This window comes from Atheta coriaria, unplaced genomic scaffold (genome assembly GCF_025399875.1).
Source record: "Atheta coriaria isolate IRGN ID8LTWV9N9 unplaced genomic scaffold, Caltech_Dcor_3.1 hic_scaffold_1_pilon, whole genome shotgun sequence".
Lineage (NCBI taxonomy): Eukaryota > Metazoa > Arthropoda > Insecta > Coleoptera > Staphylinidae > Dalotia > Dalotia coriaria.
This window is the reverse complement of record NW_027045443.1, coordinates 1,894,411-2,356,064: the sequence shown is the minus strand read 5'-3', so window position 1 is coordinate 2,356,064 and position 461,654 is coordinate 1,894,411. Positions and strand designations below refer to the sequence as shown.

The following is a 461,654-nucleotide window of genomic DNA, read 5'->3' as shown; positions in this document are numbered from 1 at the left end:
TAATGTGGCGCAACCCCAATTAATTATCGGTTTGTCTGTGCGCTTGGGATGTTCGTTCGGCCGGCCGTCGCTAGATATTATTCGGATGTGGAATTATCTGCAACCGTGTTGGTCTTTATGTGCGCCGCGTGCGTGTTCATCGGCAGTCGTTTATCTTCTCGAATATTGGCAAAACTTGGATTTAATATTAATTCCTGCTGATAGACAACGTTGGTGCCCAGTTTTTGACTATGGGAGTCATGGAATCTGCGATATCTATGAAAGAAGTATTGAAGATGCGCACATTTTAAGGTAAGTCTTTACTGGTACGAGGTTTGAGATTCGTCCATGTTTTTTTTGATTTGAATGATATATGTATTTTAAATATTGTCAATAAAACACATTGTAAACTAATTCTTATTTCTTTGTGGTATCCTCTTTGTCGTTTTCAGTTTTAAATAATATGGCATATAAGCCTTATGTGTGAGCAGCGGGTATAAGATAACTAAGTGTTGCTTAAATTGTGTTGTTTTTAAAACATGATAAAAATAGAAACATAAATAGAAGAATCAAATTTTAATGATAAAAACACTCGGTGGTCGAGTGGAGACGTGCACTTACTGGCATGCTAGCAGACACGGATCGAATCTCAGGTATAAAAGGCATTTTTCTCAAATATAAAAATATCTGGTGTAATTTGGGTTGCATATATGAATTGCAACGAAATATAAGAGAAATTGAAATATAAGTGAAGGCAGAAGAAAGAGAACAGGAGAGGATCAGATTTTTAAATTTTTTGGCACGTGTCGTTATAAGACAGTCTAGGCCCACTGCTTCGATGTGTCCATTGCTCCCGGCCCATCCTACAGCTACGAAGTCTCTGCGCTTCATCCCCGAAATACTCAGGCATATCAACAATTTTTATGGTGGGGGATCATCCCCAGGGAGAGGGAACTCCTTATAAGGATGTCCTTTTAAGGACTTGTAAAATATTTCTAAGTTTTAAGTCGCCTCAAGAGAGGGGACACTTAAAAATACTCTTACAAGTTCTGACCTGTACCTGAAATGAAAGATGGAGTACACAAATCATACAGGATACCTTAACAATTTTTATAGTGGGGATCATCCCCTGAGAGAGGGAACTATCTTAGAGACCTGTACCTGAAATGATAGAAGGGGTACAGCATAAGACAAAATATTTCTTAACATTTCTTTATTAATAAATACAATGTAAAATAATAGTACAGGATCCGGGGCCTATTTTGTCACTTGATTACTATCAAGCTAATTTTCCGTGAGTAGCTTCATTTTGATAAGACGCCCAACAATTTCCTGTGCGAAAATTTTTGATTGTGGTAGTTAACAGAGGTAGCAATGATAAAATATGTCGATTTGATGATTCTCAAATATTAATTACTAACTGGATTGTTTTTATTAAATCTTAAGATAATTATCTAAATTATTTGAAAAAATATTTGTCCTACAAAATCTATGGTTTCATCAAAGAGTCCTCCCCCTCCAACATGTATTGATAACGAGATCACCAAAAATTATTACTAACCAGCTGATTTTTTTTTTATTACTTAGTTAATATATATGTCGGATTCGAATACGAACAAGGACGCCATCTAGACATAAGAAGATGAATCAGCTAATGGAGGTGCAGTCTTGCATCGATGTGGTCTGGGTGTGTGTCTCGAGTAAGAGCGACAAGCGCAGAAGGGATTCGAAGGTTTCGAGGGAAAGGCGAATCATGTATGAAGACACTCACTCTTACGCCGTTACGCCGATTCAATTCGTATTGTTTAAGCTAAGACATACTTTGTTTTGTAATAAATGGCGCGTAATTTAAATTGGAATGTTGTTAATGTAGTTGAGGAAGAGGTTTATCCGACATATATATAATGTCACGGTCATATTGTCCTACAAATTCCGTGGTATGTTATCCCGGTCCTACGGTCAAAAGTAGTAGTACAGATCATTGATGTAAAATAATTACTATCAAGCTGAATCTTGGTGAATAGCATCGTTTTGATGAGACGCCCAACAATTTCCTGTGCGAAAATTCTCGATATTGGTAGCTAACAGAGGTAGCAATAATAAAATATGTCGATTTGATGATTCTCAAATATTAATTACTAACTGGATTGTTTTTAACAATAAGTTAAAAAATTACTGAACGCCAACTGAAATTAAACAAAACAATAACAAAGAAAACTTTGTGCCGCTTGGGTTTCTGTATTTTTCTACAACAGCTGATTCACGCCGTTACGCGTGCGCAGAGCATTTTTACTCCGTCGTAGTAGGTATCCCACGCAAATATGAATACTATTGGTTTGATGGTCCGCAGAGTCCATCTTTTGAAGAATTATCTTCTGAAATACAAGGTAACCTATTTATACTATTGTTATTTATTGATTGATTATTCATTATTATATAATTTACTTAATTTTTAATGTTTTTAATGTTATTATAGAGTCAGATATCACAAGTGAGGAAAGTGAAACAAATGAAGATGACAGCGATGTTAGTAGCGAAGATTATGATTCATCGGATGAATATGATGAAGATTAATTTTTGTTATCTATAAATACACCAATACACCAATTTTTGTACCTCATTTTTCAAAAAAATAAACTTATTTAAATTTTAAAAAAGATTTTCTCACTGTATCTTATGTTAGAAATCGGAAAACGAAAAAATGACAATTTTTGTCGGACTAGTGATACATACCTGTTTTTTTGTAGGACATTGTTTTATTTGGGCACTGAACACACTAACCTATTATGTAATATGTTTGTCCTACAGTTAGTAATGAGAAAAATGGTCTTATGGTATTAACAATTTCTGAGCGTAGGACCGAGATAACATACCACGGAATTTGTAGGACAATATGACCGTGACATTATATATATATTAACTAAGTAATAAAAAAAAAATTAGCTGGTTAGTAATAATTTTTGGTGATCTCGTTATCAATACATGTTGGAGGGGGAGGACTCTTTGATGAAACCATAGATTTTGTAGGACAAATATTTTTTCAAATAATTTAGATAATTATCTTAAGATTTAATAAAAAACAATCCAGTTAGTAATTAATATTTGAGAATCATCAAATCGACATATTTTATCGCACAGGAAATTGTTGGGCGTCTTATCAAAATGAAGCTACTCACGGAAAATTAGCTTGATAGTAATCAAGTGACAAAATAGGCCCCGGATCCTGTACTATAATACAAGTTTCGATTTTACAAGTCAACAGAATTCATGCCGCCGTATTGAAATCGGACTTACGACCTGCTTAGCTGCGCAAACAATCGCATACCACTAAGTGAAGTTCTAGCGGGATAAAGCAATTAGCAGTCAATTTTCTTCGTAATTGAAAATGGTAACAAATATACAGGGTGTTACAGAAAATTAAGTAATTAATTAAACATCTAAACACTCAAATATCGCTGGTTTTTCACCGTTACTCTGGGAAACAAATATACAGGGCGTTACAAAAAGAAAATTCAAGGTGCAAGAAGTTAAATTCTAATAACAATCAAAGCAAAATTTGCAGGAATGCGAAGGAAAACGATTATACAAGGTGTCACAAATAGAAAATTCAACCATCAAAGAGGAAAACATCTAAACACTACAAATATTCCTCGTTTTCACCCGATGCTCCGAGAAACTAATAAATAGGATGTTACATAAAGGAAATAACAATATATGAAAAGAATATGCCAAGTTTAAAAATGGAAACATCAGGAAACATCAAGAAAGACGTTCAACCCTAATATTCGAACGAAAATAATTATAAATACGATGCTTTTCAACCAGAAAATGAAATTTACTGCACAAAAATAGCTATTTTTGAAGCGTATTTTAGGGCACTTCCAAAAGGGTTAAAAGATTAAAATGATACGCATCGTGTAGATAAACTCTCGAACTCTAATCTGACATTAAGAAACTTCAAGAAAGTCTATTAGTTCATGAGATATAAAGTATTTTCCACACCATGTTTTTAATATTATTGAAAAACTGCTATTTTTGAAGGGCTATTTTTAGGGTCCTTCCGGAAGTGATAGAGAGTTGAAATGTTATATATCGTGTAGATAAACTCTCGAACTCTAATGTGACGTAAAGAAACTTCACGAAAGTCTACTGGTTCATGAGATACAGGGTGTTTTCCACGCCATGTTTTTAATTTTTTTTTAAACAGCCGTTTTTATTGGGCATTTTTTTAGGGCACTCCCGGAAGGGAGAGAGGGTTGAAAATATATACATCGTGTAGATAAACTCTTAAACTCTAATATTACGTTAAGAAGTTTCAAAAAAGTCTATTAGTTCACGAGATACAGGGTGTTTTCCACACTATGTTTTCAAACTTAGTGGAAAATACTAATTTTTAAAGAGTATTTTAGGGCACTTCCAAATGGGCTAGCGGATTTAAAAAGCATGCATCGTGTAGAGGGACTCTCGAACTCTAAAATAACGATGAGAAACTTTTAAAAAATCAATTAGTTCACGAGATACAGGGTGTATTCCACTTTATGTTCTTCAACTTTGTGGAAAATTCTAATTTTAAAAGAGCATTTTAGGGCAGTTCCAAAAGGGCTAACAAATTGAAAATGTATGCATCGTGTAAAAGGACTCTCGAACTCTAACATAACGGTGAGAAACTTTTAAAAAATCAATTAGCTCACGAGATACAGAGTGTTTTCCACACTATGTTTTTATACTTGCACATGATTAGGCGAAGGACATTAAAATTACGATTTAGAAACAGTTTATGAGCAATATTTAATTGTCAATGCAATTTCAGAATTAAAAATATAAAAGAATAATGCCAGATGAGAAAAATACGCGCAACTAAAAGGAGAATCAGCACTGTGAAACCGACATTCTGTAGAGAGCCTGAAAACACATGCGAGAACATGCAACAATTTTAAGTTATTATGGTGGTCTCGTTTCATATGATTAAACTTACCAATAATGCAGGTAACCAAAGAAAGTACTGAAACAGAAAGAACACGCGTGTAAGACCCTCGCACTAGGTTACATACGTATTAAGTCCGTTCCGTCGGATAATTGTCTTGCATTGCAAATGGTATTTTGACCCACAATGATCCGATCATTGCGAGCAAGTAAACTTTCTTAAGCGCCCGTGAAATCCTGCCGAAGACAGACGCTAATTATAGGTACTCGACATTAACAATTGTATACATATTTCCAATTCTAATATTCATCAAAAATCCAATAGCCGACAGATCACTAACGTACAAATGAAGAGTTTTATTATAGATTCACGCACAAATCATCGCTAGAAAAACACTTAACACGTCTATTGTTATTAAGTGCAGATATTTATGCCGACTTTTATCAATAAAATGAAGTGCAATTAATTTAATTGAAATGAAAGAAAGAAAGGTGCAGAGCCGCGTGCAGGTAAGAACTGACTAAAACTTGCAAACGCTTGTAGCGCGAGCTGGTTCAAGGCGACAAAAAAGTTGTTTATATACAAACCACGATAAGCAGGTAGAAATGAACACCAAACAAATCTCAAATGCATAATATTTAGAACTCTTGCGCTATTAAAAATGCCAACGGTATTAAAATAGCGCAAACGGTTCAGAAATAACGCGCAATTTCCACAGTACATTTAGGAAAATGACAAAACCTGCCGACTTTAGGGGGCGGCTTTCAAGCACTTCTCATGTGATTTTTGGGGCCGGCGGAGACCCACCGCTTATAAAAATTCTTGCTCTATTTAAATTTGCAAGCAGCAAAGAAGTGGAAATTGCGCGTGTGATTTCCGGAACCGGGCACTCTTGTATAAAATAGTATAAGTCACAGGTAACAGAAAATTATTACAACTTGTATTGCGAGCCAAACTGAAAAGTATCGTGAGACCAGCAGTGTAACTCTAAGACGACAGCGTTAGTAAAATTGGCCAAGAAAATTTGAAACGGAAATTTAATAATTACAAATAATTACATGAATAAAACTTGAAAAATCTTTAAATTCCTGAATTTACCGTAGTCTCTCACACACCAAAAGGAATTCAACGAGTCACGACGATCGTACGCGATTTTTTATCATGAATATCTTTTAAACTAAAAGCGATAGCGATCAACAGATTGAAGAATATGAAAGATTGTAAAATTCTCTATAATGTTAAAATTAAAAATAATATAATTCTTTGGGGGAAAAGGTACAAAAACGTGACTAAAAAGTTTTTGTTTTTTGCCCTTTTTATCATTGCATATATCTCGTAAACTAAAAGAGAGAGAGAGAAAGAGATAATCTACGGAATAATTTCTATAAAATAAACTAATTAAAATGCAAATCTAAGAGATGAAATTTTAATTCATGTACGGTGCCCTGAACACGAGTCATTTCTACCGTTGCCCTTGTATGGTGCCCTGAATACGAGTCACTTCCACCGCTACCCTCATACGGTGCCCTGAATGGAAGTTACTTTTACCGCCAGCTTCGTACGGTATCCAGAATACGAGTCACTACCGCTGCTCTCTTTTAAACTAAAATCGCAAGCGACCAACGGATCAAAGAATAGGAAAGATTGTAAAATTCTCTATCAGGTAAAAGTTAAAAATAATTTGGTTCTGCATGCGATATGAGCAGATGGCAACGCAACACAAAAATTGTTGTTTATACACAAAACGTTGATAAATTAGCAATTTTTGGTTGATGCAAGTCCCATCTATGAATTATACTGAAAATAAAAATAAACAAATTTTCAAAATTCTCCTAAAAATGAAAATGAAAAACCTCTCAGTGAGATGAAAAAGAATTATTCTCGACCTCTCCTATTTTCCCAATTTGAATACCTTAACTTATAAAGAAATTTCCGAAGATTTAGAATCACGCCGAAATAATTGGACTTGAAAAAACCGAGACAAAAATGGGATAGGGATGGTTAAGGTGAAATTCCGCTGAATTGCATCTTCAAGTACAACTCTTGTGCTTGCCTGTGTAAGCAAAGAAAAAACTACTAAACAGTTAATTTTGAGATGTATCAACCTGGTACGCGACTACCCTATATATTTGCAACACGCGGTGGAACGCGATAAAGCAAAACAACGTAAATACAAACTAATGGAGAACGCAGAAATTAAAACGATAAATATAGTTGAATTATAAACTTACCAAGGCAGAACTTATGGGACTCCAAGGCACGGCAAATACTGTAAAGAAAAAAAGAAAACATAAGGTAAAACAACAATATTTCATACGAATATTGTTCGAATGTCAATTCTGTATAAGATAAAAATGAAAAATAATTCTATTCTTTGGGGTAAGAGGTCCCAAAATATAACTACAAGTGCTAAAATGCGCAATTTTCTGATTTTTGTCAAAAGATAAGAAATAAGAATACAACCGCTTCGCTTGAAGTGACAATAAATGCCATGCAATTTTAAGCACATTTATGAATGTAACAATCTATTAAATACTACGAAAATGTGATAATAAAGAAAAACAAACGACTGAAACATAATCAATCAATGTGGTTAAAAATATTATTTAATTTTCTTACTGGTTAGTACTGTAAAACTTCCATTGTAAACACCACATACAAACATTGGACGTGAATGTTCGTCAATGAAATATAAATGTTTGTTTACCTTTTTTTTAAGCGTTCAAATTGCTTCGAAACAAAGAAATCTTAATTCGGATAAAATTAAGAGAAATATTAGAATATAATTGATCAGTTTGAACTTATTTAGTCGCCCTAACAATTACAATCGCACGCATAATATATAGTTTGTAAAGCGGAGCAAACTAAATCGGTAAATAAAAATCATATATTTAAATTCCTTGCAGCTATAAATCCTTAAATTATTATATATTCATATACGCACATAATTGCAACGGCTTTATTTGCCGCAAGAATGATTGCAACCTTCTATAAAATGCAATCATTCGCGTAAACCCACGCGGCTATTGTGATTTATTTTTATTGATAACTAGCGGACCGAACAGACTTCGTTCTGTCAAAAAGAAGACTTGGAATGTGGTATTTTTTTGTTCCTACCTATTTTATAGTCGGCGCAAAACATTCTCCAGAACAGAACCGTTACCCTGGTGATAGGGCGGTGCGAGGGGTTCAGTTCGAGTGACCAAAGTATCTTCGTTTCCACGACCTTTGGTCACCCATTCAAGAACAAATTATATTAGTGGGACCCACTAAAACACCCCGAATTGTGTCACATGCAATACTTAGTAATCATAGAATAATTAAATTAAACACTTTACATAAAACGCGAAACGAAACAATTGAACAAAGATGAATAGAAGAAAACTGCGGAATTTGTTTCGTTCATCAGTTAACAAAAGCAAACTCAGGAGAAAACACTTTGCGCAAAACACGATATAAAACAATGAATCAAAAATAAATCGTAGAAGGCTGCGGAGTTTGTTTCCTTTATCAGTTGAAAAAAGAAAACTCAGCTTTTCCCCATTTTCTGCTTGATAATTTTTATCGGGGATTTTCTATAATTAATATCTCTTATACTAAAAACGAGAGCAACCAACAAATTGCTGATTATGAAAGACTGAAAAATTCTCTATCATATAAAAATATAAAATAAATAAACTTCCAATAGTAAAAGGTCAAAAAAAGCCACTAAAAGTACTAAAAAGTGACATTTTTCAATTTTTGCCCATTTTATTCAATCGCGAATATCTCGTAAACTAAAAGAGATAAATAGGTACACATCACAGAGACTATTCTGCGGAGTATTCTCTATAAGATAGGCTTGTTAAAGCGAAAATCGGAGAAATGAAATTTTAATTTTTAAGAAAAAATTGCCAAATTGCTTGATACTTTTTTTCGACGATTTTTGATAATTAATGTCACTTAAACTAAAAGCGCTAGCAACCAACGAATTACTGAATATGAAAGATTGGAAAATTCGCTATCAGATAAAAATATAAAATAATCATATTTCCTACAGTAAACGGTCGAAAAACGAGACTGAAAGTGCTAAAAAGTGACATTTTTCAAATTTTGCCCATTTTATTCAATCGCGAATATCTCGTAATCTAAAAGAGATAGAAAGGAACGAATATCTACGGACAAGTTTCTATAAAATAAGCTAGTTAAATGGGAAATTTATGAGATGAAATTATAGTTCAAAAGAAAAAAATGGCAAAATTTAATTATTAGAAATAATTACATAAACTTAAAAAAACCGGTTGATACATTAAGATTTTGGAATTCGACGAGTCACGACGACCGTACGCGTATCAGTAGAAGATAAGAAATAAGATCTTGGCGCATACACACGACGAAAATATGATAATATAGCAACACAATAGACAGAAACAAAATATGCATTTAATCAACGTGGCTGAGATGATTATTGAATATAGGTACTTACTGGTTAGTACTGAAAAACTTCCACCGTAAACGAACGAGGTTGATAGAAATTAAAAATCAGCATGGTAATCTTCGACGACACTTCCCTCACGAATAAATACATAATATTTGCATTCCGCGAACATTTTATACACGATAAATCAGTAGCGAGACACAATAGCTAACAATAATCACTAAGAACACAGAATATAATATGAGATACTGAATTAAATCCTAAGAAAAGAGAATCGCGACGACCGCGTGCGAACCATCCGTCGGATACGGCGAAACTAATTTTATTTCTGCAGCGTGCGGAAATGGTACACGTATCGCCATCATACGGTCACGTATATAGTACAAAACTATACACTACTATCGTACGCTATCAAATGACAATAAGATATAAGAACAAACCTGTCGAATTCCACTATAACGTGAGATCGCAAGCTGTTTAGATACTATCATACACAAACAACGGGCTATGTTTGTATTTACATCAATAAAATATAAATTTTTGTTTACTTTATTCATAGCTTATAGTTGAGGTATATATAGATACACGAAAAACTTGAAACAACTTAGGTCATTGAATTTCCAGCATCAAACTTCATCGAAAGATATTGAAAACATTTATACCTATAGTCTATACTTCGAAAAACAATATTCGATGATCAAGCTAACGATGAGAATAGTCTACCCAAATTACATTCGCCGACGATATGTTCAATGTTGTGCAATATTTCTAAATCGTCCCGTCTGCTCCCGTCTAGTGTCAACGCGCAGCGCGCGTATGCGCGTATTCGCACTGCCTTCCTCCTTTCTGACGATTTTGGTGCTCTATTCTGGTTGTGGCTTAGTTAGTAATCATTCTGACTTTGTGATTCAGTCCGTGTTCACATTATTATACATTGGTGAATCGTGTGGTGCGAACACTTGGAACATTTACTATTACACAATATTGGAGCTATTCTTCAACATCAATTCCAACAAGTTCCTGATTCAAACTGTGAAAATGGCTTCAGCATGGGGCAAGGTGCCACAAGTACAGCCAGTGGACCTCTCAGATATCATGTCTGAAGAAGTGGCCAAAGATTTGCAGAAAAAGGAATTCGCCTACTTCGAGAACGCAACCGCACAAGCACTTGTTGCAATAAATCCAGGAGAAAATCTCATTCCTGAAATTAAGGATGACAAATTAGATGAAATTGCTGTTAAAGAGTTGCTCTATGATGAAGCTGAAGTACAAGATGACCTGGAGATTGCAATGATGTTGCAACAACAGTATGATAAGGAGTATGATGATATGCTCAAACGTACTGAGGACAAATACAATGGCAGCAGCAAAGTATCTGTCAGTTTCACAAATTACAGACGAGCAACTTTAAATCCAGGTAAAAGAAATTCTATTTTATATTATACCAGAAGTCATATGAATCTGAAATATTTTCAGATTTTGAAAGTGATACTGACGAAGAGGAAGAACCAGAAAACCCCAAAAAGGACTGGGATAGATTTGATGGCGTTCAGCGTGATCTTAAAGCGATGCCGCCCTGTGGTTATCACATCAAAAACGGCAACATGGTGACGAAACACGACACCACTTTGAACGGCCGTCGAAACGCATGCAGAATGATGTCGTTCCCACCTGAATGCGAGACTGGCGATGGCGCCGGTTTTGACCTGCAGCTGTCCAACAAAGTTTTCAACAGCTTGCGCAAGCACTCGAAGAATGAACTAGTTCGCCGTCATCGCGTAGACCGTAAGGAGGAGCATGCAACCGCCGAGTTTGGCATGGACGAAGCCACTCGCTTGCTAATTTACAGGATGGTCAATAATCAAATGCTGCAGAATGTGAACGGAGTGATCAGCATTGGCAAGGAGGCGGTTGTGCTGCATGCCGACGCCAACCAGGAGTATAAGGATGTTGAGGTGCCGCTACCAGCTGAGTGTGTCCTTAAAGTATTTAAAACAACACTCTCGGAGTATAAGCAACGAGATAAATACATAAAGAATGACCATCGCTTTAAAGATCGCATGGGTAAGCAGAACACCAAGAAAGTGGTGCATCTATGGGCTGAAAAGGAAATGCGAAATCTACTTCGTCTGCAGAAGGCTGCCGTGCCAGTACCGCGGGTGGTTGCATTAAAGCAACACGTGCTGGTGATGTCCTTTATAGGCAAGAAGAATAAACCAGCGCCGAAATTAAAAGATGCCAATTTGAGTGACGCGGACCTCATTATCGCTTACGACCAAGTCCTCGAAGCGATGCATAACTTCTACCACAAAGCTAACCTGATCCACGCCGACCTCTCCGAATACAATATCTTATGGTACAAGGACCAATGTCATTTTATTGATGTGAGCCAATCGGTGGAGCCATCACACGAGAACGCTTTCTATTTTCTTCTCAGGGATTGCACTAATATCAGCAAGGTATGCATTTCAATGCCAATCAATTATATAATTTACAATTTTAACATGACTATGTTTTTGCAGTTCTTTTCGAAGAAATGTGTGCCTGGTGTTTCCACACCCGAGGAGATTTTCAAATCCATCGTGGGATGCGATTACGGCGATCGCGTGGGCCAACTGGAGCTGCAGGAGCGCTTCAAGATGAAACCACACCTGGTGGATAGACCCGGCGTTGATCTGGATTATCGCTTCGACAATGCTTGGGAACGCACCGAGCGTGCGAAGAAAGAGACTCCGGTCGTAACTGAATCTCCAATCCTTCCAGATGTTGACATGCCTAAATCTGTATAAAACGTTTATAAATATATGAACCGAAACATTTCAACATGACAGATCCGCAGTGGGCGGCGTAATTGGTATCTGCCCAAACTTAAATCGCTCTGCCGTGTAAATGTCTTGCAGCTCTGTGGATAATGTAGCATCAGCGTAGCACGCGCTTTTGGATTTGCTGGGTGGAGCCAAACCAAAAATGCTGTGTTGCGTTGTTGGTTGATTTTGTACGAAAATGTTGTTTGTAGCTTGGGTGTTTGTTCCGACCGGAAAATTGCTCGTTTGCGCGTTCGAAAGTAAACCTTGGGTTTTACCGAAAGCTGAAACAGCAACGTTTTGAGTCGGAGCTGTCGGGGCCCGTGTGGCAAACACGTTTTGCGCGGCTTGTCCGAAAACGTTCGTTGAAGCAGTAGGCGGCTGGCCGAAAATCGAGGGCGCTTGCTGGGGTTGAATTTGCGACGGTTGGAAATTCTTCGCGGCCTGCGCAAAAATTGAGCCGGTCGGGGCAGCAACTGTTGCCGGAGGTGTTGGGGCAAATATTGGCCCCCCGCCGCCGAAAATGTTGCCAGTCGTGGGCTGAGTAGATCCACCAAAAATGGACGTTGACGCAAAAGGTGAATTTGAAGTCGGTGCGCCACCAAAGACAGATTTTGAAGCGGTTGCACTGGTGCCACCGAATGGTGAGGGCGCGAAAGACGAGTTTGTTGGTGGGAATGGTGCGGCTCCAAACGGCGCCTGCGAGTATGGCTGGCCATGATACACAGGTGTGGTGTAGATTTTATGCAATGTCTGTACTACATGCTCATTTGGTGTCTGAAGGGCCCTCATATTACAGATTGCAGTCTGGAGGGAACTCTCCAGCAGTTGTTTCTGCAAACATAATAGAAACAAATAAATTACTTTTTCATTTGTCTAACCAAAAGTTTTCTTTAGTCTTTCATCTCTTCTTGAGTCGTTAAATAAACAAATAAACAAATATTATCAAAAATTGTGAAATGTACACACTCACATATTGATTCAGGGTTCCAGCTGTGGTAGCAGTATAGAAACCCAGTCTTACTTCCTCAAATGATTGATCCTCAAAGCCTGGAAAATTAGCTTTCTCTTTGAAGGGAGCATAAGAAGAGAGAGGCCATTGGCCCCCTTTCTCACAGTTCAACATATCTGTTTGCACAGATTTAATTAGCATTGCTATGTCCACAGACCCAGGTGTCGCGGTTCGCGGACGCATGATGGACTTTCCAACTTCACTTGTATCAGCTGAAATTAGTATTTTAAAATTAAGATTGTTTTACTTTTACATTTTCAGTTATATATCAGTGGCACTTACTGTTGATGGAGTGTTCAAATTTGCATTTATTGCCATATCGGCAATTTCCTTGCAGAAAAAACTTGCACACGACCATTATCACGTGTTTTAAATTAATTGTATGTATAGTTTCGTTTTGTAGTTATATTTATTCCACTGTTCATATCTGTCGTGGTAAAGACAACAGATTATACACTAGTTTAGAAGAACTTCAGCGATATAACATATAATGAGGTTAACTTTTGCTAAGTATCTATTACGCTTATACACCTGTTTGAAGTAGTGTTTATCTGATTTTCGATAAAACAAGTTATCGTAACTACATTTTAGAATTATGATTATATCTATTTAAACTCGTCAAACTTCGATTCTTGTTTTGCAAAATAACGATGAAAACACTTGCACGCAGAGCAACAAAATCACAACAAAACAATCCTTGACCTTAGAAAGTATGCAACCTAATACGCAACAAAACTTGATGTAGTTGACTATTTACTTCTACAAATAAACTTCGTGAAAATGACAAACCTTTAAGAACTAATAGTGGGCATGTTCTTAAGGTTAAAAGTGAGCTGAATTTATTAACACGATATCACAAAATCGACCACTGCACCGACAAGGATTTAAATATCATCACGTTTTTCTAGCAATCAGAAACAAGATAGAGGGCGTTATGTCGTAATTCCAGATAGGCAACATGCTGTTCTCAACCTAAAGCCAAAGTTATAAAATGGTTAGGAAACGACTACTGTAAAAACATGTTACGACAGTAATTATGCTCTTTTTAAGAAATTGCAAGAACTTTTTAATCCGACGAGAATTTAATCGTACTTTGCTGCGCCTTTCCCCGCTACTCTATAGCAGCACTGACTGTAACATACCACCGAAAGATGAAGCAAAACCTCATCGCCGAAGATTGCTCGATGGCCCTAATCTTAAAGACTTTTTCAAGACTGAACACCTTCAAAACGTCGACCACTTGGACGAGAATGAGATAATACCCTATCTAAAATCTTCTGTAACGTTAGGCAAGGCAAGAAAAGTGTACTTTGAGATCTATGGATGTCAGATGAATCAGAATGACACTGAGATTATTTGGTCCATTTTGAAATCAGTTGGTTATATTAAAACAAATAATTTAAAACATGCAGATGTCATATTGATTATCACATGCTCAATCAGAGAAGGTGCTGAACAAAAGATATGGAACAGATTAGACTACATCAAAGGGCTGACAAAGAAGATCCAGAAAGATGTGAAAATTGGAATTCTTGGATGCATGGCAGAGAGATTGAAGCACAGAGTGCTGGAGATTGACAAGAGTGTTGACCTTGTTGCTGGTCCGGATAGTTATAAAGATTTACCGCGCCTGCTTGCTTTAGCTGAAGATAATGAGGTTGCCATTAATGTTATGTTATCTTGGGATGAAACCTATGCTGATGTGATGCCAGTTCGATTAAATGCCGACAGCAAAACGGCATTTGTGTAAGCATATTATTGTATGTCAAACATTTAAATGTTTATCATATTAATTTCCCAACAGATCAATTATGAGAGGATGTGAAAACATGTGCACTTATTGCATTGTGCCTTTCACACGTGGAAAGGAACGCTCACGCCCGACACAGTCAATAATCGACGAGATTAAACATCTGCGCGACGCTGGCATCAAGGAAATAACTTTGTTGGGTCAAAATGTGAACAGTTATAGGGATTTATCAGAGGATGTTAACCATGGAACGCCTACAAATATGGCGAAAGGGTTCAAAACTGTTTATAAGCTGAAAGAGAGTGGATTACGATTTGCAGATCTGCTGCATCAAGTGGCTTCTGTCGATCCTGAAATCCGCATACGTTTTACTAGTCCACACCCAAAGGACTTCCCGGATGAAGTGCTCGAAGCTATCCGTTCGTCTCCAAACATCTGTAAAAGTCTACATTTGCCTGCGCAGAGCGGTAATTCCCAGGTGCTAGAGCGCATGCGCAGGGGTTACACTCGCGAGGCTTATGTAGAGTTAGTGGATCATGTACGCGCTGTCATACCTGATGTTGCTCTGAGCAGTGATTTCATCGCCGGGTTTTGTGGGGAGACAGAAGAAGAGTTCGAGGACACATTGAGTCTCATCCATTACGTCAAGTAATACATAATTATTCAACACTTTGGTGAATTTACTTACTATTGCGTTGATTTCAGGTTCAGTAACGCATACTTGTTCCAATACAGCATGCGCGAAAAGACAACTGCGCATCGAAGACTCGAGGACAACGTTCCGCTTGCTGTCAAACTAGATCGCCTCACGCGCATGGTCCACGCATACCGAACCGAGGTGGCTGCGCTAAATCAAGCACAAATAGGCGCATCGCACCTCGTGTTGATCGAAGGGCGCAGCAAGCGCTCCGAGAACTTTCTTGCGGGTCGCAACGATCACAACGTGAAAGTAATCATACCTGCCGGCGAAGTCGGCGACGCAACCGATGGCAATCTCGCGCCCATCCGCCCGGGCGATTACATCGCGGTACAAATCAACGCTTCCACCTCCCAGGTCCTGAAGGGTATACCATTGTACAGGACAACGCTTTCTGACTATCATGCAGCGAAAGCGTCTCCTTACGAGTATCACGTACACATGCAAAATACATAAATATAGAATTTATTCTGTCGAGTTAAACACACGTATATCATTTAGAACTAGACAAGTAAAAAATATTCCTCCGTCAGACGAGGCTAGAGGCGCCGAGCGCGTCGATCTGGCAGCTGGGCGAGTTACCCTTGGAACTGCCATACATTTTCGTACTGTAACCGGAGTCGTTGTTCGTATCGCGGTCGGCAGCTGGGTGTTCCAGCATTCGTGCGGTGCTCTCGAAGATTTTGGACGTGTCGAGCGGTTCCGTTTGTGCGCATTGTTTACCGGCGTCGATTAAACGCAGGCGGGCGAATCGCGCTGCGTCGGCGTAGCGGGCGCCATCTTGCGATCGGAATTGTTGCACTTTGACGACGGGTTCAATATGGCGTAACTCCGGACTGTAGACGCCGCTGCGGCTACGCGGACTGTCCAGCGGTACGTTTTCGTAACTTGGGGACACCATGTTTGTGTCACCCATTGGTCCACGGACTTGAACCAATCGTAACGCTTCCTCATCGTCACTGCTCTCACTCTTGGCGTCATTGGCACCGCTAGCATTCGCATCCTGTGTTGGCGACGTTTGTTGGATTTGGGCCACCAGCTCTTTTACACTTTTTCGCTGTTCCGATACCGGCGCACCATCCAATTCATCCATACTTCTGAAAGTTTAAGGATTAATTCTATTTGATTGATGGCAGATTGACTCAATATTACTCATACCTAGCTGATGGAATCGCATCCTGCATGTGATTAGTGTCCTCCAGTATCTGAAGACTCTTGCTACGGGTGAGGGTACCTACATCGGTCTCCTTGGCGGCGGCATAGGCGCGTTCTGATCGACGCCCACGGACTCCCCGGTTTAATTTCTGCTCCAGCCCTGTAACGCGCTGGCCCAGTTTCGCCTGCGCCTTCTGCAACTCGCGTTTATCCTTTTCTAGCTTAGCTTCAAGATGGCGGAAGAGTGGTGCGCAATAGCAGGTGTAGCCGACACCAACGGGCCCTTTGCGAATGTTGCCTGCCAGGTCCAGGTAGTACTGCTCGCCGCGCTTGAGTGGTTCAGGCGGTAAGGTGTCCAGCCGCGGCGAGGGAAATGCGTCCGGGTCGGGGTAGTAATGGCAGCCATATGGTGACCACTGGCTTTTGCCGAGAGGTTCCGCCTGCGTCGCTGTGCGCGGCGCAGCGCCCGTTTTTGTCGACCTGCTGGGTGACGTCGCCCCCGTCACTTGAACTTTCGCCTTGGTGCGCTTTTTGTACTTGGCGCGCTTGCTGAGTGGCGACAGCGTACCTTCATCTAGAATGGCGAGGATCTCGTCTAGCTCTTTACGCACAGCAATATCGCGCGCAGTTTCGTTTTGCTTGTTGCGCATCGTCGCATCACACCCTGCCTCGAGCAGGATGCGCGTGAGCTTACGCCGGCCCATGGCCGCAGCAATGTGTAGCGCTGTGTCGCCATTTTTGTTCTGTTCAGACACGCGGCACTGCGCGGAGATAAGAATGCGTGTAACGCCGGCGTGGCCGTAACGCGCCGCCGTGTGGAGGGCAGTGTCACCATAGTTATTCGGCAGATCGGGGTCGCAACCGGCCAGCAGCAGCTCGCGACACGCCTGATTGTGCCCGTTCTGACAACACAAGTGCAGCGCAGTGAAACCACCCGCGTTGCACTTGCGCAGGTCGGCGCGCGTCTCCGCCAGGATACGGATGGTGCGACTGTAGCCCTTCCACGCTGCTTCGTGGATGGCACTGTTGCCGTGGACATTGTCCTGCCGGTCGACGTCGGCGCCCTTGGCGAGTAGCAGCCGCACAACCTCCTCGTGCCCATCGGCGGCGGCTCGCTGCAGTGGTGTACAGCCGGCACCGTCGGCGCTGTCGACTTCGCGTGGGGCGGCGGCACCTAGCAGCTGCCGCACAATCGCGGCGTGCCCCGCGCTGCAAGCCAGGTGCAGGGCACTGCGGCCCAACTCGTCGCGCGAGAACTTAAGCGAGCGCGTGCCGCCCGCGCCGCCGATAAGCCGCGCGACCGCTGCCGACTCACCGCCGCTAGCTGCCGCCCTCAATGCCGCGCCGCCACCGCTCATCCGCTGCACGGCAACCTGAAATCACAGCAAATATTTTAGTATACGCATATATTTTACATCCCTTTACCCAATATAATAAATATTACATCTTGATAAATACGCATCCCGTCGAGTTTTCACGCGACGCCTTACAGATCCTAACTCCTTCAACAAACTGCACGTTTGCCCGCAACATAATCAAAGTACGCGCCTTTCGAACGCACCTCGCTCCGATTTCGCGTTTAAAGCATCATTACGCGCAAATTGACGATTCGCGGAACGCAAACAATGAACGTTTCGATTAATTAGATTATGTAATCCCTGGGTGCATCCTTTGAATTTGAGGGACGCAACATCCGGCATTAGAAATCCTCAATTTTGCCCGGCCAGTAGACAACGATGACGCTGATGATGCTTCCTCCGGCAGCCGATGTAAATATGTTCGCTCGTTCTTTCCGTGCGCCGAACGCCAACGGCAAGCGAATTGCGGACGCGCGGCGGACCGCAGACCGCATTCCAAACACGTACTTAGAAAGGTAACAACGATACGAGCACGCATGCGGCGCAACTGAGCTCTTCGGATAAATATTATTATTCAAATTTTCGGCACTCGGGCAGATTCGTCGCCATTGCGCCATTTTTTTTTTTACTGTGACAGGCTAGCCCCGCGCGGGAAGTAACGAAATTCGCGTTGCGTAGTATTGACGCACGCGCGATTGATTGTTTCATCCCGGAAGTTCGGCAAGTTTTCCCGGAAGTGCTCTTCCTCGATGTGTTTAAACAAAAATCGCAAAAATAAAGCTTCCGTTAACATTTAAATGATTTGCAATTAGATAGTTGCAATGTTTTCGTTTTATTTCTAAAACAATCTTCGTCGGTTTCCGGTTGATTAAACGGAAGAAATGTGCGTACAGTGAATAGAAACTGTTTCACGTACGAAACCAACCAGCGAATTGGATGATATTAAACATTGTTGAAACTCGCGTGAATGTGGAGGCTGGCGATGAGGCCGTGCGCTCAATTCGGTCTGCAGAGTGATGGCGGTCACTGGCGGTGCGTCACCTAGTTCATCGCGCTCTCTCAGCGAAGCGCTGGCGCGCTTGCAACCGGCGAAAGGTCAATGCCGATAATTTACCAACTAACAACCGACAAATAATCCGTTGTTTTCGACGCACAGGGCCGGAATACGCGCGCGCGAACACTATAAAACCAGACGACAGCGCCCGAAATATCAATTTGTTATGTTCACGCGCGTGCGAACGGCCATAAAATTTACGAGCTAGCGTCCAGAGCGCAAAATGCATAACGCAATATTGCGCTACAAAAGACGCATGTTTGTTGAAAAACAGACCGATGCGCGCGGGCAACAATTATGCGCTGTGTTGATCATTTTCGACAATTCATGCATGCTGTATACAATATAACTACCTCGTAAAATGTTGAATTTGAATTGCCTGCAATTTCAACTTCCCAAGCTGCCAAAGTTGCAACCAAATATACAAGACGCAATAAACACATGTAATGACCAACCACGTGGTGCATGCACACACAAAAAAAAAAGCCGAAACAAGAAAAACGCGGAATTGTTTTTAACGCGCATTCCGCCAGTTTAATAATTGCATGACCCAAATGTCACGAATTCAAAAACTTTCTAAACGCGTTTTTGTTGCGTGCCTATTGCGGGCACGCGTTCTTCGCTCACCGTATCAACCGGATGACAATGATCTCGTCTGCGGCGCGTTCAAAATTAGGTGAATGTCACCTCGTGAGGGGCACGCACCCAAATACTCGCTCGCACCGTTCGCGTATACTTGGCACACGCAAACGCTTTGTTTTCGACCAAGGTGCACCATTGTTCTGGCGTCAACTTGTGGCATTTTATAAATACGCGCGATCCGCAATGTCAAACCCTATTCTATCGGCCGCTTCCAACGAATACAATCCATACCACATTGCTACATGACGTTGATCCCGCTGCTGGTGCAATAGAATTGACCTAGTGTGCCTCGTATTCCACAGGTGTGCACTCGGCGGCGAGGCACCACCGCGCGCGACAGCGGCGGGGCGCGTGCTGGACGCGCTGAGCAGCAGCGACGCCGCCCGCGCTGCCCGCTTCTTCCGGCCGCCAAGCGCCACCCGCCGCCGAAGACCTCAAGAACCGCGCGATACACACTCACGCACTTACACACGGCCCACGCACTGAGTCAATCAAGTTGGGCGCGGAGAGCGGCGCACGTATTTATAAATTACTTACAATGCGCGCCGCATAATGTTCGGCTGTTCGCGAGAACACTACACGTCGCAATGCACGTATTTTTAGAAAAACGTCGTAAACCAGTGCGGATAGCGCCGAACCGTCGGACAGCGCGAGCGTCCCGCGACTGGCGCGAACACGCTACGAGCGGAGCAGCAACCATGAACGCGCGCACCTGGACTGAAGTAAAAACGCGTCTCGCAGCGCAGAGATCGAACAGGTATGCGCGTTGGAATGCTGCCTGACCGCTCGGCACACACAGCGCGCACAATCGCTTACAATAAGCCGGCACGGTCGGCCTTCCTGGTTGGCGCAAGGCCTCCCCCCACCGCAGTACAACGTAACTTTTGAGTGGCTGACATTCGCATAGTAAAACTTTTTCTTTTCTTTTGTAAACATAAAGAGGATTAAGAGTATATTAAATTGTAAATTAAATTAGAGGTCCCCCAGTACTGCTGCTTTACACAAATAAAAACTCTTAGCAATTTATTTTATGTATTTACTTAACGTCTAAATACAACGCAACGACGGCACGCAGATTCACTGAATCAATCTATCGCGCCGAAGGAATGCTCACTTGCCATACCCTGATAGTGTTATCAGAGTAGCCGGCAAAGAGGGTTTGGCCGTCGGTGGACCATGCCAGCGACAGACATTGTGGCGGCTCAGCCTTGCTTGTCTGTGACACCACTTCCGGACGCAGCTCCTCGACCATTTCCTTGCTCTCCAGATCCCAGATTTTGATAGAGGGGCCAAATGCGGCGCACAGCCAATATCTACAAGAAAAATGATAAGATTTTCCGTGTCACGAACAATTTCACTAACAATTACCTATTGGGCGAGAAGCAAAGCGCAGAGATGATATCGTTATGGTCGAGGGTGTGCAGATGCTTTCCATCATTGAGGTCCCAAAGCATCGCCTTGCAGTCCTTGCCACCGCTGGCACACAGCGAACCGTCAGGACTGACAGTCACAGTATTCAAGTAGCCAGTGTGACCAGAATGGTTGATCTTTAGACGGCAGTTGGTCAGATTCCACACCTTAACCATGCGATCCCAACCGGCCGAGACAATGATTGGGTTTGAGTGGTTTGGTGAGAAACGCACGCATGACACCCAGTCAGAGTGGCCATCATCTTGAATGGTGTACTTGCACTCGGCAAGGGTGTTCCACAGCTTGATTGTTTTGTCGCGTGAACCAGAGACAATCTGACGGTTGTCCACGGAGAAGGCAACGCTCAAAACGTCCTACGAGAAAGAAAAGATTAGCAGCTGCACCAAACTGGCTATCATTACGCGTGGTCGACACACGTTCATTCCAACCCCATCACAGGATACATTTCAAAAGTTATCATAAGAGGATGATATTGAAGTACATAGTGGCTTACACCTATTACTCACGTAACATGAGGGTCATCAATTTCTTCTAGCTGTTTTAAATTGGGAGGTTAAGAGAGTAAATAGAATTACTTTAAGTAGCAAACCTTGGTGTGATCCTCAAAACGGCGAGTCGTTTTGCCAGCGGCAAGATCCCATAGGCGAAGGGTTTTGTCCCAGGAGCCAGACAAGGCATAGTTGCCATCAGATGAGAGCACAACATCGGAAATGAAGTGGCTGTGGCCATAGAGACGTTTCAGTGGTACACCGTACTGAGTCTCATCACGAGTCAGCTTCCATACGATAAGCGTCTTGTCTAAAAACAAATAGAGAAGGTTAATCAGATGACAAAAAATGTAACAGTTCGTCTGCACAATAAGGTTTGTTCGAAGCATGACTTTGTAAACAATGAATAACTATCCGGTTCGATAATGAAGAAAAAATATTGATACCATTAAACTGACATGCATTACACCAATGAACTCGGATGTTGGTTTAAATATTTCATGCATTAATTCCTTGGATGTTTGCAGATTATAAAATTTCTTACATTCTAGCGAGTGTGGTTTAAACGAACATAACCTACGATGCAGACGCATATGAATTTGTGAAGTTCAACTTACCACGACTAGCAGACAAAATAGTATCCGGGTACTTGGGGTTTGTAGCAATCTGCGTGACCCAGCCATTATGCCCAAGAAGGGTGCCTCGGAGTTGTAAAGTTTCACCCATTTTGTGAAATTCACGAATTTATGCGTCAAACGAGACCAACAGGCGCACGGGAACGCTCGACGTTGAAAGAGGCTCGTGGAGATAGCGGCGAGGCCAAGTAACATTCGTAACACCGAACGTGCACGAAGTTATTCGAATGATAATCAGCGCCCTCTACTTCCGTACCGAACACTACATGTAGGTGTTTGAATGTCAATTTTATCTAAGACTTCACGATATTATTCCTTTAGTTGTTAATTTGCTTGTTTTTTTTTTAACAGTGCAGTGCAAGTGACTGCGACATCTTCAGTAACAGATGTACGGATTATGATTTACATACTTCTACAATATAAATCATAAGTTTAATCGTATTTTATGTGAATTTAAGAGAAGGTAAAATTTTGTTTCGAAGCCTGTTTTTGATTAAAACTGAAATATCTACAATAATACAAAATGCACAGCATTGGTGTATATTCTATATGAAAAAGAAATTAATTCCTCATCGTATGCGCATAGTAGTTTTAAAATAATTGCATTTCTTTCAAAATGCAAACCAAAACACGATTTCTTTTGAGTGGCGCTGCTGTGCATGGCAGCCATGTTTTACTTTATACATGACAGGGTGAAATCGTTGATAAAAAGCTGCTAGCTACGAACGAAAGTGGAATGATTGGTAAGGCTGGTGACAAGACACAATAAATATATAATATGTATATAAAAAATATTTTTACTTCATCATGTAAAAGTTTAAAATGCTTAGCTAATTAAAAATGTACTTTCTAAACGACTAGAACACATTAATCGTAATACTTTGTTAGCTTGTACAATATGTACATAATGCGACCGTATGGTTGAAACCGTTAATTGAATACAGAGGTAGATCGTCCATAAAATTCACTATAAAGTATGTACACGCAAATACAATTGTAAATAGATAAGGCCTGTGAATTCAGTCTTGGTATCGGTAGATACAATTTACACCATGTCTTTGCGCCGCCACCACGGGATGCCCTGCTGGTCGACTGCGGCGTGCGCCTGCGCGGGATGCGCATCATAGGTTCGCTGCACTTGCAGCACCGGACCTGTATCGCTCGGCAGCTGGACAAGCGTCACCTGCACGCCGCGGTGGTCGGCTTCTGGTGGCAGTGGCAGTGGCAATGCGGCATCGCGGGTTGGCAGCATCTCCATGGCAATGTGTGCGCGTTTACCGCCGCGCAGGATGCGTCGTTTGAGTCGAGCATTCTTTCGGGCACTGCATTGAATGCGCAGCAGGAGTGCGCACACAAGCGAAAGCATCGCACCAATGTACAGCAGCACCTGCAGGTTACGCGCCGCTGATTTGCGCAGCACCCAGCCGGCAATGGCGAGCGAAATACCGATGAGAATACCCATCGTGAACGCCACCTGTAGAAAATAGTAACAGACGTTTTCCAAAGTCTGACACTTGCCGCCGCAGCCGTGAACTACAGCGCTGGGTGCCTCATCGACAGAGCGAGTGGACATGCGCGAGAAGGTGCGTCCACCATGCGCACGCCGTACAAAACTAGCTGTCGTACCAACTCCTCCTGCAGTATGTGGATCAGCTGCCATTGCGGGTGCAAATCTATCAGGCAATCGGTCGACATCGCTAGGATAAACACGTGCGCGTCCCTCAACAATTGAAGGCTGACGAGCTAATGAAGCACGCTCTGAATAATGGCGGCTCTGGCGGCGGCTGGTATCATCATATTCATAATAAGGTATCATCACTACAGAATCCGAGCCATCTGACTGGGTGTATTCAGTCCGCGAGTCTTTGTACTTGTTAGGGCTAGTTTGATATCCGTGATCGTCTTGGTCATAGTAATCGTAGTAGTTGTGTTCGGTGAAAGCTTCATCGGTGAAGCATACGTCATGTTCCAGCGGGCATGGATTGCCGCGAATGGAGCCGGTGCATTTCAGGTGATAGTTGGTGTCCTGTGGTGAAGGTGGCGCATTTTTAAAGTTGTGCGGCGTGGGTAACGTACCGGTCTTGCTACCCTGCATACAGAATAATATTATTTTTAAAACTACACAAAATTACGACAGCGTTACTCGCCTGAAGATATTGTTGATCGGACGTCGAAGGCACGCTGATTCGTTGATGCTGTCGAGACATCATCAGGGTCAAAAGCTGCAACCAACAATACACAAACATTAAATACACTATAAAAACACACAAAGCAAGTGATTGCACAAATTCGGCTGTCGGATGAAATACCTCGAAATACCTGTTACGTTTGTCTGTAAATAGCACACGCAACACGTAGATTTACATCTCTGTAGCGAGTGTTGATGTAAAAGGCAAACACGGTTTTCGGTGGCATTCCGATAGCAGATGCGGACAGCGACCCGAGAACTACTGAAGGTGGAGCAATGAAAAGCGCTGCTTTTCGGATGCATTCGAGGTATTCCCTCTCCTACATCTTGCGTGCGTTCTTGTCGTACGCGTGCATCGCCAAACTCTACCTAGCAGCGTACCCGGAATTTCGGGTTTTCGATATTGAAACGCACTGTTTTGAACTAATAGGCGTCGACAACAAATGCGTTTTGATTTACGGCGATCCGAGCGAATAAAATACCCGCGTTCATTGTTAACTCTTATGTAAATGATTGGGTTGATATTTCTGGTTGCGTCTTGCTAACAAGTCAACTTGACACTTGTCTTCTCCCGCGCGCCTGATTCTTTCGGTCACTCGACCGGCCGTGGCCCCTCGATGCACCCACCCACCCACCGGCTTGTTAGCGTGCGCGCCGAAGCGGTACTATGGTGAGCGCGGTGGCCATCGACACAGGGTAAACATTCCGATGCGCAGGGTGATGAATTTTAATTTTTAATGCCAAGTTCTATTGCACATTTGTTACATCTATCAAATATCAATTTTTAACTTTTGGGCTTAGTTATTCAGACCTACTGTTTGCAAAACATTAACTTTGCAGTACAAATTCACAATCGTTCGGCATGCAAACTACGAAACAACTTCGTACGGCTGAACGAGTGGTGAACGCAGGTAGAAAATTTGTAAACATAGGTAGGCGTCCCGTAGATTAAAATATTGTGTTGTTTATTAAAATCTAGAGTAACTTGTATGAAAGCTGTTCGGAAAACGGCCGTGTTAATATATTATTATTTAATTTCAGCAATTTCTTGTTTGTTTACACAGCATTCTGTTTAAAACCAATAATATATTATCTGAAAATAATATTCTTTCTATTTTTTAATGTAAAAAAAAAACAACTGATTTTTAGTCCCTAAATATTTAAATCTGCAATTTGTTTTCTTTAATAGTTTAAAAACGGTTTAATAAAATTGATTTTTCGTCAAGTATTTGTAAGTCTAAATCAGTTTCATGCAAACGCGCAATTCTCATGAGTTAATGCAAGTGGTTCACTAATAGTAGGCGTCAATAAAGATTGCCGTAAGTTTGTTCTGTACGAAAACAAATATTAAAGTAAGCTTGTGTATAAGAGATAGATGCCGTCTGGATTATAATGTTAATGAAATGTTATTTTGTTTCATATTGCAAATGCATCCAAATGCACATTTATTAATTATTATTATATTATTCTTGTAGCTGTCAAAATTGTTTACTTATTTCGGCTTCTCTAACCTCACATGTTAATTCTACAACGCCACAAGGATAAAAATGTATTGAAAATAACACAACATAAAATAACATGCATTTGTCATATGAAACGTAAATCTAACTTAAAACTTGAATTAAACAATTCAACAAGGATGCAGAGCTAACTTTCAGCTTAAATTCAGCTTAGTTCTTTAATTATTATGTACGTATGTTGCGTCATTACTGCTGTACGAACTAACTGTACCAGAAGAAACTTTTTTTAAATTCTAAACAGCAGTTCTAAACAGATTCTAAGTGTAATATACCTTAAAAATTGGTCATTGGTGCGATGTCAAGTTGTATGTAAATCTCAACTGTACACAAGATAACAAATAATTTTTATATTGTAAGTAAAAAATATTTTTAAAAAATCAGAGGAATTGTTTCAGGGACGAAATTTTCTGAAAGTGTACACAGGCAATCATAATCTACTTCAACAAACCCCGAAACAAAATGATAACGCTTACCACCATACCAGCTCCGATAAGCAAATTTCATAATACATATACTCCATAACCCACAATGGATGTGCCCATTAAGTATCCTTTCACAATGTGATAAACTTCTCTATCAAAAACGGTTATACAAAGCTCGATCCTGTCGAATAAAATCAATATCACAAAACGTTCGCATCGCTTTGCATCACTTAGTGTTTTCTACTAAAATTGCGCGGTGTTTCCTCAGTTTTCAATCAATAAAACCACTGTAACATTGATTTATTTTCGTAATCAGGTTAATCAAAAACTAATCTAGTGGATTAATAATCCAAATGCGAATTTTACGTGGACGCTAATTACAAATCTGAAATTTTTAAATAACGCGAGTTCTGTGGTAGTTTCATACTCGCACTGCTTTTTATCCGACAAATTTCTTGCCGTTTGTTTTAACGGTTCAGAGAAAACCGCACAAATGTTTTCCGGTGCGTCTTGAGCAATTCACTTAAATTCACAAAATGTAGATTTAGTCTAAACCCAAAAGTTGTACAAGTCGAAAGTGCCGAGTGCGACGTAACACGGCAGTAAGTATCATTTTATGATGTTTATTTATATCATGTGTTAAGTCTTGTTATCACCGAAATTTAATCGGCCAGCGGTTTTTAAATAGATCTTTAACCATTCGCATCCACGTGAGCGATGATAACGATGCCACATCTGAAATCGGGAAAGAACGTGAAGCTACTCTTCGTCGCGGTGCTTGCGCTAACCATCCTGACCACATTATTGCTCACAACAGATCCGAGATGTGCGTTAACATCGCAAACTGCAGACACAATAATAACACCGACGGGCAGTTTCGACAACTACAGACTCTCCATGAATAGAAATGGTAACTGGCGACATTTGAGTCCTACACAAACAGCTAGCCTGTCGAGACTAGGAAGAGTGTTGTACCTAGATGAGGATCCACCAGCGGCACGCAATCGAACCTTTTTAATCCTCGTGTGGAAGTACGGGTATACAACACATGACCGTCACATGAAGCAATATTCGGACAAAGAGTATGTGCGCGTAAATATCAAAATGAAGAAGTGACAATATTAATTTCGAGTTGTTGGCAGGGTGGATCCATTTGCGAGGTGTGCGGTGAAGAACTGCGTAGTTACCTATGAAGATGCGGCGGCAGCGCGAGCAGACATGGTGATATTACACCTGCACCGCACTGAAAACGTGGAGGATATGCCGCCCGTGCGACGTCCCGAGCAGATTTGGGCTTTCTCGACAGATGAAAGTCCCACGCATACTTTTCTCAACGGACAGCATAATTTCAATGCCTACAACGGGTTGTTTAATTGGTCAATGCACTACAGGCAAGTATATTTCATCAAAGAAATAAAATATCATTTTTAAATTTTTACTTAAAAACTTTAGAATGGATTCGGATATTCCGGTGCCCTATGGGCGAACAGTGGCAAAACGACGCATTGATAACGACCGTTCTTTTGACTTTTCCGCCTGGTTGACAAACCGATCAAACACATCGCCCATAGCGGTAATGGGATCAAATTGTGGATCACAAAACCACCGCTGGGAATATGTTGCCGAGTTGCGTAAATGGATCGATGTTGACTTCTACGGCGGATGCGGAACTCTAGAGTAAGTCAAATCAACAATAATACAATAACATTCTGAAAGTTTTCTTGTTTTTTGTTGAATTTCAGGTGTCCTGGTCATTTCACCAAGGACTGCCCTAAACTGGCTGCGTACCGCTTCTACCTAGCCTTCGAAAACTCCAACTGCGACGAATACATCACCGAGAAGTTGTGGTGGAACGCATACGCCAAGGATGCCATCCCCATCGTCATGGGCGGCGCACCTTCACGACGCAACTACGCGCAGTTGCTGCCGCCGCACTCCTACATCAACGTCGACGATTTCGCCTCGCCGCGCGACTTAGCCTTCTATCTGCACTACCTGCTGGACGCGCCTGACCGCCTCGCCGAATATTTCCAATGGCGCCGATACTTCGAGGTGCGTAACGAGCACGGGTACTTTCAAACACCTTCGTACCACTACTGCCGCGCCTGCGAGGCGCTCAACTACAACGATCTCACGACGAAGAAGACGTATACGGACTTGTTGGGTCACTGGTCCGAGCAGACGCACTGCGCGGCTGGATGGGACATGGTCCAGGGTGATTAGAAGTGATCTCTGAATGCATGCATCATTCGCTTTGAACTGATTTCGATTCATGCATTAATGTTATTTTATTATTAAGTGAAATATGACCGTATATAAACTGCGTCTTTTATCAGTTTTTTTTTTGTTTTTGTTTTCTGGCATAACTTCCGCACTCCACCATCATACGCATCATCTAGTGAGGTTATAGGCGACTTACCACTTAATTGTCGTTCCGCTCGCGATCCAATCATCCTTTGTGGTCCATTGTTTCTTACGCTTCAGGAGTTACAGTAAACGTAGCGTGCAAACCAAAATTTCGTTGGAATTTCACTCCGGAGAGTATTTTATTTCCTCACACTGCTCAATGTAAACTGATTCACTAAATGCTCACTGACTAAACATTGCTAAACAATGCATGCACCACAGCATGCACAGTACGCACAGTGCTAAGCGGAGATACATATCTAAACTTCACAGATAGAGGCCATCTTGAGTCCATCCAGACTGTCGATGGGCACATTAGAAGAAAACTACACGCACCTAACCGGTTCAAGTTTCGTCCGCGCGGTTGGCCCAATTATTTTGGGCATTCACCTGCTTGATGGGTATACGAATTGAAATCGACGATTATTGGGCATATTACGGATGATGCTATTTTAAATTGCACACGATTTTTTCCAGCGTGTATGAAATGACGCGCGTCACTCACCTTTCGGCATTTTTGCATATGAATGCACTTGTTGATTTTTCGTGTGTTGCCATCTGGCGGCAAAAAGTGCAAATAATGACAGAACCTACGTATGAATGTTTAGAGATTCAGTGTTTAGACTTTCCGTCAAAAACGACAAAGACTTGATCTCGGAAACCACGAAATATAGATACTTCGTGTTTGAAACCCAGCAAAATTAAACTTTAAAGTTTGGTGTAACAATACAGAGTCAAATTTTAGTGCGGTTTAATTACACAGTTTTTGAATAAAATGCAAAAATCTGTTTTAAATAAAATTAGAATATCTCTAAACTAACAAATATACTATATTAAACAACAATTAATTACTCACCGTATGTGTGTAGTGGTTTTTTAAATAATCGCATTGTTTTACGAATATAAAACAAAAAAACTATTTTTTGAGTGGCGCTGCTGTACTTCAAATCCCCCCTCTTAAACGCCACTCTAGTGGTCTACTGTTATTTGTTTCTGTCATGTTTGTGTTGAATGCGTCCTTCTCTGTGCGTCCTTCGTTTATTGAGTGTGCTTAGCAGTGTTGTTTAGTCATGGCTAATACGATTCAAAAAAGAGTTTGCTGCAACCTCGTCGCAATATTGAGTTCCATTTGTTCACTGGTAAGGTCTGCATGTCATACATTGTTCGCTTGGACGCGACACTTGCAATCTTCAAATTTGAATTTATTTCAGGCCTCGATATAACCTCGATCTGCGTTCTGGTTGTTGTGATGCATAAATGGACCCGCACTGGGTCCGTACGGAAGCGTCCCAACGACGTGGTTGCGCCCGAGATACTCGCCGAAGCGCAAGTTAACAGAAACACGCCCTTGCCACAGAATGACTCCATATCTAGCAGTACACAAGGTACAGATGTAGCCCTAGATCCTAGCATCTCAATAGATCGCAAGAATGAACTGTGTTCATATTTGAATTTGATGAAGCAGCCAGCAGGTAAAGTAGGCAATGAGAATAATCCTCTTCTGAAACGGCGCTCGCTCCGCATTCGGAAAGTGCGGAAGGTTAAAGAAGAGCATCTGCAGAATCAGGAGTTGACTGCGAATGAAAAGTGTGAGCATGCTGAGAATAACAATGTGCAGGCCACAGACCTAAAACAGCAGCTCTGCTTGGACATTAATAGTCGCTTTAAGCATATTATATTCAAGGGTAAAAGTGATGTACTCAACAGTGCAGTGATGGGTAGCCTCAACATGTTTACTTTCAAGTCATTGGAAAACAGTGAAACTTTTGACAACTACACCGCACTGACACGACCGTTAAAAGATCCAGTGAGCAGTGAACCCACCGATATGGGAACTGTTCCCGAGATCGAAATTGCCGCTTACAAGGATTCGTGCAATGCATCCGTTTCGATCATTTATTGCGTGAAGAAGGATTTTAAGATTGATGAATCAGCCGCATGTGATGTGCTAAAAACCAATCAGTTCTATACACGAATACAAGGAATGCAACATAACCAAACTTATCCGAATACGCCTCCATTGTTCACTGGTGGAGGAGACCAGGACATGTCGGAATCGATGAACAATAATCATCACGAGGCGAAACAAATTGAGGATGCCATAGACGTCGAGTCGTCACACACTCTAGCAGTCATTACATCGCCAATAATTGACGTGATACACGTCGCCTCCAAGACTGATGCAGCTAATATGGTTGTACCACACGCCTCTGAAGATGCACCTGTTAAAGATTGCGTGTTCGTCGATCTATCCAGGCGCAGCCATACCACCGCACCATACGTGCACCCAACACACTCGGATCACACATACTGCGTACCGCCATCACCCGCACGACCAGCTATGAACATGGTGCGCAGACGAACACAACATGTACCTGCGGACAACGCCGCCATATTGCCACGCGATGGCGGCGCCGTGATTGGCTGCTACTACGCCGGCTATCACTTGGTAGTGGCGCAGACGGAGCGCGTGAGTTTCTTCCAACAGAGTGGATTGGGAATGTTTCTTGAGTCGCAGGGCATGTGGATTCCGCGCAGCGATGTCGCCCGGTTGTCGTTCGATGATACATGCGTGCGTAAAACAACGCGCGATTGTATTCTACACACACCGGATCAGGGCATCGTGTACGTTGAATTTTTCTGCAAAGAGCACATACACGAAAACTGCATGGTGCCCGGTTGCGATCTGTTTGTCGTGTTGTATTATCGGCGGAATACCGATCATGTGCCTACGCGCAAAATTCATCAACTTGATAAGTTCACAGGGTATGCAAATAGTTATTTCTATTGTTTTCACTCTTTTTTAATCTACGTTCGTGTCATATTGTTGCAGGTACGCCAAGCATGTGCAGTTTGTGGTCGTGCAGGAGCTGAATTGCGTGACGGTGTACTTTGAGTCGTTGGTGGGCACCATGTCTTCTTCGACATCGAATTGGCAAATAAATAGTTATTGTTTTACTCCCGATTACCAATCTGTAGAAGTCTACAAACACGAAAAATCGCCTCATCGTATTGAGAGTTTGCACGTCGTCGAAGGTACGATTTAATTAACTGGCTTTGAATGAATTGTATAAATAGAAATTTTTGATGAATAATTGCAGATGATTACCGTATGACTGTGGGCTGTGCACCAGACTTGATGTCCTTCTGGCTAATGGAGAAATTAGTGCACACCATCAAGTTACCCAGCGACACGGACCTCGCGAAGACGACATTCCGTTGCGATCGCGGTTTTATCTTCGCGCTGCAGCAGCTGCCCCGGTTAAACTGCTTACGTCTGACTGCTATCAATCTGGCAGACTATACGCACAAGCCGCTCCAGCTGTACAAGCCACCTCGAGGCTTCAATAGGTACGTCAATATATTGTACAATATATTCAACTGATTTTGATGTTTACGTTTGCGTTTGCAGGCTGAGGAAGGCGTGTATGCGTGACGGGGAAATCGTGGCGTTCTACCGACAAGGTCGTGCCTGCTGGAACATGGAAACGGGAATGTTGATCTCATGTGGTGCCTCGTCGCGCCCAACCTGGCCGTACGGCAAATGGCTGATCACGGTGCGACAGCGGCGCGTGTACGTATGCCGCATGCTGAAGGCGATGCGCCGTCGGCAGTCGCGTACCATCCGGCTATGCAATTCGTCTGTGCGCAGTCGCCGCCGCCGTCGGCGCGCGCACAACTAAGTACCGCTGTCGCCTCAGCAGCAGCAGCAGCAGCGCTTCTTCGTTTGTACCTGCGTCCAACACTGTACCTATTACTGTGATTGCGTGAGTTTTAATACCGCAATATTTTGTTACGACGATACAATTTGAAGAAATAAAGGTGTTTTATTTAAAATCGCACACACATGCAGCTAGCTACCCCACCTACACAACATAGACATCATTTATAATTGTTGAAGGAATTAAACTTATTTACACCGGAGCTGCGCGGCCCCCGCTGCAACCCCTAACTCTTCTTCCACGAGTAGTACATCTCCAGAGGTTTGTTCACCTTCCAATACTTATCATTAACAGGTCCCAGCATTTGATTACCGCTGAGCTGCACGTACTGGCCGGTGGCGGGGCTGATGTAGATGCAGAAGTTGAGCAGGTTGTGCGTCTGCGAGAGTTGCGAGTCGAGGTCAAGCGTGAGCCGCATTGCGAGGTACTTGTGTAAATGATCGACGGTGGCGTTGGCGGTCGTCTTGAGATAACGCACCGAGCTCTCTTTAAGCGCTTTAATAAGATGATTGTCACCTGCCATTTCAGTAGGATGCGGTTTGAATACTAGTTCGATTTCGTTGAGTGTGGCTGGTTCGGATGGGCCGCCTTCACCTTCAGTGTCGGTCTGTTCGGTTCGCTCGGAGGACTCGGACTCCTCGCTGCGCTCAGACGTGAGTGTACTCTTGGTACGTTTACCCATCTTACTGACGGAGCTGACACTAGATGAGACCGGGCTTGGTGGTTGTGAAGGTGTGCTGCGTCCAGAAGGCGCAGGACTGCCGGGCGCTGTGGAGTTGCTATTCGAGGGTGCGGATGGTGCTATGACGGCTGCGGAAGGTGCAGCATCTCCTTCACCTACACCACCTCCAGGTCCACCACCGCCGCCGCCTTCTTCATTGGCTTTGCGTGAGCGGTTTGGTCGATTCTGTGATTGCAGCTTGATGCCCTCGTTGATGGAATTAACAAGCGCCGCCTGTGAGTGGCTTTTGTTGAGCTTGGCGAGCACGCGCTCCTGATGCGCTTCGTACTCATCGCGACTGGGGTAGATCTTGGAGATGAGCAGATCGAAGTTGGGGTCCGGACGCAATGAGCGCTTTGATACGAGCTTCTTGCGGCATGTCGGGCACTCCTTGTTGCCTGACCGCAGTGCGGTTATGATGCACTCGGAGCAGAAGCGATGCAGGCACTCTTTGGTCGTCATGGTCTTCTTCAGCATGTCAAGGCAGATGGGGCACATCAGCTCGCTGTGCAACGAGCGCGGGGACACTGCGATTTCGGTGCTGTCTAAGATAGCGTCCTGCGGGGTTCGGTGCAGCTCGTACAGCGACAGCTCCCATGTTTTATTCAATCCGATTTGCTCGGTGCTCGCCATCGCGTCGGCGGCACTGATACTCTACAGGCGAAAACAAACCGCACGCAAGCACAAAAACAAATACTGACGCGAAATGAACGCGATTGTATACGATGTGCTACACAGGTTACACAGCAACCATATAGCGATGGTAGCGACGCTCTCAGCTTTCCTTGTCATGTTATCCCTACCAGATAAGACCACAGCGGTCGCTTGGTTTGCCTAACTTGCGCATGCTCCGGCAAGCAAGCAGTACAATTTTGAAAATTATTCTATTACTTTTACATTATACAATTGAATTATACCCAAAAATAACGCGGACGAGATGTCTCCTAGATCGTGAGCCATTTGCACTCGTCCACGCGTACGTTTATTATGCGCACATACAAAAAACAAGTTAATATAGAATATAATATCTATAAAATTTTTATTCGTTTGTGAAGTTGGCAGCACGTTTCTCAACGAAGGCAGTCATGCCCTCCAGACGATCCTTGGTGGCAAATGTGGCATGGAAAGTGCGCTTTTCGAAGTGCAGACCCTCGGCCAGCGTAGTTTCGTATGCGGTATTAACGGCTTCCTTGCACAGCGCCACAATGAGCGGCGAGTTCTTGCCGATCTTCTCAGCCAGTTTGATTGCCTCGTCGACGAGACTGCCGACCGGGAACACCTTGCTCACCAAACCCATCTTCTCAGCCTCGACGGCGTTCACCTGGTTGCCAGTGAGCGTCATCTCCATCGCCTTGGACTTGCCAACGTAACGTGTAAGACGTTGGGTGCCGCCGGCGCCCGGAATTGTGCCCAGCAGGATCTCTGGCTGACCGAATTTAGCGGTTTCGCCTGCGTAGATAATGTCGCACATCATCGCAAGCTCACAACCACCACCAAGCTGTAATAACACACAAAATATATCAATATTAGTTTATGATGAGCGGTGATGCTTGCATGGTAGCACTCACAGCGAAACCATTAACAGCAGCGATGACAGGTTTTCGGCATTGCGCCACGCCGTTCCAGTGATTGAGGAAATTACTGCGGATACATTGCGCATACGTGTTGTTCTGCATCTCCTTGATATCAGCACCAGCGGCGAATGCCTTCTCGCTGCCGGTGATAACAATCGCGCCCACCTTCTTGTCGCTCTCAAAATCACGAATCACATTGTTGACCTCCAACATCAAACCATTGCAGAGTGCGTTGAGGGCTTTCGGGCGGTTGAGTGTGATCAGGCCGACGTTCTTCTGCTCGCCGACCACCTCGACCTTGATGAATTCATAGCCTGAAAGTTAAACAAACAACTGCGGTTACGTTTACATTTGCATAACCGGCAACGAGATAAGCGGCACTCGGCGCGCTATCAGCGAACTACCAGCAACGCGTTCTATTATTAGTGATGTAATCCGAGCATGTAATTTTAATCAATTGTTGACTTTTTGAACACAACGTGCGCGCATTCGCTCAAATTTGAAACTTTTCTTTTTCTTTCATTTGACACTTACTGCCTGCACTGTAAAATCGGGCGGCACCGAGTTGCTTCGCCAGAAGCGCCTGCTGGCTGCCGTTGTTCAGGAAGCGGAGAAGTTGTCTTGTTGCCATGATGCGTACTTGCTGGAACTGGAACTGGAATGTTGCTGCGTGCTATGACTGCTCCACTGCCGCGTCCGTCGAGACACTGTGAGCCGGCTATCGCGCTACCTCGCACACAGAGTGTCGCAGCTGCGGCGAGCGCGGCGTGATCCTGCCGCGCGCGTATTGGGCCAATCTTAGGAACACGTCGAGCGAAGTTATTTACCGCCGGATCAAAGTCCTTTTCGCTCACCATGTTGACGCCGTTATAGCACTCACACGGCGCTTGTTTCCTAGTGACTTGCTTAACTTGTTTAAATATGTACAAGGTGTGGGACAAGGCTCAAGCAACTACTTTTATCACTCGATTAAAATGAATCTGTTTTGTTTTCGTAAATAAAGAAATTGGAAATTGAAAAATAATTAAATTACCGTAAAATATCATCAAATAAAACATAATATAATACACATAATGTGTTTTTGTAAATTTTCTTAATCAAAATCGTATTTCCATTAAATAATCAATAAAAAAATATTGATTTAATTATGTTTTTCAATTTTCTACTTAAATTGGCATAAAATTAATCGCTGCGACGATAATGAATTTTCAATTTTTCAATTCCGGCCGAAAATCGCACATTCGCTCCAATGATTGCACGCAAGTTGTTTCTCCTCGCGGTGATCCTGGCGATCCAGACGAAATCCAGCCATCAACTGCCTAAAGTGCCGATTCTGTCGGCAATTACCAGGCCGGTGGCCACATTAAAATCTATACCATTTGCTGGTTGTAAGTCATTTAATCAAATTAAAGTAAACCCAACGGAATAAAAAATATAAAACAATTCATCGCAGTATTAAATCCCGCCGCGGTGCTGAAGATAGTCGGTAATCTTCGAGAACTGGCTGTGGGTTTCACGCGTGCTGACTTTATGGTGGTCGGAATGAAAACGCTTGAGGTTTTCAGGGACTTGATAAAAGCTGTTAACATACCGGCGCTGTCAGAGATGGACCGCATGCTTGAGCTGGCACATGGCGTCTTGGAAAGCGTTCATCCAATTTTGGAAGCTTTGAAAGGAAATGCCAAAATTGTGGAAGCTGAAGAAACTGCGGCTGGTAACGGAAAATTCTTCCAGTACATACGCACCGATAAAACGACGTTAGCTAGTCTTATATCCGATGGTTTTGCAACTTTTACATCACTTCCAAGGTTGCTGACTGGTTTTTAAAGAGTTTTTAAAATTATCTCTGGAAAATGTTTTATATTTATTGTAATTTTCCTGAATAAAACAATAACTGTAACTTACACTTTCAACGTATTGTGCATTGAGTATTGTGTAGTCTGATTAAAAAAAAAAAGGTAAAACTACTCCACTTTCTTTGTATTCGCTTGCAATCGTTTTACTTTTATAACTAAACAAAATTCGAACATTCGAGAGATCGGACTACTGACAGACCAAGCGCCATCTACATTTCATCTATGAACTACATTCGAAAACAACATCTTCCAATTTTTTCTATTCAACATAATATAGATAATAACATGCTAAATATAGTATTTGCAAAAATATGCTTTTTACGATAAACAGACTTAATTTAGCCGAACAATTCGATCACAAACAAAATCTGAACAAGTGACTCCGGCTTGCATGAAATGACAGACAAACTGTATGCCTAAAGCACAAAGATGGTGTGTCCAAAAAGTCAAACGAGTAATAAACAGTACACAAGCAGTAGTAGCACTCAATAACAATAACATAATATCAAGAAGAAGCATTGCCGAAAAAAACCACGAAACGTTCGTGCATTCGTGGTTATGTTTGCTGCAGAATACCAAAGGTTTAGTTCAAATTGATGAATGTGGCAAATTAAAGCGCAAAATGAAGATTATGCCGGTTGATATCAAGGAGCTGACTGAAGGTTGGCTAGAACTAGAAAGCGATCCTGGTCTCTTCACGTTATTACTTGAAGATTTCGGCGTGAAAGGTGTACAGGTGGAGGAAATCTATGATCTGAACAAGGCACTGGAAGGTCCTGTTTATGGTTATATCTTTTTATTTCGCTGGATTGAGGAGCGCCGTTCACGTCGCAAGATTGTCGAGCAGACTGAAACGTTCGTCAAGGATGAGGAGGCGGTTAACAACATCTTCTTTGCCCAGCAAATGGTACCCAACAGTTGTGCTACACATGCACTCATCTCAATTCTGCTAAATTGCTCAAACATTCAACTGGGAGACACGCTCAGCCGCTTAAAGCAGCACACACATGGCATGAGCCCAGACAATAAGGGTTGGGCTATCAGCAACACCCCAGAACTGGCCTGTGCACATAACTCACATGCAATGCCACAAGCAAAACGAAAACTCGATAAGGTATGCGGGGTATCGACAGGTCGCTTTACAGGCGAAGCATTTCACTTCGTTAGCTTTGTTCCCATTGACGGACATTTGTTCGAACTAGACGGCCTGAAACCGTTTCCTATAGATCACGGGCCATGGAGTGAAAACTCCGACTGGACGGAGAAGTTTCGTAGTGTGATTGGCGACCGGCTGGGTCTCACTTCTGGCGAGCAGTATCACGACATTCGCTTTAATCTCATGGCAGTGGTACCGGACAAGAGGCTGGCTATTACACATAAACTGAAAATGCTCAAGACTAATCGACAAATTGTGCTAGACGCGTTGCAGCAGTTGATGAAAATCAAGCATACTGAGCAGAAGCAGCAGGAGCGCGAAGCTAGTGCGCCTGCTCTGTCGTGCGCTAGCGCAAATCTGACACCTTCCGTCACCTGCACACTTGTTGATGCCGATGAGTCCACGGAGGCGCCGGCACCGCCATGCATCGAGCGGGCTGATGTGGAATTATCTATTTGTGCATCACCGATGCCAACGCAGCCATCTGCGCTTGAAATGAAAAAGGTGACGCTTCGTCCACTCGATTATTCCACTCCGTTGACCATTCAGACTTCTCCAGCACCCAGCACCAGCAGCACCGACACTTTTAGCGAGATGGGATCTGCGTTCAATTCGCCAACTGCTGCCTTCAACTGGGCTGCGGCGCAGAATAGCCCTAGTTGCAAGGACTTCAAGCGCTTTGTCGTTATTCGCGTGGAGGGCGAAATCGACGCGGCGACGGCGCCTCCGGATGCCCAAAATTCAAAGAAACCGAACACGGGGCATGCACGTGTAAGGACCAGTGACGGTGATACTGTTGTCGCTGAGAAAAACCCTGAATTGCTTGAACCGCACACATTTGCGCCGCAGGATCTACTTGCGCTTCTGCGCAACTTGGAGAGTGAGATCTGCGTCTGCGAACTTAACTTAAAGGACGAGAATGACAAACAGAATAAATATAAGGTAATTTATCTTTTCATCGTTACTTTACTTCGTTATTGTTGTGATACTTTTCAGATTGATGACTGCCGGCGTACACACAACTACGATGAGTTCATCTGTACATTCTTCTCGATGCTGGCACAGCAGGGAAAACTGGCGGATCTTGTGGAACAGCACCTTCTTGTGTCCAAACGGCCGGGCGGCACTATTCCCGCACCCAAAACAGCAAAAAGCGGCAAAAAAGAGACAACCAATAAGAAGAAACGTGGGCGTACCAAAGTCAAACGGAAGAAATGATGATTGTTTTTGATTGTACATATAAATGAATATAAAATCATGCGAGAATGTACTTATTTATACATTTGTATCAGGTCGTGTACTTTAGGTCAGTTCACAGATGTGAGATTTGTATTTGTTGTCAGCAAAGACTTAGCGACAATACATATATGCCCTCTTAAACTAAGTACGGCTAGGTAGAATAGTTTAAGCAGTGCTTTTTAATTTCTGATAAAAATAAAGAATTGTCTCCGAATCATTGAATGTAATACCGAATTGCGATAGCTCCCCGCACGTATTATTATTTATTTAATTTTCTTTTTGAATTCTGTATCATGTTATGGATTTTATTTTATTTTCGACTAATTGACATCTTCAACTGTACGCAGTGTAAAATTTAATATATTATGTGATGAATAAACTAAAAAAAAAAAACACAAATATTATTTTGCCTTCGTTTTTGAATACGTAATTCGTGTTTACAATTTGATTGATTTGTTTGCTTGTGTATACGTCAAGCTTGCTTCAATCAAAATGCTTGTCAAGCAAGCATACATATTCGTACAGCGCATTTGGACACCTTGGTTGTTGCTTGTTAGGCAACCAGTTATACTGTTGTATAACACACACACTTATGACTTGCTTATAACACTAATCTGTATACAGATCAGTTATTTATAATCTACAATCTATGTTTATAATATATTTAAACAGTTGAAAGTCTAGTTATTGGGTGTTCATTACACACTAATATTAAATCGATCATAATATATGTTATGTTTACTAACTGAAGCAGTATCCCCTCATCATGTTCCAAGTCCAAGTGCAATTTAATAATCTCTCCCACCTTACTCAGTATACTCGGCGTTTGGACACAGCATTGGGGTTTGGATGGTGTTGGTGTGGACTGTAGACTGTAGACTTAAGTTCGTACTTTGGACCCGGCGAAATCATTTCTTATCTGAACCCATCTGAAATCGTACCAAAAAGTGGCGACGTGAATTAGTTGGTGTCGCAAAGCGGGCGAAAATGGCTACTCCTCTTAGTATCATCAAACGGTCTCTGTCGACTTCGGCCGTACGCCAGGCCACCATCAAAAATGTGACCATTATTGGAGGCGGCTTGATGGGATCGGGGATTGCTCAGGTGGGTTGACCAAAATTATACTACAAGCAGATTCATTGACGATGTTTTACAATTTCAGGTCTCCGCTGCTACCGGCCACAATGTTACATTGGTAGAGCTGAACACTGATGTGTTGAAGAAGGCGCAGGCCGGTATCCAGAATAGCCTCGGCCGTGTTGCCAAGAAAATGTTCAAGGAGAAGCCTGCTGACGGTGATCGCTTCATCAGTGAGACCCTGAAGCGGTTGCGCGGCGTCACCAGCGCTGAAGAAGGCGTGCAGGATGCTGATCTCGTCATTGAGGCCATCGTTGAGAACATGGACGTAAAGCATAAATTGTTCAAAGCGATTGACGCTGCGGCACCAGCAAAAACAATCTTTGCGTCCAACACCAGCTCATTGCCGATCAGTGAGATCGCCTCCGTTACCAACCGCAAGGATCGCTTCGGTGGGCTGCACTTCTTCAATCCAGTGCCGGTGATGCGCCTGCTTGAGGTGATCCGCATCCCTGAGACTAACGAAGAAACATACCAAGCGATGATGGCATGGGGTAAAGCGGTGGGTAAAACATGCGTCACGTGCAAAGATACACCCGGTTTTATTGTTAACCGACTGCTGGTGCCATACATGGCAGAGGCGGTGCGCATGCTGGAGCGTGGGGATGCTACCGCGCGCGACATCGACACGGCGATGAAGTTAGGCGCTGGTTATCCGATGGGCCCAATAGAATTGTCGGATTACGTTGGTTTGGATACAACTGCCTTCATTGTTGAGGGCTGGCATAAGAAGTATCCCGACAATCCATTGTTTGCGCCTCCCGAGAAGCTGCGTGAGTTGGTGAAGCAGGGCAAGCTCGGAATGAAGACTGGAGAGGGTTTCTACAAGCATTCGAAGTGATGAGGATGCCTGCATTTGCGTTTTAAATACTTTTTTTTATATATAAACTAGGAAATAAAAACATACAACATTCAGTGTAGATTTTTACTTATTTTGAACATTCACCTAGGTGAGTTTCCTCTTTCGATCATTCGCGCTCAGGAGAAGCTTATCAAGCATCTTCGCGCGACCTTCCAGGAGGCTTTTCTGCGCCTCGTCCATTCGTGACCCGCCATCTTTGCGGAGATTGCGCAATAGAAAATGATGAATAAACAAACGTAGACTTTCGCGGAACATTTTCAGCTTGTCTGATTGGCACACCTTCAAGAAAACCTCCTGACACTGCTCCGCGTCAGGAGTGAGGATGATGCCAAGCAAGATCTGGCGCATGAAACGCAGCGTCACCTTATCCAACTCCCCGAATTGTACAATCTGAAACATGCCAAAGATATTCATGTTACAAGCTAGGTTATGACCATGTGTTTTTGGTTGTATACCTTCAATGTAGATATAGGCAGCCCTTTTTCCAGAAAGAGATGCGTGAGGAGTTTGGCGAGGTTTGAAATTTGCGCCGGTGAGCAATCTACAAGTGTCTGTAGTTTATCCCAGATCGAACACTTGATAATCATCTGCAAACATTTGCAATTTCATTAGTAACTGTGCAAACTGCAAGCGTAGGAAATGCCCGTACTTGAAACCTCCTGTCATAGTCGCAGAACTTCTGTGCCAGCACCGAATAGTACGGGTTGTAGGCTTTTTCGGACAGGCTACAGTGCAACAGCACATTAATTATTTCCCGTTCCTGTTGGTTCTTCAGGCCGAGGTGCAGAAGTTTCTCAAAAGCGTCCATATAATCCTGAAATCAATGCAATAGATAGCAAAAACAGGTCAATTGCACTTGCACAATCGATTCGATTGCTTCGCCATGTGACAAGTGAACTGCACAAACAAAACCTGAATAAAATCTTGCTATAAAAACGCGCAGTAAGCTTCAGATGAGCAGTCAACAATCAGCTTCAATCAAACGCGCAGTAATTGCAAAATGCAGAAAGTTTCCATTGTTTGTATTCTGGTGGTGGCGGCAATGGTTGCCGGTTCGTACCAATTAGATGAACCCAAAGAAGCGCAGGCTACTGCCGAAGCCTTGTGGTGTGCGTGCACGCGCGAATACGACCCCATCTGCGGTAGCGACAAAGTTACCTACGCCAATGACTGCAACTTCAAGTGCGCCACCCGGCGAAAAAGCGCACTCTCACTAGTTCATCGAGGTGAGTGCGCAGGGTGCGAATGCGATGGTCTCCCAGCGCCTCTCTGCGGCACTGATGGCCTCACCTATCACAACCGCTGCGCGTTCGAGTGTGCCAAAGCCGCCATACCCGAGCTTGACATTGCCTATACTAGGGAATGCGGCTGCGGCTGCGCAGTAGCCGACTACCAACCCATATGCACCGTGAGCAATCGCGAATTCTACAATTTCTGCGAGTATGAGTGCGCTGGTGACGGCGAGGAAATTGCCGCACATACAACCTGCGATGAGTTCTAACGCAGCCAACAACGCAGTTATTGTTAGAATATAAGCAGCCATTGTACTCACCTCGGCAGACATTAGTATACAAAATATATTGATTCTAGTATCCGTATTCATGTGTTGTTTCTTTGCCAGCGCCAGCAGCTTGTTCGAGAAGGTACTTTTAGCGGTGACGGGTGTCTGTTGGTCCAATTGTGCGCTCTCGCGTTTCCCGGCCCATGCGGATCCCACCACCCACCATTTTCCTTGCTCATCAGCTGAAAATCGTTGCGCACGTTATGAAAATTTTCGTTTTTTTGACTGAAATGTTTACCTTTTAGCAAATCCTCCAAGCTAATATTCAACTGCGTTACATAATTGCCTGTTCTAATGAAAGACTTCGTAATTTTCTTCAGATGTTCACTATAACTGGTATCATAATTCGGAATTTTGTTCACATTGTTATTCTTGATCGCCAAGAGTATTTCCAGCATGAATTTAACTCGAGGACTAAAAAAATTTATCATATTAAATGCATATGAAATGATATTCGACTATACACACTTATTATTCGTCAATTCCGGCGCAGCTTTCGATTGAATTGTTTGAATCAACGTCCTCAGCGTAGCTGGATCATCCTTGCGTAAAGTAAAACCAACGTTTTTCAGTACGTTGAGAATGCATTCCACGTGCTTCTCCTCAAATTTATCCACGAGCTTTGTAAGAACTTCATACAGCAGATGACTGTTGAACAACTACAAAAATATAAGGATATCAATAAGGATCTAATCAGAAAATATCTTATTCATTACCTACTTTAAAGTTATACAACTGCGCAATGAAATTGACTGCGTTGTCCATGCGCTTATCTTCTACATTATCAACGAATTCGGATAGGATGGTGCAGAATTTTTGTGCAACCGACTGCAGGAAGAAGGCGCCCACTTCCGAGCCAACGTTGGCGTGTAGAATCGTCACCAATAGCACGTGTTCCAGCAGCAGACGCTCCGGGCACGGCGTGGAAACAATCAAATTCTCGAACATGATCGATGCTAGGGTTTCGTTCATGTCGTGGCGACTATTTGCGTTGTATAATGCTTCGATTTGACTGGATATACTGTGCATATTGCTTTCTGCCAATCGATTGATAAGTCCTTTTATTTGCCGCTTCAATCGAAGGAGAGTGGAGTCAGTATCAGCTGCACGCGCTGCGGGTGGCACGTATTTGTTGGAAACATTCTAAAATTGAGTAAAAATCAAGTAAATTTAATTAAACAATTGTGAAGTATTATCCAACACACCTTTTCTTGTACTACGCTTCCATCGGCATGCCGCAAACGTCCGTAAATATCTTGCACCATTTTATCTTCGTTTTTTGATAAATTTTCTTGGTGTGTATCAAGTTCCTCCTCATGACCATCGGATACTTCTTCATCTTCAGACATGGAATTCTCTGCTTCCGATTCACTGCCTGATTCACAGGCAGAAACATCCATGGTTTCATCATCACTAAAATCTTCAGTGTTGTCAACATTGCAAGATTCATCACTAAATTCATCATCAGTGTCATCATCCTCTGGTTTATTGTGAGAAGTACTTGTTTTACCCATCATCAAATCAAAGTCTTCATCAAAATCATCATTTATCTTTTCAGTATCCATTTCTGTGCCAATGATATCTCTCCTGTTGTCAGAATCACAAATTTCCAGCAAATCTGTTGCAAAATTATAAAATTATTAATGAATATATCAATAATGAAAAATATCAATGAGGTACTTACAATCAAGTCCATCTTCTGCAAATGTTTTAGGAATACTCTTGGTTTTCCGTTTGTTCAATTTCAATTGCTTCTCCAACTTTTTAATATTTTTATCTTCCTCCCAGTTAGCTTCAATCATTTGTTTATGTCTTTGTTTATTCATTACTGCCTTCAGTTCATTGTGTACTTTCTTCTCCTTTTCAACACACTTTGCTATTGAGGAATTGTCTGCAATGGGTTTGGTGCTTTCTTTAACATGAGGAGCAACATTAGTTGGCTGACTTTTACGTTTTGTTGGTTTCATTGGTTTCACCGAATTTTCATCAGGTACCACAGGTCCAGGAATTTTGTTGCGATTAGTGTAATACTCATTACGCTTTGCTTTCTTTGCCAACCGCTTCGCCTGGCGAATGTCTTTCCTGGACTTTTTAGCATTGTTTTGCTTTTGTGGCTTTATTTTACCCTTGCTGGTTTTCATTCTTCTTTTCACTGATTTATTGATTTAATACGTTCATTTATAGACACTTCAATGTTATTCGCAATGATATGCCTCCGAGGTTTTAAAATTGTTTCGCGCAGTTTTGAGGTTGCAATGTGAGCAACGTGCAAGAGACGTGAATGAGACCGCGCATGCGTAACAAAAACTTATACTGCGCTAATGTATATCTAACAGTTGGAAAGCGAAATATGTACAAAATATAGAAAATATCTACATAATACCTGCTCTGCAGATTGTAGTTAAATATATCAAAATTTCTAACAACAGAATATGTCCCGTATGTACATAACTTTGTGCATAAGTTTGTCATTTTTCGAAACCAGTTTATGTACGTAAACTCTTAAACACGCAACTAGCGCCAATTGAAACAGAATGCACAGACAAAGAACTAAAATCCAAACGATACTTGATGTCATACGTTGGTGTATTGTTCGTACATATGATTGCCCTGTGCCCCGCTGTGAGATCAACGAGCAGTGAATATATACCTAATCTATGCAGCAGTGTGATGCCATACGAGTACAGAGCAGAGTAAACTGCTTATGATGATAGTCACCATCACGCTCATATCGATCTAGCGCAATTCCTGTGTAGAAAGAACCAAGAAAGAGCAGTTTTAAAGCGCTGAAACAAAAATGTTACGACCGAAGGCGCTCTCGCAGGTCCTCGGGCAGGCCAACACCGGCGGCGTTGAAAATACACTGTACGTATACGTGCACGATTAATCTTGCTGTGTTTGCTAATTTGTCGCTTTGTGTTCTAGATTGTTAAATCCCGAAGGGTCACTGCTGGCATACAGCGGCTACGGCGATAACGATGCCCGCGTCACTGCCGCCATCGCCAGTAATATTTGGTGCGCATACGAGAAGAACGGCATGAACGTATTCCGCGAAGATAGGCCACAGGTGATTCTGATGGAGTGCCTGGAGGGCCGGATTGCCATTACTCAGGTGGCACATTTGCTCCTCTGTTTATACGCGCGAAACACGGTGGGTTTCGGTATGCTGAAGGAAAAAGCAAATGCACTAGCAATCTATTTGGAGACACCTTTAAAGAAGATTGTCTCCTCTTGATGATAATGATGATGGTGATGATATTGAATGAAAATGGAGAATAAGAGCAATTCTAATAATATACATAATTTTATTATTCTAAACTGCAGCATTGTCATCTGGTTTGTCCTCTGTTGTATCTGTTTGCATAATGGCTGCAGGTTCAGTTTTGTCCTCATCACTTTCCTCTGTGCTGGATTCTTCCGATGAACTTTCCTCCTTTTGGGGTTTTTTCTTAGCCTGTTTCATCTTTTGTTTCTTTTTCAATCGTTTCGCGCGTTTCTTTGCCGTTTCCATATCGGCTTTTTGTTGGTTTTCGGATATTTTGTTGTGATAGTCGGATTCTAGTTGCTCCCACTCGGCGCGTTTCTGCATGTAGTGCTGCCGTGAGTATTCTTTGCGCCTCAGATGTCTATAAACATGGAATTCTCCAGAACCTGCACCAGCACTTGATCCCATCACATTGCGAACGAAATCCGGTACTACCGGAGGGCCACGTCCTTTGGGTTTTTCGGGTATGACGATGATCTTATCCTACAATCAAAATTGTAGTGATTATTAAAGCTACTAACTATATTAACAAAGTGTACTTACAGGATTCTTCATTAATTTTTCTAACTTCAGGCGCTGTATATCCGCCTGCGAACGCGATACGTGCGGTCTTGACGGTACTTCTCTTTTAATTTCATCCCTTATTTTGGACATGACTATTTATAATCATGAAATTGCTTAAAATGTTTACATTCACTAGTGTTACTCTCTACCTAGTATTTACGTGATTGTATTTACACATTTATAGGATCACTGCGAAGTGCCTGACTATTTATATAGAGTATATATGTAGCGCAACACCGAGTGCTTCTCTGAGATTGACAACTAGCATGCGTGATCACTGTTTGTATATGATCCAGATGTCGCTACTATCGGTTGCAATCAACGCGTTCGGAGAGACGAGGCCATTCGAGGTAGCTCGCCATAATGATAAGTTACATTCATATTCATATTGATGATCTATGGTGAGATTCATCATAACACAAGTTGGGACTTTGGGTTAACAATAGATGCCAGATTAAACTACTGGCTACGGCTGAAAATCGCAAGTACTAGATCAGGGTACAATTATTTACTCAAATTGTAAACATATATCACATCTGTATTTTTGAGATAATTACTGCTTGTGTTTGTGCCCTTTTGTAAATGGGCTGATGATTAATCTACATTTTAATGCTTGCTTATGAATCAGTATTATATATGTACAAGGATACAACATGCAAAATCTTATTTAAAATACAACACAAACAATGAAACTTGATCTATGATGTCATGCATGAACTAAGTGTTAAGTTGTATCATAATTTACACCACAGAATTATACAGTTTTACCCAGGTACTAATATTTTATGAACAATTTTAATATTTATCTTGTTTTAGTTCATCCTGTGGCTTATAATGAAACCATAACTAAACCATATGAATGGTAGGCTTGCTCATAAACTGTCCTGGATCAGACACTGCGCTTATAACGGACACCATCGAATTTCTGCGCGTGGCTCCTTCCTACAGAATATTCTTATGAAGACAGCACTAAATTAAAAATGCTTTCGCACTTACGCTGATGCACGACTTCCAGTCGTCATCTTCACCTCCCGGTTGTTTTGCGCATGCGTCAATTTGCAGCACGGAGTTGGTAAACTGCTTGTCGAAGTCCAACGAGTCCAAAAACTGCCGATCAGGAGGTCCGGAGTTCTTCGCCAGCAGGATTAACCCGCCCTTAGAAAAACCAAAATTGGGCCGCAGGTTTGCCGGGCCAGGCATGCGCTTGATTCCATGTTCGTCCAAAACATAGTATCGTTGTTGATCGGTCGCGTGGTCAGTATTGTAACTACAACGCTATTGCTATTAGCAGGATACACGTGCCATCGCTCCTACTCACCACAAACAGATGAATAAAAACGCCAAGAGGACCAACAGAACGCTGACTGAGATAGAAACAGCGATCCCTGCAAAGGGCGCCTTTAGTTAGAAACGTGCACAAGTCAATGACTAGCGGTTTTACATGAATGCGTCCACGCAAATGTCGTCACCATGTTCACTATGCACACGTTCGGGTGGATACTGACGGACTGCGACACAGTCGTCTTGAAATATCTTCGCGGTGCGCCGCTATCTTATCGCCCGGGGTGAACAACTGACACGGAACCAGGTGCATCCGCATAGGAATTTTATTTGCGTAAAATAGATATACATTTTGATAACAGTCACAATACATTCTGCCATGTGTAGGTTGTAATAATCTGTTTGCGTACGAATATGTAAATAGCAATTCGAATAACAACTCTATAGGTGCTGCAAGTTTACAAGCGATACACGCACGGAGGCCCGCCAGAGGGCGCCCCGTTCGCGATTAGCACGAATCTAAATACGGCTCAAACTAAATAGAGTTGCGCCGCGCGATTTGATTCACTAGCCGTATTTAATTTGAGCCCTAAATACATACAATGTACAGTGCGCTTGAGGAGGCAGGGTCGTTGCGAGACGACCAGACGTACTCGCGGCCAATAGAAACAAAACAAACAACAAGTGAGAAACGCGAGTACGCCTGGTGCACCCACTCGCATGTGACGCCGACACTTGGTCCATTAAATACTGGAATGCGTCGGGACCGTGCGGCCGAAATGTTCTGCAGTAAACGTGGTATCGTGCATGCCCTCCCGCCCTCTACCGCTCTAGCGTTGGTTATCATCGTTAGGCAAGGCTGTAGCGGGCGCAATAATTATTGCTGTTTTTTGTGAGTCGCCTCGTCGTAAGTGGGCGGATGCTCCTAAAAGTAGTAGGCAATTAGCGTGGGCGGCGGTGGCTGCGAGGGTTACTTACGTAGTACGACGGCGGCGGCACGTACGCCATCTGCGGCCGGTTGGGGTCGTAGTACGCGGATTGCGCGGCCTCCGCTGCCTTCGCGTCTGCCAAACGAAAACAAGGGAAGAATCAAGCATGAGCGGTGATTTTATTGACGCGCAGCGGCGTTATGAGCGATACCCACCTCCGGCGCTGAAGCCGGGCGCAGGACCGGCGGCGTTACCCTGCTGCGGCGGATAATGGAAGCCGGCTGGCGGCGCTGTGCGATCTGGTGGCCCGCCTGGTTGCATGCTGTTTATACCAGGATAGGGCGGCGGCGCGTCCGTCATAAACACGCTGTTGGCCGGCGGCTGATCGGGAAAGGCCTGCGAGGGTGGCATCCAACCGTAGTAGCCCTGTGGTGGCGGTGCGTATGCTGGCGGAGGCGCCTGGTACCATTGACTTTCGGGTGGGACGTACGGCGGCGGTGCTTCGCGTTGATTCGCCATGCGTGTGGCCAAGTGTGCCGCTTTTAACATGGCTTGCCCGAATTCAATGGCGCCGCCATGCTTGAACAGAATCTTGAACTTCGCCTCGCCGGCCCAGTTGCCGTTCGGCTGGGCGCGCACCTTACCCTTGATGTAGTTGGCACCAAAGATTGGTTGCTCCAACTCCACGTCGCTGAGCGTCACGAATGGAAAGCTGAACGACTGCATCGCATCGCTAGAATTCTTGCTGTTGAAGATGACACGATGCGTTGTCAAGTAGATGCGGCCGTGCTTGGCGCCTTTGAATGGGGGCGCGTCTTGTCCGGACCATTCTACTGTCGTATGGTCGCTGTACACCAAGATGCTAAACAGCACAGTGGAGATACATTAGTCTCATATAGATACTATTTATCGGTTTTTAGACTACTTACATTTCGCCGTTGTGAATAAGGACACCGCCGTTCAAATGCGCCGTGTTGAGAGACATATTCGCGCAATCACAAGTTGTAACAATAAGCGAGTGTGTTCTTGTCAGTTCGTGTCGACCGTGTTTTCTAGAAATTGCACAATAAATAAATTGACGGGCGCATGACGTCAGATGTTTGCAATGTTGTATGCACACACATACATCACACACGCATATTACGAATTATGACAGCCGTGTTCTCGAAGTCTCTGCTCGCTCAACATCGGTTATCATCGACTTTTGTTTGTCTCAAACTATTAAGAGAATTCAGATGATTGAAAACCGTGTAGTTATTCGAATTTTAAGGAAAGTTTAGCTCGATATTACTTGATTAAATTTCTGAATCGTTTCCTATAAAATAAATTCTATTTTTACTGAAGTCGTGTTGATCCTGCAAGCAGCTAATATCAGCTGTACAATTACTGATTATTGGCGACGGCAGCGCCCCTACAGCTGGCTGCTTACGTTGGTAACAAATAGTAAGTCCCCGTGCCCGAGCCGATGCCCGTCTCCAAATAATCTCTTGACAGCAATCCACTTGACCTAACATCTAAGAGTCGCCAGTTCGGGGCCCTGCAAGGCGATTGAGGTGACAATACACCTCAACGAAGGCTAATTGTTAGCGTACTGGCCCTAGCAATTGCTGCGAGTGAGGGCTGCCCGGTGCCTATAAATCGCAGTGCTACGTTGAATTTGGTACATGCAGAGGCAGCGACGGTCGGTGGAGTGCCCGCCGTCCGTGCGACTTCCTAGCTCATCAGCGATCTGCTGATTTCGTGTATAGTGTCGCGCCTCTAGGCGTTTCTAGGTAAGTACCATTTAGATTCTCACTCAGCTGATCGTTCAATTACTGTGTCCGTGTCATCTAGGCAATGGTGGTTGTCAGTGGGAGCTGGATGAAAAACTCGCAGTATGTCCATTGCGGCGAAATGAACGCTGCGCGGGCCGTGTTGATCAGTCGCCCCAACTCGCACCCGTTCCAGGAGCGCGATTTGTCGCTTGACCAGCCTGTTAAGGTGGGGCGGTCGGTTGCGAGAGCACGCGCCGCTAACTCAAACGCCATCTTCGACTGCAAGGTGTTGTCACGACACCATGCACTGCTTTGGTACGAGAATGGCAAGTTCTTTCTGCAGGACACAAAGAGCAGCAATGGTACATTCGTCAACAACAATAGACTGTCGACCAACGAGAGCGAACCGCACGAGGTGAGCTCCGGCGACATCGTGCAGTTCGGCGTCGATGTTATGGAGAATAATCGGAAGGTAACGCATGGATGTATTGTCGCTACGCTTAAATTATACCTGCCTGATGGAAAAGAGGCCAAAGCCAGCCCCAGCGTTGCCGAAGGTGGCCGACACGGCCTGGTGCCGCTCGACGAACTCTACAAGCTCAATCAGATAATACAGGAGGCCAGCCAGCGCGAATTGTGTCTCGAGACAAAACTGACCGCCCTGCAACATGTGGTTGACGCCGCGAGACGCGCCGCCGACGAGCACTGGCAGGCATACGTCGGTGAAGAGAGACTACTATCACGCGTGGCGGCGCTTGAGTCACAGCTGACTCAGGCTGGTAAGGGTTTTGGCGAAGATCGTCTACGCGATGAACTTAGGCAACTTCAGGAGGATCGCGGTGCATACCAGACTGCTGCGAAGGATGCTCTCATGAAGGCACACACTGAGCGCTTGGAGGCAATCGCCGCTGCTGCCGAACAAGAGCGCGCACGTGCCGCCGCTGAAAACGAAGCGTTATTAGCGCGTGAGCACTGGGAACGCGCGCAGCAGGAACTACAAGAGGTGGCGCACCGCGTCGTGGAGGAACAACGAAAGGCAGACGCCGCAAGCGACCAACACGAACAGCGCATTAAAGAGCTCCAAGCGCGCTTGGAGGAATTACAGGTAGGCCGTGAAACATGCGTAGAGCGGCTTGCTTCCGAGGAGGTCGATGAGGTGAATGAGCCGAATGATGCAGACGTTGACAACGACGCCGACACCGAGATTATGAAGTACGAGCGCATTCTTAATGAAGCCATGCGTACCGACGACGATAATACGCGCAACGAAGCAGACTCCGATGAGGTTACCTTTTCGGACGTGCAGCCTTCCCCGTTGCCCGCATCTATAGCCGAAGGCGATAATGGCGGTGTGCTAGCAGTGGTAGAAAATAAAGACGAGCTTGATACGCAGAAGGAGGCGTCGTCTGAAGAGAGCAGCGCAGCGGAAACTGTCGGACCGCCGGTCGGCGAGGCTGATACACGCACGCTAAAGTACCAGTACCAGACCGTCTGTGAGCAGAAACGACACATAGAGCAACTGGAACTCCTGTCGAGCGCCAACAAAACTCGGATAGCCCTTCTAGAAAAATCGCTTCTCAATGAGAAGGAAGAGAAGTCATATCTGCTGAGCAAGGTGGAGTTGCTCAAGGAGGAGTGCGCCGCCTTGGAGGAAAAGTACGTTGCTTGTCTCAACGAATCCAAAGAGCTGCATGACCGCGTGTTCAGCCTGAAGGCGGAGCAGGTGGAAAGCGCGAAGGTACAGGCCCCACGACCGGACACTGCCGAACACGCTTCCCAGGCGGCATCCGACGACACAGACACTGTCGAGGAATGCTCAACGCGCTCAAGGCACGCCGCCAAACTCGCCGAGCAGTTGACTGCTCTCGAAGATGAAGTGGTCGCGCTGAAGGAACGCTATGCGTCCGTCACCGAGGAGAAAATCGCGCTCAATAAGGAGGTCCTGCGTGCGCATGACAAGTACAACACGCTGTGCAACCGGTCGCACAACACACTGTTCTTCTACGTGGGGCCACTGGCGCTCATGGTGCTCTACCTACTCGTCAGCTCGATGTTCTCCTGATTCACGGCCATCTTGTTAGTTTTCTTTTATTTTTTTCTCGAATTGTTATTGAAGATCATCAAGGAGACATAGCGCGGACACCAGTGCCGCCTTGCTCCACTCAAATCAAATCGACTCGCGCGCTCCGTACTGATGACTTAACTCTGCCCCTGCCTTCGCGCCCTCAGGGGTGTTTTTATAAGCAATGCATGAACACACGTCCATCGAGGCAACCTCTATTATTTGTTATGGTATACGTAAGATATCGTTGCCACGGGCGGAGAGTTCAAGCAAATATAATCGCACTACGCATACATGCAAAACATAATGATAGGGAATTTAGTTAAACAAATCCAGTAGCACTCGAAATGCGAGGAAATCACCTCGACTCAATTATTCATGAGTGAAATGTATTCGCGAATTTAATTAAGCTTTAAATCATTGTGCAGGTCACCTATGAGGTCGCCGGCAAGCTGCAAATGTAAAGAGAATCGAACGCCTTGCTACCCTTGGTTTGTCCGCAACGGCGTGCGTAGAACAGATTTGTTTTCTTCTGATTGATTACGCGCAGATCATACAGTGTCTTTCACCTCACCCGTACCGTACGCATGTTTTATTCTGGGCGCTAATTTTAGCTTTTTAATGTATCTTAAATCACTGTCTCCTCCTCTGTCTGTCGATCTATGAATGTAAATATTATTTGTATGTGGTGTACATTATAAAAGTAATAAATAATACAATTGAAGATGCTTTGCTTGTTTAGGTAGTTAAACACTTCGCAAAATATTAAACAAAAATTACTCATGCATGAAATGATTGGTTAAATTTCGAAATTTTCAGAATTTTTCAAGCAACTACTGAAAGAATACATTTCTGAATATTTGAATAATAACTTACTTTTTAGTTTACATCCAGTTGTTCTGGTCTGTGCAATAAACTTATGGCACAGTTGTTGCAAGTATTTTGTGTCGGAAGGAAAATAATACTCAATTACGAGTACATTTTACTACTGCTAGCGATATTTACTCGAAAGTGTTTATATTGGCTCATTTCCAAAACAAACTTGCCACAAATGAAGTAAAAACCTGCTCATTAACATTACATTACTATACGAGTATAGTTCAAGTAGAAATTTTTGTTCTATGCAACATAGTTTGCATGAACAAGAAGTTACATGTGTCTGGCTTTGTTTTAATGAAAAACGCGATTTATTTATGACAATAACAGATCTTTCTGACATTTTGTCATAATAAAATTTTAGTCAATAAAATAGAAATGGGTCGAAACCGCCCCACGCGACCAAAGCGCAAATCGGTGATCAAAAATCGCTCACCGAAAACACTCGATGACAGGAGCAAGGAGCAAAAAGAATTATTATGTTCCTGGGATAAGTTACTTCATGAATTGCGCAAGTATTGGTCCAGGTCGTCGAGTTCCATTTCGCTGTGTCCCAGCTCAACGTATTCTTTCTCATCTAGCGGTATATGGCCGGAGGTTTCACTAAATGAAGATCGAAGAAAAGTTAGTAAAATTGTGAAAGACGCAATGCACTTAGGTCTAGCAAATGGAGTACTTGTGCGACGCGGCAAGTTATTTGAATTCCAAGGGGCGGGACACACTGAGAGGTCGTGCGTTGCGGAGGACGAATCGTTCGGGGATACAACTGCCAGTGAGATTAAAACGTGGGAAACCATGGCGTATCCATCGATAGATCAGCAAGCAAACTCCGCAGACTCCAAAAAGGTGAAAAGTTTGAGTAAAAACAACGCTTTGAATCCGAAATCATAAGGGAACATAATTATGCAACCACATTGACACAATGTATCGAAGATTAGGTTTCAGTTGAAGTATGATTTGATGTTTTGCAGGCTTTAAATAAATTCCAGTTATTGGTATCGCTTTGTTTCGTTTTTAGTTAATTATGTTATATACTTTTATGATCTTTCGGATGGTGGGATTTGAATCTAAAACACTAAACAAAAGTGATATCCCAACACAATTTATGCAACCAGACTTATTTATCCAACACAATTTATATCAGTAAACTATTACCACAATTCAACATCATCAAAAATATGCACTTCTATTTGGTACTATATACGAATATATATTTTGACATGCATGCATATTTTGCTAAAAAAAAAAGGAGGAAATAAACTTGATTATTAATCGGCTTTCGTTCGCTCAGTTGGCACAGTTTTTACGGCACCACTATCACGCTTTGGGCCCATAAACCGCAATATTTGTAGTCCACCAAAGTACATCACCAATCCAATGATGATGCCCATGTGGTAAATTGAATTGTAATAATACATCACCCAATCAACATTCAAGTAGTAGAAGGCAATAGCCAGGTACGAGAAGAAGAACCGAGAGATCACGAGCATTATCCATTCATTAATATAACGAACCTAAATTAAAGAAAAAAAAACATCAGAAAAGATTGGTACAAAGCTTTCATTCATTGCATACCGTTCCAGTGCGATCCTTGAGCAAGATCTTAGTCCAAACTGCATCAATTGGTAATACAAATGGAGCACATCCCAAGCAGATATAGTGTCCAATGCAAATACCATGCCACATGGCCGAAATGCCCATCGTGATAAACGCGCGATACTTCTTATAGGGGCATCGCTTGTAGATACACAGAGCAAGCCAATACTGCACGCCGGTATTCCACGCCCTCATGCCACCTTTGAATGTTGGTTCAAATTCGGTTCCCCAAACATCCACGGCATCCACAGCGACGAAGTTCATCTCTGTTGTTGCGCATTGCTTCGTATTTTTACTCCTGTTTTGACAATCATGTTAAAATGAAATTTAAGTTGCCTAAAAATACTCACAGTTCAAGCAATGTTTTAAAGTTCTTCGATGGACCGCCGCCACTTTTGGGTTCAGTGATTGCTGGATATGCGCCCAGGCCAGCCATAATGCAAGCGCATTCAGACAAAGCGAACCCAATGAAAAGCCTCATCCGAAACGCAAAGAAGACAGGCCAAATATACATGAGACGATAAAAGACTGAGCGTTCAAAGAAAAACTCATCCGTTTTTGCATACTAAAAGCAAAAAAAAAAAAAAAAGTTCCACGTTATTATTAAATAACTAAGTAACTTCAAATATTAATCAACCTACAGAAAACGGATAGTAGTATGTTGCAAGCAAATGAAGTACAGCATACAATGGCACCCACTGCAATTTCCCCAGCAACGCCTGCTTGTACGGCGCATATTTACTAAAAGGTTTACTGTAATAGTCCCTGAAAGTCCTGTACTTGATGAATGGGCCTGTCAGCACACCAATGTAATTAAAACTGTAGTGGAAGAGCTCAAACACATCCACTGAGAAGTCATCATAGTCAATCTCAGCCCTCTCTTCCTCACTGCAGTCGCCTTTTTCTTTCTTCTTTTTGTTAGTGAATGCTGTGTTTAAATCAAAAGCAACTGCCACTATACGCAGAGTAAGCATCATCTGCACCAAGTTTGTATGACTGGGAGGATATGGAATCCCAAAGTACTCTGTTGTCCGGAAGAACAAAAGATAGGCAAAGGAGAACACAATTGACACAAGGTGACATTGCCTGAAAAGTCATGATTATAAATAAATGATATACAATGTGAGTATGTGAGGCAGCAGTACCTTTTGTCCCAATATAAAATAATCGCCGCATTGATCAAAAAGAACACCAGGTTATGAATGATGTGAAAACCAGAAACAACTAGAACAATCAGGATGCCAATTATCGTTCCTATGCGCTTTCGTTGCTGGAGATCTTCGATTTGTCGGTAGAAATGTCCAAAGATCACACTGAAAATGAGCAGGCTAAGGTAGACAATGTCCTGGAAGTCCATCTTCACGATGAGGCGTGCAAGTACATGTATTACGATTACACGCGTGTAATTGATCCAATTTATTTGATTGAATTCAAGGAGTACCGTTACAACTTTTCAAGTGCATGTGTAAACAGTCAACGAGGGGTTATCACCTTTTGGAGATCGCGTCTAGACTAAATTAATACACGCTGTGAACGTCGCTGCGGTCGTGATCGTAGCCACCACTATCACCAATTCAAACCAATCGCCACGCGGTCATCGCACCAACGCGACTAATAATTTTAAATATAGGCTGAGTGGCTTGACATAAGCCTCTAAATTTATGTAGGTACTATGCTGCTTGGAAAGTTTTATCTGGATATTATCGGTTCTACTTACACAAATGTATACTGTTATGTATCGGAGTACATAACACCTTTCAAAATTAAAATTGATTTCAATATTCTATTCAGTTTTTTGTTGGTTAACGAAAGTTTTCCATTAGTTAACGTTTAATAATGTAAAGAACAAGTAGGAACATCAAAGGTCAATATTGAATTGTAATTGAATTAATGGTGAATTTCATGTCAAATTTCAATACGTTTTTGATTGCTATTACCAATTTTAAAACACCAAACTCTTTTAACCTTACATCAACTCATGTTCTATATTCTTTAAGATTGATTTATTTTAATTTCTCTTTTACTATCTGATATTTAAAGCAAGCTGTGCTTTTTCTCTTCGCATAAGTATGATTTGAATTTCCCCGCCAGATGTCTCTGATGGGGGTCTTTTAGTCTCTTACACGCTACAGCACGCTGTCGACAAGCATGTTTTGTTCATACTCATCATAATCACAAACCGCTGATGCAAACGTACACAGTGAAGAAAACAGCGCGCCATGAAATGAACGAACCGCGCTTCTGATTCCGTTCGGAAACAGCTCAGCTTATCGCGAGACTTCACCGCATTCATCGTGTAGTGTTCGTTAGTCTCGCAGTGATCTCCTCCACTGCTAATAAATGTATCCGTGCACGGTGATATCCATCTAATCACAGGTAATGATTATTCCTATTCAATTGTTTATGTACTAATTTTTTCAATGCCTACTTTACAGTTATCAACAGTTTATAATTTATTGCACATCGAATAAAATCATGGAGGCTGTTGATATTCAGGCAGTTGAGTCAAAGCTGAGTGATGTGACAGTCACAGCAATTCCAATGAATCAGAAAACACCATCAAATACATCTACTTCCAAAGAAGCCAAAGACCAGTCACCCAAGGACAATGGGCTCTCAAAGTATGCACAACTGCTGAGTGTGATTGAGGAGCTTGGCAGGGAAGTGAGGCCCACCTATGCAGGCAGCAAGTCATCTGCGGAAAGGCTCAAAAGAGGCATTGTGCATGCACGCATTCTGGTGCGTGAGTGTCTCATTGAGACTGAACGAAGTGGAAGGCAATAGCTTAATAAATTTGGGGTCAAGTACAACGTTCATAGATACACTCTTTGGTTTTATGCATTCTTTCTACAAGTACTAGTTTTTAATTATCAGTTGCCTTTAGGAGAAGCTAAGGTCCACAAATGTCACATGTAGGGTAATATTTGAAAGAGTTATTCGGCCTGAGTTCTTCGAAGCGCGACACTTCACTTTACATACTAAATGAATTCAGAGCAAGCACCGATTCATGTTATTGCTGCAGAGGTATGTATTCTTGTGAATATAATATGTTTAGCTTCATCATTTTACTGAAATTAATGTGTATTCAAGTCAATCTCTCAGGTGATTGTTGTCTTAACTAATATTTAAGCCACTAGCCTTATTATTGTAATGACTATTATTATAGATAAATCGTATTTTGATAAAAAAGAATAATAATAATAATAAAACACATGAAATAATGACATTTACTGTCAGTTTTGTTTTAAGATACATATCAATAAGTTTGGTTAAAATGTTTATCTTGTTTGTAAACTTCGACAATCTAAAAACTTCTGTTCTCCAGAACAGAACAGTTTTTTCCTTGCTTCACAGGACTTAATTTTATAACCTACAATATTTTGGAAGTACAAAGTCTTGTAACAGTTTATTTATTTAAACATATAAAATCTCTCAACAACAATATACAAAATATGAGTACCAGCGCAGAGTACGAATAACAACTAGTCATAATATACAATAAAATATAAATATTCTCGCTCCTCCAATAAAGAACAACACAATTAAGTTAAAACGCAGCGAATCGCGATGCATAAACATAGAATATCTAAACTATAGCATATCAAATACAACAAAACCTGTTCACGTATTTCTCTAAAAGCCTCTCTGCCGCCATCTTGGATCTCCTAAGGGACCTAATCAATTGTAACTAAAATGTAATAAAATAGCACGAGCCTTATGGTTATTACTTTGCTTCAACCGGGCGATGAAGTCTTGACCATCAATTAAAGCGCTTCAGGTTCAACTTCTTTTTGGCGAACCATGTGCTCGGTTTTTCGCGCTCGCGTTTATCCTCCCTGCGTTCCGGGTCCTTCCTCGAGCGTGGGCTGCGCGACGTGACGCGAAATTCCGCCGGCATGTCGTAGCACTTACACACGCAGCACGACGGGAAGCGGAACCAATCGGAGAAGATTCCTCGGCATTCATTGTTTGGATCGTAGGCGAGCAGGCGATGCAGGCGGTACTGTTGTTCACAGCGACAACCTTCACGGCAGTACATCTGACGGTGTTCGTAAGTACACTTCTCCCAATGCACATATTGTTCGAATGGGTAGAGATTCAACAGCGCCAGGACTTCACCACGAGTATTATTGGCCCAGAATGGTGCAACTACTTCTTCTTTGACAGGACAAGCATTTCTGTAAGAATTAAGTATTAATTTATTGAATTGTTTGATTTTTTTAGTGTTTTTTTACTTACACTCCACGTAATTTATTGTTATAGTTGTAGTCCTTATGAGGTGGTTTACTATTACTCTCCTGGAAGTCTTGGAAGAGCATCTCGCCCACCGGACGTTTATTATCAGGGTTCTCCGTTTGATCGTAAGTTTCCTGCGTGGTGGTCTCTTCTTCATAGTCTTCACTAGTCGCACTGGTTTCATAAACTTCCGGTTTATACGAACTGGTCCTGTGGTCTTCCTCTTGCTTGAAGGTAGTGCTTTCCTTCACTGGTGGTAATCCTTCAGTGCTTATACCTTGCGATGTGCTGGAGGTCTGCGTAGCAAACTCAATATTCTCATTAGTTTGTAAGTTGTCATTGTTTACATTCACAGCATCCTGATTGGTGGACTCGTTGGACCCACTGTGTTTTCCTTGGTATCCTTGACCTACTTCACCTGTCACCTGTCCATAAGTGTAATTCCTTCCCAGCGAGTTGGTCCCATTCTCCACATCGACAACTTCTGCTGCTTCCTGCGGTTGGGACAGGGTTTCTGTCTGTTTAGCATCGTCTTTTTGTTGTTTCTGTGTGAATTTCGGTGCTTGAAGCACTTCTTTCAGTTTTATCTGCATACCAGGCTCCTGGCTATACACAAATTTTGTGTTTAGGATGATTTCTTCCTTGCGGTCCTGCTGGTGTATATAGCGGGCTTCATCAAAAAGTTCATTATCGTCAAATATGAGGTGATCCTGTTTGGAATACCGCGTTTTAAAGTCTCCATTCTGGTAGAGGTCTTCATTCTCGGTCGCCTGGCGGTAGAAAGACGTCGGCGGTTCGTAATCGTCATCGAAATCGTAATCTTTTTCAACTTCATTATGCAGTTCAGCTTTGAGTACAGCCAGGTGTCTCTCATCGCCGTACATGCGACGCATTAATCCTTGATTTTCTCTTATAAATCGACGCACTGCATGCCAGGGGTATTGATTTCCTGCTGAGGTGCAGTAGCTTTCTTTGATCAAATCACACGGGGGTTTGTTCATTGCCCGGGAGGCACGGACCGGTTTACCACAAGCACCTTGATCGGTACCCGCATCGAAACCATATGATATTGTCAGGGATATCAAGGAGAATCCAATCTGAAAAAGCAGAAAAAGAGTTTTTGTCATTTTGGTAACCAAAGGAGCACGATTTCGTGCAGGTTGCTTCGTACGCGAATATAATTATAATGCGGTGGGCACTTGTTTGTTCTAATATGTAGGTGCGTGAGTGTCTCGAGAAAATGAAGAATGAATGAGCGAGCGAGCCGAGCCGATGCGAAAAACCGGGTCAGTGTGTCAGCGCGAAGCAGCGCAGACATGAGTTGCACTTCTGCATGAATCGAGAATCGAATCCGCTGGCCGCGGCGTCGTTCCTCGTCGATATATCAACATGTAGTTCATCCACGGCGCGAGTCAGCTTTTGCTCATCTACCAAAACACACATGTACACGACGACCACACAGTGCTTGGTCACAAACGGCGCGTTTATTGAATGTCCTCATTGTTGGCAACATTTCGCAATGTTTTACACGATACAGAAACACCGAAGAAGGAAGGAAGGGTTCTTGAAAAGCATCAATTTCGTTGTTGTAGTGGTGTGTGGATTTTTAGTGAAAGCTAACGTTTAGCCTTGATATTGATATTGAACTTACTTCTTCGCCCGTTTTCCCGCACGCCCGCCGCCCATTCATGCCCGCGCGCGTAATTATCATATTTATAAACTCAATGTGGTTCATTCGTTCTTGTCACCTTCCTTTTCTTCCACCGCGGGCACACGCGGCGTGCGCCTTTTTCAGCGGCAGCCTCGAAATTTCGTTTGTGGGAAACTTTCGTAGGCCTTGAACGCCGAAGGTCGAAATGGGCACGTGAATCATGGCCCGCGTGTCCAATACTAGGTTGGTGGAATATAAATCGAAGGAAAAGAGTTCATCAACACCGATTTTTATATGCGGTGGCCGAAGAAAGTCATGCATTCGATAAAAATTAATCAACTTCATGCATTACATGTCCAAACATATAGAAAAACAAAAAGAACTTCATGCAGAAATTGTGTTAATTATTAGATCTACGCGCAGTGCCCATTTTTATTTCTGCACAAACCGCCCGAATTGAAATATACGAAATTTCGTCAATATTCCGTTATGAATGAAACAGTAGGAAGGCAATTAGAGCACGTAAAATGTTTCTTCCTCTCGTGGTGCGTTGAATTCGCGGGGGGCCTTGTTATTCGCACTCTGCTTCACTCGTTGTTTAATTTATTAAACACTTTTTGATGTTATCCACAACAATGATATTCAATTCAAAACGGCCGAGAATTTTCTACATCAATGTCATTGACTTGTCTCTATCAGAAAACGAACGCTGCTCTTGTTATGATAATAAAAAAATGCACTTGTGTGAAAAATGTGGGTTTCCTTTCATTTCCATTGTTTTATCGGCTAGTTTTCACTGTTTACTGCTGTTACCACCATGCGTTAGTTAACAACGCGCATAATGTGCATAACGAACAACATTTACTTCAATATATATACTCACAAGGTAAATCATAAAGTTATCCATCCTGGCAACTCCTCAAATTCTTCGAAAACTAGTTGGAAATCTTCAAAAATCTTCTTTGTTACTTTCTTCGCGAATAAATTTTTCAAATAATTTTAAGTTCCCATCATATTCGCACAGGTATCAAGAAATGTTACGCTCAGAAAACATTTCCTTACAACATACACTTGATGGTTGGCACTTGATGGTTCTGATAATGTAATGTTTAAATTGATGAGAAAAAGTGGTGTATTCGGATGGGCCGGAGCGCGCAAAAAAAAGCGCCTCGAAGAAAGCACTAACGCGATCACTTAGCGAATGATGAAGCGAGCGACCGCGCGAGCGTGTACAATTAACAAGGCAACAGGCGGACGAATGAACGAGCGAGTCCTACTGACTGACTGACTGACTGAACGAGTCGCGGCGCGATGGAGTTAACTCCGAACTCGTTAACTCGCGGCCCGCGAGTGTGAAAAACTGGAAGAAGTGAAGAAGCGAAGACGTGAATGATGCGCGCGGGTCGCGTCGCTTCCTTCTTCTTCATTTTTTTTTCTGCGTCGCGCGACATTACACGATTGTTTACCTTAAATTATCCGAATCTTTCATAATCGAAGGATAATCATGCGTTAAAGTGGGAATTTTCGGCTTTTTTTAGTTTTTTTGTATTTTTTTTTGCCTTTTTTGTAAAAATGAGGTGTAAATTACCATTTTTGCTTTGGGATAATAAATGTTTATCTTAAAAGTCGTTAAAAGTGTGTAGTTGAAACGTACCCGAAGACTTGTCAGCGCGAAGTGACTTCCGATGTCATGTTGGTCATGAAATTTGATGAAGAAAGAAAAAAAACGAGGTTTTTCTTCGCAGCGTGCAGCGGGTTACTTAGTTCTGTCGTGTTTACATGTCTAATTTTAAGTGCACGCCGCTAAAAGCCTCAGCAACTTCGTCGCTTGCATGCAAGAAGTTGACTTCATTGTTTATTTTGCGCATTTTTACTTCCACTGTTAAATAATTTAGGTTTTTTGTTAAAAATATAATTTGGGGTTCTTCGGTTGTTGATTTCAATAATGCCGCCATTACAGACAGCCGCCATTTAAACTTGTTTAACTAACAAACGCAACTCAATCATGACGCTTCGGTTTGGTCGGCGCGGTTCGGCCGCGAATCTAGGCTAACTATAAAGCGTCGCTGTTTCTATTTGCTTTATTGCAGCGCGAGGGGCATATTAAGTCTGGCTGCCATTTTGGAAATCAATCGTACAGGTCTCAATGGTAATATTTCCGCCGATTGCCGAAATTAATTCACGTCATGGGCCAAAAACTGACCTAGTAATTATCTCACCATCGCGATAATTGAAACAAAATCGGTTTCGTTTAACTTATAAACACATTTTTGTAAGCGAGAAAAAATGAGGCAATAATCACCTTGCGACCGGCGGCAGTAAATAAAGCAGCTAAATAAGACGGAAAGGAAGAAAGGAAGCTGCAAAAGAAGACGAAGACGAAGAAGAAAAAAACGTCGGAGCCACACGCATAAACTACTGAAACCACAAACGACACAATACGCGTACTACTACTGCACATTGGAAAAAGTACCGTTATTAAAACTTTAACTTTACATGTCGAATGTCGTCGCGCTTTGTCTTCGCCGCTGCTTCTCCTCGTCGCCGCCACTTACTCCCATTTGGACGTCCAATGGACGACACCGGCGGCGTGCGTCTCTCGCTCATTTTGCATGTGGTGTTTTTTTTTGGTGTGTATTTTCTCATTCATTCCTCCACGTCGTTTTCTGTCGGCTTGATCACTTGATATACGGCTCGCTTTCTCGCACACGCGGTGGGAACCTTTTTTGTTGATCGATTTGTCTTCGGGAGCGCAGGCTCGGCCCACCCGATCGCGGGTCGCGGGTGACAGAGTTTCTTAAATAGAAAGTACGCCGCTTGAGGAGTCAATTAGTACTGTCAATAGTCGAAGTCAGCGAGCGGTGTTATTTTTCAATTTGGCGATGCTTGTGTGTACTTAGCATCTCGAGGAAGTGTATGAATTGATGCAATTTTCGGGTTTTGTTGGATGGGCAAACATCCACCGATAGAGAAAGTCTTCGAAAATGTTACGTTGGTTTGGCGTGTTTGAGATTTGCTCGCCGAATTTTGCTTTTTATCAACACTTTCACTGGAAAAAGTAAATTTTCTGTTTACACGCAAAAAACAATAGAAAAAGGGCACGAGGGAGGGTAATACTGATAAAAATTTATCTAATTTTAATAATTATTATATTTTTATTGTCATAACTAACATCATAGCTCAAAACTATTTGAAAATAACAGAATTTAGAGAAATTTTCTGTTGAATGCACTTTTCATATAGGCAACTTTCATTTCCTGCAGTTTTAAATCACGTTCCTGTGCACGCAGTGTTGATAATCTCCGCTCCGCGCTGGAATTACGCCAAATAATCATAAACCGGCAATAAAGCAAGGCAAGTGCCCATAAATTATAAGTTATCTCATAAGCGTCTGACCCTGGAGCAAATATTCACCGTCTACTCATTTTAATTCATTATTAAAACATGTGCAGCAGGAATATTCCTGCATTTCACAAACCTAACCTGCTGCTAGACACAAACAAGCAGTAAGCCGGCAGCGGTCGTTTGAAATCCACGCGGTAATTTAATTAATAAAACTTCAATCCGAATCGATTGCTAGTTGAACGTAAGTGAATTATGCGAGTAGTCGTCATGAGTTCGCTGCAGAAGAGTGTTTTCGGTTCTGAATTAACAATATTATCTAAACTCGGAAATAAGTTGTACATTTTCGATTGATTTCAACGCGGATTTTATAAAGTTTTCCGCCATTTGCGCGATATACAGCGATGAATTTCCTCCTGTATTTTTTACTGTTGATCTTAACATGGGGATATTATTTCGTGGTATACCTCCATATTGATTGGAGTTGGTTTCTACCTTCTTATAAAAACAGCCAGTATGTTAAACAGTTTAGTGATATTCAAGAAGAGTACGATTACGTTATTGGTAAGTTTTTTTTCAACCAGTTTTACTAACGAGCGAAAAACAAATACGGTATTTTTACTCTCCAGTTGGTGGTGGTACTGCTGGTTGTGTACTCGCACATAGATTATCTCAAAATACTTCTTTGAAAGTCCTACTTCTGGAAGCAGGACCTCTGGGAGGTCCTTTTCTGGACATACCTGGAATTTTAGCTCACCTTCAACTATCCGCGGTGGATTGGAAGTATAAAACAACGCCTCAACAAAACGCTGCTCTGAGTTTTGATGAGGCGCGTTCAAATTGGCCGCGCGGTAAACTCCTCGGTGGTACCGGACGACTTAATAACATGATGTTCATTCGGGGTCATCCTGAAGACTATCGTAAATGGTTCCCCAAAAATTCCCACCTTCAAAATGATCATGAATTAGAACGGTTTTTGAAATATTATTGGAAACGCAGTGAGAGTCAACAGGGAAGATATCAAAATGACACTGGTAATACCACAAACACAAATAAATTCAGTAGGAGTAGGAGTTTTGATAATATCTCATTACAGAATGGCATGGAAGTGATGGTCCGCTCATTGCAACTGATCAATACTATCATACCAACTTGAGTACGCACCTCGAACAAGCCTCCCTAGAAATGAACATAACAAAACGCGATTTGAACGTGTTTCATACCGGTTTTGACCACCCTCAAGTAAATGTCAAAAATGGTGCAAGGTATTCCACCGGTCACTTTCTACTGGATAAATTACATGACAAGCCAAATCTGCACCTGGTGACTCACGCTGAAGTGTGGAAAATTAATTTCCTCGACGATTATGAAGCTTCCTCGATTGTAGCAGTGTCACAGAAGACTGGAGAGACCAAACAAGTTTCGGCTCGTCATGGGATCATTTTAAGTGGTGGGACAATCAACACCCCGAAAATTCTTCAATTGTCTGGTGTAGGGGATGCGAAACATTTAAGTTCACTGGGAATACGAACAGTTGTGGACTTACCTGAAGTTGGAAGGAATTTACGCGATCATGTTGGAGTAGGCGTGGATCTAATCCAACTAAAATCCTCTTTGGAGTTGAATACTTACACTTTACTCAATCCTATAACTATATTTGACTATATCTTTCGGGGGATAGGTCCGTTGACGACAATAGAATGCGAGGGTATGTTTATTGGGCATATTGACTGCCTCCTGGACAGTACCCGCAAACAGGACGACTTTGAAACTTGTGAGAAGGACCTAAGGGACACGGTACCAGATTTTCAGGTTCTTGCTGCTCCACTAGGGGTCACCACAGATCTCGGCGCGCATTTATACACCACCATTGGACTTAAACACTCTGTATACAACGAGCACTACAAAGCACTTCATGGTAAACCTATTATAATGCTCCTTACAATAATCCTTCATCCAAAAAGCATCGGTTATGTCCTTATAGACTCCCCGAATCCCTCCATACCACCATTAATGAATCCCAACTATCTTCAACATCCAACGGATATGGAAGGCATGCTGAAAGGTATCCGCTTCAGTCAGCAAGTGGTAAAGACACCGTCCTTTCAAAAACTCGGCGCTAAATTTGATTCGCGCCCATTTCCGGCATGTCGCATGCATGAGTATGATTCGGATGCATATTGGACGTGTTTCATTCGACACACCACGCTGACTATCTATCATCCGATTGGGACAGCTGCACTGGGCACGGTGCTTGACTACAACTTCCGGGTGAAGGGTACCAGCAAACTGTTCGTTGCAGATGCGTCCGCCATTCCGGATTTGGCTAGTGGTAATCCAAACGCAATGGTTGTAGCTCTAGCTGAAATTGCATCGGATTATATAAAACATGAATTGATTTTGTCGACTGGGTTCTGTGATATTCTTGAAGTGTTCATTCAGAAAAATTCGTTGTTTCACATTTGAATAAATGTAAAAGGTTCAAAGTAGTTGAAATTTATGTTGGAAGATGTCGCTAGCTGTACTAAATCGTGATATTTTTGTTTGCGATGCGTAAAAAATTGTTTTCTTACCTTTTGTGCCCGTATTGCGATAATCTTCGTTATCACACGTTGAATTCTGGTATACATGGTAATTCTCGACACAATCCGGGTAATGAATTCGACAAATTCGGATATTTTAATAGTAATAGTATTTAAATAATAACCAATGAGCAATTTTTAAGCATTCCACTTCTATTTTTACATAAAAATATTTTACACTTTTACAATGATGTTGGTTCAATTGTGTAATAGTTTTCTTTCAAATGGGCTTACAATATTTAAAGAATGATTCAGTGTGAAGGAGTACAAATGCCTTCCGAAATGTTGTTCAGAATGTCTCATTCTATCAATCAAAGTTCACAAATTCGTCAAAGTCCCAAAATCGATGCAAACGAATACGAATTCGTAAGTAACACTACGTTAATTATAATAATTTATATTATTATTATTACAGGCACATGATTTATATTACTAAGATCAACTTATTCAAACGGAAATAATCTGAATGAACTTACAGACTAATCTTCAACGCAATGAGAACTCTCTTTAAATATATCATACGTTTCTCTTATACGACAAATAAATTGTTCATAATGATTAGGATTGCGACTAGAAAAATATTCTTAATAAAACTTCATCTTTGGTATGTTCATCAACCTTCTCTGCATCATCATCATCATTTTTTTTTTGGTTTTTGTTTCATTTTCGGCATTTCAACGCAATTCAAACACTATTTACAATTAAAAAATGCGAAACAAAATTTGTTAATTAACCAACTGAGCAATTACATCCCCATTACGTTCATTACCACATTTTGTCGCTTCATTAGTTGATCAAGTTTCCATTCGTTGAGCATTGTACATGTTTCTAATTCTTTCTCGCGCATTCAATTCCAAATCAATTGGTTAATACTGAATAATTACATATTGAGACTGATGGGCGATGAGCAAACAACACAATTCACTTAATTAATGCAAAATGTTTTCGTAATATTCGTTTAACAATCAAACATTTGTTGTAGTTCCTTCGTTTTTTGGACGGATTAATTACTTATCTCACATTTGTGACATTTTGCGTCTCGGCCATATTGCTATTTGTAAACAATTAAATTTAGAGCTAAGTACATGGACGGAAGTTTATACACACACGAGTTGAATCAAATTCATTGAATGTTCGTTATTTTGTTGCTCTTAAAGTCTACTTACAGTACGTTTACTCTTTGGTAGAAAGTCGAAACGAAGAGAGAAGGCACGAAAAGGCACAAGAAAACCACTCCAGTTAGTTTACATTAGTTGCTAGAAATATAGTAGTATCTATTCCTCACACATCGCAGCAATTCAGTTGTGTATCATGATTATCGTTTTCGTCTTGTTTTTGCTTTGTTATTTACATCATGCAGGAGAGTTGTAGTCGTAGTAGTTCGGTAAAAAATGTTTGCTTTTTTCTTGTACTGTGTGTTTTTATTACAGTGAATCTAGTAGGGAGTCCAACAGCTCCAACTGGCACTCGTCCCATCCATTGTTCGCGAGTAGAAGACCTGTCAATTCATCATCAGTGGGCGGGGCACCGTTGGTGTTGCCCGCTTGTAAAATAGGGTTGATTGGTTCGGCGACTACCCCTTGGTTTGGCATCGATGAGGGCACCAACTTGTCGTTGTGTTCGCCCTCATTGGATGCAGAATTTGAGTTGGAGTTTGATGTGGTCACAATTGCACTCGGAGTAATATTCGCTACCGAATTTGTGGTCTTCTCCCGCATGGAGAGTTTATTACTCGTGGTTTTCGATGTTTTCGACTCGGTTTTCTGTTTCTTGGCGGAGTTTGTCGAAGAACTATTGTAGGCGTCAATATTTTCAATTTCTGTCTCACCGCAGATGGAGATATTGGATAGGATGTTATGCTTGCGTTCACCGGTACTGTTCGCAGGACGATAACGTTTTGCTTTGCGTTGTGGTTTACTAGGCGGTTTACCAGCTGGTTGGCCGTTGAGTTGATGCCGGCGTGGTTCACGCACCGTCAAACTGGAACGTCTCTTTGATCTTCGAGATTCTTCCAGTCTTTCTAAGTCCAACCGCCAGAAACCGCCCTTGCCGGGTTCGTCCTTACTCCGTGCCACTTTCACAAAACATTTATTCAGCGATAAATTGTGTCGTATTGAATTCTGGAAAAACGTACCACGTATTATAATAGGTATACAAATACAGAATTTATATTCTCTTACCTGCCAACTGGGGTGTGCCTTCCGGTAGTACAGAAAATTCTCGCGGATCCAATGATAAATCGCACTGAGAGTCATTTTGTTCCCGTTTTTACCCATCGCCATGCAGATCAACGTCGCGTACGAAAACGGCGGCTTCTTATCGCCGTTCTTCTTGTAGAAATTGATATTGATGGTGAGGTCTTCGCTTTGCTGCGGTGGCTTCTTCTTAGGTTTGGGACTCACTGGCGGTGTGGGTAGGTTGGGCACCGCCATAATATTCGTAATATTGTGCAACCAGTTTAAGCTGGTCAGGTCAGTCTCTTCTCCGGTTTTCGTACCCTGCGAATTCTTCCCGAACCTTGCATGTCCATTATTATTATTAGTGCTTTTGATGCTTTGGTCAAGTCCGAGGGAATCCGCTAATGTATCGGCTTCTATCATGAAGTCAGCGGAATCAAAGGCGCCGTCCGATGAGCAGCTCGCTACACTACCGCTGACGCTACCACTGGTATTGTGTAGATCATGATGTAGGTCGCTGGTGATGAATTCTTCATCTGTGCCGTAGGGTACCTGCTCCTCATAGAGATTAACGTCGTCGATGAATTGCTCCCCGATATCGGCGTTTAGTAAATCGTTTTCGTCCACGGCGTGTACATATTCAGCGTTGATGAGTCCATCGCTGTTCTCATAAGCAATTTTGAGAATTTGTGTCTGGGAGTGCCGGTGATGAGGGGGTAGCTCCTCTTGGACCAGGTGATCCTCTATAATGATACTGTTGCTGGCGACTAGGGGAATGAGCGTCTGCTCGTCGAGTATCACGACGTTGTGCAGTTCCTTGATGTCCATGTGAATGTTGTGCATTTCCTGCACCTCCATGGGCTCCAGAATTTCCTCCACCATCTTACTGGAGGTGTGCAGCTTCATTTATGCGCGGTTTGAGCAGAATCGTTGATTTTCTGAGCGGGTTACTGAGCGGCGCGGCAACAAAGAGCAGTCTCCTCCATGCTGTGTCCATTCCATGGCGGGCGGCATCAAGGATTCACATAACTTTGTTTTTCTGTTGATGGTATACCAGCAAAGTGCTGTAAAATAATCACGGCGTTTAGAATCGGACTTTCGGCGACATTCAAAACAACAATCAACGAAAAACGTGTGCCAGTGCTGAATTTACAAAACGCGGTGGTGGGTCGATGTGATAGCGTGGCTCGCGGACGGCGGAATTCATGCGTTTCGGTGTCGGTGGGGGTGGCGGTCGATTTTCGATGGCGCTGAGAGCACGGAACACCGTGACGTCATTGGTGGTGGCGTGCTCCCGCTATTCGCGTGAGGCGCGATGGCGGCGCGATGCTTCGGTGGCTGTGTGAACGTGTGTGGCGTGGCGGCGGCGAGTGACCGGAGCCAGTGGCGAGTGGAATCGCCCAATCGTCCGGCCGGACGCGCGCGTATCGTGCGGCCTCCCGATCAATATTTTTCTCCAATACTAACGGCGACCGGCGGTGGCGGCGACGGCGTTCCATTGCTTTTATTTCTACGTTACATCCACCGACGGCGGCGGTTTACGACTACGTGGAAACGGAATCGAAAGGAAATTGTGAAAGGGGAATGGGTTCTGTTCTGTGTTCTTTTTTTTTTCATCTTCAATCTCACGCTCGCACAACCCCTTTGCACCTTTGTGCACCTGTTCGCAGCCCGCGGCGGCAGCGCGGCGCACAAAATGGCGAACTCATTAATTTTTCAAGCTTTTAAGCGTTCATATATTAATTTCATTGCATGATTTCGAAGTTGGCCTGTCAATGTCTACAAGCTGCTGTAATTTACATAGATAACTTCTAGATTCAACGTCTAACTGTTGCAAAACCGTAATTGGGGCACACATCGAATTTTTGACAGTTTTATCTAATTTATCGAAATAGATTGCTTATATTAAGTGTGTCATGTGTATTTATTCGACGTACCCGGTGCAAGCGGAGTCGTAGGCGAACAAAAAGTACATTTTAGTGTCTAAAAGTACCTTTTACATGTAATATCCATAATATTTGTGGCATACTATTAACAGAATTGACGTAAGTTAATTTAGAGACTAGTTCAATGTTATTTAGTCACCGAAAATGCTTACTATTTGATGATAGCCCAAAAAGTACTATTTCATAAATCTGTTATGAAATTCAACTAAAGTCGACCTTTACCGCCTACAGTCAAATTACTACATCTGTCATAAAATGTCACTTTGACATTTTCTTTGAAGTTTTTCACCGGAAAAAACAATTGTCACCCAAAAAACGGCTTAAAATAGCGTTTTACGCATTATTCCAAGATTTTTCCGTATTTGCAACAAATCATCGCGTTTTCCACCCCCTAATACACTTGTATTTATCACCCCACTTGTACCAAGTGATTCATAGCTCTAATTATCCGAATATGAGATCATTTTCCTCCATAAAAAATATTTACTCTTTCGTTCTCACACTGGCTCATAATAAGTCGATGGAAATCAAAGGGGGGCACCTGTTCCACGACAGTGCCACGGCACCTGTACACCCCCTTCAGCTCCCGCCGCCACAACCTTTGTTTGTGCATCCACTCCATATCAGGCACAATCAAGTGCTGCCTCGACCACCCTTTTCCCGTTTTCGACAAACGCCGCGGCGCCGTTGGGGTGGTTCACCCTCTCGTACAATCGGTACCACAGCTCTAGTCTGGTGCAAGTGCATAGTACACCTGTCCACGTGCACCACGTGCATATTAGAACGAAATAAACAGCCCGACCACCCTCGAATATTCATGGGCGCATGTTATTCCACGTCCAACTACCCCCCAGAAGCTTTCGATACGCAAGACTAGCACGGGTACGCTTTTTTTTTATTTTTACCTTTTCTCCGGGGAACCCTCATTGAAGTTTCCGTCGAATCTAGAATTTTATGAGCTAGTGTAGTGTTTATTTTTTTTACCTACCCTGTCATATCTCGTCCCGGGCTACTTGCGCTACCTCAATCGCAACTAACGGAGGGTTCCAAATTGGAACGATTCCCGTTCGATCGGCGCACTTACTTGGCGCGCCATATTTTCCCGATCTTGCTACGTGTTTATTAGTAAATGCCGTGTGTGCGTCTCCTCCCCGTCACGCAGCGTAATGATAATAGCCGAACGAGTGTGTCACGCATATTTTTTACTGGTTTTACTGGTTAGTTATAGGCGATCTAAATATCTGAAAGTTTCATTTGTTACTATCAATTGAATTACCCTACTCATATTCTGCATTGACCTAGCTATCATTGGTAATGAATTTGCTCGATTTGTTCGGTTGTTATTTGATTGTTTCGTATCATTCGAACGGCGATATATTAATGCATGTAATTTGTTTATATTCGTTTTTTTTTTGTGCGCGTCCCCCCATGGGAGTCATTATGATTTCACCGCAACTGCAACCCCCTTGGGGGTAGTTTCATTTCGATTCCAGTTTTAATGCACGCACATCACAATTAACGCCTCGCATTAAATCCATTTCGGATTTATGGAAATTCGAAGCAAATTAGATAGCCAAAAAGGACGGAAATTTATTCATTGTGGATGTCGGATGTTTGAAGAAATTTTCCCCAATAATAATCGTATCGAATTTATAAGAACATGCATGACTATTCACTTTTCAAGCATTTTTTTCCTCCTCTCGAAGTATATTATTATAAAAATGATTATCTACATTGTTGCTTTTTTCGATGTATTCAATGCGTCTAAGAATTATTGTTGGGGAATTCTCATTAAATACTCATTTTCTGCCATTGTGATTTTTCAAAGTTTTCCACACGTTTTGTTTATGTTTTTGACCTCATAAAGTAGAACTTCATTCGTTGCCGGCCAGAAAATCGCCGCACGCAAATGCCGCCGCCAAACAAAACGCAATCAAAAGAAAGCAATCGTGGTGCAAGTGGGACAAAGAGGCAGCACCACATCACGGGGGCTAATAAATGATTTTTTGCTTACCTCCCGGTGGTGACGGTGACGAGTCCCGTGAGCGAATCCTTAAGTACTTTAGTGACACACTTATTTTAATTGCCTGCGCGATTAGAAAGCAGTTTCCAGGCGGTTTTTCACTGGTAACACAACTGACAGTTAATAGACTTTATGGGTTGATGGTTAAATTCATCCAGGGGTTGTTCGAATGTTGGTTACGACGAGTTTTATTCCGATTTGTACTGAATTTTGATTGCGGATGTGAAGTTTGTAGTTTTTTATACGTTTTGAGGTGTTGAAACGTTGACAGCGGTTGAGTTTTTTAAACTTGTATAATATGCGCCCGTTGAGGAAGTTGCGGAAGTCGGAACCAACCCTCTCACGCCGAGCGCGTCGCACGCAATGATCGCCGGACGCTGAAAAGCGAATGGCGCGGGCGGCAAGCGACGCTCGACTCATTGTTGTTACTCCCCCACCACCCCGATGGGTCCCATCACTGGTCACTATGTTATATACCATTTTTGCAATAAACCCACACCCCCTAATGAGGTCCTTTTAAATTTACATCGTAAAACAATAATTTTTTACTGGTTTTTCAAGTTTTTTATACAAAAATTTTATTTTTCTGCTAAAAATGGTACTAGGTTTTTCGGAAAAAAATTTTACATCGTATATCTCTTTGTGGGGGTGGAAATTGTTGAAAATATTGGCGGGTATGTCCGTCAGCGGTCAGCCGGTCGGTTCGCTGGAAATCATCGATTTTACGTTAATAATTACGTGGAAAACGTGGAAAATGTGGTAAAGTGGAATGGCGGAGTAGGGACACGCGGCGCACCACCACTGCCACCGGCGCCGCCTCCGCATTGGATGTCCACTTCGCGTCCACGCTGTTTGCACATTGTTGATTTTCGAGGCGAATGCCACGCCGGGTAAACACGGGGTGGGTATTTTTGTTTGTTTTCGGTCGGAAACGAACGTCGGCGAAGCGATTAGAAATTACGTTCTTGCTGCCTACCGGGGGCCGCAGTTAGAGGAGCAATTATCTGGCATTCTTTGAGCTGGCACTCACTGTGTACACGCCGCTGACATGAAAGCAGCAATATTTGAATTATTTGTGTCTTATCAAACGCTAATGCGAATCACTTTCATTATGTCCGGCGTTTTTGGCATCGAATTCATTTGTTTTTCGGAAATCTCGCGGCCGGTAAAACGCTTAGTTAATATTTACACCGTCAATTTACTTCTTATTATTCTCCTGTGTTGACTCCTTAAAGACTTTGGTGAATAATAGATAAATTTGATGATTTGAAAGAAAAATTGATGATAATTTTGAGACAGGAATTACGGTCTTTACCACTAATCGATTATGACTTCAGGGAAGGAGGAATAAATAGAAACCGTAGCAGATTAATTAATTTACATGTGTGCAAACAACATTTGTGTAAAATGCGTGGAGTTTACTTGCTGTTTGATTTCGAACTAATAATTCTATTAAAATTATACGTTAATTGAGGTAATCGTAAGTGAAAACTGTTTGTTAACAATGAGTAATTGACTATGTTAATATTTACATGTCTAGTTACTCTTTTAATTTGTCACTTTTGGGGGTTTTGACCTTTTAAGGACAAATTATTACATTTTCAATGTGAAGCAACAAGTTACCAATCAATTTCTCAAAGTTTTTAATTGCAAAATTTAAAAAAACAATCAGAAGTTCAAGAAATACACGCATATTCATAAAATAACCGAGAATTTAGTTTTAAAATAAGATTTTTTGATTATTTTGAGTTAAATTTTGAAACCATTGCCATCTATGTCAAGATTGCAAATGGCGGCCATTCGTTAATCTTCCCATCCGCGTAGAATATGTTCTATATCAAAATATATTCAAAGTCAACGAATTCCTCATGGCTGTAACATTCGTCAATGATACGCTCTTATCAACGGTCGCGTTGCTTGTACGTTCTATTGCCGGTAATAATAATGATTGCGTAACTGTAAAGTACCACGATGTTTCTCTGCCTAACGCCCGGCAATTATTCGTTGAAGTGAACTTGAACCTTCATGGCGCGCGCGCGCCAGGTGCGTAAGACGACGACGCCGGCCAGGTGCGCGCACGCGGCGGCCTCGCCATGATGATAATTTGCCTATTGTCGTCGTCGGTAGCATGCTGCAAGTGCCACCCTCATGGTGCGCGGGCACTTACGCTATCGTTTCGCCGTAATGCGCCCGATTCACTCGAGCGTATTATTGCGCGCCGCGTAATTATTCTTCAGCGCGAACACCGGGCGCCGCGGCCGATAAACCGGAAACGCGCAGCCGGTATCCTGGCGCACGTAAACACACACACGGGACATTTAAACATTAAATGCACAACACTACAACGGATTTTCTACAAAGTAGTACAGAAAATCTGATTAAAATATTGTATTCATTAAAATCCTGATCAAGGCGCTTTATAAATGTAACAAATTTATATAAAATCTATCATCGCAGTTAACAATTGTCCCCCAAAGACTAAATCGATACAACACACATGGTTTCCTCCACCGCCAACAACAGAGACAATTCATCAGTACTTTGATTCATGCGAAATGGCGGCCGCGTCGCGAATGCGTTGTTGTAACAACTCCCATGCCTTCGCAACCTGCCCCTGTGTATACTGCACGTCCCACATCGAACAGAAAACAACATGCGCTTGTCCAGCGTAGTATTTCGACGATGGTTGGGCGTTGATACGCTGCTCAGCTTGCTGTTCAGTGAGTTTGTTGCGTTCCTGAATGCGTTTGATGGCCTCATCGCGTCGGCAGATCGTCGCCCATACTTCGTGACACATATGCTGCCATTGTGCAGCCAGCAACACGGCAGCTTCGATGACAATCACATCAGCTGTAGACACGCGGATTTGTTCGGCGACATTCTGCGCAATTGCGGGCCACACGATCGCGTTCAACTTATCAAGCTTTTCCTTACTGCCGAACACGATCGGACCTAGTTTTGTGCGATCAATCTCGCCATTTTCGCTGATTATACTCTGGCCGAATTCAGTGACAACTTGTCGATGGCATTCTGTACCTGGTAGGTATACTTGATGCGCCACCAGGTCACAATTGATGACTTGCGCGCCTAATTCACCAAGATATTTCGCAACGCCGCTTTTGCCACTTGCAATCCCACCTGTATTTTTGAAATTTTTTGTCAAAACTATAGAAATTAGTATAATTTGATACAAATACCTGTGAGTCCAATAATGTAAGGCTTCCTAGGCAACTTAGAATTCACCGGTTTGAGTAAACTACCCAACAATCGCAATCTACCGGTGCTAGAGCTAATTTTTGTTTCTTCATTCGGCCTGGGGCTAGGCTCATCTATCAATTCCACCGACAGAATATCCACACTGGGTAAACCATTCTGGCGACGAATTTCATTCACCATATCTCCACCTTTAAGTGTCTCTGCGCTGACAACCAGCAATCCCATACTTGGATCTGACTTGGTCGGACCCATCGGGTCAGTAATAGGCACGATATTCAACTCTAGTTCCGGCGAAATATCGCTGAGAAAGCTCTGCACGGCCTTCATGCGCACCGCAACCGGATCAATCAGTTCCCAAAGGATTTTATCTGCATCAATCACATTTACAGTTAATAACATGCAATGATTGCTTTCTATTCCGCTTGGAAAAACAATGGCCTTATGATAATCAATAGAAATACATAAATGTTAAAAGATGGTTAACAAGCAAAACAAAAGAATTTACCTAGGGCCATTGTTTTTCTTGTTCAAACATACTTTCAAGCATATTCTCTTCGGTGACGCCAACGGTCATCTTCTTCTGCGATCGCAGCGCCGCCTCACTCAGGAGAATCTTGTGGGCTAAATGCATGTGATCAAAAGTTCCACCAAGTACTGTATGATTGTAAACTTTATGATCCTCAGCAGAGAAGATGTACTCGCTTGCCAACTCCGATTTTAGCGTGACTACATTGAAATCCTTGTTGATGTTCTCAACCCATTGCTTCAGGAATTGGTCAATGTCATTCTTGTTGTACTCACAATCAAATATGACCAGATCAATAGCTGCATGGGTTTTAATTTTCGCCAGATTGTCTTTTAAGCTGGAGAGCAGCACGCGGACATCGAGATTGCCGCAGTCGCTGGCTGCCTGCGAGTAGATACTCTTGATGGCTTGACTGAATGATGGCCAGGGATGTTGTGGACTGGCAAAAGGCTGCAGTTGTTTGGACATTAGTTGAACATAGAGCATGTTTTTGACTTGTTTCTGCGCGCTGCGTAAGATGCGGCTCAACTGCGTGGGGTTGGAGATCACGACGAGGCCTGTCTTCGCTAACATCTTCACTTTTGCGGCCGGGGATGTTGCAAAATTTCGAAAAACTAAAAACTATTTGTTCAATTGCCAGTTGTGTCTTCACTGTGTAGTTTGACATAAGAGCAACTTACGTTTTGGATTGAGATGATCCGAAAAGAACGAAAGGCCCAAAAGCTGATGCAGGATAGGAGAAAACTAGAAAGATAAGTGTAAAAAGTTCATCGCAGTTCTGAACGGAGCGTGTCACTGCCGGCCCGCTCGTTCTCAATTCATAATTGATTCCTCAGTTCGTCTCAGCTGATACTGATGGCGTATATTGGGTTGCCTAACTTTTAAATTATTTCTAAACAATGTTTGCTTAACGGTTCTTTTTGTTGTAAAATTAAGTTTACATAACTTCTGTTTGCAATCTGGGATCTTATTCTCTTATCAAAATAATAATTTTTAACAGCCGTAAATGTTCTGTAAGCAATGATTGTGCACAAATTCATATCTAGCACTTGATTATTCTATTTTTGTGACCTGTGAAACATGTTTACTGTTATTACGCGGACTTTGAGCTTGTTCATTTTGTTCATTAAATCAAAGCGACCTAACCTGATATTGCACATAGAACACACAACACCGAAAACCTGACAAGATACCGAAGTCTATTCGTTAATTACTACTCACTTGTCGATTGTATCACAGTGTGAAAATGTCGCTGAAACTTTACTACGATTTGCTGTCGCAGCCGTCGCGCTCGTTGTATATTCTACTGAAATTGAGCAAAACGCCGTTCGAACAATGCGTCGTCCCGCTGCGCCAAGGTAATCTCGTAAAATTTTGATTTTTTACGTGTATCTCATGTTTGGGTATGAATTACAGGTGTGCATATGATGGAGGACTACAAAACTAATGTCTCTAAGTTTGGGAAGGTCCCAGTACTGCACGACGGGAACTATAAGTTGGCAGAAAGTGTCGCGATTGTTAGGTATCTGTCTAATACCAACCGGCTGAGTGAGAAGTATTATCCTAAAGATGCCAAAGCACAGGCTGCTGTAGATGAATACTTGGAATGGCAACATCACAATGTCCGCGCGCACTGCGCTCTGTATTTCAGGCTAAGAGTAATTCAGATTTATTATGTTTGTAGTAAAAATTTCAACGTTTTTTTGCGCAGTTTTTGACTCCATTGACTACTGGACAGGAACCACCAGCTGAAAAAGTTAAGAAATATGAAGAGAACATGAATAATTGTCTGGATCAATTTGAAGAATACTTTTTGACTCCTGGACCATTCATTTGTGGTCCAAAACCCACGGTTGCTGACGTTTTCGCTGCAACTGAAATCGAACAACCGAGTAAGTAACCGTACGACGCCATTTTGTTTCGGGGAAAATTCAGAGAAACAAAGTTTAAACTTTAAACAAACTTTTAACAATCGATAATTTCATATTAATAACATATCGCAATACATTCGACTCGCGACAAAAGTCGTATAACAATATCATCTCGATTTCAGGATTGGTTGGGTACGATCCAACCACCGACAGACCAGTGCTCTCCGCATGGCTGAAGCGCGTGCGCGAGGAATTCAATCCTGCGTATGCCGAAGCGCACACGTTCCTCGAGAAGGTCGCCGCCAAGAAAGCGGCGGCGAAGCTCTGATGCTGCAGTCTTGAAAATAAAATAAAAAGGTAACTCCACAATATCATAACATGTCATATCATCCATTAGGACTAGATAATATGCGACATCATAAATTATTGTTGGCGTTGTTGTTATTATTGTTTCGCTTATGTTTACGTGCGTTGTACTGGTCGGGATGCCGGTAGGACATGTGTTTGCGAAGAGCGTCGCGCGAACGGGATACGTGCGGGCAGGACCCGCAGGCGTGATATGTTTCCACGTGCGTTTCCATATGCACGCGCAGATTGTACTGGTTACTGAGGTATTTTCCGCACACGAAACACTTGCAAGTCTCGGGTACGTCGCGGCTATTGTGCCATTTGCCTGTAGGCGGTGGCGGCGGAGCCGCTGGGGTTTGATTTTCGATCGGGGGTGGTGCAGGTGTTGATGGCGGTGGTAAAATCAACGTCTGCGGGATTCTACGGTTCACTTCTAAGCCGACAGAGGGCGATTTATTCTCTGGTTTGTCTTGTAAAATGTGATAGTCATCCAACTACAAAATTCAATTGAAAATGGCGGCGTAACTAATGAAAAACTTACAAAGAAGAGATAAAACACTCACTTGCATATCGGATAAACCGGAAACACGCAGACTTTTTGCCGTGGCGAGAAACTCAGGTATTCTATGTTTATATACACAACATTCGCCTTTGTAGATAAAGTTGAGAATGGCACGGATGTCGTCGAGGTGCGCATTTAATAGTACTACATACGGATGCTCAATATTATTCCTGTCAGCCTCCTGCGACCCACAAAACAATGTGTAATCAAGTTATTGGTGTGTGTGTTTTGGTTTGACTTACTTGAAAAATTTGTAAAAAGTAGCTGCTGCAAGAAGCGAGAATCAGTCGGTGCGCCTGCAGGGACTGCCCGTCGACGGCGAGCGTAACATCCGCGAATAATCCCTTCTCGTAGATGGCAGGCAGGTGATCGGTGATGGTCGGTGCGTGGCGATGCCATCGTAGCAGATAGCGCTGTTCGGCTGGCGGCCCTCGCCAGCCGCCCTCCTCGTCGGCGTCCTCCCCCTCGTTGTCGGCGCTGCCGTTCGACCGACACCGGCGGTCGCACTCGCCGCTGGCGCAGTTATTCATAGCGCGAAAGTTTCGCTCGTGCGAACTTCGCGCATTCCTTTTGCCGCGCGCGACACCACGCGCATTATCTAACTGGGCCCATTTATTGTCCAGCTAATGCGGCGCCGGCCGCCGGCCGCGTCTCGGGCGCATCTATTTATATTTATAAATAACAAGTTGCTGTCCAGCTGGACCTGGATAGAGACGTGTAATAGCATTGCGACGCGTCGCGGCGCGTCCCCGGCTGGAGAAAAAATAAGCGCGCTAAAAATGTCGCCTGGACGCGCGCGCGCGGGGCCGCTATCTCCGCCGCCGCCGGCCGGTGCAAAAATAACTCCTCGGTGGCATTGATTGCGCGCGCGCGCCCCTGCCGCGTGTCGCAATCGCGTGCGCGCCGGCTGCGCTCAGCGCCTCATCAAACCGCGCGCACCGGTTTCACGAGACGACGACCAGATGATGACGCTTCGCGCTTATTTTGCGCTTGGCAGGCGCTCAATTTTTAAGCATCGCCACTTCGAATCAAATCCAAACCACATCATAATCATTTAATCATTTAATTCAAAAATCGCTCGTGCATTGATCACATCCCACCGTTTAAATAGAAATACATTTTACAGGCATAAATGTGGAATTCAAATGAAATTATTGGTTATTACTGGTCAGCTTCGCTCAATTACGCGGTTAAAAGTTATTTTTCTCTTCGCACACCTAGCGACACATCGTGGCGTCGATCTGGTGCAGGGACGGAATCATCAACTTCAACTTCCGGCGATATCCTGGATCATTCGCGACGGGATTCCGCTCCAGGTAGACAGTCGCCAGTGTTTTCAGCGCGCCTAGCCTCTCGATCGCCTTCCAGTCGTTGATGCCGTTATCGTTCAACTGTTAAAATCCCACGCACATGTCTTGAATATAACCATCTTAATTGTGTTTGTAAAAGTTTCGTACCCAAAGCTCCTCGAGGTGTTCCAGGTGCAGCACGTTGCCAATCGTCGTCAGCTGATTCTTGGCAAGGTCGAGCGTCTCCAGCTTCTTGTTGTTGTCGAGGTTCTCGATCACCTGGATCCCATTCTCGGACATATACAGCTCATCCAGCTCGGTCAACTGGTCGAGGTTTTCGATTTTCGTGATGCGATTGCTTTGTAAACTCACGCAGCGCAGCTTTTTCAACTCGCCGAGGTTCTGAATCGTCGTAATTCGATTCTTGCCCATGTAAAGATACTCCAGACTGGATAAATTGTTTATATTTTCGATTTCCTAAAAAATTATGAACACTTTAAACGAGTTTGATATAATTTTGAGCTTTTCTCACTCTGATTTTGTTGTCACCAAGCTCCAACATCTGCAATCCTCTCAGATGGTTGAGATTTTCGATTTTTGTGATTTTGTTTGATGAAAGAAACAATTTCTTCAAGTTGCCCAAGTGTTCCAGTCCTTGAATTTGCTTGATTTTGTTGAATGAAAGATCTAGTATCCTGAAATATATTTCATGCAAGCATGACATCATATTTTTATTATAAATTGTTAAAAAACACAAATTACAACATATATTATTTCAGTCTTAATAGTTCCCTAACAAAAAAATATACACAAAATTTACTCTTCACGAAATTAACTTAATCAGTACTCACTCTAGATTAACCAAAGCATCTAAGTTCTCAATAACAGTAATTTGATTATCATAAAGTTCCAACTCCAGCAGTGTAGTAAGCGTGGACAAATTCTCAATCTTTTTGATCAGATTCCATCTGAGATACAAACGTTCCAGGTTCCGGAGTGCTTCTAAATTCTGCAGTTTGCCGATACGTCCATGGTTCAAGTCCAGCGTGTCTGTTTCCGGATCGATGATGATAATATCGTTGATTGTTGGTCCATCTTCACCATTTTCGGATTTGGGTGTTGACGCTAAATCAGTGCAGGGCGATTGTAGGTTAGAACAGTTTCAACGGGCGTAGTTGTTAGGCAAATGTTACCTCCGGACGAAGTCGCCGTTCCACAGTTGTTTGTTTGGTCATCTCGATTGAGCATGTTGATGACGCTCGAAGTGAATCAAAGAGTGCCACGACCGGCCTACTAGAGGTAACTATATTGAGCGATTTGACCCTGGTTGCTCATACCTTTGCCCCCCGATGGATCCCCCTTCTTTTTAAGTATTCTACTGGAAAAATGCGTGGAAAGCTAATTTAAGAATGGACGCTGATGAGATTATATGCATGGTTGAAGTTTTATTTGATTTTTTTGATATTTAGACGGATGTCTAATAAGGTTTTTTGTTGGTTTTTCTGATTAACAAATATTGTATTTTATGACTTTCTTGCATATTTTATTAGTACCCGCAAGATGTCGCAGTATTAATATATTAAAAACTTATTTAATATACTGATATATTGTATTGTTTTAATTTAATTAAGCGATGTTTTGTAATGATGTTGGCATGTTTTTCCAATTTTTATTCTTTGTATTTAAAAAATATTTAAAAAATGGTTTTGGTTATGTTTACAAGCACGAGGTGGCTCTGCATGTACATCAAGCGGTTAATTGGCGCCGAAAATGTTGCCTGCCCGCAGGTTATATCTAACTATGTCAGGTTTGAAACCATAAATGCCGATCGTGCAGGTATGCGAGCCGCGAATTGCGATCGTCTGCCCTCCGCCGCCTGTTTTGATTGATCGCGGCGTTTGTGTCACGTCGCACCCCGCGCTGTAAATAGAATCGCTTACGTTAAATCCACGCCGAAAACGTTCGAAATCCGCCAACAGTCGAGGAATGTACGTGCACGTCTTCAACGCTCTTGCGGCCGCAAGAAGAAAAGTGCGCGCGAGTGGAATAATATCCTCAACGTGAGCGTTGCGAGCGGCGAGCAGAGCGGTTGGGTGAGAGTCGCGTGTGTGAGTCAGAAACACCCGAACGTCGTCATCGCTAAGTGGGTCTTACTCCCATCGGTCGGGCGCGCGTTCAGTCTGCGTGCACGAGTCGGCGCGCGTTGTTGTGTGTGTCCGCAAAGTCCGACGTGGTGCACACCGCCGAAGACACTACATCCAGAGGCGATGCAACACTGAGCGCATTTCACTTTTTTTTTTCGCCTACATAACACAACGCGCGTTTGTTTCGACATTGTTTGTGTGCTAAACGAAAAACCGGCGTGTGTAACCTGCACACGGTCGTAAACGAAGAACTATAGTTTAATCGGCGGGTCAAACCATCACGATGGCATCTGCTCGAGAGGTCGGCGTTGGTGACTTTGTCCTCTTGGACAAAATCGACCAAAAGCATTTCATGGACAACTTGGAGCTTAGGTAATTCATCATTACTTCATTTACGCTCTACGAGTATTCCTATATTATGACTTAAGTCGCGGTGCATTCCAGACTTAAACTCGGGTGAAACTTATTTTAAGCCGCGAGAGTGAAATATGTCCCTAGCACTCTCGTACACGCAAATTTTCAATTGTATTGAGTTGTAAGTTTGAATTCGGATCGTTTCTCATTTGTATGTGGTCTATAACTTACACCTACACGTGAGACCGGGCGGTAAAGTGGCGTTACGTGCTCGTGTATGCTAAACACGCATTGTTCAATGCCCGACACACGGACAGGTACGTGGGACGCACCTGTAATCGTCGCTCGCGATCAATTTTTTAATGCGATTCGCGCGCGCGGCTGCCGGAAAATCCGACAAATCGCCGCTCGGCTTGCCTCTGTTTCCGCGTTCCGGTTTCTCACATCCACACATTCTCTCCAAGTAAAACAAGCAAGTCGTACATCATTTTCTTTCCTTGAGAAATCTGGGAAGTGTAATATCGGATGTTTCTCATTGAGAACGTTTTCGATGATTCATCCAAGGTAAACTTCACAATGCACACAATTTTACATTTTATTTAATATGCGTCTGCGGCGGCTGGCTTTTGAGTAAGCGTGTAGCAGTAACCTTACCCTAAATAATGAGATACCAGGAAAAATTTACTTGCTGCCGATTAAACCTTAAACCCATGACATAATCTACTTAAACATGGGTATATCTATTCTATTATCTATCATAAACCGTTATTTGAGTGTCGTGTTTATTATCTATACAATTCAGACTGCGGAGAGGCAATTTAAAGTCACGTATTTTTTGATAAAAGACCAGATATTCAAGGAATTCGCGTTTTGTTGTTGTTTACATTCTTTATTTTGTCTTCGCTGTTGTGTAGTTTGCGAGTTTAAAAACATTCTTTGTTTTATAATTGTCCACGTGCGAGTCATCAAGGCGACGCGTCTTAATGCGCAATTTACATCTTCCTTTAATTCATCATATCAACAAAATTTGCATAATGACCGTTGGAGATTCGGAATTAGTCATTGCGTCTTGGCTCGCGCCGCGTTAGTCATTACTTTTCTCGCGCTTGCTCATATTTGAACAATTCTGTAACAAACGCATGTTTAGATTGCGAAACAATGCAAAACTATCGCTGTTTTCGTAATTTTTATTGTAAGCAACAGTGGGAAACGGGCGGATTACTCGAGGAAACGCAACACTATCAACACGCATGCACGTTTGTGGTTTTTCGTCGTTGAAAAAAACCTAAAATTACGAATGTCGTTGGGCGTTCCGGCGATGATGCATCTGTAACTCATAAATAAAACTCGTTTTTTTTTTAGTTTTTACTTACGAAAAGTTACGCGAGTGCGTTGTTTGTAAATTAATTAAATGTTTAATTATGAGTGCGCCTCGGACAAGACACAACAAGCCCCGCATTCAAGCACTCGCGCACAATTGAATTGTTTTAGCGGTTTTTATTGTATTTTCGTACATACTTGTTCGGATGGTTTTATTTATTCCATTTTACTTATGCCTGTGCTTGGTGAACCAATTTTATTAATGAAGGAAACAAAATTAGAAAATGACATAAAATATCGTGTTGCTTAGGATATTTGAACAATAAATTTAATGTTGCTTAAAGTGATTAAACGTTTAATTAGCTGTTGGGCGGATTATTGTAATCGCGAACTCGGTTTTTGCCTACACAATTATTTTTTCGGTTTTACGTCAATTTCCTTCGCAACTAAATAAAAAAATGGGTATATTTTATTCTATTCGTTTGACATGAATAGAATTGTCAGAAAATTGATGAAACTTTTCTTGCATACAGTGGGAAAGTACAAAAAACGTTCAAGTTTATTTCGGTATAAATATCAGTTGACGTTTATGTTTTTTTTCTAATGCATAACATAAAAATTTATTTGTTTCGCCTTACATTTTCGTCGATTTCGTGTAGATAATCTAGTTTTACACGAATATGTACTACCAAAGTTTAATAGTTGCTACGATAAACCTTGCACACAATTTAAAAATCTATCAAAAAGTTTCAATTTTTGCCCTTGTCATGTTATTCATTAAAAATTTTGCCAGCTGGCTTACAAGTTTCATAATTATTTGAACAATTTGCTATATAAAAACGCGCTGCTGATAACGTGCAATTATCACTAAATTGAAACGCGTTTTATCAAGTCGGGATTAGCTGTATTAGTCGTATCCTATTTTTTCTTCCTCTGGCGATAACAATATTTACATTCGTGGCGCGAGCGCGATTGAATCATCGACCGAGAATTATTGCGGAACGCTAATGCTGCGCGCTTATGAATGTTTCACTTTTTATTTATTGTTGAATGCATGCTTTGAAGCATTTTAAACATTCCATGCGCTGAATTGCGATTGTTTCGTTTTTTGCAGGTTCAAAAATGGCAAAATCTACACATACATCGGCGAGGTGTGCGTCTCGATGAACCCCTATAAGCAAATGAACATTTACGATAACGCCCACGTCCAGAAATACAAAGGTAAATGTGCATGCAGACATTACTACCGCATGTGAAATTTCACCGCTTTTATTCCATGCGCGCTTAGTCACACAGTGCGCGCGGAAAATTTCCGTGCGTGCTTATCTGCACTGTTTTTAAGCACTCTCGACCTGTGTATCCATCTCTCGGTACCTACATCTTGTTGGATTTCTTTCTCAAGTGCACTTCACGCATGTGTATCAAGTGGTATAGCTTTTGGTTACACAAATAATGATAAAATCCTTATCCTTACCAAAACTATCTAGAGTCATAGGAGCTGTAAACACTTGAAAAATACCGTCGAATTTCCCTGCCTGTCTGCACTCGAAACCCAGTGATGCAATCGCAAATTTCAAGTTATATCACCTCGAATATTATGTATATGCGCCGCCGAACGAATTACGTACTTTTTAAATAATTGGTACGACGATCGTGCACCGTTAGCAGCACTACATAAAAAAATCAAATCGCGTAAAAGCCAGGAATGAAAGTTAACGAGCACGACGCTCGACGCGCGCATAGTCTTTGAATGCAATTACATCAATCCTCTCTGCACTCGCCGTGATAAGATTCAATGCTCGACGATGATTTGCAATTCGATTTCTTTCTTTCGACGCGTCGCCTGCGTTAAATAATGGCGCGCGCATTAACATATTTATTAATTTAGATCCGGCACTCGCATTATCGCACATTAAACACGCATTACGCTTACACGATGATGAACAACGGTGCGCCGCAAGTGAAAGTCTTTTTCATTTTGCACTTACCTGCGTCCGTTGGTTTTCTTTCGTATTATTCATATTTGGTTGCATTCCATGCGCGCACGTACGCAATCCATGCATTATTCATGCGTTTCTGTGCTCTTGTTACTTAATTATCGCTAATTATTTGATCAAATGCCATTCGCAAAGGAATGATTGATTGCTTTGTTACCGCACGCGGGTGTTCTCTCCATCGGTTCGCTGGTATTCCATTAATTCGCATTTTATTTCGTTTTTATTTCTTTCCATTCAGCGCGCTTACCTTGTGTGTGTGTATGGTTGGTGTTTGCTTTGCTGCTTTTTGGTGTTGATGGTTTTCGTTTTCACGTGGTGGTCATATCGATTTTTTCCGGTATGACGTTCTGTCCCGGGGTGGCAAATTAATTGATTGACTTTATTAGGTCGTGAGCTGTTCGAGAATCCACCGCACATATTCGCCATCGCCGAGGCATCGCACAAGGTGATGAAACAGCAAGGCCGGGACACCTGCATCGTTATTTCAGGGGAGTCCGGCTCCGGCAAAACCGAAGCGTCCAAGATTATCATGAAATACATTGCGGCTGTGACAAATCAAAACGGCCAGAAGGAAATCGAGCGCGTGAAGAATGTCCTCATTCAGTCGAATTCAATTCTGGAGGCGTTTGGCAATGCGAAAACCAATCGCAATGATAATTCCAGTCGTTTCGGAAAGTACATGGACATCCACTTTGATTTCAAGGGCGATCCTATTGGAGGTCACATCAACAAGTACTTATTGGAGAAGAGTCGCGTCATTTATCAGCAATCCGGCGAGCGCAACTTTCACTGCTTCTATCAGGTAGCTACAATTTTTGTTTTTCACGTAGGATACACGCCGGTGGTGGTGGTGGTGTGGAATTTCAACATCCGTCTTAGATTTAGTTACGCGAAAGTTATTTTTCTGACTGTTTGGTTTTGCGGTATAGCTGTTGGTCGGCGCGCCGGAAGAACTCCTCAAGAAACTGCATCTACAACGCAGTCCGGATAAGTATTTCTACGTGAAGCAAGGGCAAGCGGCGCGTGTCGACTCGGTCAACGATAAATCCGACTTCAACACCGTCGTCAATTCGCTTTCAACGCTGCAATTCGCCCCGGATGAGAAGGAAACGCTCTGGAACGTCATTGCCGCCATCCTGCACTTAGGCAATGTTGAGTTCGCCACCGAAGAGGACTCCGTACGGGTAATCAATGGCAAAAATAGCATGGTAGCTCAACTCTTGCAGGTTACCGACGAGCAATTGTCGAAGGCATTATGTCATCGTACAATTGCAGCGCGTGGTGAAGTAATGAGCAAGGAGCACACGCAAACCGAGGCGACTTTCGGACGTGACGCATTCGCAAAAGCCATCTACGATCGCCTATTCACCTGGATTGTTGATAAAATCAACGCAGCCATCTCCGTCGACGGCAATTCAAACTACAACGCATCGAAAAAATACAGGTCGTGCCTTATTGGTGTCTTGGATATCTACGGATTTGAAATTTTCGATAATAACAGTTTTGAACAATTCTGCATCAATTATTGCAACGAAAAACTGCAGCAGTTATTCATCGAACTGGTCTTGAAACAGGAACAAGAAGAATATCAACGTGAGGGTATCGAATGGACCAACATTGATTATTTCAACAATAAAATCATCTGCGATTTGGTGGAAGCGCCACACAAGGGTATAATTGCCATATTGGATGAAGCATGTCTGAATGTGGGTAAAGTCAGCGATGAATTGCTGCTGGAAGTGATGGATAGTAAATTAAAGCAGCACCAGCACTACTCCTCGAGACAGTGCAAGTCTTCGGACAAGAGTATGCGCCATAAAGTTGATTTCAAGATTACGCACTATGCGGGCGATGTGGTGTACTATGTGTATGGTTTTCTGGACAAGAACAAAGATTCGTTGTTCCAAGACTTTAAGCGTTTGCTCTACCAGTCCAAGGACAAGAACATACGGGACATGTGGCCGGAAGGCGCGCAGCACATCACAGAGGTACTTTTTCTTTTTATTCATTTACAAATACAAATAAAAACAGTCTCTCGTACTGTGGAGTTGTGTCGAGTTTCATCCGAGTAGGCTTTTATCATAGTTTTTGTTTCTGGTTGCTAGGTGACAAAACGACCTCTGACAGCGGCAACATTGTTTAAAAATTCAATGGGTGAGCTGGTGAAAAATTTGCAGTGTAAGGAACCGCATTACGTTCGCTGTATTAAGCCGAACGAAGCGAAATCTCCCAGTATGTTCGACCACGAGCGTGTTAACCATCAGGTGAGTTATCTAGGGCTGGTCGAGAACGTCCGCGTGCGACGCGCAGGCTTCGCGCATCGCCAGCGGTACGATCGCTTCCTGAAACGCTATAAGATGATCTCTCCTACAACGTGGCCCAACTTCCGTAAGGGCAACGATAAGGAGGGTACCCGCGTACTGATGGACGAGTTGGGTTTCACCCCGGATGTGAAATATGGCCATAAGAAAATCTTCATTCGTTCACCGAAGACGCTCTTCGAGCTCGAAAACCGGCGCAATGATAAGATGTACTACATCGCAACGGTTATCCAGAAGACCTGGAGAGGATACGTTGCACGTTGCAGGTATGAGCGCATGAAGGCTGCCTGGACGATTATCAGCGCATACAAGCGGTACAAGCTGCGCGCGTATATTGAGCGTCTGCAGGTGAAGTTCAAGGATGCGAAGAAACTGCCTGACTATGGCAAGATTATCTCGTGGCCCAAGCCGCCACCGGCGCTGATGGACACCGCGAAGACCCTGCGTAAATATTACAACTACTGGCGTGGATATATGATTCTACGCAAGATTCCCAAGGAGGATCGGCCCGAGCTGCGGCTCAAAATTGCGGCTGCTACGTGCCTGAAGGGTAAGCGGCCGTACTATGGTTTGGATAGGCAATGGGAAGGGAACTACCTGTCCAAACAGATGCACAACCCGAGTTGTGGGCTTTTCAACGAGAGCATCAACAACTTACGCAACACGAATGCTTTCAAAGAAGTATTGTTTTCGTCGTTTGTCGCGAAATTCAACAAACACAACAAGTGCGCTGATCGTGTCCTGCTGGTTACCGATCAGTATGTTTATAAGCTTGATAAGGACAAGTTCAAGCCAATGAAAGAAGGTACAGCGCTAGCGAACATCACGGGTGTGAGTGTCAGCTCCGCCAAGGATCAGTTGTTTGTCCTTCATTGCCAAGGTGGCAATGATTTGGTAGTTTCATTACAAAGCTTTATCACCGAGGATAAAGTTGGCGAATTGATTGGCGTTCTAGCAATGAAATATCAAAGGTTAGTTGTGTTAATTACACGTAATTATTTGAAGTAATTATAGAAAGTAGGAGCGCTCTCTCTTCGTTGGTGTCGGATTATCGATTGTTTCAGGCAGGTTAAAACTAAAGTTCATGCATGCTATATAAGAACGACTCACTCACTTTACAAATAGTCATTTTTTCTGAGTAATTGGCACTTGAAGTGATTAATCATGTTCTCATCAGACAAAAATGTAATGAATGCCACGTCATGTTTGCTTTGACACTATTTACTTGCGATAATTTGATGAGTTTTTTTGATGTAATATTCGAAAAGAGAGTTGCTACTACTGAGTTTTTTTTTTTGGAGAAGTACAACTTAGCTGATATCAGGAGAGTCGTAGATTGAGCGTGGGTTGGATTTGATTGAGATCATTCACTTCTGTTGCAGCATGCATAATTCTGAACTGCCGATCACTGTTACTGATGGGCCAGTTTGCTCGTTGGGCGGTAAACGCCGGCCAATTGTGATTCGTGTATCGTCCTCGATTATGATGCCGACCTTCAAAAAGAGCGGATCCAGCGTTGCCTACGAGATACCCTCCGCCGACGCACGCCAGTATGTCATGTAGTCTACGAATGTGCCTTAAATCATTTTTAGGAACAATGCGTTGCTTCCAAACATTTTAACAAAACAAAAAAAATTCATAGGAATCATTTCAAGTTTTCGGCGTGCCGCAATGAAATTTTACGTTCACACATTGATACATGCAGCGAAATCAGGCGTTCAAACATTTATATTTTTCTACGATTTACATGAAATATAAATTCATCAGTTCGAAGTTTACCAGAACTGAAGGTATTCCATATTTAATGATGTACGAGTGAATGGATTATACTTAGAGAAACGCGCTTGTGATAATGAAACGAAAGGCCTTAAACTGCCTAGTACTTAACCGCTTATTAGAAATTATTAACTAGTATGGGATGCGCAACGCAGGTCAAACAAGTTGTTGCTGGACGCAATCAGATTGCGTCGCATCAAAGCGATGTTTTTGATAGTATTTTGTAATGATGCATTCGTCAATGTATTGGTTTTAACTTAATTGTTTTTACAAATAGCAGAGGAACCAAAGAAGAGGTTGTTTTGATCCGTTTTTTATGCTCTTGGCTAGCGTGCCATGTAATTAATTAATTATGCTGTACTTAGGGTGGGCGACAGTATATTATTTATTATTTATTAATTCCTTACCTTTATCTTATTACTATCTAACGTTAGCGTTGTTACGAAAAGCGTGCGGGGAGCCAGTGACTGCGTTAGTTGGCTCTTCGCCCGCTTTAGATCCGTTCTAAATTTTAATCGTATTTTATAGTGATTGTCATAATCAAGTTATTTTTGCTAGTGTCAGTATGATCATGTTTATGTTAGGTGAATTGAATTGAAGTGAAACCAAGTGAGAGTAAATTGCGACATACTTGTGCATTACATAGAATGACATGTGTTACAAACCATATTCATACATTTCGATGTTGTGTGCCATTTATTGTTGCAAACAAACATTTAGACATTTTTTGATCTAAAAAAAAAACAATATTTATACAATATCTACGTCGGTGTGTTGGTGTAGTTGTGTTATATTTTACCCAATTATCCATTTTTCACTAATGCACCATTTTATTTCACCGTGCTGTGTCACACTGCATGGTTACATGAATAAGCAGGATGCTGATTACGTTGTTAGTACCACTGCCAACCCATTACACTCGCTAACATGGTATTTGTTGGACGTAAATAAATAAATTCAGTATGTTTCAAGTCACACTTCCGCAATCGGGTAAATGAATTATCCGAAAACGTAAAGAAATAGTTTTCTTGACGGCACGAAACTGAAAAATCACCGTCGCATTTAACGTATGCGTGGGTCCTGTTCTATTTTTATAATTTTCGCGTGGCTTGGTGAAATCAAATCGCGAGCGATTTTTCGAATTTCAGCAGGCTTTAAGTCGATTAAACTTCGTATGTAATCATAGAATGTTGAAATGTTCTGAAATATCGCTCGCTATTTTGTCATCCATGGCATTTATTTCGCTTTGCACAAAGAAACAAATAACATGTTTATGTGTTATCGCGCTTCTCACCGGTTGCAAACTGGAAGAAGTATACAATATGAACGTTATTTGTATATTACATTTATTTAATGAGTAATATTTATCCAGTTATAAATGGTTTAAAATAGTTAGCTTGTTATTGAGTTAACATAAGCACTTTTAAATTGTCATGCGGACTGTTTCGCATATTTCTCATTATCAAACAGCTCCAACAACAATTTCTCAATACAAAAAAGTTCCATGTGACTACAGCGCGCGAATCAAAGTGAACTCAATGCATATAAATAATTAAATATCAAATTGCCGCATGTACGTTTTTCTTATCGGCTTATATTTGATCTGAATGTTTACATGATATCGACTAATTAGTTTATTTTGTCTGTACGCGCAATTTGCACTGTTTGTTATTATTAACAAGTACCCGAAATAGCTTCATTTCGACACACAGAAACTCCGAGCGCTGAAACTTGATTATTCAATATCCAATTGAATGTATGCGGGGCACTTTGATTCGGCTGGAGCAAAATGATTTATGAATATGAATTCCACGGGCATACGTTGTTTATATATATTCGTTTCATTGCGCACATGTTAATATTCCCGTGATCTCACAGCTATATTAAGCAAGAATCACCATTTTGTTCACTGTTCATCGCGCTCGTTATCGAGCGGTTTACAACCGACGCTTGCGCGCGGGGTGCAGCTGGCACACGTCTGTTTAAACGTGGGGTGCGATTCAGGATACAAACACACATCCCTCCTGAGATGCATATTGGTCGGCGGTGTTGTTTGCGTTTAACGAACGTGTTCCGTTGCGCGCATATCGCACACATTCAGTTATTTGTCTCTGCGACGAGGTCGCGTGCTGGTGTTGCTTCTCGTTCGTCGCGTGAACAATAATCATGAAAACATAATTTCCTAATGTAAGTGTAACGTGGTGCAGTTTTGTTGTGAGCGGAACATCGTGATTAATTCGAAATTACGTAGTAATTGCGCCGCCGGCAGAAAATGTGGCCGCGAATTTCAAACAAGCGCGCAATACTCTTCGTGTTAATCGTCTTCGGATGCATTTCACCACTGCTGATTTTATTCCTGCCGAACTCCAGCCCTCATGACATCCGAACGCATGTCCAACACTTGTTATACCCTGCGGATTCCATCCGCTGCTTTCGTTACAATCGCAAAACAGCGCTGACACTGAAGGACATCTCTGCGTACGAGGTACGCAAAGGGAAGTCGATTTTTTTCCATGAGACGTCCTGCAGACATGTGCAGCTTGGGAAAATTTCATTAGACGCGAGACAGGCATGTGCTGTGGAATCAGCCGCGCGATCAAATCCGCACTGGGATGTTTACATTACTTTCTCAGCACCGGGTTTGATACACACATCAAGTTCGCAGAATGATCGCATCCTTGGAGCTCTGCGAGAATATGACAATGTAAGACTGGTTCATCTTAACTTTGAAAACTACACGAGGAATACTCCTCTGGAAGAAATTTACAGGAGCGGCAGGTTGGATTACAGTTCGTATCCGATATCACACGCAAGTGATATTCTTCGATATCTAACTCTGTTTAAATTCGGTGGGATTTACATGGACCTTGATGTGGTCGTGGTGAAAAGCATGGAGGATTTAAAACCGAATTATGCAGGCGCGGAAACCCAATGGAATGTTGCCGCAGGAGTTATATCAATGGGGCACGAAGGTGCGGGTCATAGATACGCCGAGGCATGCCTTGCAGACCTAAAACAACATTTCAGCGCCCATGAGTGGGGTAATAATGGTCCTATGATAGTCACACGTTTACTACGTCAGCTCTGTAAGGTGGAACTCAGTAAGGATATGATGAATCGCACCTGCGACGAATTCCACGTATATCCACCGTTTATGTTCTATCCAGTGCCGTGGGTGGACTGGAAATTATACTTCGACAGGGAATCAGTACCAAAAGTATTTCGAATGATAAAAGATTCGCATGTGCTGCATGTGTGGAACAAACACAGCGCAGGAAACAAGGTGCCGGTGGGCGAGGCGACGGCATACACGACGTTTGCGAGGAAGTTCTGCCCCAAGGTGTTTGAACAAGTCGATCAATATTTTTGAAACAAACAATCGACTAACACTTGTAAGAATACAAGCCGATCTGGGTCAGAGCAATGTCGTTAACCATTTTCTACACGTTTTGTATATTTGTCACGGAGGAATATATTTTTATATTTAGAATTAGATGTAATTGTTGTTGTGCGTGGCAGATTTAGTACAAAAAAAGGTTTGTGCTAAAGAAAATCTGCCATTGTGAGTAGATAATGAATAAAATGTGATATCGACTGTTAGATATTGTTAGAGTTTATTTCTTCCGAAGATATTGAAAATTTAATGAAAAACATTGTGCAAAATATCAATTTACACATTCGATTCAATTTTGCCACGTGCGATGATTGCGTTCGTAGTTCACGGCATTCCTGAAATATTAATCATGGATCGTCCACTGTGCGGTTGGAGAAGTGACTTATTGATGCCACCAGAGTTTTTCAAAGGTGGCAACATGTATTTGTCATATTATTCATATTCGTCCGAGTCCGAGTAATTTCTTCGGTTTTCGTTCTTATCAATATGCTTGAGATTCGCGATTGTGCCTTTATAGCAAAACTGAAAGATTCGGTGCGTCACGCCGAAAGTGTTATACGCGAGTCGGCACATCGCGAGTACGGGCACCCCGATTACAACTAGCACCACTAAGCTGAACAGTGGTACCATCACGGAGAGCACTTTGACTGCGCTTTGCATCATGATAATTATTATAATGAACGGGGAGAGTATAGTCGCCAGCACTCCGAATACCACCATTCCCAGCAAGCCGCTTTCTAGGCGTACGGTTTCCATCATATGTTTGAATATATGATACTGTAAGGACTTGTGTTCTCGTGATATGGACTGTAATACGAATTCAACACACAAATGGACCCATGAAATGTTCTCCCAAAAAGATTTATTCACATGCTCGCGTGATCGTTTTTGAAAAAAAAACTGAATTTTTGGTGGGTGTCAGTCATTTGGTAGCCTAGGTTACTTGGAATTTTCGAAATTTGTTTTGGGAAAGTTTATTCAACTGTAGCGACATCTTCCCCTGACCTGGGACATTCGTGTTGTTTATGTTAGACAGTTTCTAATTAGAAAATGGATGTATACTGGCTTGGTTTGATTTGGTTTGAATATTTTTTATTTGGGAGTTGAATTTTGATTCCCGATGGCCATCTGAAATGTGGTGGTATGCTGGGCGGTGAGGAATAAGAGCAAAGTTTATTTTAAACGAGATATAACTTGTTTTTATTTGTAAACTTAAGCCATATACATTTCTGTCACACATATAACTATAACGTAATTCTAGGATAATAGTAGATAGAATAGAAATGGCATTATTATGAATTTGTAATTGTTCGTTGTTAATTGATTACAATCTTGTTACATCGATCACATTCGTTCTATTCGGTTGTTCTTTGGCAGCAAGTAGCTTTCGGCGCGCGTGCCCGCGCTGGCGTAGTCGCGCATTTCCGCGAAGTCCGGTCGCTCGGTCATATTGCTATGGGTGGTGGGTACGTGTCTCTTTCGATTAGTGGTACCGGCCCTCCGCGGGTCAGCCCGCTTCGAACATCGTCGGGCGGCGGAGGCCGAAAGTTACGTGCGCGCTTTTGGATCTTTACTACTCTCGCGTTTTGTCAATATATGGCGTTCGGAATAATAATCAATTAATTAATATTAATTATAAATTAATGTACAACGATTAATAGTTTTGTGATGGCCGAATAAAGGAAAAACCGATTTAACCAAATAACGAATGAATAAAATAAAATTATAATTAATAATAATTAAATTCAAAAATGAGAAATAGAAAAAAGAAATTTGCTTTGTTTGATTTATTTTGCATTTCTTGCGCCGCAAAAATGAACCTGTCGTGCGCGTGTTAATCAAATTTTAGCTGGCGTACTATTTCAGATATCCATTAATAAATTATAATACATAGAATTTGGTTTGGCTTGATTTTAGTGACTGATAGAATGCTGTTAACACGGCGCATTGGTGTTACTCTTTACATGTCCATTTCAGGGGCAAGGTCGAACCTGGGTGGAAAGGTCATGCCGTCCATGTGTGGGCGGGATCGTGGCTGTAAAAATAAAGCGCACATTAGTCGAGATCGTGTCGCCCTGGGCCGAGTGAAAGCCGTCACAGGGTACAAGAAAAAGAAAGAAAAAAACCAACGGGTAGATATGACACGACTGCCATACGACTTCACGTGAACTATCACACTAGCGTCCTTCCAGCTAGTTTCTCAAACGGTAACGTTTGAGCAGAACAAAAATTAAAGAAAGTAAACGCTCTCTCGGTAAATATTACAAAACAATTAATTTCAAAAACATCCGTGTTAAACGTGTTTCACTTCATTGAATTATTGTGGCGTCTGACAGCACAAACGAGGGGATGTTCTTTTAGCAAACCCTCACTTACTGATCTTTGAAAGTTGTTACTCTAACGCCGACAAAGGCTTGCGTTGCTATAAAAAATAAAGAGAAGAGGCGATGATGAGACATCATGAATCCATGTGTGGACAGGGCAGGCTTGTTAAATGTATCATATGAGCAATTGGTGTTAGCTGGGAGTGGGGGTAGTAGGATGGTGTGATGTTGAAGGTGTGCTAGAGTCAATACTCACCACAGGGCTGCCTGCTCTGGCTTGGGAACCGGCACGTCCCTTCGCGCGGAACTTGGAGATGGCTTGTTCGGCGAGGTCGGCGCGTTCTTCGGCTTCTTCCAACTCCTGCTGGGCCTTGCGGAACTTGGCCAAGTTGAGGGCGGCGATCTCTTCGGCTTCCTCGATCTGCCTCTTGTAGGTCTTGATCTTCTGTTGGAGTTTGTCGACGAGGTCCTGCATGCGTTCGTGGTTCTTGCGGTCCTCCTCAGCCTGGAAGCTCAACTCCTTGATGCGACGCTCGGACTTCCTGAGGTTCTTCTGGGCATCGGCGTGTCTCCTCTGTTCGCCGTCCAATTCGTTCTCCAATTCGCGGACGCGCTGTTCCAACTTGGCGATGGCCTTCTTGCCTCCCTTGAGGGCGTTGGCTTCGGCTTCATCCAAGCGGACTTGGAGGTCCTTGATCTGGGTCTCAAGAGCCTTGCGGAGTTTCTCCTGGGTCTGGGCGTGGTCTTGTTCGGCGCGGAGCTCATCGGCGAGACGAGCGGCGTCAACCATGGCCTTCTTAGCCTTCTCTTCGGAGTTCTTGGCTTCGTTGAGGAGCTCGTCCAGGTCGGAGTGGAGGGTCTGGAGCTCGGCCTCCAGTTTCCTCTTGGCGGCAGAGATGGAAGAGTTCTGGGCAGAGAGGTCGTTCAACTGTTCGTGAGCATCGCCCAATTCCTGTTCGGCCTGGCGGCGAGCGCGGTCGGCCTGTTCCAACAGGGTGCGGGATTCTTCCAATTCGTTCTGGAGAGCGTTGGCACGACGTTCCGAGATGCCAAGGGCTTCGCGGGCCTCGTCGCGGGCACGGTGTTCCTCTTCCAAAGCGGTCTGGGTGTCCTTGAGCTGTTGCTGGTAACGCTTGATGGTCTTCTGGGCCTCGGCGTTAGCCTGTAATCATTGCAAGTGTAATAAAATCTGTGCACCCGAAACAACCACCTTGTAGCCTTACCTTGTTGGCGTGGTCAAGAGCGATTTCAAGTTCGTTGACATCAGCTTCAAGCTTCTTCTTCATGCGGAGAGCTTCAGCCTTACCCTTGGCTTCGGCTTCCAGGGAAGCTTGCATGGAGTCCAAGGCGCGTTGGTGGTTCTTGCGGGTGTTTTCGAATTCTTCTTCCTTCTCCTGGATGCGGCGGTCGATTTCCTGGCGGACCTGGGACAGTTCCAACTGGCTGCGGAGAACCTTGTTTTCTTCCTGTTCCAAGGCAGCTTCAGCTTCTTCTAAAGCAGCCTGGAGCTCGTCCTTCTCGGCTTCCAAGCGCTTCCTGGCCTTCTCGATTTCATGGATGTTGCGGCCACCCTCACCGATTTGGTCGAGCAAGTCCTTGACTTCATCAGCCAAGTTCTTGTTCTCACGGCGGACGGCTTCCAATTGTTCCTGGCCTTCTTCGTAAGCGCCCTTAAGTCTGAACAATTCGGTGGAGTAGTTGCGGCATTCCTTCTGGCTGGCGTCCAATTCAGCAGCCAAGTCATCAACCTTCAGCTTCCATTCGCCAATGATCTTGTCGAATGCCTTCTGCTTCTTCTCGGCGGCGTTGGCAATAGCGGTGGCACGGTCGACTTCCAGTTGCAAGTCTTCGACTTCGGTGGACAGGCGCTGCTTGGTCTTCTCCAAAGCGACGACCTTCTGGTTGAGGGATTCGATGGTTTCCTCGGCTTCAGCAAGGCGGGCTTGCAACTTCCTCTTGGCCTCTTCCAATTCCTCGGAGCGGGCAACACCTTCGGATTCGTACTTGGACCTCCACAATTGAGATTCGGCGTTAGCCTTGCTCAACTGCCTCTGAATGTCAGCCTTGGCCTCGGCTTCCTCCTCGACTTGTTCGCGGATGTTGTCCAAGTCGTGTTCCAGGTTGCGGAACTTGCCCAAAAGAGTGGCGCGTTCGCGGGCTTCCTCATCGGCCAACCTCTTGGTGTCTTCCAATTGGGTGGTCAGGGATACCTTGATCTTGCTCAACTGCGACACCTGGGATTCGGCTTCCTCCAACTGGCGGAGCAAGTCGGAGTTTTCAATGGAAAGCTTCTTCTTGGCGGCATCGAAGTCGTTCAAGGTGCGGTTGGTTTCATCGAGTTTGCTCTGGACATCGTTCAACTGTTGTTGCAATTGCTTGGAGATCTTTTCACAGGCAGCCTGGTAAACACATAAGTAACAACATTAGTATGGCGACGTATCAGGTCGGCAGTGACACTCCACAAAGCATAACATCGTTAGCTGCAATCGGTCAAACTTTTATGAGAACACACATCTGATGTTGCGTTGCACTTAGCTGTGATTATCGTCTGTATAAAAAGCTAGCTGAAGCGCTGAAAATATCATTTCGGCCGGTGCCAAATTGTGTACCTTTTCGTTAGCCAAGTGATCGACGGAAGCGCGCATGTCATTGAGTTCACCGAAGTATTGAGACTTTTCCTTTTCAGCCCTAAATTATAGAATACAAGAAAGAAACAATTAACAAACATGTTGCATACAATCGATTAACATGGACAGAATGCAGGAGAATTGCAAGTGCATGCGGTTCATTCACAGGTACAATCTGGGTGGCAAACTAACTCCACTGGTGTACCTTTTCGCGACCAACGGCCTCGACCGCGCCGCGAGTCTGTTGCAGCTCAACGTAAATACTAGCGCGGTCTCTTTCGGCCCTTTTTTGATGAAAAGCAGAAGTAAAGCGGTAAATAAGCATCGGATTCTTGAGCGTGGTTAGTCGTCGAATACTTACTTAGCCTTCAGCTTGTTGAGTTGGTCAATCTGTTCACCCATTTCAGAGACGGCATCGTTGTGCTTCTTGCGCAAGTTAGCCAAGGTACCTTCATGCTGGATGTTGGATTCTTCCAAGTCGCGGCGGAGCTTGGCCAACTCAGCTTCCCTCTTCTTGTTGAGCTCAATCTGGGCGGAGGTAGCACCACCGGCTTCCTCAAGACGCTCACCCAATTCCTCGAGTTCGCGGCTCAGGTCAGCGCGCTGTTTCTCGGCCTTGGCGCGGGCTTGACGCTCGGCCTCAACCTCTTCTTCCAATTCTTCGATGCGGGCCTGGAGTTCCTTGATCTGTTTCTGGAGCTTGCCAACAACGGACTGTTCGTCTTCCAACTTGGCGGTCAGGGAGGAGATTTCCTTGTCCTTGCGCTGGATGGTCTGTTCCAATTCCTTCTTGTTGCGTTCCAAGTCGGCGACGGCTTCCTGGGTAAGTTTCAGGTCACCTTCAACCTTCCTCTTGGACTTCTCAACATCACCGCGGAGCTTCTTCTCGCGTTCCAGGGAGTCTTCCAATTCGTCCAAGGTTTGTTCCAACTTGGCTTTCACCTTGTTCAAGTGGTTGACTTTGTCTTCGGCGGCCTGGAGTTCCTCGGACACCTTCTGGTTGTTTTCACCGGCCATCTTCTTCTCCTTGTTGAGCTTGTTGATGAGCTCATCCTGGTGGGCGATCTCGTCGTTCAAGTTGCGGATCTGGTGGTCTTTGGTGGCCTTATCTTGTTCGGACTTCTGGACGCTCAATTCGAGATCTTCGATGTCCTTCTTGTAGCCAGAGATTTCCTGCTCCAATTTCTTCTTCTGTTGGAAGAGCTGGTTGCGGGAATCTTCTTCCTGGCTCAAGCGGTCTTGGGTTTCCTGTAAGATGGGTCATCATCAAACATTTCGTATTTATTTTTATAATCGCGGCCGGCTCATTAATTTGAAAATATCTTTTTGGCCGGTTTCCAATTAGCGCTGCATAAATCTGTCATTAGATAGTACGAAAATATCCAACGCCGGATTCTGATGTACATCCAATCGAGAAAAAACACAGATTTACACATCGTTTCACATCTCGTAAGATAGGCCGTGTATATTCCAAATAAACATGACTTATTTTTCGCGATTTGTTTGTTTTTGCGGCTCACTGAGCGCATTTCGTAATTTCGCTTAGTGATTCGCCATGAATGGGAATCGATCGCTTACCTGGAGTTGGGATTCAAGATCGCTCTTCTGGGCAGCCAATTTGTTGGACTTCTCTTGGTATTCGGAGAGGGAGCCCTTCTCGCCTTCCAGCATACCCAGGAGGTCAGTCTTTTCGGCGAGGAGCTTGGCGTAGAGGCCTTCCAGTTCCTTCTTGGCCTTAACTTCGCGTTCCAAAGCTTCGGTGGCCTTCTGTGCCTTCTCTTCAAGTTTCTGTAAGGTATCGTTTGGATCAATGTAGTCCATGTCAACCATGATTATTCGATTCGGAATTAAAACTCGCGTCGCAATTTTAAAATTCCCAGTTCACTTGTAATAAGTTCGATTCGTTTTAATATTCGTAGAAATTTTGATTTGATTCGATCGTATTTGATTCGATTCGATTTGATTTGATTTGATTTGATTCGAAGTGATCAATGAGCAAGAGTCAAACGCGAACGCCTAAGTGTTGCGGATGCGACCAACTTGAGATGCGAACTGAACATCTTCGAACCGATGTCGATCGATGCTCCAAGTCCAGCGTCGACGCGAGGAAGGAACATCAAAACTAATTTATTTATAAATCCGGATGAATGATGGCGATTGAATGCCCCATGCATGAATATTTTGGAAGCAGATCACCCAAAGTGGGAGATCGTGATGATGACCAAGCATGTAAATTGACATTTTTCAAAAATAAATATAACGATCTAGATCGCGCAGCAGTGGCGATTACTCAGCCGCTAAGGTATCTCCGATCGACGCGCGCGGACAGGTGTTGCATCCAGGCCGATCTTGTGTCGATGACGATGTTGATGTACGCGATATTTATAGTATTAAAACGATATCGAATTTATTCGAAGTGGGCTAAATTGAGAATTCCGCGTTCGCACGCGTTCCATTTTGGTTGCGTCAAAACGCGAGTTTCGTCAATGACCACTTACGGCAATCTCATCCTCGATGCGGGTGACGTTGAGGAGGGGCTTGACCTTCTGCCACAATTTGTACCATGGCCAGGTGCGGAGCTTGAGGTATTTGCGCAAGTTCCTCTGGCAGACTTGGAGAGCAATACGCTGTTCTTGCAGCTTCTTGAATTCCTTCCTGGAGAGGTAACCTCGGACCCAGGATTGCATCCAGGTTACGATCTTGCCCAACCTGTCGTCACGCAATTCTTCCATCTGACCCAGGATACCGGCGCGGAAGAATACCTACACGTTTGCAAGGCATCATTAGTAACGGTGTGCGTAGTTGTACGTGGAACACTGAGCGAACATGCAATCGGTCGTTAGCAATGAACAACAACGAGAGGGTGGAAGCGTTGGCTTGGGTTTGTGATTATTTTGCTGCTAAGGGGGTAAACATAAAGTTTGAAGCAACGGCGACTTGCGCGTGTTCAAGTCGTAGATAGTGGGTTATTCATGTACCTTGGTTTTACCCATGCGGTATTGCTCTGGGTCTAGTTGTACCTCTTCCAAGATAATTTGTGCAATCTTTTCGGGTGCCATACCCTCCTTGATTTTACTCGCTGCCAGAATTTTGTATCTGTTTGCATGGCAAATCGAGCAAATCGTGTTAAGTTAGAAAAAATCACACTAGGACTATGGGGTTATTTGTAACGGTCGACTCTGGTCTCTCCGAGGACGACGCATACAAAATGTTTTAGAAAGAAAAAAACAAGTGGTTAATCACAATTCATGGTTCAACATGGGTTTTGACTGTGATCGAGTATTTCAAGTAGGAGCCGCAATGTCTAGGATGCGGCTGTGAACAAACTATGGACTCTCGCTAATTTCCTCGCTTCCAAAAAGCAAAAACAAAATGTTCAGACTAATTTATACGGGGAACATGCCTTGGTGTGACCCAAGCGGTAGTTTTCGGGGTCCAAACCGGTGTTGTCCAAAATGTGCGCGGCACATTTCTTTTCATCGGATTCTTTGGCAACAGCGGCGGGGTTCAAGATTTTGTAACTAGACAACACAACATTAATCAAAGGGGTGTTCGACATCACAACTACAGTGATTCCAAGATGCTTCACAATTGCTTCGGTGGTAGAGTGTGCGGGTGTATATCAAAATAAGTGACAACGAGACATTGGGGGCTTGCTATATCATGCTACGGGGCAAAGACATGTTCAACTTTAGACAAATGTTCAAAGGGCTGGGGGTGTACTATGAATTCATAAAAAAGACGAGCACTAGGGTTGACGTGAACCCTTGCCTTTGTGTGTCCGACACGATAGCTGTCAGGATCTAACTTTACTTCTTCCAGACACTTTCTGGCGGCTTCTTTGGGATCTTTCTCTTTGGCCATTGTAGCAGGTGCTAAGATCATGTAACTACCGGCGTTGAAAAATGTTTAAGTATCAAAGAGTTTGAATAATGAATTAATAAAGTATTGAGTCCCTTCCATCATAATGTAGATATTGAAATTTGAATGTCTTTGAATGTGTTTATTAACTCACCGGAGCTTGAAGTCAGGGTAGACCATCCTGTTGGGGAAACCTTTACGGCAAATACGGATACCTTCAAGTACACCGTTGCAAGTAAGCTGGTGCATGACAAGATGGGAGTCGATGACACCTGTAAGTAACAAAAGTCCAACATGAGTCGAGCGTTCAAATTTACCCAAGTGGTAAGTGTTACAAACCTGGCTGTTTCAATTCGTTGGGGATGATGCAACGGACGAAGTGAGGTTGAGTAGACTTCAGGGTGGTCATCAAGTTGTTCAATTGTTCCTATAGCGCCAAGCATTACATTAGTACTTTTTCTTCACATATCTTCCGTGGCACAAAGAAACACAAACGTTACGGGGTTAATAAATACAAACACACGGGTCTCCCTAATGCATCAACAAGGAGACCCCAAGCAGGGGTTCGAAATAAGCTCGTTTTAGCTCTAAGAAATGTTCGGTTAATGAAAACAACCCTAACATTGTCCCAAGGTGGTTGTTTGTTTTTGTGATTTAAAGAATTTGTCTTTTTTTCTCGAAATATGTGTCAGCGTGACTTTGATAATGATTATGGGAAGCGTATTTGCTTATTGAGTCCCAAGTTGGTGGTTGAATTTTACATGCTTTGAAGTAGAATGTAGTTTCAATACAAGTGAACTAGCCGGTGCCGTTCTAGGCCCCTTTTTCGGCTATTTGGAGGAGGTTGGTGTCCGGTCATTCAGTGATCATTCTCTAGATTGCTGTCTAGATTAAATGGTGAATATAAACGGTTGTAACGATGATATCTGTATAAGTATCATTGGTGTGATTTCACGCGTAACATTCGGTCAAGCATTGCTCAAACCTACCTTGTAGGAAGAAGATACAGTGGCGAAGCCACCACCCTTCTTACCACGACCACCTATTCAACAAATATAAGAAAGAAAGCTTAACAATGAGCGCAAGTACATTAATGCCACAGGATGGTAGGTCTTCGAGGAGAACATCTACAATGGGGAGCGTATTGCATATAATGCCGAAAGGATATGTGGGTTTAAGGGTAAATTTGCTGCTAGTCCCAGTACACAAGCAAACTTTTGTAAGGATTACTTTGTATAAACTTGACACAGTTTGGAAGGCTGAACCCTTAGTTCTCTTAGCACCTGGTTGGATGTAAAATAGAATGAGTCATGTGATCAACTTGATATAAGATAAGTGTTTCCACATGAGGTGATCTGAATGGGGTGTTACCTTTGCCGCCAGCATCAGCACCGGCACCACCGGACTGGCCAGGGTGATCAGCGAAGATCTCGCACAACAGTTTGTTGGTACCCTTCTTGTACAAGTCGACAACAGTGTCGTTCAAGGGATCCTTGTTCTTCTCCAACCAGCCAGTGATGTTGTAGCCGACCTGTTTTAGTACCAGAGTTGCAATTAGAATCTGTAGAAGTGTCAGTTTTGGGATGGTAACTTACGTTGCCGGCATAATGGCCAATGGCGAAGTGAGCAGCTTGGCAGCCAGGCTTTGGTGGTTTGGGCTTCAAGAAGTTACCAGACTTGCCCAAGTGGTTGTTGTTCAACTTTTCTTCAAAGGTCTTGTCAGTAGCCTTGGGGAACATAGACTCTTCTTCAAGGATGGACAAGATACCCATGGGCTAAATTGAGAAAGATGAAGAGTTAATCTTTGGAGTCCACGTGGTGCAGAGTCGGGTGTAGTTGACGGTGAGGAACGTGTAGTGAATCGTAAGACAAGTCCTACAATACCTTCCGGGTGCCTTTTTTTCATATGCTTCTAGCATACATAGCATATGCGCAAAGTATCAGTGCTTACAAAAAACTGTGCATTAACTAGTTGCGTTCGGTGACTGCTACGCGGATTACCCTACAGCGGGTACCTTCTCGATCAGATCGATCGTCGGTTGCAAATCCATGCCGAAATCGATAAACGTCCAGGTGATGCCCTCGCGCTCGTACTCCTCCTGCTCCATGATAAACATGTGATGGTTGAAAAACTGCTGCATCTTTTCGTTCGCGTAGTTGATGCACAGTTGATTGAAGTCGTTATACTGAAAGTTAGTAAGTAAACCGAAGAAAGTGACACACGTCTGTAAGCGGTGGTGAGTTTCAGCACATTGAAAGCACATTGATTTGTTGTTTGCGAAGAACTGGTTATGGTCGAGAGCATTCCCCCATCGGGAATTGGAAGCACTGCGCTAAGCTCCAAAGAAAACGACGAGAAGCTGCGTTTAGATTCGATTTGGTTCGCCAATCGTTTGCAGATTCTCACACAAAACGGACAAATTACCTTCTCAATCAATTCAATACAAGCTAGCAAATCCATGCCAAAATCGATGAAGGCCCATTCGATACCTTCACGTTGGTATTCTTCTTGTTCGAGTACGAACATGTGATGGTTAAAGAATTGTTGCAACTTTTCGTTCGTAAAGTTGATGCACAGTTGTTCGAAACCATTAAACTACATGTACATGAAAAACAAAAAGACGAGCACAATTACACACGTGGGAAGAAAAAAGGCAAATTCGTCTCGATAATCGGCCCCTTTTCGTAAGGTACTATAAGTTTACTGGATGGCAAGTACGATACTTTTAGCAGTCGCAATGTTCCACTCTGCGCTGACTATCTAAATACAAGTATACATAACATATAGAACTGTTAAACTAAGACGATCACATTGAAACACAAAGACATTGGACGATCACAAGAGACAGAGACAATAGACACATATAGCCAGCGTTGCACCTCGAAGGAATTGAAGATTGCGTCGTGTCCGATGGTGAAGACCTGTAATTACCTTCTCAATCAACTCGATACAGGCCAACAAGTCCATACCGAAATCGATGAAGGCCCACTGGATGCCTTCCTTAGCGTATTCTTCTTGTTCAAGTACGAACATGTGGTGGTTAAAGAACTGTTGCAACTTTTCGTTGGTGAAGTTAATGCAAAGCTGCTCGAAACCGTTGTACTAGAGATACAGGAGACAGATGGTTACAGTACCCATCGTGGCACGGAATACCAACAGACGTCGTCGATGTTAGTCTTACGCATCTAGTCCTATCTTTGATTATTTGCACAGCGTGTGAGTTTTGCAAGTGTAGAGTTCGTGTCAGAGGATTTGGGGGGCAGGTGGGATGAAAGCACCTTTTCAATAAGATCAATGCAAGCTAGCAAGTCCATGCCGAAGTCAATGAACGCCCATACGATGCCCTCCTTGGCATATTCCTCCTGTTCTAAGACGAACATGTGATGGTTGAAGAACTGCTGAAGCTTTTCATTAGTGAAGTTAATGCAAAGCTGCTCGAAGCCGTTATACTATAATATAATACATTAAGTTAGTGCTGGAATACGAAACTATCTAAGACTAAAACTACTATTGGAAGATCCTTGGAATGCTGAAAGAAACTTCTCATTTGTTTCTAGAGTGTTGAAGAACTTACGTCGAAAATTTCGAAACCAGCAATATCCAGTACACCAATGAAGTGCTGTCTCTTTTGCTTGGTGTCCAAGGTTTCGTTACACTTCTTGACCAAGAATTTGAACAGCCTGTCGAACATGGCCTTAGACATGGCACCCACGGAGTAGGATACCTGGTTGACATTACGGCCCTGGGTGACGAATTCGTTACCGACCTTGATTCTGGGCTTGACTAGAGCAGTGTAAAGACCGGCGGTCTCAATACCCAAAAGCTTAGCAACACGGTCACCTTCCTATGATGTTCAGAAGAGTAAAGAGAGCAAATTAGTAAATGGCACCCTTGATATCCAGGTGGGATTTTTGTAAGTACCTCGGTACCGTCAGCTTCAGCCTGTTCTTCGCGACCCCTCTGCTTGAACTTCATGCAACCCATATGCATGACAGCGGCAGTGATCTTGTAGATGTCGTCCTTCTCCTGCTGGGTGAAACCCAGGACGTCGAAGGCTTGCTGCACGTCGGAGAAACATTAGATTAATACTGGGTCGATGAGTCGTGAGTCGGCGTAAGCGTTTTACGTGATGAGAATGAGTGTAATGTGTGTTTCCATCGTGGTTTTAGTAATCTCGTACGTGAGCTTTTGAGAATAGCGTTAGGTTCTGATTTTGCCAACAAGCAGTTCATGCCATTTTACAAAGCGTTTTGTGATTTTGGTGTGCTCAAAGCTCGTCTTCCTGAACGAACGCAACTAATATACAGAATTAGTGCAGACGTTCATCCTTCACGGTATGTACAACTTACCAACAACAATGTACATATGAGTCCAAAGTAACACGGGGGACAAGCTATCTGTTATCAGTCTGAGGATTGATTTAAAATTCGAAATTTTGACTTGATCTTCAATTCTGAATGTGTAATTGATTTTGGGGGGTCTGTGTGACTTACATCAGTCAGTAACAATTCCTCGGCGTCATCTACATTGGGAATTGTTACTTTGCCCTGGGAGACGAAGAAATAGTCATAGATATTGTTTGAGAGTAGGCACATTGCTAAAAGAAGAATATTTCAAAGCATTAATTAGCGTTTTTGAGTATGGGGTGTTAACAGAAGGTACGGGTAGGGTAACGGAGTTATGCAGCTGAACGTTGATGAGATTTTGATAATATACAAGTTCTACCCAGAGCAGTTTTTCGTAGGTTTGAGTCATGTGCAAGAGTGCGTCGTTTTGGCGCAAACAGGGAGCGAGCACTTGAGCAAAAATCACGCTAAGCAATCATCCAAAATCAAAGTTTTGATTCCTATATACAGATTTATACAGATTTGTACAAGTTGATGGAGGCAGATCTTTGCAAAAATAAAAAAACGCGCACGCTCCCTGACTTGATTAGCAGGGAGTCAGGTTCCGTTAAGTTCCAAAACGAAAAGGGGGTGTGGGTCAACCGTTTTACCATCGAGTGCTTACATCGGTGAGCTCTCCTTCGTCCGAGTCATTGATGCCCGGTATACGCGTTTTCCCTTGGCAAATGTAGGGATAATCGGATACGCGATTGCTGAGCAAGCACAACTCTATCACAGATATAGAAATGGAAAACAAGTTTTGATTTTGGATGTACATTTACGTGTGAAGTCAAAGTGACCGGACACGATTTGCGTGACGTGTGGCGCGGCTTAATCATTAGGTGTCAACATTGCTGGAGCCAGCTGCGAAGTGCTAAGAGAGATTAAAGATTATCAAGAACACGGTGAGAAAGAAACATCAAACACAATACAAAGTTACAGATGAGAAATTGCATCGGTAGAGCCGTTTCGTAGGCTTACGTCAGTGATTTGCATTTCCTCTCCATCGTCCACGCTAGGAATTGTGGTTTTGCCTTGCGCGACAAAGTAGTAATCGGTAATATTGTTCGACAGCAGACAAAGTTCTGTTTGAAAAACAAAGCAGAAAAGAACAAACACGTTTCAAACTCAATTTCAGGTGAGGGTAAAACAAGGTAACAACAAAATATCGAAAGTCGGCTGTTCGCGACCGTTGTTGCATTTTGTTGCTAGTACCACGTCGTTCACTGCCTTCCAACGGTCGTTCATCGCCGTGCCCGGCGCGCATCTTCGGTGCCTAAATCAAAACAAATTGAACACTACTGCCTACCGGCAATCAGCATCACGTATGGTTGGGTTCGCTGATGCCGTGTTGCAAATCGTCGGGATCGCTTAGTCTACTTTCACGCCAAAAAAATAAAACTCTCAATACTAGAAGAGAAATCAAACTCGTGTGTGTCGTGTGGGTGTCGCCGCTAGCACCGTGTCACCCACTTACATCGGTAAGGGTGCATTCCTCGCCGTCATCGACATTGGGGATAGTGATTTTGCCCTGAGCGACGAAGTAATAATCGTGGACGTTGTCACTCAACAAGCACATTTCTATACGTGAACAGCGTCGACGAAGAAAAAGAGAAAAGACGTTAACAATATCTTACAACATGACTGCGGAGGAGATTGCGCAATCGCAGGACCGACTTTCAACTTTCAATGTCCAGCAAATTCTCTGAAATTTTTAAATAGGTAGGCGCAGTGACTGCGAGTACTCACGTTTCAGGCCAGTGACAGAGCCGGACATCATCTGGTAGAAGATGTGGTAGGATCTTTCCAGGGTCTGCTGGGAGATGACACGAGCCTTCTCGAGCAAGTCTGGAATATTTTCAAATTGTATGTTAAGTGATGTTGCAATTGTTTCATAGAAGTTTTTTTTTTAACTTACAGGTTTCGATATCAGCACCAGCAAGTTTACCAGTGGGACCGAAGTGAATACGGATGAATTTACCCTGGAGGATGGTAAGTGCTGTTTAGTTTATTGTTCTTTGCGCTAAGTTTCTAAGTCACTTACGAAACGGGAGGAGTTATCGTTACGGACGGTCTTAGCGTTACCGAAGGCTTCAAGTACCGGGTTAGTTTGTACGACCTGATCTTCAAGGGAACCCTTCTTCTTGTCTTCCTCAGTCGGCTTCTTCGAGGAAGCACCGACGGTGGCGAAGTACGCAATTACCTTCTTCGTGTTTTCAGTCTTACCGGCACCAGATTCACCACTGTGGGTCAGAGAGCGATATTAGTAAAACGAGCGCCAAGTCGTCGGGCGATCAACTTACGTAATCAACATAGATTGATTTTCGTGGTCTGTTTAGAGATGACGATTTGAAGGTGCGCAAATGGAACAGAAAGATATAAACATTTTGCATTAGTTTCGTTGATTCCATGGTGCTCGGGAGTTTCGGTAACTTACTGGTCAACATGTTCACGTAGGCACCGTCAGAGATGGCGAAAATGTGGGGTGGGACTTCATTACGCCTCTTACCACGGTACAACTTAGCGCAACGGTTGGTGTAGACGGGGAAACGCTTGTAGGGGTTGATGGCGACGCAGAAGAGACCGGAATAGGTCTGTAAACATTAAACGACGATTAGCAGCGGTCTTCGACGAGCTGGTCAGCAAACAAACGTTCTGCAAAGCCCGTTCTACGGGCTTTTTCTTTGCAAAACAACACAACATGTGCACGTAGAGCGACCAGTCTTTCTGGTGGTATTGCCCTGGTGCTTATCAAGGGTACTAGAACTAAGTGCTAAAACTAGGTGTTAATTTAAACGAGAATTGGTTATATTGGCCCAAAAGAGTTCTGCTTGTTGGGTGTGTTTTGGGGGAAATACGTTTGCTCCTTTCGACGGTCGCTGCTCGAACGGCGTGTTCCACCTTCGCCAGGAACTCGCAAACTTTGCAAAACGCCACGAAAAATAAAACACGAATGCCTTACGTAGATCAACTTATGGTAGTATCTCTGCTTCAAGTTATGCAAAACTGAAGCGTCGTTAAGATAAGTCAAGTTGGACATATCTTCGGCTTTTTCGTATTTCGGGGGGTTGACCTGGGTGACCAGTTCCTTCTTGAAGTTCTTTTCCTATTTTTTCGCAGAGAGGAAGAGATTAGTTCCGTCATTGTGCTGGACTTACGTAAATCAGTTTGCAGTAATAACGCTGGCGCAAATTGTGCAGGACGGCCGCTTCGTTAAGGAAGGTTAAGTCCGCCATGTCTTCTACTTTTTCGAATTTCGGAGGATTCACTTGGAATATCTGATCCTTTTTTAGGTGTTTCTCCTATACTCAGTTTAATAACAATGATTAGGACACGAAATTCACCGGACGCACGTTATTTTCATAGTGCAAAATTTAATTTGGAAGAATTTTTGCTTTTTTTTTTTGATTTTTGCTATACGCACGGAACGTAATTTTGAACTTTTTGCAAATTTTTGAATAGAATTTTAATATTTTTCTTATTTTTTTTAAAAGTTAATAATTTTCTCTTTGATTTTGAATAAATTTTGAGTAATTTTCTGGTTTTCCAAACGCACGGAACGTAATTTTCGACTTTTTTTTTGCTTTTTTGTTTATATTTTTTTGCTGCCAATATTTTATCTGCTTGTTTCCGCGTGTGCAATATTGGTGAATTTGATTTTGGTATAATACCTCGCCAGCGCTGATGCCAACGGTGACAAGATCACCCTTGGTGCCCTTGATTTCACCCAGGATGAAACCCTCCTTGTCATCTGGAACCCAGCAGGACTTCTTGGCATCGTAGGGCTTGGTCTGATCGATACGCTTCTGCTCCAGCGAGACGAACAAGTATGGGGTTGGATCGGGATCATCCCCCTCTTGTTTGACTACCTTAGGCATGTTTACGGTTTAGTTAGAGACGGGGCTATCGAGACACGTAAAAACAGCCCTAGAGCCTTCCTAGAACAAACGGATCAGATTAGTCACCTGCGTGAGCGATAAATTCAAGGTGGGCGATAATGGCGGTGCGAAAATGTCGGGCAATAAATATTTGATCAACGCGTGTCTAGTCAAAATCTAAGTCATAAGTGTTTTGTCCCGGATGTAGGTACCGGATGTGAATCCCTCCCTTATCAGAGGGTGTCGTACGGTTGTCCGGTTCCGATTTGATTTGAAAGAATGTGAGTATGACGACACGTTAAGTCATACCGACATCATGACTTTCAGCGGTTCGCGTTGTAGGCATAATCGGTCCGAGGCCGTCGTACGTGCGAGTCGGAAAAGTGTTAAAAATAGTAACGAGCACCGCTTATGTCACAAGGCGTTCGGCACGCGGCGCTCCCAGCCGTGCGCCATGTAAGGCAGGATACGCTGGCACGCAACGCATCTGAGTACCCGGCGCCTGCGCGTTCTCCGTCCCGGGATTGCGCAATCGATTACCAAATTTGCACAATCGCCGAAGGAAAATTTGGACAACGCGATTTAAGGTCCCCGACCGTTTGGCAAACGCGTTGTACACCCGTTCATTCATGGATACGCCGTTTTGATTTAATTTTTCGATTTCATTCACGAACCCGCTGATTATCTAATCGTCCCGGACACGTGGCATATGCGCATGCACTTGGGCAACTTGCAACCAATAATGGCGATCCGTATTGAAGAAGCAGCTTCCGTTCCTCCTTTTGCTGGCTTGGTTTTCTTCCCAAAAAAACAAGCAAACTGTTGTTAAATCAGTTTGTGAGCAAATTTACTGTTTGATGCGTTCTAATGATTCGCAAAAGAGACTCCAAGTAAGGTGCAGACTCAATTTGTTTTGAATAAAGCATGCAATAAAGTGACTTGAAATTACTATCAAAAGGGCAACAATGGAACAAGTTGTGCTTGATCTTCGCTTGGTATCGAACTAGTGCTTCTTCAATAATCCAAAATTGGTTGCAAATGCCACGCGGCGTAGGAGCGCACACACACACTTCGGCGGGTCACTGGGTCGCAGGGTCGAAAGTCACTTGGTGGTAGGTAGCACTTAGTCCAAGAACGCCCCTTCACTTTTCGAGAATCACTATTGTTTAACGCCGCGCTCAAAAATTTGAATTCGCTTCAAGTGTTTTAAAGTGTGAATTGTGATAAATGAAATGATAGCGTGAGTAGAGGAGAACCTCTGCTAACTGTATGAACTTACGTTCGAAAGCCTTCTGGTCGATGGGTACACACCGGACCCGTTTATATATGTCTGCAACCAGATCCGAAAATGGTACGCGCGCGCGGATTGGCGCTGGTCCCGATCCAATCGCCAGCGCGCTTACAACCGCTCCCGGTCTCCCTTTTTAGGCACGGGCATTGGGGAATGACCAGGCTAAGCGAGCAGACAAGGAAGACATGGCCGTTGGTCAGATTTTCTCTTCGGCCTGAAAACTCATGCATGCGCGTTAGTGAGGTGTGCTCACACTCATCGTGTACGTGTACGTGCGAGTGTGTGTGGCAGCGTACGTGCGCCGGGCGCGGCGCGGCGTGCGCGCGTGTGCGCTATTATTGTCGGCGGCGGCGGCGTTGAATTGTTGCCGCCATACGGCACTCGGCGCGGCGGAATTTGCGTCCACGCCGCCGGGCCGCCGCGTCTTCCATATGCAGCATTCGCCTTGTTCATCTCGCCGCCGCCGGCTGTATCTCTCCGTTCCACGAACAGATCAGCGCGTTCAACTTTTTATGGCGCACCGTTGCGGGCATAGAGAATCGTAGGCACGGTGCGTTCACCCAGTGCTTCAGTTTCGCCCAGCGGCTGCCAAAAGCCGCGTCGCATTCATTTCCATTTCTATTTTCAATATCAATATTAATATCATAGTTTTTCCAGCGGAATTTACTTCATAAAAGGAGACATTTTTTTTATTTCAAAATTTTCAAAAGACAAATTGCTCCTAATTGATACATAGCCCTGAAACAAGATTCTATCTCATTGTTGGCATATCATCGTTGCTTACAATAGCGTGTCCGGGATCGGGAGCAGATTTACGCGAAAGCCGAAAATTGAGCTCTCCTATTTACCGCGTTTAACCTTGCTCGAGAAATATTTACGCTAGGCGCTAGCGGGGCCCGCGTTTGGCAATTGCTTGGCAGACGCGAAATTTACAACTGCACCGCCTGCCTGGTCGCGGTCCATTTGTTTTTTTTTTCTCTCGCTAGTATTGTACGCGACAGCGCGCGTCCAAAAATCAAAAAAATCTCGCGACGACGCTCACAGAACAATCGGTGGCGGCGTCGGACGAGCGCGCGGCGCGACCCAATTCTATTTTCCGCGCTTTCTTGTTATTCCTGCCCAGTTAATGAGTATGAGCTGACATCCACTCAATTAATAGCGCTTCTTCCCACAACATACAAGCGAGCGAACGGCGCGCACGCAACGTGCGCGCTTTAAATAGTCGACGCGTATAAATAGCGCGGGTCCAAACCGCCACCGCCGGCGAATTACGTTTCCTCGAGAGTTGAACGCTACGGGCAGGCGAGCGTTTGTATTCTTGCATTTCTTCTCGCGGCTTTCTTGTTATTTGGTAAACGCACGCAAACTGGGTTAGTGCGGCGTTATAACGGGCAGATGCCATTCGTTTTGCCCGATTTGCCGTCCCGAAATAAGTCGAAAACGCCACCAAAGCGGAACCCTAGCTTGGAAATACTTCAAAAGCACACCTCATGCCTTCCTCGACTTGCGAGCATCATCGCACACTTTATGTAATCCAGTATTAGTCGGCGCGCGATGAAATCATAGATGGACGATTTCCACCCGCGGTGACGGGCAGGATTAGGTCAGAAAAGAGGAAAAGGTATCGCGGTGTGCATGAGCATGACATGCGCACGCCCATGCAAGCCGAATGAAACACTGCTTAATCCGGCCAAGTAAAATGGCAATTCTATTTTAAAAATGGAACACGGAGAGTTCGGACTGACTTCGTCGCCGAAGTCAGCATTCCAAAATTAGTGGCTCGGAACGCGTTTTCGACCGGCCGATAATTAAAAAAATGTGAAGAACAAACGCATCTCTCACGCCTGCATTTCCACCAGTTGTAATATTTCCGCACAACGTGTCGATCGTTTTCTATTACAATATCGAGCGCGCGATGCCCCGTCGAATGTGCCAAGATTAATCGGATGATTGAGTCCAAACGGTTAAAGTTAATGCGGTGGGCTGCATGCCAAATTTACGAGCAGAAGGTGCGCCATAATACGCGCTATAATGCGCCTGAGAACCGAGCCGAATAAATGAATTACGGCTTATTAATGCAACGTAATATTATAAATGTTCAGCGATCAATCATTCCGCGATTAATAATCATGTTCCCAGCTAAATTTCTGTTTGAATATTGCTTGCATATACATATATTTGATTTTGTTTGCGACAGGCGGAGTCCAAACGAAAATTCAACTTTCTCGCCGTAGAGAATGACGTTTTCCTTGTTTTTCAGTCGCGCTGCGCTCGATTTTGAAACGCTCGAGATTTACAACCGTCCGCGCTTGGACGACTCATTTTCGAGCGCGCCGCGCGCGTTCGCTTCGCTTTGCTCGCGTGCGTGAGCGTGTATTTCTGTAACTGCGCTACATTATTTATATAATTCGGTGGCTGTACAGTGTTTCGCACTGCTACAAGTATCGAATTTACAGCGGGTCACTCGGAATGCATCAATCATCAATCGGTAAACTTCACCAAGTATTTCCTTCAAGGAAGAACACGACTTCAATCGTCAATTGCAGCGCTCTGTTCGCAAATAGGCCTGAAAAGACTGCAGGAATACGTTGTGTAGAGTTGTGTGTGACTTAGTTCGGTACTGAAAACACTGAAAGCTCGCTTGCTCACTCGAATATTACACATTTCGAGTTGATGCGGCTAGCGTCGACCCCGAGAGTGTCTCGGACTTCAACAGACGATACTATTACGATTCGGTATAGTTACCTAAAAATACCAAATTCTTTCGACGATGGCCGAATAGAAAATATCGCGCGCGGTGCGCGTGAATAACGCGAGTGAATCACCCGCATATTATGTTCACGAGCAGCGCGCGGTCCTAGGATGGAGCAGGAGCATTGAATCAGGATTAAGACAGGACGCATTCGGAATTGATTTCAAGGAATTTGCCAATTTTCAGTTTTTCCAACAATAGCAAATCAAATCAAAACAGTGCTATTTTTTCGCTGCTGGCAGCCCAAAATTTTTATCGTTCAAGGACCAGTCCCAGTGGGTAATTGAAGCATTTTTACCTTCAATCTGCCAACAAATGACTGTTTGCTGTAAATGTAATTCATAAATGTTTTATTTTATCCAACTTTTACAGTCGTACTTTAACGCATCGTAAAAATAAAACGCAGAGTAGAACTGCGCCAAATTGAAGCCCACACTCCGTTGGAATTTGATAATATTTACGCGATAATATCATTTTGTGATTGAAAAATTGGAAAATACATTACGAAATTATTATTACCATGCTATTCCAAGACATAAACTAAACCGCGAAAATACGTCGGTTGTAGCGTTTGGAAAGAAACTACAACGCAACAAATGTTCAATTAGAATTTATTTAAATTAATAGTAAATCGTACTTTTTTATAATATTACATAATCACTTTAAAATAGATTTACATGATTTGTATTTCTGGGAACCCCTGATTTCAATTTACGTTAGGATTATTGTGTAAAAACCTTATCTTACATCATTTCACATGTGGAATCATGCAAGTTGGATGGAATTTCGTCACAAATTCGTATCGTTTTGTTTTCCGCGATAATACTGAATATCTTTGGTATGTAATCATGAATGGTGTGTGTCATCCCCTGCAAAACAATCTACACCAGCGCAAGTCTATCTAACCTGCCCTCACCTTCGCTAGTAATTGACTAAGAAAAAGCCGCATTCCTAAATCTCTTCTAAAAATCGTCTAACACAACAAGTTAATAACGCCCGTGTCGGCACCCAGCAGGAGCAGCCGGTTGAGTGGTAGCATTGCCATCGAGACCAGTGCGCCTTTGAAGGCGTCCGAGCGCAGCTTGGTACTGGAGAATGAAGCGTCCGCATCGATGCTGGTGTGGACCCCGATTCGATTACCGGTGGTGCCGGAGATCAGCTCGCCGTTGTTGACGTTAAGGCAATGGACCGGCTCGGAAACTCCCCTAGGCAAGGTCAAACTGTATCGTGAATAGGTGAACATGTGTTAAATGTGCGGTTCGTCACACTGCGGACAGGATACGTACTTGAGGGAGAACTTAAGTTTGCCATCGTGTACATTCCACACGTGTAGGGACTGGTCCATGCCGCTGGAGATGAGTGTATCGTCATCGGAGGTGACCAATTGTACGATTTCGGAATCATGCGCACGCCAAGTTGATAGGACCAGACCTGTTCGGGTGTCCAGTACGGTAATGTGACCAGAGCAGAGGCCTGTGGCTATCCAATTACCCGAAGGTGCAATGGCGACGCATCGGATCCAAACGCCTTGGTTCACCGCAACCTTCCAAGAGAGGGAATAAGTTAACTCCCACCGAAGATAATAAAACATCTAAATTTACCTTGAGATCATGTACATAGCTACAAATCCGCGCATCAATCACTTTAATACTGCACTCCGCTGAAGCGGCAAACAACAAAGAACTGGGTGCAGGTAAACTCTTCAAAACATGTACTGGTGCATATTTGGGCGACTCCAATTGGGCAATCCCCGCGCACATGAACGGATCCCATAGATGTACCACACCGTCACAAGACGCTACTAGCCTTAAACCTTCGAGGAATGTAATTGCGAATACGCCCTTTTTATGTGCGGGGTATGTGGATTGACAGGTGGAACTACTGGTGCCGTCACCTTGACTCCGCAAGGACCACAACTTCACGGTTTTGTCCTTGCTGGCGCTCAGGAAACTGTTTTCGTTGTCTAGGATATACAGCGACTTGACGCTGTTTGTGTGTCCCGTGAACGTTTGCAGTTTGATCTGTTTGAAATTAAACTGTGTATCTTTATCCGAACGCCCGATTTCGTGCTCCCAGTATGCCAACCAGTTGCCGCGCAGGTGCCTCTGCGTATTCTCGATCTTATTGCTCACATAGTTCAACATATCGGCATTGCGCTCCTCGTCATCTTGCACATCAATACGATTTCCAATTAAAGCTATGTTACTGCCAATGGAGCCGGAAACTGAACGACTTTCGGTAGGTAATTGTTGCTCTTCGTGTTTGTAGCTAGTCTGTTGCACCTCCAGCTCATACTCCTGGGTTAAGGCAATGATGCGCTGATAGTTTTTAAGCGAGGATTCCATCGCATTGAGACCTATCTGCTTCATGAATGGGACATAGGCGGTGTGTGCCAAATCCGCCGTGAACACCGCTTTCAGTTCGTTCACGGCGAGGTTGACGGTTTCGTCCGGCCGCGTCGCAGGCTGCGATTGCGGCGGAGATAAACTATCGGTTGAATCAGAATCCCGCAAGCGGGAAATCTGCACCGGTCGTCCCCCAATTGCCCATTCAGCAAGGGTACCATCCCGCCGCACCTCGATGAAGTTCGTATCGAGTTCTTCCAAGTTGCCCGGACTGGACGCGTCTCCTTGGCCAGTTTTCGCGGCCGTAGAAAAAACGTCCAGTGTGGCACCGCTCGCACCTGACGGTTCTACGATCTTATCGAAGATTAGAAAGAAGCGCTGTAGTGCAGGTACCGCTAAATGCGTGTGCGTCATCGTGGCGCCCATTCGCAGCGAGAGCACGTACAAAGTGTCCAAGTATTTTCGTGCGAGCACATTGCGTGCTATCGAACCGTTCGGGAATGTATACTTCGTCGAGCCCAGCAGGCGTATTGTTGGGTAGAGGATGTTTTTAAGTATAACGTCCTAAAAACACGTTGGCGACAATTTAATAATAGGCCGAATGCGGCGAAGCAACGCTACAAATATATTTGAGCCCGCAGCCCAGGCCGTGTTTTGACACGAAACCAATGTACACTTCGAACGGCGCGCTAACAAAACCAAATGAAATAAATCACGCGTAAAAATGCGATTCAGATTGAAACTGTGGGCAAACGATAATAAATTCAGCGCGCGTAGATCAAACGAGCGGATTGTTACATCAAGCTATCCCGGCGAGGAAAAATTCAATTGCGAAAATAAACAGCCGATAATACGGAAATCAAAAACAAGCGGAACGTCGAAGATGTAATAAATAAAACAGGACTTTTTATTGAGCACGCGCGTGCTAACGTAATTCATTGCCAATGAATAGGACGATAGAAAGTGCAATGTGGTAAATTGGCATGTAACTGCTTTTTAATTAAGAACACTAAACATGTATGCATGCATGAAGTTTGCCAAAGTAAATTATGAATTCATTGAATGTCACGCATGCAATAAATCTAATTTCAGGCATTATATCAAGATCCATTGTTTAAAGCTGAAGGAAAAACCACAAACAGACGAAAATAAACAGCGTAATGTTATACCAACAAGTTGGGAGAAGGGATTGTATGACGACGAATGGCAATGCTTACCTGCAAGTTTTCCATTAAAGTAGCATCCGAAATATAAGGAATAATGTGCTTTAGCAAAGCCAGGCAGCTAATCAAGCCTCCCTCCAAGTTTGCAGTCAGTTTGCGTTTGCACAACGCGATCAGCTCGCTCATGTGCGGCAAGTACTGATATAGTATCAGTTGATGTCCGTAGAGAGCTAGAAATGAAAGCAGGCATGACATATTTGCGCGTGCTGTGCCCATATCGAGGCAAGGCACTAAAAACAATACACACCGGCGATGCTGGCGAGACATTCGAGAACCTTAGCGGCATTATTGTCCCCAACGACGCGGCTGCAGGCGATGCTTATAAAGTCGACACCGCCATCCGTTTTCGGCGCCCTTATCAAATTCTCCTTTCCCACATAGCAGAGCGTGAGCATTTTGAGGAGATTGCGGCTCAAATAGCGCGCTGTAAGCACCGGACCAAGTCGATGCGACAGCCAAATTATACTTTCGGTGGCCATGGATGAGATTTTAGCCTCGTTCTTCGGTCGATCGTTACTCTTGCCCTGAGAAGAATCACGTGCATCCACAGCAACAGGAAACTCGACTTCAGACTTTTTGCTTCCTACATCGCAACTAATGTTGGAGAGTTCTTTACGCGAAGGAATTGGAATGGTGGGGGTCATGAGGCCTTTGTACTCGACGTCGAGGTGTGTGAGCTCGTCGGTCTCACGTGTATCCTCAACTGTGGTATTGTGGAATGCTTGATCTGTGGTAAGATTTGATTGTAGGCGTTCCAACACCTCTTCGCCATCGAAGTGAAACACCTCAGGTTCTTTCCCGGGTAATTTCGTCTCGGACTCACTCGAGTCGTCGCTTGGGGAAAGTTCGTGGCTTTCGCTATCGAAGGATTTCAGATTCGCCTTTTTCGCATGTTTGTCTGCGTGCGAATGTAAGATAATCTCTTTCTCCTCGAGCAGGTCCCGATAGCCGCCAACGGCCTCGACCAGTGGCGTGATGAAGTGCTCTAAAAACGTACGCAAGCCAAATCGGACCATCAACCGCAGAAGGAAGCTGTGATGATACAAACGGGCTATTTTTGTGTTGTAGGGAATGTTGGCGTCGGACGTCTCATGCTCGTAGAGGCGCAGGATAGGCTGCAGCAACATTTCGACGCTGCGCTTGAGGCCAAGCGAACGCGCTACTGAATCAAACAGATACCACGCCGACAATACGGCCGTCGGCGGGTCGTCGATCAATTGTCGAATGGGTAAGACCAAGATATTCACGATTTCGATATCCTTGCTGGAGTTGAGGTCGTCAATGAGATCTTCCAGCTGGTTGGCACAGCTCTTCACCTTACACTCGGCAATGTTCTGAGTGAGTAACAGCTTCGTGCGCTCAACCATTTCGAACTCAGCACACTGGTCGCCATTGCAAGTGAAATTATAGAGAATATGCAGCTCCGTTGCGACAACCTCGTAATCCTTGAGCATTGATATAATTCCGTAGAGTTTAGCAAAATGCTCATTGAAAGGTATCAACGAATGTAATAAAGGTTCTAGTAACAGATGCGCCGACGGTGGTGGTAGGCCGCACTCGCTCACCGGCGCGTACTTAAACTCGCATGTGTTTATTTCGTCTGGTGGTAGCAGGATGTGCACCAAATGTTTAATGCAGTTCGGAATCTCATGCTTGCAAGAGTTAAGCACGGTGAGGCAGATTTTCAACCGATTCTTAAAACGCAGCGCATTTCCGCTGCCTTGCAGCACTCGGATCTGTTTGTGCATGAAAATCTCCACGATTAAACAGCCCAACGTTTGCATTTCCTCCGTGCGACGCTTGGTGATTATATCGCTGTAGGGACACGCGATCTGATTCTCGATCCTGTGGACGGGGCGCGACCGAGATTGCCGAAACGGCAAGATATTTTGATTATCAATCGGAAACGTAAACGACTTTGTCGCTCGATTATGGTGTATGATCGTCTGGTCAGGCGGCGTTGACAATTGTTGAAATAGTCGATTTGTGAACGCGTTCTGCACCTGCGGCACATCGTGAATTATCGTAGGTTTCTCTTCCTTCGGTGGATCCTCATCGGCGCTGACTTGAATGCGTTTGCCATCCTCGGTGTGGAATGTTTTCGATAGGAAAGATTGTACGTTTTCTAGATTGATTAGAGCCAGACTGGGGTTGAACTCTTTAGGCAGGATTGTTTTCTGTGGCGGGACGTGACTTGTAAACGTGGGGTTCTTGGGTCCTAAGCTTGCACTGCGCTGGCTACTGGACGAGCGGTTTTTCTCATCGCGTTTGGTATCTTCATTGAGGGACGAACGACTTCTCGACAGTAGTCGGGAGAGAACAAGTGGTCTTGCACTGAGACTCTCTTCATCGACGGAAGGATCCTCTTCCTCACTGCGCGAGGTTTCTAATGTTGTGGATGAAGTGGATAAATCGCGATTTTCTATAATAAGTACATTTATTAGCAAAAACTGTGAAAGAATAAATTAATTTACGTTTACTTTTTTTAGGGTAGACCTTCGGTGGGATCTTGCCCCAAAAGGGCATGCTCACAAGCCGGGGCGGGTGTGGATGCACGAACAACTGAACAACACCACTGCTGGTTAAATTTGTGTGGCCATCTACTAGATGTAAGCAGACGTTCTTGCTCTTAATCGCCGCAGTACCGCTAAGTTTGTATCCGAATGTGAGATCTATCCAATGGTGCAGCCGCTCTGAGACATGTTGGCTCTCCAGCGCCTCTCTGTGCTTATCAATAAAATCTTCGGGGCTCGTTGACCACGGTGGTACATCGAGGTCGCCCAAGTCGTCGTGAACACTCTTAAAAATCATCGGGTCGCTAAAGAACTCAGGTATGCATTCGTCGGGCGTCCATTCCTGCAATCGCAGGATCGAACTGGGATACTCCGCCGGCACCCAATTGGGCCGCACGTTTTTGCACAGCACCGATTTGGGCGTGCGGCGTGCCATGTAAACGTAATATGTGATCGAGCTGAGCACGTCGGAGACGTGATGCGGCACTTGCGCGTCTTCAACATGCTCGTAGGTAAGATCCAACTGGCGGTCGCCCTTGTTTAAACGAAATTTTGACTTTTTCATATCGCGCCAGCTGCGTCCACCTCTCTCGGAGAAGTCCGTGACCCATGGGAAGACGTAGTGACAATTTGGGTCGGCGAACTTACGTCCCGCTAGGGCATTGAGCGCCATTAGGTACGTGTAATTCGATATTTCTCCATGAATCCAAAGTTTGGTCAGTTTTTCTAAACTTTCCCCGTTGTTCACGCGCACCTTATCGTACGTTCGCAACCCACAATGGGAACATTTCTGCGCGCCGACGTCGTATCTATGCCCCAACTTGCGACAGTCGTACCCCATCGTAGTCTTGTCCACACGCGGCACCTCCTGCACGTGGATATTCGAACATAGCTGCGGAAATATATGCAACCAGAGGTCGTCGCTTAAGTAAATGTCCTTCAGGGTGATGTCGCCGACTGTGAGTGAGCGCTCGTGCATTGTACGCAGCGCGTTCACCAACTGATACACGAGGAAAAGTGGTTTAGTGTAGCATTGCTCTAGGATTGATGGGCTGAATGTCAAACAATCATACAAGTTGTGTGGAACATATTGAGCATGAATCAAAAAGATAGCATTGAGTGTTTCAACTGCACATAATGCCCCATATATATTGGAATGTACATCAATTGATTCTGATGCATTTACATTCAGGTCAGAATCACATGTGTTGATTATTGCACACCCATAGGTCCTAATAATGGTCTCTCTGATGACCTCATTGTAGTTGCAGAGTGTTACTTGGGTGACTCGGTTGCCTTCTGTTGAATTGTACTTCTTGTATGCATCTTTCCAGAGATTTTTGTAATTTGTGTGCGCAATATACTGCATTAGCTGAGAGAACATCAATGGTGCCTCTGATCTGACTGACTTGGGTGGTATCCTTGGCAGGGGGATAACTTTAGCATCAGCTTTCTTGAATATTTTAACATAAATCTTCTGCCAAGACTCATCTATATCATCGTGCTGATTGGGCCAGGAGTCAAGTTTCAACTTCTCATTGAATTCTGCTAGCCTGGAGTGCTTTAGGAGCGACCTACAATAAAGTATTAAGTATATCCTGCACAGGTAATGATCTACAACTTACTTCAGCCAACTTTTAGGTACAATTGCTGTGAATCTGTCCTCTCTGGTTGTAGATTTCAGGAACTTGTTGGGGATTCCAAGCTCATCAACCAAGTTGTCCATCTTTGGTGGTGGTCGCGAGCGCACAACGAGAAGCAGATGGTAAGTTTCAAGTGAAAAGCACTTTTCTTTACTTCATTTTGTTGTTTGGTTTGGGTATAATCACTTTTTTAATCGAATTTTTCTTTGAGTATTGGTTAACCTAAAATCACTGACAAGTAGACAACAGAGAGTTAAAGGCAGGCATGATTGACATTTTAATGAAGTTTTTTTAACCACCTAGAAAAACGAATCTCGGTTTAAAAGTATTTAATTAAAAACAATAATTTGTAGATGCAGAGTATTACAAATTGAATATATATTACCAAGTAAGTATACTTTTATTGCTTGTGTAATCTGCATATGATTAAGATTTTCCTGTCTTTCAGTGGGTTGATGCCTTAGCAAGACATTGTTGGAGAACCACTTCAGGGTGTAATTATTGAAATTCTTTATCTCCTTTATTTTTATCTCATGGATGGGCAAGATAAATGGCATTGTGTTTTTGAGGACTGATGCATGCCTGTTTTAGGGGTTTCAATTTCATAGGAAAGCTATACTTTCATTATATTGTTAGTTTTTCATTACATTATAGGTTTCATAAATAACTTTTGAGATTAGACATTAGTATAGATAGGCAACAAAAAAAGCATACTTGTATTTTGCTGAGCTGAACTTTGTTTGTTTTAGGGGCATCTTAGGAAACCAACTCTTCCAACACATGGAACATATTGAATTTTTGTATCATTTGGATATACACCTTTTTGTATATACATCATGGGAAGTGTGCAAAAATGAAATTTATGTGTTTTGAGACTGCAATTTTGTTTGTTTTTGGGGTGCAGCAACTGAACCCGATCGCGTTAACCATTTTTGCATCAGAAAGTAAGTGTTGGAACTTTTTATTATTTTCATAGTCACCAGTTTTTGTTTGTTTTAGACCTAAGTCCGTTATCGTAGAAAACTATTATTACACCAGATTGTAAGTATTAACATTTTCTATCATTTTCGTTAATAAATTTCGTGTTTATCTCACGAATTAATGCTTAAAATTACATTGTTGTGTTGCGAAGGACTAATTTTTGATTGTTTTAGAGCTTTTCCACCTGAGTCCGATATCGTAAAAGAACCATTATTACACCAGATTGTGAGTATTAAATTTCTCTATCATTTTCATCAATAAATTTTTGATTATCTCACGAATTAACGCTTAAAATTGCATTTTTGTGTTGCGAAGGACTAATTTTTGATGGTTTTAGGGATTTCCTCCTGAGTCCGATATTGTAGAAGAACCATTCCTACACCAGATGGTAAATATTAAATTTCTCTATGATTTTCACTAATAAATTTCGTGTTTATCACACGAATTAATGCTTAAAATTGCATTTTTGTGTTGCGAAAGACGAATTTTTGATTGTTTTAGGGATCTCCACCCGAGTCCGATATCGTAGAAGAACACCAGATGGTAAATATTAAATTTCTCTATCATTTTCATCCATAAATCTCGTGATTATCTCACGAATTAAGCTTAAAATTGATATGGCAGGATGACGTGTGCTAGAGCAAGAGAGAAATACTCTAAAATTTCATGTTCAATCAATGTTTTTTGTTTGATCCGTCCAGTTTTCGAGAAAAATGCATTCGTTTTTCGTAGACCTTTTTGTTCTTGACCTAATCGCCAAAAAAATTCGACCCTGTTTTTCGACCGAAAAATTTTAACAACAAAATTCAAACGAAAAATTTTAAGTAAAAAAGTTTGACCCTGATTTTCAACCGAAAAACTTTTTACAAAAAAATGCGACCGAAATTTTTTTAGAAAAAAATTCAACCAAAAAATTCGACCGAAATAAACTTTACAAAAAAATTCGACCGAAAAAAGTTTACAAAAAAATTTGACCGAAAAAATTTTAATAAATAAATTCGGCCGAAAAAAAGTTTACAAAAAAATTCGACCGAAAAAAGGTTCACAAAAAAATTCGACCGAAAAAATGTTAACATAAAAATTCGACCGAAAAATTTTAAGTAAAAAAGTTCGACCCTGCTTCTCCACCGAAAAAATTTTAACAAAAAAAGTTTGACCCTGTTCTTTGACAAATAAAAATGTATCAGGAAAAGTTCGACCCTGTTCTTCAGCCAAAAATGAAATTTATTGGACAAAATTAGAGATATTTGAAGGGTATTTTAAGACACTTCCAAAGGGTTTATTGAGTTAAAAACGTATGCATAGATTAGAGGGTCTCTCAAACTCCAACATAACGTTAAGAAACTGCAAGAAAATTAAATCATTCACGAGATACAGGTCGTTTTCCACATAAAGTTTTCGAATTTTTATAAAATGGCCCACTTTTGATGGGCATTTTAGGGTACTTCCGGGAGGACTGGAAGATTGGAGGTTATACATTTTGTAGAAAAACTCCCTAACTTTATTCTGGAGTGAAGAAATTATAAGAAAGTCAATTAGTTCAATAGATACAGGCTATTTTCCACACCATGTTTTCAAATTTCTATAAAATTGCTCATTTTTTACGGGCATTTTAGGGCACTTACGGAAAAGCTGAAAGGTAGGAAGGTAGACATCTTGTAGGGGAACTCTCTATCTCCATTCTGGCGCAAAGAAACTCTAAGAAAGTCAATTAGTTCACTAGATACAGGGTGTCTTCCACATCATATTTTAAATTTTCCTGAAATTGCTCATTTTTGAAGGGCATTTTCGGGAACTTCCGGAAAGGCTGGAAGGCTGGAGGGAGTGCATCGTGTAGAGGAACTCTTTAGCTCTATTCTGGCCTAGAGACACTCTAAGAAAGTCAATCAGTTCACTGAATACATGAGGTTATTCTCACCATGTATTCAAATTTTTTTATGACGAAATTTAGTTCAGAAAATGCAGCTTTCGAATTAATAGGAATTTTTAAATACTGTTTTCAGATTTTGATAGATAATTTAATTCTTAGTTGACTATTTAAGTAATTAACTGTCATTGACCCTTTGGGCTCGATTTGAATTTTAATGAAAAATATGGTTTTTATAAGCCAATAGGGCTTAATTTGTAATTCTGTTACTAGTTTCCGATTCAGAGATTAATCGTAATTCAAAGTTCCATGCATAGTACGAGTACAATTCATCTCATGTTCTGCACTACCACACTTAAAGTATCAGTGTTTACAAACTAACATGTTTTCTTATCTCGTGCAATTTTTGTGCGATCGCCACGCGGTTGGCTTGTGTACCACGTTAGTCTCATTTTTGTCGTCAGCCGGTCTGCACGCACATTTTCTTCATTATTCTGGAGTTGCTAAATGCTTCTTTGTTTGAGCGGGGTTCGTACCACTCGGATTGTACATACTCAGAGGTAAAGCGTGAGTGATGTTCCGTCGGCCGTCGTATTCTTTTGGTATTATACACGTGTTTCATCTGTTCTACACCAGATGGTAAATACTAAATTTCTCTATCATTTTCATCAATAAATTTCGTGATTATCTGACGAATGAACCCTTAAAATTTTTGTGTTGCGAAGGACTAATTTTTGATTGTTTTAGGACTTTTCCTCCTGAGTCCTATATCGTAGAAGAACCATTATTACTCCAGATTGTGAGTATTAAATTTCATTATCATTTTCCTAAATAACTTTTGTGATTATCTTACAAATTAACCCAAAAATTGCATTTTTATGTTCGAAGAACTAATTTTTGTGGTTTTAGGGATTTCACTTAATTATTTAGGATTTTTGGAACACAAGCAGAGCGTTACTCAAATCAAATTGAATGAATCAAAAGTAATAAATATTACCCTGATGTTTTTAATTTTGTTTTGTGTCTGATATGTTGCTTGTGCCGGCGCAGCGCGTCAAATTTCTTGCTTATTTAGATAGTACTGGTTGGGGCTATCTGCTTTGTGTTCGCCTGATATCAATTCTCTTTACACTTTAGTCGATCGCGCGCTGTGATACGGTTAGCACGTGTTTTTTTCGTCAGTCGATCTTCGTAGGGACTTTTCGCGTTTCTTACTTTAATTCTGTAATTGCCTTCATCGGCCTTTCGTAACAGGGTAATGTGGCGCAACCCCAATTAATTATCGGTTCGATTGTGGTATTATCTGCAACCGTGTTGGTCTTTATGTGCGCCGCGTGCGTGTTCATCGGCAGTCGTTTATCTTCTCGAATATTGGCAAAACTTGGATTTAATATTAATTCCTGCTGATAGACAACGTTGGTGCCCAGTTTTTGAGTATGGGAGTCATGGAATCTGCGATATCCATGAAAGAAGTATTGGCACATTTTAAGGTAAGTCTTTACTGTTACGAGATTTGTGATTCGTCAATGTTTTTTTTTATTTGAATGATATATGTATTTTAAATGTTGTCAATAAAACACATTGTAATGTTATAAACTAATTCTTATTTCTTTGTGGTATCCTCTTTGTCGTTTTCAGTTTTAAATAATATGGCACATAAGCCTTATGTGTGAGCAGCGGGTATAAGATAACTAACTGTTGCTTAAATTGTGTTGTTTTTAAAACATGATAAAAGTAAAAACATAAATAGAAGAATCAAATATTAATGATAAAAACACTCGGTGGTCGAGTGGAGACGTACACCTGCTGGCATGCTAGCAGACACGGATCGAATCTCAGGTATAAAAGGCATTTTTCTCAAATATAAAAATATCAGGTGTAATTTGGGTTGCATATATGAATTGCAACGAAATTTATGAGAAATTGAAATACAAGTGAAGGTAATATGAGAAATAAGAAAGAGCAAGTGGAGAAACGGAGAACAACAGAGAAATAGAAGATGAAGAAGTAGTAGAGAAGAGGAGTAGGAAGAGAACACAGAGTAGAATAGAAGAAAGAGAACAGGAGAGGATCAGATTTTTAAATTTTTTGGCACGTGTCGTTATAACAGTCCACTACTTCGATGTGTCCATTGCTCCCGGCCCATCCTACAGCTACGATGTCTCTGCGCTTCATCCCCGAAATACTCAGGCATATCAACAATTTTTATGGTGGGGGATCATCCCCAGAGAGAGGAACTCCTTATAAGTAGATCCTTTTAAGGACTTGTGAAAATATTTCTAGTTTTAAGTCGCCTCAAGAGAGGGGACAGTTAAAAATATTCTTACAAGTTCTGACCTGTAGCTGATATAAAAGATGGAGTACAGAAATCATACAGGATATCGTAACAATTTTTATAGTGGGGATCATCCCCTGAGAGAGGGAACTCTCTTAGAGACCTGTACCTGAAATGATAGAAGGGGTACATTCAAAGCATAAGACATAATATTTCTTAACATTTCTTTATTAATAAATACAATGTAAAATAATACAAGTTTGGATTTCACAAGTCAACAGAATTCATGCCGCCATATTGAAATAGAATTTACGACCTACTTAGCCGTGCATACAACCGCGTACCACTAAGTGAAGTCCTAGCGGGATAAAGCAATTAGCAAAGTAAATTTTCTTCGTGATTGAAAATGGAAAGAAATATACAGGGTGTTACAGAAAATAAAGTATACAGACAGGAAAACATCTAAACACTACAAATATTGCTCGTTTTCACCCGATGCTCCGGGAAACTAATAAACAGGGGGTTACAACAAAAATTATAGTGCACAAAGAAAGCCTTAAAATCACAGCTGAAGGTAAATTTTCACGGGCACAAAGAAAAGCGAATATACAGGGTGTTTCAGAATGAAATCCCAAGTTTAAAACAAAGAACATTCAAAACTCACAAATAAAGGCGATTTACTACGTACTGTTAGGGAAACTAATATACAACTATATTTTAACCTAAATTCAAAGATTTCACCCGCAAATCATCGGTAAGGTGAGAAAAAAAGGTGCTACAAAACACCTACATTTTAATATATTGTGTATATATTTATCATTTGATGATAGCATCAACTGCATAAGATAACCGACGGGTGAAGCATCATCATTAATTGATAGAAAACATCCAAATCAGCAGACGGCAAGCGACGGCGCGTGGTAATACAGTAGGTAAATACGATAAAAATAACTTGTTACTTGTAAATATTCAGATATATGGAGACTAAGAGAGCGAAAAACTATTCAACGTACAAGATTTTATTAGATCAACAAAAAATGTTTAAATTTAATGATGCTAAGGAGTGTAATTCGATTAAAAACGTTCAGCGAAAAGAGGAACGAGCCGACGGTCGACGGTAAAGTGAGCGAGGTCGACCACATGAATATGGTCATTTTAATAATCCTCAGATCCTCTTTTTTATAACAATGTTTTTAATATTTAAATCATGCATGTTATTTTCGGAAACAGAGCTATGAATTCAAATAAATAATGCTACCACGTGTTTGTAATTTGCAAAATTAATATCCCTCAAATGGAATAATCAATTTAATATTTAGCGTCTTAACTTTCCTCGATAAAAATTAATTACACACCTTCTAGTTCAGTGATGAAAAGATGTTAGATCCTGGAATATCTTTTATAAACTGAAAACTCGGGCAGAAATTAACAGACACTTATTTCTTACTTAAGAACACTCTAACCGCCTCAACTCATCAAACAAAACAGCCACACATTGTCGTTACAAATATTTTGCTGATGACGAAAAGAATAGACGACGATTAATTGAATAATTGGAGCCTTAAAACGCGTGGCAAGTAGTGAGACGCGCTCGCGGACCACGCGGTGAAACGACTGCCGTGTGCGCTGCGAGTTGCCAGGTACAAGGCAGGTGCGTCGCGATAATACACGTCAGTCGAACAAAACAGTTGTTTATAAACAAACGTAGTAGTAAACACGTACTTGGGAAGACGAAAGTAAAAATTCACAATATTGAAATAACACACATACACGAAATCGACTTTTACTTTCAATAGTTCTCGGCATAAGAAAAGAATATATTGGTTTTGGGATGCAATAAGGATGAGGAAAAACAGGAATTTGTAATTTACCAATACAAATAAATGATTTATTGTGTTCGTATTAGTTTACTATATACCTTAGTTAATTAAATAATTGATGTTTACAACACCGCGACTAATTTAAATATTCTATATAAAATAAAGTATTAAAATCGGAAAAATAAGAAGTGAAAAAAATTCATAACAAAAAAATACATGAAGCGGTTTTTTTCGTCAATTCCGAATAGCACAAATTATATTTTATATTTTATGAATACTAGTCACTTCTACCGCTACCTTCGTACGGACGCCCTGAACACGAGTCACTTCTACCGCTGTCCTCGTATGGTGCCCTGAATACAAGTCACTTCTACCGCTGCCCTCGTACGGTGCCCTGAATATGAGTCACTTCTACCGCTACCTTCCTAGGGTGCCTTGAATACGACTAACTTCGACCGCTAGCCTCGTATGGTGCCCAACGACAAGAACGGATTTCACATTCTTAATATACGCAAAATACCCTATAAGGTAAGCTTGCTAAAATGAAAATCTGATTTTAGATTATGAAAGATTGGATAAATTTCTATTAGATAAAAAATATAAATTTTTTAATTTCATAGATTCGAAAAATGCGACTAAAAGTGCTCACCTAATTAACTCAAGGACGCAAAAACGGGATAAAATATATTTTTTTTTGCAATAACTCACGTTGCACACAAATCTCCTTCAACAAATTAATATAGCCTTATAGAGAATTAAAATCTGCATCTTTAGGCATCGCGCTCAAATTTGTGTGATGCTCCGATCGCCCACAATAATGAAAAAACGCACCTAATTAACTCAAGGACGCAAAAACCGGATAAAATATCATTTTTGCAATAACTCACGTTGCACACAAATCTCCTTCAACAAATTAATATAGCCTTATAGAGAATTAAATTCTGCATCTCTAGACATTGCGCACAAATTTGTGTGAGGCCCCGTTCGCCCACAATAATGAAAAACGCACCTAATTAACTCAAGGACGCAAAACCGGATGAAAAATAATTTTTTCACAATAACCCACGTTGCAGATTAATCTCGTTCAACAAATTACTGCAGCCCTATAGAGAATTAAATTCTGCTTCTCTAGACATTGCGCTCAAATTTGTGTGATGCTCCGATCGCCCACAATAATGAAAAAACGCACCTAATTAACTCAAGGACGCAAAACCGGATAAAATATCATTTTTGCAATAACTCACGTTGCACACAAATCTCCTTCAACAAATATATATATAACCTTATAGAGAATTAAATTCTGCATCTTCAGGCATCGCGCACAAATTTGTGTGAAGCTCCGATCGCCCACAATAATGAAAAACGCACCTAATTAACTCAAGGACGCAAAACCGGATGAAAAATAATTTTTCACAATAACTCACGTTGCAGATTAATCTCGTTCAACAAATTAATACAGCCCTATAGAGAATTTAATCCTGCATCTCTAGACATTACGCACAAATTTGTGTGAAGCTCCGTTCGCCCACAATAATGAAAAACGCACCTAATTAACTCAAGGACGCAAAAACCGGATAAAATATCATTTTTTCACAATAACTCACGTTGCAGACAAATCTCGTTCAACAAATTAATATAACCCTATAGAGAATTAAATTCTGCATATCTAGACATTGCGCACAAATTTGTGTGAGGCGCCGTTCGCCCACAATAATGAAAAAACGCACCTAATAGGACGCAAAACCGGATAAAATATCATTTTTTCACATTAACTCACGTTGCAGACAAATCTCGTTCAACAAATTAATATAGCCGTATAGAGAATTAAATTCTGCATCTCTAGACATTGCGCACAAATTTGTGTGAAGCTCCGTTCGCCCACAATATTGAAAAACGCACCTAATTAACTCAAGGACGCAAAAACCGGATAAAATATCATTTTTTCACAATACCTCGCATTGCAGACAAATATCGTTCAACAAATTAATATAGCCCTATAGAGAATTAAATTCTGCATCTCTAGACATTGCGCACAAATTTGTGTGAGGCCCCGTTCGCCCACAATAATGAAAAACGCACCTACCTAATAGGACGCAAAACCGGATAAAATATCATTTTTTCACAATAACTCACGTTGCAGACAAATCTTGTTCAACAAATTAATATAGCCCTATAGAGAATTAAATTCTGCATCTCTAAACATTGCGCACAAATTTGTGTGAGGCCCCGTTCGCCCACAATAATGAAAAAACGCAGGTAATAGGACGCAAAAACCGGATAAAATATAATTTTTTCACAATAACTCACATTGCAGACATATCTCGTTCAACAAATTAATATAGCCCTATAGAGAATTTAATTCTGCATCTCTAGACATTACGCACAAATTTGTGTGAAGCTCCGTTCGCCCACAATAATGAAAAGACGCACCTAATTAACTCAAGGATGCAAAAACCGGATAAAATATAATTTTTCACATTAACTCACGTTGCAGACAAATCTCGTTCAACAAATTAATATAGCCCTATAGAGAATTAAATTCTGCATCTCTAGACATTGCGCACAAATTTGTGTGAAGCTCCGTTCGCCCACAATATTGAAAAACGCACTTAATTATCTAATTATCTAATTCAATTGCGTATATCTCGTAAACTAAAAGAGATAGATAGGAACAAGTAGTAGCTCTATAATATAAGCTATTTAAGTTGGAAATCTAAGAGATAAAAACAATCATAAGAAAAAAATGGGCAAATGGGAGTCAGCTTTACATTCATCCACGAACGGTGTCCTGAACAGGAGTCACTTCTAGCGCTGCCCAAGTACGGTGCCCTGAATACAAGTCACTTTTACTGCTGCCCTCTTTTATACTAAGAGCGCAAGCGATCAACGGATTAAATATGAAAGTTTGGATAATTCTCTCTCAGGTAAATATCAAAAATACTTTTATCGAGGGGGTATATGCGAACAAAACTAAACAGAAATATACTGCATGCGATATGAGCAGATGGCAACGCGACATAAAAATGTTGGTTATACACAAACGTTGATAAATAAGTAATTTTTAGTGGATACTAGTCCCATAGGAATTATACAATAAATATAAAGAAACAAATTTCCTAGATTCTCCTAAAAATAAAAATGAAAAACCATTTCGTGAGATGAAACAAGAATTGTCCAAATTTTTGTTTATGAATTATTTTCAACCTCTCCTATTTTCCCAATTTGAATACCTTATCTTATAGAGAATTTTCCGAAGATTTAGAATCTTCAATCCGAAATAATTGGAATTGAAAAAACCGAGACAAAAATGGGATAAGAATGGTTAGGGCGAAATTCCGCTGAATTGCATCTTCATGTACAACTCTTGTGCTTGTGTAAGCGAAGGAAAAACAACAAAACAGTTAATTTTGAGACGAATCAGCCGGGTACGCGACTATCTTATATATTTGCAACACGCGGTGGAACGCGATAAAGCAAAACAATGTAAATACAAACTAATAGAGGACGCAGAAATTAAAACGAAATATATAATTGTATTATAAACTTACTCATGGACTCCAAGGCACGGCAAATACTGTAAATAAACAAAGAAAACACAAATTAAAACAAAAACATTTAATACAATTTATTAATATTATAATCACACAACGGAGAAAAACAAACAATCTGTGCTGTTTAGTTAAAAGTATCGAGACTTACACCAGCACAATTGGTCATCCCAATGATTATATCAAATCAACATGGGAGCGATACACTTAACCGGCATTTATGGACAGTAAACGCGCAAACAGTAAATTATATTAATAGTCGATTGATGATCGAATATAATGCGAATTTGGAAAGTAGATATCCGGACAAACAATACGAATCGCCTAAAATATTGGACCAACCAGATACCGGCACGAAACTGGCTGCAGACTGTGCAAGCAACGACGCGACAGTTTATGATAACAAAGAATAGATGCGCAGAGCCAGTGCGTCTATGGCACGCGACCCTGTGCGAGAATCGCTTTGGCACGTTACCTGCGATTGCCTGCAATCAAAACTAAACTAAGATGCGCCAACATGCGGCGTGAGGGGTCTCATGCTTTGCATTCCGGCGGATGCGATAAGAAAGTCAAAAGATAAGAAAAATAAGATAAGAATTAAGAATTCAATCGCTTCGCTTGAAGTGACAACACATGCCATGTAATTTTAAGCACATTTATGAATATAACAATCTATAAAACAAAAAATATGATAATAAAGAAAAACAAACGGCCGAAATAGAATCAATCTATGCGGTTGAGAATATTATTTAATTTACTTACTGGTTAGTACTGTAAAACTTCCATCGCAAACGGCATCCGTCGGCACGCCGCTCACGAACAAATACACAATATTTGCATTTCTCGAATATCTTATAAGCGATAAATCATTCGCGAGACAAAATAGACAGCAATAATTACTAAGAACACCGAAAGTAATACGCGTTACCGAATTAAATGCTAGGAAAGGAGAATCGTCGGATACCGCGAAACTAATTTTATTCTTGCAGCGTGAGCAAACGATACACGCGGCGCCATCACACGGTCGCGTATATAGTACAACTCTATACACGAATATCGTACGCGAATCACCTAACAATAAGAGATAAGAACAGACCGGTTGAATTCCAGTGTGGCGTGAGATCACAAGACTATTTAGACACCACCACACACAAACAATGGGCGTATATAATATATAGGTATATATTGAAACGTCTGCGTCCTGCAGCGCAGCATTGCGCTTGGTAAAAAAGGAGAACAATTCTAGGTAGTCATGAATGTAGCGTTACAGTTGCCAATTTAAAAACAGGCGCAGTTTCAGGACACGCAAACACTTGTCTGCCTCGACACAGAAATATTGGAAAAATGCAATATGATTTGATATTATTTACTCGTTACTCATCCAAACGATGTTTCAGCAGGTACGAAAGTGAATGGCAGTAAAATTCCAATTTCATTGCAGGGCAATTGAGAGAAGAATGAAGATCCTGTACACAAATAAAAATAGAAAGCAGATGCGCGTTTGATAAACACCACATCATTAACGGCACGCCACGTAAATACAACTATGATAACTAAAGTTTGCCAATAACCACGTTTTACCAAAATTAAAACCGCATTTGATGCGCATGAGCATGCATGTATGATCCGCTCGGGAACCGGCACAAAACTGCGACAATATAATGATAAACGTTGGAACGTCTACGGAAGACAAACGCAATTCGAATCGAAATCCAAAATCCTAACACTACTACATATACTACAATAATCTTATCATACACACAGCTACATAATAATAGAATAATTTAATCGATTATATCACGCAGTGGTGCTTATGTAATTCGCCAAGTAAGATTCATAAAGTGTCCCTATCGTCAGTCTTGAAATTTATTTATATATTCTCCAATTATATCAGTACTAAATCAAACGCATGCTAAAGTATTGAATAATAAATACTGAATAACGAAAACGTGGAAACTTATGTATAAAAATTATTTATAGAAAGACGCTCGATACTAGGCGGCAACAGCGTCGGATACGGTTGTAATAGTTTTAACTGTTTCCTCATATGGTCGCATACCCATCATTGCTTGAGGATGCTTCAGCAAGCGGTATGTGACAGCCCATGCCAATTTCGAAGGTACGAAACTACAAATAAAATAACAATGTATCCCATCTTACTACCGCGTATAAGTACAGATAACATACTTTTTCAACGGCAAGATATATCGTGCCCATCCTGGCATCGTCACAAATACTTCATTTCTACGCACGGCGGTAATCAACCGCTTTGCCACATCTCTAGGTGCCAGCATGGGGAATGTCCTCGGTTTGCAGCCATCAAACATGCCCGTGTTGATAAAATACGGACAAAGCAAAGTCATGTTTATTTTATGATGGCCATGACTCTGTTGAAAACAATAAATGAAATAGTTTTAAATCACAATTTAAACCTCACCTTTAATTCGGTGAGAAGACTTTCATGGAAACCCATTGTGGCAAATTTCGATGCACTGTAGTCTGTACATTTATAAGTACCCAGCATGCCAGTCAACGAACTCATCGTCACAATGTGCCCTTTACCCTTTTTCAGCATATCAGGAAGGAATGCTTTGGTTGTCTGTGGAAAACAATCTAAATAAATTACAAAACACAAACAAAGAAAACAACATTGTACCCAATAATGTGAAAGCATGTTGACTTGAAAAGTTTTCTCGATCATATGATCTGGACAATCGAGGAAAGTGTTTCCTGTCACAATTCCAGCATTATTAATCAAGACATCAACGGTGCCAATTTCGTTCTTGACCAGATCAGCGTTTTTATAAACATTGCGTCGATCGGATATGTCTACCACATAAGTGAAGATTTTGTAACCTTCCTCCTCGCATTTCTCTTTCAGTGTCTCCAATGCTAACAAATAAAAATAAAACGACGACAAAAATAATATCAAATAAACCAGTCTTTAAGGTGCAAATACCTGCTTCGTTAATATCCCACGCCACTACCTTCGCCTTGATCCTGGCCAATCTCAACGTCAACTCCTGTCCAACACCGCCCGCCGCTCCCGTAACAACCACAACTTTATCTTTCAGACTTTTCTGAGCACGCAAAAAGTTGGGCGTAAGGAATTTAACCGTCGATTCGGTTGTATAATAAAATGTCAACCATCCAACGACCACAAGCTCCCAGATAGAAGCGACGATGTTATAAAAACTTCGCCGGGCGTACTTTAAAAATCCCATGTTTTTGATGCGGTAAGCTGTAAAAGGTCAAAGGCATACAAACGAAAATCATTAGATTTTGCTTTCACTCAGCTCATTCTAAATTTAAAAAGTACTTAATAGCATTAATTCAAAATTATACTAAGTACATTTGCACACATTGAGCTAATTCAAACTTATCAGCAGATGCACGCACGCACTTCAGTTTCTATCTATAAATGTTCTAATTAAGAAGTGCGTGTCGGTAATGAGTTTGCAGTTAAAAACTTTAAACATCCAGTTCACAGTTGTTTACTTTTGATCAACAATTAAAACGCAACACTGATCATTTCATTCAGTGAAATATGAAAGTTTTTCCATGCATTTACCATAACTTCAGTTAAAAATTCGCTCAAATAAATTGAATAAACATTTGTTTAAAAAAGTTGTATAACTTACGCAATTCAATACAACGATCAATAAATCCCAAATTCGCCTTCGCCAAATTCAATTCGCTGAAGCCTCTGGGCAACTCGAAGAAATACATGTACCACTTTCAAGTCAACGACGCTAAACGACCAAAACAAACTGGTAGAAGAACTTCCTCGCGACCGAGAGTGAGCTGTGCTCCCGACGACCGCTCGAAATGCAGTGCGCGAAATTGCGCGTTCGCGTACTATTAAAGCCGTTACTTGGAGAGGAGTCGTCCATCCGCGACGAGTTGCGTTCGGGGCGGACGAAATGCATCGACCACGGTGGACGACGTTGAAGACGTTTTGACATGTTGCCCATGATTGAACATGCGTTCAAAGAACCGTCGAGAAATTGGAAAACCACTAGCGTTATTAGGAAAAACAGTTATAGCGCAGAATTTGCTGATCGATTGGATACGAAATAAAACAAAAATCCATCCATTCATCCATCCATCCGTCATTAAATGAACATTAGAAGTAATCGGAGAACAACAAAAATAAGCACTTAAGATAAGATAAATAAGATAAAAGTTCTAGTATTGTTTTAATTTACCTCCTATCCACATTTTTGCGTTTTTTGATTAATACTTGGAACAATAATGTCACGTTTGCAATGAAAATAATGTTGATTCGTAATTATCTGCTAATTGCCTTTATATTTTCAAACGTTTTATGGTTCTGTAAATATCAAGATTTGCATTTGATAATATTTAATGTGTAAATTTTCTATCTGTTTAATTTAGTTGTCATTTGCATCATCATCTTGGAAAGTTAAACTGTCCCAAAACGAAATTTGCATTAAAACTCGCATCCGACCAGCAATAAATACTGCATCTTAATAATATCGGTGCAAACACCAAGCCAAAAAAGAGACATCTTTTCTAATATTATGCATCTGATAATATTTACACATGATGACATCGCATCAATATTGAACAATAACAAGGTGTCAACTGCAAATATCACAAAGAATGTCGCCACCAAATTATAATACATAAACAAACATTCATATTTCTTGCGACTCTTATGAATGTTAACAACTGAAACCTGCAGAATCGGCATAGAATGATTTAGAAATCATTCTCGACGAATATTAATCATATGGCAATCAAATACGAAATTACAAAAGGAAAAGACCACCAAGGAGAATGATATTGAACTCCGCGAATGCACTTTATGATCATGAATAGCAATTCCCATTGAGTAGCTTGTTTGCTCGAGAGTTGAGGTCGCGGTAAAAGTAGAAATTCGCGAACGAACAACCGCGAGATAGCAAGTGCCGTTTTCTAAACGCATTTTTCCGGAGCCAGCCGCAGCACAAATGGTTTTCGTATCCACTATTATTAACTTTTCCCTGTGCATAGAATACACATCACAATAATAATGATATGCAAACAAGGCACTTATTAAAAAATGTTCTCAGTGATATTGAATTCAACAGCAAGCTATCGACAAAAAATTATGATCACAAAAATGGCGCTTAATGACACTAATCATTTTTGTGTGCATTAGAAATTTGCACATTTATTTATGTGCGTGATGCCGATTGTTTAGCACTAACGTTCGCGAGTTGCAAGAACAAAATCTTCGCGCAGAACAGAAAAAAGACGATGGAGAAGAGGAAGAAGTCGTTGGCCTGCAAACACGAGAGCGCAGAAATCGCTAGCATACAACATGCAGCCGCCAACGAAGCGCTGCTTTCACTTTCCATCCATCATTTGTTGCTGTACGTACACCTTCGCGCGCAGATCGAAAAGCAGGCTCACACTTTCTGTTAAATTTCGACAAATTTGTCCAATTCATTGCCACCTTGAAAAAAAGACATTAATAATCCCGACTTGTTGAAACAGCAATACGCGAAATGCATATGCTAGAAATTACCTAATCGGTAAAGTCAAGGCGTAGCCAGAAGACGAATGCGACAAACATTCAAAAATATACATAAAATTAAGTAATATACACATCCGACTTGAGAATGTTTGTATGATTGGTTCAACAAACTCAGATTCGACTAAAGGCAAGAAACCTTTTTTCAATTTAACATTTAACTTTTTGGTAAGCACTAAATTGGTGAAGCAAGGCACAAGCATTGTGTTAATTGAAGGCGGTGCGTATAATTGACACGTTCAAGTTCTACTTCGACACTGTGAGTCAACATTTGATTGAAAAAGAGGTTGTTGGTCGTGACAAGGGAATTTTATCTAAGTAAAAGCACTTGAACCGTAACTACAACCGAAAATAACTGAAGCAGAAGCCTATGTACGCATGTTTTGTTGAAAATTCTTTTGTTGTGGAGGTAAGCGACCGAATTTTCTTAATGAACCGCGTCGTAATTATTTTTCAATAATATACAATCACATCGAAAGTACGATAAAGTCTTAAATATAAACTCTTAGGATCCCAAGTGGGCAAATGGATACAATTACGTGACGTGCAATTGAAAATTTCTCTTTTCTATCCATCAATTGACTTCATGCTCACTTCAAGATGTTCAATTTTAAGACATGTACTACTCGTACCAGTCGATGCAAATGCACGATCAATTAACGCATGAAGTCTAGTTGTTTACAAGTAAACCACGCGTTAATCGCGACCTAAGCAGCGGCAAACTTGTTATTAGAAAAAAATAGAGCAGTGGAAATTAAATCAATGTAATTCGTCATTAACTACTGATAAAATACATTTGAAATAAAGTTTTTAAAAATACTCTACTGTTTACTGACCTTTCACTTCCATTGGGGATATTGGACTCCGCATATAAGTCATAATGGAGCAAACAAATAATAAGTAAGCATTCATATTCATACAATCTCTCTGAAATCTTTTTTTGTTACTCAAAGAAAGCAAAAAGATTGCCTCGTACGCAGCGAAAGATTGTGAACGAGATAAAAAAAGAAGAACACTAGCAGCAACGCGCTGAAATGCGTCATAGCTTCTTGTTTTCGTTTCTTTTTTGTTGTTGTGCTCGGTGACTCCTGCAGGTTAACTTATTTATAATACCAATCATTATCATACTTATACATTTATTATTTATTATTCGTTGCTGTTTCAGTCATTAAACCCCGCTGGCGATGTGAAACTTGATTCTATCCCATTATGTGTTAAGAATAATCTAGCAGTTAATTAGCTTGCGAATGCAATTATTTTAAACGCTTAAATTTTCCTCAGCGATTGCAAATTTCCTGCAATTTTCAAGCCAGCTATATCATTGCAATGATTGTAGTGATTGCGGCTGATTATGCCGAATGCAGTTTGTCATTGCATTGTTTGTTCTCGGTTGCAGCGACCTCATTCGAGACACGATTTACTCTGCGGTCGGTGATCAAAAATTTCTTTTTTGAATCATCACCGTAAAAAACGACGTGCACGCTGTTAGTATTTATAAGCATACAAGAATGTGTAACAGTATTGTTGCTGGAAATGAATAAAACTTAGTAAATAACAAGTATGAATTGAAATCGAGTGGAATTCAATCATATTCCTGATGCAGTTGCCACATGCGATCGAAGTCAATTGCTGTGCAGAATGCACGCCAGGCGATTAGTGAAATTTTGCAATCAACGACGAATAATAGCCGCGCGGCAATCAAGACGTCACGAAATGCGTTTGCAACCAAGCAACGCTGATTATGTCGCAGCACGAAGGTGTTCCAAGCGCCTTCGAAATACAATCATAAAAGAACACCACCGCGAATAAGAACGACGACCGATGCCGATGATTGGTGGTATTCTTAGCACTCTGATTACTGTTTGTTTGTCGTATTGTTTGTTGAAGCTGTCGAAGGTTCAGCGCACTGTCGCGCGATTGCCAAACGTGCGTGCCCGGTGCGTTTTCCGTCGCTGCGCGTAGGTAATAAGCACATTTAAATGGAAGAAACATTAGAAACGCTGTAATTTGTCGTTGCGATTTAATTTGCCGTCGCGCACCTGAAGAAAGTCCCCTAATGAAGCGTCTAGCGTTCGATTGGCGGTTGCGCGATGATAAGAGACAAGTAATTTGTTGAATAATGTTACTAACGAGTGCCATTACCGAGCTTGCGACATTCGGTCGAGGCCCACCGCATCAATAAACGAATTCGACGCTGATGCAAGCGAGGGGCATACGATTATTTGCTTTGTTACGAGCGTGTACGTAATTTAAATTAATTTAAATAAATAAGTGCGACACGACTACTTCAGGCCTTTTACAATGATGAAAATTTATGTGCATTGGCTAGTTCTATTCTTTCATTCGAGTTTAGAAATAATAAACTTCATTGTATTGAGATAATGTACCGTGCAGTTGCCATTTTAACAATTACACAGGTAAAAACCACAAAGTTTAAAATCAACACAGCGCTAGAAAATAAACAGTGCGTGCGAGGAGTTTTTTTTTTCAGTCGCGCGACGAATCAGTTTCTAAAGAAGTGGGGAATGATATAAACTTTCGAACGTGCATTCAACGTAGGCAACTGAATATACAAATAGAAGTTAGTCATTTTCAAAACACACCCACCTGCAAAAGTAAAATACAGTATTTATACACTAAAATTAAATTTATTTGCAAAAAACAATCCTATATCAACCCTTATAGATCGCTTGAAGCTGCTATGTTGTACTTTGTTCTCGATATAAAAGAAACATAAGAGTTATGGCAAACGCAAAAAAAATATTGAAGAAAGTCTAGCCCTTAGGGCTGACGCTCGACGACGCGCTGCTTTATGGTCTGCTCGACGACATTCCCGTTGCGCTTGGCAGGCATCGCCGGCACCTTCTTCGCCTCAACTGTAGGCGATGGAGAGTGCGGCGAAGCATCTGGCACCAAATTGCGTAAAAACATTGAAATGACGCCCCATGGCAGCATCCATTTCAGGAAAAACAGATACCGGAAAACGCCTGGCAGCATCACGAGCACCTCCTCGCGCTGGATGCCCAACACGATGCGATCGGCGACGTCGTTCGACTTCAAACGCGGCAAAAATCGCGAGAAGACATCGTCGAACATGCCGGTCGCCTGGATGAAGTACGGGCAGACGCATAACGTCTTCACGCCTCTGATTCCTGCGGGGAAACGATGTGTAATTCTCAGAAAAATTACCCATAAGTGCGACAAACCAAAAAGCTAAAACAACCACCTCAAATATGTGCAAAGCAGGCAAAGAAAAGCCAATAAAGCAGAATATTACAGAAACAAAAGTTTCAGGATCAAATCCAAGTAAAAGCAGTGCAAATTTCCTAGCAAAACAATCCAAGCAACCAAAAAAATCCCAAATCTCCTATTCGCAATCTTAAATATAAGCAAAAAAGCAGAAACTAACCAAAAACACCGAAATATACTTCACACCAATGCATAAAAGCGCATAAAATTATCACTAACCTTGTGCTTCCAGTTCCACCCTCAACGCCTCATCAAAACCAACAGCGGCATGTTTCGACGAGCAGTAATCCACCAATTTACCGATTCCCACATGACCAGCCATTGAAGCGATGGTGACAATGTGGCCGTGATTCTTTTCGATCATTTTTGGCAAGAACGCTTTTGTAGTCTAAAAAATATCAAAAATATACATAACACAGCTAAACATAAAATATTCCATATCGTACCCAAAAGTGCGCCACAATATTGACGTCGAAAGTTCTTTGGATCATGTGATCAGGAGTCTTCAGTAGGAACTCGCCGGAAACAACGCCAGCATTGTTAATCAGCATAGTTACCTACAAACACAATATTTTGAACTACAAGGTAACTAACTCATTTTGTGTGCGTTGTGTTTACCTCGCCAACTTCTTTAACAACCTGGGCAGCAAGACGATAGACTTCTTCGCGATCAGCGATATTACATTTGTAACCGTGAGCCTTGCCGCCAGCAGCCTTGATCAATTTAACAGTCTCATCGATACCTGAAAGCGAAACACACCCAATTTACACACAAATCTCACTGTTAATTCTAATTACACATATCATGCTAACTGCGGGCGAAATAATTATCAATAGAAGTTTATTGTCTCATCAATTACATCACGTGTTTATTGCCCAACGGTGTAGCCTTGGTCAAAATTTTTACATTTTAATGCGCTTGTAATGCGCCATCGAACGATGTGAACGATGCACATTTCCTACTTTCAATTGCGAGTGCAACATGTCGTGTAACAAGACAACTTTATGCACATGCGGAAGAAGTAAAGTAAGTAAGTAAGAGCAGCATCGAGATAAAATTAGTTGGATATTATGAATATTGAGAAATGGTGAAACGGAGAAATGCAAAATGATTGCTGAGTGCTGAATTTGAAAACAAATATGAGAAACAATTATGTACGATATCGCTAATTGCACATTAGCGATAGACACGTGGGATCTCATTAAAAGAGATCTTAAAGTTCGTTTTACCGGTTTAGTTTCCACTTAGTTGTATAATGCGCATTTTCACTTTCTATTAATTTTGCTTAATGCAGTTACAGTCGCAAGTTGCAACTTGCAGGAGTCTAGCTGTCGCAATCGGAAGCTAACATTGTAAAACAACCGCGATAACTATTGTAACGAAATTAATTGCCAGCCAGATAAACAAATAAAACAACGCGTGCTGCATTTGCGCCGTTTTTCTTTTCGCATACACGAATTGCACGTATTTGTGCAAGAAAAAAACTTGTTGCAATTTAAACTGCAGAAACTGTTTGTCAATAAATATTTACTGGTAAAAAATTTCTAGTTAATAGCATTTTGTCTAGGATAAACAACTTTATCTCAATATAATCCTATTCGACGAGATTGTAGTGCAAACAAGTTTTTTACTGCAAATAATCTTGTTTTGATCACACGTCAAAATGATACAAACTACAATTAAGGTCATTTATGATCGATTATTGACTATGAGAACCATAGTTATTATATCAGGAACAAAAAATATTTTGTTTAATTTGCGACATTCTTTTACTTTCACAGCGCGGGCAATAAAACTTCTGTGGCTGAGCAATTAACATCTCGAACGCATTTTTACAACTTGATTACACCGCGCGGCGTGATGAAATTAATGCTGGCTTTCGGAATAGAAACACTTCACTCACCGCTTTCGTTGATGTCCCACACGATCACGACGCAGCCGAGGGCCGCCAAACGCATGGCGACCAACCGCCCAATGCCGCTCCCTGCGCCTGTAATAAGCGCCACCTCACCCTCACATTTCTTGCGGTAGGTCTGCGGCAGAACCTGCTTGATGATGGCGCGTAGGCAGAAACCGATCGAGATCACCAGAAAACCAATCACGTCTATGATGGCCTTCAGTAACGATGTATCATTAACAGACACCATGATTCACCTCTCGTGATACCAGTGGATGTGAATAATTAAAGGGTGGTGGTAGGTAAGTAATAGGCACTTTTCTCTAAGTCGGTGTGGCTGACAAGTTATGTCATGTTATATCCACGCGTTCAGTCTGAAATAAAAGACAATACAGAGATTTATAGATATGTAACTGATAAAAACGTTCATGTTTTCGATGATATAATCAGCCCGTCATGCGCAATAAAATATTACTTAGATTGAGGAGTTATTAATATGACAAATAAATTCGTGAGTGTGTCGCAATGTTTGCACATTGCACTTTCTCCTTTACGACCTTTGAGAAACGCTTGGATTGTTCCTCTCGGCGGGTATATAATTCACGAAATAATAAATAATTTAAATTTCTTCCTAGCCGAAGAAGACGAATGGAAAAAATTAATGAACTTTTTTTGTCCGTAAGTGTTTTTTTTCTTCGGTTGTTGTTGTTTGGCACGCCCCATTGACGTCGATTCTCTAAACGAAAAAAATCGATAACGCGGTCAAATTTCCGCTTTTCCTTAATCGAACGCTATCATTACATTATATTACGCACCACGCGGTTACCGCATAAACTGAGCACGCATATAAACCGAACAAGTGAACAGCATCATTAGAAACCGCCACAGTATTGTTATTATTGGCAAACACACAACAAATACACGTCGTATTGTATAACCACCGCGTATGCATCTCAAACTCATTTCACTATTTTATTCTATACATAATTCACAATATTGAAATAATAGCAACACACACACACACACACACACACACACACACACACACACACACACACACACACCACACACGCGCGCGCGGAGAAATCATTGCGAATAAAATTTAAGTTCAAGTGAAAAGTTATAACATAAACGCGCGTCACGTCATTCTAATGACTTCTTAACGTCTTAAGCCACAATCACACACACACACACACACTGTACTCACTTATGAGCGAATACCGAATCTCCAGGCGAACTGGAACACGCACGGGTGGATGATCAACGAACAGCTCCCGATTTTGCTTACACAATCCGTATTTATAGCAAGTGCGACGCAAATGTAAATTTAATGCGAGATAGCGCCGCCGAAGCCGGCGAGATTGAGATTAGCGCGCTTGATATCACTGCAGTAATCACTCGGTAATTAGATATTAATTTTCACGAAAGTTACCAACCAGTTATTACTAAAAACACGCCGCCGCGGAAGAAAAAAAAATACCAAGAATTTATAGTAGGAAAAAACCTTCGGCGATTTTTTTTACAATGTATGCGCACATAATAGTAAAACTTTTATTATTTTGCGGTGTAGTATTAATATTTACATTTATGTGCGGTTTTATCATGCGAGTGGTGCTGAAAATTCAGTGGATAGATAACATGCAAGTTAATCGATGCGCAGCGCTCGAACAAAAATAGCGCTCCTGATATTCGTGCCACGAGAGTGATAACCTCCGTTAATTACCGCGATGGCTGTCTTGGCAATAACATTTGTCCATAATCGTAAATGTTATAATGTTACAAGCGATTAAACGCTCGAATGGCATCAACAAAGCAATATGTATAGCCGAGGACAAAGCGATGTGAATATTCTGACGCGTTAAAACGCCACAAGCAATAAAGTTTGTATTATAACAAGTATAAACAAATGACTTTGCTTGTAAAGTTCAAAAGCTTACCTTTTATACACGATTTTAAACAATTTATTGGATATTACTCATTTTATACCGAAAAAAAATGTAAAAAGTCAAGTGATATCGTAGAATTTAAACAAAATTTTATTAAAAATTTAAAAATTATTTTAATTTTTGCTGTGGAAGATCACGGACTTGAAAGATTTAAACTTTTGTTGCTTGGTTTAGTTGTTACAGCACCGTATAAAGAGAAAAAATGCAAATGAGTTGAAAAATTTCCGTCGCCGGCGTGAAATCGAAGAATTTTGTATTGCTACATAACACGAAGCCATCGTTAATACAAATTGGTTGTTTAACGATTGTTATTCTCGTTATTATGCAGCATCTCTCGCCCGCGTCCAACTAAACTCCACATATAATTTTATTCATCTTTCGATATTAATTGCACGCCCGCGAGAATTCACAACATGTGTTTACCTGCGACCGAAGTACAAACATTGTCATTTGCACATTTCAAATTCGCAATTGCCCAATTGCTCAATCGCAACACATGATAAAATCGGCGCATAATCAAAACACGATGGAGCGTAATGACGATGATGATGGCGCAATCGAAAACATTCAAATGTGGTGCGGATTTCAATGCCACACTAATGAGTTTTATTTGGTTCAGAGCGGCACACACGTTTGCTCCATCAATACGGAAGCCTATGATGATGAGTGTAAACTGGCCAAGGTTCACAGGTTTGACTAAATTTAAAAGCATTGTAATTATTTCTATAGAATAAAAAAAACCGACTTGTACTGTTCGCTAGTATTTTCTCGCATAAATCTAGTTTGATGTGTCTTAAAAAGTTGTCCGCTTTTACGGCGTAATAACTTCGATATTTGACACAGCGGCATAATGATTGAGGTATCATTAGAAAGGAAATTTACGCGCGTATCATTGCCCGTGTGCACCACATGCGTACGTGCAGGTGTTATCGAACAGTGAGGGCGGAAGTGGACGCCCGAAATCACATCACATTAGCTCACCTCAGAACCGAGGGCATGCAACAAATAAAAAAAATGTGGTAGCGAAATTGCTAAGAAATGATTATGTATGTTTCAAGGTATTGAAATTGCATTTTTTTATACTAATCTGTGTGATTTTACCGTTTTTATTGTGAAGTTCACGAATAGCGTCAAGGTAAAAGTTTACTTTACCCAAACTAAAATTGATTAAATTTGTGTATTCGTCGATTACCTTTCTAACGCAAAAGTTATTCAATTTCCTTATATATCACCCGATGTAAATACTAAATATGCATCTAATGTAATAAATTCTTGCACCGTGCGAGTGTACGAGCGTGAATGAGACGTTCGCACTGCCAATCTATGAGACACGACTGCAGTGCAGGTTTGCATGCACCTGGCAAATAGAAAATGACATCCTGTTGCGAAAAGTTATCTCGCTGACGAAAGCCCGCAAAACTTCGCGGCGCGCCGCGTTAAAAATATTATATAAAAATATTAACATTTGCTTATAATAGTCGCACGATTATTACAAGATGAGATAAAACTAGTTTTGATTAGTCGTTCGTTTTTCTTGCTCGCCGGTATAACATCTAAATATATGAACTTTCACATTGTACGTATACGTCGCGTGTTGGCTGAATGCAATTCATGCCTTCAAAACTGCACTAGGTGCAGCGGCTTTTATAACCGTTTATAGTTTGCGGCGCTCTCAACTCGTGTATCGCGGATTACCGAACGCAAAATGAAAATGAAAATATGAATCTAAGCAGCACGATGAAGAAATCGCATGCATGAAAACGAAAACGCGTGAGAATGTCGCAATTTTACTGCAGAAATGTATTGATTGCTTAAAACTTAAAGCTAAAACTTCGAAAATTTATGAAATCGTATACGATTATACGTTCTCCTCGATTTGTTTCGACTGCGTAACACAAACGATGCTTTAAACGAAGTAAATTTTGTCCACAAATCAATTTAGATGTTAGAAAAAAACGTCAAAATTGTCCATTTTGTGGTTTAGGCGAATTCGAGTCGCTTAAGTCCAAGTGAAACGAATTGGGAAAACCTTGAGTAACTCGCGACGCGTGAATTTACGAGTCAATTGCGAATTGACTACAATGTGACAACAAACGTTTGCGCAAACGACAACATTTACAATCAGAACATCTCTAATTTGCAGATGCCATTGAAGTGCACTTCCTGAATCGTTAATTGCGCCCGGTAAATACATTGCGAACAAAGTTCACAGGTGTAAAACTGCACACAAAGTACGCAAATTGCGCTAATTAAACGCACGGCGATCTCTAATTTATCCTAATTAAACTCTAAAACAATGTTATTGCGAGTTTAAATTAATTAATATATGGCACAAACAAATGACGCTCTTACCTTTAAATGTTTCTTTCTCGTTGCTCGCTTTGTATCCATACACTTTGGTCTTAATTTGATTCGAAATAGTTCTTGGGTACGTATGCAATTAGCAAGTCTGCGTGCTTGTGCAATTATTGAAAATTGAAATTTACGGCTGATCAAACAAGCGCGCCAACAAGCGAATAAACGCGCAGTGAGGTCCTGAACAATTTATGCAATTTCTGCATGCATGAGGCGGCTTACAGACAATTAGCACGTTCGATGCGATTGCACGAGACTCGCGAAACACGCTCACTTAATTAAAACTTAACGCCGCGATGACAGCACGCATCTGAGGACCGTCAATAGGTGTGTGTGCGATGTATACGTGTGTATTTTGAGTAAAACTTCACACTTTCTTTCGGGCGAATTTTCCGAAGAGCCGAAAAGTACGTGAATGTTTGTCCGGCCGCGCGAGGATCTAGCCGAGGACTGAGTGATTGACTGGCTGAATGAACCGCGAACGGCCAGCGGCCGGTGGCGCACCGGTCTCTGCACCTTCTATCATGTTATACGTCGTGTATAATGAGTAACTACAGGTAACTCACGCAAGTTTACACCAAATACGCGCAAAATTCGCATGTAATATGCAAAATACTACATGAAAAACGCTCAACTTCTTAATATTTCTTAAATTAAATCTTAAAAAAAAAAACAAAAAAAATAGCAACTTGTTCTTCTTTGGAAATTTTGCAGACACCATAACTTGATTTTCAGGCATTCCACAGCATTATAAAACGAACAAATAAAAAAATCTGTACGGGTTAAAGTTTCTTCGTCTAAAAAAATCTTGAACTCTGCGACTCCGAAGTTTCGGGCTGTTCACCTTGAAAATGAATACTTTTACAGGAATATCAAGTAGCGACGGTTGAAAAAAAAAATCCACACGCGCCTCTATCGAAATTCACTCATAAATTTCAGAATTATAGAAATTTCATAAATTATCGCATAAACTGTTCCAAAATGACGCTCAATTTACTTGAATTATTCACACTATGATCTGCCGCGATAAATATTTGAACTGATGTGCTGTTTAAAATTTTATTATTTACGAATCGATCGAAGGAGGATGATCGACGACGCCGCAGGAATTTCGTTTGTATCGTAGCACATCCTCATGACAACCACCATAATAGACCACTATTATCCTTTAGCTTGTAACATTTCACCCAGAGCACACATACATTTGACTCATCATCAAATCGCGCACGTGCGCAATAATAAAACGATTTAGAAATCAAATTTGTAGAAAAAAGTTCATGAAACCTGCTTATAATGAAATGCGTTTTACTAATATAGGTAATAAATGAGTTTGTGACAAGTTCGCGGTAGAAATGCGTGCGCATCGATGATTAATTCCCTTTTAATTGTCGATGCAAATCGCCTACACGCCTTCCCCAGAATTGTATAGTAAAAAGATCGATATGCGCACGACGCACTGGTCAATGAGTGCGAAATAAAATCGAACAAAAAACGCACCGCTGCATGTCAGCCGGACACGGTAATTGTTTGTGTGCATTTAATGTTAATTGCGTAATTATTGAACAATTATGTAATTATGCACATTGAGATTGCGTACGCACAGTGAAACACTGTGGAAATTATTGCGTTATTATGCAAGACGACAAGAACCACCAGCAAGGCAACAATAATTAATTTAAGAATAAATAAAATACAAGAAAAATGTTTTCTTAAAAAAAATTAAATTGCGTTAAATAAGTTGGTGTGAAAAATAATAATATTCTAATGACTGTATAATTAATTAAATAAATATTTAGTAAAATTATTCGAACTTACCTTGTCCGGTAATGATTCAAATGGCGGGTTATACCATTTAGTCCCCACCAAGTGGCACACGCATGGCGCGAGTCTTGTGCCTCGCCACCGGTGCGTTTTCGCATTGTTTGGTTAGGTCTAGTAGTCCGTGCACCCATAGAATAAATGTAGTTAACACCTAGGAAAGCAGTGGTTGAACTGAAACAAAAGCGCAACGCTTACGTTTGTTGCCATAGCGACGAAACAAACAAAAAACAAAATGGTTCGCACTGTCGTTTCAACGATAAAAAGTAAGTAACAACACGGCGCGATTTCAAATCCACGAAGCTGTAACTTAATCCAAAACATTGATTCCAGCAACTGGTGGTAAGAAGACCGCTGGAAAAATTAGTACCAGTTCAACTACTCATTCTTCAAGCAGATGTAAGTGTGTTAAAAACTTATTAACCTATTTTTATTTTTGAATTATTTATGCAGCAATCGGGGGTAATAAATTGGTGCAGAGACCCATCCCAGAGTGGCAGAAACCAATTGGAAGTTTTTTTAAGAAACCAGAAGTGATGGGAAATACAAATACGAATTTAGCGGATGAATACAACTGGGAAGGATTAAGTCATCCGAAAACTTTTGAAATAGTAAAGAATACTGTAACAAATGCAACTTCCTCCACTGCTGTAAGTAGTTCTGATGATGGTGTGATGGAAGTAGAACCACCTGAGCCATTCGAATGGACGGAAGCCATGGAAACGGACAAGGAAAATCAACAACCTATGTCAGTTGCAAATGATGAGATTAATGTGGGAGCATCCACTTCCGAATCGGCTCGAACCACTCCAATTGCAAAGAGGAAGTGGATTCCGCCGCTGAACGCCGTGCCAAAGAGACGTAAGACTGAATGCAACTTCCAGTGCCTGGAGAACTTCGAGAAAGAATTCTCTGACCGGAAAGGCGCCTAAAAGGTCGTAAAGTTGATTGTGTTATTAAATTTAATTGTCCAAAGTAGTATTACTATAAAATCACATTCTTGCAACAAATATTTTTACTTGCATTTAAATGCTATGCTATTTTAAGTCATTAACTATTACGAATAAAATACTTAAGTAATTGCGTATAGAAAGTTTGCTCAGTTTTTCCACGACATTCAATGGCAAACAAAAAGATTATTTTGTGTTTTCTCTGTGTTGTCGCAATTTGTTCCTCAAAATGGAACAATCAAGAACGTAATATCTACGATAGGCCTACAAATGAGGATGAATATCCTCACATTTGCCAAAGACCATGCCAAAACTCTGAGCCAATGGTCTGTGAGTATCTTTTCCAGGTTGAATGGTATTACACCATGAGCAAGGCATGTTATAATTGTCCAATGGACAAAGAAGATTGCTACCGGCCCGATTGTGTGATTGGGACAGGAGTGGGCAGACCTATTGTAACAGTAAATCGGACAATACCTGGACCATTAATTGATGTAACATTTGAAGAAATTCTCGAAAAGTTAAAAAGTTTACAAATCAAATATTTCAGGTGTGTCTTGGTGATAAACTACTGATAACTGTTAAGAATAAAATGTTAGGTGAGACTACATCAATCCACTGGCATGGGGTTCACCAATATGGCACACCATACATGGATGGTGTACCATTTTTAACCCAGTGTCCCATTCATAGTGGTACTGCTTTCCTCTACAATTTCACAGCTTTATCACCTGGGACTTTCTTCTACCATTCACACACTGGTAAAAATTAACGCAGAAATAATACAAATATAAGTTATGATTCTTTCTGATCATGTTCAGGTATTCAAAGAGGTAATGGTCTCTTTGGATCCCTGATAATCAGAGATCCCAAAGATCCATACACCAGGAATTACACACATGATCTTCCAATGCATGTAATTAACCTCAGGGATTGGTACAATGATATTCAGGAGGACATGTACCTGCACTATGTGCATGCAGGCGCACATGATTACCCATCGTTGATATTAGTAAATGGCATCGGTTTCAATAATTTCACAAACATTACGAATGACGCGACGATTGCGAGGTTTAATGTGGTGAAAGTGCGTAGAAATGGAATATGAGTTGTGGATAAACAAAACAAATCACGCCTAATGTTTCTTTCAGAATAACCGATATCGTTTTCGTGTTATAAACGGCGCATTTCGCGATTGTCCAGTGGAAGTCAGCATCGACAATCATGTTTTGGAGGTTATCAGTAGTGATGGATATGAGATCGCGCCGGTTGTAGGTGAGATGTTGTAATAATGTAGTAATTGTTTGGTTGAGAACTTACTACTGTTGCATGGGATGATGTCTCGTTGGGGGAAGGCATTATCACTGCATTTCACATCTTTTCACTGTTTATTTACACTTAATCTAGCGAAATCAGCCGGGATGTTGGATACACATCCTGCTGATGAGTTAGTTTAGTTAGTACTTGTTGTAGGGGGCGCCACATGCGCACTCAGTAATAAGTCATTCAATATTTGAAGTTATTGTATGCAACCACCCCGTTTTACAATTGGTTTGTTTAAAAAACGAAGTTGAATTTCTTTGTTCTCAGCGGGTTGAGAACCAGGTTGTCAGATAGAATCCTGCTTACCCCCACCACTTTCTGCGGGTAGCCCGCAGGTAAAAAGGTCAACAATTCTGCTCTTGTGCACTTAATTCCCATTGTTCTTAGTTGATACCCTCACGACATTTTCCGGTGAACGCTATGATTTCATTCTAACAACCAACAAGAAACGTCGCAACTACTGGATACGTTTCCGCGGATTAATCAACTGCGCGCATCATCAAGCCTTTCAGCTAGGTGTCCTCCACTACAAAGGCAGCCCTAAAGATCAACTCCCAAAAGGACCTTTACCAACTTATGAAAATTCCACGCCTCGTAAACAAATTCTGAACCCGTTTAACATCGGAGAAGAAACACGCGGACCTATCATCGCCTCCGAAATGCGATCGTTGAGTCCAATTGAACCAGAACTCCTCCAAGAGCCTGATTACAAATTTTACCTGGACATGGACCTGAACAATGTGTCCAACCCAGCGTATAACTTGTATCCCTCGTATGGTTTTCACCAAGTCGCCAAAAACATGAGGACTACCACGCCGCAAATCAACAATATCGCTTTTGAGTTCCCCGAGAGACCGCTAATCACTGATCCAGACCAGGAAACATGCAATGCGACTACAATGCAAGGAAAAAACTGTAGTGTGGACTTTTGTCACTGTACGCATGTGATTCAACTAGAACTAAATAAATCAGTTGAATTGGTCCTGATTGATAACGGATGGACCACAGACGCTGGACATCCGTTTCATTTACACGGAATGTCTTTCAGGGTGTTAACCTTACGGAAACTAGGAACATGGACAACCAAACAAACCGTCATTGATCTTGATAACCAGGGATTGATAAAAAGAAATTTTGATCATCCGCCGATTAAGGATACGATTATTGTGCCGGATGGTGGATACGTCGTAGTGAGGTTCATCGCCAACAACCCAGGTAAAAAACGCATCCGTGGTATAAAAAACTATTTACTATAACACTAAAAATCAAAATGGCGATTCGCAGGCTACTGGCTCTTCCATTGCCATATTGATTATCACACGGAAATGGGCATGGCGCTGGTGTTTAAAGTCGGAGAAGATGGCGACATACCTGTTCCGGAGGGTTTCCCCAAGTGTGGGTCCTACCCGTGACGAGTATTGCTTACATCTTGCTAGATAAGTCGAGGACTTCCGTGGAGACATCACCGCATGCAGCGATTGCTTCAATTTCAACTGTTGCGCCCGCTGGAAGCTTGCCGACTTGGAATGTGGACCGAGCTGGAAAGTCCTTGGTGAAAACTAATAAAAAAAACAAATATGAAAATAAAACGAAACAAATACTAAGAATAACTAGGATTACATTGTTTGTAAACTTCATTAACCGCCGCAAAGTCATTGATGTCGTTGAGCATGACGGTGCTTTTGATGACTTTATCGAAACCCGAACCGGCTGCGGCCAGAATGTTCGCCATATTGGTGAGCACCATTTTAGCTTCAACTGCGGCGCCGCCAGTTACCAATTTGTTCGTTTTCACGTCCACTCCCAAGACTCCCGATAAATAGACCACATTGTTGAATTTGACTGCTTGACTATAATAAACCACACGCAAATTTATACAAGCGCCATTTTGTATTCATGCATTACATGTTTCATGCATGCAAATATAATAAAAGTATTACTTGTATGGTCCAATCGACAAGGGAGCCTTCGGTGTGCGAATCAAAGTACGGACGAGTTTCGACATGTTTACAAACAACCGCTACAAAAAAACTAAAACAATCGACGTTGATTCACTAGATGCAAGAAAAGAAACTACATTAATACGACAAATAATAAGAATACTTACAGATTATGTGTTCTACAACGCTCGCTGTTTGCGCAACGATTGTGATATAATCCGAATAGAATTATCAAATCGACGCATAAACATAAATCAGGCGCGTGCGCACTCTGCTCCGCGATAACAGCCATCCATTATCATTAAATATTTTTACAACTCCACGGCGTAAACAGGAGCAGACGTTTCGAAATGCGCACACTACACATTTCTCAATGTAAAATCGAATGTCTCTTATTTATTCATATCCATCTTGTAACAATTTGTTAAATCAGTTCTAAGTTCTAAAATTACACATCACTCCAGCGTGTTTGCGCTTGCGCCCGCAACTCCGTGAAAGAACAAGTCGCAACCCTATAATGAACATATAAACCGACAGTAAAATACGTCCTAGCACTAACTAAACGCAACGTAAACATCTCGCTCTCGGCTTCTCTAGACCGAAAATAAAACAACACCAACGAGAGTATTGGGCGTACGAATGCGTCACACAGTGAGACATCGCGTCGTAATCAAATAAAAACTCACGATACATATTACATAGTAAATGCTCTTTCACTCGCAGCACTCCTTAATTCGCAAACGCGCGTTTATAAACTCTTAAATTAGTGCTAATAAAGCGCTTTTATCACATTATCAATGTCGAGATATACCGATCTCACGCTTACCAACAAAGTATGTATAGATAAACTTCAACTGTTGCACTATGAAATACGTCTGAGAATCGCATGAATTATTTATGAATAAATCTTGATAAATGTCATTAACTAATTCAAATCATTTTCGGACCGGTATCCGCAGACACACGATCTATAATAAACTATATATGTATATATTTATATTTCGATAAAATAAAATTGCATTGTTCTGCTTTTGTCATGCTGCACGCGTCTCCGATCAGCGCAAATAAAATTATTGTGTAAAAACCCGTCGATAATATAAAAAATAAAACGCATAAACTAATCGAAACTAAAAACTAGCTGCTTACGCTTAAATCGATTAAAAAACGCATCATATTTAGCGCATAACTATTCGCAGTCACAAAATCGTCGGTTTTGTCAATGCCGGATGATCACGAAATACTGTTGGCGCACGGAATGTGTTCACAAACGAATCGAGTCGCGCGCGATCTTAATCTAATTGGCATATCAGCCGTCTGCGCTCTGGTATAAAGTAAATATATAAAGTATCAAAATGTAAAGACAGCAGCAATGCATTAAATAAAAAAAAATAAAATATAGTTGAAAGGGGAATCAATTGTTGAGAGGCGGCAGAACACGTGCGCGCCCGCCTATCGCTACACGATGCGTGACTAGATGATTAGTAAATTTTCCGCAAATATAGTCCCAGAGTTCCAGCAGTTCGACTTGCAGTTTCGTGAAATTCAAACAATGAGATTATTCGATAACAGGTTTTGCGTGCGCCCGAAACGCGCGGCTGCTCAGTCCGCGGCGGCTTTCTGTTTGTCCCAATTGAGGAAGAGCTGAACAATGGTCGGGATTGGCAGCATGTCGGTGTAGCGCACGATGGACGCCGGCATTTGCCGCATCGCGCGCCACGTCTGCATCAATCGTTTGTACTTTTCAACGAGCTCGGGCTGCTCCAGTTGCGTGTAGACTTTAATCAGTCCGCGGTAGTCGTATTCCAAACCGGAGTACGACTCACCAAAGAGATTTTTCCCGATTTCAATCGAGCGCAGATAGTAATGCTCCGCATCTTTGAATCGCTTCATGTGGAAATTGTACAGCGACGCAAGATGGCCCATACTTAGCCCCACTTCATAATCCCAATTGCCAAGGATGCTCTCCTTGATGCGGATGGCGATCAATTGCATTCGTTCGGCTTCCTGGTATTCGTCCATCGATTGATAGACGCGTCCGAGATTCCCGTAGTGTTTCGCCGTCTGTACATTCTCAAGGCCGAACGTGCGCTTTGAGAGCGACAGCGCTGACTTGTGCAGCATCTCGGCTTCTAGTAAAAGCAGCGCGCGTTGTTCTCGCTCGCTTGGTTCACGCAGATCCAGCGCGATTTCCTCGACAATCAAACCTTTTACACGTTTTGTATACGCGAGAGAAAGATGATGCGGAGGTAAAAGATTCGATAAGATTCTAGTTGCTTTGTTAGCGTATTCGCTGTCAAAAAAAAAATCAAAATTTTAGAAAATTTTATAAAGATGAAAATTAAACCACTCACAGTGCTTTCTGGAAGTCTCCCGAGCTGTACTCATGCACATAATGCGCATAAGCTAACTCTTCATAGGCAAACGCGACGTGAATGTTATTTTTACCGAAAACGGCGACGCGCACATTGAGCGCTTTCTTGTAGACTTCCAGACTCTCGCGGATATTGTCGTGATTGAGCAGGAAAAACCCGTACACCATGAGGGTATCCGCAAAGTTCGGATGTAGATCAACTTCGTACAACTCCTTCGCCAGCATCAACGCCTGCTGAATCAAAAAGTTGCCCTCGGAGTAGCGCCGCTTCATTACGCACACTTTCGCTACGATGCGCAGCACATAAAGACAAGCGCTAAAATTTGAAACTTAATTAACCAACGTTGTAACCTTTGTGGGGTTTGCTACAAACCTTTTGGAGAGATCTGAATTGAGCAGGGCGATCGCCTTCAAGCCCCATGTGCATGCCTACGAATACACAACAGAAGCATGTGATCAATGGCGCGACCAAACACACAAAGTGGATAAATGACGCGCACTAATTACGCGCCCGTTCGGGTAAGAATGCGTACTCACTGTGTCGTACTCGCTGCGCATCGTAAACAGATGCGTGTATGTCGCGTAGAGCGTCGCCAGATTCGGCAGCTTCCTCCTCGTCTCGCTCGCCTCGCGTTCAATGCGCCGCTGCAGCTCTTGGCAGGAGTGAAACGTTCGGTCGGCGTAGTCGAAGAACGCGTAATTGGTTTCGACGTACAAGCGCCTGCAAACACACAGCGCGTTATGTAAATGCACAAGCCTTATCATTGTCCGATTAATCATCACAATTATTCAATTAATCAAAGCTAAACTGAACCAGTTCTCAAACAATAAACACCAGCAATATGTATTATTGATCGTAATTACCGCTGAAGGCACTCCAGATAGATGAGTTTCCGCCGATAGGAGTCCTCGGCCTTCCACTCGCAGATATATTCGTGGATGCAGTTGAGCAGTTCGAAGGCGCAATTGTACCAGGCACCCTCGACCAGAAACACCGCGAAATTCAGACCCATCTCGATCATCTGCTCGCGATTGCTCGCATCCTCGGCGTAGAACTTGTAGTCGTGCACCAGGTTGCTCGCCTGCATCTTGTTGACGTTGAGGAGGCCTTGGAAGATGCGCAGCAGGTCCACCCAGCATTGTTTCACCGTCAACATGCGCGCAAACACCGGCCACTCGCTGAGTTCCAAAACCAGCTGGCACATTAGATCCTGATCGTACATCTATATACCACAGAACACGTGCAGATAAAGAATGATTGTTGTTTTTTTTCAGCGCGGATTTTGCTGTATGCAATTATTATGCGCTTACCAAGTGATAGAAGTCGAAGAGGACATTATCGGGTACGTTGCGAAACTCCTTGTTTTCGAAGTTCTCGGGCGCCGTGTAGAACCGCACCGCCTTGTTGAGGCAGAGCTCGTACATCGGCTTGACCATCTTCTTGGCGGCCCCGCAGGGCTTCTCTTCGTCTGCGCGTGCAGCAGCAATCGTGCGGCTGGCTGCGCTGGTGTGGCACGAAAGTAAGCGCCTTCACGAGGTGGTCGGGGCTGGTTTGGCGGCGGCGGCTGTGCTCGGCTGCGCTGCTGCTGTTATGACCGAGCGTGAACTGGAACTGGAAAAAACGGCGCACACAAAACGCGACGACGGGTCGAGGATAGCGCAGCGCAGCGCACCGCGGCGACGGGCCTGTCTCGGTATCCTCGGTCTGACTGGTTGGACGACGGATTGGCGGAGCGAGCGCCGCCGCTTTTTTTATGCGTTTTCGCTTTCTTCATACAGGGTGTGCGGGCCGCGGCGAGATTCATACTGCAGGCGATTCACGTTTCTCGCCACACGTGGCAAACGCACGGGATCGGGCCGATCGATTTTGATCGATTTCACTTTGGCGATTGTTTCGCTGTAGTTATAACAACAATGACTTTTAAAGTCAAGCAAAAAAAAAAACGATTCAACCCGATTACAAACGATGTGAATCAGCAGGAAATGTTATTTTCCTGCATATTCTATTCGAATATTTCAAACATTTCAAATAACAATGTAAAATTGTATGAATCCCAGCTATGAATTATTAACATCGTCGTCATAGCAATACTGAAACTGAAAATGAAAACAATACCAGTGTTTGACAGTTAAGCGGACGTAAACAATCTGATAACCAACAAAATTCAAAGTGGTCGTTTTTTACTTTCGTGCGCTGTTTAAATTAAAACTGCTACAATTATCGTAATGGATTCGCCGAAGAAAAGCCTCGTGCGCAATACAAAGGCCCCCACGCCTGCAACGAAAGCAGAACGCGCCGCCAATCAAGAAATCGTCATTAAACCGATGGCGTCGCGTGAAAATATGAAAAAATCCGAAAAATCGTCGCGTTTGAATACTGCGCATTCGACGAAAACCTCAGCGAAAAGCCATCATGATTTGTGTACGCCGGCAGTGAATTCATCGAAAAATATGCGCGCACAAATGCATGAACTTAAAGAAAACGCACCGAAAGGTTCGGCAAGATCCGATGGTCATACGCCATTCATAAGTGAGCTTGTATGTATAAAACTTCATCATTTTTTCCTTCCGTCTCAATTGCATCAAACCTCTGAGCTTTCAGATCACACGAAGTATGAATTTTCCACACAACAGAGCTATTTTCAAGGATTTAATCCCTTTGGGTGAAGAATTGAAAGCAAAAAAGGGGCCAACGTCATCAACAAAAATTAATCTGGACAACCCCAGCCCTTCTGCTGTATCCCTAGCGCCTACATCTAGATTTAGCTTATCAAGTGCCTCCTATTACACACCCAGGGACGGCAGTGAATATTCTTGTACAAAACTCACATATTCAAAGAGTGACTCACTCACACAAGAGTTCAGAGGCAATAAATCGTTTTGGAATCACGTTTGCGAGCGCAAATAACCAACTTTTGTATCAAATTCTAAATGTTTTCAACATTAGAAACCGTTCGAATGATTTTACAAGTTATTAAACAATGGAAAATAATTTATTTGTTTTGGTAATCAACAAGTTAATAATGATGAGGTAAAGAGTCATCATTTGTTAGTTGTTTGAATTTGTTTCCGAGACATCACAATAGCAGCAAATAATTTAGTCATGTAAAAATATCTAGGATAGCCAAATGTGTTTTAGAACATACCACGTGACGCCTTAAACTGCGCGCCGCGTTTGCGGTTATGATTGCCTCTGGCGGCTTTGTTGACGTTCTTCTTGCTCCGATTCTGTTGCACTTGCTCGTCCTGCCCTTGCCCCTTAGCGCGTCCGACGACATCACCACGATGATGCCCGCCGCGACCTCGGAAAGTCCGCCGCGCATTCTCGCGCTGTTCGCGCAGCTTCGCCGGATCCTCACAAAATGGCCGAAATGCATCACCGCCGGACGCTGCGTTTCCGCCAGCGACATTAGCCGCACTCCCGCCTGAGGCTTCATCATCGTCACTCGTGGATGAATCACTGTCGAGCAGCACAGCCGGCGAATACTCCTCGCGATCATCAAAATCATCGTCGTATTGATCCTGAGCAATGGCCGACTTGAGGATGATATCCTTGAGCTCGCGATCGGATTTATCATCCAGTAATTCTTTGGCATCGGCCGCGCTCGGTTTCTTACCGGTGTACGCCATTACGGGTTGTTTGCCCTGGGATGGAGGCGTTTCGGCTGGAATACGAATCGAATCGCGTGGCATTTCGACTAGATGTGGTGGCAGTTCCTCGTCGAGAATCATCATTATTGCCATGACAGGATCGTAGTCGCAAACATGGAGACACTCGAGAATGAATGCGTCGCCTAGGTCGGGCAGTGTGTCGGCAACAATTGAAATTCGCTCGTCGATTTCGTTTTCTGTCAAAACCACTTCGGTCCGTTCCGGGTCGACTTGGAAAAAGTTCTCGGATGCCGACGCGTTTGACGGACCGGCTTCGGTGCTTCCCTCGCGTGCTGCTCGTCTATCCGCACATTCTCTCTTCATGATGATTTCTTTTAACTTCGGGAAGCCTTCTATATAATCCGTGATGTATTTTGTCTGCATTGTATCCCTAATAAATTAATCACAACATAAATAATCAAACGCAGCGCCATCTTGCTAAACACGAAAAAAACTTACAACTGTGGAAAGAATTGTGAAATCACCTCGAACTGCTCGGAAATGTCGTTGGTATTATGAAAGTCAAAGATGAACAACTCGTCGTCCAGCGCGGCTGTGATCAGCTTCAAGTATTCCTCCACATACATTTCCTTCTCTTCATGTAGTCTACACAATAAAATCAACAAATACATTAATTAATTAATTTGATTCAAACATAACTAATTTTACTTACGTGCTGTTCGACAGTCCAGCAATTAGATTCTCAATAATCCTGCTGAAGCACTCAACGCATTCCTGCCGCGCCATTGCGACGGTGTCATAGACGCGTGACTTGGCCTCAGCGAAATTATGTATTGAATCGCGCTTGTAGCCCATGACCTTGTAAATGTACGGAAATACTTCGTTATAGAAGTAAGTCAGGCGATACGGAATGCCTAAACGGATCGCCCTTTCATTCATAGGCATACACTGCGTTATCATTGCAGATAATGCCATTAAACTTTCCAGGAAGAAAGTTAACACGTCTTCGTACCATCCAGGATCGAAATGTGCTGGTTTCGGGGGCACTCCAATTGGAATCTGGATGGCGGCGGAGTCAAAACCGCAGATGTTGCCACCAATCATTTCGAATACCTTTGAAATCAAACATAGAACTATAAAAAATGTAATTTTCAAGATTTGCGAAAAAAACTTACAAGTAAAGTGTATTCTAGGAACTGTTCCGATGGACGGTCCCATTTTTCCTTCCGTTCTTCGGTAAAATACAACTTGGCAAGGTCGTGCACCAGTTTCGGACATGTTTTACCAAACGCCACGTAAATATTTACGACAATAGGAAATGAGAACAATAGACACTCTTCTAATAATTGCAGGACTTTCTCTGGCGTCATGTATTCACAATCAGAGTGTTTGAAAGTTAACACTCTGCATAAAATTATTTGCACTTTTTGGTGAATTCTGTTGGCTACATCTGAGCACCTCTCATCCATTTTGACAATCTCTACAGCCGGTGTGAAACTACAGAGGTAACTCTTCAGCATTCTCACTGTGCTTGGATTTTTGGTGATATAACACCAAAACTGATGGTAATTCAATTGCAGTAGAAAGTCTAAACTCTCAATGTACTTTAAACCTTTGTACCTAAATTGCTCTACATTATCTTCAACATTTTCCGTAAATGTGAAGTACTCTTGGTATAATGGGAATGTCCGTTCATCAATAAATATGTTATCTAAGGCAGGATATCTCTTGCTGGGACAATTTATCTGCCAGGTGAAAAATATTATGTAAATCAACATTTAAAGCGGAAAAATGTCTTACCAAGGCTTCATTGTGAGCACGCGGCGTTCTCACGTCTTTGATTGTGAGGTAGAGCTCATTCAGAGGCAGATTTTTTGGATTCTGTAAAATATATCATATTGTTAGGTTGTGTCTGCAGGAAATGTGTGATAACTAAGTAAATATTAAATAATTCTACAAGATAATCTTATACACACCTGGAAAATGTTATGCTTCGCAACCAGAAAGTCCATTGTTATTTAAAATGCACTGAATATGTATAAAATATGTAAAAAATGTGTAAAGCGTTAAATAAAAGCACCGACGTGTAGAATTGTCAAATTCATTGATATAAATGTTTGATTGGCGATGTAGGCAACCAAAATTACCATAGAAATTGAAACGTCACTTCAACTTTGTTTTTAAATCGCAATTCACAAAATAACTATCTGCTTAACAAGGATCTCAGGATTTGCGCACATTAACAATATACACAGCTTCAATCAGCATATAATAAAAACATAATAAAACCTCTTTTATAATCTCATCTGACTTGCAATCATTATAAAATATTTCAACTTTAAAACTATCAATATGTAACAAATTGCTTCCTTTCGAGGTCATAAGTACGACAGTATGCAACGGTGATGATAATATCAAAGAAGGCCGCGGCCCTCCCGACGTCCACTTCCCTTATCTAGTTATTCACGTTGTTTAAAAATGTGCGGCTGGTAGAAAACCAGCGATGCAGTGCAAAATCAGCACACAATAAGTTGGGATCTACCCAATAACTTGGCAACAATTCAAATCAATCTTCCACATTCGTTATTCACAATGCAAGGTAATTACGTTCCAATCGCGCGTCGCTCAAAACTCCAACAAACACACACAAAATTACGGCTAGAATTTCACTAGTTGGACCCATTTTCACTTATTTCTAACTGCGGTGATAGGTACACCTGTACATTATTGCCCTGGTTGTCAAAAAGTCATACAATCGTGGTGAATTCGTGTGATTTGCAACAAACAACTTCGAACGCAGTAACAAATAAATAAATAATTAAACAATGCAGACAAACGGCGTGTTAATAAATATCAAACAAGTGCTTCTATAAAAAAAAATCGTACTATAAATTAAAAATTAATTTAAAATCGCGGTCCGATCAAGATGTATTCATGTGCACCGTGATAAACTGATTGCGTCGAACGCTCTCAATATACAAATAAAAAATGAGCATAATAAATAAAATAGAATAAAGAACAAGCACCAGTTTCGCGTGCGCACGCGCACTACTCCTGCCCGCTCTCGCTGCGGATCTCAAGGGAGTCGAGCGTGTCGTTCGAACTGGAATGTGTCAGGTCGGTGAGATCCTCGAGCTGCTTCTGCCGCTTCCGCACGTTCCAATGCAAACACTCCGCTAGCGAATCGAACCAATCCGAGATCTGGTCTAAGGCGCAAATGCTCGGCACTGGATAAATCGAAGTCGTCACACGCAAACTACAAAAATTGATTTTTTAGATTACTGATATTACTAAAATTTTTTGTATTTACCTTTCACCATGTAGGAGTTCCTGTCGATTCCGGCCATCAAACGACACCCACGAAGTGTTTCTGCTGTCCGGCGAGATGGCGACTTTAAGTTCCACACCCGCCGGCACAACAATCGGACGAAAACTCAACGAATGCGGGCAAATCGGCGTTACCATAATGGCGGGCACGCTGGGATGAATCATAGACGCGCCGGCCGCGACAGCATAGGCCGTACTCCCCGTTGGAGTGCTCACAATCAAGCCATCACCCTGTACGCTTGTAATATGTTTACCGTCTAAGAACAAGTCGATATTGGAGAGGTACGGCGATGGTCCCCTATCAATCACAACCTCGTTGAGCACCAGCACATTCGTCGGCAGTTTATTCTTTCCGCCACCAGCGGCACCACCACCACCGCCGCCGCTATTCACAATCTCCGCCTCCTTGTCGCGCTTCTTCAGCATCACACAACGCAGCCGGCTGCGTAACGTGAGCGCCGCGTTGCCCTCCAGCACGTTATTCACCTGCCACTGAAAGTTATCGAACTGAAACGGCGTGAGAAAACCGAGCGAGCCGAGATGGAACGCCATCACCGGCGGCACCGACTGCTGGAAGAGATGACTAGCGTACAATAGTGTGCCATCGCCTCCCAAACAAATAATAAAGTCGATTTTGTCCGTGAGGTCGTCCTTGCCGTCCTGGAAGGTCATCAGTTTGTCTTTGAAGCCTTGAAAGGCAGGATACTGATCCAAGAGTGGTTCATCCATTACAGCTGACTCAACAAACACCACCATTCGTTTTTCCTAAAAAAAAAAAACAAAAGAACAAGCGTAAAATTCCACTTAAAACTCGTTTTAATGGCAGAAAACCGTTAAAAATTGAAGTAGTGAGAGTGTCAACAGTGGAAAAATGACGAGCGGTGATTAAACACCGTGTGAAACATTGTAAAAACGCAATAAAAACCAACGCACGATCAAAATATGATAAAGAAATAACGCGCGGACACCTGTGGAACTTGTTGGCGTGACCTCGAGCGCCATTTTTATCATAAAAAAGCCACCGCGGCTATTTATTCTTGTCATTAACGATAATAACAATAATAACAATTCGTCATTCGAATTCGAGCATTAGAGGAGCATAAGATTGCATAATATGATGATTGAATTTTCGTTCGGGTGCAATTTCCGGTTAAAACTTATCGGCATTCATTGATAATCATAATCAAGCATGACATCTGGCAAATCATCCAAACAAAACAAAAAACTTGACGTTATCATCGTTATTCGCGATTGTTTTGCGCAAGAATTGTGTAATTACCGTGAATAGCCATTGCACGAGCTGGACGAACGGCGGCAGGACGGCTGCGTCGTGCACTTTCTTAATCACGAGCACGGTGAGCGGCGGCTTGTACCAGGTGAGTCTCTGGCTGGCCGGATCTTGGATCGACCTAAAAACAATCAAAAACACACTCGTCACACACAATATTTGCTCACCGGTAGCACAACAACAACACAACACAACATTGACTGTGTGTGTGTTTTTTTTTTTCGGTATTTACTGACGCGCATCAAATAAACACGTTTTTTTTGTTAAGCGAATAAAGTTTACATGAAATAGCGCAGCTTGGAATAGTCGAGGTCCGTGCACAGGTTGAATTTCACCAGCTCGGAGGAGGCGACCATCCTGAACACGGAAACACTCGCGAACTATTCAGGAAGAAGTTTCACTAGTCGCGACGCGTACGGCGCGCACGCCGGCGACGAAATGCGAAATGAATTCGACGAGCGTGTGGTTCATTTCCACGCCTGTTGCCGCCGCCGCCGCAGCGAAGGACGTCGACCAAATCGTCGCAACTCGCGCGCGGAACTGGTGGCACCGCGCGCGCCGGTGATAACGACACGAGCGAAAACCGCGGCGGTGTTTCGACAAAAACAATAATTAACAATAATAAAAATGAGTAAACAATTGTGTTGGTACTTACATGACCATCGCCGAGTTTTTCATTATCCTGCCGCATGGCCCAAACTGCTGGATGGGAGACGGTGCATTGAGTGAGCGCGTCCTCCTGCAACAACCAAATCGCCGCCGATCAGTATACATCGAATAACGACATTAACGTATGCACGCACTACACTAGATTCGTGCAAGCGCCGTAGGCGCATATGGCGTAATGCCGTAATACAATGACTATCATTTTGAATAACTTTCACGGCGGTGTGCGCAAGCATAAAATCGAAAACTTCGATGTGTGTTTGCGTTCATTCTCCGTTGGCGCTTGCTTTTTTTTCGCTTTCTATTGCCGTGGAAACGCGCCGCAAGAATCCTCCTCTGCTCATCATCATCATCAGCACAATAAAATTGAATTTGTGTGATTTTATCCGTTTGCATACTCGAATAATTGGAAACCGAGCATGCGTCCGTTGCGTGCAACATTATTAATGACCTTCTATTGTAGTCGCCGATGATTCCTATTGTCGTTGCCATAAAAATACGGATATTTTACTCGAGTCATCATCGGCCGGCCGGCCGGTCGTCAAATATTGAATAATAAATGGCGGCCGCGCGAAGGTGAGAAACAAAAGCGTGCGTGCATTATTTATGCCGTCTAGGTGCGAAAGGATGTCAGGAGTGCAAACGGCGGCAATTAACAATTAACACACCACCGTCATGGCCGCCACTTTTCGGGGCACCATTCTAACGCATTGACACATAATCTACATTATTATTTTTTAAGAAGTAAGAATTATCAATATGTACACTGCGGATAACCAAATAACATCAATATTATGGCTTGTGATAAACTAACAACAGGAGGAGATAAAGATGAGAAGCGATTGTCAGCCGCAAGTCGTGATAAGAAGTCGAAAAATAAGTTGAGAAAGAAAAACAATTCCGATACCGGGAATCGAACCCGAGCCTGCTGGGTGAAAGCCAGCTATCCTAGCCACTAGACCATATCGGAGTTGAGGAGCAGGTGTGAAAATGGCACAAACAACCGAAATTGTGCCATATTTACAAAACAAAGCACAACCCTACACATATCACTACAAATGATATAAAGTCGCAGAATGCGACACCTAAACGGAAGTCGAATAAGTTGAATGAAGAATCGCGTGCGGTGAGGTTATGGGCCGTGGATCGGCAGGCGATGACGGTAATGATGATGGCAATGACCGACATTCAACGCGGCCGCGTTTTTTTTTTTTGTTCGGGGGGTGTGCACTCCTGCTCTACTTACGGCCAAGTGCCTGACCTTCGTCTGCATCCCTGCCGGCTGGTGCAGCAGCTGCTGCACGAGTCGCAGTCATCTGTATCGATGATATTCGTGCTGGAGCAATCCCGCACGAAGGCGGGCTTTCCAGCCACCGATCTCGCCGCCGTCGCGTTCGCCGTCACCACCCCATCCGGCTGTTGTTGTTTGCAGACGACTTCGCGCGGTTTCAGGCACTGCACGCGGTACTCGAGACGGTCCGCCATCCGGATCTCATGCAGGACGGACAGATCCGTCTCGCTGCCCACCCACAAGTTGTCCATGACCGCCGCTGTAACTGTAACTCGACGCTTCGGTTCCGTGTCGTCTTCACCCCGAGAACATCGTCGCAGGTTTTTTTTTGGCTGTTAATGTTGTCACTCTGAACCACGACGAGTGAACTCCGATGCTGACTGACCGTCTCTATCGACTCGAACCCTGGCTGCGCGCAGACTGACTGACAGCCGAGCGGCTGTGTGTTATTCGCTAATTCATTGACTTGCACGCACACGAGTTTTATGTGTCAGGCGCAAAAACAACAACCGAACGACGTCGGCACACGCACCGCTTACCTCACGCGCTTACATGCACAACTGACGGCGAGATCTCGTCGGTATCCCGATCACGGCGGATCACGTCTCACGCCACACCACCAGCTGATAAGGGACGACTCATCCGCACACGGACAACATGTTAAAACTAGAGTTAAAGTTTATCTCGCGATCGAATTGCGATTACTAGTTGGAGCGGCTTCATTGTGTAATGCCGCTGTCTGTACTTACATGTTCACTTCGTGATCCATCTCAAAACATTTGAATTTATAAATAAACTTCTGCCGAGTGCACAAACCCACCGCTCCGTAGTCATTACTAAACCTATTCGTTTTTGTTTTACAAGATACCAGCATGTAACTTAGGCAACCCAATATACACAATGCACTTATTTTCAAAATAAACTTGCATAAAGTCACAAAAGTTATGCATTGCGTAATAAAATAAATATCATGCCTGAGATAACTGCTATCACAATCTTAAAATGTAATTTTAAAAAATAAGTTTCATATTCAGGTGATTTTCTGATAAATTTTTCAATTTGGCGTTAAACTTACATAAATTTCCTTTCGTTGGCAGCGAATTTCTTGAGCGGACCAGGAGTTCCATTCAGATTTGCCTCGTCGAGCATCGCCCGCGCCAAATGAAGGTCGCATTCATTCATCGTACCGGCTAACAATGTACCACACAACTCCTGCAACTCCCTAAAATCAAAATGGCGATTAAGAAACAGCGCTTAAATGCTCACAGCTAGTGTTTGAACATCGATGCGTGATACATAAACAATGCAGAACATTCAAGGCCAACCAAGATCACTCTCGCACCGTCGAAGCCTTGACCCAAAAAATGAGCACATATTATAAAATGAAGCAATATTTAAGAATAAGCAAATTCGAGCGGATTTTTTTTTAGTGTGTGCAGTTCGATCAATTGGTTATTGTAAAGCCTACAAGGTTGCGCTGAGCTACAAAATCAAACCAAAACGACGCACAATCTCGATATGTTAAGTATACTTAACAGTGACTAGGTGCATGTAACTAAGCCTATAAATAAATCAGTTGTTTGTTTTCAGGTTTTCCACCTATACTAATACACGGTTTGATAGCGAAAATGATGTATTTAGATGAATTTGTGTGCGTGTGCTGAATGTGTACAAAAGGTTAATAACTGAACTATTTTTGGACGTCCAGGTTCTACGCATACGCGCGGACAAACCAGCTTTTTGTGTGAACAATTGAACACAATTACTTTAAACCGCACTATTAAGCCGTATTGATCAAAAACTTCACGAGTAAAACTCATTAGTCCAGCAGGAATGCGTGCTTTCTGTGTTTCACAATCATAATAGAGAACTTGTTTGTAAACATTTGAAATAACTGAACACAAATGATAATCGAAATATGTAAATATGTAAATATATAGAAAATATTACTCACAAAATGTTTAATTGGTGATAAATTCACTGATTATCAGCGGTGGGCATTAGCACAATCACAGAAATAACGTTTGCTTGATAAATTGTTGATGTTTTGTGTTGTTTGTTGATTTTTACGCGATGGCGAGCACGACTGGCGCGCAACTAGAATAAGGCGAGTTCGCGAGACAAGAACGCGCCGATTTCGAGTCCACTCCTTCCCTTGCGCTGGTCGGTTTCTTGGCGGCACACGTGCGATCGCGTAATTAACGCGATATCGTGATATTCGTGATCTCGCGCATTGTGCAATTCCAGCATACGTTAATCTGCGATTGAAATTCTAAAACTCATAGAGGAATTACGAGCGATTCAATGTCAGAAATCGAAATTAAGTGGACCACTATTCTATCGAAAGGGTGACCAGTGAGTCAAGGTTTTTAAAGTTTTATTGCACGCTTTCTAAAACGTTACTTTAAGGTAAAAGTATTTAAAATTTAACTTACCTTTGGAAATACTTTGTATTGGGTTGTACCGCAAATAGGACAAAAGTTAGGTTAGAGTTGGTCAGTAAAAAATGGTCCCAGCAAAAGTATTGCCTAAAATACAGAATAATTCCATTATAATATTAATGATGGTTGAATATTATTGTTGTTAAATAAATAAGCTCATAGTTACTCATTAAGTTGATCATTAGTCAGCGTTTTGCGAGGCGGCTGCGAAAAATCTATCCGAAACAAACGCGAATCCGTTTCCAACACAATTCGGCAAACACATTCAAAATTTAGAACGTGCAGGTGAACAGCATTGAAAAAAACACAATGCCCAAATTGATAGATCCCAAAATCTGGCCGACCAATAAAGAACAGGCCGACCAGCTGCTGAAGAAAGTCCTCCCCGAGATTGGCACCAAGATAAGTCTACTCTCCAACACGGATACCCGCTACGAAGGCATTCTGCTCACCATCGACGTGACAGCATGCACCGTCGCTGTGGGGGCCGTGCGGTTTTTCGGGACCGAGCACCGGGTGACGATGTTCCCCGTTGCTCCACTCGGCGATATCCTCAATTATCTAGTGTTCCAAGCCTCGATCATTAAGGATATCTCGGTGATAATAACGTTCACCCCAGTGCCGACAGCAGAAACCCTCAACTCACCAAGTCCCAACCCCAATGCACTGCTCCACCCGGTGCAACACTACCAAACTGTATGGAGCCCGACGCTCTCGGAGCTGCAGGAGATGCTGCCTCCGGGCATGTGTCCCATTCCGCCGCCACCACCAGCGGGGCCCTGTATGCCCGGCTGTCCGCAGGCTGTGCAGACCCAGACGCCATTGTATCAAGGCAATCAAATGTTCCCGCCGGAATCATTGCATCGCAAGCTGATCCTGGAGTTCGGAGTCGTGATGCCACCAGCGGCGCAGATACCCGTCTGGTTTATTCAACAACAAATTGCGCAGGCTATTGAACAGCCAGGACCAAAAGAATCTAATCTTCAACCGATAATACACCAACAATATCTTCAGCAGATGGACGCGCAACATGTCGAGATCATGCAACAACGACAACATGATTTACGCAAACATGAGGAATGGGTAGAGGTGCAAAAACGACGCCAGGAGATACTATTTTGTAAATTAAAAGTGGACAAAGATGTCGTAGATCGGCAATTACAGGAAAAGGAAAAACGTCAACAGGAACAACTGAGACTGGAACAACAGAAACTACACTACCAGATGCAATTTGAAAGAAAACGGCAAGAATTGCAATTGGTGCAACACCAGCAATGGGAGCGTGCGCGCCGGGACCAGCACCGCATGTTTCAAAATCATCTTCAACGACAAATCAAAGTTCATCAGCAGTTGCGAAATCCGGCGCGACCCCAAGTTAGACCACCCGCCCATCCTCACTTTCAGTATACACCGCGATATCAACTGCGGTATCCAACACCGAATCAGCTTTGTAATCCACAAGAACGTCCTGAATATCAGCAGCAATATATACACAGGCAGCAGCAGCAGCAACAGCTTCAATATCCACACCAACGTATGCAACTAGCACAGCAACCGTTGCCGCAGCAATTGCTGCAACTTCAACAACACCAACGACTACAAGTTCAAAAACAATCGCAGCCGCCGTCGCACCAGCCACCTTCGATTTATTATCATCATCAGCAACAACCACTGCAGTTCACTCCCGAGCAGCAGTTGCAGTTCCAACTGCAGCAGGTACGGCAGCTACAAGTCTACAATCACCTACAGCGACAAATCCAACAGCAACAGCTTGAAAACCAGCAGCGAGAGAAACACGAACGCGAACTGAAACGCCGCGAACTGCTCGGACGATTAGTGTATAATCAACAGTTCGAACAATTCATGATGAATTACTATCCGGGCGATCAACCGCCGCCGGCTGCTCAACCGCATCCACACCAGCCGCGATTCAATCCCTCCATGGTACCCCCACCAACTGGATACCATGGTGCAGCAGCGCAAGAATATCCCGACGGAGAAATCAAATTATATTCGACTCTCGAGGAGTTCGAAGCGGCTATTGAAAGTGAAGAGCATCCGCCACTCACGGAAATCTTCCAGGAACTACTTGAAAAGTTCCCCTTAAGCGAGGAGGATGCGAAGATGTTGACTGACCGGCCGTATCCGGGATCCTCTGAGCAGGCGTGGCAACCCCCTCCAGCGTTTTACGCATCAGAACCGAGAGGATATGAATCCAGTGCGAAAAATCAAACGCGTGAGGCACCGATACCACCACACTATCTGCGTCCCGAATGTGTACGTCCTGCGAATTATACCAGCATCCTCAAGCGTCCGGCGAATACATCACGCGTTAAACCTACAGCGCAACAGTTCGTCAATCGGACGATTCAAAGGCCGCGACCTCCCTCCACCGACGTTGACTTGGAGAAAACTATGCAAGAGTTTGATAGATTCTTGGAGGACGAAGCGCCACCACCGCCACCTCCACCCCCAGCTGGGGGCGCTGATAAAGAAAATTTTACAGCTGAATCTTTAAATACTATAAGAAAAAATCAACAAGTGGAACCGGCAAAGTCACGAGGAATATTAAAAGATGCGAATTGATAACAACGTACACAGCAGGGCATACAACGCACAAGATAATACATTTTGTGAAGCAAAATTGAGAAACGGACATTTTTGAAACATTTGAAACCACCTGCAACCCGCACTTTATATCCCAATGTTTAATCTGTTATCGTTCTAAAACAAAAAAAACTGAAATAAAGAGAATAACAAATGCTTCTCAATCATTTCCGTTCGTTTGTAGTTGTGAGTCAGTAGAGACAAACAGGCGTAACAAAAATCGAGTTTTATTTCAGTTTAGCGATGCGAAAACAACGTGGGTGTACAGAAAATGAACGTTTGCTTCTTTATCATTTACTTTACAAGTACTTTAGAACAAGCGAAATGATCAGAACAGGATACCTGCCTCGCGAACAAACAATTTTTAACAATAAAGTTAAATACAAAAAAAAAATTCTTAAGAGACAACGAAGAGCCGCTTCGTTCCGACATATACAAATACATACAATCTGTGCGAGCGTGCGCCGCACCCCGCAAAATGACTTGAGCCGGTGCATTAGTAAATTTTATTTCCGCCAAATCGGAATTTACACATTCATATCGAATAAAGGAAATGATCGGGTGGCATCAATTCACTTAACAGTCAACAAAGTGATAATAGTAATTAATTAATAATGAAGATAAGGAAATGCAAACCAGCCGTGGACACAAAGTGCCCGCCGCTCGCTTGCAATGCGTCGCCTGTATAGTTGGTAATGATAGTTGGTAGTCGTATCAGTTGGGATGTTGTAATACGCTGTGTTTGGGTGTACGTCGATATAAATCATCTGAATTGCAGACGTACCATAGGAATATATCATGATATTCATGTCTGTGTGCAAATGTTTCCTTTTTTTTTTAATGGTGTGTGTCATTTGTTTTGCTCAGTGTAAAGTATTGTAGAGGAAGATGCGCGGTGTACATATGTAGTGTGTGTGTGTGGTTTTTCTTTTTTGTTTTTTTTTATGTTATTCTTTTGAGACTTTTAGTTTAATTGGATGCACGCACGAATCATTCCCACTCCGTGGTACCCGGCGGCTTCGAAGTCACGTCGTAGAGTACTCGGGATATGCCAGGGACGAGCAGCACGTCACTCGCCATTTTTTGTACAACCTAGAAATATGAAATATGAAAATTTGAAATAAAAATGACGAAATTTGTGGGTTTTTCAGTGCTCACCTCCAAAGGCAGATGTTTCCCTGGTACTGCAGGTACTCCAGTCATAAAGTCTTGTGTGACAAAAGGCCGTAAAACGATCGAACGTTGGCACGATGGTATTCGCAACGCCTGATCCCGGTCGAAGTGGATTGGCAGCAGGACGACCGGCATCTGACTTACAGAGTCCATGTGGCCAGCGTTTTGTAACACCTGCAATGATTTCGATTCACGCATGAAAAACATTTATTAATCAATAAAATATAAAGTGTTGGTCAAGTTGTAGCTCCGTAGGCATAACTCTGCGCTACGAAAGTGTTCACTTGGTCTGTGGTTACTCTACGGTTGGTGTATCAACGATTTTCAAAGCTTAATCATGAAAAAATCGCTTTCTTACAACCGTTTGGATGATAAAAACTTGAAACAAAAAAAACAAAAACTTACAGTTGTGGCGACATCATCAGCATGGCGCAGACTGCAGATGACGTTCGGGGTAAGATACGTCGGCGTCAGATCCGGAATGGTCTCCTTGACCAGCCCGCCAAAGATGTAGCACACCCGATTGATGTTGCGGCAGATGCGAGGTATTAATCTAGCTAGGTACATGATGTCGTCCCAATCAGGCTCGTTCTTGCTGGAGATGCCGCAGACGTAGTTGTAGGAGCGACAATCGCCCTGCACGCCAACGCTGCGGATCGGCAACAGCGTCGCCGCCAGCTTCTGTTTGCTGGATATTCTCTGCAGGGTTATCCTACAAACGCAAATTATATAACTAAACGCGAAAATATTGCGTGTGTGGGGTTTTTACCGTTCGTCCTCCGATGTGACACCTTCCACACGATTCAATAAGGCATGCTTCTTCTGCTGCATCTGCTCGAACTCGACGATGATCTTCACGAGAACCTGCGTCTCGGAGAAATCGCGCTCGATGTATGGTTCCTCCGCGCACAACACGCGAATTGCGAGCCCGGGGCCCGGAAACGGATGGCGCATGACTAGCTCCCTTGGCAAGCCTAGCTCACGGCCTAATGCACGTACCTCATCTTTGTGGAAATCTTTGAGAGGCTCAATAACACGACCCTCAGCGCGTAGTTTCCTGAAAAGTGCAATAAAAAGTTCATGTACCATGAGAAAATATTAAAATTGATGGTGTTGTTTATTACCTAATCAACTCTGAATCGTTGTGATGGGTCTTGATGACGTCAGCCTTGTTGGACGCCAACTTCGAGGCGGATTCGATGAGATCCGGCCGAAGTGTGCCCTGCGCGAACAGCACCTCTTCGGCCTTCAGGTTCATCTCAGCGAGAAAATCGTCCGAGATCTTGACGAATACATCACCGATAATCTTACGCTTCTCCTCCGGATCCGCCGTCTGCGAGAGCATCTTTGTGATACGTGTCCGCGAGTTCTGCTCGTTGCGATCGATGGGCACCACTGTGCTGCCGCTGGAGAACGCGCACGCCGCATTCACGACGCGTATATTGAGGCCGAGCTTCCGCAGTGATTCTTCGACGCGCAGCGATTCGTTCTGGCGCATGAAGCCGTTGTCGAAGTGCACGGCGATGATCTGGTCGGCTTTGAGTGCCTTGTGAAGCAGCGCGGCGCATACGGCACTGTCGACGCCGCCGCTCACCAGCACCAGCACCTTGTTGTTGCCGACCGTCTCCTGGATGAGTTTAATGCACTCTGTTTCACGGCCCTGAATCGTGTAGTTGCCGGTGAGTCCAACGATGTCGAAGAGGAAGTTACGCAGCATGGTCTTGCCGTGCGCGGTGAGGTCCACCTCCGGATGAAATTGAACACCGTACAATTGCTGCTTTTCATTTGCGATGCCGGCGCAGAATGACGCGCTGTGCGCTATCGCCTTGAAGTTGTCGGCGATTTTTTCGATTGAATCGCCATGCGTTAAGAGTACTTGTTGCACTTTATCTAATGACCTATTGGACAAAATCAAGTGTAACTTAATTGCATTCTTTTTTTAAAATAAATGTTGAGCGAGATGGTAACTTCATTTCGTGGCATCTTTACGAAATGAACAAGATTTCTCGCCGGTTTGTTTTATGGTTGTTGTATCAGCAACTTGCCAAGCTTAAATGCAAGCTGCTTTCTTACAACCAAACTTGTAAATGAAATTTGCACTTACTTAAACAAGAGACACTTGGTGTCGACTTCAATATCATACTGGCCGTCCTCACGGCTCTCCTTACGGATGACGGAGCCACCGAACTCTTTATTCATCATCTGCATGCCATAGCAGATACCTAGGACAGGCAGGCCTATTCGAAAGATGTCCGCATCGTAGCGCGGTGCGTCCTCGGCGTACACCGAATTGGGCCCGCCGGAGATAATGATCGCACGGTAGCCAGCCTCGCGGATGTTGAACGCCGGCGTGTCCAGTGGCAGGATCTCCGACTCCACATTCAGTTCGCGCACCCGCCGGTCTATGACTTTGCCATACTGTGCGCCCGCATCGAGGATGGCGACACGCTCCGTGTTGTTGCCGGCGCCGTTTGCGGTGTTCATGTACTGGCCCTCCGAGTTGATATTATGCATAGTGCTGCTCCAGCAACACTGAAACACAACACAATAGGAATTAGTAAGGATCAGCCAGTGGACAGGAGCTGATGGTGGGCCACCTCGACAAGCAGGTTGCGCAACTTTCGCGAAATCGTGATAAGGCGGTTAGGCGCGTACGGCAACAAAGACGTGCATGACGGCGGCGTTATTTTCGCGGCGCTGATTTATGCAAGTTCAAGTCGAACTATTTATAGCTCGCGCCTGATGTGCGACGAGATACGAAGTGCGGAGCGTGCACGAGCATGAGCGCCAGTAAACAAAACATTAACCGCCGCCGGCGGCGTGTCCAGCGGCTTATCGCCGTGACATGAAGAGGTCAGATCAGCCGATAGCCTTGGCGACTTTTCGGTGACCGCGTGCGTTGTCTCAACGAGGTTAACGCACGGCGATGTGCGCCTCGCAGGTTTCGTACGTGGGTGAGCACCCTGCGCGTGGCGAACGTGTTGTCATCGTGTGGTTTTGCGTCGTGCGGAGCGCAAACCGCCCGTCGGCGGCGTTTTTGCACAGCGCCCGCGTGCCGGGGTGGCCTTGTTTTCCGGCGAATGTCGAAATCTTCGCCGGCGGTGGTGTGCGCCACCCTCGAACTGCGTGCACTCGCCGAAGCACAGCATCCCCAGGAAATACTCACCTCGAATATGTGAATGGTTTATCTATACTTTCGTTCGAAATTCGTCGAGAGGGACCGCACACTGTGTGCACAAGTGTCAATCACATCACATCGGCCACTACACAACTGCAAACGACTGCTAACGACTGCAAACGACAACCAAGTGTTGCCAGATTCGCAATACATTTAGTACCCAATATTGCCACGACGAGGCGCATTCAAAAAGCAACAAATATCAAATCTATCCAAACCTATACAGAAACAAACAAATTATAAATGATAATATTACATAAAACGTACTTATATACACTTAAATAAAATATCTACATACCCATTAAGTTACTATTATATGTATTTATTACTTTGCTTAACAAACATAAATTCTGAATAAATGATTCATATTATGACCGCCAGGGGGCGTTGTAAACATAACCGCGAGATTCAAACCGGCGGGTCTACGCTACGCGCAACCAATAAGCATAAACTATAAATAAAAATCGAGAATATAAGTTCACGCCAGAACGAAATCGAGCAGTTCGCATTTCTACGACGCACGAGAATTGATCGCATACATCACGCCCGCCGTCGATATGCCCGTGTGCGCGTATTGCGACCGCAGCGCGGATTTAAAATGCTCCTCCTGCGGTCTCGTCTACTACTGCGGCAAAGAACATCAAAAACTCGCATGGAAATCGCACAAATCCACGTGTGTCGCGTACAAAATCGAAGAAAACGACCACCTAGGTAGATACGCAGTGGCAAATCGTGATATTCAACCCGGCGATGTTATTATGAAGAAAACACCGCTTGTCGCCGGACCAAAAATGATCACAGTGCCGATTTGTTTGGGCTGCCATCGAAAACTACAACCAGATCACGTTAAATGCACCAAATGTGCATGGGGCTTGTGTAGTGCCGAATGCGAAGAGTCCAAATGGCATATACATGAATGTAAATTACTCGCACGAGCCGGTGTGAAGCCACAAATCAGAAATCTGAATGAAAAATCATCGAGTTACGCGTTAATTCTACCACTACGAGCGTTACTGTTGAAAAACACGCACAAAAAACAATTTGACGAGTTACTGGCGCTCCAGTCACATATTGAGAGCAATATGCCGAAACCAATCTACAATTTTCTCGGCAGGACACTGATACCTCTTCTGAAACGAGTTTTTTCATCGTCAGAAGAATTAAACATAGATCCTCTGCAGATATGTTCGATTTTTGATACAAATGCGTTCGAAGTACGCAATAAACACGTTAATATTCGCGCAGTATATTCGATGGTATCATTTCTGCCTCACGACTGCACTCCAAACACAAGACATCTTTGTGCGGACGATTATAGTATGAGCGTAATCGCCACAAGGAAGATTTGCAAAGGTGAAAAGATTTGCACGACATACACGCAGACATTATGGCCGACATTGTCACGCCGCACGCATTTAAAAACAAACAAACACTTCGATTGCACTTGCCGGAGATGCTCGGACCCAACCGAATTAGGAACTTTTGCGGGTTCTTTGAAGTGTCAACAATGCCAGCGGGGTTTAATTGTAAGCACGAATCCTTTGGATAAAAACGCCGCATGGAAATGTCAAGAATGTGAAGATGTCGTTGCTGCGTGTCAGGTGGAAACATTAAATGCGCAGATACGCGCCGAGATTGTAGCCGCTCCGCGAACACCGGAACACTTTGAGAAATTGTTGCAGAGTTTTTCGCATTTATTGCACGCGCAGAATACGCATGCGTTGGAGATAAAGTACGCATTGGTTCAGCTGTACGAAAGCGTAAAGTGTAAGTATTTGATTTTTTTTTGCGTAAAAATAACACGCGTTGCGCGGTTAATTACATCGGGCGCTATTGGGGAACGAAAGATGTGTTTTTCGAGGCGCGCCGGATTGCGGGTAATGATGTGAAACGTGTGGGGGCGGCTGGACAACGTCAATCATCCTGGCGCGCTGCACACTGCACACTGCGGTATTATTTTTAGACCGCAAACTGTGTAAATTATTATCGGAAGTTATGTTCAAACGTATTTCACTTGCATTTTGATGATTTTCACGATGAAAGTCTAGAAATTTGAATGTGAAACACGCGTTTCTCGGTTTTTATTTTTACTGTTTACTGTGATTAATTCCAACGATTTTTTTTTGCTCACAGCTGAAAGTATGCCTGAGTGAATCGAACGGCTGTCGCCTCAATCATCTAAAAATTACCTTTACCTATATATACGTCCGCAGCGTGTACGTGTGCTTTTTTAAATTTAATTTTCAACTTGTAGGTACGCCGTCCGAGGCTGGACTGCAGCGGCGTGTGGAACTCTGCCAGGAATTACTGAAGGTGTCCAGCGCACTCGAGCCGGGCTGTTCTAGTTTCAGCGAGACGCTGGAGAACTCCGTGCGCGCCGCCGAATCGGCACTGAGCATCCTGCGGGCACGCACCGCCACCGATTAATTATTTTCAGGTTCTGAAGAACGGCGCGCGCGTCGAAGCCGACATGTTAGTATTATTAGTTCGTAGCATTTGCGATAGGTCAACTGGTGCTTAAATAGGTAGAGCATGCGGACGATTTTAATTTATGCGCTGCGGCGACATTTCATATTTCAGCTGTTGGAACATTATCTATAATTCCTTAATTTAGAACGTAAAAAACTAGTTTTAGTTCACTCACCGCCACATTCACACTCGCAATTTATGTTTTTTTGCAAGTCAGCACTGTTTTTATATTTGAATAAATGTTTTAACGCATTTTTAAAAGTTTTTTCATCAAATCTCGACGCTGTTCAAAATATTTCTTGTTTTCCTGCGGCGCGTATAGGCAACTTCTATTACACCCATCAGTTTGTTGCGATAAAAAGCGTTGAGTGTATTTGGCTTGTAGTTTGACGATTTTCAGCAATTAAGCACTCCGAGAATGGCGGAAGAGTTCGATAATGTAGGTCTAAACTAAAACAATATTAATTAATGTGTGTATTGATTAATAAACTTGATAATCTTGTAGTTACCGTCGATGACGGTGAAAGAACCGCTTGATTTGGTGAGGTTAAGTCTGGACGAGCGCATCTATGTAAAAATGCGCAACGATCGCGAGTTGCGAGGCCGTCTCCACGTGAGTATAAATATAAATCAAATTATTACCAATAAAAAACAAGAATAACTTTATATTTTCTACAATTTTTGATGTCTTTCGTAGGCGTATGACCAACACATGAATATGGTACTGAGTGATGCAGAGGAGACCATCACAACAGTTGAAATTGATGAAGAAACTTATGAGGAAGTCTACAGATCAACGAAACGCACGATTCCAATGCTGTTCGTACGCGGCGATGGCGTCATCCTTGTTAGCCCGCCAATGCGTACCGCATAAGGAAACAGACGCACTGGAATACTTATTTGTAGAAACAAATTTATTTTCAATAAGGTCTTAAGAAATAATAATGATTAAGTCGATTTACAAAATTGGATGGCAATTTGCTTGCGAAATAGAAAATAAAGATAATTTAATGATAATAATAACACTCTAATCAAAACCGAACACATTTTTTGCTGTAAATTTGTTTTGTTATTTGTATTTCTGCTTGAAAAATGAATACCTCTTAAGATTTTCGTGTCGCGCGGTTATCAACTCCCATCGTCGCCGCGTCGCGACATACTTCATGCTCTTTTTTTTTGTACAATCATCAACAATTTGTTAAATACAACTTTACATTATGATCAATAGTATTTTAATTGTATTGTATGTGTGTGTTTTAATAAGTTATACAGTATATTCCGCGCTCGACGACGTGCACCCTCCGATTTGCTTTGATTTCACTCATTATCGCTAACATTAATTGTTCGGTGTGCCTCCGTGCCCCGTCGGCTGCGTTCCGCCGCTGAGATTATTGATTTAGATTCCGAATTTTGTGTGGAACGCAGTGGACGATTTTGTCACAGGAATTCGACGAAATTTCGTTGTTTGTTGATCAAACTCGACACACTTGTTCAATATTGAGGCTATAAAGGTATTTCCTGAAGATTTTTTTTTGTTTTTTGTCGCCATTTGCCGTATTGGAGTATAATTGTGTATGAAACATAATAATTCAAAACAAAATGGCGCACTTTTGCTTCATGTATATTGCTTCTAAAACATGCGAACAATCGTTATCATAGATGAAAGATGAGAAAAGCTCACCGAACTGGATTAAAATAACCGTAAAACCGGAAAAATGATTTCAATTGTGTCAAAAGTTAATAGAAAGCTCACTCTGACAAATTATTTAAAATACCGAAAATCCGGAGAATGAATTATTGTATAAAGATGAATAAATTCCGCGAATGCAAAAAAAAAAATCGCGCAGCCAAACAAAAGAATTAAACTATTTACAAATAAGTATCACTGTTTGCACGTCGTGTGAATCGCAACTAAGGTGATTAACGCTCGAATGATGAATTTTATAAATAAAACTTGAATAAAATTCGCCTGTGACAACAATCGACAACTACGCCAATGATGCGCTCGCCTCGTCGCCGCTCTCCATCCATCTCTCGTTATAATACGCTTAATATATACACCGCAGCCGCATGCCTGCCTTTAACATCCTAGAGTCCTAGTCCTACTGGGTCAGCTCGGCATCCGAGATCATGGCGCTGTCACCGTTGGTATTACACATGTCCTCGTCGTTATAGTCAATACTGAGAACGGAAGAGCGGCGAACGCGTTTAACCCTTGTAGTCCGTTCGTCGTCGTCGGCGTGTATGTCATGATCGCGCACATCACTCGAGTCACCGTTGGCGCGCAGCACGCCGCCATCGCCGTTGGTGGGCGGCTCGCTCTCCGGCGCCGTTTCGCCACCGTTGAGCGCACGCAGCGCCGCGTTCTCCTTCTGCAGCGCGCTGGCCGCGTCCTTCGTGCGGCGCAATTCCTGCTGCAGGAACATGATGGTGCTCTGCATGCCCTCGACGTCCTCGTCGAAATCGGCGAGGAACGAGTCGAGCTCCAGCTGCGACTGGCGCACCTCCTCGGTGAACTTCTTCTGGAGCGCGAGGTCGCCTTCGAGGATGGCAATGCGGCCGCTGCTCGTGATTTTGCCTAGATCTTCGTTCTCCTGATAGAGCAGCCGGCACTTCGCCATCAGGCGCTTGCCGGTGTTCGAGTCGGGCGTGAACTTCCACGCGGAGAGGTCATTCTGCGTCTCCTCGAGCTTCGCTTTTGTCTTCTGCAGTTCGGCGCGCAGTAACTGCAGCAGGCTGTTGACGGCCGGGTCCAGCAGCGTGGAGCGCAACGACGCCGTCGTCGGCGCCTGCGACGTTTTTAGTTCGGTCACTTGGCACTTTAAAAAGGGAGGAAAAACAATAACAGTTTGTATGAGTATCATCGTATCGCGTATCATGCGATCTCGCAAGTGAGGGTTATGTATGTGTGTGTGTGTGTGTGTTTGTGTAAGAAAGAGAGAAAGATTGTGCGGCGGCTGCGGGCGATGACAATCCGCCGCGCCACCGCTCGACTACTAGATACATATTAATTACAACAATCACAATGACAATTAAGAGTCAAATGTTCAAGCGCACGCTCGCTTGTGTGTCTACAATCAACAACCAACATTCATTATCATCATCATCAGCAGCAAATGCAGTGTCCTCTGTGATTCACACTCGCGACACTTTTCCAAGAAACCACGCGCACGCGCACTCATATCACAGACTTACTTAAAACGCTTAAACTTAACTTAATTTATTTTTAATTTATTGATTACAGATAGAAGTATCACTTTTTATCACATTGTTCTTCACCGCGCACCACCAACACGCGCAACTCACTTGAATCCACAGAGGTATTTTTTCATGTCCGTAGGCACCACCAAAGAAACCGCCGCCGCCGGAGAAAAAATATTTAGAATTTGAAATGTAATTTGGCCGTCGATCACCGCCGCGCAAGAAAACAAAGAAATGTTGCACTTTGAACATTTGAAAAGAAATTGTCATTGCTGTTGTACGTGTTTGCTGTTACTCGTGGTACTAACCACATAATCCTGCATCTCCTGCTCCTTGGCTGCCAGCCGCCGCACGAGCAGCTTTTCCCTCTGCTGGGACTCCGTCAGCTGGACTTTAGTGCGCTCATAATTCTGCCGTAAGTCACTCAACTCGCCTGCAATGTACGAAAATTTAAAACAGCCGTTAAATTAATTGTATTTCCCAAATGTGAATGAGAATTTTATTGGTAAGCAGGCATACCTTCTTGGAGAATGAGCCGTTTCTCAATGGCGGAGACATAAATATCCTGCTGCTGCCACTTGTGTGTCCAGTCGGCGGCTGTGAGGGTATGCAGCTCGCTCTCGGTGACCGTGACGCGGCTGGCGGCGACGGCATCGGTGGATTGCTCAACACCGCCGTTCTGCACGTGCGTGGGTGCCTCCGTCGCGGCGTCCCCGTGCTCGGTCATCGCTGCTAGTAGACACTGCGGCCTGTGCACACCCGCCCAACGTATAAGCATTATATTCACATGGTTGCGAATGAAAGCCGCGACGAAATAAAGGATGTAAATGTTTTGTACATACATACCTGCCAGTCCTGCGGTGACGGCTCGCGGATGGAGGTGGCGGGACTAGCGTCGACACTTCGCCAACGGGAATCCGACCGTCCTCAATCAAATACCCAGGGTTAATCGCGACCTAGCACTAATCACGCTACGCTTTGCGCAACGCCAGTGTTCGTCTCATCGACGGCACACCACGCACAGATTGTAAACGCCCTGTTGCGGGTCCCAGATGGCGAGCAGCGTTGGGTAATCGTCGGTAATTCATGCAGCACATCGTTGAACGGACGCCATATTTTGACCGACGCGAGGCTGAGCTCGTCTCGGGGAGAAGTAGACGTGAGTCAGCATCGGCTCAGTTCGGCGTACTTCGCATTCTATCGGCAGTGTCTGATTTCCCCTAAACGTCAAAAATAAAATTACCAACTTGGTGACAGCCAAGCGGACAGCTAAGACTGTCAGTCAGGCAGCCAGAACTGCCAGTCAGACTGTAGGACAGACAGTCTGGCGGTCAGAAGAGCCACTCGGACCAGCAACAGAACAACTAATATCGCATAAATTTGCTTTGTAATTAACAGATGCTATGGCAGAAACGTTAGATAAATACCATATTTTCATTTGCAAGGCTCACAAGGGTAAAATTTAGTACAAAAGTCAAATATCAATTTTTTTATACATAAAAAAAACAACATGCATGATCTTATATCATTACTTTAACGTGATCCACAACTTGAGTTACATGAAAATAAATGCATTACTATTATTTCTGACCCTTTCCTTGAACACACAAACCATGACATTTGCAAAACGCTTCTAAACTTCATCTTGTGAGCCAAAACTCTACACAGTTGGAACTAACAACTTGCAAAGAATGATATTTAAACAAATGAGCAAGATTGAATCATCTAACACACCCCAACATACGTTTTTATTTATCTGTATTTTAATACGGGTAACCTAGAAGGCGATAGGTACAATAAATATCGTATTATTCTAATACCTGAGATCCACGCTTCGTTTTTCTTATTGCTAGATACAATCACAATCTCTATTGACATCCAGATGTGAAATTTATGATGAAAATCTGGCTCTAATCTGTTAAATATCGAAAGACTATCGTGCATCTGTCGAGCTTGTTTGATGCGCTGCGTCGCCATGATGGCATGACGCCATCTTGTATTTGGATGCATGTGGGGTGAGATGTCACTTTCAAAATTTGAATTTCTGCGAAGTTGTAACTTTAAGAATCAAAGATTGCTATGAAATTATAATAAATATGTATTGACATTAAATACAGGTGTGACAAATATTTTACACACATTTACTCTACGTTTACTTATATTTATACACATTTATAATGCCTAAAAGCTCATCAGCTGCCAAGTTAGACTTAGAATATTTACATCTTCTCAACCAAATAAAACCCTACATCACATGTATAATCAACACACATTATATTGGTTTAATTAAGATGTGGTTGGAGCGTCTCGGCGATGAACAGTTTCCCGACAAAGAGTTGCGCAACGAATATCTGCAACGCCTCTGGAAGGAAATCGAAGAAGGTGTTCTTGAACATCCTTTTACTGAGCCGCCCCCAGCTGGAGATCTTCCTAGTTTATCGGAGAGTAATCACGTGGATAAGGAAGTCCAGTATTCTCCGCGTTGCACTAAGCGTCGGGTCAGCGCTAAAGGTGAAGGTGATGCGCCATTCTTTACTGGAACTGTAGCCGCAGAGAATAAGACTCCGGAAGCTTATGGCGACGAAAGTTCCTGGCAAGACATGTCGGAACACAGTCCCCCGTCCTCAGAGGGTAAAGAAAATTCGGAAAAGGTACAGACGAGGATCATCGATCAATTGCGACAAGAAAATAACGAGCTGTTAATATTCTTTAACAAGCACAATGATCAGCAGGAAGTTATTGAAGTAGGACTTATTCAAAAACCATTTGTATGTCTGAGTATGATTTTATGCTATTTCAGGGCTTGAATGATAAAATCGTTGAGCTACAGAAGCAACTTGCAAATTCTATGCTTCGCAACGTAGAACTGCAGAAAACTGTTATGATTATTCAGGAGGAACGCGATAAATACAAAAAAGACACTGTTAGTCAATATTAAATAGTTTTTAATCAATTTAGTACTTAATTATTTTCGTAGGAAGAATTTTTTCAAAAAGAAGTAACGCAATTGAAAGAAAAACATCAAGATTCTCTAAAGGAACAGCATACTAAATTGGCACAAACTATGCAAGGAAAATATAATACGTTGGCTAAAAAATACAACAGTCTAAGACAATGGTACCAAAGTAAAGTGGCGGATCAAGAGCGTTTGATAAAAACGCGTTGTAGGAAGAAATTAGAGCAAATCAAAAAGAAACAAGCCGAAGATGTTGCTCAAGTTGAACTGTGCGAGAGTGTTATAGAAGAACTGAAACTTGAACATGAAAAAGAATTAGAAAGAAAATTGGTGGAAGCGCATAAAGAACACGAAAAGAAATTCGACGCACAGATGTTAGTCCACAAGAATTTCTTTAAAGATGAAAGAATTAGACATCATAATCAATTAAGCGAGCAACGCAAGAAATATCAAAAAGAAATAAAGACTCTACGCGATGAAAATAAGAAAATTCAAGATGAACATTGTAAAATTCTAGAAAACTTGGGAGAAATTGCAAAACAGCTGCAAATTTCGAAAGAAAGCTGTGTCATATTGCAAGAACAAATTGACCAGCTCACAGCAGATAATGAAAGCCTAAGTAATCGTGTAAATAGCCAAAATAAATACATAGATGAACAAGAAACTCTCTATCAGAATAGAGAAAAGGAACTACGTATTGAACATGAGAAGAAAATGAATGAAGAGAAATCCGCGCATCAACAGCAGGTGCAAAGCATGGAATTTGAGTTTGAAATGAAAATAAAGAAACAAAAGAAGTTGTATTTTAAAGGCGCGGAGGAACAACGCGTTGTGCAACAAAAACTAATGGAAAAACTAATGGTAAATTATTTAAAATCAAGTTTGTGATAAAAATTTACAAAAGTCCAATCTTAAATCTTTGCAGATCAACTTCGATGAACACCATAAAGCGCTTGAAGTTCAAAACCATGAAAATATCAAAACCGAGATGCTACTTAAAGACGAATGCATTAGGTATTACATTAAATATTGTTCAGAGTAATAAATTTGTTTATTCTTCTTTTGTAGATTGTGCACTGAATTGCAAAAGGTACGCGCGGATAATAAACAGCCGTTGGCAAAGATTGACAAGCTCGAGAAAGAAATTATTTGCTTACGGGATATTATTGCTGAAATGAAACATGTTTACACTAATGCGCAGGATATTTTCATGGCCAGATTGAAGAAAATGCGAAAGTATCACCAACGCCGCAACGCCAGTTACGAGGTGAAGAATAATACAAATTTCTATTCATATTGATTAATTTCTGACAAATTTTTAGTTATTGTTGTCCTCACAAACATTAACGCCGTCAAGAACAGATAAATATGATGAGCTTATTGTAAATCTTGAAGCAAAGTATAAACGTATTATGGAAGAACAAGTGGAAAGTATTAATAAGCAGAGAGAAGATGCAGCAATGAAGATTGCCGAACTGGAAATGCGATTAGGGCTTAATTTATTAAATAAAATTGAAAAATAAGATTAATATAGTTCAATTTAATAGATTCTAACATTTGATACTTTGTTTTAATCCTAGTGTTAGATAAAAAACAATTTTTGTAGTGAAAAGTTGTTCAAACAATCAAAGTGACAGTCGGTGATACACTAGCGCCTCTAGCGGCGTTCACTGAAAGCTTACATTGCAGCACAAAACGCAGAAGCAGAACAGATACCAAAATGGCGTTCGCCACTGCTGGATACGATGGGAGAGTGTAGTGAAATGCACGGAGAAAATAACTAAAACGATGTCGGGCACTCCGTCGAACCGACGAAGTGGCGCGCAGAAGATTCGCTTGACTAGTAAGTGCAAGTTGTAGGCGTGCGAGCGCTCCAATTGTGTCATAAGCGACTCGCAAATGCGACCTGATCACGGTTTGTTGTCTCCCTGATGACCCAATATGGCTTCAAAGCGCGTAATTACTCAATTAAATCTCACCGGCGGTCGCTCGTGGCACGATTGCATCTGTGCTCCAGGAAAGTTTTGCTAATCGTGCGTGTGTTTTGCCTTACAGTTGTGTGTGCGCGCAATTTGGTCAGGAAGGATCTCTTTCGTAAGTAGCCTCACCTTGTTATTGTTTTTGGAGTTTGTCCTCATGCTGAGTGCAATGTTTGCAGGCCTCCCGGATCCCTACGCGAAGATATCCGTCGAGGGCAGCGGCCAGTGCCACTCTACTGAGATAAGCAAGAATACCTTGGAACCAAAGTGGAATTCCTACTATGATTTGTACATTACCAAAACTGACACCATCACAATAACAGTCTGGAACTACAGGAAGGCACAGAAGAAGCAGGGCAGTGGGTTTTTGGGCTGTGTGAGGATTGTTAGTTCATTAATCAACAGGCTGAAGGATACTGGCTGTGAGTGTAGAGTATTTTTATGTCTTATTTTTATTGTAATGTGAGAAACATACTAATGCATGTGTAATAGATCAAAGATTGGACCTGACAAAAGCCTCTCAAGATGACAGTGAGCCTGTGAAGGGTCAAATAATAATATCCTTGCTGTCGCGCGATGGTCAAAGCGGCGGCACACCGCTGGCGATTGTCGGACCGCAGGGCGAACTCCGCGGTCCGGCCAATCGTGATGTTTCGCCAGTGGATAACGACCAACTGCCGCCCGGCTGGGAGGAGCGACGCACTCTAGACGGCCGCCTCTACTACGTGAACCACATCACCAAGATGACACAGTGGACGCGTCCGGTAACAAACGCGAAGAATAGAAACGCGCCGCCGCCGCGTAATAATCCAGCGCGCAATAATCAAAATGTGGACAATCAGAACGACAACAATACGGTAAACAATAACACCGAGGAGGTGATCACACCCAGTTCGAGCACTTCGCCCACTACGCCAGTGGTCAGTCCTCAAAAAGAGATCATCCCGACAACAGGACGTGCACCAAACGCGTTCGCCATTTCGCCAACGAGTGCAGCCATTCCGATGATTCCACCGAACAATATCAGCCTCAACGCGCCTAATTCCACCAGCATGAGTACAACGCCGGCTCAGCAGGCCGTCAGTCCGCAGGTGCAGCGTGGTGTGGCGCGAGACAGGCGGCAGCGTAATGGTGAAGAACGGCGGGATGGCAGCGGCCGGCGTCGGTCGGGGCGCAATCGAAATGCGCCTTTGCCACCGCCACAAAACGGAAACACTTCTGCCCCCACGATGGGCATTGATCTTCCGCCTGGCTACGGTAAGTTGAGCGTAGACAAGACAAGACAAGTGTTTTCCTGCGAATGTGTAACTCAATTTGTAAACATTTCTTTAGAATTGCGGACGACACAGCAGGGCCAGGTTTACTTCTATCACATACCGACTGGTGTTTCGACGTGGCACGACCCGCGCTTACCAAAAGACCTGGCTTCGTTAGGCATCGCTTTGGATCAAATGGGCCCGCTTCCACCCGGCTGGGAAATGAGGCACACCGCATCAGGAAGGGTATGTATAATCCTTTTATGTACTATAAACTATGTGCTTATTGTTGTGTTCCTTGGCAGACGTATTTCGTTGATCATAATCATCGCACTACGCAATTTACCGATCCGCGGCTAAACACTGAAATACTCACGAACATCATGAAGCGCAATTTGCCGTCGACGTCGTCAGTATCGACGCCAACTAGTAGCACGACCATCACAGCTATGGCGAACACAACACCCTCCGCTGGACAACCCAAGCCTGCCAACACCCAGCAACCACCACTGTTGCCGTTCGTGAACATGAGTCCCACTCCCCCGCCTCATATACATCCGCATCCAGCCCCACCGCCACAAGCTCTACCTACGACGTCTGCTCCTTCTACGACAATGGCACCCTCTAGCACCCCGGTCTCGCCTCCTCGACATCGTGACCAGGACCTACCACAAGGCCTTCTCATTGACGCCGAACTTCTACCGAAGTATCGCCGCGATCTGGTTGGTAAACTGCGCGCGCTACGCGCCGAACTTACCACCTTACAGCCACAGAGTGGCCACTGCCGTCTTGAAGTTTCCCGCAACGAGATATTCGAGGAGAGCTACCGGCTCATCATGAAGATGCGCCCGAAAGACATGCGTAAACGACTCATGGTGAAGTTCCGCGGCGAGGAGGGTCTCGACTACGGGGGTGTCGCCCGTGAATGGTTGCATCTGTTGTCTCGCGAAATGCTTAACCCGCAGTACGGATTATTCCAGTACAGCCGCGACGATCACTACACGTTGCAGATCAATCCAGACTCGTCCGTCAATCCGGAGCACCTGAGCTATTTCCACTTTGTCGGACGAATTCTAGGCATTGCGGTGTTTCATAATCACCAGCTTGAGGGCGGGTTCACGATGCCTTTTTACAAGCAACTGTTGAACAAACCGATCACTCTTTCGGACATTGAAGGAGTAGATCCAGATTTGCATCGGAGTTTAACCTGGATGCTGTGAGTATAAAAGCAATTGTGGCGTCAAGAAGTGTTTGATTAATGTGATTTATGTGATTAGGCAAAACAATATCGACGGCGTATTGGATACAACCTTCTCGGTGGAGAACAACAGCTTCGGGGTGTTAAAGGTGCACGAGTTAAAGTCGAACGGCGCGTCTATTGCGGTTACCGAGGAGAACAAGCGCGAATACGTGAAACTGTACGTGAACTACCGGTTCATGCGTGGCATCGAGCAGCAGTTCCTCTCGCTGCAGAAAGGCTTCACCGAACTCATACCATTGCAGCTGCTGCGACCGTTCGACGAACGCGAGTTGGAGTTGGTCATCAGTGGTATCGGATCGATTGATATCGTCGACTGGAAAACACACACAAGGTTTGTTTATTACAATCAAATTGTTTGTATTAAATTAATTATTTTCTATGTTTGTGTAACTGCGTAGACTGAAACACTGCACGCCGGAAACGCTAGTCGTGCAATGGTTCTGGCAGGTAGTGGAGTCGTACTCGGAAGAGATGCGCGCACGCCTGCTGCAATTCGTAACAGGTTCATCGCGCGTGCCACTGCAGGGCTTCCGCGCGCTCCAGGGCAGCACGGGCGGTGCCAGCCCGCGCCTCTTCACCATTCACTGCGTGGACGTGTCGCCGCAGAACCTGCCCAAGGCGCACACCTGCTTCAACCGCATCGACATACCGCCGTACGAAAATTTCCAAATTCTGTGTGATAAACTGACTCAGGCAGTCGAAGAGACTTGCGGTTTCGCCGTCGAATGATGCATGCACCCCCCACGCACATAAACACACGCACTCATACAACATACGAGCACGTTGAACATGCACTGCCTGCTCTTCTCAAATCCCAGTGAATTTACGCACTTACATATCAGGAAGCCGGACGGAATAGAGATTAATAAGGCATATCATAGCTGAACATGTGAAACACACTGACAACCGGTTACAATTCAAGTGCCTTGGCGCGTTAAATTAAATTCGTACCATCATCGGCCTATTCAAACCAATCTTATTGAATTTATGATATTGAGTAGAAGAATTCAATCAATAGTTGCAATTTTTATGAGGAAATATACATGTAAGAGACGTTTTAGATAAATGAATTGTAATTCCATGATCGAGTACGGTCCATCACAAGTGCCTATTGCTAGTCAAAGTATCTTTTATTCCCCTAAAATATCGCTTGAAACATTGTATTAATCCACGAGTTGAAGGTCACGCCATTTCGATGATTCAACTCTCGGAACGAGTAAAATTTGATTCCAAAACGACGGAACCTAAACATAGGAAAAAAGACAATAGATTCTAAGAAATTAACTACGATTTAACTTACGACCAATTGGTAACGGTGCATTAGTAATGGTTTATAAAATATGTACACACGGACGGTCCGATTACAAACTTGCCGAACAATAAACAGACACGTCAGAGTGGTTGCACGAATTGTATTAGGTAGCGATTTATAAACACTTGCAACTAACTTTCGCTTGTTTTCATCTTCGTTGCTCAAAACATTAGGCGGCATGATTCAGCCTTGCATTAGTTGATTGGAAAATTTACACACGGTTTTGTGCAGGATTCGATTTACTTTCTATGTGATCTATATCTTTATTTAATTAGTGATTTAATTTTACTCGCTTGTATTAACATACAGGCCGCACCCGCATTCAGCTGCATATAATATTGATGTAAATAATGTTAGCTAAGTATTATAAGTTTTCCGCACGGCGACGGCGGATTATTATCAGCAATATTACCTGGCGGTGAGGAGGAACCCCCCGATCTGACGGGGGGCGAGAACTAGCAATAATGCTAATTTAGCGTTTAGCAGTTACTTATCAATTCTTTTATTTTTTACGAACGTGCTTCGTGGCTGCAATGGCACAGCCGAACTTCTTCACTAGTTTCGAGTATAGAATGAGATTATAGTAGTAATCGGTTTATAACTAGCACAAAACATGCAATAAGCAGCACTATTTTGTACATAATTATAATGAGAATTCAAGAAGGATACGATTACATCACAAAACATATTTTAAACATTTTAAAGAAAATGGATAGTATATATTTAATAAATTATAATAATGTTAATGAGTGTTTTATTTTCCCTACCTTTTTCCTTTCAGATCCTTGATTTTTTTCTTTTTAAGAGGGCAATCGGCTGGAATGATATAATCTCTCATGCATGTTTCATTGCTAATGCTGATTTAGTCGAAGGAGAGTGAAATATACTTTTTGATATTAATTTTGGCTGAAAAACAGGGTCGAACTTCTAAGCTCAAATTATTTTTGGTCGAAAGACAGGGTCGAACTTTTTCGTTAAAATTATTTTTGGACGAAAGACAGGGTCGAACTTTACAGTTAAAATTATTTTTGGTCGAAAGTCAGGGTCGAACATTCTAGTTCTAATTTTTATATCTTGATAAAAAAAATGAAAAAGTTTTGCCTTTTTTATGACAAAATCTTTTCGCCCGCATCGTCACATGGTTTTTATGGAAAAAATTAAAATGATTAATTTTAAAGTCCTTTTTTTTGATTATGGTAAAACAGAACATTACAAATCATTTATTTTAGTACACTTTTGTTCTACAACTATTATTTAAGGCCCTATGGACGCCAGTATTGGAAACATTAGTTCAGAGGTTTATGAGTATATCTTTTAAATTAAACGCCTAATTATAATAGTGTACTAAAATATTTCATTCAGATAATTGAACTCTTTTATAATCTGGAATAAAAATCTATTGTTTTTGTAATTTATGTTATGTTAGTTCAAATAATTAACAAAAATGTGGCGGAGGCGCCTGACATTTCATTTTATTAAGTGCTCTCAATTATTTTTAAAAATTAATAAACCATTGCATAGAGGAGTTCTTAATTACTTTATAAATATAATTTTTTACTTATTGGTACTTACCGTTTACTCTGTAGACGCCTTTAAGTGATACGTGTACTTTCCGCTACACTTCAGTACAGGTTATCTCAGGAACTAATAATGATAATCAAAAACGGAAAACTGCATTATGTTCAGCAAAATATTCTACGTTAGATAAGATTTTAAAATTTCCATTTTCAAACCCATGAAAAACACTTTTCCATCGCGATTTCATCGGAAACTAAAAGCGGTACCCCAAATGTTTTTGCATTTTCTTCATGACACGATAAAGCTCTATAAAATGGCAGATTTAGTTTTTTTTATTCTGAATAGTTTATAAAAATTACTCAAAAGAAGTCAAGAGGTTACACTTGACTACTTTCTGGCTCAAAAATTATTTTGTAAGCTAGAAGAAAATGGAAAACGCCAATCTATAGAGAATTACAAGGGGATGAAAGATATCCAGTCAGTTTTTCGATATCGCCATTATTTCGGAAAAACCAGGTGAAAATCGAAACACACCAAATTGAACTACAACTCAGATTTTCACGAAACTTTCTAGCATGGTGTAGAATCTTGCAAGAAGTCGATTAATCTTGGTTTTGTTTTCTTATCTTAATTAGTTTTCGAGTTATTCACCAAATTCAATAATTACGTAAGTACTGTAAACTGAAAATTTTAAAGTGCTATATAATACAGAATTTCTCTCAGCAGCCAAATCTGAAAACCATTTTTGTTTATCCCTATTGGTTTCCGAGAAATGAGAAAAAAAACGAAATTACTCGATTTCTCCATCAGTTCTTAAACAAAAAATAAAAATTGCAAATAGGACCTAAACGGTTATTGTTATGAAATAATGTTACTTCAATATTTAATGTGGAATTAAACAATCTATAAAAATCTGAAATCAGAATTTAAAAATTCCAATTTTTTATTTTCAACATTAAAAAGAGAAATCTTTTACCTTTTTTATAACAAAATCTTTTCGTTAAAATTTTTTTGTACCATAATGTCTTTCGACACAAAATAATTTTAACGGGAAAGTTCGACCCTGTCTTTCGACACAAAATAATTTTAACGAAAAAGATCGACCCTGTCTTTCGACACAAAATCATTTTAATGGAAAAATTCGATCCTGTCTTTCGGCCCAAAATAATTTTAACGGAAAAGTTCGACCCTGCCTTTCGACACAAAATCATTTTAATGGAAAAATTCGATCCTGTCTTTCGGCACAAAATAATTTTAACGGAAAAGTTCGACCCTGCCTTTCAGTAACACAATTTTATGTGAAAACCTTATTGGCCTATAGAAACCATTCTTTTTTAAAATTGCAAATAGGGCCTAAACGGTCAATGATAGGAAAAATGTTACGTAATTATTCAATGTATAATTAAATTATCTTTCAGAATCCAATATCAGAATTTAAAATTTCAATTATTAAAAATGCTACATTTGCTGATATAAAGGACTAAAAGAAAATGGAATTAATAATTCAGATTTTGAATTCCAATCAATAATATAAATCTACAGTGATTATTTAAGTAATTTTCTGTCTAACATGAGCGTTTAGACCCAATTAGCAATTTTAATAAAATAATTGTATTTACAAATTGTAATTGAAATTGTAAATACAAATTTATCAATTATATTGCAAATAGGACCTAAATGGTTAATGGTTAATATCATTTAAATAATTGATACAGAATTAAACAATGTATAAGAATCTGAATTAAGAATTAAATAATTCCAACTCTTAATTTTGATTCTAATTAATCAAAAGCTAAAATTCGAATTCGCAAACATTGACTACTGCGTAAAACAACAAACATGTCTCATTTAAGTTATGTTTATTTTTGCTGTGTGGTGTATTTTATTATAGTACATATATGCGAATTTACACTAACTCGATTAGTAATTCTAATTATTGGCACGACTTTGTGACGACGAAGTTGAAGACCAGCGATAAATGTGATCATGCTTCGTCGCGTTGTAAGCAATTCAATTAACACATTAACAATTGCATAAAGCTTACGTGCTGCGTACATATTTATATTTGTACATTAACATTAATTACGAAAACCTCAATTTCTCACTTGCAACATCCAGGCACAAGCCAGAACAACAAGCAAACAAGCGCCAAACTTCGCGGCGCTGGCTCCACTTTTCGGATGAGGAAGGTCATCGCGAATGAGCAAATCGTTCACATCCCAGGCTTCTCCAGGTTGTCCGATAGTCCTCTGCGTTGTATTCACATTTGGCTTAACAGATGAGAAGTACACATGCTCGGTATTTTGGTTGAACTTCATGGAATTATGAACGTAACTATGTGCGCTCACATTGCCAGCCAAGAAGCGAAAATTGGGTTGATTCAAATCCGCAGTACCTGCGATAAACTTCGCCAGAGTATTGCAGAGAACAACTAACTCACCATCCGAATTAAAAGAAAACGCGTTTGGCCATTGTACGTACTCCGGGTCGTGTGCAATCAACGTCGGCCGGAAACCAGATTGAGTTGTATCCCACATAGCAATACTTGACGATCCCAGCAGTCCAAAATACAGCACACCCTGGTCATCCGCAATCATACCATCAGATTGCGAAGATCTACGTCCAATAAGCTGCACGTTCTTCAATGTTGTAGTAAGAGGATTCTTCAACTCGCTGGTATTCACCGCGAAAAGGGTATAGCTGGATATGGGGGAATAATATAATGTACGTTCTCCTTCCTTGCTGGTATCCAGCGCCAACCCAGCTAGATTCAATGCATGAGTCTGCAGCGTACCAGACACATTGAAGGTGGTGGCGTTCATGTTTGCCTTGAAGGTACCATGTCGAATTTTCCAGCTCTTCATATCCGCCTCCGAAAAGACGATCAATCCCGGATCGTGTTTGCTGTTGTCGCTGATGTAGACGAAATCATCATCCAGCACCAGCTCGTACAGGTAGTTGACTCTGCTATCAGCCACACTTGCTGGAAACACGTACCTGAACACCTCCTTTGCCATATCTTCTCCATCGCGAGTCTTCAGATCAAACTTAACAATCTTCGCGGGGCAATAGTTGTTACTCTGATGGTGCTCGATGGTATTGCTCCTGCCTGAATCAATCACGTACAGATTACCAGCATTGTCGACTTGAATATTCTGCACGTTTTGCAGGGCGTCGCAATCCCCAATGCGGTTTTTTCTCCAGGATGGAAAGGGCTCCAGAAGTGGTGAGGTGTTACCGCCATCGGGTACCCGGGAGAGCGTGATGGGCACACCAGCAAACATGCGTGGAGTGGCTATGTAATAATAGCCATCATAATGGTCCACACCGGTCATAACACACCTATTGGGATTATATTCGCCGGTGGCGGTGGCGGAACGCAGTTCTTCCTCGTTGGGCCACGTGTAATTCACATACCGCCATTCTTTGATCACGCGGAACTGATAATGATCACTCGCCGCCCTATTCAGCGACAAGCACAACACCAAGGCGAGAAAAACAAACATGATGGCGCATGCAGATGTGAGATACGATCACGGCTGCTGGTACGTTGTGTCTACGACTGATGCGCTACTGGTAATGATCAGCGGAATACCAGAAAGCCGACCGACAGTGACGAGACCGGTGACATGTAGCATCAGCGTCTATTTGGAAGCCGTGAGTCCATTTAGCGCTGCAATATTTGATCATCGCTATTTAATAAATATTACTACATTGCACGTTCTCGTCCAAGGCCAGAGTGCATCAATATGACTCACTCACCTGCTCACCGAATAAGAAATTCAATCGTCTGAGTAATACCAGAAATAACATAATATCTCCATCATTGATTTTGTTATTTGTTGACGTGTTTATGGTCATTAATCACTCGTTGTTGTATTTCGAAGTCGAAGAATGCGACAAATCAATACTCTAGATTTCAAACAAATAGTTTTTGTTGAAATTCTTTGGCGTCGATTCGCACGTTTACGAATAACAACAACCAAATGCATCCAGGGGCAATCGTTCCGCCGGTATTTACAAATTTTACTGCAGTTTTATGTGCGCTGGCATAATAGATGGTGTATGAACAAAACAGAAAACTTGTTATTTGTCTGCATCAGGCTGACGGAGGTGTTTATTTTCGAAGCGGAGATGCCAAAATGTTTATCTGGCGAGATCATAATCGAATGATTTAAACAAACATTAATCTACTGTTACTATCAGCATTCTTTTTGAAACAAAATGCGGATTGATCAATTTTAGCGCCACACAATGCAAATCTATGTGGTCCTGGAGGCACGTAGCGGGAATTAGACGCCGATATTCTTTTTATTTCAATTCAAGGTTTCAATTTGCAATTGTAGATATGGATAGGGCGATAATAAAAAAAAAACTTCAATTTATGCATTGGTTTTAGTTCAGTACACTTTGGTATTCAATCAGTTAAAAACACATATTGCTTGTTCGGTGTTACAAATGCAATAAATTTAAATAAGTTGCCAAACAAGACATATTAGCATTGCGTATTTAAAATAAGTACATCTCGGTAAATAAATATTAGCGCGTGTTTAAATTTTAATTATTTTTGCAAAACATGTTTCTAAATTGAAAATTTAGAAGTGACATAAACAAATTAGCATTGTTAATCTTGTCACAAGGTATTATCAATGTGTAGGTGTAGATTGTACTTAAAACAATTTGTATAAAAAACACACCTATGGTTGTCAAGTGCTCAATTGCGTGTTTAGTACACGAAATGCTAAAACAACTACTAAGAAATTGCGCGCATGACACCTGTAGTTAAACCGAGTGAAATTCAATTTCAGCTGCACTTATGACGATTGACTACACCGACTTGCAGCAAACGGAGTGGCTGCTGCCAGTGACGTCGTGTCCATTAGTTTCCGCCGGAAAGGAGCGCTATAAGCGGTGAGAGATTGAACCAAACACACGCGCTCTTCATATTTCGAGCGCATATTACGAGTTACAAGCGCCAAACATTAGTCGCAATCCAGCACATTTTTGCGAAACCTTATCGAAGATGACAAACAAATGGCGTGGAATTTGCATAACAAATCGGTTTTATAGCAGACCCTGAAACGCGACACAGTCGTCGCCGACGGTGACACCGGCAGAGTTCCGCACACACCACCGCTGTCGCCGCCGTCGTCGTCGTCGTCGTCGTATTTCTTTATCACGCGAATAAACCGCGTACGCGCGCGCGCGAAAACCGGAAGCGGCTCAAGTTCGGCGCCGCTGGCGGGACGCGCATCGCGAAAAAAGGGGATACGACGCACACGCACGTGCAGATCTAATCCAGTTCGAGCGGTCGGGAGCGCGCGATTTGCGCTCGATCAGTCAGTAGGCCGATGAAGTACGCGAATTGCACGCACACATCGCTCACGGACTGTCGCGCGACTAGCGCACGATAAAAAAGTCGCGCGTTTGCGCTCGAATAACAGTTCCGTCCAGTGGGTGGCGGACAATGGCGATCGGCGCATTAAAGTTCGCGATGCGTGCATGACGTGCAGCACGGTGCGTTGGAAGAATTTCGGTGGTCGCTGCGATGCCGCAATGTCGAACGCTGGATTGAAGCAATCCGCCGAAGCGGAGGAGAAACTCTTAAGTAATGGTAACGGCAATGGTGGAGTGACCGTTCTACCGGCGGCGGCAGCGGCGGCGGCGAATAATCGCTCCAACCTGCCGGTGCCGAGACTGCAGACACGCCGGCGCTCCAGCGGCAGCATCCTCAGCTCGCTCAACTTCACGAAGAACGGCCGCGTCAAGACGGGGCACGTATTCAGTAGGTATGGTATTTTAGCTTCGTTATCAGTTCGTTTCAATGGTGTCAGCGATTAATTTTGGTTTGTATAACTAATATCTACGCCCACCGACCGAATACTTCCCAACAAACTAGAATCCTATTCCTATTCAATGACACTTTTTACGCCGCGGCGTACGGTAAAATGTAGTAAAAGTCGCAAGTTGTGCACTTTTTGAAGACATTGTGTTCGCACGCTTGGAATTTGTATAAATAAACAATAAAACATAATGCGCTCGTAATTCGCGTGTACGGCAAATTGACGAAATATTATGGCTTCATTGTGTTTATGGCCGAACACTAAATTGCGTTGTGTAATAAAAAGTGCCGCGTGAGTTTATTCAAAAATATGCGCGCGAGTTCCCGAAACGCGCAAAACAGTCCGACAAGTTAAGTTCATGCCGGCGCTCGTATTTTGCATGTCATAAATAGAGACAATGGGTGAGACAATAGCGATATGGAATCGCGTTCGGGCGCCCGCGATGCAAATGGCACATTAGCGTTTGTATGCCACGTGATACGCATTTAGACTAGACTGGCTTGCATTGCGTAACGTGGCAGATGCGGCGGCGTTTTTGGAAGAAAACAGGATAGCGGCGGCAGCAGTGGGTCATGATCACCATGATCACTTGTCGCCGTCCATAACACGCGATTATCTCTCACGGCGCTCGGGTGCGACTTCGGCTGGTGGTCGCCGAGTGGTTGTTTAGCAATATCGTTATTCTATTTTTCGCGGCGGGCTGACGTCGCGCGGCAGTTGCTCGACTCGTCGTCGCACGCCGTTACACAAGTACGCAATTTGGCCGTGGCGACTAAATATCGCAATTAAAATAACTCGAGAGCGGCGAAACAGCCCGCGACGTTCGCCGCCGTCGCGCGTTCATTGCCAATTCGCGCCCGCGGGACGCGGGGACACCACCAGAGTCAGTCCGACCATCGCCGCGCCGCCATCCGGCCGCTCTCACGCACCGAGTAAATCCAATTAACGCCTGCGATGCGGGTGGCGCTTAAGCGTTGATTAGCCCCCAGCAGCGACGACCTGCGGCGCGCTGCGCTCGTCACCGGCTGATTAAGACGATGCAGATGGGTTCGTGCACGGGATTGAGGCGATGCTTCTCGCAAATGTCCAACATGGTCGCCAAGGCGACCACGTCCACCGAGCAAGCGTGGCTAGATGAATGGCACAGGTTGCGCATGCATTGAGGAGACTCCCCTTGTACCACCGCTCGCATGTCCTCTCGTGTTTTTCTTTTTTGCGTTGATTGTTTGCTTTGTGGCGGAGCGTTTGCGTTTGAACCCGACCCGACAAGATCAAAAGAAACCCGTTTGTTTTGTTACGTTCATGTTACGTTTGCCGATGGCCGCCGGAGCTGCTTTGTTTATTGTTGTGTTCTTGTTCAAGGTACCGGCAATCGCGCTTCAATGCGCGCCGCATACGCAAACGTGTGGTATTCAAGCATGGCGACTGCAACGTGATCCAGGGCAACGTGGCAAAACGTCGCCGGCGCTATTTGCAGGACATTTTCACCACGTTGGTGGACGCACAATGGCGCTGGACGCTGTTGGTGTTCTCCATGAACTTCCTGCTCTCGTGGCTTGCCTTTGCTGTAGTATGGTACCTGATCTGCTACTTGCACGACGACCTGAATCCTGCAAACATCGTGAGTGTTAATTCGACAAATGAGGATATAATGCGCTAACAGAATGCGGTGGTTACAGGATAATGACGAATGGACACCGTGTGTGACGGGCATTCGTAGCTTCATGTCGATTTTTCTCTACAGTGTCGAGACGCAGCACACCATCGGGTATGGTGGCCGACTGCCGACGGAGGAATGTCCGCTGGCTGTAATTGTTTTGTGCATTCAGAGTATCACCGGTGTGATGATTCAGGCGTTCATGGTCGGTGTGGTTTTTGCCAAACTTTCGCGACCGAAAAAACGGACGCAAACTTTACTGTTTTCGCGTAACGCGGTCATTTGTCTGCGAGACGGTGTGCTGTGCTTGATGTTCCGGGTGGGCGATATGCGTAAAAGTCATATCATCGAGGCGCACGTACGCGCCCAACTGATCAGACAAAAGGTTACCAAAGAAGGGGAGCATTTACCATTTTACCAGACCGAATTAAAGGTACCCGCGCGACGAACACTCGCATTGAAGTTATTGACTAAAGCTTTCGGGAACATTTGCTTACAGACAAACTCTTTGGTTTTCCAGGTGGGCGGTGACGGGGAAGAGGATAAGATCTTCTTTATCTGGCCCACGACTATCGTGCATAAAATTGACCACACCTCGCCGTTATATTCGATGTGCGCGACTGATTTGCTGAGAGAGCGGTTTGAAATTGTCGTGATTTTAGGTAATGCGATGATCAAAATCAGCGCCGACTAGGTTTCGGTATAAATGTTTTTATGTGCAGAGGGTGTCATAGAATCAACTGGTATGACGACGCAAGCCCGTTCGAGTTACCTACCATCCGAAATCCTCTGGGGTCATCGTTTCCAGCCTCTGGTCGCCTTCAAAGCTGATTCCGGCGGATACGAGGTGGATTACGCGATGTTCAACAACACATCCGAGGTGGCCACACCACTTTCCAGCGCCAAGCAGCTAGCGGAGATAGGAGTAGTGGGTATGTATACGCACACGCTGGAGGCGGCCGTCAATGCAAGTGGACACACAAGATCCAACCGTCCATCAACTAAAAAAGAAACGACTCATCATTATACCTTCCATACTATTTCAGAAACAGAGGCAATGCCAATTACCGTACCCGAAATCAAAATCTTCATCGACGATTAGTTGACGTAAATTGTTAGTGATTGAGTGCCATTATTATTCTTCGCTTACTACCGATTCCAGTCTAACTCTAACCCACACCTACCTTCACCCGCGCGCTACCCTCAACGATCAACAGTCGACACTGCTTGTTTTGTTTGCGTTGATGCACAATTTGATACCACTTCCATATTTAACCGTTTTACTATTTGCTACGGAGACTGTTTTGGTGCCTGGTGGTAATTGGCGGTGTTTTGCTTTGGTAATGTTTCAGAGCACCATCTGAACGGAGTGTTTCCGTCCCCATCCAGCAACACTCTGAGCAGCATGGACTCGATGTCCATCGACTGCGACAAACCATTGGAAATCACCATTCCGGACTGTTCGATTACCGCTTCGCCGATCCCGGTGATGGTCACCGGGCCGGAGTCGGCCAGCGTGCGGAGCGACGTGCACGTGATCGTCAACGGCACCGTGCGCCGCCTCTCCACACATGGCCGCCCGGTGGCGGTCTGACTTCGCGCGGTACCCGCGAGGAGCTATTTATTTTCGTTAGGAGGAACGCTCGCCATGCGAAAAGTGCCTCATTTTATATTACGTTTTTCTTACATAAACTTTGAAATAAAATCTTTTGAGTAACTGGAGTGGAATCGCTCGCCTTTTCGACTGCATTCACAACAACTGCGACCACGCAGGCGGCATACAGGGATCCGACGCGCCGGCGATTTGCAGCTGGACGGCGAGGATGTGAATACGGGAACGCTAATTCGATCAAATCGTAATTGCCGCGGCACTGTGTGGCGAAAGGAGGGATCTAAAGTGACGAAATTGAGCGGATGAAGTGGGCGACTTTCCGGTCATTAATCAGTTGAGCGCGGTTACTGTAATCGCGCAAAAGGGTCCATTATCCTCACACACATGCGACGCGAAGGACACAGCGCACCGCAACCGCACGCAATGCAACTTTTAACCAACCGACTCGATGGTTTCAGTCCATAACAATTTAATAAATATTGAAATCACGTCAATGCACGTCGTCTGCTCGGTCCTTGAAACGCACGCGGAGATGATGAGGAAACACACGGAGCGCGAGTGTGAGGTGAGGTCCGAGCTCGCGCGCGCTCCGGTCACACATCCGAAAGTCAATGTCGTGTTTCTACACGTCGATCTATTTGTTTCAATTTAATGCCGCGCGTGAAACTCGCATAATTTCGTCGTTTTTGTGTCGCTCGGTGTGGGCCAGCCGCTGACGACTACATCACCGCTCCGTCCAGTCGGACGAGGCGGTCTCCCGCTCTGGGACGCGCACAACACACGTGAGTTAGTCGAGGTGAAACTCTGCACAATTGCTCATGGCCACCGCACGTAACAACTGCGCTCGCAGCAAGCAAGACTAACAACAAATCATAAACACGCCAAACAATAACAACGCATTGTTTCACCTGTGCGGCCCTAATTAGTGCATAAATCAATCGATCACAAATGCCATTTTGATAGGGAGCCGACGTCGTTATTGCCGTTAACGCGTAAGTACACAGTGCCAATCGAGTGTTTCCTGCAAGGATAATAGAGCATTATGCTAAAGCAAACACTTGGTGCGTGGTACACACACACTCACGCATACACATTCGTGCGAGGCGTGGGAGGAGATTAGCGCACACACGAGCACACGATATGATTAATTATTCTTCTAATTGCGTACAGAATGAGATTATTTAAAAAGACACCTCAAATTCAAATTACGACAACGACACCGACACCGCCAGCGGAAGAGAGGACCCAAATGAGTCAAGACACGACTGTAGTGATAACTACAACACCTCCCGAGGAGGAAACGAAGGAATTCATCAAAGTGGAGGAGAAACAAAGCGCGGAGCAAACGAAAAATGGCCAGAAAGACGCTAACATTACAAACCCCAGTGCAATTCCACAGAAGTTGTTCTACAAACCGGGGGTCATCGAAGAAATGGAAGAGTATCGATATCCTGCGGTGGAGGCGCCGCTTATATTCAATTCGAAATCTGCCGCGCAGCTTCCAGTCATCACTTCTGGAATGAATCGCGTCTCCACGTGCAATAGCTCTTTCACGTGCATCAAAGAAGTTACCTATCGGTAAGCCTGAAATAATAAGATTTACATGAAAAAAATAATTATAAACTTGATTAGTATTTAAGTTACCTACATATGAGCGCATTTAGTGTAAACTAATTGCACCACTTCTATTCTATCAAACTCTCGCAATGACGATGATCGTTGTTATCTTATCTCTACCGCTGTAAAACGTACGCGATGAACTAAATCCGGCGGCAGACTGAGGCACACGCGCGCAAAACTCTCGCAGTTCGTGCCGCACCTCCGTGACTACAACTTTTCCGCCACCCGCGCGTGTTTTTCTTCTGACTTTACCCAGTTCATTAGCACCATGTGAGATTGGTTAAAATCATCGCGGCATGATGTAAATCGGCTTAGTTTCGATCATCGCGGCGGGCATGTAAGCGACTCACTCCAATAAGCGACCCAGTAATCCAATCGGTTCGTGTGCTGAAGCGTATTAAGTTCGCGCGCTCGCCCGGCGCAATCACAGCTCAATTGCATTCGTTCTTGACGTTTCTTCGACACTTGTTTTAAAGCGTTGCGCGCAAGCATGGACTCGCCGCCAAGCGATCGCAAAGTGCTGATGTTCAACGAACAACACTCACCTCGTATCAACTCCTATGAGCTTACGCCAGGAGTTTATTATCCTAAATCACCGACACTCTCAAGGTAATTCTCAAACACAGCAATCGCGTTTTGATAAGTTTTCAGACGGTAGTCCTTAATTAAATCAATCAAAGAAGAAATATATTCATGCATGAATTATATGTTGATTATTTGAACAATATGATGTCACAATAAGCAATATCATTTCTTCATGCTGTGCAAATCAACGTTAATGAGTCTTTTCTTTGTCTGGCCGTGTGGGAGCGGGTGTGAATTGGCGTTAACGTAAGAGTTTTTCCCAATTCGACGTAATCCTTCCTTAGGTTGATACACAAAATTGTTCTAATGCAATTAACGAATTGAGAAGTCGGCGCTAAGTAGATGTTTTCATTTGCGTAATCTTGCGGTCTCGTTTATTTTTAGAAGTCGTTATCGTCCTGGTGCCACACGCAAGGTGCGAAGACGCGCTATCCTGAAAAATGGTGACTGCAACATTCTGCAATCGCGCATCTCCAAACACCGCCTCCGCTTTCTGCAGGATATTTTCACGACGCTGGTGGACTCGCAATGGCGCTGGACGCTGATTGCTTTCGCGTTGAGTTTTCTACTCTCATGGCTGGCGTTCGCCGTCATCTGGTGGCTGATATCCTTCACTCATGGTGACCTCGAACTCAACCACCTGCCGCCTGTTCAGGAAGAAAACGAGTGGAAGCCTTGCGTGAGCAACATTTTCGACTTCACGTCTTGTTTCTTGTTCAGTATTGAAACACAACACACCATTGGATATGGATTCAGAACGACGTCCGAGGAGTGTCCGGAAGCCATATTTGTTATGTGTATGCAGAGTATTTGTGGTAGGGTTTGAATTAACAGTAAATTAAAGCAAATGTGATTAATAATGATTTTTGTACCGTAGGTGTGATGATCCAGGCTTTTATGGTGGGAATTGTCTTTGCAAAAATGACGCGTCCAAAGCATCGCACGCAAACTCTGCTGTTCTCGAAGAACGCAGTCATTTGCCAGCGCGATGGTCACCTGTGTCTCATGTTCCGCGTCGGCGATATGCGTAAGAGTCACATCATTGGCGCCAGCATACGCGCCGCGCTCATTCGCGCCAAACAAACGAAGGAAGGCGAAGTCCTCTCGAACTTTCAGACAGAGCTTGAAGTAGCCGCGGACGGGTGTGACGGTGATCTATTTTTCATCTGGCCGATGACAGTCGTGCATCGCATCGATGAGAACTCGCCTTTCTTCCACCTGTCTGCCGCTGATATGCTCCAAGATCGTTTCGAAATCGTCGTGATCCTGGAGGGTACCATCGAAAGCACCGGTCAATCCACGCAAGCACGCTCCAGTTACGTATCTGCAGAAGTGCTCTGGGGCCATCGTTTTGAACCGGTGGTCAGTTACAATAAGGACCGCGAGGGGTACGAAGTGAAATACTCGAAGTTCGACAATACGCTGCAGGTGGACACGCCGCTCTGCTCCGGGGCGGAACTCGCCGAATTCTACCGTATACAAGATCCTGCCGGTGAGTTTTCTAATTTTGGTGTAAATTGTGTGTTGTGGTCACAGTACCGTGATGTGAATGTTTCTTGTTTGTGAACAGAGTCTGGGGAGTCCTTGCAGCGGCTGAACTGTGACCCACCGGCCACCGAGACGCTTGCTTAACACGTTCATGTGCCACTCGTTAGTTTCGTCTCTTTTAGCGTTTAAATTAAAGACAGCTTCTTCCTTCTTTCACATCAGCGTTGTATTGGTATTCACTTCACGCCCAGCGGGCGGCCGACGATGCTTCGGCAGGTCTAAGCGTCGACGAACCCCTGGGCTCTCTGGGTGACATCAACGAAGATGAGGAGGGCGATGGCGAGGTTCAAGTGCAGGTCATCCAGCTTCAACAGGAAGAGGAGCCGGAGGGCGGGGTTACAATCGAAGAGTACAAGGAATAATAGTTTAAGTTACAACGATGTAATACACGCCTAGCGTATTAATAAACAAACAAATTGTTAGGTTTGCAGAGTCACAAAAGATATTTAAAAAAAAAAACTTATGCGAATAAGTTACGAAAGGCATCAAATTGGTATTTATTTGAGCAGATTAAATTACTTATCACATACGCAAATTATAACTACTTTATACAAAAATTACAAACAAATAACTCAAAAGAACTTCTGAAATGATAAAAAAATGAGATAAATTATGGAAGTGTATCACTTGACACTAACAAAAATGAGAATGGTCACCACCAGTGAACACAAGTTTGGAAGTTGCTGTCATTCGCGTCCAGCGACTGCGCGCTTACTCGTAACCAAGCATATGCTTGTGATAAAACAGAAGATAGCTGCAAATAATTACGTTAAAATGTATCCAACTGCGCTCAAAATGATCCACTTACCCTTCCGCCCCAAGCACCTGCTCCAATGATGATGCAACAATGCGATGGTCATCGCATTTATACCAGAAATCGAGCTGATGTCGCACGTACGCAATGTAATGCCCGGTGCATGGCCCACCGAAGTGCGTCACCACCGCAAACAGCGAGTAGCGGTTGTCGTCCGGCGACGTTTCGGCGCTCGGCTTGCGGATGGAATCCGGGGTCATGTACGGAGTCATATCTAACATCTCCGGGAAGGCTATCTTGGTCTCAATCTTTTTATTACCCTGTAAAAACAAATTAACAACGGGAACCTGTGATAGGACGACGTTAGCTTACATCCTTGTTGACTTTAATGCGCCGCAAATGGAAGCACAGAACTATTGGCAGGGTTTTGACGGTCAATTGCTTTGTTGATTCCTGATACGACTTGCAAGTGGAACACATGAAGAGGTTGACTTCGCCCAAATGCTCGGTGGAAGTGAACCGCTCGAGGCAGTCGATGAGCGAGGACTGGCAAGGGTCACCCATGCGCTGGCCCAGCTCAAGAGAGATATCCCAAAGGGGATCGACTTTCGTAGACACGCCCCTGATAAGTAAATGTGACAAACGAACATAGAAATACACGGAAATCCTGAAATAACGTACTTGCAACACTTGCAGACAACGTCGCTCTGGACTTGTCCGCTGAAGATCTGGTCAATGATGCAGCTGCATTTGGTGGCGTGTTGTGGCTGGTCGGCCAATGAGGGATCCCGGCACTCCTGGTGCAACGCTTCCAGGGTCGCGATGAAGAAATGATGAGCGTCTTGTTGCTCATCGCCAGCGAGCTCCTTGGCACGAATCCAAGTCATGTATACAAGTTTATTCAACACCAAAGGATCAGTTTGCTCTTTGAAAAACTCCTGCACAGAAAGATTTTGTTCAATATTCTGCAAACATTCAAATTAAAGAGTTTACCTGGAATAAGCGGCCCAGTTCACACACAAGGCAGGACCCAGGCGGTAATTGGCACTTGTGTCTGTCGCTAAAGAAGTACTCCCTGAGCAGGGGAGTGTGGACCAGAATCTGTATGATACAGTTCATGAAACAGGTGTTACCGAAATTTACCAGTCCTCTCAATCCCCTTGTCGACTTTGGTGTGATACGGATTCGCTTGGGCAAGGATCCGTCAACCAGTTGCGGCTCGAGACCAGCGCTCCAATGGAGCACTCTAAAAAAACCGCACAAAATGAATAAAGAACCAAGTGTCTGGAAGGAAATCGCACCGACCTTTTCGGGCAGTTCTTTGATCTCAGCGCGTTGCTGAGCGCAGCTTGGTCCAAGCGCATATCATAAACATAGTCCTCACATCGGACGCAAAACATTTGACCGTAGCTGAGCTCCATTGCGAAGTTGTGCGAAACTCGGGTCGTGTGTCTTGTGAGATGTTCAGAGCATCCGATGTAGACGCATTCCATGCAGATATGTAAACGCGGCCCGGGTTGTTTGCATAAATGGCAAAACGCCTCTCTCTTCTAAAGAAATGAATTTGAAACGTGTGAAAAGCCGGTATACTGTGAATGTTTAAGCGAATTACCTTTATAATTTTCATTTCGGGTTCGGAACTGACAACGAACAATTCATGAAGGCGACTGTAGGTGCGTAGATGATTCCTGAGATAACTTCTTACGTGAGGGCAGGGTTTTTTGTCCATTTTGCGGTTGTGCAGGGGGAGCGGTTTTTAAAATTCTGTGGGACGGAAAGCAAGCAAGCAGGTTGGAGAACGAAATGAAAATGACATCCGACGAAGTGCGTTCATAGCACGTCGCCGCCGCCTTGTATTGTTGTGAGTTTGTTTGGATTCGGATGCTATGAACGCACAGCCTATTTGATAACACGTGCACCACTGACCATGACTGACCATGAATTGGCAAAATAGAGAGGGGACTGCTTCATGACAATTTGTGTATTTTGTTTGCGCATGCGCAGACGAGCTTGGCTCACGACTCCATACGATCATTGACGATTATTAATTGTGCCCAAATTATCTTGTTCAAAATATATAATATCTAACACCACATGAAGTTATTTCAAAATTTATTTTATGCAATATATCATCTTCTGCTTCGTGCAAGTTCTAATGATTGGTTTTCTTACACAGATGAAAATATCATGCAAGTCATGCTCTGCATTTGTGATTGTTTTTGTTTTCCTTGTTGACAGTTGAATGATTGTCAACTGACACGGTAAACAAAAGTAACCGAATTGAATCAATAAGAATAATGCGTTTGCCACGAAAAATAGGAGAATTTTAAGCGCACAGACTGCGTGTTTCTAATTTTAAAAGCGAGCATAATTCGTTTGACGCTTTTCCAAGTTTCGAATGTTTCGAATTTTCCTCGTCATAGGTAGGTGTGCTATATGTGTGCAGCGTACGTCGTTACCTTCGTAGCCTCCACGCCGCACGCAAACCTCGACACGGCCACGACTACCAGCGGCCAACTCAGCCACCTCCTGCGCTTTGCGCCCAGCCCCGCGATACGTCTCGTGAACACCGCTGCGACAGCGTCAACGCGCGCGCGTTCTCTGCCACGATGGCGACTCCGCCGACGCAGCGCAGCAACTCCACGCCGCAAATCGCCGTCGAGGCCGCACAGCCCCAAGGAGGGCCCCCAGCACCGCCGCCGGCGGTCGTTATGGATATCGGCAAGCCACCGAGCGAAAACTCGCCACGTAATGTACGTGTCTTAACCGCAATATCATGCACCCAATGCTTCTTATTTCCGAATTTAATTCTAAAACTCACCCGGTCACTTGCAGCCACAACTCGGAGAGATTGCAATTGAAGCTTCACAGATCGTCAGCCGGCTGGAACAGATTGCTGTAGGGGGCAGTGCAAACGACGGCGTCTTCAACCAGCCTACTGTGTTTTTAGGCCTGGATCAAAAGCAAGGCAATGAGATTATTCAAACTATTCAAACCCTGGTTGCCACTGATGAGGATGGTGAGCCCACTGCCTTGCCAGCACTTGATGACATTGCTAAACTTGTCATCACCTCACACAGTTTGGCTGCATACTGTGGCAACTTGGATAGAATGGTATTACAAAAATTAAGCACAAGGTTTACTACAGATACTACAAGATGGTTGAGTCAAATGTTTGGGTATGTAAATAACAATCATGCATGCAAAGCTGTCATTTGAGGCATCAGTTCATATCTGATTGAATCTTTGAGTGCAGTTTTCTGGACTCTTCTGCATATTACCACGAAGACCAACTGGAAGGCCTCGTACGCATAACGCGCATGATTCTGCACTACAAATATCCGCGATATTTGGAAGACGGCGCGCTGGCGTACACCGCAGCTCCGCCAACGATTTACAGCAGTGTGGCAAGTCCCCTGGGAGTGGTGCAACATTTATGTCGGCAATTAGAATTGCCGCTGTCTTGCGTAAGGCCCGTCCCAGTGCACACGCATTTCGGTAAGTGCGTCTGTGGCAATATTCAAATGGGAAAATAATTCAGCGCCAACAGGTTCACAGTATACGATGGATTGCACGGCGCTGCAAAAAATGCTCACCGAGGATATGAACGCCGGGCGTACGCCGCTCATCGTCATCGCCGACGTCGGCACGCCAATCACCGGACACTTGGACAACATCCCACGCATTCAGGAGCTGTGCAAGTGTCACGATATTTGGCTGCATTTGCGCGGACACAGTCTGGCCGCGCTTGTCTTACCACTACAACAACCCAACGGACATGTAATCATTTCGAAAATGTGTATTTTTATTTGAAATATGTGATGTTTCGCTGTTCTGTTTAGCAACCGGCGATCGCGGACAGTTTTACGTTGCCTTTGGGAAGTTGGCTCGGTCTACCAGGCTTACCAATGATCGTATCCTTTTTTAATACTCATTTATTTATGTATTTCGTGTTGTCGTGGTATTTCCTTATGAATTTCGCAGACTTTGTATCGATTATGGGAGAAACAAAACCCCACCGGAGCTCGAAATCGTCAGGTTGGCTCAACGCGTGAGAGCACGCTGCCCCTGATCGCAGGGTTAACGAATGATCATCAGGGCAGGCGAATAGTGTCGCTGCCCCTGTGGGTTGCACTGCAGGCGTTGGGTCGTGAAGGTCTACACGCGAAAATTCGCGATAATTTCCTCGCTAGCGAGAGGCTTTGGGCGGCGATCGATTGTTATCGCCAAGTTCGAGTTTTAGTAAGTATTTTTCATGCTACAAACTTTGGACGCTAATTATCCTATGAAACAGAGTCAAAAACCCGGTGGAGAGAGTGGCACATACACAGTGTCCGAGTTGATCTCGAAGGCAAGCACCGTACCCATCCTGTTCGAGACCACCGCATGCAGCGTCGTCTTTCAATTCATACCCGAAGCGAAGGAGGGCGAGGTGATCACGCGTGTTCCGCAATACTATGATAAGTTGAACTCGTGGCTGGGACAAATTCTGCAATTGGACGCGCCGCAGGTACCGATCGATATCTGCGAACTGGAAAACATCGGCGTGGTGCTGCGTTTCTGCCCGTTTGAGTACGCGATCGGGCAGCAGCCGACCGCCGCGGACATCGAGCAATTCGTGCAGTGTTTGGAGCAGCAGTTGATTATCCTCCGCGCGACCATCCAGCACAAACACACGTTCCTGAAGCTTATTGAGGCATCACCTGTCTTGCGAGTAGTGGAACTACCCGAATGGGCAGGATTGGGCGGTGTGAGATACGCGCCGGAAGGCTGGGAGGAGTTGCTCACCGACCAGGCGAAGGAGGAGCTCAACAATTTAAACATGGCGCTGGTGGATTCCCTGCGCTCGACAGATTCGGCGTTTTCGCTTGGCGAGGGCACTGATGGATTGATGTGTGTTCGTTTTGGCATGCTCACACCTCAATCGGAAGTGGAGGAGTTGATCAATCTGGTTATTCGAGTCGGGCAGAGCGTAGAGGAGAACTCCCGGGTGTTGGATTCGATGAGTGAAATAGTCAAACGAGGTATTTCTTAATCCACACACAAAGATTTCTAATAGAGAGTAATTGTATTTTGGTGTTTATTTTGACAGGCATTGAAACAGCGACATTGGATCTTCAGAAAGAGAACGAGGAGAAGCTATGGCAGGAAGGCATCCTGCGGCAGGTACCTGTTGTGGGCACATTTATGAATTGGTGGGCGCCGAAGACGAAGGAGACAGGAGTGCGAGGTAGGAGCCTTAATTTAACACAGGGCGTCGTTGAGTCCACCGAAAACATCTACAGATACCACATGCAGATGCACGGAGGAGGAAATTTACAAAGTGGTAATTACTAACCTACTTAATGCTACGTTCTGTTTTCTCTGTTTTCTTTGCTAATTCATAATAATCACAATCCACGCGTGCTTCTTCCGTGCACACTGATTAATACAACACTCCTGGTATGATTGCAGGTGTGAAGAGTCCGCCCACGCCGCAGATTCAAACACCAGTTGGTGGCAGTCACTCGCGATCGAGTAGCCACGCCTCAAGTCAGGGCAGCACCCTAAATCAAGGCGTCCCGCCACCACCTCCGCCGGCCGCCGACAACCCCGGCCCACCCTTAATCCCACTTTAATTTCATTCTTCAACAAATCAAGTTATTATCGTTTACTGTGATAAGTCACTAATCAAGTTTAATGTATTACTACTTACCGCTTAGTTTGTGTTTGGCCGCTAGCGGCTATTTTAGAGAATACAAGGCAGGGCCGTTTAAAAAACACGAGAAACCGATGCCGGATGCATTTTCGTCACACGCTGTGAGGATGGGACACACCAAAGAGAAGACACGCATAGCGTCTCGCATCTGTACTACAGAATGTATTTGTATTAAAACCATCTAGTTTGTTCTTGTAAAATATTTCGTAATAAGATCTAAGGCAAGCCCGTTGGTCCAGCCGAAACCCGCTTGTACAATGTATTCTCCACCGCCACCATACCTCCCCGGTACCAGCGCATCGTACTTCTCGAAGAGCTCGCCGGAATTCTTGAACCCGATGGCGTTCGCTGTCACCCAGAGACGTGCCAGTCTGGCGGCCATTTCTCGCGATTTCTGATTACCGCGGCGGAGTGCGGTGATGATGATATCCTGCAGTGGCGCCCATGCATTCGGATAGTCCCACTGTTCACCGGTTTGCTGCGTAGAAGCAGGTGTACCTCCTAGATAATCAAAAATGCCACTTCTTTGAAGGTAATCGTAGACAAAGTCATGTACACTGCCGTCATGATGGATTCCGGCCCATAAAGGAGCCAGATTGGAAGGAAAGAACTGACGCCGGTGCACATTCTGTTTCAAATCAAAGTCGTACCATGTGCCATCTGTCTCGTTCCAGAAGACATCGTAAATAGCATACTTCATTTTGTCGTATTCGACATTCCAGTAGTTCTGCTTGATGGGATTACCTAATACACTGTAGAAATGCGCCAGGTCATGATAACACTTGCCCAAATACGCGTTCAAATCAACCGGGAGAGTACGACCCGTATGTAATTGCGATAAATTTCCACCGGCACCACCGTAAAACCAACGAGAAGAAAAGTCCCACCCGCTCTCCGCGCACGCTTTCAAATCTACGTAGACCCTATCACGTTCACGTTCGGGAAATCTCATCGCCAAAGTGTAGTCCTCTTTGTAGGACTCCGCCCGTGGGCCTGTACTCTTCGGAAGGTACCTAGCCAACATATGCTTGCCTACTTTAATCATTTGACTCTGCCAAGAGAGTACTTCTTTCTCCATAAACTCAATATTACGACGTACCCATGTTATGTTCCCGGTGTATTTGAAATATTCCATTGACATTGAAGTGAAAAGAGGCGGTTGCGACCTGCGGGTAAAGTAAACCCGGCCGCCATTCGGAATGAAACCGTAAGTCTTAATCAAATGCACGAAATTGTCCAAGAGACCCCTGGCAGTTGTATGCATCTCACTCGCCAGCAAACCCTTGATGATCCAGTATGTGTCCCAATAGTAAGACTCTCTGAACCTGCCACCAGGTACGACTATTCCATTCGGGAGATAAATGATTGAATGGCGCGAAGGGTGCTCCGATACGGTTTGTTTGATCCGTCGAGTGAGTTTCGGCCAGATGGCGATTACGTTCCAAGCAAACGTGCGCATATCCTCATCGGTGACATCCTTGAGGAACGAGGGAAAAGGGGTAAAATCTGGTGGTACCCAGTCTTCCAACTCAAGATCACTTTTAAAGTTGGCGTCGACGAATGTCTGTACCTATACACATTTAGTTTGAAGTTTTGCCCGCGAAGAGAATTTACTACTCACTTGTTGCTTCGTCAAGTTGCCGTTATTTTCGGCCAACAGATGTTCGAAGTCGTCGAGGATGTGCCGGGGTTCCCGAAGCATGCTCATATCCACAAAGGTCTTCGAATCGGGGAAGATTCCCGCGGTTTGCACCACGTGCAATAAATCGCCGTAACAATAAACTTCGCTGTCGCATGTTGGCGGTAGACCGTCGGACGATACATGTTTGTTATTGAAAACAGCCAATAGCACAAAAAGCGTGCTTGGCCACCATTTAGCCGCCATGTTGTGCTTGTGACCGACGTGCGGCGATTAATTTCAACACTCCGCCGGACCCAACAAGCCGCCGCAGCATTTTCACTATCGCACGCACAGCGCACGCTATCACCAGCTACACGAGAATGATAAGAAGTGTCTTGTGTGTTATTTTCAGAATTCAGTCAGTCAGCGGGCACGATGTGGCAATGTGTATGTGGATAATGATAAAACTGTTTAGTGTTTTCGTCTGGTTCGTCAGCCGGTCGTCATCACTGCAACGTCCAACGTTCAGTCCGAATAAAACCACTTGCATATCATTTATGACCATATAATTAAATACGGCACTGCATTAGAAATCAGGAGCATTTGCGCATTTCATTTTCACCTTTCGCCTCACACAAATGCACGACTGGAGTAGTATAGATTTCATTAATAAAATTCAAATTTTTAGCATTTTGTAACTAAATAATAAAAAATATCACAATTAATAAAAATCGACAAAGACAGCAAAGAGAGCAAAACTGAAATAACTGAAAAACTCAAACAAACTCAAAATCGGTTCGTGGCACGGTGCCCTGCTTGCTCATGTTGTGTTGGCGGCCCGCCAGTTTAGTAAGAATTGCATCTCTCTTCGAAAACAACGACGCCCGCTCCACCCATCACCCTCGCGGCTTGCATCACTGATCTCACACATATTAAGTGTTAGGACTAGGCACTAGAGGAAGTGCAAGTAATTCATATAAGTTATCGATTAATTAAGAACCAACGCGATCTCACGGACGCGAAACGCGCGTCACCACCGCATTCGGCGGACGGACGCGTGTCTGCAGCAGTCGTACGCTCCTTGCAAGTGTTTCTCTTGTTAAATAGGTAAATGATATATGTATAGTACATTAATAAATAATCCCCTCGGTATCTACAACAGTATAAATACATCCGGCCGCAGCGCAGCGCGATTAGACGCTCTTGCCCGCCGCCACATTGTCGTTCGAGTCCTTCTCGACGCCCTCCGCCGGCAGCAGACGCTGTTGCGCGGCAATGTCCATCCACATTTCGCGATTCTTGTTCACGCCCTCCACCAGTGACTGCAGCTTCTCAGAGAGGCGAGCGAATGCCTACGATAAATGATTTAAATTAACTAACATCATTGCATTGTTAAAATCAGAAATCATTGCGTACCTCATAAATCGGTAAGCAGATCGAGTCAATGAAGCCGATCTGCATTAAAGGTAATTGGTCCTCTTTTTCCCTGTTCATTAAGTCCTAAAAATATATAAACGTGCATAAAAACATCATAAAAAACAAGCGTTGATTAGTTACAATTGGCGTAATGTTGAATTCTTCACGCTCCATATCACCCTGCTCGAAGAACTCGGACGAGACAAGCTCGGCAACCCGCTTCTCCACGTCCCACGGCTTGGTAATTGCCGCCAGGTCGCACACGGTCATCAACATGGCGCGCAGCAATTCGCGCTGGTCATTCAACTCGAAATTTGGTCCTTGTGATATGGTGTTGAAGAATGCGCCGCGTTTTCTATACGAAAACAAAAAAATACACACTATTACAAATCACGATATTTGATGGTAATTTTTACACGCACCTAAAGTAAACAGCCAGATCCGTAGACAAGATGGCTTCTTCGACTAGACGAATCACCCGCGAGTACTCATCAGGTGAGACGTTGGCAAGAACTTGATTCCCCGGCGAGTTCAAGATCATCACGCACTGATCGAAATGGTGGTGCTCCATTGTAGAGGTGGAGTACAGTTGGGCCAGCGGTGACGACGCCCTGTAACACGACACCGCCTGTAATTAATTTAACCTGCGCCAGCGGAGCGGCCATGATGCGCACTTAATTTGAAACGAGTTATTTGTACCCCGATGATCCAAATCGTGGCACAAACAGCCGATGATCAACGCAAGGCACTCAACCTCGCCGAAGATCTTCCACCATTGGGTGGCGGTGAGAATGGCAAACATCATCTGCGCCACATTGAAGGCATGCCGCCAGTTGTGGTACGTCACGTTGCGATAGTTCTTTTTCACTGACAGCAGCCAGCGGCACAGCACCTCGTAGTCCATATGAAAACGCTCGACCAGGTCCAGATCGAGGAACATACGCATGCAGGCGGCGATCGTCTGATCGTCGTCCATGTTAATGTCGTCGAAGCTGAAGTCATGCAAGCGGAGATGGGCGGCGGAAGCGACGCGTAATTTGCGTAGGCGCTGCGCGTCCTCCAGACTGGCGGTCGCATGGTATGAGAGCACCTCGAGAGTGACGCTTTGCTTGGCGATGGCGACCACCGCACGCTCGTACATGTGCGTGTTGTGGATGCCCATTCCGCAGAAGATCGCAAACGCCTCGACAAAGTTCTCGTCGTTCTTGGTGAACGGCAAGTCATCGAATTTATTCACCAATTGGATGACTCCGATGATCTGCCCTGATGAATTCTTGATAGCCATGCAAAGGATGGTCTTATGTTTGAAGCCGGTACCCTCGTCGACTCGAGGGTCAAAACGAGCGTCTTCGTACGCACGCGGAATGGATACGGTCTGAAAAACGACGAGAATACCAGCGCAATGAGAAGGTACCCCCTAAAAATGCAACTGTACTTACTTCCCCTGTAGTAGATACATAGCCGGTGATGCCGACGTTGACCGGAAAGCGGCTCTCGTGCGGGCTGGTGCGCGACTCGCCCTCCTCACCGTTCAAATCGGCCGCCTCGAAATCAAAGACACGCGAAAAACTCCCCTTGGACGCCTGGTGCATCAGCAGTACCTGCACCCGTTGACACTGGATCAGACTCTGCGTGTGCGTGAGAATTCTGAAGACCACGTGCTCAATGGTGCTCTGCTCCTCGAAGATCATACGCGCCAGGTCAAGCAGAACCTGGTTCCGTTTGATCTCCAACTGCGACTTCTCGTAGAGATGCGCATTGCGCAGTCCAATACCGCAGAACTGCAGGTAACTCGAGAATACCTTCTCATCCTGCTCGGTAAACGGAGTGTCGCCACGTTTGTTAATCACCTGAGCGACCCCAATGACATCCCCGTTGATGTCCTTAATCGGCATGCAGAGTAATGCCCGCGTCCTGTATCCAGTGCGCACATCAATGTCGTGATTGAATCGCGCGTCCTGCGAAATTCATCAACTGATCAAACACATTCATCCCTACAAAAAAAAAACAATGTTTGCGTACCTTGTAGGCGTCCGGAATGTTGACCGGGTCGCCGCTCTTCGCGACGTAGCCCACGATACCCGTGCCCCACGGTATGCGTATCTCGTCCTTCTTCTCCATCTCCATGAGTGTGCTCTTCGAGCAGACGTCAAACAGCTTCGACACGAGCGTGCGCGCACTCGGCCCATAGCCCTCCTCCCTGGCGCCTTCCACCAGGAACAGCGAGCCGCGGTCGGCATGCAAGAGCATCGAGACATTCTGCAGAATCTTGTGGCACAGTGAGCGCACATCCAATTCATTACAGATGTCCTTCACCTAGAGACGTGGAAGATTAAATTGGTTTGTACAGCGCGGGTATACCCGCAGACCTACCAGCTCGAAAATAAGCTCCTTCTCGTCGAGCTGTCGCAGCTCGTTGCGTGAACGACGTTGACGACGACCGGGTGTCGGCGAGGGGCCGGTGCCAACCACGGTGTGACCATCCGTACCGGTGAGGAACGTAGTCTGGCCATCGACCGTGCTCACCATAGGCTTGAGCAGACCGCCGCGCTCGAACTCGTGCGCGGAGATCTTCCTCACCGGCGTGGTGGCGCCGGAGCCGCCGCGCGATGCATGCGTCGGCGACACGAGTTCGGTACTCGAAGATGTTGGGGTGGCGTGTGAAACAAGCCATGCGTCCACCACCTGGCGTGTAGCCTTCCTGCAAATATTTATTTCATGTAAAAAATCATCACGTCTATTATCTTCATACTCCGCAGTAATACCTTATGAAGTAGTCTTGCACGAAATCCTGATGCTCATCCAGCCATGATTCCATGCGAGCATACTCCGGATCATAGCAATTCCTTTGAACGCGATGTAGTCCGGTTTGGGAGCCGGGTCCTTCAATAGGCATCCGAGATTCCTCGGTGTTACGCAAGTGCAAGCCTACGAAGAAGCAGAAACGGATTACAATCCGCAGCGTTCTAAAAATACGCGCGTTTGGTGGAAATATCGGGGTGGTGGTGTAGAGCGGAAGCAGCAGTAGGGTGTGTGCGGCCAGCCAGCCAGCCACAGTTAAATCTACCAGATAGCTATAGCTAGCGAGCAAGTCAAGAATCGGATAATGTAGGAGAACTAGATAAGAAAAATGAGCGTTCTCGACAGGCCCCATTCAAGTTGACGCCGTTGTCACGTCACTCACGTGAACAATCGCCGGCGATAGTATCCCGTTCGCCATTGTTTTCGCACGTCGCGACGCCGGCGGCGGCGGCGATACGCGCGCACAAAGCACGCGTCGCGCGAACAATCAGCGTTCGCGCGCGCCAGCGAATCATCTCCGAAGAGACTTAACACACCGCCGCCGCCCGACGCCCGCCGACCTTTCGGCGTTCGCCGGCACGGTGCTGCATGAAACCGTCTATTTTCGGAACGGAAACTTTTACAAGCGCACAGCGCATACAGCATGTCATCCGAGCGGGGCGTTAAAAATAACCGCGACTTACCACGCGCGCAGTGTGCGCTTACGCTATTTAAGGGGCACCAATTCGTGGCGCGTTTCGCGGCGAGCCAGGCGCAGTGGGAAGAGCTAGAGGAGAGCGAGTAGTGCAATTCATTAGCGGGATGGCTAATGGCGGGGCTGTAAAAGTAATGCGGCGCTAAAATGCGTTAAAAATGCGGCGCGCTATTATTAGATAGTGATCTCTTAATTAACGAGCGACGGAATGACGGGCTCGCATGCAAATGGGAGTAGTACATGAATGACGCTAAATACGTCGGAATCGATAAATGTAATGCCGGGCTTCTTGGCAGGCATTCGCGCAGAAGAGATGTGGTGGTCTCGCGCGCGCGCTGCCGGCCTCTGCAGCGGACGGGGACGGCAGACTTACTTTTCTTGTGTCGACATTGGTGTAGCTTACACATGCTGAGGGACTGGCCCATGAGTCGATGGCGTCCACTCCTCGCCGCGACGCGCCTCGCGCACGTGCACCCTGGACCGCCGCCGCCGCCGCCGATGCCGTCGGCGCGGCCGGCTAGCGGCGCGCACGACGTGCCGGGGCAGAGCCCCGCATCGCGCCACCACTGCTTCAGGGTCACTGCCACCCTCGAGACCTTTGCGCCGGCCTTGTGCAGCGCGCGCCCGAACAGGCCGTGCCCGCTGTCGCCGCCGCGCGCCGTCCAGCGACGTCTCACCTTCGAGAGGCGGCCGCCGTCGCCGTGCGCGTAGAGGTGGTGGTGGTGGTGCAGCAAATGCTTTGCCTTGGCGGCGTGCCGCGCGCAAATCTTGCGCCTGCTGTGCGGCGGCGACGGCGCTGGCTCGCAGCACTCGTTATTGTTCAACTCTCGCTGGGGCCAGTCGGCGGCGTGGGTAGCCGTGTTGGCCGCTGGGCGCGCGGACGGGTGCCGCAGCGGGGGCGGCGTGCGGCCGCTGGAGGGTCCGGGTGTCCGTGCTCGCTTAGTGTGGCAAGCAAAAACAAATTGCGGGCATTGCTTCTATATAATGAGAAAATATACACATGTCATGAATCAGAACACACAGTGTCTCGAAATGCCTCGAAGCCTCGAAATGCCATTATTAGTACATTGTGGTGGATGGTGTGTGTGGTTGAGTGGTGTGGTGGTGATGTTATGCGGACGTCATTAGCGGCGGCGCACGTATGACTTATCGCGCCTTGCGCCGGAAGCCGGGATAACACCGTGTGCCCACTTCGCCTACTTCCTTTCTTCGCTGGCCCGAATTAAAAATAACGATTGCGCCTTAATCTGGATTTCCCCGCCGGTCGGTCTGTAGATTATCGACTCGATGCTGCCACTCGACTCCTCGCGCCTGATTATGATGCAAAGCGGAATAATAGAATTGTGTTACTTTTGCGCCGCGCCGGGCGCGCGATAAGTGGGAAACGCACACCGAAAACGCCACAATACCACAGCGCGCGCGCGCACGCAACTACGTGTTGTGCGTTGTGTTTGGTTTGTTTTCTTTCGGGAACAAAAAAAAATTGCGCTAGAAAAGCGACGCGCGTTAGTATGCGAAAGGGGGAGCGGCGGTGGTGGCGGCGGCGGCGCCGCTGGAAATTGGAAGCCGCGCGTACACACGCTCGCTGTCCCGACTTCACGTCCGCGTGTCCATTCCACATCCCATTTATTAAGTACTATAAATACTTCGCAAAATCAATAGAAAAAAACCACACACACACACACATCTCGACAGAAAGGGAAAATGTGCTGCGAAAGAAAAATAATTGCTGTGCGAATGTGGGCTGCGTAGATAACGATTATCTTCAGGCGGTATAATCGCTCTTCGGGGTCAATTATTTACTAATTTTGCAAACGGCTTTTTTTCCCAGGCGCAAATTTTAGTTTCGGCGCGTTTATAGCCGTCGTAGTCTGGACCCGCACACCAAGCGAATCTATTCATTTACCAGCCAATTAAAGCCTAAACAAAAATTCCGACCTTCAAAACAGCGCCGGTAATTTATTTATTCGCATTGCAGAAAACACGCTGCAATGAATTCGGCTCGAAAACAAAAAAATTTAATAAAGCTGAGTATTAAAACCGTCCGGGAATCCGCTTTTCCCGCGCACTCGCACACAAAGTAAAAGTGTTCCGCACTCAAAACGGTTCAAAAAGCTTTCAGCTGTAATTGTTGTACGGCGCGCAGGAAGCGCTCGCACAAATTATTTTCTACAATTTCCGGTCAGCGCGTATCGCCGCGCGGATCAGCTGCGAGCGCATTCCTTCGCGTCTCGTCTCTCCTCCTTCGCGCCACGCGGCTGCTAATCTCAATCCGCCTGCTTGCATGTGTGTGTATGTATGTATATGCAAAACGCGACTTAAAAACCAAGCGACAATATTGCACACGCGGCCGCGCCGGCCAACAAAAATACATGACGTGTGCCGGCGCTGTGTAAGTAAACCTATCGTTGATAAAGCGTCGAACGCGGCATAATCAGCAGTGGAAAGTTCCGTTGCAGATACCGCGATGACAACAAAACGCAGCGATACGCGATTCTATGTTACAACGCACCGCACAATGGGTGCTCGCGGCAGCAGACTAATAAACCGAACACAGTTGTGCCCATTGTTTCGGCCCGCCAGGAAAAAAATTCGTTCTTCGCTTCTCTCTCGAAACGTGGGAACCGCGGATGAAATGCGCCACCATACGGCGTCGAGCGGATAGGTAGGAGAGAGGTTGTGAGCACGCACACATCAACCTTTGATATCATTTGAATGATTAATGTGTGTTTAAATTTTATGAGCCGCCGTAAACAGCGCGGTGATATTATTTTTCCCCACCTTGCTGAACTGAAAATGAAAAATCTGGCTCCGGCGTAAAACCTTACTAGAATTGTTCCACGTACAATCGGTGTGGGTATATGCGTGAAAAACGCGGGAAAATACTAAGCGTAAGAAAATTAGACGTGCGCCCATCCGAAACTTGAAAAGGAGCCTTCGCCGTCGTCATCATCATCATCATCAATCAGGCCATGCGGCACGAAAAAAGACACTATCTATCACGCCGAACACCTTTACAACGACGGGCGGGCGTCATCCGACCGGAAGGGAAAGAGGAGCAGCCGCCGCCAGCGTGTATATCATAAAATGTACGCGCGCGCGCCAAGGATAAAACACCCATCAAGATGATGAAGTGTGCGTGTGCAATGTGCAATGCAAAATGCGAATTTATGCGAATCTATGCGTGCCCGACATTCCCGCGCCGATATTAATTTCGTTCGTCGTCGCGAGTGTGCAGCATGCCGCCGTCGTTGCCGCACATATTTCGCGCAGGTGAATTGAATAGCGCGCGGCGGTATTTCGTAATCGCGATTTACATAACGGCGGCGGGCGCAATATGCGCGAAGATGCGCGTCTTCGCCTCGGACGTGTAATCCTGTCGCGACTGGTTTTGTAACAACACACACACACAACAAAGTTATAAAACGTGGCGAGCGTGTCGCAGGGCCGATTATGTCGTGCCCTATTTAGGGGCCTAAGCGCGCTGTTCAGCGCAGATAAGATAATTCTCGACGATGATGACAACAGAAAATAAAAACTCTCACACTCTGCCGCCGCCGCCGCCGACACGCCTACACGTGCGTAATTAAAACCGGCGCTGTTTTTTTTATTATTTCAGCGCGCGGCGTTTTCATGGTCGTTGCGCGTCAGAGTTCTAAGCCAAAAATATTTAACGTCTATCAGCAGATGGACGAGACATTAAAACACATGACAAATAGCGAAATTCTCGGGAAAAGTATACCAAACAATGAGCGTCACCAACAGGAGACGGCGGCGACTTAAAGTATGCGCATTGAGCGCAAAGCATGCATGACGTACATTTCTCCTTCGTGCATTAGAATTCAGCTCGGCATCAAATTCAAAGCGCCGGCATTTACTCAGAACATATATAAGCGCTCTATTGTTGAGTGCGTGCAATAAATCGCAAAAAAAAAAACAACAAAAAGAATTTCCCTGTTTGTCAGTGCGCGCGGAGAGTGTGCATAGTCTCAAGTTGTTTTCGAGTACTCGACGACGGACGTTACAAGCGCACTTTATGTAACACGATTAGCGCCTAATTGATACGCGCCGATAATACCAGGATCAGATTTTATCGCGCCGATGATGAATGAAATCGATCAATCTGCGCGCTGCGACGTAGATCCATTGTTGTCGGCATGTGTTTGCGTGCGTTTTTTTTTATTTCGTGTTTGTTTTTTTTTAATCCGCGCAAGGGAAAATTAAGCGCCGTCATTAATAAATAACAAACAACAACAAAAAAAACACGCGCGCACTGCGAACAAATTCGACGTTATGTGTAGACGATAGACAACGATGTAGATACCTCTACATGTGTGTAATTCGTTCGATTCCGATTCCGCAAGGCGCAATTTAACTCTCGGCGCGCCGCGCGCGATTGATAGTTATTGTGACATGCCGCGAGCGAACGCGTAATCTATTATTGTGTGCGCGACAATCACAATAATAGTCCAGCGCTAACTGAAATAATCTGGTATTGTTCGAATCCAACAGGTAGTATTTTCGACACACACACGCGAGACTCGATATTGATTGGGTGACGCCGTTGAAAAGAGTTTTTCTCGCGCGCACAGCGAGAAACAAAAGTTTTCGGCGTAAAGTTTTCGCAATGAGTACGCAAAGTAGGTAAATCGAAACACAACAATGAGTTCATGAACCCCGAAAACGAGACCCACATATTACGTCCTCGGAGAGAACGAAAGTTGGCGATCGTTTTCCGCGACCCCGAAAATCGACGGCGCGTCCGGCGTGCGCGCGGAATGAGCAAATCGCGAATTGAAGCGATAGCGCGGTTCGTTTAACGCGCGCGCGCGACTATCGCGTTCCCATTATATACCTACTTACGCTTGTCATGCGTATTTTACATCGTGGCGCGCAGCTATATTTGTGCCGAATTGCAAACCGCGGCGCGCATTCGCGTCTTAATTAAGTCTAATTGCACCTGCAAGAAACAAACAATTTATCGTTGTACGTGCCGCATCGCGAATGACGTCCCGCAAAACATTTCGCATGCCTCAGCTGCTAGACCCTCCCCTACCCCCCGACCTTGCGGCTGAGGACGATGTTTTATTTGAATGTGTTTATTCTATGTGTGTGCATGTGTGGTGAGTGAATGTGTGGTGAAGTTTTCTTTTAATAGATAATGCAAAATCAAGAAACCAACGCAACCGGATTGAATACGTACTTGATATCAGTTACAGCGGCGGGGCGGGCGCGCGCGCTCGTGTGGCGAGCGCCGCCGCGACACAATCGCTCGCTTATCCGTTTCCGAACGCAATTGCGCGCCTCGCGAGGCGCACAAAGAAGAGTGTAAACTGACCATCAAGTAATTATTTAATCCCGCGCGCCTCTGCCCGCCAGCGACCAGCCGGTCTCGGGGCCCCCGTCTTTGCTTACTTTGGCGTGCGCGTCGCGCGCGCGCTGCTGGATCGTGCGTGCGCTCTCCTCGCGCGCGGGGCTTTAAATCCTCTCGCGTGGACGGGAATGCGAACGCATGCGAAGGTGTAAACACTGGCCGACGGCGCGGGCACCGAACACTCCGCCGGGCCGAAACTAATCGCACATTCGACGCGCGCGCGGCCCGAAAATCCCGCAGCGCCGAAAACTTTCCACTTGCGCGCTCGCGAACTCCGCGGCCGCTTCACTTTGTCATTTTTTTTGTTTCGGTGTGTGCCGTTTGTTTCGTCTCTCGCTGTTGTTGTGGTGTGTTGAGTGTATCGGCGGTGTTGTTTGTGTGTCTGTTCACTTCACGCGCTGCTTGCTGCAGGCTGAGCCCGCTGGTGCAGTGCCGCCGTGCCGCCAATTAGGTAATCCGCGCACCAATAAAACTTTCGTCACTTCGAGGCCCGATTGCGCGCGGCGGGCGCGCGCCGTGCACATTTATGTGATCGGAAAGCGGCGCGGTCGCGCGCGGGGAGCGAGCGGTGCACACCTTATCGCCTCCTCGGCGGCGCGGTTTTCCAAAACGCAGGCGAGACGGCGGAGCGTCGCGTAGTAATTACGTCGAGCGCGAGCACTGCGTCGTCAACACCGGCCCGCGACTCGTTGCAGACTGGCAGCAGCACATGAGAGACTACTAGCGAACGGCGCGCCGCGAGAGAACACGCACGCCGCGGGGCCGCGAGTGCTGCCGCGGCGGGACGGCGGGCACGGCGGGCGAGGAGACGCAGTCAGTCGACGGAGGCGACGCACGGCCGGCTCTCGATTTGGCCTTTGAAATCGGGCGGCCCATCGCCCAGCGAGCACCACACTCCGCTGCGTAGCACGCAGCACGCATTGCCACGAGAAAAACATGCATGCGTGCCGCGTCATCATCATCTGCACCAGGAGCAGCCGCACCGTCTCCTCCGCCACCACCACCACCACCACACATCATCATCCCTCCTGCCTGCCACCTACGCACGTGGAGGAGGCGAATTCCGGGAAGCCTTCATATCGCTCAGAGATTAAATTTTCTGCATCGTATGTAAATAAATACCAATAAACCCTTCCGAGAATACCCCGCGCATAAGCTGAATATAATGATATTACTCTTCCATTGAATTGCATATAACCGAAAGATTGAAGCGCAATTATACGGCTATCATGCTACTCAATTTCGTCATTTTCTCCGGAAGTAACTCGTTAGCTAGGCTACTAGCATTGGCACGAGTTGGGTTTGCGAATGACTCATGACCCGCAAACCCGCTAAAAGGATTTCCTGCGCGGCGCGGCGCGGCTCGCCGCACGTGTGCGAAGGGCCGCTGCCGCTGCCGCCGCCGCCGCAGGTACACCGCCAACGATGCAATTGATCGCCAATTAAAGCACCCTTCAACGCGAAACCCTAATTGAATTGAGAGCGTGGCGCGAGCGCCAACGTTTTCGCAATTAGCCGCCGTCGAGTGTGGCGTAATACATGCGGCAGGCGGCAGCATGCGCGAACGCTTGACGCCATGATACTGACCTTGCTCGCTCCGCGCGAAAAATCCGCAACAACGATTTCGCGAATTTCGTCGCGCGCGCGGCGTGATTCATCCACGCCGCACACACACACACACCAACACACAGACTAAATATATATAAACTCTAACTTGCTACACCTATAGATAGATAGATCTACAAAAAGCGTCGGTGCAAACGAAGAAAAATTACACCAAATGAATACTCACTTATGTGCAACACTTCGTGCAACAGCGATAAGTGACCAAGGTTCATACGGTTGTAGGGGCAGATTGCTGATGAGAATTTCTTGCTCATCGCAAATTGCAACGAGACTTTGTTTTTTTTTTGTTTTGTTTTTTTTTTATTTGCGTGCAAGTTTTGATTGTTTTCGATCTGTTTTCACACTTGTGACGAGTTAGTTAGAACCTAGAACAGTCGATATTAATAAAAGGGCCGAGACCGCGGCGAAGATGAATGCCGAACGAGTGAGAAAAAAACAAAGCACACAAAACACACATTTGATTTATTTCCGGCGCAGAGGTGTGAAGAGGGTTGGACAACGATGACAATGACAACGGACGCTCGCATTAAAATTGCAAAACGACGGATACTCACAGTTCAACGACGAGGATAACATGCGCAGATAGTTGCCGGATTTCGAGAATTTCATCGCAGGTCAAGCGAAAGAAGACAGACACTCTCAACAGATTTTTTTTATCTCGTTGTGTGTGTGTGTGTGTGTTGTAATAATTCGTAGCACTCAAGGAATAAGTAGTCGATGGTGTACAAGCCGAAGATTACAGGTTTCGGGGCGCCAGCGCGCGCTTATATATTCTTCCGGCGAAGCACCACCCGCGGATGTCCGACACGTAGTCGTGCGCGATGTTTGGCATCGTTTAATTATAAAGCAAACTGCAGTAATTACCAAAGAGCATGCTTTTAATCCATCTTCATTAATTATCAACGCACATACGATATTTGTGTTCGTTTATTCATTTCGGGTCTGTTTGTGTTGCGGCGGCGGCGGCGGCGCGCGTCTTGGGAGAACGCAGGGGCGGTTTTGAGGAGGTGAGCGGCGTCCCGCGCGTTTGGGACTTTCGAGGACAACAATAAAAGACGGCGCTAATAAAAGCATATAGGTACACAGCGGCACTTGTTTGTTTTTGTAATTGTAAGTACATCCTCGAGTTCCGTGCGGTCTATATTTGTCTTCCACCTTCGTAATTGTATCGAATTGCGCCATGCAATAATCCAATTTGGTGTAATTGATTGCGTCGCTCGTTAGTTTTTCGAGAATTCGGCGCGGAATTCGAATCGCTGCACACGTGCAAGCAAGACCTTCCGGCGGCCGCCTTCCATCTCGGGGGCGATTGTAAAACAAACACACCACTAATTAGACGCCCGCGCCGCGACATCGAAACCTAATTAATTTCTATTATTAATAGCGACCGTGTTAATCAACTGGCGTTTTAAAACTCTTGAAAGTCACGCCACGGTCGGCGGGGGCGAGCGAATGCGCATCGGAAAACGATAATGAATTTCCATTTCGAAGGGCAGGCAGCCGGGGGAGTGCAGGGAGAGGATTGTGTGGGTGGCGGCGTAAACAAAACGAAGACAACAGGGGGGAATGATGATCGAGTGAAAGAAAAACATTGAATTATATTGTGTGCGCACAGCGAGCGCAATGCGTGGTTGACGGCCAAGTGCGCACAACCGTTTCGCCTTGGCCTTTGTTTGTCTTCGCGCCGCGCGTTTTATTGTTGTTGCTGGAAATGAAAAACGAGCTGGGTGGCGGCGGCGGCGGCAACTCACCTGTTTTTCTTCTCGCCTCCCAGAGCACCGGCGGCGAGGCGTTGCTGATCGGCGCAGCCAGCTTGAGGATGAGAGGCGGACGTCGATTAATCTGCAAGGCGAAGAAAAATTGCATTTTAGCACGAACCGATTCACAACCATAAGTGATTAACCGCCATCCCACTCTGGATGTTTAATTAGTTAATGATATCGAGCGCAAGTGTAACTCGCCCGCCGCGCCCGGAACAAAATTTCCTATTAAACATTTTCCCACTGCGCATTTCATGCGATACCTACGACGACGCGGCTGGAAAGTTGTAATGGCAGAGATAAAAGTTTCGAGAGGAAATTTGCGGAAACTTTTCGGTTCACACACACACACACACACACACATTCAGGCACGTGTGGCAGCGTACACTCCTGTTGCTAATCCAAGCCCCTGGCGCAACAAGTGTGTATACTGCCGCCGCCGCCGCCGCCGCCCGGCGCGCCCGTATACCACTCGCTAATTAATCATTTATGTACGTAATTGTCCGCTTTGCATGGCGCACATCGCGCACATGTCGTGGATGGACTAAATAAATAATAGATAAATCAACGAATAATACGCGTAATGTGTTTACCAATGCGGAAGTTGATGAGCGCGCGCGCGTTGGGTGGAATTCAAAGTTCACGGGCTTCGATCCCCGGCGCAGATTGGCGGCGAGGCCAAACAATTCCAGGTTTTTCATTCGGGCGGATGGACAGGGGACATGTGTGCGCGGTGCTACCTGTTGTACCGAAATTTGTGGGCTTGTTTATCAACCCTCATGCAACAGTTACACAACTTTTCACGTTTCACGTCGCATTAAATCGGATTTATGATAGTTTTTTTTTGATACCGGTTGAGATTTAAAATATTATCTGACGCAAACAAAAAGTGATTGGAATTTTTATCCGCGCGGATAAGATTAAGAAAATAATGGATGTCGATGTGATGAAGATTGACGACGATAAGAAAGATATATAGAGCATGCTGGGGTTAAATCCGTTGAGACATTTTCCGATACACTTTACGTCATCGACACCACCGCGCGCCGCGTGTCGTCAATGCGGAGGAAATTTTCCATTTTATTGCACTTTAAAGAGAAATTTTCCTCTTGAAAGAAATGTTTATGTGCGTTATAAAAATCATCATTGCTTTTTTGCTCGAAGACGAGCAGAAACTCGAGACTAGAGGTAACTGTTTCGATTTTCAAATGATATTTTTGTGACAAAGAGATTTCCACCGCTATAGTTGGATAATTTAATATTTTACAAGAAAATAAGGTGTTGGATAAGAGCATAAAGCTCAGATTTTCTTCTCTGAAAATCTTCTTATAAAGTTCTGAGAATATAAACCTTGAGAAAAATGGAAATCGTATTAAATATTACTTAGTTTTACCTTCGTGATTTTGTTATTTACAAAGTAAGCTGTGATTCCTAGAAAAATTGTTACAACTGACATGTCATTTCTATTATGTCTTCTCTCAATTTCATGAAACTGACAAAAATTTCACAAATTTTGACAACACATACAGAGCCCGTTCGCCACACGTAAGTTTTTACGCATTATTAATTAATGTTAACAGCACGAAAGCGAGCGATTTGTCAATTTCTAAGCATAGAGATGTTGAAATTTAGTCAGTGAGTTAAGAGTATGATGTGTTTCCGGCGAAGCGTGGAGCGGGGAATTTTGCAATCTCGAATTTCTCGCAGAGACAATTGTCGATTCTGCGTAACTGCGTGATTCATGTGGACGAACACAGACGGGCGCCCGGCGATTCCGGGATTTGGCTGTCATTAAAAACGCCGTAAGCCACGGCAGAGGCGTATCGCATTAATATTTCAATTATCGCTGATTACATCGTTCATCTGCTCGTCCGCAAACACAATTCGCGCCGCCCTCGCTCCTTTACAATTCTATTTTCGGCCATCGGCAATAAAAGCCGGCACGCAGCAAAGAGCAATGCGCAGCGCTCTAATTAAAAATACCTCGCTCGAAACACGAACAACGACCATTTCACATTCTGACATATTTCGGTTGATAGATGGAGAGTCGCAGCGACAACAAATTTCCAGCCGGCGGGTAAAAATAAAACTGCCCGTGCTCTTGACTTTCGGTCCCGCGAGCAGCCAGGAATGCTCTCCAAGGGCCAATCGTAGGTGCCAAATGCACCCACACCTTTGGCGTCATCGCCGGCAGCTTGGCGGCGACTCCTGCCAGCGCAGCAAGCACGCCGCGCGTGTCTCGTGTTTTTGTTTCTCGACAACAGAAAACACGAGCGCGCGAGCGCCGCATACATGATTTATGGAGCGAGAGATAAAAGATTTACAGTTAGCTGACGACTGCGTAAATCGTCGCGCACACACTCACCTAATATGGAAACAGTGCAGCAGCTGAGGCGCGACTAGGTCCGTGCATGAATGGAAGACATCGATTCCGGCGGCCCCGCGACGAAAACAGAACCACGCGTCGGAGCGCGAAGAGGCGAAACATACGCGACACGTGCGTTTCACGTGATGGCGCGACTTCGGGGGGCCCTCGGAGCGCCACACTGATTAGAGAGGCGCGTACGGGTGCAGGCAGGGTAGCAGCAGCGGGTGGCTGTTGCGGGTGCTGCGTGGTGCGGTTGAGGTGCGTGCGTGCGTGCCGGCGCGTCGTTGTCGTATGCGCCGTACGCGCGTATGGCGAAATCTGTGTGCGGATTTGGTCGACCGGCGGTGCCACCAGCGTACCAGCTGATTCGTCGCGCTGTTTGTCGTTCGATTACGTCGCTCGCTCGAACCGCTCATCGCATCAGACCTCCCGTGCGCGGATTCGCACCGCCTGCGAATGCCTGCGATTGTCGGCGAGCAGCACCGGCGAGTGCCCCACGGCGCGCGCGCGCGCGCGCCAATCGAGGCCGAGCATCGACGAGCCTGACCTAGAAAAAGTTGCGAATCCGCTGAGTATCACATACGCCGTGCATAATGTTGTGTCTGTGATGATTACGACCACTGAGCGCAACTTGGCGCGTTGTTGTTCGGTGCCCAACGACCAAACACGAATTCTCGTCTGATTTAACGCAAGCGGCGCGACCAGCGCGCGGGTCCGAGGCGATGCGAGTCTTACCGACCTAGCAATTGTCGATCCTGCGCGTTGCGTATGACATGGCGCCTCGGCCGCCACTAATCACGGACGCACGTCGTTGAGTTGCTTCTATTTCCATCTCACGTCTGCGCAATGTGCCGGTGATACGCGCTGCGGTAGCATTGCACTTTACACGCGGTTTTTGTTCGCGTACAACTATGGTTCAACTCGTGCACCGCAGCCGTGCGCTGGCGTGTTGTGATCCGATTATCCGGAGCGGGATTCGTCGATAATTCGCCAACGAACGGCCCGCGCAAACTGCGACTTCCGCGATGCGAGTGTTTACGGTGTGATGGAATCGTGTTGGATGGTAAGTGCAAGTTTCACGTCGCCTCGTTTGAAATTTCATTGATGAAAAGCGACTTGCATCTCATCGAATCTCGCACGATCGGGAGATTCACCCCCCTCGCAACGCCTGCTGCCTTCTCCATATTTAATTTTTCCTAATTTCATTTAAGACGCCTTCAGCGCAACCTCTTCATTGTTTACAATTGTTTGTGTTGCCATGCATGCGATAATAATTCAGACACGTGCATTTTTTCTTTCAAAGTTTTAAACAAATTAGAGGTTATGTTAAAATTGCAAATATAAAACGTTAAAAGATATCGGGAACATGCAACATTCAAAACTCGTTTAAGCACATTTATGACACAAATTCGACTTGCAGATAGGGAGTGATGCATAGAAGTAGCACGGGCAAGCGAGGAATGGCTGACTGCAACTTGGATATTCCAGCGGACAAGCTGTGTAAGTACGCCTACATGAGCTGGTGCCCCACGTGCGACCGCGACTCATCACGGCGCCGCACAAAGAGCGAAACCTACGATAGCTGCCGCAAGAAACCCCGGGAAATGAAAACATACACGCCGAAGAAGTACGACCGCCGGTGCGAGTATGAAAACGACCTGGAGCTGGACGTGCCGGACGTACGCTACGATCGCGTCCGCAGCAACTTGTGCGAATTGCCGACAACATACATCAGCAATAATTGTCAGTTCAATCTGCCACACGGGAAATTACTCACCACGCCAGATTATCTCGACGGAAAAATCCAGCGCGAGTATTCAAATGGATACGTACTCAGCCGCGACTACAGTCCGCCGACGGAGCGGCTCATCAAGCGTCCACCAGTCACCCCACAAAAGCGTACCGGACAAACCCAGGTGGAGGCGTTGTCTCCGCATGGGTCTCCTGGTCGGTACAACACCGTACTCTCACCGCAAAACCGTAACTATTTCAGCACGCAGCGCGTGCCGGAGACGCACACGCCGAAGCACGAGACATGCACCTTCTTCGACATGAACTTCGATACGAATTTGGTGCGAGAGCGCTATTCGCGTGAGCTGGATGTCCTCCGCGAGAAACTGCGCGATTTACACAATAAAAAGTATGCCGGGTTGGTACCGCCGACAAAGATTAAAAATCTTGATCGGTCGTCACGTCGCCACACAACCAATGTTAATCTGGAAGATATTCGGGTGATAGAGGATGTGCCCGAGCCGAAGATCGACGGCATGGACAAGTATCGAAGTGTGCCTGCTACTTCCACAGATCTGCGCCGGCCGATACGCTCGCGGGAACAGAAACAGTCTTCCAGTAAAATTTCGATTAAAGCGAGCAAATCGCGTTATAATACCGGCCGCACTCCGAAACTGAAACTGCGCACGTTTAAACTTAATTCTGTATTGATGGAAGATGCTAGGTATGCATTACTAAGATAATTTTAGGTAATTTAACATTTATTTTATTTATTTTATATTTATAGTACAACTGAAAGCGAATTAGAAGAATTATTGTATCCGAATAAGAAACGCACTCCGAAACCAGCCACGTCCGGATGCACCATACCTGGAGTGAACACCAGCGACCTACCGACGTGGCCGCTGCGAAAAAGTCTTTTCCCGCACATTCCGCCCTACCTGATGTTCTGCATGCACGATGCTGCCGCCAACAAGCTGCCACCAGGCAAACGCTTCCTCAAGTGGAAGCTGAGTACGATTACGCCAATCGTTGTACGGAAGACACTCCTCAATACCGGATTCCGGCTTGTACGAAGTAAGTATACAAAAATTACCCACATGTTCCTATTTTTATCCATTTCCTTAACCTCCTTCCATTAGATACCGATGATTTCGACATCGATATAAAACCTAGAACATCGCACCTCTGTTTCGGCAACCCGAGCAAATTCACAATGCTGCGAAACTATTACAATGTGCAATTCCCAATTGCGCGCACTCTTCCAGAGTCTAACGATTGGATGGGCACGTGGGGCAAACACATGAAGTCCCCGATGTTCAAGACGTTGAAGAACGCGCAGAAACTCAACCATTTCGCGGGCACTTTTCAATTGGGTCGGAAGGATCGACTGTGGAGGAATGTACAACGATTAATGCATCGATTTGGTGCCAAAGAGTATGTATACCTAAACTTTTAAACAATAATTTTGATTAATAATTTATGTGGTTTTTTTTCGTGGCAGGTTTGGTTTTATCCCGCAAACATTTATACTGCCAAATGATATAAAATCATTGAAAAAGTGCTGGGAGTGCAAGGATGGCAGCGCCGGTGAGAAGTGGATCATCAAGCCGCCAGCGTCCGCCCGCGGAGTGGGCATTAAGGTGATAAACAAGTGGTCGCAGCTGCCGAAACAAACCTCGATCGTAGTGCAAAAATACATTGCCGATCCGTACCTCATCAACGGCAGCAAATTCGACCTGAGGCTGTACGTCCTTGTGACGAGCTTTAATCCCCTAAGAATCTACCTGTATCCGGAAGGATTGGTTCGATTCGCGAGTGGTGAGTGAAAAAAAAAGAACATTCATCACATAATACAATATAATTTTATTTGTTTTTGTGTAGTAAAATATAGTGATAACGATAAGGATCTCAAAGATCGCTTCATGCATTTGACCAACTATAGTATTAACAAATTGTCCAGCCAATACACTGCCAACGAAGACGCGAACGCCTGCCAGGGCCACAAATGGACGCTGACGAAACTCTGGGAATATCTGCGTGAACGCCGCGTGGATACAAAGTTTCTCTGGGAGTCACTCAAGGAGCTTGTGATTAAAACGATGCTCAGTGGTGAGTCGCCCATTACGCAGATGTGCTCCGAAAACGTCGGCAATCGTTACAATTGCTACGAACTTTTCGGCGTCGATGTTTTATTCGACGAGCGGTTAAAACCCTGGCTGTTAGAGGTATGTTTATATTAAATTTTTAGTTTTTTTAATGTTCCAAGCATTTATTTATGCGTAAATATAGGTAAATATTTCACCGAGTCTGCACAGCTCCTCTCCGTTGGATCTCCACGTGAAGGGACCATTAGTACAAACGCTCTTCAACCTAGCTCAATTTCACCTGCCGCCTAAAGTAACGCGCTGCGCCGAAGTGACGCCGCCTTGCTACGATCCGCGCATCTATACAACGACGCTCACGCCGCAGGAGGCCAACAAACACAACTACTTCGTGCAGATGGACCGCCGCGATGAATACATCAACGAAATACTCGATGAGCTCACCGGCGACGACGTGCGCTTCCTCACGCAGGCCGAGGATGAGCGCGAAGTTGAGGGAAGCTTCGAGCGCATCTTCCCCACCGCCGATACCTATACGTTTTTAGATTTTATTCCTGTTAGGTACTACAACCGATTATTCGATGCCTGGGAAAATCGCTATCAGTTCTGCCGCGACGAAGGTGGGTGACTTACGCGCAATTTTTATGTACGATTGTATTGTTTCTTTTTCTTTCTGCTGTTGTTGCAGGCATCGATCGGCTGAAAGCGCTGTGTTCAAAACGTATTCATTTGAAAGTACAGCCACCGCCCGTAACGGAAAAGGTGAGTGTCTTGCCCCGAATCACATGCATCCCCTCACACTCGTGTCCGAATCGCGTGTCACATTCACCCCACACACAACTTGTCTGTTCGTTTCGATCATAACATATTCTGATTGTTATTACCAAGGCGAGAAATTTCATTTTGGCGACGCTCCATAGCGTCTGTTCGCAGTGTCGCAGTAAGTCGTAGGAAGAACGAAATGCAACAGTGCAGATATCTGTGTGTAATTTTAACTAATTAATCTAAAGATTATTGCTATAATCTCTTCGTAACGAAGAGAGCTACGTGTGTACTTCTGTCTATGATTAGCCATATATGTGTGTTTTTACAAATGGAAGTTTTTAGATCCAAAAACAGGCAGTTGTCGGCCAGGCATTGTAACGAATGCAAAACCATGCTATCTTGTTACCACGTAAACGAACACTGTCTTAGAGTTTAAACAATTTTCAATTAAGTGTGTGACTTGAACGCGCCATGTAAACGCCATGTAGAAGGTGACCGCAGGTAGTTATAGCTAGTTTTTTTACAATACGATCTCTATTCATTACTACTACCTTCATTTCATAGCCACTGTGTTGCTAGCGCAGCGATAGACGAATTATTTCTTTGCGAATCAACGATCTCTATGACCGTAGCCCACTAGCGCGTAGCTCTAGCTCGATGTTTACGTTCTTGATGTTAGACCATCCACCCACCTTCGCCATCTTCACGCTCCCGCTCATCACGCCACCCACCTCCGCGCGGTGTTCTAATTGTTTTCTAATGTTGTAGAGTTTTCCGAGTATGATCCATGGTGTAGCACCGACCTTGACGAGCACGCCCGAAAAGCCGCCGCTCATTGTGACGCCGGCGACGCTCGTCGAAATGCCAAATGCTCAGAAGACTGAATCAGTTACTTCCGCCCACGATGAAACCAATTAGAAAATTACAATCCGAAGACAATCATCATTCCCCGTCTTATCGATACGGCCGAACGCGTTATCGGCCAACCGAACGGCGACGAAATTCACTCATGTGACGTACATTTTTTCCATGCAAAGTCATGAAACGGAAACCTGTCCCAGAAAGGCTGTAAAATTTTTCGTTAGAAATTCACAACTATGATTTAAACGGCGAACCTATGCGTACAACGACGGCCAGGACGGACGATAAATCCGCAACCAAAAATCAAAGCATCACTCCCAATGTTCGCATACAAACTTTTATTCATGCATTAAAATATGTTCAAAGATTGATCCCAACATACCAATACTCGTGTTTACTATGATTGCGTCACTCGGTACCTTGAAACTGTGGTAGGCTTGTTAAATGATCGACTGACCAGCAGTCGTAGACAAATTCGAAAAAAACAAAGAAAACAAGTGTTCAATGTGCTTTTAAATAGTATTTGTCAATTGTATTTTACTAAAGAGTACTGTTGTACTGTCACGTGCGTAATATAGGTTCACGTAACGGTAATCTGTTCGCTGCACCCTTGTGCGTTGTTTGAATTTCAAACTGCCACCATTCTCTACCAATTTCGCAGCTTTTCGCGCTTTTCACGTTCCTGGTTATGATGCACCGGCCGCCGAGGCTGCACTTTGGTGCGCTTCCGGACGTGAAAATAAATACATTCTAGAATCAGCAGGCAGACGGCGACACCGATGCCAGCCGCAAGAATTAACAACGCATTGTACATGTCTCGGATGCCAACGCTGTCGAAGGACCCGCCGCCGCCATGACACTTCGGCTGGTCGGCGTAGCGCAGGTAATTTCGTTTCTGGATGCCATACTCGTCGATTTTCAGCAGGGCCACCTTGAAGATTTCTTTATAGGGCGAGTTCTTCGGCGTGTGCGTGTAGCCTTTCATGTACTGGCAATAAATACACCAAAAATACTATTAATGTTTCTTATATTTTGAGTTTTATGTACCGATGAGTAACCGTCCATGATTTGGAGATTACAAATGTCCGAATCCGTGTAGGTCTTTGCGATGTAGTTGTAACTAGCGGCCACCTCCGCGTGAAATGCAAAGAAACCATTTTTTACGCGTTGAATCCCGTCCTCTAGCGCATAAAACCCATTGGGACCAATTTTTTTATTGTAAAGCTTCTGTTGCAAGAGGTTTTTCGATCCCTGAAAGCGCCACGCGTCAAATTTTATCGATTATTTTGATAGGTGTTATTGTACCGCAAGATAAACCCGCATGTAAGTTGTTTCCATTCCACCTGCGCCCATACTACTATCATACAAGTCCTGGTAATCAGCAACTGTGTACGTTGATTGTAGAATGACTACAATGTACGCCGAGTATGACGAATACAGAAAAAAGAAGGCAAGGTACATGATAAACTCCAAAATGCGGCCGGTCACAGTGTTGGATTCAAGCGTATTGCCTAGGAAAGTCAGAAGAAAAGAACCAAAAAATGAATTTTCTTAAATAATTCTATCTACCTTGTTGGCAGACAGCCTCACACATGATTAACGACACATCACTTGGCGTAAAGGTTGCCCTGCATGCTATCGGTTGAATTTTTCTCGTTTCCCAGTTCATGATCACATACATTGCGGCATAAAACAACAAGACGACGATAAGCAAAGCTTTCCACACGTTCGACTGAAACGGCAACGTGTATAAGTTGTACATGTAGCTCAGCGGCGGTTTTTTCATAATGAACTTGATTTCGAGCGGATTCTGCATCTTGATAAAGTCCACGACCTGAAAGCGTTCAGCGGTAAAGTACGGCGATGATCCCGCCAGGACCACTTCGCGTTTATGGACTTTTTCGATTAATCCGTTCCATGTTTGCGTTTCCGGGTTGTAATATCCCCAAATTTTCACGGGGACGATAATCAAGGTTATATTACAATACTCCATCAGAGCTCTAATGGCGCCAAAATTCTGTTTAGTGAATGTATCTATCCTAGGACGTCTTTAAACAAGAAATTAATTATCAGTTAAATTTATTTCGCTTAAATTGGCATTGTTCAACCTGAAATCTTCCAAGTGGTTCCAGGTCTCTTCGAATTCAATATAAAACGCGACTTTCATCGGCGTCGCTTGGAAATCATGGCGGCGCGTCTGTATCTCGCTTTTGTTTATGTAGCTATAAACGCCGAAGGTCTCATTCCACGTACCGTAGTTTTCCCAGACTGTAAATAGTGATGTTTGCATAACTGCAGCCATATACATGCGCACTTACTAATTGCATGCTCCATATCAATTTTGTACGGCTGCCATAATTCAAAATCGTCGTCTTCCGGCGCTTCCTTGACCACCATCAAGTCGGTGCTCGGCAAGATCGAGTAATTACTCAGCACATCGACTAATTTCTCACCAAACACTTCATCGACGAGCAGCAGAAACTTAAGCGGGAAGCGAAACGCTAAAGTCTCGTTAATCTGCGCGCATAGATAAACAGAAAAAAAAAACAACAAACACACTCATCAATCAATCATACTGCATTGAATCGCTAAAAAGCGATGAGATTGTTTACGAATTCCATGATGTCCCACGTTGACGAACACTCATCGCGCCCGTCCAGCACGAAATAGTTATTGCTAGCGAGATGATTCATGAACGATTTCGGCGCGGTGCTGTTGCGATAGATCGCCACCTGCATGGGATGCGGCGAGCGGATGTCTTCTTGGAGAAAATTAGAAATTTCACCTGGAAGCGTTTGACCAAGTTTAAGTCCAGCGCAATTGCGAGACGCGCGCGCAAACACTCACTGTGTGTCCAGCAGACATTCATCGTGAGCGTGAATGGCTTGCCGGCGAAATAATCGAAAAGAAACGCGGCCCTCCTGCCGCCGGACGATGCATTCAATGCACCTGAAAGTGCGGCGAGCAAAAACACTAGCTGATGGAACATTGTTCCAGCGATTGCGGTTCGAGAATGGAATTGAATTCGATGTCCGACCGGGAATTGGACGTTTTAACGGCCGAGTTGACAAGTTGATTTGATCAGCATCGGCCCCATTAAACAAATTGATCAATCAAATATGATTTTATTGTCATTATATCGTGATATTCATGCTGAAGGCTTTATTGGATCTATCCTTCCATCGTGTTCGGTCAAATTATTTTTATACACGCAATGTTTCAGGTAGATATCCTGATAAATAAGAAAATAGCTTCTAATTAATCGCTAATAATTAATATTTCGATCGGGAATAATTTGTTGGATCGGTACAAACATATTCGATGTGAGGTGATTCAGATTGTTGAATTCAGTGTGCCGAATGTTTGATATCAGTCCCCTGCATTTGTCATATCGTGCGAGGAGCGCGCCGAGGGACGCCGAGCAGGGACAGCAGGGAACAACACCCACTACTGCAACCGAATGATATTGATCGGCATTCGGCATCCGGGCGCCTCGCCGCGAGCGCGCTTCTATTTACACTTGCAGCGCTCCTGTCGGCGTGCACGGACTTGATTCGTGCCGTTTATTTATAACTCTCGTTACGCGCGTCGCCGGCGGTATATTTAAAGCGAGCGACTTCCTGGAGTCAACCGTATTGTATAACATCAGCTGGAGAGATGGGCGGTGAGTAGCGGTGCCATTTTTTTTGCGTGTGGGTGCGAACGATGCGATGTTTTAGACAAGAACGATCGCGACTACATCGGCTTCGCCACACTGCCCGACCAAGTGCATCGGAAATCGGTGAAGCGCGGATTCGACTTCACGCTGATGGTGGTCGGCGAATCCGGCCTGGGTAAATCGACGCTCATCAACAGCTTGTTCCTCGGGGACTTGTACAAGGAGCGCACGGTGCCCGATGTCGGCGAACGCCTCACCAAAACAACGCTCATCGAAAAGAAGACCATGGACATCGAGGAGCGCGGTGTCAAGCTCAGGTAGATATTTCGCTATCCGAGAGGTTTTACCGACTGGGAGTTTCCTCTCTTGGTTATAGATTAACGATTGTGGACACGCCGGGCTTCGGCGATGCGTTAAATTGCGAAGAAAGTTGGAAAGCGTGCACGAATTACATCGATGACCAGTTCCGGCAGTACTTTACCGACGAAAGCGGCCTGAACCGACGGAATATTCAGGACAATCGCGTCCACTGCTGTCTGTACTTCGTGCCGTCATGGGGCCACAGGTACGCCCGCCGTTCGCGCCATTTTCCGCGACCATTCATGCATGTGCTTCTGTTTGCAGCTTGCGGCAGGTTGACTTAGAGTTAATGAAACGGCTGCATCGGAAAGTAAATATTGTGATCGTTATTGCCAAAGCGGACACGCTCACTGCCAGCGAAGTCGCCAAACTGAAGAAGAACATTCTGAATGACATCAAGGACAATGACATTCAGGTAATACCAGTATAAACCCACATTTATTGCGTATAACGGTGAAATTTTATTCCCAAAATGCAGATTTACGAATTTCCCGACTGCGACAGCGATGAAGACGAAGCCTTCAAAGAGCAAGACCGCGAAATGAAGGCGGCGGTACCATTCGCGGTGGTTGGGAGTGATATTACAATAGAAGTGGCAGGTAAAAAGATCCGCGGCAGGCAATACCCATGGGGCGTCGTCGACGGTAAGACCCATCTAATCCCTTGCAAACATCCCTGACATATTTTCAATGACATCTTTCTTGTTGCAGTGGAAAACCCGAAACACAGCGATTTTATCAAACTGCGTACGATGCTCATCTCCACGCACATGCAGGACCTCAAAGATGTCACCGAAGATGTGCACTACGAGAACTTCCGCACGCAGTGCATATCGCAAATCTCGCAATACGCGTCCCGGGAACGAGGTAAACTCAAGCGGGACTCGCTGCCGTACGACGCGGCGGATATCTCTGAAACTGATAGACTGCTTCTAGAAAAAGACGAAGAGATTCGCCGCATGCAGGATATGCTGCGGCAGATGCAGGAGAAACTCAAGGATTCCGGGCAGGACAACAAGAAACACGACAGTATTATCGACGTTTGATGGATGCGGGGCTTAATAAAGCGCCGGAAGGGTTTCGAATAGATGTAATAGCATAAATGTATGTAGGCTTGGGTATTTTGGGTCTTGAATGGTTCAAAATTTCGAGATTAAAGCATGTAACATTCCAAAATGAAGCAACAAAAAAAAACGTAAACGAAAATGTATTCCAGATGTACGCGTACTTATCAATTATGCAACAATACAATACAACGGATTTGGGCGGATTTGATAACGCGGCTGTTGGGCCTAAATCTTTTGAATAATCTGTACCGTAACGATATTATTGAATTTACTACTTTGTATTGCATGCAAGAAGCGTGTGCGTGTTCGCCACATGTTTTTCGTTACCGTTTTACCAAATATTGATATAATAAAAAGCTTTAAAACGATAAGCGGCGTGTGTATCGCAATCATTTAACACAATTCACATCGAGTTAGTTAGATAAATATTGCGCTCGCATTTCCAGCGCGCACCGACTTTCCTCGCTTTCGCGTTCGTCGAATCATCATCATTATCATGAAACCGGCATGCGACAACCGAGTAGAAAGCAATCCAACACAAAACATCATTTGATACCTCGCGGCTCCATAGTTTCACGCGCAGTTAATGTGGTTAAGTGGTCAGCTATGCCGGGTGTCTCTATTGTTTCGATGTGCGTTCACATTGTGTCACAATCATCGGCCCGTGACCAGAGTGCAAACTGCGAAAAACAACAAGTGAGAAATTGTATCTAGTTGTCGGCAGCGGAGGCGAAAAACTGATGGAAAAATGTAAACCACCGCAAGAAAAGAAAGTGTGTGTGCGTGTGCACCATTTCGCGCGGCCCAAGTAGACCGTGTGGTTCTCAATGCCGTCCGGCGGCCGGGCGCGCGCCGCACGCGAAATCAATTTGGGCACATTCCGGTGGTCGCAAAAGTTTTACGCCGGGCGCATCCGGCGCGCTACGGCCCGAACGGTACTTACCGCGCGGGGAGAGCGTGTGTGTGTGCAGTAGGGGGACCCGAAAGCGGCGGACACAGGTGGAAGAAGCGCTTCAAGGTTGGGAAGGTTCAATCCGGCCGACGATGGGACATGCTCGCCGTTTCTGTTCGCATTTTGATTCAGGTGTGATGTTGGCTTAGTCGGTGTCGGTGGTACGACGACGGACGCGTGATTTCCCGCTCACTCCGCTCGCGCGATTTGTTTGTCACTCATTCAAAACTCACGAGCTAATGCATGCGCATCATCAAAGAGCAAAGAGAGTCAATCAAGTTTTGCAAAGCCAGTGTGGAAATCGAGTCAGATTCGAGTCACAAATGCGAGCGGCCAGCGACGAGCACAACGGTAAATTAAATTATTAACGCAGGCACCGTTAGTATTTAAGTTGGCGTTTTGGAATATTTTCATTCACGAATGCTAGAAGAGAAATTGCATCGTCGCATCTAATCCAGCGCAACAACCCGACAAGTTATACTTCAATCAGGTGAGAAAAGTTTATTTTTTGGATATAAAAAAGTATTGCATGAATTTTCGAGGGAAAAGTGTATAAGGTCAATGGTATTTATAGCGAATGTCACGGCCAAGCGCGAAACAAAAAGAAAAGATCAATAGATGAACAGTTAGGTAGCCTGGCCGCAAAGGCAATCAGCGCGGCGCGCATTTTTAATTCTACCTGTGATTTTGTCGTCGCGAGGTAAAACCCGATTTTTTGTCACTTGCGCGCATCAATTAGCTGCTTACCGCTCAGTTTTCAACACCGATTGCTTTTTAATATTGGTTTTGCGCTCAAGGTTAGTGCGTCCAGCAACGAGTTCCGCGCAGGTAATTAGGGAAATTCGCCGCAACTTTAGAGTGTGGATTTGCTGAAATCCGGTCCTCGCGCGCACGAAATCGTCAACATCTGACGCGTTCCAATTCACATCGACAAAAGAATTGTCGAAATTCTGCCGAATCTGTGCGCGACTACAAAGATTAAACACGCGCACAACAATTGAGCAATATCAGCGCGCGTCACGAACCGGAAACATACAGAAATTAGTTGATCATCATAGAAAAACATATATAGATGTTGGTCATAGCTATGACCACATCGGTTTTTACCAGAGAACGCCGATGCAGCTGTAAATTCTTACTTTACAGTTACGTAACGTGTCATTTCGTCACTGGTAAATTCGTCGGTTTCTTTTTTTTTTTGCTTCGCTTGAGTGTATGCGATGAGATTTGACCTGCGCGCATCTGGTCCTGTTCTGGTTTCTGTGCGTGCGCCGCGAGCGTATCTCGTCGGCAGATAAAGATAAAACCCGCTGATGGGTTTTCCATGCGCTGCTGCCCCGGAACGCAGACGCTTAGACCTTGACCCAGAGTGCGCGCGAATGACGGTCAATGGGTCAAGCAAACGCGCCACACCGGCGTTGCATTTATCGAATTTCCCTTGGAAAAGTACGCAGAAAATCGCATGTCGTGGCTTTCTATATGTTAGCATGTCGCGCATTCGATCAACATTAATAACTAAATAGGGCGATTAACGTCTCGGGACTTAGATGATTGACAAGAGGACAAGGAACTGTTTTCAAAAGGAAACGTTTTAAACGCTTGGCCTACTTGCGGATGCCGCTCGGCACGTGTTTGAACAAAGAACGATGATTACACTCCGATTACGAAATATGTTGCGGTAACTTTCGGAGAAGAGCCGCATGATTTTCGTCCAGCCACACCTCCTGCATTGAGCAATTTTGTATGCCCACAGATTCGTGATTCAAAATGAAGCGATTGCGACTGATATGCCTGCTGGCGATCATTCAGCTCGCGCTGGGTCAAGAGCAAGACGATGCGTTGACCGATCCGACTGTCGCCACGGACGACAGCAGCAAGATCAGCTTCCAAGATACGTCCATTGCCGAGCAGAGGCACTACCAGCCGTCGATTCACAACTACAACACCGAGCAGCAATTGACTCCCTCCACTGAGAACCTCCAGCTGAACTTCAAGTACCACAACTATGAGCAAATGACGAAGTACTTGCGGGCGATGAGCTCCCGCTTTCCATCGTTGACCGCATTGTACTCCATTGGAAAGTCCGTCCAAGGTACAACAATATGGCCAATGATAAATGACTCTAACTCTGTAACCAGCATGATTATAATTATAATTATAATAATTGTGTTATATTTGAATTATCTCAGGAAGGGATTTATGGGTGATGGTCGTGTCTGCCTCTCCGTACGAGCATATGATCGGTAAACCGGATGTCAAATATGTCGGTAACATCCATGGTAACGAGGCGGTCAGTCGCGAAGTCCTTTTGCAGTTGATTCATGTGAGTCACACCTTCAATCGTCAATTTGATAAACTCTATAAGATTTTTTTCTTGTTATCAGTACCTTACCACGAATTACAATAGCGATCCCTACATAAGATGGCTGCTGGAGAACACCCGTATTCATATTATGCCTTCCATGAACCCCGATGGTTTCGAGGTGAGCAAGGAGGGTACCTGCGAGGGTGGCCAAGGACGATACAACGCACGCGGGTTTGACCTCAACAGGAACTTCCCGGATTACTTCAAGCAGAATAATAAGCGTACCCAACCGGAAACCGATGCCGTCAAGGAGTGGGTCTCGAAAATACAATTCGTGCTTTCGGGAAGTCTTCATGGCGGGGCACTGGTTGCCAGTTATCCGTTTGACAACACTCCCAATTCTCGTAAGTCATTTTTAAAAATTATTGTAAAATTTTGATACTATTGGATTATTTTACCATGCTGCAAAGGAATGTGTCGGTCATCCGCCTTGTGTTCCTGTAAGATATTTTGCCTGACCATCAAAAACAAAGACATGTCTAGGAACAGAAATTAAAATGATTTTGTAGTGTTCCAGGCGTATTCGTCGGCACCTTCTCTAACACCTGATGATGATGTCTTCAAGCATCTTTCCATGACGTATTCCACCAATCACGCAAAAATGAGTCGCAATGTTGCGTGCAAGTCAAATGCTCCATCATTCAATAAGGTACCAATCCTGATTTTGTTGATGATTATATATATGCTTCATTTTCTAATATTTGTAATTTAGGGTATTACCAATGGTGCTGCATGGTACCCACTCACTGGGGGTATGCAGGACTACAACTACGTTTGGTTTGGTTGCATGGAGATCACATTGGAGATCTCCTGCTGCAAGTTCCCGCCAGCTAGCGAACTGCCCAGATATTGGGAGGACAATAAAATGGTACCCCTTTATATTTACTAAATTTTACTGGTTTGACCAAACCTGGAATGTTTTTTATGTGTGTAGGCTTTGATTAAATTCCTTGCTGAGGCACACCGCGGTGTTCATGGTTTCGTAATGGATGAAAACGGCAACCCTGTTGAGAAGGCTTCCCTGAAGGTCAAGTCCCGTGATGTTGGCTTCCAGACTACCAAGTACGGTGAATTCTGGCGTATTCTTCTTCCTGGAATCTACAAATTGGAGGTACGTACATAAAACAACAAATTTTCCTTGTTATAATTTGTTTTATGTTATTATCAAGGTCTATGCTGATGGTTACGTACCAAAAGAAGTCGAATTCATGGTGGTTGACGAACACCCAACTCTTCTAAACGTCACTCTTCATCCTGCCAAGGTAGGTTTGGTAAGTCACGCGGACGTTTAAGTTCAAGTTCAAGCTCAACTTTTACACTAACCAGTTAAGCGATGCATGTGTTTGGCGCATGTCGGGTACATGTTCCAACATGGCGCTGCCGCCATTACGTTAACCCATTGGTACAAGTTCTGTAGCGTTCTGTTGTATATACATTTCCAGTTCGGCCAGCATTTTAACAAACTGGTGACGTCACCTTCTCTCAGCATGATCCAAAAACAACCGGCACATAACATTAAAGAACCCACACGCCCTACTTTCGTCGACGAGTTTACATTCCCCAGAGAGTAACGTACAACGTATTTTAATTATCTAGATACAAACGAGTATATCCGTGTTGTAATTTCAAAGCGGAGCATTTATTTGTAAATATTTCAAGCTACCTCCCGGTTGAAGTTGAAGTTGTTGATGCATTATAAGTTTGGTTTTGCAATGTTTGGAATGCACCCCAATTCGAAGTAAGTACCCTAGCTGTAAGAATGCACACATATTATTAATATACATATATAAATATACTTTGATGTTCCGGATGGCTGAGGGTAGAAAGTATTAAAGTTGTTTCTGGAACGGAATGGAGGAATGAAATATGAGTACTAGTCTCCTGTCTTCTTGCATCCTTCCCAAAGTTGCTGGAAATCGTGTGGGGCATTCGTTAATGTGCGTATTTGCGTTGTGAATGTTTAGAGACGCGATGGACCTTATTATAGGCCGGGTCCCAACCAGCCTAATTACGTCCAGCAGTCGTCGGCCGTCTACCATCGGGGCCCACCGCAGCACCTGCCGCATGTGCATCCCCCGCAGCAGGATACCGCCGAGTCCGGCATCTTCTCCACCATTAGCAACGGTTTCAACAGTTTCGTCAGCAATATTTTTGGATAGATCTATTTAACATATCCCAGTTTCCCAGTTGGGGAGATACGTAGCGTAGGTATTTATTATATGTGTGATTGCATTGTGATGCATTGTGCTTAGTTATTTATGTAATGGCGTTACGATTTGTCGCGGATATTGAGATAGGCGTAAGAATCGTTGGGGTTTTAAGCCAGGGATTAAGATGGGCCTGTCTTAACGTTGAAGGCTAGATGGTTTTATAAAGTTATGCTAATATATGTTGATGTTGATAAATAAAACATAAAACAATTTTAAAGTTCACAACATTTTGTTATGATTTGAACACGTTCTTACGAAGAGAATTTCCAGGAGTTGTAGAATCTCAATTTTGTTCACCTCTATCGCTTTTAATATACGAGATAACCGCCTCGAAATCAGTCTTTGAAGAAGAATGAAAACTTCAAATAAAATGAGTTTATTGAGTGACTGATTGATATTATTAAACCACCTACACTCTATTCAAACCTGCTGGCGCCACCTGACGATGCAAGTGTGAAGTAGAAGCTTCAATACTTGACACCGCACGTCGTACTTGTTTCGCTGCGCGCTCGCACCGTCCTGTCAACTCCGGCGAACTCGCCGTCCTCGTCCACCATTGTAGCGGACCAGATTACATTCGGGACTTCAGACAAGAATCATGGGTTTCGGTGAATATCCAGCTGATTACAACCCCAAGGTGCACGGACCTTACGATCCGGCCCGCTTCTACGGCAAACGTGAGTACAATTCCTGCACGATGCATCAATATCGACGGAAATTCTACTATCACTCCGACATGAGGTTAAAAGACATTACATAATATAATCTGTACAAAATTGATTGTTTTCCAGCCGATACTCCCTTCGGCCAGGTGAAGATCGGTGAGCTGAGCCAATGGTTCGGTCGCCGTAACAAGTCTCCGCAGGCCATGACTGGTGCCATCAGCAGGGGTATGAATTCATTTAATATTGATAGTTATGCAACACACTTTTGTCATTCTGTCAGTTATCATTCATCTTTTGCATTGGGATTTAATCTAATGTCTATGGTTATGCTTTTGCAGCTTGGTGGAGATGGCAACACAAGTATGTGCAGCCGAAGCGTTCCGGTATCGCTCCATTCTTCCAGTTGGTGTCTGGTGCTATGGTTTTCTTCTATGTCATCAACTACAACAAACTCTCCAAGCACAGGAACTACAAGTACCACTAATCTGATTGCATGCCAGCAGGCCCAATAGCATATTGCTAAATGTTGTAGTTCAAGCATTGATATATCAAGTTAAAGCAAAATCTTAAAATGTAATAATGTGTAATGTAATTCAGCCCTTAACAATACAATTACCATTCAGTAATCACAAGTGAGTTTTTTTTAAAGCTTACTAGAGTTCAGTCATGCATGAAAAAGCAATTAATAGTCAGTTAAACTTGATGAATAAAAATTTTAAAGAATATTCGTTACCAAAGTGCAGTAATATCGTCGTCAAGTTGTAAAGAACTTTTTATATTCGCTAGGATGATTTAGTTTGTCGTGATTCAGCAAATTCTGGAAGATTTTGCAGGAAGTTTGCTTTTTCCATGATGGCCGCCGTTTGCAGTGCGCTGATTGGTCGAAAACTTCTGCACATGTTAGAACACATCATTTTCACACAGAAACAAAAAATAAGAATTTTTATTCATCTAAATATCGAAATACATCGGTTGTTTATTGGCAAACAGTGGAATTACTTGTAAGTGGTGTATTTAGTAACGGCTTTGGTGCCCTCGCTGACCGCGTGTTTCGCCAGTTCACCAGGAAGCAGAAGACGGACGGCAGTCTGGATTTCGCGGCTGGTGGTGGTCGTGCGCTTGTTGTAGCGCGCAAGACGCGTCGCTTCAGCGGCGATGCGGTCGAAAATATCGTTGACCATCGAATTCATGACGTGCATCGCCTTGCTGGAGATCCCAGTGTCCGGATGCACTTGCTTCAGGACTTTGTAGATATAAATCGCGTACGATTCCTTCTTCTTGCGCTTCTTCCTCGACTCGTCCTTGGAGCCTCTGCCGCTCGGACCAGCCTTAGCTGCTTGTCCACTAGTAATCGGAGGCATGATGATGATGCTTGTGTGCGGTTTGAATGAGCGTCGAAATGAGAATGGCGAAAAAAGGTAACCACACTTTATAACTGGCAACAGTTTCGTTACGTCACAGCGCGTTGCGTGGCAACGCAGCATTCTTTTGTTTTTTGGTGTTCATTTGTTTGTTTGCGTACAAAAACAAAAAAAAAAGATGAACGCCATTTGTTCATCAAAGGCGGCCGTGATTGCAAAGGAGGTTCAGCAACGTTGCATTCCTTTGTTTTGCGTGCAAAAACAAAATAACCAAACATGCACGCCATTTCTTCATCGAAGGCGGCCATGATTGCAAAGGAGGTTGCTTGATTGAATAAAAATTCACGTTTTATTCGTACAAATATACATAGATAAGTACGTATTATTAATTAATAATAATTAATTAATAGTTTTTATTTATTTAAAACAAAAGATTCACTTGTATGAAGTATATTTAGTGACTGCTTTGGTCCCCTCACTGACTGCGTGCTTCGCAAGTTCCCCAGGCAGCAAAAGACGTACGGCGGTCTGGATTTCGCGGCTAGTCGTCGTGGATCTCTTGTTGTAGCGAGCAAGACGGTTTGCCTCGGCGGCGATGCGTTCAAAAACGTCGTTGACCAACGAATTCATCACATGCATCGCCCTGCTCGAAATACTGATATCGGGATGCACTTGCTTCAAGATCTTAAAAATGTACACCGAGTACGATTCCCTCTTCTTGCGTTTCTTCTTCTTCTTATCGCTGTCCAGAATGCTCATCGGTACTTTACCGGCTTTCGAACCCGATGGTCCACTGGTTGTAGGGGGAGACATGGCGATAGGTGCGCTGCGTGCGCGCGACGTGACGAGAATGGTTGAATTTCTAACCGCACTTATCCAAGTAACAACCGACGAAACGTGCGCATTTGTTTTCGAGTTTGTAGTTTGAGAAAGAAACAATTGAATAACGTAAATCATGGATAGTGATGATAATAGTGAGGATTTCTCGATCTCAGATGGCGAGCTGGACGATAAAGTTCACAAGAAGCTTGTGAATAACGTGTTGAATTTGTCTTATAAACAACACGTGAAAAAATCCACGCGTTCAGAGCCAACTTTAAAAGTTTCCGAATTCGATCTGGTGAAAACAGGAAAGAATGTCCACATCACGGATTTAGCAAGTGTTTTGGAACGCAAAGGCAAACAGCTGGCGATTGGTAAGCAAATCAAACGCGCCGAGCAGAAACTCACCACGTTGCCGAAACCATTGGAGAAACCTCAAGCTGAGCGCATACATCGAACCGTCGCCTATAAAAAGACTCAAAACGAGCTTGGTAAATGGGATCCGATTGTTTCCGCGATTCGGTCGTCAACGCACACCACGTTTCCGCTTCATTCAGACTCCAAGCTGGATGATAAGGTGGATTCACTTGGTGGGGCTGATTGGGGGTACAAAACTAGTCTACAGAAGGAGTTGGAAAAAGTTGAGCCAAAGGAGGAGGTGTATGTTATGGATGATGATGATGAGTTTCCTATGACCATGGAGGAAATCATGGAGAAGCGTCGGGAGGCGGCGAAAATGCGCGCACATGAAAGTTATAAGATTGCAAAGGCAAGAAGGCAGAACAAAATCAAGAGCAAGAAGTTTCACAGAGTGCAGAAGAAGGAGAAGATGAAGCAGCAGATGAAAGAGTTTGAGTTGTTGCAGAAAACTAATCCAGAAGCTGCTTTAGAGAAGTTGGAAGAGATTGAGAGGGCCAGGGCTGAAGAAAGGATGAGTTTGAGGCATAAGAGCACTGGACAATGGGCTAAGAGTAAATTAATTAGGGCTAAATATGATAGAGAGGTAAATAATGCTTATTTTTATTATTTTAATAAAATTAAGTATAAACTTGATGCATTTTATTACAGACACGACAAGAATTAGCACAACAACTGGGTATAAGTCGAGATTTAACTCAAAAAGTACGAAAATCAGGCGACAGCGATTCCGAAACAGAAGCTGCTCAAGAAGCTCCAAAAATCAAGGGAAATTCAAATTCAGACAATCCGTGGCTCAATGAAAACATCAAAGTATCACAGGATGTCAACGATTTTGTTAGTGGATATCGAAAATACTGGGAAGAAAAGAACGGAATCAATGATGCAGATAATTCAATTGACTCCACAGCAGCAGAAACACAAGAAAACCGTGGTAAGAAAAGAGTAGCGAAAGAAATTGACACAAATTCCGATCAAAAATCCTCACTGAATAATAACAATCATGTAAAACAGTCAAAAGTTAAAACTAATGGAAAAGTTAAACGAATTGTGTCAACCGGGGCATCTGAATGGGATGTATCCGACGCAAAGGATACAAAACCGTTAGATTTGGACAAAGAATTCGACAACATTGAAAATAAATTACGGAAAAAAGTCGAAAAGAAGTATAAGTCACTTGGCAATCAAAAACAAACTCAAAATGGTGTAACAAAAGCGAAACAAGTCAAAAAATCAGAGAAACCGACCCAATTAGATTTATTATCTTTGCCTAAACAAATTACTCGTCCTGTAATCGACGAAGCACTCGATGAAAGAGCCCATCGCGGTAATAAAACCCAAGACGACATGTTGAAAGCTTTTGAAGTGCTTAATAAAGTAAATAATGGTGATACTAGCGCCAAATCAAAATCAAAACCAACTCAATCCGAAGAAATCGACCCCAATAAATTCATGAATATGAAACCGACTAAACTCAACACGGCCATTCCTGACCTGCAGGAATTCAACGATAATGAAGAAGGCGAAGACCAGCGCGGTGTGATTTCGGAAGCTTTCCAGGATGACTATGTCGTTGACGAGTTCCAGCAAGAGAAAAAAGACGAGATTAATGCAGGTAATCCGAAGAGTATTGATTTGTCTCTGCCGGGTTGGGGTGCATGGGGTGGCAAGGATATTAAGGTGTCCAACAGGAAGAAGAAGCGGTTTATTGTGCGGTTTCCGGAGAAAATGAAACGCAAAGACAGCAATAAGGGACATTTGATTATCAACGAGAATACTAATGCGAAATTGCGTTCGCATTTGGTGTCGGAGGTGCCTTTCCCATTCAAGAATGTGAAAGACTACGAGGCTTGCATACGCGCACCGATCGGGAATACTTTTATGCCGGAGACGGCGTTTCGCAGGTTGACGAAACCTGCAGTCACCACCAAGATGGGTACTGTGATTGAGCCAATGACAGAGGATATTTTAGTTAAGAGAAAGAAGTAAACTACATGGAATTGTGAATAAAAACTTGATTGATTAATTGTAAAATATTGCTTTTTTGTAGAACTTATTAGTCTGTAAGGTGGCGACGAAAACGGAGCTTTCATGAACTAAAACAGCGCCAGCCGCGGCGAGAAAGCGAAGCTGGCAGTAGTTGAGCGTGCGTCAACAAACGCGAAATTGCGACTTGTGAGCCGATAAATCGCACTTCGCGTTTGGCCCCCGATCGGGCGAAATGTCTCCGTCAGCTGGTACATAGTGCCGCGTAGTGTGCGCTCACGGACCGCGATGCATCGCGCCGCGCTGAAATAATGGGATTGCGCCATGACGACGCACAACCAGAGCGCACCGTCGTCGCCGTGCGATAATTACGCGCCCGTCGGCAGCGTGACAATCAAAGCAGGCTGCGCGCCGCTGCTGAGGGAGAACTGCGGGCGCGTGAGCGTCCTCTTCGCCGCGCGACTCATCGAAGCAGCTGGCGCGGACTCACCGGCGCCGCACAGCGTCTTCGAGGTGAGGGCACCGTCGACCGTCTCCGCCGATCCGGGCTACACGCGCGACTTTCTTCGCAGGATACAGGTGAGCGACAGACAGCCGATTGAAACTAGGGCATCATCATCGCTGCGCGCGCTATCGAAGCACGATAGAAACACTTCCGGATCCACTCCGGCGAGAAGACACACTTTTTCGTCGTCGTCATCCTACGCGCGGCGCAAGCATGAGATGTATTTGTTGACGTGCGCGCGCGAGCGGCCAGTAGTGCGTAATTCGCGACCGAAAAACATTCGGCGCGCTATGACGTCAGGTTTAGGAAATGGCTTGGACCAGGATGCGACTAATAACCTTCGGACCGCCGCTGAATGCCGCGCGCTACGCGATGGGTGTGTGCGCTCGGTGGCCGCACGACAATCGGCAAATATTGACGAAACGAAACGCGCAACGCACACACACACCAACCACATGCATGCACCTTTCACCTATTAAATTATAGTTCTATTCATCAATACCACACCATGTGTATCTCTCCACTGAATTCTATGCGAGCGTAATCTCGAGTGCACCTAAGCGTGCGCAATAATGAAGATCGCGCATCACTAGGTCAAAGAGCTTGACGTAAGTTCAGCGACCGTTCCGACCCGGATCTTATTCAACGTTATTACGGGCGCACGAGCAGGCCGCGGTGGGTGCATCGCGCATCCTCATGCCGTGCGTGTGTTTGTTTCTATGTCCGCGTCCGGCGGTTCCTGCTCGAGAACTTTCGAAAGTCGCCGGCCTGCTTTATTCAAAACGGCGGCGTGGAGACCTTGTCGAGGAGGAGGAGCTAGTGCCATCACATCCGCATCCGATTCCGAATTCGACATTCCATACTCTTAAACACTCAACCCACAAACAACAAAAAACCCTTTATTTAGTTATTAGTATCGATTCATATGATTATTTCATTTGCTATTCATTTTCTTCTATTTGTGCGTATGGTGAATGAGTATGCGCCGTTTCACCGCGGTACACATTCACCCTGAGCCGTTTCGCCGTAAGAATAATTCTATAGTTTCTAGATAATTTTAACACGGAAATAATTAGATTTCTGCGAATATTACAATGATTTATATAAGTTAAATCTTGAATCTTTCGAATACAATGTATAAGAGAATGAAATTTTAATGAATTAGATGATTTTTCGTCTTCTTAGTACCGCGGTGGGTTGGCTCACGGCGAAACGGCGTGAATAATGAATGCAGGTCCGCCGTCCGCAGGTGAAATTATACCGTGTGACGCTCCGCTAAGAACCGCATCATCGTTCGTTCGGTGCTGGAAACATGTTGGAAAGGCACACGACGAGACGCAACTCACACCGCGGCGCGCACGCGGCCGAAGTTTCAGTCGGGTCTGGCCGGTCGCGCGAAGTGTTTCGATGGTCTCGATGAGTTCGGTCTTCGCCTTCGTGTCCGCGAGCGTCTCGTGGTATGATCGATTACTGAACGCTGCCGACCACAGCCAATAAACGCGCCGCGGTGATTATAAACACATATACCTAGATATTTCGTTTCACCGCCTGGGCCTACGCTGTGACATTGGATAAATGCATTTAGAATGTATCGGAATGTGCACGAAGGTAGGTTTTCGACCTGTGTGTAATGTAATAATCACCCATGCGGATGTGCACACGGATGCGAGATTTCTTTTGTTGTTGTTTTCGATTTTTCTCATTCTTCGCGCGCGCGCGCGTGTGTGTGTTGGGTTGCGAATCCGGGTAGAGTGAAACATACAGACATTTATTGAAATGTCTCCGATTCATGATGATGAGGATGGACTTGATTTTGATTTGTTTGCGTGCGCGCGCGCGCGGTTTGGAGCCGCAGTTCCGTCTCGCGCGACTCACTGACCGATTTTTGAGCGCGCCGCGAAGCGGACCTGCCCGCCGCCGATCAGGCCATATCTATTTACTCGCGTTATTACCAATCGCGGCGCGCACGACCGCGCCGTGTGTGCGTGTGTCGAAATTTGACTTTTCAACGGCGCGAATCCTTTCGCAAGTGCACACATGCCGCATGTACGCGCATACTAATGACGGCGGCCATCAATAACGTGAATAATTCGGATTGCACATTATGACCGCCACCAGGATGTGCCTGTAGCTACGCGCTACTGACTCTTGTGCATCGTGTGTGCATTTAATTATCTCTTTGCGGCATGTTGGGATGTAATAAAGCTTTCGTTTGTTTTGCCGCTCTCTGCGCGCGCGAGCAAAACCTGCTGCTGCTGCTGCTCGTCCGTAATTCGTTTTTTGTTGCTTTTGTTATTTACCTTCGTTTCGTTACAAACGCGCTACAACGTAATTTTCATACACACACACCAGGATGTTGTTGATCATTTACAGTACAGTGACATTCGCATCGCTGCTCGAAAAGACAGCGCACAACTTTTCTCTCAGTGTACGCGGCATTGTCTCATTATAATCTGCGTGAAAACCTATTGTTCCAGCGTGGAATAAAAAAAAAGATCGCTTGCACATTAATATAACTAATCTCTCACGCGAGTTTCATTTCGTTTCGTTGTGCGAGCCAATGATCGAAACCGAACGACGGTGCAAACGTGCGCAGATCCGGTTGAACTCCGCGCGCGCGGTTTACATTTTACACACGCGCTGCTGCTCGATGTTTAGAAAGAGCGAAATGCTCGAAAACGTTAAAATGACCCTCGAATTAACGCGCGCGTACGCAATTTTACGCGCTTACGCGGATATTCGAAAATGTGAAATGTGGGCAAACACATTCTCTTCGCGCAGCGCCGGCGCAGTGCACTTCAATTGTTCGGGGCGTGCTTTTTTTTTCTCTGTGCAAGGGGAATTCCAAGTGAAGCGTAAACAATTAATTGACATTTCGTGGAAGAGTTGATTCGCGATGCTTGCGGCTACGGAAATTACGCAGTGAATGAATTTCTTTTTCTTTTTGTTTGTTTGCAGAAATATGTAGATGACATTTGCAAGGAAGGATGCCAGGGTGGTACAAGCCAGCATCCAGCGGCCGCTGGTGGTGGCGGCACGCTCGGTGGCGAGGATTCCAGCTACGATTCGGATTATGAAGCGGACGCGTCGACGCCTGGCGGCGGCAGTAAGCATCAGGATGTGTCGCGTACGACAAGCGATACGCTCGCTGCCGAATACGCCGACTATGTGCAAACGGACGCGTCGCCTGGCTACACGGCGAGGTAATTTTGAATTTCCGTCTTGTAGGAAGACCGGAAATAATCGCTGATTTGTTTTGTGTTGCAGGGTTGAGTTTGCGCTGAAATTGGGTTATACGGAGAAATTAGTGCAGGCGGCGTTGACGAAGTTAGGCCCAACACCGGCGCAGAATGAGTTACTCGCTGAACTCATCAAATTGGGCGCGCAGCGTGGTATGTCAGCCGACAGCAGTCCCTCCGACGAGGCCCCGCCTGTTCTCCCTGACAATAGTCAGGATTATCAGGTGCAATTACGGCCAATTGTGATAGACGGCAGTAATGTCGCCATGAGGTAAAAATCTTTTTTCTTTATACTAAAAAACACGTTTCTATTAATTTTCTTTGATTAAACAGCCATGGAAACAAGGAGAAGTTTTCCTGTCGAGGTATCAAGATCGCCGTGGAGTGGTTCCGGTCGCGCGGCCACAAAGACATAACAGTATTCGTGCCGAAATGGCGCAAGGAGTCGCCGCGACCGGACAATCCCATCCAGGATCAAGACATTCTCGCCGAATTGGAACGTGAGCGTATGTTGGTCTTCACGCCGTCGCGACTTGTCGGTGGCAAGCGGATGGTGTGTTACGACGACCGCTATATACTCAAACTAGCAGCTGAAGTGGATGGAATTGTCGTGTCCAACGACAACTACCGCGACCTCTGTCAGGAGTCGGCGGAGTATCGCAAAGTCGTCGAGGAGCGCATCTTGATGTATTCATTCGTGAATGATCGTTTCATGCCGCCGGATGATCCGCTCGGTCGTGCTGGCCCAACGCTGTGTAATTTTCTACGCACGCAACCAAAGAAAACCGACCCGCCGCCGCTTTGTCCCTACGGCAAGAAGTGCACCTACGGGAACAAATGCAAGTACAATCATCCCGAACGCGGTCCCTTGCCGCACAAAAGCGTCATCGAACGGCTCTCCGAGCACGCGCAGCGACACCTACAGGCGAGAGAATGCGAAACGAGAAAATTACCCCTAGGCCGCACGCGTTCCAATATCCCACCGCCGAAGGAAGTCCAGCATACGATCGTTTCCAAGTCACGTAGTGTCGACAATGTGGGCGCAGCGTATCTCCAACAACAGGCGGCGGCGCAAAGCCAAGCACAAGCTGCGCAGACTCAGGGCGAGAATCTGCATCGTAAACTACAGCGACAACTCACGCTGAATCCGAACGCCGATCCGCGTCTGAGGCGGTACAAGCCTCTCACGCCGCAGCCGCAACAACAGGTGCTGAAATACGTGCCCAGCTGGGATCTGCATCAGAATGTGACGCGCATCGCGTCCGCGCCCGACAGCTACCGGCCATGGCCGCCTGTGCCTCAACAACACCCGCCGCATCTCATCTCCAGCTGCAGCGATCCGCAGCTGAACGTGTGGTCACCGCACATGCCGCCGCCGCCGCCGATGAATGTGCAGGAGGACGCGCGCCGCAAGCTGCACTACCATCTAGCGGCGATTTTTCCCGAGGAGCAGGTCACACAAGCGCTGCAGCTCTATCCGGACGAGACGAATCCGCAGAAGATTTGCGCCGCGATACTGGCGCTGTTTCCCAAGCAGGGCTAAGCACCCGCACGTTTTGATACGACGATGTTTCTAAGGCGCTTAGACGATCGTGTTAAGCGTCATTAGCGAACGCGACGAGCGACTTTTTTTATTACGCCCTTCATATTGAAGCAGCGCGCGACCGAGAACACGGCGTCGATGAGACCAGAAGGAGGTGGAAAATGAATTTTAAGCTAATATATTGAATTGCATTGAGTTAATCATCGATGTCGATGATGGTACGTGCGTGTCGTGCAGGAGAGAAACAACCCTTTCATATATTGATTACGTTGATACTATGTATCTCTAGTAAAATTGTTGCAATTTGTATATTTTCGAAGTGTCGACGATGGCGTCGGTACGTCGGTTCTAGTAGCAATCCGTACTGAATTTGTGTTAAGGACAACAATACGCGACGATAAGAAACAAAACAAAACAAAAAAGAATTATTAACAAGACACGAAATCGATTGTTATATTAAATTTATTTATTGATGAAGACTGTACCGTACGTTAACGTTTTAAATACTTTATTGTCCATTCGTTGCTGAAGGCGGAGCACTCACATCTCGGTGTGTTGTTATGAGATAGTATAATTGCATATTGCATATATCGAGTGTATGTACGTTTTAACTATTACGTTTAATCTATGTTTAGTATTAATTGTGTACAACGGGCGGTCATCGATTAATAAGACGCGTCTCAAATCTGAGTTTGCGGGAGCGATGGCGCTTCACTTCAATTGTTTGTTCTTTTCTAGAGAATCATATTTGTTATATTTTTTCATTTTGATTAGTAACAGTAACTATTTATTTTGTTTTTTAATAAATTGATAAGAGATACAATGCGGCTCATTGTTGATTGTGTTATTTTAGTGCAAAGATTACCTCAGCAATAAAGTTCGCGTATTTATGCGCAAATTATCTGTAGTTTGTCATTTTAAGCGTAAATTTATTGCAAATGCATTGAAATAACGCATTTTTGTGTGTGAAGATCAAAGATTTAGTGAATTAGAATGTTTCTAGTGTGATTTTGTGAGGTTGGCAGCACTGGGGAGTAATAGAATTCGATCGCGAGCGGGGTCGATGACGCACGAAGCGCACGTCGTTGGGTGTGCATGGCCGTCGCGCACAGCTCGCCATTTTCTCGCATATTTGTTTAGCGCTGTTTATTTGTGAACCTTGCGATAGAGTTATCAGTTTGGCGTGTCAGGAGTGTGTGCCGACTGCCGGAGCGATGTCGAACGTGCTGCAACTGGCGCGAGTATAAATAACGTCGAAACCGCTTCAGGTATGTGCCAGCAATCCGCGTAAGTTATCGTTTCGCGTTGGCAGGACAGGATGCAGAGGACCTGCAGGGATACATTGCATGAGAGCACTGCCGAACGCAAACATTCATTCATACGCATTTAATTTACCCGTATATAATTAATACAAGAGTGCGCCTGCATCTATTCCTTACTATATAGTTACTACTACAACTTTTTTTATTATTTGGGGTGAGTCGTGACTTGTGAGTCGATCGACATTTGTTTCATGGGCGACGGCCAATTCGCATGCATACGTCCAAGCAACGCAATTTCTCGCTTGAAATCGCTGCAGGCGAGAACACTGACTGCGGTGGCAGCGAGATAATATTATCAGCGAATGAAAGGAGACCGGTAGGCATGACACACATTCGCCTTGTTTTATGGGATTGTCAATGATCAGGGTCGGACTTGCCGGACGCTGCTCTGACCGATCCACAACACAACTAAATAACAATTCGAGTTTTAATCGCCACTACTTGTAAATTAATTAATTGCCTCTTATTACAAACAAATGTGATAATTTAGGTCATGCATGCTGATGAATTTGTGTTTATTCATTGCGAAAGTATCACATAACACGTCAACAATGATAAATCAAATAAGAAAAATTCCTGCATGTAATCATCTCTATCAAAAAGTCAACAAGCAAATAGTCAATAAGTCGATGATTGTTTACCATTCTTATCATTCTTGTGCATCGATTAAAACTCGGAATGTCATAAGAGATAATTTGGAAATGTGTTTGATTAAGAAACGTGTTTGTTGAACATTCAAGGCGATGATACGTGTAGCTTAATAAGCGATTAGTCAGGCGGAGGGGAGTTCACTTCGAGGAAATGACTCATTAAGAGGAGAGCAAATGTAACTAATGGCGTTTGTTGCTTTCAGGTTGTGCGAATAACAGCAGCAGAGCACCGCCGGACGCCGCCGCACAATGCCTCTACCAAAGCGGCTCGTCGAACCGGTGCACGTCGCACGCGGCACCCTGCCGCAGTGCGACTTCCCGTTACCCTCCGAACTCGAGGCGGTTACCAACGGGACGCTTGCCAACACCGTGCGTCAATTGTCGTCGCTGTCGCGGCACGCCGAAGATCTCTTCGGTGAGCTGGCGCGCGATACGCACCAGTTGTACGATCGCTCGAATTCACTGCAGGCGCGCATTGATCGCCTTGCAATCAAAGTCACACAACTCGATAGCACCTACGAGGAGGTGTCATTACAGGATATTCATAATCGCAAGGCGTTCAAAAGTTCTTCAGGCTTGGAACAACAGGTATTTTGTTTTGGATGACAATTGTGATTGTTTATAATAATAGTTATTGTTTTGTTTTAGATATTTTCTAGGAATACAATGCCGACTGCTATGCAGGAAACGTATCAGTCGTGCGATAAACCGCCGCCGCTGTCGTTACTGAACAAATTCCGCGACGATGATAAGGATAGCTTGAAATTCTACACGGATCCGAACTATTTCTTCGAGCTGTGGCGTGAAGAAGTCTTGAAGGATACGGAGCGCGCGAAGCAGGGCAAGAAACCGCACAAACCGCGTAACGCGCAGAGCACGGATGGCTCACGACAGAAGAAGCGCGTGCGCCAACCGGTGAAGACAATCGACCGCCATCGTGACATCGCCGTCGGACACGGCGAGTATCTCATTCCTACCGAACAGCCGCGCGCATTACAGCCGGCGCCACAACAGCAGCAGCCGCCAATGCATCCGCAAGCGATGCAACCCGCACAGGCTATGCACATGAACCAAATGCACTACCGCAGCCCGATGCAGATGCAGGAGGATATGCACAACATGCTCGAACGGCCGAATCGACCGAACTCGATCGAAATTCGCCGATCTTATCAACAGGAGATGCCCGATGGTGTGCACTCGCCAATGTACATGCCCTACGAGGATCAGAACCAATACCAGCCGGGTATGTATGGCGGGCATGCGCAACTCAACGAACAACACTACCAGCCGGGCACGCCCACGCGTAAAATACGCCCAACGCAGCCGCCGCCAGCGCCACCTAGCAACCAATCTACACCGTCGGCGAATACACCGACGCGAGGCCGTAGTATGTCTGCGGGCAGGGATAATCTGCCGCCTCCACCGCCGCCGCCCGAAGCAATGATGTCACCACCGAATGGTATTCCGGCGCATCTGATTCGCCAGACGAGCGGTTCGCGTTCCAACAGTCCGCATTCACACCAGGGCACGCCTGAACCCGATCAGGATCTGCCGCCGCCGCCACCGGTACCCAAACAGGCTTCACCGCCTAAACAAGCCACTCCCGTTCAGGCACCGCCTCCTCCACCTCCTCCGCCAATGCCGTTGCTTGCCAACGGCCCTGCCAGTCCACCGCCTCTACCCATCACAAATGGCGATCTCGCGAAGATTCTAAACTCGGCACCGCCTAAGTTAACACCGCCAAAGGAGCGCGCTATTCAAAAAGCACCGCCTATGGTGGACCCACGCAATGATTTATTAAAAGCAATCCGCGACGGCATCAAACTCCGCAAGGTGGAGAAAATCGAGCAGAAGGAGGTGGAGCGCGGCAATGGTCTACACGACGTGGCGAGTATTCTTGCACGGCGTGTGGCGGTTGAGTTTAGCGATTCGGATTCAGCCAGCGATTCCGACTGCGACAGCGAGGGCTGGGGCGAAAACGAGACGTCCGCGTGACACCGACGCAAGGCTAGTACTTCTAGCCATTCCTACGTCTAGGCGGTGAGTGGGGAAGGGTTTGTCACGCGCAAGGGGCGTGAAGGCAACGAATGCTACGACGGGGCGAGAGCGAGAATAGAAGAAGCGGTGCCGGCTGCACCTGTGGGCAGCAGGCACCGATAGGACACTACACAGCAACAGCACACAAAGGGATAAAACGCTAGTAAGTAAATTAATTTTATTTAAGGTGGATTGACGCGACGGAAAGCCAAAAAAATTCAACACGAAAATGAGATAGTGATTTATGGCGCGTGGGTGGATATTATTATATCGGGTATTATTAATCAGTACGAATTAGAGAAGCTTCCTGTGTAATGATATTTTACAATACCTAAGCTCCTTTACGCAAGTACTATAAACATTCAAATAAGAGCATAATCATAAGAAATTTTCAAAAATTCCACATCGCAGGGCGCAGCACCCAAAAAAAAAAGGTAAACATAGCCGTACGCATGCAGGAATTACTGCTGGCGCCTTGTAAGCGACATCTATGTAAGTAAACGACGAAACCTAATTAAAACTTAAGGAGCAAACAAGCAAAGAAAAAACACGATTGGGATAAAGACAACCAAAACATAAAAAAAAATTATTAACATACTAGTAATATACATTTACAACATTCATATAAAAATAATTAGTGACTTTGTAAAATATTTATACTGTATTAATCAACTTTTGTGTATGTCATGGGAATAAAACAAGAAACGACTTGCAATAACGACTTGACCGCACACGCGAAGACGTAAGACGCTTATTGTTTGACACTCCCAGCTCGCGCGCTCAACTGCATTCGGTTAAATATGTACATGATTGTCCTATTTTATTATACTAGTAGGTTAGATTTCTTGCGAGACGACCAGCTCCTCGACGCCCATGCGGCCCCGATGTCGCCAGACGCGGTAACGCGCGAGATCTTTGCGTGTCACCATGCCCACCACCTCGCTGCTGTCGTTCACGATCGGCAAGTGGCGCAGGCCGAGCGCACGGAACAACCGGAACATGCGTGGGAGTGACGTTGACTGCAACAATATCAATTTAATTTAACAATGGTAAATTGATATTGCAGTTGGCTACTTACATGTAACACTGTGAACGGCGAGGGATTGATGAATGGCCGCAAGTCGATGGAATAAGTTTTTTCCTCTTCGGTTATTTGTACTTGCTACAAACACAAACGAAATTTTATGTTTAATGACTGGCGTAATTTAATTATGGAAGACTTACGTCTATAGTGGGGTATCTGGGATATTCATCTCGGAAGAGATCTGCGCTGATTCCCACCCAGGATCGTTCAGTTTCATTGAAGATCTTGTTGCGCAGCATGACGATTAGTTGTGAACGCAGGATCAAACCTCTCAGTTTACCGTAGGATGTTACATCGCACTGAAATTATTAAGTTTTTAATTTATCGCAGATATTTTTTGTATTTTTATTTACTGAGTCACTTCTTGGTGGATCCACAACTGGGAAACCATTGTACGACTTCAGTTTGAGTAACTCTACGACGTGTCCGACATTTTCCACGGTTTTCAATGTGACGACAGGATGTGACATGACTTCACTAGCGTAAATGTTGTGTGTCAACGGTGGTGGGTCCCATGATAAGAAAGGAATTGCGCTCAGTTGGATATGAATATCGTAAATGCCCTAAAAATATATTATAAAGAAGGTTTTCTTTAGAAGTTTAAATTGAATGACTTACTTCATTGAAGAAGTCGCCTGTCCATTTGGCAGCTATCAGGGTGACAATCAGCGGCAAACCGAAGGAAATATTCTGTGTGGTTTCCATTATGATGACAGTTAAACTAATTGTCATCCGAACAAGTCCGCCTAGTTGAGCAGCGGCGCCAATTAAAGCATATTTTCCAGGATGTATCAACGTCTAAAAATTACAATTTGAATTATTTATGTTTAACTATTGAATTAAACTTACTGTAGGGTAGATGTAAGATAAACCGACTGAGATTAAACGCCCCCAGGCTGCGCCTGTCAACAGCGAGGGAATAAACAAGCCGTTGGATGTTGACAGCCCGAAAGTCCAACAGGAAATTAAGAAGTAAACAATCACGAAGTATATTAGCGATGTGACGTTGTGGGTGTTCGGCGGGTCGTGAAACAACGACCGCACTGAAGCTTCAGGTGTTTGAAACCAAATCGACGCGAGGACATTATATTGTCCATCATTACAGTACATCTGAAATTTAATTAGTTTAGTTTAGTTAGGGTTACTTAAAAGTAATATTACCTGCGTGGGAAATCTTGTCGGATCCTGTCCTAACGGTTTGCAATCATTCAGGAAGAATATCATCAAGAAACCAACCGTTGCGGTCATCGTGGCGACGAGACAAGCCTCAATCACTTTCAACCATGGCTTGTTGATATATCTACAATTATTTTCGTGGAATTTAAGTTAATTTTGAAGTCTTGTGACATTTTTTAGATTACCTAATGCGAAATACTGATAATTTGTAGTTAATACTATTCCATAATGCGCCGAGAAGTCCTCCTAAGGCTCCTATCAAAGCAAAAACGGGCAGTTCATACAAAGAGTACGTAAACTCCTCAAAATGACCGAGATTCAACAGGCCCGGATATTGCAAATTGCCTGGTTCGCCATAGTACATCGAAAGGAATAAATTAAGCGTGAATGTGCTTACTACAGACGCGAAAAATATGCGCCATGTTAAACTTTGGTTCCAAAATGATGCGCCTTCTTCTAAACTGAAGAGTACACCACCTAAACAGTGAAAAAATTAATGTTTTCTTTGTGAAAACATTGATTATATTGCATGACTAACCGACGGGAGCACCAAACGCAGCGGATACGCCAGACGCCGCGCCACCCGATACGAAATCGCGCTTCTCCTGATCCTCGCGGAAATACCGCAGAATGTGAAGGTCGGTTTTGAATGTTGTGCTCTTTCCCTGTGAAATCCCCGCGGCTACAGCGGCGCCGACATGAATCATCGGTCCTTCCTGTGTGCAAACAATCACGATAAATATTGTTATTATGATAGTGCACGAACAGTAAGCGAGTGTTGGCGTGTTAGCGCAATGAATCATGCAATTTACTGCAGTAATCATCGAGTAAACATTTTATAAAAAAACTGTACTTTTCCACCGGCGAGACCGCCAACCACTGAGCAAATCACCCCGACGGCTTTGACTATCAGCGTGCGTATTCGCACGACGCGCGGCACTTTCACCCCGTTCAGGTAACATTTCACTTGGGGAATACCGCTGCCCCCGGCGACTGGTTCCACGTATGCGACCAAAACAGATCCGATCATCACAGGCACAAAATTATAGAGGATCCAATAAAAGTATGGGATGTACAGTTTGCCTTCCAGCACGTATTTATCTACCACTAAAAAACAAATAGAAAATTCGATTTCTTTAAACTTCTATTGAGTATTTTTAATGCATACTTACAGAACTGTAAATGTTCATATTTTAAAGAACAGAGGCTATCTATTAATACATCAATAACACATGCAATTAATGCTGTGATCATTCCAATCAACAGGAAGATGATCCATTTGGCAATTAGCTTTCTAACAATAAACTTATATCCCTTCTTCTGCTCTTCATCTAGTAACAAATAATTTTCTACGGTGTCATAATCTAAACTCTAAGAAAGAAAAACAAGAATAAGTATTTTATTGTGAGCTTTAGTGTATCCAGTAATAGTTACTTCATATTTGGTTGATAAAACATTCAACGATCCCGGATGGAAGGTATCTTTGTTGTTCCTCCGGTAACATGCTGATTGTATCAGGGGGTTTTCATCTGAAACTGTGGTGATCTCATCCAAATCAGGTATTATTTGAGTGTAATCCAATCCATCTCTAGGCTAAAACAAATGCCACACGTTTATTTCACATTTTTATTCGTTTAAAACCACAATTTACCTCTGTATTGTTAATTGAAGAATTATTTAAAACATCATCGGGGGGCGTATCGTTGGCGTCTTGTGAATTTTCCATTATGATTCAGTCATATTTTTAAAAGTTTAATCGCTCCACGAGGTTTCTACGCACTAGCGAATAATCAAGTGTACATGGAATGCATTGCACTACCTTGTAGGATTGCTGACGTACAGAGTTAAAGTTGCGATAGATTACAAAGCACGTGCGTTAACGACTGCGAATCGTTGCAAACTATGTACAGACATCAACACCAAGTAGCGTATTTCCTTATTTGTAGTGGTGACTTATAACAATAAACATGAATCAGCTGTTTCAGCATAATCTCGCGAGGCACGTGTGGAATTCACGGACGGGAGATTCCTTCGGGCGCAAACATTTCATCACCGGGAGGTGCTGCCCTCTAGCAGGTTGCGTGGAACTACAAATACTATTTGATTCCAATCCTTGCTTTATTTGTTTGTTACCAGTCGCTATCATTGCACGCGTTGCAAGTGATTCTTTTTTAACGGTTTTTACTGTTTAAAACAAAATGTCGTACATAACAGGTAACTAACAAGCGATTTATAATTAAGAAGTTTTAGTTGGCGTTGAGAATTCATGTTTGTAAATGAACAAAACACAAATATTGTTTATTCTGTAAGTGTTACATGTGATTGTTGCAGATACTGTTAAGAGTTGCGAGTTGCTCGATTGTAACCTGTAATCTAAAGGTCGGTTAATATCTCGTGCGCGAATCGATACCGATCACAATACACGCCGTGTCTTCACACTCCCGCATCCCTCCTGATGTCATACCTAATCGAAGAAAAACTCCGTGAAGCAGCGTGCCTCGGTGACATCGAGTCCGTGCAGGGTTTAATCTCGCAGCACGTGAATATCAACGCGCAGAACCGCATAAACGGATGGTATGTAATCACAGCTGTAAAAATTTCACTGTGCACATGTTGATTGATTGATGTTTTTGCTGCGTGCGTGTAGGAGTGCGTTGCATTGGGCTTGCAAGCGCGGACACGAGGATGTCGTGCGCGTCCTGCTGAACAACGGCGCCGATATCAATCTTGAAACCAACAACGCTGAGAAGCCGGCGAGTCTCTGCACGCATTCGAATATAGCGCAACTGCTGGGCGAACCAGTTGCGCAACCGACATCACCGCATAACAACCATCTGGAGGCCGGCGACGAGCTGAAATTTGTACCAAATTACATCAAAAATGCGCCAATCAATGGTCGAGTGGAGTTGAACTTTATGCCAAGATCTGCTGCACTTCCAATTACTAGTCTTCCAAGCAATGCTGTGCATTCATCAGCCAACTCAATAGGTTTGCACTATTTTTTAATTTGAAATAATATTTAGGTTATTATCCCAACTTCCGGTTATAAATTACTTTTTCTTTCGTCTCTAGTGCTCAAAGTGCGAGTGAATGGCTCTTGTGATCCGGATTTTATTGAAATTGAATTGCCTACTGATAAATTGTGGTTTTCTGCATTAATGGACCTGTGCTGTGAGGAACTTGGAGTGTCTGCCTCACAAGTTGAGAGAATTCGAAAACTACCCAACACTAGATTAAGAAATGATAATGATGTGGGTAGATTAGTTAATTTCCAAGAGTTAGAGGTGGTTTTAAAAGGCCCTGGCTTAGACAAGTTCAACAACAGTTACCAGAGCATATCATCCTGTAAGGATCAAACAATTCTTTATTGACTAACATTTATTAACCATGTTTTCTTATGGCAATAATAAATGAATGTATGTATACACATTCTTTTCTTATAGTTTAAGATTAGAATAGCTATCTTATATTGTACCTATTTTGTAGGTTAAGTTGCAGTTAAGTTAGCACATGTGTTATTAAATCATGGAGAAAAGTGATTACTTTAAGGCCTGGTAATTTTTGTTAATATTATTTATAATTTGGATTTATATTTATTTAAATAATTTGTAGGGTTGCCAAATTAATAGATAGCCATCAAGATACAACAGAGCAGGAGCCAGTAGTTAAACTAAAATCACTTGAAAATGTAGCTGTTCCTGAGGATGAGAAAGAAATTCAAAGTAGGATTAATTGCCTAAAAAAAGAAGCAGTTGCAGAGTACGTAGAACTAAGGTAAATTTTAATTTTTGTTAAAAAAACAACAGAACTTTGGCTTTTCATTCATGTTATTTTCAGAATGGACAGAAATATAGGGGAATGGCAACCAGAATCACGTCTTATTAGAATTATTAGCTTATCGGGTGCAGGCGCTCATTCATTAGGGTTTCAAAATGCCGACGGGAAGTTTTTAACACCTTTTGAGGCTTTGTTTCTGTTAGAGAACGTGAGTATCATTGATTGATTTTTTGATTGTTAAACCGTACTTAATGAGTATGTTTTATGAAATCTAACAGAATAGGTTAGAAATATTAAATGATGATATTCCATGGACAGTTTTCGAAGCATACCGCACATTGCTACCGAGAAACGACGATGTTCTAAAGTACAAATATTATCGGAAATTTGCTCTTCTAGGCGTGTATCGTGATTGTCCAATGGATAATTCACTTGAAGAGATTCATCAAGAGCAGAAGCGGTTTAAAACAACTCATCCTGATGATGATCGCGATAAAATAAAGTGCATCAATCAGCAAAACGTTGAAAAAAAGACATTTAGTAATATTTTTGAAGAATTAATTGCATCTGGACCACAAACAAAAGTTCCTAGATTTCAACAGTCTAAAATACCAAATTATATGTAAGTTTTTGTTGTTTTGATTTTGTATTTACGTTAAATTTTCATTTTTTATGATTTTACAGTACGAGTGATGAATTAAACGCGAATTTTTTCGAAAGTGCTTCCAATCTTTGCGTTTCGACGGGCGAATCGTTCATTGGGATCCAACCCATCCAAACAACTTTACTTCCACCCGAGGGCGACTAGAATAAAGGTAGGATTTTATTTTATTTTCATTTTATTACGAAGCGAATACAATCTCAACGTTATTGAGAATCTTGTACATATTATTTACTGTTCTGGCGAATATTGCTGTATGACGTATTTGTATCTCTGGGTTTTATTACGTTAGTACTCTAGGGAATAAGTAGAAAAATGGCACCTGAGATATACAAACATTGCTACATAACGAACGACACATTGCGTGCAAATGTTATCTAGAATTCAGCGTTGTCGCTTGACTATCAAACAAGGTTCGTTAAGCGATGGAATCGTGTGTGTGAAGGAGGGAGCTAATTCATCAATTGACAAGTTTCTTATTTTCGTTATGTCGTTACGTTTGCCTCTTCTATAAGCTACAGTAAATTCTGTATAAAAAACTACGAAATGTTTCACACATCTATTGCTCGTAACGAGTTGAGCATCATGTCTCTTGGCAGTTCAGAATTTGTTACCAGATTTTCTCGTTCTATTTATATCTAGTCTTCTCGTTCACAATTTGATATGAAAATATTTTGATGGTAGCAGATGGTTGACATGAACGTTGTGGACTAACTCCATCCGAAATTAATTCCGGTCATCTGGTAGAATCTCAAATTGAACGGTCGGTAAAAATCCCTCAGTCGTTGCAGAACCATCGTGTCGATGCGCGGATGGTTCCGACCTTTTGTCTTTCCCAAACATTTCGGCGCCCCATGCCCTTCGCTCTTGAACAAACACGGAAAACCTTTCGTCGAGTTGAAGTAGAAGTGCTTCTCGCTGACGACCCGCTTCAGACCCAGGAAGTCCTGTACTCGTTTCAGCTCCACAGCTGGATCCACGACCAGCCGCTCGCCAGAAACGAATAGAAACTGCGAGAGCGGGAAATATTTCAACCATCGCAGGAGATATTTCGCGTAGAGTCCTAGTTTCACCGGCCCCCAGCTGGTGTCCACCACTCGCGTTAGTTTACTGCTCGTATTGCGATGTACGAACGTCAACTGTTCGAACCTGGCCATTTCCGGTTTCTTGCTGATCGCCTGCGTGTAGTCGCTGATGGCGCGCGTCACCGGATCACGCACCACGACGAGCAGCTTCGTCGATGGGTTCATCAGGTGTACTCGATGCGGGGCTTCTTTGGTGATGAAATACGACGGGGTTTTCTCAAGCGTCATTTGACCTTCTAAGGTTGGAGGCATGTGTTGGCGATACCATTCGAAGCCATTGCCGTAGTTTTTATCAAAGAAATGAATTTCATTACCTGGGAATATCAAAGGAATATAAATTGTATTTTTTGTAAATTTGCTATTTTTACCTGCCGCTCGCACATCTGGATGTACCCTGATGAATTCCAATAGGGCACGGGTTCCCCCCTTCTTGACTCCGATGATTAACGCGCTGGGAAGTTGTCTAGCAGGCCGTAAACCTTGTTCTCGGAAGAATCTGTACTTGGGCGATGCATCGGAAAAACTTTCGTTGCCCACAAGTAATGGGACAACACGCACCGATGTCGTGTAGTGTAAGTTGATGTTTTCATTGAGGACAATTGGATGTTGCCGCCACTATCGGATAAAATTGGTCAATCAAATTAATTCGAATCAATAACGTCGCGAACGTCCTACGCACATGTCATATTTTTTTCTTGTTGTGTTTTAAAGTTAAATATTTACTCACCTTTGCAAAGCTCGCAATCAGACAGGCATTGAAGGTGTACGAGAGATACAGTGAGAGCAATCCCAACACCAGCAGCGCGATGACGATTTTCTTAAACGTTTTGTTTTCCATTTATCACGCATCTTACGCGCTCCAGCGTCTTCGCATCAATTGTGCAGCGCGCTGTGACTTCGTCGCCTTTTCCCGGATTTCTTCTTATCGCGTACGACGCCTATCGTGTTACATTTGCCATTGTAGAATTGGTATCTTAACACTTCGGTTGATAAGAGATATGTTTATTTTGTCCGGAATCGTGAGAATGTCGCAAGCGAGCGCACTGGTTGCACGCCGTGGCCGCGTTTCATTGAACTGTCTCCGTACCGACAAGCTTTTTGCACGCGGGGGCGGCGCAGCAAGCGGGACTGAATGTGCGTGCGTCGCGGCGCCGGCTGCGACGTCGGTCAGTCGATAGCGTTTCTCTGCAAGGCGCCGGTGCAGGGGCAGGGGGGTGGTGGTATAATCGGTTATTCGGGGTTGCGTCTTGGAAATTCGACAAATTGGCAGCATATTCGCGTTGAACATGTGCCAGCGTTGATTGAAACAAATACACAATGTTGTTTTGTTGAAATGTTGAAATGATTAGATGCTTCTTTGGCATTGTGCACAATTAAATGGATCGTCAAACTGTCGAAAGCATTCGTTTGGATAACGAAGCGTGTCAAATAACGCCGACATGAGTGTTGCCCATCGTTGGGCACGCTGGGCATGGATGTACTGGCGGGCGTTCCATTTTCTCTAATTCGTGCGCGATTTTCGCGTTCCGTCCGGATCGCCCGCGAGCGCGGCGGAGGGTGGCAACCGTGGCAACGTTCTCATGGAGATTACACACATGCGGTGCGCATTAAATGGCAGCCACGGCAAACGAAATGTTTTAAAATCTGTTATTAGCCGTCCCTTTATTATTCGACATGAGCACATGGGCGATTACCACGAATTACAATCGAGCGTGGCAGACAATATCGTCTTCTCGAGCCGCGCCGTTTCGACCAAACAGCCACGAACCACGCAGGCAAGGCATTCACGCGTGGTGTTGTGCACGTATGCCATTCTGCATTCGGCGTTTACTTTGCGCGCCTCGTGTGTCGTCTCGTTTTTATTCCCTTTTTTCGCCATGCTGACACGTTGATGGTGATGGCGTCTCCACGGCACAGGCACAGGCGAATGCCGTTAAGCGCTCGCCACAATTATTGGGTGGTTCTCATTGCTCTATTTGGATTTGATTCGATTTTAAGTAGAATTACATTTACGCTTTGTTACTAGAGCTAACAATACAGAAAAATGATGCACGCAGAGTCTTGTACGCACGCGGCGCGTCGTAACGAGAGTAGGTACGCAAGTACTTTCGAATCGCATTGTAGGATAGATCGTTTTTGTTATTGTTGCTAACGATTCGTAAGTAGATTATTGGAGGTCGGCACTGCCGGCTGCTGCTGGAAGAAAGGAAACAAAAATGAAAGGATCGGCATTAGGAACGCTTGAAAACATTCTTCACACGTTTGCTCCTAGTCGATACTCGGATCAATTGTATGAAGAAAAAAAAACGCAGCTAGTTTATGATTTGTTATAAACTATGATAAGATAGGCGTCTAATAATCGACACGAAAATCTATGTTATTAGATGTGTCACAGCTTGTTTCGTCCGATTGTTTGAATAAAAAAATAGCAATATTTGGCTTTTATAGCAATTTCTGTTTACCAATATCTCCAAAGGGATCACATTACCCTATAACACATGAATAATTACTAGGTAGTTCACTGAAATGATTCTCATTTAATTATTCAGTCGAATAGTGAACAGTCACAAAAAATATAAAATCAATCGTGATAACAAGTTCGCAGTAATTATGCTGTTAACCGAGAATCTGCCTCCGCTTGGTGCGCGAATTAGTCTATTATCAATCATGGACAGCCGCTTCGAAGGTGTTTTGATCCGCGTGGATTTGATCGAGAACGCTATCTGCCTGGCGTCCGTGCGACTTTTCGGCACCGAGGGCCGCGCATTGCTGTTTCCGCTACCGCCGAGTCCGTACCTCATAAATTTCGTTCCTTTCGCGGCGTATTTCATAAAGGATGTTCAACGCATTGCCATGTTCACACCGCTGCCAATGCCAGGCACGCCGCTACCACTGCCGCCCTTTTTAAATCCGAACATTCCCGTGCGACATTTGCGAACAATCTGGTCGCCGAATCAGGAAGAGGCTGCGATATTCCGAGCAAGAGGAGCGTTGTTACTGCCGCCACCTCTTCCGCTACCACCACTTCCACCGCATGAATATGATCAGTATTAATTACCAGAGATATATTTAAGTATATTTATATATCAATCAAAAATATGTGCATGTATCAAATATGCGAGATTTGTGAATAATAAATATAAACAATGGTGTCTTGATTAAAGCCGAGAATTTCCGCAAGAGGTCAGCTATTTTCCACGCGATTCGAAAACCAGACGACGACAACACGATGGATATTAATGTCGAATATGTAATTACAAAATATGAAAATTAATCAGCGTAGAACGCATTAGGAAAACATTGAATTTCGAAAGATGAAAGTTGATTTATTACACACTGATGATGGTCGATTATTAGACGTTTGCGCTGACGCAGGAGGCTGCGGCGCGCATCGCGACGCCGCTCTCGCTGTCCGGTAGCCGGCGATACACTCGGCGCGTTATTTAGTCACTACCTTTAATCACCATTTTGCGCGCATAATTGATGCCTTTCGCGTGGACGTGATCAACCTGACACTTGCATCACAGCGACATTCGCGTGGATATCAATTCGCCGTCTGTGATACCACATTTACAGTGTGTATCAGAGAATTTCTCGGAAATCAAAAATTTTGCATATTTTTACCATTTAATGCGGAATTTGTAAATTTTAAATTAATTTTATTTGAATTTAAAGAATTGTTTATGAATCATGTGTTCACTTGGTTGTGTTGTTTGTAAGTTATAAGTTACAAGTGATGTTTGTAAACATTCAGTGTGAATATTCTCTAATGTTGCTAAATTAGCACTTCATAAAGTAGAGCTTGGCCAGAAATTGCAATGCGGCGCAGATTGCAAAAGATTTCCATCTGCATGTTGTTGCCCGCTTGCGGAAATACTTGGCTGGCAACTAATTGAATACGCTGATTAATGTTTTGGGAAAGCTGGAAAGCTGGAACGCTTCCCGGAAATCGGTTTGATCTTCGAAGTTTTTGGCGGTTTATTCCATTGAATATTATGTTTAATACGAAATTAAACACGCGACGCGCAAATATTTATGAGAAATTCTTTGAAAACACTGATTCACTTGCACTAGTTTTCGAACAAATTGAATTATTCGTAGCGGTGGTGTGTAATTATGAAGGATTTTCATTTAATTGAGCGTGCATTAAAAGTTTATTGGGCGTGTACGAAGCAGAAGCTAATTGATAATTGTTTAATTGTCTGTTGTGCGCGCGCGCCAGCCCATTTTCCGCATTAAAATAAAACAATTTGATTAAATTAGTGAAATTTTTCATTCACCAATTAGCATGTGAGAACTAGCCTGCTCGACGGCGATGCGTAGATCTAATCTGTGCGTAACTGCATTTAATTTTTGGGAGCATTTCATTCGATTAGACGCTAATTACTATAAATTACGGTTTATTTGGGTGCAACAAAAGGCTGCGCTGGGATTTCTCGTCGAAGTAGTTCACCGTTCTGTGCGGCGCTCGCCTCTGACACACGGCTTCAGAAAATTTCGTGCGGCGAGAAGTCGCCGTAAATATGGCTCATTTCAAATTGTAATTTTTCCATGTTTTTCGATTGTTTGCTTAGCCGTTGGCGCCCGCCGATGTTCGCGGATATCTTCGCACAGCGAAGCGCACCACGCCGAATCGGAACAATTAAATCCGACAACAATCCTAAACACCTTTCTAATTCCGGCGCGCTGTGTTCTTTATTTATGTACCGTCCGACGATTAACATTATTTTGAATTGTAAGACATTAACATCGAATGTTTAGCGTTTCCGAGCGGCGGCCGGCTTTATTTTTCACGTTTGAAATCCGCTCGAGCAATTAAAACCGAATTAACCGAACGTTAAATGCGCATAATTGTAAACTTTAAATTCATTAAGATTCCTGCATGGTGTCGGATTCATTGTTGTCAGCGGCTGCGTTCAATTGTGGCGTGGTGCGCGCAAGGAGTCGCGACGTCCGGATCGCTATCTTTAATTGTTTCGTTTTCTTGCCCGCATTTACGTACGTACAGATCGTAAATGCGTCGACATTTACTGTAAATGCAGCGCGCGCGGTCCGGGCACGCAGGTGCAACCTCTGTTTGGTTAATTTCATTTTTGTTGCGAGTTCGTAAGGTCGCGCGTGATTTGCGTTAAGGGGCACACCTAGTGTGACGACTTAAAAAATGGCCATTTTTTGGAATTAAATATAAAGGAAACTAGTGAGTCCACCTATTTAAAATTTTGAGGGTATATTTATACCGGTTTTGTGAATACACAGTAAATTTTTTGAAATAAAATATTTATTAGTTTTGGAATGACACACGATCTCCGGCGGCGCCAAAAAAAAAGGTCCTCCACTGCTGGCGTGATTGCAGCCTTCTCCGTCGACAAAACCAAACAGAAAAAATTCTCCTTAAACTAAAACATATTTTCTATACAATGACCCTCGGGCGAACAAAAAAATCAAAAATTGACAAAATGGCGGCACTTTGAACAAAAAAGTTAAATTTTTCCCAAAATTTTGGTCGTTTTTGGCCAGCCAAAATTCGATTTTTGATCAGATCATAAAACTGGAGGGTCATTGTATGGAGAACTATATAGAGGAGATGCAAAAAAAATTTGATAGCGATCGGATCATTTGTCTTCGAGTAATCACGCCAGCAAATTCGAAAAATGCTGTTTCGAGAAAAACGCGTTTAAAGATCAAATGCAACTATCTAACTGCCGAGCGGCTACTTTTTCAAATGGCTGTTACTCAAAAACTATTTCAGATATCAAGTTAAAATTTTAGTATGTTATTTTAAAAGGTATAACCTATCGAAATATGGTAAAAAAAAATTTTCGATTCTTTGAAAATTTCACACTAGGTGTGCCCCTTAACGATAAAACGGTATTTATTGACTATTCGTCTAGAAACGCATTAAAACCACCAATGTGGCAGTGAATATTTACGGCCGGCATAAAATCACAATATTATGGAGCGAAATATTATGTTTACGTCCTTTTTGCTTGACGTCTTAATCGCGGCGTTTGTAATCAACGGCGCTAAAATGCAACATTTTAAATGTGTTAAAATTCAAAAGTTAATTATAAAAGGACGGAAGTCCAACAATGAGTTGTTGCAAGCTTTTAACCTCTAAATAACTCAACCTGCACCTCTGCCATTCCACATTTTGTTGCCTACTTTGTCATTAGTTTTTATATTCTAATTGCCAATATTAAATCTTTTCCTTTAGTCGATGTTTTACTTCTCGAAAGAAGAAACGTTAACATGAAATTTCCTGTGTCAGCGTTTGATTTGAAGAATGTTGTGAATAACAACGAAAAAACTTACTTTTCTTGTGGTACAGTTATCGTCTTAATTTACCAGCGTAATGGGCTAATAATCCTACTTAACTCGTGATTCGAAGTATATTTTCACATAATTTAACTTGTCCTGGCTCGCTTGATGAGCCATCAGCGGCCGAATCTGCGCGCGTAAGACAATAAATGCGTCGCACGACATCTTAATTTCGTAAGTAATGCAGGTGAAACTGTCACCGAAGATCGCACTGATGAAAAAAAAAAACAACGTCTGCACGGAGAGATGTGACACAGAAAGGCCGAAATTCATCCGAATCTAATTGAAACGTTTACGTGCCTCGGCCTGCGTGGTCATTTCGGCGGCCCGCGCGCGTTTTTTTCTTCTTTCTTCTCGTTTCTTTCGTTTTCGTGCTTTTTATTTTATTTTTACTAGTATGCATATAATTCAGCGCAATTAGAGCCATGCGTAGCACAACGTGTCTTAACAACTTGGGCATGAAATTTGTTGGACAAACATCGAGTTAATTGCCAGCCAGACAAATGTGGGATGTTTGACGTTTACGTCGTCGGCGACAGTTACGCGCGGCGGGCACTTGCGCCACCTGGTATTCCGGCCGCACCGAACAAATTAGAAACAAACAGGATCTCAGACAATTAGTCGTGTACCGAGTAAGTGAATATCATGAATGACCGAAAACGTGCCGGCTGGTTTGTCGTATTCTGGAATTACAATTGTAATTACATCGTTCGCACACTAAATGTTTCGAATTAATTCAGAAATCACAAAAGAAATTTAGCACTTCCACCCTTAATAGAGCCGCACACGTCTTTGTTTTCATAATTTTCTTCCAAAAATTAAGTTTTTTTGGTAAAAATTAACATGAAATTATTTTTTTCTTATTTTGTACACCTAACTCTTCGGGATGTTCATTTTCTCGCGGCGTGTGGCTATTTTTAGCCGCGAATGGATGGCGCGCAATTAAAAATTATAATCCACGTGAGATTAAACGAGTAAAAGTAAGAGACGCGCAGCGGCCGGTCGCTTGTAAGTAATCGCATTAACAATAACAATAAAACAGCGCAATGAAAGAGGCTGGAAGTGGTGGCTAATCTCGACTGACTCGGCGCGTATTGTAAACGCACGCGTAAACTAAAATAAAAGCGATTATTATTAATAATTACTCAGTCATAAAGCAAATTGACGCCGTGAGCGCTCTCCGCGTTTCCCACCATGACGCTTTTTTGATATATTTATGATATCTATATGCGCGTAAAACGATCCGGTCGCCTTCTTTCATACAAGTTTCAGGTGGACTTTTATTGTCGGAGATTAACCCAAATCGATGAAAGTTAGTCGAAACTGAAGACGCTGCGCATCGCATGCATGCGCTTTCGGATAATCATTAGGACGCTCGGGTAATATCTTCACATAAAATTGAAATCACAAAATCCGAGGGAGAAGAAAAAAATAAACGACGACTTAAAGACGTGCACAAGGCTGGTTCACGCGCACGCCTAGAGAGATAGTTTGTGGCGCGTCTTTTTTTCGGCCCGAACGCGAGATTCCCGGACGTGTGGCGGAGGCGGTGCGCGCGGCGCGCTTTAATGCGTCAATTAAATCGTAATTTGTTTTCAATTGAAATCGAGTACGCTGGGAATGCACTTGTGGCCATAATGCGGACGTAATGATACGAATTTAACACGTTTTTTAATGTCGGTAAGGCATGGAATCAATTACTTAGGGAATCAGCGCAGGTTAAACGTAAATATTATTATTATATGAGGATTTTTGTTTTGGTGTAGAAAGTTTTTCCTAAATTCGGAGATGAAGAGCTAAAGTTTTATTTAATCACATTTAATCATTGTTTCTGGTTTTGCTTCGGGCGACAAGGAATTGAATTGTGACACAGATTCGTGCAATATTATTATTATAATGGTAATATTTAAAAATTGCAATGAAAAAAAGCAGCAAAGTGTATAAAAAATTGATATTATAAACATTTGACTATTTGACTGCATGAAAGTAGTCCTAAAAGGGTTTTTCTCATTTTTTAAATTTTTTGTTATTTGTGGTTGTTTAATTTAAACTCGTGAAACTTCCCCTAGATTTCAATGAATAATTAACAGGTGTAATGCAATCGAATTTTTCTTCCTCTGCAACCACAGCCACAGATTTGGTTAATTTACAAGTCGTAATAACCACGCGTCGGAAATCAATTTCGACGATTTTCTAATCATAACTAATCGAATCAAATGCGTAATGCGCGAAGCGGCGCGAAGTGGCATTGTGTCCGCGCGCATGCATCTATTATCTGGGCTGCCCGCGACGAGCGCGCCGGGCGTAATTATAAAATTGATGGATGTAAAACGCGTTCTACGTGCATATCCGTTCTTAACCTACTAACATGGATCGCGACGCGCGAGAGCACCGCCATGAGAGCAAGAGCACCATCGCAATCGCGATCGCATTTACTTCACCAGTATTATTATATTATTCTTTTGCTCATTTCCATTGCGCGCTGCCAATCGCCGATCGCCGAACAAAAAGGCTCTACGTTTACTTACACTTCGATTTGTACTTACCGTGCGTGTTTGCGCACTTACCAACCTGCCGTCGTCGTCTTGCTACAGCCGGTTGAAAATTCACTCCAAACGCACCGAACAAGTGAAATTTGATTTTTTCGAATGCGATCCTGATGAATTGCACCAGCAACATGAAAAACCCACACCACGGCTTGCGCGTGATTAATTTTTATCATTTTTCATCAACTTTATCTCGCCATCTACATTCTACACGACTGTATGTACAATAATGCAAATATGATGTAGAGATAGATTTATTAGAAGCATTTAACTCCGTGCAGCGGCTCGTACATCGGTGTAAACACGTTCGTTCCTCCGGTGTGCTTGAGTTATGATGTTTCTGCGCCGCAGGTAGACACAGTGTGCTCGCGCAAAAGCGCGAAAATTAATTTGCAATAAACAAATATGTCAGAAAGCCTCCCATTCATCGGCGCGCTTCTTTTCTTTTCATTTCGCCGTTTGCTGTCGCGGCAATATAATAAAAGCGTTTTTTGTTCGACAAACTTTCGATTTTTTTTACTAAACGCACTGTACGCAGCACTAAAACAACAATTAACATGAATTAGTCTCGTTTGTAATATTTAATTAATAAATATCTAATCGTAAGTGGTAGCAGAGTGGCTGGTTTGCATTCGCTCGGTTGTTAACATGTTCATTTGCGCGCGGCGCTAATTGCGACGCGCGTGAGAGTTTCCGAAAAGAAATTCGAAACGCTCCAAAAGTGAAAATGACGCGCGCGCGCGTAATTACAGTCCGGGCGCAATTTCGAGATGTGCTGCCTGCATGAAACCACAAAATTACCGCGCCGCTCTCGATTGCTGCGAATGCAATCGATGAATAAATGAACGACAGAATCGAAATAAACGCGTTAATGTAAAATTACCGCGTTATTACTTTCCTAATTCGTAATTAAAACTTATTAGGTTACACTCTACTTACATTGCGACGCTTACATTGAAAAACGCTTTCGGTTTTTTTTTCTCAAAGCCCGAAATTATGCCGTAATTATTTTCGTTTCATTCAAAATTTCAAATTTATCGCCGCGCGTAAATTAGTTCCATCGATATTTACTGTTTGAACAGTTACAAAGTTCAATGGACATTGACAATACAACAAATACGATATTGTAGCGATGTGTGTTTCATGGCCGGCGTGGCGTGTTCATGATTTTAATTAACTTTTCAACTTCAACAGAGTTATAGCATCCACTTCCTCGCATTGTTTATGATTTGTAGGTTCGTCTTGTCCGGTGCGTTTGTTTATATGGTCAGCTTGCACATTGCTTATTTTAATTAATTTTTATGAAGACTTGTTTGCGCGAAATTTATACGTTTATTGGTTTACGACTATTGCTCGCGCGTGTGCTAGTTGAATTATTATGAATTATATTAATAGGTAAAGACCTTCAAATAATGAATAAAAAAAAAATTCTTGTTTTTGTGTTTTTTTTTTGTGGTCAGGAATTTCTGCAAGGGAAAAAAGAATTTTTGCGCGGTTTCTACGAAAAGCGCATTTGCATTGACAAGAGTCGTCCTTGCGTCGGGCGGCTCCTTTCAGCCAATATGTAAAACACCGGCATCTCATGCTTCGGCACTTCAACGTGTGCTTTGCGTTTTCTTTTCGTCGCCGACGAGCGCGACGACAGACATACGCACTCGCAAACGTTTTATATCATTGCAAATTTGCTTTCCAGCCGCGTGTTTACCTATTGTGCGCGTTGCGCCACAAAGCGGCCGCCGCATTTGAATTTCAAATCGTCGACGACGCTGCTGCTATGCAAAGCACACGCGCGGGGCCCTTTGCGATTAGGCGGTGAACAGGTGTCGCCCTGCCCTTTGTCCTTCACGTGTCCGCCGCGCGCGCAGATGCGACTCCCGACGGCGGCTAACCGGAAAATCGAACGCCATCGCGGCGACACGATATATATTACGTTTTTACGCGCATCGCCGCAATTAAACTCTGCGTCTTAAATTATCCCGCAAGCGATCGCGCCGCCGCGAGAAGACGTTCGTACATTTATACCGGCGCGCTAATTTCGAATGTCGCGTTAAAGCTCTCCGTCTCGTGGCTGCGCTCGCGTCTCATCATCTCGCCTTTTCAATTACGCAGAGGTATAAATACACGCGCGATGCGATTATCCAGCGCGCTGGATCATCAGCGTGTGTGGAAATAATTGAAACGGCAGGTAGTGTGTGCTTTTTTTTGGCACTGCGCACGCACGCTGGCTGCAGACACAAATTGCGCCTCTCTTGTGCCTACTTTGTTGTAGATTGTAAATTACATAAGCGATAGATAATAAAATAGATCGTTAAGAGTCTACGCACTGCACACGCCTATGGACGGTGCGCGTCGTATTAAAATTATATATTCGTACGAAACCGGCAATTTCGCCTAGACTTTGTTGCGGGAGCTTTCGTTTAACCGCTGGGCGGGTTGGCTGAGCGCGAGCGTGCACGGCCAGCGAAGGCGAACGCGTCGAAGACGAAGCCGAAGACGATAGAAGAAGCGCCGACCTATAGAGCTCGAAGGCCGCCTGACGACCTTGCCGGTCAACCACATCGTTCGCAGGCGATCCTCGCAACACAAACACACTGCCTGCTGCTTTTTCGCGCATTTCGAATAACACGATGAAAATCCTGCGCGAGCAAAAGTAGGCTATGCGCAAATTTGAGGAATGCGTTCCCCGAATCGAAACTTTCTGTTTTAAATCAAACGCTGACAGGAAAACACTCTCATTCTTTACGTATTTTCGCCGGAACGGATTAATTATTTGGCGCACTGGCGAATAACGGCAACGAAAGGACGACGAAATCATAATCATCGCAATTAAAACGCGCGCGCGGATTAATTAATCACGTGCGCAAGCATTTGCACGATTTTTATGTGATTAGAATAAAATCCAACGGTTGCGCATAAAAACAGCCAAACGGAACTGGAACACGGCGTTCAAGTTTCACTTGCTATTAATCGCTATCTAGCGGTGTCGAAGCGTTCGCTTCAATTATGCATTTCATTGTTTTCTTTTTCTTCGAATTATTGCAAACGAATAAATGTACCTACGTATTATTGGCGCGACGAACCGAAAATCCGGCCAAAAAACGCGCACTAAACAGGGTCATTGCTGGAATTTGTTTCGAGTGATGACAAGAAAAACGCGCGACGCAAATCAAAACGCAACACGTGCCGAGATTTGTCCAGCGTTTTTGCGCCCCACAACCGAACTAAACGAGTGGTAATAAAATAAAAATGAAATTATCGCCGGCAAAAAATTGAGCATGCTCATGAGTGTGTTAAGTGTAATAAGTACGGAATGAAATGGAAAGAACACGCCAATCCAATGCGATTGGTTTTTTTTGTTCGTTTAATACGCCGTGAACCGTACAATTAAAATAAATTTAACGCACTTATGAAAGTGCTGCGTTTTACATATGTACAGCACTCTCTACGCAGCTTTCATGCAATTATTTGATTCTTTGAAAATCGAGGGAAAAATTACCGGCGGTACTTTTTCTTTTCAGAGATCATTAATGCCTGCAGATTGCTTTCCGCCGATTGCGGCGTTAATAGCATCGAAATCATAAAAATTATGAATTCACATGACATGCCAGCGACTTTTTCTTTCATCGCTGGCATGCATTTTGGTGTGTTTCACACACATACCCAGATAATAAGTGTTATTTTGTTTGGTTGTCTGTCAGCAGTGCAGATGTGAAAAACATGTAACCTATATTAGACGAAACGAGTCAAGGTTCTTTGCGTTCGGCGTATAATTTCCGACGCAGTGTGGAATTCGTTTTCGGATAACAATAAAAGCTTGAAATTACCGCGTTTCGTCACTCTTTGATGTCGCCTAATAAGTCATTCGTGCACTCCGAAGGTGCGCGCAGCTTGAAAAGAAATGAATCGAGGCGCGATGGATGCGCGCCCGAAGAGAAAAATGCGACAAGGCGCGAACGGCGAGCGCGCAGCGATGAAGAGAAGAGAAAAAAAAAACATTTACGTATACAGTAGCGCGGAAAAACTATTATGTTCTAGCTTTCGAGAGACTCGGAGACTCGCGCCATACGTGATTACTGGCACTCGCAGATGCTCGGCTTTTCAATTGGAGGTGCACCGGACTGAAATTTCGAAGAGAAAAGAAATTTCGTGGTGTCGCAATGCGCGCAGAGATATTCCGATAGCATTTCACAACGCGCCGCCGCAGCAATGATGATTAGTTAGCTCGGCTTGCAATTGACCCATATTCATCATCACCTAATGTCCATCAAAACCTTACATTATCCGACATTATCCGTGGTCTCTCGTGCGCCGCACAAGATGACCGCCGCGGCGAAAAAAAAACCATTAGCACTTCGCCGGCGTCTTGTTTAATTTATTGCTCTTTTATCAACTGGCGCACTTGAAATATCCAATAAGATCGTTTTATTCCCCTCAGATAAACAATAATATTTTTTATGCACTTGCAAAACATCCGTTTAAAAGCAATGAAATTTGTTTAATGTTGTTTGTATCGTGATAATGCACTGCAGCTCATGCAGCGCGTCTTTATGATTGCTTCCGTGATCGCGTGAGCCAGAATTTACATAAAACCGAGGCGCAACATTGTATTGCTAATTGCTGTATTAAGAGTTTAATCGATATTTTTGATCCCTTTTCAAGTGCTCACAAATCACTATTAAGTCGCTCGTAAATTTCTTTTGTGTGCAACCTGCTCGACGCAGAGGATAATACGTATCTGGCGATTAACTTTCTGTGAAAGTTACAGTTAATCTTTGATTTTAAAAACGCATCGTTAAAAAATTTCAAATTTTTTGTTTGTTTTGTGTAACTATTGAAACAAAACCGGACGAGTTGAATTCGATCAAAAATGTGTCTATTTCTGTGTTTATTCTGAAGTCGGTTATTAGTGGGTCCCGATTCGATCGAAAATGGTAATAATCAATTAAGTTTCACGGCGCGCCGCGTGCTCGCCTATAACAAAGAGTTCGAAACGAGCTCCTGTGCGGATCCATCGCACAGCGCTAATGCACGCGCGCGCGGCCCATATGCTATTCATTATAAACTAGATGCAGTTTATTTAGAATAACTTACATTATGATTAAACTAAATTAATCTCGCATGCGTTTATGCACATCGCGCGCGCATGCGGCCAGCGCGCGCGCGCGGTCGGCGTTCTCGGCGCGCAATTTCGAGAAAAATCCATTTGTAAACTTAATTATAATTTATAACTTTATCGCGCGCTGCGATCCGGGCGTACTGGGTCGAATTGGTTTTTATTTGGAGTAATTTATTAATAAATAATCATAAATTATCTCGCACTGAAGGCGCCGGGATTTGCATGCGCGCTTCATTAAAATATTTACGCGCGCGCCGCGTACAAAACACGCCTTGTTAAAAATCGTATGAATTATCTCGGCTGAGGGATGCTTTCCGTTTGTATAATCACTTAGCGCGTAATCTAAATTAATCATGCTGCTCGCATTGAACATGATTTATGCAAGTGTGGGAAACAATCGTATCGCGGTTTGCGCGTACATTCCACTCGCTCGCCGAACGTGTGAGGCACGATGCATTAAATGTAAGTGAGTTTTTGACACACATCTCGCCTCGAATTCCGCGCGCATTTCATTTCAGCTTGATTTGTGTACGGGCATTAGATGATTTAATGCGTTGCGCTAAGTTTTATTATTTTAAAAAGTAGCTTATTAATTATTTTCTTGCTTGAAATGAGAAAATCTCTGTTCTAACTTTTATCCCTCATTTTACCCTTTGAAAAGTAAATTTTTACAACACAAAGTTGTTTGTTTACTTTTCCATGGTCAAAACTATCTCCATGTCAAAATTTATCAATATTGGTTCAGTGGATGTTGCGTGAAAGCGTCACAAATAAACAAAATGACATGTGCAGGCAGGAAAAATTCAGAAAAAATATTATTTTGCGCCAAAATGTACAATAAACAGACCATAGCGATGATGTTTCATCCTGAAACGCAAGCAACGTGAAAGCAAACACACATTTTACAGTCGAAATTAAACATTTCGTACCCAACACCCAATTATAACAATTTCGGCGAACCTTCGACTTGTAGCTGAAATTAGACTTGTAATTTCTTGTTTTTATGTATTTATTTGCGTTGTAATTTATGTATGTATTTCGCCGGCATGATTTTTGCGCGTTTACGAGCTATTAAGCCTCAAGCAGCCGATGCAATTAAAGCGGGCACGTTTTTAATTTCCAAGCTTGTACAAATTTAACGCATTAGCACAAAACTACAAATCAGTTTATTGTCGAGGCGCGACATTACGCCGTAAATTCCATCAAGTAGGTATTTCACCGCCACCAGTAAAATACAAGAATTATGCCTGCGCATCTTTGCATATTCTGTAGAATTTCTATAATATACGTCGACGGGGTGGTTAAAAACTTCACGGAGCTTTCAGCGCATTTATCGCATTCGTTTTGATTAGGCACGTCAAAACGTCGCAGCGCTGACGAGCGTTGTTCCCGCCGCGAGCTCTGCGCAAGTTATCAAATTAATAATTAAAACATGTGACGGAGTAGCTTGCTGCGGGAGCACACGGCGGTGACATGCATCCTCTGCACGGCGATTCCGCGAAGAGGAGGCCTTCCAAGTCGAGGACACCATTGCGAGCTTAATGAATTCAATTGCTTTCGATCTCTTTCATTTCCACCGTGGAATAAATCCGCAAATAAAGACTCATCTCGCGACGTCTCGCTGCATACACTCTGCTCCACGCTACGCCTGAAAAAAGCATTAAATTTGAGATTAAATCTGTGCGTAACAAGACGAGCGCTTCTCATGGAATATTTTCTCATTGGAAAAAAGTTTACATCTTTAATTTGACTTTGCGAGACGAGGTGAAGGGATGCGATTATGGCGCTATGCGTGCGTTTGGAACACGCTGTAGGTGTTCAGCGGCATTATTCGAAAAGTGTGCCGACGTTTAGAATCGCATCGTTCGCATCATTCCATTTGCTTTACTTGTCTCACTGTTTACTGGACGCGCTGTGGCGTTTTTAAGTTTCGTTTACGAATGAATGCATTTTAATGCTTTTCATTTAATTACTTCTTGTGCGGCATCATGTAGGAAAGAAATTTCTTATAAACGATGCGCGACGTGTATTGGAATTGTAAGTGGAAAATCGACTTCTGCGTCACAACTTGTTGCATTTAATGTGAATTTTCGGGTTTAAGTACACTGCGCGCGTGAATTGCAAAGAAAACGTTGGTGTTTTGTTCAGTGAGGATGCAGGAGCGCACAAGAAGTGATTCAATTACATTGTGCGGTCTATTACATGCTCACTGTTGATTTATTTGAAGTAGCATTAATTGATTTAATGTTAATGAGCGCCAGCAAATAGAAAATGGCATTAGGTTCTTCGCTGGTTGTGAGGTGTCTCGTCTCGTTTTCTTCGCACTAATCGCGCACTTCACTCATTACACTCATTACACTCGCAGCCGGCCGTTTAGCATTGTTGATTTTCCTCGGACTGTTCTAATGTTCTAATTGTAAGTACGTTTTACACGCTTCCGTGCGCGCATCGCATCGAAAAAGTGCAATAAATTTATTCTCGAATTGATTGCGCCCCAGCTCTTTCTCTTTTTTCCTCGCGCGCGCACCTTGCGCGTCTCTTCATTCCGATTCGCGCGATGTGGGCAATAATTGAAGTTATTAATAATACACATTAATATCTTTTTTCCTGCTGCTGGCGCTCTTTTTTCCACGCGGTGGCTTTTTTTCTCCCTGCCACACTTCGACTACCGTAAGTAAACTATCCATTCCATTTCATTCCAAATCTAATTCCATTTTAAATGCTTGCAGCTGAATAACAATAAGCGATGCCAGTTGCGCGCGCGCGCGGCATTGGCACTACTGGCATTGCCGATCGACATTCAATTCAATTCCGTTTCGAACGGACGAAAGCATAACCGAAAGCAGGCGGCGGGCGGCCGCGTGTGCGAATCGAATCGTATATGCGAATAATTACAATAATTAATCGGTTATATCCAATTAATAAATGACCGGCGATTAATTGATTAACCAATTAGAACTAATGAAATTAATTTCGATCCGTGCGAGGAATGCGCTTCGAAACACTTCCAAGTGTTGTGTTGTGTGTGTCTCTGCGCGTTATCAGAAGCGCCACGGATTCGCGATCTGAATCCGATTTACCACAATTACGTATCGTGCTGTGAGAGTTCGACACTATTAGCGTTTAAAGTAGGACGATAATTGGCGAATTGTTAAATGATCGTTAAACTGAATCGATTTGATTCTTGGCTGCGCACAATCGTAATGTAAATCAATACGCTGCGTCGAAGAAATGCATCATAAAAAATCGCGGGCACATTAATCCTCCCGGGGCCGCTCTGATTAAATTAGAATACCCGGTCGGCATTTATTTGGATTAAGAGCAAATTAATAATTTCGACGGATTCTCAGCATTTTCAAACGGCGACCCAACGCGACGAAATGGATTCATCTCTAAATACTTCCGCGGATCAGAAACTGCCACGATCTCCGCGGCGCTTGACAGAGACGAATTTCGGCGATTCATCACTCTGTTGAATAATTCACGTAATTAGTAATTAGAGCTGCAAAGCGAAGTTTTTCACATGCAAATGTGCGGATTTTCGGCGCGTGCCACACCGCTACACATGTTTTCGGCGTCTCGTGTATATGCGAACCGTTTTGGCTACTTCTTCTTGTTGCAAACCGAAACGCCGACGCGGATTATTTCATCGTGTGTTGCGCGCGCGTTCGCGAAATAGTCAGAACGCGGAAGATTTATTGCTCGGCTGGTTTTTATGTTTCTCTCCTTGCATTTCGTTCATGTTCTTCGGGCTGTTGTTCATTAAGTTCCGTCTTGTTTTATAGTTCTAGAGAAGCGAATTAATTTGCAACACAGAATGACTACATGAAACAAGTACACGACTTGCCAATTTCTACTTTTTGCGCACACAAACAAAAACCCACAAGAAATTTATAGGTATTTATGTTAATATCCGAAATTAGACTATTAATATTCATCATAATCATCATTAATAATAAACACGCGTCTGTGGTGGTACCAGTTGTGTGCTGGTATGTATATTTTTTTCTTTCGGAAATTTCGCGTTTTGCGACCATATTTTACGCACTTAAAGACTTCGGCTCGGCGGTAATTAATTAGCAAGATATCGGCGGCGGGTTTAATTAAATTTATTGCATTGCGATGCCGGCAAGAGTTTAATACGTTGTAAAAAACGACGAAGAGAGCATTAATTAACACGTCGTAGGGTCGCCGCATCGTCGCTCCGCTTACAATTAGCACAGTATGCAAGATGGACAAACCCGACAACAAGCTCGCCGAGCGCCAGCCCAGCGTTTAATAACTTATTATAATAAAGTACGCAGCCGCTGAGAGCGCTTGCGAACCTCACCAGCGCGCGAGAGTGCGACTGTCAACCGTCTAGGAAGTGCGCGTTTGTTTTCGGAATTTAGCATGTGAATAATCTGCGGTTTATTCCTAACTGCAGCGAGATTTTCGTATTATTCGCCGGCGATAGGCGTCTGCCATCTCACGGTGGTGACGCCCGGCGCGGCATTCCGAAACGAGTTAATTCCATAACGTCGAGTGACATAAGTTAAGCGATATCGCATAATGTTCATTGTTTTATTATACACGGCACTCCACGGGGCACACACGCTGATGGTATCAACCAGGGAAACTTTAGCCATTCAAAAAGTTGTTCGCAAAAAATGATGCTTCATTATACTCGCTGTATATAAATATTCATAATTTTGTTGTTTATAGCTGGATTTGAATATTTCGTGTGTTGATTAGATTATTAGATTAGGCTTTGTGGGTGAGAAACATGCGCCTCGCAGGTAAAGTTTTATTAACGCGTGGGGCGATTAGCGAATGCAGCGCATACGTTGCGGGTGTTATCCTATGCGTCGTGTGGATGCTATTTCGCCATCATCACGCAAAGATTCAATTAATCGCGCGCCGAGATGTGCGAGTGCCATAGAATTCTCTCCTGCTAATCGCAATTTGCATGCATACAGGCTGTCACTCTCACGCCCTCAACTAAAACAAAAAAATGTACACAATTTTTTTTTCGTTTTTTTCGATTTTTTCCGCTAATTTTCCACGGAAACAAGTTGTGGGTATTTTGGGTGGCGTGCCTGTGGTGCGTTGTGTCGAGAAGGTTGAGGAAGGTCTTTCGTGAACACACTCGAGACGCTTTGGCGAGAGATTGATCTGCGCGGCACAGCATAGCATGGCGATGATCGTCGTCGTTACACATAGGACGTGAGAATTTATAAAGTGTCTTCGGGTACGCGCGCACTTGCACTTGCGGAGCGCGCTGCGCGCGTTCCACATACATGTACGTGTCGCTGGGCGCTGCGATAAAAAGCTGAAAATCGCGTGAAAATGGAAGAAAACGAAGCAGATGTAAACACGGAGCAAATCGGCGGACGAATGGGTACAGAATGTGGCGGCGCGCATTTTTACCGTATTTGCGCGAGTTTCTTCAGCGCGAGGCAGGCGCGCGCGCGCGCGGTGATGTGATGTTTACTGTTCTTCATTACTTCTCGCGCGCAGCTTTATTCACAGGCGATTATCGCTGGCTTAATCGACTTTTGGAAAAATTCGCGAAATTCATGCAAAGTCTCAATGCGTGCATTGTTTGCTGTTTGTTTAGCGCGTTTACACAATTGTTTTGTGCTCAAATAAAACTTTATTAATGGGAAACTTTCAGTGCAATTATTAGCAATTATTATTCAGAGGAGATTTTTTTTTTGTTTCTGCTTCAAACAGACGTTTTCTGCTGTAAATAGTGCAGTATTTTAGAAACTGCGAAGGTTTAATTTGAGATAATTAAACTTTCATAAGAAAACTCTTCAGAAATTGTTTTCACATTCATTTTACTTCATATTTTATGACAACTTTTGAAAGTACTTAAAAATATAATTTAAATTTTGTGAAAAATACAAAATTTTAATTTTTGTGAAAAATACAAAATTTTAATTTTTGTGATTATTTCACGTCTATGAACGATAAATTTAAGTTTGAAAGTTTTATGAATAATCTTTTCACATTCTTCACATTAATATTTCAATAAAATTACTAAAATTTTGCGAAACATACAAAATTTCAATTTTCTTGATTATTTCTTGTCTGTGAACGATAAATCTAAGTTTGGAATAAAATCGGACAGTGATTAGACTGTATTAGATCTAGATCTGGTCGTAATTCACAAATTCTCACTTCTTTCCAGATGTAAGTACTCGCATTTTCCCCCTACTCAATCGCCACTCAACGCGAGCACACCATGCCCACAGTCAAATCTCCTGGTGCTGGTGGACGGGCCGGGGCCGATGTACAGGTAGTATAAGTAAGCGCGAAGCCACCTGAGCCACCTGAGTCTCGCGTTCAATTCACGTTACGCCGGAGTAACAACTGTATACAAGAGCGTACGCTCCGCGGCACGCACGGCACGAGTTATCATCATCGCAGAGCGCGGCGCAGTTCTCGCAACCTAAACTAAGTCAACTCCGACGCACAGTGCGCGCAACAGGTCGGCCCCGATTGCAAATATAATAGTGATATCGAACAAATAATAAACCAAGCATCATCGCGATCGAGAACCGAGAGAGCTATATTGGTGCGCGCCGCGACCGACAGACAGACCGCAGCGGCAAGGACGCCGAAGGACGAAGAATCGCAGCAGCGCCCGCCAAGCAGTTTCATTATCAACGCATTAGCATCTGTCGAACGTATTGCCTTACCTAGGAGCGTTCGTCTCGCCGGCTACGAAGTGCACGTTGGACACATTGCATTACGCATTACGTTTTATTGCATATTTCGATATATTCCCGATAGCGGCGAAGGGGGATCCCACTCGCGTCGTCGTGATCTCGTGCTCGTCGATTTTTCCACCGGCTGCTCGCGCGCTCGTCATCCCATCCGAGAGCGATTTTTTTGCTCCACCTCGCCCCGTTTCGACGTATTACGCCACGCTGATACAAAAGACGGCGAAGACTTCGACACGCCGGGACGTATTTTCAATTAACAGGTTCGTAGAATATTATTTTCGTGTCCGTACGCTCCTCGTGGTTATGCTCCTTTTCTTCCTTTCCTTCTTCGCCTTCACGCGCAAAGCGCCGACTTTTAACGCGTTCTTATTTTACATTCAGCGTCAAAAGGCGTTATTATTAAATTCGTTTCTTTTTTCTTTGCATTAATTTCTTTCATCATGCGCGATGCATTTAGTAATTGCTAGGATAACGAGTTTTTGGGAAGCGATTTCGTCCGTCATGATTCATTAAAATTGAATTAATCAGTGACAAGCCGCGCGGCGCAATATTTCATTCGGGTAATTTATTCAGATTCGATTTCCGAACTTTCATCATTCTAATGCCGCGCAGAGAAATGCTGGGACAAATTCGCCAATTTGCCAAGTGTGAGGAATTCACCTCTAATGTCTTCACGGCGCCAATTAATGGCATAGTTGATTAGAAAGCAATTAAAAATGTGTTCATCGCTCGCTTGTGTGTGAGAAGATGCGGAATCGGGTTCAATATCGATCCGGCGGTGAAATGTCATTTGTCGAATCTAGGTTTGCGCGTCGCGATCTTTTTCTGCACAAAATCGAAGTTGGTTTCGAACGCAAACCGCTTAATTTGATTAAACCTGGTGCGAATGAAGTGTTTGTGTCACTTTCACAGCACATTCGACCGCAAATGCTTTTTTCCCGGACGAAAGAAATTGCGGGAACAAATTAAAATTAAAATCGCCGATTTATAAATCATGCCATTGCGCCGCGCGTCGAGTGTTTTTATTTTCCTCTTTCCACCTGACGATTCACAACTTTTGGTTCTCGCCAGCGAGCGTGGCGACGTGTAATTCGACACCCGGCAAGCGCAGATCGAGAAAAAAAACAAACACTACACACACACTCATCGGAGCTGTTTCGAAGAGGAAACAGAAACAAGAGGAGGACTAATGAAGAAGCTGCACGCGCTGCATTAGGAAATGATCACATCTCGTATTTTCACGATGTTAAATAATAATTAAGGTCATGCATGCAAATCGAACACATTTGCTTGTATTTAGTTATCTTGCATCGTAAGTAAATAACCCAGCTGTAATTACCGACGCAGTGCCAGCAGTGGCAACAGCCACTTACACTCGAAACACTTTATAAACTTTACATGCCTCACACACTCGACGACAGCACGCCGCGGACCAAATGTGCGAAAGAAATGAGATTTCAATTTTCTTTCGCGCCTAACAAACCGCTTTATTTAATGAAATTTGGTGCGCGCAAATTATACATTTACGCGCGCGCGCGCTGGACTTTCACAATCTGCAAAATGCGTCGGACTCATTTCCTTACGTCCGCGTTTTTCGCACCGCAAACCGCTTTAGTAATCGTCAATAATCGCGCGTTTAGTACATTTAATTCGTACTTATGTTTTGCGCGGCGCGGGTTCGTCGCTGTTTCGATCGTTGAATTGATGAATAGATTTTTGATTCCGTCGCCGCGAGGCGGCAATAAAGCGAAGATTAGCAGCCAGTCAACTTTCGGTTACCTGCACAGCGCGCCGCAACCCTACAAGTGCGAAAATCATCATCGACGTCAACATGGACGTAGTCAATTCGAACGTTATTATTACGCCTGCCAGGGTCACCAGATTTATGGCGCAACATTAAATTAAATTGTCGGCGCAGCGACGAATTTCGTCGTTCGTTTATGGCGCATCAAATACATTAACAGCAGCGCGCACAAAAAAAGTGATGAAGAATGCCGGTTTTCGCGATGAAATTGAAATTGTGCGCGGCGTGTGCTTGTGACTTGTCTCATTGCGTTTCTCCTTCGGCTGGCTGTAGAAAAAGTAGTAATAGTATAGTGGCAATCGATACAAATCGATGCGAGAGATCGTCGCATGATAAACGCGAGCGTGTGACGGTTTGTCGCCGCTGGAAACGTCGCGAGTTGTTAACGACGAGGCGCCTTGAATTTGTTTGACTAATTACATAATGAGAGACCGAAGGCGCTCATTAACAACTTATAAATAGTACCTCACAGTATATATAGATATAGGCAGGCGGTGTACATGCATACCGGTCGCGATGTTCGCTTTTTCGTGTCCCTCGTGGCTTGTTTTGGTGCGACACTCGCTGAAAAATCGCTGGATTTTTATTCCAGCGTTTGTGCTTTTATGGCGCGCTCGCTGCAAACAACTTTATAAACAGTCTGCGTTTTCATTTTCATAAATTTTCCAATTCAATTCAATCCGACGGGACGTAAAAAGCTAATGAAAACGTTTTCACTCTCGTTCGCGTCACGTTTCAATTGCGCATCTTCGCATGATGCGGCGCGCGGATTACCTAAGTAGGAAATTTAACGTTTCCGCGGAGCAGAGAAGTGCACATAGGTATATATATATACACTCCGATAACGCAATAATTAGTAATAATTAGGTGTCGGCCGTCCGTGCTGCCGGTGCGCCCGTGCGAACGCTGCGAAAGCGATTATTATAAGCGTTATTTATTTGTAGTAAAATTTTTATTGTCATATTTAATTCATGCGCGTCGCGGGAAAAGAGGTCGGGCCGGGAAGCCAGCCCGCAGCACTTACTGCTTGCTACTAAGACTGGTAGCTAATTAAACACAGAAACAGAATTAGTGTCGCTATTAGGCTATCGGTATCGGATGTCGGGCTGATGCTGCTGCTGCTGCCGATCCACGCATCGCATTTGCACACAATCGGCCTGCATTATTCACACACGTGTGTTCTGCGCTCGCGGTATCTAATCGCGCGGTGCGACCGGGCGACGTCGTTAATGCAGCTCATGCTTCTTCTTCATCATCGTCTTCTTTGCGCCTGCTTCGTGGCCTTAGTGCAAGTGCAAGTTCAAGCGCAAGTGCAAGTGTTTGCGCGCCGCGCTCGTCTTATTTTCGCTCGGCCATAAACGCTGGAATGCACCCGCAGATCGACTTCACTTTCTTCGCGCGCGCGGAGGACGCGCCGATAGCGCGCTATCAATAATTGTCGATGTTAATTGCGACCGCACTGCGCGACCAACAAATCCACTCACCACGGCCGCCACTATCTGCGCGACGAGCACTTTAACGCGCATGTTGCGCCGTCTCGGGGGCGAAAAATCGCTTTAAATTTTAATTCGCGCGATTTGCAAACATGCGGATGCATGCCTCCAGCCCGCGCTGAAAATGAGTTCAAGTAGCGCTCTAATCGGTTTTATGTTGCGTCAACTAATTGGCTTGTAATTAAAAGCGTGCGTGTGTAATTCTGCCTGCACTCGATGTATACGCACAATAACAACTAATAGCATTTAATAAAGACTTGATTAATGATAGTAATGATCGTAATCATAGGTGCACTACACGTCGCATCGAGTGGATATAAATAACAAACTAACGGCGCTGTTGTGTTAACATTTTATTCGTTGTCAAGCATTGCTGCACCGCGCGTTCAAGTCATAATCACAATCATAAACATAATCATGTGTGTATTTACCGCTCAATTTCCAGCCGGGGACAAGGCGATCCGCCAAGGACGGCAAATTGTTTCGTTTGATTCAATTAATCGAAACGCAGCGCGATGATCAGACACACGCATGAAATTCAAATCGGCGTCGATTCGATTAGCGCTCTTGTTTTGTTTGCAAACGCGCGAGTCGCTGATAGTTTGTTATTAAGCGTCATAAACTATGCGAAAATGATTATTTTCACGCCTCCCAGATCGATCGATTTTTTACGATCGTATCTCGTGACGGCGTGGCGCCACTCGTATCTGGATTAATATCAATAAATTGTGATTTCGTCATAAATTTGCTGCAAACAAAAAAATAACAACATGCCCAGTTTTTTTCCGGCAAATTTCGCGAATATTTTTCGTAATTAAGAGAAGTTTTGTAGGCCGTGTCGTAAACTGGATGATAAATGTCGACGTGTTGCTATAATGCTATAAATAATATGATGTATTGACGGGTAATAAACGAAATGAACTAGGAAAAATAAAAATATTCATTTAAGTCTCATGTCATTACTCATTACGGCCCGGCCGGAGCACTTTTATTTTTGATCGCATCGCAATTGCGAATTTTTTCTTCGTTTTTTCATTAAAAAAAAAACGATTTAAAAAAATACGCAGGCGAGATAATTATTATGCGGCCGTGGCGCACTTACAGAAAACAATGGTCGGACTTTTATGTTTTCGCCGTGGTTTTTTGCGTGCGTGTGCACCTAATTTGTATGCGATCACGTTTTATTACACTGCATTACAGTGCAGTTTGCGCATCGCGCAGCTTCGCCGCCAACTGGAGGATTCCATCGTCCTCTTTTTCGTCGTCCTGGTAGACGACGCACGCATGCTTAGGCCTCTACCTAGTTTTCTATTAAACGCTCGTAATTTACTGCGGGCGAATGTGATGCAAATCCGTGGATTTATGGCCGAAACGCGCCGACAAAACACGATTCGCGCCTTGATGCTGAAAGCTCAGCTTTGATTTCGTCCCGGGGACGCTAATTCAATACGAAGGCGAGCGCGCGCGAATAAATCAAGCAACAAATAAAAAGTAAAGTGCGCGCGTCGAGCGGCCGCTTAACTATTTACTTAACAATGTTGTATAATGCGACGTCGGTATTCAAGAGTGTTATCCTTTTTATGTTTTGATAATATTAATGATTTCGGACTTGCGCGTAATATTCACGGATTTGCGACTTAATTGGGGATGTAAACGACTAAAACATCATATTATTTACGACATTGCATGAAGATTATCAGTATTGTGATCATTTTACCCTGGAATGCGTCTAAAAACGTTTTTTAATTATCGTCGTTTTTTTTTCGCTGTGTGCTTTGAAACTTAAATAGACGTTCAGCGCGCAACTGTAATTTTTCTAACGCTATTCGAATATATAGGTGATCGTAATAAGTGCGTTCGGAGGGTATGCATTGCGTTCGCATTATGCAATTGTGTGCAGCGTGCGCGAGTCGAGCGCATAATTATCGGCCGCGGCTACCGTGCGCATCGTGTGCGTTTTCCGCGCACCGGCGGCGCCGTCGATGGATTCGCGCATTATTTGTTTACATTCCGCACACGCGGCTGCGTCTTCCAGCTATTAGTGGCTTCCGTAACTGTTCCGGAGGAGCAGCGTGGAGGTCCGGCGCGAACCGGCAATTCCATCTTCGTCGCAGTACACTAATTCGCGCGGCGGGCGCGCGCGATTTACCGTTGCCTGCAGTGTGCAGCTCCCAGTTTCAATTTCTGCGAATTTCTGACCATTTCATTAACATTAACCTCATTATGTTTTTTTTTATTCCACAATTGTTTTAATTAAGATTTTTTTTAACGTTTTCATAACGGGCCGCGTCCAAAAATAGCTTAATGGTTCATTTTATTGAATTTCTCGGCTTGCTACTTGAACAAACAACTAAACATACCTACATCTATTGATTTTAACTACTCCGCACAGTGATTTCGAGACACATTAAATACAAATTAAGTATCTCCGGGTATTGTGATTGAAAGTTAAGCAATGTGCAATATGCGAGCCGGCGAACAAACAGAACGAACAAGTGCGCGCACGCATTGTGTACGCTCGCAGCAACCCGGAAGACGTTTTAAATGTCGCCTGCGACCCTGCGAGATTAACGAAATGGTGCGCTGCTTATAGGAGCACGTCGCGTTTCATTGACAAAGTCATGAACCGCCATTTATCAGCCTCATGAGTATACAATGTAAAATGCAACCACACGCGTGCTGCATGCACGTTGCACCTTCACCTCTAGCGACAACAAAAAAGCCAGCCAACTTTCTCAAGTCAACTCAAGCCGCGCACAATAGACTTCCTCTACACGACACATGTGTCAACATAACTTAACAGTTTTACTCGTTTACAGCAAATTGCATCTTCAGCGCGCTTAATTAAGTTAGCCTAACGTTCGCGCTGGTTTAATTAGCGCGTCTTGGGTTTTTCGTTGGCCGCAAATAAATGCACCGCACTCTTGTATTCCAGCTAATAATATTAGCATTAATGCGCGATTATTTATTTCGCATTGCGAAACTGGAGCGGCGTTTTGTCATGTAATGAATAGCGAGCGCAGAATAATAACACAGCGCGTCGATGTCGTTGGGCGCACGAAAAGAACGCAAAAGAACGCGCCGAGATGCACGCAGATTACCCACTCGCGAGGGTTATTAATGCGCGCCGAGTGTGTGTGAATATTCGAAAGTTAATTAATGAACGTTTTCATTCGAAAATGGCATTTCATTTGCTGCGCTCGTTTAGGTTTTTGCGCGCCGCGAATCGTGGAAATCGCATTTTCATTTCAATCGCTGAAACGAAATCGACGAGCGTAATAAATAGCGCGCGCGCAGCAGATGAAGTCGAAGAACTCATCTGCATGCACTCACACACGCGCGCACATCACCAGCGGAAACTCTAATTACATTCAACACTTGTCATTAATAATGCACGAATCCTTTTTATCGCCTCGCTTGCGCTGCCTTTGCTCTTATTGCATTTCACAAGCGGGCATTTATTTACATGCGATTTTTACTTCTGCTTGTTTTATAGAAGCGTAAAAGTTTTTCTTCACACTGTCTAATAGTTCAATTAATTTAAACTTTAAAACGAGAAAAAGCACCTCGAGAGAGGCAAAAAAAACTCGTTAATGCCTTAATTAAACCGATTGCACTCGCGGCGTTGTGCATGTGTTTTCATTTCTCACATTTAAAGCCTTTTAACATTGTCGTTTCGGTCAAATTTCGTGTAATACCCGTCGTTAGCATTTAACGAACATATTTTTATCACGTCGGTGTTAATTAAAGCATCATTGAGTTGCGTATATTAAACGATGTAAAAGTCGAACGCACACAATGTGTAAACACGTTATTTTCATGTTTTATGCTCTATATTTAGCGTTTCTTGCATTCATTAACGTCTTACTATATTCTTTTTTTGTTCAGCTGATAATTCGTCAGAAAAAAAATCGTTTTCCGGGAGAAATTTTAAAATAAACGAATTTTAAACAATTAATTTCAAAGTAATTTATAGAAATGTTTGGATGAACGTCTAAATTAACTGCGAATTAATTTAAATATTATGATATTTATAAATTACACAGTTTTCATTGATGAAAACGAACCGGTAATCGCGAGAGTTGAGAGTTAAAAGTCACTCCACACTATGAATAAAATTATCGCGTGAGATTTGAAATTTAAATCAAGTGCTAAATTTAATTGAATTTAATTAATTTATGTTTCGAGCACTTAGCGTGCCGTACATACCGTATATAACGTGCTATATTTTCGCAAAGCAGCTTAAACTCAACTTATTGGAACGTACTAATTTAATTATTTTAATTGCGTTTCTATGTAATTGTTTACGCGTTCAATTAAGTAGCATTACGTTTCAATGTGGGATGTGTTTTTAGCTCGCACTTAATTAATTCCCCTCAATTAGTTTACACATTTATGATATTATCACACACACACAGAAAATGCGAATTTCATATCTGTCGGTATTTCAGCTATTTACTTTTCATTAGCTTTTTCTGTCGTCGTGGTGAACGTGCGCGGATTTAACTTGACTGGACAAAAACGTGCGTTTTCAATGTGCATTGCCCACCGAAATGAAATACGAGACAGTCGACTTTACTGAAATGCATATAAAACTGATTTATTTATGTTCTATTCAAACGTTACTCGAATGTTTCGTCATTTTTCTCTTTTCCATTCCGCGCGTGGTTTTTCACGCCGCGACATGTTGCGCACGTCGTTTTTCAGCTCTTTCAGCGCGATTAACACGACATACGCGTTTCGGTATGAATGCGAATGTGTTTACCGGTAAACACACAATTGACTTGGCCTTCAAATCGACACGACATATTCTTGTTGTCGAAATTTTTACTTCTATTGTTCTCATTCACGACAATTTGATGTTTTTTCGAGTTCAACTTTTCAATTAGCCAATTTGCGATTTGTGTATTACAGTTTTATAAATATTGTGCTGCTTGTTGAAGCACTCGAAGTATTTTCAGATGCGAGTATTGTAGGGTTAAAGCACAGATGCACGACGATGCAAAGCAAAACAAGCCCCGCATTTCGAGCTGAATTACGAGGCATTGAAACGCGCGATGAGTTTAATTATTAGTTTATTGCGTTATTAGCGATATTTGTTTTTCATCAAGTATCGTTTTCAGCGTTGAATAGCCGCCTGATGAATGTGCGCCGGTGCGTCTCCTCTTGATTTGTCAACTCACTTAGCACACACGGCGGCAGCGGCGCAGCAGCACATTCACCGAAATTGATTTGCGCACAAAAACACTCTGACGGCTTAATAAACTATCGATAATGACTTAATAAATAACAATCATGCGGCTTATTAGGAGCGCGTTTAATATACGAACGGTGCGCTAGGCGTGTGTGTTTATTCAAGAAAATTGTGTGCCGCGCAAAAAAAAAACTTAACTAAACTAACTAACTGTGTCACAACTCGGCGGGTCGTCTCGTTGAGACGGCGCTTTGAAAATGGCCGAAAACTTATGAGAATACGGCGGAATTAACGAGTACGAAATAAAAATAATAAGATAATAGGTCCGGGTCCTTGTGGTAACGACTAATGATATTAGTAAACGTTGGCAGAAAAAAAATTAACTATGTAGAAAATCAGCTGGGAATATTTTTGTAAGCATTGCGAAGAGTCAAGTTTACACGGAAACGGTTACAAATTGCTCGCATTTTCGCAATGTGACTAATATAATGTGTATCACTTAGGACTACTTTGGACGGACGATAAATTCGTGGTAAAAGTTCGTGCGCATTTTTGCCGCTATTATCTAGTTATGGTCCATAAATAAGTTCGCTGTTTTTTTTTTTTGCTCTGATTGTTGTAGTTCACATCGCGATCGCGAAATCGCACGTCGAAATCAGTTTTATTTATTTTTTGTCCGAACGCTGATTTATCTTATTGAATATTTCGCATTTTGTGCGCTCCCGAAGCACAATCGCAAATCGAATGTTCTATTGTCGCTGCGCACGCACAATCGTGATAGATTGCGATCGGTGATCGGCGATTTGTTTCGTTCGGCAATAAAATTCAGAGTCAGTCACGAGCTGCTGGGATCGATGGATGATTAATCGCGCTTCCTAATCATTTGGCATTATCAATTTCGACGCGCTGCTTCATATTTCGTGCTGTCGGCGGTTAAACGCGAGCATTTATGCGGTGGAAGGCGGCGGAATCACGAGTAATATAGCAGTTTCACTCGCGCAGCATTTATTTATTTCAAATGGACGGGCGGAGTTTCATGCCGGTGAAGTCATTTCGAATCGTTGGTGGTTTTTTTTTTTTTCTACTTCTTGCTTCGCACGTAGGGCGGTTGCAGCTCGTTGGTATTAATTGCATACTTAAGGTGCAATGTGCTGCGCTTTGTCAGTGCACATCCTCGGATTTTACTCGATGAGGATGGTATTGTTCGAGGATTTCAAGTTGTCACTCTGTTCCGTTACCACCGCGCCAATTAATCGCTCCATTAGCGAATTAATTACGAACATATGTCAACATCCAACGTCTTCATTCCTAATGAAGCAGGCGTTCGGGATTAGAAAGTGTTGCGAACTGCAAACAGTTAACGGTGTTCGCTATTTAATGCATGCACACCGACCGCGCGCCGTCGGTTTTGTTTGCTCTGGCTCGGTTTTGATTCTGTCGAGCGCAAAAAATTCATTATCAGACAGACAAAAGTACTGTTAGGGCTTTCTTTGCGTCTATTATCTGATCGACGCTGCTTTTCTCCTCGCGATGATTTGAATACTGAACTAGTTCAACGCGTTCGAAATTAATCGCGGCCCCGAAATTGCGCGAACAATAATCGAATGTGTAGTTAGTGTATGTGTGTGTGGAATATGGAAATGACTTAATAACCAACCACGCCGTGCTAAATGGTGCTATCGGCTCGCGTTAATTAATTGCCATTCATTGTTTATGTTTACACAGCGCCTTGGCCTTCGGTTTATTAGAGCCGGCGTCGCGGACTGAGTCGGCCTCCTCTGTGTGTTTTGTTAAAAGCTAAAAGTGTTTGTGAAGTTCGCGTACGGGCCGGGACGCGATTCTCTAATTATTGCCTTTGCGTTTAAACAGTCGCCGCGAGCAAAAGAAGCGCGAGACCTGCGCGCGCGATCCGTCGTTCGTACTCTCCTCTTCGCGCTTTGCCATCGTCATTCAGATGCGCGCTGCAAATGAGAAACAGTTCTTATGGCGCTGCGGAGAATTACGGGATTAATGTGTCTTAATGGAATAAATAACGAGCTGAGCGGATCGCATTTAATAGCGTTTTAGGTTGTTTTACGATCGCCGTTTTCGATTTCGTTTTGCCGTCGCCCATTGATAATTGTCATATTTACATGCGGCTAATAATGTTATTTCCATCTAATAACTTCATCTTCACGCAGTCGATATTACATTTATGAGCCATTCAATTGTCGATAAGTCGATAAATTACATCGCACTTGGCATTCACGCTCTAATTTCAAGTTATGTTATTTGTAGAACGATGAAGATGCTGACCACTTGTCTGATCCTCGCCGCAAGCGTGGCTTTTACCATGGCCGCCCCAGTGAAGCAAGCCGCCGCAGCAGCTGCTGCTGCGACCGCAATCGATGACAAACCGGAAAAGTCCTCCGGTCGTCAAGGAAAATCGCTCAATTATTACGATTATGTGCAGCCGGCTGAAGAGTTCGTTGACTACGGCGCCGCTGATGGTTATGAGGACGCCGATGGGGACGACTACGCCCTGGATTACGACCAGAACGACCTTGGACGCACGTTGCCGAAGAGGAAGAAGGTGCGTCGTCCGTATAACTCGCCCATATACTACATTCGCCTGCCGCCCCAACCGTACATGTTCGTACCGGGCTTCGGGTACGTTTCGCAGCCGCCGCAAAACCCCGTCCAGCAGTTCCTCAACGTGCCGGTGAGCTTCGTCTCCAACGGCAAGCCAGCGAATATTTATCAGTGGAGCGGTATTCAACAATTTCCTACACCAGCACCGCCAGCGCCTATTCCGCGCCCACAGCCGCCCGCGATGGTCCAGAGGCCTAAGCCGAAACCCGACAGCACGATACACCGTCTGCCCGGACAGTTCGCCTTCAACGGCAAACCGGAGGACATTTTTGTTCTCAGGGACTCGTACAACTCGCTGTACAGTGACGCTCTGCAGAATTTCTATCCTTGATTGGTGCTATTAAATCGTAACTTTCTTGCTATTTATAAATTAAGTAATATGTCGATTTCCTTTTTTGATATTTTTTCGAAATTACTGAAGAAATGTTTTTATTTAAATTGCACTTATTCATTCCACATTGAACTCCATCGAGGCTTAATTTATTTTTTATTTATTTTTAATTTGAAGTAATTTTATTTATATTATTTTTATTTTGTTATATTAACAATAAATTAAATATTTGGTTATTTAATTTATACACTGAAATACAACGCTTCGTTTTTTGTTGTTTCCCCCAATTATATCCTCACAATATACCTACGTTTATTTGTGTTATTAACTTGAACTGCTTTGAACGTTCTCGCGTGGGCAAACATTGCAATGCACAAACACAGATGTCGCTTCAGTTGACTTCATATGGTTTATTAGATGTGTCACGCACGTCATAGCCTCAAAAGTTTTTCACAACATTGCATGTCGAGTTAAATGATTTTCAAGCTCGCAATTGTTTTCAATTCATTATTTGATTTAACTATAGAATCCGAAGTAAAATGAATGAAAACAGTCATTCGTGCGTTTTAGACCACCAGTCAGACAACGCAGTAGTCACCGATTCTAGTCCTCCGAAAAATCGAAGAAAATCAAAGAAAAAAGCTCGCGATAAGGAAAGAAGTGAGATAAGCGCTAATCAAACATAATCTCGGTTAATTATTTGTGTTTCCATAGATTGTTTTGTCAACGTGAAATTTGCAATCACACCCATCATAAAGCCAAGTTCTGGTTTTGTCATTAAGCAGAAACTAGCCAAGAAGAATGTGCCAATAAATATCGCCCAGCATATTCCCAGTGGTAGTGAGTATTTTTATTTTGAATCCAACATGAAGAAAATGACACCTGTCCAGCCCAGAAGTCAGGAAAATGCGCAAAATAAATCTGGCTGGAGATCTCAGAGATCCAAACCATCCTCAAAGAAAGGTAATTTTTATTTTTATGTTTCTTTCCTATTAATATGATAATACTTTATAGTTTTTATTAATTGTAATTGATTACAGGTCCAGGTAACAACTCAAATCAACAGCAGGCTGCCTCAACAGATGCTTCACCAAGGCAGCAGTCTGGGAAGAATCAAAAGGATGAGAAGAAGGAGTTTTTACCATACCTAAGCAAGGAGGAGACACTTGCTGGAATCAAGGACGGCACTATATTCCAAGGAATTCTACGCATTAATCCAAACCAGCCAACCTCCGCATTTTGCCCGAATGCCGATCGCAGCGAGCCAGATTACTTAATTAATTCCCTCGCGGACAGGAACCGCGCTTTGGAAGGCGATGTGGTTGCGGTACGAATGCTGCCCGACCCCGAGGTTAGTGACAGGAACCTTTTTACTGTCGTACATATTCTTGAGCGTGTTCATCCGCGTATTGCTGCTGGTCATCTGAGTATTCTCTACCAGTGCAAACGAACGATACCAGTTTTTACCCCTCGTGATAAACGCTTTCCACGGATGAATATACGTGGTGACTTGCCACCGAATTTTATGCGCCAGCACAAAAAGTACGAACAAACGCTGTTTATTGCCAAGTTGGTCGAATGGGACACTCCCAGGTACGGTATCGGCACGATTGTCGAGAAGTTAGGCGAAAGCTGTGATCTCATGGCTGAGAATAAAGCCATTTTGTTGGAAAATAATATTCATTTTGAGAACTTCTCGCCGGAAGCTTTGTCGTACATGCCGCCAACTTTTGACTTGACTGACGATGAAATAAAACGGCGGTTGGATTTGCGTGACGAATGTATTTTTACCATTGACCCGTTGAGCGCCCGTGATCTGGACGATGCTGTGCATGTGAAGTCATTGCCGAATGGTAATTTTGAAATTGGCGTGCATATAGCAGATGTATCATATTATTTGCACGAGGATACGCCTCTGGATGAGTTGGTGGCGATGAGGGCCACGACGACATATCTCGTCGATAATGTCTATCATATGCTGCCGAGAGATATGTGCATGGCGTGCTCATTGCTGCCCGGTCGTGATTGTGCGGCATTTTCTGTCATTTGGGAGATGACTAAAGACGGCACCGTTGTGGAGAAGAAGTTCGCGCGAACCGTGATTGCCAACTGCACACAATTGGCATACGAGCACGCACAATGGATGATTATGAATCCGAATGCGACTAGCTGGCCTGTTGACCTGCCGAAGATTTACAGGTACACTCCAGCCGACATTCATAAAAGTGTGCTCATATTGCACAATATTGCGCAGCAAATGCGACAACGGCGATACGAAAATGGCGCATTGTATATATCGCAGATCAAATTGGCTTTCATGTTGAATTCAAACGGTGACCCTATAGACTACTACCAGCAGGAAACGAAGGAGGCCAACAATCTCATTGAAGAGTTTATGTTGCAAGCAAATATAAGCGTGGCAGAGAAAATTTATCACGTCTTTCCAGACTTGGCATTTTTACGTTGCCATGATGAACCGAATCCGCGTATGATCAATAATGTCAGGGAGAAATTGGAGATGATTGGTATACATCTAAATGTGGAATCTAGCGGTGATATACATAAAAGTATTCACACATTTAAAGCGCTCGGGCCAGATGGTAACTCACAATACTAACTAATAACAATAGATATTACTAATTATTTATTTGTATACTGTAGAGTACCCGAAATTTGTGGCTATAAACCACATGTTGACGAAACCAATGACTCGCGCGACATATTTCTGCTCGAACGGCAGGGAATTTGGTGATTTTTATCATTACGCGCTCTCAATTCCGATCTACACGCATTTTACTTCCCCAATTCGTCGGTATGCTGATGTTGTGGTACATCGCTTACTGGCCGCAGCCATTGGACTTAGGGATAAGCCCATCTGGGGTGTGGAAAAGTTTCGCCAAGTTGCTCAGGTCTGCAATGAAATGAAATTCAATGCAAAGAATGCAGGCGAAGCGAGCTGCGACCTGATGCTGACTAAGTACATTCAAGCCCATCAGCCATTTGTCGTTCCTGCGGTTGTCGTCCAGGTTTTTGAAAAATATTTCGAAATCATCGTTTTGTCCTTGGGAAAAGTTATGCGTATTTTTACCAATGTAAGTATATTTAACGTTTTTATTCAAGTTTGAGTGATATTGAATCATTTGCATGTGTAGGAGGTGGAAAATGCTACGGTGGACGTTGAGACTGACGAAGGCCCGAACAATATAAAAATGATTAAACTGTTGATACATTACGTAGAAGAGGGACAACAGCCATGCACGCAGCTCATTGACATTTTCCAGGTTGTTAATATAGCATTAACGTATCAGACAAAGTATATGAAGTTGCATGGTAGTCTATTGCGGCCTGGATACAATTTTCCGACGCGTACTCTACAGTAGCACATTTTAACTAAAGTTATATTTTATGATTGATAACTAATTTTTATCCCGCAATTAATACGAAACATTTTATGATTTTTACAAAAAATTGATTTCGTATACTATTGGTTGATTTTTTTTTTCTAATTCAAGCCTCCATAGCGTACATAACTTATCAAGGTCCTTTAAATCCACAGAGAGTAACTAAAATTGACGAAGAACTACTATTAGTTCAATTGATATAGTTTAAGTAGATAATAAATATCGTGAAATATGACTGATATTTCCTAAGTGGTAAACTTATATCTAGTATCAACCAGACTAACAACTGACTAATAAACTGCAGAATGGCAGAAAGCACAAAAGAGCTGCGTACAAAAAATGTAAAAAAATGTCTGCATTTGCATTTGACTGTACATCGAAGCTAGTTGTAAATTAATTTATTGTGGAAGACTGGCCAAATTTCAATGACTGTTGAAGGTAGATATAGTATTTGTAATTTGAAATAACACTCATGCCTCGTATAAATCGAGAAGTAGATGAATCTGTGGAGCAGTAGAAGAAAAAAGATGCCTCTAGGGAGAAACGTTAAACAAGGTATACACATATTTGTATTATAGCTTTAAGTTTAATACGTATAATATAGAATAAATATTTATCGGAATGACCCAAAGATCACATCTATAATATATCTTATCGTCGCACGGCTGTCAATTCTCAATCCTGTTTTATTTGTCCGTCAATCTGTGTAGCGACTTTTAACGTAAGTATGAAAATTCGTTATTCTTTTCATACAGAACTTTTGTGAGTTTGTTTCGATACACTAATTTTTGTTTGTTTTAGGTGTCCAGCAACTAATCCCGACTTTGTAGAGTAACCATCTTTGTATCAGATTGTAAGTATTGAAATTCTATATTATTTTTATAAATAATATTTATAATTAACTAGCGGGAAACCCACGAAAATTATATTTTTGTATTTCGAGTCACTAATTTTTGTTTGTTTTGGGGGTCTAGCAACTGAACCCGACCTTGTATGCTAACCATTCCACCAGATGGTAAATATTAAATTTCACTATCATTTTCCTAAATAAAATTTGTGATTATCTCATGAATTAATGCTTAAAATTGCATTTTTGTGTTGCGGAGGACTAATTTTTGATTGTTTTAGGGATTTTTCTCCTGAACCTGATATCGTAGAAGAACCATTCTTTCAGCACATGGTAAGTATTAAATTTCTCTATCATTTTCCTATACATTTTGTGATTATCTCACGAATTAACCTTTAAAATTGCAATTTTGTGTTGCGGAGGACTAATTTTTGATTGTTTTAGGGATTTTTCTCCTAAGCCCGATATCGTAAAAGAACCATTCTTTCAGCATATGGTAAGTATTAAATTTTTCTATCATTTTCCTAAATAAATTTTGTGATTATCTCATGAATTAACCTTTAAAATTGCATTTTTGTGTTGCGGACGACTAATTTTTGATTGTTTTAGGGATTTTTCTTCTGAGCCCGATATCGTAGAAGAACCATTCTTTCAGGACATGGTAAGTATTAAATTTCTCCATCATTTTCCTAAATAAATTTTGTGATTATCCCACGAATTAACCTTTAAAATTGCATTTTTGTGTTGTGGAGGACTATTTTTTGATTGTTTTAGGGATTTTTCTCTTGTGTCCGATATCGTAGAAGAACCATTCTTTCAGCAGATGGTAAGTATTAAATTTCTCTATTGTTTTCATTAATAAATTTCGTGATTATCTCACGAATTAACTCTTAAAATCGCATTTTTGTGTTGCGGAGGACTAATTTTTGATTGTTTCAGGGATTTTGCACCTGAGTCTAATATCGTAGAAGGACAATTTTGCACCAGATGGTAAGTATTAAATTTCTCTACCGTTTTCAACAATACATTTCGTGATTATCTCAGCAATTAACCCTTAAAATTGCATTTTTGTGTTGCGGAGGACTAATTTTTGATTGTTTTAGGGATTTTGCACCTGAGTTTGATATCGTAGAAGGACCATTCTTGCATCAGATTGTAAGTATTAAATTTTTTTATTATTTTCCAAAATAACTTTTGCTATTATCTTACAAATTAACCACCAAAATTGCATTGTTCGAAGGACTAATTTTTGCTGGTTTTAGGGATTTCACTTTTATTTAGGATTTTTGGAACACAAGCAGAGCGTTACTCAAATCAAATTGAATGAATCAAAAGAAATACTACCCTGATGTTTTTAATTTTGTTTTGTGTCTCATATGTTGCTTGTGCCGGCGCAGCGCGTCAGTTTTCTTGCTTATTTAGATAGTACTGCTCGGGTCTATCTGCTTTGTTTACGCCTGATATCAATTCTCTTTATACTTTAGTCGATCGCGCGCTGTGCTACGGTTAGCACGTGTTTTGTTCGTCAGTCGATCTTCGTAGCGACTTTTCGCGTTTCTTACTTTAATTCTGTAATTGCCTTCATCGGCCTTTCGTAACAGGCTAATGTGACGCAACCTCAATTAATCATCGTTTCGCCTGTGTGCTTGGGATGTTCGTTCGGCCGGCCGTCGCTAGACATTATTCGCTTGTGGAATTATCTGCAACCGTGTTGGTCTTTATGTGCGCCGCGTGCGTGTTCATCGGCAGTCGTATATCTTCTCGAATATTGACCAAACTTGGATTTAATATTAATTCCTGCTGATAGACAACGTTGGTGCCAAGTTTTTGAGTATGGGAGTCATGGAATCTGCAATATCCATGAAAGAAATATTGAAGATGCGCACATTTTAAGGTAAGTCTTTACTGCTACGAGATTTGTGATTCGTCAATGTTTTTTTTATTTGAATGATATGTATTTTAAATGTTGTCAATAAAACACATTGTAATTGTAATTCTTATTTCTTTGTGGTATCCTCTTTGTCGTTTTCAGTTTTAAATAATATGGCATATAAGTCTTATGTGTGAGCAGCGGGTATAAGATAACTAACTGTTGCTTAAATTGTGTTGTTTTTAAAAACATGATAAAAGTAGAAACATAAATAGAAGAATCAAATATTAACGATAAAAACACTCGGTGGTCGAGTGGAGACATGCACCTGCTGGCATGCTAGCAGACACGGATCGAATCTCAGGTATAAAAGGCATTTTTCTCAAATATAAAAATATCAGGTGTAATTTGGGTTGCATATATGAATTGCAACTAAATATATGAGAAATAGAAATACAAGTGAAGGCAATATGAGAAATAAGAAAGAGCAAGTGGAGAATCGGAGAACAGAGAAGAAGAAGAAGAAGTAGTAGAGAAGAGGAGTAGGAAGAGGAAGGAGTAGAATAGAAGAAAAAGAACAGGAGAGGATCAGATTTTTAAATTTTTTGGCACGTGTCGTTATAAGACAGTCCACTGCTTCGATACGTCCATTGCTCCCGGCCCATCCTACAGCTGCGATGTCTCTGCGCTTCATCCCCGAAATACTCAGGCATATCAACAATTTTTATGGTGGGGGATCACCCCCAGAGAGAGGGAAGGAACTCCTTATAAGGACTTGTTCAAATATTTCTAAGTTTTAAGTCGAGGGGACACTTAAAAATATTCTTACAAGTTCTGACCTGTAGCAATGAAAGATGGAGTACACAAATCATACAGGATACCTTAACAATTTTTATAACGGGGATCATCCCCTGAGAGAGGGAACTCTCTTAGAGACCTGTACCTGAAAAGATAGAAGGGGTACATTCAAAGTATAAGACATAATATTTCTTAACATTTCTTTATTAATAAATACAATGTAAAATAATACAAGTTTAGATTTTACAAGCCAACAGAATTCATGCCGCAATATTGAAATCGGACTTTCGACCTGCTTAGCCGCGCAAACAACCGCGTACCACTAAGTGAAGTTCTAGCGGGATAAAGCAATTAGCAAAGTCAATTTTCATCGTGATTGAAAATGGAAACATATATACAGGGTGTTACAGAAAAGTACAGACAGGAATACATCTAAACACTCAAATATCGCTGGTTTTTCACGGTTACTCGGGGAAACAAATATACAGGGCGATACAAAAAGAAAATTCAAAGTGCAAAAAGTTAAATTCTAATAACAGTCAAAGCAAAATTTTCAGGAATGCGAAGGATAACGATTATACAAGGTGTCACAAATAGAAAATTCAACCGTCAAAGAGGAAAACATCTAAACACTATAAATATTGCTCGTTGTCACCCAATGTTCCGGGAAACTAATAAACAGGGTGTTACAACAAAAATGAGAGTGCCAAAAGAAAGCCCTAAAATCAAAGATAAAGGAAAATTTTCACGGACACAAAGAAAAGCAAATATACAGGGTGTTCCAGAAGGAAAATCCCAAGTTTAAAACAAAGAACACTCAAAACTCACAAATAAAGGCGATTTACTACGTACTGTTAGGGAAACTAATATACAGGGTGTTACAAAAGGAAGATTTAAAAAACTACAAATATGATCAACATTCACATCATGACGAGAGAAATTTATACCGGAACAACTATATTTTAACCTAAATTCAAAGATTTCACCCGAAAATCATCGGTAAGGTGAGAAAAAAAGGTGCTACAAAAATAAAACACCTATATTTTAATATATTGTGTATATATTTATCATTTGATCATAGCATCAACTGCATAAGGTAACCGACGGTTGAAGCATCATCATTAATTGGTAGAAAACATCCAAATCAGCAGACGGCAAGCGACGGCGCGTGGTAATACAGTAGGTAAATACGATAAAAATAACTAGTTACTTGTAAATATTAAGATATATGGAGACTATGATAGCAAAAAACTTTTCAACGTACAAGATTTTATTAGATCAACAAGAAACTTTTAAATTGAATGATGCTAAGGAGTATAAATCGATTAAAAACGCGTTAAGCGAAAAGAAGAACGAGCCGACGGTCGACGGCAAAGTGAGTGTGATCGACCACATGAATATTGTCATTTTAATAATCCTTAGATACTTTTATATAACAATGCTTGTAATAAATAAATCGTGCATGTTATTTTCGGAAACAGGGCTATGAATTCACATAAATAGTGCTACCACGTGTTTGTAATTTTCAAAATTAATATGTCTCAATTGGAATAATCAATTTAATAGATACCGTCTTAACTTTCCGGGAAAAAAATTAATTACACACCTACCAGTGCAATGATGAAAAGATTTTAGATCCAGGAGTATATCTTATGTGAACCGAAAACTCGTGCAGGAATTAGCAGACACTTATTTCTTACTTAAGAACACTCTAACCGTCACAACTCAAACAAAACAGCCACACATTCTCGTTACGAATATTTTGCTGATGACAAAAAGAATAGACGACGATTAATTGAATAATTGAAGTCTGAAAACGCGTGGCTAGTAGTGAGACGCGCGCGCGAACCACGCGGTGAAACACGACTGCCGTGTGCGCTGCGCGTTGCCAGGTACAAGGCAAGTGCGTCGCGATAATACCCGTCAGCCGAACGAAAAAGTTGTTTTTAAACAAACGTAGTGGTAAACACGTACTTGAGAAGACGAAAGTAAAAATTCACAACATTGAAATAACCAACATACACGAAATCTACTTTTACTTTCAATATTTCTTGGCATAAGAAAAGAATATATTGGTTTTGGGATGCCATAAGAATAAAGATAAGGAAATACAGACATTTGTAATTTACCAATACAAATATATGATTTATTGTCTTCGTATAACTTTACTGTATACCTTAGTTAATTAAATAATTGATGTTTACAACACCGCGACTAATTTAAATATTCTCTAAAAAATAGTGTATTAAAATCGGAAAAATAAGAAGTAAAAAAAATCATAACAAAAAATACATGAGGCGGTACGGCCCCTTTTTCCCAGTTTTTTTTTTCAATTCCGAATTGCACAAATTATATTTTATATTTTTTTTATTTATTTTTTCGTACGGTGCCCTGAACACGAGTCACTTTTACCGCTACCTTCGTAGGGTGCCTTGAATACGAGTAACTTCGCCACGAACCTTATACGGTTCCCAACGGCACTTGTCGGACAAGAACGGACTTCAAATTTTTAATATACGTAAAATCCCCAATAAGACAAGCTTGCTAAAATAAAAATCTGATTGTAGATTTCGAAAGATTGGATAAATCTCGATTAGATAAAAATTTAAAATTATTTAATTTCATAGAGTCCAAAATTTCACTTTTGAGCAGTTTTAATCATCTTTTAATGCAAATTTTCATAAAATATCATTTTTTTTTTCAATAAATTTGCAATAAATTCTGCATCTCTTGACATTGCGCTCAAATTTGTGTGAGGCCCCGTTCGCCCACAATAATGAAAAAAACGCACCTACTCGTAATTAACTCATGGACTCAAAAACCGGATAAAATTTCATTTTCTTGTAATAACTCACGTTGCAGACAAATCTTCTTTAACAAAATAATATAGCTTTATAGAGAATTAAATTCTGCATCTCTAGACATAGCGCTAAAAATTGTGTGCGGCCCCGTTCGTCCACAAAAATGAAAAAACGCACCTAATTAACTCAAAGACGCAAAAACCGGATAAAATATCATTTTTATGCAAAAATGGTTGTTTGTAAAGTAGGTTTACGATCGAGATGTTTACATGATAACGTCTTATTGGAGATATAAGTTTTTTTTGTTGCAATTGTTGTAACACTTCACTTGCACTTCACATTTTGTTTCACTGTTTTGTTTTCTCCATTCGTTTATATGCCGCTAGAGTGAGAGAGACGGAAGATCGGTCCACTCACTCGAACGCTATGCCTGCCTCCGCTCGTGTGGATTCCGCGTGACAAGTTTCACGGAATGACTGGCAGCGCTCGAGATGAGACGGGAGATCGGTCCGTCTCTCTCTGGTTATAGCGATCGGCCTCGTGACACAAGTTTCTGAACATGTCACCCGACTAAAACGATTTTAAAGACGTTATCACGTCAATAACTCACGTTGCAGACAAATCTCCTTTAACAAAATAATATAGCTTTATAGAGAATTAAATTCTGCATCTCTAGACATCGCGCTCAAAATTGTGTGCAGCCCCGTTCGTCCACAAAAATGAAAAAACGCACCTAATTAACTCAAAGACGCAAAAACTGGATAAAATATAATTTTTTTGCCATAACTCACGTTGCAGACAAATCTCCTTTAACAAAATAATATAGCTTTATAGAGAATTAAATTCTGCATCTCTAGACATCTCGCTCAAATTTGTGTGTAAAATTTGTGTGAAGCCCCGTTCGCCCACAATAATGAAAAAAACTATATTAATTAACATAGGTCGAAAATATAATTTTTTTGCCATAACTCACGTTGCAAACACATTTCCTCCAACAAATTCATATAGCCTTGTAGAGAATTAAATTTGGCATATCTAGACTTCACGCTCAAATTTGTGTGAAGCCCCGTTCGCCCACAATAATGAAAAAACTAACCTAATTAACAAATGTCGAAAAAACCGGATAAAACATAATTTTCTTTTGCAATAACTCACGTTGCAGACAAATCTCCTTCAACAAATTAATATAGCCTTATAGAGAATTAAATTCTGCATTAAAACGCCACTGAAAGTGTTAAAAAATGCAAATTTTCAATTCTTGACGACATATTTCAATTGCGAATATTTCATAAACCAAAAGAGATAGAAAGGAACGAATTGCAGGGTCTTAATCTACATACAATACTTTATAAAATAAGCGACTTAAATTGGAAGTTTAAAAGATGAAATTTTTCATTCATAAGAAAAAATGGGCTATACAATCATCCACGTACGGTGCCCTGAACAAGAGTCACTTCTACCACTGCCCTCTTCTAAACTAAAATCGCAAGCTACCAACGGATCAAAGAATATGAAAGATTGGAAAATTCTCTATCAGGTAAATATTAAAAATTATTTTGTTCCGTGGGGGTATATGCGATCAAACCTAAAATAAAATATACTGCATGCGATATGCGCAGATGGCAACGCGACACAAAAATTGTTGTTTATACACATACGTTGATAAATCAGCAATTTTTGGTGGATGCAAGTTCCATCTATGAATTTACTGTAAATATACACAAACAAATTTTCCACGTTCTTCAAAAAATGAAAATGAAAAACCTATCAGTGAGATGAAACAAGAATTGTCCTTAGCAAATTTTTATTTATAAATTACCTATTCTCGATCTCTCTTATATTCCCAATTTGAATACCTTATCTTATAGAGAATTTTACCAAGATTTAGAATCTTCATTCCGAAATAATTGGAATTAAAAAAGCGAGATAAAAAGGGGATAAGGATGGTTAAGATGGAATTCCGCTGAATTGCATCTTCAAGTAAAACTCTTACGCGTTTGTAAGCGAAGGAAAAACTAAACAGTTATTTTTGAGATGTATCAGCCGAGTACGCGACTATCTTATATATTTGCAAATACAAACTAATAGAGGACGCAGGAATTAAAACGAAAAAATATAATTGAATTTAAACATACCATTGCACAACTTATGGACTCCATGGCACGGCAAATACTGAAAATAAACAAAGAAAACAAGTTAAAACAAAAACATTTAATACAATTTAGTAATATTATAATCACACAACGGAGAAAAACAAACAATCTGTGCTGTTTAGTTAAAAGTATCGAGTACTTGCACCAGCACAATTGGTCCTCCTAATGATAATATCAAATCAACATGGGAGTAGATATCCGCACAAACAATACGAGTCGCGTAAAATAGTGGATCAACCAGATACCGGCACAAAACTGGCTGCAACATGTGCAAGGAACGACGCGACAGTTTATGATAAGAAAGCAATAGATGCGCATAGCCAGTGCGTCGATGGCACGCGACCCTGTGCGAGAATCGCTTTGGCACGTTACCCGCGATCAAAACTAAACTACGATGTGCCAACATGCGACGTGAGGGGATCTCATGCGTTGAATTCTCGCGGCGAATGCGATAAGAAAGTGTAAGTTGTGTTCAAAACAAAACCAATTCTCGTGTCGAATGCTCGCGCTTGCTGATAGCTATAGAAATAAACAATACTTGTCTATTATACAATTTTTGTTAATCTACGGACAATTCCCTATAAAATAAGCTAGTAAAATTGGAAATCAAAGGGAAGAAAAAAAAAACATCCTCATGTGGTTCCCAAAATACGAGTCACCTGCACCGCTGCCCTGCTACGGTACACCGAATGAGACTGAACTATACAATTGCGATTAATTGCTATATAACTAAATAAACAAAGAAAAACCAACGCTCTTGACATATTGAAGTCAATAAGCTTGAATAGTGCATATCTTTTAAACTAAAAGCGATTGCGACCAACAGATTTAAGAACATGAAAGATTGGAAAATTCTCTATAAGATAAAAATGGAAAATATTTCTATTCTTTGGGGTGAAGGTCCAAAAATATGACTAAAGCGATAAAATGTGCAATTTTCTGATTTTTGTCAAAAGATAAGAAATAAGAATACAACTGCATCGCTTGAAGTGACAACACATGCCATGCAATGTTAAGCACATGTTAAGCAATGTTAAGCCCATTAAGCATGAATATAACAATCTATAAAACACTACGAAAATATGATAATAAAGAAAAACAAACGGCGGAAACATAATCAATGTGGTTGAGAATATTATTTAATTTTCTTACTGGTTAGTAAACTTCCATCGTAAACGGCATCCGTCGGCACCCCGCTCACGAACAAATAAACAATATTTGCATTTCGCGAACATTTTATAAGCGATAAATCATTAACGAGACGCAATAATCAGTAGTATTTATTAAGAACACCGAAAGTAATACGAGTTACCGAATTAAATCCGAAGAAAGGAGAATCGCGACGACCGCGTGCGAATCGTTCGTCGGATACGGCGAAACTAATTTTATTCCTGCAGCGTGAGCAAACGATACACGCGGCGTCATCACACGGTCGCGTATATAGTACAAAACTATACACGAATATCGTACGCGAATCACCTGACAATAAGAGATAAGAACGAACCGGTCGAATTCCAGTGCGACGTGAGATCACAAGACTGTTGAGACACCACATCCAAACATTAGTTGTGTATTTACGCCAACACATATAAATTTGTGTTTACCTTTCTTTTCATTGTAGTTACTTCGAAACGCGCCAAATAAATCTTAATTCTGAAAACGTTAAGCTAAACATTGGAATATAATTGATCAATATGAATTTCCTTAGTCGTTTAAACCTGTTGCAATTTTATATCATTAAATGTATTAAATTTAAATTTGTCGAAGAATAATCGAAAGTTAATACAAAATACGCATCATTCCTACGCGTAAATCCACGCGACGATTCATAAAGTTCTTTAGGTGAATAGTGGCATTTTCAAATATGAGACAACTTACAGACAGTTAAAAATACATAATTGAACATTCAAATAACTGAAGAGATACGGAAATTTCTTCTCGCAAGGGAACGCACGCAAAGTAGGTACGGCATAAACGAGGCACTATAGAGGAATTGAAAATGAATGCAATAAGTGTTTCACTATCTCGCAAAGCTCATAGCAGCGCCATCTAGGCGTTGTAGATCTAAACATTTGCCAACATATTTAAAATTTGTACATCACTAGCGCTATCTAGTTGTGACGGTAACAACTAGATAAGATAGAAAACTGCAACATCACTAGTAACACTTGGATACTCAATCTGTTATAAATAATTTTAGAAAACATCCCACTTACACTTACAAAATAATGCAAAATCAGTACCTCCAGTTTTTTAAGTCATTAATCATGTTCAACATGCACTAAATAGTGAAATTAATCATCATGCATTAAGAACAAAAATGTGATTTCAAAGTTCAATATTGACTCAATGATGACAATCATTGCTTTATATGCATATATGTAGAAACTTCCTGCATTGGATTTAGAAATGGACTTAAAACTGGTACCATACTTTACAATTGATGCTTCTGGAATATGCTAATTAATTTAATGTTAAAGTTGAACATAGAATTTTATACATAGTATCTGCAATCAAGAACATATTAAGAATAAAGCAAGTATGTTCATAGTAACAAGAATAGAATATGTGGCAATCATAAGTACTACTATAAGAAGTTAATTAACTTCTCAGATAATTAATTTCACTTACTTTTATTGTACGATTGTGTAGTAGCAACGACAAGACGTGTTCATCCTTTCTGCATCATCGTAGAACTTGGCAATATGTCCGCCGCAGCGTAGGCCCACAGCCTCAGCTGGATTGCTGTAATGTTAGTTGCATACGTTAAAATGACTATAACCCAAAAGGCAAGATCAGAATTATTAGAAAAGTTTAATATTTTTTCAAAATGTTGATACGACGTGTGTTTGTTCAACTTAAACAACGTAAAACTGATTTCCATCGATTCATTGCAACATCGTCAGTACCAAAGCAATCAACAATCGAAACTGATGAAAGTGAACATGATGCTGAGTTAAATGAGAAATTACTCAGGGTTGCAATAGTTGGAAGTCCAAATGCAGGAAAAAGCACGTTAATCAATGCGTTGATGGATAGAAAAGTAAGTTGTTGTTAATTCTCTATACATTTCATGTATAAACTCTATGATTTACAGGTTTGCGCAGCTAGTAACAAGGTTCACACAACTAGAAACAAAGCTAGAGCTATTTTCACTGAAGGAGATTCTCAAATTGTATTCATAGACACACCAGGATTAGTACACTTTAAAGAAGTAAACAAGTATGTACCGGACATAAATAAACAACAAGTACCTAATTTTCTTCTCATGTTTAGGTATAATTTGGAAAAATCTTTCATCAGAGATACCAGATCCACACTTTTGGAAGCAGATATCATTGGTGTCATCCATGATGTCAGTAACACATACACCAGAGAGAGTCTGGACACTAAAGTCATCAATCTATTGGAGCATAAACAGAAGAAACCTAGTTTTTTAGTGTTGAACAAAGTAAATAACAAAGCCACTATACCAGCCCCTGATATTTAATAATATGAAAATAATTTCAGATTGATTTATTGAAATCCAAACGAAAACTGCTCGATATAACCCGAGTAGTCACCGAAGGAAGATTAAAAGGCGTCTTAATGCCGAATGCAAAACCGGAAGAGAACAAAAACGTGCGTGGTTGGCCGAATTTTTCCGAGATTTTTATGATTTCCGCGCTTACCACTAATGGATTAGACGATCTTCGCGCTTATCTCGTGTCGCAGGCAAAACCGCGCAAGTGGATGTTCCCTGACAATGTGTGGTCCGACCAAACACCAGAATTAATCATCACGAACACCGTGAAGGCGCAACTTTTAAACTACCTGCAGCAGGAAATTCCCTATCAATGCAAAGTACAGATGGAGTTTTTCGATATCAGCGAAACCGGCAGTATCAAAAGCGTTGTACTTGTAAAATGTCCGACGGATCGAATTGCGAAGTTGATTGCTGGTACTAGCAATGGTCGATTGAGGCAAATCAACGAGAATGTCCAGAGGGACTTGCAATCTGCGTTTCAGAACTTTGTTATGATTAGTATTGTGCTTCAAGGACCAAATGAAAATTATAATATGTAGTTGGTGAATTTTTAAAATATGTTGTTTCGATATATGCAACCAGCAATACGATTAGTTCTCATTTTGACAGTTGTTTGACATTCGACACTCGTCTAAAAAACAAGTCATTTTCCCCGTCATATTCAGTCCCCGATTCATTGTTGAGCGGTGCAAGTGTTTTTTCTTATACTTTGGTTTATAAATTTTTCTGCAAAATTCTGTAAGTACAAATGCAAGAAAAGATTTATGATTGCTATTATAACGAATTATTCGTCTAAAAATTGCAAAAATGCCGATTTTTATGTAGATCTAACCTCTAACGCGTCGATTTTCTAAGCCGCTGTTTGTTTGTGCAGAATCATGGAGTCCATCGCCACCGATTCTGGCAAAATTGTGAAGATGGAAGTCGATTATACGTCGACTTGCGACGAGAAAATTCCCGAGTGTAAAAAACTCGCCAGGTCCGGTAGACTACATGATGCAATTGATTGCTTACTCGCATTTGAGAAACTTACAAGAACAGGGGCTGATATGGTCTCCACAGGTCGTGTTCTTGTTGCAATCTGCCAAATATGCAGAGAAGCAAATAATTGGCCTGCACTTAATGAACACATCTCTTTGCTGTCAAAAAGAAGGTCACAGCTCAAGCAGGCTGTGGTGAAAATGGTCCAAGAGTGCTGTTCCTATGTGGATCAAACCCCAAATCAAGACATTCAAATTAAGCTCATTGATACTTTGAGGCAGGTGACTGAAGGCAAAATTTACGTGGAGGTCGAGCGTGCAAGATTGACGCATAAGCTCGCAAAGCTTCGTGAAAACGCAGGCAAAATCAACGAGGCGGCGAATATCATTCAGGAATTGCAAGTGGAGACGTACGGCTCAATGGAGAAACGCGAGAAAATCGAATTGATCCTGGAGCAGATGCGATTGTGTCTCGCGAAGCAAGATTATATCCGCACGCAGATTATTTCGAAGAAGATCAACACCAAATTCTTCGAGGACGAAGCCGCGCAGGATTTGAAGCTGAAGTACTACAGGTTAATGATGGAGCTCGATCAGCACGAGGGTTCGTACTTGGCGACGTGCAAGCATTACCGTGCTGTGCTGAACACTGCTTCGATTCAGGCGGTGCCAGCTGACAGACATGCCGCAGCGCAGGCTGTCGTCTTGTATCTTATTCTCGCGCCCCACGACAACGAGCAGTCTGATTTGATGCATCGCGTTCTCGCGAATGATAAGATCCTAGACGAGATCCCGCTGTTCAAGTCGTTGCTCAGACTGTTCACCACACCGGAACTTATTAAGTGGAATGGTCTATGCGAGACCTACCAGCAGGAGTTGAAGAGTACTCCCGTTTTCGGCAATGATGAACAATCGCGCAAGAGATGGAAGGATCTCAGGTACGTAATACAAATTAAATAAAAAATTCACTCACCTATTATGCGTAAATATAACATCCATGATTTGAATGTTGCAGGAATCGTTGTGTTGAGCATAATATTCGTGTAATGGCCAAGTATTACACACGGCTGCGCATCGCCCGAATGGCAGAGCTCTTGGACCTCACCACCGCTGAGACCGAGGACTTTCTCTCACAGATGGTTGTCTCGAAGTCCGTGCGGGCGAAGAGCGATCGGCTTTCTGGTGTAATCCACTTCCAGCAGTCAAAGGACCCCAGCGACATCCTCAACGACTGGTCGCGCGATCTTACTTCAATGATGTCGCTCGTCAACAAGACGACGCACTTGATCAACAAGGAGGAGTGCATTCACAAGCACCTGGCGTCCGTGTCGTTTCAACGGGACCTAGACATTAGATATCTCACGACTGTTATCATTGACCAGGAGCAAATTTAAGTGCAACTTGCGTCGCATCCGGTTACGCCGGCATTTTGATTACTGCTTATGTACGCCCTTTAAAATTAAGATGTAATAATGTCATGAAAACTATTGATGTAACTGAGCAAATAAAAATTTTCGTGGTACACTAAAAGTTTTATGTTTTTGTCCCGGAAATTTACAGTAAGCTTGCAAAATGGCGGCGTTTGTGAAGACAACTTTTAAAATTACACATTAAACTTGTTTAATCATCATTTTAAATGGAACATATAATGATACACATAAAAAACACAAACCTGAGTGTTAGTAGACACAATATTTGGACATACACTTTGTATTTTAAAGAAACACCGTTAGCGAATATGATTAAACCATTGTTTCACTCTGGCTAATTTTTAACTGATACGCCATCTTGTTAATTCGCTGCCAACATAAATTGTAAAAAGGTGAGTAATATGATTATGATCTAAAACTAATTTTGATAACAATCAAAATTGATTAGATCACTTTGTTGTAACCCACATTTTGAGATAAACACTTCAAAACTATAATAGAAACATGTTTTTTTTTATTAATAATAAGAGATATTTTGAACATTTCAAGTAGATTTTCAAGTGGAAGGCAACCAACTATGCACCGCAACAACGGAGCGGTCCAATTCAAAAATGAAACCCGAGATTCTCGTGGTTACTACAGTATTAAATATAAATAATCAATGGAATGAAGTTGTCGAATAAACAAACTCCCCGAAATGCCGCCGGCTAAAAATAGCGTGCGCACTCTTTATAAAACGCGCGCACGCTGGAATTCTTTGAACAGTAGTTACAGAAAACCGCTTACGATTCAAAAGTACCCGGCAAGCAATTGATATTTAAGCGATTTGTTTTTGTGCCACTCAGTAACGCCAAATACACGCACAAGAACGCGTCCCGCTCATTATTAAACAGATCAAAGGTTAACGACTACAGATAATCATTGCGCAGCTATCGATCAGGCTTCGCATGACAATGAATTTATTAAAAAAATCAAGACATGACGACTGTGATTGATCGACATTGACACAGTCTACGTCATTAGTTCGTTCTCGTCCGGTTTCATAATTAGATAATTGCGTATTCCAGGAGCGAGTCGGCGAAGATAGTGCGCGCGCTCATCGCAGAATAATTAAATTCACGAGTTCGGGGCTATAACCTAGAAATTTTGAAAAATCGTTAGAAAACACGCGGCAACACACTTTCGCACGGAATGTGGGTGTTTTTCACGAGTGAATTTAGTGTTCGATAATGGCAAACGCTTTCCATTAAACTGGTGCACGAACCGCGCGTTTTGATTCATTATTATTATATAATACGAGTGTCCAAACAGCGGAACATCTAAGGCGCACACTGAATAACACACAATGTCGGACTTAGAGGGTTATCACGTGAATAAATCCGAGCGGGTAAGTTCTCAGCATGATTAGAAACTTAATTAATTTTGAATTTAGTTCTTATCAATGCCTGTAGAGGGCTAGATTTGAAAAATTAAACTTATTGTTTTAATGCGCCATTTTGTTGCATTCGCCATCTTGAAATCTGATGAAATTCTAGGGAAAATGCATCAGGGTACGAAAATTATTCTCCCTGATCACTGTCGAACCCACGATGATTTTGTACATGATGGCATTCATGACCACATCGGTGGTGGAACAAGCTCTCTTCGTTGATAAAGCCTGCCGGGTGAATCATAACTACACCAAAGAGATTTGCGACGACATTGCTAATCCCAAGTACAAAGATATTAACAAAGAAGTACAAGTAAGTGCCTCCTAGCAAAGTTAAAAACTTTGTTTCATGCACATTTTTGTTTGCACTAGGTGACAGTCTCCGAATTTCATCAATGGAACGATATTGCTGGGCATGTAATTCCCATTATCTTAGCATTTTTCGTCGGAGCGTGGTCTGACAAGCGCGGGCGGAAAATTCCACTATTACTCGGCCTGATTGGAAAGTTCTACTACTCAGTAATGATCGTCGTCAATACACTACAGCCCACCTGGCCAGTGGAATACATAATCTACACCGCCACGTTTCCATCAACACTCACCGGTGCTGATGTTGCCATTTTCGCCGCTGCGTTCACGTATCTCTTCGATGTATCCTCACCCACCAATCGTACCCTGCGTGTAACAATTCTTGAAGTTTGTTATCTCGCTACAATGCCCACTGGTATCGCCCTCGGCAAATACCTCTTCAGCAATGTCACCGCGCGTTCATTCACCACCATGTTCATCATAAACGCCTCGCTGCTCTTGGCTAGTTTAATATACTCGATGATTTTCCTAAAATGGCGCACGTCGGAGATGCAGCGGCCATTACGCGAAGCCAACTGTATTCTCACAGACTTTTTCGATTACAAACACGTCGTGTCGACGTTCCAAACGCTCGGAAAGAAGCGCGCCATGGGTAGACGCACTTATCTACTGCTGATGATTGTCGCCATGGGTTTCTACAGTTTCCAGAGGGACGAAAAAGGCATGAGCTATTTATTCTTCCAACTGGAGCACAAGTGGTCGTTCGATCAGAACAGCAACTTTCGGACGTTCATCAGTGCCGTGCAGGATGTCATCCTTTTGCTGGCGATGCCACTGATGACAAAAGTCTTCGGCTGGCGCGATACGTTCATCATGATGATCGGTGCAGCGTGTCACAGCATTGCGCGCTTGTTCTATGCATTCGCTGATGTAACATGGTTAATATACATTGGTAAGTTGAATGAACGACGTTTTTTTTATGCTGATTATGAAACTTATTACAAATATTATGACATGGCACTAAACATATAGTAAACATGCTTATCAGCATATTTGCTTTATGCGCATTACGTATGCAACTATAAGTTTTGTTCTTCTAACAACAAAAAAACAGGGGGTGCATTCGCTGCATGTGGACCAATTGTTGCGCCGGTTCTGCGGTCAATTACCTCCAAACTAGTGCCAGTGAGCGAACGCGGAAAAGCGTTTTCCATGCTCTCCGTAACCGACAATGCAATCACACTCTTTTCGGGTATTGTGTACAATCAAGTGTACAAACTCTCCATCCACACCAATCCCGAGGCGATTTTTTATGTGACAATCGCCACGCAGATGGCTGTCTTCCTCATCGCATTGTAAGTAAAAATTAAATGTTTAAACTTCAAAATTTCAATTTCAATAAACTTTGTAATTGTTTCAGTTACATTCACTGTCATGCCAATGATACTCAACTCTGCCATAAGGACGATTACGACACAGAAGAAAGTAATCCATTCCCAACGTAATTCATACAAATATTTTTGTATCCATTTTGTAACGCTATACGTACTTTCCTTCGGGTTTTCTAACTTTTATACTCCACATAAATCATACGTAATGAAGCGTAGCGAGGGAATTCAGGTTCAGCTGCGTTTGTTTATGTTTTCATTTTATTTTACTTAACAATAAACTCTTTGATGTAATCAATTTAATATAACAGAATTAATAACCACCGGTTATAATATATTACTCTATCATGATCTTATAGAAAATTTATAAAATGCTAGGCAAACATCACTTGCGCTTAATTAATTTAACTTTAATTGTAGTGTGGTGTTGTGTGTGTGTGTGCATTTAATTTAAATTTAAAGCATTTACCATGCGTGCGACTGTTGTACGCTGGCAATGAATACCTCAAACAGTTTGCAAACAAAAGTGTAAACACTCCGGCATCACTCCGATAAGCTCGGTATAAAACTCGACGAAAATATAAAGTACGACACAATTTTTTTAGCAGGCATATCACAGTGGTTAATTTCTTAGGTCTAGGAATAAAAGTTGCACTCACCTTTCGAAGAACGCCTCAACGAGGATAAAACAAACTCAATTGTCGGGGTTGTTTGGCGGTAGGAGCCAGACGGGCGATGCGGCTTCAGATTTCTCTTCTTTCTTGTTGCTGTTCTTTCTGTAGCCTTGCCCGCGTCGGCGGTTAGGATTGTAGCGGTTGGCGTTTGTACTATCACGTTTTTGAGGTGAGAGGCGATACAGACCGATTGCTTCACCTTGAAATCACAAAAGGACACAATTTGTGAAACAATTTGACACCTGTATAAAACTCGCGGTGTTTTTAAAATATGAATACCGTACCATTTTGTGTTGTATCACTTGTATTGCTTGTTTTCCAAGCGTCAACATTTTCAAATTTGAACTTTTCAGCGTCCTCAGCGCCTAGTTGGTAATCGACGCTACTGTTAGGAAATATAAAATCAAAGTAATACTGCTTGAAATTATCCTCGTCGCAAATCATCTGCATTGCGACCCAGGTGTGGACAAGCAAAAGAGGAAAACGCGTTGTCCAGTACATCGTGAACTTTTCCGGTATCTCACCGAGCAGGACTTGCGATTCACGTGTTAGTTCATGATAGTGATGTTTCTGTAGAAACAAGAGATAAGATGCTATAAATTAAACGAAAAATTGCTTTTCAGTTACATACTTTGTTCCTTAATGCCCGTAAAAGATCCCTAAGAGAATTCCCTCTATAATTTCGATATTTTCTGAGATCCGAGGAAACTTCCTGATCGATGTGATGCTTCCAATCACCGCGAACAACAAACTGCGAATTTGCTTCCAGCGCCAACAGGACAGGATCGGTCGCGTCTGACTTCTCAACGCGATCGCTCACGTCTTGAAAGAACGCCAGCACCGTCTGATTGCTCCAAAACATTGGATGGCCACAAATCACACGACAATCTGGTCGTTCATTAGGCCGGTTACTAATCAGACTCGTCAGTAACAGTTTATATAGTTGAATCTTATCAATGGAGTCAACAAACTCGTCCATTGACCAACAATTCTCAAGAATATTCGCCTGGCGATGCAGACTATCCCCAAACGGATGGCCGCCATCGCTCAGAACGTAATAAAACAAACACCCGAACGAAAACAGATCAACTGCGCACGTGATGCTTTCACCCTCGCGAAGCATCTCGGGTGCTATCCACCCTTCAGTACCTGTGAGTCCCGAGCGTTTCGAAAAACTAGCTTTACCTAGTTGTAGTTTTTTGCTAAGGCCAAAATCGGAAATCATCGCGCGCACACGCCCGTTTGGTCCAGTCACCGACAACAAAACATTCTGCGGTTTAATGTCACGATGCACAATGTCTAACGAATGCAGATGCGCAAGACCGGCAGTCGCCTGTTGCAAAATCTCTAATTTACCAATCGGCACACTCACGCCATTGCTAATGTACTCGTTGAGAGTCGCCTGACACAATTCCAACGCAATGTAACGAAACTGCTGGTCTTGTTCAGTGCAAAAATAGCGCACAACGTTCGGATGCGCGTCGCTTTCGCGCAAAAGCGCTACTTCTCTATCAGCAAAGTCAAAACACTCCGGCAATAATCGCTTTACAGCCACTCTGCGTCCCTCAAACTCACCGCGGTACACAAATGTCCCTTCACAGCCCTTGCCGAGCAATTGACACTTGTTGAAACTGATCTTACCAATCCGCACACAACCGTCTGGAGTTTCAACTGAGACTTTTTCCGTGATTTCGCGACTGCTATACTTCAAACACGCCTGCATCGTAAGCACCGTCACTAAAATAGTGGTGAGAAAACTGAATGCCATTTGTAACCAAGGGAAACGCGCATCGTAGATGGGTTTCGCCCTTGGTAGATTAATTTTACTCTCGTCTGTGAGCAATTTTCCGTTGATAGGCTGCCCGGGAAGTAAAAACTTCTCATTGGCGTACTTTGGCAGGTCATAATGACCGAGGTAGATGATGCTGAACGATTTCGAATGTGTAGGCACGCTTTGGAATGTCATTGTGTCCATTATTGCGTCATGAGGTAGAGGATAATCTTGTCCAGGCAGAGGATAATCAATAATAACACCAGACGGCCTGTGCTCACCGTCCGGACCTTCAAGAAGCAACGGACGTCCGTCGGCGTTTGTTATCGTCACCATGTTTTGATCCACAAACGACGGCAACGCATATAAACCCTCCGGGTGTTCGCCAATGTATAAAGTTGGACTACAAATGTAAAACCACACAAAACATAAATATCTACTACGTAAAATGTGAAAAATCACAACTTACTAGAGTTTCATTTGTTGCGCATTCATATTACCGCGTTCTTCTTCCAGTAGATTATTAGCAAAGTTCAACAGTGTTTGATTCGATAACGATGTAAACGGCAGAGATATCAACCCATCAGGGTCAAGGATATAGGCACCGATGACAGGACTATCAAAGTTTTTCTCCCATACAATCGAACCACGTCGACGATCAAGTGTTAAAACCACTCCGGTGCTGCTGCTAGTAAAATGCAGAAAATCATACAATGCTGCGGTGTCTTTATCCATTGGGACAGCCGCATATTCGTAGAATGTGACATTCCATCGACGATTCGACTGTTTTGAGTCGACCATACGTAAACTGTACTCGGTGCGACCGATGTAAATCGCGTCGGGGGTCTGCACGGGGCATGTTGGACCGTGTAGGATGTCCCAGCCGAGAATTTGTTGGCGATTGCCCGTTTTGGGGTCCAACATAAACCATGTGTCTTTTTTCTTGCCAGTGTATAGGATACCGTCGGAACTTCGACATGGTGAACTCGTTACTAGTTCCGGAATGGTGAAACCAAGCTTTTTGATGCGTTCTTTGGTGTTGGTGATAACATAAAGCGATCCATCTTTTGGATCCGGTAAAAACACGGAGTTTAAGGCATCGACACCGTCTTTTGGAACGGTTATTATTGGTCCTAAAGAAACAAACAAACTTAACTTTCCAATATATGTTTTTTCCGTGATAACTATTTAACCACTTGTTGAATTTTAAAAATTCTTTTTGCTAAACATCCATTGTATCAATATTGACTATTTAAATAGCAAATAACATGCATTTACTTGTGATATGCTTAGAAACATGAGATTTTTATCATTTTGTCAAACATTCCTTCAGTTATATGTCAAAAACTGAGATCCACTGGTCAAAATACATTCAAAACTACCCTAAATTCAGTATAAAACAAATGCAGCCTTACTATCTCTAATTTTCCACTTTACACTTCCAGTTTCCTGGTCAATAGCATACAGATTGCCATTGAGTGTGCTGAATAACAACAATCTAGCATCAGTCTCCTTGGCAATGTCTGTGATTCCAACATCCAGATTACCCTGAAACAAAACCCGGTTCAGGTCGTATGTTGGCGCCGAGTGAAAACATACTTACATCAGGTGCTACAGTTGTTATTGATATTTCATCAGCCGCTATGAGCGTGTGTATGATGCAAAGGAGCGCGAGCGAGCGAAATATCCAACGACACATGCCGGCGAGCCGTGGTGCGCCAAGTATAGCACATTTAAACAATCACAAAAAGTCACTCGCGTCGAAACAATTATTATTGGCGTTTGTTGATTCGGATTTAAGCGTTTCGGAGGCGGTTGCGAAGGCAATATGGTCTGTTGCGGCCGTCCTGCTGTACGTCATATCTAAACTGATCTAAACAAAACATTCCTGCAATGACACGTAAGTTTATGTATGTTGGGTTGCATAGCACTGAGGATAAATGAACATTTTGTTTACTCGCAGAACAAATAAGAAAAGCTAATAAAGGTATTGCAAAGATAATAAATTATTATTACGGGCAATTATTACGATAATTTTAATTAATTTTATTACCGTCTGGCAGGGCTTCCCGACTGTGTGCAGGACTGCCAGTCAGACCGCCAATACTGTCCGCCAGACTGCGTGTGCTGACCGCCTGACTGCCGCAATCAGTAACTGAACGTAACGTATATGTAAAAAAACGCTAATTTTGTTTCTTTTCATGAGTAGCAAAGTGTGTATAGTATTGTTAATGCGTAATAAACATTGTGCAAAACAATAGAATTCTTAACGACAGATAAAATATGGAATTTAGTATTCAATGACGAAAACAACTCACGAGTTGTATGCGCTACACGCACTAAACTTGAAATAAATGCTCCAAACACAAATTAAAATGGAAAAGAGTTCAGTATTATCTACAAATACTGCAAATTTAATTCAACGCAAATTGCTAATCCGTCCGAATGACTTGCGGAACAACTTTTACAACAATCCAAATCCTCGGAGTTCGTACAAAAAACCAGTCCTCCATCTGTACCGCATCGAAAATTCAACGCAGAATAAACGGCATCTTCTTATGCCTTCAACCTCGCCGACTTTTTGCAAGCTCGCGCGTTGATTTGTTTATGAAGCCTTTCTTTTCGCAACACAAATAAATTCCTATCCTGTTGCGATCGCACTCATTAGCCAGTTGATAATTGTCGCTCGTTCCAAACTCGTCTTGCCGTATTCGGTATTCATTATTGTCGTCGATGCGATCGGCTATTAGATAGCGCTTAATAAAACTCAACCCAAGGTGTGATTGATTGGTGCGTGGATCAAGCACGAAGTACAGTTAGCTTAATATCATTTTCGGCTGCATTCGGGGCATTTCTTCAAAGGTAACGGTTTTGTTTTAATTGTTCGCTAAAAATTCCATCGGCCCCCATTTGCCACCTATCGCCGATATTCATTAATTCATCGCGCATTTGTCCGCTAACGGAATATATGTAGGTATTTAAAATGATATTAAATATTAATACGGATATTATTAATCTGCAATAATTATGAGTTAAGTGTTGAATCGCAGGAAAATGGCGTTTTCCTTTTTTGCTGAGTGCTTCTCGGGATCGCAATTAAATTCGAATAATTTTGCAACCTTGAACTTAACGCGAGTGCACTTAAATATATACTAGATATACCTACATATATGGAAGAGATTAGCATCACGTAACACACGCGGCGGTACTTCTGATCAATCGATCACGCTGTGAAAATGACTGGGTTGCAAATTTACTGTTCATTTATGGCAATTAATCACGGTTTATACAGGATTTGTTTTAATTCACTGAATGAATCGTGAAAATTAAACTGAAATCGGTCTATTTCCATTTTTAAAGAAAATTAAAATCAAAAATTAAAAAAATTATGCAAAAATTATAAACAACAATAAGAAAAACTATTAAAAATACTTAAATTCTTAATCATCTTTAATATTTTTTAAAACTAAGTAAAAAACAAATAAGATTATGGCCAAATGCCATTTACACGCGTCCGTAATTAAAGAATTGATTTTTATTTTCGTTAAAGATGCGCATTTCAAAGTTGTTTTTGCGCATTCAAGTCCCCGTCGGTGCAATATCTCTTTGCACGTGCGCTCGGCCGGCATTTATAAATAATAAACGATCGGACGATCATGATGGCACCTCTCGCATTTATCCGTGGGGCACAATTGTTTAATAAATGTTTAATTGGCGGTACACGCTTTCATTCCAATAGTTACAGCACGATCTAAACGCGAAACACTTCGCAAGACTTTGAACTTCGCTTTACTAAGTTTTACTAATGTTAAAATAAACGTTTTTTTGTTGAATTATACTAATTAATAATAAATTACTGGCATTTATCTATTGATTTACTACCTAATGGTCGAGTGCTTGATGCAGAAGTAGTGACACTCAGTGGGAATCGCACCAGCATCTAATTAAAATGGAATTGTAACATTTTATAACATTGACACATTGCCTCGGTCGCATTATCTGCAATTGCGGAATTGCGGGCCATCGTCACCATCGCAAAGAATAAACTCGTTTCCAAACAGGTTCAATTAGCGCGGCTGATAACGCGTTACAAATTCGTTAATGAAATGAACGCGCGAAGAATGCGCCCAATTGGCGGCGCGTACACGCAGCATTAATAATCGACCGGCATTCATACCGCAAGTCGTTATCAGCGCTCGAAATTTCGCCACATTCTTGTAATCGACGCCTTTTCGTTGTCAAACAATTTGCGGACGAGCGCGCGCGGGAGCTACTACCGCGAAGTGGGCGCACCACGCGGACGAAAAAATTGTATAAATTCATCGGCGTTTGTAAATCCGAATTAGTTCAATAATTTGCGTTGTTCGGTAAGTATCAGCAAAGAACGCACCAGCAAAGAAATCGTTGTTAAACGTTGTGTTTTTCCGTAAACAGTTGCGTTCAGAATGCAACTATTGACAACAATCGTTTTGGTGGCGATTGCCGTTGGGGTTGCGAGCGCCCGGCCGGAAAAATACAAACGCATTGGTGGAAAACCACCGCGCCAACGCCATGACGAAGCTACGAAGAATAAACAAGTCAAGACTATCCCACCATCGTGCGAAAGTAAAATTTACTGCCAGGGAAATTTACTGCACACCATTCAAATGGCAGCGCTTTTCAATGACTCGAAGCATTTCGTTGATATGTCGATGAACGCTGACGAAGATGTCATTTTGAAGAATTTCGACGTGTTCATGAAGGAAAATAACCAGGAACCCACCAAAGAACAAGTAAATATACAGTTTACACTAATCCCACGAGATTAGTAGATTTCCGTAAAAACTTTAGATAAGAAATTATGCACGTGATAAAACTTAAACTTAAATTAGTTTTTTTTTTCGCACAGATTAAGTATTTACATCCGTTTTGATACTTCATAATTTTAATTTAAGTTAAGTTGGGAAAAACAAATTACTAGAGATAATCGCGATTAAAGTGTGTGTGACATATTTTTAAACGGCTGTTATTCAACATTTTTGAAAGAAACTTAACAAAAAGTCAACGCGGAGGTAATTGAACACGTTTTGCAGTTATGCTCAGATGAGTATCATAATTATTTTATTACGTCACAAAACAAGTTATTCGTTTTTATAATCGTTTTTTGTTTTGTATTTGCCTAGTCAAGTCATTAGAGAATTTGAGCGTTTATTATTCAAGATAATTGAATGAATATGAAATTTTAGGTGGAACAATTCGTCAATGACAACTTTAGTTTTGCGGATGAACTTGAGGATTGGATGCCTGAAGATTTCGAAGAGGAACCCCCCTTTTTGGAAACAGTACAACCGGAGGAAATTCGTAGTTATGCGAAAAAAATCGTAGCGATTTGGCCGAATCTCGGAAGGAAAATCAGCAATGAAACTCTGGAAAATATTCAACGTCATTCATTGCTACCTTTATCTAAGGGTTTCATTGTTCCTGGAGGCCGATTCAGAGAGACTTACTACTGGGACACTTACTGGATCATCAAAGGATTGCTGATCTCTGACATGAAGCAAACCGCACGCGGTATGCTTGACAACTTCGTCACGCTGGTCAAGCAACACGGTTTTATTCCGAATGGCGCGCGCGTGTACTACTTACAGAGATCTCAACCTCCTTTGTTCGCTCCGATGGTCTTGGATTACTTCAGGGCCAGCGGTGACCGTGAGTGGCTGACTGAAAACATTGCTTTCGTCGAACAAGAAGTAAAATTCTGGTTGGAAAATCGTATGATAACCGTGGAGATCGATGGTAAGAAGTATCACGTTGCCAGGTACTACCCGGAGTCTCTGGGACCTAGACCAGAATCATACAAAGAAGATTTCCTAACTGCTTCAAATCTTCCCAATGATGATGCTAAACAGAAGTTGTATACCAATCTGAAAGCTGGTGCTGAAAGTGGGTGGGACTTTTCATCAAGGTGGTTCTATGACACCAAAGGAGGAAACAACGCTAACTTATCCAGTGTTGATACTGGTAGGACTCTTCCTGTTGACCTCAATGCTTTCCTCTACAAAGCATGCCATGCATTGAACATGTTGTATTCTGGTCTACATCAACTGGACAAAGCTTCCTATTGGTTAAACAAAGCCATTGAGTTCAAACGTGTCCTTAAAGATGTGTTCTTCAATAAAGATGACGGCATATGGTATGATTTCGATAAAACACTCAAGAAACATAGAAAGGAATTCTATGTATCCAACTTGAGTCCACTGTGGGTTCACGCAGAACACCTAGACTTCAACCCAGACAAACTCATTAAGAAACTGCATGATGATGGAGTATTTGAGTATGAAGGTGGTACGCCTGCTTCTTTGAAGCGAACTGGTGAGCAATGGGATTTGCCGAATGCTTGGCCACCTCTACAAGCCATTGCAGTTCAGGCTATTGCTAATACAGAAACTGAGGAAGGGAAAACAATCGCCGAGAAACTGGCTAAACAATGGGTGACTGCCAATATGATCGGCTATGAACGTACGGGTACCATGTTTGAAAAGTACGACGCTGAGGAACAGGGTAATTATGGAGGTGGCGGAGAGTACAAAGTACAAGCTGGTTTTGGTTGGGCAAATGGTGTCGTGTTGGAATTCATCCGAGATTATTACTCTGAGGCGGAGCCATGGAGATTCTAAGATGTATGCTTCTTTAACTTAGGCTAGGATAAGCTACCAGCTGTGGTTTCACGAAGCACAAAGTGACTTAATTTGTATTATTTATCGGCTTTCAATCGAAATAAATGAATCATTTTAATAAATGTTATTAGAAAATATTTCTGCTATTATTTGACTACACGTGCTTGTGCAAATTTCCAAAATTATGCACGGGCATGCATGAACGAGCCTATTCCAGAATATAAGTGTCATTCTATTATCTCAATAGATAATGCTCGAGCATCACGCGGGTTCACAACTCCACTAAAAAACAGGTATATATTTCCAATGTTGTTTGTAAATCGTAATTAGTTCAATAATTGGCGTTGTTCGGTAAGTGCAAAAACCTACCTACATATTTCAGTAAAATTAACTTTTTACTCAATTTTAAGTTAATTTCAAAGGAGCTGCGTTTAAAATGCAACTCTTTAAAACTATTATATTCGTGGTGGTTACCGTTGAGTTGCCAAAGCGGAACTAAAAAGAATCAAAGAGGAAAGGTGACTCTAAGTCGCTTCCACCATCATGCGACAGCAAAATTTATTGCCAAGGAGAGTTGTTGCACACTGTGCAAATGGCCGCTCTCTTCAATGATTCGAAGCATTTCGTAGACATGACAATGCTCGACGACGAAGAGAATATTCTTCAAAATTTTGAAACTTTCATGGCGAGAACCGGCCGAAAACCCAACAAAAAACAAGTAAGCACCAACAAATACGCCATTATTATCAGACTAGACACTTGAAATTCCTATCCAATTATACAAAATAACAGTTTGTGATAAGTGATAATTATGCACAAGGTAACTGTTTCGTATTTTAAACAACGTTTGATAAATTTTGCAATAAATCTAATCAGAACTGATAAAAATTTAATGAGAGAATCATTTCAGATTGAAGATTTCGTGAATGAAAACTTCGAGTTTGCGGATGAACTTGATAAATGGACACCGGAAGATTTCAACGAGGAACCCGCGTTCCTGGAGACCATCCAAGATGAAGAAATTCGCAGTTTTGCGAAGAAGATTGTAGCAATTTGGCCCACACTTGGTAGGAAGATAAGCAGCGATACCCTGCAGAACATTCATCGTCATTCGTTATTCCCATTGACAAAGGGTTTCGTTGTACCTGGGGGACGATTCAGGGAGACTTACTACTGGGACACTTATTGGATCATCAAGGGATTGCTGATCTCAGATATGAAAGATACCGCTCGCGATATGCTGGACAACTTCGTCACGTTGATCAAACAACACGGTTTTATTCCGAATGGCGCACGCGTATACTACTCTCAAAGGAGCCAACCTCCTTTGTTCGCTCAGATGGTCATGGAATATTATGCAGCTACAGGTGATGTTTCGTGGTTAAGAGAAAACATTGCATACGTTGAACAGGAAGTTAATTTCTTCCTGCAAAACCGTGTGATAACTATAGAGGTGAACGGCGAGGAATATCAAGTCGCCAGGTATTACCCTGAGTCCCTGGGACCTAGACCAGAGTCGTACAAAGAAGATTTTCTAACAGCTTCCAAGCTTACTACTGAGGAAGCCAAACAGAATCTGTATACTAACTTGAAGGCAGGAGCTGAAAGTGGATGGGACTTTAGTTCAAGGTGGTTCTATGATGCTGATGGTGGTACCAATGCTAATTTAAGCACTATTGATACTGGTAGAACCATCCCGGTTGACCTTAATGCTTTCCTATACCAAGCTACAGGATCTGTGGCTCTTCTATATAATGCTCTGAACAACCCTGGCAAAATGACTGAGTGGCTTCTGAAAAACATGAAGTTCCAGAGTGCTCTTCAGAAAGTCTTCTTTAATGAAGAAGATAGTATCTGGTATGATTACGATACTACCCTCAAACAACACAGAAAGGAATTCTATGTGTCCAACTTAAGTCCACTTTGGGTCAAAGCACAAGGCATCAACTTCAATCCCGACAAACTTATTCAGAAACTGCGTGATGATGGCGTATTGGACTTTGAAGGTGGCACTCCTTCATCTTTAAAACGAAGTGGTGAACAATGGGACCTACCAAATGCTTGGCCACCACTACAGGCAATAATTGTTCAAGCATTAGCGAACACCGGCACTGAGGAAGGCAAAGAGATAGCGGAGCAGTTGGCAAAGCAATGGGTGACTGCAAATATGATTGGATACGAACGCACTGGATACATGTTCGAAAAGTACGATGCGGAAAGTTTGGGTAACTATGGAGGTGGTGGAGAGTACGAAGTACAAGCTGGGTTTGGATGGTCCAATGGTGTAGCATTGGAATTCATCCGAGATTATTACTCAGAGAATGACTTGTAAAATGTACGCTTAGTTGCCTAAAGTGTATAATAGATATTAATTAATTGATTGAAATTTATTCGCAATCAGACTATTTTTATTATCTTTGCATAATTTATGACGCATAATAGGTGATTGTTTATATCTACTGATCAATTTTTTTTTAACTGTAAGCACCAGTTTAAAAATAATATTGATGCGCAAGTGGCACTCAACGAAAAGATAAACGCCATTCGAAATGAACAATGACTCAAACGCGCTTGAAGCGTTCCAGAAGTAGTTCGAAGTAGATGTGGCCGAGCGTTTTCCGAGTGATTTTTCTCGTAGGCGCTGATGATTTATGCCGTGGTTCGCATGCATGGTCGAGCTGGGCAGTGTTTACGCATCACGCACCGAACCGCTATTAGATCCGAAAAGATCCACTAATACAGCGTCGATTTATGAAAGGTCCTGGCCGCCGGCCAGGAAAATCGGCAAGGCGATTGTTGCTCGCTGCCGACGTCGTCGCACGACGTCCGACGCGCGATAGTTGCAGATAGGGCGTCGCGACGTCCGCATCGACATTCACGCCCCGACTTTTTTTTCATTTTTGAGTTGACCACTTTTCTTTTCTCCACTTCGCGAGTCTTTGCACATCGCACACGCCCCGAGAGAGCGACGCTAGTAAACGGCTAGGGTCGCGGCGCAGATCGTTTCTCGCAGCACGGGCACCAGGACGACGTCGGTTAGTTCGCCGTTCGGTTGGAAAGTTTTCGGCGGCGCGTTTTGAGTGATTAAACTTGTGCACAATGGCGGAAGCACCTTGGAGGTAAGTGCGACTTTGTTGCTGGTGGTGAATAAAATTCGTTGCGGTCAGGCGGTTTTCCGGCGATTGTGTCGCCGGTGGCCCGAAATAGCAATGCGAATTGGGTTACTGGGGAAACTGCAAATTCTGTAAATGAGTCAGGCGGCTATTTCGGGCCGAATTGCATATGAATTTGGTAAAAATACGGCGCTTGCGGCGCGGACGCGTGCGCGCGCGCGCCTCTGAGCGAATGTGCGTGAGCGTGTGATTCCTAATATAACGCGACGCTCGTCGTCGTTCACTGGAAATTCGTGCCAAATATACGGACTGGCTAATTTTAGCCGCCTTCGAGCGCGTCCAATTTCTGTAATTTTGGTCGTGTATTAACAAGATCTCTACGAAGCGAGACGATTTTCGGGCGAAAAACAACGCCCGACGCTCACAAACACAAAATGACCAACTAAGAAATATTGCGTCATAAAAAAAAGCAGCAACAGCCCACGAATAAAATACTGCAGATATAATGCCGACGGCGCGAAAAACGCGCTGAGCGCACGGCCAGCAAAATATTGTGAAAGTAGTGCAAAAACATTCGAATATTTTGAGGACAGTGTGTCTACAATCCTGGCTGTATGAGACGCGGACCAATTTACGTTTGCTGGCGACGTGGCGGGCGCAACTTGTACCGGAAGAGTTCACAGGCGATAAGAATAGCCCACCTCGTAAAATGAGGCACAACTTTCAACGCGCAAATTGCTATCATATAAAATTCACATTGTGCCGAAAACTTATAACTACTTAACTTCTCAGCTCTCAGGCAGCTACAACTTTTACATTTACTTTTCTGATAAGGCAATAGTTATATAAGATATCCACAAATAAATAAATTTATCAGTCAGTAGAGCAACGTTATTTAATTTTCTAGGAATTCTCCGATTTCTAGATATACTCGACTTATCACAAGCTTATAATCATTTAAAAGTTAAATTGGTTAATCATATGCTGTTGAATACGTGCAACAAAGCATTTGATTGTATAGAATTATAATTCAAAAAAGTTAATCTTTGAATGCAGAATGCAATATGCACCGTGAGTGTGGAGCAGCAAAGTGGGTTAAGACGATTTTTTCGTTTCATTCCCGCTTTGTGTCGAGTTTATAACGTAGAGGTACTCGCATGCTGGTGGGTGTGTCGCTCTTATGAGTGTCTTTGAGTTAAGCACATTTCGGTTCGGGCGCTATCGGCGGTCGCGTATTGGAATTTGATTTTTTTTTTAAATAAGAGATGCTTGAGCGGGAGCAACCCAACCCAAAATTCCAGCCGAGCGTTTTTGTTCGCGAGTACAAAGCGACCACAGCGCACCGATCAGGAGATGACTGCTGACTACTGACTGATGCGATACGAGAGCAGGCGACTTAAGTTTCATTCTCGCTTTTCGTCTCTTCTTGGCCTTTCTGCGGCGAGCTGCGGTTGGTTTCGATTTCAATGCGCGAAGGTTTCACGCGCTTCGAATTCCCCACGTGTTGCGTCATCATCATTAGCATTACACACCGAATCAACATCGGTGTGCGTTTATCGGAATTCCCTTCCGATTTCTTCGTTATTAATCATCTTCAATGGATATTCGATCGCTTCATAATGTGTCACATGGATAGCGATATAGCGAAATGCTATATCCATGAGCACGCATTAGCCTATCAGTCAAATATCTTCACTTTGATGAATAACACACAATAAAAGTATCATATCAAATCATATCAACTGATTCACAGAAATTATTCAGCTTTCGTGCACCTGTCCGAAAAATAAGCTTTTTCAGTCTGATTTGGTGTTGACACAACACTCCACTTTGTTGATTCGTTGCTATATTGATTTGTAATGTGAAAATGATAACGCGCAGTATGTGGAAATGTGTGTACTTTGGGAGATGTGTTAGTAACATAATATTTTATCATAAATCGCACAGTCTGCATGACGGAAACAATAGTATGAATCACGATTACGCGCCACCAGTGTACTAATTGAACGATAGCGATGCATCGTCAAACAAAGCGCGAAGCATGATATGTTTGCTCAGAACTTTAATACGTACCTCTCTACACTAGTTCGCGTATCTCTGCGCGCGCGACTCAGCCGCTGCATAAGTCACTCACGCAGGCGTGCGCAGCGGCACAGCGGCGAATTCAAGCTTGAGAGCCGGAGTTATTAAAGCAGCGCGCCGAAGCCGGTTGACTTAAAAGTAATTCAAACCTTGAATGAAACTGAACGCATTACCATAGAGCGCCGATCCGCGAAGCTGCAAGATTCTCAGCGCACAGACCCGCATTCCGAACGTATTTATTTCCGACGTGTTTCAAAGTTTCAAACAAAAACGAAAAGTGTGGTAAAAGTGCCCAAAATGCGCGATATTGTGACGAAGGTAAGTGTGAATCGTCCGGTGGACAGAAAACCGCCAACCCCGTATATTCCCACCTGTGAGCTGGTTGCTGCTGCCCCAACGAAGACCAACCATGCGGATCAAGATCAAGAATCAAAATCTATCACTTCGCAAGACAATCGACGACCATCACTTAACACAAATGGAAAATCGGATATTCCATCATATCAATCCTTCCAAAAGTATCTGGATAGTTATACTGGGCTCAAGTTTAAACCGGTGAAGCCCGGCAAAGTTGTGGAAAGTTCCCAGCAGGAACCGGAACAAACATCGACGCACGTTGTGGACGGCGAAGGAAAACCACACGCCGGAATCACCGTAAATAAAGATGACGCGCGCACCCACAAGGCCGAAATAATGATTCAAATCAAATCGAATCAGGAATATCAACAACAAGTGCCAAAGCATGAGAATGAGCAACCTCGAGAAGTAGCCGTGTTTGATAAACAGGCATTGAGCGTGACGGAGGTCGGCGCACCTCCGCCACCGCCGCCGCCAATGGCGCACGTGTTTCCAGCGAAAAGCGCGCAAATCAAGAGCATCGTCTCGCACAACACCCGCGTGGTGAAGAATGGCGGCGTGCAACGTGTGCAACCCACAAACAAACTGCAATCGTGTGTTATGGACGAGTTGAAAGCAAAACACCAGCCCAAAGAGTACAAGGAAGTCACGCGCGGCACGTACCCACGAAGGACGAGCGAGCCGATAAATATGCAGCACGTGCATACTCTTCCTCGATTCAATCCCGACAAAACCAACCAGCTGAAACAACCAGTTTCGCCACAATTCAAGAAAGCTCCAGGTGCCAATCAAGCGCTGATATTTGGTTCGTTACCACGACGCTTGAGCGAACAGCATACGATCCCGATTATGTTGGCCAACCCCGAGGCGCAGGTCGTGACGCGGGTACCAGCGGCTCGACCGGATGCCCCTGTGGACCGCGACGATCCAAGCGTGAAGAAGCTGGTGTATGCAACGCTGAGAAACTACGTTGGGGCGTACAACAACCGCGCGAATCTGCTCGCCGCGCAACATGATGGGCACGTTATCCAGGACAAAGGTGTCACCGAACAGATTAAAAGCATTACGTAAGTGACATCAACCTCAGGTTATCTTTTAATTGGCATGCAATTACATGCTCATTGGGAAAGATTCGCGAAGTTCACAACGGTTCACATTTCGAAAATTTAATATATTGAATAAAACAAAACAAAACAAATCGTTGACTTGGCAGAAACCCATTAGTAAATACTTTTGAGTTTACACGCGTCGCCATTACATAAACAGCGTCACGCGTGAGTCATCAATCGATCGTTTGCGAAACCTCGAGATGTTTTCGTCATTTTTTCATAGAATTTTATTATTTAAACGACTGCCGATGACTCAGCCGTCACAACAACTGGGCTGCTGTGTAGAGTGGCTAAGCCCTAACTTAAGTCACTGCAGTCTGGAACTATGAATATGTCATTTGCATTGCAACACTTTGCTAATATGGTTAATTAATTTATTAATGTAATTTTAGTGCATCTGGCAACTTGGCTTCTTTGAACGGACGTGTCAATCCCAAGGCAAGCGAATAATTTCCAGGATTACTCTCTGACTGATACTCCACATGCTTCATTCCTATAAATATATGCCGGGACGTAATATTTTCCATGCTTCAATTATATTGTTCAATTGTGATACTATACACAGTAATGATATTTACTGTTAGAATTAAGCTTTGTTTCAGTTGACTTTTTCGTCATCTGAGTATTTATATATCTTTGGAAATATTTGTTATATTCATTTCTATGATAAGTAAAATAAATTATATCTTTTTGATCATACAGCGCCATCTTTAAGTTGAAAGTTACTAAACTTTCATATCACGAATTATTCTTCAATTTATTTTTATTTGCCATAATCAAACTTTTCAAAGTAAAGCCGAAAGCGACAAATCGCTTATCACTTTTGCTGATTGCGCGTGCAGATAACAAGCGAATATGTATTATGAAGTGGGTGCAATTCGCATTCAGTGCGCGAATCGCCTCTCGTCTAAGCACAATGGCGTCGAGCAACGACGGTGTTTCCAAAATGGGCGGTAACTACCGCGACTACAAAGAGTACCTCGACGCCCTGCAGGAGAAAAAAAGCGAGGCACCGCCGGAATCCGCCGCGAAGAAAGAACTGCGCCGGCTGGTTGAGAAGAACATCGCCGTGAGGAACCGCATCGAGGCGTTCTCCGTGAAGAAAATCGATGCGCTCAAAGGGGACACGCCGAAAGTGCAGAGGACGGTGTCCTGCAAGATCAGCGAGCGAGTGAGCGCCATCGAAAACGTCGAGAAGCAGCAAGTACCGAAAGTGCAAGTTGCCAAATCAGCGGTGGCCCCGCGGGCGATGATGTTTGGGGCTGTAAGTGCCTATAAGCAAAAGGTCAACAGGTCTGCCTCACAGGTGGAGGAATCAGTTGACGAAACAGACTGCAAAGCTATGCAATTCAAGATGGCAGAAGCTATGGAAGAAATGACACAGAAAACAGATTCGGATACGGAAGAAAATGAGAAGATGACTGATGAGAAAGATTCTGATTCTGCGGTTCATGTATGTTTTGCAGAGGATATCGATGGAGCTGGTCGCAAAGACAGCATCGGAAAATACGCACTTACACCAATGCCCAGCATGGAGGAGCCTTTTAAAGACGTTAAAGAAGAAGAAGATGAAGAAGAAGTCCCACAACAACAAAAAGAAGAAAGCGAAGATGAAGGCGAGTATAAAAAAATGTCCCAGGAACTTGCCGGCGAGATTCAAGGTGACAAGACGCCAAAATCACCCGAAACTTATCCTGAAATCGACGATAAAGACGAAGATAAGAGTGGTATCAAAGTATTAAGTATTGATATTCCGTCCGATGATGAAGCGGAGAAGAAGGAAGTGGCCGAGACGTTGAAAGAGTTCGATGAGAAACTAAGCCTGCAGGATGCTTAAATCCCCGCACTATCAATTAATTCCAGGTATACATTAAGGTAGAAACTAAATTCAGAAGCAAAGTTCAAGTTGCGATAACACCTGAGACTTATTATTATAAATAATCTTGTTGTGTGCTATTTATCTGATTAAAATGTCTAAACAGTAGATTATTGCGTTTGGCGCATTGTGAACCTTTGACATGCGTGGAATATTTAGATTGTGCGTGTGAGCAGATCTCAGATCTTCATGGAAATATTTCGCAGTACAAACAAATCTATTCCTGGCATTTGGTGCAATTGCGTGGTCGGCGCGCAAAAATACAATGTGATGCGCGTGCGGTGCTGCATTCTCGTTTTTTTGCGGACACGTTTTGCTTGAAAAGTTCGCCACTTTTCACGACCGAAAATAGATCAAATGTAAATCGACATTCAAAATTCACGATTGGGCGTTGAACGATTTGAGTGTGGTTTTTACGAGTTGATGATGTGATTTTTGTGTGGGCTTTAAGCGCTGAAACGGTCTTAAGCGCTTGTTAAAGCACTTTTTTATGTAATAAGTATCGTGTGGTAATAGATAGATCCATCTGCTGAGATCGCTCGGGCTCGTGTTACACACACCGGCAAGTCGAAAATAAAATCGCGATAATTGATGGTTTGGCGTCAAGTTGGCAAAGAGTGTGCGCGCGTGGCAGCGCCCGTCCGATACGCGACCGATTCGCACACATCTTTTCCGAATCGCGGGGCAGGTTAAAGAACTTGCCGCAATAAAATTCACGGCTGCGCGAAAATAAAAAAGCGCCGCTCGCCCCGCGCTCCTGCTTTTTTTTCGCGCTGCCTGCTTTTAATATCTCGCATCCGCGAATCCCGCGATTTGCGAAATGTTTATAACACTGACGCAGAAATACACTTCCTCGTCGCACGATTCCGCTTTTCATTATTCTTCATGCGGCGACTATTTTTAGACGAGTTTGCACACCGCGTTGTTTTTTCGCGCCGGCGAACATTTATCCAATGCGAAGATGTGCGGCGATAAATCGAGGCTAATTAATGGTCAACAGGGCCGGGCTTGAGCAAAAGTTTTTTGTTAATTGTTCGCGGCGGTGTGTGAAAAACACGCCGCCGGTTTTCGTTGGCAGGAGTTTCAAGTTCACCGGCGATTTAAAATAAAATAGAAAAAAGAGCCATACGCGCAACAGAGGACTGAATGGAAATCCTTGCGGTGTGATTTATCGACAATCGCTCACGGCTCATATTCGGCGCGATGCGAGCGTGACATTCGCGCGGCCAAATACGGCAGGACCAAAAAAGGAGCGTTCCGCCGCAGCTTCCAACTTCCAAGTCGCCGGGCGCCGGCCGGAGTGCGGTGATCTCAATCACCAAGGTCCGATCAACATTCGAGAATTCGAGTATTGCACATGTTCGCGATGCTGTGCAGTTGCGCGCCGATTACGGACCAGTAAGCAGTTTGAGTAACATAAGTGCGTGATTATCCTAGGATTAAGGACTTTATACAGCTCACATTCGTACAGGTATGATTTACTATCAAAACAATCTATAAACATTCAAATTTAAAATGAGAATATTGCGTTGCACGAGCAAAAAAAAAAAAAACAGAAAATTAACAAAAGCTTAATTCTCGCCGTCCAGAGATGTCGACGGTATGAAATTTACGGCGAGAAATATTTCTACTTCCACCTGCGTTGAAGAAGCAAAGAACACGCCTGTTACTTTGCTTCTTCAGCGATGTACACACTCGATCGCGAGCTGTTCTAGGTGCAAGTAGGAGTTCTCTCATCAAGTGCATCACATCACCCCAGGAACTAAACGTGTGAAGACCAGCGAAGAAAGAAGAATTCATGCATGCCTTTCATATAAATCAAATATATAATCAGAAAACCGTAGATTCTTGCGCAATTAACACCATCAGTGATGAATTGCACGCAATAAATGCCCGAATTTGATTCATTTGAGCATATTTCGCTCGTTACTGGTCATGTGGCGTAATGATTTAATGTCTTGATAAGCTTGAACTAACATTGCTTTCATTCCTTACATTCCTTATATTGGTAAGTGCAACGCATTATTCTCTCTTTGTGGTAGTGAGCTCGAAACATTCGCGCAACATGTTGATGATGCGCCAACTTGACGTGTTATTATGTCGCGGTATGAATGAATAATGCATATTGAAATGAATGTGGGCAACTTTTGTGGCGACAATGCAACATTTAATTGACAATAAGTTTGCCGATGCATGGTGCTTATCGCGCAGATCTCGGCATGCGAATAAAAGTGCGGCGCGGTGCAAAAAGCGTTTTATTTCGAGACATCAAACACCAGGGAAAGTTAATTTATTTACGCCGGCAAGTGTGATAATAAGTCTAAATAAAACATAATTTGCAATTGGAATTTTAGATTAGTTCTGCGCGGCTTTGTGCCGTGAACTTTTCTCTCGCTCATCAGATTTTAATGTAATTCTATCGCGGTGGAAAGTTTCAAATGTTATGAAGGCTGAAATATTGACGATGTAAAAATATGAAATATTATGTTAGACAGCGTCTACGTCCGGATCTTAGATCGAATATTGTGGTTTGATATTAAAAATAGTGGGTATTTTTGGCGCGCTGAAGGTTTTCGCACGCTCGACCTTCAACTCTCTTCGGTGTCGCGCGTTTTCCGCCGACCGCGAAAATCCTTGGCAGAATATATATTTTTTGCGAATAGAACGTTTTTCGCACACTAACCCAGATCGAGCTTTCCTCGATCTAGAAATCGAAATTTGCGACGACGTTTTCGGGCCGTGGTCGCCACCTTGAGAGATAAATAAATAAAATAAGCCAATGCGTGTAACGTCAACAACAATTTATTTAAAAAAACAAAATACACAATATACAGCTAGCGGAACCATCGCATACGTCACCATTTTTTTTTCGGATTTTCGTGTTTGCTTGTAACAAATAACAATAAGATAACGATTTACAAATTAAAATGCACTTAACACCACCCACGAGTGAGGCGGATTGAGGAAACCCCCATCGGCTGGATATGATAATAGTATGACTATTGCAATGAGTATCGTTCCCACGCCTTTTTGGTTTCGGATGCGGTCGCCGAACGAATGAGTCGCTCTAATGTTTCGAGTGATGATGGGAATGCTTGTGTCCGTGCTTGTGTTCCTCCTTGTGACCATGCTTATGACCGTGTTTGTGGCCATGATGATGGTCGTGTTTGTGACCATGGTCTTCGTGGTGTTTGTGGTCCTCATGATGATCGTGTTTGTGTCCGTGGTGGTGGTCCTCTTTGTGTCCATGGTCCTCGTGGTGTTTGTGCTCGCTGTGGTGTTTGTGGCCGTGGTGATGGTCGTGTTTGTGGTCCTGGTGATGTTTGTGATGGTGTCCGTGCTTGTGGGACGCGTGGTGGCCGTGTTTGTGTTCTTCCTTATGCTCATGTCCATGCTTGTGGCCCTCGTGGTGGCCGTGCTTGTGTTCGGACTTGTGCTCGTGGCCGTGCTTGTGGTCCTCGTGATGGTCATGCTTGTGCTCCTGTTTATGCTCGTGACCGTGCTTATGATGCTCCTCATGGGCGTGCTTGTGCTCTTGTTTGTGCTGATGCACGTGCTCTTGCTTGTGTTCGTGCTTGTGCATGTGTTTGTGCTGGTGGTAGTGTACCTCCTTGGACTTGCCATGATGCTTGGGCATATCGTGCGTGCGGAAGTTAGTGACGTCGTATTTGGGCACCTCCTTGTGGAAGCTCTTCGTCTCGATCTCCTCGATTTGATGGGGGCCTTCAAAGGCAACGTTCGACGAGGTCTTATAATGGGTGTAACCCTCCTCGTTGCGCAGGAATTGCTCCTCATCGTCGAACTCATCGTCGTTCTGATACTCGGCGGTTTTGTAACTGGGCGCATGCTCAGCCTCGTACTCAGCCAGGCGTTCGTACTGACTGTAATCGTTGAGGGATGTTGGGCTGCCGATGCCGTCCTGCGCCGTGAATCGGTGCAGCTGCGGCGTGGAGTAGTCGTAGACGAGGGGCGAATAGGCGCTATGTGCGGCGCTGTCTTCGGCGGCGGGTGCACCGGGTGCGCCAGCTGATGGTACCGCATCGGTACGTGGTAAAGCCGCCTGTTTCTTGTAGATCTTTGATTGCACGGTGTCCTGATCAGGTACGGGTACGCTGATCTTAAAACCTTCCACCGCTAGCAACAGCGCCAACAAACTCGCAGATGCCTGTGAGGAATATCAACCTGATTAGCACCCTGCGTGGTTGCCACTTGAACCACAGCTCTTGCTACTCACCAAGACTCCCATGTTGGAAAACTAAATGTTACTACCAACAAAGCTGAGCTCTGAATGCTTGCTGTCTGAATGCATCTTCGCGTATTTATATTGTAAGAACCCTACTTTCGCCATAATTTTCTGCTTCAGTTTATCCGTTGCGTTCCGCATACAACGCGAACCATCATCACCGTACCATATGTACCGAGCTAACACCACAAATCGAGCATTAGCATATCGCATCATTACCACCGATCCACAACCAAATCACCAGTAATTTTAAATCAACTCTTTCAATCATCAAATTACACTTAGCGCCAAACAATCACATTAAAAATCCACTCAATTTGGATAATTTTCATATTAATGGAATTTCCAATTATTAACATCTTTTATCTCACAGCACATCAAACCACCTATCAATCAAAAACTTTCTACACTAGATTTTATCATAAATATCTCTCCATAAAAGAAGAAATATTATATCTTATAAAAATAATTCATTTCTATAAAAGTAAACAAGCTACTTATGACCGAATGTCGTGTTGCACACGGTACGAGACATGAAACATTCCGGTATGCGCCCATTGTTTAGATAGCAGTAAAGATTAATTAGAAATAAAAACGCATTTTATAAATAATAATTGCACGCAAATCCTCTCATTAACCTGGCCGTTCGTGGTTGCAGTAGACCCGCTCACTATCAAGCGGTATTATCTGCTAATAATGCAATTAAAAATGCGCCGACGTTCGGCAAATTAATTCCTATCGCCTATTTGACCAGCCACTTGCATCGTCTGCACCACGCTGCACCATGCATCTCATTGGATATGCAGCACCGACGTAAAAGTTTATTAATAAGTTTATTAATGGCGAACACCATTTCTTTCTGCTTTCCCGCAAGTGCGGATATTTAGGTAACAGCGTGAAATTATAGCTGTGGAAAGAAATGATAATAGGAAGTTCGGGCGCAATTAGTAAAGCAGAGCGAATTGTAACTACTTCCCAAATCATCGAATCGAGATTAGAGAAATGCGTTACGCGTTAGAATTTCCGATGTTTCATTCGATTGATCGAAATAATTTCGGCGGAAATTTGGAGAAATACAGAAAGTCGTGATTAGCGATTAGATACGATCCGATTTTATAAAAATAACATGCACCAAGAAAGTAGTACTAAAAAGAAATTCTTTATTAAGAAGAAATTAATATTATAATGAATGGTTGAATGAAAATAAAGAGAACACACTTGCATGAAAATTGACTTTTTGTTCATCGACGACGAACTTTAATTGACTTTATTGTCGTCTCAATGATGAACAGTTTGAAGAAATTGACTTTGAATATGATTGAGAGTTCAAAAAACAACAAAGAAAGTAAGATTTAATGGAAAACAAGTTTATTTCTATAAAAACACAATAACCAATAAACAAAAATACAAATTCAACAATTTAAGGCTAACAGTGAGTATTCAACTAGAATTTAATGCTTGGAGTGTTTGTGTCCGTGCTTGTGATGATGACCGTGCTTGTGTCCATGGTGGTGGTCCTCCTTATGATCATGTTTAGCGGAATGATGATGACCATGCTTGTGGTGCGACTTGTGATCGTGTTTGCCCGAATGATGATGGTCCTCTTTGTGATCGTGGTGAGCGTCATGATGATGCTTGGAATGATGTTCGTGCTTGGCGTGTGATTTGTGGTCGTGTTTGTGATCATGATGATGCTTTCCATGGTGATCATGTTTGTGGTCTTCTTTGTGGTCCTCTTTGTGGTCATGCTTGTGTTCGCCATGGTGTTTGTGTCCGTGTTTATGATCGGACTTGTGGTCGTGTTTGTGGGCCTCCTTGTGGTCATGACCATGTTTGTGTGAGCCCTTATGTTCGTGCTTATGTTCTCCGAGGTGTTTGTGATCGTGACCGTGCTTGGAATCGTGCATGTGTTTGTGATCACCCTGGTGCTTGTGTACGTGTTCTTGTTTATGGGTGTGTTTGTGCATGTGGGTATGTTTGTGGTAGTGCACCTCGGCGTGCTCTTCTTCCTCCTTGTGACCATGGTGTTGCGATTCGGAATGCTCATGATCATCATGGGAACGAGGTGAGGCTTGCGGGGTTTGGACACGTGGAGCTGCGCGGGTATCAGCGTAATCTTCATCTTGTCCCTGGGTAGCTCCCTCGGGACTTACAGGTCGATGTTCATCATAATCTGATTCGGCGTATTGCTCTGGGGCATAGGCCCCTTCCTGACCATAGTTAACATCAGAATCTTTGGGATCAAAACGAGTCTCGAATTTGGAATACAGCCTATCGAACTTGACAGGATCATTTAGTGAGACACCTGATTGGGTGAACCCTCCGCCGGTCAATGCGCTATGAGCTCCCACGTCCGATCCGAATTCGTTGTTACCGCCGATAACGTAATCGATCCGATAGGAGTCGATCCATGTTACCATCAGTAGCAATTCCAGCAACGTGATCAGCTTCAAACTCGCCATCGTTTGCTCTGGAAAGTGAAAATTGTTTGTCGCTCAGATTCTTTCACCAGCAGGCAAACGTCGCCTTTGTGTCGTTTGAATGCGAATTGTAAAAGAAATGAAACTCACTATTGTTGACTCCCTTGCTGTTGAGATGCTCGCGCTGTTCTCCAATCTACACTTCGGCAACAAGCTGAGCACACTGCGCTCTTCACCGAAGAGGCAAACTTATTTATACTTTGGCAATAAGTGCGCGGACTTAAGCCAATCTTGTCCGTATCTCCAGCGACCATATCGACCAATCTTAACACTTGCACTTTTCATACCGATCTCCCACTTCCACGCATAGCACGCGCTGAAAGAACAATAAATGAAACGAATCGACTCATGACGATATGGAAACAAAAAAGTGAGAAGCGAAAAGAAATTGAAAAGAAGAAAAAAGCCGCCGATGCTAGTAACACGATGAGTACGATGCGCCTATCGGTTCAACCTGCTTTAATTATGCGTAAACTAATTGCCTGTCTAATTCTCCATTGGAGTATCACTAATTGTGATCGGTCGCGCGTGAAATATAATTTTAAAAACTGCAATGTTTTTTTTATGCGATCTCCATATGTTGCTGTGAGAAAGGAAGAAAAGAAATTTAGCAAACTTTTTTTACAATACAATTGTTGAGAGCGGAAGAAAGTGCATAAATCGGTTGTGTGCATTGCTAGATCACTAGTTTTGAGACAGCTTAATGTTTGATAATTAAAATAGTTCGTTGATTTGTTGCAGAGCTCAAGGACCACCACCACCGCCGCCGATTTTGTCCGGAAATATTCCGGCAGCAAGACTAAAAAGTGAAGTGCGTAACACTTTTATGGGTTTATCTAATATTTCTTCGTTTATAATCACAGTCATTATCATTATGAACGGATTGTTGCAAATTGTTATAATTGTGTTCATTGGCGTTCGCATACTGATATTTCCTAGCTTGCACGCATTTAAAAGAATTCCGTATTGCTAGCCAAATAAAATTAAATCAGCGTAGCGTTATGTTTTTAATGTGGTTTATTATTTAGATCGGTGAACGAAGAAACGAACCACCAGCGTGCGTGCAAAATGCAATGATGACTAAAGACAAGAAACCCTTCACGTACACGCCGGGCGGTATTGACCTATCCGAAATCAAGTCGCCGCGAATGGCACGACGAATCGAACGCAACGCAGCCGCCCCCGGCGTTGGTGAACTACCGCAACAGCCGCAATATCCGCAAGGCAATCGACAGTTGCCGCCCTCTGCGCTCGCCGCCATGCAACCTCAACTGCAAGTACAGGTCTTCCCATCTGGGGCGCCTCCGCCTCCACCACCCCCACCAGCTAATGCGCCACCTCCACCACCGCCGATGCAACCTTTGCCAATGAAACCTGTGGCTAATAATGACGGAATATTTGAACGCCCTGATATGACTCGGATCATCCCCGAAAATCCAATGGCGATGTTACGTAAAACCCCCAAAGTGGAACGCAGGACTTTCTTGGATGAACTTGCTGAAATGGAGCACAAAAACAATATGCAGCAGAATCATCAGCCGCAACAATATACTCCACCAGTGAATAATGTGCCTCCACCCAGAAGTCCACAACCTCAGTACAATCAACAACCGCAGTACTCTCCGCAACCTCAGTACTCTCCGCAACCTCAGTACTCCCCTCAACCACAATCACCTCAACAGCACTATTCTCCACTACCACAGCAGCAGCAACAATCGCCGCAGTACAATAGACAACCCTCTTATACAACACAACCCCAGCCGTACTCCCCGCAACCCCAGTACTACCCGCAAGCAAATTCGCATCCAATAGCACAGATGGTTCACCAACCATCCGTGGAAAACAACGGTCCTCCATCGCCACCAACCAAAACGAGCAATGTCAGCATTGGTTCCTTGTACATACCTCCAATCAATCAACAGCAACAAGTTCCACAGCAGATGCAATACCAACAGCAATCGCCCAAACCTCAATCTCCACCGACTCCTCCTCAACGTCAACCGCAATCACCTCAGACCCCACAGTCACCGATAGCTAAGCTCAATGCGGGTCCCAAACCATGGCAGAATCAGCAACGTAGAGAACCGGAACTACCTGAATGGGCACAACGTCCTCAACAGTCTCCACCCAAGGAAGAAATTGTGCAACCAGCGCGAGTGGCTGTTCAACCACCAAGAGTAACACCAGTGCAAATGCAACCTCCGCCGTCACGCCCTGGCGTTGAGGTTGTATACGTAACTCAACCGGAGGTTTATCAACATCCTGGTCCTATGGGAGGACAACGTTGGGTTCCACCACAGGTCCAGCCACATATGCAGCACCCGCAACAACATCAGCAGATGCAGATGCAGATGCAACGTCAGCAACAACACATGCAACAGGAAATGAAAGGCACCAGGATTATCCCTATCCAAATTGAAGGGCAAAATTCTGGTCCAAATACACCAGCTACTCCAGATAGGTAAGTGTATCATTACATTTGATCAACTTAAGTCATAATTCACATTTTTGGGTCACAGGAATCTAAATAGGCAGCAAAGCTGGACTCCCACACAATCGACCTCGTTTAAGGTCATACAAAAAATGACGAACACCGAGAACCCTAACGAGGAAGTCGACCAGCAACAGGTCGAATATGGTCCGCGGACAGCGCAGCAGTTCCCAGCGGACCAGATGCGTAAAATGAATCAAAACGACAGCGATCGGGAGTTTATGAACCGCGTGAAGCAAGGTAAGCACTTGTAACCGTCAACCAACAAACCGGAAGTCGACTGCTAACATGTGTGCATTCATTTGTGTCGTGTTGTTTTGTGTTACTTTTTCTAGACTACATTAACAAACGCGATGAGGAAAACCCGAGGTATCGCGGAGGACACATCCCCTCGAGGGTTTTTCGATACATTGATCAAAGTGGTATGGAAACCTCTTTATTGTCACAGCACCACACAATATTGATCCACTACATTATACAAATCAGATTCGTGCTTCGATTAATTGATCATTCACTGCTTGAATAACACCCTGGGAGCGTTGTATCTAACCAATTTGAACCTGTAGGCGTTGATCAAGAGACGTACCTGCATAATGAACCCGATCCGCGCTACCGTGGTGCGGCGATTCCGTCCAAAGCTTTCAGAATGCTTCAACACTTGACAGACACACCGGATCACCCGATACACGGCACACCAATTGGTAGGAGGATGTGGGATGAAGTGCTTGCGCCTAACTTTGACATAATGCTTTAAGCCGCCCAAACTGTAATTGATAGTATAGACTGCATAGATTGTGGGACAAAGTAGTATTTGTAGCTTCGACGCTAATCAAACCAAATTGCATTGCAGTGCCGCAAGGTCCGAATCAACCGAGGGCCAGCAACGTTCGTACGATACCCATACAACTTGAAGGTAAACTTAATAAGTTGTACATTATTTTTGTTCACACAGTTTACGTATTTTAGTATTTAAAGAACACTTTCTATAACACAATCTTTATCTATTACCGCTTCAACTTTTGAACGTTCATAAGTTTGCGCTAATTTCCTGGCAAAATTTCTAGGTGAACCTCAACTACCGTATGTCCACCCCAGCCAGCAAACTGTTGAAGAACCCAGGAAGTACATGGGCAGTGCCATCCCTTCGAAGGCCTTCCAAATGTTGCAGGCAATGACGAGTTCGCCCGGTAAGTTGTCGCTCCGCGACATCTCCCGCATTGTCGTCAACGGTCACGGACCAGCCCGCCAAAAGCCCTAATAAGTCATAAGCCGATCAAGCCAATTGTCTTAAGTCATCAAATAATTTATTATTTTTAATACCCTCAGACCTCATTATTCAGTCTCGATGATAACCCCCTGATTTTATTCATTGCTCTTAAATTTCACAATAATGCCGTACAAATCGTACAGTACAATGACATTTAAACGAAAAGAGAGCAACTTCTCTATAAAAAGCACCTATTTTTGAGATTTTTGTAGTAGCTGATTTTATGCGAACCAAATTACTGATTTTTCCCAAAGAAACAAAATTATGATTCAGTTTATTACTTCAGTTTGTAAATTTGTTGTAGCGGTCGGCCACATTGACAAGCAATCTAGCGAAATTTCCGATAAAAACGTTACCGAAATTAACGAAACATCTCCTTCGACCCAACCCAGCCAACCACCCCAAACACCAGTTAACCAAACTGCCCCCAGTCCTTATCCCATGTACGGGCCCAATTACTACGACCCTTATTGGTATGATTATTACTCGTATTACTATCCGAACTATCCGCAAAATGACGCGCAGACAAACGGCGAGAGTGGCAATCAAAACTGGGGATATAATTATCATTCTGGTGCCCCAACACCCACACAGGAGTTAGAGAATGAAGCGCCAATGTGTAGCAGTTGTCGGAATACGCCAGTACCCTTTTGGAATTACTACCCTAATTACTACAACCAGGGATACGAAAGTGATACCGGCAAATCTGAAACAAGCAGTTACAGAAATACTCCAGCTAATTTTGACTATCAGTACTATTGGGATCCATATTACTATTCGTATTATCCACCTCCACCACCTCCGGGGTATGCATATCCCTATCCGTATTCAACAGATGGATATGATGGATATTGCTCCATGGATGAAATGAACCAAATTGAACAACAAGGAAATACTAATTCTAATGCACAAAATAAGGAACCTGTTCAAAACATTGAGGCTAATGAAAGTACTACTACAACTCCTATAATAGAAACTAAACCCACTCCAGTTGAAACTACGCCCATTGAAGAATTTTGTGATGACAGATCGGAAACAACTATTATTGATGACCGTGATCATGATATGGATGCCGATAGTGAATCGTCAAGTGATGAGGAGGATGGGGAGGTGGAGGAAATTTACAAAAAGAGCACTTCTAATGTTCCGTTGATGCATCAATTGGAACAAGCGCCACAAATCCCATTACCAAGCAAGACTCCCATTCACATGTCAGATGCGGACGTAGACACTGATACTGAAGTTGAGGAAGAAGAAGAAGAAGAAGAAGAAGAGGGAGAAATTGAGGAAGTAGAGGAGGAAGAAGACGAAGAAGAAGAAGTCTCTGTTGATAATAATGAAGGTGATCAAGGAGATGTTGAAAGCAATTCAGAAGATGAAGAAGAACAAGAATCAATTGCTTCAGTCTATATTGATGAGGATCAAATGCCCCACGTCTTGAGCGTGATTTATGAAGAAAGCGAAAGGAGCTTCTCTTCTCGCATGGACAGAGAATCCAGTGTGGTAAGTCAAAGTACAATCGTTGCTGATGAAGATGAAGATGAAATTGTGGACGATGACGAATTATATGAAAAGGAAGTAATTGCCAAACTGCCTTTGATGTTAACTGAGACTAATGGAAGAGTGGAAATGGTGGTAGGAGATTTAAACGTAGAGGAAACCGTTCTAGTTTACGATACTGATGTTGATCAGAGAGTAGAAGAGGCCGAGGAGTATAGATTAAACTATGAGAGTGATGCAACTGTGATTGAAAATGAAATGGTGGCTGTAGAACCTGAAACTAATTTAGTCCCAGAAAACGGAACGGATCATCAACTGATCCGATCAAGATCTAACTCATCCCACGTTGAAAGTGAGATTGAAATTCACATGGATGATGATAAAGATAGTGTAAAAAGCGCAGACAGTGAGATAAAACCAGATATCACCAGTTTAACGCATTTACCAGACGTAGAAATCGAAAAGAACCAGGAACCAGAAGGTGACGAGGTGGATTTTTGGAGTCAAATCAATACCGAAGAAGATATCTTACCAAAGAGGCAAGTATTCGTCAACAAATACCGTGATTCTATGTATTCTGTTGATGAGGATGAGGATGGTCAAGAGACCAAAGTCTGTGAGCAGGAAGTCGACACCAGAACAACATTGGAAAAAGACGAAAACTCATCTAGGGCCTTGATTGAAAGTACAAAAAACACTAATTCTATTACTACCTGGTTAGAGAATAATTGTATTACTAATCATATTGTAAACAAACACGAAGAAGAAATTGTGGCAGTTTGCGAGGAGGAAAGTGATGAAGAAATTAGAGCTTCAACTGAAAAAGTGAAGAATACTATGGAACATACAATAGTAGCTCAAAAAGCTGATAATGTTGAGGTGATTGTAGATGTGGTCAGTGACACCCTGCAGAAGGAAACTACCACTGTCGGTATTACAATGAACGATGAACAAATTGAAAAAGTACAAGTAGATGAGTGCAATATTTCAAATGTTATTTTTACCAAAGAAGAAATTCGTGAAACTTTACAAGCTCCTATGTTTGATCTTGGTTTAGATGAGTGCTTTAAAAATATACAGAATCATTTAAAACTTACTTTAGATAATCTTAAATTTAACAATATTAAAGAAACCAAAGAAGAAGACATGATACATATTGCAGTTCAAGAAGAACAGGTTGAAGAATCAGAGGAAACTCCGGAGGAGTTACAACTTGAGAAAGTTGCAGATTCCGAAGAAATCGTTTGTATTTCTGTGGTGCAAGATGAAAAGCTTGAAATACAGAAAGAAGAAGCTGACAAATGCTCTGCTATTTCTAGAAGCAGAAGTTTAAGCAGAAGCAAGTCAAAGGATGCTTCCCCAATGCAAACAGACATCAACGATGAATGTGACGATGCTGAAGTGAGTGATCTGAACAACAACACACAGGACTTTTACGTTCCCACAATCAAGGAACGAATCAGAGCGCTGCAAAACGCAAGTAGAAACTCGACTCCAATCAAAAGCAAACCATCAATTGAACTGCCAACTTTGGAGGTGCAAGACAAAGACTATCTCACACCTGATTTAATTGTTCCAAAATCTCCGAAAACGTCGACTAAGTCAAGTATTAAATCGGTAGAAGACAACAGTGAAGATGAGATTGATTCTGGTGTAACTTCAGACATGAGCCGACATATTTCAGACACAGAAAGCGAGAGTATTCAGGATATTCGTAAAATCATTAAATATCAGCGAGCTGCTACACATTCGCGCCTTTTTAAACTCCTGCAGGATGAGTGCGATGAAGAAGAAGAACAGGAACTGCTTCAAAAGAAACGTGATTCTCTCACGCGTAAAGAAAGCCTGTCACTGCCATTGAGGAATGTAGTAAATCCAAATATGGGTTTTACTGCAGGTGATGAGAGTGGATTTAACTCTCCTGCTTCACCTATAACTGATAAACAAGTCAATGAATTGGTCACGAATCTTCTAAAGAATAAAAATGTTGAATTGAAGAATGTGCCAATGGAGATGTTGCAAGCGGCTGCTTTCAAAATCCTACAGGAAGACCGCGACTGCAAAGATTTAAGTTCCTCAGACGAATTTAACACATTTCTCTCGCCACTTTTGCTGGACGGTAGCGCGACTGCGGCGCAAACCCCGCAAGAGTTCTATACAAACAATGAATACGCTCAGTATTACGAGACCTGGGAGAGCGCCCAGCAGACGGACATACCAGCATCTAAATCATTCAAACTACTACAAGATGCAAACTCGCAAAAGATTCCGAATTTCACTGCCAGGTGCCCGGTGGTCGCCGACAAGCGTAAAGAAAACAGACGCCTGTCGAGCGCCACCCCAACGCCGACATTCGTCTCAAATTCCTGCACACCCGTACCCGATCCCTCGCTCGAAACGCAAGAGGTCGCATCGGCCTCTTGATCCCTTGCCCGCTCACACGAGGAGGTGGAAATTTACGCGCGAAATTTCCACGTACCGATTTTATAAGACTGTTGTCCCAAGAAGCCGAACGCGGCTTACCTTACGAGGTACTTGAAATTAATGTTTTTTTATTAATCTACTTTTTGATTTAATTTACTTCGTTTTCTCTAGAATTGGTTTTCGGTGTTTTATTATTTATTTTTGTAGCATCTGTTTTTTTCTTTTTCTTTTGGTAGGCTTAAAAAGTGCAAACAGCAGCAGTACGCTGCGAAACAAATCGACAGACTTAATAAGAAATAAAACGATGACACACAATTCGCATCATTTCATCTGTTAACTGAAACTCTCAGGAGTAAACTCCACCTTAATTGTTGTTGTTCACGATTGGTTGAGTGAATCGGAAACGCACATGCATTTGATATCTATGTGACAACCTTTGACCAGTACTTGAAATTAACAGCTTTTTGCCAAACCGCCCGTGTTTGATGCTTCCAAAATCTCCCACTCCGCGCCTCCACCATATCCAATTGATGATCGCCGAAACCTCAAATCTCTCCGCCGTGAAATCTCAAATGGGAACTAACACCACATATACGCAAATAAAAACGTTTACAATAAAAGCCAACAAATAAATATCTACCGTTTGTACTAAAAATCTATCAAATAAAAAACGAAAGGTGTAGTTTGCTTCTAAGAGAATATCGTTATCATTTGATTCTCACGAAATTAATCATTCGCCAAAGTGACACAACTAAACGCACATCTCAGTCTCATCCACATCTCGCTCACTCGTACTAATTCGTTAAAGATGCATATTCTGTTACAGTTCACTTCTTCTATTGAGATCATTCTCGTTTTTTATTTTTGTTGGTGTGTGTTTACTTCTTTTGTTCAGCTAAAAACCGTTCGTATACTAATCACGCCAAAGGACTAAGACTAAGCTCACGTTACTGAATTAACCAATGCATGTTGTCATATCGTATCAAATGCAAGTACTTTTCCGTAACATTATAATCTTCTAAAGTAATCATTGAAAGGTGTGTGATGTTTGCTCGTGAGTTACAGTTCGATCACATCCACGTCGGCGGCACGCCAACACCACGCTAATTGATACGTTTGCGTTTTAGTTCCGGGACAATCCGATATGTAAGAGATTGCCGCCAACTCGAGCCACTGCGATTGGATAGTAACCGAAAATCCGATCGCCCAAGAAACCACACAGCGAAAATTACAGCAAATTATTTCACATCGACACCACGGCACCACGTTGGATCGAAACGCGGTTCGAGGGAATTCGAACACTAGAGAAAAAAAGTATTTCGAACTTAGCTGTTACCGTAAAAAACTGACGTGCAATTACACTAAATTCTAGAAAGCAACGAGTTTCTAACGCTTACAGTAATAATCACACTTGAGAAATGAGAGATTTTTGGAACCGAGCCCACGACTGACAGAGTTCAGTATTTTACGGTAGCGTAGGAATGGCAAAACTTATTCATAATTACAATCATTTATTGCTCGCCGAGTGTGCGCACAAGCTTGACACATATTTATGGTTGTTGCATTTTTTTAATTAATTTTTATTTTACGTTTACTCGTTTGTATTTCATTTGTAATCTCTATCACGAAACGAACCGGAAGCGCAGCTTGCTGCTTTGCAATATTGCTGGGTGACTACTACTTTAGGCAGATGTTCAATTTGAAGATATTTGTGCAATGATAATATATAAAATTATTAACGTTAGGATTGTTGTTGCGATTTTTGTTATGGTCTTTTTTCGACGACGACCCATTCTTTTTTCAATAATGGATGATACAATACAATGAAAGTGTACACAATTTTTTTGACGATTTATGTGAAGTTTGTTCTTAAAATATAAATGCACGTTACTGTTTATTACACATATTAAAACCTATGATATGGGATATGAGAATGCTGCAAATGTAATTTTTAAATAAAGATTAAAAACTATCGGGGGCGTTTGGAGTTTTTTGCTGATTAGAGCATTGCGTCAGGTTTCAATCCACAGAAAACCACTGGTAAGCAAAAAAATTGCAACAGTCGACCCACTTAATCTACATGGGGTGACAGTAATGCGTGAAACTGTCCACAAACAATGCTCTTTTTATTTTGCCCAACTTGGTGTTGTGCTTGCGTCTGTAACAATTTCCAGGTACGTCCAAATCAAACCGCCAAACAAGCACAATTAAATGTATTAATTGCTAGATCAAAAGTAATAATTAATTTAATCGTTACACGTTGGTTTGGTGAGTTGGAGTTCCTACCTTTGGATTAAAAATGATATCGGTCAAAGTGAGTACTTAATAATATTTAATATAATCAAGTTTTTACTTTCAATCATGCGCTATTACTTTTAGATTGCTTGTTTTTGTCTCTTTGTGACTTTGTCAACTTGTCAACGGCCACCTGGATCACCTGAAGGGAGATGGGACCGACTTAATCATGAAATGTCCCAACACCAACCACATCCCCAGCCACAACCTTTAGCGCGTAACTTTGAACATCCTGATTTTGCTCTCGAAGGTCCAGAAGCCCCCGAAGGTCCAAATAGTGCAGAAAATGCCGAAAATGGAATTGCAGGTAATGATGAGTATAACCCGGTTGTTGGTTTTGGTTTACCTGGGGTTCCCATTCTCGGAGCAGCCGCCCTTGATGCAAAACTCAAAGGTGCTGCAGCCGTGGCGGCCGCGGAAGTTAAAGCGCTTGCATTGAAGCATAAAGCAGAGCTTGAAAAGGCCCTGATTGACGCTAAATTAGAACATCAGTTAATGGCATCCAAGATGCGTTTGGCTGGTCATAAGATGTTATTCCACTCTGCTATTCTAGGTGTTGATCGCAGCGCTGGGCCGGAAGATACTCCCGAAGCGATTAAAGCCGATGTTGACCGAGATATGCAAGAAGTAAATGCTGGTGATCGTGGACATCCGCAGGTATTCAGTCGTTTAAATGAGTTGTTTGGGAAACCACCAGTAAAACGCGATGTACCACATGACATGAACTTCCGTGGACCTCATATGAGACGTGATGAAGAATTGTTCCTCTGGAATTTGAATAATTTTGGAAGACAGCAGGAATCACTGAGACAGGAAGTACCTCAAGACGCTCAGAATGCTCCCCGTCCACAACCAACTCCCCCAGAACAATCTGGACATTTCGAACCTGATGAAGAGATTCCAGAAGAAGATCCATTTGAAGATACAGAAGCCCTGATACCGCTTGACGAAATTCACGGCAATAAAGTTCCAGAAGAAGCTGGATTTTCGATTCGCACAGCTGAGAATCCAATATTGACCAGACCGCATCCCAGACATTTTGGACACTTTCATCATAAATCTTTAGGTTTCCATTCATCGCATGATGGGTTCAACGCTGGACCGTATGGATCTAGCGCACCTAGTATGGCAGGACATGGCGTGGGAGGCTTGGTAGGACCATTTGGCAAGTTTGGTCGCCCAACAGAGATCACCATCAACAATCAACAGAATACTTTTACGAACGCCGTACCAACATCAGCGGGTAATGCTAATTATCAGATCTCTCAAAGTACAGGACAAGCAGGGTCCAGTCAATCTCATTCCGCTTCTAACAACGGTCAGCATCATGCACATGGAGGGCATGGGCATGGTTTCAGAGCAGCGGAAGAAGAGCAGAGGAATGATAAGTCTAGGTCCAACGGCCCCAGTTCTCGGATGCAGATGATGAGGAGTAATTTAAGAATGACTTCGCAAACTGTAGTTCCAGTAGAACCCGTCTTAGGCCAAGCGCAAGATATGCACCTGGCCGACCATTTTTTAGGCACGCGAGGCCTGATGCCCGCAGCCTCAGGCTCCACCATGATGATTCAACAATCCAATCAGCAGACCCACTAACTGGAAGTATAATAAACGTTCCTAGTTGGAGATCCAGCCATCATCATCATGCAAAACGATCCATTGACAACAATCAACAAAAGACAATAAAAAACAACATAATCCAAGAAACAAAATATTTAAATAAACTTCAGGACGATACTCTAGACAAAAATTTCTTAGAAATGATGCAACATTCCTATCCAACTCAAACAAAAGATAAATCAAAATCAAGACGTAGACGTGCATTACCATTAATTCGCCTAGCAATGGACCCCAACTCCAAACTCAACATGCCTAAAACTCTGGAAAACATCGGAACAATTGCCCGCAACTCTTTTGAAGATAAACACGCACCCATGTATCACGTACGCAACATGATCGGTTCGGTGAAGAACGCATTTATGTCGGGTCTTCGAGTCGCTCCACACGATTTAATCATTCCCTCTCAGTACAGAATCATCGACACCAAAGAAGAAATGGTGATGAAACCATCGGAAATTGAAGAAATCAAAACACGAGCCGCTGCTGACGCAACTGCTGCAGCAGAATCGCGAGCGGCTAGGGATCGTGAACGGGAACGAAGACGAGAAGCACTAACTCCACCGAAACCCTTTGAAATCGTTCAAACTAAACCACAAAATGATTTTATGACCAGATTAGAATCATTGAAAAGTCTCTTTAAGAATCCTCTTATAACTCCAAAACCAAAAACAATTGATGAGTCAGCTCTTAGAAGAAAAGCTTTTGGTTTGGGGACTGAAGGTGCGCCAATTTTGGGTTCTCGAATGAACACCGACGATAATGAGGTGGATCCCTTTGATTTTTTAAAAACTTTCCAAAAAGTTGGTTCAGTCGTACGTGGCAGTATAAAATCCGGACAGGAAACGATTCAACACATTAGTGAAGCAGCTCACAGTGCCCGGAAAGCTTACAATACAGCTCGTTTTGGGGCACCGAGAGTATTACTACCCTATGCTAGAGCACCGGTTGTCGAAAACGATAATAAGTTAATGTTTATTGCCCCAAGATTTCTAGATATTGATAAAGAAGATCCTACAGTTGGAATGGTGGTACAACCAATGGTTGGAATGGGTGAAATTATGAATGCCTTTGGTGTTGCAAATCCAGAAGCTGCAAAGGTACAGAAGCAAAGAATTATCGTTGAGAAAACACACCATCCCCAACCGGGTAAAGTGCCCATTTTTGAAGCTAGATTTGGAGGTGGAGATGAGCACGTTAATTCCATGGCAGCTCGAGACAACGATAATCAATATTTTATCTACGCTGAAGATATTGATGAAGAAGAAGAACCTCCGATAGTTGAGGATACACTTAAATCATTGCAATCATTGAAAGACATCGTTGGGGCTAAAACAATTACAGAGTTTTTGGAAGATATGAAGAAAGATTTTACATCGTTGCATGTCAGCCGCAAAGTAAACGACATTCAAGACTTAAAAAGTCAAATGACCGACGCCCAAGTAAGTTCACGCATTGCTGAAGAAACTGAGGAAGAAGAACAGGAGTTGAAAAGATTTTTAAATGATTTGTTTGCTGATCAAACTGCAAAAATTGATAGAAATTATGAAGAAGCTAAACTGCAACAACAACAACAATCTAATATTCCTGTAACTCCTCCACAAGACGTACACGTGAAACTACAATTGAAAGAACAATCTCCCTCCAAAAGCGATGAAATATTAGGTTCAAAACTATTCCTACCGCAAAACTTGCTGAAGCCTTTCATGAATCAACCAAACACTGAGCAACTCAATGATTATTTCCGAGAAAATGGCGATGTAGAGGAAATCAAAGATAATCCCAACGAAAATTTTAACAACTTTTTAAGAATGCATGCTTTGGTAGCCGCAATTAATCCGCAGATGTACAAAGAGCTATTTAATCAAACTTTAAAGATCAATCCAAATTCCACTGTGCTGCATCCAGAAGATTTATTTAATAACACAAAACTTGGAACGGCTCGCAATATAGAACAGATGGGTAGAGAACCTGAAAGTGATTTAATTCAAATGAGATCACAGTTTTGTCCTGAACAGAACAAAAATGAAAATTTGGCCAGCCCAGATCAGGCTCATCCAATAACTCCGGAAAACCAACAACCCCAACAGGACGATGAAGAGAAAAAACGAATTAGCATGCATTTTCATAAAAAGTTAACAAAACCATTCATGGGCAAAGTAAAACCCAAGACAGAATATTATTACGATTACGGTTACGATGATAATTATTAATTTGGTTTATAATTTTGTACTTTCATAATATACTTCGCATTTAAACTCATAAATTTTGTAATTAATTTTCCTGTTTTCAGATTTCTGTTGAAGAAAATCAAATATTCTCATGATCTGAACTACAATTTCCCGTAGGTTCAGAAGATATTCTATACCAAAAATACAAGTTGTCCATTTACAAACCCTCTTATTTTCTCGAGTCGAATATTTTATCTTATAGAAAATTTCTCGCATTTCCGTTTCGCTCAATCACTTTTAGTTTTCAAAATAAACGCAACCAAAGATATCTCTTCGCAATACGACAATTTTGTGAGAAAAATATATATTTGAAAAGACACATATTTATGTATGCATTTGCAAACACTACCTAACAAAACATCAAAACAACTGAAGAGGTGTAAAACAAACCTAACACTAAATAAATATAAAAATATAAAGTATAAATATTTCAATTGCACGTATTAATCGTTAGTAAAAAGATCTTCATCCGGCGACCGCAAATAACATCGATCCTGCGTGATAACATTCACAGCAGCAAACAGTGACTTTTCTTGTGCAAGGTGCAGAACCGTCTTTCCCGCTTTGTTCTGTATATGAGCATCAGCCCCCTTGGTCAAGAGTAAATCCAAAATCCGCACATCGTTTTTGCGGCAAGCATAATGCAGTGCGGTATTTCCTTTTCCATCTTTAAGATCAAGTTTACACGATCCACTAAGTAACAGCTCCTTTACCACATGCACCCTTTGATTTATTACTGCAAGATGCAATGGAGTGTAGAGAGCTTGATAGGTCTGCAGGTTACAATTTGCGCTGGCGTCCAAAAGAAGTCGAAGCATCTCACATCGACCAAACTGCGCTGCGACATGCAGTGGTGTGAATCCTTCGGAGTTACATATGTTAACGTTTAATTTTGCTTCCTCCACGCATACTGACTGAATGGGAGCCATAATTCTCACACAACGTGGACAGTCGCATAAAGGATGACATGTTGGCGGTGAGTAGTGAACGCGAATCACGTTATCTTGCGGTATCTCAGTGGGTTTATTGGGATTGTTGATGTGTGGTGACACAGGGATACCAAGGTAAAAACAACTAAGGGGAAGATCGTTGTTTTGTATGGCTTTTAAGAGTTTATCAGTCTTCTTAAACTGTTCGAAGTTCGTCGGGCGGACACCCTGATACCACGAATTTTCAGTGTCGCAAATCAGCTCGTTTATTTCAGGCGTGTGAAATCTAACAGATTCCACGATGCTTTCCAGCCCGTTCGCTTTAATAAACGACAAAATAAGTTTACTAATGTTTTCATTTTGGGCCACGTCCATCGCAGTCTCATTCCGTTTGTTCCGAATGGAAAAATCTATTTTGTACTGTAGGAGCATTTGCACAATCTTAGCGTAGCCCCATTTCGATGCCAAATGCAGGGCTGTTTCACCCCAGTTATTACAAGCGTTTAAATCCAGCGCGTTTTCACGAAGTTGAGAATGACACAGTAATCCTTTGATGCAATTCTCGTGGCCATTGTTGGCGGCCAAGTGCAGTGCAGAGTTACCAGACGCATTCATTGCATTCACGTTTGCACCAACATTAAGCAGCAGCAAAAGTGGATCAATGCGACCATGGCGAGCGGCATGATGAAGCGGATACGATCCCGAATAATCAGCAACATGGCACGGAATACCTTTATGCAATAAAAAATCGACGATTTCCGAGAATCCAAACATACACGCAATATGCAAACAGTTTCGACCTTTATCGTCTGTATACCCGTAACAAGTAAGCGTGTTTAATCTCGTCTCAATTAATATCTGCTCGCATTTGTCGCAGGCGCAGAGTGGATGACATAAATTTGGATTGTGATCGGGATTCTCGCCGCAAAAGTCAAGCGTTTCTTCGGGAAACAAACGTTTTAGGTTTTCTAAGTTACAATTGGCAACCTCGACTATAACACGATTCTGACTAGTGTTTGCATCACTGTACAGCTCCTCGAATAACGATGGGCCGTTTATATAATTTATCGCTGCCTCCAAGGTAGTAACAAGATACGCTGCCTCATCCTGCGTTTCCGTACGACAAAACATGAAGTGTTTGAGAAACGTTAGATTTGCAATCCAATTGTTCACGTTGAGTTTAATGATGAGGAAGGCAAACAGCGCGATCAAATCGTCCGCGTCAACCAAAACCTCCTCGTTGTGTTGGTCAGTCGCATCCGCCAAAATTTGGAATGTGGTTTTCAAGCAATGCATCTTACCTAGTGTTGTACTGTATTGATTTATCTTTTTAAGCGCGCATTTCGCTGAAGTAATGACATCCTGAAAGTCCTGCAGGTCGAGGTGCTTCATTTGTATATCTTGCAAGTTTCGTGTTCGTTTGTTAAGATTACCGTCATCATACGACGTGATCGAAGTGATTGTTGGAAAAAGATATTCTTTTAGTACATGCTGCATGTATGTTTCAGTCGCTAATGTCAAATTGAAGTATAGTAAATCATCGGTCTTGATATTATCTCTGAGAACGTTACATTCTAATGTGACGTCCAAGCAGAAATGGAAGAGATCTCGCATGCGTTCTATGGTATCCTCCAAGGTGGGACTAGTGTCGGCATTATCTGATTCGTACCTAGCGATAGAAGAATGGCAAACTTGCGTGATCTTGTCGAAAACAACCCTGCCATACGTCTCGATCCACAGGAAATCTATGCAGTCTCTTAAATTTATTATCACCTTGATTGGACTGGTTGCAGCGTAATTTCCGCAGATTGGAAAATCAATGCAGTAGACTTTGTACTTCATGCGCTCGTGATAGAATGTCTCATCGAACAAAATCTCAATAGAATTCATGTAATCAACACGATCTTCAACATCCAGCTTTCCGTTTTTTATATTAACAATAATATTGTTTAGAGTTCGGAATCTGTTCGGAATTTCGTCGTTAGGGACTAGAATATGTGAGAGTATGTCGTCAAGCGTGATCGGTTCCATCACCGTGCCCCTTCGAGGAACGCAAATGATCCAGTCATTGTTGGACACATCCTCCAGACTCAAAGGATAATCCAGGAGCCTCTGGTAGAACGCATTCTCTTTCAAGTTTTCGTCATAACGATTCATCTAAATAATAACAGAATGATTTTATATGGTTATGAATTGTCTGGTTTGGCGTGATTGCTTATTACTGTGTGTGTTTAAGATGTTTTTCACATTATTGCGATGACGAAGCGGTGTGGTCACTATCGTGTGCGGCTGGATGTCGAGACGCAATTTGATAACATGCACCCAAAGAAGATAAACACTGGATTCTTACATTGTTTATTTACGTGCACGACCTTGCGGAACATTGAAATGTCAGCCAGTGTAAGCAGCGTTGTCAGATTGAGCGTGAATTTAAAAAAAAAAACATGAAATCAAAACGTAAACAAACATAACAAAACCAAACGCAAGATAAAAAAACACAATAACATTTTAATTCGGAGTAAGAAAGTATGCGGATGTGTGCGTGTATGTATGCTGTAGTTATAAGAAGATGTTGTAAACCAAAGCAATTTGAAATGAATTCAAATATGAATGATAAAGTAATGTGATATGTATAGGAAATATTATACATATCAGTGATAGAAATGTCCAAGCCGGCTGTGAAAACAAAAGCGAAAATAAACAAATGACGTAGCGAATAAAATGAAAAGTAGCCCCGATTGGGGCCTTTAACTGCCTTTCACCCATGCGAAGCATTATTTTTGCGCCAGTATATCAACAACCACACATATGTAATTGGAAATACTCTTTCTCATATGTAAAACAGCGAAGTGCGTGCGGTGTGATCATGTGAAATATTTCGTGTTTGCGTCAATAACAAAAAAATGATAACATGCAGATATTTTTTAATTAAACCTACCGCTACGATTTTCAATTCGGGAAGTGGCACAGGTTCACCATTGTTCACTGGTATCTTCGATTGGCACGATGCAAGCACATATTCAAAATATTCGTCCATGTGAGCACGATTAAATTTCGTGCGTTTCACTCGCGGCGATCACAATTCGAATGATACAGAGCGCTATGCCGACCGCAATGTCACATTGTATCATACAACAGCGCCATTCGAATGCTGCGGAGATTCTACGAACTACAATCTTAATTTTCAAACAAAAACTTTGATAAACAAATATTCAACAATTTTAAATGCATACAAGTATAAAATCTCATTCTGGTGGTCTTTTATACATTAGAAAATACTATGTATATTATATAATGTGCTCACCATCTTCTTCATAATGAAATAATAAATATTTTATTTACAAACTGTAAGAATATTTACAAAATAGACCTATGAACAAAAAAATGTTACCAACGTCTAATGCCGCCAGCAACGCGTGAACTTAGTATTCCAAAACAATCACCTGCATTCCCGCAGGATGATGTTAACAACTTAATCAAAAATCATTACAAATTCCTTAAAAAAATTAACTTAAATTCCGTCTTAATCTATGACTGAGTATAATATCAATTACTTAAGTCTTCGCTCGTGTAGTCTCCTGCCTACAAATCCTACATCCCACCGTAAATATAGCTGCATCTAAACATTCTTCCGTCATTTGTACTCTTACTAATGAGTGTTCATTAATATTGGTATCAGTAGGCGATAAATCACATTTCAGTTAAGTTTGGCACATGAATCATTCAGGACGACAGTTCAAAAACATCTTTATCGCACCAGCGCTGCAAGAGCAAGAGTTCCGTCCTTACAAGTCCTACGAAAGGATTGTGTTGCAGTGACTATAAGGATTTACTCGTCCTTTTTCTTGCGCAGTTTGCCTTCGCGTTGTATCGTCCGACTGACGTTCTCAACACTCTCTGCAACGTCGGGAGAATCCTCCAGGAGATTCGAGAGAGTCATGATGTAGCTGCAGGCGATTCGCAGCACGCTTAATTTGGACAATTTTTGCGAATGCGAATATGCTGGCACGGCGTGTCGCAGTGTGTCGAACGCAGCGCTGATTGTGTGAACTCTTGTGCGCTCCCTGGCGTTTGCTTCAATTCGCCGCTCCCGAGTCATATTTTTATAGTTGCGCTGCTCTTTACGCTGATTATCCTTGGATGTAGCATACGCATCATCCAACATATGATCATCTTCACCTTCCAGGTCCTGTGAAGGCTTGACGGCTTTCTCCTTCTTAATATCCTTAATGGTACTTTTTGAAACTGGCACTTTTAACTTTGGGAACTGGACTCCGGAGGCGCTCAACGCCTCGTCCGTCTCACCGGAGGTTGCGGAGTGTTTGGGATGAATAGGAATCCGGATTGTTTGCGGGGGTGAAATTGGTTGAGGTGGCGCGAGAATACGCGCTTCTTGCGGAGGCGGTGATGGTGGACGAAAATACTGTCTTGGTGGAGGCGCCGACACCTCGGGTGAAGGCATTAGGGACACCGTTGCTGATGGTGAAAGCGATGTGGATGAAGAAGTTGATTTGGGTGGCGATAAACTCCATGGTCGGAAAGGTGCGGTGTCTTCGGCGCGAATGCATGCGCGTTTTTTCAGGGGACCGTCATGGAGGCGGCGCGGCTCAGTCAACTTCCGCTTGGAGCGGAATGCAATCGCCTCAACTTTCACCTCCACCGAATCCTCGCTGCTATCAGTCGGGGAGTGCGGATTGTTATCAATTAAATCCATTGCGATTCCAGCTAAAAATTAATTGATTTAGCTATGGAAATTTAAATAATAAATAAAAATATTGTGATTATTTAAAACATGCATGATTATTTTGTTAATACAAAAGCGTATTTTGAATTTTTTTTATGCATGCAATAATAGTTTGGGAACAAAATGAGAGCAAAACTGACTGTTTATAGTTTGAATTAGTTTTTAAATAATTGTAAATAATTACTTACCTAGAAAAGTGTTTCTGTTATTTCCATTCGTCATAATAATCCACTTCTTCGTTTAGAACTAATCGTGGTTGTTAAAGTCACAGGTGAACGTGTAAGCACACAGCACTGAGGATAAGTGTATCCTGCGCAAAAGTTAGCGAACTCTTCGAAGCGCCCCCGATGCGTGCGGCTCGCGATGCGGATGCGTTCTGCGGCCGTAGTCGACGACTCCTTGAGTCCGAAGCGCGACTGGCAGCGGCGTCCGCCGGCAGCGGGGCAACAATACGCGGCCGCCGTACGGGCGGTCGGTCGCAGTTGTCGCGCCGTCCTGGCCGTGCGAGAGCCGTTCAACTTCTCAGCCGCACGAGGAGGCGAAGCAGGCGCGCGGCAAGTGCTGCGAGCGAGACGGAAGACAATGCGGGCTCTGGTAGCCGACGCGCACACACAGAGGCGGAGAGACGAGTCGGTGGCGCCGAGTCGGACTGGCGCCTGTCTAGTCGCCGCGCCGGACGATGCGACCGCCGCCGCACCCCGCGCCCACCCGACCAGCCCGCCCGTCGTGGTGTGAAGAATGCGGCCAGCGCCGCGGCCGCGCGGCACAGGTGCCATACAATACGCCACCCGCCGACACCACTCCGACACTCCGTGCCATCTCAACGCGCGCGCTCATCTGCATTTCGACAGCGCTCCGACACTTCCCACTGGCGCGCAAGCTGATCCGAAACACGTAAGACGGCTTAACGTGCCTGGGGTGTCCGCCTAAGCCGGGCCCGCTTAACTTTTGTCCGGCAATTGTCATCTCAAGTGCCTCGCCGAGGGGTGCCCTCTGCCAACACAATGCGCTCTCGAGTGGCTCGCACCCAAAGACACAATCGAGGTCCGTGCGGCGCATAAAATGCAAATTGACTTTCGATTCGTATTAATAACCGGCCACTTGAGAATATGCGTAAATACGCCTGCTTATGTCACCGACGGAGTCTAGCTGGAACTGTTCCCCGAACTAGCAAATAATTGTAATTATCGCCGCGTGCACCGCCCGCAACTTTTTCAAGTACCTCGCCACTTCTGCGAAGATTCGCACAAGAAAAGCCATTTCAAGTACCTACTTACTTACTTATCCTAACTAATACCACTCGAATTGAAATTTACGATTCATAAAAATTTCTTCATCGCGAAATCTTTGATTTGCAAAGAAAAATAAATGCTTAGGTACACACATCGGACAACATCTGGCGCATGTTGCGGCGCGTTTGAATTCGTCGTAATTATTTCATACCTCGACTCGCGCGCTGATTTCGTAATATTCAGCGGCGGCGCGACATGTGATTGAGATGCGCCGGCCGCTGGCCGACGACGGTGCGCCACATGGTCGCGTAACAAGTGCGAGCAATAAGGTATAATAATCGCGATAAATCAATGCGCGCGATCCGCGGCACGCCGATGCGATCGATGCATGCGCGAGATGCGATCAGAGTCCGGCCGCGCTACCGCTCGCCGCGCGCTGGTAAATCAGTGACCGTGTCCGTATGGCGCCAGAGTCACGCCATAAATAATACCGCACACACGCGCAGCCTGTGCGGACGCAGCAGCACGCAGGCAGGAATGCCAAACGGACCAAGTGTGCGAGAGTGGAAAACGCTACCAAAACCATTCGTTTCTGGAAGCCGCAGAAACTTCGCCAAACTGCAACAATTCACGGAGAAGGTTTGGAAACGAAACAATTTTCACTCAAATTTATTGATTTTGCGCTGAAAACTTGAAAAAAATCGATGTAAATTCACTCAACAAGTTCACACAAACAAAAAATTATATTTCCGGTTATTTATTTATTTATTTTTTAAGTTGTTGTTGTTTGAAAAGTTTGGTTAGGTATGGTGTACGGTGTGTTGACTTGCGGTACAAGTACCGAACATAGCATTTCCTTGTATTTTCGTTATTTTTGAAAACGTGAAAAACACGCAATTAATTGAACGATAAGCAGCGATTATGAAGGCGCGTTTGGTGCGGGGACAGGTGCTTCCCCAAACCCGACGGTGTCTTCATCAAACCGACAAACAGATCTCTCGGCGGGCGCAGAAAACAAAGAGTCGCGCGCGGCTGTTCGGGTGTTCGATTCACGCACAAAAGTCAGCGGACGAAATTATTGCGGGCATCCACCTGTTATGCGAACACATGCACCACGCGCGCGGCCGGTGGTTGGCGCGCAGGTAGGCATCTCATCGGGCCGCTGGTCGGGCCCGGTGGAAATGTGGAACAATAATCGGTTCGGGCGGGCCGCGGGCGCGCATCGCCGATCGCTTAACGCTTATCTAAATTGTTTCGCTTCCCATCGAATGAATGAAACCGACTCCGGCTGCGCCGCGGAATGAGGAGTGCTACCAGATGTTTCTGCGCGAGTTGCAAGTGCCTTGCATCCCAGAAGCAAGGTGCATATATTTATACACGCGGGCGCGCACATGGCGAAGAGAAGATGCGCGCAATTGTTGCCGGCGCGCGACCGCGCGCCCAGATGCAACGCGATGCGTAATTCATTAAATAATATTGACCTATTTATAGGCGCGCAGCTCGGATGCCTGCACGCCGCGTGTTGCTTCCTATTTAAATATTTATATATAGATAATTTGGAGTCGCGCTCACAGCAGCCAGACCGCGTCGGCCAGGTGGACGGACCACCAACGCTACGACGGTAAACCCGCGACGTGTTGCTCGGAATAATTTAATGGCTTTCGAACAAATAAAGAACGACATCCGTGTGTTTCCCACTAATTTAAAATAACATCAACTCCACTCACAATTGTTTCTTTTTGTAGTCTTAGAATTCAATTCTTTTTCGCTAAATTCTTTCTAATCTTCTTCGCCAGCCGAAAACTAAACGTTTTTTTCCCAAATAACATAATAGTTTTCCGTTGAAACACTTGTTTCGCATTGCATCTGTTTGCCTAGTTGGCGCGTTTTGGCAAGCATCGGGGCTTGAAGGGTCGTTGGTTGGAAAGTCGAGGCGTCGCGCCACCTGAACCTCAAGCACCTGTCAGCAGATGATACAGGTGCGAAAGCGCGCCGCGCAGAAGGACGAGACCCCCGAATATCGGCGCGCCGGACTCGGCCAAGATGCCATCATGTCCAAGTTAAGACCTACTCGTTCAGTCTCCAGACGTAGACACCTGTTTACGAAAAAATACGGGTAGAGACATGGCAGACACTAGCATTACACCGGGCCAATTCTCTCAACTCCGTGGAATGCGCAAGATTTTCGGGCCACGACTCCACCAACAACAATGGAACATTTGTGCGCACATGGAGCGCACAACCGGATGTCGGATATATTGGCTCCTCGTTCATTCGAGGAAATCCGAACACGAGTAACGTAAACTTCTGTGCGCTGCGGCCGAGAAAAAAAACAACAACACATTAAGGAAACTTCAAACGGAACTAAACAGTCGGTGGCCGGTGGCTCTCGTAAAAACCGCCCACGTTTTTCGGGTCTCTTGAGTCGTACCAAACTGACGTTCGAGATTGTTGCGTCGCCAGTGACACCAGACGGACCAGATGTAGGTACTTGTTAATGTTTCAGATGCGAGCGCACACATGCGACTTACACAATCTTGGCCAGAGCCAAGCACAAAAAATATACAAATGCAGAATCAATTGACTTATGTCAGGACGCATTGCATTCGGCAGTCAGTAGTCACCATCTGGATGTGTACGAAACAAGTTCTGAAAATGAAAAAAACAAGCTTCACTTAAGTAGGCATCTTATAAAATCTGCCACGTCAAAAGTTATGAGCTTGTAAGCTTATCACGCGACGATTTTCATTCGGTTGCGAGTGAAAGAGAAGGCGGGTCACATATCAAACTTCGCATGAGTTGATATGCGCTGACGTTCCTGTATGTAATTTCAGAAAGCGGGCGATAAACCTCGGCGCGAGAAATAAAAAAAAAAAACTATATTGACAGTATGCAGGGATGGAAACTGCTCAACCGCACCCTATAGCTTCAAATCACAGCGATGATTCCAAAGAAGAAGTGTTCACTTCAAAAGCGGTTAATTAGCAGGCGGGTACAGGGGCACTGGGGGCGAAGTTAACACGTCGCTCATTTCTGCGTCGATGGTTGTTTTTTTTCTTCTTCTCTCTGGTTTCGTGTGTGCGCTTTTTGCTCTCGGCTGGTGCGCGCGAGGAGAGAATGGGAGAGAATCTATCGATGCCGATGCGGCGCGGTCGCTGGCGCTGGTCGTGTCGGTGTTAAATCGTCGTCGTCTTGACGCGCGCGCCGCCGGTAGAATGCATTCGGATGCATTACATTCCCAACGCATCGCCCGTCCGCGCCGCCTGACCATATAAGCGAGCCGGGTCGGCTGGCGCCAGATGTTGATTTGCGTTGCGCCTTCGCCTCTGCCTCCGTGTCTCTCGGCGAGCGCGCATCGACGACCAGACTCCCGGAGCGCGCTTTATCGCTCTCCGAGCGCGTGCATACGCATTGACAATCTGATCTAGGCGCGCTGTGCCCCTGCCTCTGCCCGCTAATGCGGATGTTGGGAAGAATTTCACGTGACGCCGGCGACCGATCCGCACCGGCATTCCAACTCGCGCGAGCTTCCCATCGTAAACCATAATAGGCGGCCGGGCACTTGAATCTTCTTCGCTCTCCGGCGCTGCGTCTTATCACTTTTGCAACTTTTCACAGCGTTATCATCGACAAACATCGTCAAAGCGCGTGTTTACCTACTACTTCAGAGAACCACTCAAATGCAGTGCTGTCAGTTATGACCAATTTGCTTAAAAATCGCATTGCGTAGTCTAAAATAGAATAAACTGTGATTAAGACATTTTTTAAATTCAATTGCATACGACAGTCATTTTATTTTGTCTTTGAACTCAATGTGCGCCAACCTTGTTATTATTTTCTAAGTAAAACTCATAACATACAGGTTTAAACATTATCAAATGATAAGATATTAAAGCAAATAGTTGTCACAAGTAGTCACTATGTTGAATGTTGAATGTTGAATGTTTACGACTACATAATATTTATAGACTCATACCTGACTGAAAACGTTCAACGTTCTTCTGGAGAAATGTTGTTTGTTTTCGATTCGGATTCGATTCCCAGAAAGCAAATGTAACCACGCTAACTTTTATATTTAATACTTTTCCTATCGCCGTGCACCGATTAAATACTAATCGCTTAACTGCACACGAACGTATCACTCCGCGAACGATGACACGCATTTAATATCACACACAAAACCTAACAAAACACGGACTGAACCAAGGCCAGTGAATGAATTCTGTTTTGTTTCGGATTTTTTAAATTCTAGCACGATCACATTGTGTGATGTGTGGTACCTACCGAGAGATAGACACAACTCTGTAAACAAATTATCATTATCATAACCGCTAGAAGTGAATTTTTCGTTTCGCATTGGAATATTACTACGATTGCCGCGATTTCCACACCGCGGTGATATCTTATCGAGTTCTCACGCCGCAAACTGGTTGGAATAAATAGTTGAAATCGTCGCATGTTGTCGCGATTAGCACGGTCATTGCAAACAGGAGTCAAGATGCCGTTCAAGGTGTTGGTCACGCATTACGACGTCCCCGAACGCGGGTTGGAGATTCTAAGGCAGAAGTAAGTCACGATATTAATTTATGCACATGTCATTAATATACGGGTTGGTTTTCACCAAAAAAGTGGCTGTGAGTTGATAATTAACGAGGAAAAGCCATCGGCAAGTTACGATGAGATTAAAAAGAAGATTCCGGGAGTTGATGCAGTTTTTCTTGTGACTAAACACAAAGTTGATGCGGCATTAATTGCAGCTGCGGGTGAGAAAATCTAAAATTTTATGAATAGATTTGATATTTTGTCTTTTAAAGGACCACAGTTGAAAGTTTTGGGTACCATGTCCGCGGGTTTCAATCACATTGATGTTGCTGAACTGAAGAGGAGGAAGGTGCTGGTTTCAAATACCCCGGACGTTGTCAGCGCACCCACAGCGAATTGTGCTATTTTATTAGCGCTTGCTGCTGGCAGGCGAATGTTAGAAGCACGTGAACAAATTTTCAAGTAAGTGAATTATTTATTTTTTGTTTTTTATTATACCTAAAGATTAGGACTGCTCCATGAACACATTATTCAATCGAGAGTCAAGTGTGATTTGAAGTGTTTGGTATCGAACTTAACGTGAAACCTGTTTTCTCGTGAGGGCAGCACCGTACAGACTGCTTTGGTCCCACGTATAGGAAACTTTATACTTTGCTAAAGTTTTTTTTAAGGTAGTAGTAAAGTAGTTTTACATGAGATTTTTTCTTTAAAGGGAAAATTGGACCTATGGTCCCCAATGGCTCCTTGGCTATGACCTTACTGGATCAACCATCGGGATAGTAGGTTTCGGTGGCATTGGCCAAGCTATTGCTAAACGTCTGAAGTCCTTTGACATCAAAGAACTTTTATATTCCGGTCCCCGCGAGAAACCAGAAGCGGCCGCCCTTGACGCAAAGTTTGCATCCCTTGATGATTTGGTCTCTAAATCAGATTTCGTCTTCATTGCTGCTCCGCTCACGGAGAAAACAAAATATATGTTCAACAAAACCCTCTTTGCCAAAATGAAACGCACCAGTATTTTAGTTAATATCGCTAGAGGTGAATTGGTTAACCAGGATGATCTGATAGAAGCCTTGCAGACGAAGCAAATCTTTGCGGCTGGGTTAGATGTGATGTACCCGGAACCCCTACCAAAGGATCACATGCTTTTAAAGCTTCCAAATTGCGGTAGGTTAAAATATTTAAGATAGTTTAGGTAATAATACAATAAAAAAGGTTTTCATGACTATTCTTCATCTTACAGTGGTCATACCACACATTGGGACAGCGACGTACGCGGCCCGTACGTCGATGGCGGAGTTGTGTGCTAATAATATTATCGAAGGTTTGAAGGGCAAACCGTTGTTAACTCCACTTTAATTGCAACCGGGAACCATTGTGGACAGCTTTTACGACAAGTCTAATTGCTGCAAATAATGGGCTTTGTGTGTTGCCACTGGACCAAAATAAACTAATATCAAACAATGCGCTATTGTTTTCTTCACCAATATGTTTCCCAAGTATTTTTATTTCCAGGGAGAGTTACTTGAAGATTCGCCTTTAGAGCAGTACGACATATTTACTTCAAAAATGCATCTTCCTGCAATTCTTGGAGTGTTTCTTATTGGAATTTCTGCAATTAGCTGTGCAGTAAGTCCTGCTTTCTGTAAGAAATGTTAATTACATGGTATTCTATATATATATTTGATTATTGCAGCCAAAATCGCTTCGAAACGACTTGGGATTTTCCACAGGACATCTTGTGAAAGCTCTCGTGAAAGCAAATTATGTTTTACAGAAGATTATCAAGGAGGAAATCAAATCTGCGCACATATATGCCGGTGCCATCATCTTGAAACGACTGAAGAACGCTGACAAAGGTAAAAGTGTGGATGATATAAAGGCCAAAATCAAGGAGGAGTTTACATCCATGGTGGACATCGACGTCGATTGCACATCGTCTGAAGGAGTCGTCTGGTTAGCCAATAACGCCCTGCGCGTGGCAGAGAAATACCGCGAGTTGTACGCCCGCGCCGATGTTATGGATATCTGCGGCTTGCGGAACAATGAGGTGCTGAATAAGACCTGCGCTGATATCATTGCTCGTTACGAACGTGCCGTCCGTGATATTGAACTCCGCGTCCGCACCACCATCGAACGTTTATCATCGATCTACGAAGGTACCGCCACATGTCTCCGCAGTAGGTACGACACCTTCCTGAAAGGTCTGGAGACGAAGTCGTTCTAGCCAGATATCTCTTCTGAAATGTCGCCAATAAAATCTGCACTCTGCAAACAGAAATAATTAAGAAAAATCTACGTGTTTATTTCATTTCCACATGTTCCATAAAAACATTCTTAAGTCATAAATACTTAACTCTAAAATAATCTCTATGCACGCCCTTAGCTTAGAAATTAAGTTATTACAGTAGTTTTACTTTTTATATTGTCAGTCATGATTCCTTCCGGCCCTCGCCCGTTCCTACCGCTTGATTATGATCCAGTGATAAACCATTGTCCATCGCGTTTTTCAGTTAATGAATCCTTATTGATTTGAACCAGCAAGAACGGAAATAATTGTCTTCGAAAATTTGTAAAGGCATTCATTACAACTTCGGAGCAATAATGTGCCAGCAAATCACATCACCTCGTATATGGCACCCCTATTGACGCCGGCTCACATTTCAGTATATAGAAATCAGATATCCTAATCAGGTATAATATCCTAGATTTATGCTCTTGGTAACAAAATGAAGTTTTAAAAGTTTTTGTCAGTATGTGTATGTGTATGCATGTGTACCTAACTGTTGGGAATGGCTGAAATGATAGTTTAGTATAGTTTGCAAACTTGTTAACGTCATTTACTACTTACTCTTCCCCGAACCTGTACCGTTACACCTTTGTACTTGACTTGAAACGCTTACGAATTTAGCATCTTAATCTTAGACATATTTCTTACTTATCATGATTAATCATCCTTAAATACATTTCGGATATTGAATGAGGATATATACTTCTTAGTCAGTAAAGTATTTGATTGTACAAATGCGCCTCGATTTGTATGTTCTCATCATGGAATTACTTTGAGCGTTAATGTGGAAATCCGCGCACACGTTGAGCGAATGAGCCTACAGTTCTCCCTAACCAAACCGATCTCAACTGAAAAAATACAATTCTTACCCAGCTACGACTTAGAACTAGGCTCCTGTCTGTCCTTTCACATGGTAATCACAATCACGTCGCAGCCCCGCCGCCCCCTGATATTTCCACGCCACGCCTAGAAAAGGGAAATGCGCGTGCTGCACATAGCCGCGCGATAGCACTAACAATAGCCGCTCTTGAATTCAAGGAACGTGTGCTCCGTAACCGACACTATCACGTCCTTTTGTTCGCGCCGCCGATGTCGCCAGAAGCATAGCGACGCGCCCGACGCTAGAATGATGACGGTGAGCGCGCCGATCAGCATCAGACCGGCGGTGAGCACCGTCAGTGGCAGACCGGCGTGCATGGAACAATTCACTTCCTGCTCGTCGCTGCCGGAAGGACAATGCCGCAGCCCGTCGCACCACAGTTCCGGGCTTATGCAGGCGCCCAATTCAGGACAACTGCGAAACAAGCAAACATTACACGGCTTAGTACACGAAGTTTTCCCGCAACATAACTACGACCAACTACGAAATGAACAAATCGGATCGGGTTGCGTACCTATGAGGACAATTTGGTGGTGTGAACGTGAATAGTGTAGTCTGCAAGGACAACGCGGGGTTCTTCGACACCTCGATCCAGTTAACAGCGAAATTGCCCGGCTCCCTTTGAAGGAATTCAATGATGAAACTCCTCACGTGTTTGGCTTGCAGGTGTTTGTAACTGTAGACTGCCCAACCCTCTGAGAAGAGCTCCACGACATTGCCGACAAAGACATCCGGACATATAATCCTCATTGAGGTGGTCCTTCCTGGTGCATGCACCAGAATACGATTACGTGTCCCACAATAACTGTCGTTTTTCATTTCGAAGCCCTTGATCTTCAAGTACAAGAAATTCGTGAATGGGTTTTCCGGTTCTATAAGCCACGGTTGGCTTGTGCAGTATACAACGGTTTGATTGGAGCTATCACTGTTTCTCAGCGTGATCTCCCCGCTGGATCCCTTCAACTGACGAGTTTTCCATGGATCGACACATCCGTGCTCGGCCTGCGCCTGAAACTCATACGTGGCGTCGAAGTAGTAATCCCTGTAGTCCTCCGTGATGTTCATATCGCTGATCACAAATTCCACCACAACCTTGCGTCCAGTTTTCGTTAGAACGTGCAATGTATCACTGACATTTCCACAGAGACAGTCGCGTTTGATTTCGACGCCTTGCCATGGATACTCGGAGACGTGAATCTGCGCTATGCCATCTATATGATCATCATTCGAGCACTTCCAGCGGTCACTCTCGGGATCAAAATATGAGTGACATTGCTTATGGCCAAGGCCTACCCGCTCGAAATTAATCAGTAGGCGTTTCCGTTCTCCACCTTCAAAGTGATACGCGCAATTCAGCGCTTTTTGCCCACCACGTCCATAGAGGAACGTAATCCTTGGCGAATAGAATTTCCCGGAAGCACTGGTAAAGATCCGATCGCAGGGATTCAACGTCAGCTGGGCACCCTCTTGTGACAGATCGACAAATTCGTACCGCAGCACAAAACTCACCGGGTACATCACGTTTCCGTAGCGGATGGTCTGCGCCACGGTCAGATCAGAACCGGACGACACGTAGCTCTCCTTGAGGCCGCAGGGACGTGTCTTGCGCGAGGAGTTGCTCAGCAGGGAGTGGTCGCACAGCTTCGGCTTGTCGTCCTTGCAGAATTGCCCCATCAGCGGGACATTCGTCTTGGTTTTGATGTCCCCGTCCCAGAGCTGCAGCTGGACGTCGCAGTCGCCGTCGTACTCGCTAATGCGGTCGGCTGTGACGTGGTATTTGATGAAGGAGATCCAGACAATCTCCTTGGGATGCCCGCGGAAGTGGTAGTGGCAGGTGGTGTTCGGCGGCAGGGAATGCATTGGACTTTCGAGAATTCCCGATGGATTCTCAAAGGTGGAAACGAGGAATTCGCATTTTTTGCCTTGCTCGATGTAGGTAGGCGAGGCTTTGTTCACGTAGAATACCTAAAATATTGAAGAAAAACCTTTAACAATCTCGTATCGGTAAATATTTATTAGGGTTTAAATTTAAACCAAAATTTAAATTTTGGTAAAAATCGCAATGTAGTCATTGGATTATAAATTTTGAAAATAGTACACAAATTGTGTAGGGGAGAGTAGGGTAATGGGAGTCACCCATATATCCACGAAACAATAGATACGAGTAACGCGTAAACGGCGTTCCTACCTCCGTTCTGGCCCCCCAGTGCCACCCCCGACAAATCATGCAAATCGGTGCGTGTATCATTGAGATACGCCAATATTTTATTTTTGAGCTCCGCTGATCTAATTTTACGTCCACGCAAATTAGAAGATAAGTGTCGAATATCTTGCAATATTCGAATGAAACTTTTATATAGTCTTAGTTAAACATTCAAAATCGTGATGTGCAGTTCAGATTACATTAATGTTTTGAAGAAATATTTTTTTTGTTTTTTTTTTTTCACAATAGTGCAATTGTGGGCAATGGGAGTCATGCGACTCCCAATGGACGTTTTTGTCTTTAGTCCGCTCTAAATGGCCTATAGAAAGCAATGTGACTTATTTTTCAATAGCCTTCTTGCAGAAACGATACTGCAGGAAAGTAACAAAACTTATGATTCCAATATTGGCACTGATGACTTATGCCAGGGTGATGAGGATGAAGATTTGGAAAACTGATGTCAAATGTGCAACGATTTAAAAAAAAAACAATTAAATGTGGTTCAGATGCACTTCATGTGGGCTATGGGCTCATATGAAATGCACTGGGTGGGACTTTGCGGAATATTATGTCTGCGATATCTGCTAGATTTCGTTTGATTCCGATTGTCTCCAGGGTGACCACCATTACCCGCATGTCGGTGTAATGGGAGTCAAATCTGTTTTTTTTTTAAACATTAATAATATCCTAAATTGATTGTCAAAGTGACTGAAAATTATTTCAAATAATAGGTATTTACGTAAACAATGCTTATAAGCGATTGCAATAAGTATTTTGTTTATAATTTAAATTATATTTGAGTTCTCCCTTAAGTGACCCCCATTACCCCCTTTTACCCTACATTCTATAATATATTAAACCAGGGGGCCACAGCTGGAATGCAATCATTGACAAATGACGATAATTCAATATTCAGTTGAATGAAAAATATATTAAACCATTTTGCAGTCATTTTTTATATCGAAAACAATCAATATTCAAGCAGAATTTAGTAAAATGTGCAAGCGCATTTATAAATATAAACAACAGCGGATGTTAAAACCATCTGCGAGTGTTTGCATTTGAGAGCGGCACAATGTAGAGGCACTTGAAGTAATTTCGAAAATAACGCACAGCAGTCACAGCACCAACTCGTGTAAACAATTTACACACGCACAGGCTTTCTATACGTCATGTACACCCTTATACAAGGGTGCCAAGCAATGTAAATTGAAACGATGACAAATTACAAAATAGTCAATATTTGTTCCAATTCAGAAGTTATTAAACGGCGTGCAATAACAATTTTTTTCCTGACTGAATTATGTGCTTTCAATAAATATTACAACAAAATCATGAAGGCAATGCGGAAAAGCTTTTTTTTTGCACTGTTAAAAGTGAAAAATGCGCCGGAGTCAATTTGAGACCAATTAAAAATGGTTTATGTTTGATGGGAAGTTGAACACAATGAAAGCAAACGCGAGAAAAACGCGCAAATCGCAAAAGTTCGATATTTGTCCGGACCGGAAATTATTATTGCAAACCGAAATTGAATATTGCGCGCTATTTACCTGTACTTCCAGCTCGAATCCGGGCAAATAGGAGAGCGGCAGCGGGTGAAAAGGGTTGCCGAAAGGAGACGTATGGAATCTAACCAGCAGCTCGGGTCCGGAACTAATTATTTCCGGCACCGTCTCGCCGCTACATAAATGAGCCAATATCGGGCTGCTCTGCTCGCTGCCGTCCAGAATCTCGATGTAATCTTGCATCACGTTACACTGATCCCATATCCTGCAAATTGAAAATTAGATCGTCGTGAGGAGCGAATCGGGATAATTAAATTCGGCGAATGGCCGACGCAGTTCTGATAATGTACACACAACTGCTATTTGCTGTCGAGTGTGTATGTTTGGAGTAGGTACGTGGAGCGCGCGCGAAACGATTCTAAAGCCTGGCGGGTGCCAGGTGAGTGGCGGGCGGTTAGCGCCGCTATATATTTTTGCTGGTTGCGGCGGCAACGCCGGCTGTGTAAACCGTTGGCGACATTCCGTTCCATTTAATATTAAAACAAACCAATATTTTTCCATTTTCAGGCGCGCCATTCACGCCTGCGAATGAATAACGAATGCCAGCGGCGGCGGCGGCGGGCGAAAAAATCCTCTTTTGTTATTCTTTTCAACGCCGCACCTCCGCTTGAGCCCTCTTAAGCCCCGACGCGCTCTTTGCCAACAAGCGCATGAGCTTTCAAAAGCGCCCGCGCGCTTCGCATTTTGATTCGGCCTGATTCGCCATAAATTCAACTCTAAACGCGTTTCAATGGACCTTTTTTTCTGTTATCGACACTTTTTGTACGGCCCAAAATGAAATACCTCCACGCGTATATCCTGCATTGCGTTTCGTCGATGAATAAAACGTCTCCGCTTTCCTTCCTTCCATTTTCCGCTTTCGCTTTTTCCCTTCCGTTCGCGCGCGCCCAGCATTTGCAATAAGTCATGCTTCAGAACCGGTGTCGCGATTGTCGCGAATGTTTGCGACACTATCCCGCACAACATAAACTTGTTTCGGATCTTGACTTATTTATGAAATTTGCATTTTTAGATTGGATGCGAGGCCCGCCCGCAGGCTGTGGTGACTTGTGGGTTGGTTACTCACCGAAAAACTCGATCGCTGTTATCGAACTTCGTGACCTGATGGTCCTTGTGGTTGTAGTGCGCCTGGCGGACGGCGATAAGCGCGTGTTTTTCCGGCGGCGCCGACTTATCGCGTACGCGGTAGCTGCAGGTCAGGTTCCTGGGGTAGATGCCCGGATAGTTCGGCGACTGGATGCGGCATGGTCGCTTGCTGCAGCCCTCCAGCAGGCGATCACAGTACGATCCGGCGTGAAGTTTTCCACGGTAGGAGCGTTGCGTCGCATTGCCGTAACGAATCCGCGCGTCGCTCAGCCGCAGGAACTTGTAGGACAGCTTGAACTCGAAGCCGTTCTGATGCTGCAACGAGAGTGAGTCGTGTGAGAGCGGTTAATTAAGACACCGAGGCGTCGTAAATCGCCGCGGTCGCCGCCGCCGCCAAGCCTACCTGTTGCGGCAGACGCGCGAGATGCAGCGTGAGGTTGATGCTCGGCGTCTCACTGTAGTAGACGGTGTAGCCCCATGAGCTGCCGCACCACTTGCCGCCCTGCGGCGGGCGATTCCCCTCGGCGATGGAGATGTAGCCGTCGGGACACCCCTCCGACGTGAACGACTCGAACGTGCCCACCGAGAACGACTCGAAACTCAGCTGGAAAGCAACAACATTTTTCTCGAGTGCAGGTTGCAGGTTGCTGGGTCATCCCAGCGTGCAATATTCAAGCGCACTTGGAAATTACATCAAACAAATTTACGAGCGCGCGTGCTCACCGCGATACTCACTTGGACCAGCTCGCCGAGCGACTTGCCCGCCGCCGTGAAGTTCAAGTAGCAGAGAAACGGCAGCTGTAATTCTTCCGGACGTTTGACTTCCAATTCGTATGTGCGTCCGACCTCGCCGAAGTACGTTCGATTGCACACTGAAATTTAATGCGTTTTTACGGTGGAAAAAGCTTTAATAATTCAGGTGGCGCACATGTGCGCGTTCAGTCAATGTCGGCGATTGTTTCGACGCCGGCCGCAGTTAAATATAAAAATGGATACGCCTGCATGCGGATACGGGGCGGCTTCCGCTCGAATCCGAATGAAAAAATAAAATAAACTATCGTGCTTTCGAGTGATTTATGCGTGCTGGTCCGCGTGGGCTTTTCGGAGGGCGAATTTCGGCGAAACGCGCGCATTTATCGTATCTCGTTGAACCTTCCGCAATCGAAGGTTTTCGGTTTTATGTATATGACGACGACAAATCATTCCTGCGGGCGCGCCGCGTGCTCTTTAAACTTTCGGCCGCTCTGTGTTCCCTCCGGCGGCCGAAATGACGACGATTAAATCGTTTAGAGGCGACCGCATTTTCTTTGCGAGGGACTTTTTTTCATAAAGGGGCGAGCGGGTTTCTTTGCGTAGGCTCGTGCACCACAAACGCGGGGCCTGAAGTTTATAAATTTCAAGGTTTCTGACTACATTTCAGTTCATAAATCTCTCTCAACCGAATTAGAAAAGAAAATCTTGTGGGTCAAGACGGGTTTTCTTTGCATTGCGGGGTTTTTTATATTTTTCGACAAGCACCCAAGCCCGTAATATGTAAATTACACTTTTGGTCTCCAATTTCCCTAAAATTTTCTTCCAAATTACAAGTATCATGCACAAAATTTGATAAAAATAGCAAATATTCCCAAATCTTTTTTATCAAGTCCACTAGACTACAACATGACAAAAAAGCCGTAAATTGTTCGATTGATATGGAAAAATTTCATGTTTTAGAAATTTGAGAAAAATTACAAGTTTTTACGAGCATTTTAGGGCACTTCCTGTGGGTTTAGAGGGTGAAAAGTACATCCATGATGTAAAGGATCCTGTAAACTACAACATGACGATACGAAATCCTAAATATGTTTATTGGTAAACAAGATATAGGGTGTTTTATGCAGAAAATTTAAAAATTTAAGAAAAATTGTCATTTTTGATGAGAATTTTTATACGCTTCCTGTGAGTTTAGAGGACACAATGAACACTCTAACACAACGATTAATTTACAATATTTTAATAAGTATTTAACGCAATGCTTGAGAATCCAAATAGATCACAATTTGTAAAAGTTCTCTTAAACTATTATGTGACGCCATAAAACCCCAATTCCGTAGTTGACCGGAAAGTCAATCTGAACCGGATATACCGGATGCTTAGCGGTGGTATTAGATATCCGGATGTCCCCTTTGTCTGGACAAATTAGATTCAAGCGATTCTACATCAACGAAGATAACATATTGCGCCTGTTTTGGTTCAAAAAATCAATTTTAATCCGATTACCACCGACTTCAAAGTGAAACGATGATCTAATTTATCGGCGGCTTGTCCTTGAACTGCCATCACTTGAAAACCGCTCAGCTTTTCAATTTCGCTCACAATCGAAGATTAATGTAAGCGTGAGTCGGTGGCAACAGATTCTTCGCCGACTATAGCCCACACGACAGTGCGGAAGTTTCGAGTTTATAAATTCGGCATTATTAACTTTCGGCGGCGCGCGCCAAAAAGAGAGAGAATCCGGTTAATAATAACCGAGTAAAAACTTTTATTAAGTTAAACATCATAAAGCACGGAAACTCCGGCAGCCGCGGGAAGGTTCAACCGGTCGGAGTCGAGGTTGCCGGGGGTATTAATTGTTTCAGTTTTGAAGTCGCGCAGCAAACTGCTTCGGAGCGGAAAGTTTGCGTTCTTTCTGGCAGGCAGCGCCGCAGCAACGCAGTTAAGACGAAACTTTCTAATTACCTATTTAGTTAGGATTTATTTACTTGCCCGCGTCGCTTTATCGAGTGCCGCCCCCACACGCAGGATATTTATATGTGCGCTCGGCGATATTTTCGAAGCGCGCGTATAAATTATGCGCCCTAATGAAAATCTGCGCGATTTTTACGCGTTCTTTGCGGAGAAGCCACGATGCAACAGTTATTCCACTGGGCACGCAAAACGCTCTTAATTGCTGTTAGTTTATCGCTATCTGCCGGCTATCATCAGCACATCCCATCAGTCATTTTGAACTTAATGTTTTTATTTCGCTCCGCTCGCTTTTGACAACCTGCTGGAATTTGATAAATCCGACGGTGATTTCGAACGTATTCCACACGTCCCGGAACCTGCGCGCAACTACCTTGCTCGCTCAATTAATTAGCCCGTGTACGTGCTAATGAAACTTTTACTAAACTCGCATGAGCGCCGTGCTGAACCGAAGGAAACTCGCCCTTTTGGCGAGGGGAGCGCGCGCCTGACGGCGGATATCACTCTGGCCGCGTTTCGGAGCAGCGCTGGGGAATAATGTGTGTCGCTCGAAAGATGCCAGGATAATCTGTTTAAATTATCATCGAGTCGCAGTCCCAACCTCATCCTGACACCGAGTGTTTAACTAAGAAGCGTTTTATTTTCAGATTTGTCCGGGCGAACGATTTATGCATTAGTTATTTTGTTACAAAGCTACAAAACAATCAAAAAAAAGTCATTATTTCACACTTTGAAACAATTTAAAATCTGTATTTGGATAAAAACCAGTCATAAAAGTACAAGCGCACAAACTGCACTGACTTTTATACTCAATTATTTGCGCATTAGAAAAAAACTCGGCGGGAAATGTTGAAATAATTTCATGGAAGAACAAGCCGAACGCAAACAAATCAAAAGGGAGCGTTTCATAACCAATTATATAGCCATTCGGATGTAATTACCGGCGGTGACACGGCGACACGCCGCTTTTTCATAAATCCACGCGATTAGAAAGTAATTTTCTAAATGAATTCGGAGGATAATTAAGTCCTAACGCTTATAAATGAATACAGCGGTCCACAGTGTTAGCATAAATCGTATATCATCGCAAACAGAAATGTAATAGGATGTAATATGAAGGAGATGGTTTAATCCCCCAGCGAGTCCATCCATAATAGCCCAGCTAGGCCGGATGTTAAGGCGGCGAGCGGTGGCGGGCGGAGGACCCCGCGTCGCCCGAAGGATTCGGCGGCGGCGTCATTGTGCGTTCGGGGCGCGCTCGACGGCCGGGCTTTATTATAAACGTTTAATGGCTTTTGTCGGCCCGTCCTCCCGCCCGTACATCATTAAATATGTATGGCCAGCCTACGCGAATATGTCGCGCCTCATATTTTCCCGAATCTGTCTCGTTAATTTGTTTCACACTCGACACTCGAACAGCGGCCAGACGCACTCTAATTCAATATTCATTTACATTTATTACGAATGAAACAAACAACAAAAAAACGACTTTTTTATTTCTCACATGAATTTAATTAATATTTGAAAAAAAAGACGCAAATTCGCGATGCATGAATTTCAATTATTGCCGCATCGAATATAATTGAATAATTGATGCGTGATGCGTGACTATTTACGCTCGATGAGTTACATAATTAATGAACAAAATTAACGGCGATTTTCGCCCGCTGGCGAGCATTTCGCCGGCGGTTATTGAAAAACGCGCGCGCCGGCGATAAAATACCGGCCGGTCTTTATTACGCCGCGGGACAACGCGTAACGCAATTATCCCGGCCTCGGATTGCACAATTATCCCGCTGTGTGTGCACTTGTGTTTCGGCATGCGGCGGGCGTGCGTTCGATTCGGCTGCGATTATTAATTTATCGATTTTCGGAGAGGACGTGGTGAATGTGTGTGCAGCACGGCGCGACCACAAGGTACGCTCTGAATTTATCAGTGCGGCTCGTCGCGCGCGTTATGAATGCAAATGAAATATTTTAAATTGTGTACGTGCGAGTGCCAAACGTGGGGCGGCGGTGAGGTGGAGACGTGCCGTCAAGCGCCCCCCGCTGCTTGAGGCACCCTCGTGAAATGCTGTTCAGCCTTCGTTAGATGGACTCATCCGAGACGACGGCAAGATTTCATCGTTACTTAATGTTTAAATACGCCGATGGAATATTGAGCGCGATTTTCCGATCAATTTTTGCTGATTTTACTTTGTTTTGTCGTTCGCTACACAAGCGAAACAAGAAAAACACAATTTTTCGTTTAATATTACTGGAAGCATTTATAATGTGACATTCGTTTCACAGTTAGTGAGTTTCTAAGCAAGGCAACAAGTATCTAGAGATTATAATCAACAAATCAAACATATGAATGCAAAATTGAATCATTGACGCATGAAATTCACTACTGTTGCATTGAAATTCTAGTAAAAGCGCAATATGAATAGAATAAATTTTTAATAATCTAGATTCATTATTTAAATGTTTAAATTGAATCGAATGGCCTGCGAGTTATTTTCCCGAGCAAATTGAACAACAATTAAGCGAGTGATTGATAAATTCGATTTGCGTACGATTTGCGCGCGCGAACGTTTCCCGGCTGTTCAGTTTTTGCGCCACGCTTTATTTATTTTTTTCTCCTGCAGCCGCCCCCAACATTTATATGCACTTTTCACCGGCGGGAGCGAATTTATAGCGTTCATTCCGGTTTGATTCCACTCGACGGTCGTGCACACGTCGGCGGAATATCGAACGATCGCCGCGCTCCGCCCGGCATTTTATTGTGCTTCGTGTTTCTTTCATCGTCACTTTACGGATGCGTGCAGCGTGCCGCCGCCGCCTCCGCGCCAGGATGTGCGAAAGCCTTACACGAAGCGCGGCCTGATAAGCAAGGCTTTTCAATTCCCCGCCGAACGGCCGAATAATAATGAAAAGCTTCGCGGCGCACGAACGGCGGAGGCGGGCAGTGAATAATAGTGCGGCATTGATTTATGCTTAGTAATATTAATAAACACGCTAACAAAAGGCGGGCGGCGGGCGGGCCGGCGGGCGATCCCATGTCAGGAGCACACGATGATCATGTCGGGAAAGCTTTCCCGTACACGTCGTACCCATTATGTCGGAAGTCGAACTACATGATGTATGCGCGTTCTCAGCCGCCGCCCACACACTCAAGTTTTTCCTCGCGAGCAAAGCGACTGCATGCATGACTATTTGTTTACGTCGAGTGCGTAAATATTTGACTCGCAATCAATGAACAAGAGTAAGCGTCTTTGCGCAAATCGTGCGGCGGCGGCGGAATGAGACAAAGGCCCACCGCCGAAAATAACGTCGTCACGTTGGGAGGACGTTTCAGCCGTTTGCGGCCGGTTGCGCAAGTTTCGCAAACTACACACGTCCTGGGAATTTCATCTAAATACTTTTCGGTGAAAGTTTCGCCTTTTGTGCGCCGAATGTGTACGCTTGCGGAAAGTGGAGGCGGCGATGGTGGTGGTGGTGGTGGCGTACGTATCGGTCGTTTCGTGCGGTCGCCTCAACGGAAGACGTACAATGCGTTTGTTTAGCATGCTGTGCGGTCGTGTGGCGCAAAGATATCGCCGAGGAGAAAGAAGCGCGCAGAGACGGCGCGGCGGCGGCAGCGGCGGTTAGGAGTCGGGAGCGTAAGCGCGCGCGCTTGCACCGCAGCGGCGGGGGTGGTGTGGCCAACTCACAAACTTTGTTTACGATAAACGCCGCCGTCGAACTTCGCGTCGAAGTCGGGACCCCGGACCTTCGAAAACGCCGGGAACGTTTATGATTATGCGCGTCGTTTTCCCCGAACGCTCATTCGATATTTTATTATTTAATGCGTCGATAAACGCAGCCCCTACGCGTCATATCCACAAAAGTTTCGTGGCATTTTTTTTTAACCAACAAGCGTTTAAATTAAACCAAGAGAAAAGTATTAAAATTTAATTCGTTTTTTCTTTTCGTGTGCGCTTGCACTGCACATTTGTACCAAAGTGATGATTAAATCAAGAATTATGTCGGAACAAGTATGCGCACCGGCCGCCGCCCCCGCGTGCGAGAACGGCGCGCACGTGCTGATGGCGGGCAATAAAACCGCCCGAACGACTTACGTGAGCAGTCCTGCGGCTCGTCCGCATTGTTCTCGCAGTCCTGCACGCCGTTGCAGTACCTATCCGAGCCAACGCACTGTCGGCCGCCGTCGCCGCATTGAAATTCGGATTTTTTGCACGACGTGCTGCTTTTTGGCTGGTGCTGCTGGTCGTGTCGTCGTGCGGCTGGCTTCTGCTCCGGCTCCGGCTCCTGCGGCTCGTCCTCCTGGCGCACCAGCGACGTGCCGACGTACGTGACCAACAGCAGCACTAGCCATCCCTGCCGCATTTTCATGGCCCACCGTGAAACTGCAAAAGAAAATGCGTCAAATGTTAAAAACGCAAAATATAAGTCTTAAAGACTTAAAAATTTAATACACAACACAATATCACTTTTCAGCCTTGTGAAACAATAGACGATTACTGTTAACTAAGCATCATAATTAATCAATTAGATTTTCATTTATATCAAATGTTCAATGCGTGCGATATAGCTACATCTATTGAATTTTCATTATACGAATGGGAATTGATATTTCTGTTCCTTTGTGCGCAGCGCCGACGTCCGGGGCGAAAAAGCGACGAAAGGAAACAAAAAAAAAAGCAGCGGACGCGCCGAGCAAATGACGCGTTTTTATGATTTATTTATTAACGCTCGAAATGATACACGATGCCCGTGTGCTTTTGCACCGCGCGTATTTTTATTTGAATTGTCGAGTTAATGCACGCTAATGAACAAAGCAAGGGGTGCTTTTAATGTCGCTATTAAGGATTACCGCATTAGCGTCGGGCTTGATGGCCCCATCATTTACAAAACATATCGCGCTGCTCCGATTCATAAAAATCCCCCAAACGCTCCGAGATTAAACATTAAATAATGAACTCAAAGCCCAACTCAAAGAGTAATTTAATTTATTTAACGATATATAAATTACATCAATTTTTCGAAAATTCACTGTGATATGCAGCAAAGAATACTTTTATCTTGCGACTTTGTGCATGCGCAACATAAAAATTGTATGCAGATTTCGTTAAAAATATGTGCCATGAAACAACATTTGATTTTACGATCATAAAGTTGCAAGTACGTGCACGTTCACGTGAAATTGTCTCCCGACGACACTGAATAATTCTCGCGCAAACTTTTTCTACGCCTTTGAGCACGATTTTAAAAATTAACGCGTACCCGCGCCGCCGCAAGCCAGAGATATTAATTATATACGAATTTGTGAAGCAGTTCACCACGCCGGCGGCGGTGTTTTTACGTGCGGCTAGAAAAACGAGTGCTGAACTTTAATGCGCTAGTTTGGTTTGCTGGCATCGCGCTGGAAATGAGTATCATTAACATGGCGCAACAAAAAAGCGCCACTCAGACGGTGGCTGCACATATGACACACATGCACTCACTGGCGGCGGTGCATTGATACTGTCGCAGCACAAAGTTTTTCTAAGTCGCTGCCGACTTTATTGACCATCGGCACCGTCATTAGCATGAAAAATGAACGCGCGACGCTGATGAAGTTCGCGCGGCGACGAGTGTAATTTGCCCACATTATATAAAGCCGTGACGGCGACAATACGAACGCAAGTCGTAAGAAAGTAGTGCGCTGCCGCCGCCGCCACCAGCACCGCGAGTTAGTTTAGGAGTTTAGTTATTCGATCGCATGTGCCGCCATAATTTTCTTAATACGTAACATGCAGAACATAAGTTACGAAGGTGTTATACCAATTGTTCGGAAAAGTTGCGGCGCACATGCGACGCCGCCTTCGCAACCGCCCCCACTGGTTGAGGGGTAGGTATGTCATGCACACGATGCGGACTATTTTTAAAATGGATTGCGACGTGCACATGCAGTGACCTCCTGGAATATAGTGCTCGATATGAATGTAAATGTAGGCGGTGGAGGAAGGCGGAAGATGAAGACATGCAGTATGTGGCCCATCATCATCGCCACGTGAAGTTGGAGACGGTTTTGACTGGGTATTTGTTTTGGGGTAGTGTGTGTGTGTGTGTGTGTGTGTGTGTGTGTGTGTGTGTGTGTGTGTGGGAAAATTCCGCTGGCGTCGTTGGCAATTTGCGAGTTTTCCACCAGCGTGTTTCTGACGCTAAGAAGTTTCCACTAGTCGCGTGCATTGTGCATTGTTTCGTAATAAATAGACGAATGTGCGATTCGAAATTGTTCCCAAATTGGAAAGTGCTGTAGCCGCCCGAGTCCTAATGAACGCCGCGCGCGATTTTCCAGCGAAACAACCGAAAGAATGATTTATTCGCGCCGCGCTGCAATTATTCCGATGGGGAACATTATTGCGTATTGTTGTTCCGCCGCACAAAAGCGGCGTCTTCGGCTTCTTTTTGGAGTGTGCTCTTCACTCCGCTGCGAGGCGGGGGATCAAATCAACGCGCGGCGAATCGCCTTCGTTGTCACGAAAATTCCCAGCAATAAAAACCAATCGAAAACTTTTTTCCATCTTCGACAACAATATTGATAAGAACAACGAAAACCATCGTCATTCCAGCGCAAAATTTTACAGTAAATACATTACCACACAGTGAAATACACTAAAACTTATTTTTTAAAGCGTAACATTTTTACGCTTGCATTTTTAAATGTTTTATTAAAAATTCCACTGATAACAAAAATGGGTCGCCATTGCGAAGCGAAATTACTCTCAAAAGATAACGCTATGCGGCCGATGAGAGATTGTTCATAAGACCTTGTGGGAGTCCTAAATCAAAAATGAATTCCATTCCCACATTTTATTTCCACTCTTGCGTAAAATATTCAAATGATTGCAGAACAACCCTTTTTCATGTTGAACACTGTGTTGTGCGTTGTTGATGTTTATTCCTTGTTTCGCCATTGAAACATTATGTATTTGTGTTATGCGCGTTTTTTGCGATTCGCATGCAAATATTTTATGAAAAACAGTAAAAAGCGATTGCTGGCACGCGTACAAGAATCCTTTCGGGCGTTAAAACCACACGCGCGCATTGCAATTAACTACGATGCAAGTGAATTAATATCGAATTAATAACGTGCAAACTTCACCATACTATTTCTTTTTTGTTCAACCAGATAAAATAGTTATTTATTATTAATTAATATGCTGAACTTTTCGTTTCTAAAGAAAATGTTTTCGTGTGTTGGTTGAAATTTTTGGTAGCATATGGTATGGCGTTACATGGAAGATAAAGGAAAAGTTTGCGCACACAAAAGGTTCCTTAAGTTATCCTCTAAAGCACTCTTCGGCGCTGGCACTGGAAGCAGAAGGATCAAATCAACGCAGCGCGAGAGATTCGCGCATCGCGCGAATTCCGCGCAATAAAAACCAATCGAAAACTTCGCGGCGAAGCACCGGCACGCAAAAGATTGATACTTTATTTTATTGAATTCGGCAGCGGGGGCGGTTTATTGGTTTATATTTTAAGTTTCCCCTAGTTTAAGCGCGCGTGCTGAGCGCGGCCGCCCCTCGAGCCGTCCGCCGTGCTTTACATCCGCTCACATGTGTTTGCACAGCGTGCTGCATCTCAACCGCCGGCAGTGCTATAGTACCACTACTGCCGCCCCTCGACGCGCAGCGCTCCACTACCCGCTGCAATATATCTGCACGCTATCAGTTATATCGGTTAAGATTGATTGCCCCATTGTGCGTCGGACTTAAATGATAGCCGCCTTTTTTCTTTCGGCGGCGGCGCTTGGTTTTTTTTTCTCTGGCCGTGCGCGTCCGCCGCTGGCCGTGGCTATTTTCCAAGACATTTGTTATTATATTAGCTCCGGCTTATACGCGTTGAACTCGACGGCGAGGAGGAGATAATTTATGGCGGCCGGGGGGCAGGCCGCGTGTGAGCAACACATTGGCGTCCGCCGGCAATTGCCAAAAACGAAAAGCCTCCTTAATGGGATAATTTATGCATGCCCCCTTTGCCCAAGGAGCGGCCGGCAGCGGCGCTCCACAAGTATTCCTACATGATTTTCACATTAAATGCATTAGCGATTCAACAGCGCCATTCACTTAATCAGCTGGCGATTAAACGCCGGCAATTAATGGCCTGCCTTCTTCCTTTCATCTCGAGCATGTCAACCATAATCAACGTATTGCTATTGTTACTTGGAATTTGTAATGACAAGGCTAACTACAGGATAATCATGATCAGCGTCCGCAATATCTAAAGCAAGATGCTAAACGTAACTTGTTAACTTGATTAAAAATCGGAAAGTTTGCAAAACTTTCAAGCTTTATACCAAAATCCGTGTTTTTTTTTGTGCTTCAAAAACTTCTTAAACGTGGCTAAACAAATTTTGCCTGGCTCTTCATTTTACTTTTCTGCAATCATTAATAATGATGATATTGTGGAATATCTTAACATTTCATTTACGTTCAAGGGATTAGAAAACGATTAGAATTAGAAAAGTTTGCCGAGACTTGCAAGCTGTTACCACGATTCTAATTATAAAATACTAAGACCCCTTGGCGGCTTTGTCTTCAATGGCGATGGGGCACACCGTCAAGCAACCAGGCTGCTCACGGGGTTTTACTCGTGCACCAGGTGAATCAAACCGAAAAAAGGAAAGGGATAAGAAACTAGGGATCTGCTGGACCATTGCTCATTTACACCAAAGGAAAACCCCAAACAAAGTATGGAGCAAGTACACGCAATACGGTAAGTTGTGCGAGCACTCCCGTCGTACCCCCACCACTTTTTGCGGGTCGTCCGCAGGTACTTCTGCTTTACTGCGTGTTTTTTTAAAGGTTCACATTGCAATTTTTACCGATTTATATAAGAATTTGAATAAACTTTTAATAAACCAATGTATAGCTGTTTAATTCATGTCAGTGTAATTCCCTAATCAGTAATCCGAACGGAAAATATTCATCATAATCCTTTTTATTCCATGTCTACTAAAATATTCATTAGCAATAAATATGATACGCTTAACGATAATGCATACTTGATGTACTTATACTTATTCCAATTCGGGCTCCGAATTACGTATTTGTGTTTTTACGCGCACGTTTCACGATTTTCATGCAAATATTTGATGAATACCCAGTGCGCGCGCTGGCACACGTACAAGAAATCTATTCCCTCATCCATAAAGCCCGTAATTAATCCGCTGCGACTGAATTCGGAATTAATAACGAATTAATCGCGTGCCAAGCAGATAGTTTCATTTTTACGATTTTTGACTCGCGCCGAAAATGAAATATTGCGGACAACGCCGCTCGCCTCGTTAGCCGTGCTAAATTAATAGCCAGCACTCATTAACACGATTTATCAAAGTGTGCACATCCCGTAATTATCCGATTGAATCCGCCAAGCGCATAAAATAATCATTTGCATACTAAACACGAATTGCAGCAAACATTGTTAGCGCCGGCGAAGGTAACATCACATAAAACTGTTGTTGACAAAAATTTCAAGAGAATCATTGAATTGAATTTGAAGCCGTGCATGAATGGTTGTTAAGGCATAAAAAACAGCCCAAAGAGTCGTTATCCTTAGGAGGGCATTAGCGGCACACACAAGCATCGCGGACACATTCGAGAGAATAGAAAATTTAAAAGGGTACTGAAAGGGTGCGCGCCGAGAGGCATTGTCGCGCCTCTCGTTAGAGCATCCCAATGAATGTCCCATTCATGTTTATCCGGCATTATCAATGCGTCAGGCAGGCATTATTCGCGCGAATCGCGTGCGAAAGTCGAGCGCATTGTTTCAGCGATAATTCGCGCCGAAACGAAGGCGCGAAAGGCATCGCTACACCCACGTCTGATCATTGAAACGCTCAACTTCCAACATTTAGATGTTTATGTCATAATTAAAAGGCCTTCACGAGATTGAGATGCCACTCCGCCGAATATACTCTACTCGAATTCTTGACGTGCAGCTGCACTCACTACAATCTACAAGCATGACTTCAGATAGAAAAAAAACGAAAAGACAAATGATAAAACAAGAACAAACAAGCAACGAACGCCGAAAGTAAATGATATTGCTGGCGTAAGTAATACACTTTGTAAAATGTATGGAATGATGAGGAATTCTTGCTCAAATTTCGTGCGGCAATCTGCTCGCGACTTTAATGAATCCTCGCGGGTCGTCGGCGGCTCGCAACCGCCGCATAACTCACATTGTTTTGGTCGCTCGCGTCGCCGAATTTTATTCCTTTCTGAATGCCCGCAGGCGTTCGCGCACATTGCGCCAACAACGAACCGCGCTCAACACGTGCCTGGCCGGCGTCGAATGTTTGTAAATATGTGATGGGATAATTACCTGCTCTCCGGGTCTTAATTATCGGCGGGGGCGGCAAGACACGGTGCGGCGTTGGGGGGTGTACGTCTTCGCTCAAGCCGTGAGCGCCTGCAGCCGGTTGGCACTGAACTGACGCCGTCTGGAAGCGCGATGAGCGTGTCGCTCGGCTGACGGTGGCGGGGGCGGTGAGCGCGCACCACAGCGGCGCATAGGATCGAACTCGGGACTCTTCGAGCGTAACCATCCAATCCAACCGAAACAGAGAGGGGTATACGAAAAGAGGCAAGAATACAACCACTCGGCAAACAAAGACCCCCACAAACTACTCACCACCGTGAATGGTAGAAACAGCAGTGTTAATTTGTAATAAAATAACATTTATTGGCATTATAATGTATCAACCACATTTAGTTATTTAGTTATCGCATTAACGCTTTCTTCAGTTTACACCATCAAAAGTTCTTCATTTTTAAATAATTGTCCGCAAAGTTATCCGCCGCAACACAATCCGCAACTTATTCAGCAACCCCCGCAGTCTCAATCATTAACACGCCGACGGTGAGCGCGTTCTACGCCCAGTTCATTTCATTCTCGCGCATAAAACTATGAATTGGAAATTTACAAAACTATTCGAAGCTAACATTGTGAAGGATTTTACTTGATGTAGGCTTCAGGGGGTATAGCACCCTGCTTCGTTGCTTCTGTAAAGGCAAATTGTGCGCGGTCGTAGTCCCAATTTGTTTCTTCTAAACATCTGTAAACACAATAGAAACATATAGGAAATATTCCGTCAAGTGATTTTGCCATAGTATGTGACAATAAATATTAACGTAAAGCCTACTTTTGCGTCCATTCCATGTTCATGCCAGTTGCTTGCATGAGCGCCTGCAACATCTGTTGCTTCGTGAAGTCAACTGGAGGCGCTGACACGGAAGCAACTGGTGATGCTATCGGCATCGCCGGTGCTAGAAATGACGACGACTCGGTCACGTTTGTCTTGAACGAGTTCTGCAATCAAACATTAAAAACAATTTTAACACTGCATAAAGACACTAAAAATATTAAACCTACATCCATTTGGGTCTCGGTGGCGTTGGAGATGTGTAGCATCTCATTGATAATGCAGAATCCTGTTCCAACTGGAGTGATAACAAATGATCTGAAGAAGTGACGTATCGGCGAGTTTTTCTTGCCGGTGCGTGTCTCCTTGAACAGTCCGGTCACGTTCAGTGAAATCATTTGTGGCTGGATAACAGAACAGGTCGATAATTAATTATTCAAAGTTAGTATGAATAATAGGACAAACCGTGTACAAGATTAAATCAACCGTGAAACTATTCAAATCATGTTTGGTCTGCGGCATCTCCTCATGAAAGGCGACAACAGCAAGATGGCCCTGTTTGAGCAGTTTGCGACGGCGTTCCGCATCGGTGATGCGCTCCAGATTACGATTGTCGGTGTTGTACCAATTTAATTGAGGAGAGTTCTTCGGATGTTGATTGTACCCGTATGCCATTGTGCAGGACATTGCCGCGTGCTCATGATACGCATGCAGCAGTGCCTTTCGATTATCGCTGTCCATGATTTCGAAGTACTGGGCGAGAAACTGCCGCACCATCGTTTGCCCTTCCTGACTGCACAGGAAGGTGGGCACCGGAGCGGGCATTTTCACATCATCCACGTCGAAGACAATCGGAGGTGGCAAATCAACGCCATCCTAGAATTTTTCAATCGATAAACAATACATCTTATTACAGAGCATAATAATCACTTACAAGCCTCAAAAGTTTGGGAAAACGCTTGCGAATTTCGCTGCCAACAGAAAATTTACAAGTTTGCAGAGTCAATTAGTAAACACTGTCATTATCTCCGAGTACTTAAGAATAAAACAATTAATACTTGACTCAAATTGTTGTGATAGTCATAATACAGCCTTCATATGATTTAAGCAAAACATCATTTCAATTTCTTATCCACATGATTACAAAATTGAGAAACAAAAAGTTACAATTCATTTTTTTTTTTCACAATATAAACATTTATGACAGATACCTTATTCACTCGAATCATCTTGTTTTTTTTTCGACTTTCTTTCTTTTTTCTTTCAGCATAAAAATGACAATTCTTCAAACTTCATCAAACTTCGCATTAATCCATGCGTATACCTAAATTTTAATTACTTTACAATGCTACTGGCACCAGATAAGAGGCAGTTACTTACAAAAGGTAAGAAATTGGAAATATTAAGGAAAATAATAGCTAGTTTGATCACTAGCAGATCGCCGACTTTCATCGGAAGAAAGACTTGTTGATTATGTTGGCAGTATACTGCGCATTCTCCTCGCAATTCGCTCGCACAACCAAGCTACCCACACGCCGATGCTGTCCGCATTGAGCGGATATCGAGACTCGGCTCGACTGCATCCTATGGCTACGGCAATGCAACGGATGTAGTAGTATACAAACCGAGGCACGTTACTGCTTATCAGTTGTGACGAGACGAAGCGACACCCAACCCTTTTGCAGGTATTGTCAGTATTGACAACTGACTTTGAATGGGAAGACATTCGTGATTACACATAAGCGCACACAGAGGACGGATATTCGAAGAATTCGTTATAGGATGTGCCAGTTTTACAGAGCATAAAGTTGTATGAATTCAAACAAAAAATTTGTCTTTTGAAGTGAAGTTTTGAAGTATTGACATTTTTGCATGCATGAATATTTTGGTGTTTTTTTTTTATTATTATCATTGATTTCGAGCAAAGATGGCATAACTTGTAAACACTAAATTAAAATTGCAACTTTTCTCTTCCCAATCCTGTGTTCAATGCGTTTTTGCCGAAGTTTAGAGTCTATATCATATTAAAACTGTATGCATGACTATCCCGGTTCGTATTTTTGTTCATTTCAGTATTTTTCTATGAAAAACAATATTTGTGTACAGAAATGCACACAAAAACGAACAATTTCCAACAATTATTCGCGTCAATATTGAATGTCTAGGGATAGGGTTATTTCCAACCGCGCCAGCTAAGGATGTTTTTGCCTGGCACGTTGGTTCCTCACCCAAGATCTCCATCTACGCACCCGTCGTCGACGGCCGCCACCTAACTCTAGTGTTACCTGATATAAGACGCCTGATCTTTAAAGTTGTCGCACAATTGGTTTCCATCCAGTATGAGCTCAACTAACGGCAAACCGGTAAAATTGTCTAAATGGTTAATGCTCTTAAGCTGCAATCAACAACGAGAAATTAAATGAAACAAAATCGTTCGATCGCCGGCGCATGGCTGTAAGAAACAAGCCAATCAGAAACAAATAAAAGAGACTAGGAACCTTGTTGTGCGCGAGATGCAATGTGTTAAGGTTGGGCATCTTCTTGTCCAGGTCCTTGAGATGTGTGACCACCTGGATGTTGTTGTCGTTGAGATTGAGCGCTTCCAGCTCGGGAATGTTCTCGGCGATTATGTTGATAGCTGCAACGCTGACCACTGGTTTGAAGAGCGGGCAGAATGTGTCTTGGAGGTCTGGATCGGCGTGGAACTTGCTAAGATCCAGCGCTTTCGTCACCGGATTGAATCGTTTCGACATCACGACCTTCATTTTCTCGCGCAGAACGTCGTTGACGTCCACGCTCGGCGTGTCTGCTTGTACACGTATAACAAGCTTGAAACCATCCGGCATTTCTATACTTTTATTGAGCATATGGAGCTTTTCCGCAACGCGAAAGTCTTCCACATAGAAGCTTGCTGATCTGCCTTCCATTGTATACTGAACATCAAGAATATATTATGTATACTCAATTCAAAAGTTATGTTAAATTCACTTACCATGTATGGAAACAACGCCAGAGGTGTGATATTATCCAACAACTTCTTCAGCAAATATGGTTTGTCATACTTGCCACCAAATGGCAGCTATGTATAAACAATAATTACAAAAAACATCCAAAACAAAATGAAGAGTAACTTACATGTACACGATACCAACTCAGTGGGCTGTTAAATAACCTCTTCTGAGGTGCAGGTGATCCGGAACGATGTCGCCCGCCACCGCGGTTCATCTTCCTGTGATGGGTGGATTGTCCTCCATGGTAATTACGCAGGTCAATCCCGGAATCCTCAAGGCTCATTAACTTCTTCAAGTCTGTGCGAATGAAGTTATCGCCGCGTCCTCCACGCGGCTGCTTGAAGCTTACCCGTTTCGATGTCATATCTAAATAACAAGCCATAAATTTATCAATCACAATTCCTCAATAATCATCGTGCAGAATTAAAGAATGAACATACCGTTGGGGTACCATTTGTTGTTGTTGCCGCGTGGTTTGGGCATGTTGTTTCTGTACGAGCGATTCGTTGCTGCGTTGTTTTTGGAGCACGGATGCTCCCTCAGTGTTCACGAGTGATGAAAAATAACCTCAAATGCAGGTTATTTACTATGGCAGAATTCGTAACGCGGATTATGCACGCGAATTCATCGCAATTGTGTGTACAAAATGCAAGGTACAGATTCACGTCCAAAATGGCGATACGTACCAACCAGATATTATTCACTTCTGTTTGTCTCAGCGAAACGAATTCCCACCAATGCATGCGCGTTTACTGTCATCACTGACGGGAAATCGACGTTGAAACATGACAGTAGAGGGGAATCGCGCTATTTTCAAATATTTCACAAGTTGCATAATTGTTGCGCGATATCAAAATAAATAAAACTTACAACTGTTGCAATCAAATCAATCAAAAATAGATATCACTACTTTTTTTGCACTTGTCACTTGAATTTTACGAATTTTTACAAACGCACCAGAAGAAAATGGATGATCGCAACTCAACTTTAATTGAGCACTTCCTCTGTGGTGGAATGGGCGGCACGTGGACGGTTCTCGTCGGTCATCCATTCGATACCGTCAAAGTCCGTCTACAAACCATGCCAAAACCCGAGCCAGGCAAACCACCCCTATACAGTGGCATGTTTGACTGTTTCCGTACTACTATAATCAAAGAGGGCCCTAGTGGATTGTACAAAGGCATGTTGGTGCCGTTATTAACAATCACACCCGTCTTCGCCATCTCCTTCATGTCCTACCAGCTGGGCAAGAAAATTTTTGCTCACAACGATCCCGCGCCTTCCAACTGGCGCAAGTTCCTAGCTGGGGCATTCGCTGGTGTGGTCACAACCACTGTCATGGCCCCGGTAGAGCGTGTAAAGTGCATGTTGCAAATCCAACGCGAAAGAGAGAAGGCCGATCGGCAATTTCGTGGACCAATTCATCTCATTAGCGCTGAACTGGCCGAGGGCGGTATTTCAAGGATCTACAAAGGATTCTTCGCCACCATTCTTAGAGAATTCCCAGGGAGTGGCATTTACTTCCTCACTTATGAGTGGTTTACATCGTACCACACTGTGGGTACATCTGCGACTCTCTTGAAGATGGTCATTGGAGGTGGAATGGCAGGAGTTGTTATGTGGATGATTGTTTTGCCCTTTGACACGCTCAAGAGTCGTCTGCAAACTGCACCGCCTGGTACCTATACTGGATTGGGGCATGTGTTTAAGGATCTCATGGCTCACGAAGGACCTGCTGCTTTGTACAAAGGCGCCGTGCCGGTCATGGCTAGGGCTTTTCCTGCCAACGCTGCTTGCTTCCTTGGTTTTGAGTTTTGCAATAAGCAAATTGTGCAAAGACTCCGGAAACCAACTCCTGATTAAATTAATTATGAATTGCTTGATTTATGAAACCAATACATTTTTAAATTTGACCGACAGTCATACAAACAGTCTGGCGGGCAGTCTTAACAGTCTTGCGTACCGTCACATTTATGTTTTCTAATGTAAATACTTCATAAAAGATGTGTTTTCTCGTTAAAATCATGATTTTTAATTATTAAAAATTAACTGGCGCAAGTTCCTAGCTGGGGCATTCGCTGGTGTGGTCACAACCACTGTCATGGCCCCGGTGGAGCGTGTAAAATGTATGTTGCAAATCCAACGCGAAAGAGAGAAAGCCGATCGGCAATTCCGTGGACCAATTCATCTCATTAGCGCTGAACTGGCCGAAGGCGGTATTTCAAGGATCTACAAAGGATTCTTCGCCACCATTCTTAGAGAATTCCCGGGAAGTGGAATTTACTTCCTCACCTATGAGTGGTTCACTTCGTACCATACTGTGGGTACATCTGCGACTCTCTTGAAGATGGTCATTGGAGGTGGAATGGCAGGAGTTGTTATGTGGATGATTGTTTTGCCCTTTGATACGCTCAAGAGTCGTCTGCAAACTGCACCGCCTGGTACTTATACTGGATTGGGGCATGTGTTTAAGGATCTCATGGCTCACGAAGGACCTGCGGCTTTGTACAAAGGCGCAGTGCCGGTCATGGCTAGGGCTTTTCCTGCCAACGCTGCTTGCTTCCTTGGTTTTGAGTTTTGCAATAAGCAAATTGTACAAAGACTCCGGAAACCAACTCCTGATTAAATTAATTATGAATTGCTTGATTTATGAAACCAATAAATTTTTAAATTTGACCGACAGTCATGCAAACAGTCTGGCGGGCAGTCTTAACAGTTCTAATGTAAATACTTCATAAAAGATGTGTTTTCTCGTTAAAATCATGATTTTTAATTATTAAAAATGATTTAATTGTCTCTTTATGCTCAAACAATGCTTAAAAATCATTTGAAGCGTCAGCAGCGCCCTCATATCCCCCCTAAGATCTTGCGGACTGTCCATACCGGCTTGTCGCCTGTTTGCTGACGTTCCTCAACACCCCCGATCAAAAAAATGGGTAAACAAATCCATTTCTCTTCATTTAAATCATTAAATAATTACGATTTTACCATTTTATGTTCACAGCAACGTCCAGTGGTACATCCTTCGTCTTGTCGCTCATCAGCTCCATTCTCATTCTCTCTGGAATGCAGATGTACAAACCTTGGTTGAATTCCTCCCAATTGCATACAATCTTCGGAGGATACCTGGGTTCACTATTCTTCATGTTCCTCATCACCGCTTGCGGGAACCTCGAGTCGATGACATTCGGCAAGTCCATGCAAGTGAAATTATTTCCTGAGAGTAAGCATTCATAAATATAGTGTTAGTTTACTGAATAAATTGGTTATGTTGTTGTTTTAGTTGGATTCTGCCTTACATTCTCTGTGATTTGTGCAGGAACTGTACACAGAGTATCAGCAACAACATGGTAAACATAACTTAAGCCTTCTGGAGTAATTGTTTTATAAACTTATTTGTTTAATTCCACTGTTACAGCTTAATATTCTCTATCATTGCACTGTATTACATCAACAAACATTCACAGAAGGTTTATGCAGCACCTCCTCAAGTGGCAAGTGTGCAATCAAGCAAAAAACGTAAATAAGTCAAGAAAGAATGCAAGCAAACTGTGTTTGGAATTAATGAAACTTGAGTCTCACATTGTCTATGTTTAATTGAATTGTCATCACAGTAAACAAGTTTAAGGAATAAATTTTATACATACACAAATTCATGTTTGATCATTATTGACAAAATACCCTCACAATTTCTACCTACTGACCTATCAAAGTGTTATTTTTATCTTTCAGTGATAAATCAACCTTTACAAACTAATGCAGTTTGCATTTGTTGGTAAACAAAAGTTTAAAGAAAGTGCATTGTTTACAAGTTGTTAAGTTTTGTTTGTTTTTTATCTGCACTTGATAGAAATGTCGCAGTTGAGTAAGCGCAGCACGGAAGTCAATGTAAACGCATAACTTACGTTAATCAAGTTAAACAAGTGAAACACGATGATGAAGAGAATGTGTCACAGTTGTATTTTCGTAGTTTATTTGGTTTATTTAAAGAATACAACACCCAAACAACAAGTAAAGTTTCGTTTGTTATCGGCGCACAAGTTTGAAGTGAAAGTGAGAGGACATGTGATCCCACCCCAAGCAATCCCCACCGCCACCGGCGCCGCGCCGCCCGCGCTGTCAAAACAGCCGCGTTTCAGTGGTCAGGTGTCAAATTGCGCTAGTCGTTTAGTGTTTTGTAATATTTTTGTAAATAATTTTAGCTTTAAAAACCCGAGGCAGGAGGATGGTTTAATACAGAATACGGTTTGCCGAGAACGCAGCAACACCATGGTCGGCGTCGCGCACATTCGGGGCGAGTACCCGCTGCACTGGCACGTGTGGCGCAACGATTACAAGCAACTCGAAGAGGAACTCAGCCGAAATAAAGTAAATACACCAACCGTTCTCGCTGCCAATTAGCGACGAGTGGTTTGTCATCATTTAATCACGCTAATTTATCACTACACACACACACACTAGTCCTGCATGTATCAGTCTTAATTTGAGTGGCCAAGTCAGGAAGCCAATGCAGTGCACCTGGCTCCTTTGATTTGTGTGCTCTTTTAAGAAACCTTAACAAACCTAATACCTTAATGCTATTTGAATCCACTGAATCAATTTCTTTTCTAGCTGGAATTGGAGAAATCAGACAATCGCGGCCGCACGCCGCTTATGTTAGCTGTGACTTTAGGTCACTTGGAAAGTGCAAGGGTGCTGTTAAATTTTGATGCAAATGTTAACTTTGAGAATCCAGAGGGATGGACTGGTAAACTATAAAGTATTTCTCAATTCCCACACTCTCTAAAAGAGTCTATTTCACAGTTGTACAGGAAGCTGTATCCACTGGGGATCCAGTGCTGCTTCAGATGGTGCTACAAAGCAGGGATTTCCAGCGGTATTCGAACCGTATGGCCGGCATTCCTGAATTACTACAGAAATTAAAAGATGCGCCTGATTTTTACGTCGAAATGAAGTGGGAGTTTACTAGTTGGGGTGTGTTTTGCTATAAACTTGATATTTATCAAGTAAATCAAGTAAATGTTGAACTTTTCATCATCTGCTGGATATTTCAGTGCCTCTGTTATCACGTATGTGTCCAAGTGACACCTATAAGGTGTACAAACGTGGTTCCAACGTGCGCATCGACACCACACTCCTCGGCTTCGACCATACAAGTTGGCAGCGCGGCAATCGCAGCTACGTATTTCAGGGACAAGGTAAATATCCGTCGACGATGTGCGTGTGGTGTTTTGTTTAAAATCTTAATGCATGTAGCCATTCAAATAGGCGAAGCCATTCGTGGCAACAGGAGTTACGTTTATTCACTGACAACGTCTGGTAATGTTTGCATTTTTATTGTTTTGCTTGCTGTACATAGTCATGCTTGCGCAGCAATTAAAAGAATGCTTGAATTTTGTTGCATAAATCCGATGTTACCGTATATTTTCTCTTAGATGGCGGTGCGACGATGATGGAAATCGATCATGAAACGCGCAGCGTGTATTCGGAGCAAATGCGAACACCAGAAGAAGCGCAGGGTATTTTTGTACCCTCCGAAGAGTCGCTTTCACAACGTTTAACCACACCGATTGTGACAACCTACGTTGACACCGATAAAATCAGTTTCGAGAGGAATAAGGCGGGTGTATGGGGTTGGCGTTCGGATAAAATGGAAATGGTAAATGGGCATGAGTGTAAAGTATTCGGTGCTAGCAATGTAGAATTGGTGACGAAGACGCGCACCGAACACCTTACCGAAACCGATAAAGCGATCGCGCGCTCAAAGAGCACCAAAACACCGTTGCATAATTTTCTTGGCATTGCCGACGTGGACGATGAGGCGGCTGCAGCGGCAGCGACACAACCAGCTCCGGATGAAGGCGCTGTTGCGAACACAGTCGGTAATCCGTGTAATATCACCGCTGAGGAGTACTTCGACGCCGGCGTCGATCTGCATGGCCGTGATATCGGCCGTCCGAAGGAAGTGAATGCACGCGTGCAGAAATTCAAAGCGACGCTTTGGCTCTCCGAGAATTATCCGCTCTCGCTGCCCGAGCAGATCCTGCCGATTGTTGATCTTATGGCCATTTCCAGCTCGCACTTCGCCAAGCTGCGGAATTTTATACAAATGCAACTGCCAGCAGGTTTTCCTGTCAAAATAGGTATTTACCTACGGAAAGTTAAAACATCTTACTTTAATAAATATTCTCTTGGTGTAGAAATTCCATTATTCCATGTATTGAACGCACGCATTACATTCGGCAACATCTTCGGTCTGGATCAGGACGTACGCCATGTGGCGCGCCTTGAGGAGGACGATCGACTGTCATGCGTCCTCGACGACGTACTCTTCCAAATACCTCCGGGATACAATCAGCTTGGTAATGGTAATACACGAGTTTGTTTTTTGTTTCCTGGACTCATACAAAACACTACGCAATCATTCAATAAACATACATTTACACAAGTTATTATATTATTCAAACTATTACGTATTTTGTGCGTAAGTTCGGAATGACAAGATTTAACTTGTTTGTAGTTGGTTTGGATGAACGGCGCCAATATAGCCTTGAGGAAGAAGACGATCTTCTGCAATTCGCCATCCAGCAGAGTCTCATCGACGCCGGTACAGAAAAGGAAGTCGTCGACATTTGGGAGGCGCTCAAGGCAAAGAAACCATCGCGTCCCTCTACTCCTAATTTGGGTAGCGAGGAAGAACGCCAGTTACAAAGGTATTCTTAATTTCACTTGAGTCCAACAACTCACAATTAAATTATACGTGTTTTTTTAAAACATTTTTTTCCTCATAGACGGAAATCCGTTTTTGCGAAGCGTTATTCAACTTAAAACTTGCTTAAATCGCCTTTTTGTCTAGTTATCTTAGCGCTATGCATGTTTGTAGTAAACTAGTTTGACGCTAGCTGTAATTGTGGACATTTCTAGAGCAATACAAGCTAGTCTCGCAATATACCAAAGCAACGACGAGCTGCCGTACACCGAGGACGAGTCGTCCGACGCAGACGAAGACATCCACAAGGCAATCATGCTCTCCGAACAGCAGCGGCAGCGCGAAGAGCAGGAGCGCATCGAGGAGCAGCGAATGCTCGAAGAGGTCCTCCAGTTGTCGCTCACCGAGAAGTAATCAGCCAGCAGCGCGGGATCGCTCCGCTGGTAGGTTGAGCGAGTATTTATTTCTTCCGAATGCGTTCTAAACTGATACAGGTTTATATGATATTCTAACTGATAATTATATATTAATCAAAACGTTGCGGAGAGACGGGGGGGTGTTACGAGATGGATGAGTGTAACTAATTTAGTTAGCTAAATGACTACGACAAAAACGACTGGGGCAAATATATGCGTATATTTTCCACTGCGCGGAGGACTGCTGATAACTGAAACTTAAACGATGAAAAAGAATCACATGTTAACATCACAACTAATTGAATGTAACTAATTTTTAATTTCTCAACCATGAGCTGACTGTTTGAATGTTAATTTTCTGTTTCTAAATGTGTCGATTTTCCGTTCTCGATTGTTTTATGCCCAGGGTGGCCTGAAGAAGTTTTAAGAGTTCCACCCTGGTTAAATAATATATATGTTAAATGAGATGTGAACTGGTAGCAATGTGATGTTAAGCTGGATTTTAATTCTAAATTTTATACATTTTCAAGAGGCAAGTTCCGCCCTTTCATACGAGTATTACACTTACACTTTGGGCAGCGATTATATGTTAATAAGCGGCCCAACTTTATGTGTACTTATTTTAAGCTAAGCAGCGCTCGGCCGGCGCGGGACAGCCAAACAATAAAAATTATCAAAAGTACGCTTTCTCGCATCGTGATATCATCAACATTTAAATGTAACGTGTCTTGCGACCGGCCACATACGGATGATTCCACAGATTCAACACAAGCTCACACCTGCTGAAAGCAAAACCAATACCACACACACAATTTGAAACATTTTTATGGCGTAGAATTCGAGCGGGGCTGTCATTTGTTTGTTGTAGAATACCATTCGTTGTTTAATATTGTTGGTTCATCGATACTCGACTTACATGGCGTATATTACGATAAGACTTGTCCAAACAAACAAAAAAACATAATTTTTATACATGAAATGAAACAAATACGAAGCAAGAATCAAACACTCGCCGAGTTGCAACATGAATACCTTTGTATACAGTTTAATCAATCTCCGGAAATTAAACAGCACTTATTCTGTGTCATACAATAAATGATGAAAGCTAGGACGCATTTATTCGAGCATCGTCTCATGCGCCCTGAAAACAAAATTGCACCCTATTGTAACTTGTTTTTTTTATATCATGCATGCAATTAAACAGTTGAAAGTCACTTACTTGGAGTAAATGGTCCTCAAAATCTTTCTGCTTTGAGCGTAACGCTCCTCATTCTTGGCGGCCGTCATAATCCACTTTCTCTTGATGTTACCCCATCGTCTCAAGTGCGAAGACAGCAGTTCCTGCTTGGACATTGGTGGATTCTCATCCTGAACAATAAAACAAAAAATATTTTAATTTACATGCTTGATATACACATTAATAGGCGATTATTCATGCTATATTACACTTACATAGTTAAGATTTATCGCATCTTTGTCCTTATCTAGTTGCTCGGGCGTTGGAGTCGGAATCCTAGTGACAAACGGTTTACTAGGAGCCGGCAGGCGATACAAATCGGACGTGAGATTGTTATTCCATTGGGATTCAGGTTCTGGTGATGATAATCTCCTCCTGAATTAATAAAATCGACATTACAGTGGTTGATGATACAACCACATCAAACAATTCTATAAATAGTGCTCCAGAAATATATCATGCATGACTTTTAGATGATTTTAAACACATAGTGTTTTCAAATGAAACATACTTCACAATTGTATGTTGTTTCTTGCTGTTATTCGCCATCCACGCTCGGCAAATCGGATACAACGGCGTGTCCTCCTCGAACTTGGCCAGGTCTACGCTGCGATCGTACAACTTCATCAGATAGGTGCTTCGTACCGGTGTCGTATCATTTCGTGTCCTGCTTTGGAATACAAACGCACATTAATAACCTCAATAACTCCTCCAAAATCACATAAATTATCAAACTGCTGTAGTTTAATGAATGGAATAGTATGTAATATGAGTTTATAAGAGCGCAATTACTTATGATGATGAGGTCTATCGTCTGAATCTTCCGAATCCGAGGATGATTGTTCAGTGAGCAGTTTGAGAACACCCTGGAATCGTCCCTTCGCCATCAGATAATCGTTACCCATCACGTTTTCCTCCTTAACCTCGACTCGTGTTGGCGACTGGCTATCTAACCTTCCTCGCTTCTCTTCCATTTTCATTTTTATTTGACTCTTTTTGGCGAAAATCAGTTTTGTTTATGTTTTCTTCTGGTTTGAACCAAGCGTTCTCACTTTCCAGTAACGCAGTGACTTTGAATCTGGTGATATTACTATATGGTGGTTTAGTGTCGCTTTTTTGATACCAGGTGGCGCTAGTTATACTGTTATATCTATTTTTATCAGTTTAAATAGTTTAAAGTTAGTTGCGATAGGGTGAAAAGGCAATTTATGAATACTTTTACACACACTTTGATTACAGATCAATTCAAAGCAATATTATTAGTAAATCTAAAGATTTATTATTTTTTGGTGTTTCTAACATTCTAGATCACGTAGGCTATGCGTAGAAACAAAAAAAAAACAAAGGAAAACCAAACAAACTCCCCTTATTTGCACAGTCATGCTTTTTTGCACTCTTCGAGAAACAGTGGTGTGAGTCAGATCGTGCGCGAAAAGCATTTCAACATGCATCAACCGTACGATCCCTTCAACTTCCTCCCGAATCATGGACAGGTCGGAGATGTTTCGCGTACTCCTCAAGCTGGTGAAATAATTAGTCTAATGACTACTTCATTGATTCGATACGAGGGATACCTGCTCGGCATCAATAGCGAAATGATGACGGTCGGCATGTGCACGGTGCGTTCGTTCGGCACCGAGAATCGACCATGTGCCAGCCCCATTCCACCGCAGAAGGACACCTACGATTACCTTCTATTCCGGTGCGACCGCGTCATGACGATGTCAGTCATCCAGGATTTTACACCGATTGCTGGTCTTAACCGGTTTGTATGATTTTATTATTTATTCGATCCAGATGCCTACATCATTGTAGGGGGTGCTTTATGGGGCATCATAACCTTACTCGTTGCTATACAAAAATGGAGGCGCATTGCGTTTCTGATATCAAATACTGCAACGATTTAATTTTTTTTTCAATTGAAAGAGTGAGTTATGTGTGAGTTTTGTACAAGTAGAAAGAAATAGGTAGAAATAGGTAGGAGACGCTGAGTAATCTTATTTTCCAAGCATTATTCTATGGTCATTATGTTCCTTTATTAAAACAGAGGTTATGTGATAGTTTTCCGACTATTGTGTAAGCCGAAAATATAAATCATAACACATGTTTATATAATTTTACAGCACTACTCTTGTTTCTTCGTTTGATGGCCTGAGAGGTTTCAATGACGACGCTACCATTCCTCCGGTGAACCCGGCCGAAAATAATTTTCCGCCATTGTTTACCAACGAGCGCCCAATGCACGAGCCTTTGTACGACTATTCAAAGTCCTTCTCTTCTGCGACTCCCTGGATGCCTAGGGTTACTCCCCAGATGGCCCAGTGGCAAGGCCCGACGCGGAGAATACAGTATCCACATCAAGTGAATCCTAGGACCTACCAGTCTATACCAAGGTGGCAACCACGGGTGTCCCAAGGTCCTCCACCGCGTTGCTCATACCCACGCGGTTATGTCATGCCAATACCACGAATGGAGTTCCGAGGACCAATGATGATCACGACACCTCCACCAGAAGCACCGAATTCAGTTAATACTTCATCGTCGAGCAGCAGTAGCTACGACCCATCCAGTTTCGAAAACAACGGTAAAATTGTGCCTTTCGAAGCCAATGAGGAACCAGCCAATGAAAGCCTGTCCCCAACATACCCTCAACCTACCTTCCATAGGGTACTCGGACTTGATAACCCTAACAATGTTAGTCAATCCTTAGCGGTCCAAGCTCAACCCGGTATGACAGGCCGCGCTAAATTCCCAAACGCATCCATTTTTAGCCCGATCAGCAAGACCCCGCCGTATCCTCCAGCGCATTTCCTGACACCGCCTCCTCAAAGTATCGAAGAGGGCCCGATTCGTGGCGACTATAATTTTGAACGTGCTCAGCGCATGTTTGAAGAACTCTGTAAATACGACGCCTCTCGCGAGGAAGCCACCGCTGATCAGCAAATAACTGTCGATCAGAGTACTCAGGGAAATATGTTTGGGGTTCGAGGTATTAATAATGTGGGTGTTAAGCCGAAGGGTTACGACAAGAGACAATCATTCTATGATGCCATTTCTTATGACTCTTCGGAAATCAATAAGTTGACTGACACAACATCGACTAAATTGAACAAGGAGACTTTTGGTGATAGAGCTGTTCGTAGACATTATATCAACAAGCGTGGTGGTCACCAATACTGACACAAATCTAGTCCATAAGGTAAAGTGGATGACACGATTTTTTATTCCATTAAAATATTGTTATATTTGTTAGTTAGGTTTAGGTTAAGTTCAAACTTGAGCACACAGAGTACAAATTACTTAGGTCACAAGATAGGTTATATTTAGCTAGGGGGACATTTTTTGAAGGACAAAAAAATTACAAATCAAAACCGAATAAATAGTAGCAGAAGTTAAATAGTTAAGCAAGAATATGATTATGCGTTATGTTTTAAGTTTTGTTATGACTTAGATTTTATTATTGTTAAAAGGCACAACACAAAGTTATAGTAGGTAATAGTCCGAATGTTTAATAGCAAATGTTTTTTGTTCTGTTTGTTTTATGTACTTATATGTTTCATATTTGTTCCGGTCGTCAAAATAAAATACAAAAACAGTTTTGTTTTCAAATATTTATTTGTTTCGCATATAATTTATAACAGTTATAAAAGTAACGCAGCTGACTTCTTAAATCTGGTTCTCTGAAACACACAAAATGATTGAATTACAATATATAATTCATAGTTTTCGAAAAGAGAAATAAATTTCATTGTAAATAATAGCTAGACAAATTGCTGGGCGGTATGTATGAGAGATTGTGGCCAGCGATAATGATGCACATCGCCGAGTGCACATTTGGGATTTCCAAGGGCATTGCATCTCAAAACTAGGGCAAATGCCGCTGAGAAACCCCAGAAGTGCGCGGGCAAATCGCGTTTCGGCCGACGCAATAACCGTACAATTACCCGTAATAGGAAAATTGCGAGTGCGAGTGCTGTGTGTTTACACAATTCCAAGATTCGCCGAGGCAAAAATGACCGCAGCGCCCGAGGGATCGAAAATGTGAAAAGCATTTGCAGCAACAAACAACAACAACAATATCCACACCACACACCAGGGTCGCATCTAGCGCTGCGAGAAAATCACAAATTAGCTGCGTGTTTGTTTAAGACTGGATGTACCAACGAGATGTGGACTGTCTCTTCTACAGCGTGATGTTCTTTTGTTTCGCCCTGGGTGTAGTAGCATGGAATGTTATGCGTGCGCTCATTTTAAAAAGCATTAAGCACCCGGAATAATCTCGCCGGTCGATCATTAAAAACAATTTCTCAATAAGCCGTTCGTGCGCGGCTTCCACAGCTCTCGCCCCGGCCCCGCATCGGACAAAAATCCGCTCGGATCTAAGCTGCTGAAGGCAACGCGCATTGTGGCTTTGAATAATCGATATAAATCAATATTATATTTATGCGCTCCGAGACATACGCGCGTACGTCATGCGCAAAAGGCGAAGAGCAAGCACGGCCGGGATAAGAACAACAACAACACACATACACGCGGAAAATAAGCGCAAAACGAAAAACCGAACGGTTAAGATTTGCGGCCGGCGATTACGCCGTCCCTCGTCCTGCGCGCAACATAAATTACAATTTTCTCGATTAAAATTATCGCATTTTTATAATAAAAAGGATTATTTATATGCCCACGAGTATGTAGGTGCTTCAGCAGCCTGTCGGCCGCTGAGCGTTGCTTTATTTTTCCGTCTTCGTGCGAGCGCGCTGCTGCCTAGTTGTTTGCACGGGGCCCCGATCATGTATTGAGAGCTCGGCACTACAGTTAAAGTGCATCCAATTAATAATAAATTATAGTTAGGTAGTGCTCGTAAAGTAATAAGCGCGGGGAATTTTAACGCCCAAAGTGTGTTCCACGAAGTTGTTATAAATACGAGAGCGCGCAGCAGCCGATGGATTGGCTGTGCGTTGTGCGCGCACATGGAGAAAACCGTCGGCGAAAAAACCAAATGAAATGTTATGAATTACGTCGTTTCGGATTTACGTGGTGCGCGCTAAGGCACTCGTTGATTAGCCGCGAAGCTGAGAGACTGCTGCCACGGCTTGGGACTTAACAGGCCAGTAGACCGGATTTGTAATGATGCCCACTGTACCGATAAGGCCCAGGACGTAACGCACTCTTTTTTCAAATCTTTTATTCACCCTGAAAAATCAATGATAGTTGATAGAGGATGATTGTAAATGATACTCCAGATGCGGGATAAGGCACGTAGTTCTAGTTCGAGCACTAAATGCGGCGGAGTAAATTAATTGCACGCATTGCGAGCGCGATTGTTAATTATTTTCGCGAGCGGCGCGCAATAATGGCACGAACAACGCCTCGCGCTCGTAAATAATACGGCGGCGTCTTCGTTTTCTCCTGCGGTGCGCGCAGATGTGATCCGCGATCCTGCCGGCACGTACACCGTGCACTTACACTCGGTGTGCACCTACAGTGTTGAACACGCGCGTATTTTTCTCCAGCATGTCAAAAGGGCAACGAATTTTCTACTCAGTATTTGAGTTATGACTTTCTATGACAATGGACATGATGATTAGGTACTATCAAAACCAATAAAAACCAAAATTTTTGGTGAAAAAATGTATTTTAGGGATTTTAGTGATTCTGGTAACTTTTTCCGACTGCGTATGATTGAGGAAGTGACGTCAGTGTTAAGCAGAATGCTCTGTTTGGGGTTTTAAATAGATTTCTTCGCAGTTTTCAGCGTGTATTGAATTTCATATTTCGTTAAAATAAAAATGATTTTTAGCAAGAAAAGTAAAAGCGGCCATAACTTGCGCGTTAATAATCCCGCACGTCGCGAAGCAAGATTTTAATTACGAGATAAACCAGCGCAATCCGTTTTGATTTATTCGGGCAATTCGAAAACGATCCGGCGGTAAAAAGCGGTAGCATATTACGCGCGCATAATACCCATGTCGACGCAGCGGGGCGATTTTAATTGCGCGTAATGCCATTAATATTCTCGCGGAGTGTCGCCGCGTCGCGAAGTGCAACTCGCACAGCACATACACACACGAAAAAAAAAAAAGATGCTGGCGCGCCGACGTGTTCGTATATATTATTTAGTCGCTTTTTATCCGCGCCCGTCGCGCGTCGAACAAATGCAGCCGGTCATTAATAAATGATCGAAATCTATGATTTGTTACGTACGAGAATTAAAATAAATTAAATCGTCCCGCAACGCTGACTCGGCGGGTCGGGTCGCGCGCTCGCCCCGCTTGATTAATTAACAACAACGCGCGCGCCCGCTTATCTTTCGCCATGTATCTATATCTCTTCAACTTCCAGTTTCCTTCGGCGCGCGCGCCTTCGTGCCGTTCCTCGATTCGTTTTAAAGAGAGCCCGTTATGAACGCAAGGACAAAAGGCTACCTATTATGACCGCGCCGCGCGCTGCGCCGGCCCGGCCATCATAAATAAGATGCGTGTTTGTTTATGTTTTATAATAAATTATCGTTCAGGTCGCCGGTCCTGCCCGACCGCACTAATGATAAGCGAAGAATGCCGGTCGGTGGTCGCGGCCGGCTCGGCGCAGATCTCGATCGAATTCCACCGCTTTTAATTTAATTGTGCGCACAGCCTCCTTTCTGCAACCACCCACAACAACGGCGCATCGAACTCTCGCCATCACCATCGTTCTCAGCCGATTTCCATTCTTATTTGAATCGCTAAGTGACTTTAATGTTTTGTTAATTCTCGCCGTGCAAAGCTTATGCAAAAAATGCATAAATATCCTTCGACGTGTATCGTGACATTATTGGTATTATTAGAAACCCGCAGGTACGGTGCATTATTATTAAGTCGCGCTGCACAGCTCCGAGAAGTCGAGATTGTCGAGCTTGTGAAGTTTGAGCCGGCGTCGTGGATGGCTTGGATTATTGCGGAGGAGCAGCGTGCACGACGGCGACGTGCGCGCTCGAAGTAGCCGACGAAGAAATCTAAGATTTAAGAGATACGTATCTCCGGCTAACAACTATAACTACACATGCATGTCCAGCGCGCGGGTTCGAAGCAACAGCAAATTGCTTTCCCCTTCAGTGCACATAATATTCGTCCGCGCGCGGATGAGGATGTTACGAGGTGACGCGCGGAGACCGACAAGAACGAAGACAAAACACACACACACACACATCTAAACCGAGAAAAAAAAATCGTGCGCGATTCCGAATTCGATGCCGTAGAGATGCGCGCGCTCCCTTAGCGGCGATAACCGCATTTGACGTTTTGATCGATTCAATAAACTCATTCGAGCGGCGGGCCTTTTTGACGAGCGACGCGCATTCTTCGACGATTGTCCGGTGCGATAGGTCGTTAGAATACCGCCGCGCAGATTACAAAGTTTAATTAATTGTGTGTTGATTCGATTAAAAAGTGGGCATCCGACGAATGCGCGTGTGAAATTTCCTTTTGGACGCGCGCTAAACTTGTCATCGCATAGCATCGCCATGTATCATGTGGGTAATTGCCGGCCGCATTTACATTTATAACTTACTCACCGGCGTCGTTCCGTGGAAACGCTAGAATTAACAAATTAAAACTTACCGGGAACCTGGCCGCCGCTCCGTCGTCGGTGACGCTTGTCGCTGTGTGTATGCTGTGACTGTGCCTGAAAACAGAAACAAACGGTTGGTGTTTATCGATTCCGTACGGTTGTTGATCGGTTGTTGGGCACAATGCACAATAACTGGAGAAATCGCGCAAACGGACAAGACAGGCGGCGACCGGTGGCGACAATTTATGGATTTCGATTTTCTAATCGGCAATTATCCGCTCGAGCAATCTCCATAATCGCGCGGCGCAGCTTCAGCGCGTTTTTTCGCCGTAACAATCGGCGCGCAAAAATTCTCCGCACTTGTACGCCGCGTGTCGCGTAATTAGACCTACGACATCGGCATATTAAATCAAGGCTGCTGAAAATCGCGCGGAACGCGCCGATCGAGCGAGCATTAATCGCGCAGATAATTAATCGGCTTGCGACCGGCCATTTGTCGCATTTTGAAATATTTTATAATTGCAATTAATGCGCTGATATTTATAAGGCGTTATAATTCATGCGATTAGTCGTGCTATTTTAATTGGCGTTCGGGTATGTTCATGAAGCAAATTCCGCTGCGTCTCCGATACAATACAGCTTATATTTTTTGCGTCCTCTGTGTGCGCAAGGTGTTAACAAGTTCTTTTCTTGTCGTCGTTTTTTTTTCTCTCTGCAGTAAGTAAGTACATAGTATCTGGTGTTTTCTCTTGACGAGCATTTTCCGTCACGAATACGCCGCCGGACGCATCTATCAGCCGCGTATCAACATATTAATAAAACTGTTTACTCGTTTCCACTTATCACGCAACCAACAACGCATTCATTACCGGCGAATCGTTTAATTCCATCGCGATTTGAATAAATCATTTTTATCAACACTGTGGTGCCTAAACGCCAGTTAGATATAATATAAGCGCCGCTGTTACAGAATTACAAACGACGAGTATTATTATTGCGATCGGTCGCAATCGTACCAGGCTGTTTGCTCGCCTGCTAGTCGCGTTTGCTTCTTCCTGCTCTTTTTTCCGCAGCCGGCGCGCTCCTTCGTCTTCATAAAGTTTCCGTTGAAAGTTTTTCCAACGGCTTAATGGTTAACTCGCCATAACACCGGCAATAAATCAGACGTCGTAATTGAAAATAAAGTGTGATAGTTATACACTCTTTGCGCTGTAATGCGTTCGCGTGCGTTTCTTGCGCGGCGCGGTCGAAACAATGCGCGAAACGCGGCCGCGTGCAATTACGAACGGCGATGCGCGCGGATCCGTCCCCGACGTCGACGACAATTTAATGCTCCAGACGCTCTTCTCGTGTGACTGCGCCGCGATGCAAACGGCCGAGTAGATAAAGTTGTGTTTTTCCAATGTCCATGTCGATTGCATTATTTATCAGTGCGTACGGTCTACAAGCGTCACTCTCACGCAACTAAATCAAATTATACTATCATTGCGGAATTAACATGACAAAATAATTCCTCACCTTGCGGCGTGTCTTCGACAATCGGCAAGTTATGCCCGCCTTGTTCTGTAATTTATGACCCCGCGCCGGGCGATATTTAACGCGGCTGAAATTGTTGCGAGTGTAATCCTTTAAGCCGGCGGACGGCGGCGGCGCATTATGTAGATGAGCGCCGAATGAAAAAAACGCGCTGAAATGCAAAGCACGCGCGGCACCGGCATTCGAATGCAATTCGCGAAAAAGAATGCGTTTCAGCGTTCCGAGTGATACAAATTCAACACGATTTCGCCGCGAAAAAACGCCCGGAATGCGTATTAAAATACGGTAGTTCTGAATGCACGGTAAGTACGTGTAGGTACAAACGACGCGGCGGCGGGCGAGGATGAAACGGCGACAATGCCGCCGCTTGGAATTTCGCGCTTAAATTGGCCGCGGAGCGCGTCGGCGGCGCACCTTTGTCACCCGGGGAAGTCACTTCGGCGGCATTGTGCGCGCTTCAATTCACTTTTCAATTAGATCGCGCGCGCGCGCACGTTAATGTTTATTGGGATAATATCCATTTAGCGCTCGTTGAGCATCGTTCCAACACGCATTCTACCTGCCGAACAGACATTATACTAAAGAAAAATCATTTGCATTTTTTTCCATCACCGATAGAGAAAATAAAAGAGTTATATTCGGGAAATACGCAATTTACTCATTCAATTTTATTGAGTTTTTTGTTGTTGTTGTTGCGGAGTATCGCAGTGGCGCTTCTAGCCCGCGATTTTCTCAATCGTTAAAAATACCAACATCGACCACGGCCGGACTGCAAACGATGCACAAACAACAACAACAACGACGTCGACAAGCAATAGAATACTTGTTATGACTCGAATGAGCGCAACAAAAACGGCCGAACGGTGAAGAAAAACCGCAGGTCGCGGCTGCGATCCCGCGCAAGAAAACGCCGGGCTGCCGAGTGGCGTGTCGAGTTGTTTAGCCGTACACCGAGCGCATTTTCACGCAATTATTATGAATTATAACCGACTGCTGCACGTACGTCGCATGCTACGTCTATTACACGTCGCGCGGAAAAACCAGCGCGGAGGCAGGATCATCGTGCAGCCTCTCATCCTTCGCACGAATACCGGATGAATATACAACCGCCGTCACAAACTGGTAGTACGCCGAGCCGGGCTAAATACCCGCTGTCCGCGTCTTCGCGTCGTTTTACATTCGTTTTACGAGTGCGGCGAAGTTATGGGCTCGCGGTTGAGGTATGAAAAGAGTTCTGCAATGTAGGTACGCATATTCATCCGCGAGCGCACGGATGAATAATAAATTAAGCCAATTAGCCGTCGTCGTAGCGGGGCAATTAAGAGATGGACGCACGAAGTAAAAATCGAATTTCATGATCGCCATTCGTCGTCCAGCGGGAAAAATGACGACGCTGAGTTAGCTGCGCGCTGAATTATAAATGGATGATATAAATTTTCGAAGTGCCCGTGCGCCGCTCGTAAATAAACGAGGATCGCTTAATTTGTTGTAATTAGAGTGTATATTAATTACGATTCAGATGCTCCGACAACGGTATCAAATATTATTTATATCTCCACGTAATTACTCTATTTCAAAACACATTAAACTAAATCAAACAAAACGAAACGGATTTTTAAATTTAAATTTCGAAAAATTCTTCGAAAATGTATTGGCATGCAATGAATAGTAAAACATACCGCACTAAATATACTTTATTTATAGTTCACAATAAATTATCACCACGACTGACAAATAATTATTCAAGTTGTGACGTTTTAGTAAAGCTCGCTCAGTGTTGTGCGCTCAGTGTTCTTCGCGTTCCTCTAGTTTTATTATACGCGGCATTATCTGAAGGAACGGGCCCGATCTCCGGGCAGCGCGGTACGTCAAGACGTCAGTTTAATCGTCGGTTTAATTGTTGTTGATTAATTAAATAAGGTGGCTGCCGTTTCGCAGGTTTATTGCTCGCCGCCGAATGGGAAACTTGGACGACCTCCGCTACTGGAATCATCAACGCCTCTCAATGCTTACAAACAGTCGTAAAACACAAAAACACACACCGAAGAATTTCTGAAATAATGGAAACAATAAAAGATTTATGTTTATTAAAGTCTAAATTGTGTGGATTTTAAGTTATTTGCCTTCGGTTTGTTGGTTTCTATCCATTTGAAAGCTTGCTGAAGACTTTTAGACCTCCGAGTGCATGTGCACAACGAGCGTAAATATGCAAAGCGTTTAACCGCGTTTTAAATGCCAAATCGACGGCAAACGCGAGCGAATTAAATGGAGTATATACACCTATTCTACCTACCTCTGGGAGCGTTATTTATTTTTGAGCGCGCGCGCGCGCGCCGGATTCGATTCATTTGCATGCTTCGACACTTTGACATTTCGCGTTGTGCGAGAGCGTCGCGCGGAAAAATGCCGAAAGCGTATCAATAAAATATTGAAATTAATGAAACGCAAATAAGAACTGAGAAACATAATGGCGACATGCCACTTGCGGATCGAGGATGAAAAATTCAATTCGAAATGGCAAACACACGCAATATTCACGGTGCGTATGCGCCGTATGTTATAATTAAATTAGATAGACAATAACGCCGGAAAAAAACGTTGCAAATGTCAACGCGCTCGAGCGCTGCTAACCGCACCACAAAACGTTGTTGCGCTACGTAGTTTGCCCTCGTTTATGATAACTCTGCGAAAGAGCACAAAAAATCGCTTTATTAAATTATTCCGATATTCTAATGAATTCGACATGATAAATACATAGTGCCACAATCGAACTAATTGAAAGTGTAAAGAACAGCGACTTGTACGCGCCGTATTATCGAGCAACAATTTAAATGTTGCATGTGCTATGAGAAATGTGGCGACGGTATCGATGAACAGGTGAGCAGGTGGTTATGCAACGCCCGTGGAAACAGAGCAACAGGTGGAATTTGCATGAACACGACTGGTGTTTTATTCAAATCGCGATTCTTTTCCAAGCCGGGCCCGCAGCCGAAATGGACGGAGACGCGTTTATGGGTTTATGGATCTATTAAATTTCGTTCGATCGGTTCGGTACGGACTTAATCAGCGGCAATTTGCCGCGTGCTTTATTTATTATATGCTAAACTATTCAAATAATTACGCGTGTTGTTTCAGGTTCCAGTGCTGGTTCAACTGCTTCGGCCATCTGTCAGATTGATATGTAAATCCATAATTAGCAACCGTTTAAAAATGATTCGCTGGACGAAAAGTCGTGCTGAGGAAATCGTTGCCTATCGCAGGCTGTGTAATAATAAAGATTTCTCGTTGTCGATGTGATTTTTTTTTCTGATTTTTTGTTTTTGGTTTGTGGTGCGCTTATTTTACATTCTTGAGCATTTGGTCATGCACGAGCAAATATACAAGATGCAAGGACAATGATAACTCGGCGCCGTGTTTCCCATCGTTCTTCGGCGGCTGCGGCGGCCGCGGCGGCTGCAGCGACGCGTCTCAAACGTCAAACCGCGCGCATCGCTCTTCCTTGCTCCGCCGCGGCGCATAAATAATGCGAACGCAAACGTATCGCATTATAAATATAAATATATCGCGTTCGGAGCGCACTTAATGCGTTCGAATAAAACAGCGGGCGATCTGACAGCGCGACACGAACGCCCGAAAAAAAGACGAACATGCGCCAACGAAATAAATCTGCAATCACACGGACGCACAATCACATAATCGTAAAATCGTCTTCGTAAGTGACTATATTCACGTCATGATATCATTTTTCTCTTCTTATACACAAAAAAAATATAGCGCGTTTTAAACGCAAAAATGTGAAATTAGTCAAACGATAAAACATCGCGGACGTTCCGGTAATGATTATGTGACGAACGAAAACGAGCCGAATGAATAATTATAATTTACGTGCGCGTCCGTACGGGACAATGCCAGCGCTCAAATTTCATGTTTGTCTTCGCTACCACGAATGGAAGCGCTGCGGCCGGGTCTCGGGCTCATCCCCGTCGGCGACGTTTTGAATTATTTACGAATACAAACACCACGCGAGCCCAAATTGGTTAACTTGTTAGTAATTTGTTGCGTTTTTACCATGGGTGCATGTCTCGCGGAGATTAACACGATGCCGCTGGAACAATTACGGTTAATAGGAGCGACGCGGCTCTCGATGATATCCACCGATCGGCGGTAAATGTTAATTAATTTTCGTGGCGTCGCCCGGCGCTGTTTGCTCGTTGAAATTAATATCGCTCGGCGCAAAAAATCCAACCACACGCGCGTTTAGACATTTGTAACGTCAAATACTCGAAAAATTTCTCAGAAGTTTACCAAAGGCGTTGAGGAAGCAGAGACATTGCGTTTGCAGCCGCAGCATGAAGAGATAAAGCTTCGAAACTAATGGAAAACTGTGAAACAGCGGGAGCCTGCGGTCGGGTCGCCCATTCACGTCCCATTAAAACCGATAAAAACACCGATTACGCGCTGTAATTACGAACAACGCGCGGTAAATGTTAATCAGTTTTTCAACCAATAATCGCATGTAATTGCGTCAGCGCATTTCTTTATTAATTCGCGCGAGATGAATTCGCATTCGTTCGCATATTGAAATCGCAACAATCGACGCCCGCGTCGCAACAGTGCAGTCGCATTAACGATATCTAATCCTTCCTAATTGCGGATCGGAGGCAGCTGAGCAAAGCAAGCAGCTAGCAGTAAGGACGGGTGGGTGCGCGCGGTGCCCCGGCCCTGCCGGCGGCTGATTACCAGCGAGAACCGCATGTGGGAGTCGCATACCAAAGGATCCGTTCACTCGCGTGCGCTGCCAACCGAAGAAGTATCCATCCACAAATCCGCCAACCAGCACAATCCAAGCAAAAAAAAAACTCCACACACCACACAAACAAACAAAAAGTGTAATATTGCTCGGCAAGAAAAAGTTATGATTTTTTTTTTAACTCGGAAGTTGTGATTTTGATTTTCTTTGGGTTGGGATGCCGACAAGATGCTACCGAAAAAAGCATGTTTATGAGTAACACGCGACTTGTAGAAAATCGTTTGCATGTCGACGGCCATAAACGGCGCGTTTCGTATTAAGCTCGGGACATTTTTTGCGCGGCGCGGTGGCGATTTTTTGCTGATGACCACGCCGGCCCCGCTCGAGTGCACCCAAGTGCAGCATGCGCCTCTCCCGCGAATCGAATGCGTTATGCAAATGAAGCACGTCGCTAAGCGCTTTCGAACAAAACAGATAACAGCATAATGCCAGCAAAACAATGAACATTCATAGATGGTAACTACTAAACAACTACACACCGACTAAATGGCCGAACGCGCGCGCGTGCACCGCGGATCGCAATGATGGAAACGAAGCGCGCAAAATCGCGCGCCGCCCGAACGGAAAAAGCAAAACGTAGGTACACAACAGATAGCAGCCGCTGTGTATGCGGTGGTGAACGCGCACGTTTTAATGACGCTCTAATCATGTTTGTAATTGTGCACGCCTTCCCAAACGCAGCGCGCGGCTTGTAGGAGCCTATCATCGAATCGGCGCGATTTTTCCAATCGGGCAGCGCAGCATAACTGCGCTTGATGAAGGCAGGCGCGCGCTTTGCTCTCTACTTAGCGATTCCGCTTTTTGCGAAACTATGCGCGTTTTTTCGCGCCGGCGATTTTTCCACGCTGCTTGTTCTTGCATGTACGGCCGTCCGGCCGACGTTATGCATAAGTTATACCTCTATAACGTTGATTAGTCGCGCTCCATCGGTTTCCGTTTTAATGGAACCGCTCGCCGGGCACGAACACGCGGCAAGGGAAGATGGAAAAGCGGTCGGGCGCACGGATGCATGCGAAAAGCGCCGCCGATGACGCGCCCGCTTATCGCCCGCTTATCGAGCGCTTATCTACACGACTCACGATTTACATCGAACGCCAGCTGAATGTAAGCCGCGCGCCCGATAAACGCGAGGAATATTGATTAATTAATAACAGGATGTTTGAAATTCGCGCTCGGCCGCGCGTGCATTCTTCGCTGCGCGCGCTATCCACGCCGCAGATCTTAATGAACATCAGCTATGACAAAACGACGCAACAAAACGCCTGAAAATCCGCACAAAACACATTCAACTGTAAACCGAAAAAGCGAGCAAAATGCTGTGTGTTGTGAATATCTAGGTATCTATCTTATACCTGCGTCGTCGACGTTGTTCGCCGCCAGCGCGGATATTTCGAAATCTCGACGCGGGGCGCATGATTGATTGATAAGCGCGCCCGTCGACTTCTAACAAGCTAAGTGGTTGTTTATCTATTGTGAATTGTGGCATATTGCCCGGTATTGCCGTCGAGCGCGATTATTCGTGATCGATCTCGGATGGAGCGCCGACGACCGTCACAAGCTGCGAACACACACGCCGCATCAACCGCGTCGACCTTTCTATTAATCAAATCCTCATGACTTCATGACCGCTGTGCGCTGCGCCGCGCGCGACTGACCCTTGCGAGGTTTACGATGCCATTCATAGATCATATCGATTTTCGAAAATTTCCGAGCGGAAAATCAAAAACGCCACGGAAACCCAGCGCATTCGACAGATTAATCACTCTCAGCCGCATGACTTCTTTCCTATTCGTGATGCCTTCATGTCTTTCTTCGTTATTTGTTGAAAGTTATATTGTTGATCCTTGCGTGATGGCAATGGATCAATTGCTATGCTTTGACAATTCAATTCCTTTGTTACTTTTATCAACAAATTAGAAAATAATTTGATTTAAACACCTTCACAATTTATTTGCAAAGAATTTTGAATAAATATAGAAGATAAAAATTAAATGTAATTGAAGAAAATTAATCAAAAACGACAAAAATGAACTCAAAAATGGTTGAAATAAGCATTCGATGGTCTGAAATGTTTTATACAAACATTCATGATGAACTGATATGTGAACATGCCAAGCTGGGTGAGTTGCTATCATGGGCAAGAGAGCCTTATTCATCGATGACTCAACGAAAGCCAGCAAAAAGACAGCGCCGACCCAGACGCCCTCGAAGATTGCGCGCAATGCGACTACCGCAGAAGAAACCCGAACAAAACGAATCCGTTCCGATCCATCTCTCGAAAAAAGCCACGAAACAAATAGGCGCGAGACTAGGCGAGACTAGAGGATGATGCTGGACGATGCGACCAGCGCGGAGGTTTTGTATTACTCAGTGTCTCGGATGTCTGTTCGATTTAGTCGAGCGATCGCGCTGCCCACAGCGCGCTCGCATTGGAAAACGATGATTCGTGTTACGCACAGATGATTTCGATTCCGTCGTGTGCGTTTTTTCCTTCGTCTCCATCTCTTCGTTATTTTTCTCTTCGGTTCTTCATCATCATCGAAGGCTTTGCCCCCATCGCGACGACGCCGGGTAAATTAAAACTTTAGCGAACCCGAGATGGGATGCATGAATATCTTATTAGATTGAATAACTTACAATAACTTAAGGAGGGCTTAAGCAAAGCCACTTGGCGCACTTGCGCGAGTATCGAATGGTGCGGAGTAATAAGTTGTAATCATGCGTTCGCATGCGTTAACGGCGACCGGCATCCACGGAATTACCGGCGCATTAACGAGGAGCTAATTGATTTTATAATTTCGCTCAGTGTCTCTTTTCTAATCGAATGCTAAGTAGTAATAAACTCGGCGACGACGACGTTTCGCCGGACTGACGGACGGATGCCACAATTGCAATCCGGGGAGGCAGGAACTTCCACGCATGCGGCGACTCGACGATGACTATAAAATTTTTAATTATGCCCCGCATAAATGAAACCATCAGGATTAACGCATTTACGAGCGCGGTGATTTTGACGTCTATTAAATACGGATTTTTATTTTATGCGTTCGCTTGAAATTCCAACTTGAGATTTCGATGGCTGTGTTGCTCACGGTGATATCAATAAAATTGAGTTTTCAAAATCGTATCCATAATTTAACTAATATAGTCCGACGGTTTCCACGATTTTCTGTCCGCCCGATTTTTATGATCGCGCTTGTTTCTACGCCGTGGCCGGGTTATTTCTTATTCGCCTATTATTCGAATCGATAAAAGCGATTTCAATAAAAAGCTTAAAAGCCAAAGCGTATCGAATCGAAAACGAAACGAAACGACGACAATATTATCGGCCGGACGCATTCCACATTAGATTTTTTCCGAAAAACCGTCCGATCCCAACAATCCAATCCGACTTATGCATATAAACGCAAACACCCAGCCGCAACAATATCACATTCATGCATGGCGCGCGCGCGCGCGACGACTTAAGACGCTTGCTTTCTTGATTCTTATATCGCGGCGCGCGAGTTCTTTTCGTTGTCGTCGCCCGAAAGGAAAATCCATCGAGACGGAGGAGCGCGCCGCATATCTTTGTGTACGTGCACTATTTGCATTAGTTTATAGCCATAAGAGATTTCGATTCATAGATATGTTAATGCGGAGGCGGCGCGCGCGCGCGCACATTTCAGCCATTCGAGCCGATTCCGATCCGTTTCCAATTCGAGGTGCGCACGGCGTGCCCGAAAACGTTTTCGGAAAATCCAAGAATGCATCTCGCGAAATGACGAAATTGTTTCGAAATGTCAACGGCACAAATCGCCGCTTTGCCATAACCGACTCATTGAATATATAATAAATCATCAATTTTTGATCATCGCCATATAAAAAAATGTGCTGTATTGATGTTTATTGTTTAACAATTCGGGGATGTCGTAGGTATTCAAATCGCTTTGATTCACAATGTTTTATTCCATCATCACATGCCAGTGCATGACGAGAACGTGACGCCTCTTCTTCGGTTTTCATTAACATTCGATACAATATTAATGGCTGTGACATGCAGAAATCCAATAAATTTGCACACAATCGTCCCGCAATCAATTGATGTCATCTTGCGCGATTGTACAACACGGCATCGTGTTAAAAATCCACAAATCGTCGGCGAGAGGACAAAAATCAGTGAATAAATATAGACATTTTCAAAATGTGAAAGATATTTGGTTTTTCAGTTGAGTGGAATGCGGTAACTGAGTAAATATAGCGGACGAATTGAAATTAGCGTATGTCTGTGGTATGCGCACGCAGGCAGGCGACAGCATCACCGATTAGTAAATTATAAGGCCATAAAATGCGATTTTATTGCATTTTATTTGTCGGTGTATTTCATTTAACGACACACGACATTCACATCTTCGAGTACGAGTATAAAGTCGCTTCGGGTTAAACACGAGCAGATTTTATGATTTTTGGAATGTTTCAGTAAAATCAGTGCATTTCATTATGATAAACTTGTACTTCACTTTTATAACATAGTAAAAATTCCAAAAAAACAACAAAAATTTACGCGTTTTGTAAAAATTTCGCGTTGTTTTAGAAAAATTTCTTTTTTTATCTTCGACGGGCTGCTGGTAGATACACGTAAGTCTCGAAGTGGCTCAGACCAGCGTAACAAGTAATTAATTGATAAATGATCCTGGTCAGTATTAATGATGGTCTTTAATGCGTTCCAATGCGGTGTTGTTACAACACACATCATTGGATACGTATAGATGTTACAATGTGCTACAACTTCCATACACGCGTTACGATTGACCAGCCGAAGCAAAAAAAAAAGCTGCGCCTTTATATAGAATTGTAGCTGGAATATCATACAAGTTACATAATAAAGAAATAACACCCTCTTGAGATCAAATTTCAAGTGTGCGCATTATTTTGTATTTTTTTCCGTGTTGAATGCTTTGAAAACATCCAGTATGTGCGTGGAACGCGCTCAGTCATGATTGATTAATCTATATGGAAATCGAAAAGGTAATTGGCCGCAATTGTAATTGTAATTTTGTTTGATGAAATTTTATAGACGAGTTTTTTCAATTTGCTGCGTGCGCGCGCGCTGCTTCCGCACAGCAGTCGCCGCCGAAATCTGAATCTAAATTTGGTGCGGCGCATCGTTAATCGATCGCAGATGATCCAAAGCAACAACCAACGTCTGTACAAACGTACAGAATTAATGACCTGCTGGATTTGGACGTTCCCGCTGTTGGTCTCGATGCTCACGCCGATCCGAAACCTGCGCCTTTCTCGATCGATTGCGTTTTAATTTTACGATTATTTTTGTAATTGCTTTTGATAATTCGGTTTTGTGTATGGTCTGGGATGTCGTCGCGGCCGCACTCCGAAGGCGTTCATTAATAAACTCGTAAAAGTGTTGCATTTAAATGAGCGAGAGAGATAAATGAAATTTATTCGAGATTAAGTTATCAAAATGATTATGAAGAAAGGTACATAAAAAGTCGCCTAGACTTCGGCTGAGTTCAGATATCTAGCGACTTTGAAAGTCGTAAAGAAATCGAACACGTTATTGTCGTTCTGAGCTTGACGCTTGTGAGTTGGGTTGGACGACGAAAATTTTCATTTCCTACAAAACGAGCGCTCGATCGACATGCTCGCATGTCAATTTAAATATTTCTTTCGTGTCGGCGACCTGGACGGCCACGAAGGCGTGTGTACCTACAGATATCGAAGAGAAACTATTTAAGCGATGAATATTGCAGCGTTAGCAGCAACAATTCATAACGATGCACATCGCGTGTACACACACTGGTTCAACTAGTTGAACTAAATCAACTCCGGGCCGAATAAAAACATTCACATATGAACTAACAATCGCGGTGCATCGCCGAGCTCGATTCCGAGTTTCTGATTTATTTTGTCATGTCGACAAACATCGTACCGTGAAACATCGGCGTGGTGTAGCGCATGAATCTCGACGGGCCCCGCCGATCGGGACCCGCCAATATCGCCGGCACCATCGCTCGCAATCAGCGATCCCTGGCCGGGGGGACCCGCGTGCATCGTCGACTTGTTGTTAGTCGTCTTTATTGGCGATTGGCCCGAGCCGAGCGCGCGGACCGCCAAAGACGTCTTTAAATATCGCCGAGCTTCATGGCTTTACAAGTCGATTTTGACGTTAAATGCGCAGCGCTAGTGCGCGCGCGCAGCACACACGACCCAGCGCGCCATAAGCTAATGCAAATCGGCGCGCGCGCGCGCGCCAGCTGGAAAAGTGCGCTTTCCGCGCCGATGTTTAGTCGCGACGCGCGTCGTCTTAACGTTTTAATAAGCCCGCTCCACCGGCGGCGGCGAAGCCAAAGCAAGCGGGCCGAGTCACGAACGTGTCTTAAACGCTCGCCAAATAGGGCGCAGGATCGCTCCGAGGACCCATTACCGCGCCGCGTTATTAATACGGGCGTATTAAAAGTCGTTTGCGTTTATCGGTTTTCCGCGAGACGCACGGAATAACTGATTGCGAGTAATTAAAATCGATTTCGTCGGCGGCGGCGGCCCGAAACAAAGATGCCTTCGATGCGCGGCTACCTTCTTGCGTGCGGTTGGCGCGGAATCGCGGCCCACGGCGCGCCGCAACAAATCATTAAAATAAAGCCACGCACTACTACTCCTACCTAAACAAATCGTTAACGGTGATTAACATTTGTTGTGAATTATTGCGGCGCGCTTCGAAATGCAGCGTTTTTTTTTCGTATTTATCTACGGAAGACACGCAAAAGCGTCATAATTCGCCTACGTAATCAATTAAACCTTCTTCGAAAAATCTCCGGCGAGTGAAATAATGTGTAATTAGTAAATTTCAATTTGTTGCCCAAATTGAGCTGAAATTATCTTCATTTTTTTTTCTCTCGACGCTGTGTGATCTATATATCCTGTAATTACCACGGATGATTTTGCCGTCAAACACGGAAAAATGCCGCCGCAGCGCACGGTACAAGCGCACGGGTACAATTAAACATGTAAAACTTTCTATAATTGGTATGCACATTAGACGATTAGTTTCTCTTTGCGTTTGACGTCTGAAATCCGTCCGCTCTCGGCCGGAGCATAAAAATACCCCCCGGTGCTGATGTTCATCTCCCGCTTCTATAACGACTACTAAATATTTTCATACGTTCATTTATTATTATAATGATAGAGGAGTCGCGGCGCGTCGGTTTTGTTTTGTACCGTTCGTCGGCGACCAGCGCCTTCCGGTTTTCTGCATGCCGCCGCACAAAAGGAGAGGCTGCGGGTCAAGAGGTGCCTTTGCAATGAATGCCACCCCGAAATCGCTTCATTTCAACATCATTTACAACAAAATTTACAAGCGAAGAAATAAAATTTCCAATTGTTTATCGATTTAATTTTAAATCTCGTATGTGTTGTTTAAGGATGAAATCAAAGATTGAGGAGATAAAGGCACGCGCTAAAACACAAACGCAAACGGCGAACACAGCTTTCACCGAACTAGATAATCACACACAACGGCAATTTCGGTTTATTAGCGCTCGAAAATCCGTACGCGATCGGGCGCGACGGGCGCACGCACGCGCTGCTCGGATTCTTAAGTGGCGGACAGAAAAACGGAAGAAACAAAAAAAACGCAACGTCTCGCCGGCGATGCGATGCGTGTACAATAGCGCAGCGCTGCTACCAGGCTCGAGCCACGAAAATGATGATTGATCGATTTGATTAGGAGGCACTTTTGGTAGCGGTGCGGCGGCGCGGCGAATCGCCCGTGCGCGTTTTGCAATCGCAATCACATTTAGCGCTGGCTAATAAATAATTTTCGTTTCGTTGCGTCGGTTATGTTATTAAATGTGAAATTAAATAACGCACAAAAAGCCACCGATGGTGTTCTAAGTGAAACTTAAGTAGTCGCCGGCGATGTTTTTGTCGCTCACGAAACTTTTTCAGCTTTCAACAATCATTACAACATGAGTTTGACTTGCGGTATTAATACTGAACATAGCAGACAATCGTAAAATCTTATATTATACTTTCATAATTTTATTTTGAATGAAAATAGAATATTTATTTCTTGATGCTTTTTGCATTTCCGGCCATCCTTATCGTGTCTATACTCGTAGATATGATCCGGTGAATGTGAATTAACGAGCATGGAGCAACTTGAAAAATCCGCGGCGCACAACTCGTGAATGGTTGATGCATGTGGAATATTTCATTTTATTGTGCGGTTTTACGTATTCGCGACGTTTTCACGATCGCGGCGCGCAGTCGTTGCGCGCTTTACTGTTGCGTACTTTATGGACGCTGTTAATCTGCCACCTCGGGGCAGCGACGGCGCGCGCTGTGACACTATTTCGCGCAAAAATATCGCCGCCTGCATGCGTCGTTAAGCAGGGCCGCCGGGACGCGCGCAGGAAACAAAGTACACCATACGATATTGCATCGCGCGATCGTATCGACGCTTTGATTTCGTAATTTTCAGCGCGCGCGACAAGCCCGTGCATGCACCTACGTGGGCATCGAAAATATAAGTGATATTAATATGAATTACCCAGCGACTGGTCGTCGACACGACACTCTGTGTAGGTACCTACGAAGGTCGAGTTCACTTGCAGGCCGGCTGAAAAAGGCGAGCGTGTCGGATTCGTTTCAACTCTCGTGCGGTTATTAAAATTCAATTTATATTTGTGTATCGAGATTAATTAAATTAGGCGTCGGGCCGCTAGCATAAATAAAAACGCGTGTGCCGTGTTGTGAGTACATAAAGTAATAAAGCAATAAATAACGCTAATAAACTTTATCGAAATAACCTTCTTGGAGTGTTGCTCCAAGAGAGGTTTTTCGACGAGGAACCAACTGTCAAATAGAGCGCTCCGAGTGATTCATAAACGCGGTGTCAACCAGAATTAATTTTATCAAGATGGAAGATTTATTATTTAACGCTCTGCTTGCGCGGCCCGGCCGTGTGTTCATGTGTTGTGTTCGATTTTATTTTCGTCAGCGGCTTTATTAAAATTCAGATTTCCAAACAATTTCGACACGAAACGCCTCGGATCTCATTAATTTTATCAACCGCGCTTTTATTTCCAGCTCGAAACAAAAGTTAATTAACCGAATTGACATTCGAGCCTCATTTAGATGAGATGCCGTGCGTGTTAACGAATTTTCCTCCAAACATTTCGAAACTTCACTCCAAAGCATCAAAAAAGCTCCAAGAAGAAAGATTAAGATAACGTTTCATCTGCGAGAGCTTTCCGAGCTTTGAAAAGTGTGTGACATTTGGATCAGCTTAACAGCCGGCTGCGGGAGATATAGACGTATTAGTCGCGAAGATGTAGAAGCCGAGATCTCCTCCGCCGTCACACACTCGCTCGACACCGACGACGACTCGTGTTTCGTGCTGGAATTCTTTTCATCGATTTTATGTTTTATTTTGGCTGCGGCGAGATTTTTATGTAAATAATTTCGGCTGCTATTAGGCGGGCGTGCGTGCCCTGACACTCGCACGCTTTGACGTTTGATTGCCTCGCCTGATAAAGAAATAAAAACGCCGAGGACGAGGCGACCGCTGCGTCTAATAGCCGCGGATTGAAATCGAGACGCGGCCCACTATCACAAAACACAGACAAATGTTAAGATACAACAATGTACGCTTTTTTAAAATCATTTTTCTTCTAGAATGTGCCATTTTGAGGGATTTAATCGTGCATAAAATTCTGTATAAAAATATCTGCTATTATTATTTAAATTTTGTGTTTTTTTAAAGAGAAATACGTTTTACTCTACTTTTACTCTTTAAAAGTGTAATGTGTGACTTTGTAAATATTTAATGGCAGGCATCAGCGTGCAATCGTACAATTTAAAGTGTTTGAGTTAACTAAGCTTTTCTTGATTGTAGACGCTTGAATCCCCATTCGTTAATTCATTAGATTCGTTTATGTTGCGGCTGGTTTAAGTAATTTAGTAGCTGGCGGGCATTTCGTCTTACTGCGTCTTGACTTTGCAACTTTGTAACACACTTAACTACAACGAGTCATATCATAATCAAGTAATAGTTTCCGCAAGATAATAAATAACAACGTCACACGATCGAATCGCGCGTAATTTAACTTTTAACTACTGCACCACTTTGTAACACAAATTAAACACTGTATTTATGATATGTGACTTTAAATAAATATTTCTAATAGATGAAATAACCGTGAGTATAATGAGTGTTGTCTGCGAAAAGTGCAGGATGTGCGACTATCAAAAAATAAAACGTTATAATCAGCGCTGGTAGCTGCGAGTTACGTTTCGTTAAAGACAACCCGGTGATTATGCAGTCAAAGTCGAGCGCGTGTTGCGCGCGCGCGCTCTCCGGCAAGCCGCCCCGTCGTCGAATTCGATCGCTGCTTGTTGCCCGCGCGCGCAAATCACCGAGAAACCGAGAAGTCTTCTTACCACTGGGATCCCCGAACGCGATCCGTCTCGACGGCGATGGATGCGAAGAGCGCGACGGGCCGATGAGGCGAGGAGCGACGGCGTCTGCACGGATCGCTAGAACGCAACAGAGGACGTGAGTGAAACGCACTGCGTAGATGCTGCGCATGTATACATCTAATTAATTATACATTAAAACTAATGGGCGGCACTAATTGAAACGAAAAAAAAAACAACAACAACAAGAGAGGTAAGATATGAAAGGATATAAAATGTAAAGCTTGACGAAACCGAAAATATTACTCCGACGTTGAGGAAAAACACGTTAATTATCATTAACAAACAATTAGGCTCTTTTTTTCGGACGCGCATCAGACGAAACAAAGCTTTATCCACCCGAATTCCAAAACATTTTTAGTTTAAATTTCGAACTTTTCTTTTTTCTTTTTTTATTCTTCTTTTTTGTTTAGTTTTAGGATTGAAAAGTTCTCAAATTGGCACTGTAACAAAACAGAAAGGTAGCCAATGAACAGTCAACTGTTTAACGGGTAAGTAATTTATTCAATTGGCAAGTTTATCATCACAATATCAGCACTAATCTAAACCGAATCATGCAATGAATGTAAAAGAAGCAAAAACAAAAATAAATAAAAAAAATCGCATCCATTAAATCTGTTTATGTGAATGAAATGAAAAATAATTGACTTGCTCAAGCAGTGTGTTCATTAGCATGCATAAAATTACACTAAAAATTCTTCGCTTCTTCGCTCGGCGTTTTTTTCTCCATTTGGTGTCTTCGTGCTGCTTGCGGAGAGGACGTTTCTGATTAATTGCGATTCTCGGACCGTATGGATAATTCCATTCCAGCTAATAAAGTAATGATGATTTTAGTCTTTTGTTGGGAATCATTGTTACACAAGTTACACAATATGTAAAGATACTCACGCCTGGAATACGTTTGAGAACTTTTCAACCCATAAATAATGCAAGTTGTTGTTATTTTTTGTTGGTTTTATGATTATTGTCGATGTGTATATTTAGGATATTAGAAATTTGCGGTAAATTTGAATGCACGTACGTACGTGTGCGTGAGCGTCATAAAATCGACTTGATTTGCGCCCCGGCAAATTGAAATTGAGTACATTAACACTCCCGAGCGCAGATAATGGTCGCGAATAAGAACATTAAAGTCGTGCGTCTGTTGTGTCCCGTCGGACGACATACCCGTCCGTTTTCCGCGTGCGTGCCGGCGCAGGCGCGCGTCGCGCGAACGAGTTTATTGCCTTTTTATTGTAATTGCGCTCCGTACGCATTTATTACGTTTCGAACTCACGTCGCGATCGCCTAATATCCCAATACCTACGTTTTCTACTCTCTCTCGCGCCAGCCATTCACAGGAAATTCCTTGGTGCTACAACCTGCAAATCATATCTACGCATCATTATACACGATCGTGAATAATAACCCACTTATCTACAACTGTTGGCTGTTAACTGTTTTGACACAAACTAATTTCAGCAGTGCGGTTTGGAAATGTCGTCGTGAAGAACGCCGGGTGTCCATTTCCATATGCAAAACGCGAGTTAATTGCAGCGCGCGGCGTGCTGTGCATTTCGCATCGGGTTTTTTTGCGACCCGCACCGCTGCATGCACATGCATTTATGCATTTATTTATTCAGGAGCGCAGCGCGCGCAGCATTCGCGAGATAATCGCTCTCGGACGTTACGTTGGACGAGCAGCTTCATTCATTTATTTCATTCAATCACAACCTGCACACACACGCACACACACACACACGCACATGGATCAAAACTAGCAGCGGCCACTTATGTTATGACTTCGATTCTCGTCGCTCGCTCGTAGGAAGTTTGTAAAACTATTAATAAAATTAATCGAACGGTATCTTAATATGATTTCGTACCTGCTCGCTCGGCATTAGCTCCTAAATCGTGCATTATACGATAATAAAACGTGACCAATTCGAAACAGGAATGTTTCATCTTTTTTCTTCTGATAATGTTGGAAGTGAACAGAAGTGATAAGCACAAGATGCGCGCCGGTTTTAATTAAACGACTTCCGTTCGTGCAGTCGTGCCGTGCGCATTTATTAATTTCAGGATTCGAATCGAAGATGGACGCTGAAACACGGGCGTAATTAGTGTGGGCCGTTGCGCGCCGCATAAAATTTGCTATCTCAATTCGTTCCCGTGTGCGCGTGTCTTCATTCCGGCGCGAAGGTTTTGTTAACATGTCGTCTCGTTATCGGCGTCTTAGCACGTAATATCCGCGCGCGGTTGTACTGTCTATTGATATGGCTTTTCGTCGCCGATATTAAATGCACTGCTATTACCATCTGCGCACACAATGCAAACCTTTAACTTCCAACTTTTCACATTTCGGACTTAACCCTGCCTTGTGCATGAAATTAAGTTTTTACCAAGTTGTTCAATGCGAGCGTTGCAGTGTTAAGACGGGGAACATCCAGGCGAGATTTGAACTTCCAATATTCAACTCGTTGGCGAGGATCGTCGGGAACGTCTATTATGTGTGTACAAGCAGCTCGAGACTAAAGTACATGTTAAAACATTGAACTAATTGGCTCCCTTGTTAAAAGCCGTTTTTGTGCGGCGTGTAGGTACACCGCGCGCCGGTTTTTGTTGCCGTCGTCGGATTTAGATATTTAGTTGTCATGTTTTGCGGCTTGCCGACCGAGAGGCTTGCACCTATTCATTTTCTCATTAATATTCCAACACATCGACGCTGCAACGCTTAAATTTCGTACGGTGAAACGTATTAAACACCATTTGTCGATGGAGTGTTATGTGTGTGTCAATTAACATTAAATATACCGTGATACTTTTACATTGTTTAGGCAGCTAAACTAAAATTCCTAATTTTTAGATTTGAGTGATTTCAATTTATTGCGCAAATTTTTATAATTTTAAAATATCTTATCTTGTAGAGAATTTCCCGTAGATTAGGAATTTGCAATCCGTTCCTTTCTATCTCTTTTAGTTTACGAGATAATCGCAATTGAAAAAACTTCCAAAAACACAAAAAATTACTTTATTTGACACTTTTAGTTACTGTTTCTGAACTTTTGCCCCATGAAATAGAGATTTTTTATTGTATTATTTTATAAAGAATTTTCCAAAGTTTCAGAATCATCAAATCGTTGGTCGTTAGCGCTTTTAGTTTAGTAGATATTCGTGACCGAAAATTCTCAAAAAAAATATAATTAAGCAAAATATGATTTTTGCCCAATTTTGGTTATGAATTATTTTTGACTTCTCATATATGAATATCTCATCTTATAGAGAATTTCACGTAGATTAAGAATTTTCAATCCATTCCGATCTATCGCTTTTAGTTTACGTGATAATCGCAATTCTAATTTGTAAAACTAAATTAAAAATTTAAAAAGTGAATTGTTTCAATTCAGTATTTTAGCTCAAACAAAAAAATTCTAAGCTGCGAAATGTAAATTGGTCATCGAATTTCCTTTATACGCCTCGCAGTCGCTTAGTGGCCTGCCTCGAAACGAGTAGGTAATCTTTATTATAACTGTTCATCAATAAACAACAACAACTTGCACGTAGTTGGTAAATACGAGTATAACTGCGACCATTCGACAATTCCGACGCGTAGCTCGACCGCATGATCTGGCGTGTGTTGTGCAAAAGGCACACACAGGTACGCCGAGTTTTCTTCGCGTTTGAGAATCTCGTTGGCGAGGCACGGTGCTCTCTTCGCGCTCGGTTTGTCGGATTGTATGACTCCCGCATCCCGTCAGCGGAGTCTCGGTTACGGTTTTATGTTCCATTGCGTTCGCCTGCCATCCACGCCGAGGACGCCGGACTGTTATAATAGATCCACTATGATCGACTATTACTACTAACGCGACTCGTGGCTACACAAATTCTGATGTATACACGCGATCCTCTGACAGGGAGCATTTTTCGATTGAATTATTACCAACACGATCGGCTCTCCGGTCATTTTTTTCCTCCGAACTTCAACTTGACATTAAACAAATAACTTCTTCTACGCTCCACTTAAGCTTTTGATGATTTATTTTTCGTTTGAGTTGTGATACAAGCACCGAACGCATACAATGTACACATGAAAATAAAACTGTGTAAGTGCTTATTTTGATTATCCTGTAGAGTAGTAAAGCGACGCGTATTTTATTGGTGGACATTTGAATAAAGTTTTTTTTTTGCTGTACGGCGGGAAAAATCGCAGTTTACATTCGGTGACCGCGCGCGAGTAATCGATTGCAATGCTAACAAAAGCCAAACACTTCAATAAAAGCGAACACAAAACCAAATTGGCAATACGGCCGTATTGTGGCCGTGGCTAAAACAGGACATGAAGACCTATTTAAACGCCTACGGGGCCCGTGTATTCCGTTTCAGCGCGAGCGCGCGACTTTTTCGACTGAAACACATCGCAGTGCATTGTACGCGAGATAATCCGGCGTCGACAACTTCTTCTTCTTCTTCTTATTCTTGCCACCACTCGCGCCAAATAATAAAAATCCCCAACTCTTGAGTATGAGGTTCGCCTTGCGGTCGCAGTGACATTTTTACTCAATTCGTGGTTGACGCGAGGTTAATTCGCGACCGCAAGCAACAGTTGTGTCGATGTGTGGTGTGCGCTTTGGCGAAAACCACTCGATAGTTTATTAACTAACAATCGACGCGGCCGCGGCGGACTCATTAAACTATTACGCGCCGAAGGAGCGCGCGCAACCAGTTATTACGCGCCCCGCCGATTTGCATGTTAAGTGCGTTTCGTCTAAATTTAGCACGTCGTTAATTAATTGTGTTTTCAACGCCTTGCCGCTGCTTTCCGCAACACATTCGGCGCGTCCCCCATATCTCTCGTTTCGTCTTGGTGTCGTCTTGCGCGCACTGACGAAGAGAAGAGAAAAAAAAACCAACACACCGACGAAAAATAATTAGCATAATAAACGCTGAGGCAATCGCGCGCGCCTTTCATGACTGCGCGTCGCGCGCCGATAAAATGGGTGTAGTCGATTTGGTGTGTGTTTTTGGCCTTTAAAATAAGCACCTAATTGACAGTCACATTAAATGGAAATCAATCATTCGGATTTTTTTCCGTTGCTTCCTTCGCTTCAGCCGTGCTGTGGATGGATGACGTTCGATATTAGCCTTCGTCTTCTTCTTCGGCTTCGCGTCCGTCGCTTGGTATCACCTATTTAATTCATTATGCGTCGCTGCTCGCTCGGCTGGCCCGACACAAAGCCGCAGAGACTCGCCTCTTCGAGTACGCGGCTAATAGACCTACTACACGTTTCGTTATACTTATTAACATTTTTCGTCCTATAATTCGAACAACTACGGCCCGATTGAATCCGCTGCATACGAATTGATTCCACGACCGGTTGGAATGATTTTAGGCAGGGTTCGTCCTCATGTCAGTGTCAATCTTCGAAATTAAATTCAAATTTATTCAATTATCGAGAGCGCGTGTGTTTTTTATGATTAACGTTTCGATGTCTCAATGCGTCAATGTTCCACGCTGGCGTTTCGTAATCCCTAATCGAATTCGTAACGATCCATCCCGTCCGGTTTAATTACGAATAAAAAATAATGCTTAATGATAATTAACAAGCACTTACCCTTTTTTTCAGCGCGCGTGTGTGTGTGGAGCGAGTGGACGCGTTGTCCCGTTGCGCGCGTCGCGCTGCGCCTCATTGTGGCGTGTTAATTAAGCCTTTACAATTAGCTGAATTCCAATTGATGCTGTTGATTGGCTCTCTGCGGAGCTGCCCCGAAGAGGAAGAAGAAGAAGAAGACGTCCAGGCAGCGCCGCATCTGCAAGCAGTGAGATAAAAACGGCACGTTTTAGCAACGGCGCGCAAGCTATGACAACACAGGTCGGCGAGTCGTCGCCGATGGTGTTGCGAATGTTAATTAAACACCTAATTAAATAATCCACGGGCGCGCGCGTCGCGACCCGGGTGTATACGCACACGCCGCGGGCGACGTGCGATGCGCGTTTCTGTAATTAGTCCGCGCATTTGCTCCACGGCAGCACATCGCTTGTTAGTTAGTCGTTAGTTAGTTAGTTGCCCCGCAATTGGCAATTCCAATTGCGGCCCCGGCGACAACCGCATGCGCATGCGAGCCGCGAACTGTTTAACTAAAACGCGATCGGCCGGGCCTTAACGAGAGACCGTCCAAGTGCTTCGGCTGCGGGAAAACAGAATTCGATTAACAGAAACGATTAAATCGCGTGCATTTCTTCGACTTCCAGTTGGACGCTGGTCGCTTGCGCGCACATCCCGCCGTCGGAAGAAACGCGCGGCTGAGTTGTGAGCGAAGATGCAAGCGACGCGCGTTAAACTAGTTTTTCGCATGTACCGCGAACATGCGATCCGCGATTCTCCCCATGGCATAAAAGTTGGCTAAATTTATGACGAAAAACATAAATTGCCTGCGTTACCCACGTTATCGTACACAACGAAATAATTGGCCAACGTGCGCCTAACATTTACGCGGAGAAGAAGAAAAAAAAAGGCGGAATATAACTCAATAAAAATCAGTGCTTATGTGCGCGCCCGTGGATTAGAAGAATCCGAGCGCGATATAAATGCAAAACCGCATTATAATATTTCTGCCATCAGCATCCGAATCACACAATCACGGCATCTCCGCGCGGCCGCGGAATAAAATCAATTTGAAGTTTTATTTGTTGATATTTGCCCGAATGGGAGCGCGACGCTAAACGCTGCTGCGTGTTGCGAAAGGGATTAAAATAAAATTTGAATAAAATGTAGAAACATAACAAAGTTGTTTAGAGCCTCACACGTGTCAACTTTACATTTTATTCAAATGTCCGCCCGTAAAAATCGCGCTTATCCACATAACGCATAATTTATAACAAAATGCCTTTTAGGAGTTTTTCCATTTACCATTTAATAAAAAGCACACGAGGAAGCCGGCAATGTTTCGGAATGAAAAATGATAACGTAATGCTGTTGTCGTCTTTATACCGTACGCTGATTAGTTATGTCGGGGCGCGCGCTTGATGAATTAGTCTTGTATGGACAGCCGGTATGTGGTAAAACAATATTAGGCATGTATCTCATCTATTTGTTGGTAAATATATGTAAGTACTTGCTTACAAACAATATGAATAGTGATCACGACGGATGTTTGGACGTCTGCAATATGTTTGGAGCGTTTGGAAACGGTCGTAGGTGTATGAAAAAGGTTAAACTCTTGTTTCTTGCTCGCTTCGCGCAGCGATTTACATTTTCTACGTGATATTCAACGGGCTGAGCAAACGACACCAAAACCGAACACTTAACTTGAGACTCGAAATGATTGAGACGAAAATCGGCGTATAACTTTTGCGCGTGCGATTGCGTAACGTTTTGATTCGATTTCTGCGTCGATGATAAACGGTGCACTTTAAATGCTTCACATATTTTATTTGTTGTGGATTTATCAGCGAATAAAATAAGTGCCAGGAGTGGCAATGGGCGTGCGGGAGAAAATGCGCGCTTTCGGTGGTTTCGACTTAATTAACTCCTTATCGTTGCGCGCGAGTAAATTAAAGCTCGAAATTAGTGCTCATCGGTCGCGGCCGAGATCATCTCGTCTGCGGCTTCCATAATCGTCGACTGGTTTTTCCGTCGCGCGCGGGCCGCGAATGCCTCGCCGGTCGCACGTTTTTTCCCCTCAGTTTTCGTTAAGTGGCAGTCGTACCTTAACGTCTCCTGCGCTATTTATCGAGACGCGGTGCGCTTGCAGAGATTGAGCTGCGATCGCGATTGCGCGTTTTTTGTGGCGTCGCCGTCCGCCGAGAGCGCGCGCGGCACGTGATTTCCTGCTTCGATTCGAAAACGCCGATCGAGCGGCAAAATCGATCATCCGGCATAAACAGTAATTAACGATAATTACATCGCTCGAATCCGGCGCGCGGGCAGTTTTTCGGCGCGACGCGCGCTTTCGTAACTTCATTTCGATTCGGACTTGGAGGAAAAGGGCAGAGATGCGTGCGGCGCTGGTAGAAAACTGAAAGAAACGCCGCGATGAAATTAATTAGCGATGCGAAGGCTCTGTTAAGGAGAGTTGCTGAGCGCCAGGAAGCGACGCAGCGGGGCGCAGATTTTCAATTAAAAATTGAAATTATAAAAAAACCAGTGAGTTCATTACGAAATTGAATCGGAGTCGAAAAAGCAGTGATTGTTGCTGTGGCGGTGGCGCAATTAAGCGGCGTCGATTTCTATCGCGAAATCAAATGATGAAACGAGCCGGGCCCTGCGCGATGCGGCCGATCGGATTTGAAAGGCAGGCACGAAAATTAATGAATCAATAAATGACAAGCACCACTCCAATTTGCAATAATTCATCCGATATGTAAACGATAAAAGCACCGCAAATATGGGCCGCATTGTGGTGCGCGCGCGTTTTAATAACTGCGCGTTTTTATCGGCCGAGTTTTCACTCGCTGCTTACGGTGAATTATGTAAAAGGAAACAATAAAATGCGAGGCATCCGAAACGGCGTGCACGCCGCGACTTATAAACACAAATAGTTGTAGACCGACGTAATCGTAATAGTCGCGGCTGTTATAATAGGAATAAATTTTGCATTTTTTAATGAGCGCGCAGAGATAAACCCGGCCGAGCGCTGAACACATGTTGTCGTCCGCATCGCCTATCGCATCGCCTATCGCATCGACAACAGGCATCGACTAATTTTATAGTTTCATCTGTTTAGGCTTGTCCGTGTCCGTGCGTTATTTATTCATTTATTTATTTATGTCAATTGCTCCGCTTCGCTCCCATCCATCCATCCGCGTCGCGCGTTCATCAATATGTAGGTATCGCGGATGCGTTTCGGACGAAAATTAGCCTCACGCGTTTTCTGCGCCGGCGTTTAATTTCGATTTTTTGCCGCCGCCGCGGGTCGCGAATGCAAATGCAGAGACACGCGAGCCGAGGAGGAACTTCGAAGTTCGCGGAATGACGTGGTCCGAAGAATCCCGATCCTATGTACGGATGACACTTATTGCCGTGTAATTCACGGTAATGTTCTACGGCTTCATTATATCGGCGACGAGCTAATGCCGTACGTGCACGGCTCGTTCACGTCGCGAAGACGCGCGACACATACGAGATTCTCATTTTGCACGACTCCACTACCATCCAAAAATCACCAGGGACCGCAGACGTTTTATTTTATTTTAAAGGTAAAAACAATTTAAAGCAGAAAAATTTAAATAGAAATTTTCCGAAAATCATAAAAATTAATTTTTACACTGTCCAGCACAGTGATGGAATTTCGCGCGTAGGATTCGAAGGAGTGTTGAGAGTGGTGCGATCGTAACCCTCAAAGGCCGTTAAGATTGCGATTGTTATTTGTTATAACGATCATCGATTTTCCTCCATATTAAGATTCAGATCTGCGCGCACCGGACAACGATTAATCTTGCTCGAACAACGCGCGCACTTAATGTCTAATTAAATTCGCCATAGCATACGTCTTGCGTCCGGGCGCGCGCAAATGCACGCGCAACACGTTCCGATATCGACGTGCATCTAATGCTAGTTAATATAAAATTTTACTGCGTGTTCGAGCGCGGCTAATACGCAGGTTGATGTTGGCGGAGGCATCGGGCGTCGTTAGGCGCGATGCGCGGACGCGTCGAGCGTGCATTAAAAGGCGTAATAAACGCAGAACGCGATCGCCGTCGCCGCCGCCGACACGCGGAGGACCCGAGCAGCGCGCGATATTTGTGCGCGCCGGATTAGATTTATGGATCAATTCGGTTTTAATAACACGTGTCGACCGGGGGACTCACATGCGTGCGCGCATATTTTCGATACTTTTCGATCGACTCTGCGCGCGCGCGCGCACACCGTGGGCAAAAAGAACTCCGAAAGCTATTTGCATAATTAGCGAGATACCTGCGCATCCACATGGACGATGCGGGCTTAATTAATCTACTTAACTTGCGCACTTCCATAACCTGCTTAATTGCGCCGGAAAAAACTCGGCGCGCAGCGCACAACCAGAGCAGAATATTTAATAAAGTGCGCCAACAAAAAATTGTGATTGCGAATCGGGACAAGTCACCTCGAGAGCAGAGTTTTCAGTTGTAAAACGCACAAGTCATAAACGCGAATGTTTAATTATTGTGTGTGTGTGTGTAAAGTTGAACAACAAATCATAATAATTGGCTTGTCTTGCAGGCCGCTAAATTCTAATATCAACAATATCATAATAAATAGATATGCGTTCCACGGGGTTATTAATAAATGTAAATGAACGACATGCCTAATGGCAAGCGGCATTAACGAACGTGCGAAAACCGCGTCGCGCAAAAAATTCGCCGGCGATTAGAAATAAATGAAAACAACCGCGGCCGGTGATTGCGGGACGCGTTTGAATTCTATTAGACTGCCGGCAGCCGCGTCGCGGATTATGATAATTACACAAACGGCAACAAGTGGATGGAAAAAATCGGTGTGTGTGTGTGTGTGTCCAGCGTCTCTCGTCCAGCGACGTCCGACCGCGTCCAGCCAGCCGCGTCCACTGTTCACTTCTCACGCATGCCGCTTATTAATTCGCAGCTAAACCGATTTGACAGCTCCAGCTCGATATCGCTATCGCGCTGCTCATTAGCCGATATCGTGCGATACCTCGCGCCGGCCCGATATATGCATTTATCGTTAATTAGTTTTCATTATAATAAATTATGCGTTCCGTAATGAAATGCGAGCGGCGTCGCGACTTGCGACATGCACGCAGCGGAAGTGGGCAGAGGCGGTCTTAAGAAATGTTGGCTGCTCTCCGCGCCGCCGGCGCGAGGGGGGATCGAGAATGGAGCGAATTGTGGATTGCGGATTTGGCGTCCTCGTAAACGCCGATGGAAAATTATGCGCGCTCGAAAATGATTTATTGCCGCATGAATTTGCTGAATTGCGCATTTGCGCTTAATTAATGCGCATTGGCTGGATGTTTGTTTAGTTGTGTCGATGCATACACACTTTGTTCACCGGCCGATCAATTGTGCACGTTAATATTAATCGCATTAATAAAACTAATTAGCTGGATTAATTACGTGTTGCGTGCATTTGCAAAAAACTATTGTTATTGTGAAATAATCCATAAAATATTATGCCAGGTGGACGAAAAAATTATTTACTTACAAGAATAATGAGTATCCAGCGCCATTTTGTTTCAATTTAATTTAAACGCCTTGATTTGCAGTTTCTAATGAGGTTAAATATACGCTCGAGTTTAATTCGGATACAAGCAAGAAAAAAAAAGCGATAAAATAATACAAGCAATAAAAGAAAAATTTATGGCCCGGAAGAACCAGTTAATCATTCATAATATGCCCAACAAACCAAACGTAATGCATTGTTGGCAACATTCAAGTAAAGTTCATAAAATGTGTATTTAATTAATGCGCGCTGCCTTATTTGCTCGCATTATTTGAATATTTATTCTTCGCATAAACGCTCCTCAGGTTCGGGTGCATGTCGGTCGCGATTGTTAATATCGAAGAAACTGATTAGATTATGTTCGCCTGAATCGTTCGTTAAAAGCTCGGAGCGTGCAGCCGCGAAAAAGTAGCGGCGAAAGAATCGATTTGTTTAGCACACAATTAAATTAAGTTAAATGCCAGCGCGGCGATTGCGCGACTTCGAGCCGATTGAATATCGGAATCGGCCTTTGGGCATGTTCGATTCGTCGGGAGATCTTTTACCTAACAAAAGCACTTTGTATCCAACCACCCGACTACTTCCAAGAGTGAACTGAAACTAATGCCGCGTCGAGATCTAATTGATTGATCTAATAGTCGTTCTATTGCGTTTAATGTTTCGTTTGATCAATTTATTTTGTATTTAATTTAAAGTGATTGGATAAATTGTTCTGGAAAAGTGAAATTTTATCTTTTTTGGTCAAAAAATGAAAATAAAGAAAGAAAACGCAATAATTTTGCAAGTTTTATACCTGAACGTAGCGAATTTCAGTAGGCCTGCGATGGTAGTTGGTAGATGATAAATTTCAGCCGACATGTCCGCGATCTATTTGTGCGTCCCTGTCAGAGCGCGCGCCGTTTATGCACGTAAACGGTGTGAAAAGGTCAGACAAACGGCAAACCCGCCGCGGCCGGTCGCGCGCGCGCTACGTGCTTCTTATTTCAGAATCGCACCTCGCGGACTCCGCCAACTCCTCCGACGCTGCCCGCAGCAGGCACGTCGTGCGTTATACGCTCGTAATCTCGGAAAATACTTTGCTCGCACTTTAATTCTCCGCCAGCCAGCCGAGCGCGCGTCTTATCCACCGCCGGTCCATACGTTTAGTCGGTGAGTGAATTGCCCATTTCAGCTTATTATTGGCGAAACGTGGCGGAGTCACAGGGCACGGGGGCAAGTGCACACCTAAATTCGTGTGTGTGTGTGTGTGTTACCACTGCCAGAATTACGGCGGGCTGTCAAAAAGCTTCCCAATTAATCACGCTCTTTGTGTTGCGCGAAGTTTCATACCGGTGATATTTTGGCAGCACAGGACCGGATTGTAATTTAATATTATTTTAATAAAAAAAAATTATATTTAATTTATTTTTTTACTAAAGAAATTTTTGTTTGTATTTGATTGTTTTTTTGGTTGGTGGATTGATTTAAACTAAACGGCGTTCCGGCACTGATGTGGTAGCCGAAGAAATCGAGGATCGGCACGAGGTTCTATTAACCCACACGCGCGCGCGTGCTGCGCTCGACGCACGAAACCAACGGTTTCGAACAAAAAGTTTAACGCGTTCGGTGGAGAGCAAATATCATCGCGCGGTCATAAACGGACAAAAACCGAAATAAATGGATATTACGCGTAATCGTTGCTAAATTACGCACTGATACTTAGTAATGGACGTACTTATCGTATTGGTTTTTGCGCGCCGTGCGTCCATTCAGCCGCACGCGCATCCTACTTACCTGGAACAAAAAGACATTTAATTAGCGATGCTTACGCCCAGCGTCGAAAACGTTGATATAAAATGCACGCGCGGACAAGAAACAAGCACGAGAAGTGCTTCGCCATGCAAGGCTCGAAGGCTGCGGCAAGTCGTGGCACGGCGCACGAGAAATTCCGATCGCACAAGATATTTGTTATAAAAGACATAACTGATAATTACAAATTGCCGCGGCTTCCTCTTTGCGTTTGCATATTAGCGGTGCACGCTGAAATATTCGCCGGCCGACGCTTTATTCTCTGCAATGCGGCCGCGAATTCCCTTCGGTCTTCCGTTTTATATTCTTTCATTTATTTGCACTTAAGTTGAACGCTGAAGGATTTGGATTCCGCCGGCGGTATGTGGCGGAGTTTCGAGGGAGATGAATGAAACCACGCACTCGCCGATTTCTCCATTTCTGCGCGCGCGATGCGCACTTTTATTAAGTCATGCGTTTTACATTATGGACGTTATTAAATTCAAACGGAGAGGATACGTTTATGTGTTTTATCTTCGCTGCGTTTAATTAGGAAGTGCGTGCGATTACCACTCGCCGCGCACGCACACTTGAATAAAACATTCTTGCATTCTAACTTCTTCAATTTGTTTTTTTTTTTTTATTGTTCGCGAAATACATTTCTTTAATGGCGGTAATATTTTGAGCGTTTTTATGTAAAACAAATGCGATTTGCGTCAGAAAATTACAAAGTCAAAATTTCGCAAGCCGAAATTAATTAGATTCGCATATTGTGTTAATTGCAGCACAATAGCGGATCGTCGGCATAATGCGCTCATTAATTGTCCGTACGCAGCGAGCGACGCACGCACTCTTTCTTGTTTAATAACGCTCGCAATGCATATATGCAAGTTGGTAATTTTTTAATTAATATATGAAAAATAAAATTGAACGCAACAAAAACCTCATGGGTTGGTATGTTGAATCCGCCGGATGGACGAGACCATTTCATTAGATTAGCGGTGACCACGAAAGTGGCCGCAGCACAACTTATTCATCTTCAACACGAGCAACTTGAACACAACTTGTACACGAGTATGTATGCGCGTACAACTTATAGAAGTTCTACACTTATACAGCTTATACAACTTATTAAACTTATTAATAATAATAAGATGGGTTGCGCCTGCTTGCAGACATCCAAGCTCGCTTCGCGGCCTAATTAAATTGTCAGGGTTCGTCGCTTGCTCGCGCATTTCTGCCGGAATGCATTCGACGCAGCGGCGCGCGTAAATTGGGCGTGCGATTATGACGCACATGGGGGAAATTATTCGTGGCAAGAAATCGATCCCGTATACCCATACTGACAAAAAAACAACAACTTATTTTAACGCGGTTAGATTGAGTTTCGCTGACTTTGCGGTGCGTTGCGGCATGTTACGGACGAGTAAAGTGGAAATAAACGAAATAACTTGCTCGGTTTGTGTTCGTCGTCGTCGTCTTCTTCTTCTTTGAAACTTTGATTGTTGTTGTAAAAGTTGGCATTCTAGCGTGTTAAGTTGTGTTAAATTGCTTGCATGACGCTCATTGAAATCTCCGGTCCGCCGCTTTGGTGACTTTTTTACCCTTTAACGAATTACACAAAACACACGACGGCTGACGTGCAACATAAACAAGCACCACAAAGTCAGTTGAGTACGAAGCGCACGCCGAACTTCAAAGCAAACTTAGATTTTTTCATGTTTCGAATTATTATTTTAAGCAAAATAGCAACGTAAAAGTGCTTTTATGCTTCGGAGTATTAAAGCAAATGGGCACGCGGAGGAAAAAAAAACGCCGCTTGTTCTATCTCCGCGGCGCGCGCGCGCTCTTTTCGCTCGTTTCGCTGGAAATTCTTGAAAGAAACATAGGTAGTGCTTGAATGGAAGTAGTAGGTGCGGACGCACGATCCGACAAACAGACAAGACGTCGAAACGACTGGAAACAACAACAAACTGGAAGCCGAAAAAATGAACTAGAAGCTCGGAGGAAAGAACTTTGGCGTGTGCACCGCGAGCAAACATTTGCGCGAAAGGACAATATGATACAAACTTAACTTGATAGAGATCATTTTTAATCGATAAAGTTCATAAATTTTCTTGAGAGTTAAAAGGTACTTACATTTTTGCCTGATAAAAATCCACTTGCTTTTAAAACACATACAACTCGTGCGACGTGAACCGCAAACGACACAAACTTTTTTGTTCACATAACCAAATTTAATTAATTTATAAAATCAAATTTTTGTTTGTATTTTTAATCGAATTATCTGGCGGTTTTTGCGAGTTGTAAAAAGTTAAAAAGTGAATCAGCTGATTGGCACTACGCGCGGGATGAAACCGGACCGGATGAAAGCACAAGTCTCGAACTTCTTCGCCGGATGGTGGAACAACACTTTGCGTGCTGGAGGACCGCGCGGCGGCGGCATCGACGGCGGTGCTCGGCGCGTTCACCAAACACATGTTTTTCCGGCGGTCGGCGCGCGACTCTGGCGCCGTGTTTGTTGTGTTGTTGTTGTTTAGTACAAAGTCTGCGGCGGAATGATGCAGCAGCCCGGCGGAGAGAACTAGACCACTCCCGCCACCGGTCATCGTCTACTACAATGCGACCTCACGCACACGCATACACACACCGACACACATACACGGGCGGCGCGCGCGCGTTCGCGCTCTCGGTTCTTGCTCCGCGACTCTTCGCGCTCTTCGCGGCCGAGGACCCGGGGAGCAAAGCGTGTTCCTCCCGGGGCGAGTAAGTGCGCAACGCGACGTGCACACGTACCTACATGCTGCACGTGCACCAGATGATCATCCAGCGGGAGACACGAAAAACGGGATTTCGTCGGCATCCCTCACCTCGATGGCGTCTCACCTCGGCGCGAAGGGCGGAATGTGCGTTTGCCGCGCGCGCGGATTGCAGCCGATCGAACGGCGCACTGTTTATGGAGTTATTAACTCCGGACCGCGGTGACTTTAATGCGCCGCGGTACGCAGGAAGCATGCCGGACGAGCCCGGTGACTTTAACGCCCGGCGGAACGCCAGATGATTTGACATTAAAATGCAAAATTACGCCTTTGCGCGCCGAACACATTTCGATAGAAACATAAGTAAGACATAAATTTTGTTTTATCTTTTACACTCGAGTGTTTTATTTAAATATTAGATATACACACGTAGGTATGACTTTTACAGTTCGCAGCAAAAGAAGAAAAAAAACTTATTAAAATGCATGATCACTGCTCGCAAAATTGACTTTGACGAAATTCCAGCTGCGAATTGAACAGTTTTTGACTATTTATGGGTGTGAGATTGTCGGCTTACAGCGCAAAAATTACGGTTTCTTGTCATTTGTATTCATTGATCAGAATGCCTCAAAGACTTCCTTAATTACAATCAGACTTAAATTTAAAAAAAAACTTTTTCGTTACTTTGGTATCTCTTATATCAATCTTCTAGCCCATAAAACCATCAACAACTAAATTTTAACTTATTTATTAAAATTAATCAGTTCTGATAATTCTTCTCATAATTTTCGATAAATTATTCAAGTAAAGCATTTATATGCAGATTTTTCAGGCTGTTTAAATTAAATAGCCGAATAAATTTATTTGTGACGTATATGGATGTCCGGACCAATAAAACAATCAGCGACTGCGATGTTGAACATATTTATTAAAAGCGTTTTCGATAATTTTAGCGCGAGAAACAAAAACTTTCCAGTTTTAGTCTAAACTGGTCGATTTAATAAGGAAGTTTATAATGTTTTGAATAGTTTCAGTTTATTAACACGAACCGGCCGCGAGTCGTGGGATGCGCGCGATCGAATTTCTAAATCAAGCCCGTGTGTAAACGAAACCTGTTCGCGGACAGTTCGCGAGCATAATATTTATAATTTTGAGCGATCCGAGGCGAGCGATGTGGCGGGCCGGCCGCGCGATATAAAGTAGCATTACGTGTGGCAAAGTGCTACCGGTTTTCATGTCAACTCTCATTAAAAGCGCTTCGAAATTATTCGTCGCCGCGTTTGCGCGCATCCCGTCCGCCGGTGATACAGCGGATACGCGACGCACTTACGTGTACATACGGCCGGTTTACTCAAACGGTCAACTTTTAGTGTTTGATAGCAGTCCTTTAACTTCTTTACGACGAGGCCCGCAAGGACTCGGCGCGCGCGCGCCGCTCTTTTTGCTGCCGCTGCCACTTCGATAGAGTATCGGGCCGCTTCGTTCCGACGGTGATTAAACATCGTGAAGTATCTAAGACGTTACTTAAGTAAACAACGTCGGAATGTCTTTTTCTGCCTTATCAATGTCGGCATTAATCTCGGCGCGCTGCTGCCGCGCGCCTGGTAGCTGGAGCACACAATGCCGCATTTTTCGTCGATTATGTTTTGGTGAATTTGTGTTTTAAGTAATTTTTGTGGTAAATATGCGCGGCGCGTCGTCATGAAAGCATCCGCGACTCGTTGTTATATGATGGACGCGCGGTGGCTAATATACAACACGCTGGATCTCGAGATCCACGGCGGGACGAAAACGAAGAAATAATGAGCGCCGATTACGCTGCTTTTAATTGCGCCAATTACTCATTCATTTCGTTTTCAACGTCTCATCTCTCCATCATTTCATCGCTGGAACGCGGATTGGTTTCGTCTATTTATTACTGCGACTTGCAGTCCTTTAACTCGCTTCGTTTCTGATGAAAATGCTTGTGATTCGAGTGTAATTGCGTTTTGATTTTAATCGTGTGTTTGCGTCCGCGGACTTTCCACGTTCTGAGATACCACGGACTCGGAGCAATGTCGTTCGTTATCGTCGGATTAATCATTGCACAAGATATCAATCCAATAATTAACCATTCTGCAATCTGAATGACACAATCCATTTTTCCTGGTAGATATTCTCATCAATCCAGTTTCAGTTTGCACGGAATTTATTTCTTCCAGTTTTCTTGGCTATGTGCTCAGGCAATGTTGGAGTTGCGGTACAAGTGCCGAGCACGACACTTTGCTCCATAGAATCAAAACGCGTGCCTATTTCCGAGTTGGTGTTATTTTTTACAACTGGTGCTTTGGTTCGGAAGCAAGTTTCGGGAATCAGAGATACCAAATGTAAGTGGATATGCGAAACCGTAACGCATTATGGCAAACCTTAAGTTACGAGCGTGGCGTGCCGTTCGAAAAGTTATTACGGCGCGGTGGACGGTCGTTCGTTTCGCGCGCGCGTGTTGTTTGTGTACCGACGAATGTAGGTACGTTATTTATAATAAACACGGACCACCTGGACGGTGATTAATACGTGGCGTGCTTCGGAAACGCAACGCAACGAAATCCACGGGCCCGAACACGGCGCGCCGGCACGACGGACCAGCACATGCACTTCCTTCGGCCAATGCCGCGCGAGTTTTCAATCGGCGAATACAAATAATCCACGATTAATGGCGACGAGGCGGCGGAAAATAAATCGGCGACGCGTGCCCCGAAATACAACGCGCGTCGCACCGTCTAGAAGAAAGCGGCCGGCCGGCCCGCGCGCTTATTATAAATGAGCGACGTATTAATATGCTTTTTTCGCTTCACATTCGACCTGCACGCATTAGATCTTGTTCTACACCATCGAATGGTACCATACTGATTTTTTTCCAGTCCGAATCGACTTTTACACTTGTTTTTCGTTGACTGCACGTATGTAGATAAATGGATTTTAAATTGAAACAGTCACTAATGTTCGGTTTGAGAATGCATCATGTTTCATATTTCATATTTCATTTTTTCTTCGCTTCGCCGAGTAGTTGGCCGAGCATCCGAAAACGGTATAACAAATTGATTTTTAAGTATGTTAAAAAATGGATTTAGAAATTCTCATTAATTATTATTAAGGCAAAAACGGATTATTGATTATTAATAAAATTAATGTGAAGTCTCTCGACGTATTCATACCCAACCGACCGGCACACCAGCACAGCATACCTACCTGCCTACCAGCTAATAACCGTCAGACAAACGAATAAATTTCTATAATTAATTTCAACTTGTGATAGAGCAATCAAAATATCAAAGCACTCTCCTTCTCCGCGGGACGATTGTCAAGTGGAGTCAAGGTGCATTTCATGCCTCAGCAGAATGGTTGCGTAATGGGCCTACCGACCAGAGTGGTAATCACATTGTTTTCCTCACAATGCTTCCTTCCTGTGCTGGTCGGTCGACGGGTCGACTCCATCCCAATTCACTTAAGTCCACTTAGCCGGCCGGTTACACACGCTTCACACAATGCTCCGGCTACACCTAGCTGCGCATTCAGCCACATTGCGCACAATGGCAATGGGCATTCAATAGTTTTGTCTTCCATGTCCTGCCATGTTCGTACTAATATGCTCACAATGACAACTCGAAGCCACTCGCGACTTGAGAGTTAACTCATATTAACTTATGTATTAAGCATTGTTCTCCCAGTAAGTCTTGTCGCCCGCCGTCCGTCACTTCGCGGCGGGATCCGTTTGATTCACTCCGGCGTTGATTTGTTTCCAACTTTTCATGGATTTTCGAACGCGGCGATGTTTGGAAGTTGCACTGCTTTCACAATGAGTGCGCGCGACTTTTAGGGCATCAGGTGACGTCCAGGTGGGATTGGTGCACCTACGAGGAAGAAATAGCAGGTACAGCTTACATAATCGCAGACACGACGATTGTTCGTCAGTCAACAACGGAAAAAATTGGTTTAAGGTTTAAGTACAGTTAACACCAGTTTATACAATATCTCCGTCTAACAAGAGCTACCACAGTAGTCTGATTCATTGGTCACTTCAGCTTTTTTTCTTACTGCCGTTTTCTAGCTGTTTTCTGAAGTTGCAGTTTTGGTTTTGCTGTCGACGATGGCGTGACTCATATCAGCCGGCCCGAGGCGATGCGTGGCGTGCAACAGATTCCATCCACTCAGTTAATTTCTTAGTGCGGCGGATTTTTCTCGCTGCACTGTAATTAATTTCAAGCCAGGTGAAAATGTCTGAAAACTCCGGCTTGCTGTAATCACCACACTAAGTGATGTGTCATGTTACAAGAGTGATAAAAACTGGACTCGTTTCTGCTTAGTTCTTTGCGAGTGTTTGAAGAAATGTTGCGGTTCTCACCAAATCGCAAATTTGATCACGTAGACTAGATTTGCAAGATTTCCTGTACGACTACAACGGCTTTGTTGTTTGCTAACAAGTGCATTTTTACATTTGCTGCCTCATCTACTACCAGCAAGCAGGCAATAGGAAACCACTCTTGATAACAATTTCACGTTTGATAGCAACTCCGACGTGTTTTAATTCGCACATTTATCCGTTACTCGTAAATCATCGCGAAACAACGAGTTTTCGTCCTCTACCAGGTGTTCCCTCCGGTAGCCCGCATGCTCTTTGTCGCTGGCATGCCTGGCTCTGCTTCAGATTTCTTGTCGACGTCTCGTAAGGCGATCGGCGAGTGGGAAAGGAGTTCGCGACGCACCCGGTGGCGCGGCAAACACCTACAATAAATAATAAATGGTACCACAAGTACTCGCCGGCCGGCTTCTTGTTAAATTTTCGCTCGTAACACGTAACATTTAACCCAGCAACAATCTACCAGCCGGCCGGCCAGCAAGGAAGCGCCAACGTTGTCTATCGGCCATGAGTTATTACGACGATTTGTTATCGCTAAACTCGAACCGCAATTACAAGCACAATTGCAATTCCACAGTGTTATTTCGTTGCTGAATTCGTAATTGCGAACGCTATTCTAATTTTAATTCCATGCTGCGGAATGCAACACGTGAGATCTATTTCAGCTTCGCGCGGCTGTCAAAAAAAGTCGCCATCATTCGTATGCGCTGAAACTTGTGTACTCAAGCGGGATGGTAATACAATTACATTTTAAATGCGCTCATTTGAAACGAAGCCAAATTGGTCGGGCGGGTAATAGACTGGTGTGAATTATTGCGCGCTCGCCGAAGAAGTGCGGGCGCGATAATAAAGCAAACCGCGCGCCGAAGTTCCGCGTTGTGCTGCCTTCGCCAAACACTTAATGAAAACTATTCGTTAAGATAATTTATCGCTTGTTATTAAAATGTTCGAATTAATTATGACCGATGAAAAACACCGCCGACGAAATGGACTCACTGCGGAGCTGGTTGCTTAGTTAAGAGTCGAAGAAACGCCGACAAGAACGCGAAGAAAGCGCGTTTTTCAGCAGGCGCACTTCTTCGTTCAGCCTGCGAACATCTGTAGGTACAGTTGTACATCTGTGCGGTTTACGATTTATAATAAAATAAATTTAATTTTGTAATTAAACCTCAATATATTGCCGGTGTTGGACATAACTTACACAAACACTCCGGTTTTATTCGTAGGACACTCTCGGCTGTAACATAATGCAATTAATACAATTAATTGGGTGTTGTATTGAAGGCACAATGGCAGGCCGAAAGATTTATCTGCCGGCAGCCGCAGAAACACGCGGAATTATTTGTTTTTCTTGTTGATTTTTCGCGCTGTGGCCCGGTCTAAATAACACACAGGAAGATGATATTTACATGTCATCAATATGCAATGCTCGTAAAAGTTTATTGCGGCTGATAAATAAGAGAAACCTACGTGAACGCATCGCGGGTTTATCGCTCCGCACTGCCGCACTTGGTCGAGCAATTCATTATTAATTACGTGTCCACTTTTTCAGCGCCGCTTTCGGTGCTGCCACCGCAAGAAAAATCGTAAATCGATCCGGAAAACGCGGCCGATCGCCGGTGATTGAAGCGAACGTTGCATTGACTGATACAAGGCATTTAGTTTAATTTAGTGTTACATTTAAGCCCGGCTCGTTTATCTGCGACGGGACGCGAAAATGAATGAACCGATAATATAATAAAACCGGCGGCAGAGGCATTAATTAGCAATTAATCAATCGACAATCGGCTTTATATCCTCATTCTTCCACCGACCGTTGTCTAATTTATCTGAAGGCGGCGCGCGGCCGCCCGTTAAACGCACATAAAGTACGTTAAAGGCAACATTGTATTCAGTCCCGGTGCATGATCGCTTTTTGCGCTTATCACCGGCCCAGCGCGCTTTTTATAGAAATAACGCGCTGCCGCCTGCGTTTACGAGTGTAATCGGCGTAAGCGAAGAGGCTGAGGGCCGCTAAGTAAATACCAGCGCGCACGAATGATGAACGGTGCGTTAAAGCGCGCCGCGTCGACTAAGTTATGACGTTTAATCGACTATAACAACGAAACCATCAGCATCCACGCGTATAATAATAATCGCGTCGTTAACACCACGCGGGACAATAAAAACGAAATTTATCGCTGATGCGGATGGCTCAATAGTTGGCGCGATCTGTCACCGGGCCGAAACCGATCCAATCAGCGGCAATTGGAACTTGGGGTATTTGAATAAAACTTGTCGAGCCACTAGCCGCACTACCAGCTTCATTAATTAATCTGTTTTCCTAAGTTTACAGTTTCTGCTCGCGTTGCGGCTCAGTTTCTCACTTGTCGCTGGATTTCTCTCGCGCCGCGATTCCGACTTGATTAAGCGCAAAGTGGTCCGCTGCAGATGAGATCGCTCGGTGTGATGTCGCGATGTGAAACCGAAACGATCGGACGCTATAAAGTCAATGTCGCTTTATTATGTCACCGGGATTATACTGGCTATTCACCAGTGAACCGGTTCACATGCGGATTGCATGCTGGACACCGGGCGCTCCGCGAACACCCTGTGGACGGGCGCGCTCGTCGATATCGGGTATGAACATTAACATTACGTGTACACGTTGTCGATCGGACGGCCGAACGAATGTAATAAAAGTTGTGTGCGTGTTTCGTTTATTTATTTATTTATGCGATTCCGCGGCCAGTCGACGATTTTATCGACGGAGTCATATTGGATTAGTTGGTCATTTAGATCATCGGCCGTTTCATGGTAAATTAATAAAAATTTAACGAAACGAATGAAAAAAAGGCTACTGAAGACATGGATGGCAGCGCGACGGAAATGAAATGCGAGGCGCAGCGGTCGCAGCGCGCATAAATCTCGGCCGAAGAAGTAAAAATGAACACCGAATCTGTTAAATTTCCCACGAGACTGGCCGCGAACATCGGCGAAGAATGCGGTAACACGGCTACTGGTCGCGACGCGCTGTAAATTTGACGCGATGATGAAAACCGAATTTCATCGGAAATTTGAGTTATGCAGTGTTTAATATTTATGGCTGTTTTTATGAATAGGAACACGACATCAGGAAGCTTTATTAAATACTCATTTAATTTGTGTGAATCATTTCTAACTGCTTTTTGAGATATTTGTGTCTTTTGCTATTTCTGCTCAACGCCGGATGGAATTGTGGTTGAACTATCTAATCTACAAGCCAATATCTCAGAGCTTTTTTGCCTATTACTTATTGTGAGAAAGTTTACTACTTTGTAATATTTGTAATCTAATCAAAACAAATGCATCGAGAGAGCGTTGTTTCGTTCAGAGTTAGAAATCGCGTATGCTGGTCGGGATAGCCTAAGCCTTCGGAGTCAATGTTGCGTTGAATTTGAGAAATGCGCGCATTCCTTTGGGTTTTACACAAAAAGACGTAGTTGTGGTCGACGTTTGTTTGCTCAATTTTGCGTTTGTCAGCGTTTTTGTCGTCGCATTGTTGTTTTTTTTTTGAGCTACCACTGGATGTTTTATATAGAAATATATAAATATCGAATGCGCGATTGTAAATTATTCGTGGGCAGCCAGGGTAGATGTGGGCATGCAAACACCGCAGCATCCGAAAAAAGAAAGCCAATGGCGAGCGTGCGCGCCGCAATATAAAATGCAAAACTTGCACGGGTATGAAAAGTTTCGCACGAAAGAAGGCACGGCGCATGAAATAAAGTAAAATGGGCGAAAGAAAAGTGTAGTACCGGAACATCCATCTTCAGTAGAGCGTGGCGACGTTTCTCGCGTACACGTAGACCTTCGACGACGAAGACGACGAGGACTGCTCGCGAGAGCAACCAGAAGATAACCAGCGTGCTGGTTCGGCCGCGTGTGCATGTAATCTGCGTTTTGATTTTTATTACATGTGCGATTTTTGATTTTCGGATGGCTGCGACTTGGTTATTGGCGTTAGGCACTGCGGCCGCGATTCCGCACGCTGGTAACAAGCATAAACTTTACATTATATTTTGTCGCGGCCTGAAAAAGCCAACCTAAACAAGAAAATTAAAGAAATAAACAAGCGCGCGCATGACGACGCGATGTGCGCTGCAATTCAATTACAGCGAGAAAAAGTCATATTCGAGCGGTGCGGTAATAATAGATGAATATCCACGTCGCATTATCGAGCGAACCAAGGTGGACATACGGACGGAACCCGGCTAGAACCTGTTCTATTTCTATGTTTATTACCATTATTGAATAAGAAGGAAACCCTTTCCCACGGAATGCCAAGCGAAGACGCAAAGAAGGAAAAGAATCTCCTCAGAAAAGAATACCGAACGAATTAAAAAGAGGAAAATCCTCAGCACATAAAGTACGCACCATCAAACTGCGCACAGGATGGAGCAGCGTGGAGCCGCACGGACTTCCACTCGTCGCGCGACAAGAAAGGAATCGCTCGGTGGACGGGATTGATAGTAGGAACGTTACCGTTTAATAACAATACGCGCGCTAGTTAAGTGGTCCAGCATAATGGCCAGCGTGTTATAAATGAGGGCGATGGGGTGAGGAAGGCGAGAGAAAACCGGTGCGGACGGCTGCAAAAGATGCGTTTCACAAAAATTGAATTATATTTCTAATTGAATGTCTTGAATGGCGGCATGAGCTGGTGCTTCGGTTAAATGCGATTTCATTGCGAGAGACATTTGCTCAATTTCCGCCGACCGGTGTTTGTTTGCCGAGCGAGTTAAAATATTTGCGATGTCGGTTTGTTTATACGCAAACAAACACTCGTCACCGCCGGGCGCCGTGATTCATGTCGGCGAGCGTCTCGCGCTTTTCATCCGCGGTGCGAAAACGTGTGAGCGTCCTTAGAAATTCGCATGAATCGCAGCCGCAGTTCAAACAAACGACGAGCTGAGCGTCACCGAACCTGCGAATCTAAATCAACTTTTGCCCCGCGCGGCTCATTTCGCCATCCGTGTCTCACGCGAACCCCCTCATCCGGCTGGACACGAACCCATAGTCCCGGCGCGCGGAGTCATCGCGATCGTAATGTTTGTTTGATTTATGTGTCTTCGCGTTCCGTCCAGCGCCTTTCTTCCACCTCTCTGTTGACGCGCGTATTTGTTTATGCGCTGGTTTGTTTTTTTTTGCATACCCTCATGCCCAACGTCGATGCCGATGCACGGCACTTATGCCATCAGCGGGAGCGCGGCCGGGTCGCAAGGGGGTTGCTTGATTCATTCATTACGCCGGAGAGAAAAAAGCAAAGCTGGCTGGGTCTGCTCGGACGCACGTTGCTTCTTGCGGCTCGGGGGCTCTTCGGGACCTCTTCTTCTTCTTCTGCGCTTCGTCTTCTGTTTGAGAGCACGGACGAAGGTACGGTGATGAATAATTTCTCACCTCGGTTAATGTTTCAAGTGAGGCATATAAATGGACCTGTTCGGATGCCCGGCGACGCGAGTGCTGAACGGACGACGTCGTTAGCCTGATATGTGAGATGCTCCTCGCCGGCGGATTTAAAGCGACGACCAGAGCGCAGAGGCGCACCGGAGGGACGCCGGGGTCGCATGCGTGCCTACGCTTACCGTGTGGTCCGATTTAACAACGTGCCCAACGTGCATGCTGCCTAGCAAAACAATAACTCCTTCAGACGCATTCGACTACCGAAAGACCCAACCGCATCGGCATCGACGACGGCCGATTTACACATGATTTTACAACTGCTTCCATGCACGCTCCCATTATTTTCGATTCGATGGCATAGATTTTCGTTGATTTTTAAGTGCACTCGGGAATAATCTAGAATATATGACTGGTTTATGAGAGGTGCGATGGGTAGCAGGATGACGCACGTAAATTTCTAGTCCTTGAGCGACATACGAAAGTAAAACGCAACAACTACTCGTCGCATTAAACAACACAAAAAGGCAAAGGACGCAAGGTGAACCCTCCGCTCCGACGTAATAATACTCGACTCGGGTGCTCGGGCTGGCACTGGGCGAGGGCAAGAAAGAAACAAATAAAGAAATGTCCATAAAGAAACAGCTGACCGGTACTACACATTAGGGTCGGACCTACTAGTAATAGCATAAAAAAGCACGCGCATTTAAAGCGATCAGATGTGCAATGTGTGAAATCTCCAACCCCTTAACGACAAAGCTCATAGCTCACTACCACGGGAAAGAAAACGCAGCTATGAGCTGTGTTTTACGCGCGCTTTGTTCAGTCAGATCTTCGAAACATTTGTGCTCCCAGGCTGTGCATTTTATTTTATTGCGTATTTGTGGAAATTTTTGCCTGTCACAAAAAAATCCCGAATCATCTTAGCAAATGGTGCCTTGACTGCTTGCGCCGTAAATAACGAAAAATGATGAACGGTAAATGCCGATAAATGGCAAATGATGAAACGTTTAAAAATGGCAAAATGGCAAATGACGTTTCAGATAAGGCGATACGGCGGCGATTGCGCACGTAGCGTAATGCCACGCAGCGCACAAAAACAACAAAAAGCGCCAAACGCACAAAAAGAGCGAAATAAAGTGGAAAACGGTCACAATAAGACGTTTAAAGAAACGCATAAATAAAACGAATAAGCGCGGTAAAAAGTCCAGCGCGCGGCGGTCACCACGCAATCGATCTGAATCTCGCTTGATTTATCGATGTCGTAAGCGCAACTAAGTGGACGACGCGATGACATTTCGACGACAAACGATCGATGATTGATGTTATGTTTATGATTGTTTAGTGTTCGCGGCGGAGTTTTATTTCTGCAACTGTACATCACTCCGAGGATGCCTTTGGGTGGAAGGCGTGCGAAGCTACGGCCTATGCTGTAATGGCGCTATGAAAAGAATTCAATTCTATTATTATAAATGAAAAGAACGTCGAATTACTTTTAATTGATATATAAAACCAACCTGTTGAATAGAGTCAACGGCACGTGTTGGAAGGTATGCGGCACGCGACCACGGGGAATATTAAGTGTCCCGTTCAGGAATGCACTTCTTTAGGGGGGTTGCCGAGGTCAAAAAAGACTTTTAGAGGCTAACAAATATGGTGTTGTTGTCTATTTCGTGTTTACACAAATATTTTTATTGCATTTTATAATTTAATTTTACTATGATCTATAAAACACGTAATTGATGACCGTTCTAGTTGAATAATATAATCTATTTAAACAGTTGCAAATAATAGTAGGTATATAAAACCAGTTTGGTTGCTGATTGGATTTTTATTTTAATGCACGTGGCACATCTCGCAGTTGTGCGAAATAGACAATAGATGAAAATGGAACTAATCGCACAATTTATAATAATATTTCACAGCGGCGAGCGGCGTGAGTTTTTACTCGCTCCTGGCGCATACAAAGGCGCAAGCTGTTTGCATAAATTTATTTGCATCGCATAGCTTCCCGATGATAGACCAGCTAGCTGCATGTAGTCGGCGCAGTAACGAAATAATCTGCATAAATGAAAAATTCAAACAAAGCTGGACGAGCATCTCCTCGCATCTTTGCATCGCACGTACGCATGTGCTCAGCGCAAAGGGTGGATTTTGCTTTTTTTTTGCATCCCCCTCGGCAGAAAGGTACGTATTGTGATGGACACAATGCAATACTAGTTGCACGCGAAGAAAGCTGGCCCGATCTACAAATTATGCACCTCACCTACATTTTTACGCATAGATAATAATACGCCGGTGTGGACGAGGGTGATCGCATGAGGGTTTGCAATGCAAAATACGCGGGGTGGCTGCCAAACCAGTAAATCGGCAAAATGATGGGGTGTCTTCACCCTCTACAAAACTAGAGAATCTCGTTACTAGTTTTGCGTTCTGCAGTAATGCGTTGCTGATGGCTTTGGTCCAAGTCGCGGACCATCAAATTACGCTATCATGATACGATGAAGTATTTATTATATTAATTGTTTGCGTTTTGAAATAAAAATTTTAAAAAAATGCTCATATTTAATGATGATTAGAATTTGGGCTCTGCGAAATGCTTCTTAAATAATTGATTTCCAGTTTATTAAACTTGGGGCGAGGAATATTCTATATATCTGCTACCAATCACGCAACTTCGTGCACACCTTGTAACTCCTATACTAACGCAGCCATTTACGGCTTCTGTTTGCTGGATTCTATTCAAGGAAAATATTTATAATGTGCATAGCATTTCCACCCGTGAATCTCTTTGAAAAAAACCTTAAAATTCCAATCAAAAATACTTATTTTTCTACATTTGGAACATTAGGTTTGGAAAACACCCTATATCTCCCGATCCAATAGAACAATTTTCTGCATTTTAACGTGAAACTATAGTCTGGCAGATCCTTTATAAAAAACTTAGTATTTTCATCCTCTCAATTTCTTAGAGCTACCCTAAACTTTCTGTCAAATATTTTTGTTTTTGTCAATTATAAAAACTTGATGTAGAAAATACTCAATAACTCCGCAACTAATGATGCAACTTGAAGTTTCTTAACGTGAGGTTAGAGTATTGGAGATTCTCTACAAAATACATAACATTTTTGCCCTATCAGCATCCAGAAAGTATCTTCAAATTACCATGAAAGTTGCTGTTTTTTTTAAATTTAAATAATTTGCTGTGGAAAACACCCTATATCTCCGCTATCCATGAAGTAACTTGAAATTTCTTAGCTTGAGGTTATAGTATAGAAGACTATCTACAAGATTCATAATATTTCCACCCTTTCAGCCTTTTGGAAGTACTCTAAAACTTCAATTAAAAATTGCAAATTTCTGAAATTTAACAATTTTGTGTGAAAAACACCCTATATCTTTGGTTTCCTGGGGAATATTAAGAATTTCTGAGCGGCATATTATAGCGAAAGGGCTTTTCTTTAAGTACCTTCATTTTCAACCTTCAAAACCATTAGGAAATGCCCCAAAATGCTCATCAAAAATCGTTATTTTTGTCCAATAAATGTTATTTTGGGCCGAACGACAGGGTCGAACTTTTCCGTTAAAATTATTTTGTGTCGAAAGACAGGGTCGAACTTTTTCGTTAAAATTATTTTGTGCCGAAAGACAGGGTCGAACTTTTTTGTTAAAATCATTTTGTGTCGAAAAACAGGGTCGAACTTTTTTTGTTAAAATTATTTTGTGTGGAAAGACATGGTCAAACTTTTTTCTTAAAATTATTTTGTGCTGAAAGACAGGGTCAAACTTTTGGTCAAACTTTTTTGTTAAAATTATTTTGTGTCGAAAGGCAAGTACGAATTTTTCCGTTAAAATTATTTTGTGTCGAAAGACATTATGGCACAAAAAATTTTTAACGAAATAATTTTGTTATAAAAAAGGCAAAAGATTTCTCTTTTTTATGTTGTAAATTAAAAATTGGAACTTTTAAATTCTGATTTCAGATTCTTATAGACTGTTTAATTCTACATTAGATATTGAAGTAACATTTTTCATAACAATAACCGTTTAGGCCCTATTTGCAATTTTTATTTTTTGTTTAAGAACTGATGGAGAAATCAAGTAATTTAGTTTTTTTCACTTTTCTCGGAAACCAATAGAGATAAACGAAAATGGTTTTCAGATTTGGCTGCAGGAAGGAATTCTATATTATATAGCAGTTTAAAATTTTCAATTTGCAGTACTTACGTAATTATTGAAAATGGTCAATAACTCGAAAACTAATTAAGATAAGAAAACAAAACCAAGTTTAATCGACTTCTTGCAAGATTCTTTACCATGCTAGAAAGTTTCGTGAAAATCTGAGCTGTGGTTCAATTTGATGTGTTTTGATTTTCACCAGGTTTTTCCGAAATAATGACGATATCGTAAAACTGACTAGATATCTTTCATCCCCTTGTAATTCTCTATAGATTGGCGTTTTCCATTTTCTTCTAGCATAAAAAATAATTTTTGAGCCAGAAAGTGGTCAAGTGTAACCTCTTGACTACTTTTGAGTGATTTTTATAAACTATCCAGAATCAAAGAACTAAATCTGCCATTTTATAGAGGCTTATCGTGTCATGAAGAAAATGCAATTACATTTGCTGTGGCGGTTATAGTTCCCGAGAAAATCGCAACGGAAAAGTGTTTTTCATGGGCTTGAAAATGAAAATTTTAAAATCTTATCTGACGTAGAATATTTTGCTGAACATAATGCAGTTTTCCGATTTTGATTATCACTATTAGTTCCTGAGATAACCGGTACGGAAGTGTTGCGGAAAGTACCTACATGTATTACTTAAAGGTCTCTACAGGGTAAACGGTAAGTAATAATAAGTAAAAAATTATATTTATAAGGTAATTAAGAACTCCTCTATGCATTGGTATTATTAAGTTTTAAAAATAATTAGGTCCACTTAATAAAATAAAATGTCAGGCGCCTCCGCCACATTTTTGTTAATTATTTGCACTTTTTATAAATTACAAAAACAATAGATTTTTATTTCAGATTATGAAAGAGTACAATTATCTGAATGAAATATTTTAGTATTCTTTTTTAATTGGGTGTTTAATTTAAAAGATATACTCATAAACCTCTGAACAAATTTGACTCATTCTGGCGTCAATAAGGCCTTAAATAATGGTTGTAGAACAAAAGTGTACTAAAATAAATGATTTGTAATGATCCGTTTTACCATAATCCTAAAGAAAAACTTTAAAATTAACAATTTTAATTTCTGCCATAAAAACCAGGCGAAGAAGCAGGCGAAAAGATTTTGTCATAAAAAAGGCAAAACCATTTTATTTTTTTATCAAGAAATTAAAATTAGAACTACCCAGTTCGAACCTGACTTTTGACACAAAATAATTTTAACGAAAAAGTTCGACCCTGCCTTTCGACACAAAATATTTTTAACGGAAAAGTTCGACCCTGTCTTTCAGCACAAAATAATTTTAACGGAAAAGTTCGACCCTGTCTTTCGACACAAAATAATTTTAACGGAAAAATTCGACCCTGCCTTTCGACACAAAATAATTTAAACGGAAAGTTTGACTCTGACCAAAAATAACATTTATTGGACAAAAATAATATTTTTTGATGGGCATTTAGGGGCATTTCCTAAAGGTTTTGAAGGTTGAAAATAATGGTACGTAAAGAAAAACCCTTGCTCTATAATATGCCGCTCAGAAATTCTTAATATTCCCTAAGAAACCAAAGATATAGGGTGTGTTTCAACCAAATTGTTAAATTTCAGAAAATTGCAATTTTTAATTGAAGTTTTAGGGTACTTCCGAAACGCTGAAAGGATGGAAATGTTATACATCTTGTAGAGGGTCTCCCATGCTATGACTTCGGGTAAAGAAATCTGAAATTATAATATTGGTAGTAAAGATATAGGATGTTTTCTCCATCAAGTTTCTGAAATTTAAAAAAAAAAGGAATTTTTGTCAGGAATATTGAAATATTTCCTAAAGGATTACAGGGCAAAAAATTGCTCAAATGGTAGTGCAGATGTTGGATGATTTCCAGAACAAATTCAAGAAGGTTTTATTACCCCAAGGTGGTCATAGGTACAGAAATAATATAAAAATACCAGGAAAATATATAAATTTAAAAATATGAGTTTATTCATAAAATTATTTACATTTATTACAAATTTTAATTACAATATAATAATAACACATGATAGATCACCAATCCTGAAACCAAAACAGTAAATTTTATTACATTGATTATAAGTTGAACAATTACAACCAAACAGTATCAGATACATGGGCATAAATACGAGTGTATAACTGCAAGAACAAATAACCATAAATCGGACAATAAAATTTTAAAATCATAATGAAATACTGAAGTCGTAAGTACGAGTATGCGTGAACGTTCAACTTCGGTTTTATCGAATAAGATTTCGATTGGTCAGGCACAGAACACGCTTTTGTAAAATTACTGTTACCTAAAAAAAGGGCTGGGAATGTAACCAAAACTTACGGCTAGAACGAGCCGGCGTATAAATCTTCAAATTTTTCCAAAATGCCACCGATCGCACGCATCGCGCGTAAATAAAAAAAGCTCGTAAAGTTTTTTATTGTGTTATTTTTGCTTCATAAATAAAATATTCAGTTCGAATTGAGTTACGTGGATGGTTCACGTCGAAAGCAATCCCATTAGTCTCGCGAGGCGTAGGACGCGCGACCGTTGGACGTGGATGTCAAAGAAGTCGCAGGCGAAGAAATCGATGGCCGAAAGTCGTCTAATCACATTCGAGTGTGAGTACGTACGTAGCAACGGTAATGGAAAAGTGACATAAAGAAATCTTCAAATATCATAAAAATACTCGTAAAATCCGAAAACAAACTCGAATTTCGTCGCGACACGTCTTTTTTAGGGCATAACGCAGATGGCGTATTTCATGCGAGTGGAGTGAACTTTCGTCTCCAACACGTATAGCCTCGCACCAATTGCCCGAATGAATTATCATACTGGACATTTTAATAAGTTAATTAGGTGGATTAGTTTCGTGCTAATTAACATTTTAAAAATATTAACGAATCGAGCGCGCCGGTCGCGCGGCTTATTATTTTCAACGGAATCAAAACGCGAATGAATTCGAGCACGAATTTGAGAGCATTTGCTGGTACGTCAGGTCTTTTGCTCCTCTCATCCGCTGTGTCCGTTGTCGTAATCTTAGTAATCTATCTCTGCTTCGCCGGGGCTTCGTATTTATTTTCGTCGTGGACGCATTCGCCATAACCACGAGTTTCGGATTGTTCGGAGACCCTTTGGACGTACGCGCACTCGTAATTCCAGCGTGTGTAATATCACGTTTAAAGCGTGTAATTTTTGGCCGTACGTACTGTTTTATTGGCCACCGTCCGCACGATCGCGCGCTTGATCCACGCCTAATAACACACCGAAAAGATGGACAATTTATCGATTTTACGCAAGTCAATCACCGTAAAATTACGTGCATTTCCTGCTCGCCAGCCAAAACAAATGAATCATTCGCGCCGTGATTTCTTCTTTAAAACTCACGTCTTAATTCATCATTTAATTATCCTTCCGTATGATGATTTATAGTCATCGCAACGTATCGGTACGTTGGGTGCGAGCTGGTGTGTATCGATTTGGTTTCGAAATTTCACCGATTCGTGGTATTTATTATCTGTAGCGCACATAAATAAGCGCTCGGAAAAATCGACGCAAAACAAAGAAATGGAGCACGGCGCGCGGTGCTTCGGCGAGAAATCGAAACATGATTGAAGCCAAAGACTAATAATATTTTATATCAGCCATTGCCCAAGCTATTGCAACCGTTCATATTCGTCGGAATGCCGGAGCCGGCGCGAGCGTGCGCTAGATCGCATGCGTACATGTGGAAAACGCGGGGACGTCCAAGCGCGCGCGCAGAAAAAGACAGCGCGAAAGAGCAAAAGGCAGATCAGAGGAACGCCGATATTAATTACCTGGTTTATAATTGTGGCCACACCTTATTAGTGGTAGATTTTA

At 43.2% G+C, this 461,654-nt stretch overlaps 90 protein-coding genes, 9 long non-coding RNA genes and 1 other non-coding gene across 172 annotated transcripts; 52 read left to right on the top strand and 48 right to left on the bottom strand.

Moving 5' to 3' along the window:
- The first annotated feature begins 10,093 nt into the window (after positions 1-10,093).
- Positions 10,094-12,148, top strand: LOC135804063 (serine/threonine-protein kinase RIO3). The gene is made up of 3 exons (XM_065317855.1): positions 10,094-10,737; positions 10,797-11,779; positions 11,843-12,148. The coding sequence occupies exons 1-3, from the start codon at positions 10,137-10,139 to the stop codon at positions 12,107-12,109; spliced, it is 1,851 nt and encodes a 616-aa protein (XP_065173927.1). The 5' UTR covers positions 10,094-10,136; the 3' UTR covers positions 12,110-12,148.
- LOC135804241 (uncharacterized) lies at positions 11,783-13,818 on the bottom strand. The gene is made up of 3 exons (XM_065318085.1): positions 13,419-13,818; positions 13,098-13,348; positions 11,783-12,958 (listed from the first exon to the last, which is right to left on the bottom strand). Exons 1-3 carry the CDS (start codon positions 13,492-13,494, stop codon positions 12,140-12,142), a joined length of 1,146 nt encoding a protein of 381 aa, XP_065174157.1. The 5' UTR covers positions 13,495-13,818; the 3' UTR covers positions 11,783-12,139.
- Positions 13,819-14,083: 265 nt separating this feature from the next.
- LOC135804159 (mitochondrial tRNA methylthiotransferase CDK5RAP1) lies at positions 14,084-16,066 on the top strand. The gene is made up of 3 exons (XM_065317972.1): positions 14,084-14,882; positions 14,941-15,534; positions 15,592-16,066. The coding sequence occupies exons 1-3, from the start codon at positions 14,173-14,175 to the stop codon at positions 16,037-16,039; spliced, it is 1,752 nt and encodes a 583-aa protein (XP_065174044.1). The 5' UTR covers positions 14,084-14,172; the 3' UTR covers positions 16,040-16,066.
- dgo (ankyrin repeat domain containing protein 6 diego) lies at positions 16,033-20,558 on the bottom strand. Of its 4 annotated transcripts, none has more exons than XM_065317686.1 (3): positions 20,024-20,558; positions 16,742-18,111; positions 16,033-16,680 (listed from the first exon to the last, which is right to left on the bottom strand). In XM_065317686.1, exons 2-3 carry the CDS (start codon positions 18,094-18,096, stop codon positions 16,113-16,115), a joined length of 1,923 nt encoding a protein of 640 aa, XP_065173758.1. In that variant the 5' UTR covers positions 18,097-18,111; positions 20,024-20,558; the 3' UTR covers positions 16,033-16,112. The 4 variants fall into 4 exon arrangements, with proteins under 4 accessions (XP_065173758.1, XP_065173822.1, XP_065173611.1 ...); XM_065317750.1 differs by having other exon boundaries at positions 20,330-20,558; XM_065317539.1 differs by lacking the exon at positions 20,024-20,558 and adding an exon at positions 19,504-19,681.
- A 249-nt stretch (positions 20,559-20,807) lies between these two features.
- Positions 20,808-22,522, bottom strand: Rack1 (Receptor of activated protein kinase C 1). Its single transcript, XM_065301723.1, has 4 exons — positions 22,329-22,522; positions 21,813-22,021; positions 21,161-21,576; positions 20,808-21,105 (listed from the first exon to the last, which is right to left on the bottom strand). Exons 1-4 carry the CDS (start codon positions 22,435-22,437, stop codon positions 20,883-20,885), a joined length of 957 nt encoding a protein of 318 aa, XP_065157795.1. The 5' UTR covers positions 22,438-22,522; the 3' UTR covers positions 20,808-20,882.
- Positions 22,523-23,127: 605 nt separating this feature from the next.
- Positions 23,128-29,163, bottom strand: LOC135792197 (uncharacterized). 2 transcript variants are annotated; one of them, XM_065302813.1, is made up of 3 exons: positions 28,896-29,163; positions 24,494-24,568; positions 23,128-24,435 (listed from the first exon to the last, which is right to left on the bottom strand). In XM_065302813.1, exons 2-3 carry the CDS (start codon positions 24,554-24,556, stop codon positions 23,392-23,394), a joined length of 1,107 nt encoding a protein of 368 aa, XP_065158885.1. In that variant the 5' UTR covers positions 24,557-24,568; positions 28,896-29,163; the 3' UTR covers positions 23,128-23,391. The 2 variants fall into 2 exon arrangements, with proteins under 2 accessions (XP_065158885.1, XP_065158892.1); XM_065302820.1 differs by lacking the exon at positions 28,896-29,163 and adding an exon at positions 24,666-25,628.
- LOC135792181 (4-galactosyl-N-acetylglucosaminide 3-alpha-L-fucosyltransferase FUT5-like) lies at positions 26,295-29,280 on the top strand. 2 transcript variants are annotated; one of them, XM_065302796.1, is made up of 6 exons: positions 26,295-27,078; positions 27,165-27,558; positions 27,619-27,867; positions 27,929-28,153; positions 28,219-28,691; positions 29,156-29,280. In XM_065302796.1, the coding sequence occupies exons 2-6, from the start codon at positions 27,194-27,196 to the stop codon at positions 29,278-29,280; spliced, it is 1,437 nt and encodes a 478-aa protein (XP_065158868.1). In that variant the 5' UTR covers positions 26,295-27,078; positions 27,165-27,193. The 2 variants fall into 2 exon arrangements, with proteins under 2 accessions (XP_065158868.1, XP_065158875.1); XM_065302803.1 differs by lacking the exon at positions 29,156-29,280 and having other exon boundaries at positions 28,219-28,814.
- Positions 29,281-29,868: 588 nt separating this feature from the next.
- LOC135792866 (uncharacterized) lies at positions 29,869-32,724 on the top strand. The gene is made up of 5 exons (XM_065303649.1): positions 29,869-30,021; positions 30,094-31,648; positions 31,716-31,918; positions 31,984-32,233; positions 32,295-32,724. Exons 2-5 carry the CDS (start codon positions 30,132-30,134, stop codon positions 32,563-32,565), a joined length of 2,241 nt encoding a protein of 746 aa, XP_065159721.1. The 5' UTR covers positions 29,869-30,021; positions 30,094-30,131; the 3' UTR covers positions 32,566-32,724.
- On the bottom strand, positions 32,690-34,105 carry Sce (E3 ubiquitin-protein ligase Sce). Its single transcript, XM_065303672.1, has one exon. The coding sequence runs from the start codon at positions 33,956-33,958 to the stop codon at positions 32,831-32,833; it is 1,128 nt and encodes a 375-aa protein (XP_065159744.1). The 5' UTR covers positions 33,959-34,105; the 3' UTR covers positions 32,690-32,830.
- A 131-nt stretch (positions 34,106-34,236) lies between these two features.
- Echs1 (Enoyl-CoA hydratase, short chain 1) lies at positions 34,237-35,639 on the bottom strand. The gene is made up of 3 exons (XM_065303695.1): positions 35,434-35,639; positions 34,894-35,213; positions 34,237-34,823 (listed from the first exon to the last, which is right to left on the bottom strand). The coding sequence occupies exons 1-3, from the start codon at positions 35,528-35,530 to the stop codon at positions 34,365-34,367; spliced, it is 876 nt and encodes a 291-aa protein (XP_065159767.1). The 5' UTR covers positions 35,531-35,639; the 3' UTR covers positions 34,237-34,364.
- A 32-nt stretch (positions 35,640-35,671) lies between these two features.
- LOC135792939 (uncharacterized) lies at positions 35,672-36,805 on the top strand. The gene is made up of 2 exons (XR_010548494.1): positions 35,672-36,287; positions 36,353-36,805. It is a non-coding gene; the product is annotated as an uncharacterized lncRNA (long non-coding RNA).
- A 308-nt stretch (positions 36,806-37,113) lies between these two features.
- caly (ubiquitin carboxyl-terminal hydrolase calypso) lies at positions 37,114-39,364 on the top strand. The gene is made up of 2 exons (XM_065303661.1): positions 37,114-38,853; positions 38,908-39,364. The coding sequence occupies exons 1-2, from the start codon at positions 37,168-37,170 to the stop codon at positions 39,127-39,129; spliced, it is 1,908 nt and encodes a 635-aa protein (XP_065159733.1). The 5' UTR covers positions 37,114-37,167; the 3' UTR covers positions 39,130-39,364.
- Positions 39,365-39,945: 581 nt separating this feature from the next.
- Positions 39,946-41,202, top strand: LOC135792890 (hydroxyacyl-coenzyme A dehydrogenase, mitochondrial-like). The gene is made up of 2 exons (XM_065303683.1): positions 39,946-40,254; positions 40,313-41,202. The coding sequence occupies exons 1-2, from the start codon at positions 40,138-40,140 to the stop codon at positions 41,126-41,128; spliced, it is 933 nt and encodes a 310-aa protein (XP_065159755.1). The 5' UTR covers positions 39,946-40,137; the 3' UTR covers positions 41,129-41,202.
- An 8-nt stretch (positions 41,203-41,210) lies between these two features.
- On the bottom strand, positions 41,211-45,176 carry LOC135792859 (nucleolar MIF4G domain-containing protein 1 homolog). Its single transcript, XM_065303635.1, has 9 exons — positions 44,395-45,176; positions 43,916-44,328; positions 43,431-43,853; positions 43,179-43,369; positions 42,949-43,124; positions 42,702-42,892; positions 41,799-41,963; positions 41,605-41,736; positions 41,211-41,539 (listed from the first exon to the last, which is right to left on the bottom strand). Exons 1-9 carry the CDS (start codon positions 44,849-44,851, stop codon positions 41,234-41,236), a joined length of 2,454 nt encoding a protein of 817 aa, XP_065159707.1. The 5' UTR covers positions 44,852-45,176; the 3' UTR covers positions 41,211-41,233.
- Positions 45,177-45,267: 91 nt separating this feature from the next.
- On the top strand, positions 45,268-46,028 carry Lamtor2 (Late endosomal/lysosomal adaptor, MAPK and MTOR activator 2). The gene is made up of 2 exons (XM_065303744.1): positions 45,268-45,575; positions 45,636-46,028. The coding sequence occupies exons 1-2, from the start codon at positions 45,508-45,510 to the stop codon at positions 45,943-45,945; spliced, it is 378 nt and encodes a 125-aa protein (XP_065159816.1). The 5' UTR covers positions 45,268-45,507; the 3' UTR covers positions 45,946-46,028.
- On the bottom strand, positions 46,002-46,789 carry LOC135792915 (PRKR-interacting protein 1 homolog). The gene is made up of 2 exons (XM_065303721.1): positions 46,519-46,789; positions 46,002-46,458 (listed from the first exon to the last, which is right to left on the bottom strand). Exons 1-2 carry the CDS (start codon positions 46,627-46,629, stop codon positions 46,024-46,026), a joined length of 546 nt encoding a protein of 181 aa, XP_065159793.1. The 5' UTR covers positions 46,630-46,789; the 3' UTR covers positions 46,002-46,023.
- A 10-nt stretch (positions 46,790-46,799) lies between these two features.
- LOC135792934 (uncharacterized) lies at positions 46,800-47,897 on the top strand. Its single transcript, XR_010548493.1, has 2 exons — positions 46,800-47,037; positions 47,356-47,897. It is a non-coding gene; the product is annotated as an uncharacterized lncRNA (long non-coding RNA).
- LOC135792925 (uncharacterized) lies at positions 47,057-48,119 on the bottom strand. Its single transcript, XM_065303731.1, has 4 exons — positions 47,981-48,119; positions 47,858-47,924; positions 47,536-47,806; positions 47,057-47,481 (listed from the first exon to the last, which is right to left on the bottom strand). The coding sequence occupies exons 1-4, from the start codon at positions 48,009-48,011 to the stop codon at positions 47,386-47,388; spliced, it is 465 nt and encodes a 154-aa protein (XP_065159803.1). The 5' UTR covers positions 48,012-48,119; the 3' UTR covers positions 47,057-47,385.
- Positions 48,120-48,128: 9 nt separating this feature from the next.
- On the bottom strand, positions 48,129-49,845 carry Wbp2 (WW domain binding protein 2). Its single transcript, XM_065303708.1, has 4 exons — positions 49,679-49,845; positions 48,965-49,611; positions 48,799-48,884; positions 48,129-48,745 (listed from the first exon to the last, which is right to left on the bottom strand). The coding sequence occupies exons 1-4, from the start codon at positions 49,732-49,734 to the stop codon at positions 48,698-48,700; spliced, it is 837 nt and encodes a 278-aa protein (XP_065159780.1). The 5' UTR covers positions 49,735-49,845; the 3' UTR covers positions 48,129-48,697.
- A 337-nt stretch (positions 49,846-50,182) lies between these two features.
- Slmap (Sarcolemma associated protein) lies at positions 50,183-53,289 on the top strand. The gene is made up of 2 exons (XM_065301884.1): positions 50,183-50,521; positions 50,583-53,289. The coding sequence occupies exon 2, from the start codon at positions 50,586-50,588 to the stop codon at positions 52,563-52,565; it is 1,980 nt and encodes a 659-aa protein (XP_065157956.1). The 5' UTR covers positions 50,183-50,521; positions 50,583-50,585; the 3' UTR covers positions 52,566-53,289.
- Positions 53,290-54,527: 1,238 nt separating this feature from the next.
- On the bottom strand, positions 54,528-56,651 carry frj (membrane bound O-acyltransferase domain containing farjavit). The gene is made up of 5 exons (XM_065302407.1): positions 56,183-56,651; positions 55,679-56,123; positions 55,388-55,602; positions 55,017-55,335; positions 54,528-54,955 (listed from the first exon to the last, which is right to left on the bottom strand). The coding sequence occupies exons 1-5, from the start codon at positions 56,392-56,394 to the stop codon at positions 54,710-54,712; spliced, it is 1,437 nt and encodes a 478-aa protein (XP_065158479.1). The 5' UTR covers positions 56,395-56,651; the 3' UTR covers positions 54,528-54,709.
- An 861-nt stretch (positions 56,652-57,512) lies between these two features.
- On the top strand, positions 57,513-57,821 carry LOC135793551 (cyclin-dependent kinase 2-associated protein 1-like). Its single transcript, XM_065304566.1, has one exon. It carries the CDS (start codon positions 57,513-57,515, stop codon positions 57,819-57,821), a length of 309 nt encoding a protein of 102 aa, XP_065160638.1.
- A 609-nt stretch (positions 57,822-58,430) lies between these two features.
- Positions 58,431-62,284, bottom strand: spz4 (Spaetzle domain-containing protein 4). The gene is made up of 3 exons (XM_065302760.1): positions 61,808-62,284; positions 59,277-60,370; positions 58,431-59,215 (listed from the first exon to the last, which is right to left on the bottom strand). The coding sequence occupies exons 1-3, from the start codon at positions 61,829-61,831 to the stop codon at positions 58,798-58,800; spliced, it is 1,536 nt and encodes a 511-aa protein (XP_065158832.1). The 5' UTR covers positions 61,832-62,284; the 3' UTR covers positions 58,431-58,797.
- Positions 62,285-64,196: 1,912 nt separating this feature from the next.
- Positions 64,197-66,755, top strand: LOC135791207 (alcohol dehydrogenase [acceptor]-like). The gene is made up of 3 exons (XM_065301530.1): positions 64,197-64,830; positions 64,896-65,300; positions 65,363-66,755. The coding sequence occupies exons 1-3, from the start codon at positions 64,671-64,673 to the stop codon at positions 66,730-66,732; spliced, it is 1,935 nt and encodes a 644-aa protein (XP_065157602.1). The 5' UTR covers positions 64,197-64,670; the 3' UTR covers positions 66,733-66,755.
- A 228-nt stretch (positions 66,756-66,983) lies between these two features.
- Positions 66,984-73,359, bottom strand: LOC135791215 (protein fork head-like). Its single transcript, XM_065301541.1, has 3 exons — positions 72,986-73,359; positions 69,029-70,089; positions 66,984-68,968 (listed from the first exon to the last, which is right to left on the bottom strand). Exons 2-3 carry the CDS (start codon positions 69,929-69,931, stop codon positions 68,273-68,275), a joined length of 1,599 nt encoding a protein of 532 aa, XP_065157613.1. The 5' UTR covers positions 69,932-70,089; positions 72,986-73,359; the 3' UTR covers positions 66,984-68,272.
- Positions 73,360-75,367: 2,008 nt separating this feature from the next.
- Positions 75,368-77,688, bottom strand: LOC135796865 (bifunctional coenzyme A synthase). 2 transcript variants are annotated; one of them, XM_065308958.1, is made up of 4 exons: positions 77,417-77,688; positions 76,748-77,357; positions 76,192-76,578; positions 75,368-76,132 (listed from the first exon to the last, which is right to left on the bottom strand). In XM_065308958.1, exons 2-4 carry the CDS (start codon positions 77,307-77,309, stop codon positions 75,528-75,530), a joined length of 1,554 nt encoding a protein of 517 aa, XP_065165030.1. In that variant the 5' UTR covers positions 77,310-77,357; positions 77,417-77,688; the 3' UTR covers positions 75,368-75,527. The 2 variants fall into 2 exon arrangements, with proteins under 2 accessions (XP_065165030.1, XP_065165038.1); XM_065308966.1 differs by having other exon boundaries at positions 76,748-77,350.
- A 122-nt stretch (positions 77,689-77,810) lies between these two features.
- LOC135796900 (glutathione S-transferase theta-1-like) lies at positions 77,811-80,956 on the top strand. The gene is made up of 5 exons (XM_065309014.1): positions 77,811-78,094; positions 78,153-78,394; positions 78,448-78,628; positions 78,790-78,964; positions 80,644-80,956. Exons 1-4 carry the CDS (start codon positions 77,983-77,985, stop codon positions 78,933-78,935), a joined length of 681 nt encoding a protein of 226 aa, XP_065165086.1. The 5' UTR covers positions 77,811-77,982; the 3' UTR covers positions 78,936-78,964; positions 80,644-80,956.
- Positions 78,682-80,459, bottom strand: LOC135796892 (B-cell CLL/lymphoma 6 member B protein-like). The gene is made up of 3 exons (XM_065309002.1): positions 79,760-80,459; positions 79,519-79,698; positions 78,682-79,449 (listed from the first exon to the last, which is right to left on the bottom strand). Exons 1-3 carry the CDS (start codon positions 80,045-80,047, stop codon positions 79,024-79,026), a joined length of 894 nt encoding a protein of 297 aa, XP_065165074.1. The 5' UTR covers positions 80,048-80,459; the 3' UTR covers positions 78,682-79,023.
- Positions 80,567-82,288, bottom strand: sds22 (protein phosphatase 1 regulatory subunit sds22). The gene is made up of 5 exons (XM_065308990.1): positions 82,000-82,288; positions 81,658-81,931; positions 81,339-81,501; positions 80,975-81,283; positions 80,567-80,908 (listed from the first exon to the last, which is right to left on the bottom strand). The coding sequence occupies exons 1-5, from the start codon at positions 82,052-82,054 to the stop codon at positions 80,735-80,737; spliced, it is 975 nt and encodes a 324-aa protein (XP_065165062.1). The 5' UTR covers positions 82,055-82,288; the 3' UTR covers positions 80,567-80,734.
- A 350-nt stretch (positions 82,289-82,638) lies between these two features.
- Myo31DF (Unconventional myosin ID) lies at positions 82,639-91,478 on the top strand. 2 transcript variants are annotated; one of them, XM_065308945.1, is made up of 7 exons: positions 82,639-83,322; positions 85,739-85,845; positions 87,008-87,423; positions 87,551-88,609; positions 88,727-88,885; positions 89,015-89,913; positions 90,325-91,478. In XM_065308945.1, the coding sequence occupies exons 1-7, from the start codon at positions 83,234-83,236 to the stop codon at positions 90,503-90,505; spliced, it is 2,910 nt and encodes a 969-aa protein (XP_065165017.1). In that variant the 5' UTR covers positions 82,639-83,233; the 3' UTR covers positions 90,506-91,478. The 2 variants fall into 2 exon arrangements, with proteins under 2 accessions (XP_065165017.1, XP_065165007.1); XM_065308935.1 differs by having other exon boundaries at positions 88,727-89,913.
- LOC135796909 (uncharacterized) lies at positions 91,322-92,074 on the bottom strand. Its single transcript, XR_010549416.1, has 2 exons — positions 91,518-92,074; positions 91,322-91,450 (listed from the first exon to the last, which is right to left on the bottom strand). It is a non-coding gene; the product is annotated as an uncharacterized lncRNA (long non-coding RNA).
- A 200-nt stretch (positions 92,075-92,274) lies between these two features.
- LOC135796877 (lactosylceramide 4-alpha-galactosyltransferase-like) lies at positions 92,275-94,318 on the top strand. The gene has a single exon (XM_065308976.1). It carries the CDS (start codon positions 92,991-92,993, stop codon positions 94,086-94,088), a length of 1,098 nt encoding a protein of 365 aa, XP_065165048.1. The 5' UTR covers positions 92,275-92,990; the 3' UTR covers positions 94,089-94,318.
- A 966-nt stretch (positions 94,319-95,284) lies between these two features.
- On the bottom strand, positions 95,285-112,609 carry Mhc (myosin heavy chain). 15 transcript variants are annotated; one of them, XM_065308931.1, is made up of 26 exons: positions 112,468-112,601; positions 110,982-111,244; positions 110,273-110,416; positions 109,748-109,904; positions 109,614-109,641; positions 109,355-109,553; positions 109,229-109,292; positions 109,060-109,158; positions 108,788-108,891; positions 106,847-106,984; positions 106,500-106,769; positions 105,857-106,027; positions 104,520-104,699; positions 104,296-104,455; positions 103,914-103,966; positions 103,264-103,351; positions 103,079-103,196; positions 102,467-102,584; positions 101,562-101,825; positions 100,642-100,851; positions 99,425-100,311; positions 99,046-99,124; positions 97,660-98,835; positions 96,693-97,598; positions 96,489-96,534; positions 95,285-96,147 (listed from the first exon to the last, which is right to left on the bottom strand). In XM_065308931.1, exons 2-25 carry the CDS (start codon positions 111,186-111,188, stop codon positions 96,505-96,507), a joined length of 5,850 nt encoding a protein of 1,949 aa, XP_065165003.1. In that variant the 5' UTR covers positions 111,189-111,244; positions 112,468-112,601; the 3' UTR covers positions 95,285-96,147; positions 96,489-96,504. The 15 variants fall into 15 exon arrangements, with proteins under 15 accessions (XP_065165003.1, XP_065164973.1, XP_065164998.1 ...); XM_065308901.1 differs by lacking the exons at positions 96,489-96,534; positions 110,273-110,416 and adding an exon at positions 110,469-110,612 and having other exon boundaries at positions 112,468-112,609; XM_065308926.1 differs by lacking the exons at positions 96,489-96,534; positions 108,788-108,891; positions 110,273-110,416 and adding exons at positions 108,292-108,395; positions 110,469-110,612 and having other exon boundaries at positions 112,468-112,609.
- A 3,216-nt stretch (positions 112,610-115,825) lies between these two features.
- Positions 115,826-123,070, bottom strand: Wdr81 (WD repeat domain 81). Of its 2 annotated transcripts, none has more exons than XM_065316803.1 (7): positions 122,938-123,070; positions 121,280-122,886; positions 119,047-121,221; positions 118,794-118,969; positions 116,833-118,140; positions 116,518-116,774; positions 115,826-116,451 (listed from the first exon to the last, which is right to left on the bottom strand). In XM_065316803.1, exons 1-7 carry the CDS (start codon positions 123,036-123,038, stop codon positions 116,205-116,207), a joined length of 5,871 nt encoding a protein of 1,956 aa, XP_065172875.1. In that variant the 5' UTR covers positions 123,039-123,070; the 3' UTR covers positions 115,826-116,204. The 2 variants fall into 2 exon arrangements, with proteins under 2 accessions (XP_065172875.1, XP_065172882.1); XM_065316810.1 differs by having other exon boundaries at positions 115,826-116,436.
- Positions 117,927-127,399, top strand: LOC135803232 (uncharacterized). 2 transcript variants are annotated; one of them, XR_010550769.1, is made up of 14 exons: positions 117,927-117,965; positions 118,669-119,792; positions 119,868-121,230; positions 121,289-121,820; positions 121,888-122,896; positions 122,954-123,343; positions 123,404-123,586; positions 123,705-123,899; positions 123,955-123,996; positions 124,110-124,161; positions 124,274-124,324; positions 124,438-124,479; positions 126,551-126,602; positions 126,713-127,399. It is a non-coding gene; the product is annotated as an uncharacterized lncRNA (long non-coding RNA). The 2 variants fall into 2 exon arrangements; XR_010550768.1 differs by lacking the exons at positions 126,551-126,602; positions 126,713-127,399 and having other exon boundaries at positions 121,888-122,918; positions 122,990-123,343; positions 124,438-124,667.
- A 7,891-nt stretch (positions 127,400-135,290) lies between these two features.
- On the bottom strand, positions 135,291-145,499 carry LOC135793546 (uncharacterized). The gene is made up of 11 exons (XM_065304554.1): positions 145,343-145,499; positions 144,142-144,509; positions 142,856-142,980; positions 142,684-142,794; positions 142,457-142,625; positions 141,772-142,140; positions 136,406-136,687; positions 136,103-136,338; positions 135,884-136,045; positions 135,634-135,833; positions 135,291-135,573 (listed from the first exon to the last, which is right to left on the bottom strand). Exons 2-11 carry the CDS (start codon positions 144,383-144,385, stop codon positions 135,441-135,443), a joined length of 2,031 nt encoding a protein of 676 aa, XP_065160626.1. The 5' UTR covers positions 144,386-144,509; positions 145,343-145,499; the 3' UTR covers positions 135,291-135,440.
- Positions 145,500-150,257: 4,758 nt separating this feature from the next.
- On the top strand, positions 150,258-153,967 carry LOC135794724 (uncharacterized). Its single transcript, XM_065306111.1, has 7 exons — positions 150,258-150,520; positions 150,588-150,653; positions 150,708-151,698; positions 151,755-151,965; positions 152,026-152,291; positions 152,356-152,479; positions 152,915-153,967. Exons 3-7 carry the CDS (start codon positions 151,375-151,377, stop codon positions 153,781-153,783), a joined length of 1,794 nt encoding a protein of 597 aa, XP_065162183.1. The 5' UTR covers positions 150,258-150,520; positions 150,588-150,653; positions 150,708-151,374; the 3' UTR covers positions 153,784-153,967.
- Positions 153,757-154,766, bottom strand: UK114 (reactive intermediate imine deaminase A homolog UK114). Its single transcript, XM_065306172.1, has 4 exons — positions 154,635-154,766; positions 154,468-154,558; positions 154,148-154,377; positions 153,757-154,086 (listed from the first exon to the last, which is right to left on the bottom strand). The coding sequence occupies exons 2-4, from the start codon at positions 154,530-154,532 to the stop codon at positions 153,950-153,952; spliced, it is 432 nt and encodes a 143-aa protein (XP_065162244.1). The 5' UTR covers positions 154,533-154,558; positions 154,635-154,766; the 3' UTR covers positions 153,757-153,949.
- Positions 154,767-154,833: 67 nt separating this feature from the next.
- Pat1 (Protein interacting with APP tail-1) lies at positions 154,834-158,548 on the bottom strand. The gene is made up of 6 exons (XM_065306118.1): positions 158,150-158,548; positions 157,703-158,061; positions 157,376-157,559; positions 157,212-157,267; positions 156,819-157,154; positions 154,834-156,757 (listed from the first exon to the last, which is right to left on the bottom strand). The coding sequence occupies exons 1-6, from the start codon at positions 158,273-158,275 to the stop codon at positions 156,067-156,069; spliced, it is 1,752 nt and encodes a 583-aa protein (XP_065162190.1). The 5' UTR covers positions 158,276-158,548; the 3' UTR covers positions 154,834-156,066.
- A 164-nt stretch (positions 158,549-158,712) lies between these two features.
- Positions 158,713-159,830, top strand: LOC135794787 (uncharacterized). Its single transcript, XR_010548949.1, has 2 exons — positions 158,713-159,376; positions 159,441-159,830. It is a non-coding gene; the product is annotated as an uncharacterized lncRNA (long non-coding RNA).
- LOC135794720 (activating signal cointegrator 1 complex subunit 2) lies at positions 159,810-162,571 on the bottom strand. Its single transcript, XM_065306101.1, has 6 exons — positions 162,427-162,571; positions 162,251-162,331; positions 161,626-162,195; positions 161,163-161,563; positions 160,949-161,095; positions 159,810-160,880 (listed from the first exon to the last, which is right to left on the bottom strand). Exons 1-6 carry the CDS (start codon positions 162,460-162,462, stop codon positions 159,974-159,976), a joined length of 2,142 nt encoding a protein of 713 aa, XP_065162173.1. The 5' UTR covers positions 162,463-162,571; the 3' UTR covers positions 159,810-159,973.
- A 135-nt stretch (positions 162,572-162,706) lies between these two features.
- Positions 162,707-168,231, bottom strand: LOC135794740 (NAD kinase-like). Of its 5 annotated transcripts, none has more exons than XM_065306152.1 (5): positions 168,098-168,231; positions 165,721-165,804; positions 165,057-165,186; positions 163,761-164,542; positions 162,707-163,706 (listed from the first exon to the last, which is right to left on the bottom strand). In XM_065306152.1, exons 1-5 carry the CDS (start codon positions 168,202-168,204, stop codon positions 163,499-163,501), a joined length of 1,311 nt encoding a protein of 436 aa, XP_065162224.1. In that variant the 5' UTR covers positions 168,205-168,231; the 3' UTR covers positions 162,707-163,498. The 5 variants fall into 5 exon arrangements, with proteins under 5 accessions (XP_065162224.1, XP_065162216.1, XP_065162200.1 ...); XM_065306144.1 differs by lacking the exon at positions 168,098-168,231 and adding an exon at positions 167,772-167,850; XM_065306128.1 differs by lacking the exon at positions 168,098-168,231 and adding an exon at positions 166,978-167,744.
- On the top strand, positions 165,766-168,908 carry LOC135794793 (uncharacterized). The gene is made up of 3 exons (XR_010548950.1): positions 165,766-165,856; positions 168,120-168,542; positions 168,613-168,908. It is a non-coding gene; the product is annotated as an uncharacterized lncRNA (long non-coding RNA).
- On the bottom strand, positions 166,630-166,701 carry TRNAE-UUC (transfer RNA glutamic acid (anticodon UUC)). The gene has a single exon. It is a non-coding gene; the product is annotated as a tRNA-Glu (tRNA).
- Positions 168,909-169,772: 864 nt separating the features above from the next.
- On the top strand, positions 169,773-172,049 carry LOC135793537 (putative mediator of RNA polymerase II transcription subunit 12). Its single transcript, XM_065304540.1, has one exon. The coding sequence runs from the start codon at positions 169,773-169,775 to the stop codon at positions 172,047-172,049; it is 2,277 nt and encodes a 758-aa protein (XP_065160612.1).
- Positions 172,050-172,281: 232 nt separating this feature from the next.
- bur (GMP synthase burgundy) lies at positions 172,282-176,562 on the bottom strand. Of its 2 annotated transcripts, none has more exons than XM_065317487.1 (7): positions 176,410-176,562; positions 175,348-175,775; positions 174,368-175,141; positions 174,013-174,300; positions 173,649-173,955; positions 173,229-173,417; positions 172,282-173,162 (listed from the first exon to the last, which is right to left on the bottom strand). In XM_065317487.1, the coding sequence occupies exons 2-7, from the start codon at positions 175,755-175,757 to the stop codon at positions 173,061-173,063; spliced, it is 2,070 nt and encodes a 689-aa protein (XP_065173559.1). In that variant the 5' UTR covers positions 175,758-175,775; positions 176,410-176,562; the 3' UTR covers positions 172,282-173,060. The 2 variants fall into 2 exon arrangements, with proteins under 2 accessions (XP_065173559.1, XP_065173564.1); XM_065317492.1 differs by lacking the exon at positions 176,410-176,562 and adding an exon at positions 175,841-175,974.
- A 352-nt stretch (positions 176,563-176,914) lies between these two features.
- On the top strand, positions 176,915-179,280 carry LOC135804386 (SET domain-containing protein SmydA-8-like). 2 transcript variants are annotated; one of them, XM_065318263.1, is made up of 3 exons: positions 176,915-178,188; positions 178,676-178,893; positions 179,213-179,280. In XM_065318263.1, exons 1-2 carry the CDS (start codon positions 176,979-176,981, stop codon positions 178,846-178,848), a joined length of 1,383 nt encoding a protein of 460 aa, XP_065174335.1. In that variant the 5' UTR covers positions 176,915-176,978; the 3' UTR covers positions 178,849-178,893; positions 179,213-179,280. The 2 variants fall into 2 exon arrangements, with proteins under 2 accessions (XP_065174335.1, XP_065174327.1); XM_065318255.1 differs by lacking the exon at positions 179,213-179,280 and having other exon boundaries at positions 178,676-179,143.
- LSm3 (U6 snRNA-associated Sm-like protein LSm3) lies at positions 179,217-179,913 on the top strand. The gene is made up of 3 exons (XM_065299107.1): positions 179,217-179,329; positions 179,396-179,503; positions 179,588-179,913. Exons 1-3 carry the CDS (start codon positions 179,309-179,311, stop codon positions 179,762-179,764), a joined length of 306 nt encoding a protein of 101 aa, XP_065155179.1. The 5' UTR covers positions 179,217-179,308; the 3' UTR covers positions 179,765-179,913.
- fl(2)d (female lethal d) lies at positions 179,787-184,070 on the bottom strand. 3 transcript variants are annotated; one of them, XM_065299077.1, is made up of 5 exons: positions 183,912-184,070; positions 182,934-183,311; positions 182,611-182,840; positions 182,400-182,524; positions 179,787-181,709 (listed from the first exon to the last, which is right to left on the bottom strand). In XM_065299077.1, coding segments are annotated over exons 2-5 (1,074 nt in total). In that variant the 5' UTR covers positions 182,936-183,311; positions 183,912-184,070; the 3' UTR covers positions 179,787-180,992. The 3 variants fall into 3 exon arrangements, with proteins under 3 accessions (XP_065155149.1, XP_065155167.1, XP_065155157.1); XM_065299095.1 differs by having other exon boundaries at positions 182,938-183,311; positions 183,912-184,069; XM_065299085.1 differs by lacking the exon at positions 183,912-184,070 and having other exon boundaries at positions 182,934-183,318.
- Positions 184,071-184,203: 133 nt separating this feature from the next.
- Positions 184,204-186,595, top strand: LOC135794390 (golgin subfamily A member 4-like). 2 transcript variants are annotated; one of them, XM_065305670.1, is made up of 6 exons: positions 184,204-184,742; positions 184,892-185,014; positions 185,069-185,908; positions 185,973-186,061; positions 186,116-186,314; positions 186,370-186,595. In XM_065305670.1, exons 1-6 carry the CDS (start codon positions 184,269-184,271, stop codon positions 186,568-186,570), a joined length of 1,926 nt encoding a protein of 641 aa, XP_065161742.1. In that variant the 5' UTR covers positions 184,204-184,268; the 3' UTR covers positions 186,571-186,595. The 2 variants fall into 2 exon arrangements, with proteins under 2 accessions (XP_065161742.1, XP_065161733.1); XM_065305661.1 differs by having other exon boundaries at positions 184,204-184,835.
- Positions 186,596-186,723: 128 nt separating this feature from the next.
- Positions 186,724-191,601, top strand: Smurf (SMAD specific E3 ubiquitin protein ligase). Its single transcript, XM_065305583.1, has 8 exons — positions 186,724-186,890; positions 187,103-187,141; positions 187,206-187,448; positions 187,519-188,283; positions 188,359-188,528; positions 188,588-189,498; positions 189,560-189,874; positions 189,942-191,601. Exons 1-8 carry the CDS (start codon positions 186,836-186,838, stop codon positions 190,270-190,272), a joined length of 2,829 nt encoding a protein of 942 aa, XP_065161655.1. The 5' UTR covers positions 186,724-186,835; the 3' UTR covers positions 190,273-191,601.
- Positions 191,602-194,215: 2,614 nt separating this feature from the next.
- Positions 194,216-196,028, bottom strand: LOC135794503 (major royal jelly protein 1-like). Its single transcript, XM_065305814.1, has one exon. The coding sequence runs from the start codon at positions 195,877-195,879 to the stop codon at positions 194,467-194,469; it is 1,413 nt and encodes a 470-aa protein (XP_065161886.1). The 5' UTR covers positions 195,880-196,028; the 3' UTR covers positions 194,216-194,466.
- A 721-nt stretch (positions 196,029-196,749) lies between these two features.
- LOC135794529 (uncharacterized) lies at positions 196,750-201,226 on the bottom strand. The gene is made up of 3 exons (XR_010548910.1): positions 200,947-201,226; positions 200,650-200,874; positions 196,750-199,826 (listed from the first exon to the last, which is right to left on the bottom strand). It is a non-coding gene; the product is annotated as an uncharacterized lncRNA (long non-coding RNA).
- LOC135794430 (G protein-activated inward rectifier potassium channel 3-like) lies at positions 197,145-201,590 on the top strand. 6 transcript variants are annotated; one of them, XM_065305743.1, is made up of 7 exons: positions 197,876-198,162; positions 199,579-199,837; positions 199,896-200,306; positions 200,373-200,535; positions 200,596-200,805; positions 200,920-200,987; positions 201,226-201,367. In XM_065305743.1, the coding sequence occupies exons 1-6, from the start codon at positions 197,876-197,878 to the stop codon at positions 200,973-200,975; spliced, it is 1,386 nt and encodes a 461-aa protein (XP_065161815.1). In that variant the 3' UTR covers positions 200,976-200,987; positions 201,226-201,367. The 6 variants fall into 6 exon arrangements, with proteins under 6 accessions (XP_065161822.1, XP_065161815.1, XP_065161797.1 ...); XM_065305750.1 differs by lacking the exons at positions 197,876-198,162; positions 200,920-200,987 and adding an exon at positions 197,145-197,284 and having other exon boundaries at positions 201,226-201,590; XM_065305725.1 differs by lacking the exon at positions 200,920-200,987 and having other exon boundaries at positions 200,394-200,535; positions 201,226-201,590.
- A 539-nt stretch (positions 201,591-202,129) lies between these two features.
- LOC135794462 (G protein-activated inward rectifier potassium channel 3-like) lies at positions 202,130-205,679 on the top strand. 3 transcript variants are annotated; one of them, XM_065305778.1, is made up of 5 exons: positions 202,130-202,267; positions 202,656-203,063; positions 204,075-204,505; positions 204,568-205,182; positions 205,261-205,679. In XM_065305778.1, exons 2-5 carry the CDS (start codon positions 202,657-202,659, stop codon positions 205,320-205,322), a joined length of 1,515 nt encoding a protein of 504 aa, XP_065161850.1. In that variant the 5' UTR covers positions 202,130-202,267; position 202,656; the 3' UTR covers positions 205,323-205,679. The 3 variants fall into 3 exon arrangements, with proteins under 3 accessions (XP_065161850.1, XP_065161844.1, XP_065161857.1); XM_065305772.1 differs by lacking the exon at positions 202,130-202,267 and adding an exon at positions 202,335-202,477; XM_065305785.1 differs by lacking the exons at positions 202,130-202,267; positions 202,656-203,063 and adding an exon at positions 203,184-203,714.
- A 28-nt stretch (positions 205,680-205,707) lies between these two features.
- On the bottom strand, positions 205,708-208,272 carry not (ubiquitin carboxyl-terminal hydrolase nonstop). Its single transcript, XM_065305803.1, has 7 exons — positions 207,605-208,272; positions 207,298-207,542; positions 206,986-207,238; positions 206,674-206,930; positions 206,365-206,614; positions 206,047-206,312; positions 205,708-205,992 (listed from the first exon to the last, which is right to left on the bottom strand). Exons 1-7 carry the CDS (start codon positions 207,719-207,721, stop codon positions 205,950-205,952), a joined length of 1,431 nt encoding a protein of 476 aa, XP_065161875.1. The 5' UTR covers positions 207,722-208,272; the 3' UTR covers positions 205,708-205,949.
- A 36-nt stretch (positions 208,273-208,308) lies between these two features.
- Positions 208,309-211,935, top strand: LOC135794380 (pyridoxal-dependent decarboxylase domain-containing protein 1). 2 transcript variants are annotated; one of them, XM_065305651.1, is made up of 9 exons: positions 208,309-208,745; positions 208,828-209,171; positions 209,249-209,490; positions 209,543-209,772; positions 209,835-209,906; positions 209,977-210,234; positions 210,287-211,016; positions 211,085-211,222; positions 211,447-211,935. In XM_065305651.1, the coding sequence occupies exons 1-9, from the start codon at positions 208,602-208,604 to the stop codon at positions 211,608-211,610; spliced, it is 2,322 nt and encodes a 773-aa protein (XP_065161723.1). In that variant the 5' UTR covers positions 208,309-208,601; the 3' UTR covers positions 211,611-211,935. The 2 variants fall into 2 exon arrangements, with proteins under 2 accessions (XP_065161723.1, XP_065161713.1); XM_065305641.1 differs by having other exon boundaries at positions 211,085-211,318.
- LOC135794403 (trehalase-like) lies at positions 211,840-213,727 on the bottom strand. The gene is made up of 2 exons (XM_065305682.1): positions 213,312-213,727; positions 211,840-213,260 (listed from the first exon to the last, which is right to left on the bottom strand). Exons 1-2 carry the CDS (start codon positions 213,573-213,575, stop codon positions 211,872-211,874), a joined length of 1,653 nt encoding a protein of 550 aa, XP_065161754.1. The 5' UTR covers positions 213,576-213,727; the 3' UTR covers positions 211,840-211,871.
- A 135-nt stretch (positions 213,728-213,862) lies between these two features.
- On the bottom strand, positions 213,863-229,796 carry Pde11 (Phosphodiesterase 11). Of its 5 annotated transcripts, XM_065305604.1 has the most exons (12): positions 229,349-229,796; positions 226,975-227,065; positions 218,597-219,200; positions 217,493-217,655; positions 217,101-217,428; positions 216,750-217,043; positions 216,167-216,685; positions 215,402-216,102; positions 215,150-215,338; positions 214,869-215,082; positions 214,728-214,811; positions 213,863-214,663 (listed from the first exon to the last, which is right to left on the bottom strand). In XM_065305604.1, the coding sequence occupies exons 3-12, from the start codon at positions 218,646-218,648 to the stop codon at positions 214,505-214,507; spliced, it is 2,703 nt and encodes a 900-aa protein (XP_065161676.1). In that variant the 5' UTR covers positions 218,649-219,200; positions 226,975-227,065; positions 229,349-229,796; the 3' UTR covers positions 213,863-214,504. The 5 variants fall into 5 exon arrangements, with proteins under 5 accessions (XP_065161676.1, XP_065161694.1, XP_065161665.1 ...); XM_065305622.1 differs by lacking the exon at positions 218,597-219,200 and having other exon boundaries at positions 229,349-229,795; XM_065305593.1 differs by lacking the exons at positions 226,975-227,065; positions 229,349-229,796 and adding an exon at positions 223,639-224,275.
- Positions 224,399-235,198, top strand: LOC135794318 (tubulin monoglutamylase TTLL4-like). 4 transcript variants are annotated; one of them, XM_065305566.1, is made up of 9 exons: positions 224,399-224,703; positions 230,772-231,806; positions 231,870-232,159; positions 232,225-232,519; positions 232,587-232,903; positions 232,967-233,310; positions 233,375-233,807; positions 233,876-233,949; positions 234,721-235,198. In XM_065305566.1, the coding sequence occupies exons 2-9, from the start codon at positions 230,782-230,784 to the stop codon at positions 234,868-234,870; spliced, it is 2,928 nt and encodes a 975-aa protein (XP_065161638.1). In that variant the 5' UTR covers positions 224,399-224,703; positions 230,772-230,781; the 3' UTR covers positions 234,871-235,198. The 4 variants fall into 4 exon arrangements, with proteins under 4 accessions (XP_065161638.1, XP_065161631.1, XP_065161625.1 ...); XM_065305559.1 differs by lacking the exon at positions 224,399-224,703 and adding an exon at positions 228,444-228,528; XM_065305553.1 differs by lacking the exon at positions 224,399-224,703 and adding an exon at positions 229,810-230,414.
- Positions 235,199-235,459: 261 nt separating this feature from the next.
- Positions 235,460-238,215, bottom strand: LOC135794483 (glutamate receptor 3-like). Its single transcript, XM_065305794.1, has 7 exons — positions 237,661-238,215; positions 237,132-237,598; positions 236,922-237,081; positions 236,383-236,861; positions 236,119-236,324; positions 235,861-236,064; positions 235,460-235,801 (listed from the first exon to the last, which is right to left on the bottom strand). Exons 2-7 carry the CDS (start codon positions 237,208-237,210, stop codon positions 235,460-235,462), a joined length of 1,470 nt encoding a protein of 489 aa, XP_065161866.1. The 5' UTR covers positions 237,211-237,598; positions 237,661-238,215.
- A 105-nt stretch (positions 238,216-238,320) lies between these two features.
- Positions 238,321-240,268, top strand: Septin4 (septin 4). Of its 2 annotated transcripts, XM_065305831.1 has the most exons (7): positions 238,321-238,477; positions 238,533-238,788; positions 238,848-239,036; positions 239,096-239,246; positions 239,310-239,475; positions 239,542-239,697; positions 239,767-240,268. In XM_065305831.1, exons 1-7 carry the CDS (start codon positions 238,471-238,473, stop codon positions 239,874-239,876), a joined length of 1,035 nt encoding a protein of 344 aa, XP_065161903.1. In that variant the 5' UTR covers positions 238,321-238,470; the 3' UTR covers positions 239,877-240,268. The 2 variants fall into 2 exon arrangements, with proteins under 2 accessions (XP_065161903.1, XP_065161897.1); XM_065305825.1 differs by having other exon boundaries at positions 238,322-238,477; positions 239,542-240,268.
- A 142-nt stretch (positions 240,269-240,410) lies between these two features.
- On the top strand, positions 240,411-245,649 carry LOC135794411 (carboxypeptidase M). Of its 3 annotated transcripts, none has more exons than XM_065305695.1 (10): positions 240,411-241,339; positions 242,603-242,941; positions 243,039-243,172; positions 243,234-243,558; positions 243,625-243,654; positions 243,724-243,863; positions 243,927-244,082; positions 244,149-244,325; positions 244,384-244,485; positions 245,179-245,649. In XM_065305695.1, the coding sequence occupies exons 2-10, from the start codon at positions 242,617-242,619 to the stop codon at positions 245,371-245,373; spliced, it is 1,584 nt and encodes a 527-aa protein (XP_065161767.1). In that variant the 5' UTR covers positions 240,411-241,339; positions 242,603-242,616; the 3' UTR covers positions 245,374-245,649. The 3 variants fall into 3 exon arrangements, with proteins under 3 accessions (XP_065161767.1, XP_065161773.1, XP_065161782.1); XM_065305701.1 differs by having other exon boundaries at positions 240,412-241,339; positions 244,384-244,476; XM_065305710.1 differs by lacking the exon at positions 243,625-243,654 and having other exon boundaries at positions 240,426-241,339.
- Positions 245,650-245,939: 290 nt separating this feature from the next.
- On the top strand, positions 245,940-246,721 carry ATPsynF (ATP synthase, subunit F). The gene is made up of 3 exons (XM_065309727.1): positions 245,940-246,101; positions 246,216-246,314; positions 246,428-246,721. Exons 1-3 carry the CDS (start codon positions 246,023-246,025, stop codon positions 246,571-246,573), a joined length of 324 nt encoding a protein of 107 aa, XP_065165799.1. The 5' UTR covers positions 245,940-246,022; the 3' UTR covers positions 246,574-246,721.
- A 293-nt stretch (positions 246,722-247,014) lies between these two features.
- Positions 247,015-247,543, bottom strand: LOC135797367 (histone H2B-like). The gene has a single exon (XM_065309716.1). It carries the CDS (start codon positions 247,448-247,450, stop codon positions 247,085-247,087), a length of 366 nt encoding a protein of 121 aa, XP_065165788.1. The 5' UTR covers positions 247,451-247,543; the 3' UTR covers positions 247,015-247,084.
- A 233-nt stretch (positions 247,544-247,776) lies between these two features.
- On the bottom strand, positions 247,777-248,407 carry LOC135797366 (histone H2B-like). Its single transcript, XM_065309700.1, has one exon. The coding sequence runs from the start codon at positions 248,405-248,407 to the stop codon at positions 247,886-247,888; it is 522 nt and encodes a 173-aa protein (XP_065165772.1). The 3' UTR covers positions 247,777-247,885.
- Positions 248,406-250,713, top strand: LOC135797353 (U3 small nucleolar RNA-associated protein 14 homolog A). The gene is made up of 2 exons (XM_065309659.1): positions 248,406-249,275; positions 249,341-250,713. The coding sequence occupies exons 1-2, from the start codon at positions 248,406-248,408 to the stop codon at positions 250,676-250,678; spliced, it is 2,208 nt and encodes a 735-aa protein (XP_065165731.1). The 3' UTR covers positions 250,679-250,713.
- Positions 250,714-250,821: 108 nt separating this feature from the next.
- On the top strand, positions 250,822-256,785 carry LOC135797364 (probable ribonuclease ZC3H12D). 2 transcript variants are annotated; one of them, XM_065309673.1, is made up of 4 exons: positions 250,822-251,254; positions 254,139-254,383; positions 254,448-254,690; positions 254,753-256,785. In XM_065309673.1, the coding sequence occupies exons 1-4, from the start codon at positions 251,000-251,002 to the stop codon at positions 255,960-255,962; spliced, it is 1,953 nt and encodes a 650-aa protein (XP_065165745.1). In that variant the 5' UTR covers positions 250,822-250,999; the 3' UTR covers positions 255,963-256,785. The 2 variants fall into 2 exon arrangements, with proteins under 2 accessions (XP_065165745.1, XP_065165756.1); XM_065309684.1 differs by lacking the exon at positions 250,822-251,254 and adding an exon at positions 251,266-252,788.
- Positions 256,786-257,024: 239 nt separating this feature from the next.
- SCAR (wiskott-Aldrich syndrome protein family member 3 SCAR) lies at positions 257,025-260,689 on the top strand. Of its 2 annotated transcripts, none has more exons than XM_065307917.1 (3): positions 257,025-257,230; positions 258,138-258,522; positions 258,583-260,689. In XM_065307917.1, the coding sequence occupies exons 2-3, from the start codon at positions 258,184-258,186 to the stop codon at positions 259,927-259,929; spliced, it is 1,686 nt and encodes a 561-aa protein (XP_065163989.1). In that variant the 5' UTR covers positions 257,025-257,230; positions 258,138-258,183; the 3' UTR covers positions 259,930-260,689. The 2 variants fall into 2 exon arrangements, with proteins under 2 accessions (XP_065163989.1, XP_065163999.1); XM_065307927.1 differs by lacking the exon at positions 257,025-257,230 and adding an exon at positions 257,248-257,600.
- Positions 260,610-264,251, bottom strand: ClC-b (chloride channel protein 7). The gene is made up of 13 exons (XM_065307909.1): positions 263,883-264,251; positions 263,666-263,824; positions 263,404-263,602; positions 263,085-263,338; positions 262,770-262,947; positions 262,417-262,708; positions 262,217-262,355; positions 261,905-262,165; positions 261,674-261,853; positions 261,409-261,618; positions 261,196-261,354; positions 261,050-261,133; positions 260,610-260,990 (listed from the first exon to the last, which is right to left on the bottom strand). The coding sequence occupies exons 1-13, from the start codon at positions 263,955-263,957 to the stop codon at positions 260,808-260,810; spliced, it is 2,373 nt and encodes a 790-aa protein (XP_065163981.1). The 5' UTR covers positions 263,958-264,251; the 3' UTR covers positions 260,610-260,807.
- A 78-nt stretch (positions 264,252-264,329) lies between these two features.
- LOC135796055 (ankyrin repeat domain-containing protein 40-like) lies at positions 264,330-288,682 on the top strand. 5 transcript variants are annotated; one of them, XR_010549236.1, is made up of 10 exons: positions 264,330-264,445; positions 264,563-264,805; positions 264,879-265,219; positions 265,304-265,647; positions 265,718-265,785; positions 265,844-266,005; positions 266,069-266,216; positions 266,408-266,630; positions 266,693-266,823; positions 287,910-288,678. XR_010549236.1 is itself a non-coding variant. In XM_065307949.1 (6 exons), the coding sequence occupies exons 1-5, from the start codon at positions 265,757-265,759 to the stop codon at positions 266,814-266,816; spliced, it is 807 nt and encodes a 268-aa protein (XP_065164021.1). In that variant the 5' UTR covers positions 265,713-265,756; the 3' UTR covers positions 266,817-266,823; positions 287,910-288,682. The 5 variants fall into 5 exon arrangements, 2 of the variants coding, with proteins under 2 accessions (XP_065164036.1, XP_065164021.1); XR_010549233.1 differs by having other exon boundaries at positions 266,292-266,630; XR_010549231.1 differs by having other exon boundaries at positions 266,287-266,630; positions 287,910-288,677.
- Hs3st-B (Heparan sulfate 3-O sulfotransferase-B) lies at positions 266,830-269,238 on the bottom strand. Its single transcript, XM_065307940.1, has 3 exons — positions 268,482-269,238; positions 268,123-268,369; positions 266,830-268,068 (listed from the first exon to the last, which is right to left on the bottom strand). Exons 1-3 carry the CDS (start codon positions 268,590-268,592, stop codon positions 267,380-267,382), a joined length of 1,047 nt encoding a protein of 348 aa, XP_065164012.1. The 5' UTR covers positions 268,593-269,238; the 3' UTR covers positions 266,830-267,379.
- Positions 269,320-300,160, top strand: LOC135796082 (uncharacterized). 2 transcript variants are annotated; one of them, XM_065307975.1, is made up of 2 exons: positions 269,320-269,354; positions 299,216-300,160. In XM_065307975.1, exons 1-2 carry the CDS (start codon positions 269,335-269,337, stop codon positions 299,898-299,900), a joined length of 705 nt encoding a protein of 234 aa, XP_065164047.1. In that variant the 5' UTR covers positions 269,320-269,334; the 3' UTR covers positions 299,901-300,160. The 2 variants fall into 2 exon arrangements, with proteins under 2 accessions (XP_065164047.1, XP_065164056.1); XM_065307984.1 differs by lacking the exon at positions 269,320-269,354 and adding an exon at positions 298,279-299,005.
- A 150-nt stretch (positions 300,161-300,310) lies between these two features.
- Positions 300,311-306,142, top strand: Dis3l2 (Dis3 like 3'-5' exoribonuclease 2). 5 transcript variants are annotated; one of them, XM_065307876.1, is made up of 13 exons: positions 300,311-300,560; positions 300,615-300,863; positions 300,941-302,500; positions 302,562-302,992; positions 303,053-304,022; positions 304,103-304,154; positions 304,276-304,316; positions 304,430-304,481; positions 304,593-304,644; positions 304,758-304,809; positions 304,923-304,974; positions 305,088-305,138; positions 305,252-306,142. In XM_065307876.1, exons 1-5 carry the CDS (start codon positions 300,440-300,442, stop codon positions 303,278-303,280), a joined length of 2,589 nt encoding a protein of 862 aa, XP_065163948.1. In that variant the 5' UTR covers positions 300,311-300,439; the 3' UTR covers positions 303,281-304,022; positions 304,103-304,154; positions 304,276-304,316; positions 304,430-304,481; positions 304,593-304,644; positions 304,758-304,809; positions 304,923-304,974; positions 305,088-305,138; positions 305,252-306,142. The 5 variants fall into 5 exon arrangements, with proteins under 5 accessions (XP_065163948.1, XP_065163956.1, XP_065163940.1 ...); XM_065307884.1 differs by having other exon boundaries at positions 303,053-304,154; positions 305,252-305,303; positions 305,750-306,142; XM_065307868.1 differs by having other exon boundaries at positions 303,053-304,154; positions 305,252-305,303; positions 305,411-306,142.
- An 862-nt stretch (positions 306,143-307,004) lies between these two features.
- Positions 307,005-317,389, bottom strand: LOC135792689 (uncharacterized). The gene is made up of 3 exons (XR_010548427.1): positions 317,250-317,389; positions 314,402-314,515; positions 307,005-311,789 (listed from the first exon to the last, which is right to left on the bottom strand). It is a non-coding gene; the product is annotated as an uncharacterized lncRNA (long non-coding RNA).
- On the top strand, positions 314,535-315,852 carry LOC135792637 (GTPase Era, mitochondrial). The gene is made up of 4 exons (XM_065303303.1): positions 314,535-314,813; positions 314,868-314,992; positions 315,047-315,221; positions 315,281-315,852. Exons 1-4 carry the CDS (start codon positions 314,601-314,603, stop codon positions 315,833-315,835), a joined length of 1,068 nt encoding a protein of 355 aa, XP_065159375.1. The 5' UTR covers positions 314,535-314,600; the 3' UTR covers positions 315,836-315,852.
- Positions 315,897-317,806, top strand: Rpn5 (regulatory particle non-ATPase 5). The gene is made up of 3 exons (XM_065303270.1): positions 315,897-316,034; positions 316,171-317,214; positions 317,292-317,806. The coding sequence occupies exons 2-3, from the start codon at positions 316,175-316,177 to the stop codon at positions 317,668-317,670; spliced, it is 1,419 nt and encodes a 472-aa protein (XP_065159342.1). The 5' UTR covers positions 315,897-316,034; positions 316,171-316,174; the 3' UTR covers positions 317,671-317,806.
- Positions 317,807-318,460: 654 nt separating this feature from the next.
- On the top strand, positions 318,461-321,130 carry LOC135792601 (probable peptidoglycan muropeptide transporter SLC46). The gene is made up of 5 exons (XM_065303259.1): positions 318,461-319,093; positions 319,242-319,448; positions 319,508-320,396; positions 320,559-320,799; positions 320,865-321,130. The coding sequence occupies exons 1-5, from the start codon at positions 319,052-319,054 to the stop codon at positions 320,947-320,949; spliced, it is 1,464 nt and encodes a 487-aa protein (XP_065159331.1). The 5' UTR covers positions 318,461-319,051; the 3' UTR covers positions 320,950-321,130.
- Ire1 (serine/threonine-protein kinase/endoribonuclease Ire1) lies at positions 321,076-325,156 on the bottom strand. The gene is made up of 6 exons (XM_065303201.1): positions 324,881-325,156; positions 324,693-324,825; positions 323,747-324,410; positions 322,138-323,680; positions 321,791-322,076; positions 321,076-321,705 (listed from the first exon to the last, which is right to left on the bottom strand). The coding sequence occupies exons 1-6, from the start codon at positions 324,974-324,976 to the stop codon at positions 321,527-321,529; spliced, it is 2,901 nt and encodes a 966-aa protein (XP_065159273.1). The 5' UTR covers positions 324,977-325,156; the 3' UTR covers positions 321,076-321,526.
- A 2,335-nt stretch (positions 325,157-327,491) lies between these two features.
- Positions 327,492-330,070, top strand: LOC135792570 (trehalase-like). Of its 2 annotated transcripts, XM_065303242.1 has the most exons (3): positions 327,492-327,644; positions 327,712-328,049; positions 328,503-330,070. In XM_065303242.1, exons 2-3 carry the CDS (start codon positions 327,723-327,725, stop codon positions 329,931-329,933), a joined length of 1,758 nt encoding a protein of 585 aa, XP_065159314.1. In that variant the 5' UTR covers positions 327,492-327,644; positions 327,712-327,722; the 3' UTR covers positions 329,934-330,070. The 2 variants fall into 2 exon arrangements, with proteins under 2 accessions (XP_065159314.1, XP_065159309.1); XM_065303237.1 differs by having other exon boundaries at positions 327,615-328,049.
- A 91-nt stretch (positions 330,071-330,161) lies between these two features.
- Positions 330,162-332,323, top strand: LOC135792588 (trehalase-like). Its single transcript, XM_065303248.1, has 3 exons — positions 330,162-330,284; positions 330,344-330,651; positions 330,844-332,323. The coding sequence occupies exons 2-3, from the start codon at positions 330,526-330,528 to the stop codon at positions 332,263-332,265; spliced, it is 1,548 nt and encodes a 515-aa protein (XP_065159320.1). The 5' UTR covers positions 330,162-330,284; positions 330,344-330,525; the 3' UTR covers positions 332,266-332,323.
- Positions 332,324-332,747: 424 nt separating this feature from the next.
- On the top strand, positions 332,748-353,913 carry LOC135793527 (uncharacterized). The gene is made up of 9 exons (XM_065304529.1): positions 332,748-333,052; positions 345,917-346,004; positions 346,222-347,654; positions 347,713-347,924; positions 348,020-348,106; positions 348,251-348,385; positions 348,535-348,597; positions 348,749-348,871; positions 349,172-353,913. The coding sequence occupies exons 1-9, from the start codon at positions 333,033-333,035 to the stop codon at positions 352,873-352,875; spliced, it is 5,865 nt and encodes a 1,954-aa protein (XP_065160601.1). The 5' UTR covers positions 332,748-333,032; the 3' UTR covers positions 352,876-353,913.
- Positions 335,036-337,293, top strand: LOC135792618 (uncharacterized). Its single transcript, XM_065303282.1, has 2 exons — positions 335,036-336,552; positions 336,987-337,293. The coding sequence occupies exons 1-2, from the start codon at positions 335,426-335,428 to the stop codon at positions 337,042-337,044; spliced, it is 1,185 nt and encodes a 394-aa protein (XP_065159354.1). The 5' UTR covers positions 335,036-335,425; the 3' UTR covers positions 337,045-337,293.
- LOC135792627 (histidine-rich glycoprotein-like) lies at positions 341,391-342,757 on the bottom strand. Its single transcript, XM_065303292.1, has 2 exons — positions 342,705-342,757; positions 341,391-342,635 (listed from the first exon to the last, which is right to left on the bottom strand). Exons 1-2 carry the CDS (start codon positions 342,714-342,716, stop codon positions 341,538-341,540), a joined length of 1,110 nt encoding a protein of 369 aa, XP_065159364.1. The 5' UTR covers positions 342,717-342,757; the 3' UTR covers positions 341,391-341,537.
- Positions 344,060-345,764, bottom strand: LOC135792650 (histidine-rich glycoprotein-like). The gene is made up of 2 exons (XM_065303309.1): positions 345,284-345,764; positions 344,060-345,183 (listed from the first exon to the last, which is right to left on the bottom strand). The coding sequence occupies exon 2, from the start codon at positions 345,173-345,175 to the stop codon at positions 344,165-344,167; it is 1,011 nt and encodes a 336-aa protein (XP_065159381.1). The 5' UTR covers positions 345,176-345,183; positions 345,284-345,764; the 3' UTR covers positions 344,060-344,164.
- Positions 353,914-354,877: 964 nt separating the features above from the next.
- On the top strand, positions 354,878-359,015 carry LOC135792680 (uncharacterized). The gene is given in 3 exon segments (XM_065303358.1): positions 354,878-355,189; positions 355,255-356,764; positions 356,767-359,015. Coding segments are annotated over 3 exon segments (3,759 nt in total). The 5' UTR covers positions 354,878-355,174; the 3' UTR covers positions 359,001-359,015.
- Positions 359,016-359,305: 290 nt separating this feature from the next.
- Positions 359,306-363,029, bottom strand: LOC135792555 (ankyrin repeat domain-containing protein 27-like). Of its 2 annotated transcripts, XM_065303226.1 has the most exons (3): positions 362,886-363,029; positions 362,170-362,319; positions 359,306-362,104 (listed from the first exon to the last, which is right to left on the bottom strand). In XM_065303226.1, the coding sequence occupies exon 3, from the start codon at positions 362,102-362,104 to the stop codon at positions 359,462-359,464; it is 2,643 nt and encodes an 880-aa protein (XP_065159298.1). In that variant the 5' UTR covers positions 362,170-362,319; positions 362,886-363,029; the 3' UTR covers positions 359,306-359,461. The 2 variants fall into 2 exon arrangements, with proteins under 2 accessions (XP_065159298.1, XP_065159291.1); XM_065303219.1 differs by lacking the exon at positions 362,170-362,319.
- Positions 363,030-363,255: 226 nt separating this feature from the next.
- LOC135792666 (transcription factor ATOH8-like) lies at positions 363,256-366,287 on the bottom strand. Its single transcript, XM_065303331.1, has 2 exons — positions 364,880-366,287; positions 363,256-364,672 (listed from the first exon to the last, which is right to left on the bottom strand). Exons 1-2 carry the CDS (start codon positions 364,911-364,913, stop codon positions 363,777-363,779), a joined length of 930 nt encoding a protein of 309 aa, XP_065159403.1. The 5' UTR covers positions 364,914-366,287; the 3' UTR covers positions 363,256-363,776.
- A 4,059-nt stretch (positions 366,288-370,346) lies between these two features.
- On the top strand, positions 370,347-371,929 carry LOC135792658 (glyoxylate reductase/hydroxypyruvate reductase-like). Its single transcript, XM_065303318.1, has 5 exons — positions 370,347-370,489; positions 370,553-370,686; positions 370,738-370,927; positions 371,178-371,632; positions 371,709-371,929. Exons 1-5 carry the CDS (start codon positions 370,380-370,382, stop codon positions 371,822-371,824), a joined length of 1,005 nt encoding a protein of 334 aa, XP_065159390.1. The 5' UTR covers positions 370,347-370,379; the 3' UTR covers positions 371,825-371,929.
- A 24-nt stretch (positions 371,930-371,953) lies between these two features.
- On the top strand, positions 371,954-372,759 carry LOC135792676 (uncharacterized). Its single transcript, XM_065303344.1, has 2 exons — positions 371,954-372,094; positions 372,162-372,759. Exons 1-2 carry the CDS (start codon positions 371,954-371,956, stop codon positions 372,690-372,692), a joined length of 672 nt encoding a protein of 223 aa, XP_065159416.1. The 3' UTR covers positions 372,693-372,759.
- On the bottom strand, positions 372,749-391,669 carry LOC135792542 (uncharacterized). 2 transcript variants are annotated; one of them, XR_010548378.1, is made up of 9 exons: positions 391,570-391,669; positions 385,317-385,604; positions 379,225-379,361; positions 378,893-379,093; positions 378,470-378,804; positions 377,389-377,608; positions 374,150-375,600; positions 373,317-374,049; positions 372,749-373,261 (listed from the first exon to the last, which is right to left on the bottom strand). XR_010548378.1 is itself a non-coding variant. In XM_065303211.1 (8 exons), exons 2-8 carry the CDS (start codon positions 385,588-385,590, stop codon positions 373,767-373,769), a joined length of 2,901 nt encoding a protein of 966 aa, XP_065159283.1. In that variant the 5' UTR covers positions 385,591-385,604; positions 391,570-391,669; the 3' UTR covers positions 372,749-373,766. The 2 variants fall into 2 exon arrangements, 1 of the variants encoding a protein (XP_065159283.1); XM_065303211.1 differs by having other exon boundaries at positions 372,749-374,049.
- A 235-nt stretch (positions 391,670-391,904) lies between these two features.
- Positions 391,905-396,158, bottom strand: LOC135804161 (nuclear RNA export factor 1-like). Of its 2 annotated transcripts, XM_065317955.1 has the most exons (11): positions 396,087-396,158; positions 395,841-395,986; positions 395,525-395,766; positions 395,382-395,468; positions 394,888-395,322; positions 394,675-394,784; positions 393,324-393,360; positions 392,855-393,265; positions 392,620-392,793; positions 392,390-392,556; positions 391,905-392,302 (listed from the first exon to the last, which is right to left on the bottom strand). In XM_065317955.1, the coding sequence occupies exons 2-11, from the start codon at positions 395,881-395,883 to the stop codon at positions 392,203-392,205; spliced, it is 1,806 nt and encodes a 601-aa protein (XP_065174027.1). In that variant the 5' UTR covers positions 395,884-395,986; positions 396,087-396,158; the 3' UTR covers positions 391,905-392,202. The 2 variants fall into 2 exon arrangements, with proteins under 2 accessions (XP_065174027.1, XP_065174018.1); XM_065317946.1 differs by having other exon boundaries at positions 395,841-396,138.
- Positions 396,159-396,185: 27 nt separating this feature from the next.
- On the top strand, positions 396,186-397,313 carry LOC135804173 (congested-like trachea protein). The gene has a single exon (XM_065317965.1). The coding sequence runs from the start codon at positions 396,367-396,369 to the stop codon at positions 397,261-397,263; it is 897 nt and encodes a 298-aa protein (XP_065174037.1). The 5' UTR covers positions 396,186-396,366; the 3' UTR covers positions 397,264-397,313.
- Positions 397,314-397,501: 188 nt separating this feature from the next.
- On the top strand, positions 397,502-398,026 carry LOC135793517 (congested-like trachea protein). Its single transcript, XM_065304519.1, has one exon. The coding sequence runs from the start codon at positions 397,502-397,504 to the stop codon at positions 398,024-398,026; it is 525 nt and encodes a 174-aa protein (XP_065160591.1).
- A 160-nt stretch (positions 398,027-398,186) lies between these two features.
- Positions 398,187-399,052, top strand: LOC135804184 (protein KRTCAP2 homolog). Its single transcript, XM_065317977.1, has 4 exons — positions 398,187-398,336; positions 398,405-398,623; positions 398,684-398,750; positions 398,819-399,052. Exons 1-4 carry the CDS (start codon positions 398,333-398,335, stop codon positions 398,925-398,927), a joined length of 399 nt encoding a protein of 132 aa, XP_065174049.1. The 5' UTR covers positions 398,187-398,332; the 3' UTR covers positions 398,928-399,052.
- A 368-nt stretch (positions 399,053-399,420) lies between these two features.
- LOC135789571 (ankyrin repeat domain-containing protein 13D) lies at positions 399,421-403,633 on the top strand. Of its 6 annotated transcripts, XM_065299486.1 has the most exons (10): positions 399,421-399,546; positions 399,603-399,768; positions 400,012-400,147; positions 400,204-400,374; positions 400,455-400,598; positions 400,657-400,719; positions 400,836-401,543; positions 401,601-401,768; positions 401,921-402,113; positions 402,325-403,633. In XM_065299486.1, exons 2-10 carry the CDS (start codon positions 399,670-399,672, stop codon positions 402,521-402,523), a joined length of 1,881 nt encoding a protein of 626 aa, XP_065155558.1. In that variant the 5' UTR covers positions 399,421-399,546; positions 399,603-399,669; the 3' UTR covers positions 402,524-403,633. The 6 variants fall into 6 exon arrangements, with proteins under 6 accessions (XP_065155558.1, XP_065155572.1, XP_065155563.1 ...); XM_065299500.1 differs by lacking the exon at positions 399,421-399,546 and having other exon boundaries at positions 399,548-399,768; positions 400,669-400,719; XM_065299491.1 differs by lacking the exon at positions 399,421-399,546 and having other exon boundaries at positions 399,548-399,768; positions 401,601-401,762.
- Positions 403,555-404,847, bottom strand: mip40 (Myb-interacting protein 40). 2 transcript variants are annotated; one of them, XM_065299525.1, is made up of 5 exons: positions 404,555-404,847; positions 404,274-404,432; positions 403,978-404,137; positions 403,745-403,893; positions 403,555-403,666 (listed from the first exon to the last, which is right to left on the bottom strand). In XM_065299525.1, the coding sequence occupies exons 1-5, from the start codon at positions 404,740-404,742 to the stop codon at positions 403,642-403,644; spliced, it is 681 nt and encodes a 226-aa protein (XP_065155597.1). In that variant the 5' UTR covers positions 404,743-404,847; the 3' UTR covers positions 403,555-403,641. The 2 variants fall into 2 exon arrangements, with proteins under 2 accessions (XP_065155597.1, XP_065155605.1); XM_065299533.1 differs by having other exon boundaries at positions 404,274-404,429.
- A 281-nt stretch (positions 404,848-405,128) lies between these two features.
- On the top strand, positions 405,129-407,373 carry LOC135794252 (uncharacterized). Its single transcript, XM_065305455.1, has 2 exons — positions 405,129-405,527; positions 405,886-407,373. The coding sequence occupies exons 1-2, from the start codon at positions 405,208-405,210 to the stop codon at positions 406,940-406,942; spliced, it is 1,377 nt and encodes a 458-aa protein (XP_065161527.1). The 5' UTR covers positions 405,129-405,207; the 3' UTR covers positions 406,943-407,373.
- Positions 407,359-443,594, bottom strand: LOC135794259 (uncharacterized). 2 transcript variants are annotated; one of them, XM_065305469.1, is made up of 5 exons: positions 443,189-443,594; positions 433,718-433,913; positions 428,091-428,186; positions 411,355-411,418; positions 407,359-407,442 (listed from the first exon to the last, which is right to left on the bottom strand). In XM_065305469.1, exons 2-5 carry the CDS (start codon positions 433,791-433,793, stop codon positions 407,367-407,369), a joined length of 312 nt encoding a protein of 103 aa, XP_065161541.1. In that variant the 5' UTR covers positions 433,794-433,913; positions 443,189-443,594; the 3' UTR covers positions 407,359-407,366. The 2 variants fall into 2 exon arrangements, 1 of the variants encoding a protein (XP_065161541.1); XR_010548856.1 differs by lacking the exon at positions 428,091-428,186.
- On the bottom strand, positions 428,610-429,735 carry LOC135794270 (uncharacterized). The gene is made up of 2 exons (XR_010548860.1): positions 429,015-429,735; positions 428,610-428,936 (listed from the first exon to the last, which is right to left on the bottom strand). It is a non-coding gene; the product is annotated as an uncharacterized lncRNA (long non-coding RNA).
- Positions 443,595-461,654: the final 18,060 nt, after the last annotated feature.

Excerpts from the sequence above, each read along its gene's own strand:
- LOC135792658 (XM_065303318.1), top strand. The coding sequence starts at position 370,380 with ATGTTGTCGCGATTAGCACGGTCATTGCAAACAGGAGTCAAGATGCCG. Across the intron at positions 370,687-370,737 it reads GGCATTAATTGCAGCTGCGG|GACCACAGTTGAAAGTTTTG; the intron begins GTGAGAAAATCT and ends TGTCTTTTAAAG. Across the intron at positions 370,928-371,177 it reads GCACGTGAACAAATTTTCAA|GGAAAATTGGACCTATGGTC; the intron begins GTAAGTGAATTA and ends TTTTCTTTAAAG.
- LOC135796055 (XM_065307949.1), top strand. The coding sequence starts at position 265,757 with ATGGAGAAAAGTGATTACTTTAAGGCCTG. Across the intron at positions 266,217-266,286 it reads CTTTGTTTCTGTTAGAGAAC|AATAGGTTAGAAATATTAAA; the intron begins GTGAGTATCATT and ends GAAATCTAACAG. Across the intron at positions 266,631-266,692 it reads TCTAAAATACCAAATTATAT|TACGAGTGATGAATTAAACG; the intron begins GTAAGTTTTTGT and ends ATGATTTTACAG.
- LOC135793546 (XM_065304554.1), bottom strand. The coding sequence starts at position 144,385 with ATGGTGTCTGTTAATGATACATCGTTACTGAAGGCCATCATAGACGTG. Across the intron at positions 142,626-142,683 it reads ATATTGTGGCGCACTTTTGG|ACTACAAAAGCGTTCTTGCC; the intron begins GTACGATATGGA and ends GATATTTTTTAG. Across the intron at positions 136,688-141,771 it reads CGTCGTCGAGCGTCAGCCCT|CTTACCGCATCAAAAACATG; the intron begins AAGGGCTAGACT and ends GACCTTTTACAG.
- LOC135792197 (XM_065302813.1), bottom strand. The coding sequence starts at position 24,556 with ATGATGTCTCGACAGCATCAACGAATCAGCGTGCCTTCGACGTCCGAT. Across the intron at positions 24,436-24,493 it reads CCGATCAACAATATCTTCAG|GGTAGCAAGACCGGTACGTT; the intron begins GCGAGTAACGCT and ends TTCTGTATGCAG.
- LOC135796892 (XM_065309002.1), bottom strand. The coding sequence starts at position 80,047 with ATGAATAACTGCGCCAGCGGCGAGTGCGACCGCCGGTGTCGGTCGAAC. Across the intron at positions 79,699-79,759 it reads ACTTTTTACAAATTTTTCAA|GAGGCTGACAGGAATAATAT; the intron begins GTAAGTCAAACC and ends TGTGGGTCGCAG. Across the intron at positions 79,450-79,518 it reads CCGGTTTATCCGATATGCAA|TTGGATGACTATCACATTTT; the intron begins GTGAGTGTTTTA and ends TGAATTTTGTAG.
- Dis3l2 (XM_065307876.1), top strand. The coding sequence starts at position 300,440 with ATGAATGAAAACAGTCATTCGTGCGTTTTAGACCACCAGTCAGACAAC. Across the intron at positions 302,501-302,561 it reads TAAAGCGCTCGGGCCAGATG|AGTACCCGAAATTTGTGGCT; the intron begins GTAACTCACAAT and ends TGTATACTGTAG. Across the intron at positions 302,993-303,052 it reads TTATGCGTATTTTTACCAAT|GAGGTGGAAAATGCTACGGT; the intron begins GTAAGTATATTT and ends TTGCATGTGTAG.
- LOC135794720 (XM_065306101.1), bottom strand. The coding sequence starts at position 162,462 with ATGGACTTTCTGGTTGCGAAGCATAACATTTTCCAG. Across the intron at positions 162,332-162,426 it reads CGAAGCATAACATTTTCCAG|AATCCAAAAAATCTGCCTCT; the intron begins GTGTGTATAAGA and ends TATATTTTACAG. Across the intron at positions 162,196-162,250 it reads GTGCTCACAATGAAGCCTTG|ATAAATTGTCCCAGCAAGAG; the intron begins GTAAGACATTTT and ends TTCACCTGGCAG.
- LOC135797367 (XM_065309716.1), bottom strand. The coding sequence starts at position 247,450 with ATGCCTCCGATTACTAGTGGACAAGCAGCTAAGGCTGGTCCGAGCGGC.
- LOC135792676 (XM_065303344.1), top strand. The coding sequence starts at position 371,954 with ATGTTTCCCAAGTATTTTTATTTCCAGGGAGAGTTACTTGAAGATTCG. Across the intron at positions 372,095-372,161 it reads TTTCTGCAATTAGCTGTGCA|CCAAAATCGCTTCGAAACGA; the intron begins GTAAGTCCTGCT and ends TGATTATTGCAG.
- Rack1 (XM_065301723.1), bottom strand. The coding sequence starts at position 22,437 with ATGGGTGAAACTTTACAACTCCGAGGCACCCTTCTTGGGCATAATGGC. Across the intron at positions 22,022-22,328 it reads TATTTTGTCTGCTAGTCGTG|ACAAGACGCTTATCGTATGG; the intron begins GTAAGTTGAACT and ends ATTTGTTTTTAG. Across the intron at positions 21,577-21,812 it reads GTTTTGAGGATCACACCAAG|GACGTTTTGAGCGTTGCCTT; the intron begins GTTTGCTACTTA and ends TCTTTCTCGTAG.
- Smurf (XM_065305583.1), top strand. The coding sequence starts at position 186,836 with ATGTCGGGCACTCCGTCGAACCGACGAAGTGGCGCGCAGAAGATTCGC. Across the intron at positions 186,891-187,102 it reads GCAGAAGATTCGCTTGACTA|TTGTGTGTGCGCGCAATTTG; the intron begins GTAAGTGCAAGT and ends TTTGCCTTACAG. Across the intron at positions 189,499-189,559 it reads CGGAGTTTAACCTGGATGCT|GCAAAACAATATCGACGGCG; the intron begins GTGAGTATAAAA and ends TTATGTGATTAG.
- LOC135794503 (XM_065305814.1), bottom strand. The coding sequence starts at position 195,879 with ATGTTTGTTTTTCTCGCCTTGGTGTTGTGCTTGTCGCTGAATAGGGCG.
- LOC135794483 (XM_065305794.1), bottom strand. The coding sequence starts at position 237,210 with ATGGTGGTCAAGGAAGCGCCGGAAGACGACGATTTTGAATTATGGCAG. Across the intron at positions 237,082-237,131 it reads TGATATGGAGCATGCAATTA|TCTGGGAAAACTACGGTACG; the intron begins GTAAGTGCGCAT and ends CACTATTTACAG. Across the intron at positions 235,802-235,860 it reads TCATGGACGGTTACTCATCG|TACATGAAAGGCTACACGCA; the intron begins GTACATAAAACT and ends ATTTATTGCCAG.
- LOC135804161 (XM_065317955.1), bottom strand. The coding sequence starts at position 395,883 with ATGCCCAAACCACGCGGCAACAACAACAAATGGTACCCCAACG. Across the intron at positions 395,469-395,524 it reads TGAGTTGGTATCGTGTACAT|CTGCCATTTGGTGGCAAGTA; the intron begins GTAAGTTACTCT and ends GTTTATACATAG. Across the intron at positions 393,361-394,674 it reads GATCAGGCGTCTTATATCAG|CGAAATTCGCAAGCGTTTTC; the intron begins GTAACACTAGAG and ends TTCTGTTGGCAG.
- LOC135789571 (XM_065299486.1), top strand. The coding sequence starts at position 399,670 with ATGGTCGGCGTCGCGCACATTCGGGGCGAGTACCCGCTGCACTGGCAC. Across the intron at positions 399,769-400,011 it reads AGGAACTCAGCCGAAATAAA|CTGGAATTGGAGAAATCAGA; the intron begins GTAAATACACCA and ends TTTCTTTTCTAG. Across the intron at positions 400,375-400,454 it reads GTGGGAGTTTACTAGTTGGG|TGCCTCTGTTATCACGTATG; the intron begins GTGTGTTTTGCT and ends TGGATATTTCAG.
- Septin4 (XM_065305825.1), top strand. Across the intron at positions 238,789-238,847 it reads GAGCGCGGTGTCAAGCTCAG|ATTAACGATTGTGGACACGC; the intron begins GTAGATATTTCG and ends TCTTGGTTATAG. Across the intron at positions 239,037-239,095 it reads GTGCCGTCATGGGGCCACAG|CTTGCGGCAGGTTGACTTAG; the intron begins GTACGCCCGCCG and ends TTCTGTTTGCAG.
- Echs1 (XM_065303695.1), bottom strand. The coding sequence starts at position 35,530 with ATGGCAACAAGACAACTTCTCCGCTTCCTGAACAACGGCAGCCAGCAG. Across the intron at positions 35,214-35,433 it reads CCGATTTTACAGTGCAGGCA|GCTATGAATTCATCAAGGTC; the intron begins GTAAGTGTCAAA and ends TTTAACTTTCAG. Across the intron at positions 34,824-34,893 it reads CTGCTGTTAATGGTTTCGCT|CTTGGTGGTGGTTGTGAGCT; the intron begins GTGAGTGCTACC and ends GTGTTATTACAG.
- LOC135796082 (XM_065307975.1), top strand. The coding sequence starts at position 269,335 with ATGGAGATTACACACATGCG. Across the intron at positions 269,355-299,215 it reads ATGGAGATTACACACATGCG|AACGATGAAGATGCTGACCA; the intron begins GTGCGCATTAAA and ends TGTTATTTGTAG.
- LOC135794430 (XM_065305721.1), top strand. The coding sequence starts at position 197,876 with ATGACGTGCAGCACGGTGCGTTGGAAGAATTTCGGTGGTCGCTGCGAT. Across the intron at positions 199,838-199,895 it reads ACCTGAATCCTGCAAACATC|GATAATGACGAATGGACACC; the intron begins GTGAGTGTTAAT and ends CGGTGGTTACAG. Across the intron at positions 200,536-200,595 it reads TGAAATTGTCGTGATTTTAG|AGGGTGTCATAGAATCAACT; the intron begins GTAATGCGATGA and ends TTTTATGTGCAG.
- LSm3 (XM_065299107.1), top strand. The coding sequence starts at position 179,309 with ATGGCGGAAGAGTTCGATAAT. Across the intron at positions 179,330-179,395 it reads TGGCGGAAGAGTTCGATAAT|TTACCGTCGATGACGGTGAA; the intron begins GTAGGTCTAAAC and ends ATAATCTTGTAG. Across the intron at positions 179,504-179,587 it reads AGTTGCGAGGCCGTCTCCAC|GCGTATGACCAACACATGAA; the intron begins GTGAGTATAAAT and ends TGTCTTTCGTAG.
- ATPsynF (XM_065309727.1), top strand. The coding sequence starts at position 246,023 with ATGGGTTTCGGTGAATATCCAGCTGATTACAACCCCAAGGTGCACGGA. Across the intron at positions 246,102-246,215 it reads GGCCCGCTTCTACGGCAAAC|CCGATACTCCCTTCGGCCAG; the intron begins GTGAGTACAATT and ends ATTGTTTTCCAG. Across the intron at positions 246,315-246,427 it reads GACTGGTGCCATCAGCAGGG|CTTGGTGGAGATGGCAACAC; the intron begins GTATGAATTCAT and ends ATGCTTTTGCAG.
- LOC135794252 (XM_065305455.1), top strand. The coding sequence starts at position 405,208 with ATGCATCAACCGTACGATCCCTTCAACTTCCTCCCGAATCATGGACAG. Across the intron at positions 405,528-405,885 it reads CCGATTGCTGGTCTTAACCG|CACTACTCTTGTTTCTTCGT; the intron begins GTTTGTATGATT and ends ATAATTTTACAG.
- Rpn5 (XM_065303270.1), top strand. The coding sequence starts at position 316,175 with ATGGAGTCCATCGCCACCGATTCTGGCAAAATTGTGAAGATGGAAGTC. Across the intron at positions 317,215-317,291 it reads AAGAGATGGAAGGATCTCAG|GAATCGTTGTGTTGAGCATA; the intron begins GTACGTAATACA and ends TGAATGTTGCAG.
- LOC135804063 (XM_065317855.1), top strand. The coding sequence starts at position 10,137 with ATGCGCGTATTCGCACTGCCTTCCTCCTTTCTGACGATTTTGGTGCTC. Across the intron at positions 10,738-10,796 it reads ACGAGCAACTTTAAATCCAG|ATTTTGAAAGTGATACTGAC; the intron begins GTAAAAGAAATT and ends AAATATTTTCAG. Across the intron at positions 11,780-11,842 it reads ATTGCACTAATATCAGCAAG|TTCTTTTCGAAGAAATGTGT; the intron begins GTATGCATTTCA and ends ATGTTTTTGCAG.
- LOC135797366 (XM_065309700.1), bottom strand. The coding sequence starts at position 248,407 with ATGATTTACGTTATTCAATTGTTTCTTTCTCAAACTACAAACTCGAAA.
- Sce (XM_065303672.1), bottom strand. The coding sequence starts at position 33,958 with ATGGCGAGCACCGAGCAAATCGGATTGAATAAAACATGGGAGCTGTCG.
- LOC135796900 (XM_065309014.1), top strand. The coding sequence starts at position 77,983 with ATGTCGCTGAAACTTTACTACGATTTGCTGTCGCAGCCGTCGCGCTCG. Across the intron at positions 78,095-78,152 it reads CGTCGTCCCGCTGCGCCAAG|GTGTGCATATGATGGAGGAC; the intron begins GTAATCTCGTAA and ends TATGAATTACAG. Across the intron at positions 78,395-78,447 it reads CTCTGTATTTCAGGCTAAGA|TTTTTGACTCCATTGACTAC; the intron begins GTAATTCAGATT and ends TTTTTTGCGCAG.
- bur (XM_065317487.1), bottom strand. The coding sequence starts at position 175,757 with ATGCATAATATCAACTCGGAGGGCCAGTACATGAACACCGCAAACGGC. Across the intron at positions 173,956-174,012 it reads GTCACATCGGAGGACGAACG|GATAACCCTGCAGAGAATAT; the intron begins GTAAAAACCCCA and ends TTGCGTTTGTAG. Across the intron at positions 173,418-173,648 it reads CTGATGATGTCGCCACAACT|GTGTTACAAAACGCTGGCCA; the intron begins GTAAGTTTTTGT and ends AAATCATTGCAG.
- LOC135794462 (XM_065305778.1), top strand. The coding sequence starts at position 202,657 with ATGAGATTATTTAAAAAGACACCTCAAATTCAAATTACGACAACGACA. Across the intron at positions 203,064-204,074 it reads ATCAAAGAAGTTACCTATCG|AAGTCGTTATCGTCCTGGTG; the intron begins GTAAGCCTGAAA and ends GTTTATTTTTAG. Across the intron at positions 205,183-205,260 it reads CCGTATACAAGATCCTGCCG|AGTCTGGGGAGTCCTTGCAG; the intron begins GTGAGTTTTCTA and ends GTTTGTGAACAG.
- LOC135792866 (XM_065303649.1), top strand. The coding sequence starts at position 30,132 with ATGCATAAATGGACCCGCACTGGGTCCGTACGGAAGCGTCCCAACGAC. Across the intron at positions 31,649-31,715 it reads CAACTTGATAAGTTCACAGG|GTACGCCAAGCATGTGCAGT; the intron begins GTATGCAAATAG and ends ATATTGTTGCAG. Across the intron at positions 32,234-32,294 it reads CCACCTCGAGGCTTCAATAG|GCTGAGGAAGGCGTGTATGC; the intron begins GTACGTCAATAT and ends TTGCGTTTGCAG.
- LOC135792890 (XM_065303683.1), top strand. The coding sequence starts at position 40,138 with ATGGCTACTCCTCTTAGTATCATCAAACGGTCTCTGTCGACTTCGGCC. Across the intron at positions 40,255-40,312 it reads TGGGATCGGGGATTGCTCAG|GTCTCCGCTGCTACCGGCCA; the intron begins GTGGGTTGACCA and ends TTACAATTTCAG.
- LOC135793527 (XM_065304529.1), top strand. The coding sequence starts at position 333,033 with ATGGCGGAAGCACCTTGGAG. Across the intron at positions 346,005-346,221 it reads CAGCAAGACTAAAAAGTGAA|ATCGGTGAACGAAGAAACGA; the intron begins GTGCGTAACACT and ends TTTATTATTTAG. Across the intron at positions 348,872-349,171 it reads GGCAATGACGAGTTCGCCCG|TTTATGCGAACCAAATTACT; the intron begins GTAAGTTGTCGC and ends GTAGTAGCTGAT.
- LOC135791207 (XM_065301530.1), top strand. The coding sequence starts at position 64,671 with ATGAATTTCCTCCTGTATTTTTTACTGTTGATCTTAACATGGGGATAT. Across the intron at positions 64,831-64,895 it reads AGAGTACGATTACGTTATTG|TTGGTGGTGGTACTGCTGGT; the intron begins GTAAGTTTTTTT and ends TTTACTCTCCAG. Across the intron at positions 65,301-65,362 it reads AAGATATCAAAATGACACTG|AATGGCATGGAAGTGATGGT; the intron begins GTAATACCACAA and ends ATCTCATTACAG.
- LOC135792618 (XM_065303282.1), top strand. The coding sequence starts at position 335,426 with ATGCGCGATATTGTGACGAAGGTAAGTGTGAATCGTCCGGTGGACAGA. Across the intron at positions 336,553-336,986 it reads GAACAGATTAAAAGCATTAC|TGCATCTGGCAACTTGGCTT; the intron begins GTAAGTGACATC and ends ATGTAATTTTAG.
- LOC135804173 (XM_065317965.1), top strand. The coding sequence starts at position 396,367 with ATGGATGATCGCAACTCAACTTTAATTGAGCACTTCCTCTGTGGTGGA.
- Wbp2 (XM_065303708.1), bottom strand. The coding sequence starts at position 49,734 with ATGTCTCTCAACACGGCGCATTTGAACGGCGGTGTCCTTATTCACAAC. Across the intron at positions 49,612-49,678 it reads CTTATTCACAACGGCGAAAT|CATCTTGGTGTACAGCGACC; the intron begins GTAAGTAGTCTA and ends TGTGCTGTTTAG. Across the intron at positions 48,746-48,798 it reads TGCCGCCGCCGTCGTACTAC|GAGCATCCGCCCACTTACGA; the intron begins GTAAGTAACCCT and ends TACTACTTTTAG.
- Lamtor2 (XM_065303744.1), top strand. The coding sequence starts at position 45,508 with ATGTTACGACCGAAGGCGCTCTCGCAGGTCCTCGGGCAGGCCAACACC. Across the intron at positions 45,576-45,635 it reads GGCGGCGTTGAAAATACACT|ATTGTTAAATCCCGAAGGGT; the intron begins GTACGTATACGT and ends TTTGTGTTCTAG.
- LOC135797364 (XM_065309673.1), top strand. The coding sequence starts at position 251,000 with ATGACGACGCACAACCAGAGCGCACCGTCGTCGCCGTGCGATAATTAC. Across the intron at positions 254,384-254,447 it reads TCGCCTGGCTACACGGCGAG|GGTTGAGTTTGCGCTGAAAT; the intron begins GTAATTTTGAAT and ends TTTGTGTTGCAG. Across the intron at positions 254,691-254,752 it reads GGCAGTAATGTCGCCATGAG|CCATGGAAACAAGGAGAAGT; the intron begins GTAAAAATCTTT and ends TTGATTAAACAG.
- LOC135792601 (XM_065303259.1), top strand. The coding sequence starts at position 319,052 with ATGTCGGACTTAGAGGGTTATCACGTGAATAAATCCGAGCGG. Across the intron at positions 319,094-319,241 it reads ACGTGAATAAATCCGAGCGG|GGAAAATGCATCAGGGTACG; the intron begins GTAAGTTCTCAG and ends ATGAAATTCTAG. Across the intron at positions 319,449-319,507 it reads ATATTAACAAAGAAGTACAA|GTGACAGTCTCCGAATTTCA; the intron begins GTAAGTGCCTCC and ends TGTTTGCACTAG.
- ClC-b (XM_065307909.1), bottom strand. The coding sequence starts at position 263,957 with ATGGAAAATTCACAAGACGCCAACGATACGCCCCCCGATGATGTTTTA. Across the intron at positions 263,603-263,665 it reads TTTTATCAACCAAATATGAA|AGTTTAGATTATGACACCGT; the intron begins GTAACTATTACT and ends TTTCTTTCTTAG. Across the intron at positions 263,339-263,403 it reads ATATGAACATTTACAGTTCT|TGGTAGATAAATACGTGCTG; the intron begins GTAAGTATGCAT and ends TTTGTTTTTTAG.
- LOC135794390 (XM_065305661.1), top strand. The coding sequence starts at position 184,269 with ATGCCTAAAAGCTCATCAGCTGCCAAGTTAGACTTAGAATATTTACAT. Across the intron at positions 185,909-185,972 it reads AACTAATGGAAAAACTAATG|ATCAACTTCGATGAACACCA; the intron begins GTAAATTATTTA and ends AAATCTTTGCAG. Across the intron at positions 186,062-186,115 it reads CTTAAAGACGAATGCATTAG|ATTGTGCACTGAATTGCAAA; the intron begins GTATTACATTAA and ends CTTCTTTTGTAG.
- LOC135794318 (XM_065305566.1), top strand. The coding sequence starts at position 230,782 with ATGCATAGAAGTAGCACGGGCAAGCGAGGAATGGCTGACTGCAACTTG. Across the intron at positions 232,160-232,224 it reads CGGATTCCGGCTTGTACGAA|ATACCGATGATTTCGACATC; the intron begins GTAAGTATACAA and ends TCCTTCCATTAG. Across the intron at positions 232,520-232,586 it reads CATCGATTTGGTGCCAAAGA|GTTTGGTTTTATCCCGCAAA; the intron begins GTATGTATACCT and ends TTTTCGTGGCAG.
- Myo31DF (XM_065308935.1), top strand. The coding sequence starts at position 83,234 with ATGGCATCTGCTCGAGAGGTCGGCGTTGGTGACTTTGTCCTCTTGGAC. Across the intron at positions 83,323-85,738 it reads ATGGACAACTTGGAGCTTAG|GTTCAAAAATGGCAAAATCT; the intron begins GTAATTCATCAT and ends CGTTTTTTGCAG. Across the intron at positions 85,846-87,007 it reads CCACGTCCAGAAATACAAAG|GTCGTGAGCTGTTCGAGAAT; the intron begins GTAAATGTGCAT and ends TGACTTTATTAG.
- LOC135804159 (XM_065317972.1), top strand. The coding sequence starts at position 14,173 with ATGCTCTTTTTAAGAAATTGCAAGAACTTTTTAATCCGACGAGAATTT. Across the intron at positions 14,883-14,940 it reads GACAGCAAAACGGCATTTGT|ATCAATTATGAGAGGATGTG; the intron begins GTAAGCATATTA and ends ATTTCCCAACAG. Across the intron at positions 15,535-15,591 it reads AGTCTCATCCATTACGTCAA|GTTCAGTAACGCATACTTGT; the intron begins GTAATACATAAT and ends CGTTGATTTCAG.
- LOC135792666 (XM_065303331.1), bottom strand. The coding sequence starts at position 364,913 with ATGACGAATGGAAATAACAGAAACACTTTTCTAG. Across the intron at positions 364,673-364,879 it reads TAACAGAAACACTTTTCTAG|CTGGAATCGCAATGGATTTA; the intron begins GTAAGTAATTAT and ends ATTAATTTTTAG.
- Slmap (XM_065301884.1), top strand. The coding sequence starts at position 50,586 with ATGGTGGTTGTCAGTGGGAGCTGGATGAAAAACTCGCAGTATGTCCAT.
- not (XM_065305803.1), bottom strand. The coding sequence starts at position 207,721 with ATGGACAAAAAACCCTGCCCTCACGTAAGAAGTTATCTCAGGAATCAT. Across the intron at positions 206,313-206,364 it reads GCATTAAAGTCAACAAGGAT|GGTAATAAAAAGATTGAGAC; the intron begins GTAAGCTAACGT and ends TTGTTTTTACAG. Across the intron at positions 205,993-206,046 it reads CAGGTGCTTGGGGCGGAAGG|CTATCTTCTGTTTTATCACA; the intron begins GTAAGTGGATCA and ends AATTATTTGCAG.
- LOC135792570 (XM_065303242.1), top strand. The coding sequence starts at position 327,723 with ATGCAACTATTGACAACAATCGTTTTGGTGGCGATTGCCGTTGGGGTT. Across the intron at positions 328,050-328,502 it reads AGGAACCCACCAAAGAACAA|GTGGAACAATTCGTCAATGA; the intron begins GTAAATATACAG and ends ATGAAATTTTAG.
- LOC135794259 (XM_065305469.1), bottom strand. The coding sequence starts at position 433,793 with ATGAGGCGCAGCGCGACGCGCGCAACGGGACAACGCGTCCACTCGCTC. Across the intron at positions 428,187-433,717 it reads CACGCGCGCTGAAAAAAAGG|CGATCCGTGCAGACGCCGTC; the intron begins GTAAGTGCTTGT and ends GTTGCGTTCTAG. Across the intron at positions 407,443-411,354 it reads GAGCGGCGGCCAGGTTCCCG|AGAACCAGATTTAAGAAGTC; the intron begins GTAAGTTTTAAT and ends TGTGTGTTTCAG.
- UK114 (XM_065306172.1), bottom strand. The coding sequence starts at position 154,532 with ATGTCGAAACTCGTCCGTACTTTGATTCGCACACCGAAGGCTCCCTTG. Across the intron at positions 154,378-154,467 it reads TTGTCGATTGGACCATACAA|TCAAGCAGTCAAATTCAACA; the intron begins GTAATACTTTTA and ends GGTTTATTATAG. Across the intron at positions 154,087-154,147 it reads TAATGAAGTTTACAAACAAT|TTTTCACCAAGGACTTTCCA; the intron begins GTAATCCTAGTT and ends TTTTTTTATTAG.
- Pde11 (XM_065305604.1), bottom strand. The coding sequence starts at position 218,648 with ATGGGCCAGTCCCTCAGCATGTGTAAGCTACACCAATGTCGACACAAG. Across the intron at positions 217,044-217,100 it reads AGGAGCTTATTTTCGAGCTG|GTGAAGGACATCTGTAATGA; the intron begins GTAGGTCTGCGG and ends CCACGTCTCTAG. Across the intron at positions 215,083-215,149 it reads GATCTGGCTGTTTACTTTAG|AAAACGCGGCGCATTCTTCA; the intron begins GTGCGTGTAAAA and ends GTTTTCGTATAG.
- LOC135792859 (XM_065303635.1), bottom strand. The coding sequence starts at position 44,851 with ATGAAAACCAGCAAGGGTAAAATAAAGCCACAAAAGCAAAACAATGCT. Across the intron at positions 43,370-43,430 it reads CGCAGTTGTATAACTTTAAA|TTGTTCAACAGTCATCTGCT; the intron begins GTAGGTAATGAA and ends ATATTTTTGTAG. Across the intron at positions 42,893-42,948 it reads CTTGGAGGATTTGCTAAAAG|CTGATGAGCAAGGAAAATGG; the intron begins GTAAACATTTCA and ends AACGATTTTCAG.
- LOC135794724 (XM_065306111.1), top strand. The coding sequence starts at position 151,375 with ATGGCAAACAAAAAGATTATTTTGTGTTTTCTCTGTGTTGTCGCAATT. Across the intron at positions 151,699-151,754 it reads TACCTGGACCATTAATTGAT|GTGTGTCTTGGTGATAAACT; the intron begins GTAACATTTGAA and ends CAAATATTTCAG. Across the intron at positions 152,480-152,914 it reads TGAGATCGCGCCGGTTGTAG|TTGATACCCTCACGACATTT; the intron begins GTGAGATGTTGT and ends CATTGTTCTTAG.
- LOC135794740 (XM_065306128.1), bottom strand. The coding sequence starts at position 167,273 with ATGGACAACTTGTGGGTGGGCAGCGAGACGGATCTGTCCGTCCTGCAT. Across the intron at positions 165,805-166,977 it reads CGAAGGTCAGGCACTTGGCC|GAGGACGCGCTCACTCAATG; the intron begins GTAAGTAGAGCA and ends TGGTTGTTGCAG. Across the intron at positions 164,543-165,056 it reads TCGTGCAATGGCTATTCACG|GAAAAACGAATGGTGGTGTT; the intron begins GTAATTACACAA and ends TTTTTTTTTTAG.
- Hs3st-B (XM_065307940.1), bottom strand. The coding sequence starts at position 268,592 with ATGGAAAACAAAACGTTTAAGAAAATCGTCATCGCGCTGCTGGTGTTG. Across the intron at positions 268,370-268,481 it reads TGATTGCGAGCTTTGCAAAG|TGGCGGCAACATCCAATTGT; the intron begins GTGAGTAAATAT and ends TTTATCCGATAG. Across the intron at positions 268,069-268,122 it reads TCCAGATGTGCGAGCGGCAG|GTAATGAAATTCATTTCTTT; the intron begins GTAAAAATAGCA and ends TGATATTCCCAG.
- LOC135792555 (XM_065303219.1), bottom strand. The coding sequence starts at position 362,984 with ATGGACGAATATTTTGAATATGTGCTTGCATCGTGCCAATCGAAGATA. Across the intron at positions 362,105-362,885 it reads CCGAATTGAAAATCGTAGCG|ATGAATCGTTATGACGAAAA; the intron begins GTAGGTTTAATT and ends GTTATTATTTAG.
- LOC135791215 (XM_065301541.1), bottom strand. The coding sequence starts at position 69,931 with ATGAAGCTGCACACCTCCAGTAAGATGGTGGAGGAAATTCTGGAGCCC. Across the intron at positions 68,969-69,028 it reads AGGCACACCCCAGTTGGCAG|AATTCAATACGACACAATTT; the intron begins GTAAGAGAATAT and ends ACGTTTTTCCAG.
- spz4 (XM_065302760.1), bottom strand. The coding sequence starts at position 61,831 with ATGGATAACTTTATGATTTACCTT. Across the intron at positions 60,371-61,807 it reads ATAACTTTATGATTTACCTT|ATTGGATTCTCCTTGATATC; the intron begins GTGAGTATATAT and ends CTGCTTTTTCAG. Across the intron at positions 59,216-59,276 it reads AACAATAAATTACGTGGAGT|AAATGCTTGTCCTGTCAAAG; the intron begins GTAAGTAAAAAA and ends TAATTCTTACAG.
- LOC135796877 (XM_065308976.1), top strand. The coding sequence starts at position 92,991 with ATGTGGCCGCGAATTTCAAACAAGCGCGCAATACTCTTCGTGTTAATC.
- LOC135794380 (XM_065305641.1), top strand. The coding sequence starts at position 208,602 with ATGGCGACTCCGCCGACGCAGCGCAGCAACTCCACGCCGCAAATCGCC. Across the intron at positions 208,746-208,827 it reads GCGAAAACTCGCCACGTAAT|CCACAACTCGGAGAGATTGC; the intron begins GTACGTGTCTTA and ends GGTCACTTGCAG. Across the intron at positions 209,172-209,248 it reads TGGTTGAGTCAAATGTTTGG|TTTTCTGGACTCTTCTGCAT; the intron begins GTATGTAAATAA and ends CTTTGAGTGCAG.
- LOC135792542 (XM_065303211.1), bottom strand. The coding sequence starts at position 385,590 with ATGAAAATGCGGCAGGGATGGCTAGTGCTGCTGTTGGTCACGTACGTC. Across the intron at positions 379,362-385,316 it reads CGAGCCGCAGGACTGCTCAC|TGTGCAATCGAACGTACTTC; the intron begins GTAAGTCGTTCG and ends ATTAAATTTCAG. Across the intron at positions 379,094-379,224 it reads CGCTCGGCGAGCTGGTCCAA|CTGAGTTTCGAGTCGTTCTC; the intron begins GTGAGTATCGCG and ends GTTGCTTTCCAG.
- sds22 (XM_065308990.1), bottom strand. The coding sequence starts at position 82,054 with ATGCTCAATCGAGATGACCAAACAAACAACTGTGGAACGGCGACTTCG. Across the intron at positions 81,932-81,999 it reads AACGGCGACTTCGTCCGGAG|CGTCAACACCCAAATCCGAA; the intron begins GTAACATTTGCC and ends GCACTGATTTAG. Across the intron at positions 81,284-81,338 it reads TTGGTGACAACAAAATCAGA|GAAATCGAAAATATAAACAA; the intron begins GTGAGAAAAGCT and ends ATAATTTTTTAG.
- LOC135792637 (XM_065303303.1), top strand. The coding sequence starts at position 314,601 with ATGTTGATACGACGTGTGTTTGTTCAACTTAAACAACGTAAAACTGAT. Across the intron at positions 314,814-314,867 it reads ATGCGTTGATGGATAGAAAA|GTTTGCGCAGCTAGTAACAA; the intron begins GTAAGTTGTTGT and ends TATGATTTACAG. Across the intron at positions 315,222-315,280 it reads GTTTTTTAGTGTTGAACAAA|ATTGATTTATTGAAATCCAA; the intron begins GTAAATAACAAA and ends AAATAATTTCAG.
- LOC135792181 (XM_065302796.1), top strand. The coding sequence starts at position 27,194 with ATGATAACGATGCCACATCTGAAATCGGGAAAGAACGTGAAGCTACTC. Across the intron at positions 27,559-27,618 it reads AAGCAATATTCGGACAAAGA|GGTGGATCCATTTGCGAGGT; the intron begins GTATGTGCGCGT and ends AGTTGTTGGCAG. Across the intron at positions 28,692-29,155 it reads TGGATGGGACATGGTCCAGG|ATAGAGGCCATCTTGAGTCC; the intron begins GTGATTAGAAGT and ends TAAACTTCACAG.
- caly (XM_065303661.1), top strand. The coding sequence starts at position 37,168 with ATGCCTAAAGCACAAAGATGGTGTGTCCAAAAAGTCAAACGAGTAATA. Across the intron at positions 38,854-38,907 it reads ACAAACAGAATAAATATAAG|ATTGATGACTGCCGGCGTAC; the intron begins GTAATTTATCTT and ends GATACTTTTCAG.
- LOC135792925 (XM_065303731.1), bottom strand. The coding sequence starts at position 48,011 with ATGGTGACGACATTTGCGTGGACGCATTCAT. Across the intron at positions 47,925-47,980 it reads ATTTGCGTGGACGCATTCAT|GGATCGCTGTTTCTATCTCA; the intron begins GTAAAACCGCTA and ends CGCCCTTTGCAG. Across the intron at positions 47,807-47,857 it reads TTTTTATTCATCTGTTTGTG|TTACAATACTGACCACGCGA; the intron begins GTGAGTAGGAGC and ends ATAGCGTTGTAG.
- LOC135796865 (XM_065308958.1), bottom strand. The coding sequence starts at position 77,309 with ATGTTAGCGAAGACAGGCCTCGTCGTGATCTCCAACCCCACGCAGTTG. Across the intron at positions 76,579-76,747 it reads CGAAGAGAATATGCTTGAAA|ATAAAATCCTTTGGGAACTG; the intron begins GTATGTTTGAAC and ends TGATTGATGCAG. Across the intron at positions 76,133-76,191 it reads TTACATTATTGGACTCACAG|GTGGGATTGCAAGTGGCAAA; the intron begins GTATTTGTATCA and ends TCAAAAATACAG.
- LOC135792650 (XM_065303309.1), bottom strand. The coding sequence starts at position 345,175 with ATGGCGAGTTTGAAGCTGATCACGTTGCTGGAATTGCTACTGATGGTA.
- LOC135793551 (XM_065304566.1), top strand. The coding sequence starts at position 57,513 with ATGGAGGCTGTTGATATTCAGGCAGTTGAGTCAAAGCTGAGTGATGTG.
- frj (XM_065302407.1), bottom strand. The coding sequence starts at position 56,394 with ATGGACTTCCAGGACATTGTCTACCTTAGCCTGCTCATTTTCAGTGTG. Across the intron at positions 56,124-56,182 it reads ATTTTATATTGGGACAAAAG|GCAATGTCACCTTGTGTCAA; the intron begins GTACTGCTGCCT and ends ATGACTTTTCAG. Across the intron at positions 55,336-55,387 it reads TTTAAAACATTGCTTGAACT|GAGTAAAAATACGAAGCAAT; the intron begins GTGAGTATTTTT and ends TTGTCAAAACAG.
- LOC135797353 (XM_065309659.1), top strand. The coding sequence starts at position 248,406 with ATGGATAGTGATGATAATAGTGAGGATTTCTCGATCTCAGATGGCGAG. Across the intron at positions 249,276-249,340 it reads GGGCTAAATATGATAGAGAG|ACACGACAAGAATTAGCACA; the intron begins GTAAATAATGCT and ends ATTTTATTACAG.
- Mhc (XM_065308901.1), bottom strand. The coding sequence starts at position 111,188 with ATGCCTAAGGTAGTCAAACAAGAGGGGGATGATCCCGATCCAACCCCA. Across the intron at positions 102,585-103,078 it reads TACCCTGACTTCAAGCTCCG|TTACAAAATCTTGAACCCCG; the intron begins GTGAGTTAATAA and ends TGTGTTGTCTAG. Across the intron at positions 99,125-99,424 it reads CTCAACAAGCTGAAGGCTAA|GGCTGAAAAGGAAAAGTCTC; the intron begins GTAAGTATTCGA and ends TCTATAATTTAG.
- Wdr81 (XM_065316803.1), bottom strand. The coding sequence starts at position 123,038 with ATGGACAACTTGGTTGATGAGCTTGGAATCCCCAACAAGTTCCTGAAA. Across the intron at positions 118,141-118,793 it reads CTTTAATGGAAAACTTGCAG|GACGTTATACTTAAAAACAT; the intron begins GTAAGCATTGCC and ends ACGTGTTTTTAG. Across the intron at positions 116,775-116,832 it reads GCTATGTACATGATCTCAAG|GTTGCGGTGAACCAAGGCGT; the intron begins GTAAATTTAGAT and ends CTCTCTTGGAAG.
- LOC135804184 (XM_065317977.1), top strand. Across the intron at positions 398,624-398,683 it reads AGTGAAATTATTTCCTGAGA|TTGGATTCTGCCTTACATTC; the intron begins GTAAGCATTCAT and ends TTGTTGTTTTAG. Across the intron at positions 398,751-398,818 it reads AGAGTATCAGCAACAACATG|CTTAATATTCTCTATCATTG; the intron begins GTAAACATAACT and ends CCACTGTTACAG.
- Pat1 (XM_065306118.1), bottom strand. The coding sequence starts at position 158,275 with ATGGTCAAGCCGATGTACGAGCTCTGCCTCAACAAGGCGGTGCGGTTC. Across the intron at positions 157,268-157,375 it reads TGCGCAGCGAGTACGACACA|GCATGCACATGGGGCTTGAA; the intron begins GTGAGTACGCAT and ends GTGTATTCGTAG. Across the intron at positions 157,155-157,211 it reads AATTCAGATCTCTCCAAAAG|CGCTTGTCTTTATGTGCTGC; the intron begins GTTTGTAGCAAA and ends TTCAAATTTTAG.
- LOC135794411 (XM_065305695.1), top strand. The coding sequence starts at position 242,617 with ATGAAGCGATTGCGACTGATATGCCTGCTGGCGATCATTCAGCTCGCG. Across the intron at positions 242,942-243,038 it reads CATTGGAAAGTCCGTCCAAG|GAAGGGATTTATGGGTGATG; the intron begins GTACAACAATAT and ends GAATTATCTCAG. Across the intron at positions 243,173-243,233 it reads TCCTTTTGCAGTTGATTCAT|TACCTTACCACGAATTACAA; the intron begins GTGAGTCACACC and ends TCTTGTTATCAG.
- LOC135804241 (XM_065318085.1), bottom strand. The coding sequence starts at position 13,494 with ATGGTCGTGTGCAAGTTTTTTCTGCAAGGAAATTGCCGATATGGCAAT. Across the intron at positions 13,349-13,418 it reads ATTTGAACACTCCATCAACA|CTGATACAAGTGAAGTTGGA; the intron begins GTAAGTGCCACT and ends TACTAATTTCAG. Across the intron at positions 12,959-13,097 it reads CTGGAACCCTGAATCAATAT|AAACAACTGCTGGAGAGTTC; the intron begins GTGAGTGTGTAC and ends TTATGTTTGCAG.
- LOC135792915 (XM_065303721.1), bottom strand. The coding sequence starts at position 46,629 with ATGTCCAAAATAAGGGATGAAATTAAAAGAGAAGTACCGTCAAGACCG. Across the intron at positions 46,459-46,518 it reads AAAAATTAATGAAGAATCCT|GATAAGATCATCGTCATACC; the intron begins GTAAGTACACTT and ends TTTTGATTGTAG.
- dgo (XM_065317539.1), bottom strand. The coding sequence starts at position 19,617 with ATGCACCACGTGGTTGGTCATTACATGTGTTTATTGCGTCTTGTATAT. Across the intron at positions 18,112-19,503 it reads CAAATTCAACATTTTACGAG|GTTGCCGTGCAGCGGATGAG; the intron begins GTAGTTATATTG and ends CTGTGATTTCAG. Across the intron at positions 16,681-16,741 it reads GATGCGATTCCATCAGCTAG|AAGTATGGATGAATTGGATG; the intron begins GTATGAGTAATA and ends TTAAACTTTCAG.
- LOC135794403 (XM_065305682.1), bottom strand. The coding sequence starts at position 213,575 with ATGGCGGCTAAATGGTGGCCAAGCACGCTTTTTGTGCTATTGGCTGTT. Across the intron at positions 213,261-213,311 it reads GCAACTTGACGAAGCAACAA|GTACAGACATTCGTCGACGC; the intron begins GTGAGTAGTAAA and ends AAATGTGTATAG.
- SCAR (XM_065307917.1), top strand. The coding sequence starts at position 258,184 with ATGCCTCTACCAAAGCGGCTCGTCGAACCGGTGCACGTCGCACGCGGC. Across the intron at positions 258,523-258,582 it reads CTTCAGGCTTGGAACAACAG|ATATTTTCTAGGAATACAAT; the intron begins GTATTTTGTTTT and ends GTTTTGTTTTAG.
- LOC135793537 (XM_065304540.1), top strand. The coding sequence starts at position 169,773 with ATGCCCAAATTGATAGATCCCAAAATCTGGCCGACCAATAAAGAACAG.
- Ire1 (XM_065303201.1), bottom strand. The coding sequence starts at position 324,976 with ATGTGTCGTTGGATATTTCGCTCGCTCGCGCTCCTTTGCATCATACAC. Across the intron at positions 324,826-324,880 it reads TAACAACTGTAGCACCTGAT|GGTAATCTGGATGTTGGAAT; the intron begins GTAAGTATGTTT and ends GTTTTGTTTCAG. Across the intron at positions 323,681-323,746 it reads GCGCAACAAATGAAACTCTA|TCCAACTTTATACATTGGCG; the intron begins GTAAGTTGTGAT and ends TTACATTTGTAG.
- LOC135792588 (XM_065303248.1), top strand. The coding sequence starts at position 330,526 with ATGGCCGCTCTCTTCAATGATTCGAAGCATTTCGTAGACATGACAATG. Across the intron at positions 330,652-330,843 it reads GAAAACCCAACAAAAAACAA|ATTGAAGATTTCGTGAATGA; the intron begins GTAAGCACCAAC and ends GAATCATTTCAG.
- LOC135804386 (XM_065318263.1), top strand. The coding sequence starts at position 176,979 with ATGCCCGTGTGCGCGTATTGCGACCGCAGCGCGGATTTAAAATGCTCC. Across the intron at positions 178,189-178,675 it reads GCTGTACGAAAGCGTAAAGT|GTACGCCGTCCGAGGCTGGA; the intron begins GTAAGTATTTGA and ends TTCAACTTGTAG.
- LOC135793517 (XM_065304519.1), top strand. The coding sequence starts at position 397,502 with ATGGCCCCGGTGGAGCGTGTAAAATGTATGTTGCAAATCCAACGCGAA.
- mip40 (XM_065299525.1), bottom strand. The coding sequence starts at position 404,742 with ATGAAAATGGAAGAGAAGCGAGGAAGGTTAGATAGCCAGTCGCCAACA. Across the intron at positions 404,138-404,273 it reads AAACAACATACAATTGTGAA|GAGGAGATTATCATCACCAG; the intron begins GTATGTTTCATT and ends TTATTAATTCAG. Across the intron at positions 403,894-403,977 it reads ATGCGATAAATCTTAACTAT|GATGAGAATCCACCAATGTC; the intron begins GTAAGTGTAATA and ends TTTATTGTTCAG.